The sequence below is a fragment of the Anomaloglossus baeobatrachus genome, chromosome 10 (assembly GCF_048569485.1).
Source record: "Anomaloglossus baeobatrachus isolate aAnoBae1 chromosome 10, aAnoBae1.hap1, whole genome shotgun sequence".
In the NCBI taxonomy this organism is placed as follows: domain Eukaryota; kingdom Metazoa; phylum Chordata; class Amphibia; order Anura; family Aromobatidae; genus Anomaloglossus; species Anomaloglossus baeobatrachus.
Genome location: NC_134362.1, coordinates 53,302,157 through 53,767,156, shown reverse-complemented (window position 1 = coordinate 53,767,156; position 465,000 = coordinate 53,302,157). Strand labels below are relative to the sequence as shown.

The window sequence follows — 465,000 nt, the reverse complement described above, 5'->3', positions numbered from 1 at the left end:
GTCAATGATCGATGATTAGGTAAGTAATTTTGATCATTAACGAACGTTCCTGCGTTGCACACGCAACAACGTCGCTAACGAGACTGGATGTGCGTCACGAATTCTGTGACCCCAATGACATCTCGTTAGCCATGTCATTGCGTATAAAGCCCGCTAAAGACTTGGGGGCAAGGCCAGGACTCAGTGTTTGGTGAATATGGGTTCAACAACTGGTATATGCATTTGTCTGGCGAATGATACCTTGTCAGTGGAGAGGTGTCGGTAAAATGTGGATGTGGTTCTCTCCATCCATTTGTATGGCATTTGTATGGTATGGCATGTATTTGTTAGTTACCAAGTAAATAAATACAAATGAATAGATAGAGATGGTATGCAAATCTACGTCTCCATTAACTAGCCAACCATACTCTAAGGGGTTGTCCGGTCTAAATCCATAAGTCTACAGTTACTCTATTGCTTGCCCTGTGTGCTATTAGGATTTGTCAGTTCTCCTGGCCTATCTACAGGATATATCACTAATATCATACTTATGGAGGTCCAACATCCAACACCCCACCCCATCAAATCCAGATTTAAATACTAAATGGAGCTGCCCTACCCAGTAGTTCGGAGCATTCACTGTTTACATCCAGCTCTTGGAGCTGATAGTCGCTGATCCATGAGGATACCTGGTGTCGAACCCCCATAAATCTCATACTGATGACCTATCCTGAGGATGTCATCAATATTATATGCCCATGATACTCCTTTTTTATCTTCAACAGCATTGCTCATGTCAAATATTGACCACTAGTGATGAATGTGCACTACCATGCTGCGGCACAACTTCAAGAGGATATAAAGGACAGCCCTGGTGATAGGGAGAGGGATTATCGACTAACTCTCACCTATGTCTGATCCCTGCGCTGCCTAATATCCCTAGACAGGTTCTTCCCCCCGTGCGCGATCACATGTCTAGGCCCTGGCTGGCCCTAGACTAATCCTGACTAGTGAGCAGGACAGCAAGAATCTATTCTTACTTCTAACATAAATACAAGACAAGGAAGTGGTGACAAACAGGGAGACAGATACAAAAAAACTTTAATCTTCTCCAGAGTGCAAACCGCATCCACTGAAAGCTTGCCACAGCTTTCTTCAGAGACAACTTCTTCTTTGGTCAGCATAGAATGAACTATCACTGGAATATGGGAAAGCCAGGAGTGAGTTTAAAAAATGAAGGGGCATGACATTAAAGTGCAGCCGCTTAGATTAGAGCTAAATGAAATCTCAGTAGAATGAACAAGGAGCCAATAACCCCTTCATGACCAAATTAAGTTAAATCCACTCATGTTAAAGAGAACCTGCGATCTACAGTTGCCATGATCTTTTAATCACAAATACTTGTCAAGTTTGTCTGCCTGATTTTGGAGACCAATGACATCTTTTTGAACTGGAGCCTCTCATCTGGCTCTCTACAGTTAAATGGGTTATCTTTCTCTTAGTACTGAAATGGTTAAATGTCCATTTTTCTCTTGCAGCTTTTCCAAGCAATTCCTAGCTGAGTGTTTCAGCTGCACTTTGTTTGTAGTCATGCCCTTTAGGTTTAAATAGTGGTGTTACACAGCAATCCCTGCTGAAGATACAAAGTCATTTGCTTTCTGGCCGCCATGGAGGAAGGTTCTGCTGGGGAAGTTTCCTGTTCTCAGGCTTTATACTTTGGGTTGCTTTTTCCTCCTGTTTGTCTTTACTTACCTAGTATCTTGTTAGTGCAGCGGTGAGGTCTAGTGAACTCCACCTGCCCTTCACTAATCAGGGCATCTATAGGGTCTTCTGAGAATCTCAGTTTCCTGCTCGGCCACAGTTGCGGAGACTGTATAGGGATTGGCTAGGATTGGAGGGATAGCTACAGGTGTATAGGGATAGCTTCCCAGTGCCCCCTTTTGTTTCTGTGTTTTTTGTTGTGCATCAGATGTACATAGGTCTGAACACACCCCACCATGTTTGCTACACCCAGAAAGCATGACAATACTGCAATGGTCTCACACTTGTGACATTCGGGGGCTCGATACTAGTAACGGGTAATTGTATTCTCGCATGGGTGCAAGTCGAGCACCAAAGTATAATGGAAGTCAAAGGGGAACTCAAGCATTTTTCCAAAAGATTTACCAGAAAAATGCTCAAGTCCTTCATTGACTTCTATTATACTTTTGGGTACTCAAGTTGAGCTCATCCGAGTATCCAACTGCTCAATACGAGTACTGCGCACCCAAGCATGGTAGTGTTCGCTCATCACTAGTTACAAGTAACAGGCACCCGAACATGGTAGTGCTCGCTCATCACTAGTTACGAATACCAAGCACCTGAGCATGGTAGTGCCTGCTCATTACTAGTTATGAGTACCAAGCACCTGAGCATGGTAGTGCTCGTTCATCACTAGTTATGAGTACCAAGCACCTGAGCATGGTAGTGCCCCTCATCACTAGTTATGAGTACCATGGTAGTGCCCGCTCATCACTAATGACCACTTTAAAACCATCAATTTGTAAACTCCCAAATATTGGGGAATATTTATGACCTCAATGAAATAGATGTAACAGATACAAATTAGCGCATCTTTCTATCCTGTAAAATGTATCAATGTCTGCAGAATGGCGTAAGATTGTCACGCTCCCCTGTCACGCTCTCCGGCTCCCCTGCCACGCTCCCCGGCTCCCCTGCCACGCTCCCCGGCTCCCCTGCCTCGCTCCCCGGCTCCTCTGCCAGGCGTCCCCCGCTCCGCAGCCTCCATGCCCCATCACCTGCGGTCCCCAGGCAGCCCGGTCCCCGCTCCCGGCGCCCGTCGGCAACTCTGCTCCAGCTCGGCTCTCCTGCCTCCTGTTCACCGCTCCCTGCTCTGGCTTCTGGCACCCGGGCCTCGCGCATGCGCATTAGGGCGCGCGCGCGGTCATTGACCCTCTCTTAAAGGGCCAGTGTCCTCCAACAGGATATTGAAGAATCAGGTACAGGGTATATAGGGAGATCCTTTCCAAGTGGGCGGGGCCTGTTCTTCGTGTTTTGCTAAGCTAGGAGTCAGGTCTCCTTGTGTCTTGTGGTATACTTACCTATCTCTCTCCTAGAGCCGCTCCTGCCTCGCCAACCGGTCCTGACGATACCCGAACCCCGAACGGTGACAGTCTGCCATCCCGTCAGTTCATACCATCTCCGATCCCTGTGGTGACCCGTCTTCTTGCTCCGTCGGTTCCGGACTCTGCCTGACGTCATCTCGGCCTCCGAACCTGAGCTCCGGCACCCGGACTACCTTCAGTGACTCTGTGGTCCCAGGGACTTCTACACTCCACTCCTCTGAACGGACTGTCCTGCTACCCGTAGTGCTCCGGCTACCGGGCACCTTGCCTTCGGTGAGGTGTTCAGCCCAGTGGATCCACCTCCTGGGTCTGCCCGTCCACCGGGCCCTAACAAAGATCTATTTCATATTTTGTATATTGTGAATGCTATAAATAATATGTCGCCACATAGAGAAAACTGTATTGATGATCCACTTGTAAAAGTAATTTAATTAAACCCTTCTCACTCAGAGACACAACTTCTTCAAAGGCTTGACGACCAAAATGACCTCATTTATTTGATCACATGTCTGATGATGCCTTTTACTCGATTGAATTATTCTGATTTAATTTCTGAGTCATACGTAAAGCCATAATTATGTAACCTCGCAGAACACGATCACGTGAGGAGTACGACTTGTACATGTATATCATTAAGACAACAGGCAACCAGGGTTCAAATGAATATTTCATTCCAATTGTAAACATCAGTCAACGCGTGAAATATGCGAGGGCCAGGACAACCCTTCGTTCTCCGCACACTGGAGGGAGTACAAGGTCTTCTGCCGCCCCTCGTAAGGAGAAGTCTGCAACGGAATCTCACCGCCTTCGAGCTTCTGCATGTCCAAGGATATGACATTTCATCTGTTCTTCTCCCAGAAGTTAGTGTCACCTTAGTCATGCAATTTTCTGCTGTCAGGAAACCCTGCAACGTACATGATATGTTTCGATTTATGCATCACATATACGTCATATTCAGACTTGGGCTACATACATATGCCTCTCCAGAGCCTGTAGCACCCATTCATTGCAGGAGGAGACGTGACTCGCAAGCCATTTTTATTTCTTTTTGACTATGTGCATCAAAAGTACATTTCATGCTATTCTATGGGAAAAAAAAGTTTTTAAAGGGAACCTGTCAGGTGCAATATGCACCCAGAACCAGGAGCAGTTCTGGGTATATATTGCTAATCCCTGCCTAACCGTCCCTGTATACACTAACATAGACGAAGAGATCTTTAGAAAAAGTATTTCTAAAGATCATTTATGATATGCTAATGAGCGCAGGGAGTACTCGCAAGGGAGTTAGCATGTTAGCACGCCCACAGGGCGTCATCATCGGCACCGTCATCATCGGCAGTGACACACGTACCTGTGCCCATTACACTGCCTCAGACGCCGAGCTTAGGGTAACCCTATTACATTAGGGCACAGTACAGACACGGGGCGCACCGTGGTGTATGGAGTGAGTGTGGAGGTGGTACCTTTCTGCTGCCGTACATCTGGGTCCCATTCACTTCTATGGGCCTCGCGCCCTGTACGATCAGTAAGGAGACAACCACCTGGTAAAACGTCCATAACTTTACTACAAAAACGTTTTACAATTGATTTCCATGTTCTTTGGGTAGAGTCGTCATCATCATCGTCACTATCTAGAATCTTTCATTGCTGTACCTGGCTCGGCTGTACAGTGATGGCTATCATTGTGCGACAAATCCACCTGTCTTTGACCCAATCCCTCAGCATGACGGCGGATTGTCTGCTCAGCTGCACAGACGGATGGACTCCTTTGATGCCCTGCCGCTGTGACTGTGATCCCTCAAGTACTGACAGGTGCTTGCCTATGGAAGGGGCACCCACCTTCTCCTTTCTATGCTCCTTGGTCTTACGCTTCACTGCAGATGAGATCCCTTCTCTCTGTATTCTTTTCTATTCATACTTCTCCAGTCTTGTCTCTGTCACCTCCACACTATCCACTCCACTCCGCTTCATCTGACCCTATAGGTCCTTTCTCTCTTGTCCTATTCACTCTCTCATCCTTTCCCTATCTCCCTCTGCTCTGGAAAGCTCTGCCGTATATGTCCTCCTTTCTTGGGGACTGTCCCTCCCCACTTAACCCCTGCTGCCCTGTCACTCCTATCCATCCCTTCTCACTAAGGGACCCGGTAACTAGTGACACCCAGTGGCAGCCGACCATAACACAAGAGAGTACCATATAATGATACAATACTGTAACCCCAAACATATACATTGCACTATCCCAAGTCAGCACATCGGTCTGTGGGCAGTAGGGCACTGGACACCCTATTACCTTAGCACGCCCCTATGGGCAGGCAAACATGCAAAGAGGGCGAAATGAGCGCAGGAACTAAAGCTGGGTTCACACTAAACGACAGCGACAACGACGTCGCTGTTACGTCACCATTTTCGGTGATGTAACAGCGACCTTGTAAGTCGCTGTTATGATCGCTGCTTAGCTGTCAAACACAGCAGAAGCAGCGATCATAACGTCGCTGTGTTACATGTTCAGAGAGCAGGGAGCCGCGCTTAGCGCTGGCTCCTTGCTCTCCTAGGTACAGTACACATCGGGTTAATTAACCCGATGTGTGCTGCAGCTACATGTCACAGTGCAGAGAGCAAGGAGCCGCGCGCACTGCTTAGCGCTGGCTCCTTGCTCTCCTTGCTACAGTATGCATCGGGTTAATTACCCGATGCATACTGCAGCCACATGTCACAGTGCAGGAGCCGGCACTGGCAGCAAGAGCGGAGGCTGGTAACCAGCGTAAACATCGGGTAACCAGGGAAAGGACTTCCCTTGGTTACCCGATGTTTACGCTGGTTACAGCTTACCGCAGCTGCCAGTGCCGGCTCCTGCTCGCTTCATTTCGTCGCTCTCTCGCTGTCACACACAGCGATGTGTGTGTCACAGCGGGAGAGTGACGCCGAAAAAATGAAGCTGGACATTCAGCAACGACCGGCGACCTCACAGCAGGGGCCAGGTCGTTGCTGGATGTCACACACAGCGACAGCGACGGGACGTCGCTGCAACGTCACCGAAAATGGTGACGTAGCAGCGACGCCCTTGCGGCTAGTCCCTTTGCTCATTAGCATATCATAAAGGATCTGTAGAAATACTACTTTTTCTAAAGATCTCTTTATCAATGCTACTAGAGGCAAGGATTAGCAATATACACCGAGAACTGCTCGTGGTTCTGGGTGCATATTGCACCTGACAGGTTCCCTTTAAAATATTTTTGGAAATTAAAAAAAACCTTGACTAGTTTATATTAAAAAAATAGTGCGCTGCTGTTATACGTATATTTCTAGGAATGGAGGTAGAATGTTTAAATGTTTTCTAGTTCTACAGGACTAAAATAAATATATGTAGACATTTACAGTATATATATATATATATATATATATATATATATATATATATATATATATATATATATTGCGGCAGGTGTCTGCTGCCTCCCCCACACTCTCTTGACTAGTTTCCTTACTATATAATTACGCATGATCTCAGGCTCCATGCGTCTGTTTGCGGGGGAAGTTGATTACCATTTGCAAGGACCAGTCTCGGAAAGGACATGGTAGGCTGTCACCCTTCCCCAAATTTCCCCTACAATCCTTTTAAATCCTGGATACTGAAGGAGTTAAGTGCTCTGTTCACACTTCAAATGCTTCTAATTTCCCCCTGTAACCAATGCAGCCAAGCAGAATTACATTTTCATAAAACATTATGTATAGGAGGGGAGGTCTGGTCCATCTGTATATCACTGCAATATAAACGTATCCCTCAGGAAGTCATTGGCGACAATCTCTGAAGTATTCTGACCTCGTTAAGGGCTGATCCCATAAGTGCTTCCAGCATGTAATTTAATGTGCCGTGTTTCTGTTTGGGATTGAGGATTATTTTTTTTGCATAAAACAGAATGGAGGAAAATCCTATAGTATAAATAGGATATACGGATTAATCTCCATTCCACAAACAGAGAAAGGCACTTCTGTGAAATATCACCACCTCTCCTCCATTCCTGTGCAGTTCTGCGTTATGAAGGATTTGTATCTAACATGTTTTATACAGTTGCAAAAATATTGCATACATATATATATATATATATATATATATATATTCTTTTTTTGTTTTGAAAACACAACGAAATACAAATCTTTTATTTTTTGGTGTTAAAATAAAAACAAAAATAAAAAAACCCCAAATCTTTCCTTTTATATCTTTTTTTCTGTTCCCCCACTTTTTCTGCTATTTATATAAAACGAATGTTGCTATAAATGATGTTTATTTGATATGTGGTTATTTGTTTGAACATTCTAAAATAAAGAGTTTACAAAAAAAAAACCCCAAAAACAAATCTGCAAAAATTACTAAAAATATCCATCATTTTACACCATATCTCCTTATTTAAGTCCTCCAATGAGAATAATAGAAGTGTTAAAGGGAAACTGTCAGGTCCAATATGCACCCAGAGCCACAAGCTGGGTGCATATTGCTAATCCCTGCCAAAGGCCGGTTTCACACTTGCGATTAACTCGCATGAGTGCAAGGCGAGAAAATCTCGCCTTGCACTCGGACCCATGTTAATCAATGAGGCAGCTCCTATCTGCTATATTTTTCTCAGTCCAAATCGGACTGAGAAAAAAAATCGCAGCATGCTGCGTTTTGGTGAGTTTCTCATGCGAGTCTCTTCAATGCAAGTCTATGGGTGCGTGAAAAAAAACGCATGTCACACGGACAGCACACACACCATCCTAGTGACATGCGTTTTTCACAATAGATCTCTAGCAAGTAGCAGAGAATGTAAATGCTCCTGTACATAACAGTACATTAGTAGCAGCTGCTGAGGGTAAAAACTGATTGCACACTGACAGCATACTGACAGCACACTGATGAAATGTGAGAAGAAATCGTCCGACTTTCTGGCATGAGAATCGGACCGATTTTACACTCGCAAGTGTGATTCCAGCCTAACCGTCCCTGTATCTAGTAGCATAGATAAAGTGATCTTTAGAAAAAGTATTTCTGCATTGGCTCCCAATCCTCCACCATATCCAATTCAAACTACTAACACTGACCTACAAAGCCGTCCTTAATCTGTCTTCTCCGTATATCTCCAAACTAATCTCCCGCTACACTCCAACATGTAACCTCCGGTCCTCCCAAGAACTCCTCTCTGCCCTCTCCCTGTTCCTGTCATGTCCTCCTGGCTTTTGACCTCAGACCTTTACCTGTTCACATCTCAGTTTTCTCCCTGAATCTGTTACATGCCTTCCTGGAATTCTGACCGTTAGATTGTGACCTGACTACGCCTCTGTGTACTTCCTGTATCCATACGTGTCCTCCTGTTACCAGACCCTGGCTTGCCTGACTACTCTTCCGTCTGTACCATCCGTACTGTAAGTAGTGACTTGCATTACACAAATATAATAAATGCATAATGCCTAAAATGTATTTATAGGTTCTTTACACAACGAAAAGATTTGTCCCATAATGGATAATTAAGTTTCTTCCAGTCTCTTCCCTTCTGTATATTTAAAGTGGCGTCGCCTAGAAGTTGCCTAGAAGACTTTGTACTGTCCTTAAAAACCATGCAAAGTATTAGATATACCGTAGTTGTTTTTGATGAGAGGTGTACTAACTAATTTGAGCAAAAAGTAAGATTTTGTAATGATTATGGGTATATGATTCACCTTATTTTTTGGTCCTATGAGAATCAGTCTTGTCAAAATTTGTAGAAATTGCTCTTGCATTCAGTGACAATATTGATTGAAATCTTTACTTTTCCAAAGGGGTGTACTCATTTTATTTATGCTGAGCACTGTACATATATTTCTTATTTTTTTTTTACGGAAATGGTCTACATTAATGTTCAGAATATCCAAGGTAAGAAAGACAGACTGCACTCAGCTGCTGTGCCGGTGAATTTTATTCCAAAAATAGGTGCAGGATAAAATAGGCAAGAAAATACCTGAATGCGGGTCCCTCACAGAGGACGACGGCCGTTTCGCCTGCCAATCAGGCTTCCACGGGTCCACCAAGTGGACCCGTGGAAGCCTGATTGGTAGGCAAAATGGCCGTCGCCCTCTGTGAGGGACCCGCATCCAGGTCTCTTCTTGCCTATTTTATCCTGCACCTATTTTTGGAATAAAATTCACCGGCACAGCAGCTGAGTGCAGTCTGTCTTTCTTACCTTGGATATTCTGGACTGGATTCTTCTTTGCCGTGCACCCTGCAGCCGGATGGTACCATATGCTGGAGCTACACCTCCCGCACAAGTGAGTCATCACAGGGTAACAGCAGTGGATTAGTGGTGCAGGACTTGTTTCGTTCTTTTTTTGATCTACATTAATGTTCCTCAAGAGAGTCTCAGGAGCCACAAATTACTATTTTAACACCTGATCTGTAATTGTTGGCAGATGTATATACTATTGAGTAACAGTATCACCAAAAGATGTCAGTAGGTTACGTAAATTTACCTGGGGCAGAAGTACATGACTGACAGTTTAAAGTTTAGTCACAGTAATTTCACTTGTCCTTGTGTAATCTAGTAGTATGTCATGAGTGTCTAACAACCTGAAGTGATCTCGGAAGGATCTGGGCTCGAAGGTCACAGCGTATAGTTGATCGCAGATCCTCTTTATTGCCCACCCATCGTTTTCCCTGATTTGGAGCTTATTTATTTCTGGTGCTGAAGGGGTTAAAATTCCTTTCTATCCTGCTGGGATTTAACAAGTAGTTGTAATCTCACTTGCAGCCACTCCCTTCTGCCATAAATATCCATTACTCACTCCTTCCTATGTTTGTTATAGTTCATTCTATACTGTCCCCTGTGAAGGAGCCTGTCTTTGGAGAAGTTTAGGTATTCATTCCTGTTGCAGCTGAAAAGTTTCCTGCTGGAGAAGCTGTGGAGTGCTATTTGTTGTGTCTTTCCCTATTTGTTTGTCTTACCTCCCTCGTATTGGCTTATTGTAGTGGCAAGACGTATGTCTCGATGGCTTTCACACTAGGCAGGGAAAGTTCAGGGCCAGAAAGGGCCTAGGCATGTGACGGCGCACAGGGGAAGGACCTGTTAAGAGACGTTAGGGAATGCAGTCATGAGCCTCAGGTGAGTGTTAGGAGGTTACCCTGCTCTTTTCTCTCTAGAGTCATGGCCTTCCATTGTATTGCTTCCATGGTGTCATGATTCTTTCTAGTGGCTCTGCTTTCTTGCAGAGCCAATATGTTTTGTATTGCCTGGTTGTAGGCCTGGTGGGAGGAGCCTATTTGGTAGTGCCTCATTTCGGGTGATCGCTCTGCCTTATCTTGGAGCCCTTTCACCGGGAATGTCGCCAGTTATAGTTCCTGCCTCGCAGTTCCCGTTAGTAGTTCTGATCTTGTCCTACCACCTTAGTTCCATGCCCCGTTCCATCTCTTCCCCTGCTCTGATTGAACTCCCTGCTTCTCTGACCTTTGGCTTTCTGTGACTCCAGCTCTGCGCGCTCCCTGGTCCGTGATGTGTCCTCTTGGCCTCTGACTCCGGCTCTCACCACTGACTTTGCCTCTGTTTCCCTTATTGACGCTCCTTCCTGGCTACTGACCCCTGGCTCTCACATGACCTCGGCTTCTCTCGCTTCCTCTGCATTCACGCTACCTCCTGGCTTCTGACTCAGTTTGATCGACTACTCTGCAGACCTCTCCCACTAAACTACTTGCGGCCTCTAGCGGTCATGCACCTCATTACACCTAGGTGCCGGACATACTTCTTGCACACTAGTGCCCCCTAGTAGTTTAGCGTCCCACTTGGTTTCCCCTTTGCGTTGCATTGCTCGTCAACGATGGTACAAAGTTTGGTCCTAAGTCACATTATTGTTTGCCCAAATTGTGCACTCCCCGATGCTGCAATAAGAGGTATCTTTGTCTCTGCATCATTAGTGGAGCACAGGAGCTTTGAGGCTGGCCAGGACCAGCTCTGTAGCAATGTATTTGCAAGTGCGGCGCTCCTTGCCTAGGACACCTGCCACCGCTGACTGCAGGGGTGACCGGTAACCTGGGCAATGAGCGGCAAATTAATGATTTTAGAATCCCTTCGTTCTTGAGAAAGGAGAGGAATTTTAATAAGAGGTAAATTGCAAAGTTGATTGTTTTTACAAGCACTTTTCAATTTTACCCATTTAGGAAAATAAGACATTTCCTTTAAAGTCCTGGAAAATCCATTTAGCTATTTATATAGTGAGGAACAGCGGAGAACATGTTCGGAGCCATTCACCACCTCTGCTAGAACAATGGCAATTTTTACTGCAATCAGCTGTTTCTGAAGAAAAGCAAGTCAAGTCTCAGCTCCATGTCAGCCCAAGCTTCCAGCAAAAGATATAATGGCAGAATGCACCACATGACAGCCCCTGCTTTCTGTGACAGCAGCTTCCAGACACTTATGTGTGCCACTGATGCCCCCTGGGGTATGCTCTGACCTATTAATCATGGCAGCGCTGTATGCCCAATGGACAGGTATAGGCATTTATAATGGCATAAATAAACAGGAGAAATTAGCTATGGTATACAGCATATTTCAGGAATACCCGTTGCATGGCATTTTCCCATGAATGTAAGTAACTAATATATAAAACTGAGTCTATGTATGTATGTGTGTGTGTGTGTGTATCTATATGTATGTGTGTGTGTATCTATATGTATGTGTGTGTGTATGTTTGTGTGTGTATCTACATGTATGTGTGTGCATGTGTGCGTGTGTGTGTGTGTGTGTGTGTGTGTATCTATATGTATGTATGTATGTGTGTGTATGTATATATATATGTGTGTGTGTGTGTGTGTGTGTGTGTGTGTGTGTGTGTCTATCTCCGCATTGTTGCACTTACAATCACAAAATTTTGCACAGCCACTTCATTTGACTCAGGCAACGTCATAGACTATGTTTTGATGGGAAAATGTAACCCCACGCTTTAGTTATTCACCAAAAAACCTGCTTATATTAAAGTCAATGGAGCTGGAAACGGATCTGTTATTATAGACTTCTATAATGGATAGAGAAAGAGACACACAGAGAGACCTACACACACAGAAAGAGACAAATACACAGAAAGAGGCACACGCATGCATACACAGAAAGAGATGCACACATAGAAAGAGACACATACAAAGAAAGAGACACATACAGAGAAATAGCACACACAGAAAGAGACAAAAACACACAGAAAGAGCACACACAGAAAGAGACACACAGAAAGAGACACAAACGTAGAAAGTGGCACACACATGCATACACAGAAAGAGATGCACACATAGAAAGAGACACATACAAAGAAAGAGACACATACAGAGAAATAGCACACACAGAAAGAGACAAAAACACACAGAAAGAGCACACACAGAAAGAGACACACAGAAAGAGACACAAACGTAGAAAGTGGCACACACATGCGTACACAGAAAGAGATACACACATAGAAAGAGACACATACACAGAGAGAGACACAGAGAAAGAGCTCATAAACATAAACACACAGAAAGAGAAACACAAGGAAAGACACACACACACACACACACACACACACAGAAAAAGACACACACACCGAAAGACACACACAGAGACACACAGACAGAAAGACACACAGACAGAAAGAGAGATATTCACAGAAAGAGACACACGCAGAAAGAGACACACGCAGAAAGAGACACGCACATAAAGAGACACACACACACAGAAAGGCACACACACAGAAGCTGTTTGGATTTTTGAAGTAATATATTGGCAGTTTTGGTGGATACCCTGGATATTTATCAGGTGGCCTTTAGCAACCAATCACAGGTAGGTTTCTATTTTCTTACAGGTCAAGGAGCTATGATTGGTTGCTATAGGCAATGAAGGACATTCTTACTATAAGACAGCTTATGTGTCAGTTAATATGCTTTTAGTGGTGAGTGAAGTGTGGGAGGGAGACCGAGACAGAGGGAGAGAGGGAGAGTGAGAGTGAGAGACTTAGTTACTATCCCGGGCAATTGGATGAATTCGTTATATAAAAATGTATTATAGACCTACATCATTTCGGACATTATTCTGGGAAAATGCAAGAATGTTCCTCTTTAACAATGTAGCTTTTGGAAAGAAAATTTCTCCTTTAAACGCATGATATTTTACTGACTATTTGGTTAAGAAATAAAATGAATACTTCCATGTTATTTGACAGACTATGTAGACCCTAAGGGAAGTTTAAAAAAAAATACACATATTATTCTTTTCTGTCGCCGAGCCTAAAAATCGATTTGTCTTGTGCAAGCAACGTCCTTACCATAACTGCATTCTATAGAATGAAGGCTTTAAGCTCAATCTATATATATAATTGCCTTATTCTGTCTGTCTGTCTGTCTGTCTGTCTGTCTGTCTATCTGTCTGTCTATCTGTCTGTCTATCTGTCTGTCTGTCATGCTCCGAAATTGTGTCCTTATGGTGACACAAAGCTGATTGGCCGCTGGGCTCGCCATGGCCCCGCCCCCCCACACGGATTGGCCTCTCGCCCCGGCTCTCTGCAGGCCCCGCCCCCCTCACGCAATGCACGCTCGCTCTGGCCCAACTGACACGGAGCCGCGACTCCCAGGTGAGTACACACACACATCAGATCACACTCACTCTCACACTCACTCTCACACATCACATCCACACACTCACAACATCCTGGGATATCGCTTGCTTCTACACCGGCTCCGTCACGATCCCAGCAGCACCACACATAACCTTGCGATGCTGGCATCTTGACGGAGGCCGTGAAAGCTGGTAACCATTATACACATCGGGTAACTAAGGTCCCTTAGTTACCCGATGTGTATCATAGTTACCAGTGTACACCGGCTCACACTCACTCTCATACACACCTCACACACACATCACATCGCATCCACACATCAAGGTCCTGCAGCGGCGGAAAATACAGACACATAACAGCACACACACACACATACACACACACACACATACACACACACACAAATCAGATCACACTCACTCTCACACACACACACACACACACACATACACACACACACACATACACACACACAAATCAGATCACACTCACTCTCACACACACATCGCATCCACATACTCACAACATCCTGGGATATCGCTTGCTTCTCGGCGGCGATACTGTGCTGTTGTGAGCTTCCAGGACCTGCGGGAGGATCACATGGCCAGAAGCATGTGATATCCCCGGATGTTGTGAGTATAAGCGCGTATGTGCGATATCGTCAGTGTCTGTGTGTGTGAGTGTATGCGATCGGGTGTGTGTGAGTGGATGCGATCGGGTGTGTGTGAGTGGATGCGATCGGGTGTGTGTGAGTGGATGCGATCGGGTGTGTGTGAGTGGATGCGATCGGGTGTGTGTGAGTGGATGCGATCGGGTGTGTGTGAGTGGATGCGATCGGGTGTGTGAGTGTCGGCAGAGGAGCACGGCGTGCTGGAGGAGGCTGGGAGCAGAGAGGCTGATCATGGGGAAGGCTGGGAGGAGAGAGGCTGATGCTGGGGGAGGCTGGGAGGGGGAGGCTGGGACGAGGGAGGCTGATGCTGGTGGAGGCTTTTGCTTGGGGAGGCTGATGCTGGGGGAGGCTGGAAGGAGAGAGGCTAATGCTGGTGGAGGCTGATGCTTGGGGAGGCTGATGCTGGGGGAGACTGGGAGGGGAAGGCTGATGCTGAGGGAGGCTGGGAGGAAGGAGGCTGGGAGGAGAGAGGCTGATCCTGGGGAACGCTGGGAACGGGAGGCTGATGCTGAGGGAGGCTGGAAGGAGAGAGGCTGATGCTGGAGGAGGCTGGAAGGAGAGAGGCTGATGCTGGTGGAGGCTGATGCTTGGGGAGGCTGATGCTGGGGGAGACTGGGAGCGGAAGGCTGATGCTGAGGGAGGCTGGGAGGAAGGAGGCTGGGAGGAGAGAGGCTGATCCTGGGGAAGGCTGGGAAGGGGAGGCTGATGCTGGGGGAGGCTGGAAGGAGAGAGGCTGATGCTGGTGGAGGCTGATGCATGGGGAGGCTGATGCTGGGGGAGACTGGGAGCGGAAGGCTGATGCTGAGGGAGGCTGGGAGGGGGAGGCTGGGAGGAAGGAGGCTGGGAGGAGAGAGGCTGATCCTGGGGAAGGCTGGGAAGGGGAGGCTGATGCTGAGGGAAGCTGGAAGGAGAGAGGCTGATGCTGGGGGAGGCTGGAAGGAGAGAGGCTGAGGCTGGGAGGAGAGAGGCTGATGCTGGGGAAGGCTGATGCTGAGGGAGGCTGGGAGGGGAAAGCTGATGCTGGGGAAGGCTGGGAGGACGGAGGCTGGGAGGAGAGAGGCTGATCCTGGGGAAGGCTGGGAGAGGGAGGCTGATGCTGTCGGAGGCTGATGCTGGGGGAGGCTGGAAGGAGAGAGGCTGATGCTGTTGGAGGCTGATGCTTGGGGAGGCTGGGAGAGGGAGGCTGATGCTGAGGGAGGCTGGGAGGAGGGAGGCTGGGAGAGGTAGGCTGAGAGAAGAGAGGCTGATGCACACACACACACACACACACACACACACACACTGGGAACCACAAACAACTGCCCTACACAGACACCCACACACACAGACAACGCTGCACACACACAACACGCAACACACAAACACCGCGGCACACACAAATATACGCACATACCGCACAACACACACATTGCACAAAACATACCTCCCCCCAAAACACACCACACACACACAAACCGCGCAACACACACACACAACGCTACAGACACACAGCGCTCCACAAACAACGCAACACACGCAACACACATACAACACCGCTCTCACCCCCCGTCACACCCAGACAACACCCAGAACATGTACAGCGCCTACACAAACACTTGGTAACTACACACAACAACATCTCTATATATATATATAACAAAAATCATACATGAACTACACAATACGTAAATTCTAGAATACCCGATGCGTAGAATCGGGCCACCTTCTAGTAAAGTCATAAGATCCTATATCTGTATGAGCCATTACAAAACAATATTGTAACTCTATATACCATATTTTTTGTTTTATAAGACGCACTGGATTATAAGACTCACCCCTAATTTACAGAAGGAAAATAGGAAAAAAATAATTTTTAATGTTAAAATGAGGATCCGTTTTATAATCCCAGTGCGTCTTATAATATCTCACCAGGGGGAGCGGTGGTGGTGGAGCAGCTCAAGAGGGTCACTGTAGGCAGAGTTGGAGATGTTGCGGGCTCAGAGGAGGGGTTGTTGCGGCTTAGGAGGGTTAATGGACGGAGGGTCGGCGATACTGCGGGGTCGGGGGTGTTGCAGCGGTGGGTGCCATTGATCTGCCAGCAGGCTGTGGGGGTGTCACTGCAGTGGAGCGGCTCAGGATGGTCACAGGGTGGAGTGTCGCGGTGGACGGTTCCAGTGATCTGACTGCAGGCTCCATTGAATCGCCAGCAATTGACGATATAGACTTCAAGAAAATGGCCGTGGAGGCGGCCATTTTCTTGAAGTACATTGCGTCAATCTGCGCACGTGCCTCCTCTGCGGCCATTTTCTTGAAGTCCATCTTGTCAACCGCTGGCGATTCAATGGAGCCTGCAGTCAGATCAATGGCGCCCGCCGCCATAACACCCTGTCCTGTGACCCTCCTGAGCTGCTCCACGGCAGGGACACCCTGTCCTTCAAGCCCTCAGTATCGCCGACCCTGTCTCCTTTGACCTCACTCCACCACCGCCACCCTGGTAAGCCATTTTCGGATTATAAGAGGCACACCCATTTTACCCCCAGTTTTGGTGGGAAAAAATTGCGTCTTATAATATGGAAAATACAGTATATGATACGTAAAAAGGGTTTTCCTTCCAATTGCCCAATATGTTAATGATCGCTCTTTGCCGATTATATCAAATCGGACAACTCTTTTAAAAATAAAGATCGTCCACTGCTATAAAGTAGAATTTAGAAATAACTCTTAACTTTCACAGATATGCCCATGAATTCAGGGAGCTCTATTTTAAAGTTTGGGTCCCAGACGAGACAAAATAATAGCATACTCCATATTGTGAAAATTCTCAGATTCTTTCTCCGAAAGGTGGGAGTTTCTGCTTCTTGACATTGACTCTTCGGAAGGAGAACCAACAAGTTACCTGTTAGGCAACAGATGTTATCCACTTTGGGGAACAGATTGAGAAACTGATGTTGTCTGAGCAATTAAACGCCTGCCTACCATGGACTGGAGATTTACACTGCACACCCGAAACGCCAAGCACTTTGACACTAACGATTGGAGCCATTCTAAAGTCGGCCATGCAGATGAAATCCATACCAGACAAAACAGTTCTGTCTTCAAAATCCCCTCGAAAACACACACTTGGATCAATCTTTTTCAACAGACACCTTGGGCAGATATGTTGAAATCCAAAATCTCCAATAGATTTTTCAACTAATTGTAGACAGTTTACAGAAGGGCAAAAGGACAATTAGCCATAAACTTGTTCCTTCATACTCTTTCCTGATACTACCAGGTAGGTGCAAGACCTAGAAACTGAAGCCCTTGTAGTATGTGTAGGGCGTAATTTGTCTACATTGATAACCAAAAAACCTTCGGTGGTTGAACATTAATTTTACTGCCATAGGTAGATGCCTGTATCCGAATGTCAGACATGATAGGTTGGGGGACAATTTGGATGATCTTGTGCACATTCGATTGGCTGATCCTTTGTGTGTTTTCATGGGATCTACATTTGTATTATCGAATGGTTTGCCTTCATGCAGTTGAGACCAGCACTTATCAAAAATGTCCACAGTATGCGGTACGTCAAAGATGTCTATGATGGAAATACACTTTCACCTTTAGTGGGTACCTACTAAACTATTTGCCAAGTGGCATCTGTCCAACTTGACCCAATCATGCCCATACACCCTAGACTATAGTCTGATCTGCCAAACCACATTGCATGTCTTTGAGTGGCAGAAGTATGTGAACCTTTGCTTTCAGTATCTGGTGTGGCCATATTGTGCAACAATAACTGCATCTAAACATTTCCAGTAATTATTGATTAGTCCTGCACATTGGCTTGGAGAAATTTTAGCCTATTGCTCCCTATAAAACAGCTTCAACCAATATCCCATGCATATGTATATTGTAATGCAATAAAGGGAAATACAACACTCCTTGATGTCATTCATAAGACAATTTAGAGAATAAAACTGCTCAGCACAATATATACTCTCTCACTAGACACAACATATTGCACTTTCTAATTTTAAAATAAAGTCCCAAGTTTTTAGCTGTAAGGACGATTCCAGTATTGAAATGACAGTAAGGTGTCCCCAGTGGGTGCCCGTAAAAGTTTATTCCTATCTTCTTCGATGGGCAAAATTGCAAAGTGCCTAAAAAACACACTTTTGTAATTTACTTATTAATAAAATTCCTCTCTGTTCTCCACATATCATGCAGTGATGCTCCTGGTCTGAACTGTCAATCAAAAAGAAGTGATGCCCCACAACCCCGACTTCCCCCCAACAGTCAGGAAGTCTGCCATCCGGGGAGCGGTTTTAATCCTGTGTTATCACAAAGAGAAAACTTATAATCAGAGCCAGAATGGGAACACCAGGGGTTAATTAAAGGGGTTATCTCTTGACTTTAACATTGACCTATCTTTAGCATATGTCATTAACGTTTGAGTAGGTCCAGCCACCTCTGTGTCAGGGGGTTTTGATGGAATCACTAGCAACAGCGGATCCTAACCTGGCCCTCAGGCTACGGAAAACAAAGGATACGCCTGAAGGTGGTGATGATTGGGCCGCCTTCCTTACCCTAGCTTCTGAACAACCCTGGTCTAGTGGCCCCTTTCCCTCCACCCAGGAGAAGTCTGGAACAGGAGTGATTACTCCCTCACAAATAAACAGATGGGGAAAAACAAAACTCAAACTCACAGCAATCACAGATGTATAGACAAAACGTGATCAGGAGGAAACTAAAGGAAGGGAGGAAATAATCAGACAAGAGTATTTCCACAACACACCAAACAGCACACAGAACTTCACCAGCAACCGGATACTAAAGAACAAGGACTGGGATCACAAAAGCTATTATCGGCATGGGAGAACAGGCTCCACCATCTTAAAAAGGGCAGAGGCGGCTTTGATAGGTCTCCTGAAACATGTGACTCCAGCAACAATCCACAGGCTAGCAAAAATGAACTCCTGCAAGCCTGATTAGTATCAACAGTACAGCTGGTCGATGCCCGAGCCTGTCTGTGCAACTCAAAAGCAAAATTGTGTGGAGTGTCTGACTCTACTGTGTGAACAGAGTCATAAGTAGTCCCAAAACCGTGTGACACTCTGGTACCGGGAACAGTTGATCAACGACGCTGCTGAATCTCACACTTCCACCGATCAGCCATTGGTGACCTATCCTAAAGATTGGTCATCATTATCAATGTTAAAGTCCTGGACAACCCCTTTAAGGGAATCCAACAAAGGTATATGCATATTATTATATAAACTATTGAACGTAGGGTGATTCATCAATTCAATTTTGTGTGTATCGCTAGGCAAATATTTTGGTGCAGATAGCCTTCTGTTAATACAAAGGCTTCTAGATTTGTCAGGCACTTGTAGGTCAGGCTTATGTTAACACTGCATCATGCTCTCCTCTTGTTCTTTCCCCAGGCAGGGTGGGTGCATGCCCCTACATTCCTAGGCACTGGCAGGACTCATGTGTACCTTAGCAGCAAATAGGGTCAAGTATGTTCAGTATCGTGCGTTGTTTATGGAATCAAATCCCAGCATTGACACGTTGTAACTAAGCCAGCACAACTCCACTCAGCAGCGCAACAATCTGTACTAATCCTCCGTTCATTTCTCACCATACACAGACACTGCGCCTCTTGCAAACGCTACAAAATTTCTTTTAGACATGTGACGATGCCATGAGCGCACATTTCACAGGGATGGCTGGGGATAATCCGTTTTAAGTGCAAAAATTGTTCAAGATGGAAGGGGTCAATCCCAATCCCGTTTGTAGATGTCAAATGCTTGCAAAAACCTTTCGCCCTATACTGTGCTGCAGAGTCTCTCACTGGCAGGTCTTTTTGCTTTAGTTTATACTCTTCTGTCATTTCTTTCCATATCTTACCAAAAGTGTTACATTATATAAGACAATATAGAAAGTATATAATAATTATGTACATACGGCATGTTAAGTATGCAGCTAGTGAGCATGAATCTTTCAGGCTCATCTTTCTGTACAACCTCTAGACTCTATGCTAATCACTTTCCTTTTGGCCCAATTTACAATCAAACCTGTTACTTCCACCCAAAAAGCTCCCCACAGAGCTAAAACAACCTATGTCTCTTTCCATGGTCTACCACCATACTAGTTCTTTCTTGTTGTGAATGTCGTCTGTGTGGGTGCTGTTTTGGAGTTCCCTCTGGTGGCCAGGAATGGTAGTGGAGCTGAGTCTGAGCCTGAGACTCAGACGGGTGTCGGCGTTAATTGTGAATTAGGGAACTCCTATTGCAGACAAGTCTGGTCTACATAGGAGATTACTTTTTGCCTTGCTGGTGCCGGTTATAATTGTATTTTCCTCTGTCTCTGTTCCTGGCTTGGAGTTCTGTCCTTCCCTGTTTCACTAAGCAAGACTTCTGAAGATAAGTTCTCAGTTTTTTCTTTGCTTCCTGGTTTACTCCCTAGGGTGTTTGTTTTTCTTTGCTTTGCTTTGTATCTGTTTTCTTGCAGGTGAAGTTTGGTTTCTCTTGTGTTGTGAGCATAGGGGTTTCCCCTGTGCTGGCTCTCCTGCAGGAAAAAGGAGTTTCTCCCTGTCTAATTTGATTATTTGTCTTTTGTATTTTTGTGTTCTTTTTGGTATTTTGTTCTCCCATTATTTACAGGAATACCTGCTATAGTGGGGGTGAGGTCGTTCAACCTCCAGGGCCATTTTTACTATCAGGAGATTGGTATTTTTCTACAGGGATTTTGTACGGACCACAATCAGTTTCCTTTCCTTTCCTTTGTATCAAGTTAGTGGGTCCTCGCCTTTGCTAAATCTATTTTTCCTATCTGTGTATTCTGTTTTCCTATATCACTGTAATCTTTATATGTCGGGGCTATCTACTCTTTTGGGGACTTCTCTAAGGCAAGGTAGATTTCCTCATTTCTTTCTGTGAGGTGTAGCTAGTTTCTCAAGCTGTGATGAGGCGTCTAGGTGTTTAGGAACTATCCACAACTACTTCTAGTGTGGTCTGATAACTAGGGTATTGCGGTCAGCCCAGGTTCCAACTACTCCTGTTTTCTTGGTGTTTTTTCACCAATGGGAGTTTTTTGTAATCTTCCACAGTTACCGGATCATCATAACACTTTCCATTGTGTTAATGATCTGTAGCTTTACCTCCCATCTCCTAGACTTTTCTCATGCTGCACCAGTTTTCTGGAATGCACTACCTTGGACAATCAGATTAATCCCCAATATTTTAATTGTTGCCTAAAAACACATCTTTCTTTGACATGCCAATCCCATTCCCTAATAATTTCTATTTACCTCCCTTTCTACTTTATTCTTCAGAACCTAATCCCTTCATCTAACAGTATCCTCCATATTTATGGGCACTTTATATCTGTCCATTTACAGATGCTGGCTGGTGATTGGCTTATGCAATTTCGTATCTATTATTCTAAATAGTTTTATTTAAAAAAGGCTGGACCATTGTGTAAACGTACCCCTTATGACATCCTTATTTCCACATAGATTGTAAGCTCTTGCAAGCAGGTTTTTCACTTAGTCTGGTATTTTGTAATATGTGTTTTTGTTTGCACATGTACACTGTGAACTATGAGGCACTGTTGAATATACCGGCAGTCTAAAAATAATGTTTGTGGCTGCTGACTCTAGCCAGAGTGGGTTGTGTCTCTGGCACAACTGGACACTGCCTGGTACTTCATGGTGCTCACACTATGGGTTACATTATATGGGACGGATTGTATAGGAAACTACTGAGGACAGCAATGTATGAATGGTTCATTGGGAGCCATGCTGTGATACAGGTATCAACTCTTATGACATGGTACCTTTGTATTCAAAGAGATTTTCTGCAGAAGATAAGTTGTCTATCATAAGCAATAATGTACATATAATAGCATAATATTAGTTGTCTATCATAAGGCAACCAGAGTGGAAAGAGACAGAGACTGCCAGAAGTGGAGAACAGCTCAGGATAGTTCAAAAGCAAACTGTTGTGCAGCAGAAGTATATAGGAGAGAAGTGAACAGTATAGGATCCACCCCTCCCCCTCATCTCACTGCAATGATAAGGTACAGTGTTCTGCTCCGTGTACATCCACATTGTAAGGGGAAAGACTCTGTGTAAGGAGAGAAGATAATCTGTGAACAGACTCATATGTTATTCTGGAAACCCTGTGTGAAGATTATTAAAGCCTTCCATCTACTACTGCCTGAAACAAGTGTTATATAGCTGTGTGTTGCTGGAAACTGGTACATCACCTCATGTATAGAAGATGATGATTAAGTGTGTCCTGATTTAATCCTCCAAATTTCTAAAAGAACTCATGTTTACTTTGCCTAGCCTCCCTATACAGAGTGGCAGAAATTCAGTACAACAGTTAGAATACTATATCAAAGTTAGAATGGATTATATTAGATGCCAGAGGAGGAAGGAGACTAATTCTGCTCAGAATATCAAACAGCAAAGTCACCAATGGGTACACAGGAAAAGAAAATGAACAAGATATTATTGTATGCTAAAAACACCGTAAATTAGTTTAAATCACTTATTAACATTTTTTCGCATGATTCCATGGATAATCTCGGAAACTAAACTATTGGGGAAGAAGCCATAGGGAAATGATTAGGACCAGCTTATTATAAACTGCACTGGAGCGAGTTATGCCAAATTATTAAGATATAAATGACTCAATAAATTCAGGGCACCTCTGACCACCCAGGACCCAAAAAGTAAATTATGCATCAGCTATAGGCTGGCATAGATCCGCGCTTCAATTTACACTCATTTCTGACGTAACATAGACTGTTTGTTGGTCTGAAAGACACCCCTGTCCTCCCTCTAGGCATTGCAAACTTTTTTTTAGAGGAATCAAGGAGAATGATGATATGAGAACCAACTTTTGTGACTTTTTTCTGCAAATCACTTGACAGCAAGATAAAAATTAAGACTGAGGATAATTGCAGTGGAAGAGGGAATTTAACATCTTAACGGCCCATGACGGAGATATCCATCATGGGGCGTATCAGGGACTTTGGAGCAGGCTCAGAAGCAGAGCCCACTCCACACAGAGCAGATACCAGCTATATTATATAGCTGACATCTGCCTCTAACAGTAGCACTTGGTGTAACAAATGATCCCTGCTGTTAACCTCTTAGATGCTGCTGTCATATGCTAATAGCATAATTTAAGCACCACAACCGAGCCCTGATGTCAGTTTGTGCTGCCATCGGCTTCCCTGTGACAGCTTGAGGCCATCTGAACACCCCTGTGTCTTTCATATGTGGCATATCAGGGACTTTGGAGCAGGCTCAGAAGCAGAGCCCGCTCCATACTGGGCAGATACCTGCTATATTATAGAGCTGACATCTGCCTTTAACAGCAGCATTCGGCGTGCAGGCTGATCCCTGCTGTTAACCTCTTAGATGCTGCAGTCAATTGCTGACAGCATAATTTAAACGCCACAATCCAGGTCAGACATCACTTTGGGTTCCATGTGACACCTGGGGGCCGGCTGGACACCCCTGTGTCTGTCATATGATTGCTTCTGTGACGTCCAGCCTGTGACTAGGTGCTAGGTATCATAGAAGACAGTGATTTGTCCTATATACAACAATTCTGTAATATTGCTGTTTATAGTAGAAAGTGATCGGACAATTGCAAAATTAAAGCACCCTAAAGTTACTAACAAAGTAAAAAAAAAGGAAATAAAATATAGAAATTGTAATTAGTCCTTTTCCCCAGATAGCAATAAAGATATATAAGCCAATAAAAAATACACATAGATTTGATATAAACGTGTTCACAAAGGTTCATTCTTTGAAAATGTAAAATTAATTAACCCGATCTGTAAATACTGTAAAGAGCAACAAATCAAAATGTCAGAATTGTGGGTTTTTGGTTGTTGAAACTCTACAAAAATACAATAAGAAGCAATGGAAGGGTTGTATATATCCCAAAATGATATAAATAAAAACATCAAATCATGATGCAAAAAAGTGAGCCCTCACACAGCTCCATTGTCCAAAAAATAAAAATGTCACAGATTTTGGAAAATGGAGACTCAAGCAAACTTTTGTAATTTTTTTATGAATTTCTAATTTTTCAGCTCTTGGAAGAAAGGGAGGGAAAAATGAAAGTTTTATAAACGAAAAATTGCTTGGTCTTTAATAATAATTTTAATAATAATAATAATTTTATTTATTTAGCACCAACCTATTTTGCAGCACTTTACAATTAAGCGAGGGTATGTACACTCCCTGACAAAGGTTCTGTCGCTTATCCATGTTATGTAAATAAAAGCTTATAACCTGACTTTAAATTCATCCATTAATTTTATAAATTACTCTTTTGAAAGCTGAAACCCTCCCAAATTTGGTTTAGGTTATGAAAATAAAGTTGCTGCAAAGCTGAAATATTGATCATTTAATGAACACAGAAAGGTCAGATTTTGGCAAGACAAAAGTTTTGTCACCTTGTCATATAATGCATCCAATCCTAGTTTACATCCTCACCTGTGCTCACTAAATGATCGGTTAATTAGTGGGTGTATATAAAAAGAAACTCAGCACCCGAGACCTTCACTTGAACTGCAACTTGACCTGTGACAACATGCTAAAAATCCACCCTGCGACCAAAGCCTTGATTATCAATATTTCAGCTTTGAAGCAACTTTATTTTCCTAACCTAAATCTAATTTGGGACGGTTTCAGCTTTCAAAAGAGTAATTTATAAAACCAATGGATGAATTTGAAGTCATGTTATAATCTTTTATTTACATAACATGGATAAGCGATAGAACTTCTGTCAGGGAGTGTACAGACTATAAAGACAATACAATGTATAGTGACTTGTAAAGGTTTGGGCACCCCTGGTCAAAATGAATGTTATTGTGAACAATTAAGCAAGTTGAAGACTAAATGAACTCTAAAATGCATAAAGTTAGAGATGACACATCTCCTTTGTATTTGAGGCAAAAAATATACTTATTTTTATGTTTTACATTTGAAAAATTGCAAAAAGTAAAATTGGTCGATGCAAAGGTTTCGGCACAATTGGAGATTTGTGTGTCCAGGTAATTTTAACCAGGGTTTCAGACCTTAATTAACCTGTTAGGGTTATAGTTTGTTCACTGTCATTGTTAGATAACAGAGAACAATAGAGGAAAATAGGGTTTATTTGAGCCGCGCCAATGATCACTTCTCAGGTATTCAGATTAATGGATCTTTATTTTGCACAGGTCTACGCGTTTCTGGAGTCTCAGCTCCCTTCCTCAGGACCATCAGGCATAAGAACACATCAAAGATTCAAAAAATCAGAGATTTGATGTGTTCTTATGCCTGATGGTCCTGAGGAAGGGAGCTGAGACTCCAGAAACGCGTAGACCTGTGCAAAATAAAGATCCATTAATCTGAATACCTGAGAAGTGATCATTGGCGCGGCTCAAATAAACCCTATTTTCCTCTATTGTTCTCTGTTATCTGCCGTCTGGGTTGCTGCTGCCTTGATCAAAACTTTCCATGCCTGCATAGTAGTTGTGACTTTCACAACTTCACTTGGTGAGTATTACTGTTCCCTGTCTCTACCCCGTGTGTTATTGGGGTAAAACCCTATTGCGCTTCTTCTCCACAGCTTTTTACTCACTGTCATTGTTAGGAAAGGCCGGGTGAAGCAAATTTCACAGTTTTATAGAAACCTAGCCTCATCTAACTTTGTGCCAAAAAGCAGCAGCCATGGGTTCTTTTAATAAGCTGTCTAGCACTCTGAAAATGAAAATGGTGGAGGCCCACAAAGCAAGAGAAAGCTATAAGAAGATAGAAAAGCGTTTTCAATTTGCCCTTTTCTCAGTTCTAAATTGGAACATTGGAGGTCAAGATAAGGTCTGGAAGACTAAGCAAAATTTCTGTTAGAGCTGCTGGTAGGATTGCTAGAGAGGCAAATCAGAACCGCCTGCTTGACTGCAAAAGACCTTCAGGAAGATTTAGCAGACTCTGGAGTTGTGGCACATTGTTCTACTGTTCATGGACACCTGCACAAATATGGCCTTCATAGAAAAGTCATCAGAAGAAAACCTCTCCTGTGTACTCATCATAAAATTCAGTGAAATAGTCTACCTGAGGAGCTGGTCACAGCGGGAAACTGTAGCACCCGCTGCTGGTCCCAGCATGATATCCCCACGCATCCCCACTTCCAGGCCCTGGTGGGGGTGCCTCTCCTCTCACCTGCCTGGTCCAAGCATGGTATTCCTGAACACCTCCGCTCCCAGGCTACGGCGGGGGCGTTCCCGCTTTATCCTGCCCGGCAGCCACATCCTCTCCTCTTCTGCCCCAGGGGCTGCCGCGTTTTCCTCCTGCTTCCAAGCCACATGCACTGCTTCTGTATCTGCCTGCAGGGTGCGCACATGGCCATGCCGCCTTTCTTAAAGGGCCAGCGTCCCATTATCCGGAAGCTGTTCCAGAGGTTACCTATTACCTTAAAGATATTTAAGTCCACCTCCCCCGACAGGAGGCACCTGAACAACATTGCCTACAGTGCACTGCTAGTTCTCAGGTCCCTGTACGTTATTGTGTCTAGTCCTTGTACCAGTCTCGTGTATCTAACCTCTGCCTCGTCCTAGAGCCTGATCTCTACCACCCCTGTGCCAACATGTCTAAGACATCACCACTGTGCAGCCACATCAGAGCCACTACCCTTGTGCCGACACGCCTGAGCCTTCACCGCTGTGCCGCCACGTCTGTGTCATCACCTCTGTGCCGCCATCTATGTGCTGCCGCAAGTGTGTACTGCAACATTAAGAGACTATCTCTACAGGTCCCTGGTTGCCGTGCATTTAGGCCTTCCGATGGTGCATTACATAGTCCCTGTGTAGGGGTTCGCCTCTGGTTTCGCCTTCGACGGAGTCCGGTGCATGGTCCAGTGGCTCCACCCCCGGACCCTCGCCAAGGACCATAACAGAACCATGGATGGTTTAAAAAAAAGTATTGGATTCTTCTTCAGAAGAAAATAGTAGAAAATTATTTAAGTGTAAAAAGTTATTTTTTGACTGTTTGCTCCAGTCAATCGACAATTGCAATCAGGAGGGAAAGAACTGTTCTTTTGGACCGGATCATGTATTATGGTTCCTTCCTTTCATCAGTTCAAACCCTCGAACTTTAACTTGTTGGATATTTGTCTTTTTTGCAACCATTTAAACTATGTAGCTATGTAACATTAGTGAATAACCAGCTTAGATTATTGCCCTTTATACCATGTGTAGTAGAATATATGACACAATTTAGTAGCTGAGTTATTCTTTCCTTCTTTTATTATTTCACAAATAGTTTTTTTGGCTACTGTAGCTACAAATTGGCCATACTCCAACCCAACGTATTCCAGTAATCGATTTGTTCCGTCGCCTTTGAAAATACCAGGACAATGTGTAATCTGGGGGTGTCACATAATTAATTAGCGACTGACAAAAAAATGATACTGCTGTGATGCCAGCGAGCACCATGTGACCAATCAGCGCTCATTATATCCATGTACTCATTAATCACTGCCAACTACTACCAGAAACACAACTATGTGAAATCTTCTGGATGATACTTGGGAATACAGAGATGAATAAACAAAATGAGGCACAGGGATTAAAAAAAATAAAATAAAAATGCACCGAGGGCAGATTGAGCTATGTGTTTACAACAATTCAGAGTATAAAAATATAGAAAAATATGAAGTTTAGTGCAACCATAATAATGAAGGAAAGAGATGTAGGAGACCGTCATGCTTTACCGGTACTGACCTCTAGGGTTCAGATTGGTGCCAAATTGTCAACAGAACTCTGCATTTAAGCTTAGGAACCTATTATAGCTCTAGTATAAATAATTGTTTAAAGAAGTTGGCCACTACTTTAACATTGATGACCTATCCTAAGGATGGGCCATCAATGTCCAGGGTCCAACACTCAAAAAAGAGCAGGAAAAGTGCAGCAAAACCTGTTTTTTGTAAGCAACTTTACCGCCATGAGAGTAGATTTTGTCCGCACAAAAAAGCAGCAAATTAGCAACACGTGAATATAGTCTTAAAGAGGTTGTCTTCTACTCTTACATTGACGATCTATCCTTAGGATATAACATCAATGTCTGATTGGCTAGAGTCCACACCCGGCACCCCTGCCAATCAGCTGCTCTCCCCGGTGGCAGCAGGCATCCGGAAATCCTCAGTTCCAAAACTGCTCCGTCTTCTGATAGCGGCCGCAGCCGGGTACTGCACATCTGCTTCCTATTGATTTGAATGGGAGGTGGATGTGCATTCCCGTCCACGGCTACTATCAGAAGATGGGGCAGCTCCGGAACTGAGCATTTCCGGCCACCTGTTGCTACCGCCAGCACCTAGAACAGATGATCAGCGGGGGTGCTGGGTGTCGGACCTCGTTCGATCAGACATTGATGACCTGTCCTAAGGGTGAGCCATCAATGTAACAGTAGTGAACAACCTCTTTAAGTAGTGGACCAGTATTATGATTGCAGTATTTTCTACTCCAAATAATAGTCGAGTGTGGTTTTCAGGTTGGAATTGGAAAGAAACTCTTGCCTAGTGCCCACTAGTGACCCCATGTAAAGTCAAATCCCACTAATGCAATTATATCCTAATGGTTCAGATTTAGTATTGGACTCTGGCTCATATACAGTAGGTCAAACCGGGAATATGTTCTGAATACAGAGGTCCAAAAAGAATTAACGTTTTTTTGCTTGGGGTTTGCAGAAGCTGCCATTTAAGTTGTTATTCCCAATATTTTAAAAATAACTCATGGATTGAGGATGATCCCATCACTGGGAGCCCAACCAATTATGTGAATGGATCTCTGAACTGACCCTTGAGATATATATACCTTGGGATAGTGGTGGCATGCATATGTGGCCACTGCTCTATGGCGATGGGGAATGCCAGTGATCCACAAGTTGTTTTTCTAAATGTTGGCAATAGCACTTTAAATGGCAGCTGGACTGCCATAAACCCCAAGAAAAGACTCATGAATGCCCATTGGGTCTCTATAGCATCAGTCTGATGTGACTTTACATGGGGGCATTAGTGGGCACTGGGATAGGGCTTTCCACTGATGCCAATACTAGAGTTGAGTGGATTGCTAATAATCCGGGTCCGGCGGATCAGTGGCGGGTTGACAAGGAAGTCTGAGATCCGATCCGGAATCCGGGCCATTATATGTCAATGAGGAGCGGAGTCCGGGAGAGAGAGAGAGAGGAGAGAGAGAGAAAAAAAAATATTGCCGAATCCGGATCGTGCACCCGGAATCCCGCATCCGGGTCGGACCCGGATCGACCACTGAAACCGCGCGGATCCGGATTTTTCCAGTCCGGGTCCACTCAACACTAGCCAATACCATCCTGGGGTTTTAATTTAGGGGTCAAGTATGGGGTCTAATTAAGTGTTTGGTTTGAGGTTTAAATTCATGTTGGGGTCCGGTTTTGGATCTTTAATTTTGAGGTCTGCTCAGTGGTTTGATTAATTTAAGAGTCTAATCTTGAGTTTTAAATTAATTTAGGGGCCTGGTCTTCCATCTAATTCTTTTACTAACATGCCCTATGACCGTGCACCCCTCCCCCATTAGCCACAGGTGATTTTATCCTCTATAGCAGGTTCCTACATGCCCATACACATGGAGGTTTTGTAACCTAGAGAGAAGCTTCAGTTCAGTGTAGGTTCCCAGTAATGAAATATGCCTTGACGTGGCTACTGGGCAGATATATAAATAGCCATTTTTGTATGCAAAATATCTCAATTTTTCCTAGATTTCCTTTAGCAGTAATGCATGTACAGTATATATTCTTGCATCCATTGTTTGCATGCTTTAGCATTTCAGAGTGCAACCGTCTTTTTTTGTTATTACATATCATGTTCAGTTTTGCACGTGTTCAGACTTAATTTTGTAAGTGTTGTCAGTCTTTTTGTTCTGATTCTTTTAGCAGTCTGAACTGGGGTTTGCATTAATTTAGGGGTTTGGTTTAGGATCCTTATTCATCATTATTTATTTTGGGGTCTTAAATCAATTCTGTGTTTCGATCTTGGCCTGAATAAATTACAGTCTGATATTTTTATACTTCCAGCATTTTTTTGTACCCTATTCATGTCCAAGCACACTATATAAGTCCTTCACATTTTAAGAGGGTAACATGGGAGTCTAAAAAGAAAATCATGTTTCAATATATCCAACATGGGAAAGTTGTATTACTATACAAATATCCTCTATAATTAACCACAGTCACACACAGGGAATGACACCTGTAAGGCGCGGGTGCCCATGGCTTCTTCCCATGTTTGCTTTCATTTGAATAACATCTTATTAATTCCACTTTAATAGCACGCTCTGTTTATGTATCACATTGTCGTAGCTGGGATTCTTCCTTTTTCTCGCATCTTTAGGCTCCCACCTGAGAATAATCACATTTTTAGCCGTGTTTTTATCTGTATCCTGGGACCCTCTCCTTTTAACTGCCTGTGATTGCTGCCATGCCTCTTGCTTTTTATAGTCTGCGTCAATGTAGGGAAATATTTTTCTTTATCTATATATTAGCTGTAGTACCCAGTGTTGCCCATGATAGTAACTTTCTCTCTGTCTCTTTCTCACTCTCTCACTCTGTCTCTCTTTCTACCTCTGTCTGTCTCCCTCTCTGTCTGTTTCCCTCTCTGTCTGTTTCCCTCTCTGTCTGTTTCCCTCTCTTTCTCTATCTGCCTTTGTCTCTGTCTGCATTTCTCGCTCTCTGTCGCTCTCTGTGTGTCTCTGTCTCTGTCTCTGTCTCAGTGTGTGTCTCTGTGGGTGTCTCTGTCTCTCTGTGTGTCTCTATCTCTCTGTGTGTCTCTGTGTTTGTGTCTCTGTGGGTGCCTGTCTCACTGTGTGTTTCTGTCTCTCTGTGTGTGTCTCTCTGTGTTTCTCTGTGTGTCTCTCTGTGTGTCTCTGTGTGTGTGTCTCTGTCACTGTGTGTCTTCCCTGTAGTGTCTCTTTGTGTGTCTCTGTGTGTGTCTTTGTCCCTATGTGGCTCTGTCACTGTGTGTCTCTGTCCCTGTGTGTTGCTGTTTCTGTGTGTCTCTGTCTCGGTATCTCTGTGTGTGTCTGTCTCTCTGTTGGTCTCTGTGTGTGTCTGCCTCTACCAAAATCATATTATCTCACAGATAAGCTTCATATACTAAGAATGTCCTTTGTTGCCTATAGCAACCAATCACAGCTCCTATTAATGACCTGTAGCTCTCAGCTCCATTGACTTTAATGTAAGTAGGTTTTTTGGTGAATAACTGTAAAGCGCAGGGTTAAATTCTCCCCTCAAAACATAGTTTATGACATTCCCTTAGTTAAATAAGGCGGCTGTGCAAAATTTTGTGACTGTAAATACGACGGTGCGGATACCTTTAGCGGACATACATACATATACATAGACACACACACACAGACACACACACACACACACACACACACACACACACACACATACTGCTCAAAAAAATAAAGGGAACACTTAAATAACACAATGGTATTTTAGTGTTCCCTTTATGTTTTTGAGCAATATACATACACACAATACACATATATATATATATATATATATATATACATACACACATACATACACATATACATACATACACACATACTGTACATACATATACATACATACGCACACATACATACACACTATACACACATATATATATATATACATACAAACATACATACACACATACATACACATATACATACATACACACATACTGTACATACATATACATATACATACAGTACATACATACATACGCACACATACATACACATATACATACATACACACATACTGTACATACATACAGTACGTACATACATACACATATACATACACACACACACACACACACATACATACACACATACTGTACATACATACACACGCATACATACACATATACATACATACACACATACTGTACATACATACAGTACGTACATACATACACATATACATACACACACACACACACACACACATACACTCAGGTTTATACTGTATATTAGATGGAGATATCTTTTTGAAAGTGAAAATATTGCAATTAGAAATTGGAAAAACTGTGCTTGATTCTAAAAGCACCTGCTCTGACCCCGCGGCACCTACATTACTTGCTGTCTTCCCTGCTTCCTCTGCTCACTTCCCTCCAAACCCATGAGCAGTTTGATATTATACATGTCCCCTACTATTCATGATCTTGCATACCATGCCATAATTGTGTACAGATTCACTCCTATTGCTGCGCTCCTTTTTTTTCTTACTTAGACCCATAACATTCCATCGCTCCCTATGTTCCAATCAAAGCCCTAAAAAACCCTCATATTTCCAAACAATGCTAATTACTCGCCCCTCATTACTCACATCTGTCATATTTAAGTTGTAACCCTAGACTATGTGGAAAGCAAAGTGAAAACAGAGTCATCGTCCGCATCGTCTAATCCAATTATCCCCATTCGTTTTGTTAGCTAAGAGCAACACTTCCACTTTTTTTTTGGATTTCTCCAATATTAGCCCATGAATTTCTCTCTGAATTTCTTTGACACCTTTAAAGAGCGTGTCTACACGAGTCAATATTTGTTTTCCAAAGATGTATGTGTGCACACGTTTATTACTGTGGTACCAGGTAATATAAACACCCCAACCAACAAAGCAAAATAGAAACCGCGTCCCTCCCTGAAAAGTACAAAAGTATGAGCTCTGGGTTTGTTAGACACAGTAAGACTCCGATCGTCACTAGCACTTTATTAGTTAACCCCCGGAATCACTGTGTAATATAAAAAGTCATCTTTGCCCAATCTGTACATATGAATTAAATTCATTTCTCCAATGACTTATATACTGTATATCACAGAATATAAATATGCACCGTTTTACGCAGCCCTTAGCCAAATCATTAATGTGGTGTCCTTTGCCCATCACTCACCTCTCCCAATCATTGATTTCACGCCTATATTCCAGATTAGCTCACACCCTAATAACCATGTACTATCTGAAGCCATTCCTGCTCCCTCACCCCCTACCAGGCGCAGCTGTGCTGCAGCATCTTCATGCTCCCCTCAAGCACCCTCTTCTAGCCGAGCGAGACCTGACTTACCACACCCATCTGTCACTTCTTCCCAGCCCTTCCTTGAAGCAACCACCACCCTTATTATTTCGCCAGATCAGAACCTGTAAACCAATGAAAGGATCTCAGTGTGTAATAACGGATAACGTTCGTATCCACCACCTTAGGTTATTTTAGATATAATGGTTTACCGTCACAAGTCACCTTCACACATGCCAATCATATCATCATCGAAGACTTGATGAGCTCTGCAAGGTTTCTCAGGGCAACTTCTATATAACACACTATGTCGTACCTAGGCATTTCTTTCCTGGGGGCAAAAATTCAGTTATGAACCGTATATCTACATACCAAGGAAGCGTTACAATTGGTGTCCCTGTTGGCACGCTTTGGGCACATGCTCCATCAGCCCCAAAGATGTTTCTTATCTTTCTCTTCCTGTGGACAAGGATTCCTGTTGTTGCCTTAACCCTCTATCTATATACCAAGGAAGAGTTGCAGTTGTTGCCCCTACTGGCACCCTTTGGGCACATATTCCACCAGCCCATCTTTCTCATCCTGGGGCAAGGATTCAGTTTGTTGCCTTAACCACATATCTACATACCAAGGCTGAGTTGCAGTTGGTGTCCCTCCTGGCACCCTTTGGGTACATTACTCATTAGCCCCAAAGATGTCTAATATTTCAGTTCCTGGGGCCCAGGATTCAGTTTGTTGCCTTAACCCTCTATCGACTAACCAAGGAAGAGTTGCAGTTGGTGTCCCTATTAGCGCCCTTTGGGCACATACTCCATCAACCCCAGAACTGTCTCTTATTTTTTGCTTCCTAGGGGCAAGGATTCCATTTGTTGCCTTAACCCTGTATCTACCTACAAAGGAGGAGTTTAAGTTGGTGCCCCTTTTGGCACCCTTTAAGCAAATACCCCACTAGCTCCAGAGATGTCTCTTATCTTTCTCTTCTGGAGGGCAAGGATTCCATTTGTTGCCTTAACCCTGTATCTACGTACAAAGGAAGAGTTGCAGTTGGTATCCCTACTAGCACCCTATGGGCATGTGCCCCACTAGCCCCAGAGCTGTCTCTTATCTTTCTCTTCTTAGGGCCAGGATTCCTGTTGTATCCTTAACCCTGTATCTACATACCAAGGAAGAGTTGCAGTTGGTTTCCCTACTAGCACCCTTTGGGCATGTGCCCCATTAGTGCCAGAGATGTTTCTTATCATTCTCTTCCTGGGGGCAAGGATTAGGAAGAGTTGTAGATGGTGTCCCTACCAGCACCCTTTGGGCATATGACCCACCAGCCTCAGAGCTGTCTCTTATCTTTCATTTCCTGGGGGGCCATGATTCCATTTGTTGCCTTAACCCTGTATCTACTTACAAAGGAAGAGTTGCAGTTGGTGTCCATGTTGGCACCCTTTGGGCACATGCCCCACTAGCGCCGGAGCTGTATCTAATCTTTTTCTTCCCAGGGGCAAGGATTCAGTTTGTTGTCTTAACCTTGTATCTACATATCAAGTAAGAGTTGCAGTTGGTGTCCCTTTTGTTACCCTTTGGACACTTGCCCCACAGCTGTAGATAGGTTTTCTTGGTGGCAAAAATTCAATTTGTTTCCCTACGTCTGTATCTACATACCAAGGAAGAGTGGCAATTGGTGCCCCATCTGGCACATCTTGGGCACATGCCCTGCCATCCCCCAAGTTACACTCTTGCACAATGGTCAATTTCCCCCATCCCTGGATCTAAATATCATGGCCAAGACACAGTGACTTGTTATTAGTCCCACCTTAGCCATTCCTTTAATATGGAGGCATTTTTCAAGAGCATCATTAGTTTTATTAACTCAATACATTACTGAAAAAATATGCTTTTGTTGGCGAATACTTTAAGATGTTGCCCGGCACAATAAGGCACAAATTGTGAAACTTACCCAATAACTTTTATGTAATGATATCTCCTTTGGAATGCCCCCCATAAAGGTAGCGCTCTCTACAGGTATGCAAAATATGGCATCATGCGCCATGCTAACACATTGGTAATGGTGACAATCTATAGAGAAGATATTCTAGAAGAAATACACCTAGCATGATCTAATATGATGATTGAGTACTCCCTCTCCTCCGTCATATTATTCTACCACCTTGCAGGGGGTTATCGGAAGCCAAAAAAAGGGAAATCATAGATACAGCCTCTACTTTACTTTTTATAAAGTGGCAAAAAAAATTAAAAAAATAAAGAGATGATTTAAGTGTATGAACAAAGTCACAGGAAATACAAAGACAACATAGTTATCCCTAAGATAAAGGTTACAGGGCTCTCACCTTGTGCAATATGGAGGCAGAGTTCTCAAGAGTTATAATCCCATTGCTGCTTGTATTCCAATAGTGCTAGATGAGTGCATGGCCCTGCGACTATAGCCGTCTGCTCTGGGCTCCTGGATTTACAGGATCGTGATGTGCGCTCCTGCTGCATGCCCTATATACAGTGACTGCGACTTTCGAAGACTCGCACTACACACAAGCCTAGAAGACCTATTCGCCCTCTAGTGGAGAACCGCAGAACAGCAGGTTTCGGAAAAAGAAAAGTCGCGCTGTTTCCTGGTGACAGGTATTGTCACTGGCGGACACCGACAGAAGAGGATCTCTGTGCAAGAACAGTATACGGGCCCTTTGCAGTCCAATAGCTCATCATAATGCACAATTATACCTACTTTAGAGGTGCAAATGAGCACCCTTACTTCTTGATTGCACCAATGATATGTTATAATATTATTAAATCAATTTGTCCTTATAGTTTGATTTAAGTTAATTTGAAGATTGCAATTTCCAATAGTTTTACATAATATTGCAAAACTTCCGCTGTCATAGAAGCTTATATTCGAGCATTGCAGATTGAGAGCCATACCATGCACATGAATGAGGTTGGTTTTGCTGCATGTGCATGAAATTTTGCAAACCCCATTCACACAAATATGATTTATTCATCATTTTCTGAAACAAATCTATGTATTGTACAAAGGCGACTGGCTACATTACTAATGGCCGGTAGTATGTACCACATAAGTGGTGTGATCCTCAGGAGTGCTGGTACTTTTAGTGCCACAAATGTTTTCTATAGTACTCACAAGGGTGAGGATCACAGGTGGCTGGGGAAATGGGTGGGTCTGGCCACCTACATACCCCCCCTATGGGTGTGTTTGACATGTGGCTGACAGGTCACAAGAGAGATTTAACCCCTTCACCCCCGGCCGATTTTCCGTTTTCCAATTTTTTTTTTTGCTCCCCTTCTTGCAAGAGCTGTAACTTTTTTTTATTTTTAAAGGGAACCTGTCCCCACTTTTTTGGCATATAAGCTGCGTCCACCACCACCGGGCTCTTCTATACAGCATTCTAACATGCTGTATATACGAGCCCGGGCCGGGAGTATCAAATAAAAAACACTTTATAATACTTACCTAACGGTCGCTCAGTTGGCCAGATGGGCGTCTCCGTTGTGCGGTGCGAGCGCCGCCTCTTTCGGCCATCTTCGTCCTCCTTCTGACTCCTGTGTATATGATGCGTCCTACGTCATACACACTCGCTGGTCCTGCGCAGGCGCACTACAATTCTTTGATCTGCCCTGCGCAGGACCTGAATGCCGGCGAGTGTGTATGATGTCGGACCCGTCATGCACCGCGGCTAGAGAAGAAGGAGGACGAAGATGGTCGAAAGAGGAGGCGCCAGCACCGGAGAACGGAGACGCCCATCTGGCCAACCGAGAGACCGTTAGGTAAGTATTATAAAGTGTTTTTTTATGTTATACTCCCGGCCCGGGCTCTTATATACAGCATGTTAGAATACTGTATATAAGAGCCCGGTGGTGGTGGCCAAAGCTTATAGGCCAAAAAAGTGGTGACAGGTTTTCTTTAAGTCAATCTTGTTATGTGAGGGCTTATTTTTTTGCAGAACGAGTTGTACTTTTAAACGAGTTTTACCATATAGTGTACTGGAAAACGGCAACAAAAATTCCAAGTGCTGAAAAATTGCAAAAAAAGTGCGATTGCATGATTGTTTTTGAGATTTTGTATTCACCGTGTTCACTATATGGTAAAACCGATGTGTGGGTGTGATGCCTCATGTCGGTACGAGTTCGTAGACATCAAACATGTATAGGTTTACTTTTATCTAAGTGGATAAAAAAAATTAGAAGTTTGTCCAAAAAAGTGGCACACGTTTTGCGCCATTTTCCGCAACCCGTAGCGTTCTCATTTTCCGGGATATGGAGCTCAGTGATGGCTTATTTTTTGCATCTCAAGCTGACGTTTTTAATGGTACCATTTTTGCGCAGATGCTACATTTTGATCGACTGTTATTGCCTTTTGTGCAAAATTTGTTGCGACCAAAAAACGTAATTTTGCCATTTGGATTTTTTTTTGCCGCTATACCGTTTATCCATTGATTTTATATTTTGATAGATCGGGCATTTCTGAACATGACAATACCAAATGTGTGTAGATTTTTATTTTTTTAACCCTTTAATTTTCAATGGGGCGAAAGGAGGGTGATTTGAACTTTTAGGGTTTTTTTTTATTTTTTTTTCAACTTTTTTGTTCATTTTACTAATCCCCCTAGGGGACTATAAGGATCAGTAGTCTGATTGCTCATTTTTTTCTCTTGATCACAGCCACACAGCTGTGAACACCAGAAATTATCTTCTCCTGTCTCACACAACACTCGGTCGTGTGAAACGGGAAGGGAGCCATGTTAGCTACAGGAGTCATCACATGACCCTGTACTACCATGTCAAAATTGAGGGGAAATAATTGCTGTACAAACGGGATCAACCAGTGGACAGAATAAAATATAATTACATTTTATTGGTACAAAAAGTTTATGCATGCACAAAATTAACACACAATAAAGTGATTAATTAAAAACAATTAAAAAGTCAAATGGACTATCAAAACACCCCATGTCTGAACCCATGATGGGGTACTAGTAGAGAGATCCTTATTCACAATACAAAGAAATGCACCAAAAGTAATATGTTGTCACACACAGCTATTGATGTAAAAGCAAATTTCTCTGTTGCTGGTGGAGATCCCAGTAGGGGAAAGGTGCCCCCTATTCCTTGAAGTTTGCCTGTGCTACCATGGCAATCATCGGCTCCACGTGATGACGTCACGTAACTTCCGATGGCGCAAGTGAGTACAGTTTTACCGCGATCACCATTAAAATGGCGCTCACATTTTAACAGCGCCATTTGAGGGGTTAACAGGTATTGATGGATAGCGATTCCACTCCCACCCGTGAGGCACACATTTCAGCTGTACAAATCAGTTGACATGTGTGCAGATCCCTCCGGCTAAGACATCATTTTACTGCCCACAGTCATTAAGGGGTTAATGGAGTCTGTTGTTTGACACATGGTTCAGAGACTGCAGCCAGCATGGAGATTGATGGGCTGTGAGAGAAGCAGCCTTTGAGAGAGACTGAGGAGGTCGCCAAACCCTGGATAGAGGAATGAAGCCTCTCTGAAGGTACAAACTGGGAGAAGAGAGGCTTCACTTTGCTTGACTGGGGTCAGTGTATGGAGGTCTGTGATGCCCTGGAAAGAAACCTTTGCAGAAGGTAACGGTCTTGGAAACCATTGTGGAGACACGGGGCTCAGTGGGTGTTCTCGTCCTCTGGCCCAGCCGCCTTTAGAAAGATAGCGTGGCTCAGGGCTCATCCCAACTGAACGCACAACCTCCTTAACCGTGGGCGGAACACTACTCAGACAACACAGGGTGAGGGAACCACAATAATTAGACTTTATTGGATCCCCAAAATATTAACGGCACATAACACATAACCAGCAACACACACAAATGTAACAGGCAACAGAGTCTCACCCTTCCGCTGGCTCACCAGGGATTTAGAATGTCCATGCCTCAGATGTTCCAGGGCTAATTACTCCAATCCAGCAGCACCCCGCTTTCGGCGGGCACCCACCGTGACTGGAATAACGCCAGATTTAGGAAGCTTGCTGAGGTCTGCAAAGTCTGTACCAGGTGACTGATTTGTCCCAACCTGGGTTTCCTCCTTAAATAGTCCCTGGTATGATGATATAATCCTGGCAGCCGGAGTCAAAATCCCTAGACTGTGGATATGGTCTCCAATCGGAACCGAAGTCACTAGATTGAAGCCACAAGGTATCCTGATCCTCTAGCCAGCTCCTAAGAGCTTAGGCTGGATCATGCACATCCATCAACAACAACAACCTGGTGACTTAAAGAAATTCCCCTTTATAGCCACAGCCTTCCCTTTGGGTACACTGCGTCCTCATCGGATTGGTTGGACAAGATTGCTTCTCCCATTGGAGGAATTTCAAGCTGCATGGATAATGTTCATTTAAATGATGTGGGTAGAGAGACTGAGGATATCTACATGGAGTCTGCAAGTCACCGACTAGACAATGGCTACTAAGGTAATCACATTAGCAATACACAACTACATTACAATGATTACTGGAAGGGTCTGGAGAAACAATAGCTAAGCAAACATGAGTTAATACACCAAAGAACAATATGTCTGGCTGAATGATAAGAAACTTTAACCCATGAGAGTCCATGTCGTCACAGCCATGTCTGAATACTGGCCGGGGTCATTGAGATTTTAATGTTAAATGGAGTAAAATGCCTGTATGTTCCTTTAAGCCGGAAGAGGCTCATGCTATGTTTGAGGAGCAGTTTATGAGCTGTTATAATAAACTGCTGGACTTTTCTTCAACGGTTTGTGCTCTTGTGTTACATCGCATCACAGCAAAAGTGAGTAAAACCTCCAGGTTGCACTGTGTGAACTGTGTGCAACTTCACAGTATTCAGCCCTAGCATTTTAAAACCCATAAACCTATGCAGCCTCCCTTCATACCCACATTAATATGGGGGTCTCTATTACAAATCTGAACACACATAACAGAGGAAATATTACCAGTTATATAAGGTTATATAACTATCTGCCTGCGCAGATGTGTGCCGACACAGAGCGGTCACAGAATTATGCTGCTTCCGCCGATATCACTATGACAGAGCGGCGGCTTCTCTTACACGGCGGCTTCTCTTCTGCGTACGTGGTCCTTGGCTTTTGGACAACTCCTCTGATTCTTTTTATTCCGTTGTCTGAAATCCTTCAAGGATCACCTATTCAAGGCCAGTTTATGGTGAAACGATGTTCTTTTTACATCCATGTTATGGCCCCAATAGTGCTCATTTGAACCTTAAGTAGTTTAGAAATTCTTCTGTAACTAATGCCATCAGTATGCTTTTCAATAATAAGGATGCAAAGTTCTTGAGACAGCTCACTGGTTTTACCCATCGTGACATGTTTTTTGTGTGGCACCTTTTTGTAGGCCATTAGTTGAACCAGCTGATATTATTTTTCACTAACTAGCCATTCCATTGCTTTTTGGAAAAAGACCTAAGTGGGAAAGCAGCCTAAAGGCTGCTTTACACACAACGATATTGCTGGCAATCTCGCTAGCGATGTGACACGCCAGATCATAGATACGATTTGCCGAGATCGCACATAGGTCGTTTTTGTAGCGCCGGTCACAAAACAACCTATGTGCGATCTCGGCAAATTGTATCTACGATCTGGCGTGTCACATCGCTCATGAGATTGTTAGCGATATCGTTGTGTGTAAAGCAGCCTTTACTCTCATTGTCTTGCTCTATAGCTCCTCCTCAGAGAAAGGGCTGGCATCTCTCTTGCACACATATGATTTATTTAGACAACACTTTTCTTCTCTGATCTCCCCAAGAATTGAACTCACATACTCCATTCTTGCAGGTAGCATCTCTAGCTAAGAGCCACAGCCTACATTGAGAAAGAAAGGAGACTTTGGTATACTTGAGCTGTATTGAAGGCAGGTAACCCAGAAGCAGAATATACAGGTACATAAAGATACATGTGTGCCGCCCCATGCCAGAAGCCGCCGCTGCTCAGATCCGGACCTTCTAAGGGGGTGGCTCGAGGGTTTCCAGACCCGGGGATCTCGCGGACACGCCGAATACAAAAGGGGACGTAGATGTATGGGCTAGGCCGTATTAAGTTCGTGACGCCACCCACGGTGTGTGGTGAGTTGGGACACCACCGCTGCTGAGGTGGGCACCCAGGGGAGATGTTGTGGCAGCAAGGTGTTAACCCCTCCGTGGGCAGGGATGGTTGCCCCGGGACCCAGTGCCTTGTGCAGGGTATAGCGACAGCAAGGGGATGTTTTATTACTCACAGTCAATGAATCACACGAGTCTTTGGTAAACCAAGGTGCTGGTGGCCAGCGCCGCGGCCAGTTGCATTCGGATCCCCCACCCGGGCTGGTGGTCTCTATCCTTTTCCTCTGCACTGACTTTGTGTAAGGTGGACTTCCTAGTCTGGAACTCAGAAGTCCGCTCCCGGCTGGATGTGGCCTAAGGAGCCATGCCAGCAGACGCTGGCCCGTGGGATCTATGGGCCCTGGCAGTGACCTCCTATCCCTATCGGTGGGCTGTTGACTTCAATGAGGAACTTTGGGTGGGACAGGACCTCTAGTCCTAGCTTCAATCGGTTAACTAACCAGGCCGTTGGTTTCCAGTTCTGGCTTCAGGGTCCGAGTACCCCCCTTTGTGCTCCGGTTTCCATGTCGGTTCCCCGTTTCGGTACCGGCGGGCTACAACCCTGCCCCGGTCCACCTCGGTTCTGCCGAGCCATCTTCCCGTCTCCTAGTGACGGAGACCACCATCTGTCACCTAGCCAAAGGCACCAGGGCTCCAACCCTGGCACCGTTCAACTTGAACTTCCTCTCCTGGAGCTACACCTAGCTCCAGCCCACACTCCTCTCAATTTGAACTACAAACTCTTTCTGCTTGTTTTCCCACCCGGGCTGTCTAGACCCCTGGGTGGGCATGTCCAACCGCCTGGTCCCGCCCACTGGTGTGTCTGTCTCTCCCTAAGGGGGGTGACTAGGGTTTCATGTAGGCTGTGTGTTTCCTAAGTGAGGGAAGGTGTTATGCGGGGGCCTATCTGTGACTACCTGGTTTTGCCAGGGCGTCACACATGTGTACAAAGAAGTCTATCTCCCTGTTTTCTAGAGGTTAAAGGGAATCTGTCACTCATGATTAGACTAGACTATCTGGCAGCAGGCCACATGTAATGATAAACTACTGCTGATTAAACAGTGATTTTATCAAAATTACACTAAGCAGCCTAGTAAGTGACACATCACTGGAATCAGGATCTCTGCTCCTATGTTATGCTTCTCTCAGATTAGGTGACAAAAACCTGGTGACAGATTACCTTTAAAAAAATAATCAGATTGTTTTGTTCCTATAAAACTGCTAAAAATGAAATCAATTACTAAAGTTTTGCTTTTATATTTTCTTCCCAGATTTGAACCAACAACCTACAACATTGCAGTAAGGAGCTAAACCCTAGAGCTCTGCTGATGTCACAAGGAGGATTTTGTAATCTTGAAGCTGCATTGCAGGCTCTGACTCCACAGACAGATTTTACTGGTACATAGACATACATTGTATATATCAGGGTATTTCTATGTCCCTGTACTCTAGAAGGAAAATATAAGGATACAAAAACGCCACACATCATATAGTGAAGTTTACATAAAGATGAGAAAGTTCTGGCTACTACAATTATGAATGAATTAACAAAGAATAAATCTATGGGTCCCAACTAGAGGTGAGCAGGACACACAGATAATGACATACCAGCCCTGGATAATCAAAAACCCAGCTAGGGATGCCGGAGATTTGCAGCCTCCCATTATCAGGCGTCCACCAGGGGGTGCAGAAGCAGAATGGAGATAGAACTCCAAAGAGCAGTTAGACTAAAGCCCACAAGGGGGCACATGCACCAGTGAAAGCAAAGTCAGCAAGCCTAAGGGGTACTTTGCACGCTTCGACATCGTTAGCCGATTGTAGCGATGCCGAGCGTGATAGTACCCGCCCCCGTCGCACATGCAATATCTTGTGATAGCTGCCGTAGAGAACATTATCGCTATGGCAGCTTCACACGCACTTACCTGCCCTGCGTCACACGGCAGGCGGCCAATAGAAGCGGAGGGGCAGAGATGAGCGGGTCATAAACATCCCACCCATCTCCTCCCTTCCGCATAGCTGCTGGAGGCAGGTAAGGAGATGTTCCTCGCTCCTGCGGCTTCATACACAGCGATGTGTGGTGCCGCAGGAACGAGGAACAACATCGTACCTGTCGCTGCAGCGAAATTATGGAAATGACCGACACTACACAGATCACTGATTTACGACGCTTTTGCGATCGTTTATCGGTGCATCTAGGCTTTACACGTTGCGATGTCGTTACCGGCGCTGGATGTGCGTCACTTTCGATTTGACCCTGATGATATCGCAGTAGCAATGTCGCAACGTGCAAAGTACCCCTAAGTTTTAACCAGGCAGTCACGTCTGAACAAGGGAGTGAGCAAGCCGTAAACAGGTGGAAGCATTAGGCTCTGGAGTCAAGAGGTCACGTCAGAAGCGAAAAAGGGGAAGCAGAGCCGTAGTCAGGAAACGTTACCAAAGTCAGAGGCTGGGAGAGCAAGTAAGTGCAAAAGTGGGGGAGGGGACGGAGACACAGAACGGGACCAGAGTCTGGGAGACAGAGCGGACAAACAGTACAAGGGAAACGGAGGTCAGGAAGAGGAAAACTGGGTAGTGGGACGCATCAGGGTTAACTATCATGAAACAGTGCGAACGCTGCAGAGTAGAGCTATTACTGGCGGGGTTCCAGAGGTCTCCACACCATAATAAAGCGACATCAGACCCGGAACAAGGCAGAACAGAACAGAGCCCTCCCACCAGACTTAACCTTGTCAGAGTCAAGCTACAGCCATGACACCCATCCAGCCACTGGGTATCACTTTACCAGAGCGCTTGACCCAAGTCCCATGAATTGATTTACTAATCTCTAGTCCCAACCGTTCCAGGTTTGGGTCTATGCCCTGTAGTCTCTAATGTCTGCTGAATGTCCCTCATTGCCACCATCCCTTTCACATCTTCTACCAGAGTAGAAGGAAATGGCAAATGGCCATGGCTTGGGGTGGGGCTAGGGGCGTGGTAAATATTTGCTGATGCGCTGTGCCACATTACTTTATTTATTCCTCTTCTCTACTTTAAAAGATGGGAGTAGTAACTGGCGATTGTTACTCGATTGAGCATAGGGGGTTCTTCGGCGCGACACGAATACCAAGTATAATGGAAGTCAATGGGAAACTTCAGCATTTTTAAACTTGGGTGCTTGATACTTGATTGAGCAATCAGCACTTTCGAGCACACCAGCTCATCACTTTTTGGGAGCTATGCCATTGACTATAATGACAAAGTAGATCAGGAACAAAGCTGAAGTGGAACTATCACTGCGCTGCTGAAGATATGACATAAATCCAAAGGAGCTAAATGAAGGTGGTTTTATTCAAAGCGTTTCAAAGTGTCTCCCCACTTCTTCATCAGGAAATCCACCACTATAACCAGGTAAGGTATAAGGTGAGCACAATCCCTCATCAGTTTATTGGGTAAGACCCTATTGTGCCTTCTTCTCTCAGCTCTTATATTGACAATAATGGTGCTGACAAAGTCATAGTGTGCTTTGTTTTGTGTCCCGTGAAGAAGCAAGGGCAAAACACAATTCGGGGTGTGGGAACACTAGCTTTGAGAGACCTGATTACATTTACATTACATTACCGCATGGGATCGCAAATAATTATTTCTTTCAGGTAAAACATTTCTTAAAAAAAGGCAGGGAAATGTTTTACCTCACAGAAAGAATCAGTTGTGATTCCTTTCTGTAATGTCTATATACTCTTTCAATAGGAGATGTGGTATGATCAGACTATGTTCCTGTACGGTCAGACACAGCCATTACACAGTACACTGCAGGGACACATATATATAAGATTATCTCAGCACAGGAACATCCAATTGTGGAAATTATTATTATTCCAAGATCTATTGATTAAAATGAACTTTAACATTAACTTGTTCATGGGAAAACCCCTTCACCTTATTCTTTAACATAGTGGTGGAATTTTCTTATTTTGAGAAGAAGAAGAGCCCTAAAAGGTATTGCACAAGTGGACATCACCACAGTACAGAGCAAAATCCTAATAGTGTACAAGTAAAAACAGTGGACTGTTGGCATCGGTTGAAATCTGCAGCCTTTCCTTTATGTTGCAGGATTTGGCAATTGATATTTCCCATCGGAGTATAAATCATTGGGGATTTTTCCATAGTGATTTTTTTCTGCTTTGTGAGCACTTAGACTTTATTGGATATGTTTTAACATTTCCATTTATCACACTCATGTAATCATGTCATGGATTTGATGAAAATTTACGTTGAGATATATGGCATATACTGCTCATTTCATTTTTAGTAAATGATCAAATACATCGACATAGACTTTCATGGCTATAATTGATCTGTGTATGGGATACGCAACAATATATATTATTGAAATCGCTTTTACGGATGTCCACAAAAAAACAAAAATTCTTCTGTACTGAAATGAAAATTCGCAGGCGTTTCTCAAACGTTCAGAATTCTTCATTTGTTTTTTTGTATTTTTTCCCACATTCATCATTTAATTTAATTTTATGATCACCCTTTTTCATGCTCTGTAGTGCCTTTTAAAACCTTAGAGACAACATAGTTGATTTAGAGATGGATCATGGATTAAATCCTAGCATAGACAAGGAGGAGTTGCTGCAGCAAATGTTTATTTACTTTACTTCCCTGCATTGCGCTTTATATACATCATCATCGCTGTCCCCATTGGGGCTCAAATTGCCTATCTATATGTCTTTGGAGTGTGGGAGTAAACCGAAGAACCCAGAGGAAGCCCCTGCAAACACGGGGAGAACATACAAAATCCTTGGTGGGATATGAACCCTGGACTACAGAGTGCTAACCACTGAGACACCGTGCTGCCCATATATTTCTTGACACTTCTTATAAAAGGGTTGCCTTATTTTCATTCTTAGGTAGTGAACTGCTCCTCTTCCTCCCACCTTCAAATGTATAACAACAAGGAGAGATCGGGTGTGCGCCGCGCTATCACCAGAGGACAGATGTTGATTTTTCCTTTTCTTTAGTCTTTATACAGGTCAGGTCAATGCGTTTCAGAGATCGACTGTCTCCTTCATCAGGACATCAAGGAACCATCAAAATGTTGCCATTTCTTCATACGTTTCACTAGGAGTTGTGACTGGCAAAACCCTATGAGGTGAGTGCCTCTCCTTACTTGCTCATTGGTGTTTATCTGGTAGGACCCTATTGCGCTTTTTCCTCCACAGTTTTTTTTACTCATTCTCCCACCTTCGAATGAGGCCGTACTGGGGCACAGTCAAAAAAGGGAGGCTGAAATGACAGGGTTTGGGGTGGGAAATGATGTGATTGGGAGCGTTTGGTCAAGGTAAGCATTAACTAATTATAGAAAGGTAAGGGAGCGTCATTATGGGGTTGGGTTTTTTCTTAAAGAGGAGGAGAAGTAAGCAAAGGGTATATAAAGGGACTCTTGTAGGTTCAAATAGGTTTTTGTCCGGCACCATCCAATATATTTGGATTAAAGAAATATATTGGATGGTGCTGGACAAAAACCTATTTGAACCTACAAGAATCTACATCCAGGAGCCTGCCTACCTTCTGCCCGGGCACTGACCACTGAATATGGACTCGTAATGGGGGAGCTGAATCCTCTTTTTTTCTTTTGCTAATCGATATAAAGGGATTACCACCTTATAGGGTCAGACATTTTAGGCACCTGCCAGCTAGGAATCTCCCACCCACTCTCTCTTTCTTTTGTTGTTTTTGGTGGCAACTGATTGGTAGGATCGGCTTCAATTTTTGGTTCTGAAGTGGATGGAATTGGGTTTAAGAATGGAAATGTGTTGCTATTGTCCAAATTTTTCTGTCATAGCAGCATGGCATAGGGGGAAGGTCATCGAAGTTGGTGGATGTGGTTATTCTTGGATCGGTGGGCAGGAGCCCACAAGGTTCTGGACCCTTCAAGCGGAATTCAATCAAGTGGCAGTGAGTAAGGGAACTCCCAAGTGAAGGGCTGAAAAGGGCCGACGGAAAATTTGTTTAGGGTGACAGAGCCAGGTTGGCTAACAGGTGGCTCTGAGCTGGTGCTTAAATGGCTAGAGGTAAATTCATCCTGATTTAAGGTTTATATGTCACCCCTAACAGGTGTTGGGGCTTCAAGGAGTTGGTGGTGGAATTGGACATGACTCGCCAATACCCCTTGTCATGGTTCCACGTGGTGGAACGCTCCTGATGCTTGACCATTCAGAACAGCAGCATGGTCTGAATTGTGCTCTCTATCATACTGCAAGAAGAGGCAGCAGAGAGAATACTACCAAATTCGTACATCCCTCCATCATGGTCTTTGTACTAACTCCAAGGAATGGACTGGCTGTGGGTCTCATGATGTGAAGTTTACACTCTGATAAATATCTATGAGGCTTTTGAGTTCACATCGGAAAGCCACCATGGCACATTTCTATGTAAATGCAGCTTGATGCTGACTGGCTCCAGAGATCTGGCCAGCTTAACAGCTGCACTTGCAAGCTGTATACCAAAAAGCTTGTAAGCGGGCACCCCTTGCCTAGGTAACTGACCATCGCTGATAGACTGCAGAGGTGGCTGGTAACCATGAAATGAATAGTAAACTTAAAAATCCTTAAGTTATTGAAAACAGAGAGTAGATGCAACATATCTCTTGGACCTCATACCAGATCTTAGTGAGCTTAGCCAAAGATGATGATAACAATAGTAACAGCTTTGTTTGTGATTACTACACAACTATTATTATCATTGATTGAACGTGCAAATTAGAGATGAGTGGATCAATTCATGGGTGTCATGACTCTTGTCTCTGCCCATGGAGAGCTATGGTATCTGTTGGTTATCCTGCTGTCGGTATCCTGCCGAGGGTAAGTAATTTGGGAAGAGCCCATTCTGTTCTACCTCGTTTTGGGACTCATGCGGGTTTATCTTGGCGTGGTTTCCTTCAGAATGCCACCAGCAATAGTTCCTGGTTTGCAGTGTGTGCTTCCTGGTCTCCATGAGTTTGACAGATTTTGTCCTGCTACCCAGTACTCCGTCTCCTGACCTCCATTTGTCCAGCCCTGTTTTTCTTTCCGGTCTCCCGCTACCCAGTACTCCTTCCCTGACCTTTGTCCATCCCGCCTTGTTTGACTTCCCGATCTCCCTTTCTTCTCTCCGCTTATTGTCCTCGCTCTGCTCCCTCCTCTATTCTTACTTGTCTCCCTGGCTTCTGACCCTGGTTTATGCTCTGACTATGACTCTGCTTCCCTTCACCTCTTGATGTGATTTCCTGGCTTTCAACTCCCGTGTCTCATCTGACTTTGGCTTTGCTTGCTCTTCTGTTCTTGACGTGACATCCGGGCATTGACCTTCGGCTAACCGACCTCTCTGTTTCTTCCCTGCTCTGGTTCTAGTGATCTCTAGTGGGCTTGCGCTAAACTACACTTAGGAGCATTACATCCACCCTGTGTTCCTGCGCCCCCTAGTGGTAGCATCACATTGAGACTCTGGTCCAGCGTTTGGGTCATTGGTACCGGACAAATCCAATGCTGCGCTGGGGACACTAGAGGGTAAGAGATTTACGGACCTCCCGCCCACCCGCCGGAACCATAGACCTGGAGTCTTGTGAATCCATCTGCTCATCTCTAGTGCAAAGCAAACAGATACAAAAAAAATCAATCTATCCAAAAAGAGAGGGAAACCTTTTAATTAAATATTATACTGTATATTATTTTATTAACTTCATATAAAATCATTTAAAATAATTTTAAGGGGATAGTGTACAGAAAAAAATTCCCTACCGTACTCAAAAATAATACAATCATATAGAATATAATGAATTCCTGACTCATTAATTGTAGTAACTTATTGGTATATATTAGTACATTCTCAATAGGATTGTAATGACCACAATGGGGGGGTCAAAAAGTAATCTCAAGAATATGAGAATAATACAATTATAAGGCTGCTAGGAAATAATGATACAAATATATTAAAGTGCTAGTGCTCAAAAATTAGTCATAATCACAAATATTGCAGAAATAAATTGCAGTGGTATACAAGTGTAACTGCAAAAAAATAATAAAAGGCTGCTGCAAAAAAAGAATTGGCGCAGTTTGCGAGTGGTCTTGGAGATGGGAGTGGGAGGTTCGGATTATAGAGGATGCCAGTCTTAGGTCATTAGCGGAGGATGAGGGAGGAGATGTAGGACGGTGCAGAACTGTGGAGAGACTTGTAGGTAAAGGCCCCGTTACACTCAACGACATCGCTAACGAGATGTCATTGGGGTCACGGAATTTGTGACGCACATAAGGCCTTGTTAGCGATGTCGTTGCGTGTGACACGTCCGAACGACCGCTAACAATCACAAATACTCACCTAATTGTTGATCGTTGACACGTCGTTCAAATCCCAAATATCGTTGATGGTGCTGGACGCAGGTTGTTCGTTGTTCCTGAGGCAGCACACATCACTACGTGTAACACCCCGGGAACGACGAACAACAGCATACCTGCGTCCTCCAGCAATGAGGTGGGTGTGACTTTCCTTCGGCTGCTCTCCGCCCCTCCGCTTCTATTGGACGCCTGCCATGTGACGTCGCTGTGACGCCGCTCGAACCGCCCCCCTTAGAAAGGAGGCAGTTTGCCGCCCACAGCAACGTCGCTAGGAAGGTAAGTATAGTGTAACGGGTACTAGCGATATTGTTCGCCACGAGCAATGATTTGCCCATGACGCACAAACAACGGGGGCGGGTGCTTTCACGAGCAACATCGCTAGCGATGTCACTGCGTGTAAAGCCCTCTTAAGAGCTTTTGGATTCTGTAGTGGATGTGTAAGGGGTGGGCAGACCCCTTACAAGGAAGCACAGGTTTTCTCTGAAGTGGTTAATGCTGTCCCCATAGAAACTGTACAGGAGGGAGGAGGAGCCGGCAGCTTAGGGGGAAAGGAAGTGTGTGCTGAAGGCAGTTGTGTCCGGGACGGGAGAGAAGAAACAGCCAGGGGCAGAGTGTGGAGCTGAGTGGGCAGAAAGAAAGAAAGAAAGAAGGGAGCTGGAAGAACAGGGAAGCCGGAGAGAAAAGGAGCGGGCGGAACCTCATAGTGTGAAGCAGTCCCGGTGTGGGTCCGGGCTGTGGGTAGCCATAAGTGGGAGCCAGGTGAAGTAGAGTAGCCGGGCACATCCCCACTGGAGGAGACGTCAGGGCAGGCTTTCCCCAGCTAAGAAAAGAACGTGAAGTCATCTGTAACTGCCGGTTTTTGGAAAGAGTTGTGAAATAAAGAATGTCTTTTATTTGCATCGAACCATGCCTGGAGAGTGTTTATACGTCGGACGACATCTGCACCACCACACTCTGCCCCACCAAGACATCTCCCGTCCCGATAGTGACGGCGGAGCCAGGGGTAAGCCTGACAGAAGGGGCCACGACTACAAGCCCAGAGGCGCCCCTGGCACCCCGTTACAGATGGGCAACATATGCAATGACTGGCACAGAGCACAGACATCAGTGTAACTTTTGGAGAGGAATATGATCCTGGCTGCTGCATTCATCATGGATTGCAGAGAGGAGAGTTTAGTAAGGCCCCTTTCACACGTCAGTGATTCTGGTACGTTTGTGCTTTTTTTTAAACGTACCAGAATCACTGACATATGCAGACCCATTATAATGAATGGGTCTGCTCACACATCAGTGATTTTTCACTGCACGTGTCTCCGTGCGGCGTACCCGCGTGTCCGTGATTGCCGCACGGAGACATGTCCATTTTTTTCTGGCATCACTGATGTCCCACGGACCACGTGCTTCTAAAATAAAAAGCATTTTAACTCACCCCTCTCCAGCGACGCTCTCTGCAGCCTGTTCTGCCTGCTGCTTCTGAGCCGGCTCATTACTGTCGCGCCTATTCATGATGCACGACACAGCCAACCCGGAAGCAGCTGCTGCGGGGGTCAGCGCCGGCCGGATGCTGCACCGCGGGAGCGATCAGCACCATGGAGAGCGGGAGCGCGCACAGGTGAGTTAATCTCTAAGTGCAATCACGGGCCACGGAGAACGGAGCCCGGATTGCACTTAGACAACCCACGTGTGCCGTGATTCACGGCACACGCAGGGACATGTGCGTGTTTTACATGCCAATGAAAAACGTCACTGTTTTTCACTGACGTGTGAAACGGGCCTTAGGCACTTAGAAATCAACTCACCTGTGCCCGCTCCCGCTGTCCGTGGTGCTGAATCCTCCCGCGATGCAGCATCCGGCCGGTGCTGACCCCCGCAGCAGCTGCTTCCGGGTCGGCTGTGTCGTGCATCATTAAGATGCGCGACAGTAATGAGCCGGCTCAGAAGCAGCAGGGAGAACGGGCTGCAGAGAGCGCGGCTGAAGCCGGGTGAGTTAAAATGTTTATTATTTTGAATGCACGTTTTTTTCTGGCACGTGTTTCACGGACCACACCACTGCGTGGTCCGTGGGACATCAGTGATGCCAGAAAAAATGGACATGTCTCCGTGCAGCAATCACGGACACGCGGGTACGCCGCACGGAGACACGTGCAGTGACAAATCACTGATGTGTGAGCAGACCCATTCATTATAATGGGTCTGCGTATGTCAGTGATTCTGGTACGTTTAAAAAAAAGCACAAACGTACCAGAATCACTGACGTGTGAAAGGGGCCTAAGATGGAGACCGATTAGTAGAGAATTGCAATAGTCCAGACAAGAATGAATAAGAGATGACTAATACATGTAATTCAGATTTGGAAAAAGGTAGCAAGGATGTCATGACATGGCAGTGTGCTTATACAATTTGATTGTTTAAATTATGGAAGGAATGGGTTTGGAAGTTTGTTTTTTTTTTCTTGCCAATGCAATTCTAGCTGATGATACTTTATGAAAAATTACAATTCTGTAAGGTTTAAAGGGCTCATTCCCAGAATCACAATGTGGCCTTGTAATAATGTACATAGATAGTTTTTGAGTAATATTGCTCATTGTTAAAATTGACACATTTTGCAAATATCCTCCCAAGAATGCCCCTCAGGGCACATAAATAGTTAGTAATTACTATAGCTCATTGTTATATCTGCTCCAGTTTGCAAATATACCCCCTCCCAAGTAGTTTCACTGTTCTTGGTCGCACATGCGCAGGGGTCGCACATGCGCAGGGAGTATAGTCTCTCAGCTGGCATCCACTATAGATCTGCTATGCCTCCACTGCTGGCATAGAGTGTATTTTATGTTTAGAATATACTGTATTATTCTGTGAACTGTATGGTCCTGTACAATAGTCTGTCAGGCCGTTTGTGTCTTCTGCCATCTATATTTACCATAGCCGCATGCATGTTTTTATATTATTGATGTGTTAGCTGGATTCCAGCAGAGCTCAACAGCCCTGCACTCAGCTCAGCTCTGTCTGTACAATGAAACACTGAAGAACTGACACAGCCCAGCTGAGCTGTGTTGGATGACTGCTGCTGATAGCTCAATGATGTGAAACTACAAATTCTGCTTCGTTGATGGATATGGTAGAGGAAAGATAATAATGCAAAAGACCAATAATATTAAAGAAAGGTTTATGTTGAGAACAGGTAAAAATTCTGCAGTAAATTCTGCAGAAGAGAAAAAGACCTCAGTACATTTTTAATTTTATATGCATTTATAGTGCTAAGTTGGAAGCAAAACACAAGATAGTGAATATAGAACTAATATGCAAAAAAAGGGGAAATTAAGGGCGAAAGAAAGAAGCAAAACTACATATCATAGGCTCAGAGACAATAAAAAGGGTGAGTGTAGCAATACTTATGGTAGACTTATCTCAGGTTACATAAGATGACCTCTGTTGCCCATGTGGCGCCCTGTGCCTGAGTCACCACAAATAATAGCTGCATGTGTCTCTCAATATGTATAGCATGTATTGTCAGCTTTAATGAGATTTGGTTTTCTCTGCTGCTCACCACATACAAACATTTGCCTACACTCCCTTACTGGGGCTGTTCACCTGAACTGATAACAAGGCTTGTGTGTGCGCCTTAGAAGGAGAAAGGGGGGAGCTTAGGTGTGAGGTAAATTCAGAGGGTGGCAGTTGGGGTTCGTGTCAGTATGTGAGAGGAGTGTAACATGGAGACGGTGCCGTCCTGAGGTAGCTGTTGAAACCTCTGGAGATGTCAGCTACAAATTGGAAGGGCATCACTCCCTAGGCCACCTGGACTTTCAAGGTCAGTGGCCAACTGAGAGACTGCTATTAGCCTTTTCAGAAGGAGCAATGAATTGCCTTTGAGCTCAGTGACATGATTGAGTCTGGAAACTTCTAGAAGAAACTGTGAGTTTTCCCTCAGGATTTAAGTCCCCTGCTCGCTGGAAGGGATCAAAGATTCAGAGTTTTCGTACTTTGAAAGTCCCAGGATTTCAAGACACCTTTTTCCAGGTTGGGAAGTAGAGGCAGGAGAAATACACTACCACCACACAACACAGAAGCCAAACTCTCATTGGGTCAGGTCAGACCTCTATCATTGTGAATGCTGTAAGGAATATTCCAGACTGTTCTGCAGAGCTTCAGTAAAAGATAAAAGCTCCCTGTCCCGTCTCTGGATGAATTATTTTCTGCTGTGCCATACCTACCTCAACATCCCCAGGAACCAGCCCTAGTTGGGGGGTTAGGGGGACAACCCTCTGGCACTGTGCATCACCATCTAACTCCTGGAGACCTCCAGCAGTGCCCGGCCATACCAAAGATGAACATCGCAAGCGGCATTCCAAACTCTTTATTTGTTTATTTATTTATTTTATTTTTCTCTCCCTCTTTTTAATATTATTTTTAACCCCAATCACAAAACCTGTCGCTTGCGTCCGGTACTGCCACTTCGCCACTCAGACCCACCACCGTGACATTAGAGGTCTACCAAGGGTGGTACACCTACTGTTATCCATTAGTGTAAGAACTTGGCCAGAGGAGAAGAAAAAGATGGTGAGATATTTGGTGCCTTGGTCATGTTCCACTTTTTGAATAAGCTCTATGCCTTCATGTATTTGGGAAACTAAGTTTCAATCTTCAACAAAAAACACTGTCACAGCCGTGCTAAATAGGGATGATCGGATACTTCGATTATCCGGCTTCGCGAATATTTTCCGAATACCTCGCCGCTATTCGACTATTCGATGCACAATGTAAGTCTATGGGACCCCGAATAGTTCCGAATAGTTGTTATTCGGGTTTCCCATAGACTTACATTGCGCATCGAATATTCGCGAATAATCGAATAGCGGCGAGGTATTCGGAAATTATTCGCGAAGCCGGATAATCGAAGTATTCGATCATCCCTAGTGCTAAACCAATACTGAAACATTTTGCACTTGACGCTCCCAATCGTTTCGATTCTGTACTCTGTGTTCAAGATTTTGGGCTGTTGTACGTCGCTACTTTCTCTAAGTATCCAGATGGGTCACTTGGTTTTTTATTCTTCTAATTCCGTTTTCCGATGGTGTCTGAACAGTTCACAAAACTGATAATATTCCAGTGACGTCAAAAAAGAAGCTTGATGAAGGCTAATGTTCAGCTTTATGGGGAAAACCCACAGTATTTGTATACAGTATTTGATATTGACTTCCCGTAGGGTGGAGGTGATCGGCATACATTCCCTTCTGGCTTGCAGGGTGGTTTCAGATAAATCAAAGAGTATAAAGATATTAGGACAAGAAGATTAGGTTTTATTTTATTCCATATTTCTGCCAGCAATTTTTCTTCAGTTTGATAAAAATGAATGCATGTCAAGATGTCTCTTGGGGCTTTCTCAGGAGCTGTTCAGGCTTTCAGTATACGATGTGCTCTATCAATCGTGTAATCGTTGTATGCGAGGCAAGCAGTGTTTTGAACAGTTGAAGTAGAAATTGGTGAAATTCTTGTGATGATATTTTAATATTATTACGTCTGGATGGATCTTCGAGATCTCCAACTTGTTCTCTCGTAAGTATTTCACCTCTTTTTGAATGGAGACATGAGCATCTAATAATTCGGAGTAGGCGGATAAGTACCGCATTCATTTTCTAGCTTTTGATATAATCAGTAGAACACATGCCAAAATTGCTTTGAAGTTTCTGACCCACCTTTTGAATATATTTAGATTTATCTTTCTTGAAAAGATAATAGCATTTATCTTAAAGGGGTTTTCCACTATGCCGATATCGATAGGTCATAAATATTCATTTGAATATGAGCAAACCTACAGTACTTGTGAGTAGTCACTGAACAGTGTGCGGAGTTATGGTATTTCATCTGGTGGGCTGATTGGTGGGGGTGCCAGGCTTCAACTTTGCCACCAATATGATATTGGTGACCTCTCAATATTATACAAGTGCATCTCAATAAATTAGAATATCATCAAAAAGTTAATTTTAGTAAGTCAATACGAAAAGGGAAACACATATATTATATAGAGTCATTACACACAGATGGATCTATTCCTATATATTATATAGTCATTACACACAGATGGATCTATTCCTATATATTATATAGAGTCATTAATCACAGATGGATCTATTCCTATATATTATATAGAGTCATTACACACAGAGGGATCTATTCCTATATATTATATAGAGTCATTACACACAGAGTGATCTATTCCTATATATTATATAGAGTCATTACACACAGAGGGATCTATTCCTATATACTATATAGAGTCATTACACACAGAGGGATCTATTCCTATATATTATATAGAGTCATTACACACAGAGGGATCTATTCCTATATATTATATAGAGTCATTACACACAGAGGGATCTATTCCTATATATTATATAGAGTCATTACACACAGAGTGATCTATTCCTATATATTATATAGAGTCATTACACACAGAGGGATCTATTCCTATATACTATATAGAGTCATTACACACAGAGGGATCTATTCCTATATATTATATAGAGTCATTACACACAGATGGATCTATTCCTATATATTATATAGAGTCATTACACACAGAGGGATCTATTCCTATATAATATATAGTCATTACACACAGATTGATCTATTCCTATATATTATATAGAGTCATTACACACAGATGGATCTATTCCTATATATTATATAGAGTCATTACACACAGAGGGATCTATTCCTATATATTATATAGAGTCATTACACACAGAGTGATCTATTCCTATATATCATATAGAGTCATTACACACAGATGGATCTATTGCTATATATTATATAGAGTCATTACACACAGAGGGATCTATTCCTATATATTATATAGAGTCATTACACACAGATGGATCTATTCCTATATATTATATAGTCATTACACACAGATGGATCTATTCCTATATATTATATAGAGTCATTACACACAGAAAAGTCATTATCTCAGAAAATTAGAATAATTAACCGAAAACATCTGCAAAGGCTTCCTAAGCATATAAAATGGTCCCTTAGTTTGGTTCTGTAGGCTACACAAACAAGACTGCTGACTTGACAGATGTCCAGAAGGCAGTCATTTTTGATGATATTCTAATTTATTGAGATGCACCTGTAGGTTATTAATATTGGTGTAGTAGAAAACCACTTTAAGGTATTGATGGTTAGTGGGCTGGGTATTTGTTTGAACAATGACCTTTACAGCTTGTGAAGGAGAAGAGAAGAACAGGGATTTCCAATAAATAGTTTTTTATTCCATAGGCTAGCAGAGGTTCAAAATAATACATTCTGCTATACTTACCCATCACTATTCCAGAAAGACCTCTCTGCTGCTGCTCTGGTTTTTCTTGACATGCTGCAGTAGTGACATCACCTCAACAGCATCCTTAATGGTTGCTGTCAATCACTGGGCTCACAAATGATGCAGAGGTCATTGGCACATGTCTAGAGCTCAGTGGTCGGCTGCAGCGGTCATGGATGCTGTAGTTGTGATGTCACCACTGCAGCATGTCCACAAAGACCAGAGGTGGAGTGGTACCACTGGAGCAGCAGTGGGTGAGTATAGCTGTGTTTGTTATTTTTAGCCTTTGTAAGCCTATGGAAGGAAAAAAGATACTTGTTGGAACACCGTTTCTATATCTCTTAGCACCCTGTTGATAGTTTATTTCCTCCGTGTGTTTTATTTCTTCCCTGTCTGTGGTATTTGTGTTGTTTGCTTCTCCAGTCCCGGACCTCTTCTGGGCTGGAGAAAGGGGGTGTTAGATTAGGGTTCAGACAGGAGTTAGGGTCACACAGGCGGTCCAGACCTAGCTACTATCAAGCCTACCTCTGGGATAAGGGACAGTGCAGGGTCCCTAGTCTGAGTGCCAATTTAAAGGTCCCTGCTCCAGTTACCCTGACACCTCTGTGACATCTGTAGACTTTGAAACATGTAGATAATAAAACTGCATCAAGCCTACTTTGTATCCTGGACTATTCTTTCGGATCTCTATCACGACCCACCTATTTTTTCTCTTCTGGCAAGTCCTTTGTTGAGCAGAGTGCTTTGCAAAACTGATACAAACTCCTCAAAGCTCCTGACTGCCCTCTCCTCCCGTTTAAATCTGAAAATAAGGAGCGCTGATAGTGTAATAACAAACAGATCAGTGAGGTTTAACTGTAAGTGTACACTCACCTGAAAGGGTTGTGACAGTCACAACCACTAGTGCGCATAAGATAATGGCGTCTGCTGCAGCCCCATGTGGATGAGCATACAAAATGGAGTAGAGAAGGGGTTAAAGCCGCGCATCAGCCGAAATGAAGATGTAGAATGTCGATGAAAATAAACTTTCTTTTATTCCATAGGTCTACTTGTTTTGAGGTAAAAACCTCTTCCTCAGGACCAGTACATCAATTTTGTTGATGTACTGGTCCTGAGGAAGAGGTTTTTACCTCGAAACGCGTAGACCTATGGAATAAAAGAAAGTTTATCTTCATCGCCATTCTACATCTTCATTTCGGCTGATGCGTGGCTTTAACCCCCTCTCTACTCCATTTTGTATGCTCTCCTCCCGTTTCTCAATGTTAGAGATAACAACAGCGAGGCTGAGGGTTCTATACACAGAGCTCCACATTATTGAGAATGGGAAAGTAGTTACAGTTTCAGGGAGGGAAAAGAAACCTGGCTACAAATAAGGAGGAAAGCACATGAGGAGGAAATAAATGCAGGATAAAAGATGATATATGAGCATGAGAAAGACAGCAGCACCATGAATATACATAGAACCCTACATCCAGCCTGTATTTCTGGGAGACATACTCCCACATAAGATAAATATTTGAAAATGGGATGCAAACTGCTTCTCAGTGGGTCTGAAGATGAATAAAGAAATTGTTCGAAGAAGATTCCGAAACGTTCGTGATATTTAATAAACAAACCACTAAAAGTATTATTTTCCAAATCAAAGTAGTGCATAGCATTAATGGACAACTGAGAAGCCCTTTCCCCTAGGTTCTGGTAGACAAGGTAAAAAGCCATTGTTTAGTGTTTCAGGTTATTTTACTATTTAATTTGGAATGAATGTAGCTCTGACTTGACAGAGGAATCGTATTGCTTGATACCCTTTTGATATTCCCTTAAGATTTGAGAAAAAAAACGCTGATGAAAATCCAAGGGAAGATTATTTTGCATGTGCAGTGATTGTATAAGATGTCTCAGATGAAGATATTTATAGAAATAATGTTTAGGGATTAAAAATAAAATCATAATATAATGCGGGAAAAAGGAAATGGAGTTTGATCCTCACTAATAGCTCCTAGACTAATGATTCCTTGAGTGATCTAGTTTTTGAGGTCAATATTGGGTATTAGTGACGGCAATGCACTAAAAGGGAATGTTGGGTAGTGCGGTAGAAAGGGAAGACTGTTCCAAAGTGTCAGCTTGTATAGAGGTTTAGGCAGTTGAGATTTTATTAATGAGGGACCATAGGGAAACTGTACGCTCTCCAAAGGAGCAGCCTAGGGAAGTGCAGAGCAGCATTTACAAGCTCTATAAAAAAGAGCTGGTAAGCACCATGCTCCTTGTCTGGGAGACAGACCACTCCAGTAAACAATAAAATTAAAAATCCTTCTGCTCTTGAGAATAATGTGGACTTTTATTCACAAAGTTGCTTGTTTTTTCAATAACCATTTTTGATATTGAAAAAACCTGATTAATTCAGTGTTTTCTCCTGGGGATTTCTACGTACCGGAATATCCACTAACTGGAAGGTAATACTCACGTGATGGTAGGTGGTACCATATTATAATCTGGCACCTGCTATATCAGCATGGTGTTAGCAGTGGTGTTAATTCAGCACTTCCCCGAAAATAAGACAGGGTCTTATATTATTTTTTGCTCCGAAAGATGGGCTGGGGCTTATTTTCAGGGGGTGTCCTATTTTTCATGAACAACAATCTACATTTATTCTTGAACAAAAAAAAAAGCAACATTTATTCAAATATAATCATATTACATTCTGGAACAACAACATAAATCTACAAACCCTGTATGTATGTGTAGCGCCCCACGGGGCCTTAGAGTACTCGTCCCCGGGCCAGTGGTTTCTTGGGGTTGCTGTGACTGCCCTGACCCGGCTCCGTGTCCCCGTCGGCTACATGAAAAAAAAAAACAACAAACAAACAGGTGTCCAGTGTAAATGGGGATGGAAGGAGGGCAACGGGTCCCTGGGAAGCATGTCGCCGGTTGCAATGGCGGCTGGTTCTCGGCCTTCTCCACTGCAGACCCTTCCTATGACTGTTCCTCTCCCAGGGTGGTGTTGGATGGGAATGGGGGATGCTTTGCAGCGCCACCCATGGTGTGCGGCCAGGGATTAGCCGCCGCTGCAGAGTCTCTCTCCGGGGCAGGTGTTGGGTGAAGCCAGGATGGTATCGCTCCTCACAGGTGGAGCAGGATTACCCCGGGAGGTTATTGAGAACAGGGCAGCAGTCCACAGGAGCGCCGGAGCACAGGGCGAAGGCATTTACTCTCAGAGTCACTGGGTGCAGGTTCCAGGTGCTTCTATTCGCTGGTAAGCTGGTATCGCGCCCGAGGTTGCTGGTTCTCGTCGACAGAGACTCCGGTTGATCACGGGCAGGTCAGAGGTCTGGTCCGGTCTGGTAATCAGTGGGCTCTCTCCTCTGTGCACTACTCTGGACTTTGTGGGTCCCTGTAACCTAAAGCGTTTAGTGTCCCCTCCTGGTCTTTCAGTCTTGGCCCATATGCAGGCAGCTTGAACCTTGTCGGGGTTGGACCTCTGTCTCAGCTCCCTGGGTTCTCCCTTTTCTGCTGTGCTCCGGGCTCTTAGGTTGGTGAGGGACTGTGGAGATCCCCACACCGAGCACAGTTATCAGATGAGCCTGGAGCGTCTGTCTGACCTAGGGTTCTGCACCCCGCCGTGCTCAGTTATGTGAGTACTCCTTGTACCCTCCGAGTGACTGTACTCCTTTTAGCCCATGATTACTAGTACCGGGTCCAACCCTCCAGGTGTTACTAACCCCGGTCTGGCTAGCTCCCCTCTGCTGCAGAGGTCAGTGCGGTGTTAATTCTCAGACAGTCCTGTTCTGCCTCCCCAAGGGGTGCCTGGCAGGCGACCCCTCAGGGTGTGGCTCCACTGCGTGTCTGCTGTGTCTCTGTCTGACTGGAACTGAACTTGACTTTGTGTCTACTTTGTAACTTACTCCTACTCCAGCCCTCCCACCTTTACAAGGATTCAGATCGTTGTTATGGTGACCTGGGTCTGCTAGGAACTGGCTGAGTCACTTCCTGACTGTGTTTAGAGGAGCTTTGGTCACATGATGTGATGTCACAAAGGTCCTTAAGCAGTCCCATCATCAGGATATAAACGCTGAGGCTCCTAGGAGAATGGGAGCCCTGTGAAATTGCCCAGTTTTCGCTCCCTTCCATCTAGTGCCAGTCCTGCATATCAGGCTGTCACTTGTTCACTTCTTTTAGACTTCTGCAATTAAGAGACCTTTGGTCACATGACTGTGAAGTAATCAAAGGACCTTAAACAATCTTTATCTTGCAATACAACTGCTGGGGTCCCTAAAAGAGTGGGAGCCCTGAGAAATTGCGCAGTTTGACTCCCCCTAACGCCGGCCCTGACTGTAACTGGGGCTTATTATTGGAGCAAGGCTTATATTTCAAGCATACTCTAAAAATCCTGTAAAATCACGCTAGTGCTTGTTTTTGGGGTAGGTCTTATTTTTGGGGAAACACGGTACTTCTGCCATATCCCAGTACTTCTGCAATATCTTGTAAATTGACTGTTCAGTTCATCTCTAGGCTTAATGACCCCATGGTCTATTGTTTGATTTATTTGCCAATATTTAGTAGCCTGGAGTCATAAGTCATTGTATAAATTATGCCTGCTGATTAGCTACACAATATAATTTTTTTCCTGATATTATTTGTTCATGACATAATAGAGGGGAAAAAAAGAACTTGAAAACAATAACATAAACACATAAAATACTGTATAAAGCAGAATTAAGCATTGGCAGGTAGGTCTGAATGAATTGTAAGTTTCCATAAGGCTCCGCATGTGTGAGAGATAGGCTATGTAATCGTTTCCATGAGGAAAGAGGTTAAAGATGTTTCTTTGTGTATATAAAAAAACGAAGCTTTGTAATGCTCTGCGTGTGATGTGGAATGTGGACGGGGTGGAATGCTCTGCAGCAAGTGCCGAGGGAAGGCTCTGTAATGCTGCTGAATGGGGGTGATGAGAGGCCATGCGAGCCCCTGCATGTAAAGAGGACAAGCTGTGTAATGCTCTGAATAGGGTTAAGGAGAAGGCTGTAATGCTCTGCATATAAAGAGGAAAGTCAAGATAATGCTCCGAATGAGGCCGAGGAGAGATCTAAATTTAAAGCTCTGCATAGGAAAGAGCCTATGAAATGCTCTGCATGCAAAGAGGAAAAGCTATGTAATGCATTGGGTAGGGGCGAGGAGAGGCTTCTATAAGAAACGGTCTACATGGCTGAGATGAGTGGTTGTGAGATGCTGTTTTGGTTTCACACTCAGCATTTCCTTTTCCTACATCTTTTAACACCTTAACAATTAACCAGTCTCAACGGACTCACCATGAATCAGCACTGACGGGTCAAAAGTCTACACCTCCCGTGTTTTGCTTCTCGATTTTTCAACTTTAATTTAACTTTCCTGATGCTTTAACTTTGTCCTGTATTAAAATACTTAAACACGATTCATTCAAAATTAACAAGGGTAAGGCAACAATTGTCCGATCAAGCGTACCACTCATCACTGTGTAAGGAGGTGGTCACACTAGTGCATGCCCTTATTTTCTCCCGCCTGGACTACTGCAACCTCCTGCTCTGTGGCCTCCCTTCAAACAGATTTGCACCCCTTCAATCCATTCTAAACTATGCTTCCCGACTATTTCACCTGTTCCTCCGCTACTCCCCGACTATCAATCCCTTCACTGGCTTCCTATTGCCCAAAGACTCCAGTTCAAAACTCTAACCATGACCTACAAAGCCATCCACAACCTGTCTCCTCCATACATCTGTGACCTAGTCTCCCGATACTTACCTGCACAAAACCTCCAATCCTCACAAGATCTCCTTCTCTACTCCCCTCGCATTTCCTCTCACAATCACATCCAAGACGTATCCTGTGCCTCCCCCATACTCTGGAATGCTCTACAACAACATATCAGACTCTTGCCTACATTGAAAAGATTCAAAAGGAACCTGAAGACCCACCTCTTCCGACAAGCCTACAACCTGCAGTAACCCTCAGTCAACCATAGCGCCGCACAATCAGCTCTACCCTAACCTACTGTATCCTCACCCATCCCTTGTAGACTGTGAGCCCTCGCGGGCAGGGACCTCTCTCCTCCTATACCAGTCTGTGCCTTGTATTGTTTATGATTATTGTACTTGTCCATGTATGTCCCCCCCTTTTCACATGTAAATAACCATGGAATAAAATGGTGCTATAATAATAAATAATAAAAATAATAATTCCTGCCTTTGAAGACATGAGCAGATTAATATATATATATTGTATAGAGTATGAGAAAGTATATAATAATGCAAGATGTGATAATGTAGTGTAAGAGAAGACTGTAATGTAAGAATGCATCTGTTGTAAGACAGGATTTACCATGTATTAGGTGACAAGAAATAGTTAAACTGTGGGATAAACTTAAAGGAAGTAGAGCCAGGCCCTAGTAGAACAGGACTGGCCCCATCTTAGAGCAGAAAGGGTTTGACTACAGGTAAGTTTGGACAAGCAGGTCGATCAATACTAAAGCGTGCAGTTAGAGGGTGATTTGTTAGCTCCGAAGCAGAACAACGACAGCATGATTCGAGAAAATGGATGGACTCACGTATGGTCAATATCAGAAGCTAGTTCAAACCATGAACGGGTGACCTCAGTAGATAAGGGTCCGGAGGAGATTGCTTAGCATAGGCATGGGCAAACTGGCTGATATGGGAATGGACGTGAAATGAGGAAAGTAGTCATTTCCGGTGGAATCATCACTTTGCATATGGCAACGAGGAGCCGATGGGGGCTATAATGATTTTTACACACGGCATCTTAGTGCTAGGCTGGGTGGTGGTAAAAAGACTTAAAACACCAATAAAAACCTATGCGGACAGGAAGAAGAAGTACGTGTGTCAAATGGTGCCCTATACTAAAGAAACGCAATATATGATGTGTGCCTGTGTGTCGCCCAGGGCTATGGGGTACTCGGAACCCGGGCCGTATATGTACAAGGATGCTGTGTCACGGGTGTGCTATGGCCGTTGCCCGGTTCCGTGACCATGAGGATGCTTTTTAAAAGGGGTATATTTACAAGGGAGGTTAAATGAAAGTTTATAACGTGACGCGGGTTGCGGCTATGTAGATAGAGACGCCGCTGCACGGTTATCACTACTAGGGCTGGTGCTAATGGCAGCCTGGATGTTAGACCTGCCGCAAGCAGGGCCGGGCCCCAGAGGATAGGTGATGTTGATGGGAGCGGAAAGAAGGTAGGCCACACAAGGGGTTGCAGTATAACTGGAGTCTTTACTCACAGTCTCTGGTGAACTGGTCACCCGAGGAAGGCTGGTCTTAACCGCTGGTCTCCTTAGTCCCATTGCCGGTGTAGTGACCTGGTGGCTTATTTCCCCTGCACCTGTCTCTGGTTGGTGGGTCCCCTCCTGGTAGTCTCTCGATGGTAGTCCGTATGATGGTAGCGTGAACCCTGTGGGGTCGGAGTCTCTGGTCCTGTTCCCCGTTTCTCCCGTTGCTACTTTGTCCGAAACTTCAAGGTCAGTGAGGTCCTTGATGGTTCCTTCATGATGCAGATTTTATCAGGTCTGCCTGGAGGGTTTGCCTGACCTAGGATTCTGTACCCCGTTGGTGCTATGGTGGAGTACTCCACCGTACTCCACTGGCAACCACACGCCTGGGCCCTCAGGTCACTATCACACTCCTGTCGATGCTCCCACACTCCTCCACTGTCAACTACTAACTACTCACTCTCCTGTCTGCCCCTACCACCTGGTTGTCTAGTGGATTGGATCGGCTCCACCCTCTAGGTGGACATCCATTGGGTCCAACCCTAGTCTGTCACCAGTCTTTGGGGAATTTGGGTGCTAAAACAGGGTTTAACTGGAATGTTTTGGTGTTACCGGCACTGGTCTTCTTGGTCCCTGGGGGTAGGCCCTGCATCCTGGTGGGGATGCAGTACCTTGTAGGTCTCTGATGGCTTCAGGGGAGCCTCACCTCCTGTCTCACGCTTGAAGTTGAATGTATTGAGCTAAAAGGCTTATTGAAAAATAACTGTGTCTTCACCACGGGAAGACATAAGCAAGGATGGCTGACCTTGAGAAGATCAACATCCAACACCGCGGAGACACCATCACGTGTTTCTCAACGCAGTGATTCTAGAGCAATGCCCCCTGGGAAATATTGAAAACAAGAAAGCCTGCGGAGACACCATCATATGTTTCTCAACGCTGGCAGGTAACTAGCCAGGTTTTTCACCGGGAAGGAACAACCACAGGAAGGGCAGTCTCCAGTCAAGGAGACCACCTATGCCAAATATGGTATCCATCCACAGACAGCTGTTTCGGGGTATTTGCTCCTCATCAGTGTGGAGTAGGAAACTGGCTAGTGGGAGCAATGCCTAGTAGAAGACTACATAAGCAAGGATGGTTGACCTTGAGAAGATCAACATCCAACACCGCGGAGACACCATCACGTTTTTCTCAACGCAGTGATTCTAGAGCAATGCACCCTGGGAAAAACAAGAAAGCCTGCGGAGACACCATCACATGTTTCTCAACGCTGGCAACGCTTGACTGGAGACTGCCCTTCCCGTGTTGTTCCTTCCCGGTGAAAGACCTGGCTAGTTACCTGCCAGCATTGAGAAACATGTGATGGTGTCTCCGCAGGCTTTCTTGTTTTGAATATTTCCCAGGGGGCATTGCTCTAGAATCACTGCGTTGAGAAACACGTGATGGTGTCTCCGCGGTGTTGGATGTTGATCTTCTCAAGGTCAACCATCCTTGCTCACATAGTCTTCTACTAGGCATTGCTCCCATTAGCTAGTTTCCTACTCCACACTGATGAGGGGCAAATACCCCGAAACAGCTGTCTGTGGATGGATACCATGTTTGGCATAGGTGGTCTCCTTGACTGGAGACTGCCCTTAACGTGGTTGTTCCTTCCCGGTGAAAGACCTGGCTAGTTACCTGCCAGCGTTGAGAAACATGTGATAGTGTTTCCGCAGGCTTTCTTGTTTTCACCATGGGAAGGACCTGGTTTGCCCAAGACAACAGTGATATCCAGCTGCTCAAAAGGTACAACCTGCACAGCACAAACCCTTGCACCCAATCAAGTCCACCACACCACCACCACACACAATATCCCTCACCCTGTGGGGATGGACAGGGCATCCGAGGACCGAGCCTCAACCATGGCTACCGCCCCGGGCGACCCTCACCACTGAACAAAGGGTCATCAAGAACAGAGAGTCTGGGAAATGACATGCAATTTCAACTATTGACAAGGTCTTTCACACATCTGTTTTTTGAAAGTGTGCCATTATTTTCACAGATTGATAACAGATTACAATTATTGTGCTTTTTCACATCTTTTTTTGGCGGGGGGCGGTGCCATTGTCCGTAAATGAAAACTGAGAAATGTCCTACCTTGATCGCCTTTTTGCCAATGGGAAAAAAATAGGAAAAAATGGATAGCACACTTATGTCATCCATGCATTAAAGGAATGCACATGAAAGGCTTGAACAGGTTGCACAGACATAGTGCACAGTGTCTGGCTTTCCACCTATCAGTGACGTACATACTATTAGATTAGTCAAACTGCTCACACCTTGTTCAGTGCACTCTACGAGGACAGACGCCCCAATCCCCCAGCCAACACTAAAGGGCCTGACTGCACCCTGTAGAAGATGAAAAATGTGCAATAAAAAAGATGTCATTTTTTGATATTTTGGCCAAAATGTAGAATATTGTAATCGTACGAGTGGTTGTTTCATCAGCTTATTGCACCTGTGCTGTCTTTGCCTTTATAATGGGAACCTGCTGCATCCCGTAGTGTACTAGAATGTGTCTTGGCGTTGGTAAATATGGATTCCTTTTTCTGAGAGAGAATCATCATAGTCTTAGGGCATGAAGGGGGCAATCATGATATAAAGGCACAGAAATGGCACTATTTTCATGTGGAGGCACGGAAAAGGTGCACTGTTACTATTTGGGGCACTTTACATGACTATGGGATAGCAGGGAACCGAGGTTCCTAATCTGTCCCTTAAGTTAGGGGGCCCTATGCTATCCCTAATCTTAGGGATACTTCTGCTGGTGGAGAGGCCCGAGTCACCTTCCTGGCACTGCTCCTGACCAGTCCTGATCTGATTCCCCCTCCCTCAAGAAAGGGACAGGACAGGAGTGAGATGAAACCCAGAGATAAAGACAGACAAGGGAAAACCAAAACTCTTTCACACAGTGCGCACACAAAGTTTAAGTCAAAAAGAGATTTAGGAGGAAGAACAAGAACAGTATGGAAGATACAAAACAACAAGAGTAAACTCCACAACCATGCCAAGCAATAAGGACAACATTCATCAGTAAGTCTGTGACTTCACATTTCACAGACTAACATAGAATATTCTATAGCTGGCATGGGTAGAAGGTTTCAACCAGCATAAATAAAGGAGAAGATATGATAGGTCTCCCCACAACATGTGATGAAAGGAGGAAGCAGACCAGCAGAGATTAAAGGTGGCTTTACACGCTACGACATCGCTAAAGCGATCTCGTTGGGGTCACGGATTTTGTGACGCACATCCGACCGCGTTAGCGATGTCGTTGCATGTGAAACCTATGAGCGATTTTGAATCGTTGCATTGGTGATTGGGGCACAATGGATTGGTATAGTAGGGAGTGATCTCCAGCAGCAGTGAGCCATATAAGTCTGTGCGTTATAGTCTGTAGAGATTAGATGTTGATGGAGGAAGTAGTCATGGCTGTTTGGTCTGGATGTAGAAGATAAGGGAAAGTGAACATCTATAATCAGAGAGAATGACACCTACCTGTCATTGGATTTATCTGTAGATATGCATATATGGTTTCACTGTTATCTACCAGTACATGGTCAATGTGTGGTGGTAATATTAGTGTCAAATCACTGTTATCTGTGCTCAGAGACTAATCACTGTGTAATCTATGGTGTTGCATAGGACTGCAAGAGGCATGACTAAATTTTCAGATAGGGTAGAGTGCCTTTAATTTTGATTATCGTTATAGGCGAAGAATGAATATGTAAATGGATTTTGTCTGTGCCTTGAGTTCAATGTGAGAAAAGCGTAATACAAATTATTTTTGTTCTCTCTGAATTGAGGTATGGCCTGCAAAAGAGGCATGGTTTGTTACAAAAATGTTGCCAGTGCACACTCTGCATTCTTGAATCTCATTCAAAGCAGTTTTCTGAAGTTGGTAAGTACAACACATCGGTATTGTAGCTCCGGCGTCCCTGTTTTATCATCACTTCAGCCGGGTTGTATTCTCCCCCACATTGCCCCGGCCATCCACGTGTGCTGCTACATCCTTCTCCTCCCGGGCTCTGTACAGTCACACAGGGTTCCCAGGAGTGCACCTAAGATGCGCATGCGCACACCGGCCCTTCTCTTCCTGGAAATGCCTCTCAGCCTATGGCATGGTATTTAAGGCACCCTTCCATTAGGGGATGTGCCTGTGCATCACCTTGTGTTAGGCAGTGTCCTGTCTGTGTAGCTAGGTGTCAGGTCCTGTTAGCCCTGTGTCTGTTACCTATACCTGAGTTTGCCTTCCCATACCTACCTGTCTTTGACATTGCCCACCATATCTGTCTGTACCCACCTGTCCAGCCTGCCTCAATCATCCTGCCTTTACCTGAGTCCGTCTCCTTTGCCGGTCACTGCCCTGAGAGCGGTACCTGGCGTCCGCCTCGTGGTGGGCTCTTAGTTAAGCCCCTCCTACTGGACCAGTGGGTTCACAACATCCCGCTCGCTGCCCCTACACCGGCCACAATTGTTACAGGTATACAATAGTGAAATAGGACACAGTGAGTTGCAAAGTTTTGTTCAATCTGTTCTTATTAAAGGCTAAGTTTTACAAAAATTCCAAAGTGAAATTAGCAATGAAAACATATTGCCATAATCAAATAAAATAAAATGGCCAATGGCAGGACCAACATAAAGTAAAGAGACAAATGCCCTAAAGAAGATAAAGTAGGCAATGGTAATATTTTAGGCAATGAAGGTGTCAACCATAAGAAGATGATCCGCTTGGTTTATTATACTAATATAAAAAAACAGTAAAAGGAATGAAGGGGAAAGGAAAACGTGAGAGAGGTAAGATATAAAGAAAGCATAAAATATATCACACAACAAATTATAGAAAGAGCCTATTGAAATGTCCTATGTAAATACATTGAGTGATTGAACAGAATCCAAAAACTCCACAATTTCCTAAATGTATCTGAACATTCCGCAGGTTCTTCCATTCGGCAAATACTAACCATCTCCGGGTACCAATCGGACATGGCCGGTACGCGAGTTGCAAATTTAATAACCGATAGCAATAATATTTAAAACACATATTTACCAACAAATATAAAATATAAAGTTATGACAGGTAATAAATGTCATATCGTACCCATTTCATGCAGGTCGCAAACACTTGTGTAATAAATGCTAATCCTTATCTAGTACCGTAATAGCTATTGAAATAGAAAATGTCACATGTGCTCTATAAATGAGGCGCAGAAACCATTGACCAAGAGAACAAAGGTGGAAGAAGATGGACAGATGTTGTATAGATGATATATCACGTATGTTTGCTTCCCTTAGCAGTGATGCTCCAGATGTATAGAATCTATATTAGATCAGGGTGGAAGTAGGACGGTGCCTAGGGACTTCTATAGATTTGTTTTGTATTTTTGCTTTATAAAGTCTTGTGTGGTAGCTTTTATGTGATACTAGTACTTGTGTATTGTATATAATCTATATGCATGTATCTGGGCTCTAAATTGTTTCTATGAATATCACTAATACAAAATATAAACTTGAAAAATTAATTTACATTTATGTCTAAGGGGTACTTTGCACACTACGACATCGCAAGCCAATTGCTGCGATGCCGAGCACGATAGTCCCCGCCCCTGTCGCACATGCGATATCTTGTGATAGCTGCCGTAGCAAAAATTATCGCTACGGCAGCTTCACATGCACTTACCTGCGCTGCGACGTCACTCTGGCCGGCGACCTGCCTCCTTCCTAAGGGGGCGAGTCGTGCAGCGTCACAGCGACGTCACACGGCAGGCGGCCAATATGAGCAGAGGGGCGGAGATGAGTGGGATGTAAACATCCTGCCCACCTGCTTCCTTCCTCATTGCAGCCTGGACGCAGGTAGGAGATGTTCCTCGCTCGAGCAGCTTCACACACAGTGATGTGCGCTGCCGCAGGAACGAGGAACAACATCGTAACATCGGTCCTTCCGCAATTATGGAAATGACCGCCGCTACACCGATGATACGATTTTGACGCTTTTGCGCTCGTTAATCGTATCAAAAAGGCTTTACAAACTACGATGTCAACAGCGACGCCGGATGTACGTCACTTTCGATTTGACCCCACCGACATCGCACCTGCAATGTCATAGTGTGAAAAGTACCCCTTAAACACCCAACACCTACTGAATGGAGCCACTGTATTATGGTAGAATTTGCACCCTAAATTTGAGCATTATGTGGTGGGACTATGTAGAAACTTTTTCCTTTATGTTTGTTCTTTAAAGGGGTTGTCCATTACTGTTACATTGATATCCAATCCTTAGGATAGGTCAGCAATGTCTGATCGGCCAGGGTCCGAAATCCCACTCCCCTGCTGATCAGCTGTTTTTGGTCTCGGCGGCGGCAGCAGGCAGCTGGAATTGCTCTCTTCCGGAGCTGCTCCTTCTTCTGATAGTGGCCGCGGCCGGGTACTGCACATCCGCCTCATTGATCTGAATGGGAAGCAAATGTGCAGTACCTGGCCGCAGCCACTATCAGAAGATGGAGCAGCTCCGGAACTGAGAATTTCTGACTCCCTGCTGCCACTGCCGGGACCAAGAACAGCTGATTGGCGGGGGTGCAGGGTTTTGGACCCCGGCCAATCAGACATTGATTACCTATTCTAAAGGCCGCTTTACACGCTGCGACATCACTCAAGTGATCTCGCGTTGGGGTCACGGAATTTGTGACGCACATCCGGTCGCTTTAGCGATGCCGTTACGTGTGACACCTATGAGCGATTTTGCATCGTCGCAAAAACGTTCAAAATTGCTCAGCAGTGACATGGGGGTCTATTCTCGAATATCGTTGCTGCTGCAGTAACTATGTAGTTCGTCATTCCTGCGGCAGCACACATCGCTCCGTGTGACACCGCAGGAACGAGGAACCTCTCCTTACCTGCCTCCCACCTGCAATGCCGAAGGAAGGAGGTGGGCGGGATGTTCGTCCCGCTCATCTCCGCCCCTTCGCTTCTATTGGGCGGCGGTTTAGTGACGCTGCTGTGACATCGCTGTGACGCTGAACGAACCGCCCCCTTAGAAAGGAGGCGGTTCGCCGGTCACAGCGACGTCGCAGGACAGGTAAGTAGTGTGATGGGTCCGCGCGATGCTGTGCGCCACGGGCAGAGATTTGCCCGTGTCACACAACCGATGGGGGCGGGTATCCACGCTAGCGATATCGGTCACGATATCGCAGCGTGTAAAGCGGCCTTAAGGATAGGCCATCAATGTAAAAGTAGGGGACAACCTCTTTAAGGAACTAGTATTTAAGCAATGTATGATAGCATTAATTGGTCAATATATAGCAATTTGATGCGCGCTTTTACCATATTATTATGTGACTACTATATGGAACAATTAATGTAAATAATAAGAAGCATGGCATATTGTATACTAGGAGTTATATAACTTTTTTTAACTTTGAATCTACTTTTTTTTCAAGTTGAAGCGGTTTTCCCAAAAAATGCAAGTTATCTTCTATCCATTGAAAAGGGGATATCTTTCTGATCACTGGTGGTCTGAGAACAGTGCTTCGGAATCCTGAGAACAGGGGACTGCAGAGCACCATGTTGACTGGAGAGACGGTTGCCCAATCCAACCTCTGCTGTCACACTAGGTATGGGGAAGTACAAAGCGCATGACAAAAAGAAAGGGAAATGAAACCAAGTGTCTAGGGAATGGGAAGATGGTGACCCCTGATGAAACTGGTCCCTCACCACCCTAGATACGTTCCGCACCTATGCGCCGAGCCGGATACCTGACCCTACGTATCCCTACTGATGGACCCTAAATAGGGAACGGATGGGATGAGCTCTTTGTCAAACCCACTAACCACTATAGATGACACAAGGGAGACACAGGGGGAAAATGCATGAACTACTTATCATTAGAGGATTCAGGTAGAAGTTCAGCAAAGCTTTCAATAACGATACCACAGAGGTGTACAACCCTTCTGCTTGAAACGAAGGCTTGAAGGAACTGAAAATATCACCAGCACTGGTCTAAAGGAAGGAAGGGGTATTTAAACACCAAGGGAATACTGATAATCAACAGCTTGGTAGAAGGTGAGCTCCTGCTGGGTCCAAAAGAGCGAGAGATGAATCCAGCAGGAAAGCTACCTATACCAATGAATACTGACAGCAGGAACAATGGAAACTCAGGGAGCATTCTGCGCAGCCAGATGCTGTGACCTTCGATGGCCACACGTGACACACCCGTGACATCTGCGCCATTCATTTGTTATGATACTGCTGAAGAAAGCAGTATGTTGCTATTTCAGTAGTTCCATTGGCAATAAATGTAGCAGGGGCAAAGTATGCGCACCTCTGCTAACTTCAAGATGGGATCACTGATCCCAGAGTTGCTGAGCGTTGCTCTTGGGTGGCTTGATGGATATTGGAAAACCGCTTTTAAGTGAGTCAGGGAAACATAGCATGCAACTAACTTCAGATGCCCCACTGACTAATAAATATTGATATTGTTTATGGTTGCTTATTACACTTGCTAGTCATATCTTTCATGCGTGGTAATGTGCCATGTCTCCACTACCCAGGTGCACATATGCTGGTGGTAGGGTCTTGAAAAATAAAATTATGAGCAGATGGTTTTCCCACTATTATGTTTCAGAAAGGAGATCAACTGGTGGACTAACAGTTAGATCTTCTACTCTTTGTTCTCATGTCCACCAGTAGATCACAGTCTACTCATTGTTCTCAAGTTTACCAGTAGATCACAGTCTACTCTTTGTTCTCAAGTCCACCAGTAGATAACAGTCTACTCTTTGTTCTCAAGTTCACCAGTAGATTACAGTCTACTCTTTGTTTTCAAGTCCACCAGTAGATAACAGTCTACTCTTTGTTCTCAAGTCAACCAGTAGATCACAGTCTACTCTTTGTTCTCAGGTGCACCAGTAGATCACAGTCTACTCATTGTTCTCAGGGCCACCAGTAGATCACAGTCTACTCTTTGTTCTCAAGTCTACCAGTAGATCACAGTCTACTCTTTGTTCTCAAGTCCACCAGTAGATAACAGTCTACTCTTTGTTCTCAAGTCCACCAGTAGATAACAGTCTACTCTTTGTTCTCAAGTCCACCAGTAGATTACAGTCTACTCTTTGTTTTCAAGTCCACCAGTAGATCACAGTCTACTCTTTATTCTCAGGTGCACCAGTAGATCACAGTCTACTCATTGTTCTCAGGTCCACCAGTAGATCACAGTCTACTCTTTGTTCTCAGGTCTACCAGTAGATCACAGTCTACTCATTGTTCTCAGGTCCACAAGTAGATCATGGTCTACTCTTTGTTCTCAAGTCTACCAGTAGATCACAGTCTAATCTTTGTTCTCAAGTCCACCAGTAGATCACAGTCTACCCTTTGTTCTCAGTTCCGCCAGTGGATCACAGTCTACTCTTTGTTCTCAGTTCCACCAGTAGATCACAGTCTACTTTTTGTTCTCAGGTCCACCAGTAGATCACAGTCTACTCTTTAACCAACATTGACATAGACTTTTGGTGCCAGTAATATAAATTGAGGATACAAATCTGTAAAGAGACACTTTCGTTTGCGACTGCGCTAATGTAAAAGGGTAATTTGAGATGTACTTGCAAATGCAATTATTCAGATTTCTGATCTATCTGTGAAAAAAATATGTAATTTGTTGTGTACGCCGTTTATTTGAAAGCCCCCACACAGTTTTTCCTACACAAGTCCTGAGGACAACATGGTGAGCGCAGTTATAGGAAACAGCAAGTTAAAAAAAGGCTGTTAATTTTATTTCTCATAATGTGAAATCATTTTATGGAAAAAAAAAGTCTGCTGCTGTTAACCAGATTTCTACATAATGCGACGAAGCACAAATTGCTTCCAGTATAAAATGATGGCCACAGTGGACTTCTTTTCCTCTGTAACTGTTTTTGTGACTTGTAGAATTGATGGAAAATGTAGTACCATATCATTATCATTTTGTTTTCATGAGATTAAATTCCATCTTTTAAAGATATTTCTTCTTTGTGCTTAGAAACCATCTTCCTATGTGGACTGCTGTAATAAAATGAAATTTTAGTTTGTAGTTATCTTAGCACGGCATTGAAAATTGTCACAATACTATTGCATTGCAAAAACTGAATTTGTACAAATAGTTTTTTTTTGCTGAAATTGCTGTGAAACAGTTTTTAAATAAATTCTATTAAATGCTCTTGTTTTGTTCTCGGTGGATTACAACTGGGCCTGTGCTGCAGGGCGCCTGCTGACCTCAGCACCTATTTCCAATGGATAGGCGTCCGAGAACGCACATTCAGCTGGAGTGTATTGCTGCACAGAGACCCTGCACAGCAATACACACTGCCAGCCAATTAGAGGCTTGCAGCTGACGTCAGCATATAAATACACACCGCCAGCCAATTAGAGACTGGCAGCTAATGTCAGCATGCCAATGCACACCGCCAGCCAATTAGAGGCTGGCAGCTTAAGTCAGCATGCCAATACACTCCACCAGTCAATTAGAGGCTGGCTGCTGACGTCAGCATAACAATACACACAAACAGCCAATTAGAGGCTGGCAGCTTAAGTCAGCATGCCAATACACTCCACCAGTCAATTAGAGGCTGGCAGCTGACGTCAGCATGCCAATATACACTGCCAGCCAATTAGAGGCTGGCAGCTGACGTCAGCATGCCAATACACACGCCAGCCAATTAGAGGCTGGCAGCTGACGTCAGCATGCCAATATACACTGCCAGCCAATTAGAGGCTGGCAGCTGATGTCAGCATGCCAATACACACCACCAGCCAATTAGAGGCTGGCAGCTGATGTCAGCATACCAGGTATTGGTCTCGCATGGTAGTCTCACCCTCAAAGCTGTAGTAGATGGTGAGATATGGAACCTGAAAGTCAACAGTTCAAAACATTATTAAGGCCCCGTCACACTAAGCAACATCGCTAGCAACATCGCTGCTAACGAACAACTTTTGTGACGTTGCTAGCGATGTTGCTGTGTGTGACATCCAGCAACAACCTGGCCCCTGCTGTGAGGTTGTTGGTTGTTGCTGAATGTCCTGGGCCATTTTTTAGTTGTTGCTCTCCCGCTGTGAAGCACAGATTGCTGTGTGTGACAGCGAGACAGCAACAACTAAATGTGCAGGCAGCAGGAGCCGGCTTCTGCGGAGGCTGGTAACCAATGTAAACATCGGGTAACCAAGAAGCCCTGTCCTTGGTTACCCGATATTTACCTTTGATACCAGCCTCCGCTGCTCTCACTGTCAGTGCCGGCTCCTGCTGTGTGCACATGTAGCTACAGCACACATCGGGTTAATTAACCCCATGTGTGCTGTAACTAGGAGAGCAGGGAGCCAGCGCTAAGCAGTGTGCGCTGCTCCCTGCTCTGTGCACATGTAGCTACAGCACACATCGGGAAATTAACCCGATGTGTGCTGTAACTAGGAGAGCAGGGAGCCAGCGCTAAGCAGTGTGCGCTGCTCCCTGCTCTGTGCACATGTAGCTACAGCACACATCGGGAAATTAACCCCATGTGTGCTGTAACTAGGAGAGCAGGGAGCCAGCGCTAAGCAGTGTGCGCTGCTCCCTGCTCTGTGCACATGTAGCTGCAGCACACATCCTGTAATTAACCTGATGTGTGCTGTAACTAGGAGAGCAAGGAGCCAGCGCTCAGTGTTCGCTGCTCCCTGCTCTCTGCACGTGTAGCTCCGTGCGGTGGTAACCAAGGTAAATATCGGGTTGGTTACCCGATATTTACCTTAGTTACCAAGCGCAGCATCTTCCACGCGGCGCTGGGGGCTGGTCACTGGTTGCTGGTGAGCTCACCAGCAACTCGTGTAGCCACGCTCCAGTGATCCCTGCCAGGTCAGGTTGCTGGTGGGATCGCTGGAGCGTTGCAGTGTGACATCTCACCAGCAACCTCCTAGCAACTTACCAGCGATCCCTATCGTTGTTGGGATCGCTGGTAAGTTGCTTAGTGTGACTGGACCTTTACCCTTTTGCTTGTCCCTGTATGTTGATGTAACTTTGAGATTACTTTCCTTGTGTTAAAAAGCTTAAAAATGAGTTAGCTACATTTCTAGGATATGATTGAGCATCATATTTGTATTTGAAGAGAAATTTGAGGCTTTGGAGTGAATGGAGTCACTACATATTAAATTTCCTTGGCAAATTTGGCAAAGCTGGAAAACTAGAAATTCAGAAAATTCGCTCGCTAGTCACCACCTGATACTAGAGAATCTTTAAGGATCTAGAAAGAGGAGAATTTCATTCATTAATATTAACATACTGGCTGGCAGTGTTCATTGGGATACTCATTATTTGCATAGTTTATAGGGCATTACCCAAATGGAACTCATATGGAGGAATTATTGATCTATTACAGGGGCATTCTTATGGGAACACTCTCTAGTTGGAACTTTTGTATGACTATTTCCCTATGGCACTGGTTGTAGGGAATTTTAATACTCATGAGGTTATTCATGCTCTGTCCTATGGGGACATTTTGACTATTTTTTTTACTACGTTTTTAGGGGATTTCCAGATGGCACTGTTTATCGGGCAAGCCTGAAATGGTACTGTTTTCAAAAGTACTCTTAAAGTACTGTTGTTTTTTAGGCATTCTTATTTTTGCAGCACATTTTTCATTCTGTTTATGATGATCATTGTCGGAGTGAACTTGCTATCTTTATGGGATTTAAAGGGAATCTGTCAGGTGATATTGTAGTACAGTACTAATGTTATCTTTAATTAGGGCTTAAGAAAACCTTTCAAGATCAGTAACTTTTATTGTTATAGCTTCTCCTGTTATCTTGCACTGAAGCACTGAATTCTACTGAACTTACAACAAGATAATAGGATAAGGTAGAGCTATAAAGGTTACTGATTCTGAAAGGTCTCCTTAAGCCCCATTTAAAGATAAAATGAGTATTGTACTATAAAATCACCTGACAGATTCCCTTTAAGTCAGTATGTGAGCAAAGTGTACATTTATAATAAAAAAAAATCAGCTCTCCCTGATATGTACCTTTAAAAAAATCTTTTTTAACACTAGAAGTCCCAGAGAGGGGTCATTTAACATTTCTACCATTGGAACCCTATGGAGCTCGAAATTCCTGGGACTTCTAGTGTTAAATTGGGTATTATATATTAAAATAAGATAACAAGTGTAATCGTATAAAATATTCACACTTCTTCAGAAACATTCTGCATGAGGTCAGAGAGAAGCTATGGTGAAGAACGAAACAGAGCCCAGACGTGCATTAATTACATTTATACCTGCAGCTCGCAGTACAAATATTGTACATGAAAATCTACAGAGCAATGTTCTGAGAGATTCGAGAAAAGATTCTCTTCCTTTTATCCCAATAGTTTCTTCCACCTACAAGTTTACCAGACTTTACTTTTTGCATCAAAACTTTCTTTATTGCTCATATCATCAAATCAGAGTTCTGATTGGTTGCAGTTGGTAATAAAGACAGTTTGACTTTTAGACTTTTTTTTGCAAATCTGATTTTTTACAAAAGTTCTATAGATAAGAACAGAGATTAAGAATTGTTCCAGCGGGACACAAAAAAAAAACCTGTTGGATAGTTTTGATAAATGAGGTCCACTATAAATTACATATGTATGTTTCAGTAATTTTAGTATTGAGTATATACTCACATGAACAAAATTTTTGGTCACTGAAAGAGCTTGAAATTGACAAAAGTGATTTTCAATTTATATTGAATTGTCAACTAATGAGAATCAGATGCTTATGAATTTTGGTTCAGTATAGAAAAATGAAAATTACAGAAATGGTGGTACCCTTAACTTAATACTTTCATCCACAACCTTTTGAGGCAATGACTGATTTGTGTAACTCTCATTGAGACTTTTGCACCTGTTTATAGGTAGTTTGGACAACTCCTCGTGATCAAGATGCTCCTTTTGTCTTAGCTGTGAATTGCCCTCTTCAGAGTGTAGGTTTCAGTTCCTTCCACACATGTTCAATAGGATTTCGATTAGAGCTAATAGAAGACACTACAGAATAGTCTAATGCTTTGCTCTGAGCCATTCTTGGATGTTTTTCGCTGTGATTTGAGTCATTACCTGTCATGGGATGTAATGGGGTATGCAATGATGCACAGACTAGAAACCCTGCGCTGTCTCTTATCTCAGAGGTAGGTTTAATGGTAGCCAGGTCCGAGCCCTCAGCGTGGCCCTAACTCCTGTCTGAGCACTGATCTTACTCCCCCTCTTTCACACCCTTGGAGTTGGCTGGAAAACACAAAGACAAAACCCCACAAAAAGACACGGGCAAGGGAGAACGGAAACTTGTACGCACAGCACTCAAAACACAAAGGAAACAGTATGTGTACAAGGAAACAATGGAAAAAAGGGGAGAAATTAACGCACAACAGGGGAACACACACCACTCAGAAGTGCAATACAGATCACCATAAGCAGGAAAATCACCAAGGATCGAAGTCTACAATTAAGAATTAACTCCTGCAGAGCTGGAGACCATTGCACTGAACCAGCCGACACCCAGCTCTGGCTGAACACTCCAGAAGCCTCAGGTTGCTTGTCAGGCTCGTTGGTGTGAACAGAGTCTGACAAAACCATGCCTGCAGGTGTGTGAAAAGCTGAACATCACATAAAATTACCATGTTGGAGAATCCATGACCTGCAACTCAGACCAACCTCTCTGATGCTGGAAGGCAAATTTTGCTCCATAATGTTTTAACAACCTTTGTTGTGCCCTGCACAAAATCAAGACACGATGCATCAAATGCAGCAAAGCAGCCACAAAACATAGCCGAGCCTTCTCTATATGTCACAGTAGGTACAATGTTCTTGTCTTGTATGCTTCAGTTTGGTATCTGAGAACATAGAGCTGATGTGAATTGCCCAAAAAACTCCAATTTTGTCTTATCTGTCCAAAAGACACGGTCTCAGAAGCTTTCTCTCTTGTCTATATGCATTTTGGTAAATTACAGTCTCACTTTTTTATGATTTGCTTTCAACAGTGGTATTCTTCCATGAAATCCACTTTGGCCATGACGACGCATGGTGTGTTTGACTTTTTAGTTCACCGCTGATCTCTTTGGAATTTGTTCTGGTTCTTTGGTTACCAATCATATTATCCGTCTTCTTAATTTATCATCAATTTTCTTCTTGTGTCCTTGTCCATGGAGTTTGGCTACAATCCCATAGACCTTAAACTTCTGAATAATATGTGCAATTGCAGTAACAAAAATGTCAAGCTGTTTAGAGATGGCCTTATAACCTTTAACATGTTTGTCTATAGATTTCTTTCTAATCTTTTGTAACAATTCTCTCCTTAGCTTTCTTTGCTCCACGTTCAGTGTGTTGCAAACCATGATACTAAACAGCACAGTGACTACTTTTCACCCTTGAAATAGGCAGACTGACTGAAGTTTGTAGACACCTGTGATACTAATTACAGGACACCTTAGTTTATTATTTTTCATCTCTGCAAGGGTTGCCATCATCTTTGTGAAGGCCATTTTCATTAGGGTTTTTTTTCTGTTGAACCACAATTTAAAAGGAAAGGCTAATATTCAGTAAGTTTTCATTTTAATTATATTTGCTAGTTTTAAGTTTTTTCTGTGACCATTGTGGGTTTTTCGAACTTTACCAGGAGGGTACCAACAATTTTATGCATGTTTGTATCATCACCTGAAATTAAATCCTGAAATAAATGATTTCAAGGTTGTCTATAACCTAAAAATCAGAAATAACTTTTTTTTTTGTTTGTTTTTTTTTGGGGGGGGGACGCATTTAAAACATACATTATATTAAATGTTTCTTTATGGTGCAGTAAATCTTTGTAACTTACATGTAGTAAGTTACCAAAAAGTGTCATGATCCAGGCCGGCTTTTCCCTGCTGTGGTTACACCAAGCTCTGGCCTGGTCATGTCAAGGGTTAACTTCCCTTGCCTCGTTCTGGATCCCAGGACGCTATATATTGCCTCTCTACCTATGGTTCAGTGCCAGTGATATTTCTGCCTTGCAGCATGTATAGTGGCTCTGGTGAGTGTTCCCAATCTGTCCTGCCTCCCTGCTACTGTGTCCTGATTTGTACCCTCTACCGTTCATCTGCCTGTTCCGGTACATGACTTCCCGCTCCTGTCTGTTGTTTGTGTTCCCCTCTGCATACCTGATCTCCCAGCTTCTGACTCGTTTCTGTTTCCTGACTTGATTTTGATAGTCCCCTTGCAGTGACTTGACTTTCCTGGCTAGACCCTGACTGTTCGATTACTCTATTGCCCCCTGGTGGTTCGCCTGTTAACTGCCTGCTGAAGTTACTCTGCTGTACTTCAGCTGCCTTTCTGTGACAATGTGACTTGTCTCTCCTTCACTACTCTGCTGCCACCTAGTGTGGAATATGCTGTACTATGTCTTATTAGCCCTTGGTACAGCATGATAAAAAGTAGGTAACAGATGGAGAGCAGTAGGATGCAGTGAGGCAATTAAACACCATTTGTTTGCAGCTTATCACTAGAGATGAGCAAATCGATTAATAGCAAATTCATTAGAAATTTCTAAATTTGAAAACTTGGTAAATTTTAAATTTTGGAAATTAGATTTGCATAAATCCGTGAAAACGATGGCTAGCAGGCTGGATTCTTTTTGGACTGGTAAGGGGTAAAAATAAAGATTCCTCTGTATGGAGCATCTTGCACTCAGGTGATGCTCTGCTGCACTACAGAGCCGGCAGTGACATTATTTCTCTGTGCAGAGCATTTTGCATACTTGGAGAACTTGGAGATGCTCTGCTGTGTTTCTCTGAGTACTTGCTAGCAGGTTGTTTGACAGCACAAGATTCCATGCAGGTTCTGGGAGATGCTTTTATTCAGGTGTTCCACCTTCCTGGTAATTGCTCTGTTTCCTTACTGAGCATGCTCTCCCAGAACCTTGCCAGTTGTACTTCCTGGTTCTGTAGTTGTGCTCTTGGCTTGTGTTTGTGCTTCTGTTCTGATCTAAATTTCTTGACCCCAGATTATTATCTGACCATGTCACTGCCCGCTGCCTGTTTTTGTCGTTACCGTCTGGCTTTGGACCTTGGACCACTCCCTGACCATGTCTCTGTCTGCTCCCTGAATCGATATGTACTCTCTTGGAATTCTGACCCTCGGCCTGTGACTTGACTGTGCTTCTGTTTACTCCCTGTGTCCTGTCGTGTCCTCCTGTTTCCTGACCCCGGCTTGTCTGACTAACCTTCCGTCTATACTATCCATAGGTAGTGATTAGCATCACAGAAACAGATTATACTCACCTGTGCTCGGTCCTCACCTGATGTCTTATGCAGTCTCTGTCGATGCTGCAGCTCTCTGGTGGTTCTTGGTGATTTTTATTTCTTCCAGTGCTGAAGCCCATCCGATCATGCATGGGGTGATTCAGATGAATGATATGCATCGCACCAGCCACATGATTTCATGGGCATCAGTGCTGGAAGAACTCAAGACCCACACATAGAATAATAGAGCTATGGCAGAGGTGACATACGGTAATCAGATGAAGGTCTAGGACAGTTGGCTACATGCATTTTTTACATTTTAAGCCTTTTTCTCCCCTCTTAAGAGGACACCTTTTACAAATTTAAGCTTGTTAAACTGACAACTGCATAGCTGAATAAAATGTAGTTGTATTTTATTGTCTTATCTTCGTTGTGGTGATTTTACATTGTAAAGTTTAGGTTATAATTTATGATATACCCAAAGTAGTGTTACCATAGATTCTCCTATCGGGGGGTGTTCTTGTCCCCCTTCATAATGTTGACCAATCATATTGAAAAGAATTACTTTGAAAGACCTAAAAGTTGTAAGAAATGCTCTTATGTGACCCAGCCAAATATTTTTTTTTGGGGGGGCCCAATTAGAAATTCTGCTATGGAGCCCCATTGCTATGTACACCCCTGATCTGTGTCTGCATTTGCAGCTGTCAGCTCATCTCTATTCCCCTTTCCTACAAACTGACTGCCACGAGATAAAAACTGATGTTTGTGTCATCCTATGATGAAAGGGAGAGGAGGAAAGGGGGGAACCCTGTTTCTAGAGAAGGGTAAGATGGTGACTGTTACGCCTCGTGGCTCTCCTGTTGCAAGGAATGAGGTGGTCCCCCATTCCTTGTCTGCCGCGAGCCCTCCTGCTCAGCAGCACCAAAGGTCTGGGAGACTGCGCAGTCTGCAGGAGTTGCCTCCTTGGAGACACAGCAGAAGGGTGACACCTAGTGGTTCTCCCCTTGCAAGGAATGGAGTGGTCTCCCATCCCTTGTCTGCCACGAGCCCTCCTGCTCAGCATCACAGAGGGTCGGGGAGGTTGCGCAGTGTGCAAAGGATGGATACTCAGGGAAGCAGCAAGACTTCCCTTATCTCTGCACATTGTGAAACCGAGGATCCCGCCTTTATGACCCAGAGGCAGGAAGATGAGTATGTGCCCCATGTGACGTCTTCTGATTCGCTCACTGATATCACACGGCCTGATAACGAGGCTGGTGGTGTGCTGAATCTTGACTGGCCGGGCCAAGACGTCACAAATCCTGATTGGGTCACGTCCATCTAGCGCCCGCCCTTGGGTGGAGCTACACCTCCTTAAAAGCTCCCCCTGCCATCATGGCGGTGCGCGACCGTCCTTCTATGTTTGGATGTCTGGCAGCGTGCTGCCACGCCACTACTCAGGCATTATTGTCTTTTGTGGGCTTTGGCCTTGCTGCTCAGGCAGCACCTGGTTTGCAGGCCGTGTTCCTGCCTTGCTGCTCCGGCAGTATCTCCTTTAACAGGCCGTGTTCCTGTCCCAGGTGAGCTCCTCGAGTCTCCACCGGACTCACCTGGTTATTGTAAGCACACGTGCGTGGGCACCTCTGTGCTACCCTCGTGCCATATCCTGTGACTCCCACTGGCACACGTGCGTAGGCACCTCTGTGCGTCCCCGTGCAACAGGTACACCGATCGAGAAGCCCCGAGCCATACAACCCTCATGGGTTAGGGCGGACTGGTGTACATAGATCGTCTGTGACATTCCAGACGATCACTAGTAGCAACCCGCTCACTCTTCACCCACCATAGCAGCGGTCCCTTACACCGCACAGTGGACCTTGACCGGCGGAAGCTGTCCATTTCCCATCTTGGCACGCTTCCCCGGATCCCGCTCGTAACAGGTGACCCCTGATAAAACCTTCCCCTAGCTCCCCTAACGTCCTTAGATAGGTTCCATGCCCATGCACCATGCAGGATACCTAGATCCTGGCTGACTATGAAATGGACCCTAGGAAGTGACCGAACGGGATGAGCACTAATCAACTCCATGAATTGCTAAACGACACACAGAGAAAACATACATGTGAATACAAATGGACAACTTATCTCCAGGATGACTTTGGGAGAAGTACAGCAACATGCAACAACGTGTCTCCACAGGAGGTGAGCCCAATACACTTAATTGCTTGCAATTTGGACAGCAAATGAGTAACTATCGTTGGCAGCAAAGCATGGGAAAATGCAGGCATATATGGACACAGGGAGTGGGGATAAGGATTAGCAGTAGAATTGCCAAGGTGTCCGCAGGGTACTAAAGGTGAAAGAGTTAACCCTACATAGAACTCAATTCACACCAGAGAAAAAAGACTGAACAATGAAGGAGAATTTATACAGCCAAATGCAGTGTTCTTCTGCAGCTGAACACAACTTTCTTGTCTGTCATCCATGACATACCCGTGACATTTTGAAATAACACTCAACTCAGCTATACTCCCCTTCCCTCACACTGACTGCTGTGAAATAATAGCTGAAGGTGTTTGTAATGACACTCAGCTACGCCCTCTATTATACAATAGCTGCAGAAATCAGGGCTAAGATCAGGATTGTGTGTCATTACATCTCACACTAGAAAGTCTGTTCTTGTAACTGTGACGCTCCTGGACTAGTCAGGTCACCACAGTGTACTGCACGCTCTTTATCTCCCAGTGCAGGACTCAACTCCCCATGGTTCTGGGTTCCCAACTTGCAGTACGGCCTCCACCAGCATCCAAAACCCCAATCACACTTCGCACCACACCCTGTCAGGCACACCAATGGGCTGCTAAGCTGGAATAGGGCCGCCCATCTAGGGGTCAGGCAGGGAGGTGGGAAGTGACGAGTCAGAACAGTGGTAGCCCTCGAGCAGTGAAGAGCTCGAGGGAAGCTGAGAGTTGGAGCTCCCAGGGGAGAATCAGATTGGGTTGCAGACGGTGGTCTGGACCTGGAGGAGTCGGAGACCCGGTCGCGGGATATTGGGACTGGGTGCCTGGCTAGTCGAGGAGGACGGTCGGCAGCTGCAGTCCAATAGCTGGTCTGGGGCCGAAAGCACGTCGGGGTACTGAACCCTAGGTCAGGGAGAGGCTTCAAGCCAACCCAGCAATTAACCTGCGGAGGACTGGGCCTTTATGGACTGTTCCCATGAAGCTCAGAGATCGGGGCAGCTTCAAGCTTACGGGCCACTTGGACACTTCTAAATTCTGTGCACGGAGGCAGGCACCAGACCATCAGGCAGTGCTGCAGGGGATGGAACCCGGACAAGCTCCCCAAGAGGGCAGCGGCACCCAGAGACTTGGTTTACCACATTGTCAGCGTCTGCTTTCCTTCTGAGTACCTGATTAACCCTTGCTACCAGCGAGTCTGCGCTCTCCCTGCAATCCATCCCACCATTCAGGGTCCCGGGGCCTTCCCTACCCGTGGAGGGTAACGTTATCTGGCTGCCCCACTCCATCACCCCGGGTACTCCCAATGGCAGCGGCAGTACTCCCTATTACCACATACCACGGGTGGCGTCACAAACTACCTAACTCCCCTGTAAATAACCCCCCCATCACGTTTCGGAGTGACTCCAAGCCCCTGGGTTCGGAGTCCATCGAGCCATGAGTAGCGACGCCCGTATCCGAGTGGTTCGACCGCTGCTGGGGCCGGTACACGTCCGGGACATAACCATCTGGGTATGTTTTCTTTTCTTCAATGCATGATTCTTCCTGCTTAGGGAATATTAATCGTAAATCATAACTTAAACTTTAGATGGCACTAGAGTTCGTCTACTTCCTCACTAAAGAGATAATTTTCAACTTGAACTTTACACGCTAATATCTCTGGAATGGAGAGGACAAATTAAACAATGAAAACTACATTTTATCCAGCTCAGCAGCCACATGATATGGTCAGTTTAACATGATCAAAATGGTGAGCGCTCTTCTTTAATTAAGGTTTTTGAATCTTAAGAGGCCTCAAAGTATAATAAACAAAATACGGGCACTTTTGATTCACACCCAATTGAATCTTCTGACCAAATTGAGCAAATTTGCCATAACAAATTTCAGAAATTCACTCATCTCTAAACCTTCATTGGAGATGCTTTGTAAGCCTAAAATGCATCGACCCAAAATAAGAAAATACTGCCATCCCTCGGTGTTGTACAATATGAATCCTTTTCAAGTACAGAAACAAATTATAAAAGAAAAACAGGTTAATATTGATAGGTATGAGAATAAAAGAGAGTCTTTATATAACTTTTTATAATAAAGTTCTATTGTACCAACCTCTCTACGTCTTGTATTGTCTCAGGCAGCGGCACGCCGAGTGTCTCCGGAAGAAAGCATGCAGCAATGCCAGAAAGTATTGGGCAAAGGCTATAAATAATGAGCGGTAGATGGATATAATATTCAGCTGTCATCTGAACAAGTGGAGCAACAATTCCCCCGAGCCGAGCCACCATGGTGCCAAGTCCCATACCAGACTGCCTGCAACAAAAGTCATGGTGAATCGCCAATCAGGTGGGATTTATAGATCTTTTCGTGTTGTCTTACGCTGCGGTTTGCTCACCTGATGACAGTTGGGTACAATTCACCAGTATATAGATACGCACAGTTGAAGGACGCTGCGAGACATCCTTTACCAAAAACAGCCATTGAGGTCCTGACTGCCTGCAAGTCTAAAAAAGACGACATGTTAGTCGAAATTCTGACCACAATACAACATGTGAAATAAATCCTAATGTAGACTAAAACATGAACTTGACCACGGAATGGAATGAATTCAAGCTAGAGGTCATATTCGGCAGCAGTAAGGCAGATAACTATAGTGAAGGCACATCTGGAACCTAGAACTTAGGGGAGCCCTAGAGGTTCCATTGAACCCTACTTGTGATAGTTATACACAAGCTTCAAGTTATGCCATTGGCAGCAGTCGAAAAGGAAGAGTTTGGATGAATATATTCATCAATTGAAGCTCAAGCTACTGCTGTGGAGTTAGTAGATTCTGGCCAACACATGCACGTGGACCATTAAAGTGATTGTTGATAGGCATATAGATGTTTTGTACCCTAGCTTGGAGTGAGAAGCTTGAACTTGAAATCTCTACCTGACTGCTGTGCCTAAGTCTTCTTGACTATTTCTAATAAACCACATTCTGATTCCACTTGATGACCATCTAGAGATGCATAGATAGGAGAATACGGAACTCTTATGCTCCTGGGTGTTTGGATAGGGTCCGATTCTAGATTAATGCAATAGAAAGAAAATCCACACCTCCAAAATAGGAATTTCAGCAGAATTATATAACTGTATATGGTCCATTAGAGTGCAAAAAACATGTGATGTTCTGGTCAATACGACTAGAGATGAGCAAACCGAGGTTCGGTGTTCGTACCAAACACAGACTTTACAAAAGAAACAGAGTTCGGGTTTGGAGTTCAGGTGCTTTATGTATGAACACCATTCTCGTGAGCATCGCTGTGACCGGGTACGCTCGCTGCTCGGCCCAGTGTGAGCCACTTGCAGTGTTTGATTAGCTTGCACTGGGGCTAACAACAGCATGATTGGATGTAGTGTGCACCAAGCAAAAAAAATGGAAAAACCTGCCCACCCGGAAGTATTCAGTTTATGGCTGGCTGCAAGTGGGCAAATACCCGAACTGCCCAAGTAGTGACTTCCATTGGGGTTCAGGTCAAGTCAGGGTCCCAAATCGAACTCTCTCTAAAGTCCGGCTGAACCCGCCAAACTGAACTTCCATTGATCCGCTCATCTCTAAACACGACCTTTATCAAGCATGCACCAAGAGCTTGTGACTGCTAGGATAAAGTGTGATATGTTGCGCTATGAGAAATGTGACTGCCATTGTTTCGGAAAAAAGCACCTATCTCTGAAGCAACGTCAGTTGCATTTCTCATAGTGCAGCTGTCACGCTGTACAAAGGGCTGGTAAGACGTAGTACAGCATATTCCCCACTAGGTGGCAGCAGAGTAGTGAACGAGAGTCAAAGTAACAATGTAACAGAAAGGAGAATGAAGTACAGCAGAGTAACTCCAGCAGGCAGTTCACAGGCAAACCACCAGGGGGCAATAGAGTAGTCAAGCAGTCAGGGTCTAGCCAGGAAAGTCAAGTCCCTGCAAAGAGAGGATCAAAATGAGGTCAGAAAACAGAACTGAAATTGGATGACGGGAGACCAGGTATGCAGAGGGAAACACAAAGGGCACAGGGAACAGAAGACAAGACCAGAGGGTGAGGAGACACAAACACGGGAAGGAACATGAATGAGGATGGGTAAACAACTCACAGGAGTGGGAAGTCAGGGACTGGGAAAGACGGACGAACGGGGGAGGGTACAGGTCAGGGCAGTAAGGGCTAAGCCACACGGCGAGAAAATCGGTGCGAGTGGAGTGCGATAAAACATCGCATTCCCCTCGGACCAATTCTAGCCTGTGTGTCAGCACACATGGGCGATTATTTTCTCAGCCCTAATCGGACTGAGAAAACAATCGCAGCATGCTGCGATTGTAAGCTGAGTCTCTTTCTCTCGCACCCATTCAAGTGAATGGGGCGAGATAAAAATCGCACTGCACTCGCGGTACATCGGTGTACTGCTAGTGCAGTGCGAGAATGGCAATAGCCGGCTACACAGTAGAGAGGGAGAGAAATCCCTCCCTCCACTCCTGAGTGCCGGCCCGCCCCCCGCAGCTGAGGTCTGCTCGCACGAACGGACCTCAGTTGCAAGGACACAAGCATGACACTCGGCTCTGCTGTACTGCCAGCACGAGCCGAGTCTCATGCAAGTGGATCGCAGTAGTGCCCGTGTGGCCCCAGCCTTACAAGCAGTCAGATCAAACAGGAAATCTCACCAGAGTTAATCACAGGCTGCAGAGCAAAACTATAACTAGCGCTGGAATGCTGGTGCAGCGCCCAGATATAGTGTCTCCTGAAACCAGAACAAGACTGATGGGAGTTAACCCCTGACATGACTACGCCGTTTCTGCAAAACTCTGGAGCTGGGAATACTGGTCCTGGATCATGACAACAGCATATCCCACTCCTAGTGGTCACAAGCTCTTGGTGCATGTTTGATAAAGGTCGTGTAGACCGAAACGTCACATCATTTTTTTCACCTTAGTGACCACATAAAGTTAATACATTTTGATAAAATTCATATCTTTGAGTGGACTGCCCCCAACCTAGGAAACACATTAACATCTAAGGGGACAGCTAACGTTAGTGGTTTCTTCAACTATTCAGTATGACTAGGGTGATGCCTATAAGCAGGGGTGGACATATCATTGATGCAACAATATCCCATATATTCTTCATGCACTAGTGCTTTACAACGTTGTCCTGTGCCTTTTGGCGTGAGAAAAAAGTAAATGAGATTTCTGAAACATGCACACTCTCCTTATTTTATCGTTGCAAATTTGAAGTAGTTTAAAATCTGCATCATGTCAATTCTTTCAATATTTTTACAGCGTTCTTCACCCATTCAAATGAATAGGAAAAAAAGTGTTGCACAAATGTAACAAAAATATTTGTATTGTACGCAACATTTTTCTTGCCCTAATTTAGTAAGTCGGTGCTGTGTCTCCCAGGGCTTGAGTGACATTCTTATGCCATGTGAGCCCTGCTACCAATCACCAGCTATTATTAAACTGCTGCGCTCTGACTATTTTACTTGTTCGAGGTTTGGACAAAGGAAGTGAGAGTGAAGAGACTCTATAGTAGCTTCCGATTGGATGCCAAACTATATGTAACAATGTCACGCGAGACCCAGGAGACCAGGCACTGATATGTTTGGAATGAGGTGAGTATGAGTTTTTCTCATTTTACAAGTGTGGATTACTTTAGTGAAGAAAGCTTTGTCTAGATAGTGCACAACCCCTTTAAAGGGAACTTGTCACCAGATTTGGTGACTATAAGCTGCGGCCACCACTAGTGGGCTCTTACAGTGCCTACAAGTAGTATTCAACCCCCTGCAGATTTAGCAGGTTTACACATTCGGAATTAACTTGACATTGTGACATTTGGACTGTAGATCAGCCTGGAAGTGTGAAATGCACTGCAGCAAAAAAGAATGTTATTTCTTTTTTTTTTTTTTTTTTTAAATTGAGAAAAGTTTATTCAGAGGGTCATTTATTATTCAACCCCTCAAACCACCAGAATTCTGTTTGGTTCCCCTAAAGTATTAAGAAGTATTTCAGGCAGAAAGAACAATGAGCTTCACATGTTTGGATTAATTATCTCTTTTTCCAGCCTTTTCTGACTAATTAAGACCCTCCCCAAACTTGTGAACAGCACTCATACATGGTCAACATGGGAAAGACAAAGGAGCATTCCAAGGCCATCAGAGACAAGTTCGTGGAGGGTCACAAGGCTGGCAAGGGGTACAAAACCCTTTCCAAGGAGTTGGGCCTACCTGTCTCCACTGTTGGGAGCATCATCCGGAAGTGGAAGGCTTATGGAACTACTGTTAGCCTTCCACGGCCTGGACAGCCTTTGAAAGTTTCCTCCCGTGCCGAGGCCAGGCTTGTCCGAAGAGTCAAGGCTAACCCAAGGACAACAAGGAAGGAGCTCCGGGAAGATCTCATGGCAGTGGGGACATTGGTTTCAGTCAATACCATAAGTAACATACTCCACTGCAATGGTCTCCGTTCCAGACGAGCCAGTAAGGTACCTTTACTTTCAAAGCGTCATGTCAAAGCTCGTCTACAGTTTGCTCATGATCACTTGGAGGACTCTGAGACAGACTGGTTCAAGGTTCTCTGGTCTGATGAGACCAAGATCGAGATCTTTGGTGCCAACCACACATGTGACGTTTGGAGACTGGATGGCACTGCATACGACCCCAAGAATACCATCCCTACAGTCAAGCATGGTGGTGGCAGCATCATGCTGTGGGGCTGTTTCTCAGCCAAGGGGCCTGGCCATCTGGTCTGCATCCATGGGAAGATGGATAGCACGGCCTACCTGGAGATTTTGGCCAAGAACCTCCGCTCCTCCATCAAGGATCTTAAGATGGGTCGTCATTTCATCTTCCAACAAGACAACGACCCAAAGCACACAGCCAAGAAAACCAAGGCCTGGTTCAAGAGGGAAAAAATCAAGGTGTTGCAGTGGCCTAGTCAGTCTCCTGACCTTAACCCAATTGAAAACTTGTGGAAGGAGCTCAAGATTAAAGTCCACATGAGACACCCAAAGAACCTAGATAACTTGGAGAAGATTTGCATGGAGGAGTGGGCCAAGATAACTCCAGAGACCTGTGCCGGCCTGATCAGTTCTTATAAAAGACGATTATTAGCTGTAATTGCAAACAAGGGTTATTCCACAAAATATTAAACCTAGGGGTTGAATAATAATTGACCCACACTTTTATGTTGAAAATGTATTCAAATTTAACTGAGCAACATAACTTGTTGGTTTGTAAGATTTATGCATCTGTTGATAAATCCTGCTCTTGCTTGACGTTTGCAGGCTCTAACTTATTTGCATCTTATCAAACCTGCTAAATCTGCAGGGGGTTGAAGACTACTTGTAGGCACTGTATATACAGTATTCTAACATGCTGTATATAAGAGCCCAGTCTGCTGTGTAGAACTTAATGGAGTTGTGTCTGGTTGATTTTTCTTGATTTTTTTTGTTGATTTTATTTATGTTTTGTTACAATGTTTTGATCACTCGTACTGAATTTGTGTGGAATTAGGAAGATTAAAAACCCAATACCGGTTTTTAATTTTTACTCTCTTTATGGTCTTTACTAGATCCAGAGATACTGAATATGTTTAATTTTTAATATCTTTATTTTTAATAGGGGAGAGAGCGTGTGATTCTATTGTTATATTTCTTTAAAAATATTTTTTTTTAAAGTTTTTTTTAGATTTTACTTTTTATTTTTATTTTATTTTCTTTAAAAATATATATATTTTTTAAAGTTTTTTTAGATTTTACTTTTTATTTTGTCCTCCTTATGGTATTTAAAGCTACATTTATCTTATCACTTATACTGTATAATTTTTATTCTCTTTATGGTCTTTACCAATTGAGTTAATTCGTTTTATATTTCGACAGATCATACTTTGATGTATGCGGTGATGTGGAATATGTTGATTTTTCATATTTTTATTTTTTTATTTTTAATAGATGAGAGAGTGGGTGATTAAAATTTTTATATTTCTTTTAAAACATTTTTTTTTTCAATTTTAACTTTTTTTTTAGCTTTTAATTCTTTTGTCCCATTATGGAATTTTAAGTTGCATTCATCTTATCACTTATACTTATACTATATATTACAATCCAAATGTATTGCAGTATATAGTAAAATTATGGTATCCTTTGAAGCACCGTCTTAGGCTGGGTTTCTGTACTGTAATGGTAGTTATTGGGGTCTTCAGAATCATGAAGTTATTGGGGTCTTCAGAAGTCCTCGAGAATCATGTCAACTCATTGGCACCCCAAAATCACATTTTGGAGAGTGGGGTGGCGAGCAATGGGCATGAGGAATGGCACAAGCCCTGGTTACCATAAATTAAATGCCGATGTCAGAAACTGATTGTCATGGGGTCCTTCTCCGATATCACACAATCAACAGAGCGAAAAAGGATTGAACAATCCAAAGAACATTTATTCCAAGTAAGTCAGAAGTTCCATTAAATAATACACCACACAGAGGGTAAAGTAGTCCAGTAATGGGATACATGTCCTAGGGATCAGTCACAATCCTCCAGCAGTCCTTTTCAGGGAAATTGGGGTTTTCAATAGCTCTCTGGGGTGCTGCCTGTAGCCACAGCTTCTCCCCCAGAGGATTAATCTTCCTGTTTGTCTCTTGTCCTTCCCAGCCTGACTGAATAATCTCCCAGGTAAGCAGAGAGTTTAGGTGGATCCCAGGCAAACCTCCCCCAGACTTAAGGCCCCGTCACACACAGAGATAAATCTTTGGCAGATCTGTGGTTGCAGTGAAATCATGGACATATTGTTCCATTTGTACACAGCCACAAACCTGGCACTGATTGTTCACAATTTCACTGCAACCACAGATCTGCTGCAGATTTATCTCTGTGTGTGACAGGGCCTTTAGGGACAAAAGCCCAGCAGGAGGTGATTAACCTGCAAACAGGACAATTTACACACAAGAAATACACAGAATAAACAGAGCACCACACCTAAAATACAAACCTACACAAAATTATACACAACCCCCTATATTCCACCATCACACTGATTAAGGCTGGAGACACACTTGCGAGTGCCTCGCGCGGGTCTCGCATCAGTATCACTCGGCACGGCCGCACACTCTCCTGACAGGAGCAGCTTGTTTGCATGTATCACTGTGCAGCTGAGACGCTCCTGTCCGGAGAGTGTGCGGCCATGCCGGGTGATGTGATGAGAGAAACATGCGAGATACGCGCGAGGCACTCGCAAGTGTAAATCTGGCCTTATGCAAACTCTAGATACACCTTTAAAGTAGCCAAAGACTTTTTTCCAAAGTCTTTGAAAATATCAGGAGATGAATGTTGGCTTCTAAGCTGCCTGGAAATTTTCAAAGCATTGAAGAGGACCCTTTCCACTCATAGAAAAAGGATTGAGACACCATCTGTCCATAAGCAGTTTAAAGAACGGAAAGATCAGAAGTATGAAAAATAAATTACCTTCAGGAACAAAGATATTCACTAAAATTGCAATCCCAGCTAAGATCAAGCAAGCAGCTTGCAGAACACGGCGTCCTAAGTATGTCATCACAAAGTAGGATATAAACTTTGCGGGAATGTCAACTGTTCCAAAGATAACCTGAACAATATAGATGCTCAGCCCAAATTTCTGAAGGTCCATAGCTAGGCCATAATAGGCAAAGCTGGTGGAGAACCTAAAGAAAAAGATAAAAACATGTGAAAAACTGATGGGTTTTAAAGGGCACCTGTCAAGCAGGATGAGCGGCAGCTGCCACCCCCCCCCACCACCCCAGCTGTGCCTACTTTGATGGAGCTGGGCAGAAATTATGTGATAATGGCATAAGTCACAAAATTTTAGCACAGCCTCATTTTGTGTCATAGTTTTGTGCCTTTCGAAAGCTTTTTCCATACGAATTGTGGTGTAAAAGCTTGGATTAATTGGGTCCATAGTTATTTTAGAGATTTAAAACAGAAGAGGAAAAGTTTCCAGCGAAGAAGTGAGTATCCAAAAATTTTTCTTTAAAACATAATTTTTATATTTTATTGTTAGCTTAAAAATAGATAGAGGAAAACCAGCATCGACATATAGAAAAAAATCAGGAAAGGAGGGACTACATGTTTCGCTATAAAACCTTCATCATCAGACCATGATGAACATTTTATACCGAAACACGTAGTCCCTCCTCTCCTGCTTTTTTCTGTATGTCGATGCTGGTTTTCGTCTGTGTATTTTTATGCTAACAATAAAAGTCACGTTTTAAAGAAAATTTTGAGGATACTCACTTCCTCGCTGGGAACTTTTCCTCTTCTGTTCTGGATTGCTATTGTGGTAGGCTGTTCTCCTACTTCTGTGCAAGGATTGGGAGATCCACAACTAGGACTGCAACTCAAAAAACTGCAGGAATGGTGAACTGGCATTTACCTTTACCTATAGTTATTTTAGGGGGCTTTTCCGTGTTTCATAATGTCTGAAATTTGGGTGGCATGACTCTCCTAACAGGGTTGTTTTAAAGGGTGAGGTCGGCGTCATACAAGACGATCTATCGTGCGATCGCACGAGCGATCGTACTCGCCCCAGTGGTTTGTGCGTCACGGGCAATTAGTTTCCCGTGGCGCACAAAGTCGATAACCCCCTGTCACACGCACTTACCTCATGGACGACGCCACTGTGGGCGGTGAATATCCTCTTCCTGAAGGGGGAGGGACGTTCGGCTTCACAGCGACGTCACACAGTGGCCGGCCAATAGACGTGGAGGGGCGGAGATGAGCGGGACGTAACATCACGCCCATCTCCTTCCTTCCGCATTGCCGGCGGGACACAGGTAAGCTGTGTTCGTCGTTCACGAGGTGTCACACGGAGAGATGTGTGCTGCCTCGGGAACGATGAACAACTGGAGCACAGAAGGAGAACCGACATTTTGAAAATGAACGACGTGTCAACGAGCAACGATAAGGTGAGTATTTTTGATTGTTCACAGTCGTTCGGAGGTGTCACATGGTACGATATCTCTAACGATGCCGGATGTGCATCACGGAATCCGTGACCCCGACGACATATCGCCCGATATATTGTACTGTGTGACGCCGGCCTTATTCTCTAGTTGTCTCTTGCGCAGCACAGAGCAATGCAGTTTACTTACAGTCTCCTTACTTCCTGGTTTATGACAGGGCGGGCTCTTTTCCTTGAGTGACATTTCTGGTGAACTGTAGAATTGTTGTATTAGTAGAACTATAAAGCTCACCAAAGTTCTACTACAGTTGTGCTCAAAAGTTTACATACCCCAGCATTTTTTTGCTTTCTTGGCTTTCTTTTTTTTTCCAAGAATATGAATGATAACACACAATCTTTTTTCCAGTCATGGTTAGTGGTTGGGTGCATCCATTTATTGTCAAACTACTGTGTTTTCTATTTTTAAATCATAATGATAACAAAAAACATCCAAATAACCCTGAACAAAAGTTTATGTCGCGGGCGGAGGGGACGCGCTCGCCACGCTCGGGTCCGGGGCTTCTGCTGCTGCTGCTGCTCGGTGGCTCGAGCGGTGGACCGGACCAGGGGACTCGAGCAGCGCTCCTCACCCGTGAGTGAAAAGGGGATGGTTTGGTTAGAGAGATTGTTCGCGACGCCACCCACGGGTCGTGGTGATGATGGCACCACCGCTGCTGGTAACGGGGATCCCGGGAGAGATGGTAAGGTGCAGCTGAGACGTTGTCCCCTCCGTGGGCAGGGGTTGGTGATCCCGGGGCCCGATGGTGTAACGGGGAGGCTGGATGGCTGGGGTGCAGGGTTGCAGGGACAGCGCGGCGCGGTGCCTGACGGCACTGGTGTACTCACTCAGACAATCACTGACAAAGTCTCTGGTAAACCAAAATGGCCGGATGGACGGGTCCCGCAGCCGGCTGCAGTGCTGTTGTTGTGCTCTCCCCGGACAGCTGATGGTGGCTGTCTTTCCCTGCACCTTTGAAAATGTTCTTGACTCCTGTGGTTGCCCACCGGTAGTCCAGTCCCCGGCGTATAGGTGCCGTAGGAGCCCGTTTTGCCCGCAGGCGCTGGCCCTTGGATCTCTAGCCTGTGGTGGTGGCTGTATATCCTCTCTGGGTGGATGGTTACCTTCAATCGGGACTTGGTAGTTGGGAAACCCCTGGGGTTCCTGTCACATTCGGATTTGACTATTAACTATTAAGCCTGTGTGCTTAGCTTCACTCCGTTCCCCGGTCCGGTACCGGCGGGCCGACGCCCGACCTCGGTCCTTACGGCTCTGCGGAGTTCCACTAACTCCTGCAGATGGCCACCACCGTCTGCCAACCTTGCTGTTAGTGTCTGGGCTCCAATCCAGACACCCAAGTGTTCACTCCTCTCACTTTCACCTCCAAGACTCATCTGACACCTTTTCCCGCCTCCAGGCCTGTGAACTCCTCGGTGGGTGGGGCCAACCGCCTGCCTCCGCCCCACCTGGTGTGGACATCAGACTCTGGAGGGAGGCAACAACGGTTTTGTGTTTGGCTGCTGTAACTGCCTAGGGTGGGGGTGTGTGTGTTGGTATGTTTGTGACTACCTGGCTAGTCCAGGGCGTCACATTTACATACCCTGGTGATTTTGGCCTGAAAACATGCAAACAAGTTAACAAAAATGGGTTTGAATGGCTAATAAAGGTAACATCCTGTGACCTGTGACCTGTTTACTTGTAATCAGGGTGTGTTGATAAAAGCTGTGTGAGTTTCTGGGATCCAGACGGACTCTTGCATCTTTCATCCAGCCACTGACGTTTCTGGATTGTGAGTCATGGGGAAAACAAAAGAATTGTCAGTGGATCTACGGGAAAACATAGTTGAACTGTATAAAACAGGAAAGGGATACAAAAAGATATCCAAGGAATTGATAGTGCCAGTCTGCAGTGTTCAAACATGCCAGTAAGCAGTGTTCAAACTGTGATTAACAAATGGAAAATTAGGGGCTCTGTAAAAGCCAAACCATGATCAGGTAGACCAACACAAATTTTGGCCACAACTACCAGGAAAATTGTTCGGGATGCAAAGAAAAACCCACAAATAAGATCAGCTGAAATACAGGACTCACTTAAAACTAGTGGTGTGGCTTTTTCAAGATGCACAATAAGGAGGCACTTGAAGAAAATTGGGCTGCATGGTTGAGTTGCCAGAAGAAAGCCATTACTGCACAAATGCCACAAAGTATCTGGCCTACAATACGCCAAACAGCACAGAGACAAGCCTTTAAACTTCTGTAATAAAGTAATTTGTAGTGGTGAGACCAAAATCAAACTTTTTGGCCACAATCATAAACGTTACATTTGGAGAGGTGTCAACAAGGTCAATGATGAAAGGAACACCATTCCTACTGTAAAGCATGGAGGTGGATTGTTGATGATGTGTGAGCTACAAAGGCACAGGAAACTTGGTCAAAGTTGAAGGAAAGATCAATGCAGCACGTTATCAGCAAATACTGGAGGCAAATTTCCACTCATCAACTCGGAAGCTGCACATGGGAAGTACTTGGACGTTTCAACATGACAACAATCCAAAATAAAAGGCCAAGTCGACCTGTCATTGGCTACAGCAAAACAAAATGAAGGTTCTGGAGTGGCCATCTCAGTCTCCTGACCTGAATATCATTGAGCCACTCGAGGGAGAACTCAGGCACGCAGTTCATGCAAGAAGCCCAGGAATGTACAGGAACTGGAGGCTTTTTGCCAAGAAGAATGGGCAGCATTGCCATCTGAGAAAATAAAGAGCCTCATCCACAACTACTACAAAAGACTTCAAGCTGTCATTGATGTTACAGGGGGCAATACCTGGTATTACGAACTGGGGTATATGAACTTTTGATCAGGGTCACTTGGATATTTTTGCTTGTCATTATGATGTAAAAAGAGAAAACACAGTAGATGACAATAAATGGCTTCACCCAACCACTAACCATGAGGGGAAAAAAGATTTTGTGTTATAATTCATATTCCCTGAATAAAGGCTAAAAAAAAAAATCTGCCGGGTATGTAAACGTTTGAGCACAACTGTATAGCACATTCAGCCATCAGTGGTTTCCTCTGGAGTCTACACTGTTATCTCTGTTTTAATAGAGCATTTGAACAAGCACACAGCTTTAGACAGCAAGATGGGAAGGCAAGAGAGTTGTGAAGAAGATCTGAGCTAAAAGTTACCGGCTGGTGATTTTACAAAATTTATACCAATAGCTTTTCAGATGAGAGGTATATGGAGGGAAGTGAGGCTATAACTACAGTATATAAATCTGTGGATTGGAGAGAGGTAGTTGGCATATTAGAAGTTAACTCCTCTCCTGGAATGCAACTGTCCTGCTGTGCAAAGGGCTGGTAAGAAGTAGTACAGTGTATTCCCCACTAGGTGGAAGCAGAGTAATGAAGGAGAGTCAAAGTAACACTGTAACAGAAATGAGGCTAAAGTACAGCAGAGTAACTTCAGCAGGCAGTTCACAGGCGAACCACCAGGGGGCAATAGAGTAGTCAAGCAGTCAGGGTCTAGCTGGGAAATCAAGTAACTGCAGAGGGAGGATCAAAATCAGGTCAGAAAAGAGAACCGAGGTTGGATGCCGGGAGATCAGGTATGCAGAGGGAAACACAAAGGGCACGGGGAACAGAAGACAAGACCAGAGGTTGAGGAGACACAAACAAGGGAAAAAGGATAAACAAATGACAGGAGAGGGAAGTCAGGGACTGGGACAAATGGACGAACAGGGGAGGGTACAGGTCAGGGCACGGTAACAAGGAGTCAGATCAAACAGGAAATCTCGCCAGAGCCAGTCACATGCTGCAGAGCAAAACTATAACCAGCACTGGAATGCTGGTGCAGTGCCCAGATATAGTGTCTCCTGAAACTGTAACGAGGCTGATGGGAGTTAACCACTGACATGACCAGGTCAGGTCTGGGAAACTCTGGAGCGGGGAATAACGGTCCCGGATCATGATAGTACCCCTCTCTCAAGGGGTACTGTCTATAGAAGGCAGGAACCAGTCGACTGGCATGGACAGATCGCGCCGGGGCCCAGGGAAACTCTGGAGCGGAGAATACCGGTCCTGGAACATGACAGTAACTACTACGAAATCTTGGTCAAGCTCTGTGGAAACCAACTATGAAAGATAAAAGCTGTCATTGCAGGAGAATGACAGCAGATAGAAAAAGCAAGTTAATTGCAAACTTGCTTATTGTCATGCAATCTAATCAACACTGATTAATAAATTGAGAACACCCCTTTAAATATCATGCTAACCCTGCCAAACAATGTAATGGTAATTTATTTTACACTACTTATACTTAAGGCTACAACCGATCACCAAACTTACCAAGTACAACATATACAAAAAGATATCCGACGCACCACAGGTGTCTTTACCAGATCCAACACAGAATATTTAGTTCCACGAGCAGCATTTATTTCTCTTTGCATGTCATATTTAATGGTCTAGAAAGAAAAGTGATTTTATTAAATAATACATTAATAAAATATTACTTTCCAATATAGAATGCTGTTCAAAAACAGAGGACATGATCTAGCTATCGAGCAATCAACCACCATATGTCACCGGAAGAGAAGGGGCTGGCAGCCAGGACCAGTGTATAAATAGTATAGAATGCTCAGATCAGGACACCTTAATTAATGTATACTAGAGAGTTTTTTTTAATATTGCTATTTTATAAACAAGTACAGGCATTTTTTTTTAGCTGGATGACCCCTTTAAACTTTTTAGGAATAGAGTTTTGGATATACGATGAAAGTACACATTTGGGAAGGTTTGCTGCCGTAAGGTACATTTATAAATCTGAAGCAGTGTTATTGGATCGAGTTGCTTTCCTATTCCCTGTTTATTAAAAACAATGAAAAAAATGCAAGAAGACTCAATATCTCATCTCCAAGGGCATTTTCTGAAAATCAAGTTTTCTTGGTCGGGCCGGTTTACTGATATTAAAGTTCTAAAAAGATGTGTTCATTAGTTACAGCCCACATCCATTGAACGGTGCACAGAACACAAATCTCATTCACAGAAGTATTGCTCCATCAAATTATTTAACATTTACCAGTAATGAAAGCATAAAGTCCCCAGTTCTCCTCCATTGTTCCATTGCACACCTCTGTTCTTTAATTTATTACTTTTCCAAAGGCATTATTTTAAATTTCATCCATTAACTTACATTTTTGGACATTACAAATTCAGGGACATAACTATCATGATAGCAGATATATGTCACGCTCCCCGGGTCCCGACGCCGTCCCTCACTCACCGCTCCGGTCCCCGATCCTCCTGCCCATGGCCACACAGCTTACTCTTCCCCCTCTGCGTCCTCCATGCTTCCTGTCCCCTGCTCCCAGCGTTCCCTTGCGACCCAGGACACACTGTTGGGCTCTCCTGCATCCTGTGCACCGCTTCCTGCTCTGGTCTCCGGCACTCGGGCTTCGCGCATGCGCATTAGGGCGGGTATAGGGTACAGGGTATATTAGGACCTTCCTTTCATGTAGGCGGTGCCTGTTTAACGTGTTTCCCTAAGCTAGGTGTTCAGGTCCCCTCTTGCCTTGTCTCCTATTAACCCTGTGTCTTTTGCAGAGCCCGTCCTGCCACTCTAACCCGGTCCTGACCATGTTTCACCCAGGAAGTCTTTTGGTGACTGTCGGCTGTGACCTCACCATCTTCTTCAGCCTGAACCCGTCTCCGATCCTCGGCTTCACCCGCTGACCTCTGCCCTCTTGTTCAGCTGGACCTGGATCCCACCTGACGTCTCTACCCGGCACCTGAACCTGAGCCTCGTTATCTGGACTACCTCCAGGAGCTCCGTGGTCCCAGAGACATCTTCTTCCCAGTCTCCTGAAGGACTCTGTTCCTCTACCGTTAGTGCTCCGGCTACCGTGCATCTAGGCCCTCTGGTGGGGTGATGGGACAGTCCCTGTACAGGGGTTAGCTCCGGGTTGCCTTACTGGAGGAGTCCGGTGCACGGCCCAGAGTATCCACCACCAGGACATAACAATATAGTAACTGCAAAGGAAATGGGGACCATATCTACTTAAATGTTTATCACAGTCAATTTACTTTTTTGTAATTTTTAAATTCTAAAAGATGAAAATCTTGTATTTTTTCTGTCTAAAATACAAAGGAAATGTGTCATCTTTAACTTTATGCCTTTTAGGCCTCTTTCACCCGTCAGTGAAAATCATGCCCGATTTTCACTGACGTTTTAAAGGTGCGTATGGCCCTCCGTGTCCCGTGATTTTGGCATTCGTGTGTTCTCCTTGTGCTATCTGTGATAGCACACGGAGAGCAGGAGCTTTATTCTTTATTATTTACTCACCTGTCCCCGGCGTTGCTGTCTGTGGTGCTGATGTCTCCTGCGTTGCTGTCTCCCCGCTGCTATTGCTTCCGGATCGCAGTGTAGTGAATATTCATGAGCATAATTAGACGGCCTGGAAGCAGGAGACAGCAGCGGCCGGAGACAGCAGGGCTGGAGAAGGTGAGAATAAAAACCTTTATTTCACAGACACGTGTTTTCTCTGGTACATGTTACACGGATCAAATCACTGTGTGGTCCGTGTAACATCAGACTTGTATCTGTGTGGAACACACGGACATCTGTGTGCGCCACATGGACACACGGTCAGTGAGAAATCACTGATGTGGGTGCAGACCCATTGACTTTAATGGGTTTGCGTATGTCAGTGATTCCAGTATGTACAAAAACGGCGTCATACGTACCGGAATCACTCAAATATAGGAATGGTGAATGCTGATTTTTGGGGCACAATATAATGCAATAAAGATGAAGAGAAGACATGACCATCATTTGCTTTCATAATTCCAACTTGATGCAGTTGGTGGCTGTGGTGATGTAGCCTCCATTTGTGCAATAGGCATCCACAATTCATTGCCACATACATATAGAAGTAATGTATTCTTCAGCATTAAGCAAAGGGAAGAAAAGATGAGATTACCCGCAAGCAGCAAGCACTAAACATTATATCCAAATATTTTTGCCCTCCTTTTCTCTTTTTTTATTTACTAGCTTTTACTCTTTTTTGGGAGGTTCTGCAATGTTTTTCACAGAAATCTGCAGTAATTTTTTATCTTCTTGTACCGTTCAACATTTGTCAGCCTGGGACTGGCACACAGGGGTCCCTGTGCAGGGGTTGGTCACCCACCAACTTATATGAATGGTAGTCGGCACAATACACTTAATTCATTGTGTCCTGACAATGGCAGCTTCTCATCATTTATGTATCAAACTGCTCAGCTTATTATGGGGTAATTTAATGTACAGTACAGACCAAAAATTTGGACACACCTCATCTCTAGAACAACTGTTAAGAGGAAACTTTGTGCAGCAGGCCTTCATGGTAAAATGTGTGGAAGGGAGAAAAAGATTCAGCTCACCTGCTAGCCAAACTGCTCAAATCCTTAGGGTGCAAGGGTCCGCTGGTAGGTCCACGCCAGCATGGGATAAGCAACAGCAAAATGGAGAGGAAGGATCCAGCACAAATTCCTTGTTGATAAAAAGTTTTTCTTATTCTTTATTGAAGTTTTAAAAGCAAAAACAAAAGGAGACCGAAGATGGGAAACATACATTAAAGCATGGGTGCTCTTAACGCGTTTCGGACTTTAAATAAAAACAAACTAAGTCCTTAATCATAAGTTATGATTAAGGACTTAGTTTGTTTTTATTTAAAGTCCGAAACGCGTTAAGAGCACCCATGCTTTAATGTATGTTTCCCATCTTCGGTCTCCTTTTGTTTTTGCTTTTAAAACTTCAATAAAGAATAAGAAAAACTTTTTATCAACAAGGAATTTGTGCTGGATCCTTCCTCTCCATTTTGCTGTTGCTTCATGGTAAAATAGCTGCTAGGAAACCACTGCTAAGGACAGACAACAAGCAGAACAGACTTTTTTTGGCTAAAGAACACAAGGAATGGACATTAGACCAGTGGAAATCTGTGCTTTGGTCTGATGAGTCCAAATTTGAGATCTTTGGATCCAACCACCGTGTCTTTGTAGAAAAGGTGAACGGATGGATTCTACATGGCTGGTTCCCACCGTGAAGCATGGAGAAGGAGGTGTAAAGGTGTGGGGGTGCTTTGCTGGTGACACTGTTGGGGATTTATTCAAAATTGAAGGCATACAGAACCAGCATGGCTACCACAGCATCTTGCAGCGGCGTGCTATTCCATCCGGTTTGCGTTTAGTTGGACCATAATTTATTTTTCAACAGAACAATGACCCCAAACACATTTCTAGGCTGTGTAAGGGCTATTTGACGAAGAAGGAGAGTGATGGGGTGCTACGACAGATGACCTGGTCTCCACAGTCACCAGACCTGAACCCAATCGAGATGGTTTGGGGTGAGCTGGACCGCTGAGTGAAGGCAAAAGGGCCAACAAGTGCTAAGCATCTCTGGGAACGCCTTCAAGACTGTTGGAAAACCATTTCCGGTGACTACCTCTTGAATCTCATCAAGAGAATGCCAAGAGTGTGCAAAGCAGTAATCAAACCAAAAGGTGGCTACTTTGAAGAACTTAGAATATAAGACATATTTTCAGTTGTTTCACACTTTTTTGTTAAGTATTTCTTTCACATGGTTTAATACATAGTTTTGATGCCTTCAATGTGAATCTACAATTTTCAGAGTCCTTGAAATAAAGAAAACTCTTTGAATGAGAAGGTGTGTCCAAACCTTTGGTCTGTACTGTATGTATGTATGTAGCTGAACAGTGGGACCCCAAACTCAATGTTACTGGTGGGCCCTTGTTTCCCAGTCTGACACTGGTATTTGTGCATAATTACAATTTCTTCTACTTAAGGTCCAATTAATGATGTTCTGTCAATGGCAAACATTTTTTTTAAATTTTGGTTTTCCTCCCCACATCCCAAATGTCCATTTCTAATTCCAAAACTCTACTTTTTTGTGTATTTACTTTTCCCAATATTTACTTTAGCTGCATTATTTCATGTCTGAAGCAAATATTCAGCTTTATTTTGTCCTATATCTCAAAGATAAAAGTTTTAAAACTGTTTTACCCAACGAGGTAATTCTTGTCCATATGCTTTTTTGGATTTCCTTTAGGCGTCCTTCACACGTCAGTGATTCTGGTATGTATGTTGCTGTTTTTATACGTACCGGAATCACGGACATACGCAGACTGATTAAAATCAATGGGTCTACGCACACATCAGTGATTTCTCACTGACCGTGTTTACATTCGGTGTACACGCATGTCCATGTACTCCGCTCGGAGCCAAGCCTGTTTTTCTCTGTCATCACTGATGTCACATGAACCACACAGTGGTGTGATCTGTGTGCCACGTACCAGACAAAACACGTATATTTGAAATAAAACGATTTGTATACTCATCTTTCTCCAGCGATACTGTCTCCGGCCGCTGCTGTCTCCTACTTCCAGGCCGGCTAATTATGGTCATGAATATTCACTGCACTGTGACCCGGACGTTACAGCAGCCAGAGACAGGAAAGCCAGAGACATCTGCACCAAGAAGAGCAGGAGCATGGACAGGTGAGTATAAGTGCCTGATCTCCGTGTATTATCACGGATAGCACACGGAGAACACACATGTGCCAAAATCACGGCACACGCACCTTCAGCGCGTCAGTGAAAAACTTGTGTGTTTTTGATTAACGTGTCAAAGAGGCCTTTATGTGTCAAGACAAAAAGCCATTCTGCAGCAAAGGACTTTGGTTAAATTGTTTGATGACATTTTTTCTTATTTTTCTTTTAATTGAATTACATGATGGCTAGAGATGAGTGATCCCGAGGTTCGGTGTTTGTACTGAACACAGGCTTTACAAATAAACAGAGTTTGGGTTTGGAGTTCGGGGGCTTTACACATGCTGACCACTCGCGTGAGCATCACTGTGCTCGGGTTCGCTTGGTGCTCAGCCCAGTGTGAGCCACTAGCAGTGTTTGAACGGCTCACACTGGGGGGTAACAACAGCGTGATGGGATGTAATCTGCCCCCAAACAAAAAAAATGGAAAACCCCGCCCAACAGCCCCCAGAAGTTATCTATTTATGGCTGGCTGTATATGAGTGGAGACCTGAACTGCCCAATTAGTGACTTCCATTGGGGTTTAGGTAAAGTCTTGTCCCAAGCCAAACTTTATTTAAAGTCCGGCTGACTTCACCAAACTGAACTTCCACAGGTCCGCTTCATTCATCGTTAATGATGGCTATGTTTGTTGGAGTTGCCTATGGCTTTTCCCTAAGTACTGTATTTCAATCACTTAAATACTAATAAATAATCTTTATCTCCGAAACAATGTCGACAGTTTACCTCCACTGTAAGTTTTTCCCCTTCTTCCATCCTCCCATTAATTCTGGCAACTTTCTTTAGGTCTTTGATTGCTTGTTCATATTTCCCACCTAGAACGAGCCAACGACTGGACTCAGGGATCCACCTATGGTCCGAAAACAGTGCCACATATATTATAAGCTCGGAAACAGCACCATAAACTTACTATACAGTTACCTAGTATACAATTCATATGAATGCATAAAAAGAACACAAGTATCTAAGATATGAAAGGAAAATTCATATACACATTTAAAATAATCAGAAATTAATCTGTGTTTTTCATACAAAAGGTCATTAATATATTTTCTAAAGTCCCAATTACCGTAGTTAACTTTTTTGGGATGTGTCAATGGTCATAAAACCAAAGTTAAGATCCAAGTAGTTTGCATAAGATATTGCCCTATGCATGTCAACTCAGATAAACAGAAAGTATATAAAGAGGGAAGATACAAGGTAGACAAGAAGGGGCAAAAAGTTTAATTCTTTATCTCCAGACCCTCAGGATTTTGGTAAATAAATCTGTGACCTTACTGATAAGTTTCTCATTAACCATAAAATTATCAAGACACACAAATACCTCAAAGAAAGGAACAAAAGCTTTCTTCCAAGGGTATGCATTTATTTGCTAGGCTTTCAAGACAACAGAGATCTGTAGTTGAAACTGGATTACGTTAAGTAAAAAGTAGACATAAGGTTTATATACATATCAGCTAAATGCTATAGCTGGGTTCACACATAACGACAGCGACAACGACGTCGCTGTTACGTCACCATTTCCTGTGACGTAACAGCGACCTTACATGATCGCTAGTAAGCTGTCAAACATGTAATTTTAAGCAGCGATGGAGCAGCGATCATAGCGACCTCGACGGTCGTTGGTCGACCTTGATAGAGGCGTGGTGTTTACCCCTCGACATGTTTTGCATTGCCTCTTTTCACGCCCCTCTGTTCCGATTGGTGATCTCTACAGCGCCTTTGCATTGCCTTTTTCCCGCCCCTCTGTTCCGATTGGTGATCACTACAGCGGCGCCTGATTGGGTGACCATGCCAAACAAAGGAAGACACAAAGAACGACACACTAGCGACACCAGACAGAGACTCTACTACGTGGAACAAAGAATGGAAGTTAAAGAATGAAATCACTGTAACGCCTTCGGCAAGTTACCCAATCGGAACGCTGTTATGACCACCAATCGGAGTCGTGGGGGCATTGTAAAATAAACCGCAAAAACACGCCCTTGTCTTGCCTTCAGTCCTACGTCACTGCCTTCAGCGTCGTCGCGACCGTCGCTGCTGCGGTGTCAAACACAAGGATGCATGTGGCACAGCAGGATAGCAGCGATCAAAAAATGACCTGGAATATTCAAGAGCGAGCAGCGATCTCGCAGCAGGGGTCTGATCGTTGTTATGTGTCACACACAGCGACGTCGCTGTTGAGGTCGTTGCTACGTCCAGAAAATTGCGACTTAGCAGCGATGTCGTTGTCGTCGTCACTGTGTGTGACACCACCAAATGGCTGCTTTGTATTGTTTCCCTGCTCTATTATGTTAACAACAGGGACAGGAAAAGATGCTGTGGCCAAACACCTCTGGTAGTTCCTTTTCTCTCCTGAGAAAAAAGGATTGGGCACATTGAAACTCAACATGTCTGATCCTTTTTTCCATCTGGCATGGGTTCGGTGAGCATAATCGGTCACCTAATAATTCGGTCACCTAATATATGTTTTATATATATATAATTGATAGAGCTTGGAATAAGTTCTACAATTGGATAAGATAATGTTATAAATATTCCCCTGTAATGTACTGTGTAATGGCTGTGTCTGACCATGAAAACAGTTCATGGTCGGCACATGCCACAACTCATGGCCAAGGGTCAAATATAAGTAACATATAAGTGAGTATATAGTTAAGACAGCACTAGTTCACATCTGCTGCTTACTGAGGTATCACATTTTCCTGCCTGTTTTATCACAGGAGTGAGTGTTTTTGGCAAGTCACTTAACTTGTAAGCTCCTTATAAATGAAGTCAGTGACATATAAACTTAGTGGCGACTAGAGTTCTTTTGTCGCTGACTTGTTTTGCGATGAACTCAGAGGGCTAATAACCTGAAGATAAGAAAGGCAGGGGTAATGATTTATTTCAGGCAAGGAAACATGTTACCTAAGGCAGAAAAATGTGTTACCTCAGGCAGGGAAATGTGTTACTACAGGTTGGAAATGTGTTACTTTCAACAAAGAAATGTGTTTCCTCAGGCAGGGAAATGTGTTACTTCAGACAAAGAAATGTGTTACCTTAGACAAAGAAATGTGTTACCTCAGGCAGGGAAATGTGGTATACAAAGAAATGTGTTACCTAAGGCAGAGAAATGTGTTACTGCAGGCAAAGAAATGTGTTACTTCAGATGAAGAAATTTGATGCCTTAGACAAAGAAGTGTGTTACCTCAGGCAGAGAATGTGTTACTACAAGCAGGAAAATGTGTTACCTCAAAGAAATGTGTTACCTCAGGCAGAGAAATGTGTTACCTCATGCAGAGAAATGTGTTACCTCAGGCAGAGATATGTGTTACCTCAGGCAGAGAAATGTGTTACCTCAGGCAGAGAAATGTGTTACCTCAGGCAGAGAAATGTATTACCTCAGGCAGAGATATGTGTTACCTCAGGCAGAGAAATGTGTTACCTCAGGCAGAGATATGTCTTACCTCAGGAAGAATTATTGAATGTTCTCAGTGAGAGGTACAAAATTATAATCTTGTTCCTCTCACTGAGAACATTCAATAATTTTTCAACTGGCTAACACGGTACCAAAACCTTTTCACTTGTAACCTCAGGAAGAGAAATGTGTTACCTCAGGAAGAGAAATGTGTTACCTCAGGAAGAGAAATGTGTTACCTCAGGCAGAGAAATGTGTCAGACAAAGAAATGTGTTACCTCAGACAAAGAAATCTGTTACCTCAGACAAAGAAATGTGTTACCTCTGGCAGAGAAATGTGTTATCGGAGGCAGGGAAGTGTGTTACCTCAGTAAATAACAGATATGAGCTATATTGTCTGTATACTCACTTATCATAAGTGATTAGTGCTTCCCTGCTTGGCCAGGAGCTGTGGTATGTGCCCACCAAAACTGGAGCAGTTCTGCATGGTCAGACATACTCATTACACAGTACATCGCACATTTATAAGAATATCTCATCAGAACTTTTTTTCACACATTCAATTATGGAGCTTTTTATTATTCCAAGATCTATTGATTAAATTCTTCTTTGTTCATGGGAGAAGCCCTTTAAGCATGTTATGCAGTGAAGCCCACAATACTGGACTGTAAATCGTTACTGAATATGGCAGTGTAAGCATGAGATAGGGTGATGGGTGAGAGTCTATAAGGATAGGTATGTATGAGCTTGTTGCCTATGGATGTAAACAAGAAGACACTCATTTCACGACAGCAAACTAATCTACTAAAAAGATGTTATATAATAAATTATATTAGAACATTGTAGACCACGTAGATAATTTACATATAGATATTGAAAGAGATGTATACATTACCAAGAATATAAAAAGTAGATAAAGAAAGGAATGGATGCGGCCATCTGCAGCATACGCCAGTCTTCAATCAGAAATGCCAGACCCACCAGCACCAGCTGACCAGTTGTATAGCAGTACCCAGTGGCTGTGCTGGTGAAAGCACGCCACTCTGTGGGAATCCATTCGACAACTATAGAGAGAGAAAGCTTATAGTTAAAAAAAGATCATTTTAGATACTATTAATGAAAAACAATTAATATTTTCCAATTCCTTTGATGTTTAGTGCCACTAACTCCTTAACATCCCATAAAACGCTAGGTACATCATGGGTCATGTCCCTGCCTTTCGAGCAGGCTCACATGCTGAGCCTACACATTTCCTGCACATGATAGCTGATCTGATCAGCCGTATTTAGAAATATCCCTGAATATACTGCCAACTGCTGATCTGATCAGCCGCCATGTGCCTCTAACAGCCACGGGTGGATCGGAGATCTGCTTGCTGCTGTCGACCAGTTAAATCCCGCTGTCAATCTCTGGCAGCGGAATTTAACATGCGCCCACGGGGAGTGCATCATTCCCCACTCCCATGATGTGATCATGGGGCGCCGATGCATTAACATGACGGCCAAGAGTCAGCTCATGTCCCTCTTGCCGGTTATGACAATCCTCCTCCGAATGCCGGCTGCAAGCCGACGTTCATAGGAGATCATGATATTTGCTCTACAGAGCGGTGCTGATGCACTGCTCTGTATAGTACAAATTATTATCGCACCTTCAAGTCCCCTAAGGGCACCAGTGAAAACAGTAAAAAAAATAAAAAAGTTTTAAAAAACATGAAAAAATGGAAAAAAACACAAGTTCAAATCACCCTCCTTTTGCCCCATATAAAATAAAACACTTAAAAATAAAAATAAATATTTAGTATCGCTGCATTCAGAAGTTTCCGACCTATCAAAACCTAAAATAAATAAATCCGACCTTTAAATAGCGTAATGAGAAAAAAAAATCAATACGCCAGAATTGCACTTTTTCGGTTGCCACAAGAGAAAAAATGTAATAGCAGGCGATCAAAACATCATATATACCCCAAAATAATATCAGTAAAAACATCAGATCAAGGCGCAAAAGACAAGCCCTCACACAGCTCCATATCCGAAAAATTAAAAATGTTACGCCTCTCAGAAAGTCGTGACACAACAATTTTTTTTTTCCAAAATTTCAGAACTTTTGTTCACCACTTAAATAATACTAAAACTAAACATGTTTGGTATATACATAATAGTAATGACCTGGAAAACCATACTGCCAGGTCAGTTTTATGGTAAAATGAATGCTGTAAATAAATTTTAAAAAAAAACAACAAAAATTGCAGAATTTCACTTTTTTTTCTATTTCATCACACTTGGAACATTTTCCCGCTTACCATTACTTCATATGATAAAAAGAATGGCATCATTCAAAAGTACAGCTCATGTCGCAAAACAATCAAACTATATCGAAAGGAAAAATAAAAAAGTGATGGCTCGTAGAAGAAGGGGAGAGAAAAACGAAAACGCAAAAAAATAAAAAAATTGCCCGATCCTTAAGGGGTTAAAATTAAGTTATAAATGTTATATCAAGAAATTATCAACATTCACTTTAAACACTATAATGTCATTTTTGGAATATCACAATTTTCTTTTTATAAGATGCACCCCAAAATTAGAGAAAAAAAGAAAGTAAAAAAGGGGGTCCGTCTTATAATCCGGTGGTGTCTTACCGAGTTGGGAGGAAGGAGGCCTTCAGCGGTAGTGGAGCGAGGTCACAGGAGTCAGGGGATGTGATGGAGTAGGGTGATGCTGCGGGCGGTGTGGCAGGTGTCGCGGATGCTCTGCTCGCTGCGGGGCAGGGAACATCCAGAAACTATCGGCAGTGCGGGCTTCAAAGAAATGGCGTTTGCACAGATTGAGCTCTCGGCTCAACGACAGGCCGAGATCTCATTTGTGCATGCGCCACTTTCATTAAGTCCGCTGCTGGGAGATCAATGGGCAGCAGGTGGCTCGTGTGCAGATGAGATCTTGAGCCGAGAGCTCCATCTGTGCATGCGCCACCTTCCTTAAGTCCGCTGCTGGGAGATCAATGGGCAGGAGGTTGCGTGTGCAGATGACATCTTGAGCCGAGAGCTCCATCTGCGCATGCGCCGACTCCAAGCGCCATTCTTTGAAGCCCACACTGCCGACATTTTCAGGATGGGATGGCTTCTGCCTCACCCCGCGCGGGCAACACAGTGCACGCAGCATTGCCCCTGCCTCCTCTGACCCCCTCCCCCTCCCGGTAAGCTACATTCGGATTATAAGACGCACCCTTCATTTTCCTCCCAAATTTTTGAGAGGAAAAGTGCGTTTTATAATACAAAAAGTACAGTAAGTCTCTACAGGAATGTCATATCCAGTTATAATGCTTCAGAAATCACTTTGAGACCTAATCTACATCAGTCTAACGTTATAGACCCTTTAAATGCAGATTCAATATAATAACCAACATTAGCTTAAAGAAAACCTATGTACAATCTTTGTTAGATACTGAAAGTGCACACGCCCCACATACTGCTAATTCATTCACCGATTCAAAATTCATGAAATTCTAAGTTCCTTCATGTTTTAATATTAATTTATTATATTTTTTTTATAAATGTAATCTGATTGATGGATTGTATACTTGCTTAGAGAGTAGGAATTGAGAACAATCCCAGAGAGAGATGCCCCAGTCAGGAAGCGAAAGACACAGTAACCAACGTAGTTAGGAGCAAAAGCTGCACCAATCCCACTCACAAACATCTGAAGGTTTGACCAAATCTTCAACGGCCTGCGTCCAAACCTTGGATAACAAATAGGGATATTATTTTAGAATACGCACATTTGTGATGATCAGATCCTGGTATGTATGAGGCTATAAAATGCTTAAATGGTCAATACACTTTACATAAATCACTAGACCAAGTGAGTATAAGAAACTTTGTACTATATCTTGTCAGGGAAATTTGCTTGTTTCCACTTATGAACCTCTTTATTCCACTTCCTGCCACCTAAAGTCATCACTCATTTGGAAAAACAGCTCAGATCTGTCTTGTTAAAGAGAACATGCTGTCACCAGGGTTTCCCCATATAAAGTATGGCCACCACCTGTAAGTTCTCTGTTATACCATTCTATAAAGCTGGAAATATGTCCCCAACTCGCTCTAAAAGGCAAAAATATAGCTTTTAGTATACTCACCTATGAGGCGGACGAGACCGATGAGCGTCTTGAGTCTTGATCCGGTGCCTCTGCTCTGCTTGCGATCACTGTCCTTCTTCCCTGCTTTGGGTGGATGATGTATTCAAGGTCATCCAAACAGTGTATTCCATCACGCTCCCGCGCATGCGCGCTTCTCTCTGCCCTGCTGAGGGCAGAGTAAAGTATTGTAGTTCACATGTGCTGGTGCTCTCTAGCTTTTCCCTTAGGGGTACTTTATACGTTGCAACATCGCTGGCATCGGCTAGCGATGCCGAGCGCGATAGTACCCGCCCCCGTCGCACATGTGATATGTGGTGCTCGCTGCCGTAGCGAACATTATCGCTACGGCAGCTTCACACGCAGATACCTGCTCGGCGACATCTCTGTGACTGCCGAACAATCCCTCCTTCAAGGGGGAGGTGCGTTCGGAGTCACAGCGACGTCACTAATCGGCCGGCCAATAGAAGCAGAGGGGCGGAGATGAGTGGGACATAACATCCCACCCACCTCCTTACCTCCGCATTGCCGTCGGGACGCAGGTAAGGTGATGTTTGTCGCTCCTGCGGGTTTACACACAGCGATATGTGGAGCTGCAGGAACGACAAACAACATCGTACCTGCGTTCGACCCGACATTATGGAAATGAACAACGCTACACAGATCAACGATTTTCGATGCTTTTGTGATCGCTTATCGTCGCACCTAGGATTTACACGTTGCGATGTCATTACCGGCGCCAGATGTGCGTCACTAACAACATGACCCCATCGATATTTCGGAAGCGATGTCGCAACGTGTAAAGCCCCCCTTAGATGCTGTGATGGGTAGACAAGAATGGCACAGGGACCCCTAAGCTGACGCTAAGACTGGGGACCCTGTGTAGTCCCTTATCCCAAAGGTAGGCCTGAAGGTGGTCAGGGTCGAGCCTCCAAAGTGGCCCTGTCTCCTATCCTGGCCCTGATAACTCTGTCCCACCACCCAGGGGACTGACCGGGATGGAGATTCCTAAAAGCTCACCAACACAGAATGACAGACGGGAGTAAACAAGAACTCACACACTCCAAAACTTGCACCAGAGGAACCAAAGGTGCATGGGTAAGGGAAACAAAAAAAGGGGGTAATAGGAATGGCTTACTGCAAACACAGCCGAAAGCAACAGACACGAATTACAGCAGAAAGCATCTGAAATGTCCTCACTGCTCCTCGGCTAGCTCCAACTAAGTTGAATATCCAGCAACCACTCCAGGAAGCAGAGGGATTATATGCAGGCCGGAAATGAGCAACTGCCGGCAGCTGAGAAGTCTGTTGCAGCACCAGAGAAGAAGCTTAACCCAAAAGAGCCCAAAGGAAAACAACACCGTTGTGCATGGTGTAGGTGGTAATAGAGGACACTGATCCTGAGCCTGTATACACGTGACACATGTGCATTATAACACACTTTGCTCTGACCTCAGCAGGGAAGAGAGAAGTGCGCCTGCACAGGAGCGTGATGGAGGACACTGTGTGGATGACGTAGGATGCATCATCCACCAGAAGAAGGATGGCAATTTCAAGACCAGAGATGCCCAAGAGACCGGACATAGTCGAGTATAATAAAAGCTATTTTATTTTCCTTGTAGATTAGATTACTTTATATGGGGAAAACCTGATGACAAGTTCCCTTTAAAGCAAAACACAGTGAGGTGTCAATTTACAACCTTCTATTAAACTCTATCAAAAGTGTAAGTGGAAGGAGTAATTGCAGCTTTCAGCAAATAAGTGCTGAATTCACAGACACACAGCTCAGTACTGCTGCACAATGTCCCCCATGCTGCTGCTGCTGCTTCTGCATGTGTGTTTCAGAGAAAGAAGAGCAAGAATATATCTCACTGTGCTTTATATACAGAGATGGGTGTATCGAGTCACCGGACTGTGGTCAATCTGCCAGGTCATTAATGTCTAATCACAGGATTGAGGCTCTCTGAATTTCTTACCTTCTGTGATTTTTGGTGCAACTTTTCATTATCCAGGCTGGTATGACATCATCTGTGTGTCACATGGCCATGATGATGTCATACTAACCTGGTTAATTAAAAGCAACCCCAAAAGAGAGATTCTGTTTGAAAATTGCACCAACCTACATGTTGTTAGAGGTTTTGAGCCACATCATTGAGTAAACTTGGCCACAACATCTGAACCCAGGCTTATGATTTATAGGTACTAACAGGGCTGCTCACTTCTTACTGCCAACTAGATTCACAGATCAGTAGTTTAGGTACCATTGTTGCAAAATTAGTTTAATCAGTGGAGAAAGTTCTCTGTTCTTAGAAAGTGTAATTCCCCACTATATACAGGATGCAGGAATACATGGAGGTTTATTAAATAATTTGGTGATATATAGTCCTACATGACGGAGCTAGCTTTACTGCATTAACAATTGTACATGAAGAAAAATGTTGACTTGAACACAGCAACTGTGGGTCTAAACTTGTGACTATTTGCTAACACTTGCAATAGTCTGCTGGCACTTACATCAGTAGCACCTCCATCTCTCTGCTACATTGTCTATGTTGGCAAAATTGAAAACTGTCACGTTTAGGTGGGCTGTGCTGAGGAAATGAAGAACATTGGAATTCCAAAAACATTTTTTATTAATACCAACACGTTTCTGCATTGGTCCAATGCCTTTTTCAAGGTATTAGAATTTATAAATTTAAAATTAGGCTTTTTTTTACCAATTTAAAGCCTCCAGTTGTACATTGCACACTTAAAGTGCACCAATCACTAGGATTTTCCTATATAACCTAATGTCAGTGCTAAACTAGCATTATCATGCTGATTCTCGCTATACTTTTAGTTGCCAGCTAGGATGTATAGGTTTTGAAACACAAGCAAGTAAAGTTTGCAAAATGAGCGACTTTTTGAGTGTCAGCAGCTGCCGATCAGCTAATAGCTGGGGTGGGTATTCATAGTGATTCCTGTCCCCCTGCCTGTCCATCCTCCCTGTTATTTATGCTAATTCTATTATAGATTTGTTTTACTAAGTGACTAGAAGGACCTGTGCTGATGTCATACCCATGTAACCAGAAGGGGAGGGTCCTCAGTGAACAGAAAAATAATGTTGCTTCCTGGAATCAGCTATGTTGGCTGAGGCCCCGCCCCTTCTGGTTTCATGGGTATGACATCAGCACAGGTCCTTCTAGTCACTTAGTAAAATGATTCTTTAATAGAATTAGCATAAATAACAGGGGGAGGACGGGCAGTCAGGTGGCTAGGAATAACTATGAATACCCACCCCAGCTATCAGCTGATCGGCAGCTGCTGCCACTCAAAAAGCTGCTCATTTTGCAAACCGTACTTTCTTGTGTTTCGAAACCTATACATCTTAGCTGACAACTACAGGTATGTACAGAATCAGCCTGATAGTACTAGTATACAGTGCCTTGCAAAAGTATTCGGCCCCCTTGAATTTTTCAACCTTTTCCCACATTTCAGGCTTCAAACATAAAGATAAAAATGTAAAATTTTATGGTGAAGAATCAACAACAAGTGGAACACAATTGTGAAGGTGAACGATATTTATTGCTTATTTAAAATTTTTGTAAAAAATAAAAAACTGAATATTGGGGCATGCAATATTATTCGGCCCCTTTAAGTTAATACTTTGTAGCACCACCTTTTGCTGCGATTACAGCTGCAAGTCACTTGGGGTATGTGTCTATCTGTTTTGCACATCAAGAGACTGAAATTCTTGCCCATTCTTCCTTTGTAAACAGCTGGAGCTGAGTGAGGTTGGATGGAGAATTGCAGTTTTCAGCTCTTTCCACAGATTCTCGATTGGGTTCAGGTCTGGACTGTGACTTGGCCATTCTAACACGTGGATACGTTTATTTGTGAACCATTCCATTGTAGATTTTGCTTTATGTTTTGGATCATTGTCTTGTTGAAAGACAAATCTCCGTCCCAGTCTCAGGTTTTGCAGACTCCAACAGGTTTTCTTCAAGAATGGTCCTGTATTTGGCTCCATCCATCTTTCCATCAATTTTAACCATCTTCCCTGTCCCTGGTGAAGAAAAGCAGGGCCAAACCATGATGCTGCCACCACCATGTTTAACAGTGGAAAAAAAGGCTTCTGGTTACTGAGGAACACCGCTGGATTTGCTTCTGCCTTTTTTTCACATTAAGCTTTTTAGGATTGCTTCGACCTAAATCATGAGTAGGTACCACCAGTTGAAAACGGAATCCAGCAGCTAACATAAGGGTAAGACGGCTCCTCCACAATACTTGTCATGTTTGACAGTGAGGATGGTGTGTTCAGAGTGATGAGCTGTGCTGCTTTTACGCCAAACATATCATTTGGCATTGTGCCCAAAAAGTTCGATTTTGGTTTCATCTGACCAGAGCACCTTCTTCCACATGTTTGGTGTGATTCCCAAGTGGCTTGTGGCAAATTTAAACAACACTTTTTATGGATATCTTTGAGAAATGGCTTTCTTCTTGCCACTCTTCCATAAAGGCCAGATTTGTGCAGTGTACGACTGATTGTGGTCCTATGGACAGACTCTCCCACCTCAGCTGTAGATCTCTGCAGTTCATCCAGAGTGATCATGGGCCTCTTGGCTGCATCTCTGATCAGTCTTCTCGTTGTTTGAGATGAAAGTTTGGATGGACGGCCGGGTCTTGGTAGATTTGCAGTGGTATGATACTCCTTCCATTTCAATATGATCGCTTGCACAGTGCTCCTTGGGATGTTTAAAGTTTTGGAAGTCTTTTTGCAACCAAATCTGGCTTTAAACGTCTCCACAACAGTATCACGGACCTGCCTGTTGTGTTCCTTGGTCTTCATGATGCTCTCTGTGCTTTAAACAGAACACTGAGACTATCACAGAGCAGGTGCATTTATACGGAGACTTGATTACACACAGGAGGATTATATTCATCATCATCAGTCATTTAGAACAACATTGGATCATTCAGAGATCCTCAATGAACTTCTGGAGTGAGTTTGCTGCACTGAACGTAAAGGGGCTGAATAATAATATTGCCACCTCAATTTTCAGTTTTTCATTTTTTTTCAAAAATTTAAAATAAGCCATAAATATCGTTCAACTTCACAATTGTGTCCAACTTGTTGTTGATTCTTCACCATAAAATTTAAATTTTTATCTTTAAGTTTGAGGCCTGGAATGTGGGAAAAGATTGAATAATTCAAGGGGGCTGAATACTTTCGCAAGGCACTGTAGCACTGGCTTTAGGTTATATAGGAAAATCCTGGTGATTGGTGCGCTTTAAGTGTGCAAAGTACAATTGGAGGCTTTATATTGGTAAAAAAAGCCTCCAAGTAGCATGAGAAATGTCCCTAAAGGGGAGAAAGTCTGGCTGATATAGTGAAAATAAAAATAAAGCAATAAGTGGTGAAGAATAAGGAGCAGAGAAGACAATTAAAACATGATCTACATATCAGTCTGCTAGATCACTTTTTTAATTGTCTTCCCAGCCCTTCTCCACTTTTCCCCTCCCTTTCTCACTTTTTCTCACCTACCTATAAGGACATAATACCTAGCTACCTAGCAGCAGTACTTTCCTGCCAGTACAAAGCACAATATGGTGTGATATAATATTACATAACATAGAGCTATAATTACATCTGCATAGCAATGAGCGAACTCTGGTAACCACTTGGTATTTGTCCAGGAGTAAAAAAAAAACAAAACATCAGTGCGGTTCATGTAATGTCACAGCTTTTTTTTTGTAAGAGGATGGCGATTTCAACTCTCTTTCCAACTGATAAATGAAAGTCAGAAATGATCATCTTTGTGAGGTCCAAGAACTGATTTAATCTAATATATAAAGCTTAGTGTGTGTGTGTGTGTGTGTGTGTGTATGTATGTATGATGAGTGTATGTATGTATGAGTGTATGTATGTATGAGTGTGTGTATGAATGTATGTATGAGTGTATGTATGTTGAGTGTATGTATGTATGTGTGTGTGTATGAATGTATGTATGAGTGTATGTATGTATAAGTGTATGTATGTATGAGTGTATGTATGTATGTGTGTATGAGTGTATGTATGTATGAGTGTGTGTATGTATGTATGTGTGTGTATGAATGTATGTATGAGTGTATGTATGTATGAGTGTATGTATGTATGTGTGTGTATGAATGTATGTATGAGTGTATGTATGTTGAGTGTATGTATGTATGTGTGTGTGTGTATGAATGTATGTATGAGTGTATGTATGTATGAGTGTATGTATGTATGAGTGTATGTATGTATGTGTGTATGAGTGTATGTATGTATGAGTGTATGTATGTATGTGTGTATGAATGTATGTACGAGTGTATGTATGTATGAGTGTATGTATGTATGTGTGTGTATGAATGTATGTATGAATGTATGTATGTATGAGTGTATGTATGTATGTGTGTGTGTGTGTGTGTATGAATGTATGTATGAGTATGTATGTATGTGTGTATGTTTGCTAAAGGAATCCGCACTGTCGCATTTACAATCACAAAATTTTTCACAGCGCCTCATGTGACTCAGGGAATGTCATAAACTATGTTTTGAGAGGAAAATTTAGCCCCGCACTTTACAGTTATTCACCAAAAAACCTGGTTACATTAAAGTGAATGGAGCTGCGAGCTACAGGTCATTAATAGGAGCTCTGATTGGTTGCTATAGGCAACGAAAAACATTCATAGTATAAGAAGCTGACGTGTGAGGTAATATGATTTCTGTGGAGAGATGGATCGAGACAGACAGGGAAAGAGACAGACAGAGAAAGAGATAGAGACACACAGACAAAGAAACATAGAGAGACAGACAGACTGAGACAGAGAGACCGACAGAAAGAGAGACAGACAGACAAAAAGATACAGACAGACAGACAAACAAGGAAAGAAATAGACAGAAAGAGGCAGACAGACAGAGACAGACAGGAAAAAGGCAGACTGACAGAGACAGACAGAGAAAAAGGCAGACAGAGACAGACAGATAGGGAGAGAGAGACAGACAGAGACAGACAAAGAGACAGAGAGACAGACAGGGAAAGAGACATACATGAAAAGAGACAGACAGGGACAGACAAGTAAAGAGACAGACACACAGACAGAGACAGACAGGGAAGAGACAGACATGGAAAGAGAAAGACAGGGAAAGAGACAGACAGACAGGGAAAGAGACAGACAGAGACAGACAGGGAAAGAGACAGACAGACAGAGAGATAGAGAGACAGAGGCTGGGAGAGAGGGAGAGTGGTATAGAGACAGAGAGACTTAGTTACTATCCTGGGCAATGCCGGGTACTACAGCTAGTACCAAATAAAACGGAAATTCACTTTTGTGGATAAGTTTGCGATATCAGAATAAAATATTTTCTTTTCTTTTCATTCACAAATCTGTTGTCTACTTCCTTTACTGCAGAAGATTAGGTGAATATTGCCTAAAACCTCTTTTATTTAGTTTTGAACTTTTTTATTTCCTGATAGTTCTATGGATATTGTAGGCACATAATGAATAATAGTAATGTTGAAAATGGCTCCAAAGTGGAGTTACATTGTGTCTCCAATCTCACAATCATCCACTTTACAGAAGTAATGTCCTAAAGAATAATAACACTTCCGATTGTGTAATATTTTCTGTTTTTTTCGAATAGATTTTGCAATTTCTTTTTGAAAATCGTTGCTATTTTTCCCCACAAATGCTCTCATCATTTTCAATTTCTTTTTATTCACTTGCAATAGAAATGGAATAGCTGAATCTATAATGAAAGTTTGAACTCAATCTCTGCCCATCTACTCTCATTGAAAGACACTAAAGAAAAGACAAGTGCAAATAGGGTCTTATCTGGGAGAAAATCGGTGACGCTGAATTGCCGAGTGCTCACTCAGTGGAAATTGTGTAGCCACAATCAAAGGAATTCGCTCCAAAGATGTGGCGGCTGCAGCCCCTCGGATTGCAGAGATAGAAAACAGAAGATGAAGGGTTAAAATCCGTGCTGCCAATGGACGAGATGCACAAGATGTGAAGAGAACAAGCCAGGTAAGTATATTCCAAATGGTTTAGGACCTAATAAACTACTTGGAATACACTTAACTGGGAGAAAAGGATGGTGGAGGGGCCCCTCTGCTGACCCTAAGTCGGGGTTCCTGTGCTGTCCCTTATCACAACGATAGACTTAAAGGTAGTCAGGGTCGAGCCTCCAATGTGACCCTGTCTCCTGTTCTGACTCTGATGACTATGTCCCCACCACCCAGGGGATGCACCAGGATGGAAATACCAAGAACCCACCAACAAGGAATGACTAACAGGGGTAAAACAATACTCATACAGATCAAAAAGCAGCACCAGGGGATAACAAAAGGTGTATGGGTAAAGGTACAAAGGAAAAGGGGTAGAAGAATAACTCACAACAATCACAAATGATAGCAGCAGCAGTAAGAACACGTCCTCTCTGCTCCTGGGCTAGCTCCTAACTGAATAGAATAACCAGCAGCCTCTCCAGGAAGCAGAGGGATTAAATACAACCCGGAAGTGTTAAACTGAAGACACAGTTCTACTCTAAGGTCTCCTTTTCAACAGGTGAGCGGGATTTATTCCCCCCCTCTTTTTTCTTATGTGATTTTAAACTGAAGACAGTCTGCTGCTGCACCAGAGAAGGGATTAACCCTTAAATGACCAAAGGAAAAAGCAACCATTAAATGTGCATGGTCTCAGATGGTAAATGAGAACGCTAACCCAGAGTCTGTCCTTATACATGTATATAGAGAACCCCGGCACACAAAAATTGAAAGAGTCTTGTATACTTGGAATTTTTATTTATTTAATTTTTATTTTTAACGTTTCGGCGAATGCCTTTTTCAAAACTAATATAGTCTGAAGACAGGAAAATTGTTTTATCCTGTGAAGCATATCATTGAACTTCGCATAGAATTTTCCAATCAGAATCTCCCCAAAAAACTTTGGATAACTGGGTATAATGTTCACATATGTGATTATCTCAAGTGAAAAAAGTGGAATTTCCTAGTGAGGAATGGAATGCAGTTATCGCTAGTAAGATAGCTGTGCCTTAGGAGATCAGTGGTGGAGTATATATACATGTGACACCTGGCTTGTCATGTTTACATCTTGTGCAGCTCATCCATTGGCAAGGCAGATTTGAACCATTCATCTTCTGTTTTCCATCTATTCTCATTGAAAGCTCCTCAGTGTCCCTCCTTCCTGCTGCTGCTGAGATACCAACAAGCTGCAGCTATCAGGCTGAGTGGTCAGAGACTGAATACAGTTGGACTAATGAGCTCTCTCACTATTTCCAAAACAAGTACACCAGCCTCATCAGACTCAAACAGTTTATTTAATAACATGTGCAGCTCCTATTGTGAAATCTGGAGATAAACCCGCTTTAATTATTAAGAAACTGGTCAGTGGTTTAACACTAGAAGTCCCAGAGAGGGGTCATTTGACATTTCTACCATTGGAACCCTGTGGAGCTCGAAATTCCTGCGACTTCTAGTGTTAAAAAGATTTGCAATATTTGGAAAAGTTCAGTTCTGGCGACTTTGCTGAGACTGTAAGAGACGTCAGGCCTGAAGTGAGCCAAGATGGATAGACTCAAATCCAGGGAATGCTATTGATGAGTATCGAGGGGGGCGACGTCCTGGGAATCATAACTCAACATTAAAGGTTACTTTTGTGAATTGTCTTCCATTGTAAAGGAAATATTTGAAAATACATTGCTGACGTGACATTTAGGATCCGACAATTGAAATTAAAAAGCTTCATTTTCGGAAAAAGTGGATCTTACTTGTCTGATAAACCACCAAATACAATGGATCCAACCAACACTCCTGACATGTAAATGGACTGAGCAAGTTGCCTCATTCTCCTCTGATTACAGACCAAGTCCCACTGTAAGAAAGAGAATAATATAATGGTATAAAATGTGGCATCCATGTTTTGTAGTATTAATATTATACTCCCCCTTAAAGGGGTTGCCTAGCGTTGACCACTGATCAGCTGATATTGTCTCTGGCAGCTGCCTTACCAATGCACAGAGTAGAACTCTGCAGCTTCACACATTGCTTAGTGGCTGCTGCAGAGTACTGAGGTGTACAGTCTGCCCATTGCTTACCTTTAGCCACTGTTGGAGCAGATATCAGCTGATCTTTGGATGTGCCAAGTGTTGGACCACCACCAATCTTATATTGATGACATATCATAAGGATAAGTCATCAATATATCAATATAACAGTTTTTTCTGGGAATACAAAAAATTAAATAGCTAAAAAAAAATGTAATTTCTAAATATTTTTAATTAGCAAGGCACAATTGATTTTTGTAAGTAGAATTAACAAAGCCGTAACCCTGTTACACTGACAAAAATCTGTCGTAGAATGTTTGGCGAAGTGGCTATACAAAGTGTCCTGAAAACAGCTACACCATTTATTTGCATTCAGAAAGAATGGTGGACACATGTGTGCGCAGCATCCTCTTACCTCAGCACCCTCTGTGTCTCCAGTATTAGATCAGAGAGGGGAGACAGCAGTGTGAGCAGTCTCTTCTTACCTCAGCACCTCTGATATCTTCAGGATTAGATCAGACCGACAGGGTGGACAGCAATGTGAATGGCCTCTTCTTACCGCAGCACCTCTGATATCTGAAGTATTAGGTCAGACAGGGTGGACAGCAGTGTAAACAGTCTCTTCTTACCTCAGCACCGCTGATATCTTTAGTATTAGATCAGACAGGGTGGACAGAAGTGAGTGGCTTCTTCTTACCTCAGCACTCCTGTTATCTCCAATATTAGATCAGACAGACAGGGTTGACAGCCGAGTGAGCAGTCTCATCTTACCTCAGCACCCCTGGTGTCTCCAGTGTTAGATAAGATAGACAGAGTGAACAGCAGCGTGAACGGCCTCTTCTTACCTCAGCACCCCTCGTGTCTCGAGTATTAGATCAAATAGGGTGGACAGTAGTGTGAGCAGTCTCTTCTTACCTCAGCACCTCTGATATCTTCAGGATTAGATCAGACAGACAGGGTAGACAGCAATGTGAATAGCCTCTTCTTACCTCAGAATCCTGATATCTCCAGTATTAGATCAGACAGGGTGGACAGCAATGCAGTCCAAATGTCATATATCGCTACGGCAGCGTCACACGCACATACCTGTTCAGCGACGTCTCTGTGGCCGCCGAACAATCCCTCCTTCAAGGGGGAGGTGCGTTCGGCGTCACAGTGGCGTCACTAAACGGTCACCCAATAAAAGAGGAGGTGAGGAGATGAGCGGCCGGAACATGCCGCCCACTTCCTTCCTTCCTCCTTTCCGGTGGACGCAGGTAGGATGATGTTCGTCGTTCCTGCGGTGTCACACATAGCGATGTGTGATGCCACAGGAATGACGAACAACCTGCGGAATGAAACACCAACGACATTATGATTAGGAGCGACGTGTCAGCGATCAACGATTTTTGCCGTTTTTGCGATCGTTGATCGTCGCTCCTTGGTGTCACACGCTGCGATGTCGCTACCGGCGCCGGATGTGCATCACTAACGACATGACCCCGACGATATATTGTTAGCGATGTCACAGCGTGTAAAGCACCCTTAACTGCAACACCGGGTCCTACAGCTAGTGTATTATATATACATATACTGTATATATATGTGACGCCCTGGCCTAGCCATGTGGTCACAAACACAACACCATACACCCCTTCCCTGGACAGGTCACACCAGTCACACATTAAACCCTTGTTGCCACCCTCCAGGGTTGATGTTCACACCAGGTGGGGCGGAGCCAGGCGGTTGGCCCCGACCACCGAGGAGTTCACAGGCCTGGAGGCGGGAAAAACATAGTCAGTTAGGGAGTCCAGTTGTGGGCAGTAGAGTGAGAGGAGTAAAAACTGTTGGTGTCTGGGTTGGAGCCCAGGCACGTCCAGCAAGGTCGGCAAACGGTGGTCGTCGTCTGCAGGAGTTGGTGAAGGTCAGCGGAACCGTAGGACTTGGGTCGGGGGGTGGCCCGCCGGTACCAAACCGGGGAGCTGATTGGAGCCAAGCACCAGGCAGGGTACTCAGACCCCGACTAGGCTCGAAGCCAACCTTTAGTCAAATTTACTGATTGCGGTCTGGACCTCAGGGGTTCATTCCCACCCAAGTCCCAAGGCAAAAGCCCAACCGTTCCGGATAAGCGCCACCACAAAGGGCTAGAGATCCACAGGGCCAGCGTCTGCGGGCAAAAGGGCTCCTCCGGCACGTATACGTCGGGGAGCGGACTACCGGTACCCAGGCATTGGAGTCAAGATACAAAACACAGGTGCAGGGAAATGACAGCCACCATCAACCCATCCAGGGAGAACACCACAGCCGGCTACGGGCCCCGTCCATCCAGCCGTTTGGTTTACCAGAGACTCTGTCCATCTGTGTCTGAGTGAGGACACCTGTGCCATCCGGCACCGTGCTGCACTGCAACCCTGCACCCTGCCAAAACCCATCCTGCGGAACCCTCCCTCCTACCGGGCCCCGGGACCAACAGCCCCTACCCACGGAGGGGTCAACACCTAGCTGCTCCCCGCCATCGCTCCCGGGAACCCCGTCACCAGCAGCGGTGGTGCCCACCATCACCACAACCCGTGGGTGGCATCACGAACTCTCTACATCCCAAAAGAAACCAAATTCCCCTTTTCACTTGAGGGCGAGGAGCGCTGCTCGAGCTCCGGGTCCGGCCCGCTCAAGCCACCGAGGAGAAGGCACCGGATCCGAGCGCGATCTCCCTGAGCAGCCCCCGCGACGGGGAAGCTGGCCCTCGCCCTCGACATCTACACTATGTTTCTATTCTACAAAAAAAACCTGACCAGCTGTTCGTCACAGAATAAGGCAAGTGTGAACAGATACAAGCCGCTATGACTCCTTTGACACAATATACAAACAAAAGAATATAGCAGCCTCTATAAGAACCACTACATCATATATATATATATATATATATATATATATATATATATATATATATATATATATATACATACACCTTATAAAATTTGCTGATAACCTCAAGTGGATTCATTGCAGTGTGATCAGCCTGGGTGTCGTATAGATAATCCCTATCGTGAAATGTGGTTGTGTTAGACATTTCTCTGCTCAAGACCACTTTCTATGTGTCAGGATATAGAGCCTCATGACAATAAAATTTGAAGAAAACATTTTTTTTCAACCTGAACATTACTTATACAAATAATTAGAAATTACCTTTAGGTTCTATCTCACACAGCATCAGATTTACTAAGATGAGAACATGACACATTTCATCTTCTCGGCTGTCATTCTTGCATGCAAATGTTACATTTACATATTCTTTCAGTCATGACGTCCTTTCAGCTTGACATTATAGAAAAATGAAAAAAGTGGCAAATACCCATACTTGCATGTTTGCCATTTTGGGCTCTACCTTCCTTCCCAATATTATTCACAGCAACTATGCCTTTCTGCTCACGCTGCATTTTTTATGTTTTTTGGTGCAGTTTGTTGTCCATATCTGTATGTCTATCCTTATCCCAGCAAAGGCAATGAGAATTCTTAAGTGCAGTGCGCACATTGCTTCTTTTTTCCTTGCAGTTTTGGGTGCAGAAAAAAGAAGCTTCATATCAATTGTTGGCGCGTTTTTTTCCTGCATTCTTTGGCTATGTGCACACGCTGCATTTTTATGACGCTGCGTTTTGGTACGTTTTTGGCTGCGTTTTGCTGCGTTTTTGATCTCTGCGTTTTTCCAATGCATTGCATGGTGGAAAAACGCTGAAAAACGCAGGAAAGAATTGACGGGTCCATTTTTTTTTTAAGCTAAAAAACGCAGCTTAAAAAAAAAGTTGTGTGCGGACAACAAAAATGAAAACTCATAGACTTTGCTGGGGAAGCAAAGTCATGCAGTTTTGAGGCCAAAAACGCACCCCAAAAATGCGCAAAAACGCACTGTGTGCACTTAGCCTTTAGTTCTTCCAGCCAATGATTTCGCTAAAAAAATTCCATGGCACAAACAAGCAACAAAAACACATGAATTATTGGTGCATTTTTTGGTGCTTTTTCTGCCAGAAGGTGCAGATTTCATGCCGAAAATTTCTGCATCAAATCTGCAGCGTGTGCGCATACACTAAATTGGGCTTTACACGCAGCAACATCGCTAGCCATGTCGCTCGTGAAAGCACCCACCGCCATCGTTTGTGCATCACGGCGCACAATATCGTTAGTCCCCATCACACGGACTTACCTTCCTAGCGACGTCGCTGTGGCCGGCGAACTGCCTCTTTTCTAAGGGGGCGGTTCATGCGGCGTCACAGCGACGTCACACGGCAGCCATCCAATTGAAGCGGAGGGGCGGAGAACAGCCACAGGAAAGTGATGCCTAACTCGTTGCCGGAGGACGCAGGTAAGCTGTTGTTCGTCGTTCCTGGGGTGTCACACGTAGCGATATCTGCTGCCTCAGGAACGACAAACAATCTACGTCCACAACGACCAACGAGATTTTGAAAATGAACGACGTGTCAACGATAATCGATAAGGTGAGTATTTTTGATCATTAACACTCGCTCGAAGCTGTTACACGCAACGACGTCGCTAACGACGCTGGTTGTGCGTCACGAATTCCGTGACCCCGACGACATATCATTAGATATGTCGTTGTGTATAACGGGGCCTTTAGTGTCTAAATCTTGGCCTAAAAACTTGGGACTGTTGGAGATCAATACTTATGGGGTTTTTTTAGGCATTGCATGACAAAACACCAGACGCGTTTCGATCAGAACTGATCTTAGATTTGAAGAGTCTAAGATCAGTCTAAGATCAGTTCTGATCGAATGCGTCTGGTGTTTCTTTTTCCGTCAATGGAGTTTTTCTTCTAAATATTTATATGAGAACCAGTGATTGTATTTTTAAAGATACCCATTAAAATTTGGGATTTTACTTGAATAAGTCTACCGGAAGCTAGATCATTCATCCTTTTCTTCATTGGTATTACGCTGAGTCAGCAGCGGTACCCTGTGATTCTGGACACTGGAGTTGAAGATGTCTGTCGTGGGGTGAGCTGGACTCTTTTTTGTATTTTTGCAGAAATTTTCTGCATAAAATCTGCACCTTTTGGTAGAAAAATGCACCAAAAAACGCACATGCTTTGGTGCATTTTTTTGGGGTGCATTTTTGTGCCATGAGTTTTTCTTAATGAAATCAATGGGGGAAGGGCTAAAAAACACAGGAAAAATGCACCAACAATTGACATGCTGAAGATTATTTTCTGCACCAAATCTGCAAGGAACAAATAAGCAACATGTGCACAGGACTTAAGAATTGTCATTGACTTTTCTAGCATAAGGATATTCATCAGATTTGTGCCACAATTTGCACCAAATCTGCATAAAAAACTCACAAAGTCTAGTTAAAAAGAAATGCACTCTTCAATATAGTGCGGTAAAGGGCGCTCTCACATATCCGGCTTTTCGCCGGTTTGACGGATGCGGCGCACGCCAGTACAGTATGATACAGTACACTGGCAGCACAACAAGTGCTGTTCACATGCTGTCATGTGACCGGAGCATGTGACCCGGAAGTTGCGATGCTGCCAGTGTACTGTATCATACTGTACTGGCGTGCGCCGCATCCATCAAACCGGCGAAAAGCCGGATGTGTGAGAGCGCCTTCAGCTGCTCAATCATCTTTTGAGAAAAAGGAAGAACAGAAAAAAAATAGTCAAATTAATTAACAAAAGAATGTAGAAAATTGATTAAAAAGTTCTCACCTGGTTTATAATAGTTGAAGAATATTCGCTGTCATCATACATGTAGCCATCGGCACACATCTCCGTCTCCAAGTCGCTAGTATTGGTTGTGAAATTATAATTAAGCAGACTGAATTGGGGACTCCGATATCTTAAGCAGCTGGAGAATTTTCCATTAGATTCCAGCGGTATATGAGCCTGTAGCCAAAATCCGGTAAAATTCCCTTCTTCCCAGGATTCGTTAAGTTTACATCGATGCTTTGGAATAGCCGCGGTAAAGTTTTGCAATAGATTGTGGCTAGCTAACATGAAAACGGGCAACGATAGCAGTATAACGTGTATGATCTGATATCGTCCCATGCCACCCAGTCTCACCAAGATTTCTTGAAATGCCATGGTTGATCGCACTGTTCCCGGTCTCCACCTAAACAGCTACGGACATTGAAGTTTGGGCACCAACGGCATTTCCAAAATCAGCAAATGGCACATTGAGGAACTGGCCTGCGGTCTTAAATAGGAGCACGGAGCTTCGTACTTCGTGGGCGTAAAACAAGTAACTGAGTGTTAAACTTTTACTGATACATAGAAGCATTAACTTGTGGAGAAAAAAAAGAAGTTGTTACAAGTCAATTAGGGATAAAGGGCAACACTTAATGGTTATTATAGGGCAAGTTCCATGCCCAAACATAAAAATAACATATTAACCAATGTACTAGAAGTGTCAAACTTTGGGTAAAACATGTAGAAAAGAGTCAATTAACAAAGTATATCCTCCTGGAATAAAAACGACTTATTCATCTTAGGGGGCTTATACTGTAAATTACTCATGCACAATTACCTTTTTATATCATTTGTTGATTTCATGGGTTCAGACAGTAATAAAGTGATATAGATTACTGATACATCTGCAGGGAAGCTATTGGGGATTTTAGCATCTCCACAGCCACATGTATAATAATTGGAACCGTACATCATATGTCGGCAGCTTCCTAGAATATTCTAAAAAGACGAATGTTCGGAGGAGTGAATGGCTTGCTGTTAATAAACTTTGCAAAAAGTTTACTAATTTTCCAAACAATAGCATAACTTGAAGTTCATGGGCCCCAATGCAAAAGCTCGAATGGGTTCCCCAATTATTTCAAGTCTTCACCCTGTTTTTGTTTTTTCCTCCCCTTCTTCCAAGAGCCATAACTTTTCTTATTTTTCCATCATTATAGCCATAGGAGGGCTTGTTTTTTGCAGGACGAGTTGTAATTTAGAATATTCTGCCCCGTATAGTATTGGAAAATTGAAAACAAATTTCAAATGTGGTGAAATTGCAAAAAAAAAGTTCAATTCCTTGATTGTTTTTTCAGTTTTTTTATTTACCATGTTCCCTATATGGTAAAACTAACCTGACAATATGATTCCACAGGTCAGCATGAGTTCGTACATACCAAACATGTATAGTTTTACTTTTATCTAAGCAGTGGAAAAAAATTCAGAAATTTGTAAAAAAAAGAATTGCGCTGTTGTCGCCATTTTTCGAAACCCGTAGCGTTCTCATTTTTCAGGATCTGGAGCTGTGGGAGGACTTATTTTTTGCATCTTGACCTGACTTTTTAATTATGTCTTTTTGGTATAGATGTGATGTTTTGCTCTCCTGTTATTGCATTTTATTGGCAACCACAACAAAAAAACGTAATTTGGCATTTCAATTTTTTTTTTTTACCAATCAGAATAATTTACTTTATATTTTGACAGATCGGGTATTTCTGAAAGTGGCGATACCAAATATTTGTTTTTTTTTAATTCTTTTATATTCAATGGAGCAAAAGGGGGTGTTTTGAATGTTTTTGGGTTGGGTTTTTTCCCCAATTTTTTTTTTTACTTTTTATTAAATTTACTAGTCCCTTTAGGGGACTTGAAGCTCACACTGTCCGATCACTCCTGTTGTATGGAGCGATACCTCAGCATCCCTCTGTGCAGCAGAAATGCTGATCTCTTGAGAGTGCTGGCGCTCTGCCGCCATTCACAGGAAGTGAGTCATCACAGCAACAGGGATAATCAGCTGACTCCTGGCTGTCATGACAACCCATCGGCACTCTGTGATCATGTCAAGGGGCCGTCGATGGCGCCAGGGAAAGGCGCTCTGTCAGAGATTGACAGTGCGATTTAACTAGTTAACAAGGCTCGGGTGGATCAGAGATCCACCTGCACCAGTTATAGGCACATGTCTGTATGGCGCCCCTGACCTGGTCAGGCGCCACTGGGTACTGCAACCATACTGGGTCAGTACCTTCAGGTAATCCAAAGGCTGAAATAGGGTGTGTACGCACAAACACATACAGTTAGGTCCAGAAATATTTGGACAGTGACACAAGTTTTGTTTTTTTAGCTGTTTACAAAAACATGTTCAGAAATACAATTATATATATAATATGGGCTGAAAGTGCACTCCCAGCTGCAATATGAGAGTTTTCACATCCAAATCGGAGAAAGGGTTTAGGAATCATAGCTCTGCAATGCATAGCCTCCTCTTTTTCAAGGGACCAAAAGTAATTGGACAAGGGACTCTAATGGCTGCAATTAACTCTGAAGGCGTCTCCCTCGTTAACCTGTAATCAATGAAGTAGTTAAAAGGTCTGGGGTTGATTACAGGTGTGTGGTTTTGCATTTGGAAGCTGTTGCTGTGACCAGACAACATGCGGTCTAAGGAACTCTCAATTGAGGTGAAGCAGAACATCCTGAGGCTGAAAAAAAAGAAAAAATCCATCAGAGAGATAGCAGACATGCTTGGAGTAGCAAAATCAACAGTCGGGTACATTCTGAGAAAAAAGGAATTGACTGGTGAGCTTGGGAACTCAAAAAGGCCTGGGCGTCCACGGATGACAACAGTGGTGGATGATCGCCGCATACTTTCTTTGGTGAAGAAGAACCCGTTCACAACATCAACTGAAGTCCAGAACACTCTCAGTGAAGTAGGTGTATCTGTCTCTAAGTCAACAGTAAAGAGAAGACTTCATGAAAATAAATACAAAGGGTTCACATCTAGATGCAAACCATTCATCAATTCCAAAAATAAACAGGCCAGAGTTAAATTTGCTGCAAAACACCTCATGAAGCCAGCTCAGTTCTGGAAAAGTATTCTATGGACAGATGAGACCAAGATCAACCTGTACCAGAATGATGGGAAGAAAAAAGTTTGGAGATGAAAGGGAACGGCACATGATACAAGGCACACCACATCCTCTGTAAAACATGGTGGAGGCAACGTGATGGCATGGGCATGCATGGCTTTCAATGGCACTGGGTCACTTGTGTTTATTGATGACATAACAGCAGACAAGAGTAGCCGGATGAATTCTGAAGTGTACCGGGATATACTTTCAGCCCAGATTCAGCCAAATGCCGCAAAGTTGATCGGACGGCGCTTCATAGTACAGATGGACAATGACCCCAAGCATACAGCCAAAGCTACCCAGGAGTTCATGAGTGCAAAAAAGTGGAACATTCTGCAATGGCCAAGTCAATCACCAGATCTTAACCCAATTGAGCATGCATTTCACTTGCTCAAATCCAGACTTAAGACGGAAAGACCCACAAACAAGCAAGACCTGAAGGCTGCGGCTGTAAAGGCCTGGCAAAGCATTAAGAAGGAGGAAACCCAGCGTTTGGTGATGTCCATGGGTTCCAGACTTAAGGCAGTGATTGCCTCCAAAGGATTCGCAACAAAATATTGAAAATAAAAATTTTTTTTTTGGGTTTGGTTTATTTGTCCAATTACTTTTGACCTCCTAAAATGTGGAGTGTTTGTAAAGAAATGTGTACAATTCCTACAATTTCTATCAGATATTTTTGTTCAAACCTTCAAATTAAACGTTACAATCTGCACTTGAATTCTGTTGTAGAGGTTTCATTTCAAATCCAATGTGGTGGCATGCAGAGCCCAACTCGCGAAAATTGTGTCACTGTCCAAATATTTCTGGACCTAACTGTAGTGACCAGGTCTCACACACCATTGAGGGGACCCCTGGGCAGATCCAGGAGGGGGCGTGCCTCCACATCCAATCAAGGGGTGCGGTAGAGAGGCTGGAAGCTAAGATGGCAGTGGCAGAAGGAAAAAGGAGGGAGAGTTAGTTAGTCTGAAGCGGAGACGCAGGAGAGCGGACATACCCTGTCCGTGTAGTAACCGTTGGCGGGGGAGAACGGTTGTCAGAAAGTCGGTCAGAAAGACGCTGAGGAAGTCAGTTGGTCAGAAAGACTCCTGGGAACTAGGCACGCAGGGGAAACAGGTTCCTGAAGTAGGCTACTAAACCTGCCAGTGTGGGAACCACAAGTCCCACACCAACCAACTAGAGTCCGAGCATCAGCAACAACGAGGGGGCCCATAAGGAGGATCAAGCCTGAAGCTATCCACCTTGGTCCACGCTGCCAGCAAATGGGCCAAAAAGGGGACAAAAGACAGTAGCGACTTCCCTGGATGAATCCCACGGTACTTCAAGTCAGGGGTTATCCAAAACAAGAAGTGCTAGGAAGGCGAGTTAACGGTTACCCTTAGACCAGCCTGCAGGATACCTGATTCCACCTGGTTTATCTCAGCATCGCCCGGGTTACCTCAAAAAACCACCTGAACGTGAGTAAACAAGTTAAAAGACATTTTGGACTGAGACTGATTTATTCTGCGACCTGTTGTTCCACACACATCTGAGCCCCTGGGGCCAGTCTCACTCTCGGGAGGCCACACCATCCAGCTGCAGATTCCATCAGCCCCAGACGCTCGTTAAAACTGCAGTGGCGGTCACCCATAACCCTGACCGCAAACCAAGAGTGGCGTCACGACTCCTATGCAAATAAACCTGACTTACCTGTCGCCAGAGAAGATCCCCAAGAGAGGACCCTGCGGCGTCCCTGGAAGTGGAGCGGTGTCCCCGGGGCGACCGCTGCAGTGGTGGGTGACTCATCTGCTGATAAGATTAGCTGTCATGTGCAGGGAAACATGCGGGCTCACCGTGCTAGCCGGCATTAAATGGACAGAAAGACACAGCCTTGGATGTAGAGGTACATCCAAGGTCGTGAAGGGGTTGATAGCATTGTTTTTTTAATATAGGAAAAATTGACTTTTGGGCCTTCTAGGCTTCAGGGCCTGGGTGTGATTGAAACCCCCTGTACCTATTGTAGTTATGCCCCTCTCTGTAAGTATAGTGTATGGGGTCATTAATGTGCCCCATAAAATGTAAAGGAATGATATGAGTTTAGTTAAAATGGTCAGCATAGCTATTCTTGGGCATGACCTGCATCTGGTATTGCTGTTTAGTCTATTCATTTGTTGTTTAGCTGCAATACTAGACACAGTTCATGAGCAGAGAAATAATAGCTGACATTTCCTTATAAAATCATACAATCTCCTTAAAGGGAACCTGTCACCTGGCGGATATAAGCTGCAGCCACCACCAGTGGGTTCTTATATACAGCATTCTAACATGCTGTATATAAGAGCCCAGGCCGCTGTGTAGAATGTAAAAAACACTTTATAATACTCACCTATGGGGGCGGGGCGGTGAAGCAAGTCAGATGAGTGCCTCTGTTCTCCGGTACCAGCGCCTCTTCTTTCGGTCATTTTTGTCCTCCTTCTTTTGAAGCCTGGATGCATGACGCGTCCTACATCATCCACACTAGCCGGCATTGAGGTCCTGCGCAGGCGCATTTTGATCTGCCCTGAGCAGGGCAGATCAAAGTATTGTAGTGCGCCTGCGCAGGAACTCAATGCCGGCTAGTGTAGTTGACATAGGGCGCGTCATGCACCCAGGCTTCAGAAGAAGGAGGACAAAGATGACCGAAATTCCAGTGCAGAATAGTAGTTCTGACCAGCAACGTAATCAAGACTTGTTTAGCTCAGGTCACAATGATGTTAACTCCTAATATGCAGACCTTCATATCTTAGACCATATCCTAATCCTGCCTAATTCAGACCTATCCTCATAATTCAGAATCAGAAAAAAAATATTCAGACTTCATACTACACAATATAAACCCCATATTTAATCCTCAGTCCAAAACCTAGACTAACGTTTGGAACTCCATTCTATGTCTGAACTGGGTGCAAAAACCTAAAAAAACATCACTATATGGAGCTAAGGTATGCACACCAGTGACTATGCAAGGGGAATACATGGAATAGCAGAAACTGCTGTGTGAATACTGACATGAAAAATTCAATAGCTATATGTTGCAGTTTCTGCTATTCCATGTATTCCCCTTCCATAGTCACTGGTGTGCATACCTTATCTCCCCATAGTGATGTTTTTTTAGGTTTTTGCACCCAGTTCAGACATAGAATGGAGTTCCAAACGTTATTCCTTATTTGTTAGTAGTTTTTCGTTTGTGAACCCTCCCCACACACGCCTATTGCCAATCCACATTATACGCATATATAGCCTGGGTCTCAGCCTCCCATACACGGTAAGTTTTTTAACTGCATGAGAGGACACACACAAGCTAGGGACCCCAACGTAGAGAAATACTTTGGCGTAGTGTTGGGGCTCTATTGTATTGATCAATTCAGTAGCTAAATTTCTCTTGATTCATATGTTCATGGCAGTAATGCAGATTCCATTTTTCACATTTTCACTCTTGCATATAGCTATTGAATTTTTCAAGTCAGTATTCACACAGCAGTTTCTGCTATTTCATGTATTCCCCTTGCATAGTCACTGGTGTGCATACCTTAGCTCCATATAACAAAACCTAGACTAGACCCTAGGTGAAATCTTTTCAGATAATTCAAACCTTATAGTAGGTTTCAAAGAAGGCCTCAATATATAGATCTCAGACTATACCCCAGTCCACAATATGCAGAGCCAAGACCAGACTCCATAATTTATGCTACAATGTTTAGCCCCTAGATCAAATCCTAGACCAGGCCCCAAAACCCATAATTCACACCCTATAAGTACTCAGACCGTATTCCATAATTTAGGCAAAAGACACAACCAAACTCTATAATACAGTGTCATGATCCAGGTCGGCTTTTCCCTGCTGTGGTTACACCCAGCTCTGGCCTGGTCATATCAGGGGTTAATGTCCCTTGGCTCATTCTGGATCCCAGGACGCTATATATTGCCTCTCTACCTATGGCTCAGTGGCAGTGATATTTCTGCCTTGCAGGCCTTGCAGCGTGTATACAGGCTCTGGTGACTGTTCCTGATCTGTCCTGCCTCTCTGCTACTTTGTCCTGACTTGTACCCTCCCCCGTTCGTCTGCCTGTCCCGGTCCCTGACTTCCCACTCCTGTCTGTTGTTTGTGTTCCCCTCTGCATACCTGATTTCCCGGCTTCCGACTCGGTTCTGTTTTCTGACTTGATTTTGATCCTCCCTTTGCAGCGACTTGACTTTTCTGGATAGATCCTGACTGTTTGACTACTCTATTGCCCCCTGGTGGTTCGCCTGTTAACTGCCTGCTGAAGTTACTCTGCTGTACTTCAGCTGCCTTTCTGTTATAGTGTAACTTTGTCTCTCCTTCACTACTCTGCTGCCACCTAGTGGGGAATACACTGTACTACGTCTTATTAGCCCTTTGTACAGCATGACAACAGACTTCAGAGCAGACTCTTTGAACCCCAGATCAGACGACATAGTCCAGACCTTACTATATAGACTGCATACCAGACACCATGATTCAATAAATACTCCTACTAGACTCCATAATTCAGACACTTATTATCCCATTATTCAGACCCCAGGTCTCTTTATTTAACCCCTTCAAGATCCATGACGGATATACCCATCATGGATCGTGTGAGGTTAATCCTCGCCCCCTACCGTGGGCAGGTCGCAGCAATCTGCGCACATATCAGCTGTTTTTAACAGCTGACATGTGTGCCTGCAAGTTACGAGTGGAATTGCTTCCTCCCACAACTTTTAACCCCTTACATCTTGCTGCCAAAGTCTAGCAGCGATATGCATATGTGCGCGGCCATTACTTTTACTTACCGCCGCCCCCACCGAAAGTCAGGTGCGTGATCACGGAACTTTCGGTGGTTGCCATGGTGGCACAGGGTCATGTGATGACACCTGTAGCTAACATGAGTCACTTTCTCTCAGTGCCGGCATACTTCCGGCATTGAGAGTAAAGCAGCGTATCTGCAGTTCTCAGCTCTGTAGCAGAGATCTACAGATATGGAAAAGCGATGGGATTGTTGATCCATGTAGCCCCCTAGAGGGACTAGTAAAATAAAAAAAAAAGTAAAAAAAAGTTTTAAAAAATAAAAAAAAACCTAAAAGTTCAAATCAGCCCCCTTTCACCACATTGAAAATTAAAGGGTTAAAAAAATAAAAAAATATACGCATATTTGGTATCGCTGCGTTCAGAAATGCCCGCTCTATCAAAATCTAAAATTAATTATTCTGATTGTTAAACGGCGTAGCGGCAAAAAAATTCCAAACACCAAAATTAAGTATTTTGGTCGCCGCAAGTTTTGCGCAAAATGCAATAACAGGCGAGATCAAAAAAGTAACATCTGCATAAACATGGTACCATTAAAAACGTCAGCCCGAGACGCAAAAAATAAGCCATCACTGAGCCAGAGATCCCAAAAAATGAGAACGCTACGGGTTTCAGAAAATGGCGCAAAACGTACGCCTTTTTTTTTTGGCCAAGCTTGTGAATTTTTTTTAATCTCTTAGATACAAGTAAACCTATACATGTTTGGTGTCTACAAACTCGCACCGACCTCAGGCATCACAGCGATACATCAGTTTTACCATATAGTGAACACGGTGTATAAAATATCCCAAAAACTATAGTGCGATCACACTTTTTTTTTGCTGTTTTTCCACACTTGGAATTTTTTTGCTGTTTTCCAGTACACTATATGGTAAAACTTCTGGTTTCATTTAAAAGCACAACTCGTTCCGCAAAAAACAAGCCCTCATATTGCAAGATTGACGGAAAAATAAAAAAATTAAAAAGTTACGGCTCTCGGAAGAAGGGGAGCAAAAACAAAAAAAACGGAAAAATGGAAAACCCTCTGGGGTTGAAGGGGATTAAATCTCATAATATAGACCCCACATTTCAAACTTCACACAATATCCCAGTCACTAATATTCAGATTAAAGACCAAACCCTATACTTCCATCCCTAGATCCAAAAATGTAGACCCTATACATGACGTCCTGATGCTGGCCAGGGAATGGCCGATTTATTTAAACTGCTACCCCATGATTAACGATTTCCTCTAAATATCTTATTCTGAGTGAATTCTTTTACAAAACCGTATTAGTAACAATTTGGTGAAAAATTAATTTTGCTAAATTTTTTTAATAGTCTGTTATTAAAGAATAAAAACTATACAAATGGCAGCCTGTGCATCCTTTTTTGGCAATGCAGCTAATAAATATAGACAATTGCAAATTTGGATATAACATTTGTATATCAAAACGATGACTTCAGAATAAATATAATTTTAAAATGATAATTAAATTTAATGAATTCCTAGGATGATTCCTCTTTAATGAATCAAGATGCTTCCCATGAGTAAATATGTTAATGTGTATGACTGTTTATATTCAATAAGTGAGTCATCCATCTAATTAGTTAGGCGATATCATGATATATGCTGTATAGCCGAATACCTTGCTGTGCTCATATGTTGCTTCATTAAGAGATATGAAAAGTGCATCCGAACCATCACAAAAAGATGCCAACATAGATATGGAATATAAATAAGGAAATAACATCCTTATTTATAATGTCATGTTTAAAACATAAGAAATATTAAAATTAGCTGAGTTAATGTTATCCACTTGCTTAAAAATTCCAGTGTCATAAAACTACAATTGCAAATAATGACTGTGTTTGACCCTTTGACATTAGAATTCCTAATTTCGACTAACAAAAAAATGTGCATTTTAGCAAACAGCTATAATTTTGGGGAGCACCACAAATTTGTTATTTCTATTTCAGCATAATTTTTCATAAATTTTTTGCAAACACATTTTTGCATACAAACAAAAAGGCTACTGTATTATAAAAACACAGCCTTTAAAACTTTAATTTGATTGCTTACCCAATGTGATGATGGAATATGGTGGGTTGTATATCATTTTGTGTAGGTTCAAATTTTAGGCGTGGTGCTCTGTCCATTCTATGTATTATTTGTCTGTCTGAAGGGTTATAACCCTCTGCAGTGCTTCTGTGTCTAGGTCTGGGGGAGGGGGCCTGGAATCCACCAAAACTTTCTGTATACCTGGGAGATTATTCAGTATGTCTGAGAACTTCAAGAGAGAAGCAAAAAGATTCATCCTCTGGGGGAGAAGCTGTGGCTACAGGCAGCACCCCGGAGAGCCATTGAGCAACCCTGATTTCCCTGGAAAAGGACTGCTGGAGGATTGTGACTGATTTATCCTCTGTGGCAGAAGCTACGGCTCCCCAGAGAGATCTGGACATTTATCGCTTACTGGACTATATCCGTGTTCCTGGACTATTTTACCCTCTGTGTGGTGGATTATTTTTATGAACCTTCTGGATTGCATGGAATAAAGCTCATTGGATTGCTCACTCCTCTCCCACTCTGTTGATTGTGTGATACCGGAGAAGGACCCCATGACACCCATTAATTATCTCCATTTAGGGTACGTGTACATCACATTTTTGCCCTCAATCACACAGGTCCCCAAACACCGGTCCACAGACCAGGACCTGGCCATTGGGGTTTTTTTGCCAGTCAGTGGCCCCGTCGCAGACCAGCACTAAACGCTGACAGTGTGCTCTGCGGCAGCTCACTTTGTGAGGTGGATGCTGCCCGTTGCCCCACCCCATCACGCTCCGCATAATGTCCTCTACCAGGAACCGTGAAATTTAAAAAGTCATGGTTCCTGGCAGAGAACATTATGCGGGGCGGCAGGCTGGCCTCAGTAGATGTGTCTCCCAGCACACCACATTATGTGTGGTCTGGTGGGGCAGAGCGGCAATCTGGCCACAGTGTTGTGGCTCCTGGCATAGGTCCTGGTGGGGACCTGGTCTACAGCGCTGTACACTGGGGTCCCACCAGCACCCCGATCTACAGCGCTATTTGGTGTATATCACTGCTAAGTAGCAGTGCTGTACACTGAGGCTCAATATACAGTGCTGCCACTATACTTGCAGACTTTGCTCAGACAGGAGCAGGGACAAGAACGTCATATGTGTCCAGCCCTCCTTCCCCTCCTGCTATATGTATGTTCTCAATAACCCTGCCCCATATGACCAAAGCCCCGCTCCTGCCCAACCCCACCTGGCCTGTGGGGCCATGGAAAAATGGTTTTGCTTGAAGCCTTTCCCTGGTGCAAAAAAGGTTGGGGACCATTGCTCTATCAGATGTATGACCCTTTGAGTCCATCAACATTAACCTTGTTGTGCCAACTGTTGAGATACAAATACTGACCCTTGATGGTTGCTTATTTTAGTATCCGTTCACATAAAGCTGTGGGGATTTGTATCACTTTTAACAGTAAGATTAGTGTGTATTTGGCGCTAGTGACTATACAGCCCCTATAAAAAGTATGTAGCATCTACACTATGGGTTGGTAAAAGTAATGCAGGTACACACCAGCAACAGTTCAAGTGAATTTTACTCACAAGGAGGCAACATGCTTGTTGATGATGAAGTCTCTTTTATGAGTAGCAGACTTGAACAGAGGTAGCCAGTTAGTGTACAGCAATGAGCTACGTAACACTCACAACACTTTGCTTGTGCTTGTAACAATCTGCTGGCAAATACTTCAGCAGCACTTCATTTACACAGGCACTATTTGTCTTCTTGACAGTGCAGCACAGTACACATTCACAGTGGTGATCTTGTCCACTTCTGACAATCATATCTCTTGACAGTAATATCCTGCATTGGCTCTGGTCTGGCAGTTTGCACACTTAAAGCCTACTTGCTCAGTTACCACATCATAATTACTCAAAACCAGATGCTTGAATCTGGCTTTCTCAGATGTGCTATTTCTGTTTCTACTCAGGCTTCACATAACATTTAGATACTTCTTATGTGGCAAACTTCACCATCAGGAATAAACCTTTATGCTCCACCTCTATGCTGCTGTAATGCTTGTGGCCATTTTAATGGGAGAAGTCTAACTAAGCGCCCACCGCAAGGCGGACGCCAGGAACCTCTCCCAAGGAAGTGACCGGGGCTGTGGTAGCTGATTCCCATAGCAGGTGACAGACTCAGAAACAGACAGGTACATGGTGACTAAGGTAGGCAGGGACAGACAGGAATGGTGGGCATGGCAGACATAGGCAGGTATGGGAAGGTAGACTCAGGTATAGGTAACAGACACAGGGATAACGGGACCTGACAACTAGCTAGCAGACTGGTATACTGACTAACTGAATTTGTTGTGCAGGCACCTCCCTTAGTGGGAGGCTGCCTTAAATACACAGTGCCTCCCAGCCATAGGCTGAAAGCCATTTCCTAGAAATAGCACGCCGGCCTTTTAAGAGGCGCGAGTCTGTGCACTCCTGAGAACCCTGTGCGGCATGTACAGGGTCTGGGAGGGGAAGGAGGCAGTAGCGCATGTGGATGGCTGGGGGAGTGCGGGAGAGGACACGACCCGGCCGGGGGGGTGAGTACGTCGACGTCTCTACAAAGACGCCGGTGCTACAGCTGCCCTACTCAAAAGTGCTCCAAAGACCCCAATTGACCTAAAAGAACCTGTGTGACATTTTGATGTCTATTAGGTCTGTATTCAACCTCAATGAAGCAAATTAACACATAGATAGCCCTAGTAATATCAAAGTGGCCTCAACATATATGGTGGTGGATAAATGGATGATAACCGGAGACAGCTTGTTTATTCACACAATACACTGCGAATTTTATCACGTCTTTTAAAATAATGAACAAAAAAGACCCCAAAATTATCTCAATTTGGGGCAGATGTCTGCCATTGCTTATAATCTTACTGTGGTACAAGAAGAAGCAGCAATGATTTTTTAAAAAGCAGACCAAAAATAATTTATTTTTGGAAAGTTGCAATAGGTTTGGTGTTTCAAAAAGGAAGAAGTAAAGGCTTCTAGTAGCCATTAAAAAGTATCCTTTATTTGGAATCAGTAACAGGTGTGGTGTTTCAAAACTATAGAAGCAATGGGGGGGGGGGGTTAGCCATCAAAAAAGTATCCCTTTTCTGGGAGCAGTTGGAGGTTTGCAATATATACATTGGGAATGGTAGAGTTCCCAGGAAAAGCAGTACAGTATGAAACATGATTGACAGGAAAGAGATGTGCACCTGCTTATCGGCAGCAGTACTACTGTATGGAACGTAATAGACAGGCAGGAGATGTCCAGTTTTGCAGTGGCAGTATCATTTGTGTCAGCAGCACTATGGTATGGAACATGATTGGCAGGCAGGGCTTGTGTGGCTATGTGGGGGGCACAGGGCAGGCAGTGGTAGTTTACAAGGGATACCAGGCCGCAGCGCAGCCGCTCAGTAACCCCTTTCCTCCCAGTCCCATTCCATTAAAAGGATAACTCCACCACAGCCCATTTTCAAATAATTCTCTCTCTGAAACAATAAAGGGCATACCAGAATATTGTTTTTCAACAACGGAACTTTACTATTCTTCTTTACAGCATCTGCCTTCACTTGCACCACATGGGCCCCACTTCTGGTCATGATGGGGTTTCCTCCAGACTCCACTTTCACATATAATTTAACAGCCAACCGCTTTCCTGGCACCTGGACTCCTTTGGACACCGCTAGGCCCCTCGTTCTCCCGTCTGACGTCACGCTGCAAGAACTGATTCAAATAGTCCGTAAGCCTATCTGTCCCACCCACAGGGATTAGCTGGCATTTTGCCCAGGCTACGTGCAACAGTACTCTTCCGTTTGTGCTTATACCAGGACCTACCCTTCTCAGACAAGGGCCCACTGATCTTTGGTCTCGCAGGGGAATTCGTAGGGTTTTCGTATCCATTAAAGAATGTACGCCTCACCGACCGACTGAACTATACCCCACTTTAATCTACAGTCCTCTAAAGAACAGGACCCCACATGTCCATGATCAAGGGGGGTGACCCTTAGGATCATCAATCAGTACAATAAATTGGCTTCTTTTTTTTATCTCCTCCTGGGGACTCTCCTATCCACCTTCTATAACTGGTCCTATATATACACTATCCTATCCTCCTCCTTTTTCTTAACCCATTAGCTGACTACCCAGGTGCCAGGACTGCTGTCACTAAGTCACACTGCCACCTGGTGGCCACTTACAAAATACACATACAATTTATCAAAACAGATAGACCCGTACCATGTGCCGGCTACTTCTGCAGGGGGGTGGCGGAGCCTTGACCCCCCCTACAGCTACATAGTGCAGTGTCTGGCTGTGTAGGGGCAGTAGCACTGGTAGCAGCAGAACAGTGTTGAACATGATGGAGAAAGGGCACAGTCCAGATACAACTGAACCTGTTTGTTCAGTTGGTGCATCTTCATTTACTGATGTGTATCAGATAGGCACAGCTTGTGAATAAATAACTAGTATATCAGGGTCAATAAACTGTATTAGCGACTGCTACTTCTGCTCTTTTTTTGTAGCAGTAGCGCTGTCAGAGGAGGTAGAGAGAGGGGCCTCCTGGTCAGGCATGTAGCAAGCAGGCACTTCCTTGGTGAACGCTGCATATAGAGCATATCCAGATTGTTCAACAAGTTTGCCTCCCTTTTGGAAGCAAGGAATAATTTTTTCATTTTGCTTTTATAACAAGGGTTTAAAAACATGACTATCCAATCGTCATTTCTTTACTTGATGAAATGCTACACCTGTCAGCACATACATTGCCAGGCATATAGCTTTCCATGAACAATCAAAAACTCAGCAGAGTCACTGTAGTGAGATAAACAATCAAAAAATCCCCAATCATGAGCCAGCATGAAACACTCAAAAAAAGGGGACAGTGACCATAAAAATAGTGTAAGAATAAAATGCTAAATTGTATTAATGAAATATGTTAAAATTCAAATTACATTATAAAAAACAATTCATGGACAAAATTATTCTCTGGGCGGCACGGTGGCTCAGTGGCTAGCACTGCAGTCTTGCAGCGCTGGGGTCCTGAGTTCAAATCCCACCAAGGACACCATCTGCAAGGAGTTTGTATGTTCTCCCCGTGTTTGCGTGGGTTTCCTCCGGGTACTCCGGTTTCCTCCCACATTCCAAAGACATACAGATAGGGACTCTAGATTGTGAGCCCCAATGGGGACAGTGTTGCCAATGTATGTAAAGTGCTATGGAATTAATAGCGCTATATAAATGAATAAAATTATTATTATTATTATTATTCTCTTATTTTAGCAGCAACAAAGCTGAAAAATAAAGTTCACAGTGCAAAGAGCAATCATTAACTATTGCCTAATAATACATCATTTTCTATCAAAAAGTGAGTATTCTGATGGAATGGTGCTAGATCAGGTCAAAGCATAAAATTGTTCCTATTACCGTGTATACAATGAATTAAATGCAATAAATTATATAAGAGAGCTTCTCTACCTTAATGTATGGTCTAGTGGTCCTGTTTGCTGCATACCCCGACGCATGTTTTGTGCATGCATTTCCATGCCTGATCTCAAAATAAGACACACTGTCCTCCCTGTGGTCTGGTGCATGATGTAATCACTGACCACTTTCTGCTGCTCATACCGATGGTCCAGTAAATACAAAGTGGAATTGCAGTGAATTGGTACGTAGCAGATCAAACAGAGCAAAGGCAGATTGTTCCCTAACTTAAAGGGGTTGTCTACTACTTGGACAACCTCTTCTCATTCTCCTTGTTCGTACTCGTAAAAATAAATAAGCCTGTACTCACCTCCGGTGCGAGATATTTTCTATTTTTTTAATTGAAATTATAATAAAAAAAATTTGCAAAAAGATACATTTGAGACACAAATGTGATTTAAATCATTTTCTGACGACACATTCCCTTTACTGCAACTCTTTATATAAATGGACTAATACAATCATTTAGACACTTTATAAACAGCTGAAACTATGGGACAAATGTGCACATAACTAAGTCCAGAAAATAGAACCATTTATCAGGATGCCACTGTGCACTAAAGTGTGAATAGCAGAGCTCGGCTGGCATTAGGATTGATAACATTATTCAGCCTCCGCTATGTTTCTTTGCCCCGAGCTCTAGTTTTTCTACACCCAGACCGGAGGTTTTATCGTTGAATGGCTCCAACAGCAAAACTGAGAAAATATGAGGAACCAACAGTTAAAAGCTTGAAAACAGAAACCCCCCAAAAAGGAAAACTTGCCCAATAACAAGCACATATAGCAGAATTTCACCCCAATGTTTCACATATTTGGATACATATATTAAACTCAGTAAGAGGTGTATGAATATACGGTAAATGTTTTTAAATTATAAATATAAAATGAACTGGGAGATTTTTTGTTTTTGCGCTTTCATTTTTTCAACCCCTTTTTTGCCATAAACAATAACATTTTCATTTTTTTTATCAATTTATGGTTTGTTTGATGTTTTGTTTGTTTTAGAGGGGTGAGTTGTACTTTTAAATATATCAGAAGACTGACCCTCACATCCAACCGGTGTAAATAGGTGCTAGCTGAAAACACATTAAAAGTACAGACAAAAAACTAAAATGCCAACAATGAATAAGTGAACTCTGGTATTACATTACTGCTATACGAATATTTGAAAAAAAGAGATATTTAGCTTATGTATTGGCCAATGTATGTGAACCCGGACACCACGGCAAGGTAATCTCTATATACTGGGAACCTAAATTGAAATGCCTCTATCTGGGTTAAAAACCTCCGTGTCTGAGCAGCTAGACTCCAGTTATAAAGGGAAGTGAACACAGCCTGGTTACAGTGTGCAGCTGTATGTGTTTTGTAGTTATATTGTGTTTTCAGCTAGCACCTGTTCACACCTGTTGGATGTGCAGGTCAGTCTTTTTTATATATTTGTAGTCCATTGCTTTCTGATTGAGCATGTCACCCTGTAACCAGGCTGTGCTCATTCCCCTTTATAGCAGGATCCTAGCTGCCCAGCCATGTAGGATTTTATAGAGGGATTTGAGTTAGGGTCCCAGTATATTGAGATCACCTTGCCGTGGTGACTGGGCTCCCATGCATTGGCCAATACATAAGTTAAAGATCTCTTTTTCCAAATATTCCTATACCAGTAATGCAATAGCAGAGTTCCCTTATTCATTGTTAGCATTCTATAGTGCAGCTGTAGATATTTTGTAGTTGTACTTTTAAATTATAGCCTTAATTTTATCATATTCCATTTGTGGCAAAATAGCAAAAAAAGTGAAATTCTGCAACTGTTTTTACTTTTTTTTTTTATTTAGAGCATTCATTTCACCATAAAATTGACCTGGCAGTACGGTTCTCCAAGTCAGTATGATTACAATTCCGTAGATACCAAACATGTATAACTTTTGTTTGACTTTAGAAAAAAAAAGTCTGAAATTTTGAAATAAAAAATCCTACTTGTGTCACGACTTTCTAAGAGCAGTGACATTTTCAATTTTTGGAATCTGGAGCTTGATTTTTGTTCCCCAAGCTAATATTTTTATTTATATTATTTTGGGGCATATACAATGTTTTGATCGCTTGTTATTAAATTTTTTCCTATTGTTACAGCGGCCAACAACCTGCAATTTTTTTGTTTTGATATGTCTTCTCATTACGCTGTTTACCAATTGGATTTAATTTATTTTATATTTTGATAGATTGGACTTTTACGAAAGCACCTACACTAAATATGTGTATTTGAACTTTTACATATTATTTCTTTGATATTTTTTTAAAACATTTTTTCTAATTTGTACCGCATTGAATCATCCCCTTAGGTGACATAAACCTGCAATGGGCGGCATGGTGGCTCAGTGGTTAGCACTGCAGTCTTGCAGCACTGGGGTCCTGGGTTCAAATCCTACCAAGGACACCATCTGCAAGGAGTCTGTATGTTCTCCCCGTGTTTGCGTGGGTTTCCTCCGCGTTCTCCGGTTTCCTCCCACACTCCAAAGACATACAGATAGGGACTCTAGATTGTGAGCCCCAATGGGGACAGTGTTCCTGATGTATGTAAAGCGCGGTGGAAGTAATAGCGCTATATAAATGAATAAAATTATTATTATTAGTCTGATTGCTTGTCCTATATATAGCAATACAACAGCATTGCTGTATGTAGAAGAACTCACTGTCATGCAGTCTTCAGGTCCACACTTGCGGGGTGCTCACATTGGAAAGTCTGACAGGCAACCTGATCTCTCCTAGATACTCAGCCTCAGCTGGGCGTCGGCTGAGTTTTTTCCACCGCTTTCCAGTCCTGCAGAACTGTGCAAGAACAATATATGGGCCCTTTGGAGCCCAAAAGTTTACAATGCACATGCTTTAGAGGTGGAAGTGGGCCCCCTTATCCCTTGGGCCCCTGTGTGGCTGTACAGGTTGCACCAATGATACGTTCGCCCCTGGTGGCGTGTGGCTCCTCGAGACTTAGGCTGCTAATTCTTATTCAGCGGTCTCCTCTCTATTTCAGGCTTGGGAGTCTGTTTGTTACTGACGATGATAGCTTCAGCTTATGTTCCTGCGATTCTGGTCTTTGTGGTGAACCTATTCTTGGTGACCAGTAATTTGCTGTTTGAGTGGTGTGGAAGTTTCCTCATTGTGCATTACTATATTACCTCCCATACACATATAGTTTATTTGTTTTTGTGTGCAGTGTGTACGAGTTTAGTTTTATTTCCAATATCCGAGCTCATTTTGTGGGGTTTGTTTGTGTCCTGCCCACTCCAAGAGTGTGGGAGAGGGGGAGCAAGAATAGGGCTCGGACAGGAGTCAGGGTCACACTAGGGGTTCAGACCTAGCTACCATCAAGCCTATCTCTGAGATACGGAACAGTGCAGGGACCCTAGTCTGAGGGCCAGTATAGGTGTCCCTATTTTGTAATTTCATACCCAGTGATAATGTAAGGAGGTGGTTGGTGTACGAAGAACTTCCCTCTGAAGACCCCGACCAAAATGTTTTACGCTGGTATTGTTGTACGTTTGGCTGGCATCATCTAGTGGCCAAAAGGGTACACTGTCTTATTGAATGCCAAGTTATTGTTAATGTGTGCCTTAGAGTAAAGTATATTGTGTTCATATTGTAAGTATTTTTATATGCCTTTAAGTGTAGAGAGTGTAATGCCTTCTATATAAGACCTTTTATGATAGGAAAGACTCTGTTGTGCAAAGTGTGAGAACGTTTTAGGTAAGGATTAGTGCGACATAGGGACAAGTGAGCAGGAGTAGAATAGGTTGTAGATAAGGTGTTAGCAATATTCAGATTCAGCAGGTAGATATTGAGACAGGGGTATTAAATGAATAGGCTAGCTGGCATGTAATAGCTGTAGGATGTAATGAGATGTAATGAATGTAATAGGTACCTCGGCCGCATCCACAGCAAGTGCACCAGGGGTTAAGGAAAAGGTTTAGACCCTGGGAGGAGCTTGGGAACTAAGTCCCTGGGACAGGGAAAAGTTAGGGGAGAAGAAGATGGCTGCCTGAAAAGCAGGGTGTGAGTTGTGCTGGGCTCGGACCGGTTCCCCTATTAGCGGGTCACTTGTTGGCGGCCTGCTGAGTAAGCGGATTGTATGACATAAGGCACTTCCACCATAAAAATCGTAGCTGGGGTGCTAGTGTGCCGCCCCCGTGCCAGCAGCCAACGCTGCTCGGATCCGGGCCTTCAGGGGTGGTGGCTCGAGGGTCTCCGGACCCAGGGGTCTCGCGGACACGCCGAATGAAATGGGGGGACATAGATGTACGGTCTAGGCCGTACTAAGTTCGTGGGTTTACTGGTCGGCTGTGTGTTTCCTAGTGAGGGAAGGTGTTATGCGGGGGCCTACCTGTGACTACCTGGTTTTGCCTGGGCGTCACACTAGAACAGCGGTGGATATCGCTGCTTCAGAGATCCCGCACAGATTGTGTCAACTCACCAGCGATTTACAAATATACCGTGGTGGATACCGCTTTCAATAGAGGCTTTTCTTGCAGCACATATTTAGTGCTTTGTAAATACAGAGCAGTGGATACCGCTTTCAATAGAACCTTATGTCACAAGCGCATACCTAATAGCGATTTGCACATGTTCCCTACCCAAGGAATTTCTATGGTTTGAAGGTATAACTCATTTGTTGGTCATTGACAAAGGCCATGTTCTGGGCCGAAACATCTGATGCACTAAGACTGAATGTTTAATAAATTTTCTAAGTTTTTCACTTTAATCTGGGAGTGCCTCTTCTCTATTATTATGCTGAGTAAGCGGGACCCTCAGAACACAAAACAGTGCAGAGCTGGGACCCTAGGCATCCGTCAGGGTTGGACCAGTCTGCTGTGACAGAATGCAGCCAATAGAAGAAAGAATAGTACAGGGTGGGCCATTTATATGGATACACCTAAATAAAATGGGAATGGTTGGTGATATCAACTTTCTGTTTGTGGCTCATTAGTACATGGTATATGGGAGGGGGGAAACCTTTCAAAATGGGTGGTGACCATGGTGGCCATTTTGAAGTTAGCCATTTTGGATCCAACTTTATTTTTTCCAATGGCAAGCGGGTCATGTGACACATCAACCTTATTGAGAATTTCACAAGAAAAACAATGGAGTTCTTGGTTTTAATGCAATTTAATTAGTTCATTAGATATTTACAATTTTATGACCACCATTATAAAATGTGTTCAAAGTGCTGACCATTGTCACAGTCTCCAATGAACACCGGCCACAGGCTGGTTTTCACAGGAGTACTGAGATGACAGACACCGGGGTCATTAGCAGACCCCTGGCTGTCATAAGTCTTCATCGTGAGGGACCAATGAGGGTAAACAGCGCGACCTCCTGCCAGCGTGCGTTAAATGCTGTTGGTAGGGATTGACACCGCTCAACTTAGGCTGTTAGGCTGGAAACACACTAATGCGTGTAAAATCGGTCCGACTTGCCTGAAAAAAACTCGTCGGACATGGAAGGGTATTTGGGGTCTTGAATAAAGTGGTGAAAGAGGTTGTTTTTTTTGTTATTTATTTCAAATAAAGGATTTTTGGGTGTATGTCTTCATTTTCTTAATCTTACGGGTTAATCATGGAAGGTATCTCGGGGAGATGCCTGCCATGATTAATCTAGGACTTAGTGGCAGCTATGGGCTGCTGCCATTAACTCCTTATTACCTCGATTGCCACCGCACCAGGGCAATTCGGGATGGCCGGGTACAGTCCCGGGACAGTCGCATCTAATGGATGCAGCCATTCCGGGCGGCTGCTGGCTGATATTGTTAGGGTGGGGGGCTCCCCATAACGTGGGGCTCCCCATCCTGAGAATACCAGCCTGCAGCCGTGTGGCTTTACCCTGGCTGGTATTAAAATTGGGGGGAACCGCACGCCGTGTTTTATAAATTATTTATTTATTTTTTTACCTACATTATATAGACTCGCCCACCGGCAGCTGTGGTTGGTTGCAGTGAGACAGCTGTCACTCAGTGGTGGGGGCGTGTCTGACTGCATCCAATCATAGGCGCCGGTGGGCTGGGAAAGCAGGGAATACGAGATTGAATAATGATCGGCCGGCTTTTTCAAAAGAGGAGAAGCTGCCAGAGCAGTATGAATGCCGTGCAGCGCCGCGTCGGTGATTGGGGATCGGTGAGTATCAGAGAGGGGGGAAGAGGGATAGACCGATAGAGAGAGAGACAGACCGACAGGGAGAGACCGACTGACATTAATCGCATGTTTCTCAAAACACTGGAAATGAGTGAGGTCTTACAATCTCTATGATTGACCGACATTGTGAGACCTCACTCATTTCCAGTGTTTTGAGAAACATGCGATTAATGTATTTAGAAAAACGAATGTTACTAGGATGGTGTATGTGCCTATCCGTGTGACATGCATTTTTTTCATGCTCCCATAGAGTTGCATTGGAGAGACTCGCGCGAGAAACTGTCCAAAACGCAGCATGCTGCGATTTTTTTCTCAGTCCGATTTGGAGTGAGAAAAAATAACAGATGAGAGCTGCCTCATTTTTTAACATGTGTCCGAGTGCAATGCGAGAAACTCGCAAGTGAGAAGTCGGCCTTAGAGGCAGATGAAGGCTGAATTATTCAGCCTTCATTTGCAGGGAAGAATGCAGGTTCATCATGCAGGCCCACATCAAAGGCAGGGAGATGGCTCATGACGTACATAGCACGTCATTTGTCTTAAAGGGGTTAAAAACAACTAGAAACACTGGATTTTCAGGGCACATCATGAAAAATCCTTTAAATCTAGGTAGCTTTAAAGGCACTGTTAATATTTAAGATGTAATCCCAACAAAGAAAGATGTCTTAAGGGTGCTTTACACGCTGCAACATCGCTACCGATATATCGTCGTGGGTCACGTCATTAGTGGCGCCGTTAGCGACATCGCAGCTTGTGACACAAAGGAGCGACGATCAACGAGCGCAAAAACGTGAAAAATCGTTGCTCGTTGACACATCGCTCCTTTTCCAAATATCGTTGCTGCTGCAAGTACAATGTTGTTCGTCGTTCCTGCGGCAGCACACAACGCTATGTGTGACACTGCAGGAATGATGAACATTTCCTTACCTGCGTCCACCGGCAATCCGGAAGGTAGGAGGTGGGCGCCATGTTTCGGCCGCTCATCTCCGCCCCTCCTCTGGTATTGGACGGTTGCCGTGTGACGTCGCTGTGACACTGCACGAACCGCCCCCCTGAGAAAGGAGGCGGATCGCTGGCCAGAGCGACGTTGCAGTGAAGGTAAGTCCGTGTGACGGGTGTTAGCGATGTTGTGCACCACGGGCAGCGATTTGCCCATGACGCACAACCGACAGGGGTGGGTACGCTCGCTAGCGATATCGGTACCGATATCGCAGCGTTTAAAGTAGCCTTTAGTTTTCCCACTAATATATTTAATTTTAATCAATGGATCTTTTGATCTTGGGGATGCAGGACCTACCCCCTGGGACCTGGAGTACCAGTGCCAATTCCACCAAAGCAGGACCAAAATCCTAGTTCTCCACTCATCACTGGGCATAGAGGGTTAATCATGTAAGGGGTTGGTCGCCATGGGAATGAGTCCCTGGGTAAAGCCAGCCTGGTGGGAGGGGTCAGTCGGTAGTGAGTCGAGTAGCACACAGAAGAGGTGTGCGGACGTGCCTGAGCTGGGTCCGTGTAACGGTGACCCTGGGGGCACAGGAGAGAGGTCGCCAGGGCGGGTACTGGAGATACCGCTGGGACCGGAGCACGAACGGGGTACAGGGCCCTAGGTCAAGCACAAGTTTTAGACTGTTTGGCAAATACCTGCCCGGTGAGGACACCTTCACGGGCTTCACCGAACCAAATAATCCGGGGGCATCAGCAGTAAACTAGGATCGGGGTTCGGACACTTACCTCCCCGCAGGGTCCGCACTGCCCGCCATATGGAGAAGGAGACTGTACCACAAAAGGGACAGTCAGGGTCCCCAAATGCTCCATACTACGGGGACCCAATCAACTTAGAGTGTCGGGGACAGAGCAACCTGGGTCACTACATTGGCACTGGTCCTCCAATGGACCTGAACCAGCAACCCCTGGGTCCACAGTGAGTAGAGACTGTTAAAGACCTGGTGTGGTCTCCATTATTGCCTCCGTTACATCTCCCAGGTACAGCCCTACCTGCTGACGGCCTATCATCACAGCTGCCACTACCATCAGCCCTGGGAGTACCCACATTCAGCAGCGGCGGTTCTCCATCCCTAACCGCAACCCACAGGTGGTGTCACATGACAAAAACTCTTATCTCCCCTGTAAATACCCCCCATTAACAAAAGAGGCCCAGGGTACGGGACCGGGCAACGGCCACCAGAGTGACATTCCCATTTGTTACTGCCCGGGACCGAGTACCCCATATCTCTGGGTGCTACAGATATACAAGCTAGCAGGTACTGTGCGCATACATCATTCATTTTGCTATCACTGAGCACTTACATTCTTGTCAAATTATATTAGCATGGTTAATAATGAAACATATCATTAGATAGTTGAAATGTCTGTATAACTTCGCATTCATTGCAATTGTCTTTTGTTTTTCTTTTGCTTCACAAACGCTCTGCATAGCCCTTAATAGTTTGTACGATCATTAACTTTATGTTAAACGAAAAGTGTCAACAGAAAATGACTTATAGTTTAAGTTAAATGTGTTTTTATTTTTTGGGTTAATTTGATGTGCAAAAAAAACAACAAATCAGAAATCTTGCAATTTTCACACTGGCCACAAGGTCTAATTCTAGACCCTGTCTGTCTTCTGTACAGAAGAGGAATTATGAGACTGATATAAGTCTGTGGTTGTAAATCAGTTGATAGGAGCTCAGAAAATATTAAAAACTTTCCTGTTAGACTATTAGAATGAGCTCACTGGCAGTTTCTCACTTGACTCATTCTACAGACAGTAGTAAGTAGTGCAATACAGAGAATATAAAAGTTGAACAGTGCAATATTTTTAATGAAACAAATGCAAAAATGAATTTTAGCCGAAAACACATGCATTAGAGAAAAAAATATATACAATTTTTTGTCAAATGTGGACTTAACTGGCTTGTAGTGATGGGCGATCCCACAGATATCCGGAATCTGCAGGTCCAACCAGATTTAAAAAAAAGCAAAAAAAAAACCTCGGATCGAGTCCGTAATGAATTTCGGATATCTGTCCGGACAGCGATCCCCATATAAGTCTATAGGGGCCCAAACATTGTGCTATAAAATGATGGTAGAAAGGGCTAGGGGATTGCAGCAGCTGTGTTATACTTACCAGGCTCCCACACAATGGAAACACGACTTCTGGGGCCACTCGTTATATTTCATACATATCCATCGCTTTCCCTGCCTTCCGGCGGTCTCTGCTTGGTTACAGTCAGACAACTCCCCCTCATAGATGCCTCCCATTACTAATCTAGGGTTTTCTAGCAGCTGTGAGCTGTCATTAACCCCTTATTACCCCAATTATTACTGCACCAGGGTAATCGGGAAGACCCGGGTAAAGTTACGGGATTGTCATAATGGATGCGACAATTCTTGGCAGCTGCAGACTGCTGTTTTCAGGCTAGGGGGGGAACAATGCAAATTTATTTATTTTTACACCAATATACATACACAGACATCGTGTGTGATTCCAAGCAGTCAGACACGCTGTCCTACAGGGTGGAGGTGCATTCTGACTGCAACTAATCACAAACGCCAGGACTGCCAGGTGGGCGGGGTTAAGCAGTGCATATGCATGAAGTTAATGAGTGGCCCTGGAAGTAGCATTATAGTCATGCAGGAGACTGGTAACTATAACGCGCCTGCTCTAATCTCCCTATCCCTTCTACCACCATTTTAACCAGATTTCAGATCCCATAGACTTATATGGAGACTGATATCCGGGCAAATATCCAGTTTGTTTTTTCTTAACCCGGTTGGACCCACCGATACCGGATATCTGCAGCTCCGTCCATCACTACTCATAATTCCACTTCTGTACAGTAGACAACTAAGTACAATGTTTAACTGTTGGCATCATTGCACTAAACAAACTAGAATGTGTTGGCTAGCATTTTCACTAATCAACCTAACCTAGGATATCAGCCACTTTCCCAATTTAGACCAATTTTTCCAAAATATTACCTGTTATTATGCAGCAGTGTACGGCGTTATGTATTGGAATTAAATTATAGTATTTTGGGCTTTATGAGTCTACTAGCTGTAGCACCCTGTCTCTCTCTCTTTGTCTGTCTGTCTCTTTCCTTGTCTGTCTGTCTCTTTCCCTGTCTGTCTCTCTATCTCTTTCCATATCTGTCTCTGTCTCTTTCCCTGTGTCTGTCTCTTTCCCTGTCTGTCTCTTTTTCTGTATCTGTCTCTTTCCCTGTGTCTGTCTCTTTCCCTGTCTGTCTCTTTCCTGTCTCTTTCCCTGTCTTTTTTCCCTGGCTCTCTGTCTCTCTCTTTCCCTGTCTTTTTGTCTCTGTCTGTCTCTTTTCCTGTCTGTCTGTCTCTTTCCCGGTCTTTTTTCCCTGGCTCTCTGTCTCTCTCTTTCCCTGTCTTTTTGTCTCTGTCTGTCTCTTTTCCTGTCTGTCTGTCTCTTTCCCGGTCTGTCTGTCTCTTTCCCTGTCTGTCTGTCTCTTTCCCTGTCTGTCTCTTTCCCTGTCTGTTTGTCTATTTCCATGTCTCTTTCCCTGTCTCTTTGTCTGTCTGTGTCTGTCTCTTTCCCTGGCTGCATTGTGACACCCCAATATTCCATTTAAGGGAGTAGCTGCACATTCTTTTGAAGTTCTGGCTGCACTGTCGCTCCCAGCTCCATTGACTTTAATGGAGGCAGGGTTTTTTTTACGAATAACTGTAAAGCACTGGGTTAAAATTTCCCCTCAAAACATAGTCTGTGACGTTCCCTGAGTCAAATGGAGAGTCTGTGCAAAATTTCGTGATTGTATATGAGATGTTGCAAATTCCTTTAGTGGACATACACACATACATACATACATACATTGATACATACACTCAGCTTTATATATTAGATTTCTTGAATACTATTTGGACACAAAATAGTGGTATTATATTGGCACTATATGACAGTATTATGTCAGTACTGCATGACATTCGTCTCTATCTATCCAGTCATTTCTGCTTTGACAATTTTTTTTTTACTCTAATACATGATATTTTCTGACATTGGTCATGGTCAAACACTTCCATGTTTTTGGCTCAGATTTGTGGCCATCGGAGTGTGCAGCCAGGTTATATAATAACCGGCTCAGTGATGATTAGGACAATAATTGTAATATTGGCCTTTAATGTGCCATCTGCTCGAATGTAGTTATCAGTGAGTACACAAGCAACGAGCGCTCCATTATATAGAAGGTTCCGTGGACGGCAGGAAATCAGCAATATCAGACGAGCCTATACTCCGCAGAGAAGAGAATAGGAAAATTTCCCTAAGGCCTCATTCACATTATTGCTAGAATAGGACATGCTATTCCAATAGAACAAAATAGCATATCTGATCCATTTTATGCACCGGTTATACATTTCTTCTTCCATAGGCACTAATGATAAAATGACATGATAATTTTGCATTTTAAGAGAAAAGAATATTTTCGATCCATTCTAACAATTTTGCGCTTGTCCCTATAATATAGCACTAATAATCATATTATTTTACTGTATTTATGTCCTATTGACAGGATATCGAAATGATCCAGTGTGCGCTCTTTTCCCAAATTCTCCTTTGATTTTTCATTTGAGAACCGTGTAACTAAAACTATGATCATACGTAATAAATGATTTATTTAAAAAACAAAAAAACGTAGGGTTGCGATTTATCCAACAAAATTATATTGTTGAGTGTAAATAGTCGCCTATTCTATGTACGTCTAAAACATACCTAAATTATGCATACTGTCTAAAACAAACAAACAAACAAACCTTTTCTTGCATACTGGTTAAAAATGAAAAAAAATAAAAAATAATGCTTGATATTTCATATACTCAACACTTGCTTTTTTGATCCATAACAAGAAACTATCATTCTTGTAAATCAGATTTTGTGTTAAATGCATTTAAAAAATGATTAAATAAATGACTATGATTTATTTTTCATATCACATGTATTGCGTGTGTGTGTGTGTATGTATATATATATATATATATATATATATATATATATATACACAGACCAAAAGTTTGGACACACCTTCTCATTCAAAGAGTTTTCTTTATTTTCAGGACTCTGAAAATTGTAGATTCACATTCAAGGCATCAAAACTATGAATTAAAACATGTGGAATGAAATACTTAAAACAGTGTGAAACAACTGAAAATATCTCTGATATTCTAGATTCTTCAAAGTAGCCGCCTTTTGCTTTGATTACTGCTTTGCACATTCTTGGCAATCTCGTGATGAGCTTCAAGAGGTAGTCACCGGAAATGGTTTTCCAACAGTCTTGAAGAAGTTCCCAGAAATGCTTAGCACGTGTTCACCCTTTTGCCTTCACTCTGCGGTCCAGCTCACCCCAAACCATCTCGATTGGGTTCAGGTCTGGTGACTGTTGAGGCCAGGTCATCTGGCGTAGCACCCCATCACTCTCCTTCTTAGTCAAATAGCCCTTACACAGCCTGGAGGTGTGTTTGGGGTCATTGTCCTGTTGAAAAATAAATTATGGTCCAACTAAACGCAAACTGGATGGAATAGCACGCCGCTGCAAGATGCTGTGGTAGCCATGCTGGTTCAGTATGCCTTCAATTATGAATAAATCCCCAACAGTGTCACCAGCAAAGCCCCCCCACACCATCACATCTCCTCCTCCATGCTTCACGGTGGGAACCAGCCATGTAGAGTCCATCCGTTCACCTTTTCTACAAGGACACGGTGGTTGGATCCAAAGATCTCAAATTGGACTCATCAGACCAAAGCACAGATTTCCACTGGTCTAATGTCCATTCCTTGTGCTCTTTAGCCCAAACAAGTCTCTTCTGCTTGTTGCCTGTCCTTAGCAGTGGTTTTCTAGCAGCTATTTTACCATGAAGGCCTGCTGCACAAAGTCTCCTCTTAACAGTTGTTCTAGAGATGAGAAGGTGTGTCCAAACTTTTGGTCTGTACTGTATATGAAATATATATATATATATATATAAATAAAAATCTTACATGTGTTTGTAAAGATCCGCTTATCTCAAAAAGTTCCCTTACCGATTGTTGTCAAGTGTTTCGGTGCACTCATCGTGATCCACGCATGCGCATAACCGTGGAAAATTTAAACTGTTTACTGTAGACTAACAACCGCGCTATATGCTGGTTCATCGTGATCCACGCATGTGCGCAACTGCAGAAAATTTCAACTGTCCATGGTAGACTAACAACCACGCTCTATGGTCGGAACCGAGATGAAACAACGCCAACAGTATAGAGATGCAAAATGATGGTCATTTTCTCACTCACTCAATTGACAGATGATTGTCCAAAACATGGCCGTCCCGTCACAGATTTTCTTTCTGTGACTGGAATGGAAAAAATGTTATATGCGGGGAGCGAGGCGAAAATTAGCTACAGCTGATCAACAACACCAACAGTTGAAAATGACACTCATTTGCTCACTCACTCAATAGTCCAAAAAAATGACCATACCCTCGAAGATTTTGTTTCCGTGGAAGAAATGGTCAGCAATCACGTTATTGTTATCTAGGAAGACGATTTCTATATCATTCTAATGTTGAATCCAAATTTATATTAATCAGCCAAAACTCTGGAACGGCACGTGGCTTGCAGTAAAAAAATTGATGAGCAACATAAAAGAAGCAACGATTTTGACGCAACCTTACAAAGGTGAAGATGTCCTCATTCCTCAAATTCCCATTATTCCATCCGATATACCGTTTCAATTCAAGAAACTGCAATTCCCTGTTCGATTGGCGTTTGCAATTACTATCAACAAAGCTCATGGTCAATCTTTAGAATTGTCTGGTCTATATTCACATACGGATTGCTTCAGCCATGGACAAATGTATGTTGCATGCTTTAGGGGTGGCAAACTAGACAATCTTATTACCTACACAGCCGATGATAAAACCAAAAATATTGTATACCCACAAGTGTTGACAAATTAAACTCTTCCTGGAAACGTATCTTCTGTTTCATTTCTTATCCGTTAAACGAGAATGTGCCACAGGGAAGCGTGGCAGGGTACAGCTAGTATATATATATATATATATATATATCTATATATATAATTGCCTTATTCTGTCTGTCTGTCTGTCTGTCTGTCTGTCTGTCATGCTCCAAAATTGTGTCCTTACGGTGACACTAAGTGTCCTTACGGTGACACAAAGCTGATTGGCCGCTGGGCTCGCCATGGCCCCGCTCCCCGCACGGATTGGCCGCTCGCCTTGCCTCGGCTCCTCCCCCGCATGGATTGGCCGCTCGCCTCGCCTCGGATCCGACCCCCCCGCACGGATTGGCCGCCACTCACACTCAGACTCACACTCAGACGCAGACTCAGACTTAGACGCACACTCAGACGCACACTCAGACGCACACTCAGACTCAGACGCACACTCAGACGCACACTCAGACGCACACTCAGACACAGACTCAGACGCACACTCAGACACAGACTCAGACGCACACTCAGACTCACACTCAGACTCACACTCAGACTCACACTCAGACTCACACTCAGACTCACACTCAGACGCAGACTCAGACTTAGACGCACACTCAGACGCACACTCAGACGCACACTCAGACGCACACTCAGACCCACACTCAGACCCACACTCAGACCCACACTCAGACTCTCAGACTCAGACGCACACTCAGACGCAGACTCAGACGCAGACTCAGACGCACACTCAGACGCAGACTCAGACTCAGACGCACACTCAGACGCACACTCAGACGCAGACGCACACTCAGACGCACACTCAGACACAGACTCAGACGCACACTCAGACACAGACTCACTCAGACTCAGACTCACACTCAGACTCACACTCAGACTCACACTCAGACTCAGACTCACACTCAGACTCACACTCAGACTCACACTCACTCACACTCACACTCACACTCACTCACACTCAGACTCACACTCACACTCACACTCACTCACACTCACACTCACTCACACTCAGACTCAGACTCAGACTCAGACTCAGACTCACACTCAGACTCACACTCAGACTCACACTCAGACTCACACTCAGACACAGACTCACACTCAGACACAGACTCAGACTCACACTCAGACACAGACTCAGACTCACACTCAGACTCACACTCAGACTCACACTCAGACTCACACTCAGACTCACACTCAGACTCACACTCACTCACACTCACACTCACTCACACTCACACTCACTCACACTCGCACTCACACTCACTCACACTCACACTCACTCACACTCAGACTCACACTCAGACTCACACTCAGACTCACACTCAGACTCAGACTCAGACTCACACTCAGACTCACACTCAGACTCACACTCAGACTCACACTCAGACTCACACTCAGACTCACACTCAGACACAGACTCACACTCAGACACAGACTCACACTCACACTCAGACACAGACTCAGACTCACACTCAGACTCACACTCAGACTCACACTCAGACTCACACTCAGACTCACACTCAGACGCAGACTCAGACTTAGACGCACACTCAGACGCACACTCAGACGCACACTCAGACGCACACTCAGACGCACACTCAGACCCACACTCAGACCCACACTCAGACCCACACTCAGACCCACACTCAGACTCTCAGACTCAGACGCACACTCAGACGCAGACTCAGACGCAGACTCAGACGCACACTCAGACGCAGACTCAGACTCAGACGCACACTCAGACGCACACTCAGACGCAGACGCACACTCAGACGCACACTCAGACACAGACTCAGATGCACACTCAGACACAGACTCACTCAGACTCAGACTCACACTCAGACTCACACTCAGACTCACACTCACACTCACACTCACACTCAGACTCACACTCAGACTCACACTCACTCACACTCACACTCACTCACACTCACACTCACTCACACTCACACTCAGACTCACACTCACACTCAGACTCACACTCAGACTCACACTCAGACTCACACTCAGACTCACACTCAGACTCACACTCACACTCACACTCAGACTCACACTCAGACTCACACTCAGACTCACACTCAGACTCACACTCACTCACACAGACTCACTCACACTCAGACTCACACTCAGACTCACACTCAGACTCACACTCAGACTCAGACTCACACTCAGACTCACACTCAGACTCACACTCACTCACACAGACTCACTCACACTCAGACTCACACTCAGACTCACACTCAGACTCACACTCAGACTCACACTCAGACTCACACTCAGACTCACACTCAGACTCACACTCAGACTCACACTCAGACTCACACTCAGACTCACACTCAGACTCAGACTCACACTCAGACTCAGACTCACACTCAAACTCACACTCAGACTCACACTCACACTCAGACTCACACTCACACTCAGACGCAGACTCAGACGCAGACTCACACTCAGACTCACACTCAGACTCACACTCAGACGCAGACTCACACTCAGACTCACTCACACGCACACTCAGACGCACACTCAGACTCAGACTCAGACGCACACTCAGACGCACACTCAGACGCACACTCAGACGCAGACTCAGACACAGACTCAGACGCACACTCAGACTCAGACTCACACGCACACAGACTCACACTCAGACACAGACTCAGACTCACACTCACTCACACTCAGACTCACACTCAGACTCACACTCACTCACACTCAGACTCACACTCAGACTCACACTCAGACTCACACTCACACGCAGAATCAGACGCAGACTCACACTCACACTCAGACTCACTCACACTCAGACTCACACTCACACTCAGACGCAGACTCAGACGCAGACTCACACTCACACTCACTCAGACTCACACTCAGACTCAGACTCACTCACACTCAGACTCACACTCAGACTCACACGCACACTCAGACGCACACTCAGACTCAGACGCACACTCAGACGCACACTCAGACGCAGACTCAGACACAGACTCAGACACAGACTCAGACTCACACGCACACAGACTCACACTCACACTCAGACTCACACTCACTCACACTCAGACTCACACTCAGACTCACACTCAGACTCAGACTCAGACTCAGACTCACACTCAGACTCAGACGCAGACTCACACTCAGACGCAGACTCACACTCACACTCAGACTCAGACTCACTCAGACTCACACTCAGACGCAGACTCAGACTCAGACGCACACTCACACTCAGACTCACACTCACACTCAGACTCACACTCACTCACACTCAGACTCACACTCAGACTCACACTCAGACTCAGACTCAGACTCAGACTCAGACTCAGACTCACACTCAGACTCACACTCAGACTCACACTCAGACTCACACTCAGACTCACACTCACTCACACGCACACTCACACTCACACTCACACTCACACTCACACTCAGACGCAGACTCAGACGCAGACTCAGACGCAGACTCACACTCAGACGCACACTCAGACGCAGACTCAGACACAGACTCAGACTCACACGCACACAGACTCACACTCAGACACAGACTCACTCACACTCAGACTCACACTCACACTCACTCACACTCAGACTCACACTCACACGCAGAATCAGACGCAGACTCACACTCACACTCAGACTCACTCAGACTCACACTCAGACTCACACTCAGACTCACTCACACTCAGACTCACACTCACACTCAGACGCACACTCAGACGCACACTCAGACGCACACTCAGACGCACACTCACACTAACACTCACACTAACACTCACTCAGACTCACACTCACACTCAGACTCACACTCAGACGCAGACTCAGACGCAGACTCAGACGCAGACTCACACTCAGACTCACACTCACACTCACAGACTCAGACTCACACTCACACTCAGACTCACACTCAGACTCACACTCAGACTCAGACTCACACTCACACTCAGACTCACTCACACTCACACTCAGACTCAGACACACGCACACTCAGACGCACACTCAGACGCAGACTCAGACGCACACTCAGACGCACACTCAGACGCACACTCACACTCACTCAGACTCACACTCACTCAGACTCACACTCAGACTCACACTCAGACGCAGACTCAGACGCAGACTCACACTCAGACTCACTCAGACTCACACTCAGACTCACTCACACTCAGACTCACACTCAGACTCACTCACACTCAGACGCACACTCAGACTCACACTTACACAGACTCACACTCAGACTCACACTCAGACTCACACTCAGACGCAGACTCAGACGCAGACTCACACTCACACTCAGACTCACTCAGACTCACACTCAGACTCACACTCAGACGCAGACTCACACTCAGACTCACTCACACGCACACTCAGACGCACACTCAGACGCAGACTCAGACTCAGATGCACACTCAGACGCACACTCAGACGCAGACTCAGACACAGACTCAGACTCACACGCACACAGACTCACACTCAGACACAGACTCACTCACACTCAGACTCACACTCAGACTCAGACTCACACTCACTCACACTCAGACTCACACTCACACGCAGAATCAGACGCAGACTCACACTCACACTCAGACTCACTCAGACTCACACTCAGACTCACACTCAGACTCACTCACACTCAGACTCACACTCAGACTCACACTCACACTCACACTCAGACGCACACTCAGACGCTCACTCAGACGCACACTCACACTAACACTCACTCACACTCAGACGCAGACTCAGACGCAGACTCAGACGCAGACTCAGACGCAGACTCACACTCAGACTCACAGACTCACACTCACACTCACAGACTCAGACTCACACTCACACTCAGACTCACACTCATACTCAGACTCACACTCAGACTCAGACTCACACTCACACTCAGACTCACTCACACTCACACTCAGACTCAGACACACGCACACTCAGACGCAGACTCAGACGCAGACTCAGACGCACACTCAGACGCACACTCAGACGCACACTCACACTCACTCAGACTCACACTCACTCAGACTCACACTCAGACTCACACTCAGACGCAGACTCAGACGCAGACTCACACTCAGACTCACTCAGACTCACACTCAGACTCACTCACACTCAGACTCACACTCAGACTCACTCACACTCACACTCACACTCAGACTCACTCACACTCACACTCAGACGCACACTCAGACTCACACTTACACAGACTCACACTCAGACTCACACTCAGACTCACACTCAGACGCAGACTCAGACGCAGACTCACACTCACACTCAGACTCACTCAGACTCACACTCAGACTCACACTCACACTCACTCAGACTCACACTCAGACTCACACTCACACTCACTCAGACTCAGACGCAGACTCACACTCACTCACACTCAGACTCACACTCAGACTCACACTCAGACTCACACTCAGACTCACTCAGACTCACACTCAGACTCACACTCAGACTCACACTCAGACTCACACTCAGACGCAGACTCAGACGCACACTCAGACACAGACTCAGACTCACACGCACACAAACTCACACTCAGACACAGACTCACTCACACTCAGACTCACACTCAGACTCACACTCAGACTCACACGCACACTCAGACACACACTCAGACGCACACTCAGACGCACACGCACACAGACTCATACTCAGACACAGACTCACTCACACTCAGACTCACACTCAGACTCACACTCAGACTCACACTCAGACTCACACTCAGACGCAGACTCACACTCAGACTCACACTCAGACGCAGACTCAGACACAGACTCAGACGCACACTCAGACACAGACTCAGACTCACACGCACACAAACTCACACTCAGACACAGACTCACTCACACTCAGACTCACACTCAGACTCACACTCAGACTCACACGCACACTCAGACACACACTCAGACGCACACTCAGACGCAGACGCACACTCAGACGCACACTCAGACGCACACGCACACAGACTCATACTCAGACACAGACTCACTCACACTCAGACTCACACTCAGACTCACACTCAGACTCACACTCAGACGCAGACTCACACTCACACTCAGACTCACTCAGACTCACACTCAGACTCACACTCAGACTCAGACTCACAAGCACACTCAGACTCACACTCACACTTACACTCACACGCACACTCACACGCACACTCGCACGCACACTCAGACTCACATGCACACTCAGACTCACACGCACACTCACACTCAGACTCACACGCACACTCACACTCAGACTCACACGCACACTCACACTCAGACGCACACTCAGACTCAGACTCAGACTTACACTCAGACTCACACAAACACTCACACTCAGACTCAAACGCACACTCACACTCAGACTCAGACGCACACTCACACTCAGACTTACACGCACACCCACACTCACTCACACTCAGACTCACACGCACACTCAGACTCACACGCACACTCAACGCAGCAGACACACAACACCCAACACACAAACACCGCGGCACACACAAATATACGCACATACCGCACAACACACACATTGCACAAAACATACCTCCCCCCAAAACACACACACACACCCACACAAACCGCGCAACACACATACACAACGATACAGACACACAGCGCTCCACAAATAACGACACACAACGCAACACACAAACAACACCGCTCTCACCCCCCGCTACACCCAGAACATGTACAGCCCCTACACAAACACTTGGTAACTACACACAACAACATCTATATATATATATATATATATATATATATATATATATATATATATAACAAAAATCATACATTAACTACACAATACGTAAATTCTAGAATACCCGATGCGTAGAATCGGGCCACCTTCTAGTATATATATATATATATATTATATATATATATAAAGCTGAATGTGTGTGTGTATGTATGTATGTATGTATGTCCGGGATTGGCATCTGCACCGTCGCAGCTACAGCCACAAAATTTTGCACACTCACACTTCTGGACCCCAAGAGCGTCATAGGCTATGTTTTGAGGGGAAATTTTAACCCCACGCTTTACAGTTATTCACCAAAAAACCTGCCTCCATTAAAGCGAATTGAGCTGGGAGCCACAGTGCAGCAAGAACTTCAGAAGAATGCGCAGCCAGGCCCTTAACTTGAATGTTGGCATGTCACAATGCAGCCAGGGAAAGAGACAGACACAGACAGGGAAAGAGGCAGACACAGACAGGGTAAGAGACAGACATAGACAGGGTAAGAGACAGACACAGACAAAGAAACAGACTGACAGGGAAAGAGACAGACGGAAAGAGAGGGAAAGAGTCAGTCAGGTTAAGAGACAGACAAAGTCAGGTAAAGAGACAGACACAGGGAAAGAGACAGAGGGAAAGAGGGAAAGAGACAGACAGGGAAAGAAAGGGAAAGAGACAGACAGGGAAAGAGACAGACAGGGAAAGTGATAGATAGACAGATGGGAAAGAGATTGAGAAAAACGGAGAAAGAGACAGAGACAGTCAGAGACAGACAGGAAAAGAGACAGACAGACAAAGAGAGAGAGAGACAGAGAGATATATACAGAGGGGGACACAGACAGAGAATGGGAGAGAAAAAAGGAGACAGTTACTATCCCGGGCGTTAATACATTCTATTTATACATTCTATCCCGGGAATGTTAATACATTCTATTTTGTTAACAATAGTTATTAACCCGGGCGAAGCCGGGTAGTACAGCTAGTATATAGATATATATATATATTTATTTTTTTTCCTCCTGTCCCACCTGCCCTATCCCTCAATGTCAATTGCTGCTCACTTTCCCCAGTCCCACGTGCTCGCTGCCTGGGAGTATTCCTAGACTCTGATCTCTCTTTCAAGCCACACATCGAAGCCCTCTTCACCTCCTGCCTCCTCCAACTTAAAAATATTTCCCAGATCCGTACATTCCTTTCCCAAGAAGATGCAAAAACCCTAGTGTATGCCCTTATTATCTCCCGCCTGGACTACTGCAACCTCCTGCTCTGTGGCCTCCCATCTAACAGTCTCGCACCCCTACAATCTATTCTACACTATTCTGGCCGGCTAATCCACCTCTCCACCCACTACTTCCCGACCTCTCCTCTCTGCCAATCCCTTCACTGGCTTCCTATTGCTCAACGATTCCAATTCAAAACCCTAACTATGACATACAAAGTCATCCACAACCTGTCTCCTCCATGCATCTGTGACCTAGTCTCCCGGTACTAAGATGCACGTAACCTCCGATCCTCACAAGATCTCCTTCTCTGCTCCCCTATCATCTCCTCTTCCCACCATCGCATCCAAGACTTCTCCCGTGCCTCCTCCATACTCTGGAATGCTCTCTCACAACACATCAGACTCTCGCCTACCTTGACAAGCTTCAAAAAGAACCTGAAGACCCACCTCTTCCGACAAGCCTACAACCTGCCGTAACCCTCAGTCCGCTATAGCACCGCACGACCATCTCTACAATCACCTACTTTATCTTCACCCAACCCTTGTAGGCTGTGAGCCCTCACGGGCAGGGTCCTCTCTCCTTCTGTACCTGTTTGTACCTTGTTTTGATTATAATAACAATAGAGTCCACTGAGGACTCTGAGTTCTTTTAAATAATGATTTATATATATACTGCATATATATATATATATATATATATATATATATATATATATATATTATTTATAAATCTTACAATTTTCTTACTGTCCACTGGGGCTTTTTTTTAGAGTCTAACTTAGTGTTGTTTTAGGAAATTACACATGTACATTAGCTGCAATTGTTATACATATTTTAATCTCATATTAATATTCAATAGTCTGTATTCATTATAAGTAGTGTTGTAGGAATTTTAGTTTCGTATTAATAATAAGTAATTGTAGTTCTCTGTATTTATGATTCTGTATCTGCTCATGTATGAAAAGGGGGAGAGTTAGGGGCCCGTCACAAGTAGCGACGCACCAACGATTCCACCAGCGATCCAGCCAGGCAGGGATCGTTGGTGAGTCACTACATGGTCGCTGGTGAGCTGTCAATCAGGCAGATCTCACCAGTGACCAGCTGCGATGCTGCACTTGATAACCAGAGTAAATATCGGATAACTAAGCAAAGCGTTTTGCTTGGTTACTCGATATTTACCCTGGTTACCAGTGCACACCGCTTACAGGCTGCCAGCGCTGGCTCCCTGTACATGTAGTTAGGGTACACATCAGGTTACTAAGCAAAGCGCTTTGCTTAGTTACCCAATATTTACACTGGCTACGTGTGCAGGGAGCTAGCGCTGGTAGCCTGTAAGCAGTGTAAGCTGGTAACCAGGGTAAATATCGGGTAATCAAGCAAAGCGCTTTGCTTAGTTACCCGATATTTACCCTGGTTACCAGCGTACGCTGCTTACACAGAGTCAATGCTCGTTGGTCTCCCGCAGTCAAACACGCCAATGCGTGCTGCCCTGCGGGAGCCCGATGACCAAAAAATGAACCAGAACAGTGTGTAACGATGAGCGATTTCACAGCAGGGGCCAGGTTGCTGCTTAGTGTCACACACAGCGAGATCGCTGATGAGGTCCCTGGTATGTCACAAAACCTGTGACTCAGCAGCGATCTCGCTTGCGATCTCCCTATGTGAGAAGTACCCCTTAGCTATTCCCTCAGACTTTGTTTGTCTAGGTGTCTCCTGCCTGGACCATAGGCAGAAGATAAAGATTTAGAGATAATGGTTACAAGTTCCTTATCTGGTGAGCTGGGAATTAAGGGATTCATGTTTTAAGGCTATGCCATTGTTTACAGCTGTTTCTTTGAAGTATTACTATAAAAAAATGTAATCCTAAAAAGTCTTATATTTTGCTTCCAAAAGGCAATTCTGAGTTGTCTCCTCATATATGAGAATAAAGTCTTCAACGGGAACGGATGTGTTCAGCCTCTTTGATTGGTAAATAAGAAATTCTCCTGTCAGCAATGGTCAGACCCTGGCTCTAGCTTTACTTTTGAAGCATCTAATGAGTGTGTGCAAAGTTCATTGTGATTGGATGATGAGCAGGGATATCACCTATTGTGATTGTTGGATACTATGTTATCTGCTATGTATAGAGGTGTTATCAGTCATTCTAATCCTGCCTCTGGTGATAATGAACTTGTTGAAAAATCTTTCTGAAAGGGCAGGAAGTATAAATGTAAAAAAAAAACACTGACCAGACAGAAAAAGACAAGATTACTAATTTTGCTTTTAACCCCTTCATGACTTTGTGAATTTCTATTTTTGCTCCTTTTCTTCCAAAAGCCATAACTTTTGTTTATTTTTCCTTCAATATAGCTGTGAGGGCTTGTGTTTTGCAGAAGAAGGGGGCAATAGAGGGGGGGTGATTTAAACATTTGTGCTTTTTTATTTTTTTCATATTTTTTATTTTTTTTTTAACTTTTTTATGTATTTATTAGTCCCCTTAGGGGACTTGAAGCTGTGCTCGTCTGCTCACTTCTGCTGTTCAGATTGGGCATCAATATCAGCATTGCTCTATACAGCAGAAATCATGATCTCTTATGAATGTCACTCACTGCCGGCGTTCACAGGAAGTGAGTCAATTCATGACAAACACAGGAATCATCAGCTGACCCCCAGCTGTAATGACAACCCATAGGCGCCCCGCGATCACGTCACAGGACCACCGTTGGGAATAGGAAATGGCGCACTGCCCACCGGTGCATATTAAATCCCACTGTCAGAGATTGACAGTGAGATTTAACTGGTTAACAGCCACGGGTGAATCTCCGATCCACCCGCAGCTGTTAGAGGCAGGAGATGGCTGATCAGATGAGCCAACATGTGCACGGAAAGATCTGGGCTCAGCATGCGAGCCTGCTTCAAAGCAAGGGGGATGACCTTTTATGTGCCAGTATGTCGTAGGTCATGAAGGGGTTAATACAAATTGAGATATTAAAAAAAAAATCAATCCGAACATTATTTTTAAATAAAAAACACAAAAATCCTGATTTGAACAATAGGTCATTTTCTGTTGATAGTTGGCTTTTTAACTCACTCCTTGATACAAAAAACATAATCTTTTCTGTTTATTTTTAAAATATATTTCACACTTTTTCCCAATTATCGTGGCCCCTTTAAATAGGGCTTAGGCCTTGCACTAGTCCGGTTTTACATATTTGTGTTCAACAGCCAGAATCCGGACTGCAATGTATGGACTGGTCTATAAATTACCACCTAGCCAATAAAGTCAGATGCCTAGTGCTTTGTGAAAATAGGGGCAACCAAAATGATGCAAGCGTTGTACCAGGAGGTTTTTTTTCTGTTCTGGGCAACCACCTCAACAGAGCAGGAGTGAAGGTCCAGGCTATGAATCAATTGTCCATATAATAAGATCATCTGTGTTTGTATGATTATTGCTATGTGCATACCAGGATGCGCCTTTGGAATGTGAAACAAATTATACTAGGCTGAACAATGCAAGTATTCATAACACACTGATTGTATTCATAACATGTTGGTTCTCACCAGCTGGGATGTGAAGCTGGGGCTTTATCTCTACCAAAATATACAATGAACAAAGAAGTATTCAGTAGCTGGTTCAAACTGGTATTAGAAAGCCAGTAGCAGGCTGATGACGTACTATATACGGTAGACTTTGCCATTTATCTCTAACCAATCAGGGACAATGTTGAACTGAATAACTGTGTGTATTTTATAATATACGGATTAGAAGAGCATTGAGCTTCTCCCGGATAGAGACATGTCTCTGTGTGGTCATTTTTTTCCTCATACATACATCTGTGCAGATTTGATTCAGCCTCCGTCTCTGTGACCCTGAAGACCCCTTAGCGGTCTCCCCCAACACAGGTAGTCCATTATTATGCAACCCAGAGAAATATAGAGCCCAAAGTCACCTGCCATAGACCACTACCCATTCGTTATTGCATAGGAGATGGGTCCCTTTCAGGCATTTTGGGCACCTTCCTAGTATATATGTCCACTTCCTAGTATATATGTCCACCACTCTTGTATATATGTCCCCATCCTGAACCCATCCTGGTATATATGGTCCTCATCCTGAACCTCTTGCAGTTATTTATGTCCCTCATCCTGGGTACCTTCCTGGGATACAGTATATGTCCCCCATTCTGCAGCTATTCTCTAACACTGTCACGATGTGACCGTAGGATAGCGAGGGACAGGGGGCTCCTATACTGTCCCTCATTCTAGGGGATCTTAGGCTATCCCTAACCTCAGGGTTACCTCTAATAGTGGAGATGCTGGAGTCCCATGCCTTACTATTCTCCTGAGCAGAACTAATATGTACCCCCCACATGGAAGGAAGTGGAAGAAGTGTGGTGGCAACACAGATTAAGGGGTACTTCTAACATAGCGAGATCGCTAGCGAGATCGCTGCTGAGTCACGGCTTTTGTGATGCACCAGTGACCTCATTAGCGATCTCGCTGTGTGTGACACTGAGCAGCGACCTGGCCCCTGCTGTGAAATCGCTGCTCGCTACACACAGTGCTGGTTCATTTTTTGGACGTTGCTCTCCCGCTGTGAAGCACACATCGCTGTGTGTGACAGCGAGAGAGCAACGATCTTAATGTGCAGGGAGCCAGCTTCTGACAGCTGCGGACGCTGGTAACCAAGGTACACATTGGGTAACCAAGTGAAACGCTTTGGTTGGCTACCCGATATTTACCTTGGTTACTAGCGTACGCTGCTCTCAGGCTGCCAGTGCTGGCTCCCTGCTCCCTGCACGCGTAGCCAGAATACACATCGGGTAAATAAGCAAATCGGTTTGCTTATTAACCCGATGTGTATTCTGGCTATGAGTGCAGGAAGCCAGCGCTAAGCAGTGTGCGCTGGTCACCAAGGTAAATATCGAGTAACGAAGCGAAGGGCTTTGCTTCGTTACTCAATATTTACCTTAGTTACCAAGTGCAGCATCGCTTCCATGCGTCGCTGGTGGCTGGGGAGATCTGCCTGATTGACAGCTCACCAGCAACCATGTAGCGACGCACCAGTGATCCTGACCAGGTCAGATCACTGGTGGGATCGCTGGAGCGTCGCTAAATGTGACGGTACCCTAAGACAGACAGAACTCAGATAAAAACAAACAAACAAAAACAAAATGCAGACACAGGGCAAACTCACAGGAACAAACAATAAAACACTAAAGGCCACATTACACACTGCGATATCGGTCCCGATATTGCCATCGTGCGTACCCGCCCCCATCTGTTGTGCGACACGGGCAAATCCCTGCCCGTGTCGCACAACATCACCCAGACCCGTCACACATACTTACCTTCCCTGCGACGTCGCTGTCACCGGCGAACCGCCTCCTTTCTAAGGGGCCGGTTCGTTCAGCGTCACAGCAACGCCACTGCAGCGTCACTGAACCACCGTCCAATAGAAGCGGAGGGGCGGAGATGAGCGGGACGAACATCCCGCCCACCTCCTTCCTTCCGCATTGAGGCCGGGAGGCAGGTAAGGAAAGCTTCCTCGTTCCTGCGATGTCACACGGAGCGATGTGTGCTGCCGCAGGAACGAGGAACAACTTTGTTACTGCTGCAGTAACGATATTTGAAGAATGGACCCCCATGTCACCGATGAGCGATTTTGCACGTTTTTGCGACAATGCAAAATCGCTCATAGGTGTCACACGCAACGGCGTCGCTACAGTGGCCGGATGTGCGTCACAAAATCTGTGACCCCAACGAGATTGCTGTAGCGATCCCGTAGCGTGTAAAGCCCGCTTTAGGAGAAAAACAAGAGAAGTAAGGCAACAACAAAAGAACAACAAGGGTAACATCAAAACCATTCACAGCAACAAAGTAGTACAACCACCAGTTAGGGGTACTTTGCACGTTGCGACATCGCTACTGCGATATCGTCGGGGTCAAATCGAAAGTAACGCACATCCGGTGCAGGTAACGACGTCGCAACGTGTAAAGCCTAGATGCGCCGATAAACGATCGCAGAAGCATTGTAAATCAGTGATCTGTGTAGCATCGGACATTTTCATAATGTTGCGCCAATAGGAGATACGATGTTGTTCGTCGCTCCTGCGGCAGCACACATTGCTGTGTATGAAGCCGCAGGAGCAAGGAACATCTCCTTACCTGCCTCCACCGGCTATGCGGAAGGAAGGAGGTGGGCGGGATGTTTACGTCTCGCTCATCTCCGCCCCTTCGCTTCTATTGGCCGCCTGCCGTGTGACGTCGTTGTGACGCCGCACGACCCGCCCCCTTAGGAAGGAGGCGGATTGCCGGCCACAGCGACGTCGCAGGGCAGGTAAGTGCATGTGAAGCTGCTGTAGCGATAATATTCGCTACGGCAGCTATCACAAGATATCGCACGTGCGACGGGGGCGGGTACTATCGCGCACGGCATCGCAAGCATCGGCTAGCGATGTCGCAGCGTGCAAAGTACCGTCTGGACCACAACACATCACCATACCAGCATAGAGAAGCTATGAGAAAAAAGAAAGTTTTTTCAGGATCAGCTCACCTTAAATCTTGCTGCAGGCCGGTTTAGGAGCTCAGTGCACAGACAGTCAGTGGGCCGGATCCCAGGAAGAATAGAGCAAAAAAGTATTCCTCCAGCACTTGAAGATATATTATTCCACGATGTTCATGGACTTGATAAAATCATAATCAATTTTATTGGTGTACAAAAGTACAAGTGATTAAAAACATTGCGTCTTACGCGTTTCAAGCCGAACAAGGGCTCTTACACATAGCATAACATAAATGATAAATGAACAAGCTAAAAACACTTTATACACAATACCAGGAAGAGGAAAATCACCCCACCTCCAACCAATTAATCTATGCATCCAAATGAATCATCAGGGTGTGAACATGTAGCCAACAAGTCTATCATGAATTCTAAGGATAAGAACGCACTTTGCTTTTTACCTGCTTTTTTGCTGCTTTTTCAACTGCAGAGTTTAATGCCAAAATGGTTGTGTTCTGCTTTTCAAGCAAAGTCTATGGGAAGTTGGGTTTCTTGACCACACTATGCAGTTCAAACTGCAGCCTTTTTGTGGCAGAAATTTGGGCAACAACTCTGCTTTGCAGTTCTAAACGCAAATGGCAAAAATAATTGACATGTCAATTGTTTTTGCCATTTGAGTTTTGGAGCATGTGAGGTTAGTCCCCGCCCCCTGCCGTGGGCAGGTCGCGGCGATCCGCGCACATGTCAGCTGTTTCAACAGCTGACATGTGTGCCTGCATATTCCGAGTGGAATCGCTTCCACTCGCAACATTTAACCCCTTACATCTCACTGCCAAAGTCTGGCAGCGAGATGTATATGCACGCGGCCATTACTTTTATTTACCGCCACCCCCACCGGAAGTCACGTGCGTGATCACGTGACTTTTGGTGGTTGCCATGGTAGCACAGGGTCATGTGATGACGCCTGTAGCTAACATGAGTCACTTCCTCTCAGTGGCGACATAATGCCAGCACGGAGGGTAAAGCACCATATCTGCAGTTCTCAGCTGTGTAGCTGAGATCTGCAGATAAGGCAGTGCGATCGGATTGCTGATCGCTATAGCCCCCTAGGGGGACTAGTTAAATAAAAAAAAAAAAGAAAAAAAAGTTTTAAAAATAAGAAAAAAAAAAAAAAACCTAAAAGTTCAAATCGCCCCCTTTTCACCCCATTGAAATTTAAAGGGTTAAAAAAATAAAAAAATATACACACATTTGGTATTGCCGTGGTCAGAAATGCCCGATCTATCAAAATATAAAATCAATGAATCTGATCAGTAAACGGCGTAGCGGCAACAAAATTCCAAATACCAAAATTACGTTTTTTGGTTGCCGCAAGTTTTGCGCAAAATGCAATAACAGACGATCAAAACGTAGCATCTGTGTAAAGATGGTACCATTAGAAACGTCAGCTCGAGACGCAAAAAATAAGCCATTACTGAGCCATAGAACCAGGAAAATGAGAACGCTACGGGTTTCGGAAAATGGCGCAAAACGTGCGCCATTTTTATTGGGCAAACTTGTGAATTTTTTTTAACCCCTTAGATACAAGTAAACCTATACATGTTTGGTATCTACAAACTCGCACCGACCTCAGGCATCACAATGACACATCAGTTTTACCATATAGGGAATACTGTGAATAATATATCCCAAAATCTATTGTGCAATCACACTTTTTTTTCAGTTTTTTCACACTTGGAATTTTTTTGCTGTTTTCCAGTACACTATATTGTAAAACGTATGATTTCATTTAAAAGTACAACTCGTCCCGCAAAAAACAAGCCCTCATATGGCAAGATTGACAGAAAAATAAAAAGGTTACGGCTCTCTCGGAAGAAGGGGAGCAAAAAAAAAAAAAACAAATGCAAAAACGGAAAGTGCCCGGGGGCTGAAGGGGTTAAAGTATAGTGTTTTCCTTTAAATTCAGACCTAAATCGATCATAAAAAAATCCTGCCAAAAATCGTGTTAGTTTTAGCTCTACTACCGCAGTGTTACAAGTGCTGACAGTGAAGGCTCAATTCATGAGGAGGATGGCCATGGCGCTTCTGGCGTTTCACATGGAAAGAGTTTTTTGTACAACCAAAAAATTCTCTTTTTTTTTTTTTTTGCAATATTTTTTGGACATAATATTTTCTGAGGTTTGTTTCTTTATTCATTCAGTATGTGAAAAGCTTTTTTAGAATTCATGATAGACTTGTTGGTTACGTGTTCACACCCTGATGACACAGTTGGTCGCGTGGATTAATTAGTTGGAGGTGGGGTGATTTCCCTCTTCCTGGTATGGTGTATAAAGTGTTTTTAGTTTGTTCATTTATGTTATGCTATGTGTAAGAGCCCTTGTTCGGCTTGAAACGCGTAAGACGCAATGTTTTTAGTCACTTGTACTTTTGTATACCAATAAAATTGATTATGATTTTATCAAGTCCATGAACATCGTGGAATAATATATCTTCAAGTGCTCTATAGAGAAGCTATAGCTGGCGTTAAGGCCTCTTTCACACGTGCGTGCCTCCGGTACGTGTCTGGTCCGTTTCCTCACGTACCGGAGACACGTACACACGTAGACCTTGATTTTTTTAATGGACTTGGATACACGTATGTATTTACGCACGGAACGTGTGTCCGTGCCGTACATACGTGTGTCCATGTGTTCCTCACGGCAACATGTCCGTTTTCTCTCCGGCATCACGGGTGTCACACGGAATGCAAACGGGTCACACATAACGAAAAACGGACCACACGGATGTGTTCCGTGTGACACACACCGGATAAATCACATGTGTCTGCGAGAAAAAACAAAACACTACTCACCTTCTCCGGCACTGCAGGCTCAGCCGCTGCTGTCACTTGCTTCCGACCACCACTCATTATGCTCATTGAATATTCACTCCACTGTGGGCCGGAAGCTGCAGCAGCGGGGAGTCGGCAGGACCGGAGACCGAAGATCAGCACCACGGACAGCGACACCAGGGACAGGTGAGCAGAAAGTTCCCGTTCTCTGTGTGTTATCACGGATAACACACAGAGAACACACGTTGGCCATAAACACGGGTCATGGAGGGCAAAACGCACCACGGACACGTCAGTGAAAAACATGCGTGGTTTTTCACGAGCGTGTGAAAGAGGCCTAAAGGAAGTTTTCAGGCAGCATATATGGGAGAGGAGCAAATGTGACTGACTGCCCCACAGCATGTGATCAAAGGAAACTAACAAGCAGGCCAGCAGATATTAACTTTTGCTAACCTGCCTCTGAACTAAAAGTTTGTGGGTCGATGCCTGAGTCTGCCTGTGCTGATCACAGACATCAGAGGCAGGCAGAGTGCTAGAATCTGTGGTCTCCACAGAGCTTCACGCTGCCATGACAGTCGGTGATGTTTTTCAAAACCTCCTTGTGATAAATGCATATCAAAAATACATTCTTCCCACCTTCTCCCACTCCCACAATATTTGACTTCCTCTTCTGTAGCTGGCGCAGAGGCTGGAAGCTGACATTGGCATGCCTGCTATGGGTGAAACACGTCACTGCTATGCGCCGCCTATAACTGGCATACCAATGTCAGCTGCCAGCCTCTGATTGGTGTGTATTGTGGTGCAGAGACCCAATGGGTGTCTGTGCCGCAATACATTTCAGCTGAATGTGCGTCCTTGGACGCCTGGCTTCGTATTTGTCCCTTCTTATACTGCTCACCTGGTCTGTGTGGCTATGAGGACCAGATTTATGGAATTTAGATTCATTTTTCCTTTTTTTTGTAACTTATAAGAAATTACATTTGACAACTTTAGTAAGGGAGGTACAGTCACTTTTCTTTATATAGTTAACAGTTTTGGTATCGTACATGAATAGAAACAAATATGTTCATGGTCTTTATTTCCTTTAACAGGTCATTGAGCCAGTGATATTTTAGTCTTGTGCGTTAGGAAGCTTTGATCCATTTTGGGGTTCTAGAGGAGACCCAGTTCCTTCTCAGATGGTATCTTCGTCACTTCTCCATGGTATTCTTTAATGAGCATTTCTCAGGAGCAGACAGTGAATACGTAGTGTCTGGGTATCAATGGAATGATAGCGCCATTGGTGCCACTAATATCACAAGGCCACGCGTACAGGATTGGTGGTTACCGTCTGTAGTGGTACAATTTCTTTCTCTGGTTTCTTTTTTGACCTTTAGAAGAACAATAAATAAGAATCTATTATATTTTGGTTCGTATAGACTTTACTTCAATATATTTTGCATAACTATTGTCTCAGAGAGTATATAGTCATAAATGCATGTCTTACAAGGCACCAGATTTACTTTTACAGTAAGTCAAAACCAACTTGGCACTTGTCTTATTTTCTTCATAGTTGCTTCAAGCACCATTCCAGCATTTTTTTCACCTCGGATGTGGTGCTTTTAATCTATGTTCCCTGCCCCCAGTCTTATACTCACCCTCTGGCATCTTCACCCTCTATTGCCGATGCACTTTATGACCTGCCAGCTACTCCAGTGTTTCATGAAGTGCGCCGGAGGACACAACTCAATACAAGTCTATGGGAGCCTTGTTCTGGCTCTCATAGACTTGTATTGTCTATGGGAGCCTCATTCTGGCTCTCATAGACTTGTATTGTCTATGGGAGCCATATTCTGGATTTCAAAGACTTGTATTGTCTATGGGAGCCTCATTCTGGCTCTTATAGACTTGCATGAACAGCTTGTGATGTAACTTCTGATTTCCGGCCACTCAGAAGTCAGTCACAAGATGGTGCTGCAGGACCGGAGCTATGTAGAAAAAAGGTGAAGACGCTGGAAGGTGAGTATAAGACAGGGGGCCGGGATTGTAGATTAAAAGCACCGCTCCAGGTCTGAAAAAAGTAAACCCTGCTGGAGTGGTGCTTTCAGTCATCCAGGGTGTTTGAGTAAAATTAAATTCTGATGTCACGATTACTCTGTGCAGAGCATCTTGCACACAGGTGATGCTCTGCCGTGCCTTACTGAACTTCACAGCTGGCATTGACATATTTCCTTTGTGCAGAGCATCTTGCATTTGGAGATGCTCTGCTGTATTTCTCTGAGCACTTGCTGACAGGTTGTTTGACAGCACAGGATACCATGCAGGTTCTGGGGGTGCTTTTACTCAGGTATTCCACCTTCCTGGTAATTGCTGTTTCATTAATGAGCATGCTCTCACAGAACCTCGCCAGTCGTACTCTCTGGTTCTGCAGTTGTGCTCTTGGCTTGTGTTTGTGCTTGTGTTCTGATCTAAGTTTCTTGACCCCCAGACCATTGTTTGACTCCTCTCTGCCCGTTCCCTGTTCTTGTCATTACCTCTTGACTTCTGACCTTGGACCGTTACCTGACCACATCTCTGTCTGCTCCCTGAATCTAATATATACTCCCCTGGAATTCTGACCCTCGGCCTGTGACTTGCCTGCATTTCTGCTTACTCCCTGTGTCCCTGATGTGTCCTCCTGTTACCTGACCCTGGCTTGCCTGACAATCCTATCTATACTATCTGTAAGTAATGACTAGCATCACATCTGGTTTATTTTAGCCCATCTCATCAGCTTGACTTAGTATCTCCTGAACCCCCTTCTATAGCTCCATGGCTTCCACTGAAAGTGCTATCTCCAGGTTGGAATAAATAACTTTATACTTAGATGACTTCTATGTGAGCATTTCTTGGCTACTATAGGTAAACAGGAACACATTACATTTTGTAGCCCACAATCCCAGAATCTAGTCTCCTGGCTATCTGCAGGATTTCTGTCTTATCATCTACAAAGTTAAAACTTGTATAATTGCATCTCTGTACTTACCCAACTTCAACCTCCTCTATAGTATCAGGCAGAGGCATATTTACGGTTTCGGGTAAAAAGTAGACAAGTAGTCCTGACACTATTGGTGAACCTCCATATATGAGCGGAGGCAAGAAAGGGTAAAATTCGCCCAACATCTTCACCAGTGGAGCCACAATGCCACCCAGGCGCGCCATGGTGCTCCCCAATCCAAGACCGCTCTGCCTGAAAATCAAAGATGACATTGGGGTCTGTTAGAACATTGTACCATGCTTAATATGTTTACTTTAAGTCACAATCTACAGTAAATGACATCGAAACTAAATTCATAACAGGGCTCAATGGCGACATAGCAAATTGGTCATCATGTACAGGAGTGCATCGTTCCCCTGCCTCCTTGCTCCCTTCTCCTGAAGATTGATAGTTGGTGCAGGCGTTTTGGCTGGCCTGAATGGTGTGCCCTCTGATGCTTTGTCTCTGGTGCATGGGAGAAACACATACGCACCAACACTAGTCAGATTCAGGAATCTGATCTGCTTCAAAGCAGTTCTTACAAGCTAGATCACAAAGAGCTTGCAAGCGCACACCTTGCTTAGGAGACTGGTCACGTCTAAGATGGCCAGTTTCGTTGGCAATGAGCAGAAAACTACAGAATTAATCATCAATCCATCCTTTAATAAGAGTTAAGTTACAAAGTTGCAAGTTTTGACAAGCAATTTACAATTTTACCTCTTTAAAGGGAATCTGTCAGCAGGTTTTTGCTATGTAATCTGAGAGTAGCATGATGTCGTGGCAGAGACCCCTATTACTCAGATGTGTCACTTGCTAAGAAGCTTGCTATAGTTTCAACGCAATCAGTGTTTTATCAGCAGAACACTATTGCTGCAGGACTAGGTGTCTTGTGCCAGATAATCCAGCTAATCTGTGTAACTCCACCCACACCATTGATTGGAAGCTTTCTGACAGTGCACACAGGAAGCTGCCAATCAGAGGTGTGAGTGGGATCATGCGCTGTCAGGATCCACACTTGCGGCTTACAGCAAAGTCTGACAGGTTACCTGGTTCCTCTTTAATGCTCAACTCTACCGGGCTTCGAGGGAGTTGTGTCCACTGCTCCCAGCCGTGTAGGAGTTTGGCCCTGTGCGCACTTGCCGGTTTTTGCTGCGGATTTCCTGCGGTTTTGCTGCATGTTTCGCTGCAGAAAATGTTCATAACATCTCTGCAGTGATTCACCAGCAAAACCTATGGGAAAAAAAATGCTGTGTACACTATGCGGATTTTGACAGCTGCATGTTTTGCTGCGGGATTCCCGCAGCAAAAACAATTGCAAGTCACTTCTTTTCCGCACGTTGCTGCGGCATTTCACTCCTTTGACTGCAATCTAATCGTGAAATCCCGCAGGGAATAACGCAGGCAGCAAATTCTGTGCGGTTCATTGCATTTTCCTGCGTTATTCCCTCTGGTATTTCGCGGTTTTGGGACATAATGTTCATCGCTGCCTGTGTTTTGCAGGGAAGTGATGTCATTACAGGAAGAGGAAGCGGAGGAGAGAGTAAACACACACACATCACACACACACACACACAGACATAGAACACACACATATCACACTCACGCACAAACATATAGAATACACATACACACACATTGCACTCACACACAGACGCAGACATATAGAATACACATACAAATCAAACGGACATATAGAAAATAAAACGTGGGCTCCGCTGTATTTTTACCGTCCAGCCGAGGTAAACACACAGTGGCGGCCCGGTATTCTCAGGCTGGGGAGGGCGAGAGGCAGGGTTAATGTCCCCCACCCTCCTGCAGCCGAGAATATCAGCCCGCAGCTGCCCCGGGACTGTTGCATCCATTATGCAGCAGTCCTGGAATGTTCCCGGCTCTTCCTGTTGCCGTGATGCGGTGGCAATCAGGGTAATATAAGGAGTTAATGGTGGCGGATCGCCGCCACTAAGTCCAGGCTTGACCATGGAAGCGTCTATGAGATAGCTGACATGATCAACCCGTAAGTAAAGTGAAAAAACACACACACCGAAAAATCCTTTATTTTAAATAAAACACAAAAAAGCCCCTGTTTCACCCCTTTATTAACCCCCCAAAACACACAGCTCCGGCGTAATCCACGGAGGTCCCACGATGCTTGCATCCAGCCGCGACTGACACTGTACAGAATGCAGTTTTGCAATGAGACAGCAGAGGTAACCACAGGGCTTTTCCCACGGCTGGTAATGTGAACACACATTACCGCTCGGGAGAAATGCAGTGTGTGCTCACTGGGACTCTATCCTTCTATCTATCTATCCCTCTATCTATCTATCTATCTATCTATCCTTCTATCTATCTATCTATCTATCTATCTATCTATCTATCTATCTATCTATCCTTCTATCTATCTATCTATCTATCTATCTATCTATCTATCTATCCCTCTATCTATCTATCTATCTATCTATCCCTCTATCTATCTATCTATCTATCCTTCTATCTATCTATCTATCTATCTATCTATCTATCTATCTATCTATCTATCTATCTATCTATCTATCTATCTATCTATCTATCTATCTATCTATCCTTCTATCTATCTATCTCTCTATCTATCTATCTATCTATCTATCCCTCTATCTATCTATCTATCTATCTATCTATCTATCTATCTATCTATCTATCTATCTATCTATCTATCTATCCATCCATCTATTCTTCTATCTATCTATCCATCCATCTATTCTTCTATCTATCTATCTATCTATCTATCTATCTATCTATCTATCCATCCATCTATTCTTCTATCTATCCATCCATCTATTCTTCTATCTATCTATCTATCTATCTATCTATCTATATATCTATCTATCCCTCTAGCTATTCTTCTATCTGTCTTTTTATGTATTTCTCTATCTACTTTCTATCTCAGAAGGAAATTACTTTTTTTTTTTTCAATGTGCTTTATTGCATTGAATGCATTAAAACAAATGTACCAACCCGCACACGGCAAAACCGCGGCAATACCGCGGTAAAACTGCAGCAAACCAAGGCAAACCGCGTGCGGTTTTTGGGTGCGGTTTGCCGCGTTTTTTTTTACTGTGGGTGCGGTAATCTTTCAGACCCTGCGCACAGTGCGCACAGGGCCTTTATAATCCTTCTCTGAGCAGTGTGCGACTCTTGTGAGAGTCAGGTTGTTGATTATCATCCACAGCTGGTCTCTCCCTATTTAAGGATGGGGAGTTTGTTAGGAGATCGCCAAAGATAGCATCTGCTTATGCTCTTGCAAATATCCGATACCCTTGGTAATCCTCTTTGGTGACCTGCTATCTGTTGCTAGTGTGGTATGGAAGTGTTCCTTGGTGTTCTTCCCCATGTCCATGTCTTTTTGGGAGGGGGTTTATCTTGGTGTCTTCTGCCCACCCCAGGGTAGGGGTGTGGGGGATTAGCTCTGGGCGTGAATAGGAGACAAGAACAAGATGGGGGCCCAGACATGGCTAGCATCAAGCCTACCTCTGGGTTGAAGGTCATCACAGGGATCCCAATCTTAGTGCCAGTTCATGTCTCCCAGCTAGCCTAGCCCACCTTTGACAGGTTATACATATATTATTATACAATATAGGATTTTTTAAAAACTGTACCAAGCGGTCCAGTAGGTTACACATCCCTGCAATCAGGCTCTCTGCGTCTCAGATTCCATAGCAAAAACCTGCTGACAAATTCCCTTTAATTAAGAATGAGACAACCCATTTAAGATACAAACAGGCTGTACTGAGAAGGACAATCATGAATACTATAGTTCGGCCCCAAAAAGATTCCATATTGTTGACAGCTGATCACTTTCATACACATGTAGGATGAGAGAATACAGACCGGTAGAGGCCGCTGGATCGAAGGTGGATTAAAAGAGGACCAACCACCAGGATTTTCCTATATAAAGGGAAGCCAGAGCTATACTGGTGCTATCATGCTGATTCTATACATACCCTTAGTTGTGAGATCGGATGTATACTTTCTGAAATACAGGCAAGTAAAGTGTGTGAAATGCACTGTTACTTGATTGATAAAAAAAAGAAAAAATCCAGCTCACCCCTCTTCACTCCATGGAAAATCGGTGGCACACGGAAAAACGCCCAGATCCGGGCAGGAACAAACGATGCAGAAACAAAGGCAGATCCAGCGCCTTAGCAGGAAGACTCAGGAAGTAAAACTCCAAACTTTATTAAGTCCAGTAAAAAAATACAAAGATACAGACCACCTTGTGGGGGGGGGGCAGAAAAAAATGAATGACCCAAGGACAGAGGAAAATTCCTACATGTTTCGACCAGTGAAGGTGTCAGGTTTCCAGGTTTTCCAGTTCTCTTTTGAATGAGCTTGCCCTCAGTTAACATGGAGTTTAAGGTTCTGTTGCCCTACTTCCTGTCCAGCTGCTTAAAAGGCCGCCTCTCAGCCCAGTCCAGTGCCTGAGTATACTGCTTGCTGTGTGCTCCTGCTTTGCTGTTTCTACTTCCTGATTGCCTTGGATTCTCCTGAAAATCTACCGACCGACTCTGGACCATACCCGGTTTTCGTCAAGCTGTGCCCGGACTCCGTCTGCCGTCTTGATCAGCACTCTGCCCGGTTCGTAACCACTCTGGACAATCATCCCGTACGGACACTCCTGGACTATACCACTTGCCCCTTGTGTACCGGCTGCTGCGCATTTAGGCCTTCCGGGGTTGATTGCCGGACAGTCCCTGTCCAGGGGTTCGCTCTGGTGGTCTCCCTGGGGGAGTCCGGTGCGTGGCCCCGGGAATCCCCTTCGCTCCGTTGCGTAAAAGTGTTTTGTGTGTTTGTTTTACTGTGTTTATTCCCGTTGTGTATCTACCGTGTGTACATATTATATAACATCTTGTACCAAGAACTCGTCTCTGTTGTCATTGCCCTACGCTATCGAAATCCTCAGAACATACAGTAGTATTACATTATACTCAGGCCTTAAGAGGATTTCGCTGGGGCAATGACTGAGACACGAGTAGATCAGCTCTTTTCCATGATCAACTCCTTGCAGCAGGAGATGGAGGCGGTGCAAACTAAACTCAGAGATGTGGAGGCACAGCTGGGCCATGATCACCAGGTACTGGGTCCGGCTATTCAGGATTTGCAAGTCAGAGTGGAGGCTCAGGAAGCCGTCCCCACTACGTCCGTATCAGCTGCCGGTATGCCTAGGTTACCCCCATTCCGTTTCAATGGTGATCGTAGCCAGTTTCGTGGATTTGTGAACCAATGTATACTGTTTTTTGATGTACATGCTGATTATTACCGTTCTGACCGGTCCAAAGTGTTATGTATAATTATGTTATTAACCTCACGAGCACTGGCTTGGGCTAATCCTATGATAGAGAATCGGGACATCCGTTTAAATCACCTGGATGACTTTCTGAACGCAATGGCGCAAATGTTTGATGATCCGAATCGCCGTGCTACCGCTGAATCGGCTCTCCTTTCCTTACGTCAGGGAAAGCGTTCTGTCGTTGAATACGCCACTGAGTTCCAGAGGTTAGTGGTAGACACCGATTGGGGAAACAATGCATTATTGTCTGTTTTCAGAAAAGGTTTGTCCGGTACCATCAAGGACGAGTTAGCTCGTTCCGAATCTCCAGGGGATTTTGAACTGTTTCTCCAGCACTGTGTGCGTATTGATACCCGCTTGACGGAGCGTAGACAGGAAAAATGGGCAGCTGTAAACCGTGTAAACAACTTTGCGTTTCCTTCTAGAGAACCCGCTCTCAGGACACCACGGGAGGCCGAGGACGTTCCTATGCAAGTGGACTCTCTGCAAAAGCGAGAGACCAACGAACGTCGCGAACACCGGCTCCGTGAGCGTTTGTGTTTCTATTGCGGTCAATCGGATCATTTCTTGATCGACTGCCCGAAACGTCCAAATCGCCCAAATAAGGTATTGGCAGCCATGGCAGAGTGTGACAACACGGACGCAGAGTCCGATATCTCTGAGGCAAGTGGGCACTTGGATGCGGTATTTCCCTTGACTGTAATGTCAACCTCACCGAAGGACTCAGAAGGGAAATATACCCATTGCTCGCTCCCCATTCAGATCCAGTGGGAGGGGCATCTAATACCTACCTCTGCAATGATAGATTCTGGGGCAGGGGGAAATTTCATGGACTCCTCTTTTGCCAGGAAACACGGTATCCGGACTCAGCAAAGATCCTCACCGGTTACCATGGAGACGGTAGACGGATCTCCGTTAAGCTCTGGACCAGTGGATCGGGAAACAGTACCACTAGAATGCGTGATGAAGCCAGGTCAGCAGGAGACCCTTGTTTTCATGATAATTTCCTCTCCTCATTTTCCGATTATTTTAGGTATTCCGTGGCTACGGTCTACGAATCCGGTCATCGATTGGGAAACTAAGGAAATCTCCTTCCCACCGCAGAGTGGTCCGACCATTAGTCCAACTGTTCCGGTTCCAGTAACACCGAATGCGGAGGGCACTGTACAGGTACCTGTTCTACCCCCGGTTTATGATGACTTTGCTGACATATGCGACAAAAGAAAAGCCGATCGGCTTCCCCCGCATAGACCGTATGATTGCCCCATAGACTTACTCCCAGGGGCGGAGATTCCGTTCGGCCATGTCTACCCGTTGGCGGCACCTGAGCTAGAAGCACTAAAAGAATACATTGATGAGAGCCTAGCCAAGGGATTTATTCGCCCGTCTACCTCACCAGCAGGGGCACCCATCTTTTTCGTGAAAAAGAAAGAGGGGACTCTGAGACCCTGTATTGACTACCGGGAACTGAATAAAATAACCATCCGGAACCGGTATCCGTTACCGTTGATTCCTGAGCTATTGGAGAGGGTCCAACAGGCAAAAATATTCACCAAATTGGATCTCCGTGGGGCATATAATCTACTTCGCATACGTCCCGGAGACGAGTGGAAGACCGCGTTCCGATGTCGGTATGGACATTTTGAGTACCTAGTGATGCCTTTTGGACTTTGTAACGCTCCCGCGACTTTCCAACATCTAGTTAACGATATTTTTAGGGATATCATGGACCAATTCATGGTGATTTATCTGGACGATATCCTAATCTTTTCTGATTCCCTACAGGAACACCAGGAACACGTCAAGACCGTACTTACCCGGCTGAGGGAAAACCACCTGTACATCAAACTGGAGAAATGCGAGTTCCACTGCTCACAAATACAATTCTTAGGTTATGTCATCTCTCCTCAGGGACTGAACATGGAGTCTGGCAAGATACAAGCAATTCTAGACTGGCCGGAACCGGGGAACATCAAGGAGGTACAACGCTTTGTCGGTTTTGCCAACTTTTACCGACGTTTTATCCGTAATTTTTCAGAGATCGTTCGTCCCATCACTCTGTTAACCAAGAAAGGACAGAAGTTTGTGTGGTCCGCCCAGGCCCAGGAGGCTTTCCATCGTCTCAAGGTTTGTTTTACCTCAGCGCCTATATTGGTACATCCGAATCCCGCACTTCCCTTTATCGTGGAAGTCGACGCTTCCGACTACGCATTAGGGGCCATCCTTTCACAAAGGACTGGGGACAAGAGTCTCTTACATCCGTGTGCTTTCTTTTCCCGCCGGTTGTCCCCTGCAGAAAGGAACTATGACATTGCGGACAAGGAATTGTTAGCGATTATTTCCGCTTTCAAGGAATGGAGACACCACTTACAGGGAGCCGCGCAGCAAGTGATAGTACTCACAGATCATCGTAATCTGGAATTTCTTAAGTCTGCCAGGTGCCTGTCTCCACGGCAAGCCCGTTGGAGCCTATTCCTTAACCAGTTCAATTTTGTCGTTACATACCGTCCAGGTTCACGTAATGGGAAAGCCGATGCCTTGTCCCGAATCCACGCCGTGGACTCCGTGCCTGGAACCCCGTCTCAGACCGTGTTATCGGATGCCAATTTCGTTGGAGTAATCCAGGACCAGGACTTGTGGAAGGACATCAAGCTGGCCTATGATGGTGACGTATTTCTTGCTGCCCCCCCGAATGATGTAACTCTTGTTCTTCGGAATGGTGTGTGGTTGAGAGAGCGACGCATTTATGTCCCGGAGGCCGTAAGACTTCGGGTTCTCAAGTTGGTCCATGACTCCGTGTTGGCTGGTCATAGGGGGGTACAGAAGACGCAGGAATTTCTGAACCGTTTTTTCTGGTGGCCTACCTGTTTAAAGGACGTAAAGGACTATGTCCACTCATGTGTGGTTTGTGCCCGGTGCAAGGTCCCTCGTGTGGCTCCCACAGGACTCCTCCAACCGTTACCTGTGCCATCTCGCCCTTGGGGGTCTATCTCAATGGATTTTATTGTGGAGTTGCCCGTCTCAGACGGTCACAATACCATTTTAGTGGTGGTGGATCGGTTGACTAAAGCTGCTCACTTTATTCCGTGTGCCGGTCTTCCCTCAGCCGCAGAGACAGTGGATCTGGTTATCCAGAACGTATTCCGATTGCATGGGGTACCAGACGAGATCATCTCTGACCGGGGCGTGCAGTTCACGTCTAGGTTCTGGAAGGGGTTTTGTACGGCACTCCAGATTGATGTCTGTTTGTCTTCTGCATACCATCCTCAGACAAATGGGCAAACCGAACGGACCAATCAAACACTGGAACAATACCTTCGCTGTTATGTCAGCCATCTGCAGGACGATTGGTTGAAGATGCTTCCGTTGGCGGAGTTCTCGTATAACAACACTCAGAGCAGCTCCACTAAGGTAACGCCCTTCTTTGCTAACTTGGGTTACCATCCGACTATTTTGCCTAGGTCACCGGTTGCGGTCTCAGTGCCTGCGGTGGAGGACAGATTAACAGAGCTACGACAAAATCTGGAGGTTCTGAAGGACACTGTGGCTACAGCTCAGGAGCGTTACAAGAGGTCGGCAGACGCTCACCGGAGACCGGCACCCATGTATAAGGTAGGGGACTCTGTATGGTTGTCCACCAAGAACCTGAGATTGGGTGTTCCTTCGCAGAAACTGGGACAAAAATTCATCGGTCCGTTCAAGATCACCGGGATCGTGAGCCCTGTGGCCTGTCGGCTGCGGTTACCGCACCATCTAAAGGTACACCCAGTCTTTCATGTTTCTCTCCTCAAATCCGTCTCTCCCAATACGTTTCATGGTCGTGTCGTGCCTCCTCCTCCGCCTGTGATGGTCGACGGCGAGGAGCAGTTCGTGGTTGAGGACATTATTGACTCCCGGCTTCATCGTCGTCGGCTTCAGTATCTGGTACGTTGGCAGGGGTACGCCCCCGAGGACGATTCCTGGGAACCGGTGGGTAACATTCGAGCACCACGGAAGATCGCTCAGTTTCATCGACGGTACCCGGACAAGCCGGGCCCTGACCCGTCCTGAGGCCGTTTCTGGGGGGGGGAGTAATGTCAGGTTTCCAGGTTTTCCAGTTCTCTTTTGAATGAGCTTGCCCTCAGTTAACATGGAGTTTAAGGTTCTGTTGCCCTACTTCCTGTCCAGCTGCTTAAAAGGCCGCCTCTCAGCCCAGTCCAGTGCCTGAGTATACTGCTTGCTGTGTGCTCCTGCTTTGCTGTTTCTACTTCCTGATTGCCTTGGATTCTCCTGAAAATCTACCGACCGACTCTGGACCATACCCGGTTTTCGTCAAGCTGTGCCCGGACTCCGTCTGCCGTCTTGATCAGCACTCTGCCCGGTTCGTAACCACTCTGGACAATCATCCCGTACGGACACTCCTGGACTATACCACTTGCCCCTTGTGTACCGGCTGCTGCGCATTTAGGCCTTCCGGGGTTGATTGCCGGACAGTCCCTGTCCAGGGGTTCGCTCTGGTGGTCTCCCTGGGGGAGTCCGGTGCGTGGCCCCGGGAATCCCCTTCGCTCCGTTGCGTAAAAGTGTTTTGTGTGTTTGTTTTACTGTGTTTATTCCCGTTGTGTATCTACCGTGTGTACATATTATATAACATCTTGTACCAAGAACTCGTCTCTGTTGTCATTGCCCTACGCTATCGAAATCCTCAGAACATACAGTAGTATTACAGAAGGTCTTAATCATGGAAAGATTAAGACCTTCACTGGTCGAAACATGTAGGAATTTTCCTCTGTCCTTGGGTCATTCATTTTTTTCTGCCCCCCCCACAAGGTGGTCTGTATCTTTGTATTTTTTTACTGGACTTAATAAAGTTTGGCGTTTTATTTCCTGCTAAGGCGCTGGATCTGCCTTTGTTTCTGCGTTATTTGATTGATAGGTACAATGGAATATCTAATAGGAGCGTCGAGTTTTGCTATTTATTCCCGCCCCTGCCTGCTGCCTGTCCTTCCTCCCCCTATCTTTATTTTTGCAGGGGGAGGTAGGACAGGGGGAAGAACAGGCAGCAGACAGGGGCAGGAATAACTAGCAAAACCCGACCACCTATTAGATATTTTGTTGCACCTATCAATCAAACAACAGTGCATTTCACAAACTTTACTTGCCTGTATTTCAGATACTATACCTCCGATCTCACAACTAAAGGTATGTGTAGAATCAGCATGATAGCGCCAGTATAGCACTGGCTTTAGTTTATATAGGAAAATGCTGGTGGTTGGCCCTCTTTAAAAGCTGAGTTATTGTTAATTTCGTTTTAACTTATTTGGAACTGACTACCTGAGACATATTAGATTACTTGTTGGGAGTGGGTTAAAATGAGCGCTGAAAATCAAGCAAAATATGTTATTGGAGGGAAAAGAGATAAATCATTGGTGTATGGTGAAAACCCGGCATATTCCACTGGGAACGGCGGCATTCTCTTGATTATTAAAGATATAGCCGGATGGAAGAGCGATGTTTATTTCATGTATTCTAAATGTATAACGTGTATATGTCAAGAAGTAACTACACCCAAAGCTCCTGAATAAGTTATCATATACTGTTAATAAATTATCACACGTTCATTTATTCAGAAGCCGGAATTCCTCCAGTGGTAACTGCGCGCTTAGGCAAGATTCACACTACGAGCTGTATTTTCTTTGAAGTATCCTACTTTTAAATTATGTGGTTAAGCGGGGAGGGTTACATGGTTAGATATCTAGAGGATTGGTATTGGCTCGGTTGGTTTGCAGCACAAGACCATAAGAACAAACTCCGCCAGATATTGATATTCTGCCCATTGGAGACCATCAAAAATTTGGATGTTACAGAACGATGACGCCAATGTGAACAGAAGCTTACCGTTTCCTCCCTGTATGGTGATAACTTTATATTGCAATAATGTATCTCTCCCATGAATTACAATATTTTGGAATGATTCATACAAAAAAAAAAATTTTCCTGTAAGGTTGTGTTCACTTTCCCATGCTGGCTGTTACATTGTTTTTTTTTTTATTTTGGAACGAACAAATGGAATTACTGCTCAAAATGGTTCAGTTGCATAAAAAAAGCAGATGAGCGCCATTATTATAGGATCCTATTGTTTCTCCATTATTATAGGATCCTTTTGTTCCTCTATTATTATAGAATCCTTTTGTTCCTCAATTATTATACGATACGTTTGTTCCATATTATAAGATCCTTTTGTTCCTCCATTATTATAGGATCCTTTTGTTCTTCCATTATTTTAGGATCTTTTTGTTCCTCCATTATTATAGGATCCATTTGTTCCTCCATTATTACAGGATCCTTTTGTTCCATGTTATACAATCCTTTTGTTCCTCCATTGTTATAGGATCCTTTTGTTCCTTCATTATTATAGGATCCTTTGGTTCATCCATTATTATAGGATCCTTTTGTTCTTCCATTATTATAGGATCCTTTTGTTCCTCCATTATTATAGGATCCTTTTGTTCTTCCATTATTATAGGATCCTTTGGTTCATCCATTATTATAGGATCCTTTTGTTCTTCCATTATTATAGGATCCTTTTGTTCCTCCATTATTATAGGATCCTTTTGTTCTTCCATTATTATAGGATCCTTTTGTTCTTCCATTATTATAGGATCCTTTGGTTCCTGCGTTATTATAGGATCCTTTGTTCCTCCATTATTATAGGATCCCTTTGTTCCATATTATAAGATCCCTTTGTTCCTCCATTACTATAGGATCCTTTTGTTCCTCCATTATTATAGGATCCTTTTGTTCCTCCATTATTATAGGATCCTTTTCTTCCGCCATTTTTATAAGGTCCTTTTGTTTCTCCATTATTATAGGATCCATTTGTTCCTCCATTATTATAGGATCCTTTTGTTCTTCCATTATTATAGGATCCTTTTGTCCCATATTATAGGATCCTTTTGTTCCTCCATTATTATAGGATCCTTTGTCCTATATTATAGGATCTTTTGTTCCATGTTATAGGATCCTTTGGTTCCTCCATTATTATAGGATCCTTTTGTTCCATGTTATAGGATCCTTTTGTTCCTCCATTATTATAGGATCCTTTGTTCCTCCATTATTATAGGATCCTTTTGTTCTATCATTATTATAGGATCCTTTGTTCCTCCATTATTATAGGATCCTTTTGTTCCATCATTATTATAGGATCCTTTGTTCCTCCATTATTATAGGATCCTTTTGTTCTATCATTATTATAGGATCCTTTGTTCCTCCATTATTATAGGATCCTTTTGTTCCATCATTATTATAGGATCCTTTGTTCCTCCATTATTATATGATGCTTTTGTCCCATATTATAGGATCCTTTTGTTCCTTGATTATTATAGGATCCTTTTGTACCATATTATAGTATCCTTTTGTTCCTCCATTATTATAGGATCCTTTTGTTCCATGTTATAGGATCCTTTTGTTCCTCTATTATTATAGGATCCTTTGGTTCCTCCATTATTATAGGATCCTTTGGTTCCATGTTATAGGATCCTTTTGTTCCTCCATTATTATAGGATCCTTTGGTTCCTCCATTATTATAGGATCCTTTTGTTCCTCCATTATTATAGGATCCTTTGGTTCCTCCATTATTATAGGATCCCTTTGTTCCTCCATTATTATAGGATCCATTTGTTCCTCCATTAATATAGGAGCCTTTTGTTCCTCCATTACTATAGGATCCTTTTGTTCCTCCATTATTATAGGATCCTTTTGTTCCTCCATTATTATAGGATCCTTTTCTTCCGCCATTTTTATAAGGTCCTTTTGTTTCTCCATTATTATAGGATCCATTTGTTCCTCCATTATTATAGGATCCTTTTGTTCTTCCATTATTATAGGATCCTTTTGTCCCATATTATAGGATCCTTTTGTTCCTCCATTATTATAGGATCCTTTGTCCTATATTATAGGATCTTTTGTTCCATGTTATAGGATCCTTTGGTTCCTCCATTATTATAGGATCCTTTTGTTCCATGTTATAGGATCCTTTTGTTCCTCCATTATTATAGGATCCTTTGTTCCTCCATTATTATAGGATCCTTTTGTTCTATCATTATTATAGGATCCTTTGTTCCTCCATTATTATAGGATCCTTTTGTTCCATCATTATTATAGGATCCTTTGTTCCTCCATTATTATAGGATCCTTTTGTTCTATCATTATTATAGGATCCTTTGTTCCTCCATTATTATAGGATCCTTTTGTTCCATCATTATTATAGGATCCTTTGTTCCTCCATTATTATATGATGCTTTTGTCCCATATTATAGGATCCTTTTGTTCCTTGATTATTATAGGATCCTTTTGTACCATATTATAGTATCCTTTTGTTCCTCCATTATTATAGGATCCTTTTGTTCCATGTTATAGGATCCTTTTGTTCCTCTATTATTATAGGATCCTTTGGTTCCTCCATTATTATAGGATCCTTTGGTTCCATGTTATAGGATCCTTTTGTTCCTCCATTATTATAGGATCCTTTGGTTCCTCCATTATTATAGGATCCTTTTGTTCCTCCATTATTATAGGATCCTTTGGTTCCTCCATTATTATAGGATCCCTTTGTTCCTCCATTATTATAGGATCCATTTGTTCCTCCATTAATATAGGAGCCTTTTGTTCCTCCATTATTATAGGATCCTTTTGTTCCATTAATTCCATTTGGTCTATTGAACAAATGGAATCAATGTTCAAAATTGATCCATTGTATAAAAGAAAAAGAGGAGCGCCGTTATTATAGGATCCTTCTTGGTACTGTTTTTTTGTGATTTTATTTTTTTATAACAGCCAAAAAAAAATGTCTACGCTTTTTTTTCTGTTTTCAAACCAAAAACACCTAACAAAATACAAAGGGACCCTTTTAGGCCATGTGCACACATTGCAGATTTGGTGCAGAAATTTTTTGCATGAAATCTACACCTTCTACTAGAAAAACTCACCAAAAACGGATGCATTTTGGTGCGATTTTGGTGTGTTTTTTGTGCCATGCGTTTTTTAATTAAGTTAATGGGTAGAAGGACTAAAAAACACACCAACAATGGACATGCTGCAGATCATTTTCTGCACCAAATCTGCACCTTCTGACAGAAAAACACGCATGCGTTTTGGTGCTTTTTTGTGGCATGCATTTTTCTTAATTAAGTCAATGGGCTAAAAAAACGCAGGAAAAAAAGTACTAGCAATGGACATGTGGAAGATAATTTTCTGCACCAAATCTGCAAGTAATAAGTAACGAGCAAACATCACTTCACAATTCCTATTTACTTTGCTAGCATAATAGGCATGCAGATTTGGGCCACAATCTACACCAAATCTGCATAAAAATACACACTGTGTGCACAAGTCCTAATAATTAATGGCCAACCTTTGTTTCTCTTTGCATCAAGTTCCAAAGAGTAAGGGGTACTTCTCACATAGCGAGATCGCTAGCGAGATCAATGCTGAGTCACGTTTTTTGCGACGCAGCAGTGACCTCATTAGCGATCTCGCTGTGTGTGACACTGAGCAGCGATCTGGCCCCTGCTGTGAAATCGCTGCTCGTTACACACAGTGCTGGTTCATTTTTTGGACGTTGCTCTCCCGCTGTGAAGCACACATCGCTGTGTGTGACAGTGAGAGAGCAACGATCTGAATGTGCAGGGAGCAGGGAGGCGGCTTCTAGCAGCCTGTGGTAAGCTGTAACCAAGGTAAATATCGGGTAACCATGCAAAGACCTCTCAGGCTGTCAGTGCTGGCTCCCTGCACAAGTAGCCGGAGTACACATCGGGTAAATAAGCGAAACGGTTTGCCTATTAACCCGATGTGTACTCTGGCTAGGAGTGCACGGAGCCAGCGCTAAACGGTGTGCGCTGGAAACCAAGGTAAATATCGGGTAACCAAGCACTTGGTTACCTGATATTTACCTTAGTTACCAAGCGCAGCGTTTCCACTTGTTGCTGCTGGCTGGGGGCTGGTCACTAGTCGCTGGTGAGATCTGCCTGACTGACAGCTCACCAGCGACCATGTAGCGACGCACCAGCGATCCTGACCAGGTTAGATCGCTGTTGAGATCGCTGGAGCGTCGCCAAAGTGTGACGGTACCCTAATATCATCAGCTCATCGATCCAGCGGACATTCAGCCACGGTGCGGTGTGCGAACTTGATCCTGAGCCGGTTCCCAAGCAATTGAACACAAGAGGAAAAAAGTTGGAGGATGTCCAACTTCTGCAAGTAGTGGAAGGAGTAGAGCTTCCTATAAAAACATTGTTATTAAACATGATATTTTAAAATAGGCCTACGCGTTTCAAGCAAAGACTGCTCTTTATCATAATCATCATGATTAAGAGACACCATTGCTTGAAACGCGTAGGCTACCTTCCACTACTTGCAGAAGCTGGACCTCCTCCCACTTTTTTCTTCTTGTTTTCTGGTTGGATGATCTTTGTTAGTTTTGATCTCAAGGTACAATTGTTTAAAACTATCAAAAAAATTAGGAACAGGTTCTGAACTCATCATAATGTCAACTCCAAATAAAAAATAATGATGAATAAAGATTAATAATACAAATAGAGCAATTCATTACATATAAAGAACAGCAAGAACTGCTGGAAGCTGTGAATTACTTCCTATTTGAAGAGAAGACCTTCTTCAGGATTCTGTATAGTGGACATAAGTATGGTGTCCAATGCAACAGTACGTGTCTACACTGCTTGCTCATATCTTCCAGCCAATTGCATGGTCCATAGATCAACAGCATTTGTTTCAATGTATGGTGCTTGTGGTTTCATTTTACAGTGGCCCAGGTAAGGCCATTGTATATATGTTAAAGTATTGAAACCTGAGTCCATTCAAATCTAATTATTGATCATTATTTACAAAGTTCTGATTCTTTGTAATACACTCCATTGCAATATTTTGCTTCCTTCTTTGTCAAACTCCATGTTTAAAATCCTGTTTAATATATCATCTTTTAGAAGATGCTTTGAACTGCTGTTTTACCAAAAACGCAAACGCTATTTCCAAACATTCTCCCTTTGTGAGCTCCTCTCCTCCACTCCTCCATGTTCAGATTTTGAGTGTTTTCTTAAGTGGTGTCTTAACGTTTATTTTAGCTACAGCAGAAGGTCAAAGCAGCTTCGAAAGGCGCATGTAGAAAACAGTTAAAACAGCAGTTTTCTGGTGCTTGAGAGAAAAAAGTCAAATGGTGGGGAGTGTATTAAGAAGATTTATAACTTTATAGTCCTTTACAGTTATTATAAAGGATACCATGTTTGGCATAGGTGGTCTCCTTGACTGGAGACTGCCCTTCCCGTGGTTGTTCCTTCCCGGTGAAAGATCTGGCTAGTTTCCTGCCAGCGTTGAGAAACATGTGATGGTGTCTCCGCAGGCCTTCTTGCTTTGAATATTTCCCAGGGGGCAATGCTCTAGAATCACTGTGTTGAGAAACACGTGATGGTGTATCCGCAGTGGTGGATGTTGATCTCCCTAAGGTCAATCATCCTTGCTCACATAGTCTTTTACTAGGCAATGCTCCCACTAGCCAGATTCCTACTCCACACTGATGAGGGGCAAATACCCCGAAACGGCTGTCTGTGGATGGATACCATGTTTGGCATAGGTGGTCTCCTTGACTGGAGACTGCCCTTCCCGTGGTTGTTCCTTCCCGGTGAAAGACCTGGCTAGTTTCCTGCCAGCGTTGAGAAACATGTGATGGTGTCTCCGCGGCATTCTTGCTTTGCTTATAACTTTGCAAAGGCTGATAAATAATTTAATTTTTTTTAAAAAAAGTTTATTTTTTTCAGCTGAATGGTGGCATGTGCTTATAACAGAATCTGCTAACAGTGCCAATGCAATTATGAATTGAATCTAGCCTAACCTTAGTATGTGTGAACCTAACCTAAGACTTGATATGTACCAATTGTTTTTATTTTTTTTGCCATATGAATGTATTACTGAAACAAGTAGAGATGAGCGGATCACTTTGCGCAACCACAGACCACAGTCCACGTGAGTGCTCTCTTGACGTTGACAGGAGCTCTGTGAATTTTCTGATTTTCGGACATCCTTGGCTTGTCTAATGATTTTCTACGGTGGCTTGTCATCACCTGTGTGCCGCGTGGCATAGATGACATCACAACAGGCCAGAAAATCAAACGCCGCACCGAGGAACCCAGAAGGTCAAGAAATTTGTGCCATTCTTATCCATATCCAGAGAGCACTGACCAGGACCGCTGACCAAGGTTGCACAAAGCGATCTGCATATCTCTACTAGAGAGCAGCGCATAATCACAACCTGCAGAACACTGAATAAAAATCCTCAGCATTACAGAAGATAGCATTAGAAAATATAAGAATATACAAGGGACTGTTGTATGGCTGACAGTTCCTGCACAGATGTCTGAGAACTCTCCAGGGCAGAGATTACCATCACTAGGGATGTAGTAGCTGGAGGTCTGCGGAGTTATAAGCACACGGTTCATGTGTGTTCAATGGTCGAATAGGAAAACGGACCATAGAATATATAAAAAGTGAGAGTGAATATGTGGAGAAAACTATATGTAAATGTTCTGTGATGTACAGGCAGCATCTAACTACTTTTTAATGTATCTCTAGGTCATTATCAACCCTGCAAGTCATAAAAAGCTAATTATATCATTAAATCTTGGCTCCGTTACCATGAACTGGGTCTACTGTTATACCTTCTCATTTCTATGGAATACTGCACCTGTTCACTCTTCCCCGTGATCAAATTATCATGTGTATATTCTTAGTGAGTTGTAAAATAAATCTGTCACTTAACTATAAATATTATAAAGCAACTTAGAAACTTGTGAGATTATTTTAGATACAGTATCTAATATATAAAGCTGAGTGTATGTGTGTGTGTATATATGTGTGTATATATATGTATGTCCCCTAAAGGAATCCGCACTGTCGCATTTACAACCACGAAATTTTGTACAGATGCCTCATGTGACTCAGGGAACGTCATAGACTATGTTTTGATGAAAAAATTTAACCCCGCACTTTACAATTACTCTCCAAAAAACCTGCCTCCATTAAAGTCAATGGAACTGGTAACTACAGGTCAATAATAGGAGCTCTGATTGGTTGCTATAGGCAACAAAGGACATTCATAGTATAAGAATCTTATGTGTGAGGTAATATGATGTCGGTGGGGAGACGGACACAGAGACAGACGGGAAAGAGACAGTTGGGGAAAGAGACAGTTGGGGAAAGAGACAGTTGGGTAAAGAGACTGTTGGGGAAAGAGACTGTTGGGGAAAGAGACAGATGGGGAAAGAGACAGATGGGGAAAGAGACAGACAGAGACAGACAGACAGGAAAAGAGACAGACAAGGAAAGAGACAGACAAGGAAAAAGACAAAGAGGGAAAGAGAGAGACAGACAGACGGGAAAAGAGATAGACAGACAGGGAAATAGACAGTTGGGGAAATAGACAGTTGGGGAAAGAGACAGTTGGGGAAAGAGACAGATGGGGAAAGAGACAGATGGGGAAAGAGACAGACAGGGAAAGAGACAGACCTGGTACGAGACAGACAGAGACAGACAGAGAGACACAGATAGACACAGGCAATGAGACAGACAAAGAGACAGACAGGGAAACAAACAGACAGGGACAGATAGGTAAAGAGGTAGAGAGACAGGCAGGGACAGAGACAGACAGGGAAAGTGACAGACACAGGGATAGTGACAGACAGACAGACAAAGAGATAAAGAGAGAGAGAGAGAGATGGAGACTGGAAGAGAAACAGAGAGACAGTTACTATCCCGGGCAATGGTGGGTGCTACAGCTAGTTGTGTATATAGATCAAATAATATATACAGTGTGTGATATATACTGTATATGTGTATATATATATATATATATATATATATATATATAAAATGAAGAAAATAAGTATTTGATACACTGCTGATTTTGGATTTTTTCCCACCGATAAAGAATGGAGAGGTCTGTAATTTTTATCATAGGTACACTTCAACCGTGACAGACAAAATAAAAAAATCCAATCAATCACATTGTATGATTTTTAAACAGTGATGGGTAGACTCGCAGATAACTGTGACTGGCTGACCTGACCGGATTAAAAAAAATTCGGTTCCAACCTGGCATTGCTCCTGGGCCATACGCTGGTCCTCATATAAGACTATTAAAAATGGTGGTAGAAGGGAGAGGGGGATAGGATAGGAGCCAGCGTATTATACTTAACGAGGCTCCTGCAGATACAGTCTCTATTCACCAGCCTATGTACATGTGCAGCGTTTTACTGCATTTTTTCCTTTTTTTCTGCATTTTTTTCTGCAAATTAAATGCAGAGCACAATGGAATATCCCGCTTCTCCCCTGCTGCTGTGTGTCTGTTTGGTCTGCCCTGGGAGAAGTGCAGGGAGAAGCAAAAAGTGAGCCAGTGTCAGAGAGCTCCAGGATGTGCAGAGGGAAGCACACAGGAGAGTTGGTGTCCGGCCTGCTAGAAGACCTCGCCTGATGAGCCCAGCTGTCCAGTCATGGGAAGAGAAGTCCTGCATCGCTCTCCTGTAGTGAAATGCACACCCCCATACCATCAAGCCTCAAAGTAGACCGGTCCTGAGGACCGAACAGTGAGTGTACGTCCAGGTGTAGCAGTTAGGGAACTATATTAGGCCTCCATAGATGGAGTGCGGTATCCGCAGTCTCTTTAGAGGAGACCAATTAGGATAGAGGACACAGCAGAATTGTTTAACGTTGAATATATGCATATCGCTGCTCTGTTGTTAAAACTGTATTATATGTTGTACTAGTTGTGGCGACGTGGGCAGGTGCGTCAGCTAAAGAGTATACTTTTGTACTGTCAGTTGTTTACCCGCCTTTGCTCCTTTTTCCCCCCCACCCGCTGCTCGGCAGCTTGTGTTTGTTATTCCCTGTAAATAAACAGTCTCCCTGGTTTATTCGTCTGATCCCGTGACTTGCTCTGCAGAGCGGAAGGCCCTCGGTTCATCGCATCATATACATTTAATAAAGTTATATACAATCTGTGCACAACCCTTTGTAATATGTGGATAAATAAATAACAATGTATCTTCTAAAGACACGAGGCGTTTATTTTTTTCCTTTTCTTAGTAGTTGCCATATTAAAAGTTGATCATGTGCATCACAATCTGTGAAGTGCGCGTCTTGGCTTTAAAAATTACGCTCTTCAATCAGGCGGCATCAGATGATTTTGATGAAGTTGCTTTGATTGCTTATGTAACTACGGTATATCATTTTTTATCCTAAAACAATACATTCAAATCTCTATATTTTAGTAATATGTAAAGTGACTTTTCCAAAATCTATATTTTGCACTGTGAGATGAAATTAGTATGGAGGAGAAAAATCAACCATACACCATTGCATCTGTACATATATACATATAAATTGACATTAAAGGGAACCAGTCACCAGGATTTTCGTATAAAACCTAAAGCCAGTGCTATACTGGCACTATCAGGCTGATTCTATACATACCTGTAGTGGTCAGCTCAGATGTACGAGCGTCACGGTGGCTCAGTGGTTAGCACTACAGTCTTGCAGCGCTGGGGTCCTGGGTTTGAATCCCACCAAGGACACCATCTGCAAGGAGTTTGTATGTTCTCCCCATATTTGCATGGGTTTCCTCCGGGTTCTCCGGTTTCCTCCCAAACTCCAAAGACATAGTGATAGGGACTTTACATTGTGAGCCCCAATGGGGACAGTGTTCCTGATGAATGTAAAGCGCTGCGGAATATGTTAGCACTATATAAAAAATAAAGATTTATGTATAGGTTTTGAAATCCAAGAAAGTAAAGTTTATAAAATTGGCAGCTTCTTGAGTGACAGCAGCTGAGGATCAGATAATATCTGGGGGGTATTCATAGTTATCCCCTCCCCCTGTTAGAATTAGCATAAGTATTATACAATCGACCTAGCAGGACCTGTGCTGAGGTCATACCCATGTGACCAGAAGGGGGGGCCTCAGCCAACAGGAAAATGTTGCTTTTTGGTATCAGCTTTGTTGGCTGAGGCCACACCTCTTCTGCTGATTTTATAAACTTTACTTTCTTGGATTTCAAAACCTTTACATCCGAGCTGACCACTAATGGTATGTAGAGAATCAGCCTGATAGTGCCTATATAGCACTGGCTTTAGGGTACATACGAAAAATCTGGTGGTTGGTTCCCTTTAATGACTGTGTGTTGAGTTATTTAGAGGGCACCAAATTTACACTGTTATACAAGCTGCACACTGACACTGTACATTTATACACAGAGACAACCGTGGCATAAATTTTGAATAAAAATAATCTTTATTATACTCATATTAAAATTAATACAGCAAGTGAGTCCTCAAAAGGGTTTAGCTGGACTGCTGGAGTGGGTCAATAACAGTAATTGTGGATAATTTACATCACAACTGTATACAAAGTGATCACAATTATTAACTAATGTAGTACAGTAATTTGTACATAGACTTGTGTTATACTTCCTAGTAATACTATTTCGTAGTCATGTACCCCAACTGACAGTTATTAGTTGCGATCACAGTTTTAAATGTCATATATCTATGGTCATTGTGGTATAGCCAAAGCTTCGCCCATGTGGTAAGAAGCACTTAGTAATCAAAAGGCGGCATTGCCATGACTTGTAGATTGTCCCCAGCTGCAGCAATGCTACCAGTACGTTACAACAATTATAGATAACCACTTGTCTAGTGTTAGTTAAGCTGCTGGAATAAGGTCACCAGCAATAGCCTATAACTAATCCACACCAAGTACCACATGCAGCAGGGTCAATTCCAAAGCATAGTCATCAAGGTGTAATATAGTAAATTGTACATAGACTAATGCCAGTTACAACCACAGTTTTATATATCAAGACCATGCAATGATTACCTTATAACCTAGGCCTCGCCAATGTGGCTAAGGGCAACAATAGTCAAACGACATGACCATAGCCTGTATTTTATCCACAGACGTAATAAATAAACAATACTGACCAATTCACAGCAAGTCCAGGCAAACACCAGTCCCTACGCGCGTTTCACCTCTTCTTCAGGGGACGTGTCTATGTACAATTTACTATATTACACCTTGATGACTATGCTTTGGAATTGACCCTGCTGCATGTGGTACTTGGTGTGGATTAGTTATAGGCTATTGCTGGTGACCTTATTCCAGCAGCTTAACTAACACTAGACAAGTGGTTATCTATAATTGTTGTAACGTACTGGTAGCATTGCTGCAGCTGGGGACAATCTACAAGTCATGGCAATGCCGCCTTTTGATTACTAAGTGCTTCTTACCATATGGGCGAAGCTTTGGCTATACCACAATGACCATAGATATATGACATTTAAAACTGTGATCGCAACTAATAACTGTCAGTTGGGGTACATGACTACGAAATAGTATTAATAGGAAGTATAACACAAGTCTATGTACAAATTACTGTACTACATTAGTTAATAATTGTGATCACTTTGTATACAGTTGTGATGTAAATTATCCACAATTACTGTTATTGACCCACTCCAGCAGTCCAGCTAAACCCTTTTGAGGACTCACTTGCTGTATTAATTTTAATATGAGTATAATAAAGATTATTTTTATTCAAAATTTATGCCACGGTTGTCTCTGTGTATAAATATTATATAAGTGGTGTTTTGGCACTTTAAAGGAGGTTGAGGAGTGACCATAAGGTAAATGACACTGTACATTGTATCAGAGGGTCAGATCTTCAGTGTTGTCGCATGAAAAGATATAAAAAAATTGTTAAAAAAGTGAGGGGTGTACTCATTTTTGTGATATATTGTACGTATGAGTTCATGGTCCGGGTACAGAGATAAACACCTACCTGATGACTGTAGGATACAATTCGGTCGTGTAAAGAAAAACACAACTAAATGACGCGGCCAAGCATCCCTTTCCAAATACGGCCAGGCTGGTCCTCAATGCCTGGAGCTCTGGAAAAAAAAACAACAATAATAGGCCTCTGATTGCTACAGAGAGGAGTTCGGAGGTGATGAATGAATGTTTTCTTACCACTTGGCACAAAAATGTTAGCTATTATTGCCATTCCCCCAAGGACGAGGGAAAAGAACTGTGTGACCCTTCGTCCAATGTAGATCATGCCGGCGGTGGAAACTAGCTTGGCTGGAAAATCCACAGCTCCAAAGATGACCTGAATGAGATATATGCTGACACCAAATTTCTGAAGGTCCATAGCCAAACCGTAGTAGGCAAAACTTGTGGAGAACCTGGACAATAGCAGATAGTAATGAGTAAAGACATTTCGGACTAAATAAACTGAATATTGAAGATCCTCCATCTTGCATTTATAGACTTCATTATAAGTATGAGCGATCCTGAGGTTCGGTGTTCGTACCAAACACAAACATTACAAGAAAAATAGTTTGGGTTCGGAGTTCGGATGCTTTACTTTTGCAAACCACTCGCACGAGCATCGCTGTGCTCGGGTACGCTCGGTGCTCAGCCCAGTGCGAGCCGCTTGCAGTGTTTGATTGGCTAATACTGGGGCTAACAACAGCGTGATCAGATGTAATGTGCACCAAACAAAACAAAAAATGGAAACAATGGAAGTGATCTGTTTAGGGCTTGCTGGCTGTGGATGGAGACCTGGGCTGCCCAATTAGTGACTCCCATTGGGGTTCAGGTCAAGTCCAGGTCCCAAACCGAACTTTATCTAAAATCCGGCTGAACCTGTCAAACCGAACTTCCACAGGTCCGCTCATCTCTAATTGTAATATTTCAGTTTTTTCATTGAAGGCAGTAAACTTATTATCATTGACACAAAAATACAAGCTTTTGACTTTGGTGCTCATGAGGAACAAATTCTGTTGGTGCCCAATGCAGACGTTTTAGGATCTCCCCCCAGAATGTGGATCAGGGGTTTCAGGTGACCCCATCGCTGTCCCTCGTTATTTTGCTTGAACTGATTTATTCTACAGATTAATAAATTCTAATTTAAGTGATCATCTGTCACTCTTCATATATCTTTATCTGTGACAGGCACTGTTCTCACACCAATGATTACATCCATTTAGCACAGGTGAAGCATCAGTAACCCAGTTACACTGTGCAATGGATTAATTTAAAGAAGACCTATCACTCGCCATTTTTTTTTACCTTGTATAAATATCACTGTTCTTCGGAATTTGACGTTATTTTTATTTTGTACCTGTGCTTTTTTCTTCCTGTCATGTGATGTTCAGCTTTGCACACACCTGTTGTCAGACACCTGGTGCACACACCGGGTGTTGTCAGACTCTGTTCACACCCCAGCCTGAGCCTGACAAGAAGCCTGAGGCTTCTGTATTGTTCAGCCTGAACCGGATGTTGGCTGGTTCAGGTTCATTGGTCTTCAGGAGTTAATTCCTGTAGGCTGGTGAGCAGGGTCTAAGAGCTCAGGTTGCTAATTGCTTTGTGTAGCTGTCTCCTCTCTATTTAAATCATAGCTTCCTTCCTGTAAGTGTCGATGATAGCTTCAGCTTTAGCTCCAGCAATTCCCTGTCTTGGTGGTTATCCTATTTATGGAGATTCGTGCTGCGCTTCAGAGGGGTGTGAGCGTTCCCCTGTTGTGCGTTACCTCCCCCCCATTTTCCCTTTTTTCCAGTACACATATTGTCTGTCCTTTGTGTTTTGAGTGCCGTGTGTACAAGTTTCCATTCTCTCTTGTCCATGTCGTTTTGTGGAATTTTGTTTTTGTGTTTTCCTGCCTGCCCCGGGGGTGTGGGAGAGGGGGAGTAGGATCGGGTCTCGGAAAGGAGTTAGGGAAACGCTGGGGGCTCAGACTTGGTTACTATTAAACCTACCTCCGAGATAAGGGACAGCTCAGGGCCAGCCTAGGGTCACCTGTCCCATTATTACATACCCTGTGACAGTTCCTGAGAACATGTTTCCCTTATATAAATCTAGTCTTATTAGCCAACTGGGTGTCTTTCTCATGAAGACTCTCACACACAAAGAGTTGATGCAAACAAGTTTATATACAGGGAACCTTAAGCTAAAGGCTGCTTTACACGGTACGACCGATTGTGCAATTTCACAATCTATTGTACCCGCCCCCGTCCTTTTTGCGTCACGGGCAAATCACTGCCCGTGGCGCACAAAGTCGGTAACCCCCGTCACACGTACTTACCTCTCGTGCAACCTTGCTGTGGGCGGCGAACATCCACTTCCTGGAGTGGGAGGGACGTTTGGCGTCACAGCGACGTCACACGGCCGCCGGCCAATGGAAGCGGTGGGGCGGAGATGAGCGGGACGTAAACATCCCGCCCACCTCCTTCCTTCACATAGCCGGCGGCGGCCGCGTGACGCAGGTGAGCTGCTGTTCATCGTTCCTGGGTTGTGACACGGAACGGCGTGTGCTACCCCGGAAACGATGAACAACTAAATTAAACGATATTATGGAACCTAGAGAGCAGTACACGACTCACGATTTGTGAGCGATACTGCGTCGCTAGGAGGTGTCACACAGGCCGGCATCGCTAGCAATGCCGGATGTGCGTCACAAAAAACGTGACCCCGACGATCTATCGCACGATAGATCTTCTGGTGTAAAGCAGCCTTAAATCTCAAGAACGGTGTGACACAGAGGCAGAAAAATTCTGCAATGCCAGATTAAGGAGACCAGCGGCATTTCCTCAAGGTAAAAAAGTCACCAATTTATAGTAAGTGACAGGTTTAGTTTAAAAGCATAACATCAACCCTTTGCCAACCTAGCAACTGCATCCTATTCGATCACCTATTCTGCTTACCCCTTATTGCTGATCCGGCTTAGAATTTTTTCCATAATTATTTATATTACTATAGACATAAAGACACATTCTCCTCATTAATAATCCTAAACTAAGAACGTCCACATTCACAGATCCACAGATTTCTCATTTACTGACACTTGACACTGGGTAACATTTGCTTACCAGACGACGCTCACAGCAAATGAAATTCTCCGCACCGTGTTAGTACGAACCAAATCCATAACCGTGTAGGTTGAATTACTACAAGCCATCTCCTTGATCATGTCAGCCTTTAGCGACTATTGTGAGAATGAATAAGATGATTAGAAGACCTAAAAATGTCTGTAAGACGATCTGTAACACCTTCTATGACTTCCCAATTGTGTAATAATAGCAACACAAAAGGAGCAGATTGGTTCCTTTTTTTTGTTCATTTGTCTTCTATTATTGGCCAATCTGGACCATTTTTTGATGGGAAGAGAATATCAGGAAATGTCTCATATAAGTATGTGCAGAACCATCAGAAAAAAGGTCCCTATTAGGGATGATCGAATACCTCAAGTATTCGGCTTTGCGAATATCCGACGAAAAGGTCGCTGCTATGCGAATATTCGATGCACAATGTAAGTCTATGGGAAGCCCGAATAGTTCCGAATAGCTGTTATTCGGGTTTCCCATAGACTTACATTGCACATCGAATATTCGCAAATAGTTGAATAGCGGCGACCTATTTGGCAATTATTCGCGAAGCCGAATATTTGAGGTATTCGATCAATCCTAGTCCCTATATTACTAAAATTGCTGGCTCCAACCATGAGGTGGCGGATCAGCTCAATGTCCGGTGTATCCCTGTTACTATCATCTTTTCTGTTGTGGTAAACAGCAGTAGTGTAGAAGAATCCTGGTTCAATGTTTATTAGAATGTATCATTTCTGTGTAAATAAATTAATAAATAGTGTTACCATTGCTAACCAGGTGTTTACCAAATAAACTGATATTGTCACCACGGACCGGTCATTGCCTGTGCATGTAAGGACACAACTAGGCGAATCCGGACTGTAAAGTTTGGGGTCTGTGCCGAACACCTATTGTCCGTGCATGGACCTCGAACATAGACTTCTCAGGGACGTCCGTGCTACTTTTCAGGTTCGGGTGACCGGATAAAAATAAAATGAAAAAGGAAAAATGGGGTTTAAAGCAGGGACAATTATACTTACCAAGTTTCCACGCTGCTGTCACACTGCTTCTGGGTCTGCTCATTAAACCTTATGAATATTCACTGCTTGCCCTGCCCACCCTCTGTGACAGCATCTGTGATTGGTTGTAGTCAGACTGTGCCCTTACCCTCTGTGCGTCTGTGAGTGGTTGCACTTACACTACCTGTCTGGGTCTCCAAAGTGGAGTGTAAAAATATACAAATCATTTAAAAAAATAGCGTAGGGTCCCCCATATTTTCATACACAGCGCAGATAAAGCAGACAGCTGGAGGCTGCAGCCCCCAGCTGTGTGCTTTATCTTGGCTGTGTATCAAAATACCAGGGCCCCCTAGCCTTTTTTTGTCTTATTTAAATAAATAATTTATCTAAAAAAAGGCTTGAAGACCCCCCCCAATTAAGATACCCAGCACAGATAAAGTATACTGCTAAAAAAAATTAAAGGGAACTCTTAAACAGCACAATGGTACTTTAGTGTTTCCTTTATTTATTTGGGCAGTATATATAGCTGGTGGCTGGTATTCTCAGGCTGGAGATGGCCATGGCTATTGTGCCTTCCCCAGCTTAAAAACAGAAGCCTGCAGCTGCCCCGGAATTGGTGCATCCATTAGATGCGCCAATTCTAGTGCTTACCCATTTTCTTTTCAATTATTTATTTATTTTTACACTCCATTTCAGGGAACCAGACAGCTAGTATGAGGGCAAACAATCACAGATGCCAGAACAGACACTGGGGATGCAGTCTGAATGCAACCAATCACAGACGCTGCAACAGAGGCTGGGCGGGGGAAGCAGTGAATATTCATAAGATTTAATGAGTGATCCTGGAAACAGTGTGACAGCAGTGCAGAATCTCGGTAAGTATGTGTATGTGATTTAATCTGCATTTTTCTTACATTTGCAGACCCCTAGCCTGAGACTTTTATATGGGGTTTGGTGTCCAGCCTCAAATTTGGGTCAAGACCAGTCCTGAAACAGACTTTTTTTTATTAGTCTGCCCAGACTTGCCAAATCCGAACATCTGTGAATTCACCTATCTTTATACACAACTCCCACATGATAATACATTTCCAGGTATTTACTTAAGAGTTATATTAGCAGAGCTGCCAAATTCTTTTTTCCGCACCACCCAAAGGGAACCTGTCAGGACTAGAGACCCCGCGCCTGTGCATTCTGCGTGCCGTCTCTACCCTGCACTGTGAAGTAGCATTGGCTCCCCGATGCCTGCGCACATCACAACTGAAAACTGTGCCCATGGAAGAGCAAAAAAAAGTGCAGGGGGAGAGACGGCGTGAAGAATGGGCAGGCGCAGGATTTCCGGCTTATCTTCCGAGCAGTGAATGCCCCATAGCCTGGAGGATAGAAGATATAAAAGAGGATTTTTCCAAAACGGCCCATCATCCAGGAGGCATACAGGTATGGCTAATTTCACCTCTATGGCACCTGTATGACCATATCAATAACTAAAAAACCACAAAAGGGTGACAGACTCCCTTTAAGTAATTTGATATAGCAGGAATGAAATTGTATGCAGTAAGTACAATATTACAGAAGATACCTCCAGTGTTATCTCCTCAGCCTCCTCCAGTTTTCCATTGAACTTGGCTACTCTTTTCATCTCTCTCACAGCCTTGGATGGGCTACCGGAGAGAACAAGCCAACGGGCTGATTCTGGGAACCACCTATAAAAAGAGATCAGCCGTGGTATCCATTAAAGCTGGTGATTGTTTCTCTTGATAATTGCCAGGCTTTTCCTTTGGCCTTGGCATTGAAAACATGTATTACAACAATAGAAGCCAGTTTGCTTTTTCCAGTGCTGCTACAGGTGATTTCCATATGGAGAGACCTGTCAATCACTTGCAGAAGCGCTAAGAAGAGCCAGCCAGAGGCGGAGCCAAACTATTCTCGGAGAAAATTTTACTTGCTTGCAATATTGCCTGTGGTTTGGTTGCATTTACTCTATCAATTTATAAAAACTGCTCAGATATACTTAATATATTTAATGCAATTAATCAACACAGGAAGATCGCCACAGAGAGGAGGCGCCAGAGAGGAGGCGCCAGACCGGAGAACAGCGACACCCATCGGACCGGACCGCCCCCTAGGTGAGCATTATAAAGGTATTTTTTACGTTATACACAGTTGTCTGGGCTCTTATATACAGTATTCTGGAATGCTTTATATAAGAGCTCACTGGCCGCAGCTTATCAGGGTCAAATCTTGTGACAAATTCCCTTTAAATAAAAAAAATCGTCTTAAGTTTTATTTTATTTTTTTTGTGATAGCCTTTTCACTCATTGGTCAGAGCTTCTGCTCGGGTGATTATAAACAACTTCACGATTATGTGACCGCTGCAGCCAATCATGAGCTCAGCGATATTCAGCAGCGGTGATGGGCTCTGCAGTCATAGTGTGGCGCCCCTGAGGCTTCCGTCGCCACAGAGACATTGCACCCCAGCCAGAGGTGTGATGTCCCATCCTGGGTAAGGAAAGGAGTGAACGTCGGTCCACAGGCAAATTCACACTACACCCATTGTTAGGTACACACAGGGACCAGGGACAATGGCAGCTACCCTCCCATGCTGCATGCTGGGAGGGGCCGTAAGACCCATCCCTGCTCCCGTAGGGTGGTAACTTAGCAACTGGGTGGGTGGGAGGAGCCAGCCGAGTGTAGAGTAGAGAAGGAAGGTCAAGTTTAGTCAGTTTGAGAGAGAGGAAGGAGAAGGAAGAAGTCTGCGGGAGGCAGAGGAGACAGACAGTCTGCAGGAGGCAGAAGAGAAAGAAGAGTAGTGCTCTAGTCAGCCAGGAGCAAGAGAAGAAAGTAACGCTTCCTGGTGAAGACCCTGGGACTCAGAGGGTCCAGGTGACACCAAGCAGAGAAAAGAAGGGATTCCAGGGCCACAGATAGCTTTTAGGCTCGTGGCCTGTTCCACAGGAACATCGGTGGAGGGATCAAGCTGCACACAGGGGACGGTCCCTAGAAACCGGAGGAGGAAAAATCATCTCCAACAGTAAAAACCGAGGCCCAGGGAAAGCTGCAAGCTCCCCGGGCCACAGCCCACAGCAGAACCTTTGGAAAGGGGGTAAATAACCGACAGGCGAGCCCCTGGCCCGGAGGCTGCAGTGGAGGCCGAGCTGGCTGAGAAAAGGAACACATAGAGGGGTGCACCGGCTTTCACTCCAGGATCTACCCAGGATCGGCGGAGGTCCCTGACAGTGGGTTCCAGCAGTCTGAAGGTACCAGTGTGCTGCAGCCCAGGACCAGTGAGTAAACATCCTGAAATTGCACCCCCTGGTGTTGTCCCCATTATTTCGCCTGCACTATTCCATCACTGCATAGACTCTTATGAGCACCAACTGTTGCCCCGGGGCACCGCTCCACCTGTGGGGAGCAGGATCATCCAAGCTGGCATTCCACCAGCCCTGGAGGCCTCATACAGCAGCGGCGGCTTAATAGCCGCAAACCACAGGTGGCGTCGCGACAAATATAAACTTTAATCACCCCCAAGTCACCAACCATATTAATTGACCCCACCAGGGTACGGAGTCGGGCCCCGCCACCACTGACGTCCCCCGGACTAGTCCGGCCCGGCACCGGGTGTCCCATAGCCCTGGGGTGGGCGAGTCAATGACATCAAGTAACAGTATTATTTTAACCATGGGCTCGCTGATAGCAATTTTCAACCTAGTCCCGAACCTCTGTAGGAGAACAGAAGTAATATAAATAGTAGAAGGAGTTGTGAGACCCTGGGAGTTATTTTGCATGGTTGCATGGATGTTTCATATTGATAATGCATCCAGAACTGCACAGGTTAATATTAGGCTGCAGAATTAGTAATGAATTTAGCCCACATTGAGCAAAACATGGATACGCCATTAAATGCTCTTATTATGAGATTGCACTGGAATATATTTGCTGTTTAATCATCAAATAGACAGTGACATTTATGTCTTTTTGCATCCGGGATTTTCTTTTTGTATTATCTGTGTTGTGGTGATAAAACACATTTAACGTTTGAGGTGATAACATTTCACATCAAGGTAGTCATTTTGCCCGAAGAGAAACAATGTACAATTATTTAAAAATCTTGTCTTTGATGTGCAAAGAGCAAGCGGAGCAGAATACAGCTGGGCTCTTTGTAGAGAAGGCCTCATTTGCGTGTGTTCTTTCTCTTAGGCGGCATAAAGCTTCCATAAAGTGATGTGTTTGCGTAAATCTAGGATAACAGACTATTGCCGGATCTATCTTTTTTACTTAAAATAAGTTGCATTTTTTTTTTTTTACATTTTTGCTAGAATTGTTTCTTGTAAGAATTTCAGTAGGTCATGGCGATGTATTTATCTAATGCAATGATTTCAAAATATAAAGTGTAAACTCCTCTAGAGAAACAATTTCCTCATTAATTTGTTTATATCTAATATGTTTAAAAACTTATTTAGGTATGACTGGTCAATGGTCAACACTGACCCAGCAGTGGCCATCACTGACCCAGCAGTGGCCATCACTGATCTATCAAAGCCTAAAGGCCCCGTTACACGCTACGATTTCTCATGCGATCACATGTGCGATCGCACCCGCCCCCATCGTTTGTGCGCCATTGGCAATCTGTTGCCCGTGTCGCACAAAATGGGTAACCCCCATCACACGTACTTAGCTGCCGAACGACCTCGCTGTGGGCGGCGAACATCCACTTCCTGAAGGGGGAGCGACGTGCGGCGTCACAGCGACGTCACACAGCGGCCGCCCAATAGAAGCGGAGGGGCGGAGATGAGTGGGACGTAACATCCCGCCCACCTCCTGCCTTCCTCATTGCCGGCGGGACGCAGGTAAGCTGTGTTCATCGTTCCCGGGGTGTCACACGGAGCGATGTGTGCAGCCTCGGGAACAACGAACAACCTGCATCCAGGAAATTTATCGATATTTTGAAAATAAACGACGTGTCAACGAGCAACGATAAGGTGAGTATTTTTGCTCGTTGACAGTCGCTCGTAGCTGTCACACGCTACGATATGTCAAACGATGCCGAATGTGAGTCACTATTGACGTGACCCCGACGACATATCGTTAGATATATCGTAGCGTGTAACGGGGCTTTAATAATGACCCATCAATGGTCAACACTAACCCATCAGTATCTAATAATGAACCATCAGTGGACAACACTGACCCAGCAATGCTAAACACTGACCTATCTATGGCCAACATGCCTAACAATGGCTAATAATGACCCATCACTGACCAACACTGATCCATAAATGGCTAACACTGATTGATTAATGTCCAAAATGTCCAACACTGACCCATCAGTGGCCAACACTGACACAGCAATAGCCAACATTGACCTATCAATGGGTAATAATGATCCATCAATGGCCAATTCTGACGCATCAACAGTTAAAAATGAACACTCAATGAACAACACTGACCCATCAATGGCTAACAATGACACATCAATGGCTAGCAATGGTCAACACTGACCCAGCAGTGGCCATCACTGATCCATTAATGGCCAACCCTGACCCAGCAATTGTCAATACTGACCCAATAAATGGCCAATACTTACTTAGCAGTGGCCTTTTCGATTGACAGATCAATGGCTAATAATGACTAAATGATGGCAAACACTGACCCATCAATGGCCAACATGCCTAACAATGACTAATAATGACCCATCACTGACCAACACTGATCAATCAATGGCTAACATTGACTGATTAATGTCCAACTCTGACCCATCAGTGGCCAACACTGACACAGCAATAGCCAGCATTGACCTATCAATGGGTAATAATGATCCATCAATGGCCTATTCTGACCCATCAACAGCTAATAATGAATAATCAATGAACAGCAATGACCCATCAATGGCTAACAATGACACATCAATGGCTCACAATGAGCCAACAATGGTCAACACTGACCCAGCAGTGGCCATCACTGATCCATCAGTGGCCAACCCTGACCCAGCAATGGTTAATACTGACCCATTAATGGACAATACCTACTTAGCAGTGAACTTTTATGATTGACACATCAATAACTAATAATGAGCATACGATGGCCAATACTGACCCATCAATATCTAATAATGACCCATCAATGGACAACACTGACCCAGGAATACTAAACACTGACCCATCTATGGCCAACATGCCTAAAGGCCCTGTCACACACAGAGATAAATCTGCGGCAGATCTGTGGTTGCAGTGAAATTGTGGACAATCAGTGCCAGGTTTGTGGCTGTGTACAAATGGAACAATATGTCCATGATTTCACTGCAACCACAGATCTGCCAAAGACAGGGCCTTAACAATGGTTAATAATGACTAACACTGAATGGCTAACACTAATTGATTAATGTCCAACACTGACCCATCAGTGGCCAACACTTGCATAGCAATAGCCAACATTGACCTATCAATGGGTAATAATGCTCCATCAATGGCCAATTCTGACCCATCAACAGCTAATAATGAACAATCAACGAACAACACTGATCCATCAATGGTTAACAATGACATATCAATGGCTCACAATGAGCCAACAATGAGGGGCACCGCAGCCAAATTTGAGATGCTGCCCCCTGACTGCGGGCCCCCTATGCTAATTTTTAGGAGGTCCCCCCCTGTAAAGACACTGACCGGCTACCCCCGCTCCGGTGGTATGACCTGCTCTTGCCCCGCCTCCCGGATATAGGTCACCGCGCTGCCCAGCTTTTGGTCTCTCTGTTCCAGGACCCGGACCTGTTTGGGCAGCCGGTAGCGTGTACCCGCTGCAGGAGGCGGTAAGAGAGGTATCAGCAGGGAGGGATGCGACCTGCTCACGGTGCTTTAGCTGTGAGCGGCTCCCTCCCTGCTGAGGCACAAGCGACATGTGCCGGCGAGCGGCGTTCTAAGGGAACTACCCGCTCGCCGGCCCGCTTGTGCTCGCTGTCAGTCACCCCCATCAGCAGGGAGGGAAGCGTCCTACTCACAGCGCTGTTCGTTGTGAGCGCCTCCCTCCCTGCTGAGGCTCAAGCTATGTGTGCCGGCGAGCGGCGTTCTGAGGGAACTACCCGCCCGCCGGTCAGCTTGAGCTGCAATTAAGTTTGAAAAAGAGTGCTTCGCGCTCTTTGTCTTAGGCCCCTCCCACCCGCCGCCCAGCCACCGCCGCCCAGCCACCGCCGCCAGTACTGAGGAGGAGCAGGGTAGGGCTTTGTGCGCTCTGCACGGCACCTAAAAGGTGCGCTTCAGAGCGCAGCTGAAAAGCTCCGTTCTGAGGCGCATGGTGCCGGCAGAGAATCGCTGCGTTCTAATATGCCACGTGCGCACGGCCCCTGCACAATCTCCATAGACTGTGCAGGGGGCGCAGGACGCATGCAGTTACGCTGCGCTACAAAGCGCAGCGTGGCTACATGAATTACGCACACGTGCGCACATAGCCTAATTAAAGTGCAGACTCAGTGCAGTCCCTGTCACAGCGCGGGTTGGAGGCACTGTAGTGGGGAATGTAGTATGCAGGCACTAACCTGCAAGAGTTCAAAACGCCCCATCCCACACACACTGAACCTCCCCTCCCCTCCGTTTGTATGCCCCAGAATGCCAAGGGGGCTAGCCTGGGAATGAACCAGGGACCATGTGGGTCTCCCAGTGAGCAGGCGGGTTAAGGGATACTGTTAGGACTTACTTCAATGTTTAAGTTGAGGGGGGGCGGGTAGTGAACATGTGCAAGAAGCAACAGTCAGCAGGTGGCATGTTTCCCTCCTGCTGATACCCCACCTACACCAAGCCCCCTCCCAGGCCAAAACACACCCCATTTGACATCATACAATGGTGACTGTTAACAGCCCCTCCCCGTTGTCACACAGTGGGTTTCAGCATGTTATGGCGGCAGTGGGTGCGACCATCGCGATGTACAGTCATGTGCAGGGGCCACGGTAGCAAGCTATGGCGTGGGTAGCCACCATGACCGGAGTCTGTCATCTTCACCCTTGGATCGGTGTGAACGTCGTCGTAGCAGGCATCACGTGGGTAGAGCTAGATCCAGTCGTCTAGGGGGGTGGTCGTCACATTGGTGCCCCCTCCCCCCCCCTTCTTCTTCAGACTAAGCTCTGGTGAGGTCCCATGGGGGGATGAGGAGCATCTGAGCGTGCTTTGGTCCGGACAGCGGGGTTGCAGTTGGCATCTGGCGAGCAAATCCAGAGTCGGGCCTGCCATTTCCTGAATCACCAGGTGAGTACCCTGATGGGGAGTGCGGGGTGGAATAAGTGCCCCTAGGGAGGATAACGTGATGTCACCAGGTAACAGGCTTCCCGCCCAGCTCTACATGTTGTCACTAAGTTATTTATAACAAACAATGTTATTGGTGCTGAGGGAATCGCCCTCCCCCTTTTTTTGTTAAAAGCTGTGATGGTATCTGGCATTTCTACCCCTTGTAGACAGCATTCCACAATCTACCTGCTCTAACTGTAAAGAAGCCTTCCCTATTTCGGAGGATTAAGTCTGGTGCCAGTTTATTTATATTGACCACACAGGTATTTATACAAATTATTATTATTTATTATAGCGCCATATAATTCATGGCGCTTTACACGTGAAAGGGGTTTACATAATAGGTACAAGTATAATAATCATAAACAATACAAGGCACAGACTGGTACAGGAGGAGAGAGGACCCTGCCCGCGAGGGCTCACAGTCTACAGGAGGAGAGAGGACCCTGCCCACGAGGGCTCACAGTCTACAGGAGGAGAGAGGACCCTGCCCACGAGGGCTCACAGTCTACAGGAGGAGAGAGGACCCTGCCCACGAGGGCTCACAGTCTACAGGAGGAGAGAGGACCCTGCCCGCGAGGGCTCACAGTCTACAGGAGGAGAGAGGACCCTGCCCGCGAGGGCTCACAGTCTACAGGAGGAGAGAGGACCCTGCCCGCGAGGGCTCACAGTCTACAAGGGATAGGTGAGGATACAGTAGATGAGGGTAGAGCTGATTGTGCGGCGCTGTATCAGACTGAGGGTTATGGCAGCTTGTAGGCTTGTCGGAAGAGGTACAAATGAGATCTCTGAGACGTCTTTCCTAAATTAAACATATCTAACTTTTTCAACCTTATTTTAATACAGGCGGCCTCCATTCCTTGTAATAATCTTGTTGCCACCTGTTAACTGACCCTTCAAGTCATTTATAGATTAGTGACAATACGATGGGATCACGAGATCTAACCCCCCTGTTATATACCCTAATTTAATGCTGTAATTGAAAGAAGGGATCTATATTGGTCACAGATAGTTTTATCGAAATGTGAGAAGTATATTTCTGTACATTTGCATGGCTTGATTGTTTTTCTAAAATTGCTTCTCTTTTTTTTTTTTTTTAGAGAAGTAATTTTCAGCCTTTTGTTACTAGATTTTTCCCTCTTTGGTTAATTACGTATGTTTAATTGGTTTTCCTTACCATAGGAACCGAAAATAAACAAGTGAGATGGGAAAACCGGCAATGTTATCTATTCGCATAATAATTATGCCCACTAATATTTTCTGGACAATTACTTCCACATAAATATTCTAAAAAGTATAAACTCACTTTTAGTTTTGTTCACATGTGCATATAACTGACAAGGCTATCCAATGTTTGATCGGACAGCAATCACCCCAATATTATACTTTAGAGGATGCCGCCTAGCTCTATTATTTCATGCACCTATATGGTCAGAATAAAGCCGTTATGGATCATACCATTTACCAGGCAAATCAAAATTTGAAAACTTTGCTATTTGCCATTTAGCAGCGGTCGAAGAGTGCTTGGCACCTGCTAACACCCACCGGTGTGAACTTCAACTTTGCGTGTAAGGTCATTCTCATTGCAGTCATTTTTTCCAAGGCGCCTTTCCCAGGCTGCCCAGTGCATGACTAAGTGCCGCGTTACCTGGATTTGGTACACTGGTTCAACCGCAGGAGCGGAAATATTAACTTGCTTTCCCCGCTGCATGGAATCAGGCACCTAAAAGGAGGACCTGATGGTGTAGCTGAATTCCTCGTTAATTGTCAACGGCTACACCCGCTACAAGAGCAGGAACGGACAAATTGGTGTGTGGTGTATCCGACAGCGGCAGTTCCAGCTGTTTTCAGAATTGTTTTCAATAGCAACAGGGCTTTTTTTAAAAAAAAAAATTGCTTGGCCTGGCGGACAGGTTTCAAGAAACCTTCCCCCTGGCCGTGACTTTTCCTCAATTAGGTTGCAGTTGGAAAAGGGGGTGGGAAGACTCCAGAATAGTGGTTTGACCTATTGTTTTATCAAGCTCAGGGAAAAAAACATTTAACCTCCTATCTAAAACTCCCCCATCAGTAAGCAGGCTGATTAGGTTTTTTCGGTTTTTTAGAGTGCACATCAACCAACGAAAGGTTAAAGGCGTAACAGATATCCGGTTGCCGTGATAGCATTGTTTTATACCCCATTGCATTTCCATCACAGGTATTTCCGTTAACCCCATCCGCCGGCAGCATCGAGGCTTTGATTTCTTAAATTCTTAGTGGGATGCTCAGTGAAGGGAGGCCGATAACCTGGCCTCCCGTTACAACACTGACATGACGGGCCTATGGTAAGGTATACAGCGAGTGGTTTTTACAAGGTGGGTGAAGAGCATGATGATTTTCAAGCGATCCCTGAGTAATATATAACCTGCAGTATTTAGTGATCTTACATCACCAATGGGCACTGTTTTTTTCTGTTGCGAGCAAACAGTTACGGGGTTTGCCTTGCAATTTTTTAAATTGCGGATCTGGACTGATGTGACCAAGGCCTAGTGGGACCCATGGTATGGAAGGGTTAGAGGATTAGCGGTAAGTGAGTGGATGTTGGGAGGCACTTCCTAGCTGTTTGTCAACCTTGTATAAGGTACTGGGCTGGGTGCTTATGCCCATTGTGGACTTAGGGTATGTGCGCACGTTGCTTTTTACCTGCTTTTTACCTGCTTTTTTGCTGCTTTTTCTTCTGCGCTGTTTAATGCCAAAATGGATGTGTTCTTCTATTCAAGCAAAGTCTATGGGAATTTGGGTTTCTTGTTCACACTATGTTGTTCAAAATGCTGCCATTTTGTGGCAGAACTTTGGTCAAAAACTCAGCTTTGCAGTGCAAAACCCAAATGGCAAAAACAATTGACATGTTGCTTCTTTGAAAAGCTGAGTTTTTGACCAAAGTTCTGCCACAAAAAGGCAGCATTTTGAACAACATAGTGTGAACAAGAAACCCAAATTCCCATAGACTTTGCTTGAATAGAAGAACACATCCATTTTGGCATTAAACAGCGCAGAAGAAAAAGCAGCAAAAAAGCAGGTAAAAAGCAGGTAAAAAGCAACGTGCGCACATACCCTTACTCTTATAGCATAGTCACATAGGTTGAAGAAAGACCTAGGTCCATCTAGTTCAACCTTTTTCTTTCCTCGCAGTTTTGGACCCCTTTTTGTTTCCCCACCCCTGGCGGGTATGCCTGAGGGTGTTAGTGATGGCCCTTAGACGAGCAGGGGTGACGGGGAACATTTTTAACCACTAAGATGTTTTTTTCAAGTTTAGCAGACAGTTTTTCTCGGTAATTCGGCGGTGACCATTTATTTTGGGTTTGCCATCTGTGGAACACGAGTTGTACCCCTTCCAGAATCGGGGCGCCCCTGAGGCTTCATGGGCAAGTATGCATGAGCATGGTTTCGATGGGTGGGGGATGGCAATGCAAATGCATTCTGAGTGATGTTCGTAACGATTTTATTTTTTAACAGTCTATTAGTAGACATGCAAGAGGCTACTGACTGTCATATAGGCTGGTGTAACATTACATATGTTCCAGATTTGGGTATTTTCTTAAAAAAAAAAAAAAAAAAATGTACGTGGGTTTTTTGCCAGAACCACCCCAGGAAGAAGAGGTGCCTGCTGGCCACGAGACTTTTGCTGGCCACGAGAATTTTGCTGGTTACGAGAATTTTCCTTTCTGACAATATTTTCTTTTCAGATGTAAGTTGGCCGAGTGTCGGAGTTTTAGGTCATGCCCATGTATTTCGGGCAGCGTGAAGAGCTGATCTTCGCCCTGGCGGTCGGTCCTGTTTTCTTTGCCCTGGATGGTAATTGGAGAAGTTGCCGGGGTCTGGCTTAGCTGTGGGCCCTACTGGAGGTGTTCAGGATGGGTGAGATGCTCCCCAGCTTCTTGGTGATCCAAGTAGGCGTCAAAGATCTGGTCTCATTCCATCTAGCTGCGCTCCGCCCCGTACCCTAATCCGGTCAGATATGTACAAATTTCCGGGTTATTTTCTGAATGTAAGATGGTCCAGGCTGAGGCGATTTTTCAGCTCATATGGGAACGTATCTAAGGAAGTATGTGTTATGGAGCTGTCCTGTCGCACAAGCAACCAGCACCTACCTGTCACGGCCAGGTGTACGGGCAGGCCCAGGAGGTGGATCCACTGGACCGAACTCCTAGATGGTAGCAAAGAGTCCGGCAGCTGGAGCACTAGAAACAGCAGAGCAGTCCTTGCACACAGGTATAGCGGAGAAGTCCCTGGGACTACGGAGTTACGGGTGGTAGTCCGGGTGACGCAGCTCAGGTTCGGAAGCCGAGATGATGTCAGGCGGGGTCCGGAACCTTGGGAGCAAGAAGACGGGTCACCGCAGGGATCCGAGGTGGTGCGGACTGTCAGGATGGCAGATGGACAGCGTTCGGGTTTCAGGATACGGCAGACTGGATGGCGAAGCAGGCACGGCTCTACAAAGAGAGATAGGTGAGTACGAGCACAGTAACACCAGGAGACCTGACTCCTAGCTCAGGGAACACGAAGATCAGGCCCCGCCCCCTTGGACAATGACCCCTTATATACCCTGTACCTGTGCAACCTCATTTCCTGTTAATGGACGCTGGCCCTTTAAGAAAGGGTCAGTGACCGCGCGCGCGCCCTAATGCGCATGCGCGCCGCCCGGGTGCCAGAAGCCAGGGAAGGAGGCTGCGAGGAGGACGCAGGGGAGCCGGCCAGGTCCAGGGAAGCTGTCGGGCGCCGGGATCGGGGGCCCGGAGCCCTGGGACGGACGGAATCCGGTGACTGGGGAGCGGAGAGCGTGGCAGGTGAGCCGGGGAACGGGGGTGAGGACCCGGGGAGCGTGACAGTACCCCCCCCCCCACGCCCCCCTCCCCGCAACCGGGACATGAAGGCACGGATAAGAGGAGTGCCCACGTTCTCCCTGGGCTCCCAAGACCTATCCTCAGGACCATACCCTTCCCAGTCCACCAGGAAGAACTGCCGACCTCGTACGGTCTTCATGGCCACGATATCCCTTACCGCATAGATGTCATCATCGGCAATAGGAGGAGGGGCCGGACTGGCAGCAGCGGAGAAGGGACCAAGGACAACCGGCTTGAGCAGAGAGACGTGGAAGGAGTTGGGTATCCTCATCGTGGCCGGGAGCTGTAGCTTGTAGGATACCTCATTGATCTTGCTGAGGACCTTAAACGGCCCGATGTAGCGAGGACCCAGCTTGTAGGAAGGTATCTTCAATCGGATGTACTGGGAAGCAAGCCAGACCAGGTCACCAGGAGAGAAACACGGAGGATCCAGACGTCTCTTGTCAGCGTGTTTCTTCATCCGCTGGGAAGCGCGCCCAAGGGACGCTTTGACAGAGTCCCAAATGGTAGCAAAGTCACGAACTGCAGTATCAGCAGCCGGAACATCCGATGAAGGGGATATAGGCAACGGGACGGAGGGTTGAAGTCCGTAAACTACATGGAAGGGAGATTTGGAGGACGACTCACTGATGTGGTGGTTATGTGAGAATTCAGCCCAAGGTAGAAGCGTGGACCAGTCGTCGTGATGGGCGTTGACGTAGTGACGTAAGAAGGAGGTCAAGATTTGATTGACCCTCTCCACTTGGCCATTAGACTGAGGATGGTAAGCAGAAGAAAAGTCCAGAGTCACACCCAGATGTTTGCAGAGCGCCCTCCAGAAGCGGGAGGTAAACTGAGTTCCTCGGTCGGACACGATGTGGGATGGGAAACCATGCAAGCGGAAGATGTGATGTATATAGGCTTCCGCGAGTTCCTGAGCAGAGGGCAGTCCAGCCATAGGGACGAAGTGAGCCATTTTGGAGAACCGGTCCACCACGACCCATATGACTGTGTGTCCAGAGGATAATGGCAAGTCCGTAATAAAATCCATCGCTATGTGTTGCCACGGAATTGTGGGTATCGGCAGAGGCAGAAGACGGCCATAGGGCAGGTGTTTGGGCGTCTTGTTCCTGGCACAAGAGGAGCAGGCAGAGACAAAAGCAGCGACGTCCGTGCGAAGGGATGGCCACCAATAATGGCGTACAATCGCACCCCATGTTCTCTTCTGGCCTGCATGACCGGCTGTTTTCGAGGCATGACCCCAGTGTAACACCTTTTGCCTGTCAGTCTCAGAGACATAGGTCTTTCCGGGCGGTATCTGGGCCAGGGTGACAGGGGCCACCGGAATAATCTTGCTAGGAGGGATGATAGGCTGGGTAGTCTCTTCCTCCTGCTCCATGGGCATGAAAGACCTAGACAAGGCATCCGCACGTACATTCTTGTCTGCGGGTCGGAAATGGAGCTGGAAGTCGAACCTGGCAAAGAATAAGGACCACCTGGCTTGCCGTGGGTTCAGTCGCTGAGCGGACCGTAGGTATTCCAGGTTCTTGTGGTCCGTGTAGATAATCACGGGGTACACTGCTCCTTCCAGGAGGTAGCGCCATTCCTCCAGAGCCAGTTTGACCGCCAATAGTTCTCGGTCACCGATGGTGTAATTACGTTCAGGTGCAGAGAAGCTCTTGGAGAAGAAACCGCATGTAACCATCTTCCCGGAGGAGGACTTTTGCATGAGCACTGCTCCGGCTCCCGAGGAGGAGGCATCCACCTCCAAGGTGAACTGGCGGTTTAACTCCGGACGGTGGAGTACAGGAGCGGAGGCAAATGCTCGCTTCAGTGAGCAAAACGCGGCGTCGGCCGCAGGTGACCAGTCCTTTGGATTAGCCTCCTTTTTGGTCAAAGCGGAGAGAGGAGCAGTCAGGGCAGAGAAGTGAGGGATGAACTGGCGGTAGTAGTTGGCAAATCCCAGGAACCGTTGGATTGCCTTTAGTCCAGAAGGGGGAGGCCAGTTGAGTATGGAGGACACCTTCTTAGGATCCATTTGCAGTCCAGTACCCGAGATGATGTATCCCAGGAAAGGGAGAGAAGACTGCTCAAAGACACACTTCTCATATTTGGCGTATAGACGATTCTCTCTCAGTCGTTGTAGGACCAGCTGGACGTTCTCTCTGTGGGTCTGGAGGTCCGGAGAGTAGATAAGGATGTCATCCAGATACACTACTACACAGACGTAGAGGAGGTCCCGGAAGATGTCGTTCACCAATTCTTGGAAGACTGCTGGTGCATTACATAGGCCGAAGGGCATCACGCAGTATTCATAGTGCCCATCGCGAGTATTAAACGCGGTCTTCCATTCGTCCCCAGAGCGGATACGAACTAGGTTGTAAGCACCCCGAAGATCCAGTTTGGTGAACACACGGGCTCCTCTGAGCCGGTCGAACAATTCGGGGATGAGCGGCAGAGGGTACTTGTTCTTTACGGTGATCTGATTCAGACCCCGGTAGTCGATGCAGGGGCGTAGGTCACCCTCTTTCTTCTTAACGAAGAAGAAGCCCGCTCCCGCAGGAGAGGAGGATCTCCGGATGAATCCCTTAGCCAGGCTCTCTGTGATGTAGGTAGACATGGCCCTGGTTTCGGCTGGGGACAACGGATATATCCGTCCTCGAGGTGGTGTTGTTCCTGGGAGCAGGTCGATGGCACAATCGTAGGGACGGTGTGGCGGAAGTACCTCAGACTCCTTCTTGTCGAAAACGTCTGCGAAGGACCAATAGGCCGAGGGCAGTTCCGGTAGGTTCTCTGGAACCGGAGGTCGTCGGATGTGTGGTATGGACTTCAGACACTTCTCATGACAAGAAGGACCCCATCGGGTGATTTCGCCAGTACCCCAGCTGACTGAGGGTTCGTGTGTCCGCAACCAGGGAAGTCCCAGCAGGATTTGATGGGACATGTGTGGAAGGACGTAGAGAGAGATGTTCTCGGTGTGCAGGGCACCGATACGTAGTTCGACCGGTCTGGTGACCCAGGAGATGGTATCAGAGAGGGGTCTCCCATCCACAGAGGCTATCACGAGGGGTTTGTCAAGTGGAGTAACAGGCAGCTGGTACTTGTCCACCGTGGCCTGCTGAATGAAATTGCCTGCTGCCCCGGAATCGAGGTATGCCTCAGCCGTGAACCGTGTCTCTCCCGTTGACACTTGCACAGTCCACATAACCGGGTCTGAGAGAGTCCCAGCACCTAGGGTGGCCTCTCCTACCAACCCTAGGCTTTGGAGTTTCCCGGCCTCTCTGGACAGGCGCGTAGCAGGTGTGTGCCCTCTCCGCAGTAAAAGCAGAGGCCCTTGGCGAGCCGCTCTGCTCGACGCTGTTCAGACTGTCGTACTCGGTCAATCTGCATGGGCTCGTGGACGGGAATCCCAGCTGTTGATGACTGAGGTGCGGAGGGCTTCTGGGGAGGTGAGGAATGCCGTACCGGTCGTCTCTCACGAGACAGCTCTTTAGAGCGCTCCTGAAAACGAATGTCCACTCGAGTAGCCAGGGCAATCAGGGCATCTAGGGTGGAGGGCAAGTCACGACCCGCCAACTCATCTTTGATGCGACTCGAGAGTCCCTCCCAGAAGGCGGCTGTCAGGGCCTCATTATTCCACCCGAGTTCAGAAGCCAAAGTGCGGAAACGGATGGCGTATTGGCCCACCGTCAGTGTTCCTTGACGTAGGCGGAGAAGTGATGAGGCAGACGCAGAGGCGCGTCCCGGCTCGTCAAAGGTACTGCGAAAGGCCTGCAGGAACTCTCGAAGGTTCTTGGTCACGGGGTCCTCCTTCTCCCACAAGGGGTTCATCCACGCCAGTGCCTCGCCCTCTAGGTGGGACATTATAAAGGCGACCTTGGCTTGGTCGGAGGCGAATAGATGTGGCAGCTGCGTGAAATGAAGGGAACATTGGTTGATGAAGCCCCTGCAGGTCTTGGGATCTCCAGAATAACGAGGTGGTGAAGCCAACCGGAGTTGGGAAGCACCCGACGAGGCTGCCACTGGTGCGGGAGCCGTGGATTGTCCATTGGAGGACCTGGGTGCCGCAGGCGTCATGGATGCTTGTAACGTGTACAGGCGGGTGTCCACGGAGGTCATAAATTGCAGCATGCGGGTCTGGACTTCACGCTGGCGTTGGAGTTCCTCTTGCAGGGCCAATAGTGCTGCAGCGGGATCCATGGCCTGATCTTACTGTCACGGCCAGGTGTACGGGCAGGCCCAGGAGGTGGATCCACTGGACCGAACTCCTAGATGGTAGCAAAGAGTCCGGCAGCTGGAGCACTAGAAACAGCAGAGCAGTCCTTGCACACAGGTATAGCGGAGAAGTCCCTGGGACTACGGAGTTACGGGTGGTAGTCCGGGTGACGCAGCTCAGGTTCGGAAGCCGAGATGATGTCAGGCGGGGTCCGGAACCTTGGGAGCAAGAAGACGGGTCACCGCAGGGATCCGAGGTGGTGCGGACTGTCAGGATGGCAGATGGACAGCGTTCGGGTTTCAGGATACGGCAGACTGGATGGCGAAGCAGGCACGGCTCTACAAAGAGAGATAGGTGAGTACGAGCACAGTAACACCAGGAGACCTGACTCCTAGCTCAGGGAACACGAAGATCAGGCCCCGCCCCCTTGGACAATGACCCCTTATATACCCTGTACCTGTGCAACCTCATTTCCTGTTAATGGACGCTGGCCCTTTAAGAAAAGGTCAGTGACCGCGCGCGCGCCCTAATGCGCATGCGCGCCGCCCGGGTGCCAGAAGCCAGGGAAGGAGGCTGCGAGGAGGACGCAGGGGAGCCGGCCAGGTCCAGGGAAGCTGTCGGGCGCCGGGATCGGGGGCCCGGAGCCCTGGGACGGACGGAATCCGGTGACTGGGGAGCGGAGAGCGTGGCAGGTGAGCCGGGGAACGGGGGTGAGGACCCGGGGAGCGTGACACTACCTAAGTGGTAGAATATATAAATATATATTAAAAAAAAAAATTGGTGGTGGCACCGCCAATTAGAAGGTAATGGCTTGGCTTTCCTTATGTGGGAGTGGGTACTCCTTAAATGATCTGTTCCGGATATGTTGGTAGTGGGAATGTGCGAGGAGATGGCTCAGGTATTGTGGTTTGTGGGGGGGTCACAGCTTGCTAGCGCTGTGCTGCTCCTTGGCGGAAGGGGTAGGAAAACTGGTGGTGAAATACCCGCACCGGACGGCCGGTGGCGGAAAATTTCCCTAAACCCCATGGTGTTGGCTGGTAATGCCTAATTTAAAAGCTGCGACCAAAATTTATGCCAATGTAAAAGATGAGAGTGTTTTTTCCCTATGCCTCTCCAAAAAATTGAATAAATGAAAATAAAAGCAATTTAACTTATAAAGAATTGTGTGGTGTCTTTCTAGGGGGGAAAAGGTGGTGTTTGGGTCCTGGCAGTCTGGTCAACACTGACCCAGCAGTGACCATCACTGATCCATCAGTGGCCAACCATGACCCAGCCATGGTCAATGCTGACCCATTAATGGTCAGTACTTACTTAGCAGTGGCCTTTATGATTGACACATCAATGGCTAATAATGACCAAACGATGGCCAACACTGACCCAGCAATGTCGAAGAATAACCCATCAATGACAAATATTGACCAAGCAATGACCTATTTGTAGTTAGCTTTCTGAGTTTTCTGTTGATGTGGTTTTTGTAGATGGTTTATATTGGTTCACCAAATGGGACTTTTTAAAAAGTTGCAAAATTTGGTACAAGTCTTCAACAGTTCCCTCCAGAAGTTATTTTATTCCACCAGCTAGTTTAGGACTTTTTTTACCATATTTTTTAAAATGTGCTACAAAAGACAGTTTTGGGCTTTTTCATTTTCAAAATATATTTTGCCAGACAGTATGCAAATATCATTACATAGCTTATCCTTATACATTGCACTCACCAGGAATAAAGAAAGAAAATAAAAAATGGAAGCGAGACAGAGAGTTGTAGCCATCGCCAGTCTCGTATACCGTATGCTAAACCCGCCAAGAGAAGCTGCCCAACCGTGTAGGAATATCCTGCCAAGGTGCCAGCAATGGTGCGGACTTTGGTTGGAACCCATTCTACAACTGTTAAGACAAAATATTACAAGCAAAACATAAATAATTAATTAAACAAGGTGCATATATGTATACATGCACATTTGCTTTATATATTAATGTTGTTAAACTTGAGCCAAGCATGGTTTATAGTCTATGCTATGTTCATCCAGGAGCGGGCACTGACAGTAAAGGGCTCCCGCGCAGGACACATGTTTGTGTTCCCCCTCCATTATGCCCAACCAGGATATACACGCAGACACAAACATATACACACGCAATAGTCACTTACACAAACATACTCATTATCACACGGTAATTGGCTCTAAACTCGCCGAGTGTCATGGAGGCATCTGATCCTGTTCACACTGCAGAATCTGACACTCCACACTATGCCTCTAGACAGGCTTGGGCATCAACCAGCTGTGTTCCCATTAGTAATCAGGCTTGCAGGAGTTAATCTGCTAGCCTGCTGGTTACCTCTTGGATCACATGTTGTGGGAGACCTATCACAGTCACTCCCCACCTTTTTAAGATGGTGGAGCCTGTCTTCCCATGCCGACTATAGCTTCTGCACAGTCCTTGTGCTGTTATATCCCAGTCGCGCTGGTGATTGTATTACTTTGTGTGTGGAATAGTTGTGGAGTTCTCGCGTTGTCTTGTTGTTTCCTCCCTGCTCTTATTTTCCTCCTAATCTCTTTTTGTCTTATACCTCTGTGTGGGTGTGTTGTGAGATAGAGATTTGTTTTCCCCTGTTTGTCTATTTCTGTTGGCTTTATCATTCCTGCCCGACTCTCCTCTGGGGTTGGGGGAGGGGAGTATAAGATCAGGGCTAGTCAGGACCAGGGCAAGGAAGGCGGTTCAGACATCCTCACCATCAGAGGTAATGCTGAGATCAGGGATAGCTTGGGTCCACTAGCCTGACGGTGAGTCTAGGAGCCCCTGTCCCCTCATCTCCATGCACACTGCCACTGTGAAGCCCCACAGGTGTTGTGTCGGTGCATTACCTTCAGGGACTCCACGTAGCTGGATCTCCGTCACTGGTAGGAAATCTTCTGTTTGATCGTGACGCCACTCTCAGTATTGCGGCCAGTAGGGACCGCCACTGCAGGTTGAGGGTCGCCTGGGGCTGATGGTATGTGCAGTTAGTTGGAATAGCCTCCTGAGAGTGAGGCAAGCCCCAGGGCCCGATGTAGGTGCGTAGTACTACAAGTCGCAGAATGACTCACACAGGCAGAACTGTCTTTCAAGGGCTTTACTCACATTTGATGGCAGGGTGAGTAGCCCGGGCGTAGCTGAGATGAACCAGGTGGGAACCAGGTATCCTTCAGGCTGACTTTATGAGGGTGACTACCAACTCGCCTTCCTTAGCCCTTGGTGGTTTGGGGTGACCCCGACTTTTAGTCCCTATGGGGGTCACCCAGGGAAGATGCTGCAGCCTCTCTCCCCTTCGTTCGCCGTGTGCTTGTCGCCTGGGCCAGATCACTCCAGCTTCTTGCCTCCTGTGAGCTATGGGCCCTAACTGTGGCTACGTGGCTGCGGCTTTTTGTGGTGTTGTGGCGTGGGCTTTGAGAGCCCCACACCGGCAGGTTTAGCAAAAGAAAGCTGGATCTATCTCCGCTTCGGGATCTGCCGCCCGTTTGGGCCTGGTACTCCCTAGCAGTCTCCTTACTTCCCACTCCGTGCTCTTCTCTCTAGCTGAGATGGGTTTCGGGTAGCACTCCTAGTTGACCGTTCTCCCCCCGTCAGTAGCCACTGCGCGGGCGCTGTTAGACAGCAACAGCCCCACAGGTCTGCTCCTCACTGAGCCCTATGGAGTTCTGCTCTAACTGACTCACTGCCCTTCCTCTCCTGTTCTTGCCTACGCCACCTAGCAACCAGATTCTCTTACCACACCCCTTGAGAGGAGATGGAGGCTTTTGGCCCCCTCCACTATTCCAGTGAAGGTCAAGGCTTTTCCCCCTCCTGGGATCCCCAGGGGTCCTCTCATGGGTACATGTGTGAGAGCTGATTACTATGCGCCTGTGTTCCACACCCCGGTCAGCCTTCTGGATTACCTGTATTGTACTGTCCCCAGCATGGGTGCAGTACTCAGTGGTGCCTGACCAGGTCAGGGGCGCCACATTCCCCCTTAGTTATCACCAGCACGTCCTCGGGCTGCAAGACAACATTTTAAAAATGCATAAAACATTAAAACATGTAAAACATTTTAAAAGCACCAGGTACCATACATCACCACCCTCCACCCACAAGTCCGTTAACCCACCCAAAACCCTTTCACGTTGGCCGCGGCTTCAGCCACTTCTGGCAGGATGTAGAGGCGGCTTTCATGGGCTGGTGGTTTCAGGGTATACCTGGCTTGGTGGATCCGCGCCTTCAGCCTCTTCTGGCAGGATGCAGAGGCGGCCTCCACAGTTGGTGCTGACCAGGTACCCTCTTTGTGGTGGAGAGCCAGGCCCCATAAACAGGCATGCTCTCTGGTTGCAGGTAAGCCAAGGCCCTATATACGGACGGGCTCCTCCTGGTTGCAGACGAGCCAAGCCCCTAAACAGGCTGACTCTGGTGGTGGTGGTGCCCTTTTGGTGTAACTATTTACACTGCGAGAGTTTGTGGCTATAGCCAGTTCATAGCCTTAAGGTTTATGGTTTTCTCACAATAGTTTTTGTGGGCACATTCTTGAACTTTAAAACGTTGCAAAACAAACTTTCCAAACTGGTCAAAACTTGCTGTACTTTACTTGAACTTAGGCAGATCTTCGTCAGCGGACTGTGTCAGGTCTTCCTCATCCCAACGGGAATAGGGCAACATCTCCGGCTCTGAGTATAGATCCACTGCTGGTGGCTCCAGAGTCAGCTCCTCAGCTTCCTGGCCTCCTCTCCCCCTTAGTTCTTCTTGGCACTCCTTTGGTGGCAGTGCTGGGGATGGGCTTTCTTCAGCAGGCCCAGGCGGGGGACTCTTTGGCGTGGTTGCTGCAGGGGTTGCCGGAACCCTCTTGGGGGTGTGCGGAGGGAGCATGTACCGGTCCACCAACCATTGTGGAAACTTGGCCTCCATGTCAGCCTTCAGCCGCCAGTATTCGGGGTCCTCCCCCAGCGTGGGCTTTCCAGCAGGGACCTCTTTGGACTGGGGAGCGGTGTCTGCTCTGGCCTTGCAGGCCGGGGTAAATGGTGATGCAATCTCTTGGCGGGCCGCGCCCTGTTTGGCGGCGACCTGGTCTTGGCGGGCCGCGCCCGGCATGGCGGCGGCCTGGTCTTGGCGGGCCGCGCCCTGTTTGGCGGCGGCCTGGTCTTGGCGGGCCGCGCCCTGTATGGCGGCGGCCTGGATCGGCGTCGCAGCTGCGATGGGATCTGTGCAGGCTGGGCTGGGCGTCGCTGCAGGGACCGGGTCTTGGTGGGCCGAGCAGGGCATCGCTGCGGCGGCCGGGGCTTGGCGGGCCGAGCAGGGCATCGCTGCGGCGGCCGGGGTTTGGCGGGCCGAGCAGGGCATCGCTGCGGCGGCCGGGTCTTGGCGGGCCGAGCAGGGCATCGCTGCGGCGGCCGGGGCTTGGCGGGCCGAGCAGGGCATCGCTGCGGCGGCCGGGGCTTGGCGGGCCGAGCAGGGCATCGCTGCGGCGGCCGGGTCTTGGCGGGCCGAGCAGGGCATCGCTGCGGCGGCCTGGGCTTGGCGGGCCGCACCTGGCGTGGCTGCGGCCTGGCTCAGCGTCGCCGCGCCGGGCGCCTCTTCAGGGACCGCGGGCGTGGCAGCAGGGGTCGGGGCATCCGGGCCGGCAGGGGTAATACTGGACTCACCCATCGGTGGCAGCATCGGGGTCTGAGTCGTCGCCGTCCGGTCTGGCACTCGTCGTGCGGTTCCCCTCTCATAGGCCTGAACCGCGGCAGCCATCTCCAGAAGTTCCATACGTTCTTCTCGGATCTGCTCCACGACCCGGGTCTCCAGTCGGTCGCAGAACTGGGCCAGCTCCCGATACCACCAGGCAGCGGAGCCCGGTTCTGGATTTCTGCGGTCAGACGCCATTTCTTCTGCGCCCTCTTCTGCACGACTCTCCAGCTGTGGACTCGCCGTTGCCTCTAATAGCAAGCTGTTCAGTTTCTGCTCTGCCTCTTTCAGCAGCTCCTCTCCCAGCAGCAGGCTTCTGGCTCCCCTTCTGTCCCGACGTCTCTGGACGCTTCCACTCTCATAGCTGGCAAGGTCAGAACTCTGCAGGGGATCTCTGGGTAGCCACACCTCTTCGTGGGCGGTAACTTCTTCCAGCGCGGGCTGCTGTTGTTTTTCAGCGCGCTTTTCATGGTGGCAATATGGCGGCGCTTCCAATTTTTCAAGCGGACCGCCCAGGCACATGGTCACCTGTCTGAACAGGTCTAGTCCTTATCCTGTTCGTGACGCCAGATGTGAAGCCCCACAGGTGTTGTGTCGGTGCATTACCTTCAGGGACTCCACGTAGCTGGATCTCCGTCACTGGTAGGAAATCTTCTGTTTGATCGTGACGCCACTCTCAGTATTGCGGCCAGTAGGGACCGCCACTGCAGGTTGAGGGTCGCCTGGGGCTGATGGTATGTGCAGTTAGTTGGAATAGCCTCCTGAGAGTGAGGCAAGCCCCAGGGCCCGATGTAGGTGCGTAGTACTACAAGTCGCAGAATGACTCACACAGGCAGAACTGTCTTTCAAGGGCTTTACTCACATTTGATGGCAGGGTGAGTAGCCCGGGCGTAGCTGAGATGAACCAGGTGGGAACCAGGTATCCTTCAGGCTGACTTTATGAGGGTGACTACCAACTCGCCTTCCTTAGCCCTTGGTGGTTTGGGGTGACCCCGACTTTTAGTCCCTATGGGGGTCACCCAGGGAAGATGCTGCAGCCTCTCTCCCCTTCGTTCGCCGTGTGCTTGTCGCCTGGGCCAGATCACTCCAGCTTCTTGCCTCCTGTGAGCTATGGGCCCTAACTGTGGCTACGTGGCTGCGGCTTTTTGTGGTGTTGTGGCGTGGGCTTTGAGAGCCCCACACCGGCAGGTTTAGCAAAAGAAAGCTGGATCTATCTCCGCTTCGGGATCTGCCGCCCGTTTGGGCCTGGTACTCCCTAGCAGTCTCCTTACTTCCCACTCCGTGCTCTTCTCTCTAGCTGAGATGGGTTTCGGGTAGCACTCCTAGTTGACCGTTCTCCCCCCGTCAGTAGCCACTGCGCGGGCGCTGTTAGACAGCAACAGCCCCACAGGTCTGCTCCTCACTGAGCCCTATGGAGTTCTGCTCTAACTGACTCACTGCCCCTCCTCTCCTGTTCTTGCCTACGCCACCTAGCAACCAGATTCTCTTACCACACCCCTTGAGAGGAGATGGAGGCTTTTGGCCCCCTCCACTATTCCAGTGAAGGTCAAGGCTTTTCCCCCTCCTGGGATCCCCAGGGGTCCTCTCATGGGTACATGTGTGAGAGCTGATTACTATGCGCCTGTGTTCCACACCCCGGTCAGCCTTCTGGATTACCTGTATTGTACTGTCCCCAGCATGGGTGCAGTACTCAGTGGTGCCTGACCAGGTCAGGGGCGCCACACCACACTCATATTAGGCACATAAAATAAAATACACACATGCATGTATATTACCCTCTCCAGAGTAAATTCGCTCTTATACAACCGTGTAGACTGTGGCTCACTGCTAGAGTTTCTGCCTTCCATACTATGATTTTAAGTTTGAATCCTTGAAAAAAATGTGCTCTTACAAAAAGCAGAAAATGAATTTAATATATAAGGGAAACCTAACCCCTGGTGTCCTGTTTCCTCAAAGGAGAATTTACAGAAGCTGAACAATACATCAGAAATTATACCAAGTATGTACTATAAGATCCCGTGATCAATTTAAAAGAGAAGTTTTCATAAGTTTCAGCAAAAGTTGGCTTGATGGCTAGGTATACCTACCCCATCAGCCCCTGTGTGGCTTAAAGGGAATCTGTCAGCAGGTTTTTGCTACCTCATCTGAGAGCAGCATGATGTAGGCAAAGAGATCCTGAATCCAACAATGTATCACTTAGATTACTGGCTGCAGCCATTCTGACACAATAAGAATTTTTAGATTTAGCCACTGAGATAGATGTCCTACCCACACCAGGCTTAAAATAGAGATTGTACATGGACAGTGAGGAGTAAATCAGAGTACTGGACTGAAATGCACACGACAATTTAGTACGAGCAATGATAACTCCTGCTGCTTAAACAAACATAGCAAATAAACAACTGATTGGACATTGACAAGACAGGTATCCCTGAATTCTATGCTTTAACCCTTGCAGCATGCTGTTTTCATCTTTCATAGCAAAAACCTGCTGACAGATTCCCTTTAAATGACTGCATAGGTAGTGTTTTGCTTCTAGGTTCATTAAATAGCATGCCACCTGTTGATCAACCTTATTGTGTTACTAGTGGTTCACACAAACAAATTTAGTTTTATATTATGCCCCAAATTCAGATTTTACATTATAAAATATTATAGATTAATTTGTCCCTTTGAAATTAAAATTTTGTAATATTAAAAATGTCAAATTACCTGATAGCAATAATTATTTTTATTTCAGTATGATTGATTGCAGAATAAAAATGGGTGAAATTCTCACAGTTACTTCTTTTTTTTTTATAAATTATATAGTTATGGCTGAATTATTTACATTGATCCATTGGATCAATGGAAACCAATCAATGTGATATAAATAATTTGTATGTTCATTTTTTTTTGTTCTAAGCAGATTCAGTTCCCTAGAAGTGTAAACTTCAATAAAACCAGAGTTACACCATATAGATTATATTATCGCTCAGCGATACCGAAAAGGATAAGGAGTATCAAGATCAAACGTGAAGTATAGCTGTGTCTATGAAACATGTGGGTGTCGTTAATAGGGATGTACAGAAAAAAAAGGCAGAAAAACAACAAAGCAATGGCTGACATTAAGCTGAAAACTCATTAGCATTCTCCCTGTTGATCACTAGTGGTAATTAGTAAGTGGCAGAACTGTAACTTGCTCATAATCGCTTTATTCTGTTGCACAGAAAGTGCCCTTTATAAATTAACTAGCTGTAGTACTCATCGGTGCCGGGATAGTAACTAAGTGTCTTTGTTTCTCCCACTCTCTCATCCTCCCTCTCTGTGTCTCTCTGTCTCTGTCTCTGTCTGCCTCTCTGTCTGTCTGTCTCTTTGTATGTCTCTGTCTCTCTGTCTGTCTACGTCTGTCTCTCACAGGTGTCTCTGTCTGTCTCTCTTTGTCTCTGTCTCTTTGTCTATCTGTCTCTCTCTCTGTATGTCTCTCGCTGTCTGTCTCTCTGTCTCTCTCTCTCTATCTGTCTCTGTCTCTGTCTGCCTCTCTGTCTGTCTCTTTGTATGTCTCTGTCTCTCTGTCTGTCTACGTCTGTCTCTCACAGGTGTCTCTGTCTGTCTCTCTTTGTCTCTGTCTCTTTGTCTGTCTGTCTCTCTCTCTGTATGTCTCTCTCTCTGTCTGTCTCTCTGTCTGTCTCTCTGTCTCTTTCTGTCTCTCTCTGTCTGTCTCCCTCTCTGTCTGTGTCTGTCTGTCTCTCTTTGTCTCTGTCTCTTTGTCTGTCTGTCTCTCTCTGTATGTCTCTCTCTCTGTCTGTCTCTCTGTCTGTCTCTCTGTCTCTTTCTGTCTCTCTCTGTCTGTCTCCCTCTCTGTCTGTCTGTCTGTCTGTCTCTCTTTGTATGTCTCTGACTTCAGCAATGTCAACAGGCGAATCACAAGGGGGCAAAAGAATAGTCACACATTCAGGGTCTGGCCAGGAAAGTCAAGTCAGTGCAAAGGGAGGATCAATATCAAAGTCAGAAAGCATAAGAGATCAGGTATGCAGAGGGGAACTCAAACAACAGACAGGAGAGGGAAATCAGGGGCTGGGACAGATGGGGGGAGGGTCAAGGTCAGGACACAGTAGCAGGGAGGCAGGACAGATCGGGAACACTCACCAGAGCCAGTATACACACTGCAAAGCAAAAATATCACTGGCACTGAACCATGGATAGGGAGGCAAGATATAGTGCCCTGGGATCCAGAACGAGGCAAGGGAAGTTAACCCCTGACATGACCAGGCCAGAGCTGGGTGTAACCAGCAGCAGGGAAAAGCCGACCTGGATCATGACACTTTCTCAGTCTGTCTCTCTGTGTGTGTCTCTGTCTGTCTTCCTTTGTCTCTGTCTGTCTCTCTTTGTATGTCTCTGTCTCTCTGTCTGTCTATATCTGTCTCTGTGTGTGTGTGTGTGTGTGTCTGTCTGTCTCTCTGTCTGTCTCTGTCTGTGTCTGTCTGTCTCTTTGTCTGTCTCTGTCTGCCTGTCTCTCTCTGTATGTCTCTGTCTGCCTGTCTGTCTATGTGTCTCTCTCTGTGTGTCTCTGTCTCTTTCTGTCTCTCTCTGTTTGTCTCCCTGTCTGTTTCTGTCTGTGCGTCTCTCTGTGTGTCTCTGTCTGTCTCTGTCTCTCTCTCTCTGTCTGGCTGTCCCTCTCTGTATGTCTCTGTTCTGTCTGTCTCTGTCCCTCTCTGTATGTCTCTGTCTGTCTCTCTCTCTCTCTCTCTCTCTGTCTGGCTGTCTCTCTCTGTATGTCTCTCTCTGTCTGCCTGTCTCTGTCTGTCTTTACTATAAGGTAGGACCCAAATGTCATTTTAATCAATCATTACCCAGAGGAACAACAGAGGCTTATAAAGAAAAAACAGACCATCATTTTTATTCTATAGGAACTAGAAATGTTTAGTAAAGGAGACACATCAAGAGGAAGGAGTTAGATACATAATAACTAATCTCAGAAGGTGACGTTTATCTTATCAGTCATCACTTTTCCTTGAGGAAGAAGAATTTACAGCAAATAATTGAGATATGTGAAAGGTGAATGGCCAACGTAGGTGACAATGGTGAACTCGGGAAAATCCGTCATGTCACACTAAAAAAACAAAACAAAAAAAAATAAAGACATAGCATATTTCATTACACTCTTGGTCATTTTTTTTCACTATTATTTTTATCTATTGTTTACACACTACAGTTCAAAGGTTTGGGGTCTCCCAGACAATTTTGTTTTTTCCATGAAAAATCATACTTTTATTTATCAAATGAGTTGCATAATGAATAGAGAATATCGTCCAGACATTGACGAGGTTAGAAATAATGGTTTTTACTTGAAATAATAATTTTCTCCTTCGCACTTTGCTTTCGGCACAGAATGCTCCTTTGCAGCGATTCCAGCTTTGCAGAGCTTTGGCATTCTAGCTGTTAATTTGCGGAGGTAATCTGGAGATATTTCGCCCCCATGCTTCCCCCCTCCCACAAGTTGGATTGGGTGATGGGCACTTCTTGCACCATACGGTCAAGCTGCCCCCACAACAGTTCTATAGGGTTGGGATCTGGTGACTGGGCGGCCACTCCATTACAGATAGATACCAGCTGCTGCTTCTTCCCTAAATAGTTCATGCATAATTTGGAGGTGTGCTTTGGGTCATTGTCAATTGTAGGATGAAACTGGCTCCAATCAAACGTTGTCCACTGGGTATGGCATGGTATTTCAAAAAGGAGTGATAGTCTTCCTTATTCAAAATCCCTTTTACCTTGTACAAATCTCCCACTTTACCAGCACCAAAGCAACCCCAGACCATCACACTACTTCCACCATGCTTGACAGATGGCGTCAGGCACTCTTCCAGCATCTTTTCAGTTGTTCTATCTCACAAATTTTCTTCTGTGTGATCCAAACGCCTCAAACTTCAATTCGTCTGTCCATAACACTTGTTTCCAATCTTCCTCTGTCCAATGTCTGTGTCCTTTTGCCCATATTAATCTTTTCCTTTTTATAAGCCAGTCTTAGATATGGCTTTTTCTTTGCCACTCTGCCCTGAAGGCCGGCATCCCGGAGTTGCCTCTTCACTGTAGACATTGACACTGGCGTTTTGAGGGCTGACAGTTGAGGACCTGTGAGGTGTCGATTTGTCAAACTCTAGACTCTAATGTACTTGTCTTGTTGCTCAGTTGTGCAGCGCGGCCTCCCACGTATCTTCCTACTCTGGTTAGAGCCTGTTTGTGCTCTCCTCTGAAGGGAGTAGTAGACATCATTGTAGGAAATCTTCAGTTTCTTAGCAATTTCTCACATGGAATATCCTTCATTTCTAAGAACAAGAATATACTGCCGTGTTTCACATGAAAGTTCTCTTTTTCTGGCCATTTTGAGAGTTTAATGAAACCAACAAATGTAATGCTGCAGATTCTCAACTTACGCAGAGGAAGGTCGGTTTTATAGCTTCTCTAATCAGCAAAACTGTTTTTAGCTGTGCTAACATACTTGCACAAGGGATTTCAAGGGATTTCTAAACATCCATTACCCTTCTAACACAGTTAGCAAACACAATGTACCATTAGAACACTGGAGTGGTGGTTGTTGGAAATGGGCCTCTATACACCTAGGTAGATATTGCATTAAAAAACAGACGTTTGCAGCTAGAATAGTCATTTACCACATAACATGTATAGAGGGGATTTCTGTTTAATTTAATGTTAGCTTCACTGAAAAAAAAAGTGTTTTTCTTTCAAAATTAAGGAAATATCTAAGTGACCCTAACTGTAGTATATATATATATATATATATATATATATATATATATATATAATAAATGGAACACTAAAATACCATTTTGTTGTTTAAGTGTTCCCTTTTTTTTTTTTGGAGCAGTATATATATATATATATATATATATATATATAAATATAATCTCAATTTGATGCTGTTATTGTAGGAAAAAGAACATGGACGTATATTTAACACCAAGTCTTTGCCGTCTCCTCAATCAGTAAACGATGTTATTTGATTTCTCTTTGTTGCCAGATGCAGTAAAGTAGTTAAATGGATCATTTCCTATTATTTTAGATATCTGTGTGTGCATCAAGAGTCTGAGTTCTCGGAAATGGTTACTTGAAACTGTAGATTTTCAGTGCTAAGACGGCTTCAGGGAAATGATTGAACATGATGGCATGGGACTTGCATCCCTTTTGGGTTTTTTTAGAGGCATAGTGATAATCATGGAGTCTGTTAATACCGGAGTTTCTATTGAAATTCCTTGTTATATAGAATATCAGCAGGTTTTTGCTATTTAACCTGACAGCTGCATGAAGTAGGGACAGCAACCCTGATTCCAGTCATGTATCACTTTGTTTGGGTGCAGCAAATGTATCACTTTGGGTGCAGCAGTTGTGATGTAAAGTTTTCTGTAGCAGAGCTCGGAATGTTGAGCTCTGTAAAACCCCACCCACACCACTGATTGGCTGCTGAGTACATTGTATATTGACAGAAATAGCGCCCAGAGAAGGGGGTACTCGATCCCGGGTGGTAACAAATGGGAATGTCACTCTGGTCGCCGTTGCCTGGTCCAGTGTTCTGCGCCCCTTTTGTTAACGGGAGGTATTTACAGGGGAGATAAGAGTTTTTGTCATGTGACGCCACCTGCGGGTTGCGGTTAGGGATGGAGAACCGCCGCTACTTAATGTAGGTACTCCCAGGGCTGGTGGTAGTGGCAGCTGTGATGGTAGGCCCTCCACAGATAGGGCTGTGCCTGGGAGATGTAGAAGGGCAATAATGGAGACCACACCAGGTTGTATTTAAAGGCCCAGTTACACGCAACGACATCGCTAACGAGATGTTGCTGGGGTCACGGAATTCGTGACACACATCCGGCCTCGTTAGCGATGTCGTTGAGTGTGACACATACGAGCGACCGCTAACGATCCCAAATACTCACCAAATCGTTGATTGTTGACACGTCGTTCATTTTCAATATATCGTTGCTCATTCTGGACGGAGGTTGTTCGTCGTTCCTGAGGCAGCACACGTCGCTACGTGTGATACCCTGGGAACATTGCGTCCTCCGGCAATGAGGTGGGAGTTCATGCGGCTGTTCTCCGCCACTCCGCTTCTATTGGTGGCCCGCTGTGTGATGTCGCTGTGATGCTGCGATGCTGCACGAACCACCCCCTTAGAAAAGAGGTTGTTCACCGGCAAAGCGATGTCGTCAGGAAGGTAAGTTGGTGTGACGCGTACCAGCGATATTGTTCGCCACGGGCAGCGATATTCCTGTGATGCACAAACGACGGGGGCGGGTGCGATCTCTAGCGACATTGCTAGCGATGTCGCTGCGTGTAAAGCAGCCTTTACAGTCTCCACTCACTGTGGACCCAGGGGTTGCTGGTTCAGGTCCCCGGAGGACCAGTGGCAATGTAGTGACCCAGGTTGCTCCATCCCCGGCACTCTCTGTAGATTGAGTTCCCATAGCGTGGAGGGGTACAGTCTCCTTCTCCGTACGGCGGGCAGTGCGGACCCTGTGGAGAGGTAAGTGTCCGAATCCCGATCTTAGTTTACTGCTGATGCCCCCGGATTATTTGGTTCGGTGAAGTCCGTGAAGGGGTCCTCACCGGGCAGGTATTTGCCAAACAGTCTAAAACTTGTGCTTGACCTAGGGCCCTGTGCCCTGTGCGTGCTCCGGTTCCAGCGGTATCTCGGTACCCGTCCTGGCGACCTCTCTCCTTTGACCCCAGGGTCATAGTTACACGGACCCAGCTCTGGCACGTCCGCACACCTCTCCTGTGTGCTCCCGACTCCTCTCTCACTGACTGACCCCTCCCACCAGGCTGGCTATACCCAGGGACTCGTTCCCATGGCGACCATCACCTTACATGGTTAACCATCTATGTCCAGTGTGGAGAGGAGAACTAGGATTTAGATTGTGTTTTGGTGGAAAAGGCAATGGTACTCCAGGTCCCAGGGGGTAGGTCCTGCATCCCCAAGAGGATGCAGTTCCCTGTAGTGCCCTGAGGGTCTCAGGGGCGCTACAGCAGCTTGTCCTGCTGATAAAACACTGATTGTGTTGACACAACACACAACTCAGTAAATGACAATCACTGGAATCAGACTCTCATCCCTTACATCATGTTACTTTCAGATTACATAGCACAAAGCTGCTGACAGATTCCTTTTATTAAAATTCAGGTAAAATTTGTGTGAATGGCTTAAAATTTCTATTTTAATTTAACCATTCACCAGATAGTAGTTGAGAGATGACCTCAAATAAATATATAATAGTTTATTTGTTCTTGCAATAAAAATTCCCAATTGTTTGCTAAACTCCTATCTACGTCACACTGTCACAGAGCCAGGTCAGTCCTGGTGGCATCAGTTAATATATTCTTTGATAAATAGATATAAGGAAAAATGATATTGGTATTATATCTAGAGAAATTCAGAAGATACCTTAAAACTGATTTAAAGGGGCACTCCAGTGTTTGTTTTTTTAATTCATTCTGTCACTAGTCTCCCAAGGTATACAATTCAGCTAGTGTCATCTAATTTAATGTTACTTTCCATATGTGAATTCATGGTATTCATCATGTGATCTCATGGTGTCCTCATGGGGATTTCATGGCCGTTTTGTTCTTTGAAGAGGGACATCATCTCAGTAACCAGAAATTACTGTATAGTGACACTTCATGTTCCAGTGAAGCGCTCCGCAAGAGGAACAAAAAGTACTATCACAGTAGCTGATGATGATTAGACAGCCCCTGTAAACACAGTTATAATGGAGACATGGCAGTTCTAGGTCACTACAGAGGATGTGAGGTTGTACAAATCACTTTTCATGTAGTTTTATCATTATTATCACAGGCATGATAAAAATGCACCATAAAAACCATCCCAATAGATAATGGTCACAACTCACTTCTTCCTCCCTGCACAATGACTTCTGTATGTTAAAGAGCATAGCCATCCATAGAAGACAATCTCATAGGATTAATCTCCAAGCTACACTGTGTGCAGAATTATTAGGCAAGTTGTATTTTAGAGGATTTTTTTGATCAACAACTATGTTCGCAACCAACCCAAAAGACTCATAAATATCAAAGCTTAATATTTTTGGAAGTTGGAGTGGGTTTTTTTTTTATAGATTTGGCTGTCTTAGGATCATATCTGTTTGTGCAGGTAACTATTACTGTGCAGAATTATTAGGCAACCTAATAAAAAACAAATATATTCCCATCTCACTTGTTTATTTTCACCAGGTAAACCAATATAACTGCACAAAATTTAGAAATAAACATTTCTGACATGCAAAAACAAAACCCAAAAAAATTAGTGACCAATATAGCCACCTTTCTTTCTGATGACACTCAGCAGCCGACCATCCATAGATTCTGTCAGTTGCTTGATCTGTTTATGATCAACATTGCGTGCAGCAGCCACCACAGCCTCCAGACACTGTTCCCAGAGGTGGACTGTTTTCCCTCCCTGTAGATCTCACATTTTATGAGGGACCACAGGGTCTCTATGGGGTTCAGATCAGGTGAACAAGGGGGCCATGTCATTATTTTTTCATCTTTTAGACCTTTACTGGCCAGCCACGCTGTGGAGTAGTTGGATGCATGTGATGGAGCATTGTCCTGCATGAAAATCATGTTTTTCTTGAACGATACCGACTTCTTCCTGTACCACTGCTTGAAGAAGTTGTCTTCCAGAAACTGGCAGTAGGTCTGGGAGTTGAGCTTCACTCCATCCTCAACCCGAAAAGGTCCCACAAGTTGATATTTGATGATACCAGCCCATACCAGTGCCCACCTCCACCTTGCTGGCGTCTGAGTCGGAGTGGAGCTCTCTGCCCTTTACTGATCCAGCCTCTGGCCCATCCATCTGGCCCATCAACAGTCACTCTCATTTCATCAGTCCATAAAACCTTTGAAAAATCAATCTTAAGATATTTCTTGGCCCAGTCTTGACATTTTATCTTATGTTTCTTGTTCAGAGGTGGTGGTTTTTCAGCCTTCCTTACCTTGGCCATGTCCCTGAGTATGGCACACCTTGTGCTTTTTGATACTCCAGTAACGTTGCAGCTCTGAAATATGGCCCATCTGGTGGCAAATGGCATCTTGGCAGCTTCACGCTTGATTTTCCTCAATTCATGGGCAGTTATTTTGTACCTTTTTTGCCCAGCACGCTTCTTGCGACCCTGTTGGCTATTTGCCATGAAACACTTGATTGTTCGGTGATTACGCTTCAAAAGTTTGTCAATTTCAAGACTGCTGCATCCCTCTGCAAGACATCTCACAATTTTGGACTTTTCAGAGCCCGTCAAATCTCTCTTCTGACCCATTTTGTCAAAGGAAAGGAAGTTGCCTAATAATTAAGCACACCTTATATAGGGTGTTGAGTAGAGTTGAGCGCGGTTCGTGGTTCGTGGTTCTCCAGTTCGCGGCTCGAGTGATTTTTGGGCTGTTCGAGATCGAACTAGAACTCGAGCTTTTTGCTAAAAGCTCGATAGTTCTAGATACGTTCGAGAACGGTTCTAGCAGCAAAAAGCAGGGCTTTTTACAGCTACAGTGAGCAGGAGCCATCGCTGGCAGCCTGCCACAAGCTGGTAACCAAGATAAACATCGGGTATCCAAGCAAAGCGCTTTGGTTAGTAACCCGATGTTTATCTTAGTTACGTGCAGGAAGCCCACACTTTCCCGCTCAGCTCGCTCCACCCCCTCCTGCCCGCGGCATGTACACATACATACACATACACAAACACACACACACACACACATCCACCCCCCCCCCCCGCCCGCCCGCCCGCCCGCCCGCCCGCTCGCTCGCTCGCTCGCTCGCTCGCTCGCTCGGCTTACCTGCGGTGATGAAGTCCCGCCATCCCGACCTCAGCGCTGTCACTGTCCTCCATGGCCGCCGCTTGTCACATCACCTCTCGCTTCCGACCCGAGACTGACACTGGCGGTGACGTCACGGACCTCTCGCGATACTTGATGTGAAGGCGCCGGTCATTGACCTCAGTGACAGGGGCTGTCAGTGTGCTGGAGATCAGCGCAGGTAATGTACCTCACTGACAGCAGCACTTGTCATGCCCTGCAGTGACCTGGGCTGACCCATTGATGTTAGCTCAGGTCACTGCACTGCTCTCCCAGCCAATGGGGAACATCCTGCTCTTCATTGACTGGGACAGTGTGCATCGTCATGGCAACCCCTTGGATTACACCAGACCTGGATTTGTTTTTCAATCTAATAAATTGGTTAAAGAGGGAATGTTTTGGGGAGTGTTTTTTCAAATAAAAATGTGTTTGTCGTGTATTTTTTTTTATTACTGACTGGGTTGGTGATGTCGGGTATCTGATAGACGCCTGACCTCACCAACCCCAGGGCTTGATGCCAGGTGACATTACACATCTGGTATTAACCCCAAATATTACCCCGTTTGCCACCGCACCAGGGCGCGGGATGAGCTGGGGCGAAGCACCAGGATTGGCGCATCTAATGGATGCGCCACTTCTGGGGCGGCTGCGGCCTGCTATTTTTAGGCTGGGGAGATTCCAATAACCATGGACCTCCCTAGTCTGAGAATATCAGGCCCCAGCTGTCTGCTTTACCTTGGCTGGTGATCCAATTTTGGGGGACCCCTACGTGGTTTTTTTTTTTAATTATTTATTTAATTTAAAATAACAGCGTGGGGTGCCCTCAGTTTTGGATTACCAGCCAAGGTGAGGTTGCCAGCTGTGGTCTGCAGGCTGCAGCCGTCTGCTTTACCCTAGCTGGCTACAAAACTAGGGGGAACCCTATGTCATTTTTTTTTTCATTTTTTTGGCTAAATACAAAGCTAAGCACCCCTTAGTGCCACATGAAAGGTACCAAAGGGTGTTCCACTTTTTCTCCATTTTTTTCTCCACTTTCTCTCCACTTTTTCTCCACTTTTTCTCCATTTTTTTCTCCACTTATTCTCCACTTTTTCTCCTCTTATTCTCCACTTTTTCTCCACTTTTTCTCCACTTTTTCTCCTCTTATTCTCCACTTTTTCTCCACTTTTTCTCCACTTTTTCTCCATTTTTTTCTCCACTTTCTCCACTTTTTCTCCACTTTTTTCTCCACTTTTTCTCCTCTTATGCTCCACTTTTTCTCCTCTTAATCTCCACTTTTTCTCCACTTTTTCTCCACTTTTTCTCCACTTTTTCTCCTCTTATGCTCCACTTTTTCTCCACTTTTTCTCCACTTTTTCTCCTCTTAATCTCCACTTTTTCTCCACTTTTTCTCCATTTTTTCTCCACTTTTACTCCACTTTTTCTCCACTTTTTTCTCCACTTTTTCTCCTCTTATGCTCCACTTTTTCTCCACTTTTTCTCCACTTTTTTCTCCACTTTTTCTCCTCTTATGCTCCACTTTTTCTCCACTTTTTCTCCACTTTTTCTCCACTTTTTCTCCTCTTATGCTCCACTTTTTCTCCACTTTTTCTCCACTTTTTCTCCTCTTAATCTCCACTTTTTCTCCACTTTTTCTCCACTTTTTCTCCACTTTTTCTCCACGTTTTCTCCACGTTTTCTCCACTTTTTTCTCCACTTTTTCTCCTCTTATGCTCCACTTTTTCTCCACTTTTTCTCCACTTTTTCTCCACTTTTTCTCCACGTTTTCTCCACGTTTTCTCCACTTTTTTCTCCACTTTTTCTCCTCTTATGCTCCACTTTTTCTCCACTTTTTCTCCACTTTTTCTCCTCTTAATCTCCACTTTTTCTCCACTTTTTCTCCACTTTTTCTCCACTTTTTCTCCACTTTTTTCTCCACTTTTTCTCCACTTTTTCTCCTCTTATGCTCCACTTTTTCTCCACTTTTTCTCCACTTTTTCTCCACTTTTTCTCCACTTTTTCTCCACTTTTTCTCCACTTTTTCTCCTCTTAATCTCCACTTTTTCTCCTCTTATGCTCCACTTTTTCTCCACGTTTTCTCCACTTTTTTCTCCACTTTTTCTCCTCTTATGCTCCACTTTTTCTCCACTTTTTCTCCACTTTTTCTCCACTTTTTCTCCACTTTTTCCTCCACGTTTTCTCCACGTTTTCTCCACTTTTTTCTCCACTTTTTCTCCTCTTATGCTCCACTTTTTCTCCACTTTTTCTCCACTTTTTCTCCTCTTAATCTCCACTTTTTCTCCACTTTTTCTCCATTTTTTCTCCACTTTTACTCCACTTTTTCTCCACTTTTTTCTCCACTTTTTCTCCTCTTATGCTCCACTTTTTCTCCACTTTTTCTCCACTTTTTTCTCCACTTTTTCTCCTCTTATGCTCCACTTTTTCTCCACTTTTTCTCCACTTTTTCTCCACTTTTTCTCCTCTTATGCTCCACTTTTTCTCCACTTTTTCTCCACTTTTTCTCCACTTTTTCTCCTCTTAATCTCCACTTTTTCTCCACTTTTTCTCCACTTTTTCTCCACTTTTTCTCCACTTTTTCTCCACTTTTTTCTCCACTTTTTCTCCACTTTTTCTCCTCTTATGCTCCACTTTTTCTCCACTTTTTCTCCACTTTTTCTCCACTTTTTCTCCACGTTTTCTCCACGTTTTCTCCACTTTTTTCTCCACTTTTTCTCCTCTTATGCTCCACTTTTTCTCCACTTTTTCTCCACTTTTTCTCCTCTTAATCTCCACTTTTTCTCCACTTTTTCTCCACTTTTTCTCCACTTTTTCTCCACTTTTTTCTCCACTTTTTCTCCACTTTTTCTCCTCTTATGCTCCACTTTTTCTCCACTTTTTCTCCACTTTTTCTCCACTTTTTCTCCACTTTTTCTCCACTTTTTCTCCACTTTTTCTCCTCTTAATCTCCACTTTTTCTCCTCTTATGCTCCACTTTTTCTCCACGTTTTCTCCACTTTTTTCTCCACTTTTTCTCCTCTTATGCTCCACTTTTTCTCCACTTTTTCTCCACTTTTTCTCCACTTTTTCCTCCACGTTTTCTCCACGTTTTCTCCACTTTTTTCTCCACTTTTTCTCCTCTTATGCTCCACTTTTTCTCCACTTTTTCTCCACTTTTTCTCCTCTTAATCTCCACTTTTTCTCCACTTTTTCTCCATTTTTTCTCCACTTTTACTCCACTTTTTCTCCACTTTTTTCTCCACTTTTTCTCCTCTTATGCTCCACTTTTTCTCCACTTTTTCTCCACTTTTTTCTCCACTTTTTCTCCTCTTATGCTCCACTTTTTCTCCACTTTTTCTCCACTTTTTCTCCACTTTTTCTCCTCTTATGCTCCACTTTTTCTCCACTTTTTCTCCACTTTTTCTCCTCTTAATCTCCACTTTTTCTCCACTTTTTCTCCACTTTTTCTCCACTTTTTCTCCACTTTTTCTCCACTTTTTTCTCCACTTTTTCTCCACTTTTTCTCCTCTTATGTTCCACTTATTCTCCACTTTTTCTCCACTTTTTCTCTACTTTTTCTATGGTCGGTCTACCCATTAGCTCTGCCATGCATAGTGTAGCTCTACACCTACTGCACATGTTACTTTATGATTGACATCTCTTTCGTACCAGAGCTGTCTAAGTCTACTCTGACCCCATATTTGTCATTACTATATTGTCCTTGTACTGTATTATGACATTTGTATCATGTGTTTCATTTCTTGCTGTGTTGCAATTTTTTTGCTGCATCCCAATTGTACCTCTACATTGTTCGAGTTTATGTTATTGTTCTCTCACTCTTATGTGATACTGATTATTGTCATTTTTCATGATTACAAGCAGATAAGTCCAATCTGACGAAGGCTCAGGCCGAAACGTCATTTGTAACTTGTTTTGGACAAAAACATATATGCTTATGAAAAAAAAATTTTCTTAATACGGACCAATAAAGAGTGATTTTGCATTACTATCCGTTGTGACTTACTGACTTAGTCTGGGAGATATAGAGTGCCGAGGTTACTCACTAATTTTATCTATTATTACCTCTGAGCACCTATATACCAGTGAGCAGAGCTTCCTCTACAGTAGTTCTCCTGATTAGGCATGCCCTTACCTCATGAGCAGGGCATTGCAGCTTTGGTAGCAACCATTACGACATGGACTCTGCTGCTGTGGACCCGGGGAGAGTGAGTGCAGATTCATTGCACCCACACTCCTCACATGAAGGGTCCGCACTCCTAGAAAATGGGGGATACGTTCCCTGAGTGTCTCCCCCCCCATATTCTAGACGGTCCAGAGTCGTCGTGGGACCCCTTTATTTTTTTTCTTACAATAAATTGGTGAAAGAGGAAATGTTTTGGGGACTGTTTTTTCAAATAAATTTCTTTTGTCGATTTTTTGTTTTTGTTAGTACTGACAGTTTATGATGTTGGGTATCTAATAGACGCCATGACATCACAAACTGCTGGGCTTGATCTCAGGTGACTTTACAGCTAGTATCAACCCGATTTATTACCCCGTTTGCCACTGCACCAGGGCACGGGATGAGCTGGGGTGAAGCGCCAGGATTGGCGCATCTAGTGGATGCGCCACGTCTGGGGTGCCTGCGGCCTGCTATTTTTAGGCTGTGAAGGCCCAATAACTATGGACCTTCCCACCCTGAGAATACCAGACCACAGCTGTCCGCTTTACCTTGGCTGGTGATCCAATTTGGGGGGTCCCCTACTTTTATTGTGTAATTATTAATATTTATAAAATAATTATAAAAAAGAGCCTGAGGGGACCTCCACATTGGATCCCCAACCACGGTAAAGCTGCCAGCTGTGGTTTTCAGGCTACAGCCGTCTGCTTTACCCTAGCTGGCTATCAAAAATGGGGGGACCCAACGTAATTTTTTTTTTTTAACTATTTTTTAAATAGAAAAAATTAATGGGCTTCCCTGTATTTTGATTGCCAACCAAGGTAACGGCAGGCAGATGGGGGTGGCAACCCATAGCTGTCTGCTTTATCTGCGCTGAGAATCAAAAATACCGCGGAGCGCTACGTCATTTTTTTAAAGATTTATTTTTACAGCACTGTGATGTCCAGCAATCAAAATACAGGGAAGCCCATTTTATTTTTAGTTATTTAAATAAATAATTAAAAAAAATATATGTTAGCTCCCACTGCATTTTTTGTATTGCTAGCTAAGGGTAATCCAAGCAGCTACTGGCTGCTAACCCCCACTGCTTGGTGTTACCTTCACTGGCAATGGAAAATCCAGGGAAGCATTTTTTTTTTTTTTTGCCAAAAAGCTACAAAAAAAGGACGTGAGCTTCGCCATATTTTTGTATGCTAGCCAGGTATAGCAGGCAGGTGCTGGAAGAGTTGGATACAGCGCCAGAAGATGGCGCTTCTATGAAAATGCCATTTTCTGAGGCGGCTGCAGACTGCAAATCGCAGCAGTGGGGCCCAGAAAGCTCAGGCCAACCTGTGCTGCGGATTCCAATCCCCAGCTGCCTAGTTGTACCTGGCTGGACACAAAAATGGGGCAAAGCCTACGTCATTTGTTTTCTAATTATTTTATGAAATTCATGAAATAATAAAAAAAGGGCTTCCCTTTATTTTTGGTTCCCAGCCGGGTACAAATAGGCAACTGGGGGTTGGGGGCAGCCGTACCTGCCTGCTGTACCTGGCTAGCATACAAAAATATGGCGAAGCCACATAATTTTTTCAGGGGGCAAAAAACTTCTGCATACAGTCCTGGATGGAGTATGCTGAGCCTTGTAGTTCTGCAGCTGCTGTCTGTCTGTATGGAGAAGAGCAGACAGCAGCTGCAGAACTACAAGGCTCAGCATACTCCATCCAGGACTGCATGCAGAAGTTTTTTGCCCACCAAAAAAATGACGTGGGCTTCGCCATATTTTTGTATGCTAGCCAGGTACAGCTGGCAGCCACGGGCTGCCTCCAACCCCCAGTTGCCTATTTGTACCCGGCTGGGAACCAAAAATATAGGGAAGCCCGTTTTTTTTTAATTATTTCACTTATTTCATGAAATAATTAAAAAACAAATGACGTGGGCTTCGCCCTATTTTTGTGTCCAGCCGGGTACAACTAGGCAGCTGGGGATTGGAATCCGCAGCACAGGTTAGCCCGAGGTTTGTGGGCGCCTCTGCTGCGGATTTCAGTCCGCAGCCGTCCCAGAAAATGGCGCTCTCATAGAAGCGCCATCATCTGGCGCTGTATCCAACTCTTCCAACAGCCCTGGAGCCGGGTGGCTTGTTGGGTAATCATGAGTTAATACTGGCTTTGTTTTACCAGCCAGTATTAAGCCAGAGATTCTTAATGTCAGGCACGTTTGACCCGGCCATTAAGAATCTCCAATAAAGGGTTAAAAAAAGACACCACACAGAGAAAAAATACTTTAATAGAAATAAATACACAGACACATTAGAGACTCCATCTTTATTACCCCTGTCAGCCCTCCACGATCCTGCTCTTCTGTCTTCTTTCTTTCTAGTGTAGTAGTAGTGACGATTGTAGTGAGGGGCATCACTTGGGGCTGGGGAACCTCCATCCTAACTACAATGCTCACTACAATCGGGAAGCAGCGTGCAGCCTTCACTCCGTGAGTGATCACTGCTGGCTGCTAGCGGTAACAGCGGTAACGCTGACAGACGCGTTACCATAGCAACGGTGCTCCCGGAGCCGCGGTTAGCGGTGACGTCACCGCTAACTGCGTTGCTATGGCAACGGTGATCTCCGTTAATGACCGGCTGTGTCAGCCGGTCCCTAACGGAACGGGGAGTCGACCGTGTGCTAGAGCATGTCGCCGGTACACGGCGATACACATATGTGCACCGTGTACCGGAGAGATGCACTCGCAGGTCCTACATGACGTGTCATAGTCATGTGACCAGTCTGTAGCCAATGAGATAATAGCCACGTGACTGGTCACATGGCTATTTTGACGTCACGATAGGTCCTGCTTCTCTGCTGGCAGTGCAGGTCACCGGGAGGATTCAGCGATCATCGGATGGAATAGCGGCAGGAGACAGAGTGCAGAAGGGATCGCGAGGACCGGTAAGTGTTATGGCAATGTTTATTAACTGTTTGTGTACATTTATAATGCATTTTTATGTGTTTGTGATTGCCTCCCATTATAGCCTATTGGTTCTAGTTCGGTTCGTCGAACGTTCGACGAGCCGAACTCGAGCCAGACCCCCCGTTCGGCGAACCGCCTCGAGCCGAACCGGGACCGGTTCGCTCATCTCTAGTGTTGAGGTCATTACACCGCACCCCTCCTCATTACAGAGATGCACATCACCGGATTTACTTAATTGGTAGTTGGCTCTCAGCCTATACAGCCTGGAGTAGGACGACATGTATAAAAAGTATCATGTGACCAAAATACTCATTTGCCTAATAATTCTGCACACAGTGTATTATTTTCTCCGATCCATGTAGCTGATATAATGCAAATCTTTGAATGGCATATTTACCAACATTTCGGTTGATAAAGTAGTACATTTAAGACCAGCCCCATTAATCATCCAAAATCAAGCAGGAACAGAGAGTAAAGTTTGGGACAACGAACTGGCTGGTAAATTTTACTGGGGAACGCCAGCACAAAGCACTGGCCAAAAAATAGCGACCCACCTATAATCCGTTTACTCCTGGGTGATATCTACAGGCAGGAGAGGTAACAGGTTTTTAAAGGGAATCTGCCACCAGGCTTCTGCTACCTAATCTGAGAGCAGCATAACGTAGGGGCAGAGACCCTGATTCCAGCGATGTGTCACTTAGTCAGCTGTTTAGTGTAGTTTTGAAATAAAATCATCGTTCAATCAGCAGTAGATTATCATTACAGGACTACTTTGCATGCTGCCAGGTAGTCCAGCATATTCATGACCTCTGTATAACTGTTAGATCTACAGCAAAGAAAACATTGTTTTTATCAAAATGACAGAAAACAACTCAGTAAGTGACACATCGCTGGAATCAGGGTCTCTACTCTACATTATGCTGCTCTCAGATGGGGGAGCAAAAACCTGGTGACAGATTCCCTTTAAAATGACAGCGGCTGAAGTTGTGTTCACTGCATAATTGCACACGCAAGTGCGATCCCAGATACATGATTGAGTTGTCAGTAACAGCATAATCTATAAAAAGGGACAGAGATTGTTATTTGTTTGTAGCTGGCACTGAATAGTTCATTGATTTAAGATCATAAAACCATGTAAACAAATAACTAGATTTTTTTCTTAGATGTAGTATATAAGCATCCAAAATAGAAATCTAGTATGCATCAGACATACTTTATATAGAAACATCTTTACCAAACGTCTGGAACCTACCACAAAGTTACCAAAGATATAATAACAAAACCGAGCTTACTGCACAGATACAGTAAAAGTACCAAGCTTACTGCACAAATACAGTAATGGAGCCAAGCTTACTGCACAGATAAAGTAAAAGAACCAAGTTTACTGCATAAATAAAGTAAAAGAACCAAGTTTACTGCAGAGATACACTAACAGAACCAAGCTTACTACACAGATACAGTAACAGAACCGAACTTACTGCATAGACACAGCAACAGAACCACACCTATTGCACTGATGAAGATATTTTACATATCGAAACGCGTTGTGGCAGCTTAATCGTGATATCACCTTCTCTTGTCTCTGTGTCTCTGTCTGTCTGTCTCTGTCTGCCTCTTTCCCTGTCTTTCTCTGTCTGCCTCTTTCTCTGTCTGCCTCTTTCTCTGTCTGCCTCTTTCCCTGTCTGCCTCTTTCCCTGTCTGCCTCTTTTCCTGTCTGTCTATGTCTCTGTCCTTGTCTCTGTCTGTCTCAGTCTCTTTCCTTAGCTCTCTCTGTCCATGTCTCTTTGCCTGTCTGTCTCTTTCCCTGTCTGTCTCTTTTCCTGTCTGTCTGTCTCTGTCTGTCTGTTTCTTTCCCTGTTGCCTCTTTCCCTGTCTCTTTCCCTGTCTCTTTGTCTCTGTTTGCCTCTTTCCCTTTCTGTCTGTCTCTCTGTCTGCCTCTTTCCCTGTCTGTCTGTTTCTTTCCCTGTCTTTCCTTGTCTGTCTCTTTCCCTGTCTTTCCTTGTCTGTCTCTGTCTGTCTTTTTCCCTGTCTGTCTCTTTCCTTGCCTGTCTCTTTCCCTGTATGTCTCCCTGTCTGTCTCTGTCCCTGTCTGTCTGGCTCTATGTCTCTGTCTGTCTGCCTCTTTCCCTGTCTGTCTCTTTCCCTGTCTGTCTCTTTCTCTGTCTCTTTCCCTGTCTCTGTCTGTCTTTGTCTCTTTCCGTGTCTCTTTCTGTCCGTGTCTCTTTCCCTGTTTGTCTCTTTTGGTCTCTGTCTCTTTTCCTCTCTGTCTGTCTCTTTTCCTGTCTGTCTGTCTCTTTCCCTGTCTGTCTCTATCTGTCTGTCTGTGCCTATGTCTTTCTCTCTGTGTCTCTCTCTCTCTCTCTCTCTCTGTCTCTCTGCCTCTTTCTCAGTCTGTCTCTGTCTGTCCCTGTCTGTCTGTTTCTTTCCCTGTTGCCTCTTTCCCTATCTCTCTGTCTGTCTCTTTCCCTGTCTGTCTGTCTCTGTTTACCTCTTTCCCTGTCTGTCTGTCTCTCTCTCTCTCTGTCTGTTTGTGCCTATGTCTCTCTCTCTCTGTCTCTCTCTCTCGGTCTGTCTGCCTTTTTCTTTGTCTGTCTGTCTGTGTCTATGTCTGTCTGTGCCTACGTCTGTCTGTGCCTATGTCTCCCTGTCTCTGTCTGTCTCTGTCTCTGTCTCTCTATCCGTCTCTCCACTGACATCATATTACCTCACACATAAGCATCTTATACTTAAAATGTCCTTCGTTGCCTATAGCAACCTATCACAGCTCCTATTAATGATCTGTAGCTCCGAACTACATTGACTTTAATACAAGCAGATTTTTTGGTGAATAACTGTAAAGCGCAGGGAAGAAACGCGTCGGGACATTTTAGTCATCTTTATGTTGAACCTGACTGTGATTCTATGAATCAGAGGAATCCTGCTGGGATTACTGCTACATAATTGGATGAGATTATGAGAAAAAACCTCCAAAGGGCAACCATATTTAACGTAATGGGCAGAAAAACAGTGTAACTGCAGCCATCACCACCACTCGAATAAGATTATAAAGCGGGAGGAAAAGAGCCGAGTTTTAAAGGTGCAAAAATTCATTTATTATGACATAAAAGTGACACACAAAGATAAAAACAGACATGAGGGAAACAGATGATCATGCATAAGGGAATAGATAAACATACAGTATAAGCATGGGCACAATGGCACAATGGTACAAATGGCAGTGAATGTGGGAGGGGGGTATATAAAACAACCTCCAATATAGGTAGAAAACTTGCCAAGTTATATTTATTATAGAGGAAGAACTCCCACCAACATCTCACCAAAAAAGGCAATATAAGCCCAATTAAAGTGCCACGTGCAGACTAAATGCAAAGTGACGAGTGCACAATCAAGGGTTAACCTTCAAGAAATCTCCCCCATCATCCTACCTACGTACGTTTCGCAGTATGTGGCCCAAGCCACAGCAGAGCTTCATCAGGGAAGGAGAGGGGTAGCGCAGGGTTAACATTTCCCCTCAAAACATATCAAACGTCTATGACGTTCCCTGAGTCACATGGGGTGTCTATGCAAAATTTTGTGATTGTAAATGCGACGGTGCGGATTCCTTTAGCGGACACACACACACACACACACACAGCTTTATATATTACTAGCTGTAGTACCTTGCATTGCCCGTGATAGTAACTGTCTCTCCCTCTCTCCCAGTCTCTTTCTGTCTGTCTCTCTTCTATCTTTCTGTCTGTCTGTCTCTGTATGTCTGTCTCTGTATGTCTGTCTCTCTCTCTCTATCTGTCTCTCTGTCTGTCTCTATATCTCTTTGTCTGTCCGTCTCTTTGCCTGTCTGTCTCTGTATCTCTTTGTCTGTCTGTCTTTGTCTGACTGTCTCTGTCTGTCACTATCTAGGTCTGTCTGTCTGTCTCTCTATCTGTCTCTGTCTGTCTCTTTCCCTGTCTGTCTCTGTATTTTTTTTCTGTCTGTCTGTATCTGTCTATCTGTCTCTCTGGATGTCTCTCTGTCTGTCTCTTTTCCGGTCTGTCTGTCTATCTTTGTGTCTGTCTGTGTCTCTGTCTCTCTCTATCTCTCTGTCTGTCTGTGTGTCTGTCTGTTTTTGTGTGTCTGTCTCTCTCTATTTCTGTCTGTGTATCTGTCTGTCTCTGCGTGTCTGTCTGTCTCTGTCTGTCTATTTCCTTGTCTGTCTGTGTCTTTCCCTGTCTGTCTATTTCTCTATCTCCCTGTCTGTCTCTGTCTGTCTCTTTCCCTGTCTGTCTTTTTCCCTATCTGCCTCTGTCTGTCTCTTTCCCTGTCTGTCTCTATCCGTCTCTTCACAGAAATCATATTACCTCACACGTATGCTTCTTATACTAACAATTTATTTTGTTCCTATAGCAACCAATCACAGCTCCTATTAATAACCTAATAGCTCACAGCTCCATTGACTTTAATGGAGGCAGTTTTTTTGGAGAATAACTGTAAAGCGTAGGGTTAAATTTTCCCATCCAAACATAGTCTATGATATTCCTTCAGTCACATGGGGTGTCTGTGCAAAACTTAATTTTCATGATTGTAAATGCAACGATGCGGATTCCTTTAGCGGACATACACACATACATCATACACACATGCACTCAGCCTTATATATAATATACACACTCTCTGGAACAGTATACTGTATGTGTATTTTTTCCTCAGAGTCTTCTAGCAAAAATTGGATTCAAGGCGAATAAACATACATGACTTTAAATACTGGAACGCTTGTAATTGCTCAGAAAATACATGTAGGGAGAGGAGAGGGAGAGGATCCTGCTGGCCATAAGAGCTTACACTGTCTAGGAGAGCGTACCCGCTGACCATAAGAGCTTACACTCTACAGCAGAGAGAACTCTGCTCACCATAAGCTTACACTCTACAGGAGAGAGAGAGGATCCCACTGACCATAAGAGCTTACACTCTATAAGGGAGAGAGAGAGAACCCCACTGACTATAAGAGCTTGCACTGTCTAGGAGCGAGGATCCCGCTGACCATAAGAGCTTACAGTCTACAGGAGAGAGAAAGGACCCCACTGACCATAAGAGCTTACACTCTATAGGAGAGAGAGAGGACCCTACTGACCATAAGAGCCTACATTCTACAGGAGAAAGGACTCTGCTGACCATAAGAGCTTACACTCTACAGAATAGAGAGGACCCCACTGACCATAAGAGCTTACACTCTATAGGGTAGAGAGAGGACCCCGCTGACCATAAGAGCTTACATTCTACAGGAGAAAGGACTCTGCTGACCATAAGAGCTTACATTCTACAGGAGAGAGGACCCCACTGACTATAAGAGCTTACACTGTCTAGTTGCGAGGATCCCATTGACCATAAGAGCTTACACTCTACAGGAGAGAGGACTCTGCTGACCATAAGAGCTTACACTCTATAGGAGAGAGGACCCCACTGACTATAAGAGCTTACACTGTCTAGGAGCGAGGATCCCGCTGACCTTAAGAGCTTACACTCTACAGGAGAGCGGACTCTGCTGACCATAAGAGCTTACACTCTATAGGAGAGAGAGTACCTCACTGACTATAACAGCTTACACTGTCTAGGAGTGAGGGTCCCGGTGAACATAAGAGCTGTCCTTGTACAGGAGAGACAGACTTATTGAGTGACTCTGGAGATGGAAAATGACTCTACCATACAAACTGTGCGCCACTGGCTGATCTGTCATGGCCAAGGTACTGACCACCACTGCACAAGGTATAACAATCCCTTAAATCTCAAAGCTGCGGAGCATTATGGGAAAGCCTGAGAAGCCACACAAATAAGACATTATCCCACGCTTTGATGAACCATCAGTGTGGGAAATGATGTGGGCTATTTTATTGTTAAAGCACTAATCGAATATCATAGTGTTCAAATATTCGTGAAACCGCAAATTCCTAGAAATTCGACTCGGTCTCGATTCTTCGAGGAACAATCAGCTCATCTCCTCTACTCAACCAGATATTCTTATTCCAGTCATTTTGGGTCAGTAATTAGTACAACATGGACTTGAATATTATACATACGCTACATACTTAATGCTGTAGTGTTCAGTCCTACTCCAGACAGAGCCATTCCTCCAAGGAACCGGAACACACAGTAGGAGAGGTAATTTGGAGAGAACGCAGTGCAGATTCCGCTGATAGCCATTTGAAAGTAAGACCAGATCAACAGCGCTCTTCGTCCATACCTAGGAAGATTTAGGAGTTTTGTATGATTTTAGTGTTAGTTGTGTAACAGGACAATGTGATAGAATATCAATGTGAATGATTTCAGCTACACGGCAGCATTTCTCACTTGTCGGAAAGTCCTCCAAGGATGATGGCTCCTACCAGAACACCAGCCATGTACAGTGACTGAGCCAGCTGTCTTCTTTTCTTGTATCCACATACCAAGTCCCACTAAAAGAAAAATTGTCTATATATTAACAACATATTACAGTATATATATTTATGCAAATATAATTTTTTTAATGCACATTTATATTGGATGTATCTAGTTTTAGTAGAATTTTTTTTAGTAGAGAATATCCACGTGTGATTTGTCTATATTTGATTTGTCATCAGGATGTGATATCAAACTTGAACTAATGGAGGTATAATAGGGCCGGGGTCACACTAGCATATAGCATCCGATCTTAGGCGGGCTTTACACGTTGCGAGCGATGTCCAGCGCGATAGCATCCACCCCCGTCGCACATGCGATATGTGGTGATTGCTGCCGTTGCGAACATTATCGCTACGGCAGCTTCACACGCACATACCTGCTCGGCGACGTCGCTGTGACTGCCGAACAATCCTTCGTTCAAGGGGGAGGTGCATTCGGCGTCACCGCGACGTCACTAATCGGCCGGCCAATAGAAGCGGAGGGGTGGAGATGAGCGGGACATAACATCCCGCCCACCTTCTCCCTTCCGCATTGCCGGTGGAAGCAGGTAAGTAGATGTTTGTCGCTCCTGCGGGTTTACACTCAGCGATGTGTGGAGCTGCAGGAACGACAAACAACATCGTACCTGCGGTCGACCCGACATTATGGAAATGAACGACGTTACACAGATCAGCGATATTGTACGCTTTTGTGCTCGTTCATCATCGCACCTAGGATTTACATGTTGCGATGTCACTACCGGCACCGGATGTGCGTCACTAACGACGTGACCCCGACGATATATCGGTAGTGATGTCGCAACGTGTAAAGCCCCCCTTAGAGCATATGAGGCGATATACTAATGACACCCGACTCAAACTCTGTTGTGAGAATTGTATCACAGGTGCAGAGAAGACAGACATTAAAAGAAACCTGTCAAAAGTTTTTTTCCCTACTAAACCAAAAATATCACCTTCTGCAGCTCCTGGGCTGCATTCTATGAAGGTGTACCTTGTTGCTGGCCCCCCTTACAGACCCCGAAAAGAACTTTATAAAATCTTACCGTTTCCTATGCAAATGAGTTTGGTTGGCCAGATGGCTCTAATTCGGCTGCTGTCCCCCCTCCTCCCTTTGTTCGCCGTCCCCCAGTCATGATTTACATGGATGACGCCGCCCCTGTCATCGTCCACGCTGCTGGAGTCTCCCGCAGGCGCATTTCGCTGTGTCCCTATCGCGGGGCTGAGCATAAAGTTTCCCTCGTGCGAGCGCCGGGGATGTAGTTGCGCAGGCACAAGATTATGGGCGTCGCTGTGTATGACCTCACCGTCATCCTCGTACCCGCCCATAATCTCGCGCCTGAGCAACTACATCACCAGCGCTCGCGTGAGGGAAACTTTATGCTTAGCCCCGCGATAGGGGCACAGCGAAATGCGCCTGCGCGAGGCTCCAGCAGTGTGGATGATGACGGGAGCGGCATCATCCATGTAAATCATGACTGGGGGATGGCGAATAGTGGCAGGAGGGGAGACAGGAGCCGAATTACAGCCCGCCCAGCTGGCCAACCAAACTTATTTGCATAGGAAATGGTAACATTTTATAAAGTTCTCTTAGGGGTCTGCAAGGGGGGCCAGCAACAAGGTGCACTTTCCTAGAATGCAGCCCAGGAGCAACAGAAGGTGATATTTTTGGTTTAATAGGGAAAAAACTGGTGACAGGTTCCCTTTAATTCCTCTATCTTCTCCGCTGCCTGTCTCTGCGTATATCAGACTGCACTCCAATGACATCAGTGCAGTCCGATGTTTCGCACTGTCATGTCCCACGACTTGGAAATTATTCAATGTTTTCATTGCTGTATATTGTCTTTCTGTTCCTTGGTAGAAGGTTTGACTTTCTTTGTATTTTGTCCCTTCCTGCTCCCTGTAGCTCTGTGATGTCAGCATTCCCCGCCCTTCTTCTTCATGTAGTCTTTAGTGCTAGCCATCTTATGTAACATGTTGTACTCTCTCTGGAGAAAATTACTCTTTGTACCTGCTACATTTATCATCAATACAAGATTTTCAGTTAAAGCATTTCTCTTTTCCTGGAATTTTCTTGCAATGAGATTGTTGCTGAGTTAAACTAACTGAGGAATAGATGTGAACATGATAATACAAATACTTGAAGAAAACAGTGTGTTCAAACACCATCATGTCCCACATATCTGTGAGTCAGAATACGCACACTCCCATAGACTTGTATGGGTACATGTGAGCCAAGATACGTTGTCAACCTCAGCAGGCTGCAATTTTTTTCCTTAATCAATTAGAGCTGAGGAAAACTCCCAGATCTGAGCTGCAACACTGACTAACATAGGTCTAAGTGTAATGTGAGATTTTTTTGCATTGCACTTCTCAATATGAGCAAGCCCTAAGATGTATTGTGTCACAGATTATAAGCATATATGGAAATACAAGTTATCTTAAAAGGGTTGTCCAGGACTTTAACATTGATGACCTTATCCTTAAGGCACTTTACACGCAGCGATATCGCTATCGATATCGCTAGCGTGGGTACCCACCCCCGTCGGTTGTGCGGGCAAATCGCTGCCTGTGGCGCACAACATCGCTTACACCCATCACACATACTTACCTGCCTAGCGACGTCGCTGTAGCCGGCAAACCGCCTCCTTTCTAAGGGGGCGGTTCGTGCGGCATCACAGCGGCGTCACTAAGTGGTCGCCCAATAGAAGCGGAGGGGCGGAGATGAGTGGGACAAATGTCCCGCCCACCTCCTTCTTTCTTCAGTGACGGCGGCCGCAGGTACGAGGTTGTTCCTCGTTCCTGCGGTGTCACATGTAGCGATGTGTGCTGCCGCAGGAACGACGAACAACCTGCGTCCTGCAACAGCAACGATAATCGGCAAAGGAACGACCGGACAACGATCAACGATTAGGTAAGTAATTTTGATCGTTAATGGTCGTTCATGCGTTTCACACGCAACGACGTCGCTAACGAGGCCAGATGTGTGTCACGAATTCCGTGACCCCAACGACATCTCGTTAGCGATGTCGATGTGTGTAAAGCGGCCTTTAGGATAGGTCATCAATGTCTGATCAGTGGGAGTGCAACATCTGGCATCCCCGCCAGTCAGCTGTCTCCGATGCTGTTGCCGCTGGCCTGAACTATTCAGTTGTGGAGCTGCACAGCTCCGTTGATGGATTAGTGGCTGCAGCTGGGTACTGCATATCCATCCCTTACATATTCAGATAGAGGATGATATGTAATACCCAACTGTTGACAGTACTGTTCTGTGCAGATCCGCACCTGAGTAGTTCCAGAGGCAGTACCAGAAACAGCTAATGGGTGGGGAAACTGGGCGTGACACCTCCACCAATCAGTTCAAATTTGGAGAGAAAAGGGTTAATAGACCACACTGCCATAGAAAAGAGGATCCATGTAGAAGGAACGATTTTGTGTCTACGCGTTTCAAAGCCTTATGGCTTCTTCCTCAGGACAAATCATCATCATTGATGATTTGTCCTGAGGAAGAAGCTATAAGGGTTTGAAACTTGTAGACAAATAAAATCATTCCTTTTACACGGATCCTCTTTTCTACGGCAGCGCGGTCTATTAACCCTTTTCTCTCCATGTTTGAACTGTATCTCCACGTGGGTTCTGCTGTAGCCGTATTTACACCATTATAGTGGTTGAGACTCTCACAACCAGGCAAGGTAAGTCTACCCCTTACAACTCCTTTACTGACAGTGTTTTAGGATAAGACCCTATTTGCACTTACTGTCTCTACCAGCATTTTTAACCATTGTACCTCCACTGATCACACATTGATGACCTATCCTAAGGAAAGATCACCAATCCTTGATGAACCCTTTAGATTTTAAAAGTGCTCATAGCAAAAGAGACTTGCAATCTGTAATTTTTCATATGGAATATTTACTTTTCTGGATTTCTTGGGTTTCCCAGCAAATAAAAAAATGTTTACAAAAGCATCAAAATCAGTTTAAAAAAAAAGAAGCCAATATTTAATCGTTCCCCCATTGCGCCAGATCTGCAGTTGCCAACTTCCCACTGATCTCTACTACCCACTGCTGCAAATTTCTAAATGTTTGAATTCAGAAATTGACCTCTGCAGCCAATCACTGTCCAGCGGTCACCTGTGCCACTGATTGACCACAGTGGTCACATGTGTTTGCATCGAAACGGCATTGCTGCAACAAAACTTAGGGACATAAATACAGTATCAAAAAATGAAATGGCAGAAGAAGCTAAAAATAAAACGTAGAAATCTTCAATTTTTTTCACACTGATCACTGGAGTTTTTTTAGTCTATTTTACTGGGGGGGGTTTCAGGAAATCTACACATATACTTGTATAATCCACAATTAAGAGTTATTAACTTTAAATTTTGTATGGAAGCATTTAATAAGCTTGTAAAAGTCATTGTGAAGGGAGGGGGAGCAGGGGAGCTGTGAAATCACCTATTGTGACTAGTAGATTCTGTGGCAGTGTCAACTGGCGTTTTTTGTCTCATAGTCTATGCATTCGTGCAAAACATCAGACTGCACTTGGATGACATTTGAGTGCAGTCCGATATATTCGCCAAGACAGGCAATGGAGAAGATGGAGAAATTAAGTTCTCCATCTTCTCTGCCCCTGTGATCACAGTAAATTGGCTGATGCTTGCAACAGAGATTGAGCTGAGTGTTATTTGCCTAAGGCCGGGGCCACATGGGGACCACTGCGATCCTCGCATGACACTCGGCTCATGCTTTCAGTAAAGCAGAGCGTCATGGGAGTGTCACTGCGACTGAGGTCCGATCATGCCATCAGACCTCAGCTGCGGGGGGCGGGACGGCGCTGAGGGGGGCGGGCCGGCGCTGCGAATGGGAGGGAGGGATTTATTTCACTCTCTCCTCCATTGCCAGCAATTGCCATTCTCACTCTGCACTCGCAGTACACCAGTGTACTTGTGAGAGAAACAACACTCGCATTACAATCGCAGCATGCTGTAATTGTTTTCTCGGTCTGATTAGGGCTGAGAAAATAATCGCTCATGGGTGCTGGGACATAGGCTAATATCGGTCCGAGTGGAATGCGATAAAACATCGCATTCCACTTGCTCCGATTTTCATGCCGTGTGGCTTAGGACTAATGCATCCAATTCTCTCGCATGATACAGTCACCAGAGATGGTATAGATCCACAGTTGGGTTCAGTGGTTTACACTTAATTTGATGCAACAGTTGAATGGGTTCTTTTTTTCGGAAAGGTATTTCTGATAGCAAAGACTGATATCGAGGCGGCTTTCAGATTGTTACCAATGCACCGAGACAGCTTGTACTTGTTGCGTTGTTTTTGGGATGGGAATTTTTGTCGTGGATCGTTGTCTTTCTATGGGATGTTCACTATCTTGTGCATATTTTGAAACATTTAGTACCTTTTGGAGTGGGTAGTGATGGATGTTTCTGGTTTGAATTTTTGCATTCACTACTTACTCAACTTTTTGTACATAGGTCCGACTAATTCCTCTAAAAGTTTAATGTTGTTAAAAACAATGGAAGTTGTGGCCAAACGATTTGGAGTCCCGTGTTTAGTGAAAAGAGTTGGAACTCTTAAGGGTGCTTTACATGCTACGACATCGCTAGCGATCTCGTTAGCGATGTGACACGCCAGATAGCAGATGCGATCTGCCGAGATCGCACATGTGACCGGCGCTATAAAAACTACCTATGTTCCATCTCGGCAGATCGCATCTGCTATCTGGCGTGTCACATCACTAACGAGATCGCTAGCGATGTTGCAGCGTGTAAAGCACCCTTTACAGTCTTGAGTTTCTTGGGTATTGTGATTGATATGTGTATGGCTACCACCAGGTGGAGCTGGTACTCAAGCAGGATGTAGTGATTCTAAGGGTACCTTCACACTTAGCGATGCAGCAGCGATCCGACCAGCGATCTGACCTGGTCAGGATCGCTGCTGCATCGCTACATGGTCGCTGGTGAGCTGTCAAACAGGCAGATCTCACCAGCGACCAGTGAACAGCCCCCAGCCAGCAGCGACGTGCAAGCGACGCTGCGCTTGCACGGAGCCGCAGTCTGGAAGCTGCGGAGACTGGTAACTAAGGTAAACATCGGGTATGGTTACCCGATGTTTACATTAGTTACCAGTGTGAGCAGGGAGCAGGGAGCCGCGCACACTGAGCGCTGGCTCCTTGCTCTCCTAGCTACAGTACACATCGGGTTAATTAACCCGATGTGTAATGCAGCTACATGTGCAGAGAGCAGGGAGCCGCGCACACTGCTTAGCGCTGGCTCCTTGGTCTCCTAGCTGCTGTACACATCGGGTTAATTAACCCGATGTGTACAGCAGCTACATGTGCAGAGAGCCGGAGCCGGCAGCACAGGCAGCGTGAGAGCTGCAGAGGCTGGTAACTAAGGTAAATATCGGGTAACCACCTTGGTTACCCGATGTTTATCTTGGATACAGCTTACCTCAGCTGTCAGACGCCGGCTCCTGCTCCCTGCTCGCTTCATTTGTCGCTCTCTTGCTGTCACACACAGCGATCTGTGTGTCACAGCAGGAGAGCGGCTTTGAAGAAAACGAACCAGGGCTGTGTGTAACGAGCAGCGATCTCGCAGCAGGGGCCAGATCGCTGCTCAGTGTCACACACAGCGAGATCGCTAATGAGGTCACTGCTGCGTCACAAAAAGCGTGACTCAGCAGCGATCTCGGCAGCGAGCTCGCTGTGTGTGAAGCACCCCTAAGGGTAGTAATTGAAAAGGAAGGGCACTACCCGTGGGATCTCCTGGTATACAGAAAACTAGACCATGAAATAAGAAAAAGAATATACCAATACGGGATCACCACAAGGTTAGGGTACATATGAAAAATTCACTTTATTAAACAAAAAACCACAAGAAAACACATGCCCTCAGCAGAGGTATAGTACACACAGAAGATAATAAAAACACTTAAAAAAGCCTATGGCATGTAAAAAACCTGTCCCATTGGGAAACAATGCATACAATAAATGCCAAGTATATCAATACAATTTTTAGACATCAATACAATCTCTCCTCATGCACCGTACAGATGTTAAATTGCATTGCTGTTTCACTGTCCAAAAGACAAAGGAACGAGGTACTATGTTAGCACCAAATTAACAAGATTAAGGTCTAAGATCACAGACCATTAATTGGCTACAAGTCTCTGTTTAAAGAGAAAAAAAATATAATGCTGAATAGCCAATAGAATAGTCCTGCACTAGTGATGAGCGAGTACTAAAAAGCTCGGGTGCTCGAAGCTCGGGCCGAGCCTCCCAAGATACTCGTGTACTCGGCCCGAGCAACGAGCCCAATGTTATCCTATGGGAGACCCGAGTATTTTTGTGAAATGACCCCCCGGCAGCATGGAGAAACCCTAAAAATGTCACAAAAGTCTCAGAAGAGTGCTCAAATGACATGGCAACAGCATGGGGAAGACCCCTTGAAGCATTTATCACTGAAAAGTCACAGCTGTGAACAATTTTGTCCGCGTTTTACGCCATTTTTACGGACTCACCAGAAAACCTTCCAAAATGACCCCAAAATGATTTTTCATGGCGGAAATGTTAAGGGCACATACCCAATAGTGAGATAGAGCTGGTGTATGTTACTTTTTGAGATTAATACATGAAAGATTTTACGTGAAAACATTGTGTGGCACTCCGATGTCCCTGAGAAGAGACGTACGTAAAGGCCTCTGAGTCTAATGTGCCCATTTTGAGGAAGTGAGTCTTTGTAGTATTTTCCTTTGCCAGGGCAGTCCAAAATTGTGAGGTTCACCAATGCCCCTGCATACAGACGTGCATGAGGGCCTCAAAACATTAAGTGTCCATTGTCAGGAAGTGGGTGTATTATAGTATAGCCCTTAGGCAGGGCAGCCAAAAATTGGGAGGCTCCACGTTGTCCCTGGATAGAGACGTGCATGAGGGCCTGTAAACCTGAAGTGCCCATTGTAAGGAAGTGGGTGTATTATAGTATAGCCCTTAGGCAGGGCAGCCAAAAATTGGGAGGCTCCACGTTGTCCCTGGATAGAGACGTGCATGAGGGCCTGTAAACCTGAAGTGCCCATTGTAAGGAAGTGGGTGTATTATAGTATAGCCCTTAGGCAGGGCAGCCAAAAATTGGGAGGCTCCACATTGTCCCTGGATAGAGACGTGCATGATGGCCTGTAAACCTGAAGTGCCCATTGTAAGGAAGTGGGTGTATTATAGTATAGCCCTTAGGCAGGGCAGCCAAAAATTGGGAGGCTCCACGTTGTCCCTGGATAGAGACCTGTTAGGTTCTTAGTGCCTCCGTGCTTGCATTTAAAAACCGCACGTGTGTGCCTGTTGGTGGCAGCTTTCCGCTGCATTTGTGTGAGTTTTGCAAAAACTTGGATATAACGCACAAGTCTAGTGAATACACATCAGCACAGCATTGAAAAATGCGCAAGGGCGTTGACAACGAACAAGGACGTGGACGTGATGGTGGTGCAGGCAGAGACCGAGGTTGTGTGCAAGCTCTAATTTCGCCACAACAAAGGGCCACATCTAGTCGCTCGCACGTCCTGTCCCAAATTCTTGGGGACCGCAGCAGTACACCGCTCTTGAACCAAGACCAGTGTCAACAGGTTGTTAGTTGGATAGCGGATAATGCTTCCAGTCAGATTGGCACCACCACAAACACTCTGTCTTCCACACGGTCAAGTGTCAGTAGCCGTGATACTGCACCGCACATTTCAGAACCTGATCCTCCTTCCTACCACCAGGCCGAGTACACGTCCACGGACATTACTGATCCCACACTTGGACACTCGGAAGAGCTGTTCGTTCACGTTTCCATTCACAAATTCTGGCCTCTCGCCAGCTCCTGTTGAAGTGGGCCATGACGAGATTGTATGTACAGATGCCCAAATATTTGAGCAGCCACGTTCTCACGAAGTTGGCAACGTGTCTCAACAAGGGGTGGACGATGATGAGACACAATTGTCAGGAAGTCAGGAGGAGGAGCAGGGTGCGGAAGAGGAAGACGACGTGGTGGATGATCCAGTAACTGACCCAACCTGGCAGGAGGATATGCAGAGCGAGGACAGCAGTGCACAGGGGGAGGGAGGCGTAGCATCACAACAGGCAGTAAGAAGCAGAGTGGTGGCCCCAGGCAGACGTCAGGCAACTGTTCCCCGGAACAACACGACACAAGGTGCCTGTACAAATGTTAGGTCTTCCCGAGTCTGGCTGTAATACTATTGTATGTATTGAGGATTTCGATTGCGTTAGGGCAATGACAACCAGAGACGAGTTCTTGGTGCAAGACGTTTATAATATGCAACCAGCAAATATGTACATAAACGGAACAAAAACACAGTAGAACATAAATACAGGAAATACCTTCCAGGGACGGAGCAAAAGGGAATTCCCGGGACCGCGCACCGGACTCCCCCAGGGAGACCACCAAGAGCGACCCCTATACAGGGACTGTCTGGCAATCACCCCAGAAGCCCTAAATGCGCAGCAGCCGGGACACAAAAGGGCAATAGGTAAGTCCAAAAATGTCCGTACGTGATGTGAGTCCAGAGTGGTATTAAACGGAAGGAACCGGGCAGAAGTGCCGACCAAAGACGGCAAACGGAGTCCGGGCACAGCTAGATGATACCAGATGAAGTCCAGAGTCGGTGTCGGTTGTTTTCCAAGAGGATCCGAATAACAATCAGGAACCAAAAGCAGCAGGGCAGGAGCACACAGGAAGCAGTATACTCAGGCACTGGACTAAGCTTTAGGGGCGGCTTTTAAACAGATGGACAGGAAGTAGGGCAACAGAACAGAAAACTCCATGTTAACAAAGGGCAAGCTCTTTCAAAAGAAAACTGGAAAACCCGGAACTCTGACACTGGCAGTTTTTTAAGTTGACTCCAGATGATTCTAAAAAGGCCATTTGCAACACCTGCCATGCCAGCATCAGCAGGGGTACCAAAACTAGCAGCCTGACCACCACCAGCATGATCAGGCACATGTCAGCCAAGCACCCGACTTTGTGGGAAGTACAACAGAGTCGAGGAGCAGTGCTTGCTGATGTCACTGCTACGTCTTCGCTGGTTGTGCATGCGAGCCAATCCCCTGTCCATGCTGCCTGCGAACAAGCCTCCTCCACTCCTGCACCTGCAGTTGCCTACGCAGAAAGAACACCATCATCAAGCACGTCCTTGTCCCAGCGCAGCGTTCAGTTATCCATTCAGCAAACCTTTGAACGCAGGCGCAAATACACTGCCAACACCCCACATGCCACAGTTCTAAATGCTAACATTTCGCGACTGCTTGCGCTGGAAATGTTGCCTTTTAGGCTGGTTGAGACAGAAGCATTCCGCGACCTGATGGTGGCAGCTGTCCCACGTTACTCGGTCCACAGCCGCCACTATTTCTCCCGGTGTGCCGTCCCCGCATTGCATAACCACGGGTCACAAAACATCACACGTGCCCTGAACAACGCTGTTTCAGCCAAAGTCCACCTAACCACAGACACGTGGACAAGTGCATGTGGGCAAGGCCGCTACATCTCGTTGACGTCACACTGGGTTAATATTGTGCAAGCTGGGACCCAGTCTGAGCGAGGGACGGAACACGTCCTTCACACACCAAGTTTTGCAGGCCCTACCTCAGTCAGGGTTTCACACACACTCTACAGCTCCGGAATGTCATGCTCCTCAGCCTCCTCCTCCTCCTGCGCATCCTGATCCACTTTACCCTCCACACCAGTCCCAAGCTGGAAGTGTCGCGGGCGGAGGAGGGGACGGTGCGCTCTCCCACTGCTCGGGTCCGGCTGACGCTGCTCTACGGCTGCTGCTGCTCGTTGGCTCGAGCGATGGCCGGATCACGGGGACTCGAGCGGCGCTACTCGCCCGTGAGTGAAAAGGGGTGGTTTGGGTTTTGGGGATATTGTCCGTGACGCCACCCACGGTTGTGGTGATTGTGTGGACACCACCGCTGCTCTGGACGGGGATCCCGGGAGCCTGTGACAGGGAGCAGCTTTGTTGTTATTTCTCCCCTCCGTGGGTAGGGGGGTTGGTTGTCCCGGGGCCTGGTGATGGGGTAGACATGGATGACAGGCGGGTTGCGGGGCCTGATGAGGTGCAGGGTCGCAGGGGCAGCGCTGTGCCGCACGGCACGGAGGTACTCACTCAGCCCAATGATGATGACACAGTTCACGGTAAAACAAGTGGCTGGATGGACGGGTCACTGGGACGGCTGCGGTTGTTCCTCCCTGCAGGTTAGTGATGACTGTCTCTCCCTGCACCTAAGTTAAGTGTTGGTAGTGATGGTTTCCCAACGGTAACCCGCTCCCCGACCTGGATATGGGCCGGAGGAGCCCCTTTTGCCCACAGGCGCTGGCCCTGGGAGACGGTTGCCCTTGGCGGTGGCTCTGTCTCCCCTTCACGGTTGTACGGTTGCCTTCTATCTGGACTTGGCTGTTTGGAAACCCTGAGGTTCCCTTCACTAACGGATTTGTCAAATTCACGGCGACACCAAGCCTTGCCGGGATCCGAAAGTCCTCTGCCAATGGTGCTGGCTTCTCTTTGTATACCGGTCCGGTACGGCCGGGTCACCACCCGTCCACGGTCCTTACGGCAGACTCCAATCGGCCTCCACTGCAGACGGTCACCACATCCTGCCAACCTTGCTGTCCTGTCCGGGCCACACACCCGGACCAACTTCAGGCTCTTTGCTGTCACTTTTCTCCTCTCTACTACTTTCCTCCTTCCACTTCCTTAGCTTAACTCTCACTGCCTGTGTTTTCCCTCCTCCTCGGTGGGTGGAGACCAACCGCCTGGCTCCACACCCTGGTGTGGACAACAGCCCCTGGGGAAGGCAACAAGGATTTTGTGTTTTGACTATGATATGCCTGCAGGGAGTGTGGGGTGTTTAAGTGTTGTGCTCTGTGGCCCCTGGCTTGTCCAGGGCGACACAGAAGCACTGCAGCACTGCCTCGGCGAAGCGGCAACAGGCAGTGCTGAAGCTAATCTGCATAGGTGACAAACCCCACAATGCAGAAGAGGTGTGGACAGCTCTGAAACAGCAGGCAGATCACTGGCTCACAACTCTGAACCTAAAGCCAGGAAAGGTCGTGTGTGACAATGGCCGGAACCTGGTGGCGGCTTTGAGGCGAGGCCAGCTGACACATGTTCCATGCGTGGCCCATGTGCTCAACCTCGTGGTTCAGCGGTTTCTAAAGTCATACTCAGAGCTGTCTGATCTGCTGGTAAAAGTTCGCCGCCTGTCTGCACATTTTCGAAAGTCACCTACTGCTTCAGCCGGCCTTGCCGGCTTAAGACGCCGTTTGCATCTTCCGGCACACAGACTGGTGTGTGATGTCCCCACGCGTTGGAATTCAACTCTGCACAAGTTGGTCAGGATATGTGAGCAGAAGAGGGCAGTTGTTGAGTACCTGCATCACCTAAGCCGTCGGGAAATGGGTCAAACTCCACACATAACACCTGAGGAGTGGAGATGGATGTCCGACCTATGCACCATCCGCCAAAACTTTGAGGACTCCACCAAGATGGTGAGCGGCGATGACGACATTATTAGCGTCACCATACCGCTTCTCTGCCTTCTAAAATGGTCTCTGCTCAAAAAACAACCATGATGCATTGCAGGCGGAGCGCGATGAGTTTGAGCAAGAAACAGTAGTGGGTGTGGGTGATGATAACACACAGCCCAGCCTCGTCTCATCACAACGTGCAGTGGAGGACTATGACGAGGAGGAGGATGAAGACATGGAGCAACTCTCTGGCCAAATTGAGGATATGACATGCAGTCATATCCTCGGTTCAGCGTGGCTGGCCAGAGGACAGGGTAGATGATGAGGAGGAGGAGGAGGAGGACAGCATGTTCAGTCATCGTGTTGGTCAGGATACTGAAGTGATGGCTGTTAAGAGTCTGGCACACATGGCTGACTTTATGGTAAGCTGCCTGTCTCGTGACCCTCGCGTTAAGAACATCTTGGCCGACAATCATTACTGGTTGGTAACACTGTTAGACCCACGCTAAAAGGAGAACTTTATGTCTCTTATTCCCGAGGCGGAGAGGTCAGGCAAAATGCAGCAGTTCCAGAAGGCCATAGTCACGGAAGTAGGCAAAGCATTCCCCTCACAAAACGCTAGCGGCATAGGTCAGGAATCAGTGGACAACCAAGGCGTACAGCCGAGAGGGGCACAAGTCCAATCCGCCAGAGGTAGGGGAACAGTCTTTAAGATGTGGGACAGTTTTCTCAGCCCCTCACATACCACAGCCCCTGAGGTGAGGGGTAGTGCCACAAGAAATCCTAAGTTTGCCCAGATGCTCAAGGAGTACCTTGCAGATCAAACAACTGTACTCCGACATTCCTCTGTGCCTTACAATTAATGTGTATCCAAGCTGGACACGTGGCATCATGAATTGGCTCTCTACGCCTTGGAAGTCCTGGCCTGCCCTGCCGCTAGCGTTTTGTCAGAGCGTGTTTTTAGTGCCGCAGGTGGAATCATTACAGATAAACGCACCCGCCTGTCAACTGTAAATGCTGACAGGCTGACTCTGATCAAGATGAACAAGGGTTGGATTTGGCCAGACTTCACCACACACACCAACAGCAAATTACAGCGGAATTTAAAGTTTGTAACGGGAATTTGCCATGTACCTCCACTCACCCATGGTAACACACTTCTGGACTTTGGCTACTCGCTGGACTGCTCCTCCTTCTCCTCATGCGCCATCATGGTGACCGTTACAATAGTTAAGCCGTTGTTTCAGGTATACCCCCAGTGGTAAATTTTTTCGCCCATTCTTTCTGAATGGGCATTACAACGACAGGAGACCCACTCCTTTGCAATGGGAACAATGTTTTGAGGCCCTCATGCACATCTCTATCCAGGGACAATGTGGAGCCTCCCAATTTTTGGCTGCCCTGCCTAAGGGCTATACTACAATAGACCCACTTCCTTACAATGGGCACTTCATGTTTACAGGCCATCATGCACGTCTGTATCCAGGGACAATATGGAGCCTGACGCTGCCACCGACTGCCACACACATGCTGTTTTTAAATGCAAGCACGGACGCAATAAGAACCTAACTGGTTTTTAGGAGCGACAATTACTGAGAAGTCTGACACTATCAGACACTGCTGACTGACGTGTATTATACACTAGACTTGTGCGTTATATAATAGTTTGTGCAAAACGCGCACCTGTACGCTGCCACCGACTGCCACACACGTGCTGTTTTTAAATGCAACCACGGACGCAATAAGAACCTAACTGGTTTTTAGGAGCGACAATTACTGAGAAGTCTGACACTATCAGACACTGCTGACTGACGTGTATTATACACTAGACTTGTGCGTTATATAATAGTTTGTGCAAAACGCGCACCTGTACGCTGCCACCGACTGCCACACACGTGCTGTTTTTAAATGCAAGCACGGACGCAATAAGAACCTAACTGGTTTTTAGGAGCGACAATTACTGAGAAGTCTGACACTATCTGGACTGTTTTACACTGTGTACACCAGCCCCAGATATGATGAAGGCTGGTATACGGTCACCACTACCCTGCCTGCCTGCCTGTATACTGCTACAATAGTCCTGACAAGGACTCTTCTGGTCACTAGCCTGTATTCCGACCTGGCTATACCCTGCCTGTATATAGCAACAATAGTCCTGAGAAGGACTCTGCTACTGTACTCCGACCTGGCTATACCCTGCCTGCCTGTATACAACTAGAATAGTCCTGAGAAGGACTTCTGGTCACACTGTTTGCAGCCCTGCTCCGGAACTAACTATAAAGGGCCGCAAAGCTTTCCCTGAATCAGCGACACTCTCCCTGCACTGACTGTCTGGATAGTTGTGAGCAGAGCACAGCGCGCCCGCCGGTATAAAGGCTCGGTCACGCTGTGCAGGCCGGCCAATCACTGCAATTCCACAACTAACAGGGCTGTGGCATTGCAGTGGTCTGCCAGCCAATCCCTGCATGAGGGCTGGCTCTCAAAAGAGCGCCAACATGCAGAAATGAAGACCACGAGTACAGCACGAGTATCGCGAGATTACTCGGTCCCCGCCGAGCAGCCCGAGTACAGCGATACTCGTGCGAGTACCGAGTAGTTACAAGCATGCTCGCTCATCACTATCCTGCACCAAATCTAATACCATACATGTATACCCTCAGTCTATACTCACTAACAGCACAAAACCCTCTCCTCATGTTACCCTGACTTTGCATGGTGTTTTCTATCTGCTGGTATTATGCTGTTAGTGAGTATAGACTGAGGGTATACATACTTGGAGCGTCTTGGGGTCCCCTCCTGTTTCTCCCTCAGTCTCTGGTCCATACGGCGGCAGTGTGAACCCTGTAGGGACGATGTTCAGTTTCGGTCCCTGGCTCTCCCGTTACTGCTGGTGCCCCCGGATTTCTAAGGTCAGTGAGGTCCTTTATGGTCCCCTAACTGTGCAGATGTTTATCAGGTCTGCCTGGAGCGTTTGCCTGACCTAGGGCTCTGTGCCCCGTTGGTGCTATGGTTCCAGGAGTACTCCCCCATACTCCGCCGGCAACCACACGCCTGGGCTCTAAGGTCTCCGTTACACTCCCGTGTCAGAGCAGTTGCGTTCGTCTCCTCTCACTTACTAACTCCACTGACTGTCTGTTTGTCCCCTCCCACCTAGTCGTTGTGTAGTGGACTGCATCCGCTCCATCCCTGGGTGGCCATCCATTGGGTCCATGGCTAGTCTGTCACCAGTCTGTGTAGATGGGGGAAAACTGGGATTATAATGTGTTTTGCTGTTACCGGCACTGGTCTTCCAGGTCCCTAGGGGTAGGCCTTATATCTTTGGCAGGATGCAGTACCTTGTAGTGCCCTGATAGGTTCAGGGGTGCTACAGTCTTAACCTGTCTTTATACTGTAAAGAGAGAGAAAAGGAGACATGATAATAAACAAATGGCTTGATGGTGGCGGTGAGGATCAATTAAAGGGTTTCTCCACTACTCAGACATTCCCTTCTCGATTACTATGTTTACGACAAGTAAAATAATTGAAGCTACACTCGCCTCCCATGCCAGCGCCATTCCAGTGATGACGGCACTGGCTCTCTCAGGGCTTGCATGACGTAGTTATGCTTTCCATCTAAAGGAGTGGACAGTGAAGCACCCACTAATTAGCTGTAGTTAACCTTATGAGGTCCGGAGCCTACGGCTCACCCTGGCAGGTTCAGGGAAGTTGTACAACTAGACAGCCTTGTGGGGCCCAGAAGCGGACTAAGGGGTAAGGAAAGGGGGGTGGAGTTCCAAGATAGTGGGGGACAGGTTGAAAAAGAGTACCTCAGAAATAGTACAATCAGAACCACGAGGAGTGAGGCCATGTCTGTTATAATGGTGTGAAGAAAAAACTGAAGAAATTTGGATGCCAAGTGAACTGTGTTGTTATATAAGTTCTATTTAATTTACCACAAGGACCGGGGCGGGGTAATGGGCATAGACCTGAAGAAACCAGTAAGTGTCACGCACCCCACCCAAAGTCACACCTATACACGGAGTCTCCTTGGCGCAGGAGCGTGGCATCTGTATGGCCCTGCATCCATTCTTTCCTTCAATCCACAAAACACCAGCTATCTCTTTGGGTATATATGACTTTGTTTTTGATAAGCAAAATTTAAAAATAACACTGATACTAAGAAGTACAGAAGTGTGTAATGACTCTATATAACATATAGAAATAGATCCCTCTGTGTTTAATGACTCTATATAATATATAGAAATAGATCCCTCTGTGTGTAATGACTCTATAATATATAGAAATAGATCCCTCTGTGTGTAATGACTCTATATAACATATAGAAATAGATCCCTCTGTGTTTAATGACTATATAATATATAGAAATAGATCCCTCTGTGTGTAATGACTCTATATAATATATAAGAATAGAGCCCTCCGTGTGTAATGACTCTATATAATATATAGAAATAGATCCCTCTGTGCAATGACTCGATATAATATATAGGAATAGATCCCTCTGTGTGTAATGACTCTATATAATATATAGGAATAGATCCCTCTGTGTGTAATGACTCTATATAATATATAAGAATAGAGCCCTCCGTGTGTAATGACTCTATATAATATATTTGATTCTCTTTTTGTATTGAATTACTGAAATAAATTAACTTTTTGATGATATTCTAATTTATTGAGATGCACTTCTATCTTATTAAAGACAAATGTTCCTATTTGAACAAGTGTAGGGTTTAGGGTGTACTCCAACCATCAAGAGTCTTTAATCTGTGACTATGTATTTAAGGGGGGGAAGCCTTATCCACAATTTTACTTTTGATATTCAAGTTATTTATGTAGCTCTTTGTCCACATTAGATGACTATTTTCTACATTGAGATACCTGTATTCGGACCTCTAGTTACACGCAGCCTTACCTCAGTAATAATGGTTGAAGTGAATTCTTCCCTATCATATTCCCAACCCTTTGTACAAGATCTTGTCTTTGCGTCTGTACTATTATGGGATGTTATATTTGAGCCCACTGGTCTCCACTGTATTTCAACAAATTCCAGGCACGGTTCCGGCCTTCCTTCTTCATTCACCGGGCTGAACAAGACCACCCAGCCATCTTTGCTACTGTTAAGTATCCCCGTGTCATTTATTTTGCACCAGTGGTCTGGGATCGCAGCACTGAAATTCTGTAGGAGGTTATGACTTGCCATCAATAATATGGGAAAACAGAGCAAAGTAACTTGTGTGATCTGGAACCGTCCCATTCCTCCAGTTTTCTCCAACAGATCAGCAAACCCCATGATGGATCCCTCAAGATGACCTCTCTACGCACGTTCAACAGCCAAATATGGAAGCAGATTGTGTTCTTAAAGTAGATAAGTTTTGCTTTGGAAATTCAAATATAATAATAACTTTTCCACAACGTAACATAGAACAATTCCACAAGAAATTCTCTGCGTTCTGCATTCGGGTTTGTGAACAACTCATGCCAACATTTCCAAAGGCATTCTTAAACAGGATTAGAATACAATCCTCTGTTCTTGCTCGGAATTATGTTCTTTAGTCTTTCAGTATTGAAAACCCTTGTGAAAACCTTAGATAATTACTGCTGGCTCATTAATAATCCTTGTGTTTCCTTTAGATTTTGTTGATGATGTTATAATGGAAATAGCCACGATTTTTGTTCACACACCAGTTTAAGGATAACTCCGGATTCACCTTTTCTGATTCCTAGAAAAGCAAATGTGTCGGTTAACTTCAAAGTTTTTAGTGATAAAGTAATATATTTCTAATTTAAATCGTTCTGTATTTCTCTTATAATTAGTATTTATGATTCTATTTTATTTTTCATATTTTAACATATATATATATATATATATATATATATATATATAAGCTGAGTGTGTGAGTGTATGTATGTATGTCTGCTACAGGAATCCGCACAGTCGCATTCACAATCACAAACTTTTTCACAGACGCCTCATGTGAATCAGGGAATGTCATGGACTATGTTTTGACAAGAAAATTTAACCCCACGCTTTACAGTTACTCTCCAAAACACCTGCCTTTATTAAACTGAATGGAGCTGCGAACTACAGGCTATTAATAAGAGCTATGATTGGTTGCTATAGGAACAAAGGACATTCATAGTATAAGAAGCTTATGTGTGAGATAATATGATGTCGGTGGAGAGACAGATACAGACAGACACAGACTGAGAGACAGACAGACAGAGACAGACAGACAGGCACAGACTGAGAAAGAGACACACAGGGAAAGACACAGAGACAGAGACAGACAGAGACAGATGGGAAAAAAAAGCCAGATAGAAAGAGACAGACAGAAAGACACACAGGGAAAGAGACAGACAGAGGCAGACAGGGAAAGAGACAGAGAAGGAAAGAGACAGACAGAGACAGACAAAGACAAATGGGGACAGAGACAGATGGGGAAAGAGACAGATGGGGAAAGAAACAGATGGGGAAAGAGACAGACGGATACTATGTCTTTCCCCGTCTGTCTCTTTCCCCGTCTTTCCCTGTCTGTCATTGTCTGTCTCTCTGTCTGTCTCTTTTGCTGTTTGTCTCTTTCCCCGTCTGTCTCTTTCCCCGTCTATCTCTTTCCCCATCTTTCCCTATCTGTCTTTGTCTCACTGTCTGTCTCTTTCCACGTCTGTCTCTTTCCTCTTCTGTCTCTTTCCTCGTCTGTCTCTTTCCCCGTCTGTCTCTTTCCCTGTCTGACAGACGAGGAAAGAGACAGACAAAAAGACAATGACAGACAGGAAAAGATGAGGAAAGAGACAGACGGGGAAAGAGACAGATGGGGAAAGAGACAGACGGGGAAAGAGACATACTGGGGAAAGAGAGAGACAGCAAAAGTCTCTACCTCTTTCCCCATCTGTCTCTTTCCCCATCTGACAGACGGGGAAAGAGACAGACAGAGAGACAAAGACAGACAGGGAAATACAGGGAAAGAGACAGATGGGGAAACAGACATACTGGGGAAAGAGACAGACAGCAATAGAGACAGACAGAGAGACAAACAAAGACAGACAGGGAAAGACGGGGAAAGAGACAGACACAGAGAGAGAGACAGACACAGAGAGAGAGAGAGACAGACAGAAAGATAGAGAGAGCCAGACACACAGACACAGAGATACTATACAGAGAGACTGATAAAGAGACAGACAGAGATATAGACACAGACAGACACACAGAGACAGAAAGGGAAAGAGACAGACATAGAGACAGACAGACAGACAGAGACAGGGAGAGAGACAGTTTCTATCTCGGGCAACGCCCTGGTACTACAGCTAGTATATATAAAATATATGAAAAATAAAAAAAATAAATAAATGCTAATTATAATAAAAGAATACAGAATTATTTTAATATATATGTACATATATATATTTATTTATTTTAGTTATTTGTATAAATAGGGTACAGGTATATAAACAGCATGAAATATGTACAGTTCTAGCAAAGGTTACCTTAACTCAGATAACACAGCATGAGGATATTGTAAGGAATTGGACATTCTGCCCACATTCCCCCTCAAAGACATCAGCGTTATATAGTTTAATGTGTATTATGTCATGCAATATTGTATAATGTGATATGTGTAATATATATTGCATTATGTCAGCAGTAGGGCAAGAAGCAGTTAATGTTTCGTATTAACCCAGAGTGGGAGTGGCTACTCCAAAGGGACAGTGATGGTTTCCTGTAGGAAGATGAGATAGGGCCCAGTGTGTCAGATAGACAGACCTATGGTCTGGTTAGTCAACAAGGCCGCATGACGTGAGTGTCCATAAAGTGAGAGGAGACCAGGGCAAAGCATACAAGATCCTAGAGAGATTACAGTTAACCGAAAAACAGAGTGATATAGTGGAGACGGGTCAGAGATAGGGGCAGACATATCATTGGTGCAACCTATGCAGCCGCACGGGGTCCGAGTGGTAAAGGGGCCCCTTTCCACCTCCAAAATAGTTAGAATTATGCATTATAATGAGATCTCGGGCTGCAAAGGGCCCAAATAGGGTACTCACACAGGGGCCCTTTTCTGTCTGTGTCCACCAGTGGTCAGAAAACGGACCAAAGGACTAAGTGACTGAGTAGAGATAGGTCCAAGGGAGGACGTCTAACAGAAGAGCCCACAGTTTGAAACTCTCAACGGTAATGAGCCAGGATGGAACAGAAAGTGAGATGAAGTGAGTGCCATGTGTGGGAGTTCCCTAAGCGTTAGAAAGCTTGAAGTTTAGTCCGGTCATATTGTCAAACCATTCCCTTTAAGAGGAGAATAAGATGCAGAAGTGGGAAGAAGAAATTACTTTCATGGACTGTACTTGTTGTACTAAGCTGGGTGGTGGTGAAATAAGTTAAGTAATTGGAGGTAGGAACAAATGAGGTTTGAGATGTAAAAATACTATGTGTGGAGATATTCTATATTCATGAAGAAGTATACCCGCTATCTGTTGTATACAGCTGCCATTAAGTGTTTGTGCATTAAAATAGTGTTTTTAAAGAACTGGTGGTCTCTCCCTCAATGACTTAGTTAACATCTGGTCTTGGCCAGCCAAAGTCAATGTTATCATGAGGCCTGCAAAGGCATACTGCTTCCATAGTCACCAACCACACAAGTAGTTGGGTCCCCTTCTTTCATGTAACGTACCGGGGCAAAAGAAACGCAGACCTTGCCCATGACTACCGCCCTGCACCATGTTACAACTTCATGGCATAAAAAAAGTGTAATTCAAGGCGACCGATCAGTGACTTCTCCAATGTTAAGTCCTCAGAGACTCTTAATGAGGACCTGTCACCAAGTTAAAGGTTGACAGCTTTTGCTACTCATAGTGCTACGATGAGTATTCTCTTTTTTTTTTCTAATACGTCTTACATGGGCCTTTTTATTGCGATTTTTCCCTCACCGCCATAGATAGGGCCCAGATCAGGGTCAGGTATGCTGCTCAGTGCATGGATGAGGAACCTAAGTACGGAGCGTATGGGATGAGCTCTTCGTTAACCTCACTAGGCGCTAAAGGAGATGTGGAAACTTGGCACTCAAGATAAATGTGAACAGTGGTCTTTAATTGAGAGGAACTTGTAGGACCAGCACAAGCACAGACGTTTCGGTGAAAGACCTTCATCAGTGTGCGTGCAGGGGGTGCTCAGAAGGTGTAGCAACTGGCATAGTCAGGTATGACGCGGTGTCCAGCGCTGTCTATGTGGCAAAGCTGACTATGCCAGTTACTACACCTTCTGAGGAGATAAAAGAAATAAAGAAACCCTCACACGACTATATCGACAGAAAAATAAAAAAAAGTTATGACTCTTGGAATAAGGGAAGGAAATATCTAAAGTGCAAAAAATGAAAAATCGACCGGTTGACTGGTTCTGGTTTCCAAAGATGACAAGCAATTAAAAAAAGTGAGGTGACCGTTCTGCCGGCATTTCTTGCTTTTAAGATGCTCTGTATTTAAAATTTAAGTCAAAGGATGCCCGGAAGACACTCGGGGGTCTTTTTGAGCATTTTCCTAGCATTCTCGCTTCAGAAGCAGCTATGGGCTTCTTCACTTCATTGTTGATTGCAGCCCCCCAAAAGATGACTTAAAATCGCCAGTATTAAAAATGACCCAAAAACGATGCAAAAACACTAAAAAATCCTTTGGTGGTCAAAAACAACAAACAAATTACCAAAAAGATGTAAAAAAAAAAAAGAACACTTAAAAAAAAGACACTTCAGGACAAAAAATAAAACATCACCAGAAATCACTAGTACAAAAGATGACCCAAAAATTATACAAAAATACAAAAAAAATCTTTTGGTGGTCAAAAACAACAAACATGGACCAAAAAAGAGACAAAAAGAAATACTTAAAAGAAAAGACACTAGAGAATAAAAAAAAATGACCAATAATTGCTAGTATAAAAGATGACCCAAAAACGATAGAAAAACACACAAAACAATAAAAACAAACAAACAAGGGCTCTGAACATGACAAAAAAGATACAAAAAAGGAGCCCTAAAAAAGGCACTTAAAGAGCAAAAAAGAAACCGTCTGGAAATCACTAATGTAAAAGATGATCTAAAAATGATAGAAAAATACAAATCAAAATCTGCTGGTAGTTAAAAACAAGAAACAAGTGTTTAGAACATGAGGAAAAAAAGTACAAAAGAAAAAGAACCCTGAAAAAAAAAAGACATTTTAGAACAAAAAAAAAACGATCAGTAATCACTAGTACTAAAGATGATAGAAAAATACAAAAACAAAATCTGTTGGTGGTCAAAAAACAAAAAACAAGTGCTTAGAACATGACCAAAAAGATGCAAAAAAAAAAAAGAGCCCTGAAAAAAAAAACAAGAGCATCAAAAAATGACCGGAAATTGCTAGTACAAAAAATGACCGAAAATTTATAGAAAAAATACAAAAAATTCCTGTTGGGGGCAAAAGACAACAAACAAGTGCTCAGAACATAAGGAAAAGGTGCCAAAAAAAAGAACCCTGGAAAAATAAAGACACTTAGGCGGGGTTTGCACACTACGACATCGCAGGCCGATGCTGCGATGCCGAGTGCGATAGTCCCCGCCCCCGTCGCAGCAGCGATATGTGGTGATAGCTGGCGTAGCGAAAGTTATCGCTACGCCAGCTTCACACACACACTCACCTGCCGTGCGACGTCCCTGTGGCCGGCGACCCGCCTCCTTGTTAAGGGGGCGGGTCGTGCGGCGTCACTGCGACGTCACACGGCAGGCGGCCAATCAGAGCGGAGGGGCGGAGATGAGCAGGATGTAAACATCCTGCCCACCTCCTTCCTTCCGCATATCCTACGGAAGCCGCAGTGAGGCCGGTAGGAGACGTTCCTCGCTCCTGCGACTTCACACACAGCGATGTGTGCTGCCGCTGGAGCGAGGAACAACATCGGACTGTCGCGTCAGCGTAATCATGGATTACGCCGACGCTGCACCGATGATACGATTACGACGCTTTTGCGCTCGTTAATCGTATCATCCAGCCTTTACACACTGCGATGTCGCATGCGATGCCGGAAGTGCGTCATTTTCAATTTGACCCCACCGACATCGCACCTGCGATGTCGCAGTGTGCAAAGTGCCCCTAAGGCTATGTGCCCACGTTGCGCCGAGGTAGTTGCAGTTCAAAAAGCATCCTCTGGCAGAAAGGGCAATGCTTTTGGCTTTAAAAATGCATGTAAAACGCAAAGAAAGTAGCCTATGCGCACCTTGCTGTTTTCATGATTTTTAGTGCTTTTCCGGTGCTTTTAGAAACGCTGCAGTTTTGTATTAAATTGAATGGATGGGAAACGCAGCCAAAATGGCAAAAACAATTGACATGTTGCTTCTTTAAAAGCAGAGGTTTTGCCCAAAAATATGCAAATTTGACGCAGCGTTTAGAACAGCATGGTGTGCACAAGAAATCCCTATTTCTCATAGACTTTGCTGGAAAATCAAAACGAATGCATTTTGGCATTAAAAAGGTTTGCGTTTTTACCTGCGTTTCAGCTGCGTTTTGAACTGCAGTGTTTTCATGCCAAAATGTTTTGCTTTTCCAGCAAAGTCAATGGGCGCACTTTGCTTTTCTAAACGCTGCGTTTAATTTGCATAATTTTCGGCAAAAACTCAGAGTTCAAAGAAGCAGCATGTCAATTGTTTTTGCCATTTTGGCTGCGTTTTGATATCATTGAAGTCAATGAGAAATGTCAGAACACATCAAATCCCAAAACTCTAGCGTTTTACATGCTTTTTGGATGCTGAAAACATGCGGTTTTGACTATGAAAACGCATGTTCTTTGAACTTAATATTAATGGAATGATATGTCCCTTTACACACACACATAGTCCAACAATTAAAAGATTGAAATTCCATATTTTTTCGTTAATTTTAACATAATTAATTACAAATAGTTATTATATTAAAATTAGCAAATTTTTGTCTGATTTAAAACATGATATTTGTTCTCATTTTTTCTGTAGTGTTTGTATATTTAAACTTTATTTACCAGTGTCTTTTTTATCAAAACGCATCTGACTAAAAGTTACCAAAAAGCAGGTAAAAAGATGTCAAAATGCGGTAAAAACGCATGAGTTTTTACAGCGTTTTTGTGATCCGACCAAACATTGGCAAAGACAATGTTTTGCCAAAATATGCGTTTAAAACTGCAACTACAACGATGCAAAGTGCGGACATAGCCTTAAGTACAAAAAAACCCCACAAAAACGATCAGAAATCACTTACAAAAAGTGACCAAACAATTATAGAAAAATATTAAAAAAAAAATCTGTTTGTGGTCAAAAGCAACAAATAAGTGTAAGAGGACATGCCAAAAATATGCAAAAAAAGACCCTGAAAAAAAGACACTTCAGAACAAAAAAACAAGACCAGAAATACAAAAGATGACCGAAAAATTAGAGAAAAATGGAAAAAAACATCTGTTGGTGGTCAAAAACAACAAACAAGTGCTTAGAAGATGAGCAAAAAGATGCACAAAAAAAAAGAATCCTGAAAAAATAAAGACACTTCAGAACGAAAAGAAAATGAAAACGACCGGAAATCGCATATACAAAAAGTGACCAAAAAATGATAAATACAAAAAAAAATCTGTTAGTGGTCAAAAGCAACAAACAATTACTTCGAACATGGACAAAAAGAACACAAAAAAGACAAAAAGTGCTGAAGCAGTTTTCTCCAGGAAATTCCAGGAGATACAAGATGTCATGTGCACACAATAAAGCAGTATACAATGGCTCGTTAGCAAAGAATTTGGAGCTATGTATCAGAAGAATATAATACTGACCACTGTAAAGAGATATATTAGTAATGAGTATTAAATGCCAGATCTAATATATACACACACGATAACATAACTACAATAACAGTAAATGATAACACATACTAAACATAAACATCTGCAAAACCTAGTCAAAAGTTAGTTGAAAGTAGAACAAAACAAAATAACTTTATTAGAAGTTGACTGATAAAAACCTCTTACTTGCAATGTTTAATCAGTCGTCCTTAGAAATTTCGGAGAGTCCACAGAAGGTAACAGATTCCAATGGATTACTCCGGGACGTATTGAATCAAGAATCGAATGAAGAATTGTGAGCATTTATTCTACAATTCATTCTGTTCTGCTGAGAACTTGCAAAGCTTCTCTGGCAAGTCACAGCCAAAACAGGTATTTGTGTCTCAAGGTCCTGGCTTATATAGAGGCAGAGTCCAGCAGAGTTAAAGTATCACTGCGATCAGTGGGGGATTAATGAGAGGAAGCTTAAAGTGTGGGGAATGTTCTGTAAACTGGGCAAAGTGCATGGGGTACAGAGTGTCACCGCCGCCTGTTATAGAACCATTTGGTATATAAGATTGGCTATTTTCTATGCTCAGAGGTCAATATTTCAAAATATTTTGTATTACGGTAGGTAGGTAAGAGCTCGGACAGGGGCGGACATACCATTGGTGCAGCCTAGGTGGTAAGAGGGCCACTACCACCTCCAAATCAGGTGGAGTTGTGCATTATGATGCGCTATTGGAATGCAAAGCACCCATGTATTGTTTTTTCACAGGGTCCTCTTCTGTCTGTGTCTCCTCGAGTTAAAATTTTTGGGCAGATTTACTTATACTGTCTCATATATAGACTACATTTTGAATAAACCATTTGAAAGTGTTTCAAATTTCTCACAATGCTGTATCGTAATTTTTGGGGAATTTTTAGACATCTTTGAACCATCTTTCAGATGGAATATTTTTAGACCAATTTCTTGCATCTTTCGGATGAATTCTTTTTAGACCAATTTCTTACATCTTTCAGATGGAATGTTTTTAGACCAATTTCTTGAATCTTTCAGATGGAATATTTTTAGACCGATTTCTTGCATCTTTCGGATGGATTATTTTTAGACCAATTTCTTGCATCTTTCGGATGAATTCGTTTTAGACCAATTTCTTACGTCTTTCAGATGGAATATTTTTAGACCAATTTCTTGAATCTTTCAGATGGAATATTTTTAGACTGATTTCTTGCATCTTTCGGATGGATTATTTTTAGACCGATTTTTTACATCTTCCAGATGGATTATAATTAGACTGATTTCTTGCATCTTTCGGATGGTTTATTTTTAGACCAATTTCTTGCATCTTTCGGATGGATTATTTTTATACTGATTTCCTGCATCTTTCGGATCGATTATTGTTAGATCAATTTCTCGCATCTTTCGAATGGATTATTTTTAGACCGATTTCTTGGTCTTGCAAATGGTGGCACATCTTAAGCCATGTCCCTTTTCCACCTAATCATTGAAAAGGTTTTTAATGGGTAAACATGTTTATTTTGAATATTTAGGAATATTATCAGCATATTCAGTTTACAGTCTAATGTGTATGGTGGCCTTCCAACTCTCCACGATAGATGATATAGGAGAGATAAGGAACAGGCATGTCCAATTTTCGACTGGCAATCCTTTTGGTCTCTTGAGATAGGCAGCTGTCACATCAGTATGGCTGCTGCTCTGAAAGAGAACATGGAGAATGAGTGCCCCTGTGTATGGATGAGTGTGGAATGATAACTGCTGGCTGAGTAATTAGTCGAGCCATGGTTTAACCAACTGCTGTCTATTGTGACGCAACATATGAAGTTTTGCAGTGCACGTAATGCAAAATAATAGCAACTTTACGCTAAGTATCGTTACAACTAACTATCATATACATGTTGTAGTTTTACCAAGGACACAGTTGCTGGTGTCCAGAGTAAATTAGGCTACGTTCATAAGAGGCTTTAGCTCCTCGTTGTAGAGCCAGTGTCGCTTAAGGGATGCCGACTTCCTCCCACCGCCCCCGGGTTATATCCTCCCCTGTAGCTCCAAGGCCGCCCATGTGCTTGTCTGCCTCCCTCTCCTCCGGGGCCTTTGCACACCCCATAGGCTCCCCGGGAATGTGCTTAGGGTGCGCATTACATGTACGCACACCGACCCTCCTCTTAAAGGGCCAGTATTCCGCTTAGGGTGCGCATGGGTGTACGCACACCGACCCTCCTCTTAAAGAGCCATTATGCCATTTCCCAGAAATATCTCTCAGCCTATGGCTGAAAGGCACCATGTATTTAAGGCACCCTCCCATTAGGGGAGGTGCCTGTGCAACGACTTTAGTTAGGCAGTCTGCTAGCTAGTTGTCAGGTTCCTGTGTTCCTGTCCGGTTATCCCTGTGTCTGTCCCTTGTACCTGCCTTCACATACCTATCTGTCCCTGCCATGCCCACAATATCTGTCCATCCTCACCTGCCTGTCTATCTCAGACATTACCTGACCCCATCTATGTCCGTACTTGAGTCCGTCTCCTGTCCTGGGGGTCAGCTGCCACAGTCCCGATCATTGCCCTGGGAGTGGTACCTGACATCCACCTTGCGGTGGGCATTTACTTAAGCCTCTCAGACTAAAGGGTAAGCACGGGTCCCTCCTGTGCTCCAGTGGGTCCACTAACTACGCTCGCTCCCCTTACACCAGCCGTGAGCATTACACACGTCCATGACTCCATCACGGGTTCCATCTAAATCATCGACAAATATGATTCAGACAGAGCCCCAGACAGAGGGATTGAATATTATGAGGCAAAAAAAGTTTAAAGTCTGAAACTTTTTGGTTACTTTTACGGCAGTGTCCATCTTTTTAGACGGATGGAATAGAATAATCGACTATCTTGGTATCAACTATGCATCTCGTGATTTGCTGCCAACAATGGCCGAGACTAACAATGATGAGATCTCACTTTTTTCTGTTTTTAACTTCAGCACGTATCAAATCACGCAGCATTACCCATTGTGGTGCATCTTCTGCCTGGTCAAGATTTAATGGTAGCGGGGACATAGATAAACATTAGTTTCTATAATCATATTGCTATGTTGTTAGAATTTCATTCAGCAAGAAATGTAATTTTAAAGATGACAAAAGCGTCATGTACAGATGTGTCAAATGTGCCCAGTCTTGCATAGCTAAGGAGATGTATGGTGAATGTTGGCTAAGGGTCATGGCTTCCTTATATACATTGTTGGCATGACTGGCATTTTAAATATTTCATTAACTATGTGTGTATAAACTTTCATGCCCCTGTGCACACAGCCCTTTTGAGGTCAGGTTTAAGAAGACATAAAGTTATTAAAGTTTAACACATAGGCAAGAGCAATTAGTGTCAACAACTCATTCACTTCCAGTAAAATGTGATTCTTGTGTTGAAGCCATCAACACAGTTAGCTAATCATGATTAAGCACTTTCGTTTGTAAAGCCTGTTAAAGTGTAAGAGCATGTGTAAGTATAACGATTAATCAATTGTGTATTCTGAATAGAAAGGATATACATAGTTACATTGAAGGGGCTCTTCAAAAACTAGAGGTCCAGCCAGTGGCATAACTAAAGTGTTATGAGCCCAAATGCAAAATTTTGACAGGGGTCCCTCTAACATGTTGGTTAGATCTACAGGCCCCAGTAGTAATGTCCTCCATCCTGTAGTAATGTCCCTCTTCCTGTAATAATGTTCCTCATTTTGTAATAATGGCCCTTATACTTGTTCCTTCTTGCAGTAATGTCCCCCATCCCCAAATAATGTCACCATCCTGAACCCATCATGTAATAAATGTACCCCATCCTGGTCCTATCTTTTAATAATATCCCCCATTTTGGTTCCTTCTTGTAGTAAAGTCCCCAGTCCTCTAATATAGAACACAACACATGGGAAAGAGTGGGCACAACTACACCAAACATGTACTGGAAAATCCAGAATAATGGAATGAAGCAAGAGGAGTCCCTTGTTGCATGCAAAAAGTGTGAAAAAGTTTATTAATAACACAGAGAAATATTATTAAGAACACTTAAAACTGGGAAAGATCAAAGGGGTGATCCACCCATGAACAGTTTAGCACATCACCACTGAAACCTCATGGAATAATGCAGATGGAATAAATCACATAGGCTCAAAAATAACAGTACCAGAGAACAGTATACAGCAATACATAGTCACCAAATGTAGGACTAACATAAATATGATACAGATCAGAGAGAGCCAATACAATACCAGATGGGTAAATAATGAGAGAGGAAGTGTGGTTGCGCCCAGGGCCGGATTATAGGCGGGGCAGGCGGGGCTTCAGCCCGGGGCCCCCACCAAAAGAGCTTCCAAGGGGGCCCCCACCACCAGGGCCATACTTGCCACCCGTCAGCAATTTTTTTTTTTTTTTCTTCACACCCACTCCCCCTCCGTAAACACAGTCTAAATCAGCTGTGTTTTCGGAGGGGGGGGGGGAAGCACCTACATTTATTTGTATCTGCGTCTCTAAGACGCAAAAACAAACTGCGGGCGCAGGACGCTAATTGATCCCGGAAGTACCAGCGTCTGTACTTCCGGGGTCAGAGGTGTGCCTGCTCCCTGCTCTGCTGCGGCGTCCAATGCTGCGGACGTCACAGCAGGACGCCGCGGACGTCACAGCAGGACGCCGCGGAGGAGAAGACGACCCACGCCGCGGCCGCGGAGGAGAAGACGACCCACGCCGCGGCCGCGGAGGAGAAGACGACCCACGCCGCGGCCGAGAAGACGACCCACGCCGCGGCCGCGGAGGAGAAGATGACCCACGCCGCGGCCGAGAAGACGACCCACGCCGCGGCCGCGGAGGAGAAGACGACCCACGCCACGGCCAGGAGAGGAGACTCACCGGAGCAGGAGGATGGCCGCGGCATCGGAACAGCAGCAGGAGGACGGCGGCCTATACCGGAGCAGCAGGAGGATGGCATCAGAGCAGGTAAGGGCAGAACTGAAGAAAGATGTGTGGTGTGATGCAGAGCTGTGTGTGTGTGTGAGAAGCAGAGCTGAAGAAAGATATGTGGTGTGATGCAGAGCTGTGTGTGTGTGTGTGTGTGTGAGAAGCAGAGCTGAAGAAAGATATGTGGTGTGATGCAGAGCTGTGTGTGTGTGTGTGAAGCAGAGCTGAAGAAAGATGTGTGGTGTGAAGCAGAGCTGTGTGTGTGTGTGAAGCAGAGCTGAAGAAAGATGTGTGGTGTGAAGCAGAGCTGTGTGTGTGTGTGTGTGTGTGAGAAGCAGAGCTGAAGAAAGATATGTGGTGTGATGCAGAGCTGTGTGTGTGTGTGAAGCAGAGCTGAAGAAAGATGTGTGGTGTGAAGCAGAGCTGTGTGTGTGTGAAGCAGAGCTGAAGAAAGATGTGTGGTGTGATGCAGAGCTGTGTGTGTGTGTGTGTGTGTGTGAGAAGCAGAGCTGAAGAAAGATATGTGGTGTGATGCAGAGCTGTGTGTGTGTGTGTGTGTGTGTGTGTGAGAAGCAGAGCTGAAGAAAGATATGTGGTGTGATGCAGAGCTGTGTGTGTGTGTGTGTGTGAAGCAGAGCTGAAGAAAGATGTGTGGTGTGAAGCAGAGCTGTGTGTGTGTGTGAAGCAGAGCTGAAGAAAGATGTGTGGTGTGAAGCAGAGCTGTGTGTGTGTGTGTGTGTGTGTGTGAGAAGCAGAGCTGAAGAAAGATATGTGGTGTGATGCAGAGCTGTGTGTGTGTGTGAAGCAGAGCTGAAGAAAGATGTGTGGTGTGAAGCAGAGCTGTGTGTGTGTGAAGCAGAGCTGAAGAAAGATGTGTGGTGTGATGCAGAGCTGTGTGTGTGTGTGTGAGAAGCAGAGCTGAAGAAAGATATGTGGTGTGATGCAGAGCTGTGTGTGTGTGTGAAGCAGAGCTGAAGAAAGATGTGTGGTGTGAAGCAGAGCTGTGTGTGTGTGAAGCAGAGCTGAAGAAAGAAAGATGTGTGGTGTGAAGCAGAGCTGTGTGTGTGGTGTGAAGCAGAGCTGTGTGTGTGGTGTGAAGCAGAGCTGTGTGTGTGTGTGAAGCAGAGCTGAAGAAAGATGTGTGGTGTGAAGCAGAGCTGTGTGTGTGTGTGTGAAGCAGAGCTGAAGAAAGATGTGTGGTGTGAAGCAGAGCTGTGTGTGTGTGTGAAGCAGAGCTGAAGAAAGATGTGTGGTGTGAAGCAGAGCTGTGTGTGTGGTGTGAAGCAGAGCTGTGTGTGTGTGTGTGAAGCAGAGCTGAAGAAAGATGTGTGGTGTGAAGCAGAGCTGTGTGTGTGTGTGTGTGTGTGTGTGTGTGTGTGTGTGAGAAGCAGAGCTGAAGAAAGATATGTGGTGTGATGCAGAGCTGTGTGTGTGTGTGAAGCAGAGCTGAAGAAAGATGTGTGGTGTGAAGCAGAGCTGTGTGTGTGTGTGTGTGTGTGTGTGTGTGTGTGTGTGTGTGTGTGAAGCAGAGCTGAAGAAAGATGTGTGGTGTGAAGCAGAGCTGTGTGTGTGTGTGTGAAGAAGAGCTGTTTGTGTGTGTGTGTGAAGAAGAGCTGTGTGTGAAGCAGAGCTGTGTGTGTGTGTGTGTGGTGTGAAGCAGAACTGAGCGTGTGGGTGTGTGTGAAGCAGAGCTGTGTGTGTGTGAAGCAGAGCTGTGTGTGTGAAGCAGAGCTGTGTGTGTGTGTGAGAAGCAGAGCTGAAGAAAGATGTGTGTGTGTGTGTGTGTGTGTGTGTGTGAAGCAGAGCTGTGTGTGTGTGTGAAGCAGAGCTGTGTGTGTGTGTGTGAGAAGCAGAGCTGAAGCAGAGCTGTGTGTGTGTGTGTGTGTGAAGCAGAGCTGTGTGTGTGTGTGTGAAGCAGAGCTGTGTGTGTGTGTGTGAAGCAGAGCTGTGTGTGTGTGTGTGTGTGTGTGTGAAGCAGAGCTGTGTGTGTGTGAAGCAGAGCGGTGTGTATGTGAAGCAGAGCTGTGTGTGTGTGTGTGTGAAGCAGAGCTGAAGAAAGATGTGTTTATGTGAAGCAGAGCTGTGTGTGTGTGTGTGTGTGTGAAGCAGAGCTGTGTGTGTGTGTGTGAAGAAAGATGTGTGGTGTGAAGCAGAGCTGTGTGTGTGGTGTGAAGCAGAACTGTGTGTGTGAAGCAGAGCTGTGTGTGTGTGTGTGTGTGTGTGTGTGTGCGTGTGTGTGAAGGAGAGCTGTGTGTGTGTGTGAAGAAAGATGTGTGGTGTGAAGCAGAGCTGTGTGTGTGGTGTGAAGCAGAACTGTGTGTGTGAAGCAGAGCTGTGTGTGTGTGTGTGTGTGTGTGTGAAGGAGAGCTGTGTGTGTGTGTGTGTGTGTGTGTGAGTGAAGCAGAGCTGAAGAAAGATGTGTGGTGTGAAGCAGAGCTCTGTGTGTGTGTGTGTGTGTGTGTGTGTGAAGCAGAGCTGTGTGTGTGTGTGTGTGTGTGAAGCAGAGATGAAGAAAGATGTGTGGTGTGAAGCAGAGCTCTGTGTGTGTGTGTGTGTGTGTGTGAAGCAGAGCTGTGTGTGTGTGTGTGTGTGTGAAGCAGAGATGAAGAAAGATGTGTGGTGTGAAGCAGAGCTGTGTGTGTGTGAAGCAGAACTGTGTGTGTGTGTGTGTGTGTGTGTGTGAAGCAGAGCTGTGTGTGTGTGTGTGTGTGTGTGAAGCAGAGCTGTGTGTGTGTGTGTGTGTGTGTGTGTGTGTGTGTGTGTGTGAAGCAGAGCTGTGTGTGTGTGTGTGTGTGTGAAGCAGAGCTGTGTGTGTGTGAATCAGAGCTGAAGAAAGATGTGTGGTGTGAAGCAGAGCTGTGTGTGTATATATGAATCAGAGCAGTCTGTGCGGCCCCCCGAGAACTATATGGGTCCCCCAGAGTGCTAAGCCACCCATCCCAGTAATGTGTACGCCACCAGAGCTGTTTGCCATTCTAGTAACGTCTATGCCCCCCCCCCAGTATCGTCTATGCCCCCTGCCCCTCCTGTAATGTATATATTGTAGGCCCCAGCCCCTCCTGTCATGTATATACAGCAGTGCTGTGTCAGTGTGCATGGTGTGCAGTCATGTCAGTTAGTGATGGCCATCATGCAACACAGCCATCTGTCCTGGAGGAGCTGGAAACAAGCGGGAGAGGGGAGTGAGGCTGCTAGTCACTTCTCTATATTAACACCTGTAATGCGTCTGTGTCTGCATGTATGTCAGTGTATATGACTGTGCATATATTTGTCTGTTTAAATGTATTTTTGTGAATTTGTCTTCAAATATGTATATGTACGTATGCCTGTATGTGTATGTGCGTGTCTGCATGTGGATGGGGCCTACTGAGACTCAACCGGGGACCACAAAAACCTGGAGCCAACCCTGGCTGCCTTAACATTGGGATCAATTAAAAATATGTGAGTAACTCTTCTTTCTGTGTATAAGTGACGGCTGTGAGTGATCCTGGACTGTATCTGTATTGTGCTGTGTGTATAAGTGACGGCTGTGAGTGATCCTGGACTGTATCTGTATTGTACTGTGTGTGTATATGTGACGGCTGTGAGTGATCCTGGACTGTATCTGTATTGTGCTGTGTGTATAAGTGACGGCTGTGAGTGATCCTGGACTGTATCTGTATTGTAGTACTGTAAATCTGAATGTGGCAGAACAGGATACGATCCATGCTCAGTGGATTTATATCTAAATGCTACAGTTCGCGCTCTACTGTTATGGCTAAAAATGTTAACGTTTATGGGGCCCCCACCAGATTTTCTGCCCAGGGGCCCCCACCAACCTTAATCCGGCCCTGGGTGCGCCTGCCCCACGCGTTACGCCACCATGTGTGGCTTCATCAGGGGTAAATGGATTTGGTACTGTTATTTTTGAGCCTATGTGATTTATTCCATCTGCATTATTCCATGAGGTTTCAGTGGTGATGTGCTAAACTGTTCATGGGTGGATCACCCCTTTGATCTTTCCCAGTTTTAAGTGTTCTTAATAATATTTCTCTGTGTTATTAATAAACTTTTTCACACTTTTTGCATGCAACAAGGGACTCCTCTTGCTTCATTCCATTATTCTGGATTTTCCAGTACATGTTTGGTGTAGTTGTGCCCACTCTTTCCCATGTGTTGTGTTCTATGTTCTATTTATGGGTTGGAGCACACTTCCATAATCTATTTATTCAAGGTGGTGCCGTCCCCATTTGTTTCTTGATCTCCCAGTCCTCTAATAACATTGCCATCCTGTAATAATGTTCAACGTCCTAGTCCCATACTTTAACAATGTCCCCCATTTTGGTACCTTCTTGTAGTAAAGTCCCCCACCCTCTAATAATGTCGCCATCCTGAACCCATCCTGTAATAATGTCTCCCAGCCTGGTCTCATCTTTTATGTCCCCCATTTTAATAATATAATATTATTATAATGATAATAATAATAATTTTAATTCCTTCTTGTAGTAAAGTCCTCATCCTCCAATGATAACGCCATCTAGGACCCATCCCGTAATAATGTCCCCCATTCTAGTTCCTTCTTGTTGTAAAGTTCCACGTCCTCTAATAATATTCCCATCCTGTAATAATGTCCCCTGTCCTGGTCCCATCCTTTAATAATGTCCCCCCTTTTGGTTCCTTCTTCTAGTAAAGTCCCCATCCTCTGATAATATAACCCTTCTGGACCCATCCTGTAATAATGTAGCCCGTCCTGGTCCCATTCTTTAATAATGTCTCCCATTCTGGTTCCTTCTTGTAGTAAAGTCCCTGTCCTCCAATAATATCTTGATCTTGGACCCATTCTCTAATAATGTTGCCATCCTGAACCCGTCCTGTAATAATGTCCCCGTCCTCATCCCATTCTTTAATAATGTCCCCCATTCTGGTTCCATCTTGTAGTAAAGTCCCCAGTCCTCTAATAATATCGCCATTCCGGACCCATCCTGTAATAATGTCCCCCGTCCTGGTCCCATCCTTTAATAATGTCCCCCATTCTGGCCCTCTTTCTTTAATAATGTCTCCCATCCAGGGACATTTCCATTCGTGTAATAATGTTCCCCATTCTCATTTCTTCCTATAATAATGGCCCTCTTCTTTGTTCTCTCCTCAAATACACAAAAAATAAACGATTCTTACCTATCTGCACTCCTGTGACAAGTATTGCATAAACGGTATTCCTTGGAGAGGGCCTCATCTTCCATGCCTGGATACGCTATAGAAAATTTGGGGTTAGGTGTGTGAGTGGGAGACTATATTTCAGAGTCTGAGATCTCCACTGTCTATTCTGATACACATAGTGCAGTATTGTCCTATTTAACCTTTCAACAAGGAAACCAAGCCAGCTTTTGCAAACCGTGTCCTTTTTATACATGACCAAACTAGTGAGCAGAGAGTAACATGTTACACGTTCTACATTACATTCTTTACGTTACTCCGGCTCCTTTCCGAGGGCCACAGGTAGCATATTGTTTGCTACAACAGAAACAACAAATGAATAGGGAGACAGTTGGATCGCCTTCATCTTCTTAGACAAGTCCATGTGTGTGGCTATAGCCACTATACCCCAACACTGTTTTTTTCCCTTCCATAGAGCCATTACCCTTTTGCCAGTGTCCTCAAACGGGCACTCCCTTTTTCCTATAATATCCTTTTTGGCTGCCCAATATGGACTCACACCTTTAACCTTCATTGCAGGAGTGTCCTGTAATGCTATCATGGAGTATCTAATGCTGGGAGAGGGGCCCCTAGGCTGGCCCTCAGACTTGAGACTCTTTACTGTCCCTTATCGTGGAGGTAGGCTTGATGGTAGCCAGGTCCAAGCCCCCAGCCTGGCCCTAACTCCTCACTTGGCCCTGATCTTACTCCCCCTCTCCCCCACCCTTGGGGTGGGCCCGAAAATACAAAGGGAAAACCACAAAAAATGACACGGACAAGAGAGAATGGAAACTCGTACACACTGCGCTCAAAATACACAGGAGAGACAATATGTATACTGGGGAACAACGAAAAAGGGAATGAAGTAACGCACAACAGAGGAATGTTCACACCACTCAATATTATAACGAAGATCACCATCAACAGGTTCACCAACAAGACCGGTATCGCTTGGAGCTAAAGCTGAAGCTATAATCGGCGCTGAGTAGTGAAATCCAGGATCTTATATAGGAAGTGGATGATTGATTGGCAACCTGAGCTCCTAGCAGCGTTCCCCAGGTCAGCAGGTATTAACACCTTCAGGACTGAGGAACAGAGCACATTAAAATGACCTATTTGTGCCATTTAAAACTCTGGAATAACAAATGGACTGGCAGAAACACCAATGCCAACAATGCCTGATCTGCAGTAATGTATCTTTTGCAGATAGATCTATACCTAATTATTAGAGATGAGCAGATCTTTGAAATTCAAATTCGCCAGCTTCACTGAATTCTCCCCAAGAACTCAATTTGAGGTGAATACATTTGCAACAAATCTCGCTAATGCAGAGCTACTAATTACCTTGAATGTATGTCATGATTCGCCTCCCTATCCACATGGCTAGGGGGCGGAGCCTTCTCTCAGGCCTCACTTCCAGCCCCTGGATGCCTTAAAAGCTGACACTTCCAGTGAACCAGTGCCGGCTATAAGCGTAGCTCTGCTTTGCCTGTGATTGCTGGTCCTGTGAGTGATATCCTGATCTGTCTGTTCCTGTGCCCCCGTGCCCTTGTCTGTGTTCTGTCCCCTGGTCGTCCCTCCTGTCCTGTGTTCCCCCTCCTATTCCCCACTCTGTTGCTTCCTCCGGTACTGACCTTAGCCTGACTTTGACTTCGCTTCTGCTTGCTCCTCCGGTCCTGCTCTGCCCGTACGGTGTTTGACCCAGCCTGTCTGACTATTCCTTGCATGCTCTGCAGCTCTGCTTCTCAGCTGTGCTGATTAGGCAGTGCATGAGGACGCTGTGCATTTCCTTCCTGGTTCTCATTGCTCTGTGTAGTGTTGTCTGCTGCAGAGCTCTGGCTCCCCCTGGTGGCAGCATTACAATATAGGCATACAATACTTTGAGGTCTCCTAGGTCTGTACTGACTGAGCTCTATAATGCAAACGCAGCCTTATTAATTTCCAAGTGACCTCAACTTATCTGGCTATGGGAAAATGGATGGTAATCAGTGGTAAATAACAGTCTATTTGACATCACTCTGCAGTATCAGACTTTTTAAACTTAAATTGTAAAAATGATCCAAAAATTATCCCTTTTTAGGCAGATGCATGCCTTGCTGGTGTTATACATAAGTGGTTATAAAAAGAAACAATCCGTGGCTTTTTCATAGGCAAACAATTATCCCTGTTTGGGGGTTATTTCTTTGCAATATGAACAATTGTCCTTTTATATAGAGAGCAAAAACAGATGTGCTATTTTGGAAGTAAAGAATTAATGTCTTTTCAACTAAGAGTGAAAATATTATCCCTTTTTGGGTTTAGCTATTCTCAAAATGAATAAGCAAATACAAAAGATTTTTTATCAAGTGGTCCAAAAATTATCCCTTCTTGTAGGGAGCAGGAATAGGCTTGTTTTCAGTGAAGAAGCTACAAGCCATGCAAATAATTACCCTTGTTTGGGAGCTGTTTCATATTTGTGTACCCTCAAGAAATATACACTTCCCACCAGCAGTACATTATAATAATAATAATAATTTTTATTTCTATAGCGCCAACATATTCCGCAGCACTTTATAGTTGTAAAACTCAATGTAACAGCCATATTGGAGAATTGGCTGAGTTCCACTTCTTGGGGTGGCCCCTGGTAGAAAGCTCAGAACGCCACCTGAAGCAAAATTCTCAACTCACCTAATGGCGGAAGTCACCCTGCATTAACTGACCCTCTTGTTTTCAATGTGTGAGGATTTTAAAAAGGTCCTACTAGTATGGTGCCGTTACAGCAGTATTGTCACGCATGGTACGGGGAAGTACCAAAAGAAAGTGAAGGGATACACTGTGTCTAGGGAAAGGGAAGATGGTGACTCCTGACCAAACCTACCACTGCTCCCTGGGGTCCTTCACCACCCTAGATAGATCCCGCATCTATGGGCCGAGCCGAATACCTAACCCTAGGTATCCCTAGTGCTGGACACTATATAGGGAACAGATGGGATGAGCTCTTCGTCAACCGCACTAAACACTATAGAAGACAGAAGGAGGACACACAGGGAAAAGCATGAACTACTTATCATTAGATGAGTCAGGTAGAAATTTAGCAAAGTATTCAGCAATGATACCACAGAGGAATACAAGCCACCTGCTTGCAACCAAGGCTTGAATGAACTGAAAATATCACCAGCACCAGTCCAAAAAAGGAAGGGATATTTAAGCATCAAGATATTGCTGATGATCAGCAGTTGGGTAGAAGGAGAGCTCCTGCTGTGTCCAAAAGGGGAAGAGATGAATCCAGCAGGAAAGCTACCTATACCAATGAATACTGACAGAAGGAACAATGGAAAGTCAGGGAGCATTCTGTGCAGCCAAATGCTGTGACCTTCTATGAGCAGAAACCACATGACTATCTGTCACCTGTGAGAAGTATGTCACAGTAACATTGACACTGCAGGTCCTGCACCTCCCTACACTTGAATCTTTGGATTAGTATTCACAGACTGAGAGTATCAGTCCCATTTTCAATGTGCTTTAGCACTACAGTAGTGCACCACAATCAGATTTTGCTTTTTTTTATTCCTATGTGTATTGAACTGTTCACTGTGACCTTATATCCCTATTCTGTAAAATCAGTCCTGCTTTCCCTGCCCTCATCTTTTATAGTTCCTATGATCATCCACTGATCAGATGTGATAGCTGCAAAGCATATGGGAAAGTCCACTTCTCGGTGTTTGATGTCATTAGCCCACTCAATTGGCTGCAGTACTCATTTAATCTAATATATAAAGCTGAGTGTGTGTGTGTGTGTGTGTGTGTGTGTGTGTGTGTGTGTGTGTGTGTGTGTTCGTCCACTAAAGGAATCCGCATCGTCGTATTTACAATTATAAAATTTTGCACAGATGCCTCGTTTGACTCAGGGAACGTCATAGACTATGTTTTGAGGGGAAAATGTAACCCCACGCTTTACAGTTATTCACCAAAACTTGATTACATTAAAATCAATGTAGCTGGGAACCGATCTGTTATTATAGACTCCTATTACGGACAGAGTAAGAGACACATAGAGAGAACCACACACAATAGAGACACACACTGAGAAAGAGACACACAGAGACACATACACAGAAAGAGACACACACAAAAAGACACACCCAAGACACACAGAAAGAGATACACACACAGAAAGAGACATACACAGAAAGAGACACACACGGAAAGAGACACATCCACACAGAAAGAGACACCCACACAGAAAGAGACACACATACACAGAAAGAGACACACACAGAAAGAGACACCCACACAGAAAGATACACACAGAAAGAGACACCCACACAGAAAGAGACATATGCATCGAAAAAGACACATACACAGAAATAGACACACCCACAAAGAGACACACAAGTGCTGACATCAATAGTACGGCACTGGTCCGGACGGTGGATATAAGCTGCTCCTATTTTCAATGGAGCCCTGTTTCATCTAAGGAGGGGTTGAATGGACAATCCCTTTAACTAAGAAGATTGAACTGGTCTCTTAGGGGCACTTTGCACACTGCGACATCGCAGGTGCGATGTCGGTGGGGTCAAATTGAAAATGACGCACTTCCGGCATCGCATGCGACATCGCAGTGTGTAAAGGCTGGATGATACGATTAACGAGCGCAAAAGCGTCGTAATCGTATCATCGGTGCAGCGTCGGCGTAATCCATGATTACGCTGACGCGACGGTCCGATGTTGTTCCTCGCTCCTGCGGCATCACACATCGCTGTGTGTGAAGTCGCAGGAGCGAGGAACGTCTCCTACCGGCCTCACTGCGGCTTCCGTAGGATATGCGGAAGGAAGGAGGTGGGCAGGATGTTTACATCCTGCTCATCTCCGCCCCTCCGCTCTGATTGGCTGCCTGCCGTGTGACGTCGCAGTGACGCCGCACGACCCGCCCCCTTAACAAGGAGGCGGGTCGCCGGCCACAGGGACGTCGCACGGCAGGTGAGTGTGTGTGTGAAGCTGGCGTAGCGATAACTTTCGCTACGCCAGCTATCACCACATATCGCTGCTGCGACGGGGGCGGGCACTATCGCACTCGGCATCGCAGCATCGGGCTGCGATGTCGTAGTGTGCAAAGTGCCCCTTAGTAAATGTGTGCAATGTCCTGGAGTAAATTGTCTTAGAGAAGTGCTGCCATTGAACACTGTGGATTTGAGTGTAGATTGCAGTGCTGGAGTTAAATTGAATTGGACTGCTTTCTATAAAGTTTATCTCCATATTAATGTACATTGGAATTTTCATCGTGTCCTGTTTGATGTTGTATTGTCAGTAGATATACAATATCTACCGTAACCCAAAATATTATATATTCATATGAAACACCGCCAAAAGCTACAGCCACATTTATTTTTCTGTTACATGCGCTCAGGTGGATTTACCAGCAGGTGAGAAACAGCATGAAAACTAATTAAAATTCTTGACTGAGAAAAGCGGAAAAAGCAGAGACTCCGGAGAACGTTGGTTGCTAAATACTGTATATACTGTAGTTATCACCCATTGGAAAAAGGGTCCTAGCTTGCTGATCATTACAGGTCAGACTGCTGGGATCCCCAATAATGCCAAGAATGTGGCTCGGAAATACTCCATCTGAATGAAATGATGGCCAGATATGTACACCCCAGCTCCACTTTTTCTTTATGAGATTGCCAGATAACGTTTAGTGCTGTACTCCGCTATCTAAAGTAGTACCAGACGATGTGTCCATGGTGTGCATGTCAGGCCATCTGTCATGCTGCTCGCACTGTGGTGTCAGACTCTGTTCACACTGCAGAGTCTGACAAGCAACCTGAGGCTTCTGGAATGTTCAGCCAGAGCTGGACGTCGGCTGGTTCAGGTTCACAGGTCTTCAGCTCTGCAGGGGTTAATTTCTTCAGACTGGTGAGCAGGACCTAAATATTCAGGTTGGTGATTGAAGTGTGCGGATGTCTACTCCCTCTATTAAGTACGCCTTTCTTCCTGTTTGTGCCTATGACAGCTTTGTGATCCCATCTTGTTTTTGCTCCTGTTTATGGTGATCCGTGTTGTGCTTCTGAGTGGTGTTAGCGGTTCCCTGTTGTGCGTTACTTCCTCCCTTTTTTTCGTTACTTCCCAGTACACATATTGTGTCCTGTGTGTTTTGAGTGCTCTGTGTACGAGTTTCCGTTCTCCTTTGTCCGTGTCATTTTATGGGGTTTTGTCTTTGTATTTTCTGGCTCGCCTCGAGGGTGTGGGAGAGGAGGAGTAAGATCAGGGTCCAGACAGGAGTTAGGGTGATGATGGGGGCTCGAATATGGTTACCATCAAACTTACCTTCAAGATAAGGGACAGTGCAGGGTCACAAGCCTTAGGGCCAGCCTAGGGGCCCCTGTCCTGTCTCCATATAGCTAGTGACACCACCACTCCATTCGTATGAGGCATATCAAAGCCCTAGTACTAATAGGGGTCCAAGTGTTCAGCCTCACAACAATTAACAAGTTATCATCTATCCAATGGATAGGTGAAAACTTCTATAGATGGAAGAAAACCCTTCAATGGATAAGAGGACAATAGATTCTACTAAAAGAGAAAAACAGTGTGGGAAAAAAGACAAATGCTACTGCCATAAAGACAGATCAAAAGGAAGGAACAATTTTAGGAAAAGGGAGGGAGAAACCATGTCTGAGGACACATTTGCAGTGTTGGAATAATATTAAAAACATCACTCCAAAAAAAAAACTTGTAAAATTGTTTTCTAAAGGTTTTTTGTTTGGGGGGAAGCACATTTTTGATTGGTGAGATCATCTCTTTGCCATCCCTTTGCAAGAGGATGATAGGCCCGTGCGCCCCGCCCTAAATAATAATGTGAATTGTGTTTCAGCATATAATATGGTTCTGTTTAATCTGTGAATGTTCAAATATAGAAAAATGGCACAAAAAAATCTATATATATATATGTGTGTGTTTTCAAACAAAAACTTGAGGAATATACAGGAGAGTCCATCATTGAATTGACTTTTCGACAGCACTACTAGGACCATCACTGTTATCACTCTCTAGGCAACGCATAATGTCACACAGGCCCTAAAGGTGGTCGACATTGCCACCTGCTAGGCCGCAAGTCCCATATTGGTGAGTTATTCAGTACACTCGTCACACTAGCTGCCTTCATTGCCACGTGGCCCCAGTATTCAGTTTGTACCGTACGTCTACATCGGTTGCGTCCGTCCACTGTGGCTTAGTCGTCTGTCTCTCTCAAGTCTTCTCTCGGCTCAAATCTCTCTGGGGTATTCTCTCGGGTCTAATCTCTCTCAAGTCTTCTCTCGGGTCTGGTCTCTCTTGAGTCTTCTCTCGGGTCTGGTCTCTCTAGAATCTTTTCTCGGGTCTGGTCTCTCTCGAGTCTTTTCTCGGGTCTGGTCTCTCTCAGGTCTTCATTTGAGTCTAGTCTCTTTTTGGTCTTCTCTTGGGTCTGGTCTCCCTCAAGTCTTCTTTCGGGTCTGGTCTCTCTTTGGTCTTTTCTCAGGTCTGGTCTCTTGATTTCTTACTCAGGCCTGGTCTGTCAAAATTGTCAGCAATATGCCAACTCAACTGCCCACACAATCTTCCTGATGCAGGTCCAGGTGTCACTCCTCCTTTCCTTGGCCCTCCGGGGCCGTTATAACTATTAACTGCACAATAGCTGTCATCTGACCTGGCATCACCTTCAATCTTTTACCCCTAGGTAACATGCACTTCACTCATGAGTTCCTAATAATTAAATTCTTCTTTCACTTTCTCGATTGTCTTTGACAAGCAGATGATGGTGGTTGCATGGAGTCACTCTGTTACGCATTAACTGTGTGTGTCTGCTCACTTGTCTATCCCCTTACATGTCTGGCCATGACTTCTTCATGCTCTATCCACATATGAAAAAATATGCAGGTTTGTGACATTTAGTTTAAATAGTGAATAAAAAAATGTGATTATTACCATATGTTTCATTTTATAAGACGCGCTGGATTATAAGACACACCCCAAATTTAGATAAAAAAAAGGGGGGGATCTGTAGTCCTTCTTATTGTTGCACAACTTCTAGCTTCTCAGTTGCAGAAGAAAGTTCACAGAGCAGATTACATGGGATAACAAATCTTTACTCCTGGAACAAGAAGTAATGATAAGCACAGTCATACAGCACTGCATCAGGAAGAGAAAATGAAACCATGAAGAAAAACAAAAGACTTCATGCCACATGTGAATACAATTCTTGTGATCATGTGTACACAACTTCATCTGTTCATTTAATGTGTCTAGATGATATAATTGTTCATCTGCCTTGACATTGGTTATTATCTTATTTCCCGCTAGGATTATACATTCATCATCTTTAAATTTTACAGTAAGTCCTTCAGCTGTTAGACGATTTACAGATAACAATCCTCCTTCTAATCCTGGAACATATAACACATCCTGTACAAGTATTTTTGAATCATGTCCAAACTTATTAGAACAGTTTAGCATTCCTTGTCCAATACCTTCCACAGTTATTTTTCTTCCATCTGCAAGATAAATGGCTTCCTTCTTATTTAAATCAAGTTCATTAACCCCTTAACGACCGCGGGCCGTAAAATTACGTCCTAAATGACATAATCTTACTGCCCGCGGTCCTCCGGCGGCAGCATGCCGCGATCGGCACACATCTCAGCTGATTTTCACAGCTGAGATGTGTGCCTGCTAGGCACGAGCAGAATCGTTATCTGCTCGTGCCGATTAACCCCTTATATGGCGCTGTCAATACATGACAGCGCCATTATAAGCGCAATCGCGGTAAAGTTTTTACTTACCGCCGAAACCGGAAGTCACGTGACGCGATCACGTGACTCCCGATAGTTGTCATGGTAGTACAGGGTCATGTGATGACTCCTGTACTACACATGAATTGGTTTCACTTTCGCTGTGCCCGGGGCACAGCAAAAGAGAAAGACAGCGTATCTGCTGTTTACAGCCTTCCAGCTGTGATCAGCAGATACTGCAGAGCGATCGGAATGCTGATCGCAATAGCCCCCTAGGGGGACTAGTAAAATAAAAAAAAAAAGTAAAAAAATAAGTTTTAAAAAATTAAAAAAAAACAAAAAAACCTAAAAGTTCAAATCACCCCCCATTCGCCCCATTGAAAATTAAAGGGTTAAAAAAATAAAAAATATACACACATTTGGTATCGCCGCGTTCAGAAACGCCCGATCTATCAAAATATAAAATCAATTAATCTGATCAGTAAACGGCGTAGCGGCAAAAAAATTCCAAACGCCAAAACGACGTTTTTTTGTCGCCACAACTTTTGCGCAAAATGCAATAAGAGGCGATCAAAACGTAGCATCTGCGCAAAAATGGTACCGTTAAAAACGTCAGCTCGAGACGCAAAAAATAAGCCGTCATTGAGCCTAAGATCCCGAAAAATGAGAACGCTACGGGTCACGGAATATGGCGTAAAACGTGCGCCACTTTTTTCGGACAAACTTCCGATTTTTTTTTAACCCCTTATATAAAAGTAAACCTATACATGTTTGGTGTCTACGAACTCGCACTGACCTGAGGCATCACACCCACACATCAGTTTTACCATATAGTGAACACAGTGAATAAAATATCTCAAAAACCATAGTGCTATCGCACTTTTTTTGCAATTTTTCAGCATTTGGAATTTTTTTGCCATTTTCTAGTACACAATATGGTAAAACTGATGGTTTCATTTAAAAGTACAGCTCGTTCCGCAAAAAATGAGCCCTCACATGACCATATTGACTGAAAAATAAAAAAGTTACGTCTCTCAGAAAAAGAATGGCGAAAAAAAAAAACGGAAAGCGAAAAATCGGCCGGTCGTGAAAGGGTTAAAGAAACTTTTCTTACTTGTCGTATGACTTGTTGCTCCTGAGTCAATAAACCAACCTGATGATGATTTCCTATCAGTTACTTTAAATGTGCCATTCTAATTATTTACACATTAATCAGAAATTGTGTTTGTCACCTTCTGTGTAATCTCTTTATGGTGTAATTTCTGTTGTTCTGCTTTCCATATAGTACAGTCTTTCTTTAAATGTCCCTTTTTCTTACATCTGAAACATTTTCTTGTCTCTTTATTATAGGGTCTCTTTGATTCTGTAGCTTTAAGAGCATTTCCACCATCTTTTTCAGTAGAATCATTTGTTTGCTCTTTCCTTCTTTGATATTCATCTATGAGTCTGCTCTTCACAAACTCTAATGTGATGTCTGTTTCAGGTATTGTCTCTAGTACATTTATTAAAGCGGTGTATGAATCCGGTAAACTGCACAATAATATTGCTGCTATGTGACTATCCTTAATATCTTCACCAATTGATCTCAGCTCTGATATCACTTCCATCATGGAGAATATATGCTTTTGCATGTCATTGTTTGCACTCAGTCCCATGCTGTAAAGCTTTCTTAGCAGAAATAATGGGTCTTTCATGTAGCTTTCTTAATGATTCCCACATTCCCTGTGCTGTATCCTCATTCCTTATATGGATTAATTGAGAATTTTCCACTAATAGACTGATAGTAGCTCTTGCTTGTCTATTTTTCTTATCCCTTCACACAAACATAGAAGTCCTTGTCTGTTGCATATACCAACACTTATAATCCGGTGGTGTTTTACCAGAGGGGGGAGGCAGCGGTGGTGGAGCGGGGTCACAAGAAGCAGGGGTGGTGCTGGAGTAGGGCGATGCTGCAGGAGGTGCGGTGGGTGTCCCAGATGCTCGCTGTGGGCACTGTGGGGCAGGAGGAGCATACAGAAACTATTGACGGTGCGGGCTTCAAAGAAATGGCGCCTGGAGTTGGCACCGTGCGCAGATGGAGCTCTCAGCTCAATGACAAGCCGAGATCTCATCTGCACATGTGCTACCACCGGGCACCATTTTCATTGTAAGTCCGCTGCAGGGAGATCAATAGGTTGGAGGCGGCGCATGCGTAGAAGAGATCTGGAGCCGAGAGTTCCATCTGTGCACGCACCATTATTTGGCTCAGTGGTTAGCACTCCAGTCTTGCAGCGCTGGGGTCCTGGGTTCAAATCCCACCAAGGACACTATCTGCAAGGAGTTTGTATGTTCTCCCCGTGTTTGCGTGGGTTTCCTCCGGGGTCTCCGGTTTCCTCCCACACTCCAAAAACATACAGATAGGGACTCTAGATTGTGAGCCCCAATGGGGACAGCATTGCCAATGTATGTAAAGTGCTGTGGAATTAATAGCGCTATATAAATGAATAAATTATTATTATTATTATTTGAAGCCTGCACCGCCGACATCTTCAGGATGGCATCTGCCTCACCGCTGCAGCAGAGCGCCCGTGGCCTACAGCATCTCCTGTGACCCCTCTCCACCTCACCCGGTAAGCTACATTCAAGTTATAAGACGCACTCCTTATTTTCCTCCAAATTTTTTGGGAGGAAAAGTGTGTCTTATAATGCGAAAAATGCGGTAATTGTTTTAGTGCCTTTTTTTTATATACTTGTTTGGGAATAAAAAATCTCTCGCTTTTACTTTTCAGATTTTTTAACACATTGTGTACAGGTATGTTGAAATCTACTGGAAATAGAAATACATATTTCTATATATCAGCACAATATTCCTAAAACTAAGATTACTACTTACCGTAGATCTTTAGGCAGAGAAAATACTCTTCTAGATAACAGTGTAGTGTTAGTGTTTCTGGTCTCCATCCGGCAGGATGACAGTAAGGAAAACGTCTTGGTGTCACCAACTCAAGAAAGATGACACCACTGAAAAAAGGGCTTGCAAGCTCCTACTCAATGAGTCAGGGTGGTACTATGACAGCAAAAAACACAAAGTAAGAGCTGATTCACACTTCAATTTTTCTCGTATGATTGCAATCTATCTTTTTCAAGCTTAGCACTCATACCTATGATAGTCTATGGGTAGTTTTCCTTGTTCTACGCAGAAACACAGAGATTTGTCCAATATTGAGCCAACTGTTAGGTCAAACTCGCCAATGCAAGTCAATTATTCCATGAAAACATTGGACAGCGCTCCAATGTCATCCATGTGCTTCCCATTTTTCATTGACTGATATGAAAAGCTTGAGAAGCCTCAAGTCTTTTTTTCATCCAAGAAAAACGGATGAAATTCTGACCAAACCTGATGGTAAAAATTAACACATTGACCAAACGCTGATGACTCTGATCAAAAGCACTGATCAAACGCAAAATGTTTTTTGCCTACAATATATACAATTTGTCTTTTCAGAGTGGAAGAGGACATTGCATGGCTTATATGCCTCCTCACACTCGCATATCACTCTCCGCAACGGAAACGTTACCTCTTGCATACGACATGTGAAGGAATGCTAAGGTCATGTGTGGCGCCCCTGACCTGGTCAGGCACCACTGAGTACTGCACCCATGCTGGGGACAGTACAATACAGGTAATCCAGAAGGCTGACCGGGGTGTGGAACACAGGCGCATAGTGATCAGGTCTCACACATGTACCCATGAGAGGACCCCTGGGGATCCCAGGAGGGGGCAAAGCCTATACCTCCACTGGAATAGTGGCAGGGGGTCAAAAGCCTCCATCTCCTCTCAAGGGGTGTGGTGGAGAGTCTGGTTGCTAGGTGGCGTAGGCAAGAACAGGAGAGGAGGAGCAGTGAGTCAGTTAGAGCAGAGAACTCCAGAGGGCTCAGTGAGGAGCAGACCTGTGGGGCTGTTGCTGTCTAACAGCGCCCGCGCAGTGGCTACTGACGGGGGAGAACGGTCAACTAGGAGTGCTGCCTGAAAGCCAGCTTCAGCTAGAGAGAAAGCACGGAGTAGGAAGTAAGGAGACTGCTAGAGAGTACCAGGCCCAACCGGGCGGCAGATCCCGAAGCAAGGATAGATCCACCTTTCCCTGCTAAACCTGCCGGTGTGGGGCTCTCAAAGCCCACACCACAACACCACAAAAGCCGCAGCCACGTAACCGCAGTGAGGGCCCATAGGTCACAGGAGGCAAGCAGCTGGAGTGGCCTGGTCTGGGGAACAAGCAAACGGCAAACAAAAGGGGGAGAGAGGCTGCAGCATCTTCCCTGGGTGACCCCCATAGGGACTCAAAGTCGGGGTCACCCCAAACCACCAAGGGCTAAGGAAGGCGAGTCAGTAGTCACCCTCATAAAGTCAGCCTGAAGGATACCTGGTTCCCATCTGGTTCATCCCAGCTACGCCCGGGCTACTCACCCTGCCATCAAATGTGAGTAAAGCCCTTGAAAGACAGTTCTGCCTGTGTGAGTCATTCTGCGACTTGTGGTACTACAAACCTACACAGGGCCCTGGGGCTTGCCTCACTCTCAGGAGGCTATTCCAACTAACTGCACATATCATCAGCCCCAGGCGTCCCTTAATCTGCAGTGGCGGTCCCCACTGACCGCAATACTGAGAGTGGCGTCACGACAAGAAGAAGATCTCCTACCTGTGACCAGATCCAGCTGAGTGGAGTCCCTGAAGGTAATGCACCGACACAACACCTGTGGGGCTTCACATCTGGCGTCACGAACAGGATAAGGACTAGACCTGTTCAGACAGGTGACCATGTGCCTGGGCGGTCCGCTTGAAAAATTGGAAGCGCCGCCATATTGCCACCATGAAAAGCGCGCTGAAAAACAACAGCAGCCCGCGCTGGAAGAAGTTACCGCCCACGAAGAGGTGTGGCTACCCAGAGATCCCCTGCAGAGTTCTGAGCTTGCCAGCAAAGGGAGCGGAAGCGTCCGGAGACGGCGGAGCAGGAGAGAAGCCAGCAGCTTGCTAATGAAGATGGCGTCTGAGAGCAGAGATCCAGAGCCAGGCTCCGCTGCCTGGTGGTGTCGGGAGCTTGCCGAGTTCTGCGATCAACTAGAAGCCAGGGTCGGAAGGCTGATCAGAGAGGGACGCGAGGAGTTCCTATGGATGACCGCGGCGGTTCGGGCCTACGAGGAGAGAGCCGCGCACCGAGTGCCAGATCGGGCGGTGACAACTCAGACCCCGATGCTGCCAACGATGGGTGAGTCGAGTGATGCCCCGGCTAGCGCAAGTGCCCCGACCCCTACTGCCACGCCCGCGGTCCCTGAAGAGGCGCCCGGTGCGGCGACGCTGAACCAGGCCGCAGCCACGCCAGGTGCGGCCCGCCAAGACCCGGCCGCCACAGCGATGCCCTGCTCGGCCCGCCAAGACCCGGCCGCCGCAGCGATGCCCTGCTCGGCCCGCCAAGACCCGGCCGCCGCAGCGATGCCCTGCTCGGCCCGCCAAGACCCGGCCGCCGCAGTGATGCCCTGCTCGGCCCGCCAAGACCCGGCCGCCGCAGCGATGCCCTGCTCGGCCCGCCAAGCCCCGGCCGCCGCAGCGATGCCCTGCTCGGCCCGCCAAGACCAGGCCGCCGCCATGCCAGGCGCGGCCCGCCAAGACCAGGCCGCCGCCATGCCAGGCGCGGCCCGCCAAGACCAGGCCGCCGCCATGCCAGGCGCGGCCCGCCAAGACAAGGCTGACGTACCATTTACCCCGGCCCGCAAGGCCAGAGCAGACAAGGCTCCCCAGGTTCAGGAAGTCCCTGCTAGGCAATCCCTGGTAGGTGAGGACTCCGCATACTGGCAGCTAAAAGCCGACCTGGAAGCTAAGTTCCCACAGGAGATGGTGGAGCGGTACATGCTCCCTCCGCACACCCCAAAGAGTATCCCGACAGCTCCCGCAGCAACCACGGCAAAGAGTTCCCCACCTGGGCCGGCAGAAAGAAGTCCATCCCCAGCACTGCTACCCAAGGAGTGCCAGGAAGAACTAAGGGGGGGAGGAGGCCAGGAGGTTGAGGGGCTGACTCCAGAGCCATACCCAGAGCCAGAGATGCTGCCTTATTCTCGCTGGGATGAGGAAGACCTGACACCATCTGCAGAAGAAGATCTGCCCAAAAGCCTTACCTGGGAGTTTGTGAGCTGCACCCTACAGAATCCAGCCCGTAAGACACACCGCAACAGAACGCAACTATCCTCTGCACCGTCATCTCCAGAGCAGAGAGAAGTCACCGCCAGAGACCTGCAAGAAAAACGAGCCCTGAGAAGGTCCAAAGCCCAGGCCAGAGGACCCCTTTTCAGAGGAGTAGTGGAGGATTTTAATCTGAGAAGTGGATATGGATTCATCGTAGCACCTGGCATAAAGGAAGGTATCTTCGTCAACAGAAGAGACGTCAGAGCTAATCTGCCCAGAGGACATCCTGGAAGGAACCTGCGTACAGGCGATTCAGTCCAGTTTACTATGCATCAAGGTGAAAGAGGATTGTATGCCCTGGACGTAACACAAAGTCCTAAAGAAAGAGAAGGAAGACAAAGCAGAGAAAAAGAACCTACGGATGAGACGACCACAGACGACGACAAAGAGCAAGAAAGCAACAGGTGCCGCAGCCATACAGGCTCAAGCCCTGGTAAAGAGGAGTAAAGTAAAGTAAAGAAAGAAGTACAGAAGTTAAAGTTTGAAAAGTTTTGTTTTGCAACGTTCTCAAGTTTAAGCATGTGCCCACAAAAACTATTGTGAGAAATAAACCTTAAGGCTATGAACTGGCTATAGCCACAAACTCTCGCAGTGTAAATAGTTACACCAGAGGGCACCACCGCCACCAGAGTCAGCCTGTTTAGGGGCTTGGCTCGTCTGCAACCAGGAGGAGCCCGTCCGTATATAGGGCCTTGGCTCACCTGCGACCAGAGAGCATGCCTGTTTATGGGGCCTGGCTCTCCACCACAAAGAGGGTACCTGGTCAGCACCAACTGTGGAGGCCGCCTCTGCATCCTGCCAGAAAGAGGCTGAAGGCGCGGATCCACCAGGCCAGGTATACCCTGAAGACCACCAGCCCATGAAAGCCGCCTCTACATCCTGCCAGAAGTGGCTGAAGCCGCGGCCAACGTGAAAGGGTTTTGGGTGGGTTAACGGACTTGTGGGTGGAGGGTGGTGATGTATGGTACCTGGTGCTTTTAAAAATGTTTTACATGTTTTAATGTTTTATGCATTTTAAAATGTTGTCTTGCAGCCCGAGGACGTGCTGGTGATAACTAAGGGGGAATGTGGCGCCCCTGACCTGGTCAGGCACCACTGAGTACTGCACCCATGCTGGGGACAGTACAATACAGGTAATCCAGAAGGCTGACCGGGGTGTGGAACACAGGCGCATAGTGATCAGGTCTCACACATGTACCCATGAGAGGACCCCTGGGGATCCCAGGAGGGGGCAAAGCCTATACCTCCACTGGAATAGTGGCAGGGGGTCAAAAGCCTCCATCTCCTCTCAAGGGGTGTGGTGGAGAGTCTGGTTGCTAGGTGGCGTAGGCAAGAACAGGAGAGGAGGAGCAGTGAGTCAGTTAGAGCAGAGAACTCCAGAGGGCTCAGTGAGGAGCAGACCTGTGGGGCTGTTGCTGTCTAACAGCGCCCGCGCAGTGGCTACTGACGGGGGAGAACGGTCAACTAGGAGTGCTGCCTGAAAGCCAGCTTCAGCTAGAGAGAAAGCACGGAGTGGGAAGTAAGGAGACTGCTAGAGAGTACCAGGCCCAACCGGGCGGCAGATCCCGAAGCAAGGATAGATCCACCTTTCCCTGCTAAACCTGCCGGTGTGGGGCTCTCAAAGCCCACACCACAACACCACAAAAGCCGCAGCCACGTAACCGCAGTGAGGGCCCATAGGTCACAGGAGGCAAGCAGCTGGAGTGGCCTGGTCTGGGGAACAAGCAAACGGCAAACAAAAGGGGGAGAGAGGCTGCAGCATCTTCCCTGGGTGACCCCCATAGGGACTCAAAGTCGGGGTCACCCCAAACCACCAAGGGCTAAGGAAGGCGAGTCAGTAGTCACCCTCATAAAGTCAGCCTGAAGGATACCTGGTTCCCATCTGGTTCATCCCAGCTACGCCCGGGCTACTCACCCTGCCATCAAATGTGAGTAAAGCCCTTGAAAGACAGTTCTGCCTGTGTGAGTCATTCTGCGACTTGTGGTACTACAAACCTACACAGGGCCCTGGGGCTTGCCTCACTCTCAGGAGGCTATTCCAACTAACTGCACATATCATCAGCCCCAGGCGTCCCTTAATCTGCAGTGGCGGTCCCCACTGACCGCAATACTGAGAGTGGCGTCACGACAAGAAGAAGATCTCCTACCTGTGACCAGATCCAGCTGAGTGGAGTCCCTGAAGGTAATGCACCGACACAACACCTGTGGGGCTTCACACATGTGCACACAATACGTTTTTTTTGTGTTTTTTGACGTGTTTTTTTAAATATGCCTCAAAATCTGCATGCATCTCCCGAAGGCAGAAAATTCTTTGTGTTTCTTTATTTGCTGTGCACACAGTGAATTTTTTTTCCTTGTGATTTTGTTGCAGACTTTGATGCAGAAAAAATCTGCAGCATGTCAATTATTGGCCTGGTTTAGTAGTGTTTTTTACCCATTGACTGCAATGTTATTCTGAAAAAAACTGCAGCAAAACCGCAGGTGTATTCACACTATCATAGTTTTTGGTCGGTTTTGAAACGTTTATCCTACAGGGGAAGTGCAGGAAAGAGCTCTCCCTCTCTCTCTCTCTCTCTCACTCACTCTCACTCTCACTCTCACTCTCCCTATCTTTCTCTCTCTCGCTCTCCCCCTCTCTATCCCTCTCTCTCACCCTCTCTCTCTCCCTCTCTCTCATCCTCTCTCCCTCTCTCTCATCCTCTATCCCTCTCTCTCTCTCATCTTCTCTCCCTCTCTCTCCCTCCCTCCCTCTCTCCCTTTTCCTCTCTCTCCCTCCCTCCCCTGCTCTCTTACTCTCTCCCTGTCTTTTTCTCCCTACCTCTCTCTCCCTTCCTCTATCCCACCCTCTCTCTCCCTCTCCCTCTCCTCTTCTCCTCCTCTTTCCCTCTCCTCCTCTCTCTCTCTCCTCCTCTCTGCCTCTCCTCCCTCTCCCTCGCTCTCCCTCTCTCTCCCTCCCTCCCCCTCTCACTCTCTCTTTGTTTTTCTCTCCCTGCCTCTCTCTCCCTCTCTCTCACGCTCTCCTTGCCTCGATCTCTCCCTGCCTCTCTCTCTATCTCTCTCTCTCTCCCCCTGGATCTCTCTCCCTCTCTCTCCCTCTCTCTCTTTCTCTCCTTCCCTCTATCTCTCTCCCTCTCTCTCCCTCCCTCTCTCTCTCTCCTTCCCTCTATCTCTCTCCCTCTCTCTCCCTCCCTCTCTCTCTCTCCCTCTGTCTACCTCTCTCCTCCTCTCTCCCCCTCTTTCTCTCCCTCTCCCTCTCTCCTTCTGTTTCTCCTCCTCTCTCCCTCTCCCTCTAACTCTCTCCTTCTCTCTTTCCATCTCTCTCCCTCTCTCTCTCCTCTTCTCTCACTCTCTCTCCCTCTTTCTCTCCCTCTCTCTCCCTGCCTGTCTCTCTCTCTCCTCCTCTTTCTCTCTCTCTCTACTGATCTCTCTCTCTCTCTCACTCTCCCTTTCTCTCCCTGCCTCTCTTTCTCCTCCTGTCTCTCTCTCTCTCTCTCCTCCTGTCTCTCTCTCTCTCTACTGATCTCTCTCACTCTCCCTCTCTCGCTCTCTCCCTCCCTCTCGCTCTCTTTCCTAAGTTTATTGATTCAAAAAAGTATTTCTTTGTGGCATCAAAAAATGCATCAAAAACCGCCAAATCTGCGGCGTATTCACATAGCTTTACAGTTAGACAAGTTATACTCGGGGAGGGAGTATGGGTGCCTGCTTTACCCCCTTACTTACTGTATATACTTCTGCAAAAAAATGTTTAATGCTAATTTATGGTAAGGCAGTCCAATAAATAGTTTGCTCTTCTTAATAGGATTATTAAATATTGCAGCTGCCAAGAACTATATGGTTAAAGGAGATTACCCCTGCGTGGTTCCAGTTTCACTAAAACATGATCTAAGAGAATCCAACTAACTTTGCTAATGGGTATCTAATCTCTAATAACTGAGGAGCTGAATGGCTTTGTTATGTCAGCCCAAGGTGAGAAGGTTTCGTGCTTTGTGTGTGTACAGAAAGACATTCTCCGGTGCCGATAAAACCAACGGTGTTTGCTTCTCATAGCAACTAATTGGCTTGTGGTGCAGACATCGGCTACTTTATTCTATTGTATTTTGTGTCATTAATATTCCTATTGTGTTGTATCTTTATTATTTGTGTGAGGCGAGTTTGTTTTGTCATTTTATGCACCCGGCTGCATTACAAAGCTACTGTATGTGGTATGGCTTATGAATGCAATAGTTGCCAAAAAGTTTTGCTTCCCAGAATTCTGTAATTATGGAAATCCCTTTAGTCTAAGCTTCGTCAGTGGCATGTCGAGGACGTAGGTAATCTCTAAAATGGCACTATTCCGGTAAGTAAAACTGAATGGGTCATGTAGATCTCTATGGGGCTGTGACCTGAATAGAATATAGTCAATTGGTCTGGTGTGGGATATGTCACTCATGTGGTGGAGGAAATGTGCCGAAACAGTTTGAAACTTTACTGTGAAGAGAAACTCACTCATAATAGTTACACATGCAGTGCTTTGCAAAAGTAATCATACCCTTGAACTTTTCTATATATTTTTCCACATTAACTCACAAATGAAGGGGAGGTATTTACAGGGGGTGGTGTATTGAGAGTTCATGACGCCACCTGCGGTGTGTGGTAAGGTGAAGTACCACCGCTGCAGCTGGGAGTACCCGGTGGCGATGGAGTGGGCAGCCAGGTGTTTAACCCATCCACGGGTAGGGGGGAATGCCCCGGGACTCGGTGATAGTGACAGGGGCGTGCCGTTGGGGAGGTAAGGTTCAGCTGACACCGACAACTTAGTAAACCAAAGTTCTGGACACCGCTGCCGCTTAGGGGGAGCACGATTGGGTCCCGTTTCTGTTGGTGTTGCCTGTTCATCTGTGACCTTTCCCGTGGCACCTTGTTTTTTTCTAGTTGGTCCCTATAGCCTGAAACTAATCGGGTCCTGCTCTCCAGTATGGCTAACTGAGGGTGCTTGCTCTCAGGGTTGATGCTTGGGATTTCCTGGACCGTTTTAGTGGAAAGTCCTATCCCCCTCGTTGCGCTAGTACCCCGATTTTGGAGCGGGTGGAGAGCGGATCTTGAAGGCTCCGTCCTCGTCGGGTGAATTATCAGGTTGCCTGAAGCTACTCCCTGACCTAGGGTCCATGTACCCCGTCGTGCCCTGGTCCCTGCCCGGTGATGGTACAAGGCCGCCGGCTGTCCTCCTCGACAATGCCATGCCCCTTGTCACGATCCCCTGCGACCGGGGGTCCAGCTCCTACCAGATCCAGACCAACGTATGCTACCTAGTACTTCCAAGGAGCCCAGCTCCTGACCTCCTCTCTCTTTCACCTCCAAGACTACACTCTCTTTCTGACTTACTCCTGACACTCCTGACTTCCCCTTACCAACCCCCCCAAGTGGGCGACCCTATTCCACTCAGGCCGTCCACTGGAGTGTCTGGTGGGTGTGGTGCAGAGTGTTCCTAGGATTTTGATTAGCTGGTTTTGGCAACACCAATGGTTAGGGACCCGTAACCAAGGAGAAGGTGGATATTGTACAGGAGGGCAGATTGCACAATACGACCTGATAGGCCAGGGCATCACATATTTTATTGCTATTTTACGTGATATACCAACAGAAAGTGTCAAGTATTTGTAAAGTGCAAAGGAAATGATACAGGGTTTTCTAATTGTTTAAAAAATATAAATCTGAAATTTGTGACATTTGTTTTTATTCAGCCTCCCTGATTCAGTACTTTGTAGGATCACCTTTCACTGCAATTACTGCTACAAGTCTTTTGGGGCATTTCCCTACCAGCTTTGCCCATATAAAGGCTGACATTTTTGTCCACTCTTCTTTGCAAAATAGCTCTAGCTCAGTGAGATTGGATGGAGCCATCTGTGAACAGCAGTTTTCAAGTTTTGTCATAGATTCTCAATGGGATTTAGGTCTGGACTGTGACTGGGGCGTTCATACACATGAATATGCTTTGATCTAAACCCTCCATTGTAGCTCTGGCAGATGTTTAGGGTCGTTGTCCTGCTGGAAGGTGAATCTACCCCTCAGTCTCAAGTCTTTTGCAGCCTCTAACAGGATTGCCTTGTATTTAGCTCCATCCATCTTCCCATCAACTCTGACCAGCTTCTCTGCCCCTGCTGAAGAAAAACCTCCCCACAGCATGATGTTGATACCACCATGTGTGATGGTGGGGATGGTGTTTTCAGAGTGATGTGCAATTAATTTTCCACTACACTCAGCATTTTGCATTTAGCCCAAAAAGTTCTGTTTTGGTCTTATTTGATCAAGGCACCTTCTTCCACATTCTACCTGTGTCTTCTATGTGGCTTTTTGCAAACTGCAAATTGAACTGCTTATGGCTTACTTTAAAATGGTTTTCTTATTGCCACTCTTCATTAAAGACCAGATCTGTTGAGTATATGACTAAAGGCCGCTTTACACGCAACAACATCGCTAATGAGATGTCGCTGGGGTCACGGAATTCGTGACGAACATCCGGCCTCGTTAGCGACGTCGTTGCGTGTGAAACGCACGAACGATCGTTAACGATCAACATTACTTACCTTATCGTTGATGTGTCGTTCTATTCTGGATTATCGTTGCTGTTGCAGGTTGCAGGTTGTTCGTCGTTCCTGCGGCAGCACACATCGCCACGTGTGGTACCGCAGGAACGAGGAACAACCTCGTACTTGCGGCCGCCCGCAATATGGAAGGAAGGAGGTGGTCGGGACGTTCGTCCCGCTCATCTCTGCCCCTCTGCTTCTATTGGGCGGCTGCTTAGTGACGTCGCTGTAACGCCGAACAAACTGCCCAGTTGGAAAGGAGGCGGTTCGCCGGCCACAGCGACGTCGCTAGGCAGGTAAGTATGTGTGACGGGTGTTAGCGATGTTGTGCGCCATGGGCAGCGTTTTGCCCGTAACGCACAACCGACGGGGACGGGTACGCTCGCTAGCGATATCGATAGCGATATCGCAGCGTGTAAAATGCCCTTAAGGCCTAAGCCACACGGCATGAAAATCGGTGCATGTGTATCACCCGGCACTTCGCACAATCTCCTGACAGGAGCAGGTCGGCTGCATGTATTTCCATGCAGATGAGGCGCTCCTGTCAGGAGAGTGTGCGCCGTGCCAGGTGATACCAATCTCACACGAGTCATATGCAAGTGAAATCATACCCTAATAGTTATCCTTTGGACAGATTCTCCCACCTGATCTGTGGATCTCTGCAGCTCCTCCAGAGTGACCATGGGCCTCTTTCCTGCTTCTCTAATTAGTGCTCTCCTTGCTTGGGTTGTCTGTTTATGTGGACGGCTATGTTTTGATAGGTTTCCAGTTGTGCCATGCTTCTTCCATTTTTGGATGATGGATTGATCAGTACACTGTGAGATGTTCAGAACTTGGGCTATTTTTTATAACCTGCTTTCCTCTTCTCCACCACTTTATCTCTGACCTGTCTGGTGTGTTCCTTGATTTTCATGATGCTGTTTGATCCCTAATATTCTCAAACAAACCTCTGAAGCCTTCACAGAACAGTTGTAGTTTTACTGAAAATAAATGACACACAGATGCACTCAATTTACTAATTGAGGGACATATGGAGGCAAATGGTAATTTGGGCTGAATACAAATGCATGTCCCAATTTTCAGATTTATATTTGTGAAATATTTAGAAAAACATGTATCGTTTCTTTTACACTTTACAAAAACTTGATAGTGTCAGTGTATCGCATAAAATCCCAATAAAACACATTTAAATTTGTGGGTGTAATGTGAAAAAATGGAAAAGTTCATGGGGTATGAATATTTTTTGCAAGGCACTGTATGGTCAGAACGGACTATTATCTCCCTTTTTCTGTATTTCTAGAGAGGCTAAGTCCTCTACAGTATATAAATGTATAAATGGTTTAAGGAAAGGGGCAAATCCTGCAGTGATCTCCAAGTACCAGAGTATATAGGTGAAGTAAAACATGCAGTCTTTATTAGAGCAAATTTAAAAATCCAGCCATGGTAAGAGTGACATCCCGGAGGATCAACCAGAGACTAGTTTCGGCACGCAAGCCTTCGTCCTGTCTGTTATCGAACCCCCAGAATTGTCACTGAATATGTATACAGTGTGTCCACCCATATCCTGTCCACCGCCATTAACTTGAGAACGGCGGCAGCTATAGGCATAGAAGTGGTGTCTAGGTATAGTAAAGTAGCCATGCGCTACACAATGAAACCACCTATAGTGCCACCTGGTGGAAAACAACTGAGTTAGCATTTTTATCTCTCAAACTGAACGAGATAGAGAAAAAAGTGAATTAAAAAATTGTGGGGCATCATCAATTCACTACGAGTCGACACCTTACATACAGAAATGCTATGATATGAAACCCATGACCCCCCTAAAATATTGAATGCTGGTCTCCCATATGGCGCTCATTTAACTTTGATGCTCAAAGTGGCCCCCTTCAGCTGCAATGCCCATCTGGACTCTGCACAGCATACTGTATCTTGCTGCACGTTGTGCAATATGGTAGGTGACACGTTTGCACAAGCATCTGTGATACGTCGTGGTAGGTCCTGCAATGTTGGTGGAGGGGTCGCATATACCTGCTGTTTGATGTGACCTCACAGAAAGAAGTCCAATGGGGTCAGCTCAGGTGAGCGTGGAGGCCCCCCACACGCAGCCACCATACCCAATGACTTTTAGGAAGGTCTCCATGAGGTATCACTTCATGTCCTCAGCCTTGTGAGTTTTACACGTTCTAATCATAGCATTTCTGTATGCAAGGTGTTGATTCGTATTGAATTGATGATGTCCTACAACTTTGTAATTCCCTTTTTTTCTCTATCTCGTTCCGTTTTTGAGCTAAAAATGCTAACTCCTTTGTTTTCCACCAGGTGGCGCTATAGGTGGTTTCATTGCGTAGCGCATGGCTACTTTACTATACCTAGACACCACTTCTATGCCTATAGCTGCCGCCGTTCTCAAGTTAATGGCGGTGGACAGGATATGGGTGGACACACTGTATACTCTGGTACTTGGAGATCACCACCGGATTTGCCCCATTCCTTTCTTCATGTTTTTTGGAGTGCTTCCTCCTTGAATCACAAGCGGGTCCCTCCAGATAAAGACTTTAATCCGGCAGCTGATATAGGGTAAGCGGGCTCCTCCATACCATATATGTTTTCTCTATCAATGGTTTACTTTCAATTTTAGGGGTTACAGACTTTATTTTTGTAAAAAATAGTAAAAACATATGTTTAATTATATAAAACTAAGTTCAAAAGCCACTCCTGCTTCCTCCAAATTGGAAGTAGGGGAAAGTGACTAAAGGATATATGAAAATGATCATTTATATGTATTAAAATTCTTCATTTATTGATGTGTAATACATAACAATGTGATTCTTACCATATCATTTAATTAAAGTGGTTGTCCACTACTAGGACAACCACTTATGATTCCACATGGCTCCCCCAGGTAAAATAATAAAGACTATAATCACCCAGCATCGCGGTGCCAGCAGGGCTGGCTCCAGGTTTTTGTGGACCCCAAACAAAGAGTCTCAGTTCACCCCCATGCATACACAGACACGTACCTACACAGATACATACACATACAGGCACAAATACATATTTGAAGACAAAGTCACACAAATGCATATAAACAGACATAAATATACACACATTTATATACACTGACATACATAGATATACATATACATACACACAGACAGATTAGAGATAATATTAAAATGGGGAAGCCGGCAGCAGCCTCGTTCACCTCCCCTCCCCCCCGCTTGTCTCCATCCAGCTCCTCCCGGGCATGTGTCTGTGCAAGCTGCACTGCATGATGGCTGTCACTAACAGACATGGCCGTGCACAGTGCACACAGACTGCTGTATAATCATCACAGGAGGGGCTGGGGGCTACAGAATATACATCACAAAAGGGACTGGGGGCTACAGTATATACATCACAGAGGAGGCTGGGGGCTACAGTATATACATCACTGGAGGGGCTGGGGCTACAGTGTATACATCACAGAAGGGGCAGGGGCTACAGTATATACATCACAGAGGAGGCTGGGGGCTACAGTATATGCATCACTGGAGGGGCTGGGGCTACAGTATATACATCACAGAAGGGGCAGGGGCTACAGTATATACATCACAGAAGGGGCAGGGGGCTACAGTATATACATCACAGAAGGGGCAGGGGGATACAGTATATACATCACAGGAGGGGCTGGGGGCTACAGTATATACATCACAGGAGGGGCTAGGTGCTACAGAATATACATCACAGAAGGGGCTGGGGGCTACAGTATATACATCACAGGGGAGGCTGGAAGCTACAGTATAAAAATCACAGGGAAGGCTGGGGGCTATAGTATATATATCAGTGGAGGGGCTGAGGGCTACAGTATATACATCACAGAAGAGGCAGGGGGCTACAGTATATACATCACAGAAGGGGTAGGGGGCAACAGTATATACATCACAGGAGGGGCTGGGGGCTACAGTATATACATCACAGGAGGGGCTGGGGCTACAGTATATACATCACAGGAGGGGCTTGGGGCTACAGTACATACATCAAAGGGGAGGCTGGGGGCTACAGTATAGAAATCACAGGGGAGGCTAGGTGTTGTGAATGTCATCCGAGGGGGTGATGCTCCCTCTGGTGGTCAGGACTGGGGGTGAAGCTGACTGTGACTCAACAGGTGTGGGAGTTAATTGGGAGTTTGGGAAGTTTTTTCCTAAGTCTCTGAATTGGCTTGGAGTTTGTCCATCAATTTATCCTGTGCCTGTAACATTCCAGCTAAGTTGCAAGTTCTTTGCTTTATTGTCTGATCCACACCTAAGGGTGTTAGTGTTTCTTTTCATTTTGCTTAAGGTCTGTTTTCTTGCAGGAGAGGAATTGTCTTTCTGTTTTGATGAGCATGGGGGTTCCCCCTCTGTAAGCCCCACTGCAAGAAAAGGGAGATTCTCCTTGTTCTACTTGATTATTTGCACTTTTGTATTTCTTGTGTTCTTTGGTATTTTGTTTCTCCTATTATTTACAAGAGTACCTGATATAGTAGGGAAGAGACCGTGTGGTCTCAGGATTTTTGTATATCAGGAGATTGGTATTTTTCTGCAGGGTTTTGCACTGACCGCAATCAGTTTCATTTTCTTTCCTGTTGTATCTAGGAAATCGGTTCTCGCCTTTGCTAATCTATATTTCCTATCTGTGTATTGTGTTTTCTTACATCACCGTTGGCTCTATATGTTGGAGGCTTGCTATTCCTTTGGGGACTGCTCTGAGGCAAGAAAGGTTTCCTCATTTCTATATGTGAGGTGTAGTAAGTTTCTCCGGCTGTGACGAGGCGTCTAGATGTGTTTAGGAACACTCCACGGCTACTTCTAGTGTGGTCTGACAGATAGGGGATTGCGGTCAGCTTAGTTTCCAACTACTCTTGTGGTTTTGGTTTTTCCTGATTAATGGGATTTTTTGTGTTCGTCCACGGTTACCAGATTATAACAGCTGGGGCTACAGTATATACATCTTCAGATTGTAAGTCTAATTCCCATTTTTCAAATTTCCATCCGCTTCTAACTTCTCATCAGAAGCGCTAAAATTAGACCCTTTTTTTCTTGTTTTCCAATCTAATTAATATGAAATTGCTGAATTGGACTAATTTTTGTATTATTTATTAATTTTACTCAAAATAATCGTTTATGGTATCTTTTCAGTATGTATGACAGAATTGGTCATTACGGTGACTGTTCCTAGCTAATATAATTTTGCTGCTGACTCTTAATGTTGAGCACAAACTCGTAAACACAAGTCAACATTTAGACCTAATTTCTCAAAACTTTCATACATGGAGTGAAAAATGTACAGCTTATTAATATGAAGAAGTGCTTCACATAACTCACATAACACATTGCCTGTCATCACCCTTTAATAAAGTGTCCACTCGAGTCATTTTTAATTTTTACACTGGAACACTTGATCTAAAATATTATTTTGTTGTTGCAAATGCTTAAGGCCAGTTTCACACATTCATATTTTGCGGTTCATACTCAAACCACTAAGGACAGGTGGGCCATTGGTCTCCTGGCCCTAATTCTACAGTCTCATAGGCATATATGACATTGTCAAGTTTGGGGCAGAAGTCTAGCGGTGGCATTTCATTCACTTCGAAACATGGAAAAGTGACACCTGCCTAACACAAAATCAGCACTTTTCTCCTTCTGTTAAAAACATGGTGCAAAGTCTTGTCTTTGTGTGTTCATTTGTAGCAACTATTTGGCACTGTCACATGTGTGTCGTGGCTTGATGTGACCTTGGAGGGATGTGGGTTCTGAAGATCACAGCGTATTGTTGATCTCAGATAGTGCCCAGTTACCTTGAGTTGAAGCGTATTTAACTCCAGCCAGTACTGAAAGAGGTAAGGTTAATTTCTATCCTGCAGTGATCTAACAGGTAGTTGTAACCTCAGCTGCAGCCACTCCCTTCTGCTATAAATATCCACTCCTCACTCCTACTTATGTCGGCTATAGCTCTCACCTATGCTGTCCACTTGGAAGGAACCAGTCTCTGGAGGAAACTGAGGTGTTGACTCAGTTGCAGCTGAGAACTTACTACCAGAGTTTTAGTTAAGTATTTCTCATCTGTTTGTCTTTCCTACCTGGTGTTGTCTTATGTCAATAGCGAGACTAGCACCTCACTGGCCTGCACTTCTGCCTGAAGCCTGAGCAGGGGGAAGGACCCATCAAGGGACTATAAGGAGTGAATGGATCAGCTTCAGGTGAGAATTAGGTGGTGACTACTCCCAGTCCCCTCACCATAGCACTAGGGCCCACTGAATATTGTGTTACCAGTAGGGATGAGCGAATGTATTCGCCACTATTCGGTATCTGACGGATAACAGGCTATTCGCGTCATTCGATAGCAGACGAATAAAACAACATCCGTTCCGATACTTTCATTTTCATTTCTGACTTCCTGGCACAGAGAGAGAGAGACCAGGCATGATTCCAGACGATTTCCAACCTTCTACAGGCTGTGCCCATACTGTTTCTTCATACGTTAGGTCCAACGTGAAATTATTCGGGTTTCCCATAGACTTACATTGCGCAATCGAATATTCGCGAATGGTCGAATAGCGGCGAGCTATTTGTCGTATATTCGCAAAGTCGGATATTTTGGTATTCGATCATCCCTAGTTACCAGTGTACCTTGTGTGTTCCAGCGCTTGCCTGGAGTCCTCTTATACCTGGCAGGACTCCGGTAGTCACTGTGTGACAGGCACTCTAGACTCTTCTTTTCTCCTTTTTATATTTCATAGCTCTACATACATATATTCTACACACACATATAATTATAAATTTGGTAAAATGTTATTGCTGGATCTAAAATTTTATGCAATGGCTGGTAGGAGGGTGATGGGTAACCTGCAACTCCAAACCGGTATTTCTTACAACTGTCCCTCCTGTGCAAGTTTTGGGGAACTTTCCTTGAAGCCCAGGTGAGGGTGTTGGACCCATAATGATCAAAGAAGAGCATGTAATCCAAGCAGAGCCAAAAACTGATAAGAAGTCTGACCCACTGAGTGCAATACTATTTGTTCTACTGTATAGGTGAGAAAACCTGCTGATGTTTAGTTAGTGGCCAGATGGCAGATATTTTGTTTTATGATGTTCTTGTCTTGGTGTATAAAAATAAACCCAGTTTATAGGATAATCTGCTGTGTTGCTGTGAACGTTCTTCCTGTACATAAGAGATGAGGTTTCCAAATGGAATGAACCAAAAGGCTCTATAAAACCAGTATACCAAGAAAACCAGGGTAAATCCGGTGCTGAAGACATTTTCTACCCATTGTCCTTTCACCTCAGAGTCCATGGAGAATGAGGCTGGCTGCCTATAATCATAGTTTCTTAGTCATAGCATTTATAATGGAAAAATGACACGGGTACATCAATGTTTTGATCCAGTGGAAAACTAAAAGCCCATGAGGCAGATACTAATTGTCCAATATTAGGTGAAAAATTCCTTCCTAAAGCGGGCTTTACACGCTACGACATCGCTAATGCGGAGTCGTTGGGGTCACGGAATTCGTGACGCACATCCGGCCACATTAGCGATGCCGTTGCGTGTGACATCGATTAGCGATTTTGCATCGTTGCAAAACAGTGAAAAATCGCTAATCGGCGACACGGGGGTCCATTCCCAATTATCGTTACTTCAGCAGTAACGAGGTTGTTCCTCGTTCCTGCGGCATCACACATCGCTGCGTGTGACGCCGCAGGAGCGAGGAACGTCTCCCTACCTGCCTCCCGGCCGCTATGCGGAAGGAAGGAGGTGGGCGGGATGTTACGTCCCGCTCATCTCCGCCCCTCCGCTGCGATTGGGCGGCGGTTCAGTGACGTCGCTGTGACGCCGCACGGACCGCCCCCTTAGAAAGGAGGCGGTTCGCCGGTCACAGCGACGTCGCCGGACAGGTAAGTATGTGTGACGGCTCTGGGCGATGTTGTGCGGCACGGGCAGCGATATGCCCGTGTCGCGCAACAGATGGGGGCGGGTACGCACACTAGCGATATCGGGACCGATATCGCAGTGTGTAAAGTAGCCTTAACTCTACGTACTGTAATCCGACAACTTCACTGGATCCAGTGTCATGGTTCTGATTTGTGGTGCTATGCTCTCCTGCAAAGCCAATTTTCTGTTGTTGTATTGTGCTCCGGTGGACGGGTTGTTTTCCGGCCTTGTGTCCTGCATTGGTGCTTGGAGGGGTCTGTTTCAGGCACCTCATTCTGGGTGATTGCTCTGCTTCATTAGGGAGCCACCTCATCTGGAACACAGACAGTCGTAGTTCCTGTTCTGCAGCAAGTGCTTCTGGCTCCCGTATGTGTAGTGTTCTGATCTTGTCTCTCGACCCCGGACCTTAATTACCATCTCCGCCCGTGCCCCTAACTCTGACGTTAGCCCCTGGCTCCTGACCTCCTGCTCATACCCTGACCTCGGACTCCGCTTTCTCCCTGTGATCCATATGTGAGTTCCTGGCTCCTGACCTCCGGCTCGTACCCTGACCTTGGATTTCGCTTTCTTCCTGTGTTCGATACGTGACCTCCTTGCTCCTGACCCCTGGCTTGTTTGAATACTCCTCAACTAGTTGTATCTAGTGAAACCTAGTGATTGAGCAGCACATCCTGGGCCTCCTTGTGCTTTTTTAGTGAATCTGCTATTATCACATCATGTGGCAGAGAGTTCCATAGCCTCATAGTAAAGAATACATAATCTCACTACTTACATAGTAAAGAATCACCATCTGTGATGATGAAGAAACCTTCTTCCTCTAGCTTTTGCAAGAATTATTCTCTAGCATTCATTTTAATAGGAAATAACGGAGATCATGATCAAAGATGGCAGCTCAGAGCTCATGCACCAGTTTGGAAGGTAAGCTGGGGCAGAAGTCTTTTGCTTTTTCAAATACCCAGAAACCTCTCTGTATATCTCATCATTAGTGATGAACAGATAGTTTGAGATTAGAATTTGCCAGCTTCACCAAATTTTCCTAAAAAGTGTCATGCGTCTGAATTCGAACCCTTGAGTCTGTACTCTGCTTCTCTGTTCACCAGACCACAGTTGATGCACCTTTTCTTCAGATTTTTTTTTATGCTACCCATGCTTTGGTTCTATTAGGGTAACTGGTGTATTCATTTACTCTCTTGTCTGCCCAATCTCCTTTTGGGTGTTGCTTTAAATATGTTTTTCCTGCTTGTATTTCCTGCTGGTCATAGTCTCATTTTGAAGGCTATATTGCTGTTAGTTTCTCATTTTGAAGGCCATGTTGCTGTTAGTTTCTGCCAGGCACAGTGGAAAACAATCTAGGATATTTCTTTCTACTGCTTTTGTTCTCTACTCTCCACCTATTTTATGTTTGTCAGTAAGTAGGCGGCATATTTTTCTGCAATATTCACCTGCTCTGGTATTATCTATTTTGTTGCTGGTCTTACCCACTCTGGTTTCACTTTCTCCTTTAGCACATCTTACCATCTGTAGGTAATTTGCACTCTGCTCTACCCTCCGGTTCCTTGGGAAAAATGTTAAGTGCTCGATGGCCAATCAGACAGCATAGGCCCAAGTTGCCATCATTTAGTCTGTGGTCAGGACTTTTCCAACTCATGCAGGAAGCACTAGGGACTGCAGGGATGGAATTTGTAGTCTGTACAGGAACCGGAAGGGTCAGTTGCAGTTTTTAGTGTGTTACCTTTAATCCTTTGTGAGTTGTTGTACAAATATAACATAAAGATGGATTTGTGGCAAATTAATATCCCTTATTGTAGTCTAGGGTCTGCATAATAAATGTAAGATGTAAAAAACAATACAAAATAATACTCACTTCACTGCTTACTTCTCTTGCCGCCCCCTGCTCGTTTGCTAGCCATTCGGTCTTCTTTCTCTGTGCTCTTTGCTGTTGGTTAGGACCTCCAGTCCATTTACTGTGCATGTTGTGACATCTCTATGTTCCGCTAAGGACTGATGGCGACTGGAACGCCTTGTCTATAATGAAAAGGCTGAAGATATGGCATGACAGCAGTAAAAAGAGGACTGGATGATGGGCAGCAAGAAGCAAAGGGAAGGAGAGAGTAGCAGTGTGATGAGTATTAGGGATTTTTTACCAGTTGCCATCCCTAAATGGTTATTAAAAATGCTGATTGCCCTGGTGCAGGGACAAACAATACTGGTAATATTTGTGGGTTTGATGTCAGCTGTGAATTGACAGCTGACAGCAAACCCAGGGGTTAGTAATGGAAGGGTGTCTATCAGACATCCCTAGTACTAACCCGGTAAGTATAGAGTTAAAAAAAAAACACACAGGAAAAAAAAGGTTTTTTAATAAACACTTCCCCACATGCCCCCGTTCACCAATTTGTTGAATTAAAAAAATCCATGATGTTCTGACGTAATCCAATTGGTGAATAAAGACACCCCCACTCTCCTTGTTCACCAGTTTATTAATTAACAAGATATCCTGGAAGTTTTGACGTAATCCAGTGGTGTAATGTCTCACAACACCCATAGATTTCTGTGGAGCTTCGTCCTGAGAACATTCTCAGAACAAGACTGCATAGATTACTGCTGTTCAGTGGCAGCCCAGAATTTCTCAAGAGCGGTGATGTTAGTAACTCAGTAACGTGGGGAGTCTTTATTCAAATGAACTTTCTTTTTCCTTTGTCTGTGGGTTATTAACTCTATACTTCATGAGTTAGTAATGTGGGTGTCTGATAGATGCCTATCCATTACTAACCACTGGGCTTGATGCCATCTATAAATTCATAGCTGACATCAACCCCAAAAGTATTGTAACTGCATCAGGGCAATCGTGAAGAGTGGATGCATCACTTCTGGGATTACTGTGGGCTGCTATTTTTAGTCCTTGGAAGGGCAAAAAAATCATGTTAATTCACAACCTGATAAAACAGACAGCTGGTGGCTGGTATCATCTTGGGTGGTTGACAAAAAATAGGCTTGACCACACGCCTTTTTTTAAATTATTTATTTAAATAATTTTGAAAGTTGGCATGCGATCCCTTCTATTTTTGATAACTAGCCAATGTAAAGCTGACAGCTGAGGGCACAGTGGGTTTGGGTATCAAAAATAGGTGGGAGACCTCATCATTGTTTTTTCTTTTATTGTGCACAGCAGCTTACAGGCAACTTCCGCATGCAATAAAGCTTGTTGATCGATCATACTGCAGTCTTTTAATTTTATTGATATACAAACAGTACTCGAACTCGGACACAAACTTCTTTTTACAGTTCAGGTTCACTCATCCCTACTCGTAATAACACATAAGATCTTGCGCTTTGCCAGTGTGTAAAGCGGGCTTTAAATGCCATGACATCGCTCAAGTGATCTCGTTGGGGTCACGGAATTTGTGACGCACATCTGGTCGCTTTAGCGATGCCGTTGCGTGTGACACCTAGGAGCGATTTTGCATCGTCGCAAAAAAGTGCAAAATCGCTCATCGGTGACATGGGGGTCCATTCTCAAATATCGTTACTGCAGCAGTAACGAAGTTGTTCCTCGTTCCTGCGGCAGCACACATCGCTCCGTGTGATACCGCAGGAACGAGGAACCTCACCTTACCTGCGTCCCGGCCACAATGCGGAAGGAAGGAGGTGGGCGGGATGTTACGTCCCGCTCATCTCCGCCCCTCTGCTTCTATTGGGCGGCAGTTCAGTGACGCTGCTGTGACGTCGCTGTGACGCTGAATGAACCGCCCCCTTAGAAAGGAGGCCGTTCGCCGGTCACAGCGACATCGCAGGGAAGGTAAGTCCGTGTGACGGGTCCGGGCGATGTTGTGCGACACGGGCAGAGATTTGCCCGTGTCGCACAACCGATGGGGGCGGGTACGCACACTGGCGATATCGGTACCGATATTGCAGTGTGTAATGCGGCCTTTAGGCAGAGGAGGATTGCCAGGATCTCACAACCTGAAAGTTGGGATTTGACTTTTTCTAGGAAGTTGCTTCCATTAAGGGCACATCTGGGCATTTTTTCTAATTCATGTTATTTAGTAAAATTATCTGTCTACGGGTATCCATAGTCTCTTACATAAAAAGGTAACAGGTCTAACATGCAGCACAGGTGGATAAATAAAATAATGCAGGAAAGCTGATAATGAACACTATATATTTATATAATATATATGTGCATCTCAATAAATTATATCAAAAAAGTTTTTTATTTCATTAATTCAATACAGAAAAGGGAAATGCATATATTATATAGAGTCATTACACACAGAGTGATCTATTTCAAGTGTTTATTGCTGTTTATGTTGATGATTATAGCTTACAGCCAATGAAAACCTAAAAGTCATTATCTCAGAAAATTAGAATAATTACCACAAAACACCTGCAAAGGCTAAAATGGTCCCTTAGTCTTGTTCAGTAGGCTACAGAATCATGGGGAAGACTGCTGATTTCACAGATGTCTATAAGGCATTCATTGACACACCCCACAAGGAGGATAAGCCACAAAAGGTCATTGCTAAAGAAGCTGGCTGTTCACAGAGTGCTGTATCCAAGCATATTAATGGAAAGTTGAGTAGAAGGAAAAAGTGTGGCAGAAAAAGGTGCACAAGCAACCACAGCCTTGATAGGATTGTTAAGAAAAGGCCATTCAAAAATTTGGGGGAGATTCACAAGGAGTGGACTGCTGCTGGAGTCAGTGCTTCAAGAGTCACCACACACAGACGTATCCAGGACATGGGCTACAAGTGTCGCATTCATTGTGTCAAGCCACTCATGACCAATAGGCAATGCCAGAAGTGACTTACCTGGGACAAGGAAAAAAAGAAATGGACTGTTGCTCAGTGGTCCAAGGTGATTTTTTGAGATGAAAGTAAATTTTGCATTTCATTTGGAAATCGCGGTCCCAGAGTCTGGAGGAAGCGTGGAGAGGCCACAATCCAAGCTGCTGGAGGTCTAGTGTGACGTTTCCACAATCAGTGATGGTTTGGGGAGTCATGTCATCTGCTGGTGTAGCTCCACTGTATTTTATTAAGACCAAAGTCAGCGCAGCCGTCTACCAGGACATTTTAGAGCACTTCATGCTTCCCTCTGCCAACAAGCTTTTGGAAGATCGAAATTTCATTTTCCAGAAGGACTTGGCACCTGTCCACTCTGCCAAAAGTACCAATATCTGGTTTAATAACCACAGTATCACTGTGCTTGATTGCCCAGCAAACTCGCCTGACCTAAACCCCATGAAGAATCTATAAGAGACACCAGAATCAACAATGCAGACGAGCTGAAGGCGGCTATCAAAGCAACCTGGGCTTCCATAACACCTTAGCAGTGCCACAGGCTGATCACCTCCATGCCATTCCGCATTGATGCAGTAATTCATGCAAAAGGAGCTCCGACAAAGTATTGAGGCATTTACTGTACAGATTTTTCAGCAGGCACCAACATGTCTGCGTTCAACATCATTTTTTAGTTGGCCTTATATAATATTCTCATTTTCTGAGATAATGACTTTTGGGTTTCATTGGCTGTAAGCCATAATCATCAACATTAACAGAAATAAACAACTGAAATAGATCCCTCTGTGTGTAATGACTCTCTATAATATATAGAAATAGATCCCTCTGTGTGTAATGACTCTATATCATATATAGAAATGTATCCCTCTGTGTGTAATGACTCTATATAATATATAGGAATAGATCCCACTGTGTACTGACTCTCTATAATATATAGAAATAGATCCCTCTGTGTGTAATGACTCTATATAATATTTAGGAATATGTCATGAACAGCTGGGGGAATCACTCAGATATCCCGCAGCTGTTCACTGATTTGTCACAAACACGACCACTCTGTAGAGCCCCTCTTGCCGGCAGGCCACTTTTGGTACTGCAGGACAATGAACAGAATGAGGCTGCTGAGCTAATAATGCCAAATATTGGACGTCTCACAGCAAGGGTAAATGTATATATCACCGATTCCTGGTAAAGGAATATATATACCTTGGTACCCTTAATGATAGCACTCCAATAATTCTATGCAATAATAATTACGCTGCCACCACCGGACATTTCACAGGCAGTCCGGGTACCCGTTACAGATAGCATAAGGCCCTTCGGGTTTTTGGATTCGTATATAAAGCATGAGAAAAGAAACTATTACATTTTATATATTTAATCCGAAAATAGGCAGTGTTTAAAAAATATACAAGAATTTACAAAAGGGAACAATACAAATACAGTATAGACAGTTACATAAAAATAAAAGGTATAAATGTTAAACTTACTAAACTCATGCCATAGATGTGACGTCTGAATTTAGGGAGGGAGGGACACCAAGAGAAGAAGATGGTAGAAACGGCCAGCATTACCCTGTAATGCTGCCACCAGGGGGAGCCAGAGCTCTGCAGCAGACGACACTACACAGAGCAATGAGAACCAGGAAGGAAATGCACAGCGTTCTCATGCACTGCCTAATCAGCACAGCTGAGAGTCAGAACTGCAGGGTATGTGAGAAATAGTCAGACAGGCTGGGTCAAACACCGTACGGGCAGAAGCAGGGCTGGAGGAGCGAGCAGAAGTGAAGTCAAAGTCAGGCTAAGGTCAATACTGGAGGAAGCAACCGAGTGGGGAAATAGGAGGGGGACACAGGACAGGAGGGACGACCAGGGGACAGAACACAGACAAGGGCACGGGGGCACAGGAACAGACAGATCAGGATATCACTCACAGGACCAGCAATCACAGGCAAAGCAGAGCTAAGCTTATAGCCGGCGCTGGTTCACTGGAAGTGTCAGCTTTTAAGGCATCCAGGGGCCGGAAGTGAGGCCTGAGAGAAGGCTCCGCCCCCTAGCCATGTGGATAGGGAGGCGACTCATGACACACCCCTTACTGATGCCCTCCAGTACTGACTCTCCCATCAAGAAGCTAGTCGCTTTTATGCCCTTAGGTAACCCCCCTCACTGTGACCTCATTTTACAGTCTCTTGTGGGTTGTGCCGAGATTGTCACAAAGTTCTTTAATTCTAGCTTTTCACATATCTTTGCTCCTGGACCACACAGGTGAAACATATTAGCGTCATATTTTATATCTCGATGATTTTACATTTACATAGATACCAAACATAACACATCTAGCATGATTTTACTGGCCAATACTCATTTGTTGCTCTACCAGCGATCTTCCCGTGAAGCTATACGGTGCGCTGGGTTCAGCACGCTACAGGGATTCTGGCAATATGCTTTCAATTTTTCTAGCATTAACGCAGTGCTTAAAAACTGTTTTAGAAGTTTTTCCCTCCAATAGAACAAAGGGATGTCTTTTCTATGCATCCTTTGGCTGCAGTTCTACCATCGCCCAAAGTCATAAATACCTAAACTGTCAGGCCGATCAGATAACCGTCATGACGATCTGTGGCTAATGGCAAAGAGGGGGGTGAGGACCTTTCAAGAGTTTTACATGACAGAATAGATCCCTCTGTGTGTAATGACTCTATATAATATATAGGAATAGATCCCTCTGTGTGTAATGACTCTATATAATATATAGGAATAGATCCCTGTGTGTAATGACTATATAATATAAAGGAATAGATTCCTCTGTGTGTAATGACTCTATATAATATATAGGAATAGATCCCTCTGTGTGTAATGACTCTATAGAATATATAGGAATAGATCCCTCTTTGTGTAATGACTCTATAGAATAAATGAGTTTCCCTTTTTGTATTGGATTATTGAAATAAATTAAGTTTTTGATGATATTCTAATTTATTGAGATGCACCTGTATATATTTATATACACAGTGTATACAGAGTCTGAAATTAAGGTAGACAGAGCTACGAACTCAGGTGCACTGGGGATGTCTGAACCTTTGCTGATGTTTAGTTACTGGGCAGATGGCAGAGGTGTTTATTTTATTTTATATGTGTCTTGTTTTGCCGTACAACTATAAAATAAAACTGGTTGTCCAGTTTAAACAAGAATTCACAGCATTGGAGCAAATGTTCTTCTTGTACCAAACGCCTTACCAGATGATGTAAATCACTAGAATTAATTTGTCATCAAATCTTGCTACCATTTTTTCCCCAACAATTTTTATTAGCATTTTGCAAAGTTATATTATCTAAGAATATAAATTTATGTAAAGCTTTGAATGTGTAGACACCAAAGAAATACCGTACATAATAAAAAAAAATTGGTCAGCATCCCTTCAAATGCAAAATTAAGAAAACCATACAAAATATATACTTTATTCTTGCACAAATTGATTATCCACAATAAAAGTAGCACTCAGGACACTTGGGCAAAAACGTGGATGAACAGTGGCGGAGAAGTAGCCATTAAATAAAAATACAAGTTAGCGCAATAACATAGAGATCAGATGTAGAGATAATACAAGGAAAATAAATCCGATGAACAAATGATAATTTACATACTAGTGAGCAATGAAGGTAAAGAGTAACTGCATTTTGTTTTATTAAATTTTCTAATGATTGTTGTCCAACATGTAACATAGTGTCACAATCATCTCCCTGCATGATAAGACCAGTGACAGCCTTTGGATTGGAGCCTCTCATCTGGCTCTCTTCATTTAAATGGGCTTCATTTCTCTTGGCACTGAAGTGGTTAAGTGCCAATTTTTCTATTACAGCTTTTCCAAAGCTGTTCCTTGCTGATTGATCAGCTGCACTTACTAAGTAGTCATGCTCTTCAGCTTTAGTGGTATGTCCCAGCATTCTCTGCTGAAGATACAAAGTCATTTGTGTCCTGGCCGCTTTTGAGAAAGGTTCTGCTAGTCAAGTTCCTGTGCTCAGGCTACAGTGCCTACAAGTAGTATTCAACCCTCTGCAGATTTAGCAGGTTTACACATTCGGAATTAACTTGGCATTGTGACATTTGGACTGTAGATCAGCCTGGAAGTGTGAAATGCACTGCAGCAAAAAAGAATGTAATTTATTTATTTATTTTTTTTAAATTGTGAAAAGTTTATTCAGAGGGTCATTTATTATTCAACCCCTCAAACCACCAGAATTCTCTTTGGTTCCCCTAAAGTATTAAGAAGTATTTCAGGCACAAAGAACAATGAGCTTCACATGTTTGGATTAACTAACTCTTTTTCCAGCCTTTTCTGAGTAATTAAGACCCTCCCCAAACTTGTGAACAGCACTCATACTTGGTCAACATGGGAAAGACAAAGGAGCATTCCAAGGCCATCAGAGACAAGATCGTGGAGGGTCACAAGGCTGGCAAGGGGTACAAAACCCTTTCCAAGGAGTTGGGCCTACCTGTCTCCACTGTTGGGAGCATCATGCGGAAGTGGAAGGCTTATGGAACTACTGTTAGCCTTCCACGGCCTGGACAGCCTTTGAAAGTTTCCACCCGTGCCGAGGCCAGGCTTGTCCGAAGAGTCAAGGCTAACCCAAGGACAACAAGGAAGGAGCTCCGGGAAGATCTCATGGCAGTGGGGACATTGGTTTCAGTCAATACCATAAGTAACGTACTCCACCGCAATGGTCTCCGTTCCAGACGAGCCCGTAAGGTACCTTTACTTTCAAAGCGTCATGTCAAGGCTCGTCTACAGGTTGCTCATGATCACTTGGAGGACTCTGAGACAGACTGGTTCAAGGTTCTCTGGTCTGATGAGACCGAGATCGAGATCTTTGGTGCCAACCACACACGTGACATTTGGAGACTGGATGGCACTGCATACGACCCCAAGAATACCATCCCTACAGTCAAGCATGGTGGGAGCATCATGCTGTGGGGCTGTTTCTCAGCCAAGGGGCCTGGCCATCTGGTCCGCATCCATGGGAAGATGGATAGCACGGCCTACCTGGAGATTTTGGCCAAGAACCTCCGCTCCTCCATCAAGGATCTTAAGATGGGTCGTCATTTCATCTTCCAACAAGACAACGACCCAAGGCACACAGTCAAGAAAACCAAGGCCTGGTTCAAGAGGGAAAAAATCAAGGTGTTGCAGTGGCCTAGTCAGTCTCCTGACCTTAACCCAATTGAAAACTTGTGGAAGGAGCTCAAGATTAAAGTCCACATGAGACACCCAAAGAACCTAGATAACTTGGAGAAGATCTGCATGGAGGAGTGGGCCAAGATAACTCCAGAGACCTGTGCCGGCCTGATCAGGTCTTATAAAAGACGATTCTTAGCTGTAATTGCAAACAAGGGTTATTCCACAAAATATTAAACCTAGGGGTTGAATAATAATTGACCCACACTTTTATGTTGAAAATTTATTAAAATTTAACTGAGCAACATAACTTGTTGGTTTGTAAGATTTATGCATCTGTTAATAAATCCTGCTCTTGTTTGAAGTTTGCAGGCTCTAACTTATTTGCATCTTATCAAACCTGCTAAATCTGCAGGGGGTTGAATACTACTTGTAGGCACTGTATATCCTTTTGTTTTTACATTTTCTCCCTGTTTGTCTTTACTTTCCTGGTGTGTTGATAGTGCAGCGATGATGTCTAGTCAACCCCACTTGCCCCTCACTAGTCAGGGTTACTATAGGGTCTTCCTAGGGTCCTAGGTTCCTGTTTGGAGACAGCAGCCAAGACTGTATAGGGACTGGTGAGGAGAGAAGGGACATTTGCAGGTGAGGTTAGGAGGTGGGCACCTACTGCTCTCACTAGTTCCAGAGCCTCCCCATTGTTTTTGTATCCCCAGTGCCCCCTTTTTCTTTGTTTTTGTTGTGCTTTAGACGCACATAGGTCTGAACGCACCTCGCCACGCTTGCTACACCCGGCAAGCGTGACACGTAGTTTACTATTAACATCAGCATTCAGTGCTTTACTGATTCAAAGGTGGCTTCTGATCCTTGTTTCTACTCAGTCTACTTACCTTTCTTCAAATGGTCTTATTTATCATCCGTTCTCTGTCTTTATCCGTGTTGGCCAGCTGAAAGGGGACCTTAGAGGAAAAAGGGAGCGCTCAGCAGAGGACAATGGGAAAATGGTATCGGTTGTATGAGTGGACCTAAGGATAGCGTAAAGCAAGTGGTTGGGGTATAGTGGCCATATCAACACACATGGACCTGTGTGGCCCTATATCTAGGAATATGCAGGTGATCCAACTGTCTCCCATTTATTGGTTGTTTCTGTTGCGACAAACAAAATGCTATCTGTAACCCTCAGAAAGGAGCTAGTGTCTCATAAAGAACTTGATGGAAAATATGACACATGTTACCCTCTGCTCATCAGTTTAGCCATGTATAAAGAGGACACTGTTTGCAAACGGTGGCTTGGTTTCCTTATTGAAAGGTCCAAGCAGGACGATACGGCACAACATGCAACTGTCAAGGCTGTTTCTTTCCATGGGAGACTTGTGACAGATTCCATGCATGTTCACTTCTGCATTTAAAAGTAGTGGAGGAGAGGGTTAATATCAGTATTCCTTGCCAGTAAGCATTCTCATTACCTTCCTAGATGTTTCCGGTTGGGACCATTCCCAGTCCCTATATATACCCTCTGCTCCCAGTAGAGGGTGCCGGTTATTCACTCTCATTTGGATACTTGCCCTGGATTTGGAAAGAGCTGGTGGATCTCGCTCTTCAAATTGCTGTTTAGGCTGCAGTCTTGGAGCTGACTGCAGCTGTCTGTTGGTGTGTTTCCCCGTCTGTCTTTCTTTCTTTCCCTTGTGTGTTGCTTTATTGCACTGGTGGGGCTAGTGTCACTTACCTGTAAACTCACTAGCCAAGACTATTGTAGGGTCACTCAGGGCTTCAGGTTCTTGCTCGGCGACAGGTGAGGAACCTGTATAGGGACTGGCAAGGAGTGTAGAGTACAGTTGCAGGTAAGTGGAGGAGGTGTCCAACTTCCCTCTCACTAGCGCTAGAGCCCACCATTGTTAAAGTGTCCCCGATGTATCCCTTGTTATGTTTTGTGTCACATCGTGCGTCATGGCTTCCCTGTCACTACATAACAGCAAATTGGAGATCTCAGAATTCGAAGTATCGTCATATACACATGTAACCCCCAATTTTTTGTAGCATTCTCGGACATGGAAGAAGAGTCCTTCGCCCATTACTACCGCCACAGGCCACGTTACAACATAACAATAGGTTTCACTGCATTACATTAGCTCATTCAAAACACTGACTGGAACACATACACCTTTAACAGTGTGTGATAAACAAAACTACAGCGAGATAACCCCGGTGGCATATTAGGATAGAAAGCCTGATAAACAGAAAAAACATGAGATTGGCGTCAAGACACAAAATTTATGGAATCTAGTGATTTGGCCTTGAAGTTCAGTTATTCCAATTAGTAGACAAAGTCTTGCCAGTCATAAATGATTATTTATTTAATCTTAATAAACAGCATAAATCCAAACCTTTAACTGCAAAGCTATAATTTATTAATCAGCAGGTAAATAAACTCAAACTTCAAGCAAGAAAATAGACTGCCAGCTATGATAAAGTGCAAGCAATTAAACACTGCAGAACAGGGAGGATGGGTGATCGAGCAATAAAATGCTAAAATTATTATTTCCACTTGCTTTCTCATATATTACCTCCAAATCTTTATCCTCATCTGTCACCTCTACCTCTCAACTATTGAATGTACTGAATAGAACTATCAAAGTGTTTATCAACGGTACAATCCCTAATAACGGCCCAGGAAAATGGGGGGGGGATTAAATACTCAGCTGCAGGACTGGTATAATTCCTCCATACTAAGTGCCGCGTCTATCGGCTTCATTTATTCGGGTAACATTTTAATTCTGCAGTGGCTGCTGATTAGCTGCAGTGCTCATTGAATGCCCCTGCAGGAGAGGTGCAATATACTGGAGGATGGGGCTGTATATACAGGGGACCGAGAAAAATTATATACTGCAATATGGGGCCTGTATATACAGAGAGATGAGAGTAATGATATACTGTGAGATGAGGGCATAATATACTATGGGCTGAGAGGAGCATTATACTGCAGGATGGGAACTGTTTATACAGGGGGCCAAGAAGGAAGATATACTGCAGGATGGGGTTGTATATACAGGGATCTGAAAGGAACAATATATTGTAGGATGATGGTTGTATATAGAGTGGGCTGAGAGGAGAGATACACTGCAGGAGGAGAGGTGTTTATACAGGGGGTCAAGAGGGAATATATGCTGTAGAACAGGGTTATATATACAGGGGCTGAGAAGAACATATACTGTAAGATGAGGGTTCGAGAGTAGAGTTGAGCGAGTAGCTAAATATTCGTACTCGCTATACTCATAACAAGTACTGTCTAATACTTGCGTATTCATTCCAAATAGTGTGTGCAATGCAAGTCAATGGGTAAAAACTCGTAAAGTAACAAGTAACCCAAATGCCGTACTATTCGTGCAAGTGGTGAATAGTGTGGAATTCAGGTTACTCGTTACATTGTGACTATTCCTCTTTGACTTGCATTGCACACGCTATAGACAGTACTCGTTATGAGTATAGTGAGTACGAATAGTTTGGTACTCGCTCAACTCTAGCTGAGAGGAGAGGTATATTGCAGGATGGGGCTCTGTATACAGGGGTTTAGGGGTGATTAATCCTGCTACATGGGTTCCTATATGCGGGCTAAGATAAATGAAGAACTGAAAAATGTGGTTGTGGTTAGAGGGCTGAGAGGAGTGATATACTATAGGATGGGACTGTATATAGATGAAGCAAAAAAAAAGCAATATAATGCAAGATGTGTCTGTATAGGGGTCAAAGAGGAAAGATATACTTTAGGAGTGTGGCTATATATAGAGGGAGCCAAAACGAAGTATATACTGCAGGATGGGCTTCATTTAGAGTGGTTGAAAAAAGCAATGGGCTGTTTGTACATGAGAGGTGTGTACTGCAGGAGGGGGCTGTATATAATGGTGCGAGAGTAATGTACTGCATGATGGTAATGTTTAGAGGGGCTAAGTAGCAATGTACTGCAGAATAGGGCTGTATATAAAGGGGCTTAGAGGAGTGATATACAGCAAGATAGGGTTATATATATATAGGTGACTGAAAGGAATGATACACTGCAGAGTGGAATTGTATATAGATGTGGTGGAGAGCAGAAAAACCACATCACAATCTATAAAATGGGCCCACATCTCTGTAAACCTCTTCATGCTACGTAACGGAGAGAAGCTCGAGTGGGTCAGGAGATCCATGGCTGCCTGTGATGACAGGTGAGATCGATCATGTGTACAGTAGTACTTTGCTGCCAATCTAGCACTGATGCCTCTGTATTTTGTTGTTTCCAACTGGTGGGAACACTCAACTGGTTATGTATTTAAGGTGGAAAAGTAATGCAGCAACACCCTGGATCTTTAGGGATGGGGATAAGGTAATTTATACTGGTGATTTTATATATATATATATATATATATATATATATATATATATATATATAGTACAGACCAAAAGTTTGGACACACCTTCTCATCTCTAGAACAACTGCTAAGAGGAGACTTTGTGCAGCAGCCTTCATGGTAAAATAGCTGCTAGGAAACCACTGCTAAGGTCAGGCAACAAGCAGAAGAGACTTGTTGGGCTAAAGAACACAAGGAATGGACATTAGACCAGTGGAAATCTGTGCTTTGGTCTGATGAGTCCAAATTTGAGATCTTTGGATCCAACCACCGTGTCTTTGTAGAAAATGTAGCGGATGGCCTCTACATGCCTGGTTCCCTCCATGAAGCATTGAGGAGGAGGTGTGATGGTGTGGGGGGGCTTTGCTGGTGACACTGTTGGCGATTTATTCAAAATTGAAGGCATACTGAACCAGCATGGCTACCACAGCATGTTGCAGCGGCGTGCTATTCCATCCGGTTTGCGTTTAGTTGGACCATCATTTATTTTTCAACAGGACAATGACCCCAAACACACCTCCAGGCTGTGTAAGGGCTATTTGACTAAGAAGGAGAGTGATGGTGTGCTACGCCAGATGACCTGGTCTTCACAGTCACCAGACCTGAACCCAATCGAGATGGTTTGGGGTGAGCTGGACCGCAAAGTGAAGGCAAAAGGGTCAACAAGTGCTAAGCATCTCTGGGAACTCCTTCAAGACTGTTGGAAAACCATTTCTGGTGACTACCTCTTGAAGCTCATCAAGAGAATGCCAAGAGTGTGCAAAGCAGTAATCAAAGCAAAAGGTGGCTACTTTGAAGAACCTAGAATATAAGACATATTTTCAGTTGTTTCACACTTTTTTAAGTATTTCATTCCACATGTGTTAATTCATAGTTTTGATGCCTTCAATGTGAATCTACAATTTTTAGAGTCATGAAAATAAAGAAAACTCTTTGAATGAGAAGGTGTGTCCAAACTTTTGATCTGTTCTGTATATATATTTATACAGGGGTTCATTGTGTGGGGGATCTTATAATCTGGCGTGGGGTGAGTAATTAATTTATATACTTCAGGGAGTGTGTCATTATAATCAGGGGTAAGAAGCAGATGTTTTTTGGAGAGGGGATATGTTAAAGGGAACCTATGAGGTCCCTATGTCCTCTAATTCAGCAGCATTGATCCCTGTATGCCCAAATTCCCTCCCTAACCAGCTCTATATAATGCTATTCATTAATATGAATGTTTAAGAAAATTACTTATAAACTGTGCGGCTCCTATGCTAATTAGGGCAGTGACTAGTTGAAGGGGCTTTGTTTCCCCACGCTTGTCGGCCCTCTTTTTGTGTTATCACGCCCCTGTAGGCGTGATAATATTTACATAAGCCAGCATCACTGCCAGCTCATGGAAATCTTGCGCATGCGCGCGGCTCATTTTGGCCACGTCAGTCCGACTTTGTAACCCGGTGTACACTTACTGGCTTCATTAGGCACACTGCGCATGATCAGATCAGAAAATGTGCATGTGGTAGTGCTAGGCTGCCAGCTGTCATCCTCGACAGGTCCAGGCACCTTGCCACAATCCCCTGCGACTGGCGATCTGAATCCTCTAGGCCCAGACCACCGTCTGCAACCTAGACAGCTTCTCTAGGAGCCACCGCTCACGACCTCCTCTCACTCTCACTCTCTGACTCTACTCTCCACACTGACTACACTCCTCACCTCCCCTCCCTGACCCCCCCAGGTGGGCAACTCTATTCCACTCAAGCCGTCAACTGGTGTGTCTGGTGGGTGTGGTGCAAGGTGTATCTAGGATTTGATTTGCTGTTGGAGGCAACACTATTTAGATAGGGACCCAGAACCATGAGGGACTTGGAATACTGCACAGAAGGGCAGTTTGTGCAGTACCCTGTGACGACCCGATAGTCCAGGGGTGTCACAAATCTATCTCAGCCCCTTTTTTGGATCTTGTGAATCCATACCTGTCAATCAAGGACCAAGGAGGCTGATATTGTTGGAAAATAAATAGGTAGCAAAGTGCACTGAGCTGTTTGACCACACCAAGGGTGTACCGGTGCTTGATTTGAACAGTCATTTTGTGCTGATGTGGCGCCCCTGACCTGGTCAGGCACCACTGAGTACTGCACCCATGCTTCGGGCAGTACAACACATGTAATCCAGAAGGCTGACCAAGGTGTGGTTACACAGGCGCATAGTAAGCAGGTCTCCTACATTGACCTTTGAAGGGACCCCTGGGGAATCCAGGAGGGGGCGTGGCCTCCATCTCCACTCAAGGGGTGTGGTAGAGAGCCTGGTTGCTAAGTTGCATAGGCAGGCACAGAGAGGAGGAAGTAGTGAGCCGGTTTGAAGTGAAGCTCAGGGAGAGCAGTCGCAAGGAGGAGACCTGGAGGCTGACACTAGTCAGACACCGCAGGTGCAGTGGTTACTGACGGGGCAGAACGGTCACCTAGTAGTGCTGCCCGAAATCCACCCAAGGCTGGAGTGCAAAGGGGTGGCTGAGTACGGGGACTATGGGGAGATAAGGTATGCACACCAGTGACTATGTAAGGGGAATACATGGAATAGCAGAAACTGCTGTGTGAATACTGACTTGAAAAATCCAATAGCTATATGTAAAGTGAAAATGTGAAAAATGGAATCTGCATTACTGCCATGAACATATGAATCAAGAGAAATTTAGCTACTGAATTGATCAATGCAATAGAGCCCCAACACTACGCCAAAGTATTTCTCTACGTTGGGGTCCCTAGCTTGTGTGTGTCCTCTCATGCAGTTAAAAAACTTACCGTGTATGGGAAGCTGAGACCCAGGCTATATATGCGTATGATATGGATTGGCAATAGGTGTGGTTGGGGAGGGTTCACAAACGAAAAACTACTAACATTAAGGAATGATTCATATGTTCATGGCAGTAATGCAGATTCCATTTTTCACATTTTCACTTTATTGGATTTTTCAAGTCAGTATTCACACAGCAGTTTCTGCTATTCCATGTATTCCCCTTACATAGTCACTGGTGTGCATACCTTATCTCCCCATAGTGATGTTTTTTTAGGTTTTTGCACCCAGTTCAGACTTAGAATGGTGTTCCAAACGTTATTCCTTAATGTTAGTAGTTTTTCATTTGTGAACCCTCCCCAACCACACCTATTGCCAATCCATATCATACGCATATATAGCCTGGGTCTCAGCTTCCCATACACGGTAAGTTTTTTAACTGCATGAGAGGACACACACAAGCTAGGGACCCCAACGTAGAGAAATACTTTGGCGTAGTGTTGGGGCTCTATTGCATTGATCAATTCAGTAGCTAAATTTCTCTTGATTCATATGTTCATGGCAGTAATGCAGATTCCATTTTTCACATTTTCACTTTACATATAGCTATTGGATTTTTCAAGTCAGTATTCACACAGCAGTTTCTGCTATTCCATGTTTACCCCTTACATAGTCACTGGTGTGCATACCTTATCTCCCCATAGTGATGTTTTTTTAGGTTTTTGCACCCAGTTCAGACTTAGAATGGTGTTCCAAACGTTATTCCTTAATGTGAGTACGGGGACTGCCAGGAGAGGACCAAGCCACACGGGGTTACAGGTCCCCAGCGCAGGGTCCCATTGCCAAACCTGTAGGTGGGGGTACTTCATACCCTCCACCATAACACCACAGAGTCCGCAGCCACATAGCAACGAGAGGGCCCATAGTTCACAAGAGGCAAGCAGCCGGAGTGACCTGGCCCAGGCTACAAGCAGACGGGTCGAAAAAGGGGAGAACAGGCAGAAGCAACTTCCCTGGGTGACCCCGTAGGACTATAAGTCTGGGTCACCACAAAAACACAAGGGCTAGGAAAGCGAATCAGTAGCCACCCTCACAAGCCAGCCTGAAGGAGCCTGGTTCCTGCTTTGTGCATCACAGCTACGCCCGGGTTACTCACCCTGCCACCTGACGTGAGTAAAAACCCTGAAAGACATTCTGGTTGTGCGTGTGAGTCATTCTGCGACCTGTGGTTCTACACACCCAAACTGGTCCCTGGGGCCAGCCTCACTCTCGGGAGGCCACTACATCTAACTGCATTCAACTTCAGCCCCAGGCGTCCCCTTATCTGCAGTGGCAGTCACCCTGACCACAATACCGAGAGTGGCGTCACTAATCCAACAGAAATCAACCTACCTGTGACCAGAAGATCTCCAAGCCTGTGGCGACCCTGCGGCGACCTGCACCTGAAGGTAATGCGCGGGGTGGCACACTGACGCGAAGGAAAGTGCAGACACTGGGCCGTGAGGGATCCACACTTCTTCACCAGAGAGAGCCAGTGCTTGTAAACCACTTTAGACGTGGTGTGCCACACTTACTGTCTTCTTCAGGGCAGCGTCCACCGCCCCGCAGCCAGAAATCATTGTAGACGTAGCAGAGAAAAACAGGACACTGGAGAACTCTTGGCAAAACAACAGTAAAAGGTTTATTAGATCTTCCACCTTCATAACAGACATGGCAACACTTATAAGGTTCTGCTGCCACTTTATTCAGGTGAATTCAGTTTCCACCTATCCCGCTATCTGGGACCTAGTCCTCCAGCTGCCTACAATATGCCTCCTCCTTCCCCCTTCTTACTCTTCGGCTAACCGGTCGTCCTCTCCGTTGCCCCAGCCAGCTTCTAGTCACTCGACTTTCTTTGGCCCATTTATGGTACTCTCAACCCCGACGGCCATCTAGTCTCTGGACTCTTCTAAGCCTGTATGGAGGTCAGTTGTAGGCTCCGAACCCTTGGAGGATAACTCTGGGTTTATCGAAGGGCCTAAGTTACAAGACCATGTCTTCACTCCAGGAACCCCACTGCAGAACTGGCACCTCACAAGGTCCGTCTCTCTAACAAACCCACTGGCCATCTGTCAGTCCTCCCACCTTTACTCTAAGCTCCCTCTGTAACTAGGAAGTGTCTAACACTGCTACATTTGTACAACTTACACCCTCATCTTATCTGGCTGATACATCTCACTATACATCTTTAAAACAGTTGCAACATAGAGCAGATAGAGACAGTGATTTGGTAATGGTCAATGAAGGATTAGGGGGGGATGGGACATGCAAGGAACGTAGGGAGGCTAGGAGTAATAAAGGTGTTAATAGTATTAAATGTCTACTGGCAAATGCAAGAAGTCTTGCAAACAAAATGAATGAATTAGAGACTCTTATGTCAACCATGGATTATGATGTGGTGGGCATTACGGAAACCTGGCTGGATGAAAGCCATGACTGGGTGACAAACATACAGGGTTATACTACATTTAGGAAGGACAGGAAAGACAAAAAAGGTGGTAGGGTGTGCATATTTATCAAATCTAACCTAAAACCTGTGTTGAATGATGACATTGGGGGGAACTGCAACAATGTAGAGTCAGTATGGGTAAATGTACATGGGGAGGGGAATAATGGAAAAATGCTAATTGTAGTTTGCTATAAGCCTCCTAACATACCTGAACAAATAGAGGGTGAAATGCTGGAACAAATTGAAAAGGCAGCTAATAATAATAATCGGGTTCTTATTATGAGGGATTTCAACTATCCAGACATTCAGTGGGACATAGAATCTTCTGGTTCTGCTAAAAGCTGTAAGTTCTTATCTACCATTCAAGACCATTTCCTCTCTCAGATGGTAGATGAACCGACCAGGGGAGATAATATGCCAGATCTGGTCCTGTCAAATAGACCGGATACCATTTCAGACCTACAGATCTGGGAGCACTTGGGCACCAGCGATCATAATATGGTAAGCTTCAAAGTAATATTCAATAGAACATTTCAAAGGGGAAATGCAAAAACCTGGAATTTTAGGAAAGCTGATTTCAACAAATTAAGGGAAGAGCTTAACCCCCGATTTTTCGCTTTCCGTTTTTTTTTTTCGCCATTCTTTTTCTGAGAGACGTAACTTTTTTATTTTTCAGTCAATATGGTCATGTGAGGGCTCATTTTTTGCGGAACGAGCTGTACTTTTAAATGAAACCATAGGTTTTTACCATATAGTGTACTGGAAAACGGCAAAAACATTCCAAATGCAGAAAAATTGCAAAAAAAGTGCGATAGCACTATTGTTTTTGAGATATTTTATTCACTCTGTTCCCTTTATGGTAAAACTGATGTGTGGGTGTGATGCCTCAGGTCAGTGCGAGTTCGTAGGCACCAAACATGTATAGGTTTACTTTTATATAAGGAGTTAAAATAAATTCGGTAGTTTGTCTGAAAAATGTGGCGCACGTTTTACGTCATATTCCGTGACCCGTAGCGTTCTCATTTTTCGTGATCTATGGCTCAGTGACAGCTTATTTTTTGGAACTCGAGCTGACGTTTTTAACGGTACCATTTTTGCGCAGATGCTACGTTTTGATCGCCTGTTAGTGCATTTTGCGCAAAAGTTGTGGCGACAAAAAAACGTCATTTTGGCATTTGGAATTTTTTTGCCGCTATGCCGTTTACTGATCAGATTAATTGATTTTATATTTTGATATATCGGGCGTTTCTGAACGCGGCGATACCAAATATGTGTATATTTTTTATTTTTTTCATCCTTTAATTTTCAATGGGGCGAAAGGGGGGTGATTTGAACTTTTAGGTTTTTTTTGTTTTATTTTTAATTTTTTAAAACTTTTTTTTAACTTTTTTTTTATTTTACTAGTCCTCCTAGGGGGCTATAGCGATCAGCAATCCGATCGCTCTGCACTATCTGCTGATCACAGCTACACAGCTGTAAACAGCAGATACATGCACTTCCTGCTTCCCTGGCATCCGTACAAAGCGAAAGTGAAAGTGGTTCATGTCTAGCACAGGAGTCATCACATGACTCTGTGCTACCATGACAACCATCAGAAGTCACGTGATCATGTCACGTGACTTCCGGTATCGGGCGGTAAGTAAAACTTTACCGCGATCGCGCTTATAATGGCGCTGTCACGTATTGACAGCGCCATTACAGGGCTTAAATGGCACGAGCAGATAACTATTCTGCTCGTGCCTAGCAGGCACACATCTCAGCTGTGAAAATCAGCTGAGATGTGCGCCGATCGCGGCATGCTGCTGCCAGCAGACCGCGGGCAGTAACGTTATGACCGCTAGGACGTAATTTTACTGCCCGCGGTCGTTAAGGGGTTAAATGTGTAGATTGGGACAAAGTCATGGTAACTGGGGATACCGAGCATAAATGGGGTAAGTTTAAGGATATACTGCTAGAGTCCTGTAAAAAGCTTATACCCTCTGGTAATAAAATGTCCAGGAATAAAAGGAAACCACTATCTATATATATAATTGCCTTATTCTGTCTGTCTGTCTGTCTGTCTGTCTTGCTCCAAAATTCTGTCGTTACCGCGACAAGTGTCTCATTGGCCGCTCGCCTCGGCTCCTCCCCCCCGCACGGATTGGCCGCTCACCCAGGCTCCGCCCCCCCATGGATTGGCCTCTCGCCCCGGCCCCCTGCACGCATTGGCAACTCGGCCACGCCCCGCCCCCTCACACATTGCACGCTCGATCTGGCCCCGCCCCCCACACGCATTCCCCGAACCGACACGGAGCCCCGACTCCCAGGTGAGTGCTGTACCCCCGAGAGCCCACACCAGCGTACGCCGGCAACCCAGCCGACACATACCCTCGCATTGCTGGGGTTGCCGGCGTACGCTGGTGTGGGCTCCCATGCGTGCGGGGGGCGGGGTACGCTGGTAACCATGGTACACATCGGGTAATATTGTGTAGCATGGTTACCAGCGTACACCGGCTCCCAGGTGAGCGCATCAAGGTCCTGCAGCGGCGGAACACACACACACACACGCACACACATAAGAACAGACACACACACACACACATCAGATCACACTCACTCTCACACACACCTCACACACACATCAGATCACATCCACACACTCACAATATCCAATGATATCGCTTGCTTCTCGGCGGCGATACTGTGCGTGCAGTGACCTTCCAGGACCTGCCGGAGGATCACACGGCCGGAAGCATGTAGTATCTCCGGATGTTGTGAGTGTGAGCGCGTATGTGCGATATCGTCAATGTGTATGTGCGATATCGTCAATGGGTGTGTGCGTGTATGCGATCGGGTGTGTGCGTGTATGCGATCGGGTGTGTGCGTGTATGCGATCAGGTGTGTGCATGTATGCGATCGGGTGTGTGCATGTATGTGATCGGGTGTGTGCATGTCGGCAGAAGGCAGAGGAGCACGGCGTGCAGCACAGCTGCTGGGACCGCCCACCGGAGGGCACAGGCAGAAGTGGGGTGTGAGTGTATGCGATCAGATGTGTGCGTGTATACTGTCTGATGTGTGACTGTGGAGCACGATGGGGGGTGCACAGCATGGGGGATGGAGCACGATGGGGGGTGCGCAGCATGGGGGATGGAGCATGATGGGGGGTGCGCAGCATGGAGGATGGAGCACGATGGGGAGTGCGCAGCATGGGGGATGGAGCACGATGGGCGGTGCGCAGCATGGGGGATGGAGCACGATGGGGGGTGCGCAGCATGGGGGATGGAGCATGATGGGGAGTGCGCAGCATGGGGGATGGAGCACGATGGGGAGTGCCCAGCATGGGAGATGGAGCACGATGGGGGGTGCGCAGCATGGGGGATGGAGCACGATGGGGGGGGTGCAGCATGGGGGATGGAGCACGATGGGGGGTGCGCAGCATGGGGGATGGAGCACGATGGGGGGTGCGCAGCGTGGGGGATGGATCACGATGGGGAGTGCGCAGCATGGGGGATGGAGCACGATGGGGAGTGCGCAGCATGGGGGATGGAGCAAGATGGGGGGTGCGCAGCATGGGGGATGGAGCACGATGGGGGGTGCACAGCATGTAGGATGGAGCACGATGGGGGGTGCGCAGCATGGGGGATGGAGCACAATGGGGGGTGCGCTGCATGGGGGATGGAGCACGATGGGGAGTGCGCAGCATGGGGGATGGAGCACAATGGGGAGTGCGTAGCATGGGGGATGGAGCACGTTTGGGAGTGCGCAGCATGGGAGATGGAGCACGATGGGGAATGCGCAGCATGGGGGATGGAGCACGATGGGGGGTGCGCAGCATGGGGGATGGAGCATGATGGGGAGTGCGCAGCATGGGGGATGGAGCACATTTGGGAGTGCGCAGCATGGGGGATGGAGCACGATGGGGAATGCACAGCATGGGGGATGGAGCACGATGGGGAGTGCGCAGCATGGGGGATGGAGCATGATGGGGGGGTGCGCAGCATGGGGGATGGAGCACGATGGGGGGTGCGCAGCATGGGGGATGGAGCACGATGGGGGGGTGCGCAGCATGGGGGATGGAGCACGATGGGGGGTGCACACCTCCCCCCAAAACACACACACACCACCACACACGCACTGCACAACACACCACACACACACTGGGAACCAACAACACCGCCCTACACAGACACCCACACACACAGACAACGCCGCACACACACAACACCCATCACACAAACACAGCGGCACACACAAATATACGCACATACCGCACAACACACACATTGCACAAAACATACCTCCCCCCAAAACACACACACACCCCACACACACACAAACCGTGCAACACACAATGCTACAGACACACAGCACTCCACAAACAACGCAACACACAAACACCATTCTCACCCCCCGCCACACCCAGACAACACCCAGAACATGTACAGCGCCCTACACAAACACTTGGTAATTACACACAACAACATATATATATATATATATATATATATATATATATATATATATAAAACAAAAATCATACATTAACTACACAATACGTAAATTCTAGAATACCCGATGCATAGAATCGGGCCACCTTCTAGTGGATAAATAAGACTGTACAAAGTATAATAAAACAAAAACAAAGGGCGTTTAAAATCTTAAAGGCTGATAATACAGAAATAGCATTTCAGAAGTATAAAGATATCAATAGGAAATGTAAAAAAGAAATCAAGCAAGGAAAACTAGCTACTGAAACAAAAATCGCCAAGGACATTAAAATAAATCCCAAAATCTTTTATAAATACATTAATGCCAAAAGGAAAACAAAGGATAGTATTGGTCCATTAAAATATAATAACAAGTTAGTTATAGAGGACAAACAAAAGACTGAGATATTAAATAGGCATTTCTCATCTGTGTTGACCAAGGAACTGACTGTACCAGGGATCATTCAACAAGAGAAAAATCAAAGTTCACCCCCCGATATAATTAATTTAACACAAGAAGAAGTACGCCTACGTCTAAGTAAATTAAACATTGACAAATCCCCAGGGCCAGATGGCATTCATCCACGAATATTGAGGGAATTGAGCTCCATTATTGACAGGCCGCTGTATCTCATCTTTTTAGACTCGCTTGTAACAGGGTTGGTGCCTCAGGATTGGAGGATTGCTGATGTGGTACCGATATTTAAGAAAGGTAAGAGGGTAGATCCAGGCAACTACCGTCCTGTAAGCCTGACATCAGTAGTATGCAAAGTTTTTGAGGGCATTTTAAGGGATGACATGCAAAAATATATTGCAGAAAATAATATAATAACTGACAGACAGCATGGATTCATGAAAGATAAGTCGTGTCTGACCAACCTGTTGGGGTCTATGAGGGGGTAAGTGCAAACCTGGATATTGGTAATGCAGCTGATGTGATTTATTTCAACTTTGCAAAGGCATTTGATACTGTACCACATAATAGCCTTATACTAAAGCTCCAGAAGCAAGGACTAGGGGAAACTATATGCAACTGGGTAAGGAATTGGCTAAAAGATAGGAAACAAAGAGTAGTCATAAATGGAACATTCTCTAAATGGGCCATAGTCAGCAGTGGGGTGCCGCAGGGATCTGTGCTAGGACCGATTCTTTTTAATCTCTTTATTAATGACCTTGTGGATGGGATTGATAGTAAAGTGTCAGTCTTTGCTGATGACACCAAACTATGTAGGATATTAAAAACTGATAGAATATATCAGCTCACCGTGTAAGGCTCAGTCCTGGTTTCGTCCTGGAGCACGGACAGGCACTGCCACAGCCCGGTAAATCATGAAAAAAGAAAGGATGTCCAGCTCTTCAGGCAAGGAAAACCGAGATCTTTATTTCATTATGCAGACACAACGAATGGCATGACCAGCACTACGTGTTTCAGGTGAAAACACTCACCCTTATGATTAAGGGTGAGTGTTTTCATCTGAAACGCGTAGTGCTGGTCATGCCATTCGTTGTGTCTGCATAATGAAATAAAGATCTCGGTTTTCCTTGCCTGAAGAGCTGGACATCCTTTCTTTTTTCATTAAAAACTGACCTTGATAGTACAATATTACAAAAAGATCTGGATAAGATGTCAGAATGGGCAGACACTTGTCAAATGAGATTTAATGTTGATAAATGTAAAGTAATGCACCTAGGACGGAGTAATCCTATAGCTGCGTATACATTAAATGGAAGTAAACTCGGGACTACAGATCAGGAGAAGGACTTGGGTATTCTCATTACAAATAAGCTGAGCAGCAGCACTCAATGTCAGGCAGCAGCTGCTAAAGCAAACAAGATTCTAGGGTGTATAAAAAGAGAGATTAGATCCCGTGATCCCAACGTATTGTTACCCCTCTATAAATCACTTGTAAGGCCACATCTGGAATATGGGGTCTAGTTTTGGGCTCCACATTTTAAAAAGGACATTCAGAAGTTAGAGGCAGTTCAAAGGCGGCAACTAGACTATTACAAGGAATGGAAGGAATGGAGGCCGCCCATATGATGACAGGTTGAAAAAGTTAGATATGTTTAGCTTAGAAAAAAGACGTCTCAGAGGAGATCTCATTTATATGTATAAATACATGTGTGGTCAATATAAAGGACTGGCACATAACTTATTTCTTCCAAAGACAATACTAAGGACCAGGGGGCACTCACTGCGAGTGGAAGAAAAGCAATTCCGACAGCTAAATAGGAAAGGGTTCTTTACAGTTAGAGCAGTCAGACTGTGGAATGCCCTACCACAAGAGGTAGTAATGGCAGATACTATAACAGCTTTTATATCAGGGCTGGATGATTTCCTCAGTACACACAACATTGTTGGTTATAAATGACTTTGTGACCAAATGTAGAACTGGTGGAGGAAGGTTAAACTAGATGGATATAGGGCTTTTTTCAACCTAAGTAACTATGTAAATCTAATATTATACATTCAAGATAAAGCACATAAAATCCAGTAGAAGTGGGGGTAGCGCGACCACCTCCTACAGATGGATTCCGTTTTTGCACAATTGAACACAGGAGACAGTGATCAGGTTGACGCTGGGCTCAGCTACAGGTTTTTTGAGCCGGAGGAACTTGTAGCACCTCTCTCATAAAGTGAGGGACACACAAATGTAATATCAGTGTCATGCGATGTTCAGCTTTGCACACACCTGCTGGCACTTTGGTGGCAGACTCTGTTCACACTGCAGAGTTTGACAAGCAACCTGAGGCTTCTGGATTATTCAGCCAGAGCTGTGTGTCAGGTGGTTCAAGTTCACTGGTCTTCAGCTCTGCAAGAGTTATTCCCTGCAGACTGGTGAGCAGGACCTAAGTGCTCAGGTTGCTGATTGCAGTGTGCAGCTGTCTCATCCCTATATTAAGCACGCCTTCCTTACTTTTTGTGCCGATGATAGCTTTTGTAAACTTAAGGCTACTTTACACACTGCAATATCGGTCCCGATATCGCTAGTGTGGGTACCCGCCCCAATCTGTTGCGCGACACGGGCAAATCGCTGCCCATGCTGCACAACAGCCGTCACACATACTTTTGTCCGGCGACGTCGCTGTGACGGGCGAACCGCCTCCTTTCTAAGGGGGCGGTCCGTGCGGCGTCACAGCGACGTCACTGAAGCGTCACTGAACCGCCGCCCAATAGCAGCGGAGGGGCAGAGATGAGCGGGACGTAACATCCCGCCCACCTCCTTCCTTCTGCATAGCGGCCGGGAGGCAGGTAAGGAGAGCTTCCTCGTTCCTGCGGCATCACACGGAGCGATGTGTGCTGCCGCAGGAACGAGGAACAACTTCGTTACTGCTGCAGTAACGATTTTTAAGAATGGACCCCCATGTCGCCGATTAGCGATTTTGCACGTTTTTGCAACGATGCAAAATCGCTTATCGGTGTCACACGCAACGGCATCGCTAATGCGGCCGGATGTGCGTCACAAAATCCGTGACCCCCAACGACTCCGCATTAGCGATGTCGCAGCGTTTAAAGCCCCCTTTAGTCTTGTTGCTCCTGTTTATGGTGATTTGTGTTGTGCTTCTGAGTGGTTTGAGCGTTCCCCTGCTGTGCGTTACTTCCTCCTTTTTTTCATTGCTCCCTGGTACACATATTGTCTCTCCTGTGTGTTTTAAGTGCTGCGAGTAAGAGTTTCCATTCTCCCTTGTCCGTGTCATTTTGTGGGGTTTCGACTTTGTGTTTTCTGGCCCAACACCCGGGAAAGGGGGAGTAAGATCAGGGTCCGGACAGGAGTTAGGGTCACGCTGGGGGCTCAAACCTTGTTACCATAAAACTTACCTTCGAGATAAGGGACAGCGCAGGGTCACGAGTCTTAAGGCTAGCCTAGGGTCACCTATCCTGTCTCCATATACCCCGTGACAATCAGATGTACTGTAAAGTGCCAGGGAGGGGCAGTCGTGGGTAAGGGTTGTGGTCCTCAACCCACCCCGGCACAGTACAGACACGGGGGGCAGAGTGGTGTATGGAGTGAGTATGGAGGTGTTACTTGCCTTCAGCTGCACTTCAGTATCTTCGTCCAGCTTCTCAGGACCCCGTTCACTACAATCTGCTGCGCACCCAGCATTGTCAGTAATGAGTGCACCACCAGATGCAACTTTAACAACTTTACTTAACACTTTGCAGACAGTTAGAAGCTTTTCAAGGCAGATTTTACAGCATCAATAGTTATTTGCATTTTATTCCATACTGAGCTGGGCTCTACAGTTCTGGCAACTATGGGGCAACTTATCCTCCTGTTTCTGACCCAATCCTTCAGTATGATGGCCGATCGTTCGGCTCAGTTCACAAACGGATGGACTCATTTGATGCCCTCCCGCTGCAACTGTGTTCCCTCAAGTACTAGTGTACCGCCCCGCGAGCTCGGCTGCGACCGCCGAGCCGCTCGGATCCGTGCTGGTACGGTGGGTGGCTCGAGCTCCTCACAACCCCGGGGGTCACGTCGCTCTGCAAGGGGGTTGGCGCTACACGCAGGGACTTCGGTGGGGAGTTCCACGGCCGTGGCCGCGGTGGTTTGGAATGGGATGTAAGTTTGTGACGCCACCCACGGGTTGTGGTGAATGGATGTACACCACAGCTGTCGTTAACTAGGCCTCCCGGGGACAGTGTTGCGCAGCTTGGTGTTGTCCCCTCCGTGGGTAGGGGAGTGATGGTCCCGGGGGCCCGAGGGAGGTGCTGAGGCGTGGGGACAGGTACGTGCTGGATGCTGGTGCGGCGCGGTGCGCGGCCCAAAGGCACTGGTGTACTCACTATGACACAATACACTGGAGTCTCTGGTAAACCAAACGGGATGATGAACGGGGCCCGCAGCCGGCTGCAGCTTCTCCCTTATCAGGTTGGTGGTTTCCGCCTTTCACCTGCACCTCTTTGTGTGAATATTTGACTCCTATGCCTAAGCGACGGTAGTCCGCTCCCCGGCTTGCTGGGTGTCGGAAGAGCCCTGTTTGCCCGCAGACGCTGGCCCCTTGGGTCTCTATGCCTTGGCGGTGGCTTTACCTTGTATGATTGGGCTGTTGTCTTCTAACGGGTCTTGTGTGGGAAAGGTCCTAAAGTCCAGTCCTCAATCAGTTGATTTGACTCGGCCCTGTCGGTTCGGGGCTTCATACTGGGTCTGAGTACCCCTTCTGGTGCTCCGGTTTCCAATCGGTTCCCCGGTTCGGTTCCGGCGGGCCACCACCCGACACCGGTCCCTACGGTTCCACCGGCTGTAATCCCAGCTCCTGCAGGTGGCCACCACCGTCTGCCTCCTTGCCAGAGGTGACTGGGCTCCAACCCAGCCACCTGAGTAGACTATTGGCAGGCCTGGTCACAGGTCTGCCCTTGAACTCAACCTCTCTCCTTCACTGTCAAGGCTAGACTACTACACACTGAACTTGTGTCTTTTTCCCGCCTCCAGGCCTGTGAACTCCTCGGTGGGCAGAGCCAACCACCTGGCTCCACCCCCCTGATGTGGACATCAAACCTGGAGGGTGGTGACAAGGTTTTTAAGTTTGGCTGCTGTCACCTTTTTAGGGAGGAGTTGTGTGTGCATGGGACTACCTGGGACAACCTGACTGGTCCAGGGCGTCACACTAGCAGGTACCGGCCTAAAAGGGGCCCCTTTCTCCTCTACTTCTTCACTTTACTGGTAGTACGCCTCACTGCAGACGAGCTCCCCTTTCACTGTATACTGCTCGCTTTCTCCTCTTCTTCACTGTCTGTTGTCTCTCACCTCCACATCATCCATTCCACTCTGCTGCTTCCTGACACTGCAGGTCTTCTCTTACTTGTTCTGCTCACTGCTTCTGCCTCTCCCTATGAGGGGCTGCTGATAAGTCTATAGCTTTACCCAGAAAGAAACGAGATAGGGTGATAAAACTTTACATTTATTCCACACTGTCCATGTGGCGCCCCAGGACCTGGTCACCACAACAGCATTGCCCTTCCAAAGGGTTAATGCTGAGCCTGGAGGTAATGGGGAGGTCCATTGGCCAGCAAGTTTAACATCCAACGCAGTTCTCCCTCCGGCCAGCAGGGGGAGCTCTGAACCTGGGATTCCAGGGAGCATTCCTTAAGTCTGACCTGAGGGAGGAAGTAGTGTTCAGTCTGTAGAGAGAAGTGATAGTGAGCAGACGCAGAGTGTGCTGTCCTGTGGATCTGGGGCCTAGAGCTAGAGTAGCTTGGCCCAGGGAAGCAGGAGTAGCAGAGAGGCAGCGAAGAGACTCGGACATCGGAGTCTGTGGCCACCAGGGCTTAAAATACTCCCTGGTAGCCGAATCCGAAGGGCAGGAAAGCTGCAAGCACCTGGCCCATATACATCCCAAAGATACAGCTGCAGCATCAGGGCCCGGTGTGGACTCCAGCAGGGAAGCACCAGAGAGGGCCTGCGCAGCCTGCTACAGAGGGAAAGGGACGTACCATCGGTCCCAGCAGCAAAGAGGGCCATTGCTGGATTCAGAGAAGCAGGGTCCTATCATAACAAAGAAAAGCACAGGAGTAGGCCTCATACTCAGCTGGCCAGAAAGATCACCCCAAGTACATCCAGGCCGACCGGATCCCCATCACCACCTGTAACGGTCTCCCAGGACTGGACTGTTTCCAAAGTAAAAGAGGAAAAGGTAAAGAGACTGTTGTTTGTGCCTGGTTCTTTCATTGCCTGTCGGCCCTGCACCGTGTTAGCCACACAACACCATAGACTTTCACGAGCACTAACAGTGTCCCCGGGGCTCCGCTCTACCTGTGGGGAGCAGTACCACCATCGCTGCTATATCATCACCCCGGAGGCCTCACACAGCAGCGGCGGCTTTATAGCCGCAAACCACAGGTGGCGTCACGAACACAAACTTTATGCATCAAGCCACATATTCTACTGACACCCACCAGGGCCATGGAGCCGGGCCCATCCACCACTGACTACCCCCGGACTAGTCCGGCCCGGCACCGGGTGTCCCATAGCCCTGGGGTGGGCGAGTCAACTTTGGCGTCACGAACAGGATTTCATGCCCGGTCCCACCGGGTACTGTGCGCCTGCAGAAACTGTGCGTAAAAGACTGTGTTACTGTTTGCAAACTGCCGCCGCCGTTAGCCTCGCCGAGCGCAGGAAGAAGGGGGGCGTGCCTGACAAAGAGCACGAAGGGAGCGCGCCATCAGAGCAGAGCGCTGTTAACCCCGCGCGACCCAGAAGGGAATTTGAAAAGTGAACGGAGCCTGGTAAGGTTCACTAAGGGGGAGGAAGATGTCCGACTCGGAGGGAGGGCAGGTGGCTGCCATAGCCCGAGATGCCGCAGCACCAGCCGAAGCAATCCCATTCGCCGTCACCCAAGCCCCCGCTGTAGCGCCGGTAATGCCGATCACAATGCCGTACATCCCGGGAGCAGAATGGCTGCCGCAGTACTCCAGGGAGTCCCATACCTTGAGCGACTTCAGAGAAAGTCTGCACAGCTTGTTCCGGGTGTATCCGCTGACTGAGAGCCAGAGGGTGGGCATATTAATGGGGCAGCTAGCCGGCGCGGCCCAGCGTGAAGTGAAGTCCTGGCCTGATACAGATAAAGGGACAGCAACCCATGATACTGGCCAAGCTAAAGAATACTTATTAGAATGTAAATAGTTATGTGAAATGTCTGTAATGTTGTGTATAAAATGTTTTTTTTTTTGGGTTGAGAAAATGGACACCCGGCAGGGAGCCACACTGGACTCTTATAGTTGTTTAAGGTTGTAACATGTATGTCTTGTTTTGTTTTCTACAGTCCGGGAGTACTGAATTTAACTAAGGAGGAGTGTGGCGCCCCAGGACCTGGTCGCCACAACAGAATTGCCCTTCACAAGGGTTAATGCTGAGCCTGGAGGTAATGGGGAGGTCCATTGGCCAGCAAGTTTAACATCCAACGCAGTTCTCCCTCCGGCCAGCAGGGGGAGCTCTGAACCTGGGATTCCAGGGAGCATTCCTTAAGTCTGACCTGAGGGAGGAAGTAGTGTTCAGTCTGTAGAGAGAAGTGATAGTGAGCAGACGCAGAGTGTGCTGTCCTGTGGATCTGGGGCCTAGAGCTAGAGTAGCTTGGCCCAGGGAAGCAGGAGTAGCAGAGAGGCAGCAAAGAGACTCGGACATCGGAGTCTGTGGCCACCAGGGCTTAAAATACTCCCTGGTAGCCGAATCCGAAGGGCAGGAGAGCTGCAAGCACCTGGCCCATATACATCCCGAAGATACAGCTGCAGCATCAGGGCCCGGTGTGGACTCCAGCAGGGAAGCACCAGAGAGGGCCTGCGCAGCCTGCTACAGAGGGAAAGGGACGTACCATCGGTCCCAGCAGCAAAGAGGGCTATTGCTGGATTCAGAGAAGCAGGGTCCTATCATAACAAAGAAAAGCACAGGAGTAGGCCTCATACTCAGCTGGCCAGAAAGATCACCCCAAGTACTTCCAGGCCGACCGGATCCCCATCACCACCTGTAACGGTCTCCCAGGACTGGACTGTTTCCAAAGTAAAAGAGGAAAAGGTAAAGAGACTGTTGTTTGTGCCTGGTTCTTTCATTGCCTGTTGGCCCTGCACCGTGTTAGCCACACAACACCATAGACTTTCACGAGCACTAACAGTGTCCCCGGGGCTCCGCTCCACCTGTGGGGAGCAGTACCACCATCGCTGCTATATCATCACCCCGGAGGCCTCACACAGCAGCGGCGGCTTTATAGCCGCAAACCACAGGTGGCGTCACGAACACAAACTTTATGCATCAAGCCACATATTCTACTGACACCCACCAGGGCCACGGAGCTGGGCCCAGCCACCACTGACTACCCCCGGACTAGTCCGGCCCGGCACCGGGTGTCCCATAGCCCTGGGGTGGGCGAGTCATCCACTGATGTCAATACACTTCTTACATTGGTATTCCGAGTTCTGTAAGCCTAGCAAAAAGAAGGATTTTGGTTGTGCCTCAAACCAGGCAACCGTAGCAGCCGTGGCATTAGAAATGGTGGGAAATTTGGTACCCTTGAGATGTTTCTTCAGGTCTGGAAACAGATGATAGTCAGAGGGAGCTAGATCTGGTGAATAAGGTCGGTGATCAACCAGCTGGAAGCCCAGCTCTGCAAGTTTTGCCATGGTCACTTGTGCAGTGTGAGCGGAGGCGTTGTCTTGCAGGAACAAGATTCCTTTGCACAGCTTTCCGCACCTTTTGGCCTACAGAGCTGACTTCAATTGGTCCAAAATGTCAATGTAATACCTTGCATTGATGGTGGAACGCTTTTGAAGGTAGTCCACTAGCAGCACGCTCTCCTCATCCCAGAACACAGATGCCATCACCTTAGTGGCTGATTGTTGCACCCTGAACTTCTTTGGACGAGGAGAACCACTGTGCCTCCACTCTTTTGACTACTCCTTGTTTTCAGGGTCATACAAATAAATCTAGGTCTGATCCATAGTGACCAGTCGATCCAGGAAATTCTTATCAGTCCGGAAACACTGACAAATAGATCGGGAAGTTTTCACTCGCATGCTTCTCTGATCTGTTGTCAAACATTTTGAGACCCACTTTGCAGATAGTGTCCTCATGTCCAAATGTTCATGGATAATTACATAACCACATTCACGGGAAATCCCCATGATGTCTGCTATTGCTTTAAGTGAAATTCGTGGATTCTCCAGTATGAGGTTGTGCACAGCATCGATGATCTCTGGAACAACAACCACTCTCGGTCGACCAGGACGTTCCTCATCATTGGTGCTGAAGTGGCCCGTTTTAAATTTGGCAACCCAGTTCTTAACCGTGGAATATGAAAGCCATTGATCCCCCAATGTCTGCGACATATCACCATGAATATCCTTCACGGACTTTTGTTGCAGAAACAAGAATTTTATCCCTCCGCTGCTCTCAGTTGCTGTGAATATCACATTAGACTCCGCTATTTTGTTTTCCCGATTGCGTAGAACACTGTTGCCATAAGCAACAAACACAAAATTTTGAAAACATATTAGACACATGCAGGGCTGTATTTTGCCTTCATGCTGCCCTAGTCACTTTAAGTGGTCGCACACCTTAGTGACAACGTAAAACTGAGTTTTCGCACACAACATCTGTTTAAGGCAGATCTACTCTGTAAAACACTTTAAAAAGTATCAATGAGAAACAAAGGGCACTAACCCCACCAATGGGGATCACCACAGGCACATCAAAACATAGCATGAGTATAAAATATTCCCACAACACCGTATCCACTTATATACTGTGACTGTCACACTGCCCCTAATAAGCTAAAACACCACACTGTCGTCACTTATAAACTACTGTATACCCACCACACCCTCCTCGATTATGAAATATGATCTGTACATTGTCCTCACATCATGCTGCCCCCTCCTCACAATGTCCCATGCATGCTGCCCCCTCCTCACAGTGTCCCATGCATGCTGCCCCCTCCTCACAGTGTCCCATGCATGCTGCCCCCTCCTCACAGTGTCCCATGCATGCTGCCCCCCCCCTCACAATGTCCCACGCATGCTGCCCCCTCCTCACAATGTCCCATGCATGCTGCCCCCCCTCACAATGTCCCACGCATGCTGCCCCCTCCTCACAGTGTCCCATGCATGCTGCTCCCTCCTCACAATGTCCCATGCATGCTGCTCCCTCCTCACAGTGTCCCATGCATGCTGCCCCCTCCTCACAGTGTCCCATGCATGTTTCCCCCTCCTCACAGTGTCCCATGCATGCTGCTCCCTCCTCACAATGTCCCATGCATGCTGCCCCCTCCTCACAATGTCCCATGCATGCTGCCCCCTCCTCACAGTGTCCCATGCATGTTGCCCCCCTCCTCACAGTGTCCCATGCATGCTGCCCCCTCCTCAGTGTCCCATGCATGCTGCCACCTCCTCACAATGTCCCACGCATGCTGCTCCCTCCTCACAATGTCCCATGCATGCTGCCCCCTCCTCACAGTGTCCCATTCATGCTTCCCCCTCCTCACAATGTCCCATGCATGCTGCCCCCTCCTCACAATATCCCATGCATGCTGCACCCTCCTCACAATATCCCATGCATGCTGCCCCCTCCTCACAATGTCCCATGCATTCTGCTCCCTCCTCACAATGTCCCATGCATGCTGCTCCCTCCTCACAATGTCCCATGCATGCTGCTCCCTCCTCACAATGTCCCATGCATGCTGCCCCCTCCTCACAATATCCCATGCATGCTGCCCCCTCCTCACAATGTCCCATGCATTCTGCTCCCTCCTCACAATGTCCCATGCATGCTGCTCCCTCCTCACAATGTCCCACGCATGCTGCTCCCTCCTCACAATGTCCCATGCATGCTGCCCCCTTCTCACAGTGTCCCATGCATGCTGCCCCCTCCTCACAGTGTCCCATTCATGCTTCCCCCTCCTCACAATGTCCCATGCATGCTGCCCCCTCCTCACAATATCCCATGAAAGCTGCCCCCTCCTCACAATATCCCATGCATGCTGCCCCCTCCTCACAATGTCCCATAGCCCTGGGGTGGGCGAGTCAACTTTGGCGTCACGAACAGGATTTCATGCCCGGTCCCACCGGGTACTGTGCGCCTGCAGAAACTGTGCGTAAAAGACTGTGTTACTGTTTGCAAACTGCCGCCGCCATTAGCCTCGCCGAGCGCAGGAAGAAGGGGGGCGTGCCTGACAAAGAGCACGAAGGGAGCGCGCCATCAGAGCAGAGCGCTGTTAACCCCGCGCGACCCAGAAGGGAATTTGAAAAGTGAACGGAGCCTGGTAAGGTTCACTAAGGGGGAGGAAGATGTCCGACTCGGAGGGAGGGCAGGTGGCTGCCATAGCCCGAGATGCCGCAGCACCAGCCGAAGCAATCCCATTAGCCGTCAGCCAAGCCCCCGCTGTAGCGCCGGTAATGCCGATCACAATGCCGTACATCCCGGGAGCAGAATGGCTGCCGCAGTACTCCAGGGAGTCCCATACCTTGAGCGACTTCAGAGAAAGTCTGCACAGCTTGTTCCGGGTGTATCCGCTGACTGAGAGCCAGAGGGTGGGCATATTAATGGGGCAGCTAGCCGGCGCGGCCCAGCGTGAAGTGAAGTCCTGGCCTGATACAGATAAAGGGACAGCAACCCATGATACTGGCCAAGCTAAAGAATACTTATTAGAATGTAAATAGTTATGTGAAATGTCTGTAATGTTGTGTATAAAATGTTTTTTTTTTTGGGTTGAGAAAATGGACACCCGGCAGGGAGCCACACTGGACTCTTATAGTTGTTTAAGGTTGTAACATGTATGTCTTGTTTTGTTTTCTACAGTCCGGGAGTACTGAATTTAACTAAGGAGGAGTGTGGCGCCCCAGGACCTGGTCGCCACAACAGAATTGCCCTTCACAAGGGTTAATGCTGAGCCTGGAGGTAATGGGGAGGTCCATTGGCCAGCAAGTTTAACATCCAACGCATTCTCCCTCCGGCCAGCAGGGGGAGCTCTGAACCTGGGATTCCAGGGAGCATTCCTTAAGTCTGACCTGAGGGAGGAAGTAGTGTTCAGTCTGTAGAGAGAAGTGATAGTGAGCAGACGCAGAGTGTGCTGTCCTGTGGATCTGGGGCCTAGAGCTAGAGTAGCTTGGCCCAGGGAAGCAGGAGTAGCAGAGAGGCAGCGAAGAGACTCGGACATCGGAGTCTGTGGCCACCAGGGCTTAAAATACTCCCTGGTAGCCGAATCCGAAGGGCAGGAGAGCTGCAAGCACCTGGCCCATATACATCCCGAAGATACAGCTGCAGCATCAGGGCCCGGTGTGGACTCCAGCAGGGAAGCACCAGAGAGGGCCTGCGCAGCCTGCTACAGAGGGAAAGGGACGTACCATCGGTCCCAGCAGCAAAGAGGGCTATTGCTGGATTCAGAGAAGCAGGGTCCTATCATAACAAAGAAAAGCACAGGAGTAGGCCTCATACTCAGCTGGCCAGAAAGATCACCCCAAGTACTTCCAGGCCGACCGGATCCCCATCACCACCTGTAACGGTCTCCCAGGACTGGACTGTTTCCAAAGTAAAAGAGGAAAAGGTAAAGAGACTGTTGTTTGTGCCTGGTTCTTTCATTGCCTGTTGGCCCTGCACCGTGTTAGCCACACAACACCATAGACTTTCACGAGCACTAACAGTGTCCCCGGGGCTCCGCTCCACCTGTGGGGAGCAGTACCACCATCGCTGCTATATCATCACCCCGGAGGCCTCACACAGCAGCGGCGGCTTTATAGCCGCAAACCACAGGTGGCGTCACGAACACAAACTTTATGCATCAAGCCACATATTCTACTGACACCCACCAGGGCCACGGAGCCGGGCCCAGCCACCACTGACTACCCCCGGACTAGTCCGGCCCGGCACCGGGTGTCCCATAGCCCTGGGGTGGGCGAGTCATCCACTGATGTCAATACACTTCTTACATTGGTATTCCGAGTTCTGTAAGCCTAGCAAAAAGAAGGATTTTGGTTGTGCCTCAAACCAGGCAACCGTAGCAGCCATGGCATTAGAAATGGTGGGAAATTTGGTACCCTTGAGATGTTTCTTCAGGTCTGGAAACAGATGATAGTCAGAGGGAGCTAGATCTGGTGAATAAGGTCGGTGATCAACCAGCTGGAAGCCCAGCTCTGCAAGTTTTGCCATGGTCACTTGTGCAGTGTGAGCGGAGGCGTTGTCTTGCAGGAACAAGATTCCTTTGCACAGCTTTCCGCACCTTTTGGCCTACAGAGCTGACTTCAATTGGTCCAAAATGTCAATGTAATACCTTGCATTGATGGTGGAACGCTTTTGAAGGTAGTCCACTAGCAGCACGCTCTCCTCATCCCAGAACACAGATGCCATCACCTTAGTGGCTGATTGTTGCACCCTGAACTTCTTTGGACGAGGAGAACCACTGTGCCTCCACTCTTTTGACTACTCCTTGTTTTCAGGGTCATACAAATAAATCTAGGTCTGATCCATAGTGACCAGTCGATCCAGGAAATTCTTATCAGTCCGGAAACACTGACAAATAGATCGGGAAGTTTTCACTCTCATGCTTCTCTGATCTGTTGTCAAACATTTTGAGACCCACTTTGCAGATAGTGTCCTCATGTCCAAATGTTCATGGATAATTACATAACCACATTCACGGGAAATCCCCATGATGTCTGCTATTGCTTTAAGTGAAATTCGTGGATTCTCCAGTATGAGGTTGTGCACAGCATCGATGATCTCTGGAACAACAACCACTCTCGGTCGACCAGGACGTTCCTCATCATTGGTGCTGAAGTGGCCCGTTTTAAATTTGGCAACCCAGTTCTTAACTGTGGAATATGAAAGCCATTGATCCCCCAATGTCTGCGACATATCACCATGAATATCCTTCACGGACTTTTGTTGCAGAAACAAGAATTTTATCCCTCCGCTGCTCTCAGTTGCTGTGAATATCACATTAGACTCCGCTATTTTGTTTTCCCGATTGCGTAGAACACTGTTGCCATAAGCAACAAACACAAAATTTTGAAAACATATTAGACACATGCAGGGCTGTATTTTGCCTTCATGCTGCCCTAGTCACTTTAAGTGGTCGCGCCCCTTAGTGACAACGTAAAACTGAGTTTTCGCACACAACATCTGTTTAAGGCAGATCTACTCTGTAAAACACTTTAAAAAGTATCAATGAGAAACAAAGGGCACTAACCCCACCAATGGGGATCACCACAGGCACATCAAAACATAGCATGAGTATAAAATATTCCCACAACACCGTATCCACTTATATACTGTGACTGTCACACTGCCCCTAATAAGCTAAAACACCACACTGTCGTCACTTATAAACTACTGTATACCCACCACACCCTCCTCGATTATGAAATATGATCTGTACATTGTCCTCACATCATGCTGCCCCCTCCTCACAATGTCCCATGCATGCTGCCCCCTCCTCACAGTGTCCCATGCATGCTGCCCCCTCCTCACAGTGTCCCATGCATGCTGCCCCCTCCTCACAGTGTCCCATGCATGCTGCCCCCCCCCTCACAATGTCCCACGCATGCTGCCCCCTCCTCACAATGTCCCATGCATGCTGCCCCCCCTCACAATGTCCCACGCATGCTGCCCCCTCCTCACAGTGTCCCATGCATGCTGCTCCCTCCTCACAATGTCCCATGCATGCTGCCCCCTCCTCACAGTGTCCCATGCATGCTGCCCCCTCCTCACAGTGTCCCATGCATGTTTCCCCCTCCTCACAGTGTCCCATGCATGCTGCTCCCTCCTCACAATGTCCCATGCATGCTGCCCCCTCCTCACAATGTCCCATGCATGCTGCCCCCTCCTCACAGTGTCCCATGCATGTTGCCCCCTCCTCACAGTGTCCCATGCATGCTGCCCCCTCCTCAGTGTCCCATGCATGCTGCCACCTCCTCACAATGTCCCACGCATGCTGCTCCCTCCTCACAATGTCCCATGCATGCTGCCCCCTTCTCACAGTGTCCCATGCATGCTGCCCCCTCCTCACAGTGTCCCATTCATGCTTCCCCCTCCTCACAATGTCCCATGCATGCTGCCCCCTCCTCACAATATCCCATGCATGCTGCACCCTCCTCACAATATCCCATGCATGCTGCCCCCTCCTCACAATGTCCCATGCATTCTGCTCCCTCCTCACAATGTCCCATGCATGCTGCTCCCTCCTCACAATGTCCCATGCATGCTGCTCCCTCCTCACAATGTCCCATGCATGCTGCCCCCTCCTCACAATATCCCATGCATGCTGCCCCCTCCTCACAATGTCCCATGCATTCTGCTCCCTCCTCACAATGTCCCATGCATGCTGCTCCCTCCTCACAATGCCCCACGCATGCTGCTCCCTCCTCACAATGTCCCATGCATGCTGCCCCCTTCTCACAGTGTCCCATGCATGCTGCCCCCTCCTCACAGTGTCCCATTCATGCTTCCCCCTCCTCACAATGTCCCATGCATGCTGCCCCCTCCTCACAATATCCCATGAAAGCTGCCCCCTCCTCACAATATCCCATGCATGCTGCCCCCTCCTCACAATGTCCCATGCATTCTGCTCCCTCCTCACAATCTCCCATGCATGCTGCTCCCTCCTCACAATGTCCCATGCATGCTGCTCCCTCCTCACAATGTCCCATGCATGCTGCTCCCTCCTCACAATGTCCCATGCATGCTGCTCCCTCCTCACAATGTCCCATGCATGCTGCCCCCTCCTCACAATGTCCCATGCATGCTGCCCCCTCCTCACAGTGTCCCATGCATGCTGCCCCCTCCTCACAGTGTCCCATGCATGCTGCCCCCTTCTCACAATGCCCCACGCATGCTGCTCCCTCCTCACAATGTCCTGTGCATGCTGCCCCCTCCTCACAGTGTCCCATGCATGCTGCCCCCTCCTCACAGTGTCCCATGCATGCTGCCCCCTCCTCAAAGTGTCCCATGCATGTTTCCCCCTCCTCACAGTGTCCCATGCATGCTGCTCCCTCCTCACAATGTCCCACGCATGCTGCCCCCTCCTCACAGTGTCCAATGCATGCTGCCCCCTCCTCACAGTGTCCCATGTATGCTGCCCCCTCCTCAGTGTCCCATGCATGCTGCCACCTTCTCACAATGTCCCACGCATGCTGCTCCCTCCTCACAATGTACCATGCATGCTGCCCCCTTCTCACAGTGTCCCATGCATGCTGACCCCTCCTCACAGTGTCCCATGCATGCTTCCCCCTCCTCACAATGTCCCATGCATGCTGCCCCCTCCTCACAATATCCCATGCATGCTGCCCCCTCCTCACAATATCCCATGCATGCTGCCCCCTCCTCACAATGTCCCATGCATTCTGCTCCCTCCTCACAATGTCCCATGCATGCTGCTCCCACCTCACAATGTCCCATGCATGCTGCTCCCTCCTCATAATGTCCCATGCATGCTGCTCCCTCCTCACAATGTCCCATGCATGCTGCCCCCTCCTCACAATGTCCCATGCATGCTGCCCCCTCCTCACAATGTCCCATGCATGCTGCTACCTCCTCACAATATCCCATGCATGCTGCCCCCTCCTCACAATATCCCATGCATGCTGCCCCCTCCTCACAATGTCCCATGCATTCTGCTCCCTCCTCACAATGTCCCATGCATGCTGCTCCCTCCTCACAATGTCCCATGCATGCTGCTCCCTCCTCACAATGTCCCATGCATGCTGCTCCCTCCTCACAATGTCCCATGCATGCTGCCCCCTCCTCAAAATATCCCATGCATGCTGCCCCCTCCTCACAATATCCCATGCATGCTGCCCCCTCCTCACAGTGTCCCATGCATGCTGCCCCCTCCTCACAGTGTCCCATGCATGCTGCCCCCTCCTCACAGTGTCCCATGCATGTTTCCCCCTCCTCACAGTGTCCCATGCATGCTGCTCCCTCCTCACCATGTCCCATACATGCTGCCCCCTCCTCACAATGTCCCATGCATGCTGCCCCCTCCTCACAGTGTCCCATGCATGCTGCCCCCTCCTCACAGTGTCCCATGCATGCTGCCCCCTCCTCAGTGTCCCATGCATGCTGCCACCTACTCACAATGTCCCACGCATCCTGATCCCTCCTCACAATGTCCCATGCATGCTGCCCCCTTCTCACAGTGTCCCATGCATGCTGCCCCCTCCTCACAGTGTCCCATGCATGCTTCCCCCTCCTCACAATGTCCCATGCATGCTGCCCCCTCCTCACAATATCCCATGCATGCTGCCCCCTCCTCACAATATCCCATGCATGCTGCTCCCTCCTCACAATGTCCCATGCATTCTGCTCCCTCCTCACAATGTCCCATGCATGCTGCTCCCTCCTCACAATGTCCCATGCATGCTGCTCCCTCCTCACAATGTCCCATGCATGCTGCTCCCTCCTCACAATGTCCCATGCATGCTGCCCCCTCCTCACAATGTCCCATGCATGCTGCCCCCTCCTCACAGTGTCCCATGCATGCTGCCCTTTCCTCACAGTGTCCCATGCATGCTGTCCCCTCCTCACAATGCCCCACGCATGCTGCTCCCTCCTCACAATGTCCCATGCATGCTGCCCCCTCCTCACAGTGTCCCATGCATGCTGTCCCCTCCTCACAGTGTCCCGTGCATGCTGCCCCCTCCTCACAGTGTCCCATGCATGTTTACCCCTCCTCACAGTGTCCCATGCATGCTGCTCCCTCCTCACAATGTCCCATGCATGCTGCTCCCTCCTCACAATGTCCCATACATGCTGCCCCCTCCTCACAATGTCCCATGCATGCTGCCCCCTCCTCACAGTGTCCCATGCATGCTGCCCCCTCCTCACAGTGTCCCATGCATGCTGCCCCCTCCTCACAGTGTCCCATGCATGCTGCCACCTCCTCACAATGTCCCACGCATGCTGCTTCCTCCTCACAATGTCCCATGCATGCTGCCCCCTTCTCACAGTGTCCCATGCATGCTGCCCCCTCCTCACAGTGTCCCATTCATGCTTCCCCCTCCTCACAATGTCCCATGCATGCTGCCCCCTCCTCACAATATCCCATGGATGCTGCCCCCTCCTCACAATATCTCATGCATGCTTCCCCCTCCTCACAATGTCCCATGCATTCTGCTCCCTCCTCACAATGTCCCATGCATGCTGCTCCCTCCTCACAATGTCCCATGCATGCTGCTCCCTCCTCACAATGTCCCATGCATGCTGCTCCCTCCTCACAATGTCCCATGCATGCTGCTCCCTCCTCACAATGTCCCATGCATGCTGCCCCCTCCTCACAATGTCCCATGCATGCTGCCCCCTCCTCACAGTGTCCCATGCATGCTGCCCCCTCCTCACAGTGTCCCATGCATGCTGCCCCCTTCTCACAATGCCCCACGCATGCTGCTCCCTCCTCACAATGTCCTATGCATGCTGCCCCCTCCTCACAGTGTCCCATGCATGCTGCCCCCTCCTCACAATGTCCCATGCATGCTGTCCCCCCTCACAATGTCCCATGCATGCTGCCCCCTCCTCACAGTGTCCCATGCATGTTTCCCCCTCCTCACAGTGTCCCATGCATGCTGCTCCCTCCTCACAATGTCCCATGCATGGTGCCCCCTCCTCACAATGTCCCATTCATGCTGCCCCCTCCTCACAGTGTCCAATGCATGCTGCCCCCTCCTCACAGTGTCCCATGCATGCTGTCCCCTCCTCAGTGTCCCATGCATGCTGCCACCTCCTCACAATGTCCCACGCATGCTGCTCCCTCCTCACAATGTCCCATGCATGCTGCCCCCTTCTCACAGTGTCCCATGCATGCTGCCCCCTACTCACAGTGTCCCATGCATGCTGCTCCCTCCTCACAATGTCCCATGCATGCTGCCCCCTCCTCACAATATCCCATGCATGCTTCCCCCTCCTCACAATATCCCATGCATGCTGCCCCCTCCTCACAGTGTCCCATGTATGCTGCCCCCTCCTCACAGTGTCCCATGCATGTTTCCCCCTCCTCACAGTGTCCCATGCATGCTGCTCCCTCCTCACCGTGTCCCATACATGCTGCCCCCTCCTCACAATGTCCCATGCATGCTGCCCCCTCCTCACAGTGTCCCATGCATGCTGCCCCCTCCTCACAGTGTCCCATGCATGCTGCCCCCTCCTCAGTGTCCCATGCATGCTGCCACCTCCTCACAATGTCCCACGCATGCTGCTCCCTCCTCACAATGTCCCATGCATGCTGCCCCCTTCTCACAGTGTCCCATGCATGCTGCCCCCTCCTCACAGTGTCCCATGCATGCTTCCCCCTCCTCACAATGTCCCATGCATGCTGCCCCCTCCTCACAATATCCCATGCATGCTGCCCCCTCCTCACAATATCCCATGCATGCTGCCCCCTCCTCACAATGTCCCATGCATTCTGCTCCCTCCTCACAATGTCCCATGCATGCTGCTCCCTCCTCATAATGTCCCATGCATGCTGCTCTCTCCTCACAATGTCCCATGCATGCTGCTCCCTCCTCACAATGTCCCATGCATGCTGCCCCCTCCTCACAATGTCCCATGCATGCTGCCCCCTCCTCACAGTGTCCCATGCATGCTGCCCCCTCCTCACAGTGTCCCATGCATGCTGTCCCCTCCTCACAATGCCCCACACATGCTGCTCCCTCCTCACAATGTCCCATGAATGCTGCCCCCTCCTCACAGTGTCCCATGCATGCTGCCCCCTCCTCACAGTGTCCCATGCATGCTGTCCCCTCCTCACAATGCCCCATGCATGCTGCCCCCTCTTCACAGTGTCCCATGCATGCTGCCCCCTCCTCAGTGTCCCATGCATGCTGCCACCTCCTCACAATGTCCCACGCATGCTGCCCCCTCCTCACAATGTCCCATGCATGCTGCCCCCTCCTCACAGTGTCCCATGCATGCTTCCCCCTCCTCACAATGTCCCATGCATGCTGCCCCCTCCTCACAATATCCCATGCATGCTGCCCCCTCCTCACAATATCCCATGCATGCTGCCCCCTCCTCACAATGTCCCATGCATTCTGCTCCCTCCTCACAATGTCCCATGCATGCTGCTCCCTCCTCACAATGTCCCATGCATGCTGCTCCCTCCTCACAATGTCCCATGCATGCTGCTCCCTCCTCACAATGTCCCATACATGCTGCCCCCTCTTCACAATGTCCCATGCATTCTGCTCCCTACTCACAATGTCCCATGCATGCTGCTCCCTCCTCACAATGTCCCATGCATGCTGCTCCCTCCTCACAATGTCCCATGCATGCTGCTCCCTCCTCACAATGTCCCATGCATGCTGCTCCCTCCTCACAATGTCCCATGCATGCTGTCACCTCCTCACAATGTCCCATGCATGCTGCTCCCTCCTCACAATGTCCCATGCATGCTGCCCCCTTCTCACAGTGTCCCATGCATGCTGCCCCCTCCTCACAGTGTCCCATGTATGCTTCCCCCTCCTCACAATGTCCCATGCATTCTGCCCCTCCTCACAATATCCCATGCATGCTGCCCCCTCCTCACAATATCCCATGCATGCTGCCCCCTCCTCACAATGTCCCATGCATTCTGCTCCCTCCTCACAATGTCCCATGCATGCTGCTCCCTCCTCACAATGTCCCATGCATGCTGCTCCCTTCTCACAATGTCCCATGCATGCTGCTCCCTCCTCACAATGTCCCATGCATGCTGTCCCCTCCTCACAATGTCCCATGCATGCTGCCCCCTCCTCACAATGTCCCATGTATGCTGCCTCCTCCTCACAGTGTCCCATGCATGCTGCCCCCTCCTCACAATATCCCATGCATGCTGCCCCCTCCTCACAATATCCCATGGATGCTGCCCCCTCCTCACAGTGTCCCATGCATGCTGCCCCCTCTTCACAATGTCCCATGCATGCTGCTCCCTCCTCACAATGTCCCATGCATGCTGCCCCCTCCTCACAATGTCCCATGCATGCTGCTACCTCCTCACAGTGTCCCATGCATGCTGCTCCCTCCTCACAGTGTCCCATGCATGCTGCTCCCTCCTCAGTGTCCCATGCATGCTTCCCCCTCCTCACAATGTCCCATGCATGATGCCCCCTCCTCGCAGTGTCCCATGCATGCTGCCCCCTCCTCACAGTGTCCCATGCATGCTGCCCTCTCTTCACAATGTCCTATGCATGCTGCTCCCTCCTCACAATGTCCCATGCATGCTGCTCCCTCCTCACAATGTCCCATGCATGCTGCCCCCTCCTCACAATGTCCCATGCATGCTGCTCCTCTCCATGAGCTCCTAATGCTGCCTTCCTCTTTTCCATAATGACACCTCTATGCTGCCGTAACTCATCATACTAAGACCACCACACTAGCGCTTATGCTGAGACACTCCCCCCCCACACGCACACACACACTACCCCACTCTTGATATTGACTCCCCTACATTGCTCCACTGCATACTGAGCCCACACATGCTGTCCCTTCTCCATAATGAGCTCCCAGTGCTGCCCCCCTTTCATTCTGAGTCCCCCCCATCGATTTTGTCATTGCACTATCCCTCAACCCTTGTCCTCTGTCTCTAGCATTGGCCCCTCTCTCCCAGTCCCCCAGCAGCAGCCTCTCTCCCCCCGCCTCCAGCAGCAGCCTCTCCCCCAGCATCAGCCTCTCTCCCCCCTGCCTCCCCCAACATCAGCCTCTCTCCCCCCAGCCACCCGCAGCATCAGCCTCTCTCCCCCCAGCATCAGCCGTTCTCCCCCCAGCCTCCCCCAGCATCAGCCTCTCTGCCCCCAGCATCAGCCTGTCTGCCCCCAGCATCAGCCTCTCTGCCCCCAGCACAAGCCTCTCTGCCCCCAGCACCAGCCTCTCTCCTCCCAACATCAGCCTCTCTCCTCCCAGCATCAGCCTCTCTTCTCCCAGCATCAGCCTCTCTCCTCCCAGCATCAGCCTCTCTCCTCCCAGCATCAGCCTCTCTTCCCCCAGCACCAGCCTCTCTGCCCCCAGCACCAGCCTCTCTCCTCCCAGCATCAGCCTCTCTCCTCCCAGCATCAGCTTCTCTGCCCCCAGCATCAGCCTCTCTCCTCCCAGCATCAGCCTCTCTGCCCCCAGCATCAGCCTCTCTCCTCCCAGCATCAGCCTCTCTGCCCCCAGCATCAGCCTCTCTGCCCCAGCATCAGCCTCTCTCCTCCCAGCCTCCCCCTCCCCTCCCAGCGTCTCTCTCTTCCCAGCCTCCCCCCCAGCCTCTCTCTCTTCCCAGCCTCCCCCCAGCCTCAGCCTCTCTCTCTTCCCAGCCTCCCCTCAGCCTCTCTCTCTTCCCAGCCTCCCCTCCCAGCCTCTCTCTCTTCCCAGCCTCCCCCCAGCCTCAGCCTCTCTCTCTTCCCAGCCTCCCCCCAGCCTCAGCCTCTCTCTCTTCCCAGCCTCCCCTCAGCCTCTCTCTCTTCCCAGCCTCCCCTCCCAGCCTCTCTCTCTTCCCAGCCTCCCCTCCCAGCCTCTCTCTCTTCCCAGCCTCCCCCCAGCCTCAGCCTCTCTCTCTTCCCAGCCTCCCCCCAGCCTCAGCCTCCCTCTCTTCCCAGCCTCCCCCCAGCCTCAGCCTATCTCTCTTCCCAGCCTCCCCCCAGCCTCAGCCTCTCTCTCTTCCCAGCCTCCCCCCAGCCTCAGCCTCTCTCTCTTCCCAGCCTCCCCCCAGCCTCAGCCTCTCTCCCCCCTGCCTCCCCTTGCATGATTATAGTGGACAAAAAAAGGCATCGCAACGATCATCAACTAACCTGTAAGGTGCCCATACATTCTAGGCTCTGCCTTAGCGCATACCTGCTCCGGTGCCCGCTGCACTGCTCTGGTGATTATCCTCTTCTGGCTGGCTCCAGCTTCAGTCACGTCCTCCTCCGCGACGTGTGTCGTCTGCAGCATTGGACGCTGCAGCACGGGGCAGTGAGCTGATTGGCGTGCCCGCGCGCCTCTGACCCCGGAAGTGCAGGCGCTGGAACTTCCGGGGTCAATCAGCTCACTATGCCTGGCGCCCGCCGTGTATTTAAATAGACAGAAGTGAGCCCCTCCTCCCTCTCATCCCCCCCCCCTTCCCGGAGAACACAGCGGATTCACTAAACTGTGTAACGGAGGGAGGGGCGGGGGGTGGGGATGTAAAATATATATATATATATATATATATATATATATATGTATATATGTAACTTTTTTTGTTGCGGCAAATACGGCCCTGATTCCATAAAGGCAGAAGAGGCGACACTTCACAATAGAGTTTGTGATTTTTAATGTACAATTGTATACGAATTACAGCATAAATGGGGAGGGGGGAGTGCAGGTACGCTGGACGACGGCCGTTTCGCACTGAGGCGGAGTGCTTCCACGGGTCCGAGATATATTAGACACATAAGGCTTTCATGTGATGTAACACTCATTACCATAGAAACAAAAAAGATGACAAAGCCGAAGACTTATCAGCAGCCCCTCGTAACTGCCTCAAAACAGGAAACTCCTTTCCTCTATCCTCCTGTGCTAGTGAACCACCCCCTCACTTAACCCCTGCTGCCCTGTCGCACTCCCTATCCATCCCTTCTCACGAAGGGACCCGGGAACCAGTAACATCTGGTGGCAGCCGACCGTATTACAGGAGAATGCATTACATTACCCAAGAATACCCTACGATAGTCACAAACATTTACATTGCAGTTTCCTTAGTCACCACTTCGGTCTGGGGGCGGTAGAGACTAGACATCCTATTACAGGACGATCTGCATTACCGCCTCTGACTCTAAAGTGACCCGCATCAAGCTGAAGTCCTAGGCCAATTCAATAAAAGCTGCAGAGCCTCCAAAATATTTAGGGAGGAGATCATGAAAAGTTTCAGATCAGACTGTCACAGAGGATGAAGGAATGTGCGTATAATGGACCACCCTTATAATCTCCCGCCTAAATACAGTTCCATTTACTTTGGAAGGTATCTGAGACAGTACTGTCTGCAAGTCATACTCTCACTCTTTCCTGTCTCCCTCTTCACAAGACGGCATTAAAAATAGAAAATTCTATAGATCTATATAAGCAGATGTGGGTCCAGCTGTGTGGTTTGGTGCTCCAAGTTCACCAGTCTCCCACAGTCCTGCCCTTTAGTCATCAAATGTCACGTTCCTAGCTGACAGTGGGAGCCGTCACCCCCAGACCGACCCATGAGACTGTCGTATCACTGAGTGACAAAAATGAGGACAGGAGGGGGGTGATCGCCAGGAAAGGAAACTGAGCATTTCACATGGAACTGGCAGTTAAAGTGTTAAATGTCATGGCAGCTGGTTAGTAGCCAACACATACTGGGCACGGTGAGCACGCGGGCCCGTCTTCACCATAATTACTTATATCTGACCCTTAAGTAACATAGGCATTGCCTTTAAGAAGCAATTCAATGAACTGCACCAGTGATTCTGTTATTGGAGCCCTGGTAAGAGAAGTTGGGAGATTATTGTTCATGGCATTGCTGACCCCATCGCTGTAAACACAATGATACTCAGAGCTATGAAGAAGGAACCTCGTATAACCCCATTCTCTGCTGGAAGTGTCCAGGGAGAGGACATGGGATTATCCAGATACTATCACCCAGCAGCACCAAATCCGTCCGAAAACTCTGTATTGTTTTATCACAAGGCGAAAGCAATGCAGCCCCCGGAGTCACACAACAAATGGTACATATGCACCAGAAGACTGAAATCACAGTGGAATTTTTTTTTGCATTGATTTGATGTACGTATATTATAATGTATGCAAAATAGCCAACCACAGCCTAAAGCAGATGCAAGGTAATAAAAGCTACTGCAGCACTGTGGCTCAGTGGTTAGCACTATTAATGCTTTAATGTTATTTATTTTACATTTTATCCCCTTCTTGTAAGTAATATTTTACAATTAGCACCATATAGCAATTTTGACCAACATCTTGTATTAATGTCTTCCATTATGGTCCTTATTTTTGGATAAGGTACCCCATCTTGTAGTAATGTTCTCATCCTGGTCCCCATCCTATAATAATGTCCCCATCCTGTTCTTCACTCTGTAGTACTGTGCCCATCCTTGTCCCCATCCTGTAGTAATATGCCATCCTTGCCCCCGTGTAGTAATGTGCCCATCATTATCCCCATGTTGTAGCAATGTGCCAATCCTTGTCCCCATCCTGTAGTAATGTGCCCATCCTGTTCTCCATTCTGTAGTAATATGCCATCATTTCCCTATTGTAGTAATGTGCCCATCATTATCCCCATCTCCTTTAGTAATGTGCCCATCCTATTTTCCATTCTGTAGTAATGTGCCATCATTTCCCCATTGTAGTAATGTGCCCATCATTATCCCCATCCTGTAGTAATGTGCCCATCCTGTTCTCCATTCTCTAGTAATGTGCCATCATTTCCCCATTGTAGTAATGTGCCCATCATTATCCCCATCCTGTAGTAATGTGCCCATCCTGTTCTCCATTCTGTAGTAATGTGCCCATCCTATTTTCCATTCTGTAGTAATGTGCCATCATTTCCCCATTGTAGTAATGTGCCCATAATCATCCCCATCCTGTAGTAATGTGCCCATCCTATTTTCCATTCTGTATTAATGTGCCATCATTTACCCATTGTAGTAATGTGCCCATCATTATCCCCATCCTGTAGTAATGTGCCCATCCTATTTTCCATTCTGTAGTAATGTGCCATCATTTCCCCATTGTAGTAATGTGCCCATAATCATCCCCATCCTGTAGTAATGTGCCCATCCTATTTTCCATTCTCTAATAATGTGCCATCATTTCCCCATTGTAGTAATGTTCCCATCATTATCCCCATCCTGTAGTAATGTTCCCATTTTTATCCCTATCCTGTAGTAATGTGCCCATTCTGGTCCACATTTGTAATGGCAGTCTGGGACCAGAGATACAAAATGGTTAACCCGGACCGACTGGGGCTAGCTGTCCACTAAGCAGGATTCCAAGGTACCCTGAAACCCTTTAACCCCTATACAGGGATCTAGATTTACAGCAAGGTCCAGGAGATTGTTGCCTATGGAAACGCTGCAGTACATAGACGGGGATCGTCGCCAGGAAGGGTCAAAACCAGGAAGTCAGCAAGGTATTGCTCAAGGATTTGATTTGAATGTTCAGTCTGACCATTGGTCTCTGGGTGGTAGGCAGATGAAAAGGACAACTCAATATTGATCTTTTTACAAAAAGCTTTCCAAATTTTGAAACAAATTGAATTCCTCAGTCAGAAACTATATTGGCCGGAACCCAGTGCAAGCGCACTGTGACGAATGAACAGCCTGCTTAGGGTTTCTAAATTAGGCAATCTAGACAGAGGAGCAAAATTACGTTGCTTACTGAACCTATCCACCACTACCCAGATACAAGTCTTCCCTTCCAAGACTGGGAGTTCAGTAATGAAGCCAATGTAGAGGTGGGTCCAAGGACTTCCCAGAGTGGGTGACGAGTGCGGGGTGTCTTGGCTTGGGCACAAGTTTCACAAGGAAGCACATAATCTTTACAGTCTTTAACTATAGTAGGCAACCAGAAATTCCTGGTTACTAGTCGGAGGGTATTGCCTATGCCAAGCACAGAATCGTGAGACTTTTGAACTACATGGAGGCAAAATTGGGGAGCGAAAAACAGTTTACGGGTAGGAGTGGTATCAGGGGCTTGGTCTTGGGTATTACGGATCTCTTTTACTAGATCCAAGAAGACAGACAATACAATAATACCCTCAGCTAGAATAGGTACTGGTTCAGAGTCATCAGGTTGAGAAGGACAGAAGCTATGGGAAAGCGCATCAGCGCTTATGTTCTTGGTACCAGGCCAGAACATTACCACAAAATCGAATCTGGAGAAGAACAATGCTGACAGTGGCGGCCAGGAGGAAGGGCGTGCATCCCTGCACTTCCCGAGAACGGGCCGGCACTGTCAGTGTTAAAAGGCTGGCGAGGTACAGGGCACAATCCCACACTTTAAGCCAGAGTGCTTCAGGTCACCGGAGGTCATACCATGGGAACCCAGGTATGACTTTAGGTGAACTGAGTGACGTCACTGCTGCCAGCCAGATCCCCCTTGACAGTGTTTCCAGGAGCCTGGAGAGATTGGACATGTTTTCGGTCTCTCCAGGCTCAAATGTAGCATAGCCAGGACTGTCGTGGGACATTATATGTATTACCGGAAACTTCAAGGGTCTTTTTGGCATTAATAAAGAAGGGAAAAAGCGTGCTGTATTTTATTTCAAATAAAAGATTTTTCTCTGTATTTGTGTTTCCTTTTACTTATAAGATTAGTGATAGGGTGTCTCACAGACCTCTACCCATCGCTAATTCTGGGCTTGATGACAGTTGTGCACTGTCATTAACCCCTATTACCCCGATTGCCACCGCATCAGGGCAATCAGAAAGAGGCGGGTAAAGAGCCAGGATTGTTGCATCTAATGGATGCAACAATTCTGGGGCAGCTGTAGGCTGCCATTCTTAGCCTGGGGGGTCCCAATAACTATGGGACTCCCCAGGCCGAGCATACCAACCCCCAGCTGTTGGGCTTTATTATGGCTGGGTATCAAAATTGGGGGGGGGGAGCACACGCCTTTTTTAAAATTATTTATTTAAATAATTTAAACAATAAAAAAAGCCACATGCGGTTCCTCCTATTTTGGTACACAACCAAGATAGGCGCACAGCTGGAGGCTGCAACCTGTAGCCATGTGCTTAATCTTGCCGGGTAGTATAATATGGGAGGACCCTGGGCCAAATATTTTATTTACTTTTACTTTACTATACTGACCCGCAGACAACGCCTGTGATTGGAAGCAGTCGGCTGACACGCTGACACTCAGTGTGGGGGCGCATCTGACTGCAACCAATCACAGGTGCCGGTTGGCGGGGAAAGTAGTGCATCTGCAATGAAGGTAAATTATTGGCCCCGGAAGTGAATGCGCCGCCGCGGGAGCAGTTACAGCCTCCCCGGATCCTTGGTAAGTTCAGCGTGCCTGCTCCCATCCCCCTTATCCCTTCTACCAACATTTTAAATCACCGGATTTTGGTCCCCAAGAACTTATATGAGGACTGGAATCTGGCCCGGAACCAGATTTTAAAAACCAGTTAAAACGGACCCGCCGGTCCCAGTTATCTGCAAGTCCGCGCATCACTAGTTATTAACAAAGTTCTCAAAGACAGCCGGTGCATTAGTTAACCCAAAAGGCATAAATAGGTACTCATAATGCCCCTCTCATCTTCTTCACTTATTTGGATTAGGTTAACTGCACCCCTGAGATCAAGTTTTGTGAACCACCGGGCTCCTAGGATCTGGTTATAGAGATTGGGGATGAGTGGCAGAGGGTACTGATTCTTTACCGTAATAGCGTTAAGTTTACAATATACTAGACTGGTGACATGGATGGCCTGATAAACCCCTTCTGCAGACTGTCTGCTATATAATCTTTCATGGCCTGATGCTCTGGACCAGAAAGATTATACATTTTACCCTTGGGAATTGGGTATCAACTCTATGGGACAATCATAATCCCTGTGTGGAGGTACTTTTTCGGATTCGGACACAGAAAAGACATGAGCAAAATCCCTGAATGCGTATGGTATGAAGACAGGTTCAGCTTTAGGCAGGTTCACAGAGAAAGACATACATCTCTCCTGACACACAGGGCTCCAGCGCACAATATCACCCTGGTGCCAGTCTATGAACGGGTTATGGGTGTTTGCGCAGCCATGGCATGCCCAATACGACAGGTTCTCAAGAACGAAAAATGACAAAAATTCAGAATGAAAAGCTCCAACAAGTAGGGAAATATCCTGAGTAACAAAATTAACCACAAACTGGGTGAGAAGTGTATTATCAATGGCAAACCTAGATCCTTTACTACCCCATAATCAATGAAATTACCTGCAGAGCCACAATCAAGAAAGGCCTGCAGCCGCTTAGATTCTCCTAGGTGTGACAAACAGACAGATAACATTAATTTTACAGGGTCAACAAAGAGTACCTGTGCGCCTGAGTGAGTATCCTGGGCACACTCAGGTGCTGACGTTGCTTTGGTTGTTGTCGTCCCTGACGTCCAGGCTCTCCATGATGGGCACCAAAGCGGGATTCGTTCCCTCGAAGTCGATGGGTCCCTGGGCAAAATGAGGGAGTTGCGGCAGGAGTTGAAACCTGGGTAGCTGCAAGATGTTGTACTTGCTCTGCAAGTCCTTGGAGTATGCAGGACAGGTTTTGCACCTAATCCATCACTGTTTGGAGTGAATCCATTTATTTTTTTTGGATGTCTTGTTTAAAGGGCCAGTTATAATGTAACAGTAGTCCGGGACCACAGACACAAAATGGTTAACATGAACCGACTAGAGCTAGCCGTCCACTAAGCAGGATCCCAAGGTACCCTGACACCCTTTAACCCCTATACAGGGATCTGTATTTACAGCAAGGTCCAGGAGATCGCTGCCTATAGAAAGGCTACAGTCCACAGATGGGAATAGTCGCCAGTCAGGGTCAAAACCAGGTAGACAGCAAGGTTCAAAATCAGAAGGTAGGAGGAATGTCCAGAAAACAGGCCAGGGTCAGAACCAGGATGTCCGCAAGGTACAAAATCGGAAGGCAGGATGAACGTCAGGAAAACAGGACAAGATCAAAACTGAGATGTCAGGCAAGGTGCAGAATCAGCAGGCAGGAGTAACATCAGAAAAATAGGCCGAGGTCAAACAGGGCATAAAACAGCAAGGTGTGCATGGAATCAGGCAAGTGTGTAGCTCAAGGGAAAAAAAAACAAGGCTAAAACTGGCAAAGGACAGCAGACCACCGAAGGAATAAAAAGGGTGTGGTGCCTTCCAATTGGCTGGAGTGGAAGTTGATAACTTTAGCTGGAAAGCAGACACCACCACAGTCGGCCAGTGGTACTGCAAGTCCCAGCCATACCCAGCTTGGTGGATCGGTGGAGACTGCACCCACCAGAGCTATTGGTAATGCCTCCTCCTTTATTACCAGCCCCACCTACACTGGGAATAGAACGGCGCCTAGTGACTGGTGCAGAAGTCGCAGGAGCAGACTCTAGTGGAGATGTGACACCATCCTGCAGTAATGTTCCCATCCTTGTGCCCATCCTGGTCCCCATCTGTAATGGTGACTCGCCCACCCCAGGGCTATGGGACACCCGGTGCTGGGCCGGACTAGTCCGGGGGTAGTCAGTGGTGGCGGGGCCCGACTCCGTGGCCCTGGTGGGTGTCAGTTTAAAAATGGCTGGTGACTTGGGGTTTGTGTTCGTGACGCCACCTGTGGTATGCGGCTATTAAGCCGCCGCTGCTGTGTAAGGCCTCCGGGGTGATGATATGGCAGCAATGGTGGTACTGCTCCCCACAGGTGGAGCGGTGCCCCGGGGCACAGTTGGTGCTCGTGAGAGTCTATGGTGTAGTGGAAGTCTAAGCAGACGGAATAACAGAGGCAACTCCAAGGGTGCAGTTTCAAGTTCTTTACTCACACATCCTGGTAGGAGCTCACTGGTGCCCTCAGACGACTGGAACCCACTGTCAGGGACCTCCGCCGTTTCTGGGTGATTCCTGGAGTAAAAACCAATACCCTTCTCTCTAAGGTGTCTCTGTCTTCAGCTGTCTTCCTAAGCCTAGCTCTTTTAGGATGAACCTGCTTGGCCTCCACTACAGCCTCCAGGCTGGGGGGTCACCTGTCGGATGATTGTCCCCTTTCTAGAGGTTCTGCTGTGGGCTGTGGCCCGAGGAGTTTACAACTTTCCCTGGGCCTCGGTTTTTACTGTTTGGAGATGATTTTGCACTCCTCCGGTTTCTAGGGACCGTCCCCTGTTGCAGCTTGATCCCTCCATCGATGTTCCTGTGGAACAGGCCACCACAGCTCTACAGCTATCCGTGGCCCTGGAATCCCTTCTTTTCTCTGCTTGGTGTCACCTGGACCCTCTGAGTCCCAGGATCTTCACCAGGAAGCGTCTCTTTCTTCTTCTCAGCTCCTGACTGACTAGAGCTTTTCTTCTACTTCTCCTCCTTGCCTGCCTCCTGCAGACCTCCTCTTCCTTCCCCACTCTCTCTCTGACTACTCAAACTTGACCTTCCTTTCTCTGACTGCTCTCTAATGGCTCCTCCCACCTCCCCAGTTGCTAAGCTGTAACCTATAGGAGCAGGGATGGGTCTTACGGCCCCTCCCAGCATGCAGCATGGGAGGGTTACTGCCACTGTCCCTAGTCCCAGTGTGTACCTAACAATGGGTGTTGTGTAGATTTACCAGGGGACCGGTGTTCACTCCTTTCCTCACCCAGAATGGGGCATCACACCGCTGGATGGGGTGCAATGTCCTGTGGCGACGGAAGCCTCAGGGGCGCCACACTCCCCCACAGCGAATCCCAGCACGTCCTCGGGCTGAAAAACAACTGAAAATGTGGAAAGAAACTGCAAAAACATTTTTACATGAATGTAACAAAAACAATAAAACTTTTCTTCCCTTTATGGGAGGCACAGGTACTTAAACGTTGCAAAAACTTTCTTATAAAGAAACTCTATATGTGCATTTCCAGTCCATTGCACGGTTTGGGCACTTCCCCCATAATTCTGGTAGGGGGCACAACAGGTGCAACTATATACATCTTGGCTACAACAAGTCCAGTAGTCTGGCAGTTCGTTCAGCTTTCTTAAGCTACAAAGGGAAAAGACAAAACCAGCCACTAAGTCCAGTGGCCTGGTTCTACAGGACACATTACATTCACATTCACCGGGGACCACATTCCAGTCCAGTGGCCCGGTAACACATACACATGGGGAGTGACATCTTCAAAAAGCAAAAGGGGCAGTAAGGCAGGAAAGGGTGTCATCTTCAAAAAGCACATTAGGGCAGCACAAAAAGGGACGTCTTCACAAAGAATGTGGGGCAGACAGGGGCTATATACAGTTCAGCAGCTTCATCTTCATCTCTTTACTCGCGAGGGTAGATCCTAGGATCCCACTCCGGCATTGCCCCAGGCAACAGGTAGGCCGATGAGATCATAGTCTGGGTCTCCCGGTTGCTGGTCACTGACCTACTGCGGGCCGCTGCGGCCTGGGCAGGAATGGGGCTGCTAGCATGCACAGCGCGGCGTTCTTGTAGAGGACTGCCTGCTTGCAGGGGGCTGCCGACTTGCATGGGGCTGCTGAGGTCTTTGGAGTCACGCTTTGGCAGGGCCCTGGGCAGCATATAAGCCATGGAGATCTTGGTCTGTGTCTCCTGCGTGGCTTTAGTAGGGCTGCTGGCGGGGGCGGTACTGCACGCTGGCATAGTGCGGCGCCACTCCGGTTCTTCTGGGGCTGCCTCTTCCCGCAGGATGTGGACATTCAGAGCGTACCAGCCACGGCTCCCCATCAGCCTGGTGTACTCCACTGTGTCGCCAGGCTTAGCATCGCGCTCTGGGTGGCCTCTAGGCAGGTGCTCCTCTATATCACGGCGGGCAACAAAGACATCCTTGCCCAGTCCGGGCACTCTGATAAAGCCCCAGCCGTCTTTCTGCCTGAAGTCTATTATTGGCCCCTTCTCACTGGGCCCTGAGATCCCTTGAGGGCCTTTCGGATCTGCTCTTTGGAGGCGAGGTTGGACGCCTCCTCGGCCCTCCGCTTCTCCTCCCGGGTCTCCCGCTCCCGCTGGGACTCCTCCACCATTTTCTGGCAGGCCAGTACATTAGCCATGGGGGTCTCTTTGGGGCGCAGGGGCGCAGTGGCTGCTGCAGTCTCCCGCTCTCAATGGGCGCCGCGTCCCAGTTCACTCCCGGTGATGTTCCTCCCAGGAGGCTAACAGGGGGACTTGGAAGGGGGCCCACTAACTGTTCGGGGTCCACCCCACCCCAGGCGCCGTCTTCTGGGGTCTCCGGTAGGCCTCCGGTGCCCCACAGGGTGTCAGCAGGGCTGGCGGGGAAAGCTAACGGGACGGTGGAGGAACTGGGCGGTGGCGCTTGGTAGGGCCGTGGGTCCGGACGGGTCAGGGTTGTAAATAGCTCACCCGGGCGCTGCTCGGCGGCCTCCATCCTGTGGCCCACGTTCTCCGGCACCATCGGGTTTTCTCTCCGCCGGTCCACCTCCATCTGCATGGTGCTCAGCCTCCGGGCCAGGATCTTCATCTCCTCCCGAAGCAGGTCCAGCTCAGGATCCATGTTCCCGGTCCCTGGTGTGCACTTCTGCAGCCTCTCTGCCATGCTGCCGACCTGGGGAACGCTTGCTGGTACACTGCTCGGGTGCTCGACCACGCCACTCGGCTGCACCCTTTCCCTTCTCGGAGGCGGGGCCGGAGGTTGCACTAGCATCTGGCGCCAGACTGGCGCCCAGCCCATCACGGCCGGCACCGCTCCACTTGCGATGAGGTACATTTTGGCTCTTGTCTGGTCTGGCATCTAGACTCTTGCTGCCAGCCAGCTAGCTTTTCTAGTCGCCATATCTTCTTGTTCCGCCCTCCACTTCGGGCGCTCTTTTCTTAGACAAGGGGGCGGGGCTTCTCTTCGCGCTCTTTCTGCAGGCACGCCCCCCTTCTTCCCGCGCTCAGTGGCTTCAATGGCGGCAGTTTCTCACTATAACAGTCTTTTAAGCACAATTCTTCAGGCGCACAGTACCCGGTGGGCGCCGGGCACGAAATCCTGTTCGTGACGCCAAAATGACTCGCCCACCCCAGGGCTATGGGACACCCGGTGCCGGGCCGGACTAGTCCGGGGGTAGTCAGTGGTGGCGGGGTCCGACTCCGTGGCCGTGGTGGGTGTCAGTTTAAAAATGGCTGGTGACTTGGGGTTTGTGTTCGTGACGCCACCTGTGGTATGCGGCTATTAAGCCGCCGCTGCTGTGTAAGGTCTCCGAGGTGATGATATGGCAGCAATGGTGGTACTGCTCCCCACAGGTGGAGCGGTGCCCCGGGGCACAGTTGGTGCTCGTGAGAGTCTATGGTGTAGTGGAAGTCTAAGCAGACAGAATAACAGAGGCAACTCCAAGGGTGCAGTTTCAAGTTCTTTACTCACACATCCTGGTAGGAGCTCACTGGTGCCCTCAGACGACTGGAACCCACTGTCAGGGACCTCCGCCGTTTCTGGGTGATTCCTGGAGTAAAAACCAATACCCTTCTCTCTAAGGTGTCTTGGCATCTAAGCATGCATCATGGGAGGGTTACTGCCACTGTCCCTGGTCCCAGTGTGTACCTAACAATGGGTGTTGTGTAGATTTACCAGGGGACCGGTGTTCACTCCTTTCCTCACCCAGAATGGGGCATCACACCGCTGGATGGGGTGCAATGTCCTGTGGCGACGGAAGCCTCAGGGGCGCCACAATGGCAGTTCAGGACCACAGACATAAAATGGTTTACCCGAACCTACTATGGATAGCTGTCCATTAAGCAGGATCCCGAGGTACCCTGAAACCCTTTAACCCCTATACAGGGAATCTGGATTTACAGCAAAGTCCACGAGATCGCTGCCAATGGAAAGGCTGCAATCCACAGACAGGGATAGTCACCAGGCAGGGTCAAAACCAGGAAGTCCGCAAGGTACAAAATCAGCAGGCAGGAAGAATGTGCAGACAACCGTCCAGGGTCAGAACCAGGATGTCTGTAAGATATAAAATCGGAAGGCAAGAGGAACATCAGGATAACAGGCTGGAGTTAAAAGCGAGACTTCAGGCAAGGTGCAGAATCAACAAGCATGAGGAACATCAGGAAAACAGGCCGAGGTCAAGCAGGGGACAAAACAGCAAGGAATCAGGCAAGTGTGTAGCTCAAGCAAAAAAAATAGACTATAACTGTCAAAGAACATTAGACCACTAAAGGAATGAAAAGGGTGTAGTGCCTTCCAATTGGCTGGAGTGGAAGTTGATAACTTCAGCTGGAAGGTACACACCACCACAATCAGCCAGTGATGGAAATGAACAAGTCCCAGCCATACCCAGCTTGATGGATTGGCAGAGACTGTGCCTTCCAGAGCTACTGGTAATGACTCCTCCCCTATCACCAGCACTACCTACAGTGGGAATATGGCGGTGCCTGGTAACTGGAACAGACGTCGTAGGAGCAGACTCTGGTTGAGATTTGAGACACCATCCTGTAGTAATGTTCCCATCCTTGTCGTGATCCTCTAGTAATGTGCCCATCCTGGTCCCCATCCTGTAGTAATGTGCCCATCTTGTCATTTGTAGTAATGTGCCCATCCTTGTCCCCATCCTGTTCCCCATCCTGTAGTAATGTGCCCATCACTATCCCCATCCTGTAGTAATGTGCCCATCCTGTTCCCCATCCTGTAGTAATGTGCCCATCCTGGTCCCCATCCTGTAGTAATGTGCCCATCACTATCCCATCCTGTAGTAGTGAGCCCATCACTATCCCCATCCTGTAGTAATGTTCCCATGACTATCCCCAACCTGTAGTAATGTGCCCATCACTATCTCCATCCTGTAGTAATGCGCCCATCATTATCCCCATCTCTTTTAGTAATGTGCCCATAATTATCCCCATCCTGTAGTAATGTGCGCATCATTGTCCCCTTTTACTAATGTGCCCATGCCGGTGCTCTTGTAGTAATGTCCCCTTTCCTAGTCTTCTTCTTGTTGGAATGCGCCATGGTGTGGAATCGTTACATATTGTGCCATTCTTCACACGCGCTTTATTTCAAATCACTGATTTGCAGGCGCTGTGCAGAGACAAGCTCTCTCTGCACAGCTATTTCAATGGCAGGCACTGGCCAATCAGAGGCCAATAACTGACGATATGGGCCTCAGCTGCTGGCCTCTGATTGGCTGGCAGCATTGGAATAGCTGTGCAGAGAGAGCTTGTCTCTGTGAAGTACCTGCAAATCAGTACTATCAAATAAAGCGCTGACTGCGGGTGCCTCTGCACCGGCCACGATCAACAAGGGGGCCTGCGGGCCTCATGCAGCCTGCGGGCCGCATGTTTCAGACCCCTGGTTTAGATTGTGGATACAAGGGCTCAAACAAGAACAGTAAAGTATATGAGTTAGCAATGCATGAAAGGTTCCTGTCAAATAAATATCCTGAGTCAGGTAGTCATTGAATGAGAAAGAACTGTGATAAGGTCAATTTCACAAATTCGTGCAAGACGGATGGTTCTTACATCAGAAGACTTGTCCTGAACCTCCAATCTCCTGATCTGAGCCTATGGAGCAGTTAGCTCAGGATGGGAACCCTGACAGTTCCACCTGGGTTGTGGCTAATTACCAGTGGTTAGAAGGACCTCAGGCATGACCGGCTTGGTTAGTGGACATGACCGGCTTGGTTGATGGGGATGGTGATGTTTCCTACCGTCCACTATAATCATGCAAGAGGCGGCTTACCCCCCTGCACCCTCCCATCTTTGGGTTTTACCCCCAAACCCCCGCTTCTAATATAAAGAACTTAACGACCATGTGGACTTGAAAAATATAATGTTGCTTTCTGGTATCAGCTATGTTGGTAGAGTCCCCGTCTCTTCTTGTCACATGGGCATGATGTCAGCAGAGGTCCCTTAACCCACTGGGATTTAGCCAATACAATTCCATGTCTTTCGATGAGAGGACATATGTGGTTCATGGATGTGTGAGACCGGCCTTAAAGGGGAATTCTTAAGTTTGAAAATTGTCCCTTATTCATGGGTAAGAGGATAATTTCCCAATATCTGGAGGTCCAACCATTGGGGCCTCTGTGTGAATAGAGTGGTTGTTAGTTCTACACAATGCCGTTCCATTTATTCTCACTGAGACTTTGGGAGATTTCCAAATCTAGCGCTCGACTGATCTTCAACATTCCCTTTAGAATCAATGGAGGGGCAATGTGCATGACCGAAGTCACGCACAGAGTAGGAGATGTCTGTATATAATGCGTAACACACGCGATCAGACCAATGGGTGTCTGATGCACTACAAAAAAACACCACAAGAAGGAGGGAACACAAGACAATGGAGGTCCTTGCTGCTAGGGAGTGGGGTGACGGGGCACCTCTTGAACTCACCTAGACCTGACTCCTGAGCTGCCTAGCGTACCTATACAGGTTCTTTTAACCTGTCGACAAGCAGGATACCTGGGTCCTTCAGCTGCCCTAAACTTACCCTGCCTAGTGAATAGGCTGACAAGTACACTAGAGTCGCCACTACACTAATAAACACGGAGGGAAAGGAAAGACAGACAGGAGAAATAAACAGAAGGATACAAAACACCAAACTTCACCGTAGCAGACAGACTTTAAAGTAGCAGATCGATGAGCACAGGAGAAAACATGAGCAGTTCCTTCCACCAGGCTGGCCAGAGTAGAAATGATTCTAACAGCAGCAGGGTCTGCTGGGAAGTCTCCAGTATTTAACCTAAATGGACGTGGGCCCAAAGCAACAACAACTGACCTGCTCATAGCTGCTGGCAACAAAACCTGAAATTAACTTGTGAGACGCCAAAGGAAAGGAAACTTTGTTTTAATGAGGAGTCAAGATAGAGATTGTAGGCTCCAGTCCTAAGGGGTACTTTACACGCTGCGACATCGCTAGCATCGGCTAGCGATATCCAGCGCGATATTAGCCTCCCCCGTCGCACATGTGATATGTGGTGATTCCTGCCGTAGCGAACTTTATCACTACGGCAGCGTCCCTCGCACATACCTGGTCGGCGACGTCGCTGTGACTGCCGTTAAATCCCTCCTTCAAGGGGGAGGTGCGTTCGGCGTCACAGCGACGTCATCGCGACGTCACTAAGTGGCCGGCCAATAGAAACAGAGGGGCGGAGATGAGCGGAACATAACATCCCACCCACCTTCTCTCTTCTGCATTGCCGATGGAGGCAGGTAAGGAGATGTTTGTCGCTCCTGCGGGTTTACACACAGCGACGTGTGACGCCACAGGAACGACGAAGAACATCGTATATGCAGTCGATCCGACATTATGAAAATGAACGACGTTACACAGATCAGCGAGATTGTACGCTTCTGTGCTCGTTCATTGTTCCATCTAGGAGTTACACGTTGCGATGTCGCTACCGGCGCCGGATGTGCGTCACTAACGACGTGACCCCGACGATATAGTGGTAGCGATGTCGCAACGTGTAAAGTACCCCTAAGGCTGTCACTAGTCTCAAAACAGCAGGGAGATGACCGTGACAACCAACCACTGCTCCACTACACAGTGACTGCAATGGTAGGACCTCCAGCTATTGGAAAGTGATCCCCTTACCTATGGATAGAGGACAACATTCAACTTGAGAATGCCCCTTTAAAAAAGCAGGAGTCAGAGCATGTGTGCACTAGAGGCTGCAGGAGGGGAGCAGCAATGAATATTAGGCTAAGCCCAAAAAGCAGATGGAGAGACGAAAAACTCGTATACAGCCAAACACCAGTGGTGGTGACTATGAGCAATCGTCACACCCTCAGAAAAACAAAATGCTAAAAAATATGCAATTTGGTTGTTAAAGAGCGCCGCGTTAGGAGACCCGACAGCGCCCCATTACAGCTGCGCCCGGGGCACATGCCCCAACACCCCCCCCCCCAATAAGCCTCTGCTTTACTTTTTAGAAGAGTCCTAGATATACAGTTAGGTCCAGAAATATTTGGCCAGTGACACAATTTTCGCGAGTTGGGCTCTGCATGCCACCACATTGGATTTGAAATGAAACCTCTACAACAGAATTCAAGTGCAGATTGTAACGTTTAATTTGAAGGTTAGAACAAAAATATGTGATAGAAATTGTAGGAATTGTACACATTTCTTTACAAACACTCCACATTTTAGGAGGTCAAAAGTAATTGGACAAATAAACCAAACCCAAACAAAATATTTTTATTTTCAATATTTTGTTGCGAATCCTTTGGAGGCAATCACTGCCTTAAGTCTGGAACCCATGGACATCATCAAACGCTGGGTTTCCTCCTTCTTAATGCTTTGCCAGGCCTTTACAGCCGCAGCCTTCAGGTCTTGCTTGTTTGTGGGTCTTTGCGTCTTAAGTCTGGATTTGAGCAAGTGAAATGCATGCTCAATTGGGTTAAGATCTGGTGATTGACTTGGCCATTGCAGAATGTTCCACTTTTTTGCACTCATGAACTCCTGGGTAGCTTTGGCTGTATGCTTGGGGTCATTGTCCATCTGTACTATGAAGCGCCGTCCGATCAACTTTGCGGCATTTGGCTGAATCTGGGCTGAAAGTATATCCCGGTACACTTCAGAATTCATCCGGCTACTCTTGTCTGCTGTTATGTCATCAATAAACACAAGTGACCCAGTGCCATTGAAAGCCATGCATGCCCATGCCATCACGTTGCCTCCACCATGTTTTACAGAGGATGTGGTGTGCCTTGGATCATGTGCCGTTCCCTTTCTTCTCCAAACTTTTTTCTTCCCCTCATTCTGGTACAGGTTGATCTTTGTCTCATCTGTCCATAGAATACTTTTCCAGAACTGAGCTGGCTTCATGAGGTGTTTTTCAGCAAATTTAACTCTGGCCTGTCTATTTTTGGAATGGATGAATGGTTTGCATCTAGATGTGAACCCTTTGTATTTACTTTCATGGAGTCTTCTCTTTACTGTTGACTTAGAGACAGATACACCTACTTCACTGAGAGTGTTCTGGACTTCAGTTGATGTTGTGAACGGGTTCTTCTTCACCAAAGAAAGTATGCGGCGATCATCCACCACTGTTGTCATCCGTGGACGCCCAGGCCTTTTTGAGTTCCCAAGCTCACCAGTCAATTCCTTTTTTCTCAGAATGTACCCGACTGTTGATTTTGCTACTCCAAGCATGTCTGCTATCTCTCTGATGGATTTTTTCTTTTTTTTCAGCCTCAGGATGTTCTGCTTCACCTCAATTGAGAGTTCCTTAGACCGCATGTTGTCTGGTCACAGCAACAGCTTCCAAATGCAAAACCACACACCTGTAATCAACCCCAGACCTTTTAACTACTTCATTGATTACAGGTTAACGAGGGAGACGCCTTCAGAGTTAATTGCAGCCCTTAGTGTCCCTTGTCCAATTACTTTTGGTCCCTTGAAAAAGAGGAGGCTATGCATTACAGAGCTATGATTCCTAAACCCTTTCTCCGATTTGGATGTGAAAACTCTCATATTGCAGCTGGGAGTGTGCACTTTCAGCCCATATTATATATATAATTGTATTTCTGAACATGTTTTTGTAAACAGCTAAAATAACAAAACTTGTGTCACTGTCCAAATATTTCTGGCCCTGACTGTAAACCTGAATTGATTGCCATAAGAGCAGCCCCATATTTCCTTCACGCCAGCTTTGGTAAATCTCACCATAATGTTTGCATTTCATCCGAGCAGATCAGCCAAGTTAGAAAGCAACCCCTCCACAGCTCCAGAGTGGAACAGTCACCTCAAATCTTCAAAATGACAAACAAAATCTAAAAACAAAGCAGCCATTATTTGACATCCACCCCGCTGTCTATAATAAAAGACAACCACTTTCAATCCGCCTTTCTTTTTGAGTTTCAGACTTCAAAACCATGATCCCTGTAATAAAGGCATTGGGCATAAAATGCTATCCTGCATCACCATCTAGTGGTACAAACTAGTAATACAGCTAGAAATTGCTAAGTTCCCCTAGAAATGGAGAGGCCTCCAAGAGCTAGGGGAATCAGACATTTATATCTGGTTTTATATATCTAATATATAAAGCTAAGTGTATGTACAGTGCAGACCAAACGTTTGGACACACCTTCTTATCTCTAGAACTGTTAAGAGGAGACTTTGTGCAGCAGGCCTTCATGGTAAAATAGCTGCTAGGAAACCACTGAGAAGGACAGGCAACAAGCAGAAGAGACTTGTTTGGGCTAAAGAACACAAGGAATGGACATTAGACCAGTGGAAATCTGTGCTTTGGTCTGATGAGTCCAAATTTGAGATCTTTGGATCCAACCACCGTGTCTTTGTAGAAAAGGTGAACGGATGGACTCTGGACCGCAGAGTGAAGGCAAAAGGGCCAACAAGTGCTAAGCATCTCTGGGAACTCCTTCAAGACTGCTGTTAGAAAACCATTTCCGGTGACTACCTCTTGAAGCTCATCAAGAGAATGCCAAGAGTGTGCAAAGCAGTAATCAAAGCAAAAGGTGGCTACTTTGAAGAACCTAGAATATAAGACATATTTTCAGTTGTTTCACACTTTAAGTATTTCATTCCACATGTGTTAATTCATAGTTTTGATGCCTTCAATGTGAATCTACAATTTTCAGAGTCCTGAAAATAAAGAAAACTCTTTGAATGAGAAGGTGTGTCCAAACTTTTGGTCTATACTGTATGTATGTACGTATGTATGTATGTATGTATGTATGTCTGCTAAAGGAAGCCACACTGTCGCATGTACAATCGCGAAATTTTGCACAGCCACCTCATTTAACTCAGTATACACCTATATGCCTCAAATATCAAAATAGAGCCATAAATAACAAAATCCAAGATAGAATAGACTCAATACAAAAAATTATGCACAATAAAAATCCTTTATTCACAAAAGATACAGGGATAATAAGAACAATTCAAAAACAAGGAGAGGAGTATAGATACAGAGCAGGGCCGCTAAAACCAATGAAGCCATATTAAGCCGCAATCCGGTAAACAATTCATAAACATTCACTTGGATCATTAAGGTACCTAAAAAAATTCCTCTGGTGCTGGGTGGGGTAAAATAAATCGATAAAAATAATTTATAAATATAAATAGTGATAATAGAAATAAAGTGCTTAAAGTACTGTGTCAAAGAAAAAAAGGAAAATATTTTTCCTAGTGGAAAAATATTTTATGTTTTGAGAACCCACAAGATTGCAGGCATAAAAAGGTGTAACAGTGCTTAAACCATTCTAATCTCAGAATTTTAAATAAATCTGAATAAAATATTATATATAAAAATAATTTTTGTGACACAATAATATCAGTTTATATCAAATTGGAGATCAGACAGTTATGGGACAAAATGCTAGGAACTAAATCAACAACAGTAATGGTCAGTACCAATTAAATAGTCAGCAAGCAAAGTGTCCCATTTCCCAAGTAGCTCCTTCTGAGGAAGTGTTCCACACGAAACGAGCGTTAAGGGGGGGAGCAGTGGTCCATGCTTTCTGGTAACTATGCTAAATTCAATGCAGTGAAACCTTGGTCTTTTATTGTTTGATCCAATCCTTTGTTCTTTGTGCTGATAGGAGCTACTTGGGAAATGGGACACTTTTCTGAATGATTATTAAATTGTAGGCAGGACACGCTTGTCTTTGTTCTCCTCACCTAGTTGGCACCATCTGAACCAAAAAAGTTTATCCTGGTCTCATCAGACCACAGGACGGTTCCAGTAATCCATGTCCTTAGTCTGCTTGTATTCAGCAAACTGTTTTTCTTGCAGGCTTTCTTGCGCATCATCTTTAGAATTGTCTTCCTTCTGGGATGACAGTCTTGCAAACCAAAGTGATACAGTGTGTGGTGTTTGGTCTGAGCACTGACAGTTGGACCCCCCACCCCTGTAACCTCTGCAGTGTGTGGAGTATGGTCTGAACGCTGACAAGTGGATCCCCCAGCCCTGTAACCTCTGCAGTGTGCGGTGTTTGCTCTGAGCACTGACAGGTGGCCCCCCCACTCCTGTAACCTCTGCAGAAGTGATGACAGCACTCATACGACTATTCTGAAAGGACGACCTCTGGATATGACACTGAGCACATGCACTCAGCCTCTTTTTTTTTTTGGTCGGCCATGGCGAGGTCTGTTCTGAGTGGATCCTGTCTTGTTAAACCGCTGTATGGTCTTGGCCACCGTGCTGCAGCTCAGCCTCAGGGTGTTGACAATCTTCTTATAGCTTCGGTCATCTTTATGTAGAGCAACAATTCTTTTTTTCAGCTCCTCAGAGAATTCTTTCCCATGAGGAGCCATGCTGAACTTCCAGTGACCAGTATGAGAGAGTGTGTGAGAGATAACACCAAGTGTAACACCCCTGCTCCCCATTCACACCTGAGACCTTGTAACACTAATGAGTCACATGACACCGGGGAGGGAAAATGGCTAATTGGGCACAATTTGGCCATTTTCATTAGGGGTGTACTCACTTTTGTTAGACATTAATGGCTGTGTATTGAGTTATTGACACTGTTACACAAGCTGCACACTGACACTGTACATTGTATGACAGGGTCAGATCTTCAGTGTTGTCCCATGAAAAGATATAATAAAATATTTACAAAAATTTGAAGGGTGTACTCACTTTTTGTGATATACTGTATCTTTTTAAGTATCTGTTCGTCATTCATCACTATGTAATAAGTCAAATCGTTACTCATAAATCCAGGAAAGTTGGGTAGTGAACCTCATGGTATCTGTAATGACAGCGATATTAATTTAAATGCATCTAAACCAAAAGATTCAATTTCATTCCTAAGGCAAAAATGATTGCAATTACTTTCACATCGTATTAACTGAGCACCGAAAACCATGAACTTTCCTAATAACCACAGTTATTAAACTGGAATAAATCTGCATATTTCCCTATAGGAAAATCATTGTTAATACAGATCTGGATGTGTTTGGCATTAAATCCTGACCCCCCTTTTAAATTCACAGGATTTTGTAACAATTCTGCCGCGTCATATGTTTTCGGATTTCTTCTTCTGGATGATAATGTCATATTTATTTGCATTCTGCCTTATATTATTATTATTATTATTATTATTATTTATTTATTTATATTTCTTCATTATTTTTTTCCTATTTATGATATTTTTACATGGTCGGAGGATAGACAAAAGTTGTTTAAATACATTACAAAAAAAATATTAAATTCCATCGGACCTTCTGTAAGCTTTTCTATATGACCTTATCTAATATATAAAGCTGAGTGTATGTGTGTGTATGTATGTGTGTGTGTGTGGGTTTGTGTGTATGTGTGGGTTTGTGTGTGTGTGTATGTATGTTCGCTAAAGGAATCCGCACCGTCGCATTTACAATCACGAAATTTTGCACAGACACCCTATGTGACTCAGGGAACGTCGTAGACTATGTTTGGACAGGAAAATGTAACCCCGCGCTTTACAGTTACTCTCCAAAAAACCTGCCTCCATTAAAGTCAATGCAGCTGCAAGCTATTAGGTTATTAATAGGAGCTGTGATTGGTTGCAATAGGAACAAAATAAATTGTTAGTATAAGAAGCTTATGTGTGAGGTAATAAGATGTCGGTGGGGAGACGGATAGAGAGAGACAGACAGAGACAGAGAGAGACAGTCAAAGAGACAGACAAAGGAAGACAGGGAAAGAGACAAGCAGACAGGGAAACAGACAGACAGAGAGACAGAGAGAAACCTAGAAAGCGACAGACCTGGAAAGAGACAGACCTGGAAAGAGACAGACCTGGAAAGAGACAGACCTGGAAAGAGACAGACGGGGACAGAGACAGACGGGGACAGAGACAGACGGGGACAGAGACAGACGGGGACAGAGACAGACGGGGAAAGAGACAGACGGGGAAAGAGACAGACGGGGAAAGAGACAGACAGGGAAAGAGACAGACAGGAAAGAGACAGACAATGAAAGAGACAGATGGGGAAAGAGACAGACAATGAAAGAGACAGACGGGGAAAGAGACAGACGGGGAAAGAGACAGACAGAAACTCGAAGAGAGACAGAGAGGCAGTTACTATCACAGGCAATGCCGGGTACCACAGCTAGTCTAATATATAAAGCTCAGTGTATGTGTGTATGTGTATGTATGTATGTATGTCCGCTAAAGGAATCCGCACCGTCGCATTTACAATCACGAAATTTTGCACAGACGCCCCATGTGACTCAGGGAACGTCATAGACTATGTTTGAAAATTTAACCCCGCACTTTCCAGTTACTCAACAAAAATCCTGTAGCCATTAAACTGAATGGAGGTGGGAGGTGCAGGCTATAACCAGAAACTGTCAGTGGTTGCTTTAGGAACAAAATCAACTGTTAGTATTAGAAGCTTATGTGTGAGGTAAAAAGATGTCAGTGGTGAGACGGATAAAGAGAGACAGAAAAAGACAGAGACAGGGAAAGAAACAGACGGGGAAAGAGGCAGACGGGGAAAGAGACAGACGGGGAAAGAGACAGGCGGGGAAAGAGACAGCCCTGGAGACAGACAGCCCTGGAAAGAGACAGACCTGGAAAGAGACAGACCTGGAAAGAGACAGACCTGGAAAGAGACAGCCGGGCAAAGAGACAGCCGGGCAAAGAGACAGAGCGGGAAAGAGACAGATGGGGAAGGAGACAGACGGGGAAGGAGCAGACGGGGAAGGAGACAGATGGGGAAAGAGACAGACCGGGAAAGAGACAGCCCTGGAGAGAGACAGCCCTGGAAAGAGACAGCCCTAGAAAGAGACAGCCCTAGAAAGAGACAGCCCTAGAAAGAGACAGCCCTAGAAAGAGACAGACCTGGAAAGAGAAAGAGGGGGAAAGAGACAGCTCTGGAAAGAGATAGCCCTGGAAAGAGACAGACTGGCAAAGAGACAGATGGGCAAAGAGACAGACGGGCAAAGAGACAGACGGGCAAAGAGACAGACAGGCAAAGAAACAAACCTGGAAAGAGACAGTCCAGGAAAGAGACAGCTTGGGAAAGAGACAGACCAGGAAAGAGACAGACCGGGAAAGAGACAGACCGGGAAAGAGACAGACCGGGCAAAGAGACAGCCGGGCAAAGAGACAGACCTGGAAAGAGACAGACCTGGAAAGAGACAGCCGGGCAAAGAGACAGCCGGGGAAAGAGACAGAGCAGGAAAGAGACAGATGGGGAAGGAGACAGACGGGGAAGGAGACAGACGGGGAAGGAGACAGATGGGGAAGGAGACAGATGGGGAAAGAGACAGATGGGGAAAGAGACAGATGGGGAAAGAGACAGACCGGGAAAGAGACAGACCTGGAAAGAGACAGACCTGGAGAGAGACAGCCCTGGAAAGAGACAGCCTTGGAAAGAGACAGACGGGCAAAGAGACAGATCGGGAAAGAGACAGCCCTGGAAAGATACAGCCCTGGAAAGAGACAGCCCTGGAGAGAAACAGCCCTGGAAATAGACAGTCCTAGAAAGAGACAGCCCTAGAAAGAGACAGACCTAGAAAGAGACAGACCTGGAAAGAGAAAGAGGGGGGAAAGAGACAGCTCTGGAAAGAGATAGCCCTGGAAAGAGACAGACTGGCAAAGAGACAGATGGGCAAAGAGACAGATGGGCAAAGAGACAGATGGGCAAAGAGACAGACGGGCAAAGAAACAAACCTGGAAAGAGACAGTCCAGGAAAGAGACAGCTTGGGAAAGAGACAGACCAAGAAAGAGACAGACCGGGAAAGAGACAGACCGGGAAAGAGACAGACCGGGAAAGAGACAGACCGGGCAAAGAGACAGCCGGGCAAAGAGACAGACCTGGAAAGAGACAGACCTGGAAAGAGACAGACCTGGAAAGAGACAGACCTGGAAAGAGACAGAGCAGGAAAGAAACAGAGCGGGAAAGAGACAGAGCGGGAAAGAGACAGAGCGGGAAAGAGACAGAGTGGGAAAGACAGCCCTGGAAAGAGAGCCCTGGAAAGAGACAGCCCTGCAAAGAGACAGGCCTGGAAAGAGACAGCCCGGCAAAGAGATAGCCCGGCAAAGAGACAGACAGGGAAGGAGACAGACCAGGAAAGAGACAGACCGGCAAAGAGACAGACCGGGAAAGAGACAGACCGGGAAAGAGACAGCCGGGCAAAGAGACAGCCGGGCAAAAAGACAGCCGGGCAAAAAGACAGCCGGGCAAAAAGACAGCTGAACAAAGAGACAGATGGGCAAAGAGACAGACAGGCAAAGAGACAGACAGGGAAAGAGACAGAGAGAGAGAGACAGACAGGCAAAGAGACAGACAGGGAAAGAGACAGAGAGAGAGAGACAGACAGATACAGAGATTGAGATAGATAGACTGATGCAAATACAGACGGAGAGATAGAAACAGACAGACAATGAAAGAGACAGACAGTGAGACAGACAGACAGCAACACACAGACAGAGACTGGGAGAGAGACAGAGAGACAGATACTATCCCGGGCAACGCCCGGGTACTACAGGTAGTATTAGATAAAAACTAAAAAAACTAAACATAAAAGTAAAGAAAGAAAACAATGTATGTTGTACCTATCTTATACAAAAAAGAACCTGTAGACAATCATAGTTTTGCTGCCCCATACTACATTACATATTCTTTTTGTGCACATACCTGCCTAATCTAATTCTCATAATTTTTCATTTTCCATCCACTTTTTATGAATAGGTCATTATTATGCATCCACATCCTGTCAGCACTTTATGTGTTGGAACTTTCTTTCCTATCCTGCATTTCTCCTGCTATTGTCCATTGGCTTGACTGCCTTGAACTAAAAGCCTGCATCTCTCTCCCGAAAGACAGGAGACTGTCATGATGACTTTGGGACCAGGGCTCCTAAGCAGTCGCTCAAGCTAGGGGACTATATGCTATCCATATCCTCTGGGATACTCCTGATGGTGGAGATGCCTGAGTGTCCTTCCAAGCCCTGCTCCTGACCAGTCCTGATCGGATTCCCTCTCCTCCCCAGGAAGGGACAGGACAGGAGTGTGCTGAAAAACACAGATAAAGACAGACATGGGAAAAAACAAAACTCTGTCATACTGCACACACACACACAAAGGTAAAGATAAAAAGATATTCAGAGGAAAAACAAGAGCAGGAAGGAAGATTCAAAACAACAGGGGTAAACTCCACAACTGTTCCAAGCAATGAGCACAACTTTTACCAGTAAGTCTGGGATACCACACCTCACAGACCAACATAGAATAAATTATAGCTAGCATGGGTAGAAGGATTCCACCAACATAAATAGGAGTGGAGCAGATGTGATTGTCCACTCCACAACATGTGATTAAAAGAGCAAACAGACCAGAAGAGATTAACACTAGCTAGCCTGCCTATAAATCAGCACAAAGCGCCTGTATTGATCACAGACACCAGAGAAACCATCGGGTGGAGTGTCAGCATGTCATGTAATGAAAATGGGACTAATCTGCAGGTTCATAGCATTCTGAAGGCATGCAGACACTGTACTAAGAGCCCTGGTGCTGGGAGGAAATTAACTTTATTTCTTCTGGCAGTTCCGGGTCTTAGTTATGGATGTGTGGCCGAAGCAGCTTCAGTCACCACAAAGTACATAGTGAGTGGCCGCTATAATCCCAACCCAGCATTAATTGACAACCATGCTTAGCCGGCTGTACCACAGTGCCTGGGATTGGTTACAGTCGCCGCTCACTATGCACAGAGCAGTGACTGAAGCCGCTTCGGATGCACTTCAATGACTATGGGGTACTTTGCACGTTGCGACATCGCTACTGCGATCTCGTTGGGGTCAAATTGAAAGTGACGCACATCCGGCGCCAGTAACGACATTGCAACGTGTAAAGCCTAGATGCACCGATAAACGATCGCAAAAGCGTCGTAAATCGGTGATCTGTGTAGCGCCGGTCATTTCCATAATTTCGCTGCAGCGACAGGTACGATGTTGTTCCTCGTTCCTGCAGCAGCACACATCGCTGTGTATGAAGCCGCAGGAGCGAGGAACTTCTCCTTACCTGCGTCCCGCCTGCAATGAGGAAGGAAGAAGGTGGGCGGGATGTTTACGTCCCGCTCATCTCTGCCCCTCCGCTTCTATTGACCGCCTGCCGTGTGACGTCGCTGTGAAGCCGCACGACCCGCCCCCTTAGGAAGGAGGCAGGTCGCCGGCCAGAGCGCAGGGCAGGTAAGTGCGTGTGAAGCTGCCGAGCAATAATGTTCGCTACGGCAGCTATCACAAGATATCGCAGCTGTGACGGGGGCGGGGACTATCGCGCTCGGCATCGCTACAATCGGCTAGCGATGTCGCAGCGTGCAAAGTACCTCTAAGACCTGAGGCTGCTGGGAGGAATAAAGTTAAATTCCTCCCGGCAGCAAGGTTTTCAATTAGTTTTATGGAATATGATAGACTTCCTTTAATGAACTCTTGCTTTTCTTATGGCCATGCATTGGTGGTCATTCACATTAAGTAGATGGGCAGAAGATTGGTGAATAGTTCCACCATCATGTTTGATCATATCAAAGTGGTAAAAAAATGGAAAACCACTTAGACACACAAATTACTTAGACTTCAACACTTCTCCTAATGATATGGTGGATCCCAAAATATATTGTCCTCCAGAACCTACATAGGTTTCTACACGTCTTTATGGGGGTGTACTATTTCCTTTCGCAGACTATAGGTGGACCTTCCCCAATTTAGTATTGGTAGCTCATCCATACTAGATTAGCTAGTAGTTACCATATTTTTTGCTTTATAAGACTCACTGGATTATAAGACGCACCCCAAATTTAGAGAAGGAAAATAGGAAAAAATAATTTGTAATGTTAAAATCAGAGTCCGTCTTATAATCCTAGTCAGTTTTATATTAGCTCACCAGGGGGGAGTGGCGATGGTGTAGCGGCTCCAGGAGAGTCACAGGAGTCAGGGTCAGTGATGCTGCGAGCTCGGAGGAGGAGTGTCATAGCTCAGGAGGGTTAGCGATACTGGGGGCTCGGGGGTGTCACCGCAGCAGGTACCATTGATCTGCCAGTGGTATCCATTGAGCCACCGGCGTTTGAAAATGAGGAGGCGGTGTCGTGGCTCAGGATCAGGAGGGTCAGCAGATGAAGGGTTGGCGATACTGCGGCGGGAGCCATTAATCTGTCAGGTCGGCGATACTGAGGGCTCAGACGAGGGGGTGTCACAGCAGTGGAGCAGCTCAGGAGGGTCATAGAACAGAGGGTCGGGGATACTGTGGGCTCGGGATATCACGGCAGCCGTCCTGCAGATCAGCAGCCGGCTCCTTTCTGTGTGAGAAGAGCTGCGCTGTTCTGTTGCAGACAACGCGGCCGCTATATGACCCATGAGTTAGGGGGGCCCGGTGTTAGTGGCGGCGACACTGGGCCCTCCTCGCCCATCATCACACACAGCAATGATGAAGCATTGAGCGGTGCGCACCACTCGATGCTTCATCATTCTCCACCTGTGTCTGCGCGGTGACGTCACTCCTATGCAACTGCTGTGCTGAGGCATGCAGAGTGCAGGACAGAAGGATGCTGACCGGAGCTGTGGGGGAACAAGGAGAAAGGTGAGGACAGAGCAGTGGTGAAACGAGGAGAGGTGAGTACTTATTGTTTTTTTTTCCATGAGTACACGGAGGCCAGAGGCCTGTGGGGCTGCATTATACATGGGGGCCCGGGGGGCTGCATTATACATATAGGCCCGGTGGACTGCATTATACATGGAGGCCCGGCGGGCTGCATTATAGATGGAGGCCAGGGGGGCTGCATTATACATGGAGGCCTGGGGGGGGTGTATTATAAAAAATGAAGGACACCTTATACATGGACTAAATGGGCGCATCATACATGGAGGAGTATGGGGTGCAGTATAATATCTGGAGGACTATGGGGTGCATTAGAATATATGGAGGACTATGGGGGTGCATTAGAATATATGGAGGACTATGTGGTGCAGTATAATATATAGAGAACTATGGGAAATGTATTATAATACATGGAGGACTATGGGGGTGTATTCTATCATATGAAGGGTTATGTGGGACCCTTTTTTATATTATATGGAAGGCTATGTGGGGGCCATTATTGTATTTGCAGAACTATATATCAGGGGGACAAAAATACAAGCATGAGATGGGAACGTTTTGTGCTGAGGGAAAAAGGCTCTTTCCCTCAGCACCCAGCTTTCCCATGCTCTGCTATACATCTTCTCTCAGCACCCAGCTTTCCCATGCTCTGATATGGGAAAGCTGGGTGCTGAGGGAATGATGTATATCAGAGCATGGGGAAGCTGGGTGCCAAGGACAAGATAGATATCAGACCATGGGAAAGCTGGGTGCTGATAGAGGGATTTCAGATCACGGGAAACCTGGATGCTGAGAGTAAGAGCCAAGTGTCAGTGTCATTATCCTGTACCCCAAGTGTCGGTGTACATTGAGGAGGGGGCCCCAGATCCAAACTTTGCACCGGGGCCCATTAAACTCTAGTTCCACCACTGGCACACTGGTTCTCCTCATCCAAAGAAGTTCAGGGTGCTAAAATCAGTCACTAAGGTGATGACGTCTGTGTTCTGAGATAATGAGGGCGTGCTGCTAGTGGATTACCTTCAAAAGGGTTCCACCATTAATGCAAGGTATTACTTTGAACTTTTGGACCAATTGAAGACAGTTCTGAAGACCAAAATGTGCAGCAAGCTGTCCAAAGAAATCTTGTTCCTACAAGACAACGCCTCCGCTCACACTGCACAAGCGACCACGGCAAACCTGGCAGAGCTGGGCTTCCAGTTGGTTGATTACCCACCTTATTCACCAGATCTAGCTCCCTCTGACTGTCTGTTTCCAAACCCGAAGAAACACCTCAAGGATATCAAATTTCACACCATTTCTGATGCCATGACTGCTATGGACTGGAAGTGCCTGACATTCAGAACAGCGTTCAATACGGACACAGGTACGCACGGTACCGCTGCATTGAATAGCATGTTAGTGCGCGCCTGTGGGCATGCTATCATGCTAAGAGGGTGAACTAGTCTGGGAAGTAATGCCCTCTGGACTAGTCCCCGTGCTTATTAGCATAAGATAAAAGATCTTTAGAAATATTTTTTCTATAGATCTCTTCATCTATGCTAGTGTATACAGAGACGGTTAGGCAGGGATTAGCAATATGTACTCAGGACTGCTCATGGTCCTGGCTGCATATTGCACCTCACAGGTTCCCTTTAATTTGCCTTGCGCACACTGCACAGCTGAAAGCAGCAGGAGCAGAAGGCAGAGCGCTGTGCTGTGCACAAGGCAAACTATGCTGCTCTGTGTGCACACTGCTGAGGAGTGCGGCAGTTCCCACCTTCCTTTTCAAATGTATTTGTGTCTGTCAGAGGTAAATACATTGATCAGTGACTGGGACGGACTCCGACATGCGGCTGCGTAATGACGTTGCACCTTGCTGACGTCATCACCCTGCTGCTGTCGCCGCGGAGACACATCAGCCAGCTCGCTCCATGGAGGAGCCGAAGATGAAGGTTTGGCGTATGGGGGGGGGCTGGGTCTCACATGACTGTCAGGGGGGGGCTGTCGGGCTGCCTTATGCAGCGTCTCCCTGGCGTCCCTCCCTGAAAATATGTCTTTATATTCTAGGTCCTTCAAAGTAGCCACCTTTTGCTTTGATTACTGCTTTGCACACTCTTGGCATTCTCTTGATGAGCTTCAAGAGGTAGTCACCGGAAATGGTCTTCCAACAGTCTTGAAGGAGTTCCCAGAGATGCTTAGCACTTGTTGGCCCTTTTACCTTCACTCTGCGGTCCAGCTCACCCCAAACCAACTCGATTGGATTCAGGTCTGGTGACTGGAGGCCAGGTCATCTGGCGTTTCACTCAATCACTCTCCTTCTTAGTAAAATAGCCCTTACACAGCCTGGAGGTGTGTTTGGGGTCATTGTCCTGTTGAAAAATAAATGATGGTCCAACTAAATGCAAACCGGATGAAATAGCACGCCGCTGCAAGATGCTGTGGTAGCCATGCTGGTTCTGTATGCCTTCAATTTTGAATAAATCCCCAACAGTGTCACCAGCAAAGCACCCCCACACCATCACACCTCCTCCTCCATGCTTCACTGTGGGAACCAGCCATGTAGAGTCCATCCGTTCACCTTTTCTGCGTCGCACAAAGACATGCTGGTTGGATCCAAAGATCTCAAATACAGTGCCTACAAGTAGTATTCAACCCCCTGCAGATTTAGCAGGTTTAATAAGATGCAAATAAGTTAGAGCCTGCAAACTTCAAACAAGAGCAGGATTTATTAACAGATGCATAAATCTTACAAACCAACAAGTTATGTTGCTCAGTTAAATTTTAATAAATTTTCAACATAAAAGTGTGGGTCAATTATTATTCAACCCCTAGGTTTAATATTTTGTGGAATAACCCTTGTTTGCAATTACAGCTAATAATCGTCTTTTATAAGACCTGATCAGGCCGGCACAGGTCTCTGGAGTTATCTTGGCCCACTCCTCCATGCAGATCTTCTCCAAGTTATCTAGGTTCTTTGGGTGTCTCATGTGGACTTTAATCTTGAGCTCCTTCCACAAGTTTTCAATTGGGTTAAGGTCAGGAGACTGACTAGGCCACTGCAACACCTTGATTTTTTCCCTCTTGAACCAGGCCTTGGTTTTCTTGGCTGTGTGCTTTGGGTCGTTGTCTTGTTGGAAGATGAAATGACAACCCATCTTAAGATCCTTGATGTAGGAGCGGAGGTTCTTGGCCAAAATCTCCAGGTAGGCCGTGCTATCCATCTTCCCATGGATGCGGACCAGATGGCCAGGCCCCTTGGCTGAGAAACAGCCCCACAGCATGATGCTGCCACCACCATGCTTGACTGTAGGGATGGTATTCTTGGGGTTGTATGCAGTGCCATCCAGTCTCCAAACGTCACGTGTGTGGTTGGCACCAAAGATCTCAATCTTGGTCTCATCAGACCAGAGAACCTTGAACCAGTCTGTCTCAGAGTCCTCCAAGTGATCATGAGCAAACTATAGACGAGCCTTGACATGATGCTTTGAAAGTAAAGGTACCTTACGGGCTCGTCTGGAACGGAGACCATTGCGGTGGAGTACGTTACTTATGGTATTGACTGAAACCAATGTCCCCACTGCCATGAGATCTTCCCGGAGCTCCTTCCTTGTTGTCCTTGGGTTAGCCTTGACTCTTCGGTCAAGCCTGGCCTCGGCACGGGTGGAAACTTTCAAAGGCTGTCCAGGCCGTGGAAGGCTAACAGTAGTTCCATAAGCCTTCCACTTCCGGATGATGCTCCCAACAGTGGAGACAGGTAGGCCCAACTCCTTGGAAAGGGTTTTGTACCCCTTGCCAGCCTTGTGACCCTCCACGATCTTGTCTCTGATGGCCTTGGAATGCTCCTTTGTCTTTCCCATGTTGACCAAGTATGAGTGCTGTTCACAAGTTTGGGGAGGGTCTTAATTAGTCAGAAAAGGCTGGACAAAAAAATAATGAATCCAAACATGTGAAGCTCATTGTTCTTTGTGCCTGAAATACTTCTTAATACTTTAGGGGAACCAAACAGAATTCTTGTGGTTTGAGGGGTTGAATAATAAATGACCCTCTGAATAAACTTTTCACAATTTAAAAAAAAAAAAAAAAAAGAAATAACATTCTTTTTTGCTGCAGTGCATTTCACACTTCCAGGCTGATCTACAGTCCAAATGTCACAATGCCAAGTTAATTCCGAATGTGTAAACCTGCTAAATCTGCAGGGGGTTGAATACTACTTGTATGCACTGTATGTACTCATCAGACCAAAGCAGAGATTTCCACTGATCTAATGTCCATTCCTTGTGTTCTTTAGCCCAAACAAGTCTCTTCTGCTTGTTGCCTGTCCTTAGCAGTGGTTTATTATTTTTTTTATTATTATTATTATTATTATTATTATTATTATTATTATTATTATTATTTATTTATAGAGCACCATTGATTCCATGGTGCTGTACATGAGAGGGGGTTACATACAGAGTACATCTACAAGTTACAATAGACAGACTAATACAGAGAGAAGAGGGCCCTGCCCTTGCGGGCTTACATTCTAAAGGGTTTTAGGGAGGAGACAGTAGGTGGGGTGTAGGTAGGCCGGCAGCTCCGCACGGTGGTGGGGCGGCAGCTCCGCAGGGTGGTGGGGCGGCAGCTCCGCAGGGTGGTGGGGAGGCAGCTCCGCAGGGTGGGTGGGCGGAAGCTCCACAGGGTGGTGGGGCGGCAGCTCCGCAGGGTGGTGGGGCGGCAGCTCCGCAAGGTGGTGGGACGGCAGCTCCGCAAGGTGGTGGGACGGCAGCTCTGCAAGTTGGTGGGGCGGCAGCTCCGCAAGGTGGTGGGGCGGCAGCTCCGCACAGTGGTGGGGCGGCAGCTCCGCAAGGTGGTGGGGTCATTTAAGATTATAGGCAGTTCTGAACAGATGAGTTTTCAAGTCCCGTTTGAAGTTTGCAAGTGTGGTAGATTGTCTGACGTATTGAGGCAGCAAGTTCCAGGAGACTGGGGATGCTCGAGAGAAGTCTTGGAGTTGGTTGCGTGAGGAGCGAATGAGAGAGGAGGAGAGAAGGAGATCTTGGGAGGACCGGAGATTACGTTTTGGAGTGTAGCGGGAGATTAGTTCAGAGATATACAGAGGAGATAGATTATGGATGGCTTTGTAGGTCAGTGTTAGTAGTTTGAATTGGATACGATAGAAGATTGGGAGCCAATGGAGGGATTTGCAGAGAGGAGAAGCAGGGTGGTATTGAGGAGAGAGGTGGATCATTCGGGCAGCAGAGTTAAGGATGGACTGGAGAGGGGTGATCGTGTAAGCAGGGAGACCACAGAGGAGGATGTTGCAGTTTCCTAGCAGCTATTTTATCATGAAGGCTTGCTGCACAAAGGCTCCTCTTAACAGTTGTTCTAGAGATATGTCTGCTGCTAGAACTCTGTGTGGCATTGACCTGGTCTCTAATCTGAGCTGCTGTTAACCTGCGATTTCTGAGGCTGGTGACTCGGATAAACTTATCCTCCGCAGCAGAGGTAACTTTTGGTCTTCCTTTGCTGGGGCAGTCCTCATTGGGGACACTTTCAAAGTTTTTCCAATTTTTCAGACTGACTGACCTTCATTTCTTAAACTAATGATGGCCACTCGTTTTTCTTTACTTAGCTGCTTTTTTCTTGCCATAATACAAATTCTAAAAGTGTATTCAGTAGGACTATCAGCTGTGTATCCACCAGTCTTCTGCACAACACAACTGATGGTCACAACCCCATTTATAAGGCAAGAAATCCCACTTATTAAACCTGACAGGGCACACCTGTGAAGTGAAAACCATTTCCAGTGACTACTTTTTGAAGCTCATCAAGAGAATGCCAAGAGTGTGCAAAGCAGTAATCAAAGCAAAAGGTGGCTACTTTGAAGAACCTAGAATATAAGACATATTTTCAGTTGTTTCACACTTTTTTGTTAAGTATTTCATTCCACATGTGTTAATTCATAGTTTTGATGCCTTCAATGTGAATTTACAATTTTCAGAGTTATGAAAATAAAGAAACCTCTTTGAATGAGAAGGTGTGTCTGAGTGTATGTCCATTTAAGGAATCCGCGCCGTCGCATTTACCATCGCACCATTTTGCACAGACACCCCATGTGACTCAGGGAACGTCATAGGAACCCCTGCTGATTTTTATGGTAAAATATTTTTTAAATATTATCTATTTAAAATCTATTTTATTGATGAGAATGGTCATGCATCTTTTCTGATCTCGATCGCTTATATGTATTATAGGTTGCTATTCTTAGCCGGGGTGCAGCCTAATAACCATAGGACTCCGCAGGATGAGAATACCAGCCCCAGCTGTTGGCCTTTATCATGGCTGGGTATGTAATTTGGGGGGGAACTGCATGATGATTTTTTTAATTATTTATTTAAATAATTAAAAAAAAAAAAATCGCCCCACGCAGTTCCTCCTATTTTGATACACAGCCAAGATAGGTGCATGGCTGCAGCCTGTAGCCGTAGGCCTTATCTGTGCTGGGTATCATAATATGGGGGACCCTCTGGCAATTGTATTATTTATTTATTTTTATACCACGACACTGACCCGTAGACAGTTGCAATGCTTTCCCCGCCCAATGGCCATCCTGGCGCCTGTGACTGATTGAAGTCAGGTGACACGCTGATACTCAGGGTGGGGGCGCACCTAACTGCAACCAATCACAGGTGCCGGTGGGCGGGGAAAGCAGTGCATATGGATGAGAAGTAATTAGCGGCCCAGGATGTAGTATACCACACTTGCTCCCATCCCCCTATCACTTCTAGCACCATTTTTAATCTTCGGATTCTAGTCCCCATAGACTTATATGGGGGCCAGAATCCGTCCCGGATTTTAAAAACCGAATCACCGGGATCAGCCAATCCCAGTTATCTGCGAATACCCTCATCACTACTAACCACCAATCTTTTTTGCCACTGGTCTTGCCAATTCTTGACTGGATCCATATTCATAATGTAATAGATTCATGGTTTTAAGGTAGAAGGTAGAATTAAGTCCATCGAGTTCAACCCATAGCCCAACATGGTGATCTAGAGGAAGTAAAAAAAAAACATGTGACAGACAGTAAGCTTCATATTAGAGGAAAAATTCCTTTCTGACTCCACATACGGCAATCAGACTAGTTCCCTGGATGAGTGCCCCATTACAGAATCTAGTGCATATAACCTGTAATATCATATTTTTTCAAAAAAGGCATCCAGGACTCTTAAATTTTAGTAATTAATCAACCATTATAACATTATGTGGTAGAGAGTTCCATAGTCTCCCTGCTCTTACAGTAAAGAATCTGTGATTATGATTAAACCTCCTTTCCTCAAGACGTAGTGGATGCCCTCTTGTCCCTGTTGCAAGCCTAGATGTAAAAAGATCATTAGAGAGCTCTGTACTGTCTCCTCATATTTGTACTGTAATAAGATCGCCCCTAAGCCTTCATTTTTTAAAAACTGAATAACCCCAAGTTTAATAACCTGTCTTGGTCCCCCATTCCTTTAATAGCCTTGGTCGATCTTCTCTGCACCCGCTCTAGTTCAGCTCTGTCCTTCTTATAATCGAAGACCAAAATTGTACCCAGTATTCTAAGGCCCTGTGCGCACTAGAAAATGAATTTTCTTAAGAAAACTCCGCAGGGTCTGAAAGATTTCCGCACCCACGGAAAAAAAACGCTCGTTACGAGGCTGCATTCAGTACAGTGTGTCAGACGCAGCTACAGCTGGATACAAGCATCGTGGGACCTGTGTGGATTACGCCGGAGCTGTGTGTTGGGAGGGGTTAATAAAGGGGTGAAAGAGGGGCTTTTTTGTGTTTTATTTAAAATAAAGGATTTTTTCGGTGTGTGTGCTTATTCACTTTACTTACGGGTAAATCATGTAAGCTGTCTCATAGACGCTGCCATGATTTATCCTGGACTTAGTGGCAGCTATGGGCTGCCATTAACTCGTTATTACCCTGATTGTCACCGCATCACGGCAATCTGGAAAAGCCGGGGACACTCTGGGACTGTCACATAATGGATGTGACAGTCTCAGGGCAGCTGCGGGATGATATTCTCGGCTGCGGGAGGGGGGGGCCTTAACCCTGGCCCTCGCCCTCCCCAGCCTGAGAATACCGGGCCGCTGCTGTGTGTTTATCTCCGCTGGATGGTAAAAATACAGCGGAGCCCATGTTTTGTTTTTTTTATTTGTAATATGTACGTTTGATTTCTATGTGTATTCTATATGTCTGTGTCTGTGATATGTGTGTGATATGTGTATGTGTGTGTGTATTCTATGTGTCTGTGTCTGTGATATGTGCGTGAGTGTGATATGTGTGTGTGTATTCTATGTGTCTGTGTCTGTGTGTGAGTGTGATATTTGTGTGTTTACTCTCTGCTCCGCTTCCTCTTCCTGTCATAATGACATCACTTCCTTGCAAAACGCAGGCAGTGATGAACATTATGTCCCGAAAAACGCGAAATACCACAGGGTATAACACAGGAAAACACAATAAAGTGCACAGAATTTGCTGCCTGCGTTATTCCCTGCGGGATTTCATTACAGTCAATGGAGTGAAATGCCGCAGCGACGTGCGGAAAAGAAGTGACATGCAATTGTTTTTGCTGCGGGAATCCCGCAGCAAAACATGCAGCTGTCAAAATCCGCATAGTGTGCACAGCATTTTTGTTCCCCTAGGATTTGCTGGTGAATCACTGCTGAGATCTTATGAACATTTTCTGCAGCGAAACATGCAGCAAATCCGCGGGAAAATCCGGCAAGTGCGCACAAGGCCTTAGTGTGGTCGCACTGGTGACTTATATAGGGACAAGAACAAGTTCTTGTCACAACCATCTATGCCTCTTTTAATGCTTCCCAATATTTTATTAGCCTTGGCAGCAGCTGCCTGACACTGGTCAGTAAAGTTGAGTTTGCCATCCACCCATACACCCAAGTCTTTCAGTGACAGTTTTTCCCAGTGTTTTATAATTGAGGTATACATTGTTATACATTTGATTTCCTCTGCCCAAGTGCATGACCTTACACTTATGCACATTAAACGTCAATTGTCATTTCTCAGTTCAAGCCTCCAGCTTACACAAATCCCCCTGCAATATTAAATTATCCTCCTCTGTATTGATTACCTTGCAGAATATGTGTACTATTGTTTTTAATATTCTTCCTATGTGTGGGATTGTTTTGTATTTTTTGTAATAAAGATGTTTTATGGGGTAGGAGTACAATCCCTCACATTGATAATTGAGGCATGTACATAATATTAGGAGTACAATCCCCAGCATATTTGATCCCTGTACATAATATTAGGAGTACAATCCCCCACATAATTGATCCCTGTACTTAAAGGGAACCTCTCAGCAGAAATTTTGCACTAAACCTAAAAGATTCCCCTTCTGCAGCTCGTGGGCTGCATTCTAGCAAGGTTCCTGTTGTTCTTGTGCCCCCTTTTAGACCAAAATAAATACTTTATAAAGTGGTATCTTTTCCTATGCAAATCTTGTTAATCGTACACGGGGCGGGCTGTCTGGTGTCCGTTATTCTGCCTCCTGCTGCTTTACGCCGTCCCCCATCGCTCAGTTTCATACTTCAGGACGCCGCCCAGTGCGCCTGAGGTCTCGCGCATGCGCCGTGCCACTCTAGCAGGACTGAACTGTGCACAGTGTGACCGCTGGTGACGTGTTGTGAAGGCGTGAGATTATGGGCGGCGCTGTGATTGTCATCAGCAAGTGCCCGCCCATAATCTTGTGCCCGCGCTTTCCCCTCTGCCTCCACCGTTCTGCGCAAGCGCTGGCCAGATGAATCCACGTCACCTCTTACCAAGATGGGAAAGAGGTGACATTGGGTCATCTGGCCAGCGCTTGTGCAGAACGGTGGAGGCAGAGGGGAAAGCGTGGGCACGAGATTATGGGCGGGTACTTGCTGATGAAAATCACAGCGCCGCCCATAATCTCACGCCTGCGCAACACGTCCCCAGCGGTCACACTGTGCACAGTCCCGCTAAAGTGGCACGGCGCATGCGCGAGACCTCAGGCGCACTGGGCGGCGTCCTGGGCAGGATAACGGACACCAGACAGCCCAACCCCGTGTACGATTAACAAGATTTGCATAGGAAAAGGTACCACTTTATAAAGTATTTATTTTGGTCTAAAAGGGGGCACAATAACAATAGGACCCTTGCTAGAATGCAGCCCACGAGCTGCAGAAGGGGAATCTTTTAGGTTTAGTGCAAAATTTCTGCTGACAGGATCCCTTTAATATTAGGAGTACAATCCCCCACATTGATAATTGATCCCTGTACATAATATTAGGAGTACAATCCCCCACCCCCCATTCTTATTATACTAGGCTGTTTCCATCTTACCTGGTTCCTCTTTATCTAGTGATCTGTCTGGTGAAGAAACACTCAGCTGGAACAGAAACTCTGGAATGGAGATGGTTTTGGCTGATGACTGTGGCCTACATAGGCCTCCATTCCCATTTATAATGGGTTTAGCATAGATGAGACCTCTCCTACATTGGACAACCCAGTCTCTGTTGTCCTTGATTCTTTTCTGGCCTGCCGCTCTCTGTAGGTTCAGGGTGTCTTGACTTTCAGATTCTGATGTGACATAAATGGGTCTTTCTTCAAGATCCTCCTCAAGATCAATCTCTGCACATATGTTCCTCTGCTTATTATGGAGGGCATCTTTGTTCCTCCTCCTTATTTCAGGGACCAGTTCTCCGAGTTTTCTCAAGGAGCTAAGTATGGCCTTCTGAAGCTCAGCGGAGGCAGCAGAGTGAATCTCCTTGGGGGTCTCCATTTTCCTTTTGTCTGTGAAGATGTCATGTCTTTTATAATTTTATACAGATTTTGTCGTTTGGACGCCATTTTTGAGGCGTCAATGTCCATGTCCGATAATATAAAAATCAGCCTCTCTACATGTCTGACAGCCATTCCATTCCAGTGTCAGTTCAACTCCAACCAGAGTACAGACCGGCAGAGGGCGAAAGTGACTCTCCACTGACCGGGATGACCGTCATCTTTTTCGAATGTCCATTATTCTGTATGGAGGGCTATGTGGTGCCCATTATTCTGTATGGAGAGCTATGTGGTGCCCATTATTCTGTATGGAGGACTATGTGGGGTCCATTATTCTGTATGGAGGGCTATGTGGGGCTCATTATTCTGTATGGAGGGCTATGTGGGGCCCATTATTCTGTATGGAGGGCTATGTGGGGCCTATTATTCTGTATGGAAGGCTATGTGGGGACCATTATTCTGTATGGAGGGCTATGTGGGGACCATTATTCTGTATGGAGGGCTATGTGGGGCCTATTATTCTGTATGGAGGGCTGTGTGGGGCCATTATACTGTATGGAGGGCTATCTAGGGCCCATTATTCTGTATGGAGGACTATGTGGGGCCCATTATTCTGTATGGAGGGCTATGTGGGGCCCATTATTCTGTATGGAGGGCTATGTGGGGACCATTATTCTGTATGGAGGACTATGTGGGGCCCATTATTCTGTATGGAGGGCTATGTGGGGCACATTACTCGGTATGGGGGGGCTATGTGAGGCCCATTATTCTGTATGGAGGGCTATGTGGGGACCATCATTCTGTATGGAGGGCTATGTGGGGACCATTATTCTGTATGGAGGACTATGTGTGGCCCATTATTCTGTATGGAGGGCTATGTGGGGCCATTATTCTGTATGGAGGGCTATGTGGGGCCATTATTCTGTATGGAGGGCTATGTGGGGTCCATTATTCTGTATGGAGGGCTATGTGGGGCCCATTATTCTGTATGGAGGGCTATGTGAGGCACATTATTCTGTATGGAGGACTATGTGGTGGACATTATTCTGTATGGAGGGCTATGTGCTGCACATTATTCTGTATGGAGGACTATGTGGGGCTATTATTCTGTATGGAGGACTATGTGGGGCATATTATTCTGTATGGTGGACTAAGTTGGGCCCATTATTCTGTATGGAGGACTATGTGGGGCTATTATTCTGTATGGAGGGCTATGTGGGGCCCAATATTCTGTATGGAGGGCTATGTGGGGCCCATTATTCTGTATGGAGGGCTATGTGTGGTCCATTCTGTATGGAGGACTATGTGGGGCCCATTATACTGTATGGAGGGCTATGTGTGGTCCATTCTGTATAAAGGGCTATGTGAGGTAATATGATATCGGTGGAGACACGGATAGAGAGACAGAGAGACAAACAGGCAGGCAGAGAGCGGGAGACAGAGGGAGACAGGCAGAGAGAGAAACACAGAGACAAACAGAGAGAGGCAGACAGAGAGATAGAGAGAGACAGACAAAGACAGATAGAGATGGATAGACAGAGTGAGAAACAGGGAGACAGAGAGATAGAGACAGAGGCGGACAAGGAGAGAGACAGACAGATGCAAACAGAGAGATGGATAGAAACAGATGGAAAGAGAAACAGAGACAGAAAGATAGAGAGACAGAGGGAGAGTGAGAGAGAGACAAAGTGACACTTAGTTACAATCCCGGGCAACACCAGGTAGTACAGCTAGTATATATATATTTGGGTGCGTGCAAAACATCAGACTGCACTTGTATGACATCAGAGTGCAGTCCAATATACGCTGACACAGACAGTGGAGAAGATGGAGAAATTAAATTCTTAGATGTTGTCCTTGGTGGGATTTGAACCCAGGACCCAGGCACTGCAAAACTACAGTGTTAACCACTGAGCCACTGTACATTAATTTGTGGGATCGTAGTCTAAGGGCTCGCTCAAATGGCCGTAGATTATGGGCCGATTACGTTAATGACACTCGAATCAAACTCTGGTCAGATCATTTACTGTGATCTCACATGCAAGAACTTAGTTACACTATGTAACTATGTAACTAAGTTCTTGCATGTGAGATCACAGTAAATGATCTGATCAGAGTTTGATCCGAGTGTCATTAACGTAATCGGCCCATAATCTACGGCCATGTGAGCGAGCCCTTAGGCTAAGGGGTACTTTGCACGCTGCGACATCACTAGCCGATGCTTGCGATGCCGAGCGCGATAGTCCCCGCCCCGTCGCACATGCGATATCTTGTGATAGCTGCCGTAGCGAACATTATCGCTATGGCAGCTTCACACGCACTCACCTGCCCTGCGACGTCGCTCTGGCCGGCGAACCGCCTCCTTCCTAAGGGGGCGGACCGTGCGGCATCACAGCGACGTGACACGGCAGGGGGCCAATAGAAGCGGAGGGGCGGAGATGAGCAGGACGTAAACATCCCGCCCACCTTCTTCCTTCCGCATAGCTGATGGAGGCAGGTAAGGCGATGTTCCTCGCTCCTGCGGCTTCACACACAGCGATGTATGCTGCCGCAGGAACGAGGAACAACATCGTATCTCCTATTGGTGCGACATTATGGAAATGTCCAACGCTACACAGATCACCGATTTACGACGCTTTTGCGATCGTTTATCGGCGCATCTAGGCTTTACACGTTGCGACGTCGTTACTGGCGCCGGTTGTGCGTCACTTTCGATTTGACCCCGACAATATCGCAGTAGCCATGTCGCAACGTGCAAAGTACCCCTTAGATCCCACAAATTAATATACAGTGGCTCAGTGGTTAGCACTGTAGTTTTGCAGCGCCGGGGTCCTGGGTTCAAATCCCACCAAGGACAACATCTGCAAGGAGTCTGTATGTTCTCCCCGTGTTTGTGTGGGTTTCCTCCAGGTTCTCCAGTTTCCTCCCACACTCTGAAAACATACTGATAGGGAATTTAGATTGTGAGCCCCAATGGGGACAGTGTTGCCATTGTATGTAAAGCGCTGTGGAATTAACAGCACTATATAAATAAATATTATTATTATTATTATTATTATTATGTTTTTTTTCATGGGAACTTTAAAAAAGCCACTTTAATGTAAGTATTTATTAAAAAAAAAAAAGAAATGAATGTGCTTTGAGTCTTCCCCCCAGACTGCCATTGTGCAGGAGGCGGCCTCCACTCCAGTCTCTGTAGTCTGTGATGGATTAGTCATTTTCTTTCCCATACAGTCGTTTGCCGCTGGCATTATCCTGGGAAAAACAGCAGAATAATGAACACAAATTATATTTGCAATGTAGATTTATCATAGAGTTCATGACTGTTTTTGTTATCATAGGGGATGACAAGTGGATGGGTAAATATCCCTAAGGGCTTATTTACACTTCATATTTTTTAAGCCCATTGTGGTGTTCTTAAATGATATCTGCACTCTGCCCTTTCTATAGGCAATGTCTCCAATGAGACAAATGATTAAAGCGTATAATCTATTTTTTGTTTTTGCTTTTTTGTTGTAGCATATACAATCAAATTTTGGGGAAAAAAAATTGACAACTGTTAGGTCTTCGGTTGAACTCGATAGACTTAGGGGCACTTTGCACACAACGACATCGCAAGCCGATGCTGCGATGCTGAGCGCGATAGTCCCCGCCCCCGTCGCAGCAGCGATATCTTGTGATAGCAGCATTATCAAACATTATCGCTACGGCAGCTTCACATGGATTCACCTTCCTTGCGACGTCGATCTGGCCGGCGACCCGCCTCCTTAATAAGGGGGCGGGTCGTGCGGCGTCATAGCGACGTCACATGGCAGGCGGCCAATAGAAGCGAAGGGGCGGAGATGAGCGGGACGTAAACATCCCGCCCACCTCTGTCCTTCCGCATAGCCGACGTGAGCCGCGGTGACGCAGGTAAGGAGATGTTCCTCGCTCCTGCGGCTTCACACACAGCGATGTCGCAGTCGCGTAATTATGGAATTCCCAGACACTACACCGATGATACAAGTACGACGCTTTTGCGCTCGTTAATCGTATCATCTAGGATTTACACACTACAATGTCGAGTGCGACGCCGGAAGTGCGTCACTTTCGAAAAGACCCCTCCGACATCACACCTGCGATGTCGAAGTGTGCAAAGTGCCCCTTAATTCTACTTTAAACAATATGATGCTATGAAGCAAATGTGCAAACACAACTTTTTTGTTCGTTGTTAAATAATTGATTTCTGTCGGATCAGTTTTTTTTAACATTGGAATCTATGGAGAATGGATCCGTTAACGGATTGCTATTTAGACATCCGGTTTTGTTTTGCATTTGTAACAAACCGTTGTTTTCTTACAAGATCCATGTGATGGTGTGATATTGTGGGTTGTGTATCATTTTTGTGTAGGTTCTTATTTTAGGAGCCTTGCTCCATTCATTCTGTGTATTCCTTGTCTTGTCTGCAGGTTAATTAGCTCAGCTCAGTTACCATTTGCTTGCCTTGTGTGTACATTGTCCTGTTTGCAGTTTAATCACCCTCTGCCGGGCTTTTATCCCTGAATCTGGGGGAGGGGGGGCTTGGAATCCACCCAACCTCTCTGTTTACCTGTGGGATTATTCAATCTGGCTGAGGAGGAGAAGAGAGAAACATGAAGAGTCATCCTCTGGGGGAGAAGCTGCGGCTACAGGCAGCACCCCATAGAGCTGTTCAGAAAGACAAAAAACAGACAAAAAGGCCCAATTTTCAGAGTCATCTTTACAACTGATCTATATAAAACAGACGCTGTACGGTAATGTTCGCAAATCAAACTTGACTAATGCATGCTGCACTTATTTTTACATACACAATGTGTTCACGTAATAAAACATTTGTCTGTTTATGTTCTCCATGTTTAGCATTTGCTCCCGATTTTGATAAAATACTGACCATATCTGCGATATATGACTACTGTGAACATTACAATTACATAAATGAAGCTCCATTGACAATGTTTTGGACACACATATCCTTCATCAGGCCCAATCCAACATTTACCAAAGATTTAACTCACTCATCGCCTGTAAAATCTTCAAGCTTTATTATTATCCCAGAAAAATGCACCATAGCAGAACAGGAGAGAAACGGGGGCTACGTCAAAGGTAAAGGCTGTTTCATGTTGGTGTTCGCTTCTTTTAGCTCTTCAAAAGGCTCCTAGAAAAAAAATTGTATAACAAAAAAATACGAAAGAACAGTGAATGTTCCCTTAATCTCCATGTGGCATTCTGTTGCAGATTTCTGTGCCAATTAATTTCTTAATATAAACTTTATGGACAAGAGTATTAGGTGAGACCTCATTAAATTCAAGTTTTTCATCTGATCCCATTATCACATCTATCCATGCATGTAACACAGTTGAAGAGGTTGTCCAAGCTGTTCACGAACATCTACAGTCAGTCTGTGTGACTGCAGACTTGTGAGCCCTCACATTTGCACACAGTACACTGTGACAATTTTTGGGAGCCGGCGGAAATACCAAACGTTCATGTGACTGCAAGTATGCAATATGCATTTTGCCAGCTACATTCCGACTAGACTTCATCTCTCAATTCACTTGCATTGAGTGAAGCTGTGCAAGTCTAGTCAGAATGTGTCCGGAATATGCATATTGCATACTTGACTGCCTGGTCTTGCTGCTGGCACCAGAGAATCCAGACAGTGCTGTCACGCTAGGTACGGGGAAGTAGCAAGCGCATGGCAAAAGGAAAGGGAAACCCTGTGTCTAGGAAAAGGGAAGATGGTGACCCCTGACCAAACCAACTGCTGGTCCCTGGGGTCCCTCACCACCCTAGATAGGTTCCACACCTATGCGCCAAGACGGATAACTGACCCTAGATATCCCTAGTTCTGGGCCCTAAATAGAAAACGGATAGAATGAGCTCTTCATCAACGCCACTAACCAACTATAGAAGACACAAGGAGGATATACGGTGAAAAGCATGAAGTACTCATGCACAGATGACTCAGGTAGACGTTTAGCAGAGTTTTCAGCAATGATACCACAGAGGAGTACAAGCCACCTGCTTGCAACCAAGGCTTGAAGGAATTGAAAAATATCACCAGCACCAGTCCAGAGAAGGAAGGGGTAGTTTAACACCAAGGGAATACTGAAGATCAGCAGCTGGGTGATAGGTGAGCTCTTGCTGGGTCCAAAAGGGAGAGATGAATCCAGCAGGAAAGCTACCTATACCAATGAATACTGACAGCAGGAACAATGGAAAGTCAGGGAGCATTCTGCACAGCCAAATGCTGTGACCTTATATGGCCAGAAACCACATGATTGTCTGTGACACGTGACACACCCATGACAAGTGCACACTGTGTGCAATATGAGGGATCACAAATCTCCAGTCACACAGAGTGACTGCAGAGTGAATGCCTCCTCACGAAGCCCTTCGGAGAAACGTGCGTCGAGGCCCTGCCCTAGGCCTGGTCTGCCTCACTGCATCATCTCTTCCCTGCTGCCCTCATTATGACTCAAGGCATTGTGTTACTTATTTCATTTTGGTTGCCCATGGAGGAAGCACTTTAGGGTGATTTAGATATTTCACATGATTGCTATAGCACCCTCTCTCCTGCCGCCACGATTGTCTGTATATAGATATATATACTATATATACCTTTACAGCAGGTTGTACTGCCATCTTGAGGCCGTCTGTGGTATCTTTTGTTTTTCTGAGCAAAATGTTTTCCATTCTTCCTTTGCCACCACTGTGCACTTGTTTCATCTTTTGCATCAATAAAATTACATTTTGTATTTAACAACTATTTTTTTTCTGGTCCTTTTTTGGTTTGTGTATCCCTGGCACTGATTTATTATTATATGTCTATAGGTATCACAATATTTAGGTTTCAGATTTTTGTGAATAGTCTGGGCAACACTGTTCAGACAAGCATATGAAAAATCTTTTGATTTTCATCCAGAAAAAAGGACACGTGTTCATTCGTGTGTCCATTTATTAGATTTATACATCTGTATTTATACATAGTTGTACAGTTTATAACTTACATGATCAAATACAGTTTCCTATGTTAATAACTGCAATGCTTCCATAAAATGCAATATGAATGATCATTGCAGCTTCACTTGAAATATGGTGTGAGCGAAATTCACTCCTTTCCAAATTAATAAGATTTGTTTTACGAGCGCTCGGGAAATCAATACAGCACACACTTAGTATGGTGTACTCAAAGAATTATCCTTTATAAGTACATGCGACCAGTTTATATAAGGTCACAGATAAAGGCCTTGTCCCTTTGAACTATGAACCAATAAGAGCCGCTGGGGTTGTGAAGGCCTAGGTTATGAATCGTTTGTCCAGTGTAATAATAAGATGATCTGTATTCTGAATGCTTTGTGTATTGCTTTTCCACATATACCTGACTGAAATGTTGAAGGAATATATAAGCCAACAAACTATGTTTAGGGCTAAATAGAACAGATACTTTGAAAACCGGTTAGACTCATGAAGAAGTAACATTCTTGAGTAGACTCTCGTCCACGCCCAGACACACCTGAATAAAGGAATTTTGCTGTACAGGAAAGACTGTCCAAAATAAGGGAATGAGCTAGACCAAAGCTAATTGTTTGATTAAGATGCAGAAAAACTGTATAAGAATGCTATAGTTTGAATAAAGGGGCAGAAGAGCATTGCGCTTCTCCCATATAGAGATACGTCTCTGTGTGGTCATTTTTCCTAATTCATATACATCTGCGCAGTTCTGTTCTGGAATCCTCCTCCGAGACCCTGAGAGACCCGGAGGTCTCCCCCAACAGGGTGTGTATAGAAATGTGAAACTTCCCCGCCCATCAGTATTAGCTGAACCCTATTACATCATTAGCAATAAGACAAGATGGACACAATGAGAACAAAATGGATTATATTCTCTCACAATGGCATGCCAAAAAAAAAGATAAAAACCACAGCGTCAAAAATTTACTAAATACGCAGGTAAAAAAAACACAAGCAACCTAATGTAGCTAAGGTTATATTCCCATGATGAGTTATTTTGGCCTAAAGGTAACTAAAAATATGACCAAAACACAATAATAGGTCTAATCACGTGTGGCACATTGCAAACTGGTGTTTGTCTGCATATGACTGACATAAAACAAAGAGTTCCTCAAAACTGGGAGAAAAGGGGGGTTTCGCTGAAAACCTGTGCAAAAATGAATGTTAAAATGAATTTCCCATTATTAGCTATAGAACAATAATATCATTTAGGTACATTCCTATGTATTTAGTTCCTATATATAAAGTATAAAACAAACGCTTTGGAGGGGACACAATTTAAGTTACATATTTACATAGAGTGAGAAAGCAGCCACGTTGTCCAGATACAGCTGAGTTACTAATCACAATATAGCAAGTATTGACTGAAGGTATAAAGTAGAAACTCAGGTTTAGTTCAGTCAGCTGGAAAATGTACATAATATACAGCACAAGACATTTATACTAAACTAGCTGTACTACCCGGCTTCGCCCAGGTTAATAACTGTTGTTAACAAAATAGAATGTATAAATAGAATGTATTAACGCCCGGGATAGTAACTGTCTCTCTGTTTCTCTCCCATTCTCTGTCTGTCTCCCCCTCTGTATATATATCTCTCTGTCTCTATCTCTATCTCTTTGTCTGTCTGTCTCTTTCCCTGTCTGTCTCTGGCTGTCTCTGTCTTTTTCTCCGTCTGTTTCAATCTCTTTCCCTGTCTGTCTGTCTGTCTATCTCTTTCCCTGTCTGTCTATCTATCTCTATCACTTTCCCTGTCTGTCTCTTTCCCTGTCTGTCTCTTTCCCTCTCTTTCCCTGTCTGTCTCTTTCCCTGTGTCTGTCTCTTTGTCTGTCTCTTTACCTGTCTTTGTCTATCTCTTACCCTGTCTGTCTCTTTCCCTTTCTTTCCCTGTCTGTCTGTTTCCCTGTGTCTGTCTTTGTCTCTTTGTCTGTGTCTGTCTCTTTCCCTGTCAGTCTGTCTCTTTGTATCTGTCTCTTACCCTGTCTATGTCTGTTTCTTACCCTGTCTGTGTCTGCCTCTTTCCCTGTCTGTGTCTGTCTCTTTCCCTGGCTGCATTGTGACACGCCAACATTCCATATAAGGGCGTGGCTGCACATTTTTCTGAAGTTCTGGCTGTACTGTGGCTCCCAGCTCCATTCGCTTTAATGGAGGCAGGTTTTTTGGTGAATAACTGTAAAGAGCAGGGTTCAAATTTCCCCTCAAAACATAGCCCATGACGCTCTCGGGGTCAAGAAGTGTGAGTGTGCAAAATTTTGTGGCTGTAGCTGCGACGGTGCAGATACCAATCCCAGACATACACACACACATACACACAGACGTACACACATTCAGCTTTATATAGTAGATAAAGGGACAGATGGACATAATAATAATAATAATAATAATAATAATAATAATAAAATAAAGACAGACATAGATAATAAAAGGACAGATAGACATAGTTGGCCTCACAGAAGAGTGATGAACGAGCACTAAAATGCTCAAGTGCTCGGTACTTGAATCGAGCAGGTCGGACGCTCGGATAGGCTTGACTCTATTACCAAATATACAGGAAGTCAAAGTGAAACTCAAGCATTTTTACAGAAGACACTAGGAGGGCTGAGGAGGCAGGAAAATCATTGAGATGGACTGAAACATTGCACAAATGGAATGGGAAAAGCATGGGGAAGACACCTGGATGCATCTCTGACTCCCAGGATGCTGCAAGCAACTAAATAAATAAATAAACAACAAAGAGCCAGCACCAATGTGCACTAAGGCATCAAATATTCCAAACTGCATTATAAAAATTTTTTTTTTTGAGATTTTTGGCAAAAAATTGCAATTTCTTGAGCTGCTTCGCCACGTCACGGCAAATCTCATTTGAAGCAGTCCTACACTAAAATATTTTTATAAAATGTGCCATGCGGCCTCACATATAAATAGCAGAACTGCTCTCAGCAGCACTCACCTGGTCTATTGCAGTCCCGTACCCATGACTGAGCCATGGCTGTGGGCGGGACAGGTCCAAGCAAATGCTGCATGAAGTATATATATAGCCTGTGGACAAAGCCTGATGACCCAATGTGAACAGTCACCAAACGCCAAAATCTATACAGATGGAATACATCCCAAATTGGGGTGCATAGCAAGGTGGAGGTCAACCACCGACCAATTCAACAAAGAAACAACAAAGAGCCAGCACCAATGTGCACTAAGGCATCAAATATTCCAAACTGCATTATAAAATTTTTTTTTGAGATTTTTGGCAAAAAATTGCAATTTCTTGAGCTGCTTCGCCACGTCACGGCAAATCTCATTTGAAGCAGTCCTACACTAAAATATTTTTATAAAATGTGCCATGCGGCCTCACATATAAATAGCAGAACTGCTCTCAGCAGCACTCACCTGGTCTATTGCAGTCCCGTACCCATGACTGAGTCATGGCTGTGGGCGGGACAGGTCCAAGCAAATGCTGCATGAAGTATATATATAGCCTGTGGACAAAGCCTGATGACCCAATGTGAACAGTCACCAAACGCCAAAATCTATACAGATGGAATACATCCCAAATTGGGGTGCATAGCAAGGTGGAGGTCAACCACCGACCAATTCAACAAAGAAACAACAAAGAGCCAGCACCAATGTGCACTAAGGCATCAAATATTCCAAACTGCATTATAAAAATTTTTTTTTGAGATTTTTGGCAAAAAATTGCAATTTCTTGAGCTGCTTCGCCACGTCACGGCAAATCTCATTTGAAGCAGTCCTACACTAAAATATTTTTATAAAATGTGCCATGCGGCCTCACATATAAATAGCAGAACTGCTCTCAGCAGCACTCACCTGGTCTATTGCAGTCCCGTACCCATGACTGAGTCATGGCTGTGGGCGGGACAGGTCCAAGCAAATGCTGCATGAAGTATATATATAGCCTGTGGACAAAGCCTGATGACCCAATGTGAACAGTCACCAAACGCCAAAATCTATACAGATGGAATACATCCCAAATTGGGGTGCATAGCAAGGTGGAGGTCAACCACCGACCAATTCAACAAAGAAACAACAAAGAGCCAGCACCAATGTGCACTAAGGCATCAAATATTCCAAACTGCATTATAAAAATTTTTTTTTTTTTTGAGATTTTTGGCAAAAAATTGCAATTTCTTGAGCTGCTTCGCCACGTCACGGCAAATCTCATTTGAAGCAGTCCTACACTAAAATATTTTTATAAAATGTGCCATGCGGCCTCACATATAAATAGCAGAACTGCTCTCAGCAGCACTCACCTGGTCTATTGCAGTCCCGTACCCATGACTGAGTCATGGCTGTGGGCGGGACAGGTCCAAGCAAATGCTGCATGAAGTATATATATAGCCTGTGGACAAAGCCTGATGACCCAATGTGAACAGTCACCAAACGCCAAAATCTATACAGATGGAATACATCCCAAATTGGGGTGCATAGCAAGGTGGAGGTCAACCACCGACCAATTCAACAAAGAAACAACAAAGAGCCAGCACCAATGTGCACTAAGGCATCAAATATTCCAAACTGCATTATAAAAATTTTTTTTGAGATTTTTGGCAAAAAATTGCAATTTCTTGAGCTGCTTCGCCACGTCACGGCAAATCTCATTTGAAGCAGTCCTACACTAAAATATTTTTATAAAATGTGCCATGCGGCCTCACATATAAATAGCAGAACTGCTCTCAGCAGCACTCACCTGGTCTATTGCAGTCCCGTACCCATGACTGAGTCATGGCTGTGGGCGGGACAGGTCCAAGCAAATGCTGCATGAAGTATATATATAGCCTGTGGACAAAGCCTGATGACCCAATGTGAACAGTCACCAAACGCCAAAATCTATACAGATGGAATACATCCCAAATTGGGGTGCATAGCAAGGTGGAGGTCAACCACCGACCAATTCAACAAAGAAACAACAAAGAGCCAGCACCAATGTGCACTAAGGCATCAAATATTCCAAACTGCATTATAAAAATTTTTTTTGAGATTTTTGGCAAAAAATTGCAATTTCTTGAGCTGCTTCGCCACGTCACGGCAAATCTCATTTGAAGCAGTCCTACACTAAAATATTTTTATAAAATGTGCCATGCGGCCTCACATATAAATAGCAGAACTGCTCTCAGCAGCACTCACCTGGTCTATTGCAGTCCCGTACCCATGACTGAGTCATGGCTGTGGGCGGGACAGGTCCAAGCAAATGCTGCATGAAGTATATATATAGCCTGTGGACAAAGCCTGATGACCCAATGTGAACAGTCACCAAACGCCAAAATCTATACAGATGGAATACATCCCAAATTGGGGTGCATAGCAAGGTGGAGGTCAACCACCGACCAATTCAACAAAGAAACAACAAAGAGCCAGCACCAATGTGCACTAAGGCATCAAATATTCCAAACTGCATTATAAAAATTTTTTAAATAATTTAAAAAAACAAAATGGCCTGGGCCTGGGCCCTTCCCAGACTTAAAATAGCAGCCCGCAGCCGCCCCAGATGTTCGGTTTCCCATTGACCTCCTTTACACTCGTTACTCGAGTCGAGCCCATCCGAGCGTCCGTAACGAGCATTCGAACATTGTAGTGCTCGCTCATCACTAGTTGACAATACTTATGGAGGAATAGGATTGGGCAACATGATTTGAGGTTCCCGCCTTCATTGTTCCTATTGCCCTTCTTTTCTGTCTATATAGGATTTACATTCTACTAGAGAAGAAAAACATTTGGGCCAGCAGACATAGCAGCTGTCACGCTAAGTACAGTTAAGTACCAAGTGAACGGTGAAAGGGAAAGGAAACCCTGTGTCTAGGGTAGGGGGAGATGCTGACCCCTGACCAAACCTACTGCTGGTCCCTGGGGTCATAGGTTCTGCACCTATGCGCCGAGCCGGATACCTGACCCTAGGTATCCCTAGCGCTGGACCCTAAATAGGGAACGGATGGGATGAGCTCTTCGTCAACCCCACTACACGCTAGAAAAGACACAAGGAGGACACACAGGGGGAAAATGCTTGAACTTCTTATTAACAGATGAGACAGATAGAAGTTCAACAAAGTTTCAACAAAGATACCACAGGGGAGAATAAGCCTCACTCAAAGCCTTCACTCAAATGAAGGGGGGTATTTACAAGGGATTATAGAGTTCACGACGCTACCCGTGGTGTGTGGTAATTAGGAGTACCACCGCTGCAGTTGGGAGTACCCGGGGATGATGGAACAGGGCAGCAAGGTGTTAGAACCCTCCATGGGTAGGGGGAATGCCCCGGGACTCGATGTGGGGATAAGGCCGTGGGATGGAGAGATCACTCTTGTACTCAGTCCATTAAGCAGACACCGACAACTGGGTAAACCAAATCTCTGGACACCGCTGCCGCTGAGGGGAGCTAGTTCGGTCCCGTCCCCAATGGTGCTGCCTGGTGATCCGTGACCTGCCTCCTAGTACTAAGTTTACTTCTCTTGTGGTCCCGGTAGTGTGAAACTTGCTGGGTTACGCTCCCCACTGTGGCTAAGTATGGGAGCTTGCTCTCAGTGTTCACGCTTGGGGTTTTCTGGACCGTTTTGAATGGAAAGTCATATCCCCCTCGTTGTGCTAGTGCCCCGATTTTGGAGCAGTTGGGAATGAATCTTGAAGGGTCCGTTCTCCACAGGTAAATTATCGGGTTGCCTGAAGCTACTCCCCGACCTAGGGTCCACATACCCCATTGTGCCTTGGTCCCAGCCCGGTGATGGTGCAAGGCCGCCGGCTGTCCTGCTCGACAGAGCTGAGCCCCTTGCCACAATCCCTTGCGACCGGGGGTCCAACTCCTCTAGGCCCAGATCACTGTCTGCCACCTAGACAGCTTCTCTATGGGAGTCCCCGCTCCCGACCTCCTCAGAGCTCCTCACAGCTCGAGAGCTACTCTCTCACCACCACTCACTACTTCACTCTACAGACTGACTACACTCCTCACCTTCCCTCCCTGACCTCACAGGTGGGCGATTCTATTCCACTCAAGCCGTCCCCTGGTGTATCTAGTGGGTGTGGTGCAGGGTGTATCTAGGATTTGATTAGCTGATGTACGTGTCGCGGGCGGGGAGGAGGGTGTCAGCACACTACGCTCACCCCTTCTGTTCGGGTCCGGCGGCCGCTGCTCAGTGGTGGCTCGAGCTGTAGGCCGGATCCCGGGGGTTTCTCGAGCGGCACTCCTCACCCGTGAGTGAAAGGGGTTTGTTGGGTGTGGGGATTGTTTATAGTCCGTGACGCCACCCACGGTTGTGGTGATTTCACCACCGCTGCTCAATACGGGGATCCCGGGGATGGTGATGCGGAGCAGCCAGGTGTTGTGTTGCCCCTCCGTGGGTAGGGGTTGGTGATCCCGGGGCCCGGTGATGGCTTGGGAGGTGCGGGGCCTGGTGGGCACAGGGACGCGGGGGCAGCGTTGTGCCTTGCGGCACTGTGGTACTCACTCAGCCTGAGACGTTGACACAGTTTTTACGGTAAACCAGACGGCTGGTAAGACGGTCCCACGGACGGCTGCACTTGCTCTCCCGGTAGATGACGGTGATGTCCCTTTTCCTAGCACCTTGGTGTACTTGTTGGTTGCGATGGGTCCCCACCGGTAACCCGCTCCCCGGCTTCAAGCTGGACCGGGGGAGCTCTACTCTTTGCCCGCAGGCCCTGGCCCTAAGAAACTGGTGCCTTGGCGGTGGCGGTGTCTCTCTTACACTGGCTGGGCTGTTGCCTTCAATCGGGACTTGGTTGTTGGGGGATCTACGTCCCCTTCACTGACGGATTCGGCAAATTGTGGCGACTCCAAGCCTTGCCGGGGTCCGAGAGGCCCCTGCCCTGGTGCTGACTGTCCTTCGGAACACTGCTTCAGATCACCGGGCACACAGCCTACGGGGTCCTTCCAGGAACTTCCAAACGGTCCCCCTTCAGACAGTCACCGCCGTTGCTGACCTTGCTGACCTGCCCTGCACTCACCTGGACTCTTCAGGCTTTACACACTCCTTCTGTTCTGGCACCACTCTTGCTTTCCTCCTTTACTACTTTTCCTTCCTTCACTTTCACTTAGTTGGTTGCTCAAGCCCTGCCTGGGCTACTCCTCCACTCCTTCCACTTCCTCCTCCCTGACTCAACTCCAACTCTAGACTGCCTGGTACTTCCCGCCTCCAGAGCTGTGATCTCCTCGGTGGGCGGAGCCAACCGCCTGGCCCACCCCCTGGTGTGAATCATCAGCCTCTGGAGGAAGGCAACAAGGATTTTTGGTTAGCTTAGATGTTTCTACCTGGGATGTAGGGTGTGGTGGTGTGTGACCTGTGTCCCCTGGCTTGCCCAGGGCGACACATTCCCCCTTAGCAAAATGCAGACCGTCCGCGGGCTGCCGTCCAACACCGGATTTATTTTTCTGTAAAAGATAACATAATAATATAACATATTTACATTTTTAATAACTCTTCCCAAAACGGGAGGCACATTTCTTTAACGTTGCAAACGGTTTACAGTTACGGTTTCCGCTCTCTCCCACCCAAGCAACCTGGCCCTGATGCTGCCCCTAAAGCCCAGGCAGCACCCCTTGACCCACAGTCCAGCACACGGTACCCGAGCGGGATCTGTCCTTCCCTCCAGAGGGTAGCCACCGGTTCCTTTGGTGGCTGGGCCCCAGCCTGCTCTGCTGAGGGCCCTCCCTCCAACCTGCCTCTCCGGAGGCGGCATTGCGGAAAACGGTAACTGCAAACAACATATTTACAAGCCACTTAACGTTTGTGGTTGCCCTGCAAGTTCACGGGCTTGTCCATGGATAGTTCCCATGCAAAATAACTTTTAACGGTCCCCACGGGGACAACGGTGCCGGCTCCAGCCGGTTCAATCACAAGCAAATCAGGTAACTTCTTCGGTAATTTCACTTATCATTCTCTTTTAACAAACAAACAAACACTCTTTACGTTCCCTGACCCCTTGTACTCACAGAACGGTCTCCCTGTACCTAAGTGGAGGTCTACCTAGGTTGGAAGGGGTGGACCTTCGGGGCCCGGTGTCAGTGGTGCTAGACAGTGGGGTAGAGGGAACAATCGGCTCCTCCTCCCGGCTATAGTGTGGGGCAGGCGGGGGAGTAGGGGAGCTGGGTACAGGTTCATCCCTGGGCACTGGCACTGGTTCTGGCTCACGGTTAACCGCTTCCACTACTTCTTCATCCACGGGTTGTGGGAACAGTATTACTGGAAGAATCACCGTGCCGTTCTGTGTAGGCCAGTTTGCTGGGAAGTCACCCATTACCGTGTGGATTACCTCTGCTGCCTTCTCCGCTGGTGGAGGAACCGGTACTTCAGCCTCTGCCTTCAACGCTGGAGGGCACCTTTTTAGATGGTCCCGGGAAACTGTGGCCAGGGTGCCCCCTTGGTCACGACTGATCTGGTAGGCTTTCCCATCTTCCCATTCTGTGGGTTGTATGACGTAAGGGACTTGCTCCCACTGATCATCCAGCTTATGGGCCTTCCTCTTCCGTTTCAACACTACATCTCCTGGCTGGAAGGGACCCGCGGACGCCTTCTGATTGAACCGGTGCTCCTGCTGTTCTCGACTTCGACTGAGGTTTTTCTCCACATACTCCTGGATTTGCCGGTATTGTGCTCTCCTCCGACTTTCCCACTCCGCCGTCGAAGGGAGTGCTTCTGGGGCCTCCAACCCCATCTCCAGGTCCACCGGCAGGCGGCCAGGCCGAGCCCTCATCAGATACGCTGGGGTGCACTTCGTCGAACTAGAGGGGATATTATTGTACATGTCGACCAAGTCGGGTAACTTTTCCGGCCACAGGTTCCGTTCTTCCAGCGGTAGCGTCTTGAGAAGCCCCAGGACCAAGTGGTTCATCTTCTCGCACATGCCGTTGGTTTGGGCGTGCTACGGAGTGGTCCGGATTTTCTTGCAGCCGTACAACTGGCAGAATTCGTGGAACACCTCTGCTTCAAAGGCCGGGCCTTGGTCAGTCAGCACCTTTTCGGGGTACCCATGAGGTCGGCAAAAATAAGCCTGGAACGCTCGAGCAGCAGTTCGACCAGTCAGGTCCTTAACGGGGACTTCCACCATAAATCTTGAGTAGTGGTCTACCATGGTCAATGCGTAGGTGTACCCACTTCGGCTAGGGGTGAGCTTGACATGGTCTAGGGCGACCAACTCCAGCGGCTGATGGGTGACTATTGGATGTAAGGGTGCCCTCTGGCTAGTCTCGTCCTTTCTCCTCAGCGTAGAAGGACCGCACTCTCGGCACCAGGCTTCCACTGATTCACGCATCCCACTCCAATAGAACCGCTCCCTCAACAGCATCTCCAGCTTCTTCCACCCGAAGTGGCCAGCACCATCATGGTAGGCCCGCAGGACAGTAGCGACGTCAGCTTGAGGAATGACCAACTGGCATATTTTCTCATGGGTCTTCGGGTTGATCAGCTCACGGTACAGCTTCCCTTGGTGTAGGTAAAGCCGTTTCCGTTCCTTCCACAAGCGTTGGGCTTCGGCTGGGGCGGCAGGGTCTATTCCCGTAGCACCTTGTTCCACCAGAGTCTTGACAAGGCGAACAGCCGGCGCTTGGTCCTGAGCTTCCTGCCACTCTTGACTGGGCCGTGGGTCCAGATCCACTTGTTGCTGATGTACTTGTACCCTCTCAGTAGGCGGCTGGTGAAATGCAGGCAACTCAATCTCCTCGAGGTCGTCGTCCTCGCACCCTTCTTCTGACAAATGGGGCATTCGGGAGAGTGCATCCGCATTTATGTTGACGCGACCGGCTCGGTACTTTATGGTGAAATCATAGTTGGCTAGCCGGGCTACCCACCGCTGCTCCAACGCGCCCAACTTGGCCGTATTCAGGTGAGTCAGCGGATTGTTGTCCGTAAACGCGGTGAATGTTGCTGCAGCCAAGTAGTGGCGGAACCGCTCCGTGATAGCCCACACCAACGCCAATAGCTCGAGCTTGAAGGAGCTATAGTTCTCAGGGTTCCTTTCAGTCGGCCGGAGTTTTCGGCTAGCATAGGCAATCACCTTCTCCCTTCCATCCTGGACCTGGGATAGGACCACTCCTAGCCCCACGTTACTAGCGTCCGTGTGGAGGATGAACGGGCGCCCATAATCAGGGTACGCCAGGACCTCTTCTCCGGTCAAGGCCGCCTTCAACTGACAAAAGGACTCTTCATGCTTGTCCTCCCACGACAGTGGGGCTCCAATGGGTCTACCACCTTTGGTCTGTCCCACGAGGAGGTCTTGCATGGGGGCAGCCATCTTCGTATACCCCTTTATGAAGCGCCGATAGTACCCCACCAGACCCAGAAACTGCCTTACTTCCCTTACTGTAGTTGGTCTCGGCCAGCTCTGGATGGCAGTAATCTTCTCAGGGTCGGGGGCGACACCATCCGCACTCACCACATGCCCTAGATACTGCACCCTGGGTTTCAGCAGGTGGCATTTAGAGGGCTTCAATTTCATCCCGTACTTGGCAAGGGACGCGAACACCTCGGCCAGGTGCTCCAGATGGGCCTCATACATCTGGGAATAAACAATCACATCATCCAAGTACAGCAGGACGGTCTCGAAGTTTAAATGTCCCAGACAGCACTCCATCAGCCGTTGGAAGGTTCCGGGGGCATTGCACAGCCCAAACGGCATGCTATTGAATTCGCAAAGCCCCATTGGGGTGGTGAAGGCGGTCTTCTCCCGGTCCTCTGGGGCCACGGCCACTTGCCAGTATCCGCTGGTGAGGTCAAGGGTCGAGAAGTAGTTTGCAGTTCTCAGTGCAGCCAAAGACTCTTCAATACGAGGTAATGGATAGGCGTCTTTATGGGTTATCTGGTTGATCTTCCGGTAGTCCACACACATCCGCATGGTACCATCCTTCTTCTTGACCAGTACCAACGGAGCGGCCCAGGGACTACAGCTGTCCCGAATAACTCCTGCCTCCTTCATATTCCTCAACATATCCTTGGCACACTGGTAATGTGCAGGGGGAATAGGTCTATACCTCTCTTTGATAGGGGGATGTTCACCGGTGGGAATGTGGTGTTGGACCCCCTTGATCTGCCCAAAGTCTAGGGGGTGCTTACTAAAAACCTGTTCATACTCCTGCACCACCCTGTATACCACTGCCCTGTGATGTGTAGGGGTATCATCAGTGCCTACATGTAGCTGTTGATGCCATTCCTTTGTCTCCCCCTGGGGTGGGGAAGTTCCGGTGGTAGGTGGGAGTGTGGATGGACTGGCCTCATGGATAGTGTGAGGGTCCAGGGTAAGCAGCTTGGCAATGGTGGCATACCGGGGAAGCCTGACTTCTTCCTCTCCACAGTTCAGCACTCTCACAGGCACTCTCCCTTTCTTCACATCCACCACCCCTCGGGCGGCCATTACAGTGGGCCAGTGCTCGGAAGGCATGGGCTCCATCATCGCAGGGTAGTCACGCCCCTGAGGCCCTACTGCTGCCCTACACCAGATCATCATCTCACTCCTAGGGGGCACAGTCAATGGAGCAACATCCATCACTCTCACTCCACCAATCTCCCCTCCTGTTGAGCACACATGCTGGCGGTACATCAGGGCTCGGATCTCACGTTGCACAGCCCTCTGCCGGCTCCCTGCCGCTGTGGCGGCTAGCTGTTGTAATAGGGTTAACACATCAGCCATGCAGTGCTCCATCACATTGGTTCCCAGCACTATTTTCGGGTTATGATCACTGGGCTCATTCATGATCACAATCATACCCTGGTGTTGCAGTTCGGCTTGCCCCACTGTCATAGCCACTTGTTTATACCCCACCTGGGTCAATGGGAGTCCATTAGCGGCAATCAATGTTATACTATTGTCTGGGGGCGCCAGTTCGTCTACGGCCCAATACCGCTGGTACAACGTGTACGGTATGGTAGTTACCTGTGATCCAGTGTCCAAGAGAGCCATCACTGGTATGCCATCCACAGCCACGGGGATGATAGGGCGGGCCCCGATATATCGGTCCCGCCAGTCCGGGGGGCCACGATGTTCTACTCCTGAGGATTGGCCCGGGGCCCCAGGGGTTGCTCGTTTAACGGGCACTGTCGGTAGTAATGACCCGGCTTACGGCACTTGTAGCAGATTGGGGGTCTGCTCCGCGGGTTGTTAGCACTTTTCCGCTGCATCCAGGGAACATCCTCGGGACTGTCAGCAAGCTGTATCTGCGCCGGAGGCTGAGGTCTGGTCAGAGGTTGTAGTGCAGCCAGGATTTTGGCAAGGTCTCCGTCCATGCGACGGACCTGGGCTGCCAGTTCTTCCACTGTGCTGCTCGGGGCTGCAGGTGTTGGAGAGGTTGATTTGGCTGAGGCCGCCACAACGGGAGCCGTCTCGACGGGCCACGGGGCGGGTTCCAGAACTTCGGTTGCTGGGGGCTGTAGCGCTTTAATGGCCCGCTCCTTTAACACAGCAAAGTCCACATCAGGGTGTTCCAGGGCCCACAGCCGGAGTTGCTTACGATCCTCAGGGGACCTCATCCCCTGCGCAAATTGCTCCACTAACATCTTGTTGCTATCCGCCTCATTAATAGGGTTCACCCGCTTCAGCGTGCGGAGGGCGGTCTGCAGACGTAGAGCATAGTCCCGAATGCTATCCCCAGCTCGTTGCCGGCACTGGTAAAACTGCATCCTCAGCTCAGCTTCAGTCCGGGTCTCGAAGGCAGTCTGTAGCTTCTCAAAGATGGTGGCTACAGAGAGCCGGTCCCCCTCGGCCCAGGTCTCCGCTTCCTACTCCGCCGCACCGGTTAACTGGCCTAGCACTATTGCTGCACGTTGCTTATCAGTCAGGGGGTACAGCTCTAGCAACGGGTTAAGCTTTTTCCGGAAGGCCTGTAGGGCATCCGGTTTCCCGTCATACTGCGGTAGCCAGGCAGCTCCGGGCGCATAGGGCAAGGAGAACGGCATGACCTGAGCGAGCGTGGGGGCCGCGGCACCTCCCGCCGGTACGGCCGGGACCTGGGCAGGTCCATTCCCATCCGCGGGTGCCGCTGCGGCTGCGACCACCACTCCTCCAGCGGCTCCGTCGGGCGCAGACATCTTGTTTCCGTCCCCCTTAGCTCTTTCCGGCCCCTCCTCTCTCGGGGCGGGGTTTTGGCCTTCGCGCCTCTACTGCTCGAGAAGACGCTCGAGCGGGAACTTTTCGCGCCAAAGATGGCGGCTTCTGAAATTTTTCTGACGGATACCTCCGGCGGTAACAAGGCGCACCTCTACCAAACGGCAGAGCGGTAAGATCCTGTTCGTGACGCCAAGTTGTCGCGGGCGGGGAGGAGGGTGTCAGCACACTACGCTCACCCCTTCTGCTCGGGTCCGGCGGCCGCTGCTCAGTGGTGGCTCGAGCTGTAGGCCGGATCCCGGGGGTTTCTCGAGCGGCACTCCTCGCCCGTGAGTGAAAGGGGTTTGTTGGGTGTGGGGATTGTTTATAGTCCGTGACGCCACCCACGGTTGTGGTGATTTCACCACCGCTGCTCAATACGGGGATCCCGGGGATGGTGATGCGGAGCAGCCAGGTGTTGTGTTGCCCCTCCGTGGGTAGGGGTTGGTGATCCCGGGGCCCGGTGATGGCTTGGGAGGTGCGGGGCCTGGTGGGCGCAGGGACGCGGGGGCAGCGCTGTGCCTTGCGGCACTGTGGTACTCACTCAGCCTGAGACGTTGACACAGTTTTTACGGTAAACCAGACGGCTGGTAAGACGGTCCCACGGACGGCTGCACTTGCTCTCCCGGTAGATGACGGTGATGTCCCTTTTCCTAGCACCTTGGTGTACTTGTTGGTTGCGATGGGTCCCCACCGGTAACCCGCTCCCCGGCTTCAAGCTGGACCGGGGGAGCTCTACTCTTTGCCCGCAGGCGCTGGCCCTAAGAAACTGGTGCCTTGGCGGTGGCGGTGTCTCTCTTACACTGGCTGGGCTGTTGCCTTCAATCGGGACTTGGTTGTTGGGGGATCTACGTCCCCTTCACTGACGGATTCGGCAAATTGTGGCGACTCCAAGCCTTGCCGGGGTCCGAGAGGCCCCTGCCCTGGTGCTGACTGTCCTTCGGAACACTGCTTCAGACCACCGGGCACACAGCCTACGGGGTCCTTCCAGGAACTTCCAAACGGTCCCCCTTCAGACAGTCACCGCCGTCGGAGAAACGCGCGTCGAGGCCCTGCCCTAGGCCTGGTCTGCCTCACTGCATCATCTCTTCCCTGCTGCCCTCATTATGACTCAAGGCATTGTGTTACTTATTTCATTTTGGTTGCCCATGGAGGAAGCACTTTAGGGTGATTTAGATATTTCACATGATTGCTATAGCACCCTCTCTCCTGCAGCCACTATTGTCTGTATATAGATATATATACTATATATACCTTTACAGCAGGTTGTACTGCCATCTTGAGGCCGTCTGTGGTATCTTTTGTTTTTCTGAGCAAAATGTTTTCCATTCTTCCTTTGCCACCACTGTGCACTTGTTTCATCTTTTGCATCAATAAAATTACATTTTGTATTTAACAACTATTTTTTTCTGGTCCTTTTTTGGTTTGTGTACCCCTGGCACTGATTTATTATTATATGTCTATAGGTATCACAATATTTAGGTTTCAGATTTTTGTGAATAGTCTGGGCAACACTGTTCAGACAAGCATATGCAAAATCTTTTGATTTTCATCCAGAAAAAAGGACACGTGTTCATTCGTGTGTCCATTTATTAGATTTATACATCTGTATTTATACATAGTTGTACAGTTTATAACTTACATGATCAAATACAGTTTCCTATGTTAATAACTGCAATGCTTCCATAAAATGCAATATGAATGATCATTGCAGCTTCACTTGAAATATGGTGTGAGCGAAATTCACTCCTTTCCAAATTAATAAGATTTGTTTTACGAGCGCTCGGGAAATCAATACAGCACACACTTAGTATGGTGTACTCAAAGAATTATCCTTTATAAGTACATGCGACCAGTTTATATAAGGTCACAGATAAAGGCCTTGTCCCTTTGAACTATGAACCAATAAGAGCCGCTGGGGTTGTGAAGGCCTAGGTTATGAATCGTTTGTCCAGTGTAATAATAAGATGATCTGTATTCTGAATGCTTTGTGTATTGCTTTTCCACATATACCTGACTGAAATGTTGAAGGAATATATAAGCCAACAAACTATGTTTAGGGCTAAATAGAACAGATACTTTGAAAACCGGTTAGACTCATGAAGAAGTAACATTCTTGAGTAGACTCTCGTCCACGCCCAGACACACCTGAATAAAGGAATTTTGCTGTACAGGAAAGACTGTCCAAAATAAGGGAATGAGCTAGACCAAAGCTAATTATTTGATTAAGATGCAGGAAAACTGTATAAGAATGCTATAGTTTGAATAAAGGGGCAGAAGAGCATTGTGCTTCTCCCATATAGAGATACGTCTCTGTGTGGTCATTTTTCCTAATTCATATACATCTGCGTAGTTCTGTTCTGGAATCCTCCTCCGAGACCCTGAGAGACCCGGAGGTCTCCCCCAACAGGGTGTGTATAGAAATGTGAAACTTCCCCGCCCATCAGTATTAGCTGAACCCTATGACATCATTAGCAATAAGACAAGATGGACACAATGAGAACAAAATGGATTATATTCTCTCACAATGGCATGCCAAAAAAAAAGATAAAAACCACAGCGTCAAAAATTTACTAAATACGGAGGGAAAAAAAACACAAGTAACCTAATGTAGCTAAGGTTATATTCCCATGATGAGTTATTTTTGCCTAAAGGTAACTAAAAATATGACCAAAACACAATAATAGGTCTAATCACGTGTGGCACATTGCAAACTGGTGTTTGTCTGCATATGACTGACATAAAACAAAGAGTTCCTCAAAACTGGGAGAAAAGGGGGGTTTCGCTGAAAACCTGTGCAAAAATGAATGTTAAAATGAATTTCCCATTATTAGCTATAGAACAATAATATCATTTAGGTACATTCCTATGTATTTAGTTCCTATATATAAAGTATAAAACAAACGCTTTGGAGGGGACACAATTTAAGTTACATATTTACATAGAGTGAGAAAGCAGCCACGTTGTCCAGATACAGCTGAGTTACTAATCACAATATAGCAAGTATTGACTGAAGGTATAAAGTAGAAACTCAGGTTTAGTTCAGTCAGCTGGAAAATGTACATAATATACAGCACAAGACATTTATACTAAACTAGCTGTACTACCCGGCTTCGCCCAGGTTAATAACTGTTGTTAACAAAATAGAATGTATAAATAGAATGTATTAACGCCCGGGATAGTAACTGTCTCTCTGTTTCTCTCCCATTCTCTGTCTGTCTCCCCCTCTGTATATATATCTCTCTGTCTCTATCTCTATCTCTTTGTCTGTCTGTCTCTTTCCCTGTCTGTCTCTGGCTGTCTCTGTCTTTTTCTCCGTCTGTTTCAATCTCTTTCCCTGTCTGTCTGTCTGTCTATCTCTTTCCCTGTCTGTCTATCTATCTCTATCACTTTCCCTGTCTGTCTCTTTCCCTGTCTGTCTCTTTCCCTCTCTTTCCCTGTCTGTCTCTTTCCCTGTGTCTGTCTCTTTGTCTGTCTCTTTACCTGTCTTTGTCTATCTCTTACCCTGTCTGTCTCTTTCCCTTTCTTTCCCTGTCTGTCTGTTTCCCTGTGTCTGTCTTTGTCTCTTTGTCTGTGTCTGTCTCTTTCCCTGTCAGTCTGTCTCTTTGTATCTGTCTCTTACCCTGTCTATGTCTGTTTCTTACCCTGTCTGTGTCTGCCTCTTTCCCTGTCTGTGTCTGTCTCTTTCCCTGGCTGCATTGTGACACGCCAACATTCCATATAAGGGCGTGGCTGCACATTTTTCTGAAGTTCTGGCTGTACTGTGGCTCCCAGCTCCATTCGCTTTAATGGAGGCAGGTTTTTTGGTGAATAACTGTAAAGAGCAGGGTTCAAATTTCCCCTCAAAACATAGCCCATGACGCTCTCGGGGTCAAGAAGTGTGAGTGTGCAAAATTTTGTGGCTGTAGCTGCGACGGTGCAGATACCAATCCCAGACATACACACACACATACACACAGACGTACACACATTCAGCTTTATATAGTAGATAAAGGGACAGATGGACATAATAATAATAATAATAATAATAATAATAATAATAATAATAATAATAAAATAAAGACAGACATACATAATAAAAGGACAGATAGACATAGTTGGCCTCACAGAAGAGTGATGAACGAGCACTAAAATGCTCAAGTGCTCGGTACTTGAATCGAGCAGGTCGGACGCTCGGATAGGCTTGACTCTATTACCAAATATACAGGAAGTCAAAGTGAAACTCAAGCATTTTTACAGAAGACACTAGGAGGGCTGAGGAGGCAGGAAAATCATTGAGATGGACTGAAACATTGCACAAATGGAATGGGAAAAGCATGGGGAAGACACCTGGATGCATCTCTGACTCCCAGGATGCTGCAAGCAACTAAATAAATAAATAATTTAAAAAAACAAAATGGCCTGGGCCTGGGCCCTTCCCAGACTTAAAATAGCAGCCCGCAGCCGCCCCAGATGTTCGGTTTCCCATTGACCTCCTTTACACTCGTTACTTGAGTCGAGCCCATCCGAGCGTCCGTAACGAGCATTCGAACATTGTAGTGCTCGCTCATCACTAGTTGACAATACTTATGGAGGAATAGGATTGGGCAACATGATTTGAGGTTCCCGCCTTCATTGTTCCTATTGCCCTTCTTTTCTGTCTATATAGGATTTACATTCTACTAGAGAAGAAAAACATTTGGGCCAGCAGACATAGCAGCTGTCACGCTAAGTACAGTTAAGTACCAAGTGAACGGTGAAAGGGAAAGGAAACCCTGTGTCTAGGGTAGGGGGAGATGCTGACCCCTGACCAAACCTACTGCTGGTCCCTGGGGTCATAGGTTCTGCACCTATGCGCCGAGCCGGATACCTGACCCTAGGTATCCCTAGCGCTGGACCCTAAATAGGGAACGGATGGGATGAGCTCTTCGTCAACCCCACTACACGCTAGAAAAGACACAAGGAGGACACACAGGGGGAAAATGCTTGAACTTCTTATTAACAGATGAGACAGATAGAAGTTCAACAAAGTTTCAACAAAGATACCACAGGGGAGAATAAGCCTCACTCAAAGCCTTCACTCAAATGAAGGGGGGTATTTACAAGGGATTATAGAGTTCACGACGCTACCCGTGGTGTGTGGTAATTAGGAGTACCACCGCTGCAGTTGGGAGTACCCGGGGATGATGGAACAGGGCAGCAAGGTGTTAGAACCCTCCATGGGTAGGGGGAATGCCCCGGGACTCGATGTGGGGATAAGGCCGTGGGATGGAGAGATCACTCTTGTACTCAGTCCATTAAGCAGACACCGACAACTGGGTAAACCAAATCTCTGGACACCGCTGCCGCTGAGGGGAGCTAGTTCGGTCCCGTCCCCAATGGTGCTGCCTGGTGATCCGTGACCTGCCTCCTAGTACTAAGTTTACTTCTCTTGTGGTCCCGGTAGTGTGAAACTTGCTGGGTTACGCTCCCCACTGTGGCTAAGTATGGGAGCTTGCTCTCAGTGTTCACGCTTGGGGTTTTCTGGACCGTTTTGAATGGAAAGTCATATCCCCCTCGTTGTGCTAGTGCCCCGATTTTGGAGCAGTTGGGAATGAATCTTGAAGGGTCCGTTCTCCACAGGTAAATTATCGGGTTGCCTGAAGCTACTCCCCGACCTAGGGTCCACATACCCCATTGTGCCTTGGTCCCAGCCCGGTGATGGTGCAAGGCCGCCGGCTGTCCTGCTCGACAGAGCTGAGCCCCTTGCCACAATCCCTTGCGACCGGGGGTCCAACTCCTCTAGGCCCAGATCACTGTCTGCCACCTAGACAGCTTCTCTATGGGAGTCCCCGCTCCCGACCTCCTCAGAGCTCCTCACAGCTCGAGAGCTACTCTCTCACCACCACTCACTACTTCACTCTACAGACTGACTACACTCCTCACCTTCCCTCCCTGACCTCACAGGTGGGCGATTCTATTCCACTCAAGCCGTCCCCTGGTGTATCTAGTGGGTGTGGTGCAGGGTGTATCTAGGATTTGATTAGCTGATGTACGTGTCGCGGGCGGGGAGGAGGGTGTCAGCACACTACGCTCACCCCTTCTGTTCGGGTCCGGCGGCCGCTGCTCAGTGGTGGCTCGAGCTGTAGGCCGGATCCCGGGGGTTTCTCGAGCGGCACTCCTCGCCCGTGAGTGAAAGGGGTTTGTTGGGTGTGGGGATTGTTTATAGTCCGTGACGCCACCCACGGTTGTGGTGATTTCACCACCGCTGCTCAATACGGGGATCCCGGGGATGGTGATGCGGAGCAGCCAGGTGTTGTGTTGCCCCTCCGTGGGTAGGGGTTGGTGATCCCGGGGCCCGGTGATGGCTTGGGAGGTGCGGGGCCTGGTGGGCACAGGGACGCGGGGGCAGCGTTGTGCCTTGCGGCACTGTGGTACTCACTCAGCCTGAGACGTTGACACAGTTTTTACGGTAAACCAGACGGCTGGTAAGACGGTCCCACGGACGGCTGCACTTGCTCTCCCGGTAGATGACGGTGATGTCCCTTTTCCTAGCACCTTGGTGTACTTGTTGGTTGCGATGGGTCCCCACCGGTAACCCGCTCCCCGGCTTCAAGCTGGACCGGGGGAGCTCTACTCTTTGCCCGCAGGCCCTGGCCCCAAGAAACTGGTGCCTTGGCGGTGGCGGTGTCTCTCTTACACTGGCTGGGCTGTTGCCTTCAATCGGGACTTGGTTGTTGGGGGATCTACGTCCCCTTCACTGACGGATTCGGCAAATTGTGGCGACTCCAAGCCTTGCCGGGGTCCGAGAGGCCCCTGCCCTGGTGCTGACTGTCCTTCGGAACACTGCTTCAGATCACCGGGCACACAGCCTACGGGGTCCTTCCAGGAACTTCCAAACGGTCCCCCTTCAGACAGTCACCGCCGTTGCTGACCTTGCTGACCTGCCCTGCACTCACCTGGACTCTTCAGGCTTTACACACTCCTTCTGTTCTGGCACCACTCTTGCTTTCCTCCTTTACTACTTTTCCTTCCTTCACTTTCACTTAGTTGGTTGCTCAAGCCCTGCCTGGGCTACTCCTCCACTCCTTCCACTTCCTCCTCCCTGACTCAACTCCAACTCTAGACTGCCTGGTACTTCCCGCCTCCAGAGCTGTGATCTCCTCGGTGGGCGGAGCCAACCGCCTGGCCCACCCCCTGGTGTGAATCATCAGCCTCTGGAGGAAGGCAACAAGGATTTTTGGTTAGCTTAGATGTTTCTACCTGGGATGTAGGGTGTGGTGGTGTGTGACCTGTGTCCCCTGGCTTGCCCAGGGCGACACATTCCCCCTTAGCAAAATGCAGACCGTCCGCGGGCTGCCGTCCAACACCGGATTTATTTTTCTGTAAAAGATAACATAATAATATAACATATTTACATTTTTAATAACTCTTCCCAAAACGGGAGGCACATTTCTTTAACGTTGCAAACGGTTTACAGTTACGGTTTCCGCTCTCTCCCACCCAAGCAACCTGGCCCTGATGCTGCCCCTAAAGCCCAGGCAGCACCCCTTGACCCACAGTCCAGCACACGGTACCCGAGCGGGATCTGTCCTTCCCTCCAGAGGGTAGCCACCGGTTCCTTTGGTGGCTGGGCCCCAGCCTGCTCTGCTGAGGGCCCTCCCTCCAACCTGCCTCTCCGGAGGCGGCATTGCGGAAAACGGTAACTGCAAACAACATATTTACAAGCCACTTAACGTTTGTGGTTGCCCTGCAAGTTCACGGGCTTGTCCATGGATAGTTCCCATGCAAAATAACTTTTAACGGTCCCCACGGGGACAACGGTGCCGGCTCCAGCCGGTTCAATCACAAGCAAATCAGGTAACTTCTTCGGTAATTTCACTTATCATTCTCTTTTAACAAACAAACAAACACTCTTTACGTTCCCTGACCCCTTGTACTCACAGAACGGTCTCCCTGTACCTAAGTGGAGGTCTACCTAGGTTGGAAGGGGTGGACCTTCGGGGCCCGGTGTCAGTGGTGCTAGACAGTGGGGTAGAGGGAACAATCGGCTCCTCCTCCCGGCTATAGTGTGGGGCAGGCGGGGGAGTAGGGGAGCTGGGTACAGGTTCATCCCTGGGCACTGGCACTGGTTCTGGCTCACGGTTAACCGCTTCCACTACTTCTTCATCCACGGGTTGTGGGAACAGTATTACTGGAAGAATCACCGTGCCGTTCTGTGTAGGCCAGTTTGCTGGGAAGTCACCCATTACCGTGTGGATTACCTCTGCTGCCTTCTCCGCTGGTGGAGGAACCGGTACTTCAGCCTCTGCCTTCAACGCTGGAGGGCACCTTTTTAGATGGTCCCGGGAAACTGTGGCCAGGGTGCCCCCTTGGTCACGACTGATCTGGTAGGCTTTCCCATCTTCCCATTCTGTGGGTTGTATGACGTAAGGGACTTGCTCCCACTGATCATCCAGCTTATGGGCCTTCCTCTTCCGTTTCAACACTACATCTCCTGGCTGGAAGGGACCCGCGGACGCCTTCTGATTGAACCGGTGCTCCTGCTGTTCTCGACTTCGACTGAGGTTTTTCTCCACATACTCCTGGATTTGCCGGTATTGTGCTCTCCTCCGACTTTCCCACTCCGCCGTCGAAGGGAGTGCTTCTGGGGCCTCCAACCCCATCTCCAGGTCCACCGGCAGGCGGCCAGGCCGAGCCCTCATCAGATACGCTGGGGTGCACTTCGTCGAACTAGAGGGGATATTATTGTACATGTCGACCAAGTCGGGTAACTTTTCCGGCCACAGGTTCCGTTCTTCCAGCGGTAGCGTCTTGAGAAGCCCCAGGACCAAGTGGTTCATCTTCTCGCACATGCCGTTGGTTTGGGCGTGCTACGGAGTGGTCCGGATTTTCTTGCAGCCGTACAACTGGCAGAATTCGTGGAACACCTCTGCTTCAAAGGCCGGGCCTTGGTCAGTCAGCACCTTTTCGGGGTACCCATGAGGTCGGCAAAAATAAGCCTGGAACGCTCGAGCAGCAGTTCGACCAGTCAGGTCCTTAACGGGGACTTCCACCATAAATCTTGAGTAGTGGTCTACCATGGTCAATGCGTAGGTGTACCCACTTCGGCTAGGGGTGAGCTTGACATGGTCTAGGGCGACCAACTCCAGCGGCTGATGGGTGACTATTGGATGTAAGGGTGCCCTCTGGCTAGTCTCGTCCTTTCTCCTCAGCGTAGAAGGACCGCACTCTCGGCACCAGGCTTCCACTGATTCACGCATCCCACTCCAATAGAACCGCTCCCTCAACAGCATCTCCAGCTTCTTCCACCCGAAGTGGCCAGCACCATCATGGTAGGCCCGCAGGACAGTAGCGACGTCAGCTTGAGGAATGACCAACTGGCATATTTTCTCATGGGTCTTCGGGTTGATCAGCTCACGGTACAGCTTCCCTTGGTGTAGGTAAAGCCGTTTCCGTTCCTTCCACAAGCGTTGGGCTTCGGCTGGGGCGGCAGGGTCTATTCCCGTAGCACCTTGTTCCACCAGAGTCTTGACAAGGCGAACAGCCGGCGCTTGGTCCTGAGCTTCCTGCCACTCTTGACTGGGCCGTGGGTCCAGATCCACTTGTTGCTGATGTACTTGTACCCTCTCAGTAGGCGGCTGGTGAAATGCAGGCAACTCAATCTCCTCGAGGTCGTCGTCCTCGCACCCTTCTTCTGACAAATGGGGCATTCGGGAGAGTGCATCCGCATTTATGTTGACGCGACCGGCTCGGTACTTTATGGTGAAATCATAGTTGGCTAGCCGGGCTACCCACCGCTGCTCCAACGCGCCCAACTTGGCCGTATTCAGGTGAGTCAGCGGATTGTTGTCCGTAAACGCGGTGAATGTTGCTGCCGCCAAGTAGTGGCGGAACCGCTCCGTGATAGCCCACACCAACGCCAATAGCTCGAGCTTGAAGGAGCTATAGTTCTCAGGGTTCCTTTCAGTCGGCCGGAGTTTTCGGCTAGCATAGGCAATCACCTTCTCCCTTCCATCCTGGACCTGGGATAGGACCACTCCTAGCCCCACGTTACTAGCGTCCGTGTGGAGGATGAACGGGCGCCCATAATCAGGGTACGCCAGGACCTCTTCTCCGGTCAAGGCCGCCTTCAACTGACAAAAGGACTCTTCATGCTTGTCCTCCCACGACAGTGGGGCTCCAATGGGTCTACCACCTTTGGTCTGTCCCACGAGGAGGTCTTGCATGGGGGCAGCCATCTTCGTATACCCCTTTATGAAGCGCCGATAGTACCCCACCAGACCCAGAAACTGCCTTACTTCCCTTACTGTAGTTGGTCTCGGCCAGCTCTGGATGGCAGTAATCTTCTCAGGGTCGGGGGCGACACCATCCGCACTCACCACATGCCCTAGATACTGCACCCTGGGTTTCAGCAGGTGGCATTTAGAGGGCTTCAATTTCATCCCGTACTTGGCAAGGGACGCGAACACCTCGGCCAGGTGCTCCAGATGGGCCTCATACATCTGGGAATAAACAATCACATCATCCAAGTACAGCAGGACGGTCTCGAAGTTTAAATGTCCCAGACAGCACTCCATCAGCCGTTGGAAGGTTCCGGGGGCATTGCACAGCCCAAACGGCATGCTATTGAATTCGCAAAGCCCCATTGGGGTGGTGAAGGCGGTCTTCTCCCGGTCCTCTGGGGCCACGGCCACTTGCCAGTATCCGCTGGTGAGGTCAAGGGTCGAGAAGTAGTTTGCAGTTCTCAGTGCAGCCAAAGACTCTTCAATACGAGGTAATGGATAGGCGTCTTTATGGGTTATCTGGTTGATCTTCCGGTAGTCCACACACATCCGCATGGTACCATCCTTCTTCTTGACCAGTACCAACGGAGCGGCCCAGGGACTACAGCTGTCCCGAATAACCCCTGCCTCCTTCATATTCCTCAACATATCCTTGGCACACTGGTAATGTGCAGGGGGAATAGGTCTATACCTCTCTTTGATAGGGGGATGTTCACCGGTGGGAATGTGGTGTTGGACCCCCTTGATCTGCCCAAAGTCTAGGGGGTGCTTACTAAAAACCTGTTCATACTCCTGCACCACCCTGTATACCACTGCCCTGTGATGTGTAGGGGTATCATCAGTGCCTACATGTAGCTGTTGATGCCATTCCTTTGTCTCCCCCTGGGGTGGGGAAGTTCCGGTGGTAGGTGGGAGTGTGGATGGACTGGCCTCATGGATAGTGTGAGGGTCCAGGGTAAGCAGCTTGGCAATGGTGGCATACCGGGGAAGCCTGACTTCTTCCTCTCCACAGTTCAGCACTCTCACAGGCACTCTCCCTTTCTTCACATCCACCACCCCTCGGGCGGCCATTACAGTGGGCCAGTGCTCGGAAGGCATGGGCTCCATCATCGCAGGGTAGTCACGCCCCTGAGGCCCTACTGCTGCCCTACACCAGATCATCATCTCACTCCTAGGGGGCACAGTCAATGGAGCAACATCCATCACTCTCACTCCACCAATCTCCCCTCCTGTTGAGCACACATGCTGGCGGTACATCAGGGCTCGGATCTCACGTTGCACAGCCCTCTGCCGGCTCCCTGCCGCTGTGGCGGCTAGCTGTTGTAATAGGGTTAACACATCAGCCATGCAGTGCTCCATCACATTGGTTCCCAGCACTATTTTCGGGTTATGATCACTGGGCTCATTCATGATCACAATCATACCCTGGTGTTGCAGTTCGGCTTGCCCCACTGTCATAGCCACTTGTTTATACCCCACCTGGGTCAATGGGAGTCCATTAGCGGCAATCAATGTTATACTATTGTCTGGGGGCGCCAGTTCGTCTACGGCCCAATACCGCTGGTACAACGTGTACGGTATGGTAGTTACCTGTGATCCAGTGTCCAAGAGAGCCATCACTGGTATGCCATCCACAGCCACGGGGATGATAGGGCGGGCCCCGATATATCGGTCCCGCCAGTCCGGGGGGCCACGATGTTCTACTCCTGAGGATTGGCCCGGGGCCCCAGGGGTTGCTCGTTTAACGGGCACTGTCGGTAGTAATGACCCGGCTTACGGCACTTGTAGCAGATTGGGGGTCTGCTCCGCGGGTTGTTAGCACTTTTCCGCTGCATCCAGGGAACATCCTCGGGACTGTCAGCAAGCTGTATCTGCGCCGGAGGCTGAGGTCTGGTCAGAGGTTGTAGTGCAGCCAGGATTTTGGCAAGGTCTCCGTCCATGCGACGGACCTGGGCTGCCAGTTCTTCCACTGTGCTGCTCGGGGCTGCAGGTGTTGGAGAGGTTGATTTGGCTGAGGCCGCCACAACGGGAGCCGTCTCGACGGGCCACGGGGCGGGTTCCAGAACTTCGGTTGCTGGGGGCTGTAGCGCTTTAATGGCCCGCTCCTTTAACACAGCAAAGTCCACATCAGGGTGTTCCAGGGCCCACAGCCGGAGTTGCTTACGATCCTCAGGGGACCTCATCCCCTGCGCAAATTGCTCCACTAACATCTTGTTGCTATCCGCCTCATTAATAGGGTTCACCCGCTTCAGCGTGCGGAGGGCGGTCTGCAGACGTAGAGCATAGTCCCGAATGCTATCCCCAGCTCGTTGCCGGCACTGGTAAAACTGCATCCTCAGCTCAGCTTCAGTCCGGGTCTCGAAGGCAGTCTGTAGCTTCTCAAAGATGGTGGCTACAGAGAGCCGGTCCCCCTCGGCCCAGGTCTCCGCTTCCTACTCCGCCGCACCGGTTAACTGGCCTAGCACTATTGCTGCACGTTGCTTATCAGTCAGGGGGTACAGCTCTAGCAACGGGTTAAGCTTTTTCCGGAAGGCCTGTAGGGCATCCGGTTTCCCGTCATACTGCGGTAGCCAGGCAGCTCCGGGCGCATAGGGCAAGGAGAACGGCATGACCTGAGCGAGCGTGGGGGCCGCGGCACCTCCCGCCGGTACGGCCGGGACCTGGGCAGGTCCATTCCCATCCGCGGGTGCCGCTGCGGCTGCGACCACCACTCCTCCAGCGGCTCCGTCGGGCGCAGACATCTTGTTTCCGTCCCCCTTAGCTCTTTCCGGCCCCTCCTCTCTCGGGGCGGGGTTTTGGCCTTCGCGCCTCTACTGCTCGAGAAGACGCTCGAGCGGGAACTTTTCGCGCCAAAGATGGCGGCTTCTGAAATTTTTCTGACGGATACCTCCGGCGGTAACAAGGCGCACCTCTACCAAACGGCAGAGCGGTAAGATCCTGTTCGTGACGCCAAGTTGTCGCGGGCGGGGAGGAGGGTGTCAGCACACTACGCTCACCCCTTCTGCTCGGGTCCGGCGGCCGCTGCTCAGTGGTGGCTCGAGCTGTAGGCCGGATCCCGGGGGTTTCTCGAGCGGCACTCCTCGCCCGTGAGTGAAAGGGGTTTGTTGGGTGTGGGGATTGTTTATAGTCCGTGACGCCACCCACGGTTGTGGTGATTTCACCACCGCTGCTCAATACGGGGATCCCGGGGATGGTGATGCGGAGCAGCCAGGTGTTGTGTTGCCCCTCCGTGGGTAGGGGTTGGTGATCCCGGGGCCCGGTGATGGCTTGGGAGGTGCGGGGCCTGGTGGGCGCAGGGACGCGGGGGCAGCGCTGTGCCTTGCGGCACTGTGGTACTCACTCAGCCTGAGACGTTGACACAGTTTTTACGGTAAACCAGACGGCTGGTAAGACGGTCCCACGGACGGCTGCACTTGCTCTCCCGGTAGATGACGGTGATGTCCCTTTTCCTAGCACCTTGGTGTACTTGTTGGTTGCGATGGGTCCCCACCGGTAACCCGCTCCCCGGCTTCAAGCTGGACCGGGGGAGCTCTACTCTTTGCCCGCAGGCGCTGGCCCTAAGAAACTGGTGCCTTGGCGGTGGCGGTGTCTCTCTTACACTGGCTGGGCTGTTGCCTTCAATCGGGACTTGGTTGTTGGGGGATCTACGTCCCCTTCACTGATGGATTCGGCAAATTGTGGCGACTCCAAGCCTTGCCGGGGTCCGAGAGGCCCCTGCCCTGGTGCTGACTGTCCTTCGGAACACTGCTTCAGACCACCGGGCACACAGCCTACGGGGTCCTTCCAGGAACTTCCAAACGGTCCCCCTTCAGACAGTCACCGCCGTTGCTGACCTTGCTGACCTGCCCTGCACTCAGCTGGACTCTTCAGGCTTTACACACTCCTTCTGTTCTGGCACCACTCTTGCTTTCCTCCTTTACTACTTTTCCTTCCTTCACTTTCACTTAGTTGGTTGCTCAAGCCCTGCCTGGGCTACTCCTCCACTCCTTCCACTTCCTCCTCCCTGACTCAAATCCAACTCTAGACTGCCTGGTACTTCCCGCCTCCAGAGCTGTGATCTCCTCGGTGGGCGGAGCCAACTGCCTGGCCCACCCCCTGGTGTGAATCATCAGCCTCTGGAGGAAGGCAACAAGGATTTTTGGTTAGCTTAGATGTTTCTACCTGGGATGTAGGGTGTGGTGGTGTGTGACCTGTGTCCCTTGGCTTGCCCAGGGCGACACATACGCAACACCATTTGGTTAGGGAGCCATAACCAAGAGGGAGGTGCATACTGCACGGGAGGGTAGATTGTGCAATACCCTGTGACGACCTGATAGTCCAGGGTCATACAAAGTTGGTGAACTGGATTACTTCCACAGAACGGCTGCCACTTGGAGAAGTGGACCAGAGGCAAGAGGGGTCATCAAGTGAGGCCAAAACCAAGAAGACACATCAGGGACAAAATCAGAAGTCAAGTGGATGGTCAAAATACAAGGTGAAGTCAGACAACAGGATATACAAATTAAGGCCATGCTCACACATTCAGTTTTTTGGTCAGTATTTTACACCAGTATTTGTTGCCAAAACCAGGAGTGGCGCCCGTGTTTCTATTACTTTTACTTTGACTCTTGGTTTTGACTTATGCTAAAATTATACTTATGTAAATACTCAACGTGTGCACGGGTCCTAACACACATATGCAAAGTAATTGAACAGGAGTATAGCGTGCAACATAATATAATTTTATTGAACAAAAGGTGGATCACAAACAGAGCAATCAATAAAAACACCATGTATTAAAATCAAGCATGAAGGGGACTGTGACAGAATATAGGGTCAGTAATGGGTGTAACACATCCACATGTATAAGTACCACACTTGGGGGAGGGTAAGAGCAAGGGTGATATCAAATAGGTATGTATCAATATAAATGTCCTCAATACCTCCTGCCTCACGCACAGTAATGAAATACATATGTTAGAAAATTAGATCTAAAGTGCCAAGTGCAGAAGAGCAGGGGCGTAACGACCACTGTCACAGGGGTGAAGGAGGCTCACCTGCCCCAGCCCCTGTCTCAAATGGATGTGTGTCCGAGGGCACGCATCCAACTGAAATACATCGCAGTACAGAGACCCGTCGGGTCCCTGCACTGCGTTGTGCCTGCTGCCAATGAATATTAATTGCTCCCCACGCACAAAACATGGGGCCTGGGGAGCAGAGAATATGCTGACAACTGCCGATGCTGTAAGTGACTGCACATGACACAGACATCATGCGCTGTGCCGCTTACATGCTGGTCATTTGCCGGCATGCCAGTGTTGTAGGACGATACTGGGGGAGCGCAGGGTAGGTGAGTACAATCGTTTTTTGTTTTCTTTTACTGTGTGCGGCACTGTTGGGAGTTATATAGCAGGATGAGGGGGCTATATAGCATGATGGGGGCCTATATAGCGTGATGGGGGCTATATAGTATGATGGGGCTATATACCAGGATGAGGGGGCTATATACCAAGATGGGGGCTATATACCAGGATGGGGGCTGTATACCAGGATGGGGCTATGTACCAGGATGAGGGTGCTATATAGCATGATGGGGCTCTATACCAGGATGAGGGGGCTATATAGCATGATGGGGGCTATATACCAGTCTGAGGAGCTCTATACCATTATGAGGGGGCTATATACCGGGATGAGGGGCTATCTACCAGGTTGAGTTGCTATATACCAGGATGGGGGACATGTTTACCAGGTAGAGGCCCAGGTTGGGGGACATTACTACATAATGAAGGGGGGCAACTTGTATGTCTTTATAGGATTTAGAATGCTACAATAGCCGATACATCTGATGAACATATAGGGGGGCCAGGCACAAACTCTGCTTCGGGTCCATCAGGCTCTAGTTAAGCCAATGCAGAAGAGCTTAGAACACAGTGGGTGGAAAAGGTGGTAAAAAATACCTGACCACAACCCATCACGTTACAGCACTATAAATATATAACTTAAATGTATAGTGCAGGATGGTACACAGGAAGAATTCTGATTGTCACAGCTATCTCCTAGAAGACCTGGAGACACCAACATACGTTTCACTAGGGTATCTATTGCTTCGTCAGTGAGGGAGAACCTGCTGGTGTATTGGCGTCTATCGTTTTAAATAGCCCTCCAAAATGGAGTTGATGGCCGGCAGGAGCGAGAGCAGGCATATAGAACGTGCAATGGTATTGCAGAGGTTACTCCAGGTAAATTCTGGGTGCGCATGTGAAGATGGACCCCTGGCGAAAAGGCAAGCCAAAGGAACTGAAGAGCGCACGCGCAGGCACAGGGGTGCATGACCCCAAAAACCATGCATGCGCCCCAGCACAGGCAAGCAGCGGTACTAAAAGGTGTGGTCGCGGGGACGCGTCATCCTGGCAACTACACACGCACCCCAGCACCCAAAATGGCAAACTGTACAAAAATTTAGGTTGATGAATCAGCCAAAAATATCTAGAAACTCCAAACAATGACCGACATAATACAGTCATATGAAAAAGTTTGGGCACCCCTATTAATGTTAACCTTTTTTCTTTATAACAATTTGGGTTTTTGCAACAGCTATTTCAGTTTCATATATCTAATAACTGATGGACTGAGTAATATTTCTGGATTGAAATGAGGTTTATTGTACTAACAGAAAATGTGCAATCCGCATTTAAACAAAATTTGACCGGTGTAAAAATATGGGCACTCTTATCAATTTCTTGATTTGAACACTCCTAACTACTTTTTACTGACTTACTAAAGCACTAAATTGGTTTTGTAACCTCATTGAGCTTTGAACTTCCTAGGCAGGTGTATCCAATCATGAGAAAAGGTATTTAAGGTGGCCACTTGCAAGTTGTTCTCCTATTTGAATCTCCTATGAAGAGTGGCATCATGGGCTCCTCAAAACAACTCTCAAATGATCTGAAAACAAAGATTATTCAACATAGTTGTTCAGGGGAAGGTACAAAAAGTTGTCTCAGAGATTTAAACTGTCAGTTTCCACTGTGAGGAACATAGTAAAGACATGGAAGAACACAGGTACAGTTCTTGTTAAGCCCAGAAGTGGCAGGCCAAGAAAAATATCAGAAAGTCAGAGAAGAAAAATGGTGAGAACAGTCAAGGACAATCCACAGACCACCTCCAAAGACCTGCAGCATCATCTTGCTGCAGATGGTGTCAATGTGCATCAGTCAACAATACAGCGCGCGTTGCACAAGGAGAAACTGTATGGGAGAGTGATGCGAAAGAAGCCGTTTCTGCAAGCACGCCACAAACAGAGTCGCCTGAGGTATGAAAAAGCACATTTGGACAAGCCAGTTACATTTTGGAAGAAGGTCCTGTGGACTGATGAAACAAAGATTGAGTTGTTTGGTCATACAAAAAGGCGTTATGCATGGAGGCAAAAAAACACGGCATTCCAAAAAAAGCACTTGCTACCCACAGTAAAATTTGGTGGAGGTTTCATCATGCTTTGGGGCTGTGTGGCCAATGCCGGCACCGGGAATCTTGTTAAAGTTGAGGGTCACATGGATTCAACTCAGTATCAGCAGATTCTTGACAATAATGTGCAAGAATCAGTGACGAAGTTGAAGTTACGCAGGGGATGGATATTTCAGCAAGACAATGATCCAAAACACTGCTCCAAATCTACTCAGGCATTCATGCAGAGGAACAATTACAATGTTCTGGAATGGCCATCCCAGTCCCCAGACCTGAATATCATTGAAAATCTGTGGGATGATTTGAAGCGTGCTGCCCATGCTCGGCGACCATCAAACTTAACTGAACTGGAATTGTTTTGTAAACAGGAATGGTCAAATATACCTTCACCCAGGATCCTGGAACTCATTAAAAGCTACAGGAAGCGACTAGAGGCTGTGATTTTTGCAAAAGGAGGATCTACAAAATATTAATGTCACTTTTATGTTGCACTGGTCAAATTTTGTTTAAATGCGGATTGCACATTTTCTGTTAGTACAATGAACCTCATTTCAATCCAGAAATATTACTGAGTCCATCAGTTATTAGATATATGAAACTGAAATAGCTGTTGCAAAAACCCAAATTGTTATAAAGAAAAAAGATTAACATTAATAGGGGTGCACAAACTTTTTCATATGACTGTAAATAAAAATAAATAAATCAGGAGAACATTTCGAATAGACTAAAAAAAAAAAAAAGGTGCAAATGAAGAACAGGCAAAAAAAAAAAGTACAAAAATAACTAGACCAAAAAAAGATGCAAATGCAACAAATTCCCTGATTCTATTAGATACACTTTTCTGGGGCTGTGATGCTTTTTTTAACAATGTATCACAAACAGAACACCACAACTTGTCCTTGCAACATTTTTATATAAATCTGCTACAGCGAAGCAGGAGAAGGGTTAAGTAAAAAAAAGGAGTGGTTGTAGAGGACTTCCCTGGCTGAGTCATCATTGCTTGATACATGCAGAATGGATCCCATGTCCCTGCTGTTACAGCCGCCTGTCTTCTATCCGGTGTGTACAGGATAATCCTGCTTGTTTCTTTAGATAAGTCACCACATGTCATGTCTGTAGAGGTGAGCAACAAGTCACTGGGGAAAAAACTAATAATTAACTGCCAGGAATGCATCGATTACTACGGTGAGGGAGGTACAAAGGCCTATTTACCACTGTGCCCCCCCCAAATGTGTGTTTTGGAAAGGAAATAGTTAAACAAAATATTTATGAGGATTAATGAGCTGCAAATTTTAAAACTTTTCTGTGAATATATTACAGCCGTTTACAATAACATTCTAAATCCTGTTAAGTAGAAGCCGCAGAAGTATCGCAGCCGTAATATTTATCCGAAAATGTCGCCGTATTATGGCTGTCTGAAAAGGGGAACATAATAAGCCTTTTATTTGTGCATTGACCGGAAAGGAGATTAACTAATATGGGGAGGATGGGAATTGCACAACATGTGTGTGTCCTACACAATCCCCTGCCATGTGCTTTGTGCAGCGCTGACCATATACAATCAGATCTGTCACTCACAATCCAACATTCCGCTGCAGCAGATGTCACACTTTCTATAGGACATTAGTGTTATGTTCGGATCCTCCCACAGCCGACAACCTTTCACACACAGTGGGACGATAACTGGAGTAACAGGCTTTGCCTTATTTTTTTTTTATTATTTTTTTTTTAAATTATTTTTTTTATTATTATTCAAGCAAATGGGATTTTTTTGCAATGCAAAAAGTTTTTTTTTTTTCTTTTTTAGAAAACGTTGCGTAGACGTAACGCCCAACGTGTCTTAACCGTCACATGTTATTTCAGGAAACGCTGTGCGTGTTATTCATTGGTGTAAAGATAAACTAAATCCTCAGAGATATTGTCGTTAAAGTAGTAAGTGGAGGGACATTTTCTGAATCGCCGTGCATAACACCAAACATTTGCATGGCTCTTTGCCAGTTTTCAGAATCTGCCTAATGTCAAATTTCAAAGCTTATGTTTAATAATGACATTTTTAATAAAGGTCTCATTTAGGCTAGTTTCACACTTGCGTTTTTTCCTTCAGTCGCAATCCGCCATCTTGGAAAACAGCGGAATCCGTTAACGGATTCCGCTGCTTCCCATAGACTTATATGGACTATGCATTACGACTGATGGCCCTGCGTTGCATCCACCGGCCGACGCTGCGTTGCATCCGCCGAGCGAAAAGAACGCAGCATGTAGCGTTTTTCTGCGCTTCCCTGAGCGTCAAAAAAAACGAAATGTGCTGGATTCCGTCGGTATCCGTCATTTTTATAATAGAAGCCTGTGGTGGCGGAATCCGTCATTTGACGGATTCCTGTGACGAATCCATCTCTACACAACTGCGCATGCTCAGTTGAGTAATTGTTGAAAAAAAAAAGGTACAACGGATTCCGTTGTTTTGCAGGATCCGTCGCATCAGTTTTACCACTATATGCAACGCATCCGTTACATCCATCACACAACACAATGCAACCAGATGCCGCACAACGCAAGTGTGAAACTAGCCTTAGTCGTCTGTTTGTTTTGGTTCATAACAAAAATGCATTAAAAAGTTCTCCTACCAAATGGGACACACATGGCTTCTGCACTGGCCGAGATTATCATGGGCCCATAGACTTCTATGAGCGATTTTGGTCTGAGTCACATCAAAGCGTTCCATATGTAAGTCCGTATATGATGCGATTTTTCCGGCAATTTTGTGATTTGAATGCGTTTTTCTCGCACAGCACACGGATGTATGATGAGTGATCTATGCATAATCTGTTTTTTTTTTTTTATCTCGCACCCATAGACTTGCATTGGCGAGTCTCACATGGGATACCCTTGCAAAACACGGATCGGAGCTGCCTCATTGGTTCGGGTGCAATGTGAGATTTTCTCGCATTCCACTCATGCAAGTCATACGCAAGTGTGACTCTGGCCTAAGGCCGGTGTCCCACTTGCGATTGCCTAGTGTGTATAATCTCGTGAGTTTCGCGGTGCATCACCCGTCACGGACTCCCACTCTGCTCACAGGAGCGGGTCGGCTGCATTGAGATACAGGCAACCAACCCGCTCCTGTGAGCAGAGTGAGTCTGTGACGGGTGATGCAACGTGAAACTCGCGCGATATACATGCAAGTGGGACACCGGCCTTAGACCTAATCTTGACAAAAAAAAAAGGGTGAATTTTCATGGCTGGACTTGAGCCACTAACGCAGCGTTCCCCAACTCCAGTCCTCAAGGCAAGGACCACCAACAGTGCATGTTTTCAGGATTTCCTTAGTATTGCACAGGTGATAGTTTAATCACCATCACCTGTCCAATACTAAGGAAATCCTGAAAACATGCACTGTTGGTGGTCCTTGACGACTGGAGTTGGGGAACACACTGCTCAAGATCCACCATCAGTGCATATTTTCAGGATTTCCTTAGCATTGATGGAATCATCACCTGTGCAGGTGATTAAACTATCACCTGTGTAATACTGAGGAAATACCAAAAACATGCACTATTGGTCGGTCTTGAGGACTGGAGTTGGGGACCTCTGCACTAAATAATCCTCTTAGTTAGCCCTGGTTCTGTCAAGAGATATTCCATCCAATGTTTTGACAATGAAATCCAACAGGCAACCAACACCCTGTCCAGAGCCGCCAAGCTCATGGATTGGGCTGCTGCGCTGCATTTTAGACCTCTTTCACGCATCGGTATTTGTATGCCAAAAACCAAAAGTGTCCCCAAAATACAGAACAGGTGTCAGTCTTTCAATTATTGTTCCACTCCTGGTGGTGGCATCTAAATACTGATGAAACACTGATGCAAAAATTCAGATGTGTGAAAGAGGCCTAATTTGTTGTCGACTTATTGATCAATGGGATCTGCCTGCTCGGGCCAGCACCTTGTGCTCTTTTATCTCCATTAGAATGGAGTGCCGATACTAAAAATTCCTCATTCTACCAATCAGCAAAGGTCCCAGCGATCAAACCTCCTCTGCGATCTAACGTCTTTAATGCATTATTTCCTGTTGTATCGGTGCCCTGTGACTGCAAGGCAATGCATCGTTGTAGCGAGTAAATTGTGTATATAAAAATGTCTATATTTTTTTTTCCTAATATTTGTAAACATTTTAGAATGTTGTTTCATAAATTTGTTAAGATGTTCAGTTTTCTTGTGCATTTTTTTTTTCTTTTAGTGATTGTGTTTATTTTCCTTTGTGGTTATACAGGTTGTTCCTTATGCATGTACGATATTCGGGGGTCTGCAGTATGGACGCATGATACTTATACAAGGAAGAGTTACCAGCGATGCCGTTAGGTATGTGGCTCAGTGCCCTTGTCTTTTGTTTCCTTTTTGTCTTATCTGATGGAAGTTCCTGTTTTTACCCTCCATTTATATTTAGTTACTAGCTGTACTACCCGGGTTAATAACTGTTATTAACAAAATAGAATGTATTAACAAAAATGTATTCTGCACACAAAAACCACAAAACAGATAGAAATGTAATTATTAAAAGGCAAAAACTAAGCTAATAGAAGCATTTCACAACATATATTTCATCACCATAGATATTCCACACAGATTTAACGAAATTGGCCAAGTAATGTGCTCGGCCTGTCTCTTTCCCGGCCTGTCTCTTTCCCGGCCTGTCTCTTTCCCGGCCTGTCTCTTTCCCGGCCTGTCTCTTTCCCGGCCTGTCTCTTTCCCGGCCTGTCTCTTTCCCGGCCTGTCTCTTTCCCGGCCTGTCTCTTTCCCGGCCTGTCTCTTTCCCGGCCTGTCTCTTTCCCGGCCTGTCTCTTTCCCGGCCTGTCTCTTTCCCGGCCTGTCTCCTTCCCGGCCTGTCTCCTTCCCGGCCTGTCTCCTTCCCGGCCTGTCTCCTTCCCGGCCTGTCTCTTTCCCGGCCTGTCTCCTTCCCGGCCTGTCTCCTTCCATCATCTTATTACCTCACATATAAGCTTCTTATACTATGAATGTCTTTTGTTCCTATAGCAACCACTCACAGCTCCTACTAATAACCTGTAGTTCCAGGCTCCATTTACTTTAATGGAGCCATGTTTTTTGGAGAGGAAAACATAGTCTACGATGTTCCCTGGGTCACATGAGGTGTCTGTGCAAAATTTCGTGATTGTAAATGCGACGGTGCGGATACACTTTTCGTTTCATTTTTTCCCCGTTATGTAGATAGGGGCAAAATGGATTGGTAAATTGGAACGCGTGGGGTTAAAATTTCGCCTCACAGCATAGCCTATGACGCTCTCGGGGTCCAGAAGTGTGATTGTGCAAAATTTTGTGGCAAATGTTAGTCGCGTGCAACCTTTTTACAAGTTTGTTTTGGTTTTTTTTTTCTCTAAAAATGCACATTAAAAAGTCTGAGACAAAAGAGCATGTGATGGTGGAATATGGGGGGTTGTGTATGATTTTTGTGTAGGTTCGTATTTTAGGCGTGGTGCTCTGTCCATTCTGTGTACACTGTCCTGTTTGCAGGTTAATCACCCCCTGCCGGGCTTTTGTCCCTAAAGCGGGCTTTACACGCTACGATATCGTTAATGAATTATCGTCTGGGTCACGTTGTTTGTGACGCACATCCGGGGTCATTAACGATATCGCAGCATCTGACACTTTTGAGCGACCTTAAACGATCGCAAAAGCGGCCAAAATCGTTTGCCGTGGAGAGGTCGTCCTGAAACAAAAAATCGTTTTCTGTTTATTAACAATGTTGTTCCTCGTTCCTGCGGCAGCACACATCACTGTGTGTGACACCGCAGGAGCGACGAACATCTCCTTACCTGCGTCCACCGGCAATGAGGAAGGAAGAAGGTGTGCGGGATGTTACGTCCCGCTCATCTCCGCACCTCCGCTTCTATTGGACGCCTGCCGTGTGACGCCGCAGACCCGGCCAGAGCGACGTCGCAGAGCAGGTATGTGCGTCTGACGGTGCCGTAGCGATAATGTTCGCTACGGCAGCGATCACACAATATCGCACGTACGACGGGGGCGGGTACTATCGCGCTCGACATCGCTAGCCGATGCTAGTGATGTCGCAGCGTGTAAAGCCCGCTTAAGGCCATGTACGCACTTTGCGTTTTTTTTTTCTGCGTTTTGGCTGCGTTTCCAACTGCACTGTGTCATTGACAAAATGCATGCATTCTGATTCCCCAGAAAAGTCTATGAGAATCATGCAAAATCTGTGCGCACGATGCTTTTTGAAACGCAGCGTTTTGATTGTCAAAAATTTGTCAAAAACCCATGCGTTTGAAGAAGCAGCATTTCAATTGTTTTTGCCATTTTGGCTGTGTTCTACCCCCATTAAAATCAATGAGTTGTAGAAAATCGCTGCCAAAATGTGAAGCAGTGCGCTTGCATTGCATTATTGTTGCGATCTGCATGCTTTTTTAACATAACATAGGCAGGTCTTTCGTCTTTCTCTCTCTCGGTCGGTCTGTCGGTCGTTCTCTCTCTCTCTGTCTCTATCTCTCTCTCTCTGTCCATGTCGGTCTCTCCCTCCCACCCACACTGTGCGTGTGCCACGGCTTGATTTGTGGTCACACGTGAAGGACTCACCTGTGATCGCAAATTCCCTGAGTGCCTGCAGTGAGCCGCACGATCAGCTGTGCTTTCACTCAGGTTACTCGCGGCCACACCTGCAGTCCTCCACCTGAGAGCGGTGGCCGCGAGTAACCACAGTGACAGCACAGCTGATCGCGCTACTCACTTCAGTTGTTGCATGGAGCTGACAGGAGCGGCGGTGTTCTACTGCCGATCCTGTCAGCTTCCGATGTAGCTGCGTAATCACAATGAAGTCGGGTGAAGTTCATCCGAGTTCATTCTGATTGCGCGGCACTGTCTCGCAGCCAGCCATGCTCTTTTTGACAGTGCGGTCTCACTCGGCTCTGCTGCTAGTCTATGGGGATGCTGCAGAGCCGAGTGGGACCGCACTGTCAAAAATGTGCGTTCTGGATGCTTTTCCCACTCAGTCTATGGCAGAGAAAGCATCCAGAATGCATGAATTCTCCAGGAATGTGCGCATGTTGCGTTCTGCTGAATGCGTCTCAGAACACAGCTTTTTCGGCTGTGTTCTGAGACGCACAGGCAGTGACTTACGCGCTGCGGAATTGAACACAAAATGTGCACATAGCGTAAGTCTGGAGGAGGGAGGCATGGGATCCACCAAACTCTGTGCTTACCTGGGAGATTATTTAGTCTGTGTGAGAACTTCAAGAGAGAAAGATTAAGATTCATCCTCTGGGGGAGAAGCTGAGGCTCCCCAGAGAGACCTGGACACTTATAGCTTACTGTACTGTATCCATGTTTCTGGACTATTTTACCCTCTGTGTGGTGGATTATTTTATGAACGTTTTGACTTGCTTGGAATAAATGTTCTTTGTATTGTTCAATCATCTCACTCTGTTGATTGTGTGATATCGGAGAAGGACCCTGTGACATAGCACCTGTTTGGTTTTACACTAAATTCAGGACCTTGTATGCACCATATAGATGAATTTGGTGCAAATTTAACCAATGAATATCCCAAGGCAAAACCAAACAAAAAGTGACTTGAATTAAAAAAAAATGATGAATCGGCCACATAATATTCTGACTATGCTGTGGCTAGCTGACTGGTTATTTGCTTGATCCTGTACTGTCTGACCCATCTGCTCGCTGTGGTTACTGCATTGAAGGATCATTATGTGATAGACCACTGGCGGACACAGAGACAGTAAAGAGTACATGTGCACGAAAAGTGTAAGGGCCCTTTTCAGTCCAATAGCTCATCAAAATGCATAATTCCACCTGTTTTGGAGATAGAAATGGGTCCCCTAACCTCTTGGGCCCCTGTGCGGCTGCACCATTGAACACTGAGCCCGGTTTTCTTACTTTGTGCCGATCGCTAAGGCTTCATTCAGACGTCCATGTTTCACATACTGATTTTCACAGATCAAACATGTACCCATTATAATCTATGGAGCTAATCCCGCATCCATGCTTTTTTTTTTTTTTTCTGGACCGTGTGTTTGTGCAAAAAATCATGATGATATATCCGTTTCTTTTACCAGCATAACGGATGAATAGTAATAATACACATCTATAGGTCTGTGAACATCACAGGCAGCACACGGATGACATCAGCCTGCAGTCTATGTGTGGTCTGATGTAACATTTGAGGGGCTGCAGCTTTCACAGTTCTATCACGTTGGACGTCCGCTTTGAAGATACTATGATGGATACGGCCACGGATAGGCTGCAACGTTCACATGGCTTAAACCACGTTACAAGATACCGGGAGGACACCATGCTCAGGGAGGAGTGGTGGCGTTAGTATGGCAAATCTATATGTTTTTTCAAAAGGAGCTATCCTTTAGCAAACATCCATTTTTTAAAGAGAACCTGTCAGCAGGCTTTTGCTATGTAAACCAAGAGCAAAATGCTTTAGGGGCAGAGAACCTGATTCCAGGCGTGTGTCACTTACTAGACTGTGTGCTGTTGTTTCAGTACAATCCAGTGTTTTATCAACAGGAGATTATCACTACAGGACAAGGTGTCTCGTGCCTCCTGGCCCAATCACACCCCCATCACTAATTCATAGAATGGTAGAGTTGGAAGGGACCTCAAGGGCCATCGGGTCCAACCCCCTGCGAGTGCAGGTTTTCTTAAATCATCCCAGCTATATGTTTATCCAGCTTCCGCTTTAAGATTTCCATTGATGGAGAGCTCAATTCCTCGCGCAGCTGTCAATCAGTGGTGTGTGCAGGGTTATACACAGCCCAGCATTACCAGCTCTGCTAGATCTGCAGCAGAGAAAACTGACACAACTGCTGCACTCTCAGATACATCGCTGGAATCGGGGTTTCTGCCCCTACATCATGCTGCTATCAGATTACATAGCAAAAACCTGCAGACAGATTCCCATTAATCAATAACCATTATAAACATATTTGGAACCACTCCCAGAACATTCGTTTTTGATGTCTTGTGGATAAAACCGTAACACATCTCATACGTTGCTCTGGGGTCATTCTGTACCTCCAATTTTATATAGCTATTAAAAATATACAGTTGATAGCCCGTCATTAGTTGTATCTACCAAAATGAGGCATTTCATAAGTTACAAAAACATAGTTATTTATGAAGGTATCTACAATCCATTTATTGCTCGGTAAGTTGTGGTGATGGAGTAAGGCTGCTTTCACACATCCGTTTTTTTGTCATCAGGCACGATCCAGCAAAAAAACTGATGTGACTGATCTGGCGAAAAAACGTATCTGTCACATCAGTTTTTTCCATACGTTCCTTCCGTTTTTTTGACAGATCCGTTGGGATACTGAGCATGCGCAGTTAAAACGGATCCGTCGTTGGATTCCATCATATGCCGGATGATTTCGGATCCAGCGCCCATAGGCTTCCATTATAAAGCATGCCGGACGGCGCCGGATCCCGCGTGGTCCAGTTTTTTGCCAGAGACAAAAAACGCTCCTTGCTGATTCCTTTCCGCCAGCCGGATGAAGAAATTTCGCCGGATGTGGCGGACACCACATGCAACGCAAGACCTTCCGCCACAATCCGGTGCTAATACAAGTCAATGGAGAATAAAACGGATCCGGCACCAAATCCGTTTTATCCGTATTTCGCCGGATTTTGCCTGACAGCAAAAACCAGATGTGTGAAAGCAGCCTTAGGGGGATCCATTTCTGATCATGTTTCATCCTCTTCGTACAGCTATTATTTATCGTAAAATCTGTTATAGGGATTTTAATCTCTATTGAATATTATTATGTCTGTATTCATTATAAGTAGTGTTATAGGAATTTGAGTTTTATAATATCAAACTATTAATACAAGTAATTGTAGTTCTCTGTACTCATGATTCTGTATCTGCTGATGTATGAAGAGGGGGAGTGTTAGCTCCTGTCCTTCTAGGCTTCTCCTGTGTTAAGCCCCACTCACACACAACGTCTTACTAGCGATCCCGACAACGATACGACCTGATAAGGATCGCAGGTAAGTCGCTGGGAGGTCGCAGGTGAGATGTCACACAGTCAGACCTTACCAACAATGCAGTAACGATCAGCGACCTGTATAACGATCTCGGCGGGCGTTGGGACCGTGTTAGGAGGTTGTTGGTAGGTGTCAAACACAGCGATGCGTCCTGCCCAGCAGGACATCGCCTTTTAAGAAAATGGTCCGGACCATTCGGCAATGACTAGCGATCTCACAGCAGGGGCCTGATCGCTGGTAAGTGTCACACATAACGAGATCGCTAGCGAGATCATTGCTGCGTCACAGAAACTGTTACTCAGCAACAATTTCGTTAGCGATCTCATTGTGTGTGATGGGACCTTTAGTAATAGGACAGAAGATAAATCTTTATTGAAGTCAAACAAAGTCTTATTTAGAATAGATAATGCTTACAAGTTCCTTATCTAGTGAGCTGGGAACTAAGGGATTTTTGTTTTATGTTTAGAGTGATATGTCATTGTTTGCAGCTGTTCCTTTGAAGTATTACTATAAAAAACAGATGTAATTATAGAAAGTCAGACACTTATATTTTGCTTTCAAAATTCTGAGTTGTCTCCTCATATATGAGAATAAAGACTTCAATAGGAGCGGATGTATTCGGCCTCTCTGATTGATAAAAAGGAAATTCTCCTGTCTCCTGTCTCGATCTGATTCCCAGGTTCCAGATTGACTTTCAGTGTGGCTGCAGCACTCGCCCTCGCTCGGACATCGCCATTCACTTCAATCCACGCTTTTCTTCTTCGGATGCACACGTCATCTGTAACACCCTGTGCAGGGACAAGTGGCTGGATGAGCAGAAATTCTCAGGCTTCCCACTTCGAAGAGGAAACTCTTTTGTGCTCCTTTTTCTTTTTCTTGCAGACAAAGTAAAGGTAAGAGACTTATGGGATGGAATGTGATGAAACGTTTTTGATTTCAGAAAAGAGAAATGGACGCTCAGATGTGTGTCCGTGAGTCTCTTTTTACTTTTCTCTCCATATCTCTGTGGGTATAGTAATTCTTGCAGGGAATAGGGCACAATATATGTGGCAACATATTTTGGAAGGCTACAATAAGGGTCTGTGCACATGATCAGGACCCGCTGCTTCCTGGACGCAGCAGGTCCGGAGCTGCGGGGAAGCGAGTCTCCTATACAGGAGACCGCAGATGGTCGTGCCCACGATCTGGGTTCGGGGCGCTGCGATCTCTCTTCTGTTCACTCACGTCTCCGCAGCAAAGAATTTACATGCTTGTGGCTCGGAAAGCCTCACCGCAGGTCAGTTCATGCTGCGGGCAGTACTTTGTAGAAATCCCATCCACTGTGCTTGTACTGTGCAACACAGTGTTTTGGACACAGCTGAAACATACTGTGTCCAAAATGCTGTGGACCCTGATCGTGGGCACGCACCTGAACAGTCTCAACCAAGCTCCAATTCCTTTTTGCCGATACTGTGTGTCCATCAGTGAGATATTAAACTTTAGGCCGGGGCTACACGGGGACTAATTCGATCCTCACATGACACTCTGCTCGCACTGACAGTACAGCAGGAGCTGAGTGTCCTGCGAGTGTCACTGCGACTGTGGTCCGATCGTGATCATGTGATCGGACCTCAGCTACGGGGGGCGGGCCGACACTGCGAAGGGGAGGGATTTATCTCCCTCTCTCCTCCGTTGCCGGCTATTGCCATTCTCACCCTGCACTTGCGGAACACCGGTGTACTGCGAGTGCAGTGCAATTTTTTTTTTTTTTTCTCACCCCATAGACTTGAATGGGTGCGAGAGAAACAAGGATCGCATTACACCCACAGCATGCTGCTACTGTTTTCTCGGTCCGATTGGGGCCGAGAAAATAATCGGTCATGGGTGCTGACAAATAGGCTAATATTGGTCCGAGTGGAATGCGATGTTTTATCTCACTCTACTCGGTCCGATTTTCATGCCGTGTGTCTTGGGCCTTATCTGTGTTTTACGGATCTCCTCTCAGCTGACTTACACCACAATGAAAAACTCAACTTTCATGTGGTCGTAAATCTGAGAGAAGCTCCGTAAAAGGCTTACAAACCCTCTGCCAGAGTGAGCTCCCTGACAGACTCTTAGTTACCTCATTCTGCCATGTTGCAGTACAAAAACTATACAAGGCAAAAGGTGCAAACTTTTTAAACTGCAATGACCCATATATTGTTACTGCACAGGGACCCTCTACTGTCGGTGCCTATATAGTGTGCAGGGAGCGTATATAATCCAAGTTGCAGGTCTAGTCTTGTGTGACACCATTTTTTTTCCTATATAGGTCAGCATAAGTGGACAGCATTTCCTGGACTTCTCCTATCGTCTTCCCCTCCGTGATGTGGACACATTGGGGATCTACGGAGATGTCTCTGTAAAGGAGGTGTCATTTCTGAGCACTAATGCAAGTTGCGATATTTACATTCTAACATTGTTTTGTTTCTGGAAACCTTTTCTATCTTTTAATGTCACTTTCTTTACTTTGTATTTCTGTATTGCTTCTGTCCATGTTGTTGACTCCGGTTAATATCTGTATAAGTTATACCAACTTTTTTTTATCCTTCCATTAGCCTTATCATGCTGAAATGACTGAGTACCCGCTCTGCCAGGTAATGTATAATATTCAGACCTAATTATGTACAAGAAAAAATAATTCTATGGTACCGCATTAGCCAGAAAAATCTATGCCCAAAAAGTGCAACAGTAGTCTAGGAGTGACACCGTTAGGCTATGTTCACATGTTGCGTTTTTGCTGCATTTGTAGGCCTTGTGCGCACACAAAGTCAATGAGAATTCTGAAGTGTTGTGCGCATGTTGCTTATATTTTCCTTGCAGGTTTTGGTGCAGAAAAAAGGTGTGTGTGTGTGTGTGGTGTGTGTGTGGTGTGTGTGTGGTGTGTGTGTGGTGTGTGTGTGTGGTGTGTGTGTGCATATCCATATTATATATACGTGTGTGTGTGTGCATATCCATATTATATATATATGTGTGTGTGTGTGTGTGTGCGTAAATATAAAATATATATATATATATATATATATATATATATATATATATATATATATATATATATATATATATATATATATATATATTTTTTATATTTACGCACATATATATATATTTTTTTTATTTATTTTATTTTAGGGAAATAAATGGCTGGAAGAGATACAAAATGCAGGAAAAAAGTAAATAAAAATAAATATATAAATAATATATATTATTTATATATTTAGTTTTATTTTTTTCCTGCATTTTGTATCTCTTCCAGCCATTTATTTCCCTAAAAAAAAAAAACATGTATGGCACCAAAATGCACCCCAAAAAAATGCATTTTTCGTCTGTTTTCTGTTGGTGCATTTACTGCCACAAGGTGTGGATTTTGGTGCCGAAAAGTTCTGCATCCAAAAAGTCAGCATGCGCACATACCCTTGCTGTGTTTTTGAATGCAGCAAAACCAGATCTCATGGAAGTAAAGACTAAACAAAAAAGTAAGTTGTGTTTGTTTTTTTTTTTTTTTGGTTTTTTTTTTGTGTCATTTGTCCTCGGTGCATTTTTAATTCACCACAAAGGCAGCAAAAGACGCAGCTGTGGTTTTTTCACTCTCATTGCTTTCAATGGTGAAAAAAGCAGCAAAAATGCTGAAAGAGCTGACTTGTTGCCTTTTTCAAAAACACAGCAGTTTTCCATTTCCGTTAAAAAAAAACAAAAAAACAAGTGTGTGTGCATGAGAATTCTAAAATCTCATAGCTTTTGCTGGTATTGTAAAAAAACAGACTTTTAGTTGCCTAAAACCCCATGCATAAACGGCAATGTGGGAACATAGCCTTTAATGGCTAACCAGAAATCAAGTATGAGTCTTCTGGTTAGCCAATAAAGGTATCACTTCTAGAAAACTTTTCTTTTTGGGCAAATTTGGTATGACCTTATTCCAATATAATAAAATGCAATTTTCGCTTTGTACACCAGATGGAGCCACAATGTGATACAATGTGAATGTTCTTGAACAACGTGAATGTTCTTGAACGAAGTAGTTCTACTCTAGAGTTAGAAGATGACCACTACTTTTTTTTTTTTTTATTGTTGGCTTATCAACGATAACAGCTGATTGGTAGGGGTGTGACGCCTGCCACTCTTGCCAATCAGATATTGATGACTTATCCTAGGGATAGTAGCGGCCAACCTCTTTAATTTTCAAAAACCATTGATGAAAAATATTTGTTTATAAACAGAAGCTTCCTCTTGACACATTGTTTCCTACTAGAGTTACTTCCTTCCTTTCGCAGCAGATGAAATGTAAGTTCTGATGCAAGGAATTTTAAGTTTCCCTTCCTGTTATCAGACTAGACCGTCCTAATGTGTAATTTGTAGCAAAGTCTGTTGGAAAGGAGAAATAGTCTGGATAAAAAAAGGCAAAAATAATAAAATATAACCTAAAAGGAAAAAAAAATGCTCTGAAGGCTATGTCCGCACTTTGCGTTGTCCTAGTTGCAGTTCTAAACGCATCATTTGGCAGAAATTGCTTTTGACCACAGAATCGCGGTAAGTACGCGTGCGTTTTTAGCGCTTTTTACATGCTTTTTCCCATTGCGTTTAGACAGGTGCGTTTTGAACATAAAGACACTGCTAAATAAAGTTTAAACAGTCAAACACAATGAAAAAGGGGGACAAAAAAGAAACTCATATATAATTATTGAAATAATAACGAAAATAGTTATATTTCATAGAATTATAGCGGTTTTATACTATATCGCTAAAATGGCAATAAATTAATATTTTTCATTAATTTAGTTGTCGGACTATGTGTGTGTGTAAAGGGACATATTATTTCATTATTTTGATGTCAAAAACGAATGTTTTCTGCACCTGAAAGCATGTAAAACATTGGAATTTTGATGTTTCTGGCTTTTTTTCAACTACTCATTGACTTCAATGTTATTAAAACGCAGCCCAAATAGCAAAAACAATTGACATGCTGCGCCAACTGCCGATCCAGCTGCCTGCACATTGAACTGAAAACTAAAGCCAAAGATGAAGGGTTAGGGTATCGTCTGGGGTACTGCCCAGGCCACAAAAGCTAGTGCATTGTGCATTAGTTTTTGTGCCCCCCGGCAGCGCTTGGACAATACCACAACCCTTCAACTTTTGGGCTTAGGGTACTTTAACCCTACGTTTTTTTAACATGCGTCCTGAACATTTTTTTAATGCAAAAACTGATCCAATTCAAATGTGTTTTCATTTCAATGCATTTGCAATGGGACTTGGGTCAACATGCGTTCACATGCGGTTGCGTGCGGTACAGTCAGGATCCAGTGATTTGCAGTAATTTAATTTTTTTCAAAAACGCTACTTGTAGCGTTTTTGATCTACGTCCAAATACTGCATGTCACCGGATCCTTACTATACTGGCACGCAACCGCATGTGAACGGTGGTATGCTGATACAAAAGGATCCTGTTTGCTCTACTGAACATGCCAGAAACCAGCTCCCCTCTCCACCCCTCTCCACCCCCCCTCAGCCTCCCTCTCCCCCGTCTCCCTCCCTCTTCCTTCCTTCCTCCCTCTCCCTCCCTCCCTCCCTCCCTCTTCCTCCCTCCCTCCTCCTCCCTCCCTCCTCCCTCTTCCTCCTTCTTCCTCCCTCCCTCCCTCTCCTCTTCTCCTCCCTCTCTCCCTCCCATCCCTCCCTCCCTCTCTCCCTGTCTCCCTCCTCTTCCTTCCTCCCTCTTCCTTCCTCCCTCTTCCTTCCTCCCTCTTCCTTCCTCCTCTTCCTTCCTCCCTCTTCTTCCTCCCTCTTCCTTCCTTCCTCTTCCTTCCTCCCTCCCTCCCTCTTCCTTCCTCCCTCTTCCTTCCTCCCTCTTCCTCCCTCCCTCCCTCTTCCTTCCTCCCTCTCCTTCCTCTTCCTTCCTTCCTCCCTCCCTCCCTCCCTCCCTCCCTCCCCTCCCTCCTCCCTCTCCTCCCTCCCTCCTCCCTCTTCCCCCTCCCTCCCTCTTCCCCCTCCCTCCCTCTTCCTCCTCCCTCCCTCTTCCTCCTCCCTCCCTCTTCCTCCTTCCTCCCTCCCTCTTCCTCCTTCCTCCCTCCCTCTTCCTCCTCCCTCCCTCCTCTTCCTCCTCCCCTCCCTCCCTCTTCCTCCTCCCTCCCTCCCTCTTCCTCCTCCCTCCCTCCCTCTTCCTCCTCCCTCCCTCCCTCTTCCTCCTCCCTCCCTCCCTCTTCCTCCTCCCTCCCTCCCTCTTCCTCCTCCCTCCCTCCCTCTTCCTCCTCCTCCCTCCCTCTTCCTCCTCCCTCCCTCCCTCTTCCTCCTCCCTCCCTCCCTCTTCCTCCTCCCTCCCTCCCTCCCTCTTCCTCCTCCCTCTTCCTCCTCCCTCCCTCTTCCTCCTCCCTCCCTCTTCTCCTCCCTCCCTCTTCCTCCTCCCTCCCTCTTCCTCCTCCCTCCCTCTTCCTCCTCCCTCCCTCTTCCTCCTCCCTCCCTCTTCCTCCTCCCTCCCTCTTCCTCCTCCCTCCCTCTTCCTCCTCCCTCCCTCTTCCTCCTCCCTCCCTCTTCCTCCTTCCTCCCTCTTCCTCCTTCCTCCCTCTTCCTCCTTCCTCCCTCTTCCTCCTTCCTCCCTCTTCCTTCCTCTTCCTTCCTCCCTCCCTCCCTCTTCCTCCCTCCCTCCCTCCCTCCCTCCTCCCTCTTCCTCCCTCCCTCCCTCTTTCCTCCCTCCCTCCTCCCTCCCTCTTCCTCCCTCCCTCCCTCCCTCTTCCCCACCCTCCCTCTTCCCCCTCCCTCCCTCTTCCCCCTCCATCCCTCTTCCCCTCCCTCCCTCTTCCCCCTCCCTCCCTCTTCCCCCTCCCTCCTCTTCCTCCCCCCTCCCTCCCTCTTCCTCCCCCCTCCCTCCCTCTTCCTCCCCCCTCCCTCCCTCTTCCTCCTCCCTCCCTCCCTCTTCCTCCTCCCTCCCTCCTCCTCCTCCCTCCCTCCCTCTTCCTCCTCCCTCCCTCTTCCTCCTCCCTCCCTCCCTCTTCCCTCCTCTCCTCCTCCCTCCCTCTTCCTCCTCCCTCCCTCTTCCTCCTCCCTCCCTCTTCCTCCTCCCTCCCTCTTCCTCCTCCCTCCCTCTTCCCCCTCCCTCCCTCTTCCTCCTCCCTCCCTCTTCCTCCTCCCTCCCTCTTCCTCCTCCCTCCCTCTTCCTTCCTCCCTCCCTCTTCCTTCCTCCCTCCCTCTTCCTTCCTCCCTCCCTCTTCCTTCCTCCCTCCCTCTTCCTTCCTCCCTCCCTCTTCCTTCCTCCCTCCCTCTTCCTTCCTCCCTCCCTCCCTCCCTCTTCCTTCCTCCCTCCCTCCCTCCCTCTTCCTTCCTTCCTTCCTCCCTCCCTCCCTCCCTCTTCCTCCCTCCTCCCTCCTCCCTCTTCCTCCCTCCCTCCCTCTTCCTCCCTCCCTCCCTCTTCCTCCTCCCTCTCCCTCCTTCCTCTTCCTCTCCCTCCCTCCTCTTCCTCCTCCCTCCCTCCCTCTTCCTCCTCCCTCCTCCCTCTTCCTCCTCCCTCCCTCCCTCTTCCTCCTCCCTCCCTCCCTCTTCCTCCTCCCTCCCTCCCCCTCCCTCCCTCTTCCTCCTCCCTCCCTCCCTCTTCCTCCTCCCTCCCTCTTCCTCCTCCTCCCTCTTCCTCCTCCCTCCCTCTTCCTCCTCCCTCCCTCTTCCTCCTCCCTCCCTCTTCCTCCTCCCTCCCTCTTCCTCCTCCCTCCTCTTCCTCCTCCCTCCCTCTTCCTCCTCCCTCCCTCTTCCTCCTCCCTCCCTCTTCCTCCTCCCTCCCTCTTCCTCCTCCCTCCCTCTTCCTCCTCCCTCCCTCTTCCTCCTCCCTCCCTCTTCCTCCTCCCTCCCTCTTCCTCCTCCCTCCCTCTTCCTCCTCCCTCCCTCTTCCTCCTCCCTCCCTCCCTCTTCCTCCTCCCTCCCTCCCTCTTCCTCCTCCCTTCCTCCCTCTTCCTCCCTCCCTCTTCCTCCCTCCCTCTTCCTCCTCCCTCCCTCCCTCCTCCTACTCCCTCCCTCCCTCTTCCTACTCCCTCCCTCCCTCTTCCTACTTCCTACTCCCTCCCTCTTCCTACTTCCTACTCCCTCCCTCCCTCTTCCTACTTCCTACTCCCTCCCTCTTCCTACTTCCTCCGCCCTCCCTCTTCTTCCTCCGCCCTCCCTCTTCTTCCTCCGCCCTCCCTCTTCTTCCTCCTCCCTCCCTCTTCCTCCCCTCCCTCCCTCTTCCTCCCCTCCCTCCCTCTTCCTCCCCTCCCTCCCTCTTCCTCCCCTCCCTCCCTCTTCCTCCCCTCCCTCCCTCTTCTTCTTCCCCCTCCCTCCCTCTTCTTCTTCCCCCTCCCTCCCTCTTCTTCTTCCCCCTCCCTCCCTCTTCTTCTTCCCCCTCCCTCCCTCTTCTTCTTCCCCCTCCCTCCCTCTTCTTCTTCCCCCCTCCCTCCCTCTTCTTCTTCCCCCTCCCTCCCTCTTCTTCTTCCCCCTCCCTCCCCTCTTCTTCCTCCTCCCTCCCTCTCCAACAATCCTATCAAATAACACTTGCGTATGCATGTGTTCTGCATGAGTCCTCACATAGCCTCCTACATACATATAGCCCCCTATATATAGTATGAACCCCCACATAGCTCCCCTATATGCAATGTGAGCTGCCACATAATAAAATGTGAGCCCCATATAGCCACTATTTATTCACTGTGAGCTCCCATATAGCCCCTCTATATACAATGTTAACCCCCACATTAGCTTCCTATATACGGTATAAGCCCCCACATGGCCTCCTATATACAGTATGAGCCCAACATAGCCTATATTAGCTGATAAAGAGTTTTTATTTCACACGTCTTTTTGCCTTTTGTGACCACTCTTGCAATCAATAATGGCTATATTTATGATGCAAAACTCAAACTAAATGTAAAACTTTTTTTTTTAAATTTTAAATATGTTCATTTCTATTTCTTCAAGCCTTTAAAACCTGGAAATTCGGATCTGGTGAGTGCATTGTGGTGTGTGCATCTACCATGCCCAGCCATGGCTGTGACTATACTGTACCTGGACCAGGGTACAGCCAAATAATGTTGGTGCCTATTGTTCATATAATCAGTTTCCATAATGTATAAAGATACTTTTATATTTTAGGACTTCATTCATAGAATGTCCTTCTTTTTTCTTTGCAAACAGACTCTTCCCCTGTCCAGGCCGTTGCCCATGGGCTTGTCAGAAGGTCAGATGATCTTAGTTCGCGGTTTGGTGACTGAAAACCCGGAGGAGTCAGTTAATTATGATTTTATTTTGCTTTCCATTGTTTGATTTCTTTTAATATTGTGTTATATTGTCAGTTCTCAAGATTTACCTCGCCCCAAAGTAACATGCTGTTATATTTTTGATACTGGGGTCTTCTTATGTGGCTATTGGGTCCCCTTAAGCATCAGGTTTCTGGTGTAGCTGCTACTTCTGTACCCCCTATAGTTGATTTAGGGCTCTAGGCTGTATGAATTGACCATATTATTTTTGTGCCATTTACATTATTTGTACAGCCTCTTCTGTGTAAGCAATTGATATATAGAAGCCATCAATGTATTGCTGTTGACGGGTCTTGTCATTTGGGTGCAGATGTGATTGAGATGTCAGAAATGTCACCTGATTTCAAAATGACTACATTATTGAACAGATTTTGGACCCCGTGAGGCCGGTGTACTTACTGTGAAAATCAATTTTCGAATGACTGTCATTTTTGGTGAAAGTTTACTTGTCTGATATTAAAATAAGTAGATTTTAATTCCAAAAATGTTCATCTTAATATGAGGATTATATCATCATTGTGACACAGATTTTTACACCTTGGTCAAAATTAGTTGAACTTCCAACAAGCAGTAAATTAACCCCCGCACTATGTATAGGGGATTACTTGAATTTAAATTGTCATTTTTAATCATAAATTCATTCTATAAAGGTTATATAAATATTTTATGTTTCCAGTTTGTGTAGAGTTTTTGTACTTAAACACTTTAAGGCTATGTGCGCACAAAGCGTTTTTTTTGACAGTGTGTTTTTAACGCAAAAAAACGCACCGGAAAAAAACACATGCGTTTTTACCGCCTTTCGGTGCATTTTTGGCTGTGTTTTGGATCACTGCATTTTGCTGCATTTTTCCAATTCATTGCATGGGTGAAAAACGCAGGACAGAATTGACATGTCCATTTCATTTTTTTAAATTTATTTTATTTTTTTTTTAGCTCAAAAACACAGCTAAAAAAAAGCTGTGTGCGGACAGCAAAAATGAAAAGTCATAGACTTTGCTGGGGAAGCAAAGTCATGCAGTTTTGAGCCCAAAAAACGCACCCGAAAAATGCGCAAAAATGCCACAAAAAACGCTCAGTGTGCACATAGCCTTAGGCTGTGTGAACACAATATGGTGTCTTTTGTTGGGTTTTTGAGTGCAGTTTAGCTACAAAACTGCAAGCAAATCCTTATGCCTGTGAGCGTGCTAACATGCTAAGAGGGCAGAATGATGCAGGAACTAAGGGTACCGTTACACTTTAGCGACGCTCCAGCGATCCCACCAGTGATCTGACCTGGTCAGGATCGCTGGTGCATCGCTACATGGTCGCTGGTGCGCTGTCAATCAGGCAGATCTCACCAGTGACCAGCCCCCAGCGATGTGTGAAAGCGATGCTGCGCTTGGTAACTAAGGTAAATATTGGGTAACCAAGCGCTTGGTTACCCGATATTTACCTTGGTTACCAGCGCACACCGCTTAGCGCTGGCTCCCTGCACTCGTAGCCAGAGTACACATCGGGTTAATAAGCAAACTGCTTTGCTAATTTACCCGATGTGTACTCTGGTTACGAGTGCAGTGAGCAGAGGGCTGGCACTGGCAGCCTGAGAGCGGCGGACGCTAGTAACCAAGGTAAATATCGGGTAACCAAGCACAGCGCTTTCGCTTGGTTACCCGATATTTACCTTGGTTACAGCTTATAGCAGGCTGCCAGACGCCGGCTCCCTGCACATTCAGATCGTTGCTCTCTCGCTGTCAAACACAGCGATGTGTGCTTCACAGCGGGAGAGAAACAACTAAAAAATGAACCAGAGCAGTGTGTAACGAGCAGCAGGAGCCAGGTCTCTGCTTAGTGTCACATACAGCGAGATCGCTAATGAGGTTACTGGTGCGTCACAAAAACCGTGACTCAGCAGCGATCTCGCTATGTGAGAAGTACCCCTAACGCCCTTGTGACTAGTCCCTGTGCTCATTAGCATATCATAAGGGATCTTTAGAAATACTTTTTCTAAAGATTTCTTTATCTATGCTACTGTATACAGGGACAGTTAGGTAGGGATTAGCAATATACACCCAGAACTGCTCGTGGCTCTCTGTGCATATTGCACCTGACAGGTTCACTTTAATTGCATACAGTTTGGTAGTGGTTCAGGTCCTGAGACTCCAACCAATTGCCTCAAAAGATCGCTAAAAAGTGCTTAGGTAAGGAAATAGCAATGCACTTCTCCAGCCCGAGAGGACTCGCAGCAGAGGATGGGTGCAATAAAAAGTCAAAGGCTTCCACTGCTCCTGTACTCTGCTGTACTCCCCCTGTTTCCTGAGTTGGGCACGTCTCAGCCATCTTTTGAGCCAGACACACCAGGACGTCCACCGATGTGCATGCAATTAAAACGTCTGAAAAAGCATTAAAAAAAGTTTTCTTTACACTGTAAAGCATACCTATAAGATGTGTCGGAATGAGTTGTTGTGTATGTATATAAAGAATTACACAATTTCTGCTATGCCTCTACAGTATCTGTGATTTTCTGTTGTCTCTTGAGCTAGTGGAGACAAGCTACCATGGTGTCTCCAGTATGCAGCACACCAGACATGAGGGATTTCTCCACCCCTATCCCTTTGTAGCACAGTGAGGCAGCGGCAGTAAGGACATAATATATCTGTATAGTGACTCTAATACATGTATAACAGACACAAGCATGGTTATTCTGTATATAGTATATAGTCAGCCTTTATTGCATAGGACAGGATCACCTTTATATGGGTTGTACTAGAAATCTGTATTGTAGGTGATAACATTGGTATTTTTTTTTAATTTTTTATAATGGAAGAATTGGGTTTTCCACCAGTATCTTACACGTGTGATCTATTCTCTTACAGGATCACTTTCTCGCTGAAGTCTAAGAATAACACTCCTTTCAAACTTACCGCGAGCTTCAAAGACAATTCTTTGTGCTACGACTACTCCATGGGACAGTCATGGGGGGAACCACAAAAAATCCACACGCCTTTCTTTGTGTTTCCATGAACAGAAATATTTTGAGGTAAGCGCTTTGGCTATTAGATACAGGTGCTGATGTGTCTCCCCAATCAACGTGTCTGTAGCTTACCAATATTATCAGCGGTACATGTATCACCATGACGTACAAATTGCAGTAATGCCTGAGACCTCATTTTACAGTTCATAATGTCTACA

The 465,000-nt window shown here is 46.0% G+C and overlaps 4 protein-coding genes across 7 annotated transcripts in view; 1 reads left to right on the top strand and 3 right to left on the bottom strand.

Annotated features, from left to right (window-relative positions):
* Nucleotides 1-35,887, bottom strand: part of CHRM1 (cholinergic receptor muscarinic 1) — a 308,333-nt gene extending 272,446 nt beyond the window's left edge. The window contains exon 1 of the mRNA XM_075326148.1: nt 35,747-35,887. The gene's annotated coding sequence lies outside the window, so the exon portion shown is untranslated. The remainder of the gene's footprint in view (nt 1-35,746) is intronic.
* A 35,243-nt stretch (nt 35,888-71,130) lies between these two features.
* Nucleotides 71,131-172,092, bottom strand: LOC142254819 (solute carrier family 22 member 6-B-like). Its single transcript, XM_075326141.1, has 11 exons — nt 171,926-172,092; nt 127,820-128,393; nt 121,846-121,949; nt 111,508-111,662; nt 108,826-108,994; nt 105,257-105,380; nt 99,276-99,394; nt 93,421-93,635; nt 86,343-86,451; nt 86,060-86,260; nt 71,131-74,534 (listed from the first exon to the last, which is right to left on the bottom strand). Exons 2-11 carry the CDS (start codon nt 128,192-128,194, stop codon nt 74,471-74,473), a joined length of 1,635 nt encoding a protein of 544 aa, XP_075182256.1. The 5' UTR covers nt 128,195-128,393; nt 171,926-172,092; the 3' UTR covers nt 71,131-74,470.
* A 3,614-nt stretch (nt 172,093-175,706) lies between these two features.
* On the bottom strand, nt 175,707-371,920 carry LOC142255191 (solute carrier family 22 member 6-A-like). 3 transcript variants are annotated; one of them, XM_075326687.1, is made up of 11 exons: nt 371,832-371,920; nt 270,821-271,628; nt 253,291-253,394; nt 253,029-253,183; nt 224,057-224,225; nt 206,576-206,699; nt 203,987-204,102; nt 201,087-201,301; nt 200,899-201,007; nt 177,709-177,912; nt 175,707-176,074 (listed from the first exon to the last, which is right to left on the bottom strand). In XM_075326687.1, exons 2-11 carry the CDS (start codon nt 271,196-271,198, stop codon nt 175,999-176,001), a joined length of 1,650 nt encoding a protein of 549 aa, XP_075182802.1. In that variant the 5' UTR covers nt 271,199-271,628; nt 371,832-371,920; the 3' UTR covers nt 175,707-175,998. The 3 variants fall into 3 exon arrangements, with proteins under 3 accessions (XP_075182802.1, XP_075182801.1, XP_075182803.1); XM_075326686.1 differs by lacking the exon at nt 371,832-371,920 and adding an exon at nt 278,906-279,076; XM_075326688.1 differs by lacking the exon at nt 270,821-271,628 and having other exon boundaries at nt 371,832-371,908.
* A 71,607-nt stretch (nt 371,921-443,527) lies between these two features.
* LGALS12 (galectin 12) lies at nt 443,528-464,845 on the top strand. 2 transcript variants are annotated; one of them, XM_075326139.1, is made up of 8 exons: nt 443,528-443,582; nt 446,790-446,878; nt 453,234-453,447; nt 454,845-454,964; nt 455,131-455,169; nt 461,495-461,521; nt 461,711-461,799; nt 464,685-464,845. In XM_075326139.1, exons 1-8 carry the CDS (start codon nt 443,538-443,540, stop codon nt 464,830-464,832), a joined length of 771 nt encoding a protein of 256 aa, XP_075182254.1. In that variant the 5' UTR covers nt 443,528-443,537; the 3' UTR covers nt 464,833-464,845. The 2 variants fall into 2 exon arrangements, with proteins under 2 accessions (XP_075182254.1, XP_075182255.1); XM_075326140.1 differs by having other exon boundaries at nt 461,711-461,753; nt 464,685-464,782.
* The last annotated feature ends 155 nt before the right edge of the window (nt 464,846-465,000 follow it).

Bases quoted from the DNA above. Each gene is read 5' to 3' on its own strand.
- LOC142255191 (XM_075326687.1), bottom strand. From the start codon at position 271,198: ATGGGGTTTGCTGATCTGTTGGAGAAAACTGGAGGAATGGGACGGTTC. The intron at 224,226-253,028 runs GTATGTAGCGTA...TTGTCTTAACAG, and splicing joins ACTGAACACTACAGCATTAA to TTGTAGAATGGGTTCCAACC. The intron at 204,103-206,575 runs GTATCTTCTGTA...TTCTCACAATAG, and splicing joins CTGAGGAGATAACACTGGAG to TCGCTAAAGGCTGACATGAT.
- LGALS12 (XM_075326139.1), top strand. From the start codon at position 443,538: ATGGATCCCATGTCCCTGCTGTTACAGCCGCCTGTCTTCTATCCG. The intron at 446,879-453,233 runs GTATGTGGCTCA...TCTGATTCCCAG, and splicing joins GTTACCAGCGATGCCGTTAG to GTTCCAGATTGACTTTCAGT. The intron at 461,800-464,684 runs GTCAGTTAATTA...ATTCTCTTACAG, and splicing joins GTGACTGAAAACCCGGAGGA to GATCACTTTCTCGCTGAAGT.
- LOC142254819 (XM_075326141.1), bottom strand. From the start codon at position 128,194: ATGGCATTTCAAGAAATCTTGGTGAGACTGGGTGGCATGGGACGATAT. The intron at 86,452-93,420 runs GTAATTTATTTT...CGTCTTTTTTAG, and splicing joins GAATATCTTTGTTCCTGAAG to ACTTGCAGGCAGTCAGGACC. The intron at 74,535-86,059 runs GTTGGTACAATA...ATTTTATTACAG, and splicing joins ACAATACAAGACGTAGAGAG to CAGTCCACATAGGAAGATGG.